Raw genomic sequence first — 576,716 nt, 5'->3', positions numbered from 1 at the left:
GTACTGTCCAGTGAGCTCAGTAGTGCTAAGGCCTACACAACAGAAGAAAAAAAAGAAAGGAACGGAGTTCTGGTGCACACTACAGCATGGATGCACCTGGAGGGCATGATGCTAAGTGAAGTGAGCAGGCACAAGAGGACCAATACTGTATGATCCCACTTATATGAGGCACCTAGACTAGTCACATTCAGAGAGACAGAAAATAGAATGATGGTTGCCAGGGGCTGGGGGAGAAGGAATGGGGAACTGTTGTTTCATGGGTACAGAGATTCAGTTTGGGAGGATGAAATGTTCTGGAGATAGATGGCAGTGATGGCTGTACAACCATGTGAATGTACTCAATGCCACTGAATTGTACACTTAAAATTGGTTAAAGCCAGGCACAGTGATGTGAGCCTACAGGCCAAGCTACTTAGGAGGCTGAGGCAAGAGGATCACTTGAGCCCAGGAGTTTGAGGTCAGCCTGGGCAACATAGCGAGACTCCGTCGATAAAACAAACAAATAAACAAAAAGGTTGAAATGGTAAATTTTACGTTACATATACTTCACCACAGTTTTTTAAGTGGTAGGGAAGAACCCGTAAGCAGTGGGTATTAGGCTTCTCTACAACTTCCCGTCCTCTCCTACCGTGTCCCTGGCATAGGGCCCACAGCTCTGCCCCTGCGGCCTCGGAGCTGACACTCAGCCCAGCCCAGGACCCAAGACGTTTTGTGCTACCCTTCCCCAGACACCCATGAGCCCAGGGAAACTTTCCTATTAAAACTTCCTTCCAATCTTAAAAAGGAACTTAAAAACCAAGAACGGTACTTTTCATGACACAACTTCTCTGCTTCCTTCCGGACAGGCATCATTCAGCTTGGAAAAGTCTGAGAAAATAAATACTCCAATCTCCTTGCCAGGGGCCAAGGACACTAAAGTTCTCTGAAGGCACATTTCTGTCTCTGGACCACTCCAGTCCTCTGCTTTATGGTGTGGATCTCTAAAGCATCTAGACAGTCACAGGCTAGAAATCGCAGGCAGAGGGGGGAGGGTGGCCCCGGCTAAATTGCAGCACTTTTCCTGGACTCACCTCTCTGCCTCTAAGAGTTCTTCCTCCATGTGGACAGCTTGCCTTGAGTCACTTCATGATTTTATCCCTCACAGGGATAAGTGGGGACCAATCAATGCTGTTGGGTCTGAGGACACAGATGGGTGGCCCAGCAGAGCCCAGCACTCACCCAGAAGTTTGTCTCAGGAATACAACAGACACTTACCCTACACCACAGGTTTTTTTTTTTTTCCTGAGACAGAGTCTCGCTCTGTTGCCCGGCCTAGAGTGAGTGCAGTGGCGTCAGCCTAGCTCACAGCAACCTCATACTCCTGGGCTCAAGCGATCCTCCTGCCTCAGCCTCCCAAGTAGCTGGGACTACAGGCATGCGCCACCATGCCCGGCTAATTTTTCTATATATATTTTTAGCTGTCCAGATAATTTGTTTCTATTTTTAGTAGAGACAGGGTCTCGCTCTTGCTCAGGTTGGTCTCGAACTCCTGAGCTCAAACAATCCACCCACCTCAGCCTCCCAGAGTGCTAGGATTACAGGCGTGAGCCTCCACGCCTGGCCGCTATGCCACAGGTTTTTCTGATGCTTGCTCTGGTCAGTTTATTTAAGAAGTGGCTAGAGGAGTCAAACCTCTGCCCTCACCCCTAAAAGGGGACAAACATTGGCACAGTCCCTTCCATTCCAAGTCTCCCCTGGGTCATCCCTTAAATTTCCCTTATCCAAGTCATTATCCAAGACCAGGTTGTTGAGAACTCTGGAGTCCTGTCACATGGGTTTCTGCCCAGCTTTGAGTCTGGAGTATGTCACTGGCAGACTTTCTTCTCCGTGCCAGGTCAGGAGGATGAAACCCACAGCTGGTGACAGGAGAAGCCCAGTCAGAGTCGTATATAGAGGACAGTCTGCAAGCATGAACCCTATAAATTTTCAGACAGGTGGGCCCAGTGGCAAGGACTCCTGTCAATGAGGATGGGACTGGAAGGATCCCACCCACCCTGCAGGGAGGGTGGGGAGCAGAGCACAGGGCTCCCCTGATGCTGGGAGGGCCTCGGGTGAGGGTGCCAAGGGATGTGCAGCCCAGTGAGGCGGAATCAGAACAGGGTCTGATTAATGATCAGTACAGAAACGGGTAATAGGTTAAAAGCTGTTAGATTGTGGAGAGATCTGCATAATCTGAATTTCACTAAGCAAACTTAACAGTCAGCATCCAGATTTTCTAAATCAATCACTTCAACAAATTCCCTACCAGCCCATAAAATGCTTCCTTGACTTCCCTTCCTTTCTGCAAAGGTTGTTATTTTATTAAACGGTGTAGGAGGTGGGGGAGAGGGGGAGGAGTGGAGAGAGAAGTCAGGGGTGAATCACACTTCCAAGTTATTTTAAATGTAGTCTTTCTTAGTCCTGCTCCCTTCAAGGCTGTCCTAAATTTGGTAGCTCCAGGATTTGCAGGCCTCGATAATTTGTAAAGTAGGATTTAGAGTGCGCTATAAATGTGTGTGTGTAGACCTGTCTGATCAATATATATTTAACATACATATGTATTCCATATACGGGTGTGGAATTGTGTACAACACACTCTAAGGAGTACTTGTATTTACAGTGTTTGGGTCCCAGATATTTTTAAGAAAATCATGTTTGCTTTATGCACATAGATTTTCTTTCCCTGGTAATTCTTCTGGAAGCCGGACCATTTTAACTATTTCAGCTGGACTCACTGGGAATGGGGGTTGAGGGCTGCAAAGTTAACAGGTATTGTTTATATTTTAAAAGGTGCTTCTCCCAGATTGTTGACCGCTTGGTTGATGGTCCTTGCTGGATCCATTTGCTATTCTTCAGGCTAATCCAAGTCCTCAGATCATGGGGTGGGCTAGCAGCAGCAGGCATCTCAGTCAGATCTCTGCAATTCAAGGGCACTAGAGGGAAGCCTATTTTGAAATAGGATCCCAGCTACCCCCTGCCTCTTTCTTATCCTAATGTCCCACGGGCAAAGACACCTAAGACACTGGGGCGGAGGGCCAAGTGAGCTGGGAGTCAACTCTGCAGGAAAACAGGATAAACAGAGGAACAGAATGAGTGTAGGATGGTGAGACCTGAGGAAAAGGAGAAACAGGGAGGACTGGGTGATGGAGGAAGCTGGAGGCTCAGGACACCCTCCTGGGAGCCCAGAGCATTGTCACAGCATTGGCTCCCAGACCCAAGGCCTCAGCAGAGCCCCTATCAGGGTCCCTAAAGCTAAGTTACCAGTCCCAGGAGCACAACCACCCTCACCCTCGTGTGCACCCAGACACTGCAACAGTCGCCTGGGGGCCACACCTCGGCCTTCTCCCTGCCTCACCACTCAGGAACCCACAGCAGTGCCAGGCCCTCCTCGGGCCCACTGGAGTACAAACGCTCCAAACACTGATTCAGTCGGCACTGAAACCACTGGTCAGAAAATCAACACGCCCACTGCAAGGATTATCCCAAATCAGCCAGGCCTGGCCATAAAAAACCAGTGTAGAAATTCAGGACCCGGTCCCTCAAACACCCACCCAGAGAGTCTAAGAGACTGACCTCAGGGATCCCTGGGACCAATTTTCTTCCGGAAGCCTACTCTCGGAGTGTATATCCCCTTGGCCTTTTCATAACCTCACAGTTGTTCCCACTCGCCTGTTCCTGAGGAATCGGATCCGATCACCAAGGACCCCTCTCCTCCCCCGACCCCCTCCATTCCCTGAGCTGGGACAGCCCGCAGAAGTTGCGCGTTTCCTGTGCTGGAAGGACTTTCCAACTTGGAGCGGAAATTAGGGCTGGGGCAAGGACGCAGGGGCGTGTCGCCCACGTTTTGGCCCGGGGAACCAAAACTCCTTGGATCTGCACGGTATTTGGCAGGCGCTGCAACGTGTGGGGAAAGATGATTGCACTCGAAAGAAATCACGACTCCTCGCGGAGCCATTACTCGCGTAGCTCCGCACGCGCAGGGTCTGGCCCGGCTTGCAGCAACTACCTCCTCCTCGCTAACCACTCGCTAGTAATTTGTGGGCCGCAGTGGAGCTGCGCCCGGGGCTGCAGCTCCCATATTAAAGCACTTTTGCAGCCTGGACACCCAGCGAGCTGCCTCCGCGCAGGCCAGGCCCGCACCTCCTGCTCCCCTCTCTCCGCCCAGCCCCTGGGCAGCTGAAATGGATGTGATTTCACGCACTTCCTGCGCGCACACACACACACACACACATGCATTCCCCCTCCAACGCCGCCCGACACGTGCACGAGCCTGGACGTTTTCCTTTTGTGCTCGCTTTGCAGGCCGGGCGTTCCTGCTCCTGGTTTCCTCCTTTCGCTCCTTCTCCTCTTCCTTCGCCACTTCCCTTCAGGGTGCCCCTGGCTCCTGCCCCTCTGCCCGGTGGCGCCCTCGCCCATTCCGCCTGGGAGGAGCGGGGAGCGCGCCCACCAGGGCCGAGTTCTGGGGCGGCTGCGAGCACAGGGCTGGCCTCCGGCCTGCGCCCTGTTTGTTTTCCTTTCACCCCCTGAATGCTACATTGAGACGTAAAGATTACCCTGGCCGAATAATGCCGGGAGTCAACACTCGAGCAAACAAAAGTGCTTGCACAACTCGTCAACCCCGCTGGGACCCGGGCCGCGGGCTGGGGGAGAGAACGCGCTCCTCGCCGCTAATTACAAATAAATGATGATGTGCTCACTAAGTAATTGATTTAATGAAGTTCCTATGAAACTATTAAACCCGGTGGAGGTCAGGCTGGAGGCGCCCCAGAGCGCCCATTGTGGGCTGTTTAACTCCACCAGGCTCCTCGGAAAGACATCGGGGCTAATAGGTGAAGTCACAGCTGCTCGCGCTGACTTCTCAGAGCGCCCGGTCGGCAGCGGGCACCCTCGAGCCCTCCTCCTGTCGCGCCCTTGTGCCCCGCCGCCCGCGCCCCGCGCCGGCCAGCTTACCCACGCCACTCCCAGCCCCGCCGCCAGCTCCCGAGGGCCTCTCCAAAGGGATCCCGGGTCTCGTTAAGAGCGGGAAGTTGAGCACTGAACTTGTGCGCACCGCCAGCAGTCGGCGGCGTGCACCACCGCCCACCTCTCCCTCCTCACTCCACCCCCGCCACTTGATGCAGGAACTTCAGCCAGTGTGCCACGCAGGGTGCTCGCGCGCTCTTGGCAAGGTGCCTGGAGCCCGAGCGTGTGCCCAGTGCGCTGGCAGGGGAGGGGCTGAGGGGGCTGAGTTGTGCGTGAGTGTGTGTATGCACGCGCGCGTGCGTTCAAGGCCAAAAGGCCATCTTTCTGCATCCCTTACCTGGGGCCTGTGCATGCAAAAAAAGTATAGAGGTAGGGAGAACAGAGAAGAGGAATGAGGAAAGATGCGTGAAAGAGATCACTCAGGCTGTTGGGCCTGGGAACTCCAGTGCTAGGTTTTGCGGCAGTGAGCTGTTCTGGCACGACCCTCTTTAGCTCTCCCGACCGCCCACCTCGTGCTGCGTCTTTACCCGGCCAGACGTTCCTTGGCCCTGGAAATACGCTGCCAGCTGCCAATGGGGAGTAGAGCCCCAGGCCTGCATCTCAAGGCCGACTGGATCCAAGCTCTCCTGCCACCCATCGCGCACAGATCCCAAATCTGCAGGAGGAGTAGGGACTACTTCTCCTGCAGCTTGGCTCTTGGTGGGAAACATGACCGCCCATTATTCAAAAGTCTGGAGGAAGCCCTAAGGGGACACATCCCAAGATGGAGAAACAGACATTACAAACGGATCTTGAGTCAAGGGTGCTAAACCCTGTACCTGTGACAGCAAGGGTCCCAGTCACTTTCTCACACACACACAAACACATGGGGAGGAGAAAGAGTATTTGACTGCATCTCCCCCCACCTACCAGGGGCCTTGTGGCAAAAGAGAAGGCCCGTGTCCAGCTGGAACTCCACACCGGGAGACAGGGGCGCCTGTGGGGCTTCTGGCTGCAAAAATCAATCTGCCAGGATGCCCTGCCCCCTCTGCCCAGCCAAATCTTGTCTCGCTTCATCAAGAATTGATAGTTAATAGAGTTTCTTAAAGCATGCGTTTCGTTTATGCCACAGTTAGTTGGCAGTAAGATTCATTCCTTTTTCATGTGAGGAATTTTCGACTGCTGAAACCAATTTCCATTTGATTTTGAATCAAACACTTGCAACTGGGGGAGGAGGTGGGGGAGGGGATATTTTGGCGTGCTTGTTGGCGACTTTAAACAGAACTGTGGTCCTGCCTCAGTCTTTGGTCTCAGTGAAGGTCTCAACCTTTGACTCCTCAGGGAATATTGACAAAAATCTTTTTTTTTTTTTTTTTTAAGTCTTGCTTGAGGTCTCAGTTTCGCTGTCTGTAAAATTGGATCTGGAGATCCTTGGCTGAGGTCCTTTGGGCTTTATTTGTTTGTGATCTGTGAAGGGAACCTTAGGGGGGAGGAGGAAGTCAGTTAAGATGCCTGTTTGCACCAAGCTTTTGTCTGTCTTTGTAGAAGCGAGTCCCTTTGTGAAATAACGCCCCACTAGACTGCCTAATGGATTTTTGCAGGGCTGGAGTTTTCGTTTTCCCCACGCAGGAACGACGAAAGGGAGGGGTATTCAAACCCAACGAGTCCCGCGTGGCCCTTGCCTGCTAGCGGCGCTCTCCAAAATGTGCCAAAAGCGGTGCACGCGGGCACACACTCCTACCCAGCCCGGGGCAGCTGTTTCTATTTTGTTCCCGCCTCCCCTGCCCTCACCCCAGTCCCTCGTATTCCTTTAACGCCTGCTGCTGACTGCATCCCTGCTGCCCTTAATGTAGGATGTGCACTTCTCTTCAGCCTCCAAATGAGAAGTGACATTTGCACTCGGCTCAGCCAACGCGTGAGCAGAACGCGGGGGCACAGGCCCATTGACCGAGCGCGGCCGAGGGGCCGGCCGGCTCGGCGGCATCCGAAGCTGCCTTAATTAATACCATCTTAAATAGTCCAGCAGCCACCGAAGACAAAGTTGAAGAAAGACTTTAAGGCTGAGTGCCCCTCGACAAGCTCTTTTTCCCGTGTCATTCAATATTTAATGCGCCCGCTTGTAATGCTACTACTGGTGTTCCTTTCTCAGCAAGGACATTATTTTTTCACGGTGCCCATAGCCAGGGAAAGCCCTTTAGGCAAAGAAAATCAAAATGTTTGTTGTTTTGGATGACTTATAACTCTTGTTTAACACAAGCACTTTCAGGAAAGTATAACAGGCGCAGCCTCCAAAGCAAACAACACAATCCTTGTGACAGAGTCGGACACAAAAAGCACATTGTCTTGCGGACTACCCCTTTTCTCTGGTGCTAGATGGGGGCCTGTCTCCGAGTGAACACCACTATGCCATTTCACTTTTGAACTATTGTTTTTGAGTTATGCCATGTGGTCAAAAGGAGCGAGAAGGGGGTTGTTTCCAGGCTCATAAGACAAACGAGTTGCCTTTTCAATGAAATCCCCCCGCGATCCTTGAAAACGGAGTTTAAATGTCACCTCCGCCTTTCTAATGGGCACAGGGCTGGAGGCGACCCTTCAAAGAGCCTGGGTGATAAACGACCCTTATTAAATATGGCCCGGACTGCTGGGAAAGTCCTGCGCCGCGCCAGCGCGCTGGAGAGCGCCCCTCGCTGGAGGGCCCTGGAGGAGCCGGGGCCGCCCCTGCAGGCGGGAGAGGATCGGGCGGCAGAGGCCCCAGGCCGCACTGGAGGGGGCTGGGGGACGCCCCGGGGAGGGGGGGCTGTTGTAATACAACTTCTTATCTGCCGCCCCCAACACGCCCGTGCGCCCCCATCCCCAGAGACGCGGCGTGAAAGGTTGGTGCGTTTCCCCCCTGACTTCTTTTTGTCCGTTGCCGAGTGGCGTCTGCAAGTCTGAGCTGCAAAGTTACTGATTTGCAGGCTGCATGTTAAGGCAGCCCATGTAAGTAATTTCTCCGGGCACCCCAGCAAAGGAGAACAAATCGCTGACAAAGGCGAGCGCTTTCGATTCAGCGGCGTCGTTAAGGCAACCCGAAAGTATTCCTCCTATAATAAGTTCCACTTCAAAGGGTTTCTCATTCAGCGGTGACTGCTTCGCACTTTTATTAAGTCCGGGCTTTTTCACTCGGAGGAATCATCTGTTTGGTTATTTTTCATCGTGTTTATTTTTCACCATTCACACAGTACTTGTATTAAATAAACAAAGAACAATCGCTCTGCAAATAAAAGTACTTAGGTGGGGAGAGAAGGAAGAGGAACTGGGGCACTGGCGCCCCTCTCTCCCCACCCTTCAGACATCACCCACTCCCCACCCGACTGGCTTTCTCTCCCTCCTTCTTCATTCTCTCTCTCTCTCTCTCCTTTCCCTCAAGCCAGGAGGTTCTATGGGGAAATCCTAGCAAAAAAGAGAAAAAAATGTGTGTGTGTATACATATATATACACACAAATACACACATATATATATATTTCTGATGAGGTGAAAACTGACAGAACTAACTTGGCATGAAAGTAAAAGGTCACTGCAACTGTATCTTAACGAGTGTCTCCAATCGCAGTGGACCCTCTGCCAGCGACCCGCCTGGCCCTGCCCATTGCCATAGCAATCCTGACGCTCTGCGTGGATATACCATAAAAGCAGTAGTTTGAATTTCCAAAAACATGCCTTTGAACTTCTCCCTGCCTGATGAGGCACTTGCGTGGTGTATGAACCTGTGCCCGGCAGTGTTTGTTCATGGGAGTGGGGGGTGAGTTTCTGTGTGTTTTTGTTCCTGCAGGGAAAGTGTGCTGGCAACCCCAGGGACAGGGTGGTTTCCCCATGGGTCTGCTTTGGCGTCCCTCCAGACCTGGGAGGTTTCCGTGGTCATGAATCCTGTTTTGGTACAAGTGGTAGGGCTATGCCGGGATGAAAGTACTAGTAAGCACCTGGATTGTTTTGTTTGCCTTATGATCAGTGGTCCTTTCCTCTGTGTGACTGAAGGTGATCCCTTGAGAAACCAGACTGTCTCCCCTGCCTCCTTCCCAAGACTTGTGTTTCCTAACCAAACTGGAATTAAAACACACTGGTGGGGAGCATCTCTTGTCCCATTTCATAGATAGATAGGTGATAGATAAAACCACAATGGTCTCCAAAAACTTCTCTAAAATGAAAGATATCACTTATGAGACTGGAATACAAATATGTCTGCAGATAGTGGGGCCCAGCTTTCAAGGCAACTGGGCCCCCTCTTTTCCCATTCCCCAATACTATGACACTGTGTGGCCATCTCCAACTCCTTAAGAGAATATAATTCCCACTCTCAAGCTCTAAGTACTTTAGATTTTTGAGCATTAGCTTTACCAAAGAGCATGCTGAATGTGGAAAACTATATACATAAACTACAAATAATTGTGTGTTTAAAGATTCTCCTAGCCTGGAAAACAAAGGCAGATGATTTAAACAGTATTTGCAAGGGCCACATTTTGCCTAGGGAAGATGAAGTCTTTGATGATAGCCAACTTAGTGTCAATAAGTGGCTTTCTTTGAGACATATTCAGATGGGAACGTCTTGCTTGCCAATTGCCATAGAAATCTTAACACACCATGAAGATTGTCCAAGCGCCAAGCCTTCCGTTCTGGACTAAATTACTTTGAAGTGGCGCAGGACGAGCAGTGGTCAATTTTAACTCTATAGACTGGACAGAAAACGCTGGGAGTGGGAGATTGTGCGTTTTAAAGCAGAAAATAAGAAGGGGAAACTTGTTTTATACACTCTATACAAGGTTCTGCTCATTGTCAGATATCTTTTATCTTTTATATTTCCCATGAATGATTCATGTCTTGGTGGCTTTGTGTCACCCTTCTTTTCACAAGAAACTTCATTAGAGAGCTATAAGTTTTCCCATTGATTGGGGCCCTCATTTATGAGTGTTTTTCTCCTTCGTGTGCTGGTTATTGTCATCTGGCTTAAAACAACTCTTTGCAACCTGTTTCACCTTTACTACATTTAACAAACCTGACTTCTAAAAGCCACTATAACCTTTTGGAGAAATGCTTATTGACATTACTACCAATTGCTTTTAACTATTTGCCTTTTATCAGTTTTGTATCTGCTAACAAAAAAAAAAAAAAAACAAGCAAATGTCCAGCCTTGTAAATGTTCATAGCCAAATACATTAAGTCCCTTGAATATTTTGTTGCCATGAAAGAATCTAATTTCTCCTTAACACCTGCCCTCAAATGCTGAGCTTAAATTATTAATAAGTACTCAACTTCCAAAATAAACTACAGTAAAATTGCATCTTTACCACTCCCCCCCCCCATATCTGCTATGAGGCATTTGATGCCCACTACTTGATTTCATTCAATACCCATCTCAGCTCCTGAGCAATTTTGCTTTCACCTTCTTTGTGTCTGGAAGCCTCTCACTGTCCCTCCCTCTACCTTTTCTACATTCCTTTTTTCCTGTTGGAGACTAGGCACCAAAGAAATGCAAAAATTCACTTTTCAGCTTTTCACTGATTAGAATCACTCAGGATATTACTCATTTTAACAAATGAATGCCGTAACCCTCAAGATTTATGCTACTGTAAGTGCAGCCTGCAAGGCTTAGTCTTCATAAACATCTCAGTATTACCTAGATAAAACTCTAAGCTGTAAGTTAAACCAAGCTATAAAAACATTTTATTGCTTGGGGACAGGCTAAGAAATCAAGAGATCAAGGGAAGACAACCTAACGTTCACTCCATTAGCAACCTGTTCTTTTTGTAAGAGAATGACAGATATGCCCTTAGGTAAAACATAAGCGATACATAGGAAGAATACCTTTATTAAATTTGTTACTTCATAATCATTCTTGCTTTCTATCAGAGGTACACATTTTAAGTTTTTATTTTAGGTGTATCAGGAACCAATAAATCTGTGGCAAAGAGTTAACCTATGCATGGTAAGATACATAAAATACATATTCCTTTGTTTCATAATAAATAAACCTGTAGCATAATAAAGAATAGTGCAAACTACCATTGAAAAAGTTGTATAAATAAAACAACTCATTATACATCAGGAATATTTTGTTCTAATAAGTTTACGATACATAAATTATCCCCCCAAAGTTCATACCTTATCTTTTCTATTTGAAAGGGCTTTGAAAGTGAATAATATGAAAATCAAATAAACTTTAAAAATGTAGAATTATTTTATATTCAAGTTTTATGGTCTTTTTCTTTATAAAGAAGGGTCTGCATGTTTCATATTCACCATAACAATCTGAAGATAACATTGAAAGGCTCTCCAAGTGACAGCACCATGCAGTGTACTAGTGATATATCTATAAACTATATATAATCTCATCAACACAATGCAAAAAAGACATGCAGGAAGAGTCTTGGTTTTCACATTACGTTGTTCATTCAAGTAAGCTTAAAAATATATTTTTCCGTTTTCTTTCCTTTTTTTTTTTAAATAAACCATGGATCATAAATGATAATCTTTCACCAAAATGTATAATATAATTCTTTGGTGTGTCTGAACTCTTCCAGGGAAAAAAAAAGGGATGATGTCTGAAAATAAATTAATTCAACTGTACAAATAATAGTGTTCACATACAAGTTATTAACAATGACAAGACTACATCAACCACTCACAACACACAAAACAAATTTCTACAAACCCTGGGGAGGGGGTGTCTTCAGGGTGTCTGAGGATAAATTAGTGCTCTTTAGTATATTTGTATGATGTTTCTGGTGGACTACATTTTGCACAGGAGATGTGTTGTACCAACTGAAAATAAACTGACTAAGAGTTATTGTCCCAGGTTCTTGACCTTTTTTATCCTAGTTTGACAGCTCTGGCAAAGGTCACACATTCATCAGTGTTTGGTGGTAACTATAAACCTTTTAAAATTTTTTAATATTTATAGCAACTCCCTCCCCTCTTTTAATGTAAATCATACACTTCACACTGTCATTTTCAAATGGAATAGAGTTTGGTGTGTTCAATGCTCAGGAAGAAAATGCACTAAAATGCAGTTTCAGGCATTGAAAAATAGACTTTTTAAAAGGTTGATACAACAGTATAAAAGAGGGATTGGCCTGTTTTAAAAACAACAGCTTTCCCAAAAATAGGTATGATGCCATCATCATCACACCTCCTCTGACTTGACTGTGAATGTTGGCATCCCAAAGAACTTATAATCGAAAACATAATCTCTTTATTACACAAGAAGTTTGGACACAGTAAGGAGGCAGCATCTGAGATTTCAGATTAAAAAAAAAAACCCACTATAGAGGAAAAAGAAAGCACTTGAATTCTTCTACTTTATAAAATATCACAGTTTCACAGTTGTCTATCGCAGCAGCTTTTTTTCTCTCCACTTTTGCTTGAACAATCACAGTAGCACAATATATGGAGATATATTAAGGTTGCTGCACCTTTTTTTTTAATTACACAGTAGGGTACTGAAGAAATAATCCTGTATAAAAATATTGTGTTAAGGTGAGATCAGTAATAAAAGAGTGGAAATTTAAAATTACAAATATTAGAACTTAAAGGGTTTTTACAAATATTTTTGGACACAGGTACAGTCCAGGATCTGTTGGCAATGCAGCAAGTGTGTGGTTTACAATCAAGAGGCCTTTGCAGAATTAGGGCCCAACAAGGAGGGTCAAAAGCAGCCCACGTTATGGTGTCAAAGGCATTCAAGAGGCACTCTGGACAGGCAGAGGGCCTTGTTGCTGTGTTGAGTTCTGACTTAATGCTCTTTTTCTCCCCGTTAAAAAAAAATTATATATATATATATATATATATTTAGCATCGGCAGTGTGTATCTCGATTCACTAATCTCCATTCATTTTCCTTGGTACAATTTGCCCCCAGCCCTGTCCCCCTGCAATGTACAAGTCCAGCTTGGTTGTTTTTTGTTTGTTTAAGGAAAAAAAAAAGCCCAAATATCTTAATTAAATTAATTAAATGTACAAACACCATAGGGTTTCATACTGAATAAATAGGGCTAATTAGACCCGGTGGCAAGTCTGAGTCACGGGCTTGTCTCAGGCTCTGCATTGTCTCAGGTTAGGATGTGGTCCAAGGACTCCCACTTAATATTTCACTTATTAATAAAAAATCCTAATGTATCGTCCGCACAACTTCAGGGTTTCCATAAATTTCCTCATCTTCAGACTCGGAGGTGGTTCCGTTGCTGGAAGGTGTGTGGAGGTGACTGGGTGCCCCGCTGGCCTGGCAAACGTACCACTCATTGAGGTTGGTCACCTGAGGGGACAGAGTGCTGGAGCGACTCCTGGCTGGGTCCAGCACAGGGGACAAGGGGGCACCCACTGGAGTCCCCACTGATGAGTAACCAAGGGTTCCTGGGGAAGGTGGTGGGGACTTGCAGTGGATCTTCATGTGCTTCCGCAGAGAGCTCGGGTGAGTGTAGGATTTGTCACAGCCTCGTATCTTGCAGTAGTAGGGCTTGTCACTGGTGTGGACATGCGAATGTTTCTTTCGATCACTGCTATTGGCAAACTTCCTGTCACAGCCATCAAATTCACATTTAAAAGGCTTTTCCCCTGCAACAAAACACAGGAAGGTTAACAATGGCTTTCCAGAGACCTCTCACTTGAGAGAAATCTTGGAGCAGGACCAAGGATGTATTTTTCTCATTCTCCCGAAGACCAACTCCCAGCCTAATTCTTATTCCTAACTCTGATGTTCCAGAATGCAGAGGGAAAGGATACTTCAAGGATGGGCCTGGAGTCCACTGGCCTAGAGGCTCTGCTTGGAACTGGGATTGAAATGAAGCTGGATATCAGCCTCTGCAGGACCAGAGGGTCAGGGTGAGATCCCCAGGGCTGGAACAAAGTCCAGGACGTAACACTGAAACCCACCTGGGACCTGCAGACACCCCCCCACTCAGGGTCTGTACACTCAAAAAAACAAGTAGGAGATCCTCCTGTCCTGATGAACGCTGTCCTGATGAATGCTGATAAAATATTTCCAAAGCCACAGGTGAGGATAGAAATATAAGAAAAAGTGAAAAAAATAAACACATACACTAAAGTAAAAGCAAACCGGGGATGCAGCAATGTTATAATAATGGCATTTCCCAGGATTTCATTGATAGAAAGGGGCCGGCAGGAGAGAATGGGGGGTTGGGAAAGGAAGGAGGTAAAACAAAACAATCCTTTTCTCTTTAGAAAGAAAGGCACCTGTGAAACACACACTCCCACCACTAGATTTTTACAAGGCTTGCTAGGCAGAGGAGACGCTGTTGGCCTCTGTATTCTACAGCTTTCCTTCCAACTCATAGGCCGATTAAGAGCACAGCGCAACAAACCTTAACGAACATTAATAAAGACCATAAGCCTTAGCCTTATGCCACAGGTAAACTTAACTCTAACAGCTTTCTACATTGCTTAATAGCCCAAAAGGACTTTTTTTTTAAACCAGGGTCTTTGGCCTATCACCCTTTTAAGCTGGTCTAACCACCCCCCAAACACAATGCCTTTAAACACAAGGCCTCTAGTTCAGGAAATGGAAATGCTTAATAAGACAACTAGAGAAATTCAGCCACACTACATCTCAGTATTAAAAAGCAAATAAAGGAAGACAGCAGGTAACAATATAACTGAATTTTCCCTCACCTTAGTACCTATGAACTTGATGTAATGGAGTCCAAAATTGAACAAGTCATCTCATACATATTATTAGATAAGATTTTCCTCTTAAATTTACATGATTTAAAAAATAAAGTTGAATTTCTCCACATTTCAGCAGCTACTCTGGTGACACACTAGGTATAGCACTTTCCTTTGTTTTGGATAAGTTATCTTTAAAAAGAAACTACTAAGACTCAGCTCAGTGTACTTAAATTTCTGTCGTGAACTTTCTCAATCCCTCTGTAGAGATAGTTCAGTGTGGTGGATTTATTTAAAGATTTCACCAATGATAACTGCTTCAATGCCAGAGTATGCTAGCACATCTGAAAGTACTCAGCTGCCTGGAATATAACTTTCCCTACCTGGAAATATTGTTTAAAAATGAAATTAGACATTATTCAAATACACCTTCTATATTGATCTATTAAGTATAGGGGAAACACAATGATAATCACAACCTTTAAAAATTCTCTGTACATGAGCTGTAACAAAAACAAAGTTAATCCCTTTTTATCAAAACATCAGTGATTTGTCCTGATTTCTGTATTATGCTTTAAGCTGGAGATAATACTAAGTTAACATAGTATTCTTTTTAAAAATTATAATCAGACCTTTTTCAATATGGAGGCTTAAGTGGTTTTACTTATTCACCCCATGCAAATGTGCAATGTTGTTTTTTAGAATCCTCATGTTTCTGTACAACCTATATATCCCGACTGCGAAGAATAAATGCTTTGAACATTACTAGCTTCTCCAGTACCCATGAGAAAGGGAGGTAGTCAAACCCAGTAACTGCGGAAAGAAGAGTAGAAAATTAGGGATAAAGGAAAGGTTGAGGGAGAAAGAAAAAAAAAAGAAAGGGTGATAGAATGGCCTGAGTTCTTCAGGAGGCCTAAGGGGGCAGTAAGCAACTTTCACCTAACCAGAAAGGCTGAGAGAGCCCAGTGTTTACGTTTCAGATTCTGACAGAGGAGTCACGTCAGAATTTTAACTATTTCCAGAGTTATAGGGAAGTGGTGCCTGTGGGAAAGTCAGGGAAGCTCTGTGTGGATAACTCCAGGTCCCTCTCTCAGATAGTCCGCCTGGGCCCAGGGAAGGTTACAAACGGAACTAGGGCACGTGGGCCAGCAAATGGGCCTTCGAGAATGGCCAGGGATTAGTCCCTTTGATCAATCCGTTCCCGGGATCCCGGATAACTCCAAAAGGGAGAGCTGCATGGCAGGGAGGGAAGGAAGGCCGGGATGGTCCCTTTCAGGACACAAGGCCCAATAGCTAAGTGGCCCCGGGACTGCCAAAATCACCAGGCACGGGTTTGGGTTTCAACTGAAGGCACCTGGCGGGACCCACGCAGCCATCCACGCAACGTGGGGCCCGAAAACCGAATAGCCCAAACAGCCGAGCGGGTCCCCTCGGCGCTCCCCGCCCCCATGCCCACGCCTGTCCCCGCCGCTTTTGGTGGCAGGGTGGCAGCCCGTGCTGCAGGGGCCAGAGAGGAACCTGGATCCGGCTCGGCTTTCAGCGCTGTCACCTCAGGGCAGCCACGAAGGGACGATCATTCCCCTCCCGAGGCTGCACGCGCGGCGTTTACGGGTTCCATTTGGGGGCCGGGTCGGGGGACGACTCCACCACCCCTGGACCCTGCCTGGTTGGAAGTGCCGGGCACTGGAGTAAGCAGCTGGCTTAGCAGGCCGGGCGTTTTTATGAGAGCCTCCTGGGAAGTCTCCTTCTGGAAAAATCATTAAGGCAGACTGATCCCGATTAGAAAAAAACGGGGCTCCAGGGAAACCGTGCTCCCAGCCCGTCATCAGCCGGTGCACGGGGGAGGCCTGTGAGGTGTCAGCAGACGGAGGGCAAGGCCCGGGCACCTTGGGCCACCCAGACACGGCAGCTCCCGCAGAGCCCCCAGCGCCCTGGCCGGGCCACTGGCCTGGCGCTGGGGCCCACGCCCCGCGGCTACCTCCTCGCCGCCACAGAGCCGATAAATCAGCGAGTGATTACTGAATGTAAACTCCAGTTACTTAAGTGTCCTCCGAGGGGTAATCTTGCCTGTCTCTATAAATCCCGACTGCGCCCGCGCTCATCAGCGCTTCCGCCCGACGAGCTTGTCCGTTCAGCGGGGGCTCAGGACCCACAGGAGCCAACCCCCCCGCCCCGCGCCGCAGCCGCCATACTCAGGGCTGTGGGACCTCTAAAGGCTCAGGATGGTGGGGGTCCCCACGGCGCCGGGGTCCCCTCCAGTCCTACGACAGGGTAGGCCTCACCGATCACAGGAGGCCATCCTCCTCCAACTAGAACCTTCTTTAAGAAGACGGAAGCCAACTTCTCCAGCACCCTCTAGGGCGAGTGAGATTGTGTGTGGGTGTGTAACTGAAGTGTGAGTGAGGGGTGTATGTGGAAGGTGAGTGAGGGTGAGAGCATAAGGGTGTCGCAGGAATGGGGTGTTGTGTGCGCGCGCCAGGGCGCGCGCCAAGTGTGAGACACGCACGTGAAGAGGTGTGTGGGATGCGTAACAGGGGGCGAGTGTGAGTGTGTGTGGGGGGAGCTCGGGGGCCTGAAAGCGCGCTCCTCTCCTCCCCGAGGTGCCGCACTAAGCGAACCCGACGCCCGCTCTTTGGAGCGCGGCGGACCGCGCGGGGCCTGCGACCGGGTGGGAAGGGAGGCGCTGCCGGGCCGGCCCTGTGCCCCCCTTCCCATCGCCCTCCCCGACTTCCCGGGGTCAGGCGGATGGGGGCTGCCGACCGTCCTGGGCGCCTTCCTGCTCCTGATGCTGATGCGTCTGCTCCGAGGCGGCGGCGGCGGCGGTTGGAGCGCGTTGCCGGTCCCGGTTGAGGGGCTGCGGGCGCGCTGGAGACTCCGCAGTGTGGGAACCCAACGCGGGGCCTGTGTGTGCTATCGAATTACTTATTCATAGAAAAAAAAGGGGGGAGAAAAAAAAAAGAAGTCACATGTCCGGGTTATACGTATGCGAAGAGAAGCAGCAGAAGGAGGGAAAAAATTAAGGCGAGCAGGAGGAGGAGGAGAAGCAGCGGCGGAAGCGGCGGCGGCGCAGGAGGCGGCGGCGGCGGCGGCGGCGCGGCCGGGGACAGACACCCACCTGTATGAGTGCGCTTGTGGATCTTGAGGTTCTCCGAGCGCGCGAAGACCTTGCCGCAGCCCGGGAAGGGGCAGGGAAAGGGCTTCTCGCCGGTGTGCACGCGGATGTGGTTGATGAGCTTGTATTTGGCCTTGAAGGGCTTGCCCTCGCGCGGACAGTCCTCCCAGAAGCAGACGTGGCTGCTCTGCTCGGGGCCGCCCACGTGCTCCACCGTGACGTGGTTCACCAGCTCGTGCATGGTGCCGAAAGTTTTGGAGCAGGGCTTGGCGCTGCCGGCCGGGGGCGGTGGCGGCGGCGGCGGCGGCGGCAGCCCGGCCAGCTCTTCGGGGTCGATCCACTTGCAGATGAGCTCCTGCTTGATTGGCTGCCGCATGTAGCGCAGGAAGGCCCCGGCCGCCCCTGGGAGGTGGGGGTGGTGCTGGTGCGGGTGCTGCGCGGGCGCCGGCGGCGGCGGCGGCGCCGGGGGCGGCGCGTGGTGCTGCAGGTGGGGCCCAGGCCCGGCTGCTGCTGCGGCGGCCGCCGCCGCCAGGTTCAGGTTTAAGTTCACGGCTCCGTAGCCGTGCAGGGCGGCGGCTGCAGCGGCCGCCACCGCCCCGTAGTGCGCGTCCCCAGAGCGCGGCGCGAAGGGCGGCTCCGCGCGGCCGTACAGCTCGGCCGCCGCGGCCGCCGCCGCCGCCGCCAGCCCCAGGCGCATCTGGCCGTTGAGCGGGTGCGGGTGGCCGCCAGGGGCCCCCGGCGTGTCGTGCAGCGCGGGAAAGAGCGCTGGGCCGCCGCCGCTGTCCGGGCCCGCGTAGGTGCCGCTGGCCGAGATGAACATGCCGGCCGAGTGGGGAGGCGGGGCCGGGTGCTGGGGGGAGCTGGTGCCGGACCGCTGCTCCCCTCCGAGCGGGGCCCCGTGCATGGCCGCCGCGGGGGCCGTGGCGGAAAGGTCCCTCCGGAGGACGAAGTCCCTGCTGTGGCCTTTGCCGCTGCTGCCGCCGCCGCCACTGTTGGTGGTGGTGTAGCCCGAGAGGGCAGGAGGAGGAGGAGGCGGGGGCGGGGGAGGGGGTGAAGGGGAGGGAGGAAGAGGAGGGGCTGGGGGCGGGGGCGCGGAGGGCTGCGCGCCACTGCCGCCCCCTCCACCGGGGTAGGTGCCCGCGCCGGGGGTGCGCGACCGAGGTTGCAGCACGGGCGGCAGCCGCCGGAGCCTCGGGGTGTGCCAGGAGCGCCTGGGAGGGAGGGCTGAGGCCCAGCGCGCTCGTCTGGGCCATGTGCTCGGGTCCGAGCGGAGTGATGGCCACGCCGGGGTCAGCGCCCAGGTCCCGCGGGCGGAGGTGCGCGGCAGCGGCGCGGAGTTGGGAGTGGGCGGGCGGGCTGGCCAGCGCCGGGAAGCCTGTCATATTCTGAAGCGGCTGGGCCTGAGCTGTTGCCAAATCCGCTAATCTCAGCGCTGGCGGGTTCCTCTTGCTCAAAGGGGGCTCCATCAGAACTACACAATCAGGCCCATAGACCCTCACTGGGGAGACTTTTTTCCCTCTGCCCGCCTTCAAAAACATGTATATATTAGGCGCTCTTTAACTGCTTTTGTCCTGGCCCCCTAACTCTCCTTATTCCTGTTCCCACTCTATCCTCCAGCGATTGGCAGAGTGAACACCACATTTGAGCTGCACAGTGGGACCGAGATTTTGGAAATGGCACGGGTGGGATTGGAGGGAGCTGCGTGATTGGCAGCAGCCTCGGCTGCCCGATTGGCTTCCGTTCAGGCCCTCGGCCCAGCGGGGATCCGCCCCTGTGCTCGCGGCCGCCTGCGCTTTTGCTTCGCGCCCCCTCCTCCGCCCGAGCCCAGCGTCCCCGCCTCCCCGGGGATGTCCAAGTTGCACTTGGAGAAAGTTTGAGCCGGGCCTGCGCGCAGCGCCCAGCGCTCTCTTGACGCACCTAGCGGAGACCGTGCGCCTGCACGCGGTCAGAGGGCACAGGGCGGCGAGGGGCTGGGGACCCCCGAGGGGCAAAGGGCGTCGGGGGAACCTCCACCTCACAGCAGCCTGTGTCCCCTCCAGCACCCAAATACTTTCTATTCCCACCTCCTTTGGAAGAGTCTTGGGCTGCTCTCTAGGGGGGGAGGGTGAACCTATAGTGGTGATGCTAGAAACACATGGACACCCAACCTGTTCAGCGCTCACGTAGCGCACACAGACAGTAAATGGAGAGGAAGATTATTAAAGTCTATTGGTTGCAAAACACCAGGTGAACTCTAAATCTTTCCCCAAAGGAACCATTTTACTTCGACTTTTTAGCTCATGGAGTCCTTTTCAACATGGTTCAAAGGAGTTGGCTCGAAGTGTAATCTCACTACTCATCGGTTCTAGATCTGCCACTTCCAATTAGATCTACCAGAGGGGCGGGGGAGAGGATATCGGGCAGCGATTCTAACTTTTGCCTTTTGGAGGTACAGTGGCAGGGCAGGCCAAACGGCATCTCTCCAGAGGGAAACCGCTAAACAAGCAATGTCCTTTAAACAGAATTTCTCCTTCCGAACCAGAGTGTGCCTCAGTTTCTTTGACCAGTCGACAAAATAAAGTTAATCCAATAAAACATTATATTAAATCAAGAAATATCTTTGCTATTTATTTACTAATAGAATCAACTTTCACCTTCTTATCGTTTTCTAATAAACTGGTCTCCCTGTGAGAGATAGATGTCTTATTTGAAATCCATGAAAACAGGCTTTTAAAAATAATTTTATTTTTAGGGAACCTCACGTCTTTCCAATGGTTTGGTATCAAATCAATTTTTTCAAAATAGAAATTGGTCCCTGCATCACTTTTTGGTGAGTGGATAAATGCGCCCCCCTCCCCAAATTAGGCGTTTTACTGCCCCAAGATGTAATTTCAGATTTTAAAAGAAAGCCCCTTTGAAATTTGTGATGCTCCAAATGCTCAAAAATTAAAGTCAGGGTTTTTAAATTTTTATTTTGCTGCCCTCCATAAAATTACTTGTAAAAAAGTGATAATGATTAGAATGTGATTTTTTTTTCTTTGAGGACACAATAAAACATGTTTCCAGCTTAATACGTTCCCAGTTCAAGTAAAAATAGACCACGCAAAGCCATTATCTGGGAGATGACCCTGGGAAGTAATAAGAAATATCTTCAAACGAGTTGTTTGGATAGTACCATTTACATTGGTGTGAACAATGTTTAACAGGGGGCTTCGGTATGAGACTTGAGAATGTCATTTCTCTTATAAAACTGACAAGCAAACAAAGACAATACTACCATCAAATTTTAAATGGGCTTTTTCTTCAAGCTTCAATGAAGTTCAAATATGGAGAAATAAAGGCAGGTGTGGAAACAATGAAAAAAAATTAATAAACAGCAATGACAAAATCCACATCTCTATTTGGAAAGGAGGAATCCTTTCACAATTTCGTTTCAAAGACTGAAAACATTTCAAGCCAACCAGGCAAAGTGTGATCAAGAACTGTGCCATCTCTGTGTATGGTTTATGAAGGAAGCATCATATTTGGAATTATCACCACTATCTCCTCTTAGAGCATTTCAAATGAGTTTCCTTTATTTGAATTCCTTGGCAGTAACCATCAATGCTTACAGTAATGGCAGCTTTGAGTTAATCTTGCAGGTTATAAGTAAAACCAAAAAAAAAAAAAAAAGATGAATTAAGAAAGAAGAAAATAAACACAACCTAGCCTTTAATATGGACTGTTGAGCATTTTTATTGTGCAATAAAATGGGTACCTCCACTCCCTTCGAAATAGCTTTTTGTCAAAATTATAACTGCTTTGTTTTATTGAATTGCTGAAATTTAATGGTTTAATGGGTGAAGGCATGAAGGAAAGGCTGTAAAATGTGAATAATGGTGAAGCAGAGCCGTGCGGAATCTGGAACCCGCCTCCTTGTACAACTCTTGTTAAACACAGCATGATATGTATCTGTCATCGATTTAATATGTCTTAATTCAAATATAGCTCCCTGATCAATTTCTTTTTATGGAAGCCTTAAAAAAGAAGACTTTCTTCGGAAATAATAGAGATTTGGGTAGTGATTGGAAAGAGGGATATTTACAAAGTGAGTTTAATGAATATTTGCAAATTTATGACCAAACCTAGACCCTAAAAAGATAATTGAGTCAGGTAAATCGACTTGAGATGCTAATTCTTAAAAGAAAGGACTGGGAGCAAAATTTCAATCAACACCAATAAGGCGCCAATAAACCGCCTGCCAATTAAACCTGAGAATAGGCCTAGCTAGATGGTACTCAGGAAGGCTCGCAGTGGATTTCCGGGATTGCCTTTCTTTATGAAAGAGCTTTTTATTTTGTAGAAGCGCTTTTTGTTATTGTGATGACCCGCCTGACCCCAGGTGCGCTGTTTCTCTTTCAAGCTATTTGGGAGCCAAATCAAACCCCCTTAACATTCCGAGATTCTAAGGACCCAATAACTGTGTCACACTTCCTAAATAAACACCAACAAATTCCTGGGAGTTGAAGAAAATAATAATACTAGTTTTAAAAGCAGGAGGCTATAGAAGGCGTTATGCCAATTCTCCTGTGGATTTAGCCCCATATTTCGACGGCGGCGCTGGTCGTTAGGGCCAATCCTCCAAACTCATGCCCCAGTCTGCGTTTTGCAGCGAAGGTGCTTGGGTAGAGGCGGCAACTTGGCAAGCCATGGAAATGCCCTTTCTGGAGTTAGCAGGGGCTCTTGGGGGCATCGGTTTCCAGACCTCTTGGTTGCGCCCGGAACCCCAACCTCCTTCCAGCCCCAAACAAAGGCGTGAGGAGGCTGGGGAGGTGAGAGGCACAGTGGATCCCAGCTGGCCGGAAGCCGGCGGCCACGCCGCGCTCAGCTGCCTAGTGGCCGCAGGATCCAGTCTCTGGGGACGCTCCGGCTGGCGCTCACCGCTCCCCGCTGCGTGGAGGGGGGACACGGCTCCATCGCTCCCGGAGCCCTCCGTTCCTCTCCAAACACAGCCAAGTTTCCTGCGATGGGTGTGGGCAATTAATAAACTCTAAGGGAAGTGAATTGGACATTTCCTGGCTTTTGAGCCTTTGTTTGATTGTTCTGCAGGTGGAGGGAGGGGGGAACTCGGTGACAGTGGGGTGGACAAGAAAGGGGCTGGGGGACCCACCAAGCCGCCTTTTATTGCCCCTGCAATTGCTATACGACTCTCTGGTCCCGCGTGTTTTCTGCGAGAGCGGCCTCCTTGCAGAAGGGCAGGGTGCCAGTGGGTTTGGAGCATCTAGTGCCGTGCCCGAGGCGGGTTCAAGGACGAAAGGGGCCTCCAGAATTACTGGAGGAATCGAAGGACCTTCGAAGCCCAGCCCAGGGGCGCCATTGGGTGCTTAACGAGAGCGAGAGTGGAGAGTTGCTCTAAGACACTGGGAGGAGGGTGATGGTTCGCTCAGACCTCTCTGAAAGCCGGGGCTAGTGGGCAAAGGAGCTGGCAAAGCTGCGTTTTAGTAGAGCTTTGTCACCGCCGGAAGTGATAAGGACTTTGGGGACTTTGGGTTCAAGGGCTTTTCCCAAATCAGGTTCGCCAAGGCGTCTAGGCAGCAAGGTCCCGGGCCGCCTCTCCTGGCCGCCCGCCCTGTCTGCACGGGGCAGAGACCGGATGTCCCCCTCCAGCCTTCGTCACGCGCGACCGATTTGCGTGAGGGCTGCGACCAGCCCAGGTGCCTTGGGTGTTCCCAATCGCCCCGCAATTCGTGGCCCTCTCAGCCCCTCTCCGAGGGTTATCGCCATTCTGAGCTCATGCCGAATCCTCAGGCTCCACGGGGTATGTGTGGGGCTAAGAGTAACTAAAAAAGGGCTTCTTGCTAATACCACTACCACACATACATAGACTTAATGAGGATAAAAAAGCAGAAGATTGGGGCTGTGTGGTTGTGCCTGAGAAGTTGAATTCCTTGTAGGGTTTTATTTTTTTTGTTGGTTTTTGGCTAGCCAAGAATTGGACCCATCGCACATCCACTTCTCCTTTGGGGTTAAAAGCCACTGAAAAAGTATTACTTTCTCTATTTCCCCTCTAGGAAAGAATAAGTTGAGTAAAATTTCCTTCTCATCAACTACTCCCATTTGGTTATCAATCATTTTTACTCTCAGAGATGGAGGTTGTTGCAGAAAGGCCTTTGACCCACATTTAACCATTAGGGTTGGTAATTTCTTGGGAAACACATCATTGTTCTATTTATGCTCAGAAGGTCAAAACAAGAACCGCAAAACTCCCCTACATGTTCACGGTTCACATTACCACCCAATATTTATTTACATTGGCCCCAAGATGAGCTTCTCCTCCTCTTCATCCCTTAACCTTTAGGATGTTTTTGGACAGAACATAAAGGACTAGAGGTTGTACAGTTAAAAATAAAATCTCCAATTTCTTGGGATATTCCTCCCACTCCACATTCCTTCCAATATCTATACTTCAATATTTGAAGAAGCTGTTGAGATAAATCAAATAGTGACACGTTGATGGATTTACTTGTATAAGCAATATGGTTGACATATGGCATTGTTATTTATGAATGACAGCATAAATTGTATTACAATGTCTATTGCAATAATACTGCTGTTTATTGGAAAGCTGCTTGCCTGTCATCACTATTCAACCTCCTTGGATATAGTTCACCTGGGAGCCCAAAAGATAGGTCTTCAGTATAATTAAACACATTCTTGTAAGCTAATGCCTCCTAATTTTGTTGTTGTTGTTGTTGTTTGTTTTTGTTTTGTTTTGCAGCAATAGAAACACTCCCATCAGGAAAGAGGAGACAAAATAAGGACAATTAGTTCTCTTCCTTTTGCAAAACCACAACCACTGTCACCAATGCAAGGGTAAATGCAGGGGTGGCTGATGGCTTCTATTTTTTCTGAGTCCCTTTTGACAAACAGACAAATATTTACATCTCTATTACAAAACTGCTGGTGAACATATATTTTATATAGAGACTTTTTATAAGCCCAGTTACAGAACAGTAAATTTTAACTGTAGGAAAAAAGACATTCATTTAGCAGACTAGAGAAGGCCTTATCCTATGACAACTCTGCTCAACCTCCCCCAGCTTCTTAAAAATGGTATTTAAAAGTTACAACATTGGCTGAGATTTTCACAATTTCCCCTTCTTTTACATTACATTTCTCTAAAGCCCTAACAAAGAACTTTTGTTCTAGGTGGGTTTTACAGAGGGGTCTTCCCCACCACACATGTGGTCCTTCATGGGTCAGGGGTCACCCAGACCAGGGGTGGCTGAGAAGATTGAATCAAAGGTGACCTGCAACTTAATATCCTGTTGATGATCTTGTTGAATTTATGAGTCTGTGATATAGAAGATGGTGCTGGAATCTTGTGAAATCCTTTTTTTCCCCTCTTTGGTCCAGGTTATATAGACAGCTTATTCCACACTTGTTTGCCCCAACTCATCTCTCAACTCCCCCCACCACCATTTCCACCCTCTTCTATGAGAGGAAAATGCAAAGTTTGAATGGTATGCCCACCAAATTCTTCTGCTTCCCAATTAAAGGTAGGTTTTGTTTGCTTGTTGGTTTTTTGGCTTCTCCAGTCTAGCAACATATACCTATGTGTGTGTGAGAGTATGCTATGTGTATATAAGCTGTGTTTATGTATAGGTACACAAAATACACATCACACTACAAAAAGAACTTAGTCAACACCGTTTACAGAGGCCGGCAAACGGCAACAAGGTGCTCGGTTGATGAGTGCTTGGATGTTTGTGGAGATTGTCTGTTCTTTCAAGGTAGCCGGAATTCTCCATCTTGCAGTCATTCCCTCCACTTGGGGGGCAATGTACACCGGATGCGCGCCCTGGGGCCAGATGCTCATCAGCCCCAGGCTCTGGCCCAGCACAACGCGGGCCCCCTAAGATTTCCAAAGAACAATTTTGGGAAACTTACAATTTTGGGGACACGTTTGCAGGATGGAGACGGTTGCAGGTCCTGCGGGCCTGACACCGCCGCAGACAGGCCCTTCCAGAAACCTGTTGAAAAACTGAATTCACTCACACCGTGCAGAACGCAAAAGCAGCTTGGCCGCTTTTTTTTCTCCAGCCAAGGAACTCAAGTCTACTTTTGAGGCAATAACTCTGAAAGCCTTTGCAGGTCCCCCCTACCCCCTGCCCCCTTGCTCTCTCTCGCTCGCTCTTCCCTTTCCTTCCTTAAAAAAAAAATACTGTGTCACGAAGGAAAGGGGTCTTGCAGTTTGTAGAGAAATAAAGCACTTCTGAGAGTGGACGGCGACGTGACTTTGAACTTGGCTCAGCTTCTCTGTGCCCTGCAGAGAGAGGAGAACTGGAGCCGGTAAAGAATAGCCAGGAGGGCCCAGCCCGCGGGGTCTCCGGCGGGAATTAAGGCGTCCGCCACACCGACCGGCGGCGAGCGGCCCCCGGAATCCAGCGCAAGCGAGCGCCCAGCCGCGCCAGCCCCAAACGCGGGCGCAGCAAAGGAGGAATCAAAGTGAAAGGAGAGAATGGGTCAGAGAGGAGAGGGAGGGAGGACCGGGGAGGGGGTGAGAAAGTGGGAAAGGAGGAAGACTTGCAAGTCTGAGGGCTTGAAAGAAGAAAAGGAAGTGAGGTCTTTGGATGTACAGGTCTGCTAGTCTCACAACCAATCTCTAACGAAAAATTTTTTTTTTGGAAATGTTTTTGGAGTAAGCCTTTCCAAGTACTCTCGTCTTGCTTGCCCATATAAATTGATGAATAAAGTAAACAAGTGTGAACCACTATGCACTGGGCAATTTTTAATATATTCAGCATAGCAAAGCAGCCTTTCTGCCTAGAGATTTTCTTTTCTCTCTCGGTCTCTGTCCCTCTTTCTCAGGTCCCTTTCAGTCTAGGAGGCCAGTGTGGCATCTGCTCTCCGCCCCCTTTTATATATAGAGACAGGGGTGTGGAAAAGAGGACCATTTCCTCCTTTTAGCGAAGGCGAGAATCTCCAGCTTCCAGGCAAACTCCCTCCCGTGCTATCAGACAAGCTACCACAGGCTCTCTCCTGCTTGCTCCCCCCAAAAGGCAGGGAAGGAGGGGACAGAGGGAGGGCACAGAGCCCCTTATGCAAGGGACTGCGGCCAGCTCCAACCTTCAGACACTAGTTTAAGCCTGAAGAAGCTGCCTGAGCGCGCGCAAGAGAGCCCGGGTTCTGCCACCAATCGTGAGCTAGAGGAATTCTTCCCGCATTTTTGTTGATTTCATGTCAACATATAATTTTGAAATCATGCTGATAATTTTCTCTTACTTGAATTTTGTTTCAACTCCCAGAGATTTGTAAATAAAAGCAGTTCTGCAGGCCAGGCAGGAGAAGACGCCTGAGGCGCTGGCCTCCGGCAGTCCCTTCACACCTCTGCAACCTCGGGGCCCGCCATTCCCACTCCGGTTACCTCGAGAGCGCGAGCTTTGGGCGGCGGGACAGGAAATGTCCGCAGCAGCCAGCCTGGGGCCCGGGACATGGCCGGAGCCGCGGGGCTGGCTAGGCGCGGCGCAGGGAGCAGCCTCGCCTCCTGGCCACCAGCCCCAGGGGCACTCCCCGGTCCTGGAGAAGAATTGATATATACCTTCTGGAAGGTTTAAGCCCTGCCAGTCTGGCAGTTTCGTCTCTGGAGGCCCTGGGCCTGACCTGCAGCCAAACTCCGGCCAAAGCCTTGATTGGCCGGGGGTGTCCCCACACTTCCCAGCCCATCGTGGCAGCGGCCCCGGCTTCTGGGCATTTACCCCGAGGGTGACACTGTCTTTAAACGACTTCCAAACAACCTCCTCCCTCGCGGGGGCCGCTGCCCAGTGTTTACTGCTGTAATCGGAGCAGGACGCAAGCGGCGCGGGGCGCGCGGGGGGGGGGGGGGAGCTCAGAGCGCTCAGGGCGGATGGGGGCCACGGCGGGCGGGGGCAGTGTCTGGGTGGGCGTCCCCAGAGTGGGAGGAAAGGGCACGCCTGGCTTTATCTATGCCCACCGTTCTGCACCTGTGGTTTCAAAACCACCAAGCAAGTTTACAAAGGTGCAGGGAGAGTAGGGAGTGTGCCAACTCGGCAGGAGACCGCCCACCCCCTGCGGCTTCCCGCGGCGCGCTCCCGGTGGGGCCCCGGGCCCGAAACCTCCCCACGCGTAGAGCCTCCTGCCAGGCGACCCGGCTGCTGGCTATCTCGAGCAGTCAGGGGTGCTTGGGCCCAGCGTCCCGGGGGTTTTCGGTGTCTGCCGGGAGCGAATCGGATCCCCAGGGAGTCGGTGGCCTCTGCAGAAAGACCAGAACTCAGGAGGCCGTCCCACTCCTGACCAAGGCCGGGGGCGGCTTGACCCCGGGGCCCCGGCCCGCTCGACGCCTACTGGCGGGTTCCCGGGAGCGCTATGGCTGGCCGGTACTAAGAGCAGCAGCGCCGAGCGCGCGGGAGAAGCGCTGCAGGACTGCAGCCTCGGCCTGCGGGCCCGTTGGGTTGCTGCCGGGGCAGCTAGGAGCTCCTGGGTCCGGAGGCAGAGGGGCGGGCCGGCCCGGGGCGGGGGCGCCGGATTGACTGGGCCGCGGCGGCCAATAGCGGCGCGGGCAGGGCGAGCGGCGCGGGCAGGGCGGGCGGGGCGGGAGCCGCTGTTAAAGGGGCGGTTTGACCAGGAGGATGGCCCGGAGCCATCCTGGAGTGGGGGAGGGAGGCCGGGGCGGGGGGCGAGGGGACGCGGGGGGAGGGGAGAGGAAAAGAAGCAGACAAAAAATAAAAAATACAAGGCTGCTGTTGCGGCGGCACCCACCGAAATAAACACAGGCGGTGGCGAACGCAGCCCACCGCAGCCGGGACGGGGGAGCCCGCTCTGGCCTCCTAACACTTGCTCGGGCCGCGGACTCCTCTCTGTCCTCGCGGTGCGGCTACCCGTTCCGGGTTCAGCGCCCAGGCCCAACTGGCGAGAGGGAAGGGGCGAGCGAGAGATCACTTTTTTATTGTTGTTATTGTTTTTCGGCCCAGCCTCTCCCTCCTCCCCTCCGCCCGCCTGCCGTCTCCCCTCCCACAGCCCCCTCCCTCCTCCTTCCCCCTCCTCCTCCGGCACAACTTAAAGAAAGGGGGAGCGGCGCGGCTGCTCCCTTCATCTGGGGGAATTCGTGGCCGCTGCAAGTTTACTACGCGAGGCGCAGCCAATGCCAAGCGCGGAGGACGAGGAGGGCTAAACACCGCGGCTGCAGCGCCGAACAATACCCGCCGCGCGGGGCGGCGCGAGCAGGGCCGCGGGGGAGGGAGCTGCCATCCGAGCGCGCCGGGGAGAGGGCGCCTGGCCTTCGCCTTCGCGTGGCCCCCGCCGCGGTCAGGTGGAGCCGCTGGTGCGCCGGGCCGGGGAGCTGAGCGCGGAGCTCGCCTCCGTCCTCTCCTCGCCTGCCTGCCTGGCCTGCGCACTGCTGCCGCGCTCCGGCACCGCGGCTCCGCCGCCGCTGTGATTTCATTCCGCGGGCGCTGCGCTGCGCTGCCGGGCCCGGGGTCCGCGGAGCGTGCGAGCGAGCGAGCGAGTGAGTGTGTGCGTGCGCGCGCGGGTGCGCGCAGGGGTGGGGGCCGCGGCGCTGCGCTCGCCCCCCGGTGGCCCCCCTTCTCGGCTCCGCTCCCCACACCTCCCTCCCGCTCCCTCCTCCCGCCCGCCCTCCCCTGCCCTGCCTGCCCGCCCCCGCCGCAGCTCCTTTAATACACTTTGGTTCTCCGCCTGGCTTTGGACTCTTCTCCTCCTCCACCTCCTCCTCCTCCCGCGCCTCCTCTACCGCCGCCGCCTCCTCCTCTTCCTCTCCGCGCCTTCGCTCAGCGCCCGGCCGCCCGAGGCAGATCCAGGCGGCGGGCGCAGGAGCGCGGCTCCCGAGGCTGAAGCCTCCGCTACCACCGCCGCCTGAACCCGGAGCTCGGTGGCCGCCGGAAGCACCGCGCGGCGCGGGAGCCGAGGCGGCGCGGAGGCTTGGGGCTCGCCGGGGCCGGCGGGGCGGGCAGGCGCGCTGGCCATGCTCCTGGACGCGGGTCCTCAGTTCCCGGCCATCGGGGTGGGCAGCTTCGCGCGCCACCATCACCACTCGGCGGCGGCGGCGGCGGCAGCGGCCGCCGAGATGCAGGACCGTGAACTGAGCCTGGCGGCGGCGCAGAACGGCTTCGTGGACTCAGCCGCCGCACATATGGGAGCCTTCAAGCTGAACCCCGGTGCGCACGAGCTGTCCCCGGGCCAGAGCTCCGCGTTCACGTCGCAGGGCCCCGGCGCTTATCCCGGTTCGGCTGCGGCTGCGGCTGCCGCCGCCGCGCTCGGGCCCCACGCCGCGCATGTTGGCTCCTACTCTGGGCCGCCCTTCAACTCCACCCGGGACTTTCTGTTCCGTAGCCGCGGCTTCGGGGACTCTGCGCCGGGCGGCGGGCAGCATGGGCTGTTCGGGCCCGGCGCGGGCGGCCTGCACCATGCGCACTCGGACGCGCAGGGCCACCTTCTCTTCCCCGGCCTCCCGGAGCAGCACGGGCCGCATGGCTCGCAGAATGTGCTCAATGGGCAGATGCGCCTCGGGCTGCCCGGCGAGGTGTTCGGGCGCTCGGAGCAATACCGCCAGGTGGCCAGCCCGCGGACCGACCCCTACTCTGCGGCGCAACTCCACAACCAGTACGGCCCCATGAATATGAACATGGGTATGAACATGGCAGCGGCCGCGGCCCACCATCACCACCACCACCACCACCCGGGTGCCTTTTTCCGCTACATGCGGCAGCAGTGCATCAAGCAGGAGCTCATCTGCAAGTGGATCGACCCCGAGCAGCTGAGCAATCCCAAGAAGAGTTGCAACAAAACTTTCAGCACCATGCACGAGCTGGTGACCCACGTCTCGGTGGAGCACGTCGGTGGCCCGGAGCAGAGCAACCACGTCTGCTTCTGGGAGGAGTGTCCGCGCGAAGGCAAGCCCTTCAAGGCCAAATACAAACTGGTCAACCACATCCGCGTGCACACCGGCGAGAAACCCTTCCCTTGCCCCTTCCCGGGCTGCGGCAAGGTCTTCGCGCGCTCCGAGAACCTCAAGATCCACAAAAGGACGCACACAGGTAACCGCGGGCCGGGACAGGGACCGGGCGCGGAGGGCAGAGACCTGTAGGGTGAGGGACTGGGGGTGCCGATGCTGGGCACAGATCGCCAGCCGAGGCTCTGGGATGGGAGATGTTTTTGTGTGTGCGAGAGAGCCAGCAGCTTGTTTTTGTTGGAGGATGAGAGAATATTGGGCTGGATTTTTCCATGTGCGGAAATTAGAGTTTTAAATGATCAGCGCAACATCAAATGTATGCTTTGGGTCATGCAATTGGTTCGTTTGCTCAGCCTCGGTTAATAATTTCCGTTCTAAATAGAACGCACAAAATAAAACTGTTCTCTAACTTGGTGCCCGGGAATCGAGCCTAAAGAGGATTTTGCCAGCTTGTCTGAATGTGCTTTTCTGCTCCGGGGGTCTGTGTTTGAGTGGCTTGTGTGTTTTCCCACTTCTTCTACTCGAGGTCCAAACGCCCTTCCCGGGACTGTTTCCCATTAAATGAGTCTGGTGTGAGCCGAAGCTGTAAAGCATTTCTCATTTTTAAAGTGTTTTAAAGCCCGTCTCGGGGTGGGTTGCGGGGTTTTTACGGTGGTTTCACAGCAGTTTGTGAAATTCTCTAATGGGCACCAGAGGGCTTGCGATTCCCAACTTGGACCCACAACCCGGTCAGCTAGAGCCCCAGGCGGCGCGGCCCTGCGGGGGGATCGCGTGAGAAGAGAGAGCCGCAAAAGAACGCGCCTCCCGCCTCATAGATTATTCATCTATGACCAGGTCCCAGCCAAAATCGTGCCAGACGATTTCCTAAAAGAAAGCCAAATGTTTTAGCAACTTCCCCCGTCAATATTTACTCCGAAGTGGGGATGCGCCAGCGGCCTATTGTTCTCTTCCGGGAAGGGAGGGAGCCGAGGTGCGAGACAAGCTTTTAACAAGGTTTAAAATTTGAGAAATTTATTTGCATGAAATGCTTGCTTTCGAGTCCTGTGTCTGAGCGGATGTCTTTAAGAAACAATTTAGGTGCTAATGGAATTTAACGTTAAACGGTCCCCTTTCCAAGTGGAAAGACGTTTGAGTTCTCACACCTCTAAATGACTCCAAGCATTTGGAATTCTGGCAACAGGATGCAGGGACCGCCAGAAAATTAAATAGGGAGATTTTGAAAGGCTTTGCTGACTCCCCCACCCTCACCTCCCAGTTTGTGCCCCTCCACAATCACTACATGCTGCCTTATCTCTAACATTTATATTTTTCCCTCAAGTTATTTGTAAAAGACTGGCGGTGAGACTGTGGGTAATTCAATTTGCAGAATTTTGGATGAAAAATACTGGCTCAGTCACTAGCCACAGCCCGGCCCCCAAACAACACACAGCAACTCCAAACGTAATTGCCTACTGGCCGGGGAGAGAAACCGACAGCAGCCCAGCAGCCTGTGTGATTTTGATAATGCCCCAAATATTTTGTCATAATAACAGCTTCTCCATGGCGAGACCAACTTGTTAGAAGCTGCCTATCCAAGAAGGTCTATAGAAAGGCAGGCAGGCCAGGAGCTACCCCAAATTCGTTAGAAATTTGAGGAGATGTGCGTCAGCCTGGAAGAAAGTAAAATATGAAATGAATGAGCAGGATTGTCAGGTGGGAGAGAAGGCTGTTAATTTCAACTAGGTTCTGCCACAAAGGGGATTTGACCTGTTTAAGGGACCCAGCCCCTTCGCCCTTCTCTGTGGCTGCGCCCTGCTCCCTCCAAAGTCAGGGTGGAGATTCCGGGCTCCAGGTGTCCAAAGCAAGCCCTGGTGTTTGCCGTCCACAGGGGAGAAGCCGTTCCAGTGTGAGTTTGAGGGCTGCGACCGGCGCTTTGCCAACAGCAGCGACAGGAAGAAGCACATGCACGTCCACACCTCCGATAAGCCCTATCTCTGCAAGATGTGCGACAAGTCCTACACGCACCCCAGCTCGCTGCGGAAGCACATGAAGGTACCACCGCGGAGGCCGGGAGGAGGGCGAGGCCGGCTGGAGGCGCCGGTTCACAACCGGCCTGGACATCCTCAGCCGGCCCAGGCGGGTCCCAGGGCCTGGGCGGCCAGGGGCATTTCTGGGGGTGCTCCCCCCCGGGGGCCGGCCTCACAGCAGCTGCACTCACACCCAGTCCCCTCTGGTCCCCTCTCCTGCCTTTTGTCTTGCAGGTCCACGAGTCCTCCCCGCAGGGCTCTGAGTCCTCCCCGGCTGCCAGCTCAGGCTACGAGTCGTCCACGCCCCCGGGGTTGGTGTCCCCCAGCGCTGAGCCCCAGAGCAGCTCCAACTTGTCCCCAGTGGCGGCGGCAGCAGCAGCAGCGGCCGCAGCAGCGGCGGCCGCGGTGTCCGCTGTGCACCGGGGCGGAGGCTCGGGCAGCGGCGGCGCGGGTGGCAGCTCCGGCAGCAGCGGCAGTGGCGGGGGCGGCGGCGGGGCGGGTGGCGGGGGCGGTGGCAGCTCTGGCGGGGGCAGCGGGACAGCCGGGGGCCACAGCGGCCTCTCCTCCAACTTCAATGAATGGTACGTGTGAGGGGTCGGGCCTCTCTCCCTCTTCTCATCCCCATCCCGGCGCAGCAGCCCTCCCCGCAGCTAGCGCTGAGAACACCTTATGATCATGTTAAAATTATGAATCTGATTTTTACAATGATGAAAATGATTTTACCAGCAGAAGGATTTTTAAAAAGTTGTTTTTTGTTTTTTTTTTTAATAATCTAGGCATGAAAAGCAAAAATATCCCTTCCGGAGTCTTTGAAGCTGAAAATATAAAATAAATAAAAAATAAAAAAATGAAAACCCACAAAAATATTGAACCAAACCTTCCCGCTAACACCCATGCCCACTTTCCTTCCCACCCTGTTCCAGTCTTATGACAAACTGTGTACATAGCAGACTCCTCCTTCCTTCTCCGAGGTGGTTTTAATGGCTTCTTGGTGTATAGAAGTTTGTCCATTTGTAAAACTCCGGATTGCGTTCCTCCCTGCCTTCCTCCCTTTCCCTTCCCCCTTTTTAGTTTACCCGGTTTCTTTTTAAGTAATGTGGAAGAAAATGGTTTATTTTGTATTGTGGTATTGAATATTGTGTTCCTTTTTATGAGGCAACTTGATTGTAAACTTCATGCAACTATAGACTGGAAAAAAACGAGCCGTGCCAAAGTCTCCCTTCTGTTTCTTCAACACACTGATCATAGCACACATACACACCACCACCACCAACGCTTGTGAATGTATTTTTCTGTTAGCTGGGTTTACATGTGATGTTTTAGTGCTTTTGCAAGTTCAATTTGTTAGTTCCTGTATGAAAGATTGTGGGGGGAAAATAAACGTCGTGCCGTTAGCTTTTTCCGTAATAACACCCTTCCTTCTGTAAATACCCGTTACCATATTTATCCATTTGTAATTAAATTATGGTATTAACTTGCTACAGAGGAAACAATATTTATAAAGAATGTTTCTTAACTATAAATATGTACACTTGTGGGCATAAACTGTTTCAGATTTTTTATTTGAAGGTTTTAAGTGGTTTGATCATTTCTTGTGATGTTTTGAGAGTAATGCATACAGAAATATAATAAAATGTGTTGAAACTGCATGAACATACTATTTTTTCTAGCAAAGTTATTAAAGCAAACGGGGAAGGAGGCAGCTGAGGGTTGGATCAGTGTGCCTGAGTGAATGGGAGGCACCACCACTCATTCTGGGGAGGAAGGTGTACCTATGCATAAAAAAACGAGGCCAAACTGCCCCTTTGGCAGAAAGTCTCAAAATTATTTTCTTCATCCTTTGTTTAGTAGCTGAGAGTGAATTAAATTTTTGGAAAGCCTCTGTGAGGAATGGCGGCAGGAACCTTCAGAGTTTCTAATGGCTCCATTATCTGAGGGAATGCCTTTCTTTCTTTCAGCTATTTGGGCTGGATTTAAGAGCACTAAATATTTCCTTATTCTTTGTTTTCCCTCTTCCCTCCCGCCTTTCCACTCCCTCCCTCTGAAAAGCTGAGGTACAGTTATTTTTAATTGCACGTTTAAAAGTGAGCTGAGTACTTTGTTTTTGAACTTGGCCCAATGATTATAGTTTAAGGGCCCATTTTTACCAAGTTTTTTCTTGAAATTTTAAGCAGAGAGCATGTTCAAGAAATCCTGGTTAAGCAAAGCAGCTGGGAACCAATCAGCAGGATGTTCTAGAAAAGGTGGTAAATACACTACATTTTAATTTTTGTTTTGGGAAGATAGATAGGAAAGCAACAAACTGTTGGCCCCAAACGAAAGAGAACCTCTTCAAGAATTCAGTAGAATAAAATAGAGGAAGATACAAAAACTAAAATTGCCAGGTGGAAGTGAATCCAGCCAGCAGCTTTTCTCCTGGTCTTGCGGCCTCACTACCCTCTCCCTTAGGAGTTGATCAATTTTCAAACAAGGTACTCTGAAGAAGAAGGCAAATAATAATAATAATAATAATAATAACAAAAGGGTGGGGATGGGGAAAAATATTTTTAAATCCCTGAGCCATCCAAACTTCTCAATCTATGTCTCGGTCTCCCAAGGGCCCCTGGCGGTCGCGGAGCTAACCCCCTCCCAGCGGTGCAAAGACTTGGGCGGCAGCGACGACACCTCCATGGGATAGCCCAGCGCCGTGCAGTGCTGGGCCGGTGGAGGCCGAGAGCGCGGGTGGCTGCGATAGCGACCGCTGCTTCACTCTCCTTCCCCTCTGGCCCTCGAATGAGCCGCAAGGCTAGGCAGGCCAGGCTCGAGGGGCGCTTGGGGAAAGGAGGGCAACCCTGACCTCTTGGAGGCCACACTACCTGTTCAATGGGGAAGGAGTCCAGCCTGGTGTGTGTGTGTGTGTGTGTGTGTGTGTGTGTGTGTGTGTGTTCAGAGGGTGACAGACGGTAGGCTCGCCCTCCCCAGCGGCCCTGCGAGCTGCCCAAGCGCCAAATCCTGAAGCAATCAACCCCCTATTAAAATCAAATTTATAACCCCTAATAATATTAAGCGAAATTATTAAAATAATGGACATGTGTTACTGATCCTTGGGAGAGTTCATTGAACACATTATAAGCTGTGAGAAAAATCGTTTAGGGTTTTCTAAAGCCCCCCCACCCCCGTGGGGGGGGGGGCGTCGAAAGAGTCAGATTAAATATTTGTCATGACCAAGAATGAAACGTTCTATCTATTCCCAATGTTTTAAACTTTTACAATTTTTTGGTGGAAATTGTTGATTTTGAGACGCTTCTCAAATCTAAAAAGAAGGATGGAATGGGGGACAACTTTAGCATCAACTCAAAGCCTTGGGGCTTTTCTTATTTGGGGGAAGAAGGAAAACAGCAAGAAGAGGTCGACGATATCTCAGCGTTGAGTTGGTTGGATCACTTAGATCTGAAAGTTGGAGAGCTACCGGAGGCCCCTTTAGTTCCAGGGGCACTGATCCTGGTTTTCAGCAAGAAAATAAAATGTGAAGGAGGAAGATCGCGGCCTGGGAGTGGCCTCCTAGTCCACCCTACGATGTGCGGAGCGGGCGGCAGCAGCTTTCCCGCAAAATGGTTCCCAGTTCCCTGGCCCTCGCGTCCCAGGGCTTTGTCCAAACAAGTCACTGACCCGGCGGTGTGGCCCCTTCTTCCCCTTTTGCCTTTCTCTTCCGCCCTTTGAATCCCGGAGACGGGGGGGGGGGGGGACATGGCAGAAGCATAAGAGCATCAAAGATTGCTCAGCTTAGAACGCTCGCGGGGGCTCGCGGCCCAAGAGCCTGCACCTCTACCAAGTGCCTGCACCTGGGCCTGGGGTTGGTGGGGGGTGCAGTCGTCCTCCCTCCGCCATCCCTGCCCCCACTGTCTAAACGGACCTTAATGCTAACCTGCCCTTGCCTTGACTCCAGAGACTCAAAACTGAAGCCAGTCCTCGCCCCTCTTCTGGAACCCAGAGCTGCGCTGCGGTTCGCTGCCTGCAGGGAGGCCCGACTGCCGCGGCGGAGGACGGATTCTGCCCGCCACCGCCGTCAACTTGAACTTTAGAGCGCCCAATCTCGCTCCTTTCGCGCTCCGCTCCATCAGCCACCGAATAACTCCCCTCAACGCGAGAGTCGCTTTATCCGGCGGCAGCTGGAGCCCCCTCGGGAGGCCCATCATTATTATTATTAATCATCGTGACCCTCACTGCATTATTAATAACCACAATGATAACTGGCATCAGTATCAGCTTCTCCCAGCTCAGGGATGTCCCACTAAGTCCCGAGCCAGGAGGAGGTCACTGGAGCAGAGGCCGCGGCGGTTCTGCTCGGGGCGTGGGCAAGGGGAGGCTGCTAGGGCCAAGGCCCGGCTGGGCGAGAGTGAAGGAAACAGGTTCCAGGCCACGCACACCCATCCCACGCTGTGGCGGCTGCTTTCTGCCGGCACCTTCTCTCTTCCTCCTCCCCACCCCTTAGCCCCTTTGTCTCTTTTTCAGACGAATGTTTTCAGTCTCAAGTGGTTTTATTTTCCCGCACAAAACCTTGAGATCAAGAGCAGATCACAGGATGGACCGAAGGCTCGGGTTTCCCTAGATCCCGTGCTGTACTACCGCATCCCAGGGTTGGCTAGGAAGGCCTTGGCCCTCCAGGGGATGAGTCGGGTTGGCAGGACTGAGGGAAGTGTGTCCCAGCAGGTCCCTGGTGAGCTCATCTGTAGCATCGGGGACACGTGAGGACCCACCAGATACCCACTAGGGACTCAGATCCTACCCACCCCCACATCACCCACCGAAATAATCCAAAGGGCACGCTAGGCCTCTTTCCAAGGGCTAAGAAATAAGGGCCTCAAAATAACACCCCATAATATTTCGTTGAACCTTTAGATGCGATTTTTAAAATTTTAACAGACACGTGCCCCGGAAAGAGGCCCTAGGGAATCTAAATCAGGGGTTCAATAAATACTTGCAGATTGATTGATTATAGTCTGATATCTCTCTGGTTCCACAGAAACTTGGAGCTCCCTCGGCCCACTGTTACCCCCAGCAGATCGCAATGAACGATTTCTATTTTTAACTGGCAGCTCAGAACAGGGCTTCCACTTCCCCTCTCTTGCGCCCCCCCCCCACCTTCCGACCCCAGCTAATTGTTGCTGGGTTTTTATTTTAGTGAAAAATCTAGATCCTTCCAGACTAGGTCGGTGATCAGGCATAAACCCGCAGACCCATCCTGCTGGGCGCCTGAGAACGAAAAGGCCGCCGTGGCCGTTTGAACCGAGTGTTACAAATGAGAACTTCTGTAAACCATAACCAGGGCAGCCCGAGGGTCCCAGTTCATGGTCAAGGCTGTGGGGCGACTAGGGCCAGCATGTCCAGGCCCCGCCCCGCCCCTGAGCTGCCACCACCAAGATCTCCCGCGGGGAACTCGGGACCAGGGTCTTCCCACTCTCGCCCCGCCCTTACAGCGCACAGTCCTGGGGCCCTCGGTGCTGCGGGCCACCTCGTCGCCCTCCCACGTTTCCCTTTTGTTCCCAGGGGCCAGAGCTTTTGAAGATGTGACACCTCGCTTCGCCTTCTCGGGCTCTAGGCCCTGGCCTCGTCCGGCATCCTCCTGCCCACCAAGCGGAAAGAGGTTCAGCGCAGCTGCCAGGCAGGCGGTGGGGGCGCCCCTTGCCTTGGGCGCGCGCGCACAGACACACACACACACACACACACTCTCTCTCTCTCTCTTTCTCTCTCTCTCTCTCTCCACGCCCCAACAGACTCACACACCACACGCTCACACATGCTCACTTCCTTCAGCTTCTGCATCTCCCAGCCACCGGCTCGCATGGGTGGGAAGGACCTGCGGCCACAGAGATAGGGGTGGGGTGGCGGGAGGACCCAGCTCAAGATGCTCCCCTCACCGCCCCCCACGCCCCCGCTCATTTCTACCTCCCCCATCCCTTTCTAGAATCACTCCGAGCGGGACGTGCCTGCCCTGTGCTCTCCACCCAACGGGGCTTTCTTTAGAGGGGCTACGGCCGGGGCGACACTGCGGAGGCCCGAACTTCGATCTATCAGCGTGCGATGCGCCGGGTGGGGGCTACCTGCAATTAAGGTCCCCCAGGCCCACTGCCGAGGACTGCTAGGGTCCAGGTGGCCCGGCGTGACCGCATTCGTCCACCCCTGGGGTGTGTGCCGGGTGGGGGGGCGGTGCCCCTCACCTCCGCGTAAAAATCTGGAGGGAAGAGCAGACTCTCCCCTCCCCCTCCGCAACCCTGGCCTCAACCTCTTCTTTTCCCAACCTCCCGGAGCCAGGCTTTCTCTGTCCCAGAGGCCAAGCCAGTGGCCCTGAGGAGCAGAACGCAGCTCAGCGGGGCCAGAGAAGGTGGGGGGTAGAAATAATAATAATGTTAATAATGTCAAAGATAATCATCGTAGTTAACCCTCCGCCACTGGGCTGCTCCTCTGAGGCCGGCGGAGGCCTGGGGAGGCTCCTGACCCGGCAGAACTGGGGGTGGGCATGAGGTTCCCTTCTCGGGGGCGGTGGGGGGCTCCTATTTTGTCCCTCCAAAAACACCCCAAAACTTCGTGTCTGGAACCAGGCAGAGCCAGCGTGGGCCTGCCAGGAGCCTCGCTGGAGCCCCTTGCTGCAGACAGGGCTGGTTCTTTTTCTTTCCTTTCTCTTGCCCCACTGGGTCCACAGTGGTTTGTGTGGCCCAGCGTGGTTTCCCGAAACCCTTTGGAGTCGGTTGGTTCTGCGTGGCCTGACCCCCCCCCCCACCGGGCCTATCCCCCGGCCTCTCTCGGCCCGCCTGGGCGCGGTGGCTTTAATGAGCGCCCGTGCGGCGCTGGCCCCGCGGTTCTGAAGATGCGCTGACCTGTGCGGAGGGCGCGAGAGGTCAGACGCGCGCCGGCTCGTCTTGGGCTCCTCCCAGGCCCACGCTGCTCCGATATTGATCCTGGGAGAAAGATAAATAGTAAAGCTGGACATTCAGTCATGAATACTAATGAGCCGGGGCAGGGGTTTTAATTGCTGTGGACTTCCTTTTTCCAGTTAATCCTTATCGCAAACTTCGCTGGAGTCAGCTTTCTCCAGCTTCGTTTTGTCTCTTTTCTCCCCTCCCTCTTCCTTATATTTTCATGTGAAATGCCCAGGCGAAAGAGACCGGTGTCAACTTGACTTTCTCTCCTTTGCAGTGTCCGTGCGAGCGCGAGAGCCCACAGCCCCGCGTTCCCAGCGTGGCTCAGCTCACTAATTCTGGAAATAGAGGGGATCCTATAAAATAAATTGTTTCAATGTGGCTTTGGCAAGTCTGCTTCTTGACTTCCTCACCCTTATTGTTCCAGAGACTTCGTGTCCTTGGCCTTTAAACTTCCTCTTGACAATTTTATCTTTTCTCCTGGCACCGAGCTCCTTTCTACTCCAAACGGTGCATTCTGTCCCCAAACGTTCACATTTCTCAAGTCTCCAGGATTTGGCACTGGCTCTGCCAACTGCAGTGTCTAAGTATTTCAACCTACCAGTGAATTCTTAGGCAAGCTAATTCACCAGTTTACATAAATTTAGTGGTTTCTTTGGTATCTATAAGCAATACTGAAATATGAGGCTAGAACCAAAGGGAATTGTCAGAAAGATTTCTGCCTCCCTTCTTGATATGGATTTGATAACCTAGCTATAACTATTTTCTTAAAGCCATTCTTGAATTGAGGTTTTTTTCTTGAAACTGTATAAATTGACTGTAAACCCTATAAAGCAGTTTTGGCTGTATGATCAGGAGAGAAAAACAATGCAAACCCATTTCTGTGACACACTGTGTAGAAATGTGTTGAAACCCAAGCTAGCAAAAAAAAAAAATCAGCTGTGCTAGAATAATTTCCAGTATTATTCTGATCCTTAAAGTTTTGGAGAAAATAAGCCCATATTTCACATCATTGCCAATAGGTCTCAGCATTGAAGTCTCCTGAGGATTCTGTTTCACTTACACTTTTCAGTTCAAACTTTTTTTTCTTCCCACAATGATTTATTATGTAAGTAATTTTAGGGGATACAGTTTACAGCTTGAATTATTAGACTGAACACCTCTGGCTGACACCACGACGCCTTTTTTTTCTGCCTGCAGCTGTGAGTCACAACCCCATTTTCATACCCAACCGCTGCACATTCCTTCACAATGTATACTTCCTTCTTGCAAAGATCAAACATGCTTTGGTCAAAGTGTTTATTTTAAAATACAGGAAAATTAAAACTAAACACAGCTCTACTGAAAAATCCCCAAATGTATCATATTTTCCTCCTCCTGTGCCCGCAAAAAAAGTAACAAACTGCACCACTTTCTGGAATAAAATTTTGAATTGAAGGAGAACATACAGGCACATAAAGACACAGTTTTCATTTTATTATGGAAACACACGAGAAAACCTCCCATTTCTGTTCATACTTGGATTCCTTTTTGGGTGGCTTTAGTTTTTACCATAAAAACATCACAAGCCAAAACATTAACAACAACAACATTATCATCATCATTAAAAAGATGCTGACAGGCATCCATTTTATTCACCAACCTACATGCTCCTCGTTCCTAGTTCATTTTTCCATCTCAGTCTTTTTATTTTAATTATACCTTCCAGAATGGAACTTTAAGAGGAGCAGGATATTTTGAAGTATTTTCCAAATAGAAAACAAAAGGACTCAGTAGCTCAGAAATAAGTTAACAATTCAAGCATCTCTGTAGGTCTTTGGTGTGTGCATGTGCTTACTTTTTCATTTCAAATTAAGGTGAAAAATTATAAGGTAGAATCACTCCTTCTTAGCACCTAAATCCTGGAAAGTGGATTTTAACTGAGGATTTTAGTGGACAAGCTGCCCTTCTGCAGCACAACGCCTGACTACATATTTCAGCTTCTCCCCGCTCTCATGTGAAAGACACATAGACCTCAGCTACCTCCTCTCTGAGGCAATTTACTCAGCTTCTCTAGCCACATAGTTCTTTAACCGGGCAGAAATTGTTGGGCTGTTTTTAATCAAGTTTGGAAGCTGAATCTTTTCCCCCTGACGACTGTGCCCAGGGGTGGATCCGGCTGAATGTCTGGCGCTGCGGGCAGCGGGCTCAGCCACCGGTTTTTCAGACACAACACTAGAGAATGGCATTGAAATAATCGCGTGTGGCAGAAATGTTTAAAAAATATTAACTTCCCATACTTCTGAGCTAAAAGGCAAAAGAAGCCAAAAGGAAATCTGAAATGATACTCATTTACCTACTAAGGGCAGACCAAAGAACTGTAAAGTTACTTGATGCTTTGAAAATGTACTCTACAAAATCTTTCAAATTAGATGCCACTTAGGGTCAATGGCAGTAAAGATATTTTTATGATTTGATTGGTTAAAACTTTTCTAGACATTAGTAATAATAAATTAAGAGACGAGAAGTTTCTTTCTAGGAAAAATTTGGGGGGCATATAGAAAATAATCTGTATGTGTACTCTTTCTCCTATTCTCTAAGGAAAGAGAAATTACAGTACATACTATTTGGATTTCTTTTTTTTACTTTAGAGAAATAAATAAAAATACTTAGCTTTCATATACTATTGAAAATTCTTTGCAAGAGTGGAGAATTAAGGATTTTCAATACCAAGAACAAAACAAAGAATCAGATTACAGTCTTCCTCTAAAATACATTTCTTCCTTTGCTGGGTTTCCAAATGATATCTTTGGTGATTTTTTGTTTATTTGAACAATCTCTTCAAATTAAAATGCATTGAATATTTCCTCCTAGATAGCTTAACTTCAGACACACAAACATTTCTAAAAATTCTAAATAGAAGTCAAAGTGTTTTTATAAAGCCTGAGCATCAACATTTCATATCATGGACAAACCAATTTATTGTGACTTTCCTTTCATATTTGGTAGATTATCAGATATATCAAAAATTCTCACCTTGAAAATGTCAACTCTTTCATCAATCTTATAAATTTGAGAAACTATTTTTACAATATATATTTCTGGGTTTATGATTTCATTTCTATTCTTTAAATCCAAGCAAATTCATTTAAAAAATAGATTTAGATTAAAGGGGGAGACATCAGTGAAAAGTCTTAAAGTATTGATCAAATACATCTCAGGTACCTTACAAACACACACACACACACACACACACACACACACACACACACACACACTTCTTGAGTGGAAAAAATGTTTCAACTGAAGACAGCCATTATATCAACCATCTGACTTCAAATGCTTCCTACAAAAGTATAACATAGTATGGCAAAAATATCATCTGAAGTTTCAGGGTGACATTTTCTAAATCTTCATGTGATAGTTTACCAATTCAGACATGTAATAAATTATTGACTTTATTGAGTAAAATACTGCTTCAGCTATTTGTTAATGTAGATGTCTCACATAGGGTGCTATTGTAACATATGTAAGTTCTGTTTTTAATACAATGGCATTCACTTGTAGACAATATACTATTCTCATATGCCTCTAACATTCTTACACTTGAAAGTTGAATGTTGGGTACTCAGGTTGGAAACCAAATTGAGTGCCTTGTGAAAAAGCAAAAGATGTCTCCCTCTGACAGATGCTACATTGGGTGTCTTTTCTGCTAAGCAGATCTCAGAGCTAAATTAGCCTCATCATTTGCCTTTCTGTTTTTGCATAAGGTTTTGGTCCAAGTGGCAGCCCTCAATGAAATAGACCATAGGTTCTGTTCAATAGTTGTAAAGTCACCTATTTCTTTGCTTCAAGTTTTACTTTGTGTTTAAACTACAATAAAATAGGTTTTAAAATCATTTTTAAGAGAGCACTTTCAAAAAACACTTCCTTTCCTACTGCCAAACAGCACAGCTCCCCAACCTCTTGGCTGGAACCCTTGCTTTCGATTTGTTTGTTTCACGCATTTCCCTAAAGAGCCCGGCTCTTTGCGCTGTTTAATTCTGCTTTTAAAATGCATCGCTTTTGCCCTGAATCCTTCTCTGAAACAAATTGCTATCGAAAGTGTATCAGATTCGTTCCAAATATGGGATTTGGATCAGTATTCTCATGCTATAAATATTTTAAAAATTGTTTTTGTCGCAGAATTCCACACTTTTGCAATATATTTTCAGTTGAAGTAGCCTGTATTTCTCAGGATAAACAAAAAGTAGCAATTACCGACTGCTTAGACTTTCCTTTATTATTATTTCTAGCCCGTGTATCATTACCTAACTGGTATGTGTTCTTCTGTCCAGCTCTTGATGATCTAGTTGAATTCTAGACATTGTGCCAAGAAGTGTATTTGAAGCAGATAAGTACGTATAATACAAATGCGTTTTGTTAGACCTGATGGATGCTATTTTTCTTTTAATAGGTTTGTAGCAAACTAACACAATAACACAATGTATTCCTTTTCAAGGTACATTGTTGAAACAGGTCTATTAAGAGCGCGTTGAGCTATTTCTCGCTTCTATTGAACAGTCTGTTGCTCAAACACAACAGCCAACAAACGCCAGCTGCCTCAACAAAAGTAGAAACCTAACCCTTTTATGTAATGTTTTAACAGAAAGGGTAGCTCTGTTTAATTAAAAACATTGATGATTCAGTGAAACAATGGAAACTCAAGTTCAAGTGGTGCTCTATTGATTTAAGATGATTTTTTACTAGCAATGGGTATAATTCATTTTTTCCCCAGCTCTCTCTTGTGGAAAGGGGTTCCTTCTAGGGGCATTATTTCATTATTTGGGTGAATAAGAAAAGACAGAGATGGCTATTGCCTTAGAAACCTGATTAACGCATGTTGCTTTGAGGGTAAGGTGTTTAATTTGTAAGTGCACCCCATATTTTTTGTCAGTTTATTCGCGGCGGGGAAGCTTTGAAAGTAGCTCCTCTCAGCAGGTTAAAAAGTGAAGTCTGCGTCCTGGCATTTAAATGTCTTTGTTATTGTGTCAAGCAAGTTGTTGAAAACTGCATGCCTGGAATACTAAGGTTGGGCAGCTAGAGGAAGCAAGTTGTGTGTGTGTGTGTGTGTGTGTGTGTGTACGCGCCCCTGGGCGCAGGGCTGTGTTGCGAGGACAATTATTTTCATCAGCTGCTTGCTAGCCCGCACCCGACTGCTCCTCTTTGCAGAACCGACGGCCTCCCGGCTTTTAACTCTGGAAGTGAAGCAGGACGAATTCCTCCATGGAGCCTCCCTCTTTGGGAGCATCGAACTCTCTCTGTCCTGGGGAGTGGGGCTCGATAAAGGGCACCCGGGTCTCCCCCTGTCAGGGGAGCGCTCGAGGGCCGCGAGGTTCCGGGTTTCACCACCCTGAGACCCTCGTGCGGATGACTCAGGAGAGGCTCCAGGGCTCCGCGCCGGCCAGGAGGGCGGCGGCCTCGGGGTCAGGGCGGGCGGGGGCAGGTGCTTCCATCGCCGCCGCGGCCGTGGCGGGCGCCGTCCCTGCCGCCCGACCTAGCCAGGGGCCGGCCGAGCGCGGCGGCCTGGTTTTGGGTTCCTTCCTCCCACCCGGGCCCGCTGGCCGGGCTTCTCAATTCCCAGACCCCCGGGAATGTGAGGAACTTGAGAGGACGCAGCTCCCCTCAAATCACTCCCGCGAAACAACGGCAAGGAGGGCACGCAGTCTGAGAACCCGGCCGCCAGGCCGCCTCTAGCGCCTGGTCGCGGGCTCCTTCCCCGTCGGGCGCCCTTCTGCGCCCGCCCCGGGAGGGGAGGAGCAATAAGCGAAGGGCAGGGGTCTCTCCTGGATCCTTTCCAGTGGCCGGTCCCTAGGTGGGCCAAGGACAGAGAGCCTCAGGCATCGCCCGCTTGCCACGGCTGCGGCCCACGCCCGGGCCCCCTCGGCCTCGGAGCCGCCCTCCCCAGGCTGCTGCAGGCCGCGACCAGCCTCGAGGGCCGCACTTCCGCCTGCTCCAGACGGACCTGCGCACCCAGGGGTCAAAGGTCGCGGCCTGCCGGGGTGGCTTCCGGGTTCGGTCTCCCCAACCCCGACTCGCCCCCACACGGTCACTGGCCACTGTGGGCCCCAGAGGCCCGGGGGCCGGCAGGGGTGAGGCCTGGAGCCCGGTCCTTGCGGCCCAGTCGTCCGTCGGGCCACCGTCGCGGATGAAACCCGGCGAGACCGCGGCTAGAAAAGGTACCTGAGAGGGAATTGTCCACATGGGCCCCTCAGGCCCACAGTGAATTATTTAAGCTGTTCCTGGTGTTTAAAGAGGTTTTTCAGTTTTTAAAGAATGTTGTAAAAAAATATCAGCCCTTGTTAACTCCCTCATTACATGCTTTTTTCCCCCTCAGCTGAACAAATCCTGTTTCCTGAGACTGAGGAGCTATGTAAGTGTTTAAACATGTGTCAAGTGTCTTATAAATAATACAAATTCATAGAGAAGAGGAAATTTAACTGATACCCGAGGTACTTGGCATAGCTACATTTTGCTTGTGAGGTTATTTTTGGCTGTGAAATCGTAGTAGGGTAACTACCCTGAGATGTGGCACTTGATGGAGCTCTTTTCTTTCCTTATCTCACCCGCCTTGAGTCTGTACCCATCCCCATCTAGAAATGACTGGTAGGAGCCTGTGTCCAGTCCACGAAAGAAGTTCAAGTGATCTGCAGAGTCTATATAGTATAGGGTTAATACTCAACTCAGCATTTTGGAGTTGCCTTTCTGTCTTTTCCTCTCAACCTCCTCTCCTTTCCCCATCTGACATCTCCCACTCCTTGTTTATGGGGATTGTTAGTGCTGCTTCTGGCAAAAAAAAGACAGTAGGAGAGATGAGGTCTGGGCTTTAATTTGAGATCTGGGCTACCAAACCATTTAACTTTTTGTATTCATTCTCTCACCTAGAAAAGCTCAAAAAAAAAAAAAAAAAATCCAGGCACGGTGGCTCACGCCTGTAATCCTAGCATACTGGGAGGCCAAGGTGGCAGGATGGCTTGAGCTGAGGAGTTTAAGACCAGCCTCAGCAAGAGCAGGACCCCATCTTTAATAAAAATAGAAAAATTAGTCAGTCATGGTAACACAGGCCAGTAGTCCCGGCTATGAGGCAGGAGGATCAATCGCTTGCTTGAGCCCAGAAGTTTGAGGTTGCAGTGAGCTATGATGACACCACTGCACTCTACTCCAGGCAACAGAGAGAGACACTGTATCAAAAAAAAAAAAAAAGACAAAGATGTTTTCCTAACACATTTTGAGAACTTCTCAGGAAGTAAGTATAAAGTATTATTTTATAGTAAAATGACATATCGTGTGGAAATTAAACTTTAGCATTGTTCTCATACTTTAGTTCCTTGGATGACATTTTTCATTCTGAGAAAGATTTCTCTGGGTATTCTATTTGTAGATATTCTTCAATGTGTAAACCAGAGGGAAACATAGGAATTTTCAATTATTAAATATTTTTGTAATGTCAGAAATATCTTGATTTTAAAGCATCGTACTCATAGTGCATATAATTATCTTCAGTTTAGTAGATTAACAAAAATTGACTACAGTCCTCTCTTTCATACCTTGACCATGTTGTTAAATTAGTTCTGATCCTTGTGCTGTCTACATCAACAGTGTTCTTGGCCCATTCCTTAAAATGGCAGCCCAGGCTTCCATGAAACTCCATCCAGATATTTCTAGTGTTCTCAGGAGATGTCTTAGGTATTTTCAATAACAAGTCTGATAGACTATGTCTTTTCCAACTATTTGCCTTCTTCGATAGGTTTTGCCATGCCTTATGGTTGCCTCATCTGCATGCACTGTTGGTAGGTCTGCTGGGTGTGGCCTCTCTTGTTAGACATCTCTTCTGTGTGGATTGTTGCTGCTTCTGGATACAACTGGTGATAACTGTGCTGGTGATACAGAGATGCCAAAGCTCTGCAGTGTTTATTTTTGATTATCTGTGGTATACTGTCTTATAGGACTCCAAAATGGTCTGTGATGTACTCTGCCATTGGTCTTAATATAAACAGGTATTTCCATTTTTATTTATAGCCTTTCTGTCCTTAGAACCCAGATTTGAACCCAAGGTGGTCTGAGCTAGAGATAATTTCCAGCATCAGTAATTATACTACATTCAGAATTACTCCTCTCCAATAAGCACCCTTTCGTGCTTTGTTTCTAAATCAAGCTACCTAATTTTCTCTTTGCTTAAGATAATAAGTTAACTCCTAGGAGGCTTTTCAGTCTCTCGTGTAAATACATTTCAGGTAGTTGTCTTCCTATCCTTTCAGAATTGCTTAGATTTGTATGAATCCCAGTGATGGAAACAAGTTAGACTATATGGTTGGGAATAGTTAGGACTATCCTCTTCCCATTACTCTCACTTAGACATAGATCTGTAAACACAGTGATCAATTCCCAAATTGGCAGATGAAAACTTTGCTGAACTTAACAAATACCTTTTTGATGTGTAAATAATTCCTAATAAGAATGCCAACCATCTGCTGAAAGCCATACAACAAATTGTGAACAGAATAGTCAGTGCATACATAATTTACTAATTTGTTATTTTTTTATTTTTTATTTTTTTTTTTTTTTTTTTTGAGACAGAGTGTCACTTTGTTGCCCGGGCTAGAGTGAGTGCCGTGGCATCAGCCTAGCTCACAGCAACCTCAGACTCCTGGGCTTAAGCGATCCTACTGCCTCAGCCTCCCTAGTAGCTGGGACTACAGGCATGAGCCACCATGCCCGGCTAATTTTTTTGTATATATATTTTTAGTTGGCCAGATAATTTCTTTCTATTTTTAGTAGAGACGGGGTCTCACTCTTGCTCAGGCTGGTCTCGAACTCCTGACCTCGAGCGATCCACCCGCCTCGGCCTCCCAGAGCTAGGATTACAGGCGTGAGCCACCGCGCCCAGCCCTAATTTGTTATTTTTTTAAAATATTACCCAGTTGTCAGTAAACTGACACATCTAGGCATTCTATGAGATAAGCCTCCAATGCTAAACTCAGGGCATTTTGATCTTTTTCTTTATGTACCACTCTCCATTCCATGAAAGAATATAGTGCCTCTTTATGGGAAGAGATGTATAGCACATAGTATAGTGTCACGTAGCTTGTTCTGTAATAGTGGGGTTAAGGCAACTATGGAAAATGACTAAGTAATACAAGATAAGTAATACTAAAGTATGGAAAGTGGCTAAATAATACAGAGTATCATAAGTGCCTTAAAGAAATATCAGTAAATTATTATTGAATGTTCAAAGGTGGATAAGATAACATCAGAAACTATAGAAAGATTACATACAAAGAAACAACATTTATGCTGGCAGCATACTTCTCTAAATTAACAAGACATGTCTGAAGACAAAGGAATAATATCTTGAAAGGGCTGAGAGAAAATAACTGTAACCCCAAATGCCATACCCAGCTAAACTATTATTAAAAAACGAGAGCTAAGCAAAATATTTTCAGACTAAAGTGGGAATTTACTACTTACAGACCTTTCATAATTATTACAGGAGGTTTAGGGTGTACAGGGGGAAGAAGCCTATTAAACTCAGAAGGAGAGAGTGGTCCACAAGAAGGAATGGTATGCAAAGTAGTTGCTCATCAATATATGGAAATATTGAAACAATTATTGCATATATAAAATCATAATAATGACAGATTTGGGGGTCCTTAAAAACATGGTGGGGATACAACTTACCAAACCTGAGAGAAGATGATATAGAAAATAAGTATGATACAGAAAATATATGTACATATTATATATTTATATATATAACTAATATAAAATGAACATAACTTACCAATTGATAAACATATTTTTATTTATAAACATATAAATTATGTACAGGTGGCCCCTGGGTCACAGATGTGATACATTCCTGAGAATGTCTTTAGGTCAGATTTGTATATAACTCAGATCCCTAATGAACAGTGCATATATAGTAATAATAATAATAACAATACTATAATGACTCATATATGGTAATAGTAACACAGTGTAATACTGTAATAATAATACCCCTGTATTGTAATAATAAATTATAGAAACTATTGTGCTCTTTTAATTCAAACAAACAGAACATAAAAATAAACTCATACAAAAAATTTAGATAAGAGATAGGAGAAATTTCAAGAAAGAGTATTGGCCAGGTGCGGTGGCTCATGCCTGTAATCCTAGCACTCTGGGAGGCCGAGGTGGGCGGATCTTTTGAGCTCAGGAGTTCGAGACCAGCCTGAGCAAAAGCGAGACCTCGTCTCTACTAAAAAAATAGAAAGAAATTAGGTGGACAACTAAAAATATATAGAAAAAATTAGCCAGGCATGGTGGCACGTGCCTGTAGTCCCAGCTACTCGGGAGGCTGAGGCAGTAGGATTGCTTGAGCCCAGGAGTTTGAGGTTGCTATGAGCTAGGCTGATGTCACGGCACTCTAGCCCAGGCAACAGAGTGAGACTCTGGCTCAAAAAAAAAAAAAAAAATTAATAAAATAATAATAAGAAGAAAGAGTATTAAAGGTTAACATATAATGTTGCATCAATGTCTTGCTTACTGGAGGGGGCATTTTTGAGGAAAGAAGGTAGCTAACATTAAATCAAAAGATGATGATGGAGAGAATAGAGTAGGTACTGGAGAATCAGAATTTGATTCTGTTGCTGGAGGAGGGGAGCTCACCATTGAAGTCAGTTTCTTGAAAAAGGTATTTAGGGTTGTTTGCAGATCCTTTTTCTTTTTTTCATCAGAGATGGCCTTGTAGCAGCTGATGTTTTCACTAAGTACAGAGTAAACCTTTGTAAACCGCTCAGTGTTAGGATCTTGCTCCTCAAGCTTAGCAAATCCTGCTTCAAATGAGAGGAAAGGCTTCAGCTAATCCTTTTGTTGGAAACTTTCTTGGCTCTAGATCTTCTGATTCTTCATGTTCTTATGTTTCTGTCAGCTGCTTCTCTATCTCCATAAGGTCTTCATTGCTTAATTCTTGTGAATGGGACTCTGGTAAGTCAATGATATTATTATCATTGCTGTCCAGTTGCAGTGCATTGCCACTATCCACCACAGCTTTTCTGGCTTCAGCAATGTTGTCTTCTGTGAAGCCACAAAAATCATCACAGAAATGAGGGCACAGTTTGTTCCACACCCCTTTCATTGTTGAATGCTTCATTTCTTCCCAAAAATCAGTAGTATTTTTGAGGGTTTTCACAGTTGGTATAATCTTCCAGAACTCTCTCAAGGTCATCACATCATCTTCCCTAGCCCTGACTGCTTGTGAGAATGTGCACCTTAAGTAACAGGCCTTAAATGCAGAGATGACTCCCTGGTCCATTTGCTGTAGTAACGATGTAGTGCTGGGTGGTAAAAATATGACCTTTACATTAGGGTGAAGGTCATCTGAAGATGTTGGATGTCCAGGAGCATTGCCCAGCACAAGCAGAAATTTAAAGGGAATTTTCTTTTCCAAACAATAAGGTTCCATAGGAGGAATAAAAATAGTTCAAAACCAATCTTCAAACATGAAGAGTGTGACACAGCCCCTTAAATTTGACTTCCAAATAATGGAAGAGCTGCTTTAATAATGCCGTGAAGTGCTCTTGGATTTTCGGAGCTATAAACAGGCAAAGGCTTGAGGTTAAAATCTGTGGATGCATTACCCCCAAGCAATAAGATTAGTAGTCTGTCCCTTGCTGCTTTATGCCCTGGTGCACTCTTTTCTTCTTTTGAGATATAAGTTATTTCAGGCATTTTTTTTCCCCAGAACAATTCACTTTCATCTATGTTAAATATTTGTTCGGGCAAATAAACCCCCTCCTCAATAATTTCCTTCAACATTTGAGGAAATTCAGTTGTCGTATCTACGTTGGCACTGGTTACCTTCCCTTGCACTTTAATATGATACATATTTGTCCTATTTTTAAAACGATTAATCCAACCTTTACTTGAAACCAGTTCTTCATCACAACTGACTTCACTTGCTATGCTTGCAGCTTTTATTTTTTTTTTTATTTTTTATTTTTATTTTTTAAGACAGAGTCTCACTGTGTTGCCCGGGCTAGAGTGAGTGCCGTGGCATCAGCCTAGCTCACAGCAACCTCAAACTCCTAGGCTTAAGTGATCCTACTGCTTCAGCCTCCCCAGTAGCTGGGACTACAGGCATGCGCCACCATGCCCGGCTAATTTTTTCTATGTATATATTTTAGTTGGCCAGATAATTTCTTTCTATTTTTTTTAGTAGAGACGGGATCTCACTCTTGCTGAGGCTGGTCTCGAACTCCTGACCTCGAGCAATCCACCCGCCTTGGCCTCCCAGAGTGCTAGGATTACAGGCATGAGCCACCGCGCCTGGCCGCTTGCAGCTTTTAAACCGTTGAAAATGTTTTGGGCCTTTTCATGCATTAACGCTAGGCTAATAGGAATATTACGCTTATTTTGATCTCCTAACCAAATCAATAATAACCTTTCCATTTCGAGAATTAATCCACTGCTTAGTAATAATTGGTGGTTTCACTGGAGCACTGCCTTTCACAAGTTCCATTCTCACTTTATCCTTTATAATTGTTCTAATAGTTGAGTAACTGAAGCCTAATGCTTTCCCAGTGAATGATGGTATCTGGCCTTTCTCTGAATGCTTAATTATTTTTACTTTCATTTCCATTGTAATCACCTTTCTCTTCTCTGCAAGCTCACCTGGACTTGCAGTGGACTTTTGCTTTGGAGGCATGATCATAAGGGTAAACACAGGCTGGGTGTGGTGGCTCACACCTGTAATCCTAGCACTTTGGGAGGCCCAGGTGAGAGGATTGCTTGAGCTCAGGAGTTCAAGACCAGCCTGAGCAACAGTGAGACCTGTCTCTACTAAAAATATAAAAAATTAGCTGGGTGTGGTAGCATGTGCCTGTATTCCCAGCTACTAGGGAGGCTGAGGCAGGAGGATTGCTTGAGCCCAGGAGTTGGAGCCTGCAGTGAGCTATGATGATGCCACTACACTACAACTTGGGTGACAGAGTGAGACCCTGTCCAAAAAAAAAAAAAAGAAGTCATTTACAAAGAATGCACAGCTAACATGTTACTCAGTGGTAAAAGACTGAATATTTTCCCCCTAAGATTGGGAACAAAGTAAGGATGTCAACTCTCACCAGTTTTCTTCAACATTGTGCTGGAGGTCCTAGCATCACAGTCACTGCAGTAAGTCAAGAACAAAGAAAGAGGCCAGACGTGGTGGCTCACACGTGTAATCCTAGCACTCTGGGAGGCCGAGGCGGGCGGATTGTTTGAGCTCAGGAGTTCGAGACCCGCCTGAGCAAGAGCGAGACCCCGTCTCCACTAAAAATAGAAAGAAATGATCTGGACAGCTAAAAATATATATAGAAAAAATTAGCCGGGCATGGTGGTACACGCCTGTAGTCCCAGCTACTCGGGAGGCTGAGGCAGGAGGATTGCTTGAGTCCAGGAGTTTGAGGTTGCTGTGAGCTAAGCTGACGCCATGGCACTCTAGCCTGGGCAACAGAGTGAGACTCTGTATCAAAAAAAAAAAAAAAAAAAGAACAAAGAAAGAAAAGGCATAAGAATTGGCAAAGAATAAATAAAACATTATTTGCAGAGGACATGACTTAGTGTAGGTAGAAAATGTAAAGGAATCTACAAACTATTAATATAAAAGTTAATCAATGAAACAAAAAGTTGGTTCTTTGAAAAGATAAACAAAATTGATAGACCTCTTTCTAGATTAACCAGGAGTAGAAGAGAAAGGACCCAAATAAGTTCAATCAGAAATGAAAAAGGAGGTGTTACAACTGATACCACAGAAATACAAAATATAATCTATAAATATTGTGAAAATCTTTATGCACATACACTTGAAAACATAGAGGAAATGGCTAGGTGAGGTGGCTCACACCTATAATCCTAGCACTGTGGGAGGCCAAGGTGGGAGGATCGCTTGAGGTCAGGAGTTCGAGACCAGCCTGAGCAAGTGTGAGACCCATCCCTACTAAAAATATAAAAAATTAGCTGGGCGTGGTGATACATGCCTGTAGTCCCACTTAATTGGGGGGCTGAGACAGAAAGATCACTTGAACCCAGGAGTTTGAGGTGGCTGTGAGTTAGGCGGATACCACAGCACTGTAGCCCAGGCAACAAAGCAAGACTGTCTCAAAAAAAAAAAAAAAAGAAAGAAAGAAAGAAAAAGAAAATGTACAGGAAATGGACAAATTCCAAATTCCTGGAAACACAGTATCACCTTGATACCAAGCCAGTATCACCTTGATACCAAAGTCAGAAAAGGACACCAAAAAAAAAAAAAAATACAGACCAATATCTCTTATTAATATAGATGTGAAAATCCTCAATCAAATACTAGCAAACCATATTCAACGGCACATCAAAAAATAATCCACTGTGACCAACTGGGCTTCATTCCAGGGATGCAAGGATGATTCAACATATGGAAATCAATAAATGTGATTCACCACATAAACAGAAGCAAAAGCAAAGACCATATGATCATCTCAAAAAGCATTTGACAAAATTCAGCACCGTTTCATGATAAAAACCCTCAACAACTAGGCGTAGAAAGAACATATTTCAAGATTATAAAAGCCATATATGACAAACCCACAGCCAACATCATACTGAATGGGGAAAAGTTGAAAGCATTCCCACTAAGAATTGGAACAAGACAAGGGTGCCTACTTTCACCATTGCTATTCAACATAGTGCTGGAAGTCCTAGCCAGAGCAATCAGGCAAGACAAAGCAATAAAGGGTATCCAAATCAGGAAAGAAGAGGTCAAGCTATCACTTTTTGCTGATAATATGATCTTATATCTAGAAAACCCCTAAGACTTCACCAACTGGAACTGATAAGTTCAGCAAAGTCTCAGGTTACAAAATGAATGTACTCAAATTGATACACCAATACCAATTCCTGAACACCAATAACAGTCAAAGTGAGAGTCAAAGATCAATGCTATTCACAATAGCTACAAGGAAAATAAAATACTAAGGAGTATACTTAACCAAGGAGGTGAAAGATCTCTACAAAGAGACCTATGAGACACTGAGGAAAGAAATTGCCGATGACACAAAGAAATGGAAAAACATAACATGCTCATGGATCAGTAGAATCAACATTGTAAATATGTCCATACTACCCCAAATGATTTACAGATTCAGTGCAGTCCGCATCGAGACACCAACGTCTTATCTTGCAGATCTAGAAAAAATAATTCTACGCTTTGTTTGGAACCAGAAAAGAGCCTGAATAGCCAAAGCCATCTTAAGCAAAAGGAATAAGTCTGGAGGCCTCACATTACCAGACTTCAAACCATACTACAAGCCTATAGTAACCAAAACAGCACAGTATTGGCACAAAAATAGAGACACAGAGCAATGGAACAGAACAGAGAACCCAGATATAAAATCATTCGATAAATAGTGCTGGGAAAATTGGATAGCCATATGCAGAAGAATGAAACAGAATCCATATCTATCACTACTCACAAAAATTAATTCCAGATGGATAAAAAACTTAAATGTAAGGCATGAAACCATAAGAATTCTAGAAGAAATGTTGGAAAAACTCTTCTTGATATTGGCCTAAGCAAAGAATTTATGAAGAAGAACCCAGTGGCAATCACAGCAACAACAAACATAAATAAATGGGATTTGATTAAATTAAAAAGGTTCTGGTGGGTGTGGTGGCTCACACCTGTAGTCCTCACACTCTGGGAGGCCAGAATTGGAGGATTGCTTGAACTCATGCATTTGAGACCAGCTTGAGCAAGAGTGAGACCCCATTTCTACAAAAAATAGAAAAATTAGCCAGGCACGGTGGTGCGTGCCTATAGTCCTAGCTACTGGGGAGGCTGAGGCAAGAGGATCACTTGAGGCTAGGAGGGTTGAGGTTGCAGTGGGATATGATGATGCTACTGCACTGTACCCAGGGCAACAGATCAAGACTCTGTCTCAAACAAACAAACAAACGAACAAACAAAAACCTTCAGCATAGCTAAGGAAATAATCAACAGAGCAAATAGCCTACAGAATGGTAGAAATTATTCACAACCTGTACATCTGATAAAAGGCTAATATCCAGCATTTACAAGGAACTCAAATCAGCAAGGAAAAATAACTACATTAAAAAGTGGGCAAAAGACATGAACAGAAGCTTTTCAAAAGAAGATAGACAGATGGCCAGTACACATATGAAAAAATGCTCAACGTCACTGATTATCAGAAAAATGCAAAGTAAAACCACAATGAGATATCACCTTACCCCAGTTACAATGGTTTTTATTTTAAAGTCCAAAAACAATGGATGCTGGCTTGGATGCAGAGAGAAAGGAATACTCTGTTACACGATACACTGTTGGTGGGACTGCAAATTAGTACAACTTTTATGGAAAACACTATGGAGATTCCTCAACGAATTAAAAGTAGATCTACCATTTGATCCAGCAATCCCACTACTGGGTATTTACCCAAAGGAAAAGAAGTCATTTTATCAAAAAGACACCTGCACTCAAATGCTCATTGCAGCACAATTCACAATTGCAAAGATGTGGAATCAACGCAAGTGCCCATCAATTCATGAGTGGATTAACAAAATATGATATATGTATACTATGGAATACTACTCCGCCATGAAGAAGGATGAATTAAGGCCTTTTGCAAAAATTTGGGTGGAACTGGAGACCATTATCCTAAGTGACAGATCTAAAGAATGGAAAAAACACCACCACATGTACTCGTGATTAAATTGGAACTAACCGATGAGCATGCATGTGCACAGAGGGAAGTAAAACTCAGTGGAAATCAAGGGGCGGGGAAGGGGATGGGTGAAAACCTATGTAACGGGTACAGTGAACACTATCCAGGTGATGGGCACACTTAAAACCCTGACTCAAGCATAACAAAATTGATACGTGTAACTAAAAACATTTGTACCCCTGTAATAGTTTGAAATAATAATCAAAAATAAATTAAAAAGACTGAGAAACAAGAAAAGAACCCTCCTGGGCCATGTACCAAATACCTAGCTAGCTAAATTCTCACAACCACCCTGCAGGGTCCCATTAGTTCAATTTTACAGAAATATAAACAGTATTCCCTGGGATACAGAAAAGATAGAACAGAGAACAGCCCTAAGTTGGTCTGAATCACTACTAATGGCTTATAATAATCCAGCAAATGGATTGTATCATTTATTTAACCATTCTTCCTCTTGTTACACAGTTACATTACATTCTCCTTTTCACTATTGTAAATAAACATCACAATGGAGGTTTTGTTTTATTTTATTTTATTTTTTTAATACAAAACACTTTGGCTGCATTTAGGATTGTTGCCTTGGAGGTAGAATTGTTGAATTAAGAAGCATGGATATTTTTAAGGCTTTTATATACATTGCCAAATTTCTTTCCAAAAGGGCTGTACAAACTCACACTGCCTCCAGCAGTACATGAAAGTATCAATTTTACCACACCCCCATCAATTTGGGTGTTCTCCTCTTTTGGAGATGTTACACATTTGCCAGTTGAAAACAGTATTGCCATTTTTATTTGCATTTCTTTGATTACTAGTAAGGTTGAACATTTCCTCCTCCCCTGCCCTTTTTTTTTTTTTTTTTTTGAGACAGAGTCTTGCTGTAATGCCCTGGGTAGAGTGCAGTGGCATCATGGTAGCTCACTGCAAACTCAAACTCCTGGGCTCAAGTGATCCTCTTGCTTCAGCCTCCCTAGTAGCTGGGACTACAGGTGCTCCATGACACCTAGCAAATTTTTCTATTTTTAGCAGAGACAGGGTCTTGCTCTTGCTCAGGCTTGTCTTGAACTCCTGAGCTCAGGCAATCCTCTCACCTTGGCCTCCCAGAGTGCTAGGATTACAGGTGTGAGCCATTGTGCTGGCCTCCCATATGTTTTTAAAGCCATTTTGTTTCCTCTTTGTGATTTTTATTTTCCTGTCTATTTTAGCTTTGAGGATCTTAGTGATTTTTTTGTAATGATTTTACAAGCTCTTTATGTTAAAAATATCAAGCCTTGGCTTGTTATCTTTGCTTAGAATATTGTCCCATTTTGCTTCTATTTAACATTTTTTAAGCTGAAGATTTCTTTAAAAAGATGATTAAATACATTAGTCTTTTGTTTAGTGATTTTATTCACCCAAAGTCTTCTGTTTCAGCAACTTGATAAAAATGTTCAATTTATTTTATCCTGGTGATTATTTTTATTAAAAAATTTAAGTCTTTTTTTATAAAAGTAATAAGTATATTTGGTAGGATTAAGTAGATACAAGGGAATACACAAAAATCAATTTTATTTTTGTATGCCAGCAAGACACAAATGTCAAATGAAATTTTTAAAATGCTACTTGCAGTAACATAAATAAAAAGCTAGGGGAAAATACCTAACAAAGATGTGAAGGAGGAAGGAGACAATAATGAGCATAGGGATGAATAACTAGAAATCAAGCAACTGGAGGCTCAAGAAAACTAAAGCTGGTTCTTTGAAAAGATTAGTAAAATAGACAAGTTTTTGGCAACAAATAATTTTATTTTTATTTACTTATTTAAAAAAATTTTTTTTTGAGACAGAGTCTCACTCTGTTGCCCAGACTAGAATGCCATGGTGTCAGCCTAGCTCACAGCAACCTCAAACTCCTGGGCTCAAGTGATCCTTCTGCCTCAGTGTCCCCAGTAGCTGAGACTACAGGCATGTGCCACCATGCCTGGCTAATTTTTTTCTATATACTTTTAGTTGTCCAGCTAATTTCTTTCTATTTTTTTAGTAGAGACAGGGTCTCGCTCTTGCTCAGGCCGATCTCAAACTCCCAAGCTCAAACAATCCGCCTGCCTCGGCCTCCCAGAGTGCTAGGATTACAGGCGTGAGCCACCATGCCTGGCCTAACAAATAATTTTAAATGGCACAAAAACATACTTCAGAATTTTTAAAAGGGGCAAAACTACAGATATAGTAGAGATTCTTAAAAATTATAAGAGAAGTTAGGACATTAAGTGAAATGGACAATTTACTAGAAAAATATAACTTAACCAAAGTGACTATAGTTGACAATTCAAAATCCAACCTTCCTCCTCCTTTTCTAATAGAACTCTGATTTTGTTTGGAGTTATAATGTGCCAAGATAAAAATACTTCACCAATTTCCTTTATTGCTAGGTGGGCGGTGAAACATAGTTTGGACAATGAGGTGAAAGCTTTGTCCAAAAACCTTTTTCCTGATACAGGTGCCACCCTTTTCTGCTTCATTTCTTTCTTACCTAAAAAAATTGGTTGTGAGGACTCATGCAGCTATTTTGACTCCAAATGGTCCAAGCATAAGATGGAGTCCCCTAAGCTAAGAATAGCGGAAAGGAAAGATAGAAACAGCCTGTAACCCAGACAGCATCATTAAGCAGCTGTATCTTTTCTGAACTGTCTATGTCTAGTCTTTTTGTTATGTAAGGAAAAAAGTTAAGCTCTTTCTAAGTCAGAGGGAGTCCATTTTTCTGTTATTTCCAGCCTGATGTAGTCTTTTTTTTTTTTTTTTGAGACAGAGTCTCGCTCTGTTGCCTGGGCTAGAGTGAGTGCTGTGGCGTCAGCCTAGCTCACAGCAACCTCAAACTCCTGGGCTTAAGTGATCCTACTGCTTCAGCCTCCCGAGTAGCTGGGACTACAGGCATGCGCCACCATGCCCAGCTAATTTTTTCTATATATATTTTTAGTTGGCCAGATAATTTCTTTATATTTTTTAGTAGAGACGGGGTCTCACTCTTGCTCAGGCTGGTCTCGAACTCCTGACCTAGAGCGATCCACCCGCCTCGGCCTCCCAAAGTGCTAGGATTACAGGCCTGAGCCACCGCGCCTGGCCAAGCCTGATGTATTCTTTACCTGATACACTGCTTAAAGAACAAATAGAGGCCGGGCACGGTGGCTCAGGCCTATAATCCTAGCACTCTGGGAGGCCGAGGTGGGAGGATCGCTCAAGGTCAGGAGTTCGAGACCAGCCTGAGTAAGAGTGAGACCCCGTTTCTACTAAAAATAGAAAGAAATTATCTGGACAACTGAAAAATATATAGAAGAAATTAGCCGGGCATGGTGGTGCATGCCTGTAGTCCCAGCTACTCGGAAGGCTGAGGCAGAAGGATTGCTTGAACCCAGGAGTTTGAGGTTGCTGTGAGCTAGGCTGATGCCACGGCACTCTAGCCCAGGCAACAGAGCCAGACTCTGTCTCAAAAAAAAAAAAGTAAAAAAAAAAAAGAACAATTAGAAAACCTATACGGACATACAACCATTAAACAAATGGGATTATTTATTTTAAAACTTTTTTTTTTTGGAGACAGAGTCTCACTCTGTTGCCCGGGCTAGATAGCCGTGGCGTCAGCCTAGCTCACAGTAACCTCAAACTCCTGGGCTCAAGCCATCCTTCTGCCTCAGCCTCCTGAGTAGCTGGGACTACAGGTGTGCACTTTGACACCTGGCTAATTTTTCTATTTTTAGTAGAGAGGAGGTTTCACTGTTGCTCAGGCTGGTTTCAAACACCTGACCTCAAGCGATTCTCCTGCCTTGGCCTCCCAGAGTGCTCAGATTACAGGCATGAGCCCCCGAGCCTGGCCTAAAACTCCTGTTTTATATAAACAGTTCCATAGAATGAAAAAGGAAGGAAGTTTCCCATCTCAAGTGATCAGTGTGGTAAAATTGAATAAGAATAGTAAGAAAAAAAGCCAGAGAAAGAAAAATTGTAGTCCTATTTCACTTATTAACATAAATGTAGAATTCCTAAATAAAGCATGAGGAATCAACCATAATATGTATAAAAAATACAATTTTGGCTAAGGAAGATTTATCCGAAGAATTCAAGGAGGATCTAACAGAGAACTTAGTGATGTCATTGATTACATTTACAGATTTAAGGAATAAAATAACAAAATCACCTCAAATGATTCAGAAAAAAGTTTTCATAACATTCAACACATTTATAGTACAAACTTGTCTAGGTAGAAACAATAAGAGAATTCTCTTAACACAATAAAGAATATCCCATAAAACTCTGAGTAAGCATCAGAAAGTATTTTCTTTTAAGTCACGAACAAGACAGAGATGCCAGTCCCACAATGCCTGTTCCACATCTTACTGAAGGTTCTATCTGGGGCAGTAAAAAGAAGTCAAATGCATAAGGATGAAAAATAAAAATCTAAATTATCATTCACCAAGATTACCTATGTAGAAAATCTAAACTATTAAAATTTACAAAAGAATTCAAAATTTAATTACAGGATCAATATCCAAAAGACCAGCAACATTTCTGCATAAAACAAGTTGATAAATGCAATGAAAAAAATGATACCATATGAAATGGTGAAAGAACTATAAGGAACTTTGAAATAGACCTAACAAAAGATGTTGAAGATCTTTATGGAGAAAATCATAAACATTTATTTAAGTACATGATATAGAGACATAACATGCTCATAAATGGAAACACTCAATTTTCTAAAGATGTCCTTATATTAATTTATTCATTTAATCCAGTTCCACTATAAATCATGATGCAGTTGTGTGTATGTAGGTGTGTGTGTTATTTGATAGGTGAACATTAAAATTTAAATGGAAGAATAAATGTCAAGAATTTCTAAGATAAATTTGAAAAATAATGAGGGATTTGTCCTGACAAACATCAAAATTTAGTATGAAGTTTTAGTAATTACAGCTGTGTGACATTGGTGCAAATTTATAAGCATGGACTGATGAAACGAGAATCATCCATCTATCACAATTTGGTGTATAACAGATGTGGCATAAATCAGTGGGATGGAATATTCAATAAACAGTACTGAAACAATTGGCTAATTGGATATAAAAACTATAAATCCTTACTTCAACTGTACACAAAACACATTTCAGGATTAAAGCCTACATTTGAGAAGCAAAACTTAAAAATTTTTAGAAAAAAAATAGGAAAATATCTTTTTGATCTCAGGAGGGATTTCTTATACTAAACAGAAAGAACAATCACCCTAAAATAAAGTACACTAGTCCCCCCTAATCCACTGGGATACATTTCAAGACCCCCAGTGGATGCCTGAACCATGGATAGTACCCAACCGTACTAATACTTCTTTTTTTTAAATCTGATAACCAAGGCAGCTACTAAGTGACTAATGGGTGAGTAGCATAAATAGCTTGGATACACTGGACAAAAGGGTGATTCATTTCCTGAGCAGCACGGTGCAGGATGGTGAAGAGATTTTATTGTGCTACTCAAGATGGTATGCAACGTAAAACTTATGAAATTGTTTATTTTTGGAATTTTCCATTTAATATTTTTGGACTGCATGTAACTGAAACCATGGAAAACAAAAATCACAAATAACAGGGGACTATTGTAATTGCTATTTGTGTTATGTAAGAAATCCTGTCTTAGTCTGTTTTGCATTGGTATAAAGCAATACCTGAGACTGGGTAATTTATAAAGAAAGAGGTTTGTTTGCCTCACAGTTCTGCAGGTTATATAAGAAGCATGGGTCCAGCATCTGCTTCTAGTGAGGGCTTCAGGCTGCCTCCATTCACAGTGGAAGGTGAAGGGGAGCTGGCATGTGCAGATCACATGGCAAGAGAGGAGGCAAGAAGGTGGGGGAAGGGCCAGGCTCTTTTTTAACAACCAGCTCTCCAGGGAACTCTCTGGGAAACTACAGAGCTAGAAGTCAACTCACTACTGCCAGGACAGCACTAAGCCATTCATGAGCAATCCAGCCCCATGACCCAAACACTCATCAGGCCTAACTTCCAATACTGGGGATCAAATTTCAACATGAGACTTGGCCAGGCCAAACAAATCTTGTCCAAACCATATCACCTTCTTAAACATATCTGACATATTTGGCCAAGTATCTTTTTTAAAAGATACTCAAAAGCAGTGGCTAATATGATAGAAGTTTATTTCTCTTATGTAATAAATAGTTCAGGGTAGGTAGATGGAGTTTGGCTCCATAAAGCCATCCTAGAGACCTAGACAGGCTGGGTAGTCTGTTATCCTCAACATGTAGCTTGCAAGATTGCTCTAGATTATAACATTTAACATGCCAGTGTGCAGGAAGTCAAAGAGTGAGTGATCAAATATGTATTTAATATCTTAAGGCCTATACTCAGAAGTGGTACCCATTACTTCCATGTTGTACATTTCATTGTTGGCAACTTTGAAGCAGAATACCATGTCTAGCTCTAAATATTATCCTGGAGTTTGGTGGACAATTAGTAGTCTCTGCAATGACTACATTAAAATTAAATTTTTTTCATAATAAAAGACACCATTAAAAGTTAAATACTCAAACCAAAAACTGAAGAAATTATTTCAAAGACATATTGGAATCAAGAATATATACATACTCCATAATCAAGTAATCAAACAACCAAATAGAAAAATGATTAGTCATTGCAAAGAAGAGGAAACAGTTATACTTGGTAGTAATCAGGGAAATGCAAATTAAAAACAGGAGATACTGTTTCACACCCATCAGATCGGTAAAAATTGATATATTTGATAGCCTGAGTTACTGGAGGACATGTGGGAAAATCGGAACTCTTCTTCAATGTTGATGGGAATATGGTTAAGTTGGAATAACCACTTTGGAATTTTCAAAGAAATTTGGAAATACATAAAATGGCAACAACTGCTAGTTGCTAGTTGCTTACCATAATACTTGTATTGCTGTCATATCTGCAGTAGATGAATTCCCAGTTCTGTGTATTTCTCATACTGTAATTTTCGTCCATTTGAATTGTCTTTGTAGAAATAAGAAAAGAAAACAAGTCAGCTACTACACTTGGCCTTGAAGATATTGTTTGAGATTAGCGAGCAATCTTATTGAATTATTGATATACTAAAACAGGCCACAGTGAAGTCTTCTGAATATGCAAAACCTATATGAGGAGAACTTTAAAATTTAAGTAAAAAAATAATAAAAACTTACACAAGGCAATAAATGCCACAAGTAATGTAAAGAGACAAATGATTAAGTGGGAAAAATATTTTCAACTCATATTACAAAGAGGTAAGTGTTCTAAAATATAGAAAGCTTTTAGAAATAAATGAAGAAGAAACAGAGCAACAACCCAGTAGAAAAACGTAGAAAGTATTTTGACAGTTTCAGAAAAAGAAGTCCTTTAAATACATGAAAAGATGTTCAGCTTTACTCATGAGTTAAAACCATATGGAGATGAACCATTTATCACCTATCATATGGGCAAAAATGCAAAAGTTTAATAACACACTTCACTGGAGAGATGGTGGTAAAATACGCATATTGCTGGTAGAAGTATAAAAGGGTACAAATTTTATGGAGGGGAATTTGGTAATATACAGATACTTTACATTTGCATTTACCCTTTGTATTGGTTTCTTACTGCTGCTGTAACGAATTGCCACAAATTTAGTAGCTTAAAACAACACAAATTCATTATCTTATAGTTCTAGAGGTCTGAAGTCTAAAATGGGTCTCCACCCCAAAAGCAAATTTGACAAAAATAAAAATAAACAAATGGGACTTAACTAAACTAAAAAGCTTCTGCACAGCAAAAGAAATAATCCAAAGGGTAAATAGGCAATCCTACAGAATGAGAGAAAATATTTACAAACTGTGTATCCAACAAAGGACTAATATACAAAATCTACAAGGAACTCAAACAACTCGGCAAGAAATAACCCCCATTAAAAAGTGGGCAAATGACATGAACAGGCATTTTTCAAAAGAAGATACACAAATGGCCAACAAACATAAGAAAAAATGCTCAACATCACTAATCATCAGAGAAATGCTAATTAAAACTACAATGAGATACCATCTTGCTCTAATTAGAAAGACCATTATTAAAAAGTCAAAAAACAATAGATTCTGGTGAGGAAGATACAGTGAAAAGGGAACAATTATACACTGTTGGCAGGAATATAAATTTGCACAACCTCTATGGAAATCAGTATGGAGATTTCTTAAAGAACTAAAAGTAGATCTACCACTGGATCCTGCAGTCCCACTACTGGGTATCTACCCAAAAGAAAAATCATTACATCAAAAAGATATACTGGGCGGAGTGCAGTGGCTCATGCCTGTAATCCTAGCACTCTGGGAGGCTGAGGGGGAGAATGATCTCTTGAGGTCACGAGTTCGAGACCAGCCTGAGCAAGAGTGAGATCCCCGTCTCTACTAAAAATAGAAAAAATTAGCTGGGTGTGGTGGTGCGAGCCTGTAATCCTAGCTATTCAGGAGACTAAGGCAGGAGAATCACTTGAGCCCAGGAGTTTGAGGTTGCTGTGACCTAGGCTGACGCCATGGCACTCTAGCCCAGGTGACAGAGCGAGATTCCATCTCAAAAAACAAACAAACAAACAAATAAAAAATCATACACAATTCACAACTGCAAAGATATGGAATTAACCTAAGTGCCCATTAACCAATGGGTGGATAAAGAAAATGTAGCATATATATACAATGGAGTCCAACTCAGCCACGAGAAAGAATTAAATCATGTCTTTTGCAGCAACATGAATGTAACTGAGGGCTGTTATCCTAAGTGAGGTAACTCAGGAACAGAAAAATAAAAGCCAAATGCTATCACTTATAATTGGGAGCTAAGCTATGTCTACACAAGGACACACGGGGTGGCATAATGAACATTGGAGACTCAGAAAGGGGGAGACAAGGAGGGGATGAGGAGTGAAAAACTACCTGTTGGGTATAATGCACACTATCTGGATGATGGGTATACTAAAAGCCCAGACATCACCACCATATGATACATACATGTAACAGAATTCAGCTTGTACTCCCTAAATCTATTGAAATAAAATAATAAAATAAAATAGGTCTCCAGGAATGCATTCGTTTTGGAGACTCTAGGGAGGATCTATTATTTTCTTGTCATTTACAGTTTCTGGAGAGTGCTTGCGTTCTTTGGCTCATGGCCCCTTCTTGCATTTTCAAAGGCAGTAGCATAGCATCTTCTCTCCTCTCTGACCTGCCTCCCTTTTATAAGCGCCCTTGTGATTATACCCACATTCAGGGTGGAAGTAAGGAGGTCCTTAACTTAATTACTTCTGCAGAGTTCCTTTTGAATAAAAGGTAACATATTCACAGGTTCCTGGATTAGGACATAGACATCTCTGGGGAGACTACACTCTTTGACCTAGCATTTCCACTTCTAGGAACCTATCTCACTGATCTATCTGCAACATATAAGGATATCATTGTGGTGTTGCTTTTTTCTTTCTTTCTTTCTTTCTTTTTTTTTTTTTTTTGAGACAGGATCTTGCTCTTTTGCCTAGGCTAGAGTGCAGTGGTGTCATCATAGCTCACTGCAAGCTCAAACTCCTGAGCTCGGGCAATCCTCCTACCTCAGCCTCCCATGTAGCTGAGACTGTAGCCATGCACTACTGTGCCCAGCTAATTTTTCTAATTTTTGTAGAGATGGGGTCTTGCTATGGCCTCAAGCCATCCTTCTATCTCAGCCTCTCAAAGTGCTAGGAGTACCGGCATGTGCCTAGCATTGCTTATAATAGCAAATAACTGGAAACAATTCAAGTGGCCAGCAATAGGGGGCTGGTTAAATAAGCAATGGAACATCTACAAAATACAATATGCAGCTGTAAAAGATAATGAGGAAGATCTTGAGGTGCTAATAAATAAAGATGTCTCTAGGATATATTGAAAACTGAAAAAAGCAAAGAGGTGAGTGGTTTATTCTGCTACCTTTTGTATAAGAGGAATATGCATTTTGCTTGTGTTCCTTAAAGAAATATTGAATTGACAAAAAATAAATAAAAATGCTTATCTCTGCAAGTTGAGAGGGACTAGAGAGGTAGTTGAGGCTCCTTAGTAAATATTATTTGATTTTTTGATCATGAAAATATATTACATAGTAAAAATAAAAGCTTATATAGAAATGCAAATTCTTATTTAAAAAAAAAGACCTCATGAAGCACACAGCTTTTGTTTTTTTTGTTTTTTCAGACAGCTTTTTATAAGGCTTAATTTGAACAGGGCTCTGTGCCACTAGCCTGCCACCAAAGCGCCTGGATGTTCAAATTTGAGTCCTTGACTTGAATTAAGGTGCTGTGTTCAATGAGTTCCAGTTAAAATACAAATGTGGGCTAAGTGTGGTGGCTCATGCCTGTAATCCCAGCACTTTGGGAGGCCAAGGTGGGAGGATTACTTGAGGCCAGGAGTTTGAGAACAGCCTGGGCAACATAGTGAGACCCTGCCTATACAAAAAATAGAAAAATTAACCAGGTGGGGTGGGGTGTTCCTGTAGTCCTAGCTACTCGGGAGGCTGGGGCAGGAGGATCACTTGATTGCAGGAGTTTAAGGCTGCAATGAGCTATGATCGTGCCACTACATTCTAGCCTGACAGAATAAGGTGACAGAGTGAGACCATGTCTTTAAAAAGAAAAAAAAAAGCCCGGGCGCGGTGGCTCACGCCTGTAATCCTAGCACTCTGGGAGGCTGAGGCGGGTGGATCGCTCTAGGTCAGGAGTTCGAGACCAGCCTGAGCAACAGTGAGACTCGGTCTCTACTAAAAATAGAAAGAAATTATCTGGCCAACTAAAAATATATAGAAAAAATTAGCCGGGCATGGTGGTGCATGCCTGTAGTCCCAGCTACTCGGGAGGCTGAGGCAGTAGGATCGCTTAAGCCCAGGAGTTTGAGGTTGCTGTGAGCTAGGCTGACGCCACGGCACTCACTTTAGCCGGGCAACAGAGCGAGACTCTGTCTCAAAGAAAAAAAAAAAAAAAAAACAAATAAAAAGAAAAAAAAAAGCAAATGTGTAACATGCAAACCCAGATGACCATCTATTCATAATTTAATCTGCTTTAGTATCTGAAGTTTAAATCATCAGTTTTATGGAATACTCAGGAAAAGTTCTGATAGAAGTTGGGAAATTGGGAAATATCACAATAATAGGCCACTATGTTCTAGGGGTGGCAACTAGGGGGCTATATGAAGGCCCTTGAGTGCTTGGTGCTTGGCAGAAGTGGGAGGGGCCTCGAATGCAAACCTCATCTAAGACAGATTGAAACTCTTAACTGTAACTACTTCTTAAATTGTAGTTTTATCTTTAATTTAGTTTTTAGTTTATCTCTGCCTGGAAAACCACGCCTTCTACCCCCATGCCACATCACTTTCATTTCACCTTCTTAGGCAATACATTTAGACAGATCTACACAAGGCTTGGGTTTGAGTCCTAGCTGTGATGTTTACTAGCCAGGTAAAATTGGACAAGTTACAAACCTCTCTGTGCCTCATTTTTCTCATTTATGAAATGGGGCTAAAAATATCAGAGTAATTGTGAATTAAAACAACTACCAAATTAAAACAAACTACATGACAATATGGGCTAAGCCCTGGACAATAGAAGTTGTTACTGTCTTTTTGAAGATGTAAACAATCAAGTCATCTTTGAGCTGTTGAGTCAGGAAGGGTATAGGTCCTAGAAAGGAAACCTTGAAGCAAAAATAGAGCAGGGATGAGTATCAAATTGGCAGAGACAGGGTGAGGCGTAGTTATAGGATAGGCTTGATTCAGGATAAATACAACACATACTGGATGGACATAAGTTGTTAACATTTTTCTCAATAATGGGTATTTATTCAGATCAAATTCCAGTCTATGTAGTTATGCTATATTTTTCATAGCCTTCTTTATTAATTTTGAAAAAGAATGAATTTTTTTTCCTGCATGGCCACAGATTGTGTATTGATATATGTTTGAATTATTCACAGTACTTTACACACAGTAGTTATTATTGGTAATGATATAAATACTAGTGATCCCTTTAATTAGATTATAGGTTAAACAATTTTCTTTTTTATTCTTCCCTAATTTTTTATTTTGAAAATTTTCAAAGATACAGAAAAGCTAAAAAAAGGGTACAATGAACAATTCCATCTAAATTCAACGGCTGTTAACATTTTGCCAGATTTGCTTTACTCTTCTCTATATATATAAAACAATTTATAGATATAATATACAATAATTATAATATATATGGGCATGTGTGTAGGTATATATATATAGCATATATACAGTCATACATTGCTTGATGACAGAATACCTGCTGAGAAATTCTTCCTTAGGCAATTTCACCATTGTGCAAATGTCATGGAGTGTATTGACACAAACCTATGTGGTATTGCCTACTGCACACCTAGGCTACAAACCTATACAGCATATGAATGTACTGAATACTGTATGTATATGTGACAAAATGGTAAGTATTTGTGTGTCTAAACATACCTAAACATAGAAAAAATAATGCATTGGGTTATGATAATATGATGACTACAACATTACAAGGTGATAGGAATGTTTCCGCTCCATTGTAATCCTGTGGGACTACTGTCCCATATGTGTTTTGTTGTTGACCAAAGCATAATTGTGTGGTGCATGATTGTATATTACATATTTCATATATATATGTATATAAACTATTTGATATCATGACACTTAATCCGTAAACCCTTCAGCATACACCTGCTAAGATTAAGGATCTCCAATATAACTATTAATATATTACTATTATCACAACTTCTAATATCTAGCTTGTAGTCAAATTTATTCTACCATTTCACCAAGTGTCTTTTATAGCTTTTTTTAAAAAAGATCTAGTCAAAGTTTCCACATTGTTTGGTCTCTTTCATCTTTTTTGATCTAGAATAGTCCCTCACCTTTTATTTTCTTTTTATTACATTAACTCTTTTTAGAAGAGTCTGGGCTACTTTTTGTATAGTGTGTCCCACATTCTGTGTTTGTCTGTTTCCTCATGGTGTCATTTAACTTGCTCTATCCCTCCTTTTCTATAAATTTGATGTTAGTTTAGAGATTTGATTAGACACATGTTAAATAATAAAGTTATCTTGTCCCATTATTACTGATGCTACATTTGGTCACTTGGTTAAGGTAGTGACTACCAGTTCTCTCTCTCATAAAGGTACATTTTCCCCTTTGTGGTTACAGGTAATCTATGGAGTGATAATTCATGGGTTTTTTTTGTTTTTCTTTTAGAGACAGGGTTTTGCTCTGTCTCCCTGGCTGGAGTGTAGTGGCATTCATCATAGCCCTCTATCTCCTGGGTTCAAGGGATCTTCCTGCCCCAGCCTCCCAAGTAGCTGGGACTACAGGTCTGCGTCACCACACTCAGCTCATTTTTAATTTTTTAATTTTTTTTTTTGATATGGGTTCTTGCTATGCTGCCCAGGTTGGTCTCAAACTCCTGGCCTCAAGCAATCCTCCTGAGTCACTGGGATTATAGGCATCAGCCACAGCACCCAGCTATGGAGTGATACTTTGGCATTGCACAAATCTCCTCACCCAGTGATTAAACATGCATTGAGCTATCTTATTTGGCTTGCCCTGCTGTGGTGTTGATTCCTATTCGTCGGCTCCAGATCAGAAGACACCTTCATCTAGATTAGTGGTTCTCAACTAGTGGTGATTATGCCCCTCAGTGAGCATTTGGCAATGTCTGGAGACATTTTTGGTTCTCACAACTTGGGGGCAGGTGTGATACTAGAATCTAGTGGCTAGAGCCCAGGGATGTTGCAACACATCCTACAGCACACAGGGCAGCCCCCCACAGCAAAGAATTACCCAGCTCAGAATGTCAGTAGTTCCACTGTTGAGAAACCTTAATCTAGATGTTAAATTAAGTTTCTCTCTTACACGTGGTTCTTTGGCCTTTTTGAAGATGCTTGTAAAGTTTTTAGAGACTATCGTCAGCAGTGGTAGCAATCAAGCAGATGTTAGAGTCCATCAAAATTTTCCTATGATTCAAACCAGGCAGATTTTTTACTAGCCACCTGTTCTGTCTTTCTATTTCCTTTATAGGTATATGAAAAGGATTAAGTTACTTTCCTTTACTCTCAATAAACTAATAAATAACAAAGATTTTTTTAAAAACCAGAATTAACACATCGAAGCATTTTGGTCAGCTATTGTGTTTCCTAGAAGATTTTGGAATGTCATTTTAAAAGCCCCAGAGCCAGGGAAGAGAAAATGGGGAAGGAGAAATACCAAGTTAAGAATTCACTGTTAAAAAATGGCCCGGAGAGAGTGACCAGAGTTCAAGAAGGGGCAGGGGAGTGCAGAGGGCATTTCCATTCTCACACCTGTAAGTTATTAATGACCTTTGAAGTGATTGTTGATGGAAGCACTTGTACATTTGAGCTGCTTCATATGTATACTTAGTGTATTCAGAAAACTGCCTGGTTTCTGGAGCCCTGAAATATCTTCAAGCTGAATCAGAGATCAAACAGCAAAATCTATGACTTGGGAATATCATGTGGCCATGTGACATGTGGAAGGATCCAAAGTAGGAGAACCAATGCTTAAATAACTACACTGTATATTTTTAAGTCTGAGAGATTTAGCATTGCTTTCATAACTTTTAAAATAGCAATCTCAGAAAATAATGTCCCAGAGTTTCAAGATAGTATAGTAAGAGATAACATTTTTATTTATTCTTTTTGGGTTCAAGTGCCTATTAGAAGATTAGAACCTAATTACCTTATTTTCTTTCAAATTGTCATGAGATAGCATGTATAATATTTGCTTGTTTTGTGTTTTGAACTCTCGGGACAAGGACATTGCCTTTCCTGTTGAGAGCTGAGTCCATTTTGTTTGCATTTAACAAAGATGGAATCACTCCAAGTCTAACTTTCTCTCTATACTAGGGAGTTAGCAAATGACTACCTTCAACAACTACAGTTTCACTTTTAGAGGAAGTAGCAAAATACATAAGTCTGTGACTTCATTTTTATTTTTCCCTATCAATATTTCTTAAAATTATTTTTCATGCTTTTTTACTGACATAGCTTTCTAACTACAATAACAGCAACTATTGACATGACATGGTGTTAGGAACCAATCTCAAAGAAATCAGTGGAAAATTATAGAACATGATTTATTTCCAAAGTATAATTTTTACTTCTTATTAAGCAAGTGTTTCAGGTGAATCATTTGATTAGAAATCAGGAATTAGAACTCAAGTATATAATTCTATTGATCATCATTTATATTATTTCCTATATTTTCTCAATTTCTACAAAATATGAAAAAGTAAAGAAAAAGATGTGACATGATATATGTCATTTAAAAAAATATTATTCTTGGCTGGGAGCAGAGGCTCATGCCTGTAATCGTAGCACTTAGGGAGGCTGAGGTGGTAGGATCACTTGAGGTCAGGTGTTTGAGACCATCCTGAATAACAGAATGAGACCCTTACCTCTACAAAAAAAAAAAAAAATAGAAAAATTAGCCAGACAGGGTGGTGTGCACCTGTAGTCCCAGCTACTTGGGAGGCTGAGACAGGAGGATCACTTGAACCTCGGAGTTTGAGGTTGCAGTGAGCTATGATCATGCCATGGCCCTCGTGTCTGAGCAACAAAGCAAGACCCTTGGCTGGGCGCAGTGGCTCACGCCTGTGATCCTAGCACTCTGGGAGGCCGAGGTGGGCGGATCGTGTGAGCTCAGGAGTTCGAGACCAGCCTGATCAAGAGCGAGACCCTGTCTCTACTAAAAATAGAAAGAAATTAGCCAAACAACTAAAATATATACAAAAAAATTGGCCGGGCATGGTGGCGCATGCCTGTAGTCCCAGCTACTCGGGAGGCTGAGGCAGAAGGATCACCTGAGCCCAGGAGTTTGAGGTTGCTGTGAGCTAGGCTGACACCACGGCACTCTAGCCAGGGGAACAGAGTGAGACGCTGTCTCAAAAAAAACCAAAAAACCAAAACAAACAAACAAACAAAAAAAACAAAGCAAGACCCTGTCTCCAAAAAGAAAAAAAAAAAATATATATATATTATTCTCTATAAATGGGAGGATAAAGGGGAATGGGAAGATGATGAGAACAATTATTCTAATATATGGGGTCCTATCGGTTGTCACTGTTAGCAATTTTTCTTTATCTTTGAAATTCTCATTATTCTTTATGAAAGAGATTCATTTAGAGCACACCAAAGTTAACAAAGATAGTATAAGAAAAGAAATGTATAGGCCCATTTCATTTATAAATCCTAAGTAAAATCTAAGCAAACTGAATCCAGTGATGAATAAAAATGATAAATACATCATGATTGGCCAGGCACAGTGGCTCACTCCCATAATCCTAGCATTCTAGGAGACTGTGGTTGGAGGATTGCTTGAGGCCACGAGTTTGAGACCAGCCTGAGCAAGAGCGAGACCTCATCTCTGCAAATAGTAGGAAATTAGCCAGGCACAGTGGCACGTGCCTGTGGTTCCAGCTACTGGGGAGGCTGAGGCAGGAGGATAGCTTGTGCCCAGGAGTTTGAGGTTGCTGTGAGCTATTATGACGCCACTGCACTCTAGCTAGGGCGACAGAGTAGGATTCTGTCTCAAAAACAAAACAAAAACATCATGACCAAATTTGATTCATCCCAGGAATGCAAGGTAACTTTAACATTTAAAATAAGCTTTATTATAATTAATATATGCAGTTTACTAGGTTAAGAGGTAAAGGATTAAAAACCATATGATCATCTTAATAAATGGAGAAAGAAAAAAAGGAGCCCACTTAAACAAGTTATGAAGAAACTTCCATAATCTCATAAAGCCCATCTCCAGGAAAACCCATAGTAAATATACTTAATGGTTAAATGTTTGGTAACATTTCTTTAATATTAGAAACAAGATAAGGATGTCCAAATTCATCATTTCTATTCAAGTTTTTAATTGAGAGTTATTATCAAGTAATATGAGAAGAAAAAGAAGGCATAGTATTTGGAAAGAATAAACCAACATTGTTTATAGATGACATGATTGTCAGTGTAGAAAAGCTTAATAATCAACAAATGAATTATTAGGTTGAATAAGAATATTTCGGAAGGTTGCTGACTACAAAAAAAGTACTAAAAGCTCAATTAAATTTAAATACCAGGAACAATCTTTTAGAAATATAATTCTATAAAAGATTCCATTTATTATAGCACTCAAAATTATGAAACACCTTAGAAAATGTCACCAAAAAAGTTTGTTCAAGAGACTTAAATAAATGTAGAGCTATTCTATGTGGATAGGAAAGATTCAATCTTGCAAGAATGCTAATTCTGCCCAGAGAGTCATTGAAATTCCAATGTCCCTAAAAGAATCTTTTTTTTAATTTGGGAAGCTCAACCTATAATTGATATGGAGGAGCAAAGGTCTAAGAATATCCAAGAGACTCCTGAAGAAAAAGGGAACAGTTGTACCAGATCTTAAAATTTACTCTACAGACATAGTAATTGAGACAGTGTTGAATTGGCACAGAAATAGAGAAACAGACCAGTAGTACAGAATAGAGAATCCAGAACCAGACCTCCACACATATAGGGACAGTATGAGCACTGTTAATCAGTGAGTGTAAAAGATGATTATTCAAAAAATGGTCCAAGTACAACTGATTATCCAATTGGAAGGCAGTCTGGTCTCTACCTTGAACCACCTATAAAAAGCAATTCCCAGTAGATTAAAGATTAAAACATGAAAGTTAAAGCCATAAAACTTTTAAAAGACAATATTTTTATAACTTCAGGATAGGGAAGGATTCTGTTAACAAAACACAAAAAGTTTAAACCAAAAATAAAGATTAATCAATCTGATTATATTAAAATGAAAATTTTCTGTTTGAAAAAAGATGTCAAAAAGAATGAAAATATAAGCTACAAACTGAGAGAATTGTAACACACATAACTGACAAAGGATTAATATCCACAATGTATATAAAAGTCTTATAGATCAATAAGGAAAAGAAAAGTCAACAAAAAAGAGCAAAAGACATGAACAGGCATTTCATAAAAGAGAAATACAAACAACCCATATACACACAAAGCGGTCAAACTCATTAGTAGTGAGTATTGTGCAAATTAAACCATAATATAATACCAACCGTATTGCCAGAATGGAAAAATCAACCATATTTACCAGAATGGAAAAATTTTAAAGTTGGACAATAGTAAATGGTGACAAGGGCTGTGGACTAAAGGAATTCCTCATGTACAGTTGGTGGGAAAAAGTTGCTACAATCACTTTGAGAAACATTTTGTCGTTAGTAATAGTTGGCAATACTAGTCAGTAGTAAAGTTGAGCATTGGTGCATACCAACTATTCCCCTCCTAGGAATGTACCTTAGAGAAAGCTCATGCATATGTTGAGCAAGAGCCAAGTGCAAGAATGTTAACAGCATCATTATTTAATAGTGACAAAAACCCAGAAGCAACACAAATGTTCATCAATAGTAAGCTGGTACAATTAACAGTAGTATAGTCATACATTGATCTATTTTCTAGCAATGAAATTTAATGAACCTTAGCTGTACTCATTTGTATGAACAAATCTCAAAAAGTGTAGTATTGAGTGAAAAAATGTTACAGAAAAGTAAATAAATAGCATTCTATTTGTATAAAATGCAAAATAGGCACATTTAAGTTATACATTGTTAAACTCTACATACTTATGTGATAAAACCATGAAGAAAAGATTGAACAATTGTCACAAAATTCAGGATAGTAATTACCTGGGATGGAATCATGAGGATGTGTTGAGGGGAGGGTGTCATTAAGTACTGAGGATGTTCTCTTTGTAAGTTACATCCTGGGTACAGAGGTAGTCACGTTATTATTTTCTAAGCCATGTATTCATAATATATACTCTTTTCTTTATATGTTATTTTGTCCACATTAAAATGACTAAAAAGAAGAAGAATTCACAAAAATTAGATATATGACTTGTAGTCCCTTTACCTTTATCAAGGATATTAATAAGTCATGTTTTGGAGATTTAAGAGAGAGTGCAGACTTTTTCTTTTTCTTTTTTTTTTTTTTTGAGACAGAGTCTCACTCTGTTGCCCGGGCTAGAGTTGAGTGCCATGCCGTCAGCCTAGCTCACAGCAACCTCAAACTCCTGGGCTCAAGCAATCCTCCTGCCTCAGCCTCCCGAGTAGCTGGGACTACAGGCATGTGCCACCATGCCTGGCTAATTTTTTCTATATATATATTTTTAGCTATCCATATAGTTTCTTTCTATTTTTAGTAGAGACGGGGTCTCACTCTTGCTCTGGCTGGTCTCGAACTCCTGAGCTCAAACAATCCGCCCGCCTCGGCCTCCCAAGTGCTAGGATTACAGGCTTGAGCCACCGCACCCGGCCAGACTTTTTCTTTTTCAAATAAAAAACTTGTTATTTGGAACTAATTTCAAACTTACAGAAAAGTTGGGAGAATGGTATCAAAACACCTGTTTACCCTTTATCCAGATTCATTTATTGTTAACTTTTTGTTTCATTTGCTTTATTGTTGAAGAGAGATTTTATCTCTCTGTCTCAACATATACATATTTTTCCCAAACTGTTTAAGAATAAACTGCATACATCATGCCATTACCTTTGCCTCCAGATACTTCATTGTTATTTTCGTAAGAAAAAAAAAGACATCTGTTATATAGCCACAGTACAGTTATCATTGTCAAGAAATTTAACATTGAAACAATACTTTAAAAAAATTTGCTATCCACATTCCAATTTGTCAACTGCCCATATAATGTCCTTTGAAATAGCATTTGTTTTTTCCTCCACTAGAGGTTGCAGTATCTGTATCACATTTAGTTGTTATGTTTCTTTAGTCTCTCGTCTGGAACAGTTCCTGAGCTTTTCTTTGTCCTTTATGACAATGATATTTTTGAAGAATACTGATTTTTTTTTCTTTAAAGAGAATGATTCTCATTTTTGAGTAGACATTTTCTCATGATTATATTCAGGTTATGGATTCTTAATCAAAATGCTACGTAAATGATGTATTCTCAGAGTATCACATCTTGAGGTGCACAATATTTATCTGCCTCTCATTGGTGATATTCATTTTGATAATTTGGCCAAGGTGTGTAATTTCTCCACTATAGGGGTGAGAAATTTTTAAAAGGATTTCTTTGATGAGAGCTGCTGCTAGGTTTTGTAGCTTGCTCCCCTCTAATGGAGAAAAGTGGACACGTTATTCCCCCCCTTGTCTCAAGTCAAAAGAGAGGCTTCAGTGACACCACTTAGAAAGCTTAATAATATGTGTCCTCTGAATTTATCAGGTCACAGTTCACTGATGTCCAATTCCTCCTTTTCAGGAAGTCTTGAGATGAAGAGAAGGGCTGGTTTGCAGCTTGGAGGTGAAGCAAAGGAGAACTACTAGTAGATTGGAATCAGGCTGTTCTTCAGTTTGTCAGACAATGAATTCATCAGTGTTTCCCATGAACCAGATATGAAAGAGAGCCTGTTTGGAGGCATTTCACAATCTGACTCAAAGGTCACTGAAAGGGTGAACAGGCCTAGCAAGGGAGAAGCTGGCAGAAACTCATTGAATTCTAGTGGTTAGAAGTGATTTAAGGTCGGTCCCAGGAATGAGGTACATTGCTTCAGGTCTAGGGAACCTTAGGTAAGTGCAACAATGATTTGTGGGCAGTATCTCCTAAGAACCTTTAACCATTCCAAAAGAGGAAGACTTAGCTTTCAACACCTGCAAGCACAGAAAGCATGAAACCATCTCATGACCTTACAGGTAGAATAAAAACATTGCTCTCCTCTGTGTAGAGAGGCCAGGTCAGAAAGGGAGGTTAGTAAAATCACAGATGGTAGAAGAGCAGCTTGAGGGGCAAAAGGACCATGTTCTCCTTTGCCATTAATGGGGTTAACCCACTGCAGAACCTATCTGTGGGAGAAGACAAGATCTAACATTCAATTAACTTTGAAGCCCATTATTTCATGGGAGCAAACATTTTCATTTAAAATGGAATTGAGGCTGGGTGAAGTGACTCATTCTTGTAATCCCAGAACTTTGGAAAGCAGAAGCAAGAGGATCGCTTGAGGTCAGGAGTTCAAGGCCAGCCTGGGCAACATAGTAAGAATTCATTTCTGGGAAAAAAAAAAAAAAAAAGTTGGGTGTCGTGGCATGTACCTGTAGTCCCAGCTACTTAGGAGGCTGAGGCAGGAGGATTGCTTGAACCCAGGAGTTCAAGGCTGCAGTGAGCTATGAGCATGCCACTTCACTCCAGCCTGGGTGACAGATTGAGACCCTGTCTCTAAAAAAAAAATTTCTTTTAAAGTGGCATTGAGACTATATTTGTGATTTAAAGTAACTATAGGACTTTTAATTAAGAATGATCAGAAACATCGTGTCACTGATTGAGTTTTCATTGAAGGGCAGGGGACAACATAGCTGATTAAATTTTATTTATTTACTTGTTTGAAAATCTATTCATTTAAAAATAGGTAATACATTACATGATCCAAAATGAAAATGATATGAAAAGTACACACTGAGAAATCTCCTTCTCACATCTGTGCCTATCTACCCAATTGTCCTTTTTTTTTTTTTTTTTTTTTTTGAGACAGAGTCTTGCTCTATTGCCTGGGCTAGAGTGCCATGGCGTCAGCCTAGCTCACAGCAACCTCAGACTCCTGGCTCAAGTGATCTTTCTGCCTCAGTGTCCCGAGTAGCTGGGACTACAGGCATGTGCCACCATGCCAGGGTAATTTTTTCTATATATATATTTTTTAGTTGTCCATATAATTTCTTTTCTATTTTTAGTAGAGATGGGGTCTCGTTCTTGCTCAGGCTGGTCTCGAACTCCTGACTTCCAGCGATCCTCCTGCCTTGGCCTCCCAGAGTGCTAGGATTACAGGCGCGAGCCACCGCGCCCAGCCCCAATTGTCCTTTTCTTACAGGTAAACATTTTTATGTGTTTATTGTTCTAATATTTCTTGATGCAAATATAAGCAAATATGAATGTATAATCTTATGCTCCTGTTTCTTATGCAAAACGTAGCATACTGTTTAGAACCTTGCTTTTTTATTGTGATGAAATATATATAACATAAAATTTACCATTTTAACCTAGTTATAGAATTGTTGAAGGATATGGTAATTCTATTTACCTTTTTGAGGAACTGCCAAGCTGTTTTTTACTGTAGCAGGACCATTTTGCATCCCCACCAGCAATACACGAGGGTTATAATTTCTTCACATTGTTGCCAAAACTTATTTTCTTTTTTAAAAATTAAAAAAGTTATAATAACCATCCTAATGGGTATGAAGTGGTATTTCATTGTGGTTTAGATTTGCAGTTCTCTAATGAAATGATATTGAGCATCTTTTCATGTGCTTATTGGCCATTTGTATGTCTTCTTTGAAAAAATGTCTATTCAAGTCCTGTGCCCATTTTTGAATTAACCCCTCATCAGATATTTGATTTGCAAATATTTTCTTTCATTCTATGGGTTATCTTTTCACTCTCTTGATAGTGTGCTTTGATACACAAAAGTTTTAAATTTTGATGTAGTTCTATTTTGTTTTTTCCTGAGCTTTTGGGTATCATATCCAAGAAGTCATTGCCATATCTAATGTCATGAAGATTTTCCATGGTGCTGTCCCTATGGCTGACTGCTGTGGGGCTGGGGAACAGTATCCACTATGCCAAAGGCTGCAATTTACCAACCTCTTTGTCAGGCTCTGCTCTGGATGTTGTAACTGTTTGACTAGACTCTAGTGTTCAAAAACTTCAGACAGTTCCTGCCAGTTCAATTGTTATTTAGGTGGAAGGATGGAATCCTGGAGCTTCCTGGAGGGATGGATCCTTGTATGTCTTCTGTGACATCCTTGCTTTTCTTTTCTTTTTAACTTGAGAATATATCCCAGAGATCTTTCCATTTATTATTTCATTGAAATCTTGCTCATTCTCCCTAATAGCTATATATATTCTGTAGTGTGGGTATATCGGTATATCATGTTTTATTTAGTTTGTCTCCTATTGCTGGACATTTGGGTTTTCTCCAATGTTTCATATTACAAATAGTGTTATAATGAAAAACCTGGTGTGTATATACATATGTGTGCATATGTGTGTATAAACATATTACATATACAGGTATATGTGTAGGACTCATTCCTAAAAGCAGAATTGCTAGATCAAGGGTAAATGCATTTGCAGTTTTGGTAAATTGCTAAAAGACACTCCGCAGGAGTTGCATTCTTAAAATCTCACCAGGAATGTATGAGAGTGCCTGTTTCCCCAAAGTTTCAATTAAAAGTTTTCAATTTTAAACTTTTGGAATTTTGCCAGTTTGGTGGGTGATAAAAGGCATCTCAATGTAATTTTAATCTGCATCTTTCTTATTATGAGTGAGAGTATGCATCTTTTCATATGTTGAAGGGATATTTCTCAAAAACATTTAAAAGGACACAAGGAACACAAATAAAATTACCTTCTAATTACATTCCTTGACTCTTGCTTGTTCAACTGTAGTGGTTAGAGTTCTAACTGGGGAAGTTGTCACTGGGAGTGGAAATTGTTTCTGCTTCAGAGTAGAAGACAGACAAAGCAGCTTTTAACTGGGCACCAACTACACAGAGTATTCAGAACTCTTCAACTGGCCACTTACCTAAGGTATTCTGTTTTAGCCTGGATTGTAACTACTATCCTATTTTCAGCTGTTTTGAAAGTATATGTGTGCGTGTGGGGAAAATCCTATTCTTAAAATAACCATTACAAAGGATAAATAACTTCATTTGCCTACTTTTCTGGTAGCATGAATATCACAGGAGCTTAGTTAACAAGAATCTGAAATGGATGGGAGTGAGGGCACTAGGAAGATTAGAGTTAGAAGGAGGGTGTAAAACAAACACAGGGGACTCACACCTACTGCTGTTTCCATGGGGAGGAGCTGACCAAAATCTGAGTCTGTACAGTGTGAATCAGTAGTTTAGGGCCACTCTAGGAGAAAAACGGGTCCTAATCAAGGAACATTCTCTGCCACCTGGCAACATTTGCCTAGCTGAATTAAAAAATTGCCATGGCTACGTGGCTGTCATGAGTTTCCCATTCTTTCCCTTTATGGTGGGCATCTTTATTATGGTCATCCTTTCCATGTCCCACTATTGTATGTTAAATGTGTGCGGGGCAGATAATTTTAGTTCATAGGTTATGAGCAGCCATACCAAAGGAGCTGCATCTGGATCTGATACAGATTACAAACTGTGCCCAACCTATATGTGGATTTTTTTTTGATAAATATATTGGATAATTTTTTGGAGATTTGTGACAATTTGAAAAAACAGACCGTGTAGCTTAGACATATCAAAAAAATTAAGAAAAATTTGGTATGTCATGAATGCATAAAATATGTGTTAATCAACTATTTACATTATTGGTAAAGCTTCTGGTCAACATAGGCTATTGGTAGTTACATTTTGGAGGAGTCAGAAGTTTTATATGGATTTTTGACTGCATGTCAGGGGTCGACACTCCTATTCCCCGTATTGTTCAAGGGTCAAGTTATGATTGTTCCTGATTGACAAGGGTATTGAAACTAGAAAGAAAATAATTTATAGACAATGATTGTACCAGTTTCAGTGCTTAGCCATTTGGTGTCTCCATAGTCTTTATTCAGGAAAAATACCTAAATAAAGGTATTCTACCTCATTGCTGAGGTAGAGTTGGGGAGTTCATTGTTAAGTATGGAGAAAGTAGTAAACACAGTAAGCCTGAAATGACTATCTTTAAAAGGGCCTGTTTTCCAGGTTGGCCCCTGTCTGGCATGTGGGAACTTAAATTTCAAGAGTGTTCCCACTATTTCCTAACTGATAAGGGTGACCCACTGTGTTCAGACTGTGCAAACAATGCGGTTTATGCTGAACACCTGTTTTTCTTCTGGGAATCTGAAGTTTTTGGTACATGCTAGGGAGTGGGTGGTTACATGACCAGCCCTCAATGAAAACCTTGGCACTGAGTCTCTAATAGCCTTCCCTGGGCAGAAATATTGCATTTATGCATTTTTGTTGCCCAGGGAAGAGGTAATTTTGTGTGACCCCTTAGGGGAAGGTTTTATGGACTTTATGTCACCCCTAAATTTACATGTTGAAGACCTAACCCAAATGTGACTGCGTTTGGAGATAGGGCCTTTAAAGAAGTAATTAAGGCTAGATGAGGTCATAAGGGTGGGTCCCTGATCTGAGAGGATTAGTGTTCTTATAAGAAGAGACACCAGGAAGCACATGCTCTATCTCGTGCTCTCTCTTTCTCTGTTTATCTTCCTGCATGCCCAGGCTGGGGAAAGGGCATGTGAGGACATAACAAGAAGGCTGTCATTTGTAAGCCAGGAAGAGAGCCCTTACCAGAAACTAAATCAGCTGGCACCTTGATCTTGGACTTATGTCAGCCTGAGCATACTAACACAGAAGGAGATAGCCTTGATAAGGAAGTCTGCACGTGGATTGTTCCAGACTCCACCTGTGTCTATTTGCCTTATGATTGTGTATCTTTACTACATCCCTATAATAAATCTCAGCTGTGAGCACAACTGTATGTTGAGTCTCATGTGTCTTTCTAGTAAATCTTCAAAAGTGGGGGTAGTACTGGGAACCCCTAAACCAGTAAGAAATTTAAAAAAGAAGCCAAATGATTTATTTATTTTTAGTTTAGGCAGGTTGCCTGTGATAGTAAGTTTCTAGAGATGCAGGTTTTTCAGTGCTAACACTGGGATGGTTGGTCACCCTAGACTTGACCTGGAAAGAAATGTTATTTTCTGTTAACTTCCCAGCTGTTCTCTTCTCTGGCTTCACAGAACAATTATTAGAAGGTTTGATTTTGACTTTTTCGGTCCTGAGTAATTTTTTTACTTTCAGTCTGAGACTGACTTTTTTCCCTAGAAGCAACAAGATAGGATGGGAACATCATGACTCACGGAGTTGGGCAGCCTGGGTTTGAATCCTGGTTCAGCTGTGGGACCTCAGGCTGGTTCCTTGGTTACCTTGAGCCTAGTTTCCTTACCTGAAAAATGAGGACAACATAACCACCTCTGAGGTAATAATAACTATTCTTACTGGCAAAGATCAAACGAGATCTTGATTGTGAAATTAGCACAGGTCCTGATAGACACCTAGCAAATATCTATTTTCTTTTTAGTGAAGGGAGTAGAAGACAGGGAATACAGACACCAATATGTGAGATTGGCAATTTGAGGGATATAAATTTGAATTTTTATTTTTTCCATTTACAAAAACCTTGAACCAGGCATTTATAAGCACATTTATATATAGTCTCCACGTGTAGCACTTCTTTCATGCTGTCTTTTCAGATTCTGTATTAGAGTTTTCCAGAGAAACAGAACCAATAGTATATATAATCATCCCTCAGAATCTGTGATGGATTTGTTCTAGGACCTCCTGTGGATATCAAAATCCACAGGTGCTCAAGTGCCTTATGTAAAATGACATAGTATTTGCAAATAACCTATACACATCCTCCCATATACTTTAAATCATCTCTGGATTACTTATAGTATCCTAATACAATGTATATACTATGTAAATAGTTGTTGTACTGTATTGTTTAGGGAATAATGACAAGGAAAAAAGGCTATACATGTTCAGTACAGATTCAACCATCCATTAAAAAAAATTTTCGATCCATTTTTATTTCTTGAATCTAGGATGCGGAATCCATAGATGTGGAGGGCTCACTGTATATATAGATCTTTGTAAGAGGAGATTTATTATGGGAATTGGCTTACATAGTTATGGAGATCAAGAAGTCCTACAATCTGCCATCTGTAAGCTGGAGAACCAGGAAAGCTGGTGGTAGAATTCAGTTTGAGTCCAAAGGTCTTAGAATCAGGGGCTGATGGTGTAAGTTCCTGTCTCAGTCTGAAAGCCCAAGAACCATGCACACTGATGTCTGATGGCAGGAGAAGGTAGAGGTCCCTGTTCAAGCAGAGAGACTGAATTTGCCCTTCCTCTGCTTTTCTGTTCTATTCAGGCCTTCAGTGGATTCGTGATGCTCACCTGTATTGGTGATGGTCATCTTCTTTACTTGGTCTGCTGATTAACATGCTAATCTCTTCCAGAGACACCCTCACAGACACACCTAGAAGTAATGTTTCACCAGCTATCTGGCCACCCCTTAGCCCCGTCAAGTTGACACATAAAATTAACCATCATAAATTCAGTCTGTACCTTTGTATAACACTTTCCTAGTATAAATTCATAATAAAAAATAGAGTCCTAGATCTGCCCATTGGAAAGAGCACCCAAGTAACAATGATCACACCTAGTGCCCAGATCTTGATTTTTTTTGTTGTTGTTGAGACAGAGTGTCACTCGGGGTCCCTGGGTAGAGTGCAGTGAATGTGGTCACCACAAGCTCCAGGTCCTGGGCTGTGAGCCATCCTTCTGCCTCAGCCTCCTGGGTGGCTGGGACTACAAGCGCACGCCACAATGCCTGGCTGTATTTTGTGGTTTTGTGTCTTTTTTTGTCTTTTTTTTGTTTCTTGTCTTTTGAGACGGGGTCTCACTGTGCTCAGGCTGGTGTCAAACCCCTGAGCTGCAGCTATTCTCCCGCCTCGGCCTCCCAGAAAGCTAGGATTACAGGCATGAGCCACCACTCCTGGCCCAGATCTTGGTTTTTGAATACCATCTGCCACTAAAAGGAGCCAGGAGCCAGGAGCCAGGAGCCAGGACTCCTTTTAGAAATAGCTAATTCCAGGTCTGGAGCAATAAGAAGTACAAGGTGAGTCTGGCTAAAGAACCTCTCAAAGACTAATGGTGCAAAAAGGACACAGGGACTTTCTGGCCAAATTTGGGAAATTCTGAATCATAGAAAGAATGATTATAACTCACTGAGCAAATAAAAAGCCATGAGGCCATCGTGATGAGACAGAGAGAGAGAGAAGGATAATAAAAAAGAAAATCTCTTCTTTACAGAGTATTAGCTAATAAATATAGAAGGAATGATAGAATTAAAAATCCCCAATGTATTGATTGATTTAGATTAATTAATTCAGGCCAGGCAAGGTGGCTTATGCCTATAATTACAGTATTTTGGGAGACTGAGGCTGGAGGATTGCTTGAGACTAGGAGTATGAGACCAGCCTGGGCAACATGGTGACACCCTATCTCTACAAAAAATAAAAAACAATCAGCCAAGCATGGTGGCCTATAGTCCTAGCTACTTCAGAGGCTGAGATGGAAGGATCTCTTGAGCCCAGGAGTTTGAGGCTACAGTGAGCTATAATTGCCCCATTGCACTCTAGCCTGGGCAACAGAGTGAGACCTTGTTTCTTAAAAACAAATTAATAGGTGCTAAAACTATTAATTGAAAGGTTTGGAAAAGCAAGAAAATATTTGAACAATGCTAAAGATTCACCCCATAGATTTCTTGCTAATCAAAGTGGGGGAAGACTTATCTTTAAGTGGAGAGATCTGGTAGTCACCAGCTTAACTAGTTGGTCAAATTTAGCATTCCCGTAAGAGTGGAACAACCTGACATTGTATTTCTCCAGACATGATGCAATATGAATACACAGTAGCACCTATGAGATATCCTTGCCACAGTAACTAACATGAATCCAGTGAAGCCTAATCTAGACTGAAGTTTCAGTTTATAGCATGGCTTCTCAACCTCAAAATTTGGGGCAGATAATTCTCTGTTGAGGTGGCTGTCCTGTGCACATCCCTAGCCTCTACCCACTAGGTCCCAGTAGCACCCCCTTTTTTTCTCTCCTACCCCCAGTTTTGACAACTTAAAATGTCTCCAGACATTGCCAAGTATCCCCCAGGGACAAATACTCCCCTGGTTGAGATCACTGGTTTATAGGAAATACAGGGCATAGAATAAAAAGTTACATAGTGCCGTGAGGAAACAATCAGACAAATCCAGAATGTGGGACATTCTACAAGACAACTGGCCTGGAGTCTTCAAAAGATTAATGTAATACGAAAAAAAAAGAGTTGGTACTGTTATGTATTTGCAGAGAATAAAGATATATGACAAATAAATAACAGTGTAAGAATCCTGACTGGATCCTGGTTAAAAGTAAAACAGCTATCAAAGATGTTCCTGGGACAAGTGGAGAAAATTGAATGTGGACTAAATATTAGATGGTGTATGGAATTATTATTAATTTTCTGAAGTGTGAAAATGGTACTGTGATTATTTGGGACAGGGGTTGTCAAGTCTGTCTCAGTGTTCCCTGGTCCTTGGTTCCCAGTGCTGAAGAATAGGTACTGGTACCAAATTGATGACGTGTCAGTCACATCCACACACAGGGAATTCACACAAGCAGCTTTATTGTAGGAAAGAAGGAAGCTTTACAAAGTGAACATTTGGGAGAGGAACGGGTCTGCTCTGAGCGTGGAGAAGAGGCAGAGTTCCTAGCACACCTTCCATTTTATGCCCATGCTACTGTAGCATGCTAAGTAAGTAGTAGGCAGAATATTCATATTTGGGGAAGTGGGCGGAGAGTTCCTAGAATAGGAGCCCTCCCATTTCTTGTCCTTGTTTGGTCTTGCCTGGAACTGTCATGGTGCACAAGGGTGTGATTTTTACTATGTTAATGAGGAAAAGTTCATTCTAGGTCATGATTTTCCTCTTCTGTGCATGTCTCATTTTTTGGGGAAATAAAAAAATTTAACAAGGCACCCAGTTAATTTTCTAATTTTTTGTAGAGACAGGGTCTTGCTATGTTGCTCAAGCTGATCTGGTACTCCTGGCCTCAAGTGATCCTCCTGCCAGCCTCCCAAAACCCTGGGATTATAGGCCTGAGTCATCATACCTGGCCCCTGTTCATTCCTTTTTTTTTTTTTTTTTTGAGACAGAGTGTCACTTTGTTGCCCTGGCTAGAGTGAGTGCCGTGGCGTCAGCCTAGCTCACAGCAACCTCAAACTCCTGGGCTTAAGCAATCCTACTGCCTCAGCCTCCTGAGTAGCTGGGACTACAGGCATGCACCACCATGCCCGGCTAATTTTTTCTATATATATTTTAGTTGGCCAGATAATTTCTTTCTATTTTTAGTAGAGACGGGGTCTCACTCTTGCTCAGGCTGGTCTCGAACTCCTGACCTCGAGCGATCCACCCGCCTCGGCCTCCCAGAGTGCTAGGATTACAGGCGTGAGCCACTGCGCCCGGCCCCCTGTTCATTCTTAATCCAGGAAGTAATACATTTGCATTTTATAAAGTATTTTGCATCATTCTGGACCAGAATTAACTGGGTGTGGTGGCATTTGCCTGTAGTCCTAGCTACTCAGGAGACTGAGTCAGGAGGATCACTTGAGCACAGGAGCTTGAGGTCACAGTGAGGTATGATCAGGCCACTGCATTCCAGCCTGTGTGACAGAGCAACACCTTGTCTTTTAAAAAAGAAAAATGAACAGGTATAAAACATACAAGCATCTAAATTGGAGTAAAGCACCAGGTGTGGCAAGCTGAGCTGCTGTCAGATGTTTCCAGGTGAGCATCCCTGCCTTGTTAAATCTTTTGATTTCTTTTTTCTTTCTCTTTTACTGATACTTTATATATTAATATTTATGAAGTACACACATTTGTTACATGCACAGAATGTATAATGATCAAGTCAGGGTATTGGGGTATTCATCACCTTCAGTGTTTATCATTTTTATGTGTTAGCATATTTCAAGTCCTCTTTTCTAGTTACTTTGAAATACACATAATGTTGCTAAGTATAGTCACACTAGTCTGCCATCAAACATTAGAACTTACTTCTTCTATTTAACTGTATGTTTGTAACTAGAACCAACTCTTTTTATCCCCCCTTGCCTTCCAGCCACAATTCCCACTCTCTGGTATCTATCATTCTATTCTCCATGTCCATGAGATCATGTTTTTTAGCTGTCACATATGAGTATTTGTCTCTTGCAGTATTTGTTTATCTTTGCCTGGCTTATTTCACTTAACAAAATGACCTCCAGCTCCAACCATGTTGCTGCAAATGACAGGATTCCATTCTTTTTTATGGATGAAGAGTATTCCATTGTGTATATATGCCACATTTTTTTATCCGTTCATCCACTGATGGGCTCTTTGGTTGATTCCATATCTTTGCTACTGTGAACAGTGCTGCAATAAACATTTGCGTGCCAGTATCCCTTTAACATATGATTTCTTTTCTTTTGGATACTCAGTAGTGGGATTGCTGGATTGTACAGTTCTATTTTTAGTTTTTTGAGAAGTCTCCATCCATAGTGTTTTCCATAGAGGTTGTACTAATTTACATTCCCACCAATAGTGTATAAGAGTTCCCTTTTCTTTGCATCCTTGCCAGCATCTGTTATTTTTTTGTCTTTTTAATAATAGCCATTCTAACTGGGGTAAGATGATTTCTCATTATGATTTTGATTTGCATTCCCCTGATAATTAGTGATGTTGAACAGGTTTTCAAATACTGTTAGCCATTTGTATATCTTCTTTTGAGAAATGTCTATTCCTGTCTTTTGCTCATTTTTTAAATGGGATTATTTGTTTTTTTTACTATTGAAATGTTTGAGTTCCTTGTATATTCTGGATATTGGTCCCTTGTTGGATGAGAAATATTTTCTACCATTCAAGAGGTTGTCTCTTTACTCTGTTGATTGTTTCTTTTGCTGTGCAGAAGCCTTTTAATATAGTTCCTTTTAATGTAGTCCACTTGTCTCTTTTTGTTTTTGTTACCTGTGCTTTTGAAGTCTTTGCCATAAAATCTTTTTTTTTTTTTTTTTTTGAGACAGAGTCTTGCTCTGTTGTCCCGGCTAGAGTGCTGTGGCATCAGCCTAGCTCACAGCAACCTCAAACTCCTGGCATCAAATGATCCTCCTACCTTAGCCTCCCGAGTAGCTGGGACTACAGGTGCATGCCACCACACCTGGCTAATGTTTTTTTTTTTTATTTTTAGTTGCCCGGCTAATTTTTTCTTTTTCTTTTCTTTTCTTTTTTTTTAGTACAGATGGGGTCTCACTCTTGCTCAGGCTGGCTGGTCTTGAACTCCTGACCTCAAGTGATCCTCCCGCCTCGGCCTCCCAGAGTGCTAGGATTATAGGTGTGAGCCACTGTGCCTGGCTGCCATAAAATCTGTCTAGATCGATGTGCCTATGTTTTGCCTATGTTTTCTTCTAGTAGTTTTATAGTTTTGGGTCTTATGTTTAAGTCTTTAATCTATCTTGAGTTGGCTTTTGTACATGATAAGAGATAGGAGTCAAGTTTCATTCTTCTGTATATGGTCATCCAGTTTTCCCAGCACCACTTATTAAAGAGGATGTCTTCTCCACTGTAGGTTCTTGGCAGCTTTTTCAAAGATCAGTTAGCTGTAAATATGTGGATTTATTTCTGGGTTATCCATTCTGTTCCATTGGTCTATGTGTCTAATTTTATGCCAATACTGGGCTCTTTTGGTTACTATATCTTTGTAATATATTTTGAAATCAGGTAGTATGATGCCTACAGCTTTGTTCTTTTTGCTCAGGATTGCTTTGGCTATTTGGGTTCTCTTTTGGTTCCATATGAATTTTAGGATTTTCTATTTCTGTGAAAAATGATGTTGGCATTTTGATAGGGATTGCATTGACTCTAGATTGCTTTGGGTAGTATGGTCATTTTAATGACATTAATTCTCCTGATCCATGAACATGGGTTGTTTTTCCATTTGTTTGTATCCTTTGCAATTTCTTTCATTAGTGTTTTATAGTTTTCCTTGTACATATCTTTCATCTTCTTGGTTCAGTGTATTCCTAGGTGTTTTATTTTTTCTGTAGCTATTGTAAATGGTATTGTCTTCTTTATTTCTTTTAGCTATTTCACTGTAGATTTATAAAAATGCTACTGATTTTTGTATGTTGATTTTGTATCCTGTAACTTTACTGTATTTGTTTAGTAGTTCTAAGAGATCTTTAGATTTCTTAAAAGAAGTAGAAAATTTGGAATTTTACGTGAAAATTTTGAATATACATGTAGTTAACTAATTCAGATTTGCTCTCTCTCTCTCTCTTACACGCACACTCATATACAGGGAGATAACCAAACACAGCCTCGTGCCACATGTGGCCCACTTTTTGACTCCATGTTATCTTTGGCCTCTAAGATAAAAATGCCACACTCTAGTATAATATTTGCTTTCTTCAAGATCTCATCGTTGCCTATTCCTGAAGACTTATCTCTAATCATTTACTTTGTTCAAGTTGTACCATTTGTAATTTGGGAAAGCATGCTGCTGAATTCTTGCCGCACCATTATGACACATGATATTCTCTCTGCTTGGAAATCCTTTACCCAGAATGTCTACTTATCTATATTTTAATTACCTTTTAAGACCCGGCACAAGTTTCCCCTATTCTGTAAAAATCTTCCCTGATCTACTATGCAGACTTGTCATTTTATTTATTTTGCTGCTGCCAAGCAGAGCACAATTTTTGTTTTCACTTAAATTGTGTTAATATTATGAAATATATAAACAGAGAAAACTAGAATAATATAAGTAAACTGTGTACCTACCAATGAGCTCTATTAATTGCTGACACTTTTCCATTCTAACCTCAGTCTTTTTATTTTTTAAGAGGTTAAAATATTAAAAGCTACAGCTGCAGCCACCTAAGTAGAGAGGTGATTAGTACAGTGGAGTGTTTGTGCTCTGGACTCACACTGCCTAGGTCATTGTCCCTGGTCTGTCACTTACTAGCTGTTCACCTTCTGCAAATTGTTTAACTGGTTCATCTGTAAAAAAGATGTGATAAAGCTTCTATTTTATAGAGTTGTGAGGATTAAGAATACACTCAGATTGCTTAGAACAGCCAGTCTCTGGCATAGAGTGAACATTCAATAAATATTAACTGTTAGTATTTTATCTACTCCTTCCTTTTCATCTGAGCCAGAAAGTGGCTGTTTGTAGCACTTCTAATTTCTTAGGATACAAACAATCAAGTTTATCATTTAGCTACACTTATTAGAAAGAGTAGGTGCACGTTCCAGCTTCCGGAGCCGGAGGGGGCCCGGCGTGCCCAGCCCCAAACCCACAACCCGTCGCGACCATGCTGTCCCGCCTGCTAAAAGAACACCAGGCCAAGCAGAACGAACTCAAAGAGCTGCAGGTGTGGCCCAGGCCTACATGAACCAGAGAAAGCTGGACCATGAGGTGAAGACCCTACAAGTCCAGGTTGCCCAGTTTGCCAAGCAGACAGGCCAGTGGATCGGGATGGTGGAGAACTTCAACCAGGCACTCAAAGAGATTGGGGATGTGGAGAACTAGGCTCGGAGCATCAAGCTGGACATGCGCACCATTGCCACGGCACTGGAATATGTCTACAAAGGGCAGCTGCAGTCTGTCCCCTCCTAGTCCCTGTCCCTCCCACTCCATCCCTCCTACCTCATCCGCAGAGGCAGGAGGGAGACTGACAGGCCATGAATAAAACAGGAGCCTCTGAAAAAAAAAAAAAAAAGTAAACAAGCAAGTTTCCTAAACAACGGTGTTTACAAATATTATTCGTACTCTCAGTGCAGATATGAGTTAGGTAATCTTGGCCTACTTTAAGGACAACAGTCATAAACTATTTCTGATTTGTTTCTGTGAGGATAAATATTACATACAAGTGCCAGGGGTCTCAAGGATATTCAAGAATTTTCTGAAGATCTTCCATAATAGTTGGGTTCCAATGCTTGGGCCAATAAATTGACACAAAGCATGGCTACTTAAAACTTAAGGAATCTCCTCTGGTTGTGATGCTGAGAAAAAGTTGTAGGCATGGCAGTCATTTCATGGGCTGTTTAGAAGTAGGTTTACATAGAGTGGTGCACAATTTGATGTTTATTACTTGTTTTCAGGGTGCTACTTTGGATTCTCCAGATAAATTTTAAAATCTTTGAGAAAAGAGATTATACTTTTGTATTTCTGTTACACTAACTGGAAAAAAAAGAATTCAACAAATTCTTATTCATTGAAGACAGCTCTCTGCTATTAGTAATAGTACATATATACCATTTAATTTGAGGTGGTGAATTAATATCATTTGCAGGCATCTGTATCAGCAAACAAAAGAAGAATATAGCTAGTTTAGATAGAAATGGAATCTATGAAAAAATACTAACTCACAAGATTGCCAGGGGCCTAGGAACCAACTTGGAGGCTGGGGAAAAAATGTCCAGCCAGGAAAACATGTATCACTCACATTCCACTCAGAAAAATAAACAGTTTTGGAGAGCCTATCTCTGCCATGTCCTCAACTTTGTTAGGTATTTTCCTTGCAATTTATAACTTTAAATGGAAAAGGCAAAGATAAATATTAGTACTCTGTTAGGATACAGATTTGGCTGCTGTAACAAAGGCAAAACAAAACACAACACAATAAGTTAACAAGCTAGAGTTTTTCTCTCGTATGAAAATCTGAGCAAAACATTCCAGGGCTGATATGGCAGCTACACAGTGTCAAGGACCTAAAGGCTCCTTGGATATTATTTTGCCTCCCTGATCACCCATCTGACTTCCTTCCTATCAAAGCTGTGATGACAACTTTGCCCCCACCATCATATCCACATTTTGGCAAGCTGGAAACAGGAGAAGGGAAAGTGGAAGCCATGCCCCTTCCCTAAGGGCATAACCCCAAAGTTGCTTATGCAGTTTCTGCCTATGTCCCATTAAAACTTAGTAATGAAATCTTAGTAGCCACTTGTGTTGCAGTGCAAATTGGGAAATATACATCTTCATTTAGGAAGGAGAGAAGAGGATATGTAGGGCGCAGTCCTTCCATTCCATAAGCCAGACCGTAGTCATGCGGCTACACCTATTGCAGCCCTTCACTGGGTGGCCACGTACCTAGCTATAATAAAACTCAGGAACTCTCTTACTAAAGCAATGAGTGGGGAATGGATATTATGAGACAAGTAGTTTTCACTACAAATGTCTTTCATAAAAAGAACTCCTATAAGAAAAACAGATATAACCTAAGGAGAACTAACACAAAGGGTAAAAATAGGGAAAAGAAAAAGAAAGAAAAGGAAAAGCAGAAAAGCAGGTTTGTTGGGTAGGAAATGAGTCCAGCCTCAAGTACATAAGAAATCCTGTGAAACTGATAATTCTTTTCATTTTTTCATAAAAGTTCCTACTTCCATTAAAAAATCCAATGAATGTCACCTTTTTGATATCCCCAAACATTTTGTTTATCTCTTTTGGCATTTATCATGCTGTAACGTACTTGAGGTCATTCCTACCTTTGTAACTCTCTGAAGGTGACTCTGCAGGAAAGGCAGATAGTTAAGTGCAGAACCTGATACTGATGTGTTTATAGGTGAGATGACCTGATGTCTGAGATTTGCTTTAAAATACTCCAGCAAAAAATAAAAAGGGGAATAGATGAAAATAGATTGACAAAATGTTGATTTGTTGATGTTGTGTGATAGGTACCTGGGTGATCATAATACTGTTTTATCTCATTCGTGTTTAAAAATGTCCATAATAAACCAAAATGAAAGCCCAGGCCCTCAACCCAGCCAACTGGGTTCAAACCATAGTTTCAGTTCACTTACTCACTGAGTGACTTTACCTCTTCATAACTTCAGTTTCTTAAAATGGGAATGATATATAAGCCATTAGGGTTCTTGTAAAATTTAAAATAAGACAAATGTGAGGCATCTGCATAAGATCTGGCCGTTAAGCAGTTAAGGGTTCCTGCTTGCAAGCAACAGAAACTAAACTGACACTGGTTATGGCTAATTCCTCTGACATGCAGATATTAATGGCATCTCGGATCTCTGATTTCTAGACCTAGAACTTTTTCTGTGTTACCGCGCCCGTCCAAAAACTTTACAAAACTTTTCCTCGGTTTGGAATTTACACTTTCAAACATACGGGCATACGGTTTGAGCATATATCTGGAACTTTGGGCCCTCGAGACCCCAGGTGGCCAAGGGGCGGAGGAGAGTCAGTGACATTAACTGGCACGGCTGCGTGTTGGTTGCTAGGTGGACTCTGGGACGGTACGGGGTTTACCCCGGCAGGCCGACAGACCTCACGCGTGTCCCCCAGCCTCTCGTACTTCCAGGGTCCGTTCCGGCCGGCGGCCTTTCGCTCCGCTTGCGATGGCGTGCTCCGCCCTCCAGCTTCCTCCGGGTCTTAGCGCGCCTTCCCTTCAGTCCATCTCCCGGCTCCGGGCTCCAGCGGCTCGGGCAGACTTCCCTTGCCAACCGCCCCTCCCCGCGCGACAGGGGGCGTGGCTTCTGATCCCTGGCTCGTAATTGGCTGAAGCCCAGTCGCCCCCTTCCGCGCCCCCTTCGGCGGGGTGAGAGGTCAGCGGAGAAGCGGTCTGCAGGGACGACAATGGCGGGGCTCTGGGTAGGGGTAGTATCGCTGGTAGCTGCCGGACGGCGTGGGCGGCGGCCGCCGCAGCAGCTGATGCGGAGCGCGGCGCTGTGGACCCTGAAGGTGAGGAGCGACGGGGCTCCTGCGGGCCTGGGCTTCGCTGGGCTTCCAGCCCTCACTGCCCCTGGGTGGCCGACCCGGAGAGCGCTGGCTCGATCCCGCTGCCCCGGCGGTGCCCGCCTACACCCCCGTGCCTTCTCTCCGGTCACCGCGGCCCGAGGCGCTGTCGTCCTCCCTCCTGGCGTTCGCGCTAGAGCAGGCGAAGGAGGCTCGTTGCAGCCGTTCTTCCCGAGGATCTTGGAAGGCAGAGGGGCCTAAGGAGGCAGGCAGTCGTGTGTTCTCACTCTCTCCGGCCACAGAGCAGTAATGTACCTGCATTGCCCTTGGTCCGATTCCAGTGCCTTGCGGTACTTGCTGCTTCTTAATCTTTCCAGGTTGTGTTTTTAAGAGTCCCTATAGTTTCCTTTTTGAAGGGACACGGAATTGCTGTTCAAGTAGAGTTAGGGTTGTGAGTTTATCTTAACTTTTAAAGTATCAAACGGTACCAGGATTGGTAATAGGTTTTACGTTTGACTTGAGACCGTATTTTAATTGTATGACTCTATAGTATACTGTGTATGAAATGCATCCTGTGAATTTATTTTTCTGTTCTATGTAGTGGTTAACCAGATTTTTGTACTGTTATAAACACATTTCATCACTGTTATGTATTCCCTAGGGTGTCATGGTGGCAGCTTAACTTACAGGTTGGAGTGTTTGTGTGTGCCTCTTAACTCTTTTTCCCTTCAACATTGAGTGTCTTGTTATTTGGGCATGGACTACCTCATTTAATTTAATAATAGGGTTTAACCCACTTGAACAATTCTTTAAAATGAAGGTCCCCTGAAAACCAGCTGGTTCAGTGTGCTTGTTGAACTTTCTTTTTTAAAACAAAAAAATTTTTTAATTGCCATATAGTAACTTGATTTATTGTCATTGAAATTTAGAAATGGAAGATACTTTAGAGATAATCTGCCTCATCCTATTCCTTGTGAAGAGTTGGGAACTGAGGCCGGGGTGGGCAGTGTGAGAGTGAGAGCTGATCATGGGAATGGAAGGAAGCTGGCAACTTTATTTGCTTTGTGTCAACTTCAGAATGCTCACTCACTGTTCTTTGTGTTGCCATACAGTTTATTGTTTAATATTTATTGTGCTATAATCTTTTCATCCGTTGGCCCTGTGAATTGCATTTGTATTTACATAGAAAGCAGTATGGTATGGTGGAAAGGTGTGGGCTTTGGAATCATACACATGAGGTTTTGTATATTGGATAGGTCACTTTGTTGGGTCTCATTTTCTTCCTTTTAGCTATTTTTTCCCCCACAAATCTTTACTGAGTACCTCCTGTGTTCTAACTCCAGGGAATGAATATGGTTTCTGCTTTCTTAGAAACTTTACTAGGAAGAAACAGGTAAGTGTAAAATGCTGTTAGGGTCCTAGTGCTACAAGAAAATTAAATAGAGGGATTTAACCAAGTCAAAAGGATTTTGGGCTCTATGTCCTAGATACTGTTCTGGTGCTTTACTTAAGTTAATTTATTCTATTCTCACAACAGTCATATAATCCCTATTTACAGAAGAGGAAAGCAAGTCACAAAGATTGATGTGACTTGCTTAAAGCTGTAGGAGCTAGTAAATGGCAGACCTAGGAATTAGAACTCCAGAACCTGTGCACTTAATCATACTATGCTACCAACAGTAAGGAAGTATTTATCTTCGGAAGTGAAAATTGAGACAAGTTTTGAAGGATAAGGTGACCTTTTCTAGCAAAGAGAGAAGACATGAGTGTTCTGTGTGAGAGAGCAGTGTGTGCAAAGGTCCTGTGGCTGGAGGGAATGACAAGTTAGAAGAACTGATAAGAGCCTACTGAGGCTCTGGTGCCATTCAGAGACTGAATGGTACTGGAAAGGTAGGCAGCAGTCAGATGATGCTGGGCCTTAAAGATCATGTTATGAGGTTTGGTGTTTGTCTTAGAGCAGTGGGCAGGGGGAAGCCATTGATGTTGGAGGTGGGAGGGATGACATTGACATTTTAGATTGGAGAGGCTGAGGAAGGTTGTTACTGTACTTACTGTTGTACACTAACTGTGTAGTATATAAGCTTTGATTTTTCTTACCTGGTTTCTTCCTTTTAATGTATCAGCAGAGACTGCATCTTGTCTGTGTTCTTAGCAGAACGTTTGACACAATAGGTGCTGCATTTGTAACAATAGAGTTGCCTTATGTTTGTGCCTGCAAAGAATTCCTCCTTGGGGTGGAGTTAGAAGCATCTCTGAAGTTCACTGTCACTCTATGGGAACTTGAGCTGCTGCTTGGCTTCTTTCCGTGCTTCCCTTCTATGAACTTGAAATGTGCTCTACTGAGTCTGTTTGAAGCTGAACCTTTTGAAGATTTTTAACCCCTCCCATCCCTCCCTCCAACTCTGCAAACCTTTTGGTTGGAAAGCAGGTAGCTAACTCTAGACTCTAGTCTGGAGAATTCTGACCAGTCTTTTAGCTAATTAACAGAGTGTTTATTTTTAGGGTATATGTAGAGTTCACTTTTAAGTCTTTGTTTTATATATCAGCTTTTTAAACACATTCTGTTTCAATACCTGTTTCTTTCTTCTGCCTGCATGTTTTCAGTGGCTCTAGGATGTTGGTTTTATGGTAATTGCTGCAGTTTTTATTGAACTTTATATACCTTATATGGTTTTCATGTATTATCTTTTATCCATGTTGCAACTAGGTCAAAAATCCCAATTTTGCATGAGAGGAAACAAAGCTCAGAGCAGTTAAGTAACTGCTTAAGGACACAGTTGGCTAAGGTAGAATTTAAACCTTAAATAAAATGATTCCAAAGCTTTGCTTTTCTAATTACAAATTTGGTCTCATTGTATGGTGCATTCATGAAGTTTGAATGCTTAAGTTCTATGTTCCTTAAAATCTATGATTTTCTTTTTAAATCAGTAAGCATGGAAAAGAATATTTAAGCTTATCTGAATCCTTTAGAATTGCCTGGGGGTTAATCTTTTCAACATGCTGATACATTTTTGACAGATCATTTGGGAAAAAAATCTTCTCAGTTTATTATAGAAGCCAGTTGATGGTATAATAAAATGTTTACAGACATTTATGTATTTATACATCTACTTTTTGAATTTCATTCTGTTCTTATGAGGTTCAGAACAGAGGTAATACCTGCTACAGCTCTTTTCTAAATAAGGGGTAAAGATGGTGACATTTTTTGATCAAGAGAATGGAAAAAAAAGGAGTTGTTTAAATTATTCCAAAATTTTCAAAATGTAAGTGGGAGAATAGGGATGAAAAAGGAAATTTGGGAAGGAAAAATTTTTTTTTGGATAGAAATATAGTGTTTCATGTTAAATATCTGGAGTTAGAGGCCCATAAGAGTCATGTTGGGGTTCTGGGAAGACAGAGGAGAATCAACGGCCAGTTTTTGGGTCAGGAATCCGAGGCAAAAATCAGAGTATGTGAACACTGAAGGATACAGTGAGTTAATATTTAATTGAATAAATACTCCATCTTATAACCCTAAATTAGGACTAAGAAGAAGAAGAGACCATAGGATTTAGAGAAACGGTTTGAGAGGAGCCAATATAGTGTAGTGTGTTACCCAAACCTGGAGAAGAACTTTCAAGAAGTAGTTAACATTCATTGGTTCATTTTTCTAGAGATCTAGCTATCTCTCAATAAGTGTTGCGAGCATCTTCTAAGTTCTAGGCACTATGGCATGTATAGAAGGAGCCCAAAGAAATTAAAACATTTTTCCTCCTCATGTCCCAGGTGCAGAGAGGTTCAGGAATAAAAATAAAGATTGATGAAAGAATTTAAGACCTTTGGTCTTTAATGAGAATAATTTTAATAGCATGGTGAAATATCATATTTAGAAATATTGTGTTTGTTTTGAAGATACTCTCCAATAGTTGAAGCAAAAATATACTTTTTTGAAAGAAATGTATTGCATGATTTAAAAAATTGGTTATTTTGAGTGCCTGTTGACATTTTAATTTTAAAAAGGACCATAAACTATGATGAAATCAACATAATCAGATCAAAATAAAAGTTAATTTCAAAAATGTTGGAAGATACAGACTTCTAAGTTCTTTTTTTTTTTTTTTTTTAAGACAGAGTTTCACTACTCTGTTGCCCGGGCTAGAGTGCCGTGGCGTCAGCCTAGCTCACAGCAACCTCAAACTCCTGGGCTCAAGCAATCCTTCTGCCTCAGCCTCCCGAGTAGCTGGGACTGCAGGCATGTGCCACCATGCCTGGCTAATTTTTTCTGTATATATTTTTAGTTGTCCAGATAATTTCTTTCTGTTTTTCTTTTTAGTAGAGATGGGGTCTCGCTCTTGCTCAGGCTGGTCTCGAACTCCTGAGCTCAAACAATCCACCTGCCTCAGCCTCCCAGTGCTAGGATTACAGGCGTGAGCCACCGCACCCGGTCCAGACTTCTAATTTCATTCAGGAAAATTAATACAGCATCCATGTATTCTCTTTGGTATTCGTTACTCAGGAAACCATTGGTTTCCTAGGGCTGTTGTATGAATGACCATAAACCTGGTGGCTTAAAACAAGAGAAATTTGTTTTCTCACAGTTCTGGGGTCTAGGAGTCTGATATCAAGGTGTCAGCAGGGTCACATTCCCTCTGAAATGTCTAGGGGAGGATCCTTCCTTGCCTCTTTGAGCTTCTGGTGGCTCCAGGTGTTTTTGGCTTACGGCCACATCACTCCAGGTTCAGCCTCTGTCTTCACATGGCCGGCCTACTCCTTCTCTCTGTGTGTCTTCCTCTCTTCTTCTTTTATAAGGACACTTGTCATTGGACTTAGGACCATGACAGGATCCAGGATGATTTCATCTCGAGATCTTTAACTTTGTTATATTTGCAAAGACCCTTTTTCATAGGTTCCAGAACATGGATGCATTATTTTGGGGGCCACCGGTCAATCCACCTATACCTACTATGTGCCAGAGAGTATTTAGAGCTGGGGATATAATATTGAATGTTTCTGTCCGCATCATGGTTATATTTGAATATAGAGGAGACTGAAGCCTGGCACAGTGGCTCACGCCTGTAATCCTAGCACTCTGGGAGGCCGAGGCGGGTGGATTGTTTGAGCTCAGGAGTTCGAGACCGGCCTGAGCAAGAGCGAGACCCCGTCTCTACTAAAAATAGAAAGAAATTATATGGACAGCTAAAATATATATAGAAAAATTAGCCTGTAGTCTACATCCCTGTAGACTACATGCCTGTAGACTACATGCCTGTAGTCCCAGCTACTTGGGAGGCTGAGGCAGGAGGATCACTTGAGCACAGGAGTTTGAGGTTGCTGTGAGCTAGGCTGACGCCATGGCACTCTAGCCTGGGCAACAGAGTGAGACCCTGTCTCAAAAAAAAAAAAAAATAGAGGAGACTGAGAGTGTTCACATAAATAGAGAAGTTCAGAGTGGTAAGTGCTCTGTAAGGAAAAAATTAGGATAATGGGATAGAGAGTGATAGTGTGCTGCGGGTAGGGATACCTACCTACGGATAACAGGGGAGACATTTCTGAGCATATGTCATTTGAACGGAAAACCGAGAGAGCCCACTCTGTACTGATTTAGAGGACTGGCACTCCAGACCAAGGACTGCCAAGGCAAAAGCTCTGAGGTGGGATTGCATTTGACATAATCAAGGGATGTGCCCGTCTGGTTGGAATGAACTGACTGAGGGGGGTGCTAGGAGATGAGATGGGGGAGGTGGGCAGAACAGAGTCATCTAGGGGCTTGTATTTAGAATTTATCTAGGAACAGGAGTCCATTTGGACAGAATTTTAAGCAAATTGGATTTACATTTTGGATGATGATTGTGGCTACTGTGTGGAGAATCTTAGTAGGGGTGGGAGTGGGCTGTGTCGGGCAGCAGGAGTGGAAGCAGAGAGCCCAGCAGGAGGCTATTGTGGAAGACTGAGCCAGAGCTGATGGTAACTTGTGCTAAGGTGGCAGTGCTGGCGTTGGTGAGAACTGGTCAGTTGGGGTATACTTTGGAGCTAGAGCCAGTAGTACTTGCTGTTGGGTTAGAAGGGAGATATAGGCACACCTCATTTAGTGCTTTGCACTTTATTGTGCCTCACAGATATGGCATTTTTTCACAAATTGAAGTTTCATGGCAACCTTCAAACAAGGCTGTCAGTGACATTTTTCCAACAGCATGTGCTCACTTTGTGTCTGTCACATTTTGGTAATTTTTGCAGTTTTTCAAACTTTTTCCTTTATTGTGTCCATTAGGTTGATCTGTGATCTCTGATATTAATTGAATAATTGCTTTTGAATAACCAAGTTAACAATTCAAATTGTTAATTTGCATATTGTAATTGTTTTGGGGCACCATGAACCTTGCTCTTAATGGATAAATGTTGTGTGTGTTCTGACTGCTTCACCTACTAGCCATTCCTCCCTCCATCTCTCTCCCACTCCTCAGGCATCCCTATTCCCTGAGACACAACAGTATGGAAATTAGGCTAATTAATAACCCTACAGCTCAAGTGAAGGGAAGATTCTCACATCTCTCACTTTAAATCAAAAGCTGGAAATGATGAAGCTTACTGAGGAAGGCATGTTGAAAGGTGAGAAAGGCTGAAAGCTGGGCTTCTTGTGCCAAACAGTTAGCCGAGTTGTGAATGCAAAGGAAAAGTCCTTGAAGGAAATTAAAAGTGCTATTCCAGTGAACACATGAATGATAAGAAAGTCAAACAGCCTCATTGCTGGTATGGAGAAAGTTTGAGTGGTCTGGATAGAAGATCAAACCAGCCACAGCCAAATCCAGAGCAAGGCCCTAACTCTCTTCAATTCTGTGAAGGCTGAGAGAGGTGAGTAGGCTGCAGAAAAAAGTTTGACGCCAGCAGAACTTGGTTCATGAGGTTTCAGAAGCCATCTCTACAACATCAAAGGGCAAGGTGAAGTAGCAAGTGCTAATGTAGAAGCTGCAGCAAGTTATCCAGAAGATTTGAAGGTGGCTACGCTAAACAAGCATTTTTTGAATGGAGATAAAACAGCTTTCTGTTGGAAGAAGATGCCATTTAAGCCTTCCATAACTAGAGAGGAGAAGTCAATGCCTGGCATTAAAGCTTCAAAGGACAGCTAGGCATGCTGGTGTTCTCCTGTAATCCCAGCTACTTGGGATGCTGAGTTGAGAGGATCACTTGAGCCCAGGAGTTCAAATCTAGCCTGGGCAGCATAGCAAGACCCTCATGCCTAAAGAAAAAAAAATTTCAGAAGACAGGCTGATCAAAATGCTGTCAGACAGCATCACATACATGAAAGGAAGTTGATGCAGCAAACTTCATTATTGTCTTGTTTTTTAGAAATTCTCACAGCCACCCCAACCTTTAGCAACTACCACCCTGATCAGTCAGCAGCCATCAGTATGGATGTCAATGACCCTCCAACAGCAAGATTATGACTTGCTGAAGGCTTGTTAGCATTTTTTAGCAATAGTGAATTATTTAATTAAGGTATATACTTTTTATTTTTATTTTTATTTTTTTATTTTTTTTGAGACAGAGTCTCACTGTGTTGCCTGGGCTAGAGTGCCATGGCATCAGCCTAGCTCATAGCAACCTCAAACTCCCGGGCTCAAGCAATCCTCCTACCTCAGCCTCCCGAGTAGCTGGGACTATAGGCATGTGCCACCATGCCCAGCTAATTTTTTCTGTATATATTTTTAGTTGTCCATATAATTTCTTTCTGTTTTTAGTAGAGACAGGGTCTTGCTCTTGCTCAGGCTGGTCTTGAACTCCTGAGCTCAAACAATCCACCCGCCTCGGCCTCCCAGAGTGCTAGGGTTACAGGCGTGAGCCACTGTGTCTGGCTTGTACTTTTTTTTTAGACATAATACCAGTGCGTACTTAATAGACTACAGGGTAGTGTAAACATAACTTTTATATGCACTAGGAAAACAAAAAATTCCTGTGATTTTTTTTTTTTTGGTGATATTTGCTTTCTTGCAGTGGTCTGGAACTGAGCCTGAAATATCTCCAAGGTAGGCATGTATAAGGAAAGGAGGAATCCAGAATGACTCTTGAAAGGTAGACAGAAAAGGTCACATATTATATGATTCCATTTGTATGAAATCTCCAGAATAGGCTGAGCCGTAGAGATGGAAAGTAGATTGGTGTTTGCCCAAGGGCTGGGAGGAGAGGAGATGGGAGTGACTGGACAGTTAAGGGGTTTCTTTTTGGAGTGATGAAAAATGTTCTAGAATCCATAGTGGTAATGGTTCCATGCCTTGTGAACATACTAAAAACCACTGAGTTGTACACTTTAAAAGGTTAAGTTTTATTGTATGTGAATTACATCTCCCATCCAAGTACTAAGCAGGCCTGACCCCACTTAGCTTCTGCGATCAGTGGAATTGGATGCATTCAATGGCTACAATGGCTGTAAACGATTGTATGTGCATTACATCTCAAGTTGACTACCTAGCTGCTAGGTATGGTAGTGCTGTGGTCCCCAACCCCTGGGCTGCTGACCGGTAGTGATCCATGGCCTGTTCAGAATGGGGCTGCACGCAGGAGGTGAGCTGCGGGTGAGCAAGCAAAGCTTCATCTGTATTTACAGCCTCTCCCCATCACTCACATCACCTCATAACCTCCGTCTCCTATCAGATCATCGGGGCATTAGATTCTCATAGGAGCACGAACCCTACTGTAAACTGCGCGTGTGAGGGATCTAGGCTGCAGGCTCCTTATGAGAATCTAATGTCCCGATGATCTGAGGTGGAGCTGAGGCAGTGATGCTAGCACTGGGGAGCAGCTGCAAACACAGATTATCATTAGCAGAGTGGTTTGACTGCACCATAAATGTGGAAATTTGTCTTCCATGAAACTGTCCCTAGTGCCAAAAAGGTTGGGGACAGCTGTGGTACTGTGGTAGAGCTGGGTAAGGCTGAGGCTGGGAGAAAGAGCAAGACAGTAGTTACCTTGAAACACATTATGGTTTTTACAGGTGGAGATTGGCTTTAGTCTTATTCCACCGGGAGGCTCTAGAGCAGTGGTTCTCAAAGTGTGGTGTTTAGCCAGTGGCAACAGCATCACCTGGGAACATGTTAGCAATGCAAATTCTCCAGACCTGCCCAGTCAGAAAATCTGGGGGTGGACCCAGCAGCCTGTTTTAACAAGGCTTCCATGTGATTTTGATACACTGTAAAGTTTGAGAACTGCAGCTCTGGATCAGCACTGCCCCAAACAAATATAAGGTGAGCTGCAAATGCAATTAAAAATCTTCTAGTGCTCACATTGAAAAGGTAAAATGAAAACAAAAGTAAAACAGGATGCAGTTAATGTTAATATATTTTATTTTAGCCCAATATATTCAAAATATTATTTGAAGATGTAAAAGTTTACTAATGAGGTCTTCTACATATTTTTGGTACGAAGTCTGCAAAATTTGATGTGTGGTTTACTCTTTGAGCACGTCTGAATTTGCCCTCAGCATATTTAAAGGTGGCTAGTGGCTGCCATATTGGACAGTGCAGCTCTAGGATACAGATTAAGTGACTGAACTGGTCCCACCCTTAAGTGAGGGGACTGGCCCTTTGGAAGCTGTATCAGTCAGTCCTTGGCTATGTGCTGGTAGGAGGTAGCTCTTAGGCTTGATGGAGAACACCTGGATAGTGGAGGCCCATGGTCGAGACAAGGGAGCAAGTGTGGACCATAAGTCAATCAACACAGCAGCTGGGGAGGATCTGGGTGGGCACCAATAAATCTGCTACTGGTGGGCTGGAAAGAATGGCTTGGTTTCAGAGTCGTAGTGGGCTGCTGACGATGTAGAGTTAACATAGTTTCCTGGGGCTTGAGCTTAGTATGGAGGCAGGGCCCAGAGAATCTTGAGAGTTGGCCACCTCTCTCAGATATTAGGTGTTCAGCTTAGCTTTTGGCAGACCATGGAGACTGGGATGGTCTCTGAGGTTCTGAAGACCGAATAGTCAATGTCTGTTTGAAAGAAAAGCTGCGCTTCCACGAAAAAGCTGGATTTAGCTAAGTGTCTTCGGAGAGGGCATGCCCGCAGAAGGTCACTGTGGGCCTGTTAAAATGCTGAAAAAAATATTCAGCTGATGTTTCCAAGCTCTGTGTTATGAAACATGGAAGAGAGAACCTTCGCCTGGAAATTTTAGAGATGAAGCAATAACTAATGTTTACTTTCACCTTGGTGAGATCATTTTATGGCTCCATTAACACAGTTTTGAAGATAGTTTCTTTAAAGCGGAATTTATTCTGATAATGAATTCACCTGCAACCAGAATTGTTTTATTCGCCTGAATGCCACTGTGGATATGTTAGAAACAATAGTAGTTTTGGTTTTGGCTGTGTAAATTGTTCTTTAAGGTCATTGCTAGTGGATATAGCAGTTTTGACTGCCATGTAAGGCTGCATCTTGATAATAAAAGTAAGTGCTATCTTATAAAATGATATTTGTTTCCCTGTTTGCAGTGGCTGGAAGGCATGCATCCAGTTTGTCTAAAAGCTGTACCATTTCCCTTCCTTTTTTGGCTAACAGTTATTGTATGCTGACTGTAATATATATGTAAGACTGTGCTAGGCATTTTATACATTCTTATTTAATCTTTATAGCACCATTATGGCCTAGATAAATACTATTATTATGCCCAGTTTACAAAGGAGGAAATTTCCTATATACCTAACATTCGAACCTGGTTCACAATCAGCCTAGACCAGAACTCTTAATGAGTACATTCTTCTTTAATGGTAACTCCCCAATGGTTCTGGTATAATTTTAAGAAAGAAGGGGACAGCTGAATACTTGTACATAGTTTTTCTGTAATACTTTACATGTTTTTGGCACTTTACTGTTTATAAAGACTCATTTATCCTCTCTAGGAAAGCAGGGAGGTGTTGTCACCTACATTTTATAGATGGAAACTGGGGCCCAGAGAATTGATTTGCTCAATGCCTCTTAGCTACAAAGCAGTGGAAGTAGGAGTTGACACAGGTCTTGAGCTTCTGAGGGTCATGCCACTGCCCATGTGCCTCACTGTTAGCTGGTGTTTCTTTCCTAAGTGTGGAAAATATAGGAAATTTGTTCCTGAGGAAGAGAACCAATGACTGTATGTTACTGGGAAGTTATTTTGCACACCTTGACCCTTCTCCCTTTGGCTGTGATGGGCTAAATAGTCTTTATAAATGTTGCTGATTAAAGTTTTTCCTCGAAACCTTTGTTGCTAGGAAGTATTTTAAAAGAATTTTGGACTGGTCATGTATCCACTTGGGTATGTGCTTAACAAAAGCAACAAACCTTAAAATTCTGTGTAGCGGTTCAAATTAGCAACTTTGTACTTTCTTGTTCCCTGTATTTAGAAAAGAAACTTTATGTTGTAGCTTTACAAAAATTGTCAGAGTTTTGACCTGGATTCTTCACTTTTAGGTCTGCTAGGAGTGAATAGGAACAGTGCCTTTGTGGATCTGACTGTGGTTACAGAGTTCTGTAGCTTGTACAATTTCTAATTCTAGTTATTGGTTAACCAGGGGCATCTATTTTTTTTTTTTAAACTTTGGGCCACATTTACAAATTCACATGTGTACAAGCTGTATGGAACAGCAGATCATATCTTTTAGTAGATAATACAGGGTGTCCTAAAAGTCGCTATACATAGGGAAAATGGGAAATAATGAATATTTTGCAAATGAAGGTACATTTGGCTAGAATTTCCCATTTTCTCTATGTATGGCGACTTTTGGGACACCTGTAGTGTAAGTGTGGGAGGTGCCACTGTTTTTATTATCTCAAAGTAAGAAAGATGTTAACAGATCTATGCTTAAATCTTATAACCATTACAACCTTGCCCTGTGACCTTTGAAAAATTAAAGTCCTTAGGACTCAAATTTCTCATTTGTAAAGTTGGGGATAATACTCTTTAACTCACAGAGATGTTTGAGGGAATATACAAAAGATTGTCTTGGTCTTTAGTAGGGACATAATAATAAATTTCCCATTCTCAGTTAATTGTTCTTCTGCCTTTTGCTTGGTAAAGGCTTTATTTTATAAACTGTATCTTTAATATCTATTACCTTCACTTTTGTAGGAGATTACATTTTATAATTGGGGGTTTGATACTTAAAAAAAATAATTATATAAATCTGTGGTCCACTTCACGACCTGTTGGGGACTGGGCTACAGAGTAGAGCTCTGCCGCTGGGCTCCCTGCCCGTCCGTCTGTGGAAAAACTGTCTTCTACGGCCCCTGGTTGCTGGTGCCAAAAAGGTTGAGGACTGCTGGTATAAATCTTTGAGTTCATTTTAAAACGTTGCTGTAAAAACATTTTGTTTCTTATTTGAGTTGTTATCCTCTTAGAAAGTTCGAAGAGGATGCATTGGCTTTCACTGATTTTTTTTTCCCCCTTCTCCATTTTTTGCATGTAGTTTTATCGGTGGCTACTGGGTAAATCGTTTGCTTAAACCTTGGCTATAACTTTTATTAGTCATTTTTATTAGTCATTTGTGAAGATATATTTTCTCCACAAACATTTTAATGAATTAGAAGTCAACCTGATTATTAGTATTATTACTTTTTCATATCAGCCAAACCACTGTTGTACAAGAAAATGTAAAATAAGAAATCATGCTCAAAACATTAAGAAATAAACAATAATATTTTATTATTTTCTGATCACTGTTAAAATTAAAGCTCCTTTAGGCCAAGGCTCTTTCTTGTTTTGTGTTTTATAAAGTTCTGTGTGGTCTGTGACATTTCTGACCCAGCTCTATCATTCTGTGTGATCAGAAAGACCCTTCTTCAGATTTGTTTGGCCTATTGACTGTTCCTGTTATACTTTTCTGGAGATTGCTTTCATGCCTTTGGTTTTCCTTGTGTGCCAAGGGGATGTGTCTGTAGTTACGATTTCCCTTTCATAATTATGGCGTATTGCTTATAACTACATATGTAGATTGGTAAAACATTTTAGCTAGAAGTGAACTGGAATAAGTACCCTGAAAAAATATTTTTAAGCCCATTCAAGTATCTGTAGTTTATTTCACTTTTGTTTTGTTTTGTAGCATGTTCCACGCTATTCAAGACAGCACTTAATGGTGTCCCGTAGTCTTGGTTCAATGGGATATGATCCTAATGAAAAAGTAAGTATTTAAAAAAATACTCTCAACCAGGTTATAATGGTTTTAGTTTTTTATCTTCACACTATGTTCAGTGGACAGATGAAGTTTTGTTCCTGCTGGGCACTCACTGCTCCAGCATCATAGGTTTTATAGGTGTTCAATCTTTGTTCCTTTTTTTCATTGTGAACCACTAGCTGAGTCTTTTTAAGTTTGTATTTGTATCTATACCAAAAATTGAATACATTTGCAACATGTTTCCCTTGTTTTCAGCAGCATACTAATACAACATTCTTTCTTAAAGACTGGGCAATTGAGAGATTTTTATTAAACTATTGAGTTTTTGTTTTTTTACTTAATATTTATGTGATTCATTTGGATTGAAGGCAAGTATGCATATTGTAAATTTTGGTACAAGGGAATTCCAACTAAAATTTTGATATATGATAATGTTTGAACCTTGTGATAGGAAAGATAAAGGGACTACAAGAGGTGATTAGAAATAAAACATGGTTTAGTGGCAATGAAGGCATCAAAGAGGACAGGTTAAGAGTTTTGGTTAAGAAAAGATTGTTCAAGGTGAATGTCATGAAAGTAGAAATGATATGAATGATATTTGGGAATGACATAACTGAGATATCTTCTGAATCATCTGCTGAAGTGCACAAAACTACTTTCCAGATTTCTTTTGAATCCGGAGGCTTGGAGGAATCCGTCCAGTCCAATAGAAATAGTGTGAAACACAACTGCAGGGCAAATGTAACTTTTAATTTTCTGATAGCCACATTAAAAAGTAAAAAGAGTCAGGTGAAATTAATTTTAATAATATAATCTCAATATCTAAAATGTTATTTCCATATATATTCAGTATAAAAAATATTAATGGGACACTTTATAGTCGTTTTTTTTGTACTAAGTCTTCTAAATTGGGGACATATCAGTTTGCTTAGCCACATTTGTAGCCTCATATGGTTAGTGGCTATTGTATCGGATGGTGCAGAGCTAGATCAATTAGCTATGATACACTCCCTGTTATGAAAGCTGTAATTTTAAAATTTCATCATAGACGATATGCTTTGGGGTTCACGTGTATATGTTTGTGCACACGTGTTGCATTCCAATCTAGAGGTAATCAGCTATCCTATTTGGGAACACTCTAGGAGTGGCAAGCTAGCATTTATTGAAGAGGCTACATTTAAGTGGTTTAGCCATCTTTCTCCCTACAGACATTCGTAGCCTTCCTCATTAGTAAAATGGGCATTAGAAATGAGCTATCACTGAGGAAATTAGAAGTATTCAAGATATGTGTTGTTGCCTATTTTAGAGAAATTCTCTGCCTTTTTATTAACAAAATATAACAATCTAGTTGGCCTTTTATTCTTTACCTTTAAGGATAATACCCAGGCTTGATCTCTAAATGAAATAGTCCTGTGTTCAGCCACTGTTGTAGTGGATTTTGGATGGCTTGAGTCAGACAGTATGGTTAGCCAAATCAGATTATTGTTCCTTTGTCTCAGGTGAACCTTTCCTGTAGGCTATTGGAGGAAAGTACAGGAAGTTGAAACTTTACTGAACTCACAGAGCAGGTTTTGAGATTCTTTCTATGTCTGTTAATGTTTGTATGTGTGGCAGGGTTTGGTCAGGGACTTGCTTTCACTATAACCTCATAGTGGAGTTACAGGAATAGCTAACTCACCTCCCACATTGGTAACTACTGATAATAACTAAAAATAAATGAATAAATTTGCATAACTATCTTAGTTTAGGACATGAAAGAGGTAAGAGAGATAAAGGGACTGGAAGTGAAATTCTCTTGGAATTCATTAAGCATTACAAAATATTTTGTCATAAATATCTGAAATCAAATCTGCTGTCTGCTATCTTTGCCATCTCCTTAATTGTGGAGAAACTGTGTGGTGCTTTAGTCAATGATGGATGTTTTTTTGGCACCCATTGGTAGTACAGGTGCATATTTAGACCAAGTTGCTGGCCTCATCCCTTACTTGAGGGCTGCATTTAATTGGACCTTTCTCTCTCCAGGGATACTGACCTGGTTTGTTTGTTTGTTTGTTTGTTTTTTCAGAGACAGGGACTTTCACCTGAGCAGGAGTGAAGTGGCGTGATCATAATGTCGGGATCATAGCTCACTGCAACCTTGACCTCCTAGGCTCAAGGGATCCTCCCACCCGAGCCTCCCAAGTAGCTGGGACTACAGGTGCACACCACCATGCCTGGCTAATTTTTAAAAAATTTTTGTAGAGACAGGGTCTCACTATGTTTCCCAGGCTGGTCGTGAACTCCAGTGATCCTCTTGCCTCAGCCTCCCAAAGTCCTAAGATTGTAGGCATGAGTCACTGTGGCCGGCTTGACCTGGTTTGTTTATTGTTACCATCCTAAGTGCAAGTAGGCTTGGTCTTTGGTAGTATATATGTTAAATAAATTGATTCTCATGTGAATCTGTTATTGACCCTTTCTTACTCCACATTTTGTCAGTGACTCAGATTAAGTTAAAATTAAACCAGGTGAAATTTAATCATTACTAAAAGTGTCATTTTTTTAACTTGAGTTTTGAAGTAAACTTATATCAAGTATGTTTATGAGAGTAAGCAAAATTTAACTTAATTTGCTTGGAAGAAGATCAGGGAGTTTCAGTAATCCTTAAGTCAATGTGAAGCAGTGCAGTACTCTGGTGTTCCTTCCATAACAAATGTGATCTTAGCTGGCATTCATAGCATAGTGTTTAGAGTTTGCATTATATTATACTCTGATCAAGTTAGGCCGTCGTGTGACTCTGACATGAATACCTGAATGTGAATTCTGGCTTTAACACTAGTTAACTTCGTAAGTGATTTAGGCAAGTGATTTGGCTTCACCAAGCCTCAGTTTTCTCATTTGTAAAGTGGAGATATTATCAGAACTGACTTCATGGGACTATTATGATGACAAATATCCTCATAGCTATTACATAATAGATAATGCACAGAAAGGATTTGTCACAGTGCCTGGTGTATTGAAAGTATGTGTCCTAAATGTCAGTTGCTTAATATTATCCTTAACAACTCAATTTTGCACATTTGGAAACGGAGACTTAAAACCAGGTAGTAAGTTTAAGCTGGGTGTCCTTCTCCAGAGCTGGTGGACTTACCCATTGTGCTGTACTCTTTCTCAGATGTGTTGAGCGACTGACTCATTGTCTGGAGTCCTAACATCATCATTCCAAGGAGTACCCAGTGCAGGGGGCCAGCTCAGCCCTGGTCTTGGTCTCTGCATGGAGCGAAGTGCCATCTGTGGCTGTATAGCCCAGCAGTGAAGATCTAAACCTAGGGAAGGGGAAGGGGGAAGGAGGGGTAGAGAGAGAATGCATTGAAAGGAAAATGACCTTAAAAAAAATTCTTAGGAAACTTTTTTTTACCTCAGATGACATCATTAGCACAGTTATATTAGTAGAATAGCTATTGCAAAAGTTATCTCTTCTGGTACCTGAACCACGCCCTGCCCCCAGGTCTTCAAGGATTCAGGTTCCTGATTTATAGTCATGATTGTGGGCTTCCCCTCCCCCCGCCCAGAGTGTCTTCAGGGTGCCTTATGAGTGGCTCTTCACATGCAGGATAAAGTCCCAGTTCCTTAAATGGTATAAGTCATTTCATCATCGGGCCTTTCTTACCCTAGCTTTATTTGCTACATCTCCCCCAAACATATTGTGTGGTTGAGTCATACTAAAAATTCCTTGTACTTTTTTAGTGCTACCCTCTTCTTCCAGTGTCGCTACCTTTACACTTGCCTTTGTACATGCTGTTTGAGCTGTCCCTTCTCTGTACATAGCATCCTGGACGTAACCTTATTAGAGCACTTAACACAATGTGTTGTGATTGTGCCATATCGCACATCAAAGGTATGAAATGCACTTGATATTTATCTATAGTTGTTGATGAAGAGGGGAAGTTTTAGACTTGGTTTAAATTGATTTGTATTTTTATTCTCTTATATGCATAACCTATCTGGAAGAATATACAGGAGACTGGTAACAGTGGTTGCCTTTGTGGCAGGGACGTAGGTGTCTCTTCAGTGTATCCTCTCTTGTACTTTTAGAATTCTGAACCTTATGCATCTATAATTAATTCAAAAGAAAATTTTATGCATGGAAGATTAATTGATGTGGTTAGCCCTATTGAGTTTGTGCACTAATTCGTAATACATTAACAGTACTGAATAGAGAAAATGTGTCAGGCACAAGTAATTCATTTTGTTATAGATTTTCCCCAGTTAGATGGGGGCACACTCCTAGATTCATAACTCTCTGGTAAGTGACCCAAAGAGGTGAAGAACAATAGCTATAGCTTATATGTAGTGAATATATATTAGATGCTAGGCACTATTCTAAACACTTTAAGGGTGTTAATTCATATCATTCTTACAACCTCTTGTGGCAGGTACAATTTTTACCTTCATTTTGTAAATCAGGACACGGGAGTCAAGAAGAATGACTTGTCATGGAAGAACATACAGAAGAACATGTGACAGTGTTGGGAGTCCAGCCTGGGCAGTGTGGCTCCAGACTGACTCTTAATTACTAGTCTGCTGCCTTTATTTTGATGTTTTTTTTAATTAAGAGGGTCTTGCTCTGTCACCCAGACTCCCAGACTGGAGTTCAGTGGCCTGATCATAGGTCACTAAAACCTTGAATTCCTGGCTTTAAGTGATCCTACCTCAGCCTCCCAAAGTGCTGGGATTATAGGCTTGAGCCACTGTGCCCAGCCTATTCTACTTGTTGGACAGAAATTACAATGGGGATTCATACTTAATCATTATACTTTTTTTTTTTTTTTTTTTGATGGAGACAGGGTCTCGCTCTGTTGCCTGGGATAGAGTACAGTGGCGTTATCATAGCTCACTGCAACCTCAAACTCCTGGGCTCCACCGATCCTCCTGCCTTAGACTCCCAAGTAGTTGGGACTACAGGCATACCACCATGCCTGGCTAATTTTTCTACTTTTTGTAGAGAGGGGGGTCTTGCTCTTGCTCAGGTTGGTCTTGAACTCCTGACCTCAAGTGATCCTCCCGCCTCCTGAAGTGCTAGGGTTACAGGTGTGAGCTACCACGCCCAGCAAATCCTCATAATGTTATCATAATTTGTTATATTTACTGTAACAATTGTTTAATGTGAAATTTACAGCAATGGTGTTTGTGGTTCCTTTATCAGATGTCTGTTTAACGCTTAATATAACTTCACATTTTTGAATGCAGTTCAAGAAAGAATAAACATTGTTTTCTTGGGATATACTTACAGTTTAACAGGGATTTGCCATGACTGTTAGGCTACAGAAAAGTAGATGATTTTACATTCTCAGGCCTGAGGTGAGAGTAGGGTATTTTAAGGGCCCATATAAGCAAGGCTTTCAATGGCTCAGGGTTTTATCAAATTAGAAGTTTACCAAATTTTAAGGCAGAGGCTTGTCTCAGGTTGGTGGATTAAGGCATGTGTGATTTAAAGGTTAAACCAAGACTTTGAAAGCCTTTTCCAATTCTGAGATTCTGGGCTTTCTCCTGTAGGTTAAAATACTGCTCTTTACCTTTTGGGTACAATGTACACTGTTCAGGTGATGGGTACACTAAAAGGCCAGACTTCACCACTATACAGTTCATCCATGTAACCAAAACCACTTGTACCCTAAATCTATTGAAATTAAAAAAAAAAAAACCTTGCTCTAAGTTATATAAGAGTATTTTTGAAAAGATCATATATAACTCTAACTTTTCTTGTAGAACTATAACTAAAACTTTTTTTATAGTTCCATTTAACTTATAACAATTCATTAACCCAGAAATAACTTTATACTAATATACATTGCATCTAAATTATTTATAATTGTGTTTTTTAAAAAGATTAGCCTATATAATTTTAGAGTAGGAAGAAAACCTTATCGAATCACTTTTCATTGGAGTGCTATCACTTTATATATGTGGAAATCAGCACCTACAGAGATTGATTTGCTTAAAGTCAAATAGGTCAGTAGTGGCAAAGGTGGGCTTGGGATTTAGGTCATGAGATACACACAGGATGGACATTCTCTTTCTATTATTTGGCCTCAGCTGCTTCAAAATTTTATGGTTATTCAAATAGGATAACCTGCTTAATCTGAACATTTTTGGATATAAGCACAATTGTTCTGAATTATTGAAAATATGCCCCAACCCAACAGAGATGGCATATAAATTATACAGTATTGGACTGTCCTTTGAAAAACAATTTATGGCACTTAGAATTTTCCAGAACTTAGAAAATAAATTGTCAAGCAATTTTGACAAAAGTTTTTTAGTGTTCTGAAATATCATTTGAAGATTTTCTCTTGGTAAGAAAATTTATAGACACCCCTTTCGTCTGCTTATGAATAAATTAACCTAGGCAATTGATGCTTTAGCAAAGTAATTATAGGTCCTGAGCCTACCATATGAGTTTAGTAGCTCCCTGGTTGTAAATCAACATATTATTTATAGTATCTAATATTACTGTAGGAAATAATGTTCATTAGGATTGTATTCATTGTTAATTGTGGAAAAACTTGGTGTTTCCTGGTCCCAAAGTAAGAGTAACAATTTCTAATGTGTTTTTTCTTTCTTCAGACTTTTGATAAAATTCTTGTTGCTAATCGAGGAGAAATTGCATGTAGGGTAAGTAGAAATTTAATTTTATTTTCTATTTTACTCTATGAAATTGATTATTATTAAATACTTTGAAACGCTGTTAATAGATAACATTGATGTATTTTAAAATAGGTTATTAAGACTTGCAAGAAGATGGGCATTAAGACGGTTGCCATCCACAGTGATGTTGATGCTAGTTCTGTAAGTATATTTTTGCTTCGTTTAAATCAGGACTTAATTTTAGGTCAGGTAGAAAAAAAGTGAAAGATAGATTTTTTTTCTTGGCCTTCAAAGGGTATGTTCAATTTTTAAAACTATTTAATTGTTCACTGTTGTGTTAAGGAAAATGGAAGTATCACAATGTCTTCCGTATGTGTCTTAACTACTTTTTTCCCCAAAGCTTTAAAAACCTATAATAGGCTGGGCGCGGTAGCTCACGCCTGTAATCCTAGCACTCTGGGAGGCCGAGGCAGGTGGATCGCTCGAGGTCAGGAGTTCGCGACCAGGCTGAGCAAGAGTGAGACCCCGTCTCTACTAAAAAAATAGAAAGAAATTATCTGGCCAACTAAAAATATGTATACAAAAAAATTAGCCGGGCATGGTGGGGCATGCCTGTAGTCCCAGCTACTGGGGAGGCTGAGGCAGTAGGATCGCTTAAGCCCAAGAGTTTGAGGTTGCTGTGAGCTAGGCTGACGCCACGGCACTCACTCTAGCCTGGGCAACAGAGTGAGACTCTGTCTCAAAAAAAAAAAAAAAAAAAAACCTATAATAGACCAAAAAATTGCCATGCTGATTGCTGGTTACCAGCTAGATTTAAGCAAAACATGAGAAAGTGAGATTCAGAGATGAAGGAAATGTTTGCAAGAGTGCTGCCTTAGGAGAGCACGCTTCCTCCTGGCGTAACTCCAGTATCACTAAGGGAATGCTGTAATTGTTTAACCTTTCCTAAATGCATCAATGTATTCAGCTGAAAATTTGATAAATGAAAGATAGTTTAATACTAATTGGACGTGAAGAAAAGAAGGTATAGCATTAAGTAGTAAATGATATATAATTTTATTTGGCATTTTTAATATAGCAGGCCTTTTTAGCAGTAATAAATTACAAATGGGTAGGAAAAAAATCCCATGGGAAAAGAATATAAGTTATTGGATCTTTGTGGAAGGAAATATAAGTAGTTGTACTGTAATGTAAATTACTATTTTTCAGTTTTTCATACTTTTGATAACGAAACACTTGGGTATTATCAGCTTTTATAATACAGTCATGTACTGCTTAACAGTGGGGATGCATTCTGAGAAGTGCATCAAGTGATTTTGTTGTGTGAACATCACAGAGTATACTTAAACAAAACTGGATGGTATAGCCTGCTACATACCTAGGTTATGTGGAGTGGCTTTTTGTTCCTAGGGTACAAACCTGTATAGCATGTTACTGTACTGCACGCTGTTGGCTGTTGTAACACGATGGTAAATATTTGTGTATTTAAACCTTTCTTTCTTAAAAAAAAAAAAATAAATAAACCTTTCTTAAAAAAAGATAGGTTTTTCTATCATAGAAAAAGTATAGTAAAAATACAGTCTAAAAGATAGATGGTAGACTTGCATAGGGTACTTACCACTAGTGGAGCTTGCAGGACCAGAAGTTGCTCTGAGTGACTGGTGAGTGAATGTGAAGGCCTAGGACATTACTGTACACTACTGTAGACTTTATAAACGCTACACACTTAGGCTACATTAAATTTATAGAAAAATATTTTTCTTTCTTCAATAACAAATTAACCTTAGCTTACTCTAACTTTTTTACTCTATAAACCTTAATTTTTTAAACTTTTTTACTCTTCTAATAAAATTTAGCTTAAAATGCAAACACATTGTACATCTGTACAAAAATGTTTTCTTTCTTTGTATCCCTATTCTATAAGCTTTTTCCTATTTTTAAAATTTTTGATTTTTTAAAACTTTTTAAGCTTTTCTGTTAAAAACTAAAACAGAAACACACACATTAGCCTAGGCCTTCACAGGATCAGGATCATCAAGGTATCGGTAGGCAATAGGAATTTTTAAGCTCCATATAATCTCACGGGACTACCATTGTATATGCGATCTGTTGTTGACTGAAATGTTGTCATGCGACACATGACTGTATTCTTTTTTTTTTTTTTTGAGACAGAGTCTCACTCTGTTGCCCGGGCTAGAGTGAGTGCTGTGGCGTCAGCCTTGCTTACAGCAACCTCAAAACTCCTGGGCTCAAGCGATCCTCCTGCCTCAGCCTCCCGAATAGCTGAGACTACAAGCATGAACCACCATGCCTGGCTAATTTTTCTATATATATTTTTAGCTGTCCAAATCATTTCTTTCTATTTTTAGTAGAGACGGGGTCTCGCTCTTGCTCAGGCTGGTCTTGAACTCCTGAGCTCAAACGATCCGCCCACCTCGGCCTCCCATAGTGCTGGGATTACAAGCGTGAGCCACCGCACCCGGCCACATGACTGTATTCTGATCTAGATTTAGAACGTCACTTTCCAGCCTTTTTACAAAACTAGTTTCAAAAGAGTTGTTCTAAGTTTTATGTCCTTCTCTTTCATACTTTTCCCAAAGCAGATGTAGTAGTTTTACATTATGGAGACTTTCAGCTACTTCGGGCTGAAAGTACTGGCAAGTATACCAGAGATGATAATACACAAGTGAGAATGAAATTTGCCAGGCCCCACAATGGGAGTACTGCATGATCAGTCAAAATGTTCTCTTAATATGACCTACGTTGAGTTAATTTCTGGAAAGAGATGATAATGATGGTTGGAATGTTAAAAGTTTAATTTAAAACTCAACAGTAGGGTCAAATTTGCTATGTGGTCTCTGCTCCAGTCTCAAGGAGGCTGAAAAGGTGAATTCTTCTGACAATATATTTTGCTTCCTCAACACATGATAGCTAAATGGCTTTATAATATCAGTAATATGAACAATCCATGCTATTCAGATGTATTAATGTTTTCAAGAGGTGAGCATTTTAAAGGTAATTTTGGGGAAAAAAATCTTACATGCTTCGTGTGTTAATTTCATAAGTTGAAATGTAAGTATTACTACAGTAGGAAAATACTATAACAATTGGTTGTGAAAACTATTAATTTTATGTTACAACTATTTTTTAATTAGTTAAGCAGGGAAAAAGATTAATATATACTACATATATTAAGTGGGAATAAGTCACACAAAGAAGGAAAGCCAATGAACTTATTAGCAAACAATTGATGTTTAATGGAAAAAAGTTGGCTTTTAGAGATGATAATGCAGTTTACTTCTATTGGTCCCCTGCCTGCAATGTGTTCTTCAAAATTGTCTTTGGTATTCCTGGCTCTTTGCTCTTCCATGTGAATTTTGGGATGAGCTTGTCAAATTACCCTCCCCTTCCCAATTTTTAGCTACTATGAACAAAGCTTCTGTAAACATACTTGTACAAGTCTTTTTGTGAACATGTACTTTCCTTTCTCTTGAGTAGATGCTTAGGAATGGAATTGCTGGGTCATAGAGTAGATGAGGGTGGCAACCTTTTTATGTTTGGATAGTGAATATATTTCTGTCTGGATAATAAATATATTTTAGACTTTGCAGACTCCTGTGGTCTCCATTGCATATTCTTTTTTTTTTTTCCTAAAACTGTTTAAAAATGTAAAAACTATTCTTAGTTTGAGGGCTATGCAAAAACAGTCCTTGGATTCGATTTGGCCCGTGGGCAGACAGTATTTTGCTGACCTCTAGAATAAATAAATAGATGTTTAACTTTATAATAAACTGCCAAACAGTTCTCTGATGTGCTTGTACCATATTATACTCCCACCAGAAATTGTCCTTGCCAGCACTTGGTGTTATCAGTCCTTTTCATTTTTGCTATTCTAGTGGTCGTGAAGTTACACTATCTTATTGTGCTTTTCATTTTAGATTTCTCTGATGAATATTCATGTTGAGTACCTTTTCATGTTTTTGGCCATTCATTTATATTTTTTTCTGAAGTGTTCAAACATAATGAACAACTTAAAAAGTAGAACAATGAATACCAGTATAACCTTCCTCTGCTCTAGATTCACCAGTTGTTAACATTTTGGCAATGTTCGCTTTATATCTCTATCCATATGCATATTGTGTGTGAGTCTTTTTTTTTTTTCTTTTTTGTCTAAACAGTCAAAGTAAGTTATAGACATTGTGGCATTTCACCACTAAATACTTCAGCATTCATCTTTTAGGAATAAGGATGGTTTTCTACATATCTATAATACCTATGAAACCTAAGAAAATTACCAGTTATTCTATAATATCATGTAACATGCTACCATATTCACGTTTCTCCAGTTGTCCCTAATTGTCTTTTGTAATATTTTTCTTTGATCCACAGTCCAATCAAGGTCATGAATTACATATTATTATACCTCTTTACTCTCTTAATCTCAAATGGTGTTCTGACCCTCCCTCCTTTTTTTCCATCATGTTGGCTTATAGATGTTCTGGATTTGTCTGATTATTTTCTCATGAAAAGATTCAGGGTAAGTATTTTTAATAAGATTACTTTGTAAGTGTTGATATTTCTTATTGTATCATATCAAGAGGTTCATAATGTTGGGTTGTTCTTTTGGTTACACTGTTTGATCATTTGATCTTACCGGGTTTATATAGTTTGGATGTTTGTCCCCTCCAAATCTCACATTGAAATTTGATCCCCAATGTTGGAGGTTGGGCCTGCTGGGAGGTGTTCAGATCATGGGGGTGAATCCTTCATGCATGATATGGTGCCCTCCCACAGTAATAAGTGAATTCTTGCTTTATTAGTTCACCCAGTAGCTGGTGGTTTAAAAGCATGCACCTATCCACCCCCCCTCCCCTCTCGCCCTTGTTCCTTCTCTCACCATGTGACACATCTGCTCCCCCTTCACCTTCTGCCTTGATTGGAAGTTCCCTGAAACCCTCATTAGTAGCAGGTGCTGGCACCATCCTTGTTTAGCTTGCAGAACTGTGAACCGAATAAACCTCTTTTCTTTATAAATTACCCAGCCTCAGGTATTTCTTTATAGTAAAGCAAAGTGGACTAACACACAGGCCTTTCCATTATAATGGTGCATTTTTTCTTTTTTAATTAAGTACTTTTGGGGATAAATTTTTGAATCCATGTGAATATTTTGTCCCCCCACAACTTCTCATCTAATATTTTGTACCAATAATGAAAATTACCTTACTCAGTTATTTTAATTACATTTGTCTACTTTGCTGTCTGTTGAGAAATCTGTTGGTTTGCTACTCCTTTTCGAATCTGCCTGTTTTTTTGTATTGCTTTTTTTCTTATATATTGAGTCCTCCTTTCATCTCTTTATTCATTTTTAGTGTATTTATTTTAAAGGCTTTATTATATTATATTATTTAAGGTTTGTGGGTGTTTTTATTCCTGATTCTTCCTCATGATGTACTGTTTTCTCACATGTTTACATTTTGGCTTCTGACCTCATATTTGGTGTCTTTATTGTTGAATTCCAAGATGGTTTGGGTTACAGATATGGCCTGGTAGGCTGGGTGTTACGTTTGTTTCTACCAGCCCCCTCAGAATATCACTGATCTGAAGGTTGTTGAATTATGAAGATAGTGGGAAGAACAAAATAGATTACATACACATACATCTGTTGAATAGGCCCATGGTTTCTAATTTTTAAAGGAGTTATTTTCCTTAACTTTGAGCACACAGATACTGGTAAAATATTTTTTTCCTCCCTATTCAATAGGTTGATATCACCATCCCCTTTTACTGAGAATGTAATCTTCGAGTGTCCTGGCCTCATGCAGGAGGTTTTCCTTCAAATCTCCAACTCATACAGAGTCTGATTCCTTTGAGAGTTAAAACCCAATCTTCTAGATTCTTGAGAGCCCTACCTTTACTCTCCTAGATTGGCTCTTGTGGATACAGTCTGATTTTTAGCTTCCTCTTTTTTTTTTTTTTTAAGAGACAGTGACTTGCTATGTTGCGCAGGCTGGAGTGCGGTTGTGTGATCATAGTGCACTACAGCCTTGAACTCCTGGGCTCAAGTGATCCTCCTCCCTCAGCCTCCCTAGTAGCTGGGACTACAGGCATGCACCACCATGCCCTGCTCGCTTCCTCTTTGTTTTTCATCCCTTGTAGTTTCTTGTAAACCAAGCTCTTCATTTAAAGGATGTTATATTTAATCTAGGATTTTAGGTGTTTGTAGGGGAGGATTTACAGGTTATCTAGTGGGCTTATTGTTGGCTTGTCTGAAAACAGTATGACATACTATTCTCTGCTGAGGAAATTCATTTATTTTCTTTGAGAAATAAAGACTGATCTGGAGCAGTCTTAAAGTCGGCATTTCCACAGGAAAATAGTTAATTTATAATGATGAGATTAGTGCAATTGCATCCAGGGGATGAGGGCAGAGGGAAGCTGTGTAAAGTACTCCAGTGGGAAGTGGTCAGGGCAGGAAAAAGCAAAATGGAAGTTAAGCCTCTTTTTAAGCCATGACATTTATGTTTCATTTTCCAGGCCCTAGGAAAGCACACTTATTATTCTTTGGGAAGATTTGTGGATTAACGGTTTATGAAGAGAAGACAGTCCAAATGCAAGAATGTATCCAGCTAGGATTTTGATTGAGATTGTGTTGAGTCTATAGATCATTTTGGGGAGTAAAGCAATTTCAGCATTTTTAAGTCTTTCTATCCATGAACATGTAATGTCTTTCCATTTATTTAGGTTGCATTGATTTCTTTCAACAATGTTTTATAATTTTTGAGTACAAATTTTGTACTGCTTTGTTATATTCATTCTTATGTATTTTTTTTTTTTTGAGACAGAGTCTCACTTTGTTGCCCGGGCTAGAGTGAGTGCCATGGCATCAGCCTAGCTCACAGCAACCTCAAACTCCTGGGCTTAAGCTATCCTACTGCCTCAGCCTCTCAAGTCACTGGGACTACAGGCATGCGCCACCGTGCCCGGCTAATTTTTTCTATATATATTTTTAGTTGGCCAGATAATTTATTTCTATTTTTAGTAGAGACAGGGTCTTGCTCAGGCTGGTCTCGAACTCCTGACCTTGAGCGATCCACCTGCCTCGGCCTCCCAGAGGGCTAGGATTACAGGTGTGAGCCACCACGCCCGGCCCATTCCTATGTATTTTATTCTTTTTGATGCTATTTAAGTGGAATTATTTTCTTTATTTCAATTTTTCATTGTTAATTGCAAGTGTATAGAAGTACAATTGATTTTCATATAATGATTTTATATCCTGCAACCTTGATGAACTTGTTAATAATAGTTTTTTAGTGGATTCCTTAGGATTCTCTATGTAAGATCATGTCATGTGAATAGAGTTTTACTTCTTTCCATCTGGATGCTTTTTATTTCATATTCTTTCCTAATGTCTCTGGTTTTAATAATATTGAATAGATGTGGTGAGAGCAGGCATCCTTGTTTTGTTCTTCATCTCGGAAGGAAAGCATTCAGTATTTCACCCTTAAGTTTGATTTAGGCTCTGGGATTTTCATAGATTTGCATATCAGATGTTGGAAGTTCACTGCTATTCCTGGTTTGTTGAAGAGTTTTATCATGAATGGGTCATGCAGTTTTTCAAATGCTTTCTCTGTGTCTGCTGAGATGATCATGTGGTTTTTGCCCTTTATTTTGTTGATATATTAATTGATTTTTGGATGTTTAGCCAACCTTGCATTCCTGGGACAAATCCCACTTGGTCATGTACATTCCTTTGCATATGTTGCTGGATTCAGTTTGTTAGTATTTTGTTGGAAATTTTTGTGTCCATATTTATAAGAGATATTGGTCTGTCATTTTCTTATGATGTCTTTGCTTGGTTTTGGTGTTAGAGTGAATCTGGCCTCATGAGTTGGAAAGGTTCCTCTTCTATTTTTTTTGAAGCATTTGAGAAGAATTGATATTAAGTTTTCTTTAAATGTTTGGTACAGTTCTTCAGCAAAGCCATTTGAGTCTGGGTTTCTCTGTGGGTAGTTTTTGGTTACTAAATCTCTTTTGTTATGGGCTTATTCAGATATTCTATTTCTTCTTTAGTTAATGTTTGTAGTTTGTGGTCTTCTAGGAATTTGTCCTTTTCATCTGTGTTATCTAGTCTATTGGTATATAGTTGTTTACAGCATTTCCTTATTATTTTTATTTTTATAAGGTCAGTAGTAATGTCTTTTCTTTCATTCCTGATTTTAGAGATCTGAGTCTTGTCTTTTTTTTTTTTTTTTTTTTTTTAGAGTCTCGCTCTGTTGCCTGGGCTAGGGTGCTGTGGCATCAGCCTAACTCACAGCAACCTCAAATTGCTGGGCTCAAGCGATCTTTCTGCCTTAGCCTCCTGAGTAGCTGGGACTACAGGCATGCACCACCATTCTGGGGTAATTTTTTATCTGTTTTTATTTGCCCAGCTAATTTTTTTTCCTATTTTTAGCAGACAGGGGGGCATGCTGTAGCTCAGGCTGGTCTTTAACCTCTTGCCTCAGCCTCCCAGAGTGCTAGGATTATAGGCATGAGTCACCACACTTTGTCCTTTTTGTTTTGGTCACCATCTTAGTTTATTCAGGCTGCTATAACAGAATACCGTAGATTGGGTGGCTTATAAGCCACAGGAATTTATTTCTTACAGTTCTTTAGGCTGTGAAGTTAAGATCAAGGCACTGGCAGATTTGGTCCCTGGTGAGGGTCCCTTCCTGGTTTTTTGACGGAGCCTTCTCACTGTCTCCTCACATAGTGGCAGGAAAAAAATCTTTTTGGGGTCTCTTTTATAAGGGCACTAATCTCATTCATGAGGTTTCTGTCATTACTATTTAAAAGCATTCTAGAAGTGCTAGGTAACAGAGTTAGGCAAGAGCTATAAAATGGACAGGAAAGGCAAAAATAAGATTTTATTGAGTTTCTAGTTATACAGTGAGTTGAATAACTCTTTTAGTAACAGGAAGAAAAATCTCTGGTTGGTTAAAAAATAAATATAAAGAAGTCTATAAAGTTCACACATATGTCAATAAGATAGAAAATATAACTTTTAAAAATATAACTGTGGAAGCAATGGAAGTGATAAAACACTACATGATGTGAATGTTAAATGAAATTTTTAGGGCTTATATGAGGACCTCCTGTTTTTGTATACAGCAACTGAATATTTTAAATGCTAGTTATTCCTAAATTACTCTGTTCATTTTTCTATTAAATATTAATAAATATAACAACATAATTTTGGGGGGAGGGAAATTGACAAAAGAATAAATGTGGAAGAATGGCTTAGAAGATTCTGAGGAAAATTGACAGTGGGAGTAGCCTAACATATTAAAATACATTATAAAACAGTAAGAAGAGAGAGGTCTATGGAACAAATTTTTTAGATTTTAGGCAGAGGGATGATGTGAGGGGAGTTTTGACTTAAAGAGGGCCTTATTAATATTTTGACTTAGAAGACTGGAGAGGTGCATTCTGGGGTTGTCTGTCTGTAATTTACTGTGATGTTAGGTAGTCCCAGAGAAGATGAGAAATGTAAGAAATGAGATGTCTGGCATGTGCCTCTAGGTATAGAAAAATGTTTAATGCCTTTAGTGAGTAGGATTTTGTACATGGGCAGGTGCATCCCACCTGCTTAGTTTGGTGAGTAGTGGGAGCAAAGAATTTGAGGCTTTAGAGATTGTTGGTACTTGTATTCCTCAAAATGCTTGTTAGATAACATTGATTTCTGTTTTAAGTGTAAAGACTAGTATGCTTTCCCACAAAAAATAGTAAAATATATTGTTACATTTATATCAAACCACTAAAATTAGGGTTTTGACTTTTTTTTTTTAAATTAGATCTCATTAGGTAAAATGTGAAAAGGATTGAGAATCTTCCTTTCCAATGAGGAAAATGATTCTGTACTTCAACCTTGGACTATGTTTCCTACCTTCACTCCTACATTGAACTTATCAATGTGTATTTTGTTGCTTGGTCTGTGTACAGTCACATTGGATTTAAATGAGAAATATCTCATATTTACTGTGTTGAAACAAGAACCTGAAATCAGGAAAGGATTCATTGTGACTCACATCTTACCCAGGCAGCCTGCTGTTTGTTTAAAGTACGATTCCTGGTACGTACTGTAGTCTCAACCTCAGGATTCCATAACGAGATTGAGTGGGGCTTCCTGTGAGCTCTGGGGTGATTGACAGTAAGGTGAGGGCAATCATCACTTTTCATGCCTACCCTTGATAATATTTCCCTGCTGTCTGGGGAAGGACTGAGGACAAATAGGACTTCGTGATGTCTAAGTAATTAGTGTATGTTGGTTCCAGCTGAACAAACTGGAGGGTAATGATCAGGTAAATGGAGATGGAATACATTAATGTAGGCTAAGGTATAAAAGACCTTAGGGAAAAACTTATCAAAATTTTATGGGGTTATTAGAACATATTTTATTGCTTTTCATATTTTTATATATACCTTTGTGTATATATATATATTTATCTATTTGTATCTTTGTTAGTGTATCTTGAGTTTTGCCCTAGATGTATATAGAGAGGAAAGCAATTTAAATGTGAAAGCCTCAAACAATTATTTATTTTTCTCATTTACATGATTTCAGGATATTTTCAAACATTTTCTATTTGGAAAGTTGTTCTTTTTTTTTTTTTTTTTTTTTTTTTTGAGACAGAGTCTCACTTTGTTCCCTGGGCTAGAGTGAGTGCCGTGGCGTCAGCCTAGCTCACAGCAACCTCAAACTCCTGGGCTTAAGCCATCCTACTGCCTCAGCCTCCCGAGTAGCTGGGACTACAGGCATGCGCCACCATGCCTGACTAATTTTTTTCTATATATATTTTTAGTTGTCCAGATAATTTATTTCTGTTTTTAGTAGAGACGGGGTCTCGCTCAGGCTGGTCTCGAACTCCTGACCTCGAGCGATCCACCCGCCTCTGCCTCCTAGAAGGCTAGGATTACAGGCATGAGCCACCGCGCCTGGCCTGGAAAGTTGTTCTTAATTAAATTTTTAAAAAAAATTTTACAAAATTTGTTCATGGACTTGTTCGCAGCTGATGCTATCACTGATCCTCAAATAGGAATAAATGAGCATGGTCAGGCTTGTAAAACTTTTTTGGGGGGTGTTAACTGAAAAATGTCAGGTAAGCTTTTCTGTCTGTGTGTGTGGGTGTAGTTGAGATGGTTATTTAAGAAACATTTTCTTGAATTGCGTTTACTAGTAAAGGGTATTTTAAGACGATGGCTGTCATGGTCCATGTTTCCAAGTTGGTCTTAATTAGAAGAGGAACATTTCCAGACATTTAGATTGCAAGAGAAATGTATAGGATTCTTAATTTTTTCTTGCAAAAAATATTTATAGTTGTCATCCTTCAATATGAAGTTTCCTTATCAACAATGTAAAACCCCATGGCAAAGCCTCTGAATAGTGATTATAAACTCCATTTAACCAGAAGGAAAGAATTGGTTTCAATAATGTGGTTTTGAATCTTGGAGTCTGGTAATTAGGTAATCGAAGGATTTTTAAATGACATACTTGCTTAAAACTTGCTATTGCTCACTTTTCTCAGAGAGCTTAGCCTTCAGTAACCTTTTCAGATTAAGAATACGATTCATTTACCTATGCAAATTTAAAACACTACTTTTCAGTGAAGAACTAATCAGGAGAAGCAAGCATTTAAGATGTTTAGACATTTTCTTTTCTTTGCTTTTATTGTCATTGGAAGAGCTTATTTTGCAGAAACAGTATACTATATCAATTTTAAATGTTTTGATTATCTTTGGCTTGCCTGAATTACTTTCTCTGCATTTTTGGGTAAAATGGAATAGGATAGGATTCCTGGCAGGAATTTGTTCACATTAATATGGCTCATCAGGGACATTATATTTAATTGGAGATCCTGCAGTATAGTAGCAGGAGGCTGAAGAGAATTATTTAGCATTAGCAATGGCTCGTCTGGGAGTTGTGCACTAATCAAGGCGCTGGAGTGTTAGCGGTGGGGATGATGGGAATTATGACGATTATGACATGTAAGCATGTCTGTGTGCGAACTGGACAGGCAATGAGTTAATCAAGAAGTATATTAAATGGCTCCCATGCTGATTCATTATTATCTACCATAGTGCCTGTCAGGTTGTGTATTTAAAAAATACAATTATTGCTGAATTCAGTATGTGTATGAGATGAATTTAGCCATCATTCTTTGCTTTTCAATAAAGTAACAAGTTACCTCATACATATAAAAATAGAAAATTGTGTCATCTGTGCCAACCATGTGATTTGTGTTTTAAAGAACAATATCTCATTTTTAAAAACACATTAGAGTAAACCTTTGATTTCAGAGTAATTTAAAAATTTGTTTGCTTTGCCCTTTCGTATACTCATTGTAAATATTCTTTGGCTTATTTTATACTACATAAAGGATTTGGGTTCAAAAATAAAATTTATGTGAATTTATTTATTTTTATTTATTTTTTAGAGTCTCACTCTGTCACCCAGGCTAGCGTGCCATGGCTTCAGCCTAGCTCACAGCAACCTCAAACTCCTGGGCTCAAGCAATCCTGTTGCCTCAGCCTCCCGAGTAGCTGGGACTACAGGCATGTGACACCATGCCCAGCTAATTTTTTATGTATATATTTTTAGCTGTCCAGCTAATTTCTTTCTATTTTTAGTAGAGATGGGGTCTCGCTCTTGCTCAGGCTGGTCACAAACTTCTGAGCTCAAATGATCCTCCCACCTCGGCCTCCCAGAGTGCTGGGATTACAGGCGTGAGCCACCACGCTCGGCCGACTTTATTTTTTGAGATGAGAAAATAATTCCAGTGTTTCAGAGAGAAATTAATATTTAACATGTGAAGCTACAGACCAATCAAAGCATTAATCTTTCCACCATCGAAATGCTCCAAAATCTGAGGGTGGGATGGAAATCTCCTTTGCTATAGCAGGTGCTTTTTGTGCCAGTTGGAACCGTTTTGTGTCCAGAATGGTTAGAGCCATATGTCAGGAAACTCAGTTAAAAATTCTAGAAATGTACATATTTTGGGGAAATGTAACTAATAAATTGAATTCCTTTTAGAAAATAAATTGAAATGCAGCATAAATCCATGAGCAAACTAGATTAAATCTGTAGGCAAATTTACAGTTACCATATAAGTGAGCACAGTTTTTTTACATTATTGTAAGCACTACCAAATTTAATCAAACTTTCTACCAAACTGTGACCTTCATGTATTAACTTAATTAAAGCAGTATTATGGGTAATACTTAAAGTGTTAACCTGTGGGTGGTGGTTATCGAAACCCATTATCTGTGGAGTCAATGTTAGTGGTCAGCAGCATCAGAAGTTAACTTGCTACCAAGGACCCTCCCATGGGTGCTGTGAGCTCAGCAGGTTAAATTGCCAAAAACCAGCAAAGCTGCTTAAAAGACTGATAGTTTGAGCTCCCTGGAGTTAAAGGTGATCTAGTCATTCCAGTTAGGAAGGTGTATGACTGACTTTATCAGTCAGGCAAAAGTTATATTTGGATAGGAAAAAAAAGGATTTATCATCAGTATCTTCATGTATGAGTTATCTTGTATGTGTTCATGGGTCTTTCTGTTTAATTTGAATAAAAACATTTCAACTTTTTTTAATCTATGGAAAGTGATTTGTGAATTTTTTCCTTTATAAAATAGAAGGAGATGTCCCAAGACCTTCTGAATTTTTTGTTAATAAGAACTTTGTCCTTTTACTTATGCTAAAATTTTAAATCAAGAACAAACATTGGCCAGGTGCGGTGGCTCATGCCTATAATCCTAGCACTCTGGGAGGCCGAGGTGGGTGGATCATTTGAGCTCAGGAGTTTGAGACCAGCCTGAGCAAGAGCGAGACCCCATCTCTGCTAAAAGTAGAAAGAAATTATATGGACAACTAAAAATATATATAGAAAAAATTAGCCGGGCATGGTGGTGCATGCCTGTAGTCCCAGCGACTTGAGAGGCTGAGGCAGGAGGATTGCTTGAGTCCAGGAGTTTGAGGTTCCCGCGAGCTAGGCTGATGCCACGGCACTCTAGCCTGGGCAACAGAGTGAGACTCTGTCTCAAACAAACAAAGAGTGAAATATTTTGAGCATATATTTGGTTTTGTTTATTTTAAAATTTCTGGTGAATTTAAACAACATATTTAAAAGGGAACTTATGTATTTCAATGTAATTAGTGCCTGGTGGTATAAAGTACCTAATCATGGATTTATTTTTCTCTAAGCATCTATTTAAGAAGGATTGGAAATACTATCTTACTGAAAAGGCATACATTTAATAAAAGATGTGAAAATACACCTTAACTTTATTCTGATGTTCCAGTGTTTATAAAGCCATGACTTATTGTTAGAACCGGTTTCCCTGGTCCCCAGGAACAGAGAGGCAGAGTCACCGAGGCTGCAAAAGGCAAAGGAGTTTACTGGCTAGCTCGAGCTAGGGTCCAAGGCCCAGAGCACCAACGCAGTGGTGTCTCCACGAAGTAGGACCCCGCCCTGGGGTAAAAATTAAGCTTTTATACTTTTCAGTAGGTTACATACGCTGGGCACACCATCCCCCCTCCCTCCCTCAGTTCATTTGTTCCTTCAAGACTGGCTGACCGTCTTGGCTCCTGATTGGTCAGTTCCATGGTCGCGTTAACTCCTGATTGGTCGGCTCCAAGTCTCGGGATCCTCGGGTGGTCATCGGCGTCATTTCGGGGGAGGGGAGGGCCTTCGCCGGGGAAACCGAAACTTAGGCCTATTCCAGGAAGCCTAGCCTGTCATGGAGTTATCTTTGCTCTTATATCTTTACAGCCACACTCATTTCAACTTCTTTGGAAGGAAAGGACATGATCATTCTAAGTAATACCTAGCACTTATTTAGTATCTATGATGTATTAGAAAAGCACATAATTATGTAAGGGGTGTAAGTAGTGTCACCATTTTAAATTGAAAAAATTGGGGCTGTAAGATATAAAATGGGTTGTCAAAGATCATTTAGCTGGTAAGTAGTGAGCTAAGATTTGAATTATGCGAGACTCCTAAGTTGTATTCTTTCCATTGTGCATAGTGCTTTCCATACTAAGTATAAGGAAAAGTTTCTTTCCTCTCCAAAAGAAAGTGACGTTTGTTACTTTGAAGGCTGTTTTTTAGTGTCTGTTGTGGGATAGTTACTATGGTACGTGCTGGAATTAGAAGAGTGACCCGAAGCAATATGATTTCTGCTCTCATGGCACTTAGAGTTCAGTGGTAGAGACAGATAAAGAGTAATAAAACATATAAATCAATAATTACAAATTGTGTTAAGTGTTACAAGGGAAACAAGTTGTTGAGAGATAATCCTGGGAGACTCTTCATTAATAGGGTGGTCAGGGACATTCTCTCTAAGGCGGTAAAATGTAAGCTGAGATTGACAGATGCAAGGAAATCAGCTACCAGCTAGGCAGTCAGCTAGGTACACAGGATGAGATGTGCAAAGGCCCTGAGCCATTCGTCATCTTCTGTTATCAACAATCTACTAAGAGTCCTTGCTAAGGTTACCAGGAACTTTCTCATGTTAAATCTAATGGACATTTTCTAGTCCTCTTCTATTTGACTTCTCAGCAGTGTTTGACACTGGCTGTTACCCTTCCTCCAATACTCTCATTCTCTGGCTTTGGGGACATATTAATCTTCTGGTTTTCTTTGTACTTCTGTGGCTCTCTGTGTTCTTGAATCATTATTCGAGGCTTCATTGGTAGGCTCTTTTTAAAAATTTTTTTTCCCACTTTCTATCCCCTTTTCCTGAAGGATCTCATTTTTTTTTTTTTTTTTTGAGACAGAGTCTCGCTCTGTTGCCCTGGCTAGAGTGAGTGCCGTGGCATCAGCCTAGCTCACAGCAACCTCAGACTCCTGGGCTTAAGCAATCCTCCTGCCTCAGCCTCCCGAGTAGCTGGGACTACAGGCATGCGCCACCATGCCCGGCTAATTTTTTCTATATATATTTTTAGTTGGCCAGATAATTTATTTCTATTTTTAGTGGAGATGGGGTCTCGCTCAGGCTGGTCTCGAACTCCTGACCTTGAGCAATCCACCCGCCTCGGCCTCCCAGAGGGCTAGGATTACAGGCGTGAGCCACCGCGCCCGGCCAGGATCTCATTTTCTTTCACTTCTATTTCTGTGGTTGTAATGAACTCTAGACTCCTAAATCTGTTTTCTCTCTCTGACATTTCTACTTGGATGTTTTAAAACTACCTCAAACCCAACATGACACACAGTGAATGTTGATCCTCCTGGGTTCCTTATGTCTGAATCCTGTTGCAGAGGCACAAAACGTAGGAATTTATCTTCATCAATATTCTCTCTCTTTTCTAATCCATGAGCAGGACCTTTTCATAACTAACTTTGGGAATCTAGTCACATCTCTTCACTCCGTTATTACTTAGGAAGATCTTTTTAAATCCTTTTTCTAGTGAATCTTCTAATCTTTTCAGACTGTTTGATAAAATTAATTTCATCTGGAGCAATTTATTTGGCATGAACTATTGTTTCAGTTATTAGTTTTTTGGTTGTTTTCTTAGCATTAGATTTCATAATGTTTTTGGAATCTTGGTCTGTGGTGAAAGTTTAAAATTAAAGTTTCTTTGGTGAAAGTTTAAAATGTTTATTCTTTTTTCTGTTCCTCCTTCGTCTTCTCCCTACCTCTGGATTCCCATCCTTTCCTGTCTGCTTTCTTTCGTGGTTTCTCTTGTATCTCTGCCAACACCCCCCCCCTCCCCCTGACACTCACTTCTCCCCGACTAGTTTTGTGGTTTCCTACACTTGGCATTTTGGATTCCTAACCTATATCCAGGCCTTATGATGATGGTTTGGCCACATGGGAGATTAGTCCCAGCAGCTGGTTCAGATTTTGACCCTGAAGCTATGTTTCTGCCTCCCTAAGTCCACAGTCCCTAGGAGCTGTAGTCCAGACAATGCTTGGTGGCCTCCTTTTCAGGCCTGGAGCAGCTCCTCCTCAGCTTGGTTTTAACCTGTGACCCTGGCTCTCTTCCCAGTCTCCTACAAAACATTCTGTACTTTGCCTTTGGCACTTCCTGCTTCTGGAGGAACCAGGTTGTGGTTAGTATTGTTACGTATCTTTCTTCTGTTTTGAGTTTGTGGAATGTTTACCATTTATTTTTGATTACCTGTCTTTCTGCTTTTCCTTTTTGGATTTTATTGTAATTTCTATACATTCGAAAACAGAAAGAGTTTTTGAGGTATGAACTCACTATGCCATCCTTTTTTTGTACTAAATTTATTTAAGTCTACAAAGACCAGAGAAAAATGCCAAATGTCAAAGTTATGTTTTTGCTCAATTTCAAGCATCAGTTACCCACTTGATGTCTGACTTGTTTGTTCTGTGGTTAGTTATTAGGTAGATTGGAATCTAATCTGTGCATCAACACCACTTGGCACATCTAGGCATTGTTTTGCAAGCTCCCCGATCTCTGGCTCTAGCCAGTCACTGACCTGACTTGGGACTGCTTCCTTTGCTGCTTGCTCATGCTACTTCTATGTGGCCACAGTGGCAACTGCCAGGTTCAGGTGGCCAAGGGAGAAGTCTAATAGGCATCTTTCAGGAAAATATAAGGCTGTCTGCAGATGGCAATGGTGGATTTGTATCTGATTTATTGATCTAAATTGGAGCCTGTACTAAGGAAGAGAGGTTCTAACTCGGATAAATAAATTCGTTATAAATCCACTTTTGCTATCTTTATTCATTCATTTATTTAATAAATGCAATGCAAAGCACTCTCTACAGTGAAGAGTTTGTAAGCTTTCTAAGGGCAAGGAAGTTGTCTGTCTATATGGGACAGTGTTAAGTTCAGGTAAAACTGCTTATAAATAGTATTTGAAAACGTCCTTTTTTTTTTTTTTTTTTTGTGATTGGGTCTTCCTGTTTGCCTGAGCTAGAGTGCAGTGGCGTCATCACAGCTCACTACAACCTCAAACTCCTGGGCTCAACTGATCCTCCCACCTTGGCCTCCCAAAGTGCTAGGATTACCGGAATAAGCCACCTTGCCCAGCTGGAAATATCTTATTTTGTAGATACCTGAGTGTTTAGTTGCTTCCAAGTCTTCCTGTGAATCAGTGACATATTAGTTTAGTTTCTAAGTTTGTACTGTATTCCTCAGGTGGATATTAGATATTTTAGTAAAGGGGCCTTTATAATTAAATACAGGAAAGTATCTTCAGCGAACTATTCTAATTGTTATGGGTCCCTAGACTGCACTGAGGAAACTCAGCTGGGATGTTCCACATGCGATAGGGGAGTTCAGTTATAAAACTACACAACCTATTTGTGAAAATTTCATGTAATTTTTCTTTTCATTAAATGTTTCTACATACCAATTTTTTTACACTTAAAAAATTTAGTTTCAGTTGTGGTAAAATATACATAACATAAAATTTATGATTTTAAACCATTTATTAACAAAAGATCATGAGCTCTGCAGAGGAAAAGGGAGAGATTTATTTTCTATAAAAACAACAATCTAAAGATTGGGGAGGCACAGCCTTCATTTTGAGTGAAAGGGTACAAAAAAAGGGTTTGGCTCAAGTAGGGAAAGTTCCCACTTTGGTTCTCAATCATGTCTGTTTATGCAAACAAAGGAGTCAAGCTTGTTCAGTTCTTATTGGTTGATACAGTCGAGCCCTGATTGGGTGGCTTCCCAAGTCCCAAACCAGAAGTACCTCTGTCAGATGTTTCTTGAGAGAGAGAGAGAGAGAGAGAGAGAGAGAGAGAGAGAGAGAATGTGTGTGTTTGGCTGCAGTTTTTCTTGGCTCAAAGACCTAAAGCAGGATATTTGTCAAGAACTGCCTTTTCTAAGAACAAAGGGCATGTGACTGCTCTTCTCTGATCCCACCATGGCTCCTTGGATCTGTTATCTAAATTTGGGCATCTCTGTTAGCCATTGGAGTCCATCTCCTCTGGAGAGCTTGCGGTCTTATTTGCAGTTTCATTTCACACATTCTTAAGTGTACAGTTCAGTGGCATTAAGTACATTCACATTGTTTTGCAAGATGAAAAGTTCTGGAGATGGATGGTGGTGATGGTTCCACTTAATAATTTTAAAATGATATTTTTTTTTTTTTGCAGTATTTTAAAGTGTTGGAAAAGACTTATCTGTATTTTATTAGCTTGAATTGTATGGGGTTGTAGGGAGTGACAGATTAACTCAACTTTAACAAATACAGATAGAGTACTTATTATGTGAAGATGCCCCATGACTTTTGACCTAGGCAAATGTGCTTCCTTCACTAGTGTGGCTTCCAGTACAGTGGTAGAAGCAGACATTTTGTAACTATATACAGTTGTGATATGTAGTGCAATGGAAAATTATAGGGGTTTTGTAAGTGGAACAGGAGAATCTGAGTCAGTCTGGGGGGATCAGGGAAAGCTTTTTTTTTTTTTTTTTTGAAATTTCAGAATATTACAGGGGCACAAATGTTTTGGTTACATAAATTGCTTTTGTACCATTTGAGCCAAAGTTATAAGTATGCCCATCACCCAGATAGTGTGCACTGTACCCATTAGGTGTGAATTTACTAATCCCCCTCCCCCCACCTGCTTTATTTCCGATGAATTTCCATATGTGCACATGAGTGTTGATCGATTAGGGAGTAACACCAAGCAGAGACCTGAAGGGGGACAGGAGTTAGGTGAAGGAGGGACTGGGAGAAGAAAGTACTAGGGTGGAATAGAGGTTGGTATATTTGAGAAAATTAGATAGGACCAGTATATCCTTAAACAAGAGGCCTACATTATTGCTTATAGTGTTCACCTATATGTAGTAGTGTTTGGTTTTTTAATTTAAGAAATTGTCCTACGGTAGAATTGACTTTTTGTTTCTTTTGTATACTTATATGAATTTTAACACATGTATAGATTGTGTGACTAGTGTAACAGCACACTCGGGACACAGAGCAGTTCCATCACCTCTCAGACGTCCTTGTGTACCCCTTTGCAGTCACATCCTCCCTTACCCTGTCCCTGGCAACCACTGATGTATTTCCCATCACTATAGCATTATCATTTCCACACACTGTATAACTTTTTGATACTGGCTACTTTCACTCAGCATAATGCTTTTGTGATTCATCCAAACTGTTGTGTGTATCAATAGTTTGTTCTTTTTTATTACTGAGTAGTATTGCACTGTATGGTTGTAAAGTTTATTTATCCATTTACCCATTGAAGGAATTTTGAGTTTTTCCTAGCTTTTGACAATTATGAGTAGAAGTGTTCTAAACATTTGTGTAAAGACTTTTGTGTGAATGTAAGTTTCTTTTTCTCTAGGGTAAATAATTAGGAGTGGGATTGCTAGGTCATATGGTAAACATGTGCTTAACTTTATAAGAAAGTGCCAGACTTTTCCAGAGTTGCTGTATCATTCTGCATTCCTACCTGGAATGCATGAGCGTTGTAGTGGTTCTGCATCCACTCTGACAGATAGTATTGTCAGTATTTTTAATTTTAACTATTCTAATAATGTAGTGATATTTCATTGTGGCTTTAATTTGCATTTCCCTAATAGATAATGATGTTGACCATCTTCTCATATGCTTATATGCCATTTGCCATCCAATATATTCTTTTCAGTGAACAAGTTTTGCCTGTTTTTTTTTTTTTTTAAGAGACAGGGCTTTGTTTTGTCACTTAGACTGGAGTGCAGGGCCACAATCATAGCTCACTGTAACCTTGATCTCCTGGACTCAAGTGATCCCCCTGCCTCAGCCTCCTGAGTAGCTGGGACTATAGGTGTGTGCTACCATGACCAGCTAATTTGTCTTCATTTTTTTGTAGAGACGAGGTCTTGCTGTGTTGCTCATGCTAGTCTCGAACTCCTGGCCTTAAGTGATCCTCCCACCAGCCTCCCAAAGTGCTGGGATTACAGTTTTTCTTTTGGTGACGCATATGTTTTTCTCTAGTTCTTTCTCTTCAGAGAGCCAGCTGCCACCTCTAATAAGGTAGGGTTTTTCTACTTTGTGCTGTCCAGATGTTCCTTTTAATTCGAATACATTTATTTACTCTTTTACACAAAAGAGGCATGCCTACAGCTGCACCAAGTATTCTTTCCTAAGCCAGCCAGACATTTGGATTTGGAGAAAATTTAGCATTTGAAATAAAAGACAAGCAGCTTGTAAGCCTTTATTAAACCATTTATTTTTTTCCTTGCCCATTGCTGTTGCCAGGTAGGGTGTCTTTTTATCCATCTTTACAGTATATCCTGTCACAAATCTATTTCCAAAATTAAAGGACTAATTCATCCTGAAATCTGTGAGATGAAATGAGCCTTGCTAGAGACTAGGGTCTATGTGCCCTTGTCCTTCTATGAAGCTGGTACGCTTGCTGAAGTCATGCGTGCTTGGGCTTTCATCTGATGATCAGCTGATGCCCGGCATAGTGCATCGGGGCTCCCTGTAAGAGGCATTTCCACAGGAGATGGGTCATGCTTCAACTTAGCAGGTAATTTGATCTCCCCTGACACATTTATGTGTTTTCCTACTTTTTGGATTCTCAATTTCCATGTTACATGGGGCTTTAGTTCCAAGGAAGGCAGGAGGTGATATATAGATACCTTTCTTGGTCTCAATCCTGATATCCTTGCTATGTTTATCTGAGTGTGGTTCTTGTATATTCTCTAAACTAAGTCCCCAAAGAAGGACTTCTATTCTTCTGTTCCTAGCAGCTGGGTGGTAGTCAGGGAGCAGCAGGTAAATTCAATGAATGGCACAATCACTTTGGATCTTTAACTCTTGAGGTAATTATTTATTAGGCTTGGAATAGGAAGAAATAAATTGTTTTTTGAGCTCCTTCAAAGGACAGCATTTTTCTGTCTTTGGGTATAGAAGAATTTTGGGGGGTGAGATGGAGAGAAGGAAGGATACTTATTTATTTATTTTTTGAGACAAGGTCTTGCTCTGTTCCCTGGACTAGAGTGCAGTGACATCGTCATAGCTCACTGCAAACTCCTAGGCTCAAGTAATCCTCTTGCCTCAGCCTCCCAAGTAGCCGGGACCACAGGCGTGTGCCACCGTGCCCAGATAATTTTTCTGTTTTTAATAGATACGGGGTCTTGCTCTTCCTCAGTCTGGTCTTGAACTCCTGACCTCAAGCGATCCTCCCACCTCAGCCTCCCAGAGTGCTAGGATTACAGGCGTGAGCCACTGTGCCCAGCCTGTTTTTGAAGAGAACATATAAATACTTTAGATATTTTTGATGTCTGCAAGTTTCACCCCTTTGCTCATTGAGAATGACTGTGATAAGGAAAACTTTTTGAGTTCCTTAACTGCTTTTGGTGACTATCTTTAAAATCTGGGAGTTAGCTACAGATTCCTGTAGACTAGCAGGAATCTTTAGGAGAGAGGGAGGGTTTGGGTGATTGATTTTACTGCTGTTTGTAATATTCGTCAGAAGCTTTTTGGTTTGAAGCTAACCAGCCATAGACTGTAAATCAAGGGTATTGGATAATATGGGAAATGGAATCTCAGGTTAGAAAGCCAGCTTTTGGAGTTCGTAGCAATGCCATGGTATCTGGTAGAATGGATACCATGAGAAAGATACTCATACCATTAAGATGCACGAATAGAGGAATGGCTTAATAATTTAGGAATGGCATGATCACTTTAACATACTCATTTTTATATCATATTAGATGTTCACTAGATTTGTCTGTTTTTCATGACAGTCTTAAAAATAAGTTTTTAACTGTTTCAGTAGTAATTAAAAATAAGTTTTATTTTTTATTTTATTTTATTTTATTTTTTTTGTGACAGTCTCGCTTTGTTGCCCGGGCTAGAGTGAGTGCCCTGGCGTCAGCCTAGCTCACAGCAACCTCAAACTCCTGGGCTTAAATGATCCTATTGCCTCAGCCTCCCGAGTAGCTGGGACTGCAGGCATGCGCCACCATGCCTGGCTAATTTTTTCTATATATATATTTTAGTTGGCCAGATAATTTCTTTCTATAAAAATAAGTTTTAACTGTTTCATTTTAGACAACTATATCATTGTTTATAATACTTGACTTTTAAATTAAAATAAATATACACATGCTATATTTCCTGTGTTAAGAAATGAAAATTTTAAAAAAGTCCTGACTTCTAATTAAGGCTGTTGAGATGAGCTAGACTTCATCTTCCTGCCCCAAATTCCCAGGGAAGAGAAAAAGTTAAAAAGAAAAAATCAAAGGAAAAACAACAAACCATAATTTTAATGGAAAATGGGAAGGCGTACTCTTGGGATCCTGGAAACAGTGAGGAATTTTGAAAGATAGATAGCTGATGGGATGATTCAGTGGGAAACCCCAGTCTGAAACGCAGACAGAAAATGGCTGCAAACAGTGGGAGCAGCTCCAGAGAAGAGGGCCTCCTCCACTCTCGAGTCTGTGGGTAAGAGAATGGTTGATACACTGGGAGAGCCACATCTTGGAATTCTTTGGTAGTTAAAAAGAATGAGGTAGATTTTTATATATTGACAGAGAACATCTCTAAGACATATTAAAGATTAAAAAAGAACTTGTAAAATCACACATAGGGTATAATGATACTATTAATGTTAAAAAAAATCCCACCTCATTTTATATTTTTATAGTTACATATGTAAAAGCATAGAGAAGGGGTTCTCGACAGTGGTACCATTGACATTGTACATTAGATAATGCTTTGTTGTAGCCAGCTGTCCTGTGCATTTATAGGATTTTTAGCAGCGTCCCTGGCCCCTTACCCATAGATACCAGTAGTGTCCCCCATGCTCCCAATTGTGACAACCAAAACTGTCTCCAGACATTACCTACTGTGTCCTGGGGGACAAAATATTTCCCAGTTGGAATCCCCTGGCATATATGAAGGTCTAAGAATGCACACTCACCAGATAAGTGATTACTGGAAAGAGAAATTGTAATGAGGACAAAGGTACAGTAGGTGAGTTGTCAGCTTTATTTTGAATAAGAACAGTGTTTAGGTATTACATATGTTTACATATATTACATATAACTAAAACAAAACAAAAGATACCTTTGCTTCTTTATAATATATCTGTTTTTTTAAATTTAAGAATGTTTAATGCTTGGAAGAAGAATAGCTCATAAACAGGAAAATATGCCCAAACTTCTCAATAACTAGGGAAATGCAAATTTAAAAAAAAAGAAGAATTGTTTTTCTCCATTAGATTAATAAAGTTAGAAAGATCAACCATGTTCAGAGATGGTGTGGGGAAATTGATTTCTAGTAGGAGTGTAAGTTGACATAAGCTTTTAAATGTGTAATTTGCAGTATTTGTACTTTTAAATATTTTTCTTACAGAAATGTACATGTGTATACAGATTGGCATGTTTGGGGAAGCTTTTTGCCGCTTGCAATACCTGCCATTTAGAAATCATGTCCAATATTAGGAGAATGGCTAAGGAAGTTATGGTTCATCCAGATTACTAGGAGTATTGGAGTAGCAGTTAAAAATTATCAGGTAGAACTCTCAAAAAATACTGAGTTTTAAAGCAAGTTGCAAAATAATATGTGGTGTGATTCAGTTTATGCTAAGAAAAATCTTAAACATAAAATAAAACTCTGCACTTTTATGTCTACATATTTGTATGAAAATGTTCAGATAAGTCTGGAAGGACATATGCAAAACTGATAATGGTTGGATAATAATAGGGGGTGGGGAGTAATGGTTATTTGTTATCTGTACTGCTTAAGGTTTTTTTCTTTTTAACCAAACTAGTTTATTTATACATTACTTGGGTAATTAAAGGAAAATTTAAAAGTTTAAGAATATCTAAATGACTCACTTTTATGCATAATGTCATCAGTTAGTGGCCTGTATTGAGCTACGCTAGTTGCTGGAGGGGCTGTAGTCGTCCTTTGAGATCTCATGACTTTTAGTAGCTATTCATATTTTGTTGGAACTGACATTTAGCTATTCATATGGTTTGGAAACACTTTTTAAAAAATACTGATTTCAGTGGACGTTATTTCCTATTTCTGTTCCTAGAATTTCACTGTCATTATTTCAGAAGTATGATATATCTGTGTATTAAGTCTTCACTAAAATCTTGAAAGCGTGTGTGATAGCTTTCCCTTTAATAAGTGGAAAATGATCCTAATGATTGCAAGCTAATCTGAGCCCACATTCTCGTTGGTATTTTCTTGTTTCCTCTTTTCCTTTACCACCCTGTTATGGTTTTTCTTAGGCAGTACTATTTATATGTTTTTTTCCTATATAACTAAGCTCTTTAAATGTATACTTTCACTATTGCTTGTCAATAATTGGCTGGAAATTATGATGGATCTATATAGGTTTTTTGTGTTTTTTATTGTGATAATATATATATAACATAAAATTTACCATTTTATTCATTTTATTTTATTTTCAAAGCAGGGTCTTGCTATGTTGTTGTAGCTGGACTCAAATTCCTGGGCCTAAGCAATCCTCCCACCTCAGCCTTCTGAGTGGCTGGGACTGTAGGCACACACCACCACAACCAGCTATTTTATTCATTTTTAAGTATACCATGCAGTGGCATTAAGTACTTTCATGGTGTTATGCAACAATTACCACCATCCATTTTCCAGAACTTTTTCCCTGAATCTGTACAGATTTTATATTAATAGAATCTTTTTCTGGGTTGTCTTTTGTCTTCATGGCTGTATGTTCGGCTGTTGAGAATGATACTGTTCCATGTGAGGGGCTTCTAGTTAGGCTTGTGAACCTGGGCACACATACTCACATCTGTGAAGTATTTCTCTAAGGAGAGATGAGCTCTCTGAGAAGTCTGAAAGTTTTGTTGCAAACCTTGTGTATGTACTGAGTTTTCCCAACAATTATGGAGACAATTAAGTAAAATATCTTTGCATTCTCTAGCATGCTAGTTAAGCTATTTGAAGGGCTAATTTTCCATTTTAATCTTTCTTTTCTCACTTTGCATTCATCTTCAACCCAGGGAAGTCTGGTTTCTGTTTCCGATAGTATACTAAGTTGGTCCCCAAGGTGACCAGAGATCAGATTTGTCAAATCCTGTAGCTACTTTAAATCTCATCTTATTTGGTCTGTCTTTTTTAGCATGTCAACCTAAAAGAAGACACTAGAGAAAATTATTTCCATATATGTTGGTTTTACTCAGAATGAGAAGAAGGATTATAATCTGGATGCACGGAATGGCAAGCTACTAGTGCATTTTGTGAAGGAAGCATAAAAGGGAAGCTTTTATAAACAGAAAAAAAAAAAAAAAAAAAAAAGGGAGAGGTTCACATAAGCTGCTTAGAAACAGAGTTCATTTGTTCCAGAGGCTCAAAGCCAGAGTTGTCAGTTCATTGGTGGAGATGCTATTACTGAGCAAGTGTTCTTTTGAGAGTATCTTACCTGAATTCAGTTTCCAGGGAAGCCACTGATCTGCTTTCTGTCTCTAGTTTTGCATTTTCTGGACATTTCAAATAAATGGAATCAAATAATAGTTGGTGTTTTGTGTTTGGCTTCTTTCACTTAGCATAATGTTTTGGAGGTTGGTTCATTCATATTGTTGCATGTATCAGTAGTACATTGTATTTGCCAAGTACTATTGTATGAATATTACACATTTTGTTTATCCATTCACCAGTTGATGGGCGTTTGTGTTTCCAGTTTATTGTCAATAATGCTACTATGATCATTTGCCTACATGTCTTTATATGGCAATATATTTTCATTTCTCTTGCAAATAAACCTAAGGGTGATTTCTGAGTAGTATGTTAACTCTGTACTTAACCTTTTCAGTACTGCCACACTGTTTTCCAAAGTAGCTGCACCATTTTACATTCTCATGAGCACTGTAGGAAAATTCAAATTTCTCCACAATTCTTGCCAGCCCTTGTTATTTCTGTCTTTTTATTTTCTTATTTATTTATTTATTTATTTATTTATTTATTTGAGACAGGGTCTTGCCATGTCACCCAGGCTGGAGTGTGGTGGCCCAGTCAAAGCTCACTGTAAACTTGAATTCCTGGGCTAAATGATCCTTTTGCCTCTGCCTCCTCAGTAGCTGGGACTATAGGCGTGCACCACTATGGCTGGCTGGCTTATTTATTTATTTTTAAAGAAATAGGGTCTTGCTATGTTGCCCAGGGTGGTATCTGTCTTTTTGATTATTGCCATCCTAGTGGGCGCGAAGGTGGTATCTCATTGTGGTTAATGGTCTGTTTTTGAGGAGCAAAAGTTCTTAATTTTGATGAACTCCAGTTTCAAGTTTTTTTGGGGGGGGTGGGGGAAGGGTGGTTTTCATTGAGGACCAGACAACCTGCTAGACAAATTCTAAAAGAGCAGTAACACTCAAGGTTTTTTTGTTTTGTTTTTTTAATCGCTCGCTCTCTAGGAGACTGGCATCAGTGGAGTATATCACTTGAGCTTCCTTCCTGTTTGGCTATTTGGAGACATCAACAGGAGATCAGGATGTTTCTCTCCACCTTCCCCTTCCCTGCCTTGCTGCAGTTCTGACACAGGCCATGCTACTGTTGGGCCTCCCACATCCCCCCCAGCTCTAGTTACTCTTCCCACACTGTGTCCCCCCAGGACTAGGGGTGACCGTGGACTCCACTACTAGTCCCTGGAAGCCTCATCATCCTTTGTTGGTTCCTTTAACCCTGCTCTTTGTTGTTTCTTTAAGTTTCTTTGTTGTTTTCAGTTAGATATCTGTGAATGTGTTACTTGATCCTTGGTAAATCCTGACTGATAAACTAATTTGGACAGAAAAGCATTTCTAAGGCAAGGGTTGTAAATGTTTTTATGTATGGGTGAATTTGGACTGAGATTTGCTTTCATTATACTTTTTAGGCAGGTGGGGTGGGGACGTAGCTAACCCTCACACATCTGAAACTTCTTTGGTGTCCACCATCATCTTCCAAAAGAACTTAATAGTTGTGTGTGACCAAATTGGCCTAAGTTCTTTCACACTAAAGAGAACCATTTGTGAACCTCAACACTACCTGGCATTCTTACTAGATTTCTCGAGTATTTTGCTCTTCCCTGTGCCCAGTGATCTTTTCCAGCCTGTTCCATTCTTCTTCCACTACCACTGTTTCCTCTTTCAAGACTTCTGTCAGAAGGTGATCTTGTCTCTTGCTTCACAAATAAAATAGAAACTGCCAAAGTACTGAGCCTTAATTTCCACTAAATGCATTTATATTTATTCTTGGCATCCCTCTGCTATTTAGAAGGAAAGGAACACAATAGTTCCTTCTTATCTTAGGGGGATACATTCCTATAAATACTATATTTTTTCCTATGCATATATACATACACATGATAAAGTTTAATTTATACATTAGGCATAGTACTCTTGTACTTGGGGCTAATATTAAATAAAGTAAGGGTGACTTAAACACAAGCAGTGGGATACCTTGACAGTGGATCTGATAACCAGTGGCTCCTAAGTGACTAACAGGCAGGCAGTGTGTACAGCGTGGAGACCCTAGGCAAAGGGATGAGTCACATCCCAGTTTAGGATAGAGCAGGATGGAATAGTGCACTATTGAAAACTTATGAATTACTTATTTCTGGAATTTTCTACATAATATTTTTGGACCATGATAGACTGTGGGTAACTGAAACTGGAAAGCAAAACTGTGGATAAGGGCGGACTACTGTATTCCTGATCCTGTCCCTGTTGTTTTCTCTGTAGTGGTGGCTCTAGAATTTCTGTAGAGGAGAGCTTTCAGGCAGCATAGTGATTTTAGGATAGGGGGTTTGAGGCCTTGTCTTGGAGTGCATAGCAAGCTTGCTTGGTTTCTCTCTTTAAAGCCTGGCTTGTATTTATTATGTATGTGGTGAAAGATCAGTTCTCTGTTCCCCTCTCTGCTGTCCCCGCCCCCTTCCCCCCAATATCTCTTGGTTCTGCCATGGCTTGTCAGAAACCTTTTACTATGAATTATTTCATATCTCACATTTTATAGCTCCTTACTTTCCACATTTTCCTTCTCAAAGGCGTTTGTTCAAGTTTTTTGTAAGCTAACAAATGAAAACAATCCATTTTTCAGCTATCACTACCTCTCCCAACCTTTACATCCTGCCATATCAGCAGTCTGTCCTGCTTCCCCCCTCTTTTCTTCCCTGCTTCACTCTGCAGTCCTTTTCACTGTTGTCTAGGCACCCACCAGCTACGTTGACATGGGTTCTGCTTGAATCCTTGGTGTCTTCCTCCCCCTCCTTCCTTCCTTTCTTGATGTGTCTCCCTTGATGCTTTTACTAAGGGGTCAGTGGTATGAGAATATAGTTCTAGTCCCGCTGTTTTTCATTCTTTTGTTGTTTACTGTATCCTCCGGAATGCATCCTTGCAAGAGCAAGACTAAAGGAAGAAAAAAAAAAAAAAACCTTTGTTTTGGTTGCAGGATTGATTCATGATCGGTTTCCTTTTGTGGTGTGAAAATAGGATCCTAGCAAATGGACTTGGAGTTTTGCAGCTAGCAAAAACCTATTCTCTTTTTTCCCTACAATTTTTAATTTTTAGTTTACCACTTTGAAAATTATGTAAATTATAACTGAAGAAAAATAATAAAGTCACTAATTCTACCATCTAAAACAATCATGAATAAATATATCTTGGTGCTACACATATAGTCTTACAAAATGGAATCAAAGTGAATGTATTATTTACTGCCTTTTTTTTCTTTTTTTTCCCCCATGGTGACTGCATAGTATATTTACTGCCTTAAAAAAATTATTCTTTGTTTTCTATGGGTCAAATTGCCTTTCTGGAAAGAATGTGCCAGAATGTTAGTCTTTTGAAACTTGTATAAGTATCTTTAGACACGTATAAAATAGGAAGATCTGTTCATCTGATCATTCTTTCTTTTGAGATAGGGTTTTGTGTTTGTTTGAAAATGATTTTTTTTTTCTAGCTCTTCAAATTAAGATTGAGGGAGTTGGCTTTCCTTTCTTTAACTTTTCAGTCTTTAAGGGCAATTTTCATTTGTTAGTAATGTTTGGAGAATTTGGTTAGATTTGGTGGATATTGAAGTCTGGCTGGGTTATATGAGGCATTGCTATTTTCAGGCAAGGAGGACCTCTAGTCTATTTTATGTCATCCTCAGAGTGTTGTACCCGGTATCTTGCATTGGAAGGGTATCACAAGGAGAAGTATGGTTATGGTAAATAGTGCTCACTTGACGGCAGATCTTGAGTGATAGGTTTGAAAATATCTCTAGGCATGAAGAAACATTTTCCAAGCTGCTTGTTTTCTCTATCTTTCTCAATCTGTACTAGTTTAGAAGATACTTTCAGACCACTGAGTTTTATCCTAAACATGTTATCTGGCCTAGCACTTTTTAACACTAAGATGCAATCTATTTGATAAGGATAGAGATCAAGTGGAATATCTTTTCCAGCATATTTTAGGCATCTAATTCACTGATACAAAATTTTCTGTTGATCCAAAGTTTTCAAATGTAGGCACAATTTTTAACTCATCTATATCCAAGCATTTAAATTTATCTTTAAAAAGTTACTAAGATGGTTTTTTTTTTCAGTCCTGTAAGTTGACACACACACCCTTTGTTCTGCTAGTTCATTATTTAGAAAATAATAGGTTGATAGAAGTAATAGGCTGATACAAAAATTTTTCCTCTAAAGAATTAAAAAATTAAAAATATAGAACTGTAAATGCCTGAGGAGGAAACTAATGTATTTGAAAAACCTCTATTGGTTTTCCAAGGATTGAAAAGTTTATGAAGACTGACTGCTTTTCTTAGTAGTAAAGCTTAAAATGTTTTATTTTTCTTTTTGAAACATATAGCCAGCAAATCCTGCTTCCTTGAATAGTTTATCTCAGTTTAAACTTTCCATAATTGTTATATATTTCCTTTACCATTAAAATATATAAAAAGGAATTTATATTTTTCAACATGTTGAAATTTTAGAAACATAAATATATCTAATAAGCATATGCAATATTAAGTTCTGCAGAATAGCACTTGCATTGCTTGAATGTAGTTCATTTTATATTATTAAGTCAAAGAAAACACCTGACACATTTAGTACATCAATAACAACAAAATTGAAATTGAGTTTCAAAACTTTGTTAAGCTGTTCTTCCCAGGTTGACTCAGAAGTGTCTGCTTGAGAACTAAGGCAGCAGAGGATTCTAATTTTTTCTTTCACATGGCTTTGCCCAGCATTTCTACTAGGATTTGCCCTGGGCTAGACTGTGGGCTTGTTGAAATGTGAATATACGCTTCCCCCCCACCGAATTAAGATTTGTTTCTGAGAAATAGAAGAAAAGAAACCAACCAATTCTTTAGAAAGGTTTTGTGTTTAGCTCTTCTTTGTAAAGCCTATAAATAGTTTAACCTGCTTTTGATTTATTTGAATGTTTATTAGAACAGTATTGATAAACTGATAAAATGTTAGGCTCTGAGCTAGTTCTTGGATGTTTATAAAGAGTTTGTGATAACATGGGAAAAATATCTCTTATAGTTAAAAAACAAAAGGATACACAATTATATATGCAGTATCATTATGAAAGTATATTTAGAGAGGACTGGAAGTAAAAAAATCAAAATACTATTAGGATTCGCTCTCGTTTTTACTTTTGATGCATGTTCATAATAGAAATTTTGGACATTAAATACACACATGCTTATCTTTTAATTTCTTTCATGTAACTGTCAGCTGCTATATATATTGCTAAGATTGAGAGGATTTTATTTGGGTGTAATTAGTTAGATTTTTTTGCCTCAAAGGCAATGATGTAATGTTGCAACTTTTTTGTACCTCAACGATAATGCCTTTTACATTTAATAATGAAAGTTACTAAATAAACTGCCATCTGAGAGTATCTGTGAGTTAATAAGCTTTTAGCACCTAACACTGGGTTAGGTGAGATTAAAAAAAGGAATTTAAGGCATAGTCTGTGTCCTCCAGAACCCAGGATGTTGTGGAGGAGAGTGATAAATTGTAATGGACATAGTCTATAAAGCAGTTAAAATGAGATTGCTGGGTAGGATGTGACTGAATGCCAAAATTTGTACTAAGTACTCTCAGAGTTCAGATTGAAGGATATTCATCCAAAGCTGCAGTACTTGGGGAAGATCCAGTGGTAGAAGTGAAACTTTAAGTGCATCTTTAATAATAGGTAATATCTGAGGGAAATAAAATATTCAGAATAAGTGTGGATTTAACTTTAAATAAAGACTTTATCCTCACCTGACTAATGTGTTATTTTTTAAGGGATTAAGTATTCAAGTTCTTTGTAACAGAAAAATACCACAACCACCACAATAAAATTGACAATAACCGGATCTGAAATGGGCAGAGGGCAGTGGAGTGGAGGGGGCTTTCTGGTCTGAGGGCAGAAGAACAACTTGTGGTGGGGTATAAGCCAGGCAAAGATATTAATAACTATGAGTAGAGCCTTGCTTTGAATGTAGGAATATTTGGAAACCCTTTGCAAGCAGAGGTACCTTTCCTTGCAATTGTTGTTATTAAAGGAATTACAGAGGGTAATATATTTGAGTATTTTATCTTAAGATATCACCCTGAAAATCCCTTGGGCCAGGTATATCTTTTACTTTTCAATGCAAAGTATTAATATAATTTTTTACTGAATTGATAGAGAATTCAGAGCTTTCTAAAAGACTACCTTTTTGGTTTTGTTTTTCAGACCTCATTTAAAACAAAGTATTTAAAAAAAAACCACAATTGAAAATTATAACTTAGAAATACTCAAAAGTATTTACCACCTTAGACTTTTTTTTAGTGTGGGAGTGGGTCATAAATGTTCAGTTATATGTTTGTGCTCCAGTTTTATATTTCTGCCTTGTAAAAGAATTATAATCTGATCTGGGAGTTTCTTAAACTAGGAAACCATTAGGAAAAGCCATTCCAAAATATACTAATCCCTTTATCGTTGTAAAAGAATAGATTCCTTTTAGAACTAAACAACTTTTTTCAATATTGAATGCTTAGTCTCTATTAAGCAAAAATAAATAGATTTAAACATTGTAGAATTAGTAGTCTTAAAAATGGAGCATACAATCCTGAATTTTGAGTAGATTTATAACTTAATACACATATCAGTTCTTTTAGGAATAAATGCAAAATGGACAAGGATTGAATGCAAGAGTATTTAAATGAATCTTAAGATTTTCTGGTTCATGTGTTGTGATATTGAACTCTTTCGTCCTAGGCTTTAATTTGTGCCTGGTGCTGACCTGATGCTGTGCAGGGACACTCACTGCATCCCTCCATTCAGTCCCTCTAATTATCCCAACTTCCTGGGGAGCTTGCTTAGAACTGGGCATGAGTGGTTGTTATTAAAATATTGGGCTACCCTGACTACATGTAACAAGGTAGTTTTTGATACCAGATTTGTGTTTAGATGAACAGAATAGGAAGCTAAAGTTGTTTGCTGTGATTTTTACATAAATAGGGGAGGATATTATGGAAATTATTTGGTTAGACAATGGATTAGGCTATAATAAATGAAATCATGGGTGGTATAGTTCCTGAGCTTATTTGTTGCATTGTTGTTTTTTTTAGTGCAAATTCAAAAAGAGATATGACTTTATACATAAGTGAAACAATCAGATTTGCAATTTTATGTATATTTGCAGATGATGGTAATTCTTTTTTGCTGGGTGCATCTGTTAATGCAGAGATTTGTCTCTTCAGGTTCATGTGAAAATGGCGGATGAGGCCGTCTGTGTTGGCCCAGCTCCCACCAGTAAAAGCTACCTCAACATGGATGCCATCATGGAAGCCATTAAGAAAACCAGGGCGCAAGCTGTGAGTCTGAATGAATCTATCTACTGCAGCTGTTTCATATGTAGTGAGCAGAAAGCTAGAGTTTGTATTTAAAAAAAAAAAATAAGAAAGAATGATTGAAAATGCTGTTGCAGTTAGTTCATGTCACATGAGTTAAATGTGGCCGAATTCGCTACTGGAAATCAAAGGCTTTGTAGCATCTGGCAGTGTTGGTCGCTGATCCTGCAGGTGGCTGCTGGATTCAGCTTTCACACCAGGGAGCAGTTTCAGTTCATTTCCAAATTTGCTAGGCAAAAAGAAATCCCAATTAGTTTTGAGCATTAACCCTTTCAGTGTAATAAAAGCATTAAAAAATTTCTGTGTTATAAATAGGATCCAAAAGACCCTGTTTAAATTCAATTTTAATCATTTAAAAATTATATACAACTAGTTACACTTCCAGAAGTAAAAATAGTGCACTTGGTAATTAGTTTAATGTCATTAGAATGCCTGTACCTTATATGGATAAATCAATAATTCTCTCCATCCCCGATTCTGTTCAAATAGAATCCATGGAAAAACTGATTTCTGACATCAAGAATAGTGTCCCCCCCCACTTTTTCATTATCAGAGAACTAATTGCATATAATGTTCAGAACTATGCAGAGTTATCTCCAGAATTGGATGGAAGCAGCCAACACCAGCAATTAGCCTGGAGTGCTTCAATTAGTGCTCACATTGCTTTTGAAATAAATGTTTTAGTAAGATGCATGTTTAAATAAAAAAACTGAATTTATGAACCCATATTATAGATGTTTAGAGTTTATTAGCACAGTTAATGAAGGTAAAACTCTTTTAACCTTTTAACTATAGCTTGTCAGGATATAGTCTTTAGTTTAATGTTTATATAAAATGAAATTGTGGAATGAAACTCTTGCTGTGATGCAGTAGTTTATATTACTCTGTACCATGTTCATAAAGCTCAGTTCAGCATTTAAAAATCTCTGATAAGTAGCTATTTCTAGATTATCATATTGGTTCCTTCAGAAATTTGACTTTGTTTTTAGCTAAATTGTTTTATTAGGAATATGTTCAACCTGACTGATACTGGAATAGCCAAATTTATTTTTGGCCAGTGTATTAGTCAAAAATAACATGGTTAGAACAGATAGCATTGAGATAATAGCAATGTGGCTTATGGGTGAGGATAGCATAAAATAGTTTTAAATGGCTAAATGGGAGGTGAGGAAGAAGAAAAAAAAAATTCAGTGTACAAAGTAAAAGTAAAACCAAACCTCCATTTTAGTTCAATTTGACAGAAAGGGCTCATTGGGTAGTGGCTGAGTATTATTAATGCCATCAGGAATAAAATGTGTTAGTTGACTGGGTTTTTGAAAGTAACCTTTCCTGGTACTATAAAGAAAGGGGAATTTAGAGTTTTTTATCCATCTTGCCAAAGGTTCCTTTAACATAATTCTTTGACTTAGCAGCCATTATGAAGTTTTCCAAATCTGCAGACAAAGTTTAGCCTCAGAAAAAGTAGAGGGAGTTATGTTGAATAGTGTGGACAAACACAGGTGAGCAGGAACACATATAGGTATATGGCTCCAATTATGTTCAGGACAAAGGTAGTATGTGGAAAGTAAATATAAGAGGCAGTTTATTGGAATTTGATTCTGTACTCAGAACTGAGTTAGAGCTGATCATTGTGTAACAGAAGTAAACTTATTTAAGGGCTCCTGAACAATAAACATATGAATGCACTTTACATTTTGCTTATAAAGGTTTTGCAATATGATAAAATTGAAAGTACTTTTTGCTTTCATTTCTAAGGTACATCCAGGTTATGGATTCCTTTCAGAAAACAAAGAATTTGCCAAATGTTTGGTAAGTTGGTAATGTACCAGAAACTATTAACTTATATTTCAGAAAGCAATGTAGTGGCGTGGCTTTTGTAAATGTGGATAGTGATGAATCATAGAATTGTAATTGACCCAACAATTCTTTGAAAATTGTGAAAAGTGAAGAGTTTTTATTCTATTATCCAAGTCTTGATTTGAAGAGTAATTATAAAAATAAAAGAGTTCTGCCGGGCACGGTGGCTCACGCCTGTAATCCTAGCACTCTGGGAGGCCAAGGCGGGCGGATTGTTTGAGCTCAGGAGTTCGAGACCAGCCTGAGCAAGAGCGAGACCCCGTCTCTACTAAAAATAGAAAAGAAATTATAGGGACAGCTAAAAACATATATATATATATAGAAAAAATTAGCCGGGCATGGTGGTACATGCCTGTAGTCCCAGCTACTCGGGAGGCTGAGGCAGTAGGATCGCTTAAGCCCAGGAGTTTGAGGTTGCTGTGAGCTAGGCTGACGCCACGGCACTGTAGACCGGGCAACAGAGTGAGACTCTGTCTCCAAAAAAAAAAAAAAAAAAGAGTTCTAAAATCACTATTGCTCCTAATGATTGACATCTGATTTATTATATGGTCTTGAATTTTACAATTAAAAACCTCAAATTTTTAACTCTATGTCAAGGAGTTTAGTGAGTTGTGATTTAATTGTTATACCATGAATATAGTATGTGAAGCCAGAAGTAAGAATTACATATTTTTCCCTTTTATTGCATTTTGTGGCATGTAAGATCAAATCTTACGCCTCTGTTTTGGGAAAAGATTTTTTTTTTTTTTTTTGAGACAGAGTGTCACTCTGTTGCCCGGGCGGGCTAGAGTGCTGTAGTGTCAGCCTAGCTCACAGCAACCTCAAACTCCTGGGCTTAAGCAATCCTTCTGCCTCAGCCTCCTGAGTAGCTGGGACTACAGGCATGAGCCACCATGCCTGGCTAATTTTTTTTTTTTGTATATATTTTTAGTTGTCCAGCTAATTTCTTTCTATTTTTTTAGTAGAGACGGGGTCTTCAAATCACCATTCTTGTTAGGTACATTATATTTATTATATAATTGATTGTCCAGGTATATTTATAACTACATTCAAGATGGTACTGAAATGTTAGTTTTTAGGTACTGAAATATGATTTTGAGTAATGTTTGTAAAACTTTTTGTTATTAGATCAATTATGCCTAGTATTAAATTATCTTAATTTTTTCTGATATGTTATACTTTTTTGTTTCTGTGATACATAGTCATGTGTTGCCTACCGACAGGATACATTCTGAGAAATACATCCTTAGGCAATTACCATCATATATGTGGTCCCTTGTTGACTGAAATGTTGTTATGTTGACATGACATGACTGTACTTGTATTTTGTTCTTCCATGGATTTGAAATTATTTATGAATGTACTCATAATTTTCTAGATGAAAGTTCCACTTAAAAATCTGTAAGTTGAACTTGGAACAATTCTTAAAATCATAGAATTCTAGCTTAGAATTATCTGTTTTGACCAACTTACTTTTTGGGTTAAAAACTAAGGCCTAAAGTAAGGTGCTAGAGAGGGCAAATTAGGTGGAAATATCCAAAGGTCCAGATTGACCAGGTTTTATGCAGCATATCCCTGTTTTCTTGTTTGTGCCTCCTCCTGTTAAATCTTCCTTGGAATTTTGACTGAGGTTCTGTCATTATAAAAAAATTATTTGACTATAATGGTTATATTTAAAAATGTGCATATAATACATTAAATTTAAGTTTGCATAGATGAGAGCTTGGCAAACTACAGTCTATGGGACAAATGCAGCCTGCTGCCTGTTTTTGTAAATAAGATTGTAATGAAACACAGTCATGCTCATTGATTTACATGTTGACTATATCTGCTTTTGCTCAATAGCAGACTTGAGTAGTTGTGACAAAGACCATTTGGCCTGCCAAATCTAAAATATTTACTGTATGATCCTTTATAGAAAAAGTTTGGGAACTCATAATATAGATGAATATCTGAGTCTCAGGGAAGTTAAGTGATATGGCTAGTATATTCATTCATACATTTATTCAGTCATTAAAAATGCTTATTTGGGGCCAGGTGCTGTGGCTTATACCTGTAATCGTAGCACTTTAGGAGGCCGAGGTGGGAGGATCGCTTGAGGTCAGGAGTTTGAAACCAGCCTGAGCGAGACACCATCTCTACAAAAAGTAGAAAAATTAGTTGAGGGCACTGGCCTGCACCTCTAGTCCCAGCCACTCTGGTAGCTGAGGCAGGAGGATGGCTTGAGCCCAGGAGATGGAGGTTGCAGTGAGCCACTGCACTCTAGCTGGGGTGACAGAGTGAGACTGTCTCAAAGAAAAAAGAAATGCTTATTTGCAATCTGCATTTGAGAAGGATACAAAAATGAATCAGATCTGGGTCCTGCTCACTAGGAGCTCACAGTCATGTTGTGGAAGATAAGTTAGGTACACAAATGGCTTCACAGAAGAAAATACCGGGAGAGGAGCTCACATTCTCTGTAAATAAACATGAGATTATTTCCATCTGGGGTTTGACATTAGAGAAAGAGTATAGAATGGATGACTACCTTTCTTTCTTTCTAAACTTATTTCCTTCGTTTCCCTTTATTAATGGCATGGCGCCACCGAACCTGACTATGTGCCATACCCAAGTGTGGCTGGCTCTTTTGTGTCTTGTGCTATTTGTCACTATCTTTCCTAAGTGGGCACTCCTGTCCTGTAGTGCCACGTTGCCACTGGCTATCTATCTTTAAAGGCACAGTTCACGTGTTACCTCTACTGGGAAGGTTTTCCATATCCTTCTGGTGAGAAGTAATTTCTTTCCTCTAACTTCTTTTTTTTTTTTTTTTTTGAGACAGAGTCTCACTCTGTTGCCTGGGCTAGAGTGCCGTGGCGTCAGCCTAACTCACAGCAACCTCAAACTCCTGGGCTCAAGTGATCCTCCTGCCTCAGCCTCCCGAGTAGCTGGGACTACAGGCATGAGCCACCATGCTTGGCTAATTTTTTCTATATATTTTTAGTTGTCCACCTGATTTCTTTCTTTCTTTTTTTTTTTTTAGTAGAGATGGGGTCTTGCTCTTGCTCAGGCTGGTCTCGAACTCCTGAGCTCAAATGACCCACCCGCCTTGGCCTCCCAGAGTGGTAGGATTATAGGCGAGAGCCACCACACCCGGCCCTCTAACTTCTTTTTTTAAAAGGGCACTTTTAAAGTTTAAAAAATTGTTATTTGGTATACCACTTTCCATATTATGTTAAAATTGTTTTTGTAGTTTAATTTCCTGTTAAGATAAGAGACTTGGTTTCATCAGTCTGTTGTTTCCCCTTTGTCATCAATCCTAGTAGTTTCTACATGGTAAATTCAGTATATGCTTATGGAAAGATTAAATATACATTATTAAGTTATGAATTATTATAAAACATTCAACCTGCAAGAAAACTTTCCCCTATCACAAAAAAGACTGATTTAAACTAAAAGGCGGCATTGCTGTGTGTCTTGTTGGTTATAAAAACATGCAGCTAGTGATAAATACTTCCCCCCTCTGCTTTTTTTCTGTGCATCAGGACAAGATTTTTATTTGGAATATAATTTCCCTAGCATTAAAATATTTTCCCATCAGAGCATACCATATAAGATGTTCCTTTTGGAATATCTGGTCTTAGTTGGTAAGTTCTATAAAAATAACACAAGGAAATGAAATTGCTTATAGATTTTTTTATGTCATGTAAATATTGTTTGTGTTGAACTTTGACAGTTTTTGTATTAACCTGGGTATATTCTTAAAAATCTAGCGATTTCCAGTGATTTCCAATGTCATGGCGGTGGATTGCTATGTTGGTGGCAAGTTTTGGTGAAGAAAACTAGCAGCAGATTTAAAATATTTTTTTTTCAGTTTGATACTATGGAGTTCCTTTATTGTAATACTGTATCTTAGGTCTGAAATTTAATCGAATATGGAGATTTTGTTCCCCATTAATTTCTGGTTCTGTTTATTGTGTGTAAATTTTTTGCTTATAGAAAAACTAATTCTGCTTTATTTGATATGTTCTTAGTATTTATGACTAAAATGATTTCCTGACCTTGTCTGAATAATTGTTATATGTTTGATTTAGAAAGTATACAATAAGCCAAATTCCCCAATACTAGCTTTATAAGACTAATAGTTCTTTATGCTCCATTTACATAAAGTGGGATTGGATTACATATGATCCCTGCTGTACATGACTTGGACAAAATCATGTCTCTTTATTTTTGTTTAAATAATTCAGGGAAAAAAACAAAGGTACAAGTAATCTTCATAAAAATAGCAATTTTCAATAATTTTAATGTGCTGAGCAAACAGATTTTATTTCCAAACTGTTTTCCATTCTGTAATTTGCCTCTGGGCAGCTTTTATTACAAGCAGTAAAGGACCAGTAACTAGGGACTATGAGGGACTACTAGGATTAAGGAAAGAAATTTCTAATGGAGTTTACGAAAGAGCTTTGAAACGTAAAACTACCTGCTCCTGGAAAAAAGGGATATTGGTTTAAAGAGATTTCATAGTCTTCCTAGTTCTCTGTCTGGTTTTTCCTTATTGTTTTTTATCATATTATCATATCATTTCAGTGCAATGTAGCATTATAAGTTACAGTACTTAGCTTTAGGAGAAATTTATGTGTTAGATTTAATAATTTGTGTTTTGTGTCTGGGTCTTATCTGTGTATAAAAGTGAGTTCTACCCAGGATGCTCAGCATTGAAGGCATAGCAGGAAACTGTGGCAAGCAGGTGAGGTTTGATGATTGTGCTGTTTTATCTTCTTTCTTTAGAGAGTTTTTAGCAAGATAAGGAATGTAGCTATTGCAAAAATGGTAATGAGATGTAATTTTTTTTTAACCCATTGGGTTAAGCAAAAAACTTTAGCTGTGACATCCAGTGTAGGCAAGGGTACAGAGAAATAGTTTTGTTCTTGGGAGCGTAAATTGTTTCAGCCTTTTTTTCCTCCTCAGAAATTTGCTAGTTATCTATCAAAATTTTAAAACACGTATATATTCTTTGACTCAGAGGTTCCAGTCTTAAAAATCTCACCTGCAAAGATATATATGAAAAAAATGTTCATTGTAAGGTTTTTCCTAATAGCAAAATTTGGAAATAGTTGAAAAGTTTTTCATCTGTCAAATGAAGAGAATGACAGCTACCCTGCAGGGCCATTGGCCCTTAGTTACAAGGCTACATGGAATGGTGTAGTTGTAAAGTGTGTTGTAAGCACATTGTAACTAATACTGAAATTCTGAAGTTAGCAAGTTTGCCAATGACTGTATTTAATTTTTTTTGTTCATAAAATAGTTTAGAGTGAATTTAAAGTGATCCATGTGACACTCTACTCGTATTTGGTTTTTTTGTTTGTTGTTTTTGAGTAGGGGAAAAGAGATTTAGACTTTGCAAGCCCAGAGTTGTTTATAAATTTTATTTTATGTATATAGGCTGTAATCTGGGTAGTTTATGGAAATGTGGGTTGTGTGTGATCCTTGTTATTTTTATATGTCACAGCTTAAGAAAGATTGAGAACTGTTTCTACCGTGTATTTTGTAGACATCTTTTAAATACATAAATTTTCTTATTAAGCTTATTAGATTTTTCCATTTTAGACACAGAACTTTGACTTTAGTATATTAAAATTTTTAATTTTTGTGAATGTAAAATCTTAAGAAATTTAAGCGCATGAATACATTGAAAAATGTTTCTTTTCATTTCAAATCTCCAATCCCAGCCTCCAGTTTAAGTCCCTACAATTTACCACTGCTGTTAAATTTATACTGTTTTGAAGAGTGTGTGTGTGTTTGTGTGCACGTCTGTTTCTGCTAGAATTTTGCTGTAGATTTGTTACATAAAGTACTCTTATTTGCTGAAGTAGGATTTTATTTGCTTATAAGAAAAGAAGTGACACAACTTTTCTTTTTCAAGAAAGAAGTGGATCTCAAAAAATGTATATGGAATACCTACCTGCAGATGAATTTGCACGATTTTCATTTAGTCTTCATGACAATTATTATTGTTATTTTGGTTTTATGGAAGAGAGAACAATCTCAGAAAGGTTAAATAAATGCCTTGGCCAGTATCGCATAGCTGGTAAATGAGAGTATGCATGTCACACTCAGTGTATGTTCCAAACTGCCTCTAAGACGTGTTGGAACTAGGCTGAGTTGTTAGTAGTAGGGTTTTTTGTTTTTGTTTTTTTAATTGATAGCTTTAGCAGGAACCTGCTGTTGCTGTTGGTGGAGGCTTATCTCTCTGCTCCTTTCTTCCCTCTCACCATTGGTGTATCATCATTGAGGTCTAAAAATAGAATTGTTTCTTTTGTCTTTCTGATCTTGTAATTTTGGATACCAGTGAAAGTAACTCCTCACTTGGATTTGCTGACTTTATGAGTAACTGAGTGAGCTGGTATGAATACAGGAGAATTATTGCCCTTTGATATTCTTAGGTAAAACTAATCAAGCCTCCCTGCATTTGTGAAAGAAAGTTCTGTGATTCCTTTCCTTTTGACAGTAATTTTCTAATATTTTTCTAATTAACCTGTACATATGTGATGATGCCAAAAGAATTTATAAGAACTGATGAATGCAACTTCATAAAACCCTTATCATGACAGAATGTCTTTTGAAATGTTTGAGCACATGTTTCTTTTCCTGAATGTGGGCTTAAATTCAACTTTTAGGGTATTTGTTGAAGATTTTGAAGAGGGTATATAGTACTAAATGCTCTAAAGGGAATACCTGAAAAGGAAAAATCTCCCTTTACAGTTAAAAAGACTTTTAAAGATATAGGCTGGGCGCGGTAGCTCACACCTGTTAATACTAGCACTCTGGGAGGCTGAGGTGGAAGGATTGCTTTAGGTCAGGAGTTTGAGACCAGCCTGAGCAAGAGCGAGACCCCCCTCTTTACAAAAAATAGAAAAAATTATCTGAGTGTGGTGGGACGTGCCTGTGGTCCCAGCTACTTGGGGGGCAGAGGTAGGAGGATTGCTTGAGCCTAGGAGTTGGAGGTTGCAGTGAGCTATGATGATGCCACTGCACTCTAACCAGGGTGATAGAGACGCTCTGTCTTAAAAAGAAAAGACAAGAAAAAAAAAGATGTAGATAAGTCAAATACTTCTAGGTTTGTGGGGTTTTGGGGGATTAGTTTCAATAAGAAGGTGAAAAATATGGGATTTGATGAGGCTGGGATTTTCTTCCCTTGCTTGAGGTTAAAACAGGTTGAAATTTTATATTCTAGCTTCCTATTTCTCTGCTTACTGCCCCTGTGCAGTATGAGCATAGTCTGGAGTCGGAAAGACAGGTAAAATTCTTGCTCTGCCACTTAGTCGCTGGGTGGTCTTGGACAGTTTGCTTAATGTTTGACTCTGAAGACTGCGTTTTATTTCTACTGTTTGTATGATATGTATTTCTCCATCTGTGACTTTATATTGAAATATTTTATGTCCCTTGTAGCCAGAATGTAATTGAGTTACACTTTTTTAAGCATTCTAATAATCTCTATCTTTTAATTGTAGTGTTTAGTCTATTAAGTTGTCTTTTTTTCATTTACCTTAGTTTGTTGTTTAATAACAGCTTTATTGATATTTAATTCATATACCATAATGCTCACCCCTTAAAAGTGTGAATTATACACTTGAATTATACAATTCATTGATTTTTAAAAACATATTCACAGAGTTGTGTAACCATCACTATACCATTTCGGTACAGTCGATTATTATTTAATAAATGATTGATGTGATTGGATTTGTGTTTACCGTTTTATTTGTTTCTCTTTGTCTCCTCATTTTTTTTCCCCCTCTGTTTTCCTTCCCTGTCTTCTTTGGATTATTTTAATAATTTTTGAAATCCCATTTAAATTTATCTATTGGATTTTTTTTATTTGCTTTTTTTAATAGTTTTTCTAGAATTGCAATATCCATCCTTAACTTTTCATGGTCTACTGCGAGCTAATATGATACCATTTTAGGTAAAATGTAGAAATTTTGGAGTTGTATAGTCCATTCTCCCTTCTCATCACCATCCTGTATGTTATAGCTGTCATATGTATTTTATCTGTATATATTATAAATTCTGTTGGAAAATGTCATAATTTTTGCTTAAACATTTGAAGTGAGTTAGGACATTTCCTTCGTTAATCTGTCAAAGTCAAAATAAGCTATAGAGATGAATCTCAAAATTAAATGTTTTATTTGGGAATCACAGAACTAGAATTTGGGGCATACACAGGGTCTTTGGTATGTCCAATGAGGAAACATCGGACATCATCATCATGATCAGAAACATTGGGAACAATGTTGGTGTCTAATAGGTACAGTTTCAGTTTGGGGTAATGAAGAAGTTCTAGAGATGGACAGTGGTGATGAGGGTGGGGAGGCGGAGTTTTGTAGCCCAGTTCCTAACAGGCCACTGACCAGTATTGATCTGCAGCTAGGGCTTCGGGACTATAGGATTGTAGCATAGGTTAGAATTTCCTTCCTTTTTAAGGCTGAATAATAGTCTACTGTGTGGATGTGGCACATTTTGTTTCTCCATCATCTGTTGATGGACATTTGGGTGTTTCTACATTTTGGCTATTGTGAATAATGTTGCTGTGAATATTGGTGCACAATATTAATATTTGTTGGAGTACCTGCTTTAACTTCTTTTGGGTATATAGCTAGGAGTGGAGTTGCTGGATGGTATGGTAATTCGGTGTTTAACTTTTTGAGGATCCGCCATACTGTTTTCCATAGTGGCTGTGTCATTTTTCTTTCCCACTGTTTTATTATTTTTAATAACTACTAAATCATGCCTTTCCTTAATACAAGCTCTGGGTAATTAGTTGACTCATTGGATATTTATAATGTGACTTTACTTTAACTTAAAGTTTAAGAAGTTTAATTTGATAGTATCTTCCTAACTGATGAGACCTATTTTACAGACTTGTGGGAATATTAGGACCATGCACTGTGGACATTTATTATTATTTTTTCCTCTAACATTTTCTTTTAATAACTAATTTAAGAAATACAGAAAAATTTAAAGAATTGTTCTACAAATGCCAGCAGATTCTACAATTAATATTTTTCTGTATTTGCTAACATATTTATTCATTTCTCTTTTCCTTTATTCATCTATCAGTCTACCTCATTTTTATTTTGCACATCAACAAGTTGTAGATAATAGTACACTTCATTACTATATACTTCATTTGGTTTTTAAAGCGCAGTTCAATATTTGTTTACAGTTCTTTTTTTAAAAAAGCTTTATGAAATATAATATTCAATAAAGTGCACATACATCAAAAACATATCAATTGTATACTTTATATATAAACACTCATGAAGTCAGAATCACTATCAGAATAAACATATCCTTCAGCTCCAGAGAACTCCTGGTGCCCCTTTGCTGGCCTTCTTTCATACCCCTTCCTATACCTTCCTCCTCCTGCTCAGGCAACTCCTGATCTGGTTCATGGTACATAGTTTATTTTGCATTTACTAGAACTTAATATAGATGGAATCATATAGGATGTGCCCTTTTTTGTATGGGCTTTTTGTAACTCAGCAAAATTATTTTGAAATTGATCCTTGTTACTGTATCAGTAGATCATTCCTTTTTATTGCTGAGTAGTTTTCCATTGTATTGATTTACCCCAAATTTTTATATCCATTCATTTGTTGGTAGACATCTGAGTTATTTCCAGTTTTTAGCTACTGCAACTAAAGATGCTCTGAACAAGTAATTATGTGGACGTATGCTTTCATTTCTCTTTGGTAAATACCTAGGAGTGGAATGGCTAGATCATATTGTATGTTTAATGTTTTTAGAATTTGTAAGCAGTTTGGTACGGCAATTTTACATTTCTGCCAACAGTGTGTGAACATTCTAGTTGCTCCACATTCTTTCCGCGCTTTTAGTTTCACTGCTATACTAAGTATGTAGTGGTGTCTTATTGTGATTTTGATTTGCATTTGTCTAATGATTGATGATCTTGAGCTTATTTGCCATTGTATATCTTCTTTGTTGTGTTTGTGAAAACTTTTACCCATTTTTAATTGGGTTGCTTATGTTCTTATATATAAGAGTTTAAGTGTTCTTTATATGTTCTAGCTAAAAGTGTTTTTTTCCCAGTACTTTGCAAATATTGCAAAGTGTTTTCTCCCTCTGTGGTTCCTTTTACATTTTTTTCAACAATGTCTTTTGAAGAGCAAGAAGTTCTAGTCTTGATAAAGTTCAGTTTACTGATGTTTTTCTCTTTTACAGTTTGAGCCTTTTGAGTCTTAAAATATATGAGTTTTTGCCAAACACAAGGTCACAGAGACTTTCTTCTTTGTGTTTTTGTTTTGTAAATGTTTTGTAGTTTTACGTCTCTGATCTATTTTGAGTTAATTTTTATATGTGGTGCGAGGTAAGGGTCTAAATTCATTTATTTTGCATATGGCTATTCAGTTTTCCATACCATCTCTCTTTTTTTTTTTTTCGAGACAGAGTCTCGCTCCGTTGCCCAGGCTACAGTGAGTGCCGTGGCATCAGCCTAGCTCACAGCAACCTCAAACTCCTGGGGTTAAGCGATCCTACTGCCTCAGCCTCCCGAGTAGCTGGGACTACAGGCATGTGCCACCATGCCCGGCTAATTTTTTCTATATATATTTTTAGTTGTCCAGATAATTTCTTTCTATTTTTTTAGTAGAGATGGGGTCTTGCTCTTGCTCAGGCTGGTCTCGAACTCCTGAGCTCCAGCGATCCGCCCGCCTCGGCCTCGTAGAGTGCTAGGATTACAGGCATGAGCCACCGCGCCCGGCCTTCCATACCATCTCTTAAAAAGGTAATCTTTTCCTCTTTGAATTGCCTTGGCACCCCTGTAAAAAAAAAATAATGGAACATATATGTGTGGGTATTTTTGGGGGCTGTCTGTTCTGATGCATTGATGTAGTTGTCTGTCCATATGCCAGTACCGCACAGTCTTAATTACTATCTTGATTAGTTTTCTGAGTTTGGAAATCAAGAAGTGCCAAGTCCTCTAACTTTGTTGCTCTCTTTCAATGTTGTTTTGGCTATTCTACTTCATTCATGTGTCCATATAGATTTTAGAATCAGTTTGTTAATTTCTCCAAAAAAAGCCCATTGGAATTTTGATTATGATTGAATTGAATCTAGAGTTAGGAGAGATTGAGTCCAGATGAGTTAACTGCCTGCCAAAGCAAACAAAAATAAATACTCTTGAGAGGAATATAGTAGAGTTTAGGTCTCAAAATTCAGGGCATCATTCACAATACGTGACACACATTCACTAAAAAAGACGACCAATAGGGATGGGCACTAAGACAAATACTGGAATGAGGACACAAAGATTTTTTTCCTCCTTGGGATTTTCTTGTTTTCCAAGGGGAAAAATATGGCAGAGGTTAAGACCCAGTATATCCATTTAGCTTTAGCCCATTGAATGGACTTAATGGCCACTAACAAAACACACGTGCAGATAGTGAACTCTCTTAAAAATACTTTGTCCACACCACCTTCCATTTACTTCAATATATCGCTAATCTCACTGATGGCACATTGGTTTGACAGCCTCCTCCCTCACCACCAACTCCCTCTCTTCTCTCTCAGAACTTCCTTATTTTAACAATCCAATTTAAACACCTATGCAAGGCTTACTCAGGAATTGAATCTCAACCTGAGGGAGGACGCTAATAATGTTCATGCTCCAGTTCCACACACACCAGCCGTGGGTAAGGGAGGCTCATTCCTGCAGAAGGATGGAGTTTGAAGTTGTTTCAGGCACTAACAGTATACAAGATGTCAGATATCAGTTTCGCAAGGTCTAGGATAAATTAGACTGTAATCAAGAATATTAATATATCTCAGTGGAAGCTTCTGTTTGATAATGGCTGAATGGTTCCTAGCAAACCAAACTTTCCCTGGATTCCCAACTATATATTCTGGGCAAAATGTAAAAAGGTACTTACTACCTGAAGGTACTAGAGAGAAGCCACAATTAGGCAGAAGCAGGAAGGGAAGGTACCCTTGACAGAAGGAAATGGTGTGGGGACAGTTTCCTCTTTTGTGTACAATTCATGGACTTGATCTCAAGTATTCATGATGCATCACATTCCAAGCAGTGCAGCCGAGGCTAAAAGAACTGAAGAAAAAACATCAGCTATTTCTCATGGTAGTCTTAGGGGAAAATATTCATTTCAAGCTCCACCTAGATGAACTTTGAACCCCTTTTTGGAATGTCACAATGTAGCAGACCCTGCTGGTGTTGCCAACCTACCTTTTCTGCACAGTCATCTGTGTCACCTTTGAGATAGGTGACCATCCTTTCCCTGTGAGTCACAGTAGTAAATCCTGACTGTGAAAGTCAATCTCCCTTCCTTACCAATGACTGGTTTAGGGTAGGCATGTGGTCCAGTTTGATTTCTGGCAAGTGAAGGAGCTTGCAGGAAAGTTTCTTTTCATTGTGTGGGATAAAAACTTTTTATTACCTAAACCATTGTGAACTGAGGGTTTTTGTTGTTGGGATTTTTGTTTTATTTTCCTTAATTTATGCAAGAATTGGTCTCTTGTCATTGACTAGAAGATCTAAATAAGATAACTTTTGGTTATTTTTCTCTTTCTCCTTTAAGTATGTATGCTGAATGTATTTGTCATCTTTGCGTTTCACTTGTTAGCATTTCTTATTTGTTTTAGACAATATATGTAGATTTTGATTGTATGCAAGCAGAAGGCTGAAATCATGCTTTTTAATTCTTTTGCATCACTGAAGCTTCAGTCTGTGCTTGTTAATTCTGTTCAGTGAGGGACGTTGCTGAATTAAAATTTGGAATTCTGGAAATGTAGAAAGGACATTTTGAGACACATCCTTGTATTTTTATGCTGTAATACTATTTTTAACCTATAATAACTTTGGCCTCTTAAATTTTTCCATTGATTTATTTATATGTAACCCCTAAACTTAGAATTTAGTAGGAAAGATTTTTTGTTGTTGTTCTAGCAAAGGTAATATTAACATATTGTTTGGGGATTTTGTTGGATTAAATGAACATTATTTATCACTGTTACATATAGTTAATAATTCTTATTGCCCCAAAATTCATTCTAAAATTAAACTTTTAAGTACATGCTTTCTAAAACAGGCAAAGAGGTAGAAATAATTAAAAGATTGCTGGAGCTTTGTTTTTTGGACTGAAGCTTATCTAAGGATATTGTTAGAAAGTTTCTGAGGCACTATATTGATACACAGGGTGTGATATGCTAATGTTTCAAGTGGAAAGTATTCTTTTTTTGTGTGTCACTTTTCCCATCCTACTTATGCTGTATGCATGTGTTTGTTCCTAGCTTTTTATTCAATCCTTTACATACTAGTTGCTTGTTGAATGCAGATGTTATGAGAAATAAGAACATATCATTTGATAAAAATAATGTTGCATGTATTAGCCACAATATTTTATTTATAAGGAAATATTTTGATTAATGATGGCCTTTATATATAGTGTTGCAGATTAGAAAGCCAATTTATAGAAGATACATTGGATATAAAAAATGGAGTTGATTATATATTTATATAATATATACACAAACAACAATATATTTCACCAGTGTAGCATGTATTACCTCAGCATTTGATATTATTATTGTATAAGGGCATAATATTTAGAAGGCTAAGTTGGTTATAGTACTGCTGAAATACAAATTTAAATTAGTTTTAATATAAATTTGAAGCTAGGTGATGGGTACTTGGGGATTCATTATATTGTTCTATTTCTTATTACACTTGACATTTTTTATTAAAAAATCTATAAAAGAAAATGCATTAACCCCAGAAGTATGTTCTTATATCTTACATTGTTCCGAGATGCCGGATTGTCATGGGGTATAGAGGATTTAGCATTAACTTGATTGTCTTAGAGAATGTATTGAACTTGGAAACATTAGAGCGCTCTTTTACATGCAATATCAGGGCATTTCAGCCACTGTCTTTGAAATGTTCACCTGTTATCAAAGATGTCTGCTTTTATTTTCTTCATCCCTTATATTTTATAGTTTTGTGACTAGGAGAAAGGTAATTTTTATCTTTATGCTTTAATATTAATATAATAGAACTCCAATTAAGTCAAAGAAAGTATTCTATCTCAAAACATTAACTTCTTCCAGGTCATCTTGGCTTATCAAATCTTGTTTTTTTTTTTTTTTGGTGACAGAGTCTCACTCTGTTGCTTGGGCTAGAGTGAGTGCCGTGGTGTCAGCCTAGCTCACAGCAACCTCAAATTCCTGGGCTTAAGCAATCCTACTGCCTCAGCTTCCCGAGTAGCTGAGACTACAGATATGCGCCACCATGCCCGGCTAATTTTTTTTTTCTATATATATTTTTAGTTGGCCAGATAGTTTCTTTCTATTTTTAGTAGAGACGGGGTCTCGCTCTTGCTCAGGCTGGTCTCGAACTCCTGAGCTCAAAGGATCCACCCGCCTTGGCCTCCCAGAGTGGTAGGATTATAGGCGAGCCACCTCGCCCGGCCGGCTTATCAAATCTTGACTCAGTCATTGACACCATAAAAAGAATTAGTAAAGAAGTACTCTTTTTGTGTATATAAACTGGTTATTAGACTAGAGGGAAGATATAAAAGGAAACTTCCTCCTGGGTGATGTCTTATTAACTAACACCCCCTCCCCATTCATTGGTTAAAAGAGCTTAATCTAGAGCAGTAAGGAGTAACTTCATAATTCCAGGTATCACATTAAACATTAAAGTACTTAAGCTTTACATCCCATGATGGTAAGCTACTTCTGCTAAAACTGTTACGTAGCACTACATCTGTCAAAGAACTTTTACCATGCTACATTTTTCTGATGTGTGCTTAAAGTAGACAAAATTATCTCCAGAGCAGATAAGTTGCTACAAAAATAACCACATTTTGTTTGATTTGGATTTTGTTTAGAATAAAAATTTGGGAACTTAAGTTCTTATTTTGGCATGTTACTGTGTTAGTCTGGTTCTCACAGTGTCGACCTAAGAAAAGACATCAGAGAAAAATACCCCCTAATATAATGAATTTATCTGAGACTAAACAAAAAGGGATTATAATCTGGGATGCACAGCTATGGCAAGCTACAGGTGCACCAAAGAGAGGTGGGTAAGGGGGCAGTGTTATTGGCAAAAAGGAGAAGTTCACATAAGCTGCCTAGACAGAGAGTTTGCTAGTTTTAGAGGTAAAAACCAGAGTTGGTGTCAGTTCATTGGTGTGGAGATGATAGCTATCAAGTGTCCTTTTGATAGCTACCTGAATTGCTGCAGTCCTAAAGAATGTCTAGTGATAAACCTGGACGTAGAAATATATGCATACGTGCAAAGCATAGGTTGTGAAAAGTATGAGCTACATGAAGGATGTGAAGGACTTTCTTGTGGGGTTATTTTAGGAAGTCCTGGAGAAAGTTTCCACCTCAGACATCATAAGCATGAGCTCTCCTCCTTCATACTTTCCTGGGTCCAATTCGTTTGGGTCTGACAAGAGTGATTTCATCCTGGTACCTACAACTTACACAATAAAATATCCATGAACACTTGGCACAGTTTGGAAAAGTGATGTTATTTGGTAGAATGAGCAGCTTCCCTTGATGGCATATATATATTTTTTAATTGCAAGAAACCAAACAGTGCACTCTCTTGAGCTCACTTAGCAAAGGGTAAAAAAATCTATGTGAACTGCTTTCAGGTGGCTTACAAAAAAATCAAAGAAAGACCATTATTTCATTTACATTAGAGTTTTATCACTTGCTTTCCGGTATGAGTGGGTGAGAAGCAGAAATATACCATGCACCCAGTGTCAAGCCCTGGGAGGGAGTCACTGTGTACTGGTTACCATCTTAGGGGAGGACTTTAATATAATAGAAATCCAATTAAGTGTACCTGCCAGATTTACAGAGGTTCCCAGATCTGGCAGAAGGTTTTACACAAACTGAGCCACTGGGTGTGAGTCTGGTGAGACAGAACATTTGCACAATACATCATGCAAAACACATTTCTTACTCACAGGCAGCAAGGATAGACAGAAGCCTAGGGTTCATGGCAAGTCAATCTCACAAGGATCAGGAAAGCTGCCCAGGGCAGATGGAGTCTTGTCCACACATGCCTTACTCTACACTGTAGCTGAGGTACCCTGAAAATTTTCCACTCTGGGTTTTATAACCAGGGAGCCACTTGTTTATAGCCAAGGGCGTTCATTGGGCTGAAGCATCGAAGCATTTTAGGACATCCTATTCTAGGAGGGACAAGGACAAAGCCTGGGCTGTTCCTGACAGTTCTTCTTATTTCAAGATATTGCATTCCGCCCAAGAATTTCAGACAAGGGGAAAAGAGCTGGGTGAAGGTCATTTGGAGACCTGTCCTGCAGTGGGAAGGTGTCAGAATCCCGTTCTAGATACTAGATATATTCAGTGCTGAAACAAGACAAAGTCTGAGTTTTCATGGAGTTATTTTATAATATGAAAGGTTAATAATAAAGTGAATTAACGAAGTCAGATCATGATGAATGCCATAAAGAAAATAAAAGTGGGTGATGCAATAAAACATTGGTTTCCATTGTGTTCTGGGACACCTGGGGGCCTTTGAGATTTTTTCAGAGACTCTAAAGTAAACGTTTTCTGTAATAGTCACCCCACAATTCTCTCAGGCTTGTGCAGTAGAGTTTTCCAGCAGCTACATGGTCAGCTGTATGTTATCACAACAGATTAAATGCAGAAACCAGATTTGAGAATCCAGCTGTCTTCTATTAAGCCAGATGTTAAAAGAGATATAGAAAACGTTAAACATTTCCACTCTTACTAATGAATTTGTCAAAAAATATTATTTTAAATTGTTAATATTAAATGAGCTATTCTTTTAAAATAAATTTAAAATATTTCTTAATTTTAATATGGTAAATATTGATAGGTACAACACACATCAAGCCAAAGCTCTTTGAGATTGTCAATTTTTAAAACTGTAAAGAGATTCTGAGCCTAAAATGTTAGATAAGCACTGTGTGCTGGAATGTACCTGGGTGGCCTCTTTAGATGATAAGGACAGTCCTATGAGAGGGTGGCCTTTGAGCTGGGATCTACTGGAGGAAAATCATTCTAGAAAGCATGAGCAAGCTTCTTGTGACTACTTTTCCCTACTCCACTCGCACACTCTTTTTTGGCCTTAGTGTAATTACTTCCATGTTGAGTCAAGCACCTTTACTAAATTCGTCTCTGAAATCCTGTTGCTTACAAGTCATTAATAATTCTTTACCTTTCAGTGGAATTCCTTATATACATTTCCAAACATGAGGCAACCTTTTGAAGGAGGTTTAATCTCTTTGTTATTCACAGCAAACTAATTTGGAATGTATTTTTGTTTAGCTCTTTTAAAACTTAAATATTTGCTAGGATCTATTTCCTAGTGATTTCATTTGCATGAAAAATCATATATTGGATTTTTGTGAATGACTTTTAGTATATGTAATAGGGCTTTGTCTTCCATTCATATTTGTTCGTGATAAATTTGTTTTTGCAATCTTTATGCTCTGGAGCTTTAATTTGGGCCTGTATTAATGTAGTGTATAAAGATTATGGTTTTTATTATCATTCCTGCTATCATCATCCTTTATCATACCATTTAAATGTAATAGCAATTTTAAAAGTGAACAGTAGAGAAAGACAAAAAGGAAATAATGAGCTTAGATAAAATAAGAATACAAGCAAAACTGGTTGCTTGTGGCCATGATAGAAATGGATGAGACTTAACTTTTTTTGAGTACTTCCTGTGTGCCAGGCACTCTGCATATACTAACTCATTTAGTAGCAGAAGCAGCAGAAGTTGCTCAACATCACACAGTGATTAGGGCAAGGATTTGAACGCAGTCATTACCCATGTTCGTAACTACCTCTGAAGAAGAGATCGTACAACTTGTGGGGCAACACAAAACCTTAAAATGTTTTCAGCTCTTTTTTCTCAACCATCCTCATTTTTTTCCTTTAAGACTATAATTTGTTCAGCCTCTTGGTGTTTCTAGCTTGTAGAACATTTTAAGGTCCCAAAAGGACTACAGAAAGAGCTGTCTGTAAAAGTTCCACATTCCTGCCTAAAGCTAGAAGTGGGGAAAAAGAAGTAGAAGAAATAAGGTGACAAGCACAGAGAAGGAGAATAGTGGGAAGCAGTACTGATCTGTGGTGGAGTCTGTGGTGTGGTAGTTCTGGTTGAGTTGGTACGTGTCAGCCCTGTCAGCAACCAAGAATACACTTGTTGGAGGACTTACTTTTCAGATGCCTTGGTCAGGATAGTTTTAGTGATTGGTGTGTAGGGAATGGCAGGAAAAGCATTTGGTAGAGATTCAAAACAGCAGAAAGGGATAATGAGATGCAGATGTTGAAGGATATCAAGTAAATAATAAGAAGAGGTAGAAGACAAAACAGTTCTCTCTGAGGTGCCCAAAAGTAACCTGTTAATGCAGAAATGCTTGTCCTAGAGAAGGTAGACAAATATTTTTATCCTCTGGGGAAGTTACCTGGATAGATGTACATTTTTTTCAAGGTAAAAGAAAGAACTCTTGAACTCCTGATGTATACTCGGGTATACTTCTGGATAAGAGAAAAGGTGGCGTCAATTGGGTCTGTGATAGTGAAAGGATGAGGACTCAGGTTCCTAGTGAACTAGTGATTCTCTTGTATGGGAGATTATGAAATATAAAAAGTATATATTTATATACACAAATATATAAAAAGTGGTTTCACATGTTCTTTAAAAAAATCTGTAGTAAGTACCTTATAATATCATTATCTCTAACTTATACATGAAGAAATAATAATATTTAGAGAAATAATATGATTTTCCTAATTACATACTGGCAGGTGATCAGCAAACTGGGAGTAGAGCTCAGCTAGTCAGATTTGAGAAGGCAGCTGTCTTCTCTTAATCCAGATGTTTGGAGATTTGCAAAATGTAAAACATTTCCACTCCTAATGAATTTGTCATAAAATGTTATTTTTAATTGTTAATACTAAGTGAGCTATTCTTTTAAAATACATTTTAAAATAATTTTTTTTAGAGATGAGTTCTTGCTAAGCTGCCCCAGCTGATTATGAACTGAGTTCAGGCAATCCTCTCACCTCAGGTTGTTTTGATTGAACTTGTTTTTACAAGCTATGAGGGTTCTAAAAAGCTAGAGTTTAACTCTATACCATTATCTGGAAAACTTAAATGTAGTCAGAATCCACACAGAAAATAACCAGGTTTTTAATATTTTATTATGTAATATTTGTTGTGATTACTCTTTTAGGGGCTTTAAGAATCTATTGTGCTTCTAGGTCATCAGAAAAAGATAAAATTGCATTCAGATGTGCTAACATTATGAGTGCTTATTTGTATTTATAGTATTCTTTGGAAAAATAACTGTCACATGATAACATATTAGTGATATCTTTATTGCCACATTTTTGAAATTTTTGTTGAAATTTAAAAATTTATCTTGATTATGAAAATCATTTAAAGTTAATAAATACTAGATGTTTGTTCGTGAAATCATTTTAGATTTTTCCACTGTAAGTTGCAGATTAGATTATGGTGAGTTGATTATAATCTCCTAATATTCTGTGCCCAGTAATTGAGCCCTGCTCATCTAAGTCAGATATTTTGTTTATTTTGATATCGAAATCACTGGCTTTTATAATCTGTAATTTTTTTTCTTGACAAATTTCTAAACTTTTCAGAGTCTTGCCAAGTTTTTGGTGAGTTTTAGATCATTAAGTCCAGAGTTTGTTGACTGAACCAATAGATTAGTACTTTGTTGATTATTTTTTTCACAACTAGAGATCCTATTTGCACTCTTAGGAAACTGTTTGAAATAATGGCAACTTTTAGACAAGCTTCACAAATCTTGGCCAAAACTGACCACGTGTACAATAATATTTTGCACAGTATATTTTGTTGATGAAGTGTGACCATTTTATATTTGTCTTAACTTTCCATCTATAAGATATTAAGAGTGGTGACAGGGCTGCTCTGTTACTGTTTTGCAGCTAGTGTCTTTAATTGATGTTGAAGTGTGGCTTTCTGTGCACACAGGGTTAAGTAAAAAGGTTGCAGTCATCTAGTGAGCATTTTCTTTTAATGTGCTCATTAGTGGTGGCAAGTCCAGGTTTCAGCACATGTCAGTAATTTACATTTCATTGCGGAGAGGCTGCCCTTGTTCCAGAGTTGTTTCTAAGCCCGATGAATATATATTGGGAATAAACAGAGTAGAAGAATTGAAAGCCAAATACCCTGCCAGGCCTTTCACTTAGTTCTGAAGCTTCCAGTGGATCTCTGATTAGCAATGCATAAAGCAGGATGAAAACGCAAAGATGAGGTCTACAAAAGTTGTTATAGGTAGGCTTTCCCCTTAAATCCTTTCTTTGTGACTACCTTTCCATTTCATCTTCCCCAAATTCTTTTTTTCATGGCATGCTTTCTGTTCAAATGAAAATACTCTGTATTAGACATAGGAAGTGAACAATAGAGGACCAACCTGGTTCCTTTACCCTTGCTAGCTACAAGTGTGCTTCTTTTACACAGTGAGTCTTCAGAAGCAGAGGGTTTAGGCTTCCCGTCTCCTAGGGATCAGATGAGTTTGATTGGGATCTTTTTGATGATTCCTTCTGGCATTCGTTTTTCCCTCTGTGCCTCATTGGTAGGCACCAGCTTCTTCTGGCTTTTGAAAGCTTGCATAGATCAGTAAAGGGTAACTGTGGAGGCCGTGGTCAGTGTTGTTGGGAATAGGGACAGGACTGATACTGAAATTGCTTTTGAAATTGTGGCATTTGGGAAGATCCAGAAGTTTTCCTTTTGTAGAAAAACTTGATATATTATAATGAAGCATTTTTGGAATTTGGGATTTTATTTTAAGCCTGTTCATGCATAGATGGAATAGCATTAGAAAATACCAGCCTAGCTAGCTTTATCAGAAAATGTTATTATTCTTTATTCATTTTAATTATTTATATATATATGAAAATTTGGGTTTATTGCAAGAAAGCATTGCCAGTTGTATGTGTTTGTTTGATCCTCTCTTGGTCCATCTATGTATCTATCTACTTTTTTATTTTTGTGGTGCTAGCCAAAGCATTCAATTTAAGAAGTTTTGTTCAGAATTTGTGTTCAGAAAAGTGAGTGAATTTATAACTAATAATACAGTATTGACAAACACTGAAAAAATGTCAGAAATCAAGTTGGATTATTATGTTATGATAAATCCAGTTAGATGTGATTTAGCACTTGGATCATTTAAATATAAAGGCAGGTAAAGCACAGTTTAGTGAGTATATTAGTTTTTTTTTTATTAGGTAGAGTTTTAACAGAGGAATAACATGGAGCAACTTGGTTTTTGAAAAATTTTTGTATGTATGAAGATAAAAATGTAAATCTTGAGAATATTTAGTAATGTCCTGATCAGTATTTGTAGCCGTTGTAAAAATGTTAATTTACCTTCTAGATGACTACTTAAAACTATTCTATTTGGATGCTTGCCAGATAAAAGCCCTGGGGGATTAAGTTCTGGAAAATCACTTGCAAATTTGCGGGGGGATATCAGTGACTTTGAATATTTAACTGTCTAAACTGTCATCTACATGCATTCTGTCTCTGCATTGGTTGAAAAAATTAAAAGTTTCCCAGCCAGTAAGAATTAAAGGTGACATCTGCTTTTAATTGGTGTTTTATTTTCCTCCAAGTCAGTAAAAATTCAGTAAGATATGAATTATCAAATTTTGCAATGCTAAGCAACTTGTCAAGTGACAGTAAGCACTACTTTGAGCATTTGTACAGACGGGAAGTGTTAAAATGTTGACTAATCTTTGAGAGTTCTGATTATGGTTCTAGAAGGCTAAAGCTTATATAACCATTGCCAGCTTTCTAGTGCCAGAATAGTATTCATTTATTAATTTTTCAGGCTTTTCCCAATTACTGACAAATTGCCTCTTGTATAGTGAGGATTTAACTAGTTTTAGTGATACTTGGTCTAGTAGACACAGGGTCATATAAGGCAGTGTAGAATTCTTCTGTTTCTCTAGTCTATTATTTAGTAAATATACTAGCTAAATTCTTTCTAGTAGAACACTGAAAAAAGTCAAAAAAGTCCAAGAGTGAGTTTTAAGTTTTATTCTCTTATACATGTTCATCCTGTGTTGAGAAGGGAATATCTGTTTGAATTTGGCAAAGGAAGCACATGGCCCCCCTTGTTGGAAAAGAAAATTGATTATTTCTGTTTTTACCATTTATAAAACATTTTAAGATATAAAACATAAGGATAAAAAAAATTAGTAGCTTCAAGTAGAGCATGTAAAAATAACTCAAGACTTCAAACATTCTCAGAACTAAAAATGACCAAAGAAAATATTTGGATCATACTGATTACATTTTAATTTTCTAGTTACTGAAAATTGGAACATGGCACTAAGTAGTCTCTTTATGTAAAGTGTGTCTTTAGAAATTCAGTTGTGAAAGGGAATCTTTTTTTTGAAAATCATTACTATCAAAGTAGATTTCTCTTCTTCCTATTTGAAAAGTTCTGTATATTAGAGATAGAATTCTGCTTTAAAGGTGGTCAGGATTTGTAGCAACATTTCTGAGAGTAGTTTTTCAGTATTACCAGACTTCAGTTTACTTCAGGTTTTCTTTTTTGCTTTCCACTTATGAATACCTGATAAATATTTTATGTAGTAATGCATTTTTGCTACAAGAAAATCACTGGGTTATTTAATTTGATTTAGGAAATCTGTCTTGTGTGGATACTTGGATGTCTTGCAGATTTTATTTCAACTTAAATAGAAAAGGTGCTTGGGCAAATGAACTAATGGTTTTATATACAATTGATATATTGCATCTTAAACCTGAGGGCCAAGTTTAGCAGGTCTTATACATTTTTAGAAAATAGTTGAAAACTAGGAACTTTAGGTCTTTTAGCTAAACCAAACCAAACACTTTTATAGTCATTTTGATGCCTGATAACTTCAGGGTTCATTGCCCCTGTACATTTTTCAGATTATTTGCTTCTCAATACATAAGGCTTTAATTTACCCCTCACTGACAAGTCCCAGTTGGGTTTTTAAGAATTTTGAGAGTGGGACTGCTGTAGTTGTGCTTCAGCACTGGCTTCGATTGCTGACACAGAATCTCTTAAGTTGCACCAAATTTAGAAGGATGGGAGGTTCAGGCAGCATTTCTTCTGGCATATGCTATCGTGTGTGGGTTTTTTTTTTTTTTGTGTGGTTTTCTCTTTTTTGATACAGACTTACTATTTTCTATCATTTTTCTTTTTAAAAGTAATTTAGACATAAGAGATACTTTTTCGGTTAATTTAAATTTATGCTTGTACGAATAGCCCTTTTTTATCTTGAATTTTATAAAAGAATAATAAAGTTAAATATTCATACCTTGAAGTGCCCTAATACAATTAATTATTGCTTCTGTAAATAACTTTGATCTTATAAGTAAATATAATTTATATATTGGTGAATAGTATTAACACCAAACCTGTTTTCTGTTAGAGGTGCTCAAAATGACTTTCATGCCATCCTTCATGCTTGCTGTGTTTTTAAAACATAAGAGAAACAGATGATATCTGCATTTTACTGGAAAGGAGACCAAAACCTACAGCTAGTGTTTGAATTGGGGTAATAATCTGTCACTTTTTTGCCCCTAATTGCTCTTATGATCTTTTAAGGAATTGAAGTCATGGTAGAATTTCCTTGTTAATCATTTCTGCTTTTCAGCTCAGTTTGGTCATGAATACTTGACTTGCTGCTTACAGTCTTGCTTCCATTTGCCTCTTTCCTGTTGTTTACATTACCATGCTTTCTTTATCATGTCATCCTGTCACTCTTTTGACAATTGATTGGATCAGAGATTAGTGCCTGACCCAAGGTAATCATCTATGGAAGTGTCATTGGCCTGTGGTGTGCATGTGTCTGTGTGTATAGGGGGGCACGGTGGATGATGGTTGTGGTGCTGAGGAGCTTGTGACATTTGAACTGATAACTGAAAGGTGAGAGGAGCAGCCAGCACTTGTAGATGTGTAGGGTAAAAGCTCTCCAGGCAGAGAATAGCAGGTGCAAATGTTCTGAGGCAGGCGTGAGCTTGTTGGATATAGAGAAAGGAACTTGTGTGGAAGGGGAATCATTAATGGGGAGGCCTGTGGTATCAGATGAGGTTGGAAAGGTAGATGGCTAAGGGCAGCTCAGTTAGGACCACTGTAAAAAGCTGGGATTTCAATCTGAGTGCGTTGGGGTGCTCTTGGAGTTTTAAGCATGTAGTGACATGGTGTGATGTACTTCTGTATCACTGGAAGAGCAAGGCATATCAGACTGAAGAATTATGTGGTTTAATGCACTTATTATAGGAGTAGAAAAAATTTAAACTATATACTAAATATGAAAAGAAACAGTGCCCTAGAAGAAGTTAAACTCTGACAGGAATCCACCTGTAGACTTCCTCACTCCTTAATTTTGTTCAGCTATTCTTAGAATTGCATCTCTTTGAAAACAAAGCTATTTTCTCATTTATACTTTGCAAATCATCTACTTTTTAGTAAACTCCACCCTTGCTTGTCAAGCTTAATCTAATGCCAAGATCTAAGATTCCTCCCCCGCCCCCAATGGCTTATTTCCCTCAGGCTGGATTATTCAGTCTTGAAAATCAACCTGAAAGACAACCCATGGGAACCTTTGATGCTTCAAGTCCTAAGAACAGTTAGGGGTAGGTGTGGATAAAAAGGGAATATGTGGTATTCCAGTTTAAGTTGGTCACTCTAAATTCTGTCTCCTCTGATATCTTTCCCTCAGTGTTAATTACTGATACGCATCTTTGACTAATGAATGCTTGTATAGGGGCTCTTGTCTGTACACATACACTCACATTCCAGTGAACAGTTTACCTCACCAACATCTTTTCCGCTATAGGTGGTTTGTCCGAAGCCAGTCATGATCATCTTATCTTCCCTGACAATTATTGATTCGGGGATTAATGAAGGCTTAATTCAGTGTGAGTCAGTGAAACATGATGTGAGGCTTCTTTGGGATTCCTGGGAAAGGAACTTTCTCGTTCTTAAGAGAGAGGCATTAGAAGCCAGGTTCTCTCACATTTTCCCTCCGGCTCCCTTTGTGAACAAGAGGGCTTGGTTGCTGTTGGCAGCCATATTGTGACCATAAGGATAGCTAGCCTAAGGAAAAAGCTGATTTACAGATTAAAGCAAATCCGAGAGAACGCCAAAGAAATCCAGAATTGGGAGATATGTTTTTAGGAAAATTTCTGTCTGAAATTGTTGGTGGGGAGAGGAGAGCTGGGATGTTTAATGGATTAACAGCATTTTTGTTCTTTATTAGATATTTATGGAATGATTTTCTTATCCCATTGTGCTAGGCACCAAGTTAAAAAGTAAAGCAGGACACAGAACTAGTCTTTCTAGGACATTTATGAGTATTGGATTTTGATTTCTTCTGTAACTGTCCCTTATATTGGATTTGGGGACTGAAAGCACACTCAGTTACAGGTATTCAGTTTAAAATTTTAAAAATCCAGTACTTAAAGCATATTAAGCCTTGCTTATTGTAGAAGCAATGTTAGGACTGGGAGTTGTCTTTAACAATATTGCTGGGCAATCAGAACTCTCTGGATGTTATACATGGGTGTTTTGAGGAATCCAGGAGTAGGAAGATAGCTAGGGTTGAAGAAAGTACTGGAAACAGACTAGCCAGCTGTCAGGTCTTACGTCTCCCTGTGTTTATGCTTCATTCTTTGAACTCTTTGCAAGCCACTCTGCTTCCTAGGCTCACATGGCCCTGTGGAACATGCTGACTCTATAGCTCCTGAGGTTAAGTGGTATAGGACTGAAGAGAGGAAAGCCTCTTTTTCTCTCTGTCCCCATTCCTAGGAAAGGGACTCCAACAGATCTAGTTTGGGTCAGCTGCCTTTTGCTACAGCTGTTTGTGTTCAGGGAGCAAGATTATGCTATCCAAAAGGGCTACAGTCGAGGAAGTCTTTTGTTGTGTTTGGGAAAAGGGCAATTCAGGAAAGTTGTGAGCTGGCTAAGTCTTCCACAAAATGTCTCTTATACCACATAATTATGGGTCAGTATGATAATTGCAGCAATCAAAAGATGTGGAGTGTAGGTGTTGCATGAAGGTGGTTGTTAACGCTGGTAGGTTGGGGGTTGGGTACAGCTGAAATAGAAAATTGTCAAACTTCAAATAAGGGGCACACGTGCATGTGTGTGTATGAAAGGATTAGTGAGGAAGAGTGTTTTGTATTTGTGTAGGTGTTGGCTTCCCCCCTAGGAATTTATTCCTATCATGACAACTCTGTGCCTGTATGTAGCTAAGTATCATAATTGTGGTATTATCAGAGTTATAAACTATACAAAAATGAATATATGGAAGAAAATCATGGACTTTTCAGTTAGAAAAACCTTAGAACTTATGTAAGTTGTTATGTATATCTTTTGATGTGCTAGGTTCTGCTGAATACAGAGATGAAGCAGGTTCCTTACCCTGAAGAAGTTTATGGGGGAAAATGAAATAGGAAGGAGATATTGGGAGGAGTTTATCTGACTCATAGGAGAGTTATAGCTGGCTGTGTGGGCAAGTCATATGATGAAGTGATGGGGGAGAGGTGACTAGAATGGTTTCATGAAGGAGGTGGGATTTGAACTAGGCCTTGAAGATAGGTACTATTTAGACAGAGGAGATGGTAGAGGAGAAGAATGGAGACAGGAAAATGGAGAGGATGTTCCAGGAAGGGACGGCAGTGTGAGCGGTGGTATAGGTATAGCGAAAGAAGGGGCGTTGCCTAGTGTAGTGAGCTCTGACAGACCTTCAAGTGTGATGTAAAGTAAATCCAGAGGGTGAAGGGCCCTGAGTACTGGGCTTGAATTAGTGTAAACCATTGAAGGTTTTCTGAAAACCTATATGAGCATTAAAATGCTTCAGGGGTTCAGTATGTGTGAGGCTTGCTTTTCCTGCCATTTTCCTCAATTTAGTAAATGGCAAGAAATTTAGTACCATCTTTGTCTACCTGATTTTGCCATTAGGCCACAATTAATTCGTTTTCTTGGCCCTACCTTCAAAATAAACAGAATCTGACCACTTCTTCCTACTACCAGTACCACCAGTCGTTCCAGTCACCAGTGTCTCTCTCTGCATTGTTGCTTTAGCTTTTTTTTTGGTCTCCAAGCTTCTGTCTTCATCTCCTTCTAGGGCAGCAGTCCCCAACCTTTTTGGCATTAGGGACCATTTTCACGGCAGACAATTTTTCCACAGACTGGGCAGTGGGGGGATGGTTTTGGGATGATTCAAGCGCATTACATTTATTGTGCACTTTATTTCTATTATTATGACATTGTAATATATAATGAAATAATTATACAACTCACCATAGGTTGGGGACCCCTGCTCTAGGGTATTCTTAAAGCCCAGCCAGAGTGGTATGTCAGCATGTAAGTCTGAGATCATAGCATTTCTCTGCTAAAAACCAAACAACAAAGTACCTGCAACGCTACAATGGCTTCCCATTGCATTCTGAGTAAGAGCCACAGTCCTGCAAGGCCTCCCTCACCCCCCTTCTCTGACCTACTCTTTTACTCCTTCCCTCTGTGTTAACTGTTTCTCAAGGTCACACATGCTTACAACCTCTGGGCCTTTTCACTTGCTAGTCTCTTTGTCTGGATCACTGTATCTCCAGATACGGACATGGCTCATTCCCTCACCTTCTTTAGGCTGTTATTCAAAGTCATTTCTAGTGATAGTTAGGACAGACGCCTACCCTAACTATCCTTTTAAAATTCCAGGTTACCACATTCCTACTACCTCACATTCTCAATTTCTGTATCCTAATTTATTTTTCTCTATAGTAGTTATTGTTGCCTGATATATATTTTATTTATTTTGTTTGTCTTTCTCCCCCACTGGAATATAACCTGCACAACCACATGAGGTCTTGTCTTTTTTGATCATTGCTTTTTCCTCAGTGCCTAGAACAGTGTCTGGCTCATATGTATTTGTTTAGTGAACACATGAATAAGAGGTGGATTATCTAGTTTTACTTCAGGCCATTCATGGACAGATTTAATACCCTAAATTCTCTCTTAAGTAGTAGGCAGACATTTATAAATACAGAAATGACTTCTTAGGTGTCTCTGTAAAATGACTATTCAGCTGTTGCTTAAGTTTATGATGACTGGAATCTTAAATCCTTTTATCATGTAGGCCAGTGTTTGGCAAACTTTTTCTGTAAAGGGCCAGACAATAAGTATTTTAGGCTTTGTGAGCTGTGCTGTCACAAGTATTCAACTCTGTTCTAACTACTCACCTCTGCAATTATATCGTGACAGCAGTCCTAGACTATAGGTAAATGAATGGGTATGGCTGTATTCAAAGAAAACTTTATATTTGGATACTATCATTGCTATACTATTATATAAAATTGGAATTTCTTATAATATAACATGTCGTGAAATGTTATTCTGCTTTTGATTTTTAAAAAACCATTTAAAAATATAAAAACATTTCTTAGCTTATAGACTCCAAAAATACGTAGTGGGGTAGATTTGGCCTTTGGGCTGTAATTTGTGAATATCTGATCTAGGGCTTTCTGTCTTTAATAGTTAGGAAAGTCTTTGTTATATCAACAGGAAAGCTATCTGTTTAGGTTCTATCTATGGTGAAATAGAATATGTAAACTGAAAAATGCATGTAATATAAATATACAGCTTAACAAATCACTGTAAAGTGAACACCGACATAATATTACCTAGGTCAAGAAATAGGACGTATCTCAGCATCCCAGAAGCCCTTGTGTATGCTCCTTTCGAATGACACTCCACCTCCTCCTCCTCAGGGGAGGTACTATCCTGACTTTTATGGGAATCATTTCCTTGCTTCTCTTTATACTTTTACCTTCTCAGTATGCATTCTATAGTTTAGTTTTGCCTATTTTTTGGACTTTATATAAATAGAGCCATATATGGTTTTGGGTTTTTTTTCCTTTCAAGAGACAGAGTCTCGCTCTGTTGCCCAGGCTGGAGTGCACTCTTTGCTTACGGTAGCCTCAAACCCTTGGGCTCAAGCAATCCTCCTGCCTTGGCATCCCAAAGTAACTAAGATTACAGGCACGAGCCACTGTGCTGGAGCCATATGCTTTCAAACAATTTTTGGCTTCTTTCACTTAATGTTTGTGGGATTCATTTAAAAATTCATCTATTCATTCACCCATGTTTTCCCCGCCTCTTCCCTCTCCATTCATCCATTTTCATTGCTCTAATATTCTATTGTGAGGACATACCACAATTGGTTTATCTGGTCTACGTTAGGTTGTTTTCCATTCTGACAATTATATAATCAATGCTTCAGTCAACATTCTCATGTAAGTCTCTTGGTGTGTATTTGCATACATTTCTATTGAGTATTTGCCAAGGTGTAGTAGTGTAGAGTTACAATGTATGCAAAAGTCTAACCAGTGGTTTATAAAAGTTCTTATTGCTCTTCATCCTTGCCAATGTTGATATTGTGTCTCTTTTTTAACCATTCTGGTGTGTATGTAGTAGTCAGGACTTGCTGTATAATTTAGGAGACCTAGTACAATATGAAAATGTGGGGCTCCTTGTTCAAAAATTAAAGACTTATAGAAGAGTACAGCAAAGCATGAACCCCAATGCAGGGCTTTGTGTGACTGCACAGGTAACACATCCGTGAAGTCAGCCTCGCACTAACATCTCAGTATAGTCTTAATTAGCATTTTCCTGATAACTTGTGAAATTGATCCTTTTTCATATGTTTATTGGCAATTTAGCAATCCTCTTTTGTCAAGTGTTCCTTCACATTTCTTGACTGTTTTTTACTGACTTTTTCATCTTTTTCATATTGACTTGTAAAAATCTTCATATATTCTGCATATGGGTCCTTTGTTGATTTCCGTCTTAGAAATATCTTTCCCCACCCTGTAGCTTACCTTTCACTCTTATTTTCTTGAACAGAAGTTCTCTATTCAGTGTTTTAAAATGTATCTGACTTTTTCATTATGTGACTGCTTTTATATGTCCTATTTAAAATATCTTTTCTTTACCCAAGCCCATGAAGATATTTTTATGTTATCTTTTTTTTTTTTTTTTTTAGATAGTCTTGCTCTGTCATCTGAGCTAGAGTGCAGTGGCATCATCGTAGCTCACTGCACCCTCAAACTCCTCAAATAATTCCCCTGACTTAGCCTCCCGAGTAGCTGGGACTGTAGGCACACACCACCACACCAGGCTAATTTTTTCTATTTTTTGTAGCAAAAATTCTACAGGCTAGTCTTGAACTCCTGGCCTCGAGCAGCCCTCCTGCCTTTGCCTCCAAAAGTTCTAGGAGTACAGGTGTGAGCCACTGCGCTGCCCTTTATGTTATCTTTTAAAAAGCATTATTGTTTTCACTTTTACATTCAGGTCACCCTAAACCTATTTTTTTGATATGTTTTTCAGGTAAGGATCAAAGTTCATTTTTTTCCCATATGCATATCCAGTTGCTTAGAACCATTTATTAAAAAGACCATCTTTCTTACATGGTTCTAGAGTGCACTTTTGTTATAGTCCAAGTGTCCATATATGTATGGGTTTATTTCTGTGCTCTGTATTCCATTGGTCTATTTGTCTGTATGCCAGTATTACGTTGTCAAATTTACTAAAGCTTTATGTCTCTTTTTCTACTTCAAGATAATTTTGGCCATTCTTGGACCTTTTTATTTCCAAAATAAATTTTGGAACCAGCTTATCAATTTCTGTGAAAAAACCTGTTGACATTTTGATTGGAACCTCATTGAAACTGTAGATCAATTAGGGAAAAAATAACATCATTATGTTATTGAGTATCCCAATCCAAGAACACAGTATATTTCTCCACTGATTTAGGTTTGCTTAAATTTCTTTCAGTAATGTTTATTAGTTTCCTGCTTAGAAGTATTGTACGTTTTTTACTATATTTATTATTAGAGATTTGAGTCTTCAAAATTATTCAGTTTTCTCCTTGACTTTTGTCTTATCATTCTAACTAGTTCTAGTAGCTTTGAATTAATATTTTGTGTTTCTTTTTCAACTTTGGTGCATCATTGAATTAGGCAATCAATTGTCTTTGTTTAGCTTTATGCAGGTATTTAGTAAAAATGTCCATTAGGGCAGTGGTCTCCAACCTTTTTGGCACCAGGGACCAGTTTTATGGAAGACAGTGTTTCTATGGACTTGGGTGGGAGGATGGTTTCAGGATGATTCAAATGCATTACATTTATTGTGCAGTCAAACCTCTCTGCTAATGATAACCTGTATTTGCTAATGTGTGTTTGCAGCTGCTCCCCAGTGCTAGCACCACTGCCTCAGCTCTACCTCAGATCATCAGGCATTATTAGATTTTCATAAGGAGTGTGCAACCTAGATCCCTTGCATGCGCAGTTTACAGTAGGGTTCCCGCTCCTATGAGAATCTAATGCCACTGGTGATCTGACAGGAGGTGGAGCTTATGTGGTGATGCATGTGATGGGGAGTGGCTGTAAATACAGATGAAGCTTTGCTTGCTCATCCTTTGCTGGCCTCCTGCTGTGCTGCCAGATTCCTAACAGGTCATGGACTGGTACCAGGGCCGCAGCATTAGGGAATGGCCAAAGGTAGAGAGGGCTTTTTAGCTGGACAGAAATCGACTATTCAATGGCATGGATTTGGTGTTTGAAAAGCTGTGCATCTGTACAGATATATTAACCTTTAATACACATTTCTCTACATTGTCCATAAGCACACATTTAGTTGTAGCTACCAGAAAGAGACTTAGGGTGACCACGTGAATTAAAAAACAAACAAACAAACAAACAAACACTTGGTACAGTTATTTCTGCTAATGGATGGGGAGTGTATAGTAATGTGGAAAATACAAAATAGGATAATATAGAGGAAATCTGAGAATGTGTTCTATAGTTTAAATGTATATAGCCTAGTATTTATATTTAATAATATTGAATTTACATTCTTTTTGGTATATTGCAATTGGGAATGTGGACAATGAATTCAGAAATGTAGAAAAATTGTTTTCAGAATTTAAAATTTTCCATGGATAATTGAGAATTAATTATAATGACAAAATATATGTCTAATACAGTAACTTATGTAAACGTTAGTGTTAGATTAAATTTATGAAATTTCTGGTTTCCCAAAATATATGAATTATGCTCTAGAAGAAGCAAGGGATTCAGTCCCCTCACCCTAAATATAGCTATACTGGTATGCCCCATTCTATTAAAATGGGTGTTTTCTAAATTTGTAGCTCTTGATTTTAAATTTTGAGTTTGTAGATGGGGTATATCCTTTGTGATTTAAAAAATTGGAGAGTAACCACTGTAAGAAAGAACCAGAATAATAACTTTGTATGTTGAGACTAACGTGGAAAGAAGTAATTCCTGGAAATAAAAGTCAGTTGGCATCTTTGATATATTAGGGAAGTTTTTGGGCAGATACAGGAGGAGATGGTGGTATTTTTAGTCTGTTTATTTTCATGACGCTGACCACAAGGTGGGGATAATATATTCTATATGGTCTCTGGGTGACCTGTGACATCATCCAGAGTTGTAATAGAGATTTAAATTATTTTAAAGAACCTTTTATTTAGAAATTTACAAATGAGTTAGTTTGAAACAGTTATTTTGTTGCTATATCTTGACCATTTAGTTATGTCAACAGTGATTATAATTTTTTATTGTTTCCCAATACTGTGTATTTTAAATCCATAAAAATTACACTTTTTTCAGGCTAAGATCATTTCTGTACTGTCCTCTCACCAGAAACACCCTGAATCAATTTATATGTTGTTAATTTGAAAATTCTTTACTAGGTTGGGCAGCCATATTGTAGAAGGACTAAATCTCTTTAAGGCTTTGTTATTGGTAGCACAGAGGACAGACGAATGTATTTCAAATCAGTTGCCATCATATGAGATGTTGCCCTTTATTTTTAACATGAATTGAACGGAGAAATTTTCTGAAGCAAAGGGGAGAGAATTTGTATCTTGGAAAGAATCCTTCTGTCTTTTATTATTTATACAGTTAATAATTGCAATATTGCCACTTCAGATGTAGAGATATCATTATAGTAAACTTATGTTGAGTTGGCTAACAAAGTTTCCATCCATCCTTGCTTTAGTCCAATTGGCATTATTAGTTTCCCAGAGTACTCTATGATTCCTCTACTGTAGTACTCATGCTTTATTTTTATTTTAATTGCTTGTATTTTTGCCTTCTGAGTTAGTCAACTAGGCGAGGTGAACAGTGCATCTCTGTTCTGTCCATCATTGAATTCCTAGAATCAGCACAGTGTCTGACACAGAGTAGGTGCTTTCGAATGAATGAATGGCTTTAAGTGTTAAGTAGACACAAAAATATAAAACTGAGATCTGGTTGTTGTAGGACTTAAAAAGAGAGGAGTTCTTTTGGAGGAGTACTGGTTGTGGGTGGCCTCATCATCATTCCCTGATGATCAAGGAAGTGCTTACTGATGCGTGAGAGAAGTGTTTATCTGTATATTTAAACATTTGTTTTCCTATGCTACTTTTCCAAATCCTAGTTGTCTTTTTTCCCACTCAAATGCTGCCTCTTTAGTGAAGGGTTCCTTGATGATTCCCACGCTGGACTCTGGTTGTAAGTGGCTGGTTTTTACCTCTTTTAGTGCATTGACTACTCTCTACCATGTATGATTTTTACTGTTTGTATGCATGTTATTATTTATTCTACTAGACTATAAACTCCTTGTGTGTGAAAACCACGTCTACCCAAATCAGCCTACTTCTGAGAGTGAAAAGGGACATTAATCAGATGGGATGCTGGGATAATAGGTGTGTCCAAGGCTATGCCAGGCAAACCTAATGTCTGGTAACTTCCCAGTAGCCTGTGACTTGTTAAGTAAGCAGTGGCCACCTGCAGCCTGTTTAAAGCAGGTGAGATGGGTATGAGAAGGTGTGAAGTCACAGATACAAATTCTGGTCTCTGCCTTAGTCTTATCTGTGTCACTTTACCAGTCTAAGGACTGTGGGCAAGTTATTTCATCTTGCATGTCTTCATTTTACTTTTATTGATATGTTAAGTAGAGATTATTTATTTTCTGCTGGTTTCTTAGGCCTTTTGTTTTGGAGGAAGAAATGATATAAAAAGACACCTTTTAAAACTGTAAAGTGTCATAGATATTACTGTATAATTCTAGAATAAATTGAAGACTTTCTAACCTTTTTAACAAAACAGAATCTGATGACTGAAATGTTTATCTTTAAAATGGTTTTTAGGATAAAGTGAGCCTTAATGCAAGGCTTTGTATTAATAAATAGTGCTAAGTAAGTAAGTTAATAAATATTATAGTTATTAGTATTATTATAGTCCTTGTTCTTTTACTTTTTTTAAACTTAAAAAAAGTTTCCTACCTATGGAAAAATAAATCTCAACTTGGGTCATTCCACTACATCTTATTTTCACTTTTACTTCATTATATCATTGTTATTAACTAGAATAAAGGGGGAACATAGCAGGTTGTAGGATTAGAATGGTGCTGAGTAATGTGAGGAGTTATTCAGCTGTTCAAGGCAATTAGTTAGAAATCCTGATCTGTGCTATTTTAATATTCCATTCAGTGTTTGAAATAAGCTTTATAATGTAGGCTATACTAGAGCACAGCAATTAAGTGTGTTAATAAAAAGTATCCCAACTGTAGGTAGAGCATGCTGTATTCAAACCATATAACTCTTATTTCTACCAAACAGTGGGATCGAAAACTTGATGTATTACAGAAAACACTTAAGCAAGGCACATAGAAGGATTTTGACTTGTCATAAGCTTTAAAAGAAATTTATAAGTATTTTCAAAGGAAACAGAAAAAGTACATAATTGGGAGAATATCCTAGGCCAAATGAAAAGGTTGTAAAATTAAATTTAATATCTGATGTTTGGACTAAACAAAAGATCTCTTGCCCCTCACCAGTTTACCAGCTTCCTGTTCTTATTCACTTTAGCAGTTCAGCAAATATGAATGGCCCATGATGCACAAACAGGGAAGGGGTAGGATTTGGCATTTACAGCAACATCCCTTCATGCTGATTGAAGTGTTATCAAGTCCTCATTTTTTTGCTTAAACTATAAAATTGCTAATCTAAATTCATAGTTAATTTGAGTTATATTCCAAAGTTGAGCTGGAAAAATATTATTTTCCAACCAAAGAGGTACCAATTACTTTCAGTATTCATGAAACAATAAAAAGAATTGGATCAGGGAGAAATGAAAACAGCTCATTTTTAATATCCAAATTGTAGACATATAAAATAAAATTATTTTATATGAGATATAAAAGAAATTACAACTTCAAAATTAAATAATTCCTATCATGAGTTTTCCTTAGGAGTGCCTTAGCACAGTGGTCCCCAACCTTCTTTGCACCAGTGACCAGTTTCATGGAAGACAGTTATTCTATGAATGGTGGGGGAGGTGGAGCTCAGGTGGTGATGTGAGCAATGGGGAGTGGTGAAGCTTGCTCATTGGCCACTCACCTGCTGCTGTGCTGCCCCATCCCCTGTTTCTAAGTTTCATGGAAGACAGTTTTTCTACAGATGAGGGTGGGGGGGGGTGGAGCTCTGTGGCAGGTCCCTAACAGGCTGGGGACCAGTATAGTCCGCAGCCTGTGGGTTGGGGACCACAGCCTTAGCAATACGTATTAAATTTAAATGTCAAACTTCTTACCTTCTAACCCTATTTTCTTAAAAGTTACATCTAAAAGAAGAACTTTCAAATTTGAGTTGGTATTTTTACTTAAAGCATTATTGTTAGAGTAAGAGACTAGGAGACAAGGCTGAGACTGGATGCAGGGGCTTAAAGATTGGGTGCAGGTGTTAAAGTAAACAGCCCTCAAGCAGAAGCTAACTAGAGGGGCTCATAACTGCAGACAAGAACCAGCTTTGACCAGCTTGTCAGCTATCTCTGCCATCTTACTTGAACTTTGGCTAATTATGTCATTTACATTGTAGTGTTAAAATTTCTCCACCCTTGAACTCACCGTGACAGTTCTGAAACAACCATATAAACTATGAATATGGGAGGGAACCCAATTCTAGGAATTACTACCCAAATTCTAGTAAAAGCCAACCCTTAGCCTTGACTATTCCTCCTCTCAGTTAGACTTCAAAAGACCAAAAACCACTTCTTCCCAGTGCAGCTGCTTTCTTTCAACCCTGCCCCCACCTCCCGCGCTTCCTCTTCTGAGAGTGTACTTTTGCTTTTAATAAAAAGCTGTCACTTGCTTGGCTTAAATGGTGCATCCTGAAATTCTTTTCTCCCAACAATCACCAAGAACAACCTCCTCTCGGAGGCCACAAACATTATCACTATTATAAAGAAAAAAAAAAATCTTGAATATGCAAGGTAGCAATTTCATCTAAGGGAATTTAGTGTTATACCTGATTATCAATATTTGGCAGTGTATTTTCTTTAATGTTTTAATATTAAAACTAGAGTTTCTTTAAAAGAAGGAGGCTAAAATTCATCCCACTGCCTGATGTTTTTGTTAACTCCAATTTTCTTAGTGTTAGTGCTAAACAAGTTACTGAATTTTCTCTGGATATCCTCTATATTGCTTTTCTTTGATTCTTGCTACCGCAAGCAGTCTAAGATTTTACATGATAAAGGAAATCTGTGGAACTAATCTTAGAAACATCTTTCTATTTTCTCACAGAATACCTCCAGGCATAGAGAAGACAAAATACTTCATTTGCATTCTTTTTTTTTTTTTTTTTTTTGAGACAGAGTGTCGCTTTGTTGCCCTGGCTAGAGTGAGTGCCATGGCATCAGCCTAGCTCACAGCAACCTCAAACTCCTGGGCTCAAGCGATCCTCCTGCCTCCGCCTCCCGAGTAGCTGGGACTACAGGCATGCGCCACCACGCCCGGGTAATTTTTTCTATATGTATTTTTGTTGGCCAGATAATTTCTTTCTATTTTTAGTAGAGACAAGGTCTCGCTCTTGCTCAGGCTGGTCTCGAACTCCTGACCTCGAGCGATCCACCCGCCTCGGCCTCGGATTACAGGCGTGAGCCACCAGGCCCGGCCTGCATTCTTAAATGTTAGGAAATTAGAATGGGTCTTTCACCTTGAAATGTTATTGCATCTACATTTCTGGAAGAGAAAAAAGGTTAATAACTTATCTGGTTTATGTTAACTTATCTCTTTTTAGGATCCTGATCTGCACAAAGAGTATAGAATGTTGAAACTTAACTGTCCAGTCTCTTTCTTCTTTACAATCATTGAGACCCTGGAAGTAGATATCAGTGCTGATTACACAGAAATAAAAAGAAATCAGATATGCATAAAAGAAATTGCAAATACTAACAAACTTCACTCTTCTAGGAATGGAAAGAACATTCCCAAAATTAATATGCAATATTGTAATTCAGACTTTAAAAAGTATAATATTTTCTCCATAAGTTTGAAAAGCTTACTGAGAAAGTACAAAGATACTCAGAAATTTACAGTTTTGTTTAAATGGTATTTGTTAAAGTAATAAGTACTAAAAACCTCTTGTTTGCCACAAGTACCTTTGTGAGAAAACCCAAAACATTTAATAAAAATAATTTAAAAACTTTCTGACTTAATATTAGCTAATGGAAGTGGAAATCATCCCACTGCCAAATATTAGAAATAAAAAGTGTTCTATTCCTGTAATGCCTACTCCCCACCTATGCATGAGAAACAAGGCTTTATATTTAACTGTATTCCTTAAAATATACCTAACTAGGAAACTTGACTTCTGCCAATAATTCCAGTGGGGAAAGTTACGGCTCTTCTCTTTCCTTGACTGTATACTGTACATGGCTATCATCTGGAAGTAATAGTATTACTTGAGTGCATTGTGCCAAGTAGATACTCAATACAGAATATGCATTAGACTAAATGAAATATAACCCAGTAATATTGAAAGAGAAAGACACAGGTTCCTTTGGTTAAACTAAGTCACAGTATACACAGTATATCATAAATTCAATACAGTTTGTAAGTATGTCCGTGGATTTCAGTTGAACTTGTAATTAGCATCCCAAACGAATTAAAAAATTGTATTGGTTTATAAGTTTGCATTTAGAATTTTAAAATAATAGAAACGTTTCCCCCTTCCACTACCTATCTTCCATTAACAGTCAAATTCCTTTAGGTTCTTATCCTAATGAACCATATAAATTAGATTCTTAATTGATAGTGAGCTGATAGCAGTTATAGAAAATGACTCCTGTAGATGTCATGGGTTGGAGCTGAGGGCACCCTTTTCCAGGTTTTCTGCTCCTCCCTTCTTTGATGCCCCACAGTCATGTTGGGGAAAATGATTAGCATTCATATTCTGGTTTCCTCTCATCATGCGTTGTCACATTGCCCAGATGCAGGACCTCCAGGACAGTGTTGAATACCAGTGATGCTCATCCTTACACAGTGGACTGGTGCTTACTCATGATCACAAAGATGACACTAGGAATATTTCTCACTTCACTGTGTTTAAATGTTCCCCTTACATTTTATTTGCAAACACTAGTAAGATGGAATCCCTGAGTGTGTGGTCTTCTTGGGCCTAGTTCATATAAAGAGCAAAATTTGAGTGTTTTGGAAGTAGTGATGCTGTGGAGGCTGGGTCCTGTTCTGGCTGTCCAGGTCCAAGCCAGTGAAACCAATGTTTTTGTACTTTACAGTTTCCATATTTAACCTTTAGTGGAAGTAAACATTTTTCCATGCTTCAGTTTGTCTTCACTGAAGCATCTCAGTCAAACATGAGAATGTACTTAAAAAAAACACACACACACACACTATTTTTTTTTTTTTTTTGAGACAGAGTCTCGCTGTGTTTCCCAGGCTAGAGTGAGTGCCGTGGCATCAGCCTAGCTCACAGCAACCTCAAACTCCTGGGCTTAAGCAATCCTACTGCCTCAGCCTCCCGGGTAGCTGGGACTACAGGCATGCGCCACCATGCCCAGCTAATTTTTTCTATATATATATATTTTAGTTGTCCAGATAATTTCTTTCTATTTTTAATAGAGACAGGGTCTCGGTCTTGCTGAGGCTGGTCTCAAACTCCTGACCTCGAGCAATCCACCCGCCTCGGCCTCCCAGAGTGCTAGGGTTACAGGTGTGAGTCACCGCGCCTGGCCCCCACACACTATTTTTTAAAGCCAAAAAGTCCCTAAAAGAGGCTGGCAAACAGGCCTGGGAAACCTCTCACTGGCCGTGGGTGCTGCTGCAGCTGCTCCAGTCCAGGTGTTGATTTCACTCCTATAAGCTGGTGGCTACTCTGAAATTGTTTTTAAGATTTTTATTGTAAAATAAAAGAAAGATACAGAAAACCACATAAAACAAATGTATGGCTTAATAAAGTATTATAGGGCAAACTTTGAATTATTACATAGGCCTAGACACAGACCCTTAATACTAGAAGGCTTGACCATGTGACCCATACCAATCCTAACCTCCATCCTCTCTCTAAACATATCCATTACTTTGGCTTTTATAGTAATCATTTCCTTGCATTTTAAAATATTTTTTTCCCCAGATGTGCAACCCTAAACACCATGATTTATCTTGTTCATTTATTTTTAAATTTGATTGTCTTTTAAATCTGTCCTTGTCCATTTCCATTGGACCTTCTTTTGCTTTACAGTTTATCTCTTGAGGCACTTGGATGGCTGATCTGTAGAGTTTCCCTTCAGTCTTGAACTTGCGGATTGTATAATGATGGTGCAGATCAATGGTTTCCTCCATTCTTGTCATTTCCTACAAATTGGACTTGATTTCAAAGATGGGATCAGACTCAGGTTTGATCCCTTTGGCCAAGACTGTAGGAGGCACATAATGTCATCTCAGTTCTTTTTAAGATATAAGCAGCCATTGATGCTTACCGCTCATATCTAGTAATTCATTGGATTGTGAAATTTGGTATTTTAATTTTAACTTTTTCATTAGTTAATTGGAAAATATTTATAAAGAGTCCCTTCCCCTCATTTACTGTTTGGTTACCCAGTGGTACAATTCATATAGCAAAAGCAAGATAAATGCTTAATTCTTTACATTTATTTGGTAGTTTTTGAGGTAATAAATTGGTTCCTTATCCTTCAAAGTTAACCAATTCTTTAAAAAAACATTGCCATGAAGTCATAGACTTAAACTTATTTTATAGGTTTCAATCTGATGACGTTTTAGTGGAACTCACATGGTCCTTTTTTAGCCAGTGGGGCTTAAATTGGCTCATGAGTATTTTTGACTTGACCTCAGTCTCTTGGATAGCCTCCTTGCTGTCTGGTCCGACAAGATATTATATCTAGGCTCATGTTTTATGTTTTCTGCTCCAGGCCTTTAATTAACCATCTTTTCAAAATAACTTCAGTTTCTTTTAAAGCTATTTGGAAGCTGGGTGCCCTGGCTCATGCCTATAGTCCCAGCACTTTGGGAGGCTGAGGTGGGAGGATCACTTGAGGCTGGTAGTTCGAGACCAGCCTGAGCAACAAGTGAGACCCTCTCTATACAAAAAAATAGAAAAAATTAGCCAGTGTGGTCGTACATGCTTGTAGTCTTAGCTACTTGCAAGGCAGGGCAGAAGGATAGCCTGAGCCCAGGAGTTTGAGGGTGCAGTCAGCTATGTATGATTATACCACTGCACTGTACCCCAGGCAACACAGCAAGACCTTGTCCCTATTAAAAAAAAAAAAAATTCTCAACTCATACTTTCTTTCCTTGAGTCTTACTCAAAGAAGTAAGTTATTCCATTTTCTTTTGGCATAAGTATTTGCTGTCAAAGTCTGATGATAATTGAAATTTCTCTTTTGTATGTTACATATTCTTTTTTTTCCTTTCCCATATTCTTTTTTTTTTTTTTTTGAGACAGAGTGTCACTTTGTTGCCCTGGCTAGAGTGAGTGCCGTGGCGTCAGCCTAGCTCACAACAACCTCAAACTCCTGGGCTTAAGCAATCCTACTGCCTCAACCTCCCGAGTAGCTGGGACTACAGGCATGTGCCACCATGCCTGGCTTATTTTTTCTATATATATTTTAGTTGGCCAGATAATTTCTTTATATTTTTAGTAGAGAGGGGGGTCTCACTCTTGCTCAGGCTGGTCTTGAACTCCTGACCTTGAGCAATCCACCCGCCTCGGCCTCCCAGAGTGCTAGGATTACAGGCGTGAGCCACCGCGCCTGGCCCCTTTCCCATATTCTTAAATAGTATTGCTATAATGTATCTTGATGTGCTGGTCATTTTGGGTTGAATTTCTCAAGTATGTTGCAGTATAGTCTTTTAATACATATTTTAATTCAAGTAAATTTCTTGAGTTATAGTTTTTAGTATTTTTTTTTTTTGCCTTGGTTTTCTTCACGGATTCCTATTATCCATATGTTGGATGTTCTTTATCTTCAATATTTGCATTTTCTCTTGTATTTTTAATTCATTTTTGATATTAAAATTTAAAAATATCTTTTCGTTTTCCCATAAGGCATCATCTATTTTCTTTATTCACTCTTATGTTCCTTCTAGTTTAGTCATCATTTCTGAAATGATTTTCTTTTTCATTTCTAGTGGTATCCTGAGTTCTGTTCCTTAGTTCCTTCTAGTTTAGTCATCATTTCTGAAATGATTTTCTTTTTCATTTCTAGTAGTATCCTGAGTTCTGTCATCTCATTTCTGAGCTTTTCTAATTCTGATTTATGCTATTTCATGTTTCATATCATTTAAAAATATCTTTTAGCTTGTTTTTAAATAGTAGGCAATAGTTTCAATCTATTGTGTTGGTATGTCTTTCTCTTGTGCTTTTTTTCCCCCTGTGTAGGTATTATTCTGGTCTTGTCTTTTCCTTTACAAAAACATTGTATTGATTTGCAGCTGTAATGCCAGCTACCTGGGAGGCTGAGGTGGGAGGATCACTTGAGCTCAGGAGTTTGAGGCTGCACTTAACTATGATTGTACCACTGTATTCCAGCCTGGGTGACAAATGAGACCCCATCTCTAAAAAAAAAACCAAAAAAAACCCCCCAAAACAAAACTCAAACGTTGTATCGGATTTTTACCTTGATATTTTTATTTTGCTTAGTTTCATGTATAAAATTAGTTTCCCTCTATATTGCTTTTTAAAGAGCCGTGTATTTTAAAATCAGTAACACATGTCCAAGAAGTTCACATACTTGAATAGACAAAGTAGAAAAAGGTTTATTCTGAGGTCTTGAAAAGATGAATTCGCCTTGTCCCCGTTATTCTTTTTGATGTTCATATCTATTTGATGTTCATCACTATATTCAGTGGGTACCACTTTCTATCTGCTACTCTATGCTTTTGACATAGCTATATTAATTTTTGAAAGCTTTCTTGCTGACTCAGTTTATGTCATGTACTAATTTCCCTGCACCAATCCTGGAACTGGGCTTTTCTGTCAGAGATTCTTTTTGCTTTTAGCAGGGAATAATATAATATTGAAAACCAGAATCTGAGTCTTTTGGGCAATTCAGCAGTTTTTTTCATGGTTCTCTCTTGTCTGACCCTGGTTTTATAATTATCCAAGTAGCAACTCTTGGTAAAACTGATGTGTATACATTTTAAAAATATGAATTCATAATATAGCAGTTTACTATCTTGTGGTATTTCTAAGGATGAAATACGTATTATACGTTTTAATTTTTGCAGGTAACAATTCTTTCACCCTTCATTTCCAACATAAAGCCTGATGTAAATGAAATCTCATTACTTCCCTAACTGCTGCTCAAACTTAGCCCTTTCCCCTGTTTTTCTATCAAATTTTTTCCAGAGTTGTAAAACCACAGAACTTAGGAAATGAATGGAATCTTACAGCAGTGATTTTAGCTTTTCATAATTTTTCTTTCTTTTAACAGACAAGGTCTGGCTATATTGCCCAGGTTAGAGTGCACTGGCTATTCATAGGCGGGATCATAGCTTGCTGCAGCCTCAAACTCCTGGACTCAAGCGATCCTCTTGCCTCAGCCTCTGGAATAGCTGGGACTACAGGTGTCCGCCACCGCGCCCAGCTCATAATTTCTTTTTTATGAATCACTATTAAAATATTTTCCAATAACGATAGAAAAATGCCCACTTTTTTCATGACCATAAAACATTTATCTGCATTCAGGGATTATATTTATCATCCACGATAAATTTAAAAGGACCTTAAAAAGCATATTTTTAGAAAGAAGTTTTATTGCTATGGCATATCGAAAAGATTTATTAGTGATTAAGGGAAACCGATAATTAGATGGGTAATGAAAGATACAGGGTTAACAGAAGAGTATCAAAAGGTAAATAAAATCTGACCTCACGTTCTAAATCACGCAACTGACTCTTGTCAAGAACTCAAAACTTTTGAAACATGCTCAATCACTTTGCAGTTATCATACTGTCTTATCCTGACCCCGTTCTTGCTTTTTGATGACAGAATTCTGGGAGTCAGGAGCCTAGGGTGCTGCTTTCTCACTTTGCTTTAGTTACATTTAAAGGCGAACCTAGAGAGTGCTTCCAAAACATATTGATGAAAAGAAAGTTAGCTCATTTGTTTGAGTAGTTATCTAGCAGACTACTGGCTATTTTCTTTTGTGTTGGATGGGACAAAAAAATAGTCACTAAATCCTTGATGTGAGCTTTTTTTCCTGACAATTTTGCATTTTTGGATGAGTAATTTTCTTGAAATTAGAATGCATGAGAAAAATCTGGTTACTCAGTGGTCCAGGTCGTTGGGCTTCTGTTAATCAGAAGTCTTACTGTATAATCATAATGTATTTTGGATGTTCTCCTTTATGTTATTTCTTCAACTCTTTGTCTGTATGGGTATTCTGATTACTTGATTACATCTGCCTGGCATAGTGCTTTTTAAAACAGCATTTATAATAACATTCTTCCATCTTAGCATGTAAGATGAGACTATGGAAAGACAATTGATAGTTGAAGCATGATTGTTTCCTTTTGCCTTTACTTAGTGTTTGGTGGTTGCAGGTTTGGGATAAAGAGAAATGAATATGATTATTGTCCTGGTTCAAAATGATTAGTTTATCAAGCTGAAGAAGGAGTATGTGGAGGCATAGGCCTGCCACCATTATCTCCTCACACAGAGCAGCTCCACTTTTCAAGGGTTTTACGTTTTTGGGGTTTTGCATACAATTTTTTTCATGAAAATAGGTTCTATTGAAACTAGATGCAGACATTTGATAGAGGGATACTTTACATATCAGTGTTATGGCTGAAGAGGTTTCTTGCCTAGCATTCTGCCTCTTTTAGCACTGATAAATTGTAGGTGTTTGGGTTCCTACACGATATATATTGGGGTCTTGTGGTCCTGTCTTCTTATTCTTGTATTCTCTTTTTATTAAGACTTCTGGATAGCAGACAAAAACTAAGAGTTGTGCTTTATGTTATTATTGATTGAGTTCTGTACATGCTACTCCAAAATATGGCACCTTGGCATATTGAATATTTTAAGTTTAAGGAATTGGAGAAAACAGCAAAAGTAGAAATGTCTCAGACCTTCCCCTACTATTCTTATCTGAAGCAGGTCATAACACCCAGGAAGGATTTTTTGAACTTCCCCTGAAACGGGTACTAAGGCCTTTCTGTGAGAGTTGCTGTTCCTGTATTGGGAAGAAAGGAGCATCTTTATCTCCAAGACTAAAGGACACAGAGAGGAATCTGAACAAACAGTCCATACCAAGTTTCCCCCAGTTTACTACACTTACACATACTCTTAGCTCCCTCATTTCTTCATGACTGGCCACTCTTCAGCAAACCTATATAAAAAACACTCAAGTTTAACTGTTTCTTTGGTTTTTCATTTCTTTATGCAGGCTCCTATGTCATGTAAAACTTATATTAAATAAATTGGTATGCTTCTCTTTTGTTAATCTGTCTTTTTTAATAGGTGCCCCAGCTATAAACTTACAAGTGTAGACGGAAAATATAATTTTCCTCCGCTACATTATTTTATTTAACTTTTCAATCAAACTTGCAAGGCAGCTGTTATCCACATTGTCACTCAAAGAAACAGAATCTTTAGACTCAGGGTCTAAAATTTCCCTTCTTTTTCTCTTTTTTTTCTTTCTTTATCTTTATCTATCTATCTATCTATCTATCTATCTATCTATCTATCTATCTATCTATCTATTTTTTTTTTATACAACCCTGGGAATTGTCCTAGTAGTAAAATTTCCCTTCTGTCTTGCTTTTGGGCAGAAGGGAAAGTATACATTTAGATTTAAAGACATTGACTTTACTACACATTGAATCCTTAACTTTTAATTTCCTTCTATATTGGAAGCCTTTAAATATCTGTATCTCATCCTGAACTTGTCTTATAACGTCTATCTGCCTCCTGAACATGAGTACTTGACCATTCCACAGGCCTCTCAACTCAGCTTGTGCAAAGTTGAAATCATTATCTCATCTCCCAAGCATTTATCTCCTCATATATGGGCTTTGCTCATTCCCAGTTCTATTTCCACTTCCTGCTCTGGGTGGATTTAATCCTCCCAGTCCATAATGGCCAGGAGAGAGCAGTCCAAGTGACACACTGCCATAGCTGTTCTGGTCATCAGGAGAACAAAGCTCCTTTCCCAAGCCAAGGTTCTTTGCAGGCAGCAATGCTAACAGGTGGAATAGGTGATGTAAAAATTATATACAGATACATGATTTATTGTTTATAACAACTCTCCCCAAAGGTCATAGGAGAATCAAGAGTTAGGCACCTTACTTTGCTGCTGCCCAGCATACAGTTCTGGCTATTCCTTTATGTTTAACTTCAGATCTTCACGTAATGCCTCATTCTTTATCTCAGCAGCCTCCTCCCTTACTTTTCTAGACCATGCCCAGTGATGGAGCTAACTGCATCGTATTTTGTTCTGTTTCTAATTCTTTTTACCTTATTAGCATTTTGTTTATTAGAATGACAAAAAACACAGAGAGGGAGATCCACTGTCAGGAAACTAAATGTTTTTTGTACAGAGTAGTTATTTATTTATTTATTTTTGAGACAGAGTCTCACTCTGTTGCCCAGGCTAGAGTGCCGTGGCGTCAGCCTAGCTCATAGCAACCTCAAACTCCTGGGCTCAAGCAATCCTCCTGCCTCAGCCTCCCGAGTAGCTGGGACTATAGGCATGTGCCACCATGCCCAGCTAATTTTCTATACATATATTTTTAGCTGTCCATATAATTTCTTTCTATTTTTAGTAGAGACGGGGTCTCGCTCCTGCTCAGGCTGGTCTCAAACTCCTGGCCTCAAGCAATCCTCCCACCTCGGCCTCCCAGAGTGCTAGGATTACAGGCGTGAGCCACCACGCCCAGCCCCAGAGTAGTTTTTTATTGAAACCATAACTCTACCTGGTCAAATTCCCACTGTTTTCTTGGCTCATCTTTTGTGGTCACAGGTTGTAAACATGGTGTACTCTATTTTGTTTATTTCTCTGAGTAATCAGTGATCTGTTTGTGTTCCCTGGAATTCGTCGATATCCTGTGGCCTTCATCCATGTTATCTCCTACATTTAGCTCAGAGCCTGGCATAAAGTTGGTTTCCGGTAAATGTGGATATTTGTGTTATACTAGCCACTATGCCACAGGGTATTGAGGATACAAAGATTATAAGATGATTTAAAAGTTGAACTTACAATTTAGATGGAGTGGTAGGATATTATATATAAATGTGTCATAGAAATTGCTTTTCCAAAGAAAATTGTTAATATCAAGCAGGAGTTCCTCATTACTTTCAGTTGTTTTTCTTTAAGTCAGCTTTGTTTCTTGTATCTATCCATGCTTGTACTAGACGCAATACAGTATTATATATTTTAATGTGCTAGTGCTTACTTTTAAGTTGTTTTTGCTATATAAATAATTAGTAAATATGCATATGGGTTTTTCTTTTTATAAAATTGTGACTCTATATCATGCTCTGTAATGTTTTTGTTATAAATTTCAACTTGTTTTTCTCCACAGGCAGCAGAAGATGTCATTTTCATTGGACCTGACAGACATGCTATTCAAGCCATGGGTGACAAGATTGAAAGCAAATTATTAGCTAAGAAAGCAAAGGTTAACACAATCCCTGGCTTTGATGGGGTAGTCAAGGTGAGAAGCTATTTTACTCTAAACTTTATTGTACATGTTTTCAAGCCACATTTGGTTAAAGGTCCAAAAGTGTCAGTTGTCAGCTTGGACATGGGAAATGTGAGGAAGTGTTATCGATACCTATTGACTGAGTAGTTTGTTTATTCTGAGAAAGAACTTGTGTAACAATGGCAGGAATTGAGGTTAATATTGTACCATCTCTACCAATAAAATACTTTTTCTCTTAATACTGAAAATTTTCTTGTGAGTTGAAGGGTAAAAGGGTAAATGGGTAAATGGGTATTTGATTTGCTGTTAGAACGTTGTCTACTATAGTTTCTTTCCCCTTGATTCTCTTGGGTAATATAAAACAATTAGTTTTTATTATTACTTCTGTTTATAATATCTGCAAGTGTCTTTATCGAAAGAGAAGTATTTAATTTCTGGAGTAGGAACATCTATTAATAATTTTATCTGTAAGGACACCAGCTTTTTCTGGGTCTTATGCTGCTTCTGTTTTCAGGTTCTTTCAAAATGTATAGTATGGAGTTGTGTAGCCTGATAATGTGGTTCCTTCCCAGCTAGCTTTTGCTTGCTTATAAAACTTCCTATTTCTGGCTTAAGGCTGCTCACAAAAGAATGAGGAGGGAGCCCGAGTCAACTACTTCAAGGCCTACTACCTGAAGGTAGCAAAGAGCCCATCCTGGGAGTCTCCATTGGGGTTAGCCTTTCTCTGCTACCACAAATGGATTAGAGTAACCTGTTTTCATAGGAAAGATTGTGGTGGGAGCCTCTAAAAGACCTTGTGCAACATTTACAGTTTTTCTAAACCTCCCTGCCTTTCTGTGTGATTTGTGGTCTCAAGTCACTCTCAGGGTCATCCTATTTCCCACTTCTAATAGGTCTTCCTGTTTTCCCCTTCCTCTTCTCTCTTCTAAATTATCCTTGGTGAAATGATGCCATTTAGAAAGATAAAAACATGAATTTGAGTTACAAATTTAATGCATTTAAAGAGCAGAAATCTGACTCAGAGAGACCACAGACTTAGCCTGAGATAAACCCATGAGAATCTCATAATGGCATATTGAATGTGTTTGTGCAACTCATATCTTGGGCTCCCAACGTAATGGTTGGCCATTTCTAATTGCAAATCTGACAATGTGTAATATCTTGTTGGTTTAAAATTTGGAGAGAAGATCTCTCCTAGACCCAGTCTTCTATGGACAAAACAAGACAGAAGAATGTATTGAGGGTTCCCAGGTAAATGTTGTCCTGTTTGAATGCTGATTTGATGAAACCTTAAGAATTCACTGGGTTCTGAAGTCAGCATGAAGACATACTGGGCCTATGCCTGTTTTCTTCCATGTGAACTTTGACTTACGAACTCAGGACAAAAAGTATTGAGGACATTTTGTTAGTAACAAAGGTTTCCTCCAATATTACTGATCGGTTTTCAAATCTGATCAAAAAATCAAAGGATTCCTCATTCCTAGGCTTCCTTTAAAGGAAATTGGAGCTCTACCCAATGTGAGACTCATCTTACCATTGTGGTTGGGGAGACTTCTGAGTGGAGGGCTCAGTGGGCATCAGAGGAGCTTACAGGTGCTGAATCTATTAATAGGTTCTTCAACTGGGGCTATTAGTGGGTCTTGAACAGATCTCAGTGAACTGTATGAGATTGCCTAAAAGTGGATGGTATCCTTTACTGTAGTAGGTAATAAACTTGGTTTTGCTTGTTCAACAGGTTATTTTGGTTGTCTTCTCCAGGAGGCTGCATTTGAATTTGTAGTCTCTTTTCTATAGTAAATTTGGAAAACATGGAAAAGTAGAAGAAAAGAAATCTGCTTATCTTTTCAGTTTTTCCCCTTGTATGCACTAGATGATTTATAACATCGTATTACACTCTCAAATAATGATTGATTCTCATTGTCTCTGTTAACTTTACCTATGGTACATAGTCCTTAACACCTATTTCTGAAGTAATTTGTTAAGCCACAATGGAATCTGTAGGTTATAGTTTTCAGATAAGCAGTTAAAAGTGATTTTTAAGAAATGTCCTTTTATTTCTGTGGGAAATAACTTTTAATACTTGTTTTATTTCTGGTTTGTTTTTATTTCAAGAGGATATACGTATTTTTCTTTTAAATTATTAGGTTAGAGTTCTTGTTCAGTAACTCTACATTCATTTGGAACTATACTGCTTTTCACATTTTGTAATTTAGATTTAATGGGTAGAAGATTACTTTTGAGGGTATCTATGCAGATAGAGGTTTGCAGATGAAAATAAATAGTGCAACATTTTGGAATATCTTGTTTTAGCAACTGTATTAATAACAGTGTTGCATTGGGGGAATGCATATGCTAATTATAGTGTAGATAACTCTAGCTTTTTAAAAATCCATAGAGTTCTTTAAAATTAGTTTGTATTTTTAAGTATTTTTAAGGCTAAATTCTTTTCTTGGTGACTATATTCTACTTTCTTTCCTCTTTTCAAACATTCTGTATGGGACTTAAGTGGTCTTCTAGAACTGTTTTATGTTATTCAGTTCTTGAATCATCCTTTTTAATAGAAAGAAACTAATGTTTTAAAATATAGTTCTCAAGTGGTCATCTGGTATCAAGTATTTGTCTTTAACAAGTTTAGTTTTTTTATTTTTTATTTTTTGAGACAGAGTCTCACTCTGTCACCCTGGGTAGAGTACAGTGACGTCATTGTAGCTCTCTGCAACCTCAAACTCCTGGGCTCAAGCAACCCTCTTGCTTCAGCTTCCTAAGTAGCTGGGACTACAGGCATGCCATGACACCCGGCTAATTTTTCTATTTTTAGTAGAGATGAGGTCTTACTATTGTTCAGGCTGGTCTCAAACTCCTGAGCTTAAGCATTCCTCCTGCCTCAGCCTCCCAGAGTGCTAGAAAGTTTAGTTTTATTCAACATTTTATTACCTTACTCTGAGGACTTGAGAGCAGAGTGAAAAGTGTGTACGTGAAGATGTTGGAGGACAATAATTAGAATCCCAGCTCATTTTTTATTTTTAAGCAAAGAATAACGTGCCACAGGCCCTTAATTCAAAGAGCTTAAATTCCCCTTGGAGAAACCTATAAATATTCAGGCAACTTAATACATTTTAATAATGCTAAGCTCAGGGTGTATGGGTTCCATACAGGAAAAGCATGTAACCTAGTTTTTAGAGTGATGCTGCAGATTTACCAAAGAAAATGATAGCTCAGTGATTCCCGACATTGAGTACTTACGAGTTAGCTAAAAAGTGAGAGTGATGATGAGACACAGCTCTATTGTCAGTGAAAACATCTTATTGCAAAAGCTCAGAGCTGAGAGACCGCGGGAGCTCTAGAAAACTGCAGATGTGCAGTGTGACAGGCCATAGTTGGGAGAGGGAGCTAGAGAGAAAATTAAGATCCAGATATGTATGGCCTTGAATGATGTGCAACTGATTTTGGAGGCTATTCTTGTGGCTTTGGGGAGTCTCTGATTAGTTTCATGCAGAAGAATTAACGTGACAGAATTGTAGAGTTAGAAAACTCATTTTGGTTTGCTGTGTAGGAAAATGGATTGGAGCAGAGCAAAACTTGAGGTTGATAGACAAATTGGGATCCTCTTCCTTTAAGCCAGGCAAGAAATGACAGGGGCCTAAAATAAAGTATGCAGCAAAGTAGGTGATTTTTCCCCCCTCCCCTTCCCTCTCAAAGTAGGTGATTTTGAGAAAGAGAGTGGAAGTGGAATCTATAGGGTTTTGTCATCTGTTCAATGTCAGGTGTGAAGCAAAGGGAGGAATCACCATGATTATATCGCTGCATTTGGTTGTGATACCTGTCAGCACGCCAGTTTTGGAAGAAATTCACTTAATGTCTCTGAGTTCTGATTATTCATTGAGAGGAAATAATAATATCCATTTACACCGTAGAGCAGAGTATGGTCATGTATTTGAATGAGTTTTGTAAATTATGCAGTGTAGATTTAAAGTAGTAATTGTTTTTATCACCTAATTAGCCAGATTTTAAAAACTGTCCTCTTGCTTTATAGCAGAAGGAGGCAAATAACAAAAAGGCTAATGTGAAGGAAATCATTTTAAAAAAGCATAAAAACCAAAAAGTTAGCAACAAGCTGTGTCGTAGCAATTAGGAAGTACAATATTAAATGCCAGTATAATATTAAACATTTGTCTCTGCTAAACCAAGAATAATTGATTTTCCTAATGATAGATCAAAGGCTTTATATTTTTGAAAAAAGACTCAATTATATTTACTATATTGTATTAACAATTATAGAAAAGTATACTAAATTTTAGAAAGATTTGAAAGCATATTAAAACAGTCGTCTTCTTGACTTTGAGTGAACTGGAAAATACAATCAGCTGGAGGCCATTCCTGAGCCCAGGATTGTTGAAAAGTTTTGCTTTACTTTATATATGAATGCAAGATAGTTGAGGATTTACTTTTTTGTTGTAGAGATAGCTCTTACACATAGTGTTTTAAAGTCTTGAAGCAATGATTTTTTTTTTTTTAAGTTGCTGATTCCATTTTAAAACTAGCTGAGGAAAGTGAACTCCTTAGCGTCTGTATGAATGAGTAGAAGAATTCTCATCCAGACAGTAGAAAATTAAGGGTTGGTAAATAGGCTGTAGAAAGTGAGAAAGAAGTGTAGTCTGAATCATGGATGGTAGAGTCAGTATTTGATGCTAACGTTGCCATAAAAATACATTGGGTGTTTAGTATCTGGGGAGAATGATATGAATTTGCCTTTCATGTATTTTTTCCTGCCCTTCCCTGCTCTTTTCCTCTGTTCATCAGCAGTAATGGGTTCAACAGATCCATCTGATCCGGTGTGTTATGAAAAGTGCATGCTTTTTGCAGTATTATAGTGCCAATATTAGTTCTATGTTATATAGTTTCAGAGGGTGAGTAATGAATGACACAGGTTATAACACCTAAGGCCAGGCAGGGAGGGAACAAACTTGGTGGCTTGGGGTGGTGGATGGCTCATTTTATCACAGATTACTAACTTTAATTGAGCGCCCACTATGGGCTAGGTACTGTTCTAGTGTGTTTCAGCCTTAATTTACTTCATCTTCTCAATAATCCTATGAGGTAGATACTGTTGTTATTGTCCATTTTACAGACGAGGACACTGAATACCAGAGAGGCACCCTAGGAACTAGATCACAATCACAGAGCTGGTATTGGCACCCATGCCTTTCTGGCTCTAGTGCCTGCACTCTTAACTGCTGGGCTCAGTTGCCTCAAAGGTGGATGCTCTAGAGTATTAACAAATAAGGCATCTGAGTTAACTCTTTTTACATTTTTGTGATCTACGTAGTTGGTTTTGGTAGCATCATTCACCCCCTCCTATCATATTTGTTATCTGAGCACTTTTGCTGACAAAAATAACACTTGTTTCTGTACTTTTATTTTCTCAATTTTATTACTTTTTTTTTTTTTTTTTGAGACAGAGTCTCCCTCTGTTGCCCGGCTAGAGTGAGTGCCATGGCATCAGCCTAGCTCACAGCAACCTCAAACTCCTGGGCTTAAGCAATCCTACTGCCTCAGCCTCCCGAGTAGCTGGGACCACAGGCATGCGCCACTATGCCCGGCTAATTTTTTCTCTATATATTTTTAGTTGTCCAGCTAATTTCTTTCTATTTTTAGTAGAGTCGGGGTCTCACTCTTGCTCAGGCTGGTCTCGAACTCCTGAGCTCAAACGATCCGCCTGCCTCAGCCTCCCAGAGTGCTAGGATTACAGGTGTGAGCCACCGTGCCCGGCCAGTTTTATTACTTTTGATATGAAAGTAAAAATATTCTAAACACTTCAAATGAAAATTGTATAAGGTAATGGGTAGCATCAAATTTGGCTTATTCCTTCTGCAGAAAATTGTTGTATTTGACTTTTTCTTCCATTTTGGGGTGATTTATCACACCTGTTAGAAATTTTCTTTTAATTTTAAAATATTATGTTGAAAAGTACTTTAACAGAATCTACTGTTTTAAGCCCTTTAGTATTTTCAATTATTATATATCATATAATTGGTAAATGTGAGAACTATCTTAAGAATGTTCTAAAGAAAGAAGGTTAAGCAGAATCAGCTCTGCTTTTTCTTCAGATATTGCCATGTTGGATTTGTGAAGAGGTAATGATGTTTTTTTTTTTTTTTTTTTGAGACAGAGTCTCACTCTGTCACCCAGACTAGAGTGCCGTGGCATCAGCTTAGCTCACAGCAACCTCAAACTCCTGGGCTCAAGCGATCCTCCTGCCTCAGCCTCCCTAGTAGCTGGGACTACAGGTGTGCACCACCACGCACAGCTAATTTTTTCTATTTTTAATAGAGACAAGGGACTCGCTCTAGCTCAGGCTGGTCTTGAACTCCTGCCCTCAAGTGATCCTCCTGCCTCGGCCTCCCAGAGTGCTAGGATTGCAGGGGTGAGCCATCACACCTGGCTGGTAATGATGTTTTGTTTAAAAGAGATTTGTTTTATATAAATAAAGAACAAAGTATCCTTGGTAAAGTTTAATATTTATGTTATATTTTCATTACATTTTAATATCTGTAAGTTGAAATGAACCTGTTTTCTTTTCTTTTTCTTTTTATTTTTTTGGAGATAGTCTTGCTCTGTTGCCCTGGCTAGAGTGCAGTGGTGTCATCATAGCTCACTGCAATCTCGAACTTCTGATCTTAAGTGATCCTCCCCTTTCTGCCTCCCAGAGTGCTAGGATTATAGGTGTCAGTCCCGCACCTGCCTCTGTTGCTTTTTAATATAACTTAAACTTGTGGCCTTTCAAATTGAAAATGCACTGCCCTATAAAGTTTGATTTTTTTTTTTTTTTGCTTAATGAAATACTTTACTTAAAAATTATAAATAGAGTAGCACTATGTTTTCTTAAATAAGAATAGGCTTTATGAAACCTAAATTTCAAACTTTTGAAGTGGCGCAATGTGATGGAAAAAAGTACTTGATTTAGAAATCAGAGGCAAGGTAAATATTGGACTTGCTTTTGCCAGTGTCAACAATATTTCATTGAGTGTACTTCGTTTTAAGCTGAAACAAAACTGAAGCCTGCCTGGTTCTTGAGTCTCTACTTTGACCCCACTCACTGCCTTTGGATGGAACTTTACTCACTTATAAAATTGCTGCTCTGTGGATTAGTAGTACCATTGGTATTTGAGTTTGTGTCTTATCCTAAAAGAGTTATTTTTATGAAAGTTGATGTATAGTTGTTTGTTTACTGAACAAATAATGTGTTGATCGTGTCGATTTGCTAAGCTCTGGGGTTCAGTGGGGAGCAGGACAGAGCTGGTCACTGCCCTCATGGAGGTGAGGTGTGACCAGGGCTGTCATGATTGCTGGACACTGTGTGTGTGCTCACACAGCAGGGGCACCTAGCCTGGTGTGGGAGGACTGGGCAGGCTTCCTAAAGAAAGTGTCATTTAGGTGAAACTGGAAGCATGCCACCCCTGACTGAGAGGAAATGATAATTTTTCTCTCAACTTGACTATTACTTCCCAACTGCCTCTCAAGATACTCATTCGTTTGTTGATTTGTTTGTTCGTTCCTTCAACAACTGTTGATTAAATAACACTGTGCCAGGGATTGTTGTAGGCATTTGAAATCTGTCACTGAACCAATTAGACAGAGATTCCTGCCCTTATGGAACTTACATTTTAATGGGGTAGGGAGATACAGAAGGTGGACGGACGATACACATGATAAATAAGTAAATGATGTGCCAAAATTCTTCAGAATGCAGCTAGAGCGAGGCCCTTTGTTTCCTTGTTGAAGTTCAGTCTCTTCCATGTGGCCTGGGAGGCCCTGCTTGGCTCTGTAGCTGCTTTTATTTGTTAGGTCTCTTTTCAGTCACCATGCCTGAGAAGGTTTCCAGGAATCTGTTTTTGAATCAGAGATCCCCTGTCGTCCTGTGTCCTTCTCACGACTTCTACATAACATGCATCACAATAGTCATTTCTTAGCTGCTGTGTAGTGATATTTAAGGTTTTTCTTTTCCACTAGCCTGTAAATTACCTGATGGCTAGGATGTACCTTTCTTGTGCCCTCCTGTGTTGTCAGGGCCTGATACATGTCCTGTTGTGATAAGAGCTGGTTTGGGGAAGGGAGGTGAAACAGGGGAGTTCCTGGCTGAGCCAGGCTGGGGAGAGTGCCTGGGACTTGGAGTGGAGGGCAAAGTGTGAGGTGGACAGGAAGTGGGGCGAGACTGGTGGCCCAGGCAGGTAGGATCGAGTATTGAAACCAAGTTAGTGAGTTCGAACTTGGTTGTGAGGTAATAGGGAATCACGAAAAGCTTATGTGGATTTTGGGGAGTACTAGTTTATTTTGATAATATTAAATGCTCTGGAAATCATTAATTAGACACCTTCAAGCATGACTGATTTAATTTTTAAACTATGGAAACAAAAAGTATAGAATTATGATTCTTATGGTAAAAAAGTTGAGTGTGTATGTAAGGGTACACAGTCGTAACAAACAGTTCCTCTTTTTCCCCCAGTTTTCAATCCAACTTTTTTTTTTTTTTGAGTTGTGGGGGGCATCTCACTATTTTGCCCAGGCTGGTCTTGAACTATTGGGCTCAAAGGATCCTCCCACCTCAACCTCCCTAGTAGCTGGAATTACAGGTATGAGCCACCAGCTCTTCAATCCTACTTTTGAGCAGTAAGTAGAGTTTTTTAGAGCTGTCCATGTGTAAGCTCATGTGCATTCAGATGTATATTTCTGTCTTAACGTAGATAAGGTCGTACTATATGTACTACAACCCCCCCAATGTATATTTTGCATATCTTTAAAGTGTAAGAGTTATCCTTTTAAAACCTGATTGATTTCCATCCCCCCCCTTGCTCACCCCCCTCATAGCCAATAGAACCAAGGCATTTGGGGTGCTCTACCTGTACCATATCCCGTAAGGCTAGGCCAGAACAGGGCCATGCTCCATGCTTACTCTTGGGCTTTTCTGCCACATCCTTACTGTGTTTCAACTTTAGCCTCATAAACTTTCTTTCGTATTAAGTATTTTCCTAATCTAGGGGTTTTGTAAATGTTGTTCCTCTGTCTACAATTCCTTTTTCCTAATCTTTCCGTGGTGGCTAGTTGTTTGTATCCTTAAGGCTGAAAATTTTACTCCAAAGGCCCTTTCTGAGTAATCTGTCTAAAACAGGTTCTCCCTTTCATTCCCTGCCTTAGTGCTCTTTGTTTCCATATAACATTTATTTTAATTTTCAATTGATGTTTGTTTATTTTCTGTTTCTCTTGTTTGGCTGAAATAAGCTATATGAGGGTAGAAACTGTATTTCATATTGCTGGGTAAATACTTGCTGAATTAATGTATAAATGGATGATCAGTAAGAACATATGGATCAACCACATTCTTTTTAAAGACTATGTAATATTGAATTTTTGAATGTACCATATGTGGTACTAGTCCCTTATTGAAGGCCTATTAAATTGTTTTTCAGATTTTTTTTCTTATTAAACCACCAACAAATGGAAAATAATAAATTTCTTTGTATGTTTCTCTGTGTGCATGCATGTGAGTATATCTCTTGGACAACTTGCCAAGAGGAAAATTGCCAGGTCAAAAGATAAAATGTCCTCAAACTCTTTATAAATATTGACAATTTCTTTTAAAAAAAGATTGTACCATTTTCTATAACACTACTAATGTGAGAAGTGCTTGTTTACCTTTAAGTCACCACTCCTAGCCATTATCAAAATTTAATTTTCTAGATGAAAAGTGGGATCTCATTGTTTCAGATTGTATTTCTGTAATTATGACTAAGGGTGAATGTATTATCCTTTTGGAATTGTTTTTATGTGAACTTAATCTTTTTGCTCATTTTTCTTAGTGATTGTTGGTATTTTTCTAGTCACTTCAGAGTTTTCTGAAAAACTTTTGTACCTATGACATTATAGGGAATTTTTACAGTGTGATATGTCACTCAATGCCATTGAATTTGGAGCTCTATGGGGCTTTTTATCTTTTCAAAAGTAATTTTATACAGCCCAATAATAAAATTAAATGCGCTGAAAGACCATATTGGAGTTGAGTGTATTAAGTAGTTTATTATTGAAACTGATAATAGGGTTTTTAATGTCTAGCACATAATAGGTGCCCAATAAAGTATTTTGGGATGAATGAGTGACAAGTGAAAAGTTAATTTTTAAGGCAATTTGATTTTACTTGCAAGTTCATTTAGTAGAATTTGATTTTCATAGTAAGAAAACTTAAGCATACTGATTAGTTGAAAGGTAAGATTGTTTTGTGGCTGTTCATAGAAGTGTTGGTTTTGTAATAGTTACAGAATGTTGAGAAGTTTTGCTATGTGTATATATACATCTATATCTACATATGTACACACAACAGATCTCTAGCATGTATATATATGTGATAAAATATGACTAATGAATTCTATGAATTATCCCTTAAAACTTGCCTATTCTCTCAAGATAACTTTTTAGATAGCAGTTTACTTTCTCTCATCGCATTTGAAAGAAATGTTAAAAGTTTCCTTCTAGGCTTATTATAATCCAGTCTTCATCAGCCATCACTCTTCCTGTATTTTGTTCAAGAGGCACTAATTGTTCGCATTTGGCAGGTTTAACACTTCCTGACAGAGAGGCTATTAAGGGGAAGTATTCTCCAATAACTGTCACTGACTGGAACAAAGAACCTTCCAACTCAATGTGTGGAAACCACTAACATTCTTAAATGACCCTTTTCATGGATTTTTATCCCTTTAAGCTAAAATTTGGAGAATGTAGGGTCAGTGAAAACAGCAAGGTGTAATAAAGCAGTAAACCTTGATTTTGGAGGGCTAGGGTGGGAGGTATAGATTTATCTCTGACTTGAAAACAATTGTTATTTGGAAAATCTCATTAGCAGATGTGACTGCTTGGAGGGAAAAAAAAAAGACTTAAAACTGATGTCGCTTTCAGGACTGCTTTGAACTTAACAAGCACCTATTTGTGGAGCAGACTGGCTAATGAAAGGAAATTAAATTTTTCTGACAACTTCCCCTGCCAACCTCCTTATTCAGGGGATGTTATTAGGTACTGAAGACTTTTAAGGAAGATTTTTTTTTTATTAGACATAAATGAACCAGTTATAAACATCCCCCTGCCCCTCCCCCTCCACTTTTAGGGGAGAATTCTGACATAGTTCTCTACATTTTAAATGTATTAGCTGAAAAGCTTAAACACTGGGCTTCACTTCAATATTTTTAGTTGTTTTCTAATAATTCAGGTATACTTACCAGCTTTGGTTTTAAAACAATATTGTCAGTCCTTGTGGTAGATTAATTTGTGTCACTGAATTATAAAAAATAATTAAATTTAGAAGGAGGCTTGATTTCAACATTCTTTTTATTGTTATTCTGGGAAATGTATCAGGAGTGTCCTATGTTGAGTGTGTTAGGTGAAAGTTAATGATCAATGAAATGACTTAAATTCAAGGGAAGTTTTTGTCTTTTTAGCTTCTAAGAGGCACATGTGGGGTTGGTTGATATTTAGCAGTAACTAATCCTTATGTTGATAAACTCTTATTTCATAGTGTTTAGGAAAGCTTTTTCTCTCCTTGGCTTTATTTCCCCTCTACTAGTTGAGGGAAATTGAAATTAAGGTTTTAATTTATATAACAAGATACAATTGTAAAGGTAGAATATGTACCTGGACGAAAGCATGAAATAAAAAATAAAACAGAAAAGGTAATGGAGATTACCAAAGGGATTTTTTTTTAACTATCAGTAATTCCTGTAGATACTGGAAATTTACTTTTTTATTTCTAGAAAATCCATTGAGCTCCTCCCAAACAATAGAGAATCAACTCCCCCTGCTGACAGAATCTAGGAAAACATGACACCTAAATATCAGAAACAAGCTGGCTGCGGACAAGCTTTAATGATCTGATTTATGATTCAGTATTGAATGTAAACATCTAAATTCTGCCATTAAATTCCAGCAACTGCACCAAATCATTGGCAATTCTGATACTGCTTCCTGCCAGCTCATTTCAAACTGCTTTGAGTTTCTTAATATAATAATGATGAGGTAGAATTTACATTCCACTTATGGTATTAATTTTACATTTCTCTGAATGAAAAGGGTTAGAAGGTTGTAAAATTGAACATTAAATGAATCAGAGGAGACAGTAGTGCAATATATGACTGCCCTAAAGACATTGTGCAATGCCTCATGGGATTAATGTTGAGTCTCATTTCCTGCTTTTACAGGATGCAGATGAAGCTGTCAGAATTGCAAGGGAAATTGGTAAGTCCTTAAATTAACTTTGGTAGGGTTTCTATGTCTTTCAGCAGATACGGTTGAGTAAACATATAATAAGTAATTCCCATAGAGCAAATAATATTTTAATAGTTTTAGGTTTTTGATTACTGTTTGTTGCTCTGGAATAATTTATCAGTTGAATTACCATATTCTATTATTAAAGGAGATTTTAAAGAGTGATTTGGCCTTTAACTATATGTAGCTGTTTTGTAAGATGAAATCACTGGCTAATTAAAAGAAGGAATTGTCTTAAGAATGCTTAAGATTGGGTGTAATGCAAATTTATATGTATGTAGTTGAATGTGGTTTGTTAAAGTTAAGGATATATGTCATTAAAATGAAGATATCATATTTGAATGGTTCTACCTTTTCCTAAGGTAACTTAGGAAACTTAGGATCAACTTAATAATCTTGCTAGGCAGGAAAAAGAAAATAGAACATGGGAAATTAGAACTGACTATTCTATATTAGCGTAAAAGGTAAACTGAAGGACATTTTAATGACTGTTTTAGCTATAAATGTGTTGGGGCAGTGCCTCCCAGTTTTTTAATTTTAAAAATATTCCTGGTGCTCATGAGAGCTATTGTATTTTTGGCATGTAGTAATTGAGAAAATGTGTAAGGGCATGCTATTTTCATGGTTAGCAATGTTGTTAAATAACTTTAAAATTTTATTAATCAAATCAGCAGTTGTATACGTTTGAGAGAAATTTGTAGATAGGTGAAAGAAATTAGGCAATGCTTGATAGTCAGGGATTCCTAGCATTTTCTTAGTACTCATATATTCCTCCATCCAAGCTTTTCAGCACCTTACACTAACATTTCTACAGTCCTGTGTTCTCATTAAGATTGAATATTTAGAGTTGTTTTCTACATTTGGAGAGCATTTGATTTGGCAAAGTTTAGTTTGTAGTTGTGGTATGTAGAAATATCTTATTAGTCTGAAAGTGATCATTTATTTGTATTAAGTATATTCATTACAAATGGGATAGGCTAGCTTAGCAGTTCTTTAGTGATCTGAAAAGTGGTTTGGCTTGTAATAAATCCCTGTTTCTAGTTGGGTCTGACTAAATTATTTGGGTCTTACTCGTTATTAAATACATTTTATTTGTTTTGTAGAAGTCTCTCGTATTGATTATAGGTCCTGGGTTCAAAATCGGGCCATAGAAAATCTTATTTTATCTGATTATGACATCTCTTCATTAATTATTTCTTCAGAATTGTCAACATTATTTCAAAGAGCATTTTAGTACTGCACAGGAAGATTTGCTAGATTGCTAAATACATTGGCCCACATGGAACTGATTCTGTGGTTTTTTTATTGAGAAAAATCAAAAGTTTCTATCTGTGCTTTGAAACCACTGGCATTCCTCATTGCTTAAGAGGGACGTAACATATCTACTGGTTTTTGAGAAGACTTTTCTAAAACAGTTTAGATTTATTCTCCCGTATACTTTTAAAAAGTACTCTTTCTAGTTTAGATATTATTATCATCTATCTCCTCGGACATAATAGTACTATTATAATAGTATCTACATAAAAAGGACACTATTTGGAGAAATTTAGGGAAATAAAAATGGATTAGAAGAAAATCTACAATTACACTGCTCTGCCACAGTTTGAATTGTGAATCTTCAACTCGTGAGCATTTCCTTTGTATAAGCGGCAGCCTGCAGAATGCTTTGGTAGGTTTCTTCCACCTTTGTTATAACCTATGACCTTTACGGTAACCAGTTTATTGTGATGGGCTCTCTCTGACAAGTTCTCATCCCTTTGCTTTCCTGCCTCAATAGTTCAGTGCTGTGCTTTATCACCTTTTCAGGTTTTTTCTACCAAGGTTACTTAATTCAGTCTAAGTCTCTTTTCTTTATACTTGGGCACATCCTTTATGATTTCTTCCTCTTTCCTATATTTCTTCCAATTCTTCCCCAATTACTCTCTCGCATTTGTGAAATAAATGATAGCAATCATGGCTATTAATTATAAGAGTGCTAGTGTTTTGCTTATACTCAAAGAAAGGGAAGCCATAAAATTTGTGGTAAAATAAAACATAATAAAGAACCAGGGTCATCAGCTTTTATAAAGCGTTTAGAATTTCTCCGAAAACCCCTTCTGAAACACCACAGAAACCTCCCAAAAACCCTTTTGCTACAAGTGCTAGCTTCTAAAATAAGTTACATATTATTAAAGCCTCTTGGTTTTCTGTCTTGTTTGGTAATTCGGCATTTTTTTCCTACTAATTTTATTGAGATATACCACAATTTAATGTGATTAAATGATTTCGATGGGCCTTTGTGAGTTTATCTAAGAGGCGAACTGAATATTAATTTCATGGGAAAATATGTTCCTACTTCTAAACAACTGAATTATAATCAAACCTTTGAACTTATCCATTTGTAAGTTGCTGATTACACGTGTCATACTGATTCATAGAGTTTTCTCTTTTCCTTCTTTCTGTGTTACATGGTGAAAATGAAATTGATCCTGTTTTATATGATTCCCATCTGATGTCTTTTCTTCTGGAAACAGGAATCTATACTATGCTGAAGTAGGACACTAACTGTATTGAACATTGATGAATTATGTGCCTTTTACATAATAGTAGCTCCTGCTTTATGGAACATTTTTTCCATGTCCCAGGTACTTTCAAAATGCTATTTCTAATGCTAATTATTGGGTTTAATTATTTTCATTTACATTTAAGGAAACTAAGGATTAGAAATAGTAATTTGCTCAAGTTCACTGAGCTACTGAGTGGTGGGCCCTGGTTTAAATCTAGGTTTACTTGGCTCCAAAGACCATGGATTTTTCATTATACTTTGGCTAAACTAATGGGATTAGAGGATAAGGGCTAAAATTTGAGCCACTACTTTGTGTAAAATACTGTAGGGTACTTTAGCATGTTATACATGGAATTAAAGAAGCAGACATCTCTTATCATTGATGAGATGAGAGACAGTTAAGACTTAATATGTTACTTCTATGTATTTGTTTTTTGGACTACTTTGTCTCCCTCATTCTTGCTCCTGATGTTTTCCTTTTGTCTATCTAAGTTTAGAGGTGCAGGGCTATTGATCCTCAGTGTATCTTTAACCTTGATGGTAGACAACAGTAATCAGTGAGCCTGATTTCCTTTAAGTTTGGTCTTTTTTAATACAATCAAGTGAAAATTGATTCTTGAAAAGAAATTGTAAATCTAAAACCTGTTCTTTAACAACTTCCTGATTCTTTTCCTTTGCTTTGTCTTTCTCACAGTCACAAATCATGCCCAATTTAAATAAGAACATTTTTTTAAATTCTCAAGTCCACCATACTACAAACCTGCTTCTCCCACAATTTCTACATCTCAGTAAATGTTGCCCGGTTCAGTCAGGCCAAAGCCCAGAATCTATCCTGGATGTCTCCTTTCCTCCTCATCCTATTGAAATTTATCAGTAGGCACTGTCAGTTTTCATTCAAAATGTATTACATATTCACTACTTACTATCTACTAGCACTCTCCTGCTGCAAACTACCATTGGCTTTTGCAGGGACTATGACAATAGTGTCTTTACTTCTGTTCTTAAACACTTCAAAGCTATTCTTCATGTTAGCCGACAGTGCTTTATTTTAAAACTTTAAAGAACAAGGACACACATCATCCCACCCCATCCCTGCTTTAAACCCTCTAATGACTTTCCATTGTGCTTAGATAAAATCGCAATTTTTTTTTTTTTTTTTTTTGAGACAGAGTCTCGCCCAGTTGCCCAGGCTAGAGTGCCATGGCGTCAAGCTCACAGCAACCTCAAACTCCTGGGCTCAAGCGATCCTCCTGCCTCAGCCTCTCGAGTAGCTGGGACTACAGGCATGTGCCACCATGCCTGGCTAATTTTTTCTATATATATTTTTAGCCGTCCATATAATTTCTTTCTATTTTTAGTAGAGACGGGGTCTCGCTCTTGCTCAGGCTGGTCTCGAACTCCTGAGCTCAAACAATCCGCCCGCCTCGGCCTCCCAGAGTGCTAGGATTACAGGCGTGAGCCACCTCGGCCGGCAAATCGCAATTCTTTACCCAACTACCAACTCCATGTGAAGGCACCTGCCTTTCTCTCCAATCTCATTTTACACTACTCCCTTCCTTGCCTACTATTCTGCAGTCACATTGGTGTACATGAACACACTAAATTTCTGGGCCTTAGGATTAGATTATTGGGGGGTGCCGGGGGAACAGGGGTGACCTGGGAGACCCTTAATGATATCTTCACATAGATGACGCCTTGTGGTCTTTCATAGCTTAGCTTAAATATCATGTCTTCAGGAGAAGATGCTCTAATATTGCCACCCAGTCATTTTGTCTTGTAACCATATTCTAAATTTCTGTGTTGTAGTCATGACTTGCAGATATTTTTCTTTATCATTAACTTTTCCCTCAGTATTTTAGTTTGAAAAATTTTAATCATACAGCATTTTGAAAGAATTTTACAGTGTATACCTGTATACCTAACACCAGGATTCCACCACTAATCTTTTGCTGGATTTGCTTTATCACTTACCTATCCATATGTTAATCCATCTTATTTTTGTTGCATTCCAAAGTAAAATGCACATACCAGTACATGTCCCAGTAAATACTGCAATACAGAGGTTGTTAACTGAATTCAGTATGTGTATACAGTTTGTTATTTTGTTACAAAATTTGCATACAATGTGAGCAACTCTTAAGTCTGTATTTGTTGATTTTGACATATGTATACATCTGTGTAACTCCAAATCTCACCAAGATGTTGAATATACTATCACCCCAGAGAGTTCCCGCATGCTTCTTCCAAGTCAATTCTCATGAACACCCAGCCCTGGAAGTAGCCTGTTCTAAATTTTTGTACTAAAGATTAGATTTTTAAAAATTGAGATAAAATTTAAATACTATAAAATTCAGCTTTTTAAAGTATACAATTCAGTGATTTTTGATGTATTCATAAGGTTGTTTAACCATAATCACTGTCTAATTCTAGAACATCTTTATTACTCCCAAAGGAAATCTGTACCCAGTAGTATTTACTTCTTATTCTCCCTCCACCTAGCCCCTGACAACAATTAATATACTTTCTTTCTCTATAGATTTACCTATTCTGGTGATATTTCATATAAATGAAATCATACAATATATTAACTTTTATGTCTGATTTTCTTTCACTTAGGCTAACATTTTTAAGGTTCATAAATGTTCTATCATGTACCAGTATTTTATTCCTTTTTATGGTTGAATAGTATTCCATTGTATATATATATACCACATTTTGTTCATTCACCTGTTGGACATTTGAGTTGTTTCCATTTCTTGGCTATTGTAAATAATGCTGCTTCGAACATGTGTCCATGTATTTGGGTACCCATTTTCAATTTTGGGGATATATACCTAGGAGTGGAATTGCTGAGTTATATAGTAATTCTATGTTTAACTTTTTGAGGAATTGCCAAATTGGTTCATCACTGCTATCCCATTTTACATTTCTAGTTAGGAATGTATGAGGGTTTTTATTTCTTCACGTCCTTGACAACACTTGTTATTTTCTTTCTTTGAAAAAAAAATTTTTTTTGCTTTCCTAGTGTGTGTGAAGTGATATCTTATTGTGGCAGAGGGCAGAATGGATCAAAAGAATATGACCCAATTATGTGCTGTCTATAAAAAAGTCACTTTAGATTCAGAGACAAATGGGTTGAAAGTGAAAAGATGGAAAGAGGTATCCCATGAAAATATTAACCAAAAGAGAGCTGGGGTGACAATACTAATATCAGTTCTTGTAGACTGTCCTTGTGTTCACCAGGCTGGACTAAGGGAAGTTTTTGGGAATCTAAAATTCAAATGTATGAGAATCTTTTACTGTACCTTATTATTACCTTTACACTAACCTATGACCATGGCATGCATGTTCTTTGAAATGAGGCTCTCTCATTTCTTCTTTTTATTAGTCTTCTGATTATCTCTTTCTCTGTCTTTGATTAGTGTATAGGATCTGTGGTGGTTCGTTCTTCTCCGCCTGGCTATTTTCCTTTGCCTATTCTTCCTATCTTGGTTTTGGCATAGTATCACATAAAAAAAGTTGATTGTGTTGTTTATATAGAAAAACAAATTGTTCATACTTAAGAGGGATAAAAATGCTTGGGTAGGCCTGACATCTTTTATTTCCTCTCTTTATTTCATGTTGCTTAGAAAAATTTTCCCATGTCACATATGACTCTGTGGTTAAGGTTATATTGAAGAAACCTTTGAAACCGTCTTATATCCTGTTAATTTATTTGCCAATTTGGTTTTCAGTAGGAAATATGTTTAATATTTAAGGAGATTTAATAAAAAAGTCCTAAGGAAAAGTTATGTTGAGGAAAGTGGTGTTAAAATATCCTTTGTGAAATCCATTAAAGACTGAGATGTTTATTTTGCTGTTTTCCTATTATTGAAGTAATGTGGTCACTGGGGGTTAGAATGATATTCCTTGGGAGATGGGAATGTGTGTTCTGTGGCCTTTTCTTTTTTTCTTTTCCACCATCAGTTGGGTGCCTGTATTTTCTTTTATTATTCCAACATACACATTTGGGTTTTTTTTTTTTTTTTTGAGACAGAGTCTCACTCTGTTGCCCGGGCTAGAGTGCCGTGGCGTCAGCCTAGCTCACAGCAACCTCAAACTCCTGGGCTCAGGCGATCCCTCTGCCTCAGCCCCCCTAGTAGCCGGGACTACAGGCATGCACCACCATGCCTGGCTAATTTTTTTCTATATATATTTTTAGCTGTCCATATAATTTCTTTCTATTTTTAGTAGAGATGGGGTCTCGCTCTTGCTCAGGCTGGTCTCGAACTCCTGAGCTCAAGTGATCACCCGCCTCGGCCTCCCAGAGTGCTAGGATTACAGGCCACATTTGGGTTTAAGCATAATTTCACAAGTTCTCTTTCCATATTCTCTCAGTCATTCATCTTTTGTTTTATTGTTATTCATTCTTATGTATCTTTTCTTTTTCCTTTTTCTGTTAGTTGCAAAAGACTGTGCACAACCTTCAAGCAATAAGGTGGAAACACATTGTAATGTGAAAAAACACTGGTTTTTGTTTGGAAGCTTCCCGTCTGTGAAGCCTTCTGCTCTAATCTATACACTGATTCCTGGAGCAGTGTTAGGGATCTAGTATTTTTTATTTGCCTAAGTAGAAGGAAATAGGCAGATAAGATCCGTTTTGCCTTTCTCTGCCAAATACTGTTATTTTATTTTATTTTTTTAGCTTATAACACATCATGATTATATCTTTATGTGTACAATATTGGCTCATTCTTATTTAAACTAAATATATTTATATTGTTATTTATGTATTTATATATGGGTATGACCAACTGAGGAAAGGCCATATATATATCTGTATATCTATATATGTCTGCAGTAGTAGTAGAAATGTAGATCATTCATAGTTGGACTGTAACACGTGTGTTTACTAGTTATTGGATGATTATAGATGCCAAATAGTATTGATGCCAGTGTGTTTCACCTCAGTCTGAAGTGTGCTAACCCAAATGGCACACCAAAAATAAATTGGTAATGATAAAACTAAGCTAAATATAACTATTTTGTAATTTAAAGATAGCAATAAAATCAGTAGAAAATTCTGGTTAGATAAAGACAGAATGAGTAATACATTGATAATACAATTTATTTCCCTAATTTGCTTAAATTTAAACCATCTCCTTGTTTGTATCTACAGTCAGAATTTTTCAAAGTAGCCATGTGGTGCATGGCAGCCAAACTTCCCAGCAAATTCTGAGTTAGGTTCCTTGAAGGACTCTAGTAATGTGCTGATTTTATTTGTGTCTGTGCAGTTGTCATTAGTTCATCAGAGCTCAAGTATATCACAGTTTTATTCTCCCCTAACCCCCACTATGACTTTAGAAAACAAAGATTTACTTTTTCTTCATTTAGCATGTTTGCTTCGTATTGGTCGGGTTGTTGGTTGGGAAGGAATTTTGTTCTATGCTATCCTTATTCAGTGACCTAGGCTGATGGAGCTTCCACCATCTATAATATCACAGAGGCAGGACATAAAGAAATCTTAATTTTGATAATCAGCAATGAGAATTTCTTCATCATGAAGTTATCATTTATTGTGTGGTTTTGCAATTTGTAGATCCTTAACATCTCTTAAATATTTCTTGAATTTATCCACTTCTCTCCGTTTCTACTACTACTCTCTATGTTGAAGTTAGTGTCATCTCTTGGCTGTATCACTGCAGTAGCCTTCCAAATGTACTCCTCTTATCACAGCTTGGAATTCCCTGGAGGAATTGGAAGGTCATTGGGGGAAATACTCTTGGGACCAGCACTTGTGGAGGGATGAAGGATTCTGGAAGAGGGAGAAGTTGAACTGAGATTCTGTCTCAACAAAGGCCTTCACTAATAATTCAGAGAGCTCTGAATATTGGTTTTTCATAGTTGTCCTTGAGCCTCTTTATACCTGTATCAACTAAACACTGGGTATGGGCTGCTCGTAGGAAGGGGCAAGACCTTCAGCAGAAAGCTGAGGACAAGTCAGCTATTGGTTGCGAATGTTTTCAGAAATTAAGGGAATGTCCTGAACTCTGGGGATCTGGGCAGAGAACTGCATATTATAATTTTGATATATATTTTTTATGATTATTCATTTCTAAATATTTTCAGATTTCCATTATGATTTTTGACTTATATTTTTTTAGTGATGTATTTTAAAATAACTTAGAAAAACCAGCTTTTTGTTTTATTATTGATTTCTAACTTAATTGCTTTGTGGTCAGTGAATATTGTCTTTTTCATTTAGAATCTTTCAGATTTGATGAAAATTGCTTTATGGCTAAGGAATAAGTCATTCTAAATATATATTCCATGTATGCCTGAAAAGAATATATATTCTCAAATTATTGTATGCTATGTTTTATAAATGACTCAAGAGGTCAAGCCTACCTATTAGGATATTCAACTCTCCCAGTGACATTTTTGGATATTTGGTGGGTACATTTTTGAAAAAGTAGATTTCCCAATTTTTTCTTGCTTGCCAGGTTTTGCCTCTGTTAAGATAAGTTAATAGGTGTATTATAGTGTAACATGTGTCTCCTTGGCTAATTTTCCTTTTACCAAAAGGTTGTGAATAATTTTTTATTTTGCTTTCAAGTTTGATTTTATATGATATTAATATGCCCAAACAAACTCATTTTGGTCTTATCCTTGTATCCTTGTCCATCTTTTCCATCTGCCAGTGAACTGTTGTTTTAAGTGTATCTCTTGTAAGTCCATGGACTGGACTTTATTTTTTTTCTGTTCAGGTTGGTGATACCTGACTTTTAACTGGAGAGTTTAGTCCATTTACATTTATTGTATTTACTACTATATTTTGTTTGTTCTATCATTTGGATTCTGTGTTCTTTCATTTCTGGGCTTCTTTTTGATGATGATGATGATTTTTAAAAATGTCTCTTGTTCTTATTCCATTTTCCCCCCATCCCCGTGTACTGTGATGGAAATTTTATACTCTATTTCTGTGTTTTTTTTGGTGTTTGCTGTAGAAATTTCAACTTGGAGATAGTCCTTCATCCTCACCAAGATTTAATGTTGTCAGTATTTTGGATTTTAGAGATATGTAGCAGTATCTTGTTTTAATTTACAATTCCCTGATGACATATGATATTGAGCATCTTTTCATACTCTTACTTGCTATTTGTGTATCTTTATTGAGGTGTCTGTTCAAATCTTTTGCCCATTTTTTAGTTGGCTTATTTTCTTATTGTTGAGTTTTAAGAGCTTTGTATATTTTAGATATAAGTGTTTTTTTATCAGGTATGTGTTTCGTCAATATTTTCTCCCGGTCTATGATTTGTATCTTCATTCTCTTAAGAGTGTCTTTTGTAGAGCAGAAATTTTTAATTTTAATAAAGTTAAATTTATCACATATTTTTAATGAATTGTGCTTTTGGTATTACATTTAAAAACTTATCATTAAACCAAGGTCCCCTAGGTTTTCTCCTATTTTTCTTCTAGAAATTTTATGTAGTTTTGCATTGTGTATTTAGGTCTAAGATCCATTTTGAGTTAATTTTTGTGAAAAGTATAAGGACTGTGTCTAGGTTCTTCTTCTTTTTTTTTTTTTGCACATGAATATCCAATTGTTCCAGTACCATTTGTTGGTAAGACTGTCTTCACTGAATTGCATTTACTTCTTTGTCAAAGTTCAGTTGACTGTATTTGTGTAGGTCTATTTCTGGGCTCTCTATTCTTTTGTATCGATTAATTTGTCTTTTTTATACAATACTATGTTGTATTGATTACTGTAGCTTTATAGTAAGTTTAGAAGTTGGCTAATGTCAGTGTTTTGAATTTATTCTTTTCCTTTAATACTGTGTTGGCTATTCTGGGTCTTTTGTATTTCCATATAAACGTTTGAATTTGTTTGTTGATAGCCACAAAAATAATTTGCTGGGATTTTGATTTAGATTGTGTTGAATCTATAGATGAAGTTGGGGAGAATTTATATCTTAACAATACTGAATCTTCCTGTCTATGAACATGCATTATGTCTCCATTTAGATTTTTATTGATTTCTTTCATCAGAGTTTTATAGTTTTCCTGATAGAGATACTGTACATATTTTTTTAGATTTATGACTACTTCATTTTTTGGGTACTAATGTAAATGGTATTATGTTTTAATTTCAAATTGCGATTGTTCATTGCTGGCATATAGGAATGAAACCAATGTTTACATATTAACTTGTATCCTGAAACCTTGCTACAATTGCTAATTAGTTCTAGGAGTTTTGTTGTTGCCGATTCTTTTGAATTTTTTTCATATACAATCATGTTACCTGCTAATGAAGATAGTTTTATTCTTCTTTCCCAGTCTGTTTACTCTCTGTTTCTTTTTCTTGACGTACTGCAAAAGTGAGGACCTATAATAGGATGTTTACTAGTGGTAAGAGGGGACATCCTTGCCTCATTCCTCATCTTAGGGGAAAACATCCAGTTTTTCACCGTTAAGTATGATGTTAGCTGTAGGTTTTTAATAGATATTTTTAATCAAGTGCAGGAAGTTTCCCTTTATTACTAGTCTGCTGAACTCAATGAGTACTGATTTTTGTCAAATGCTTTTTCTGCATCTATCCATCTAGAGGACTGAGCTACTCCTTGAAATATCTTTTGTTTTCTTTTTATTTTGAACCTTTCTTTTAGGAATAAAGGCTTTTGCAATTAATTATAGGTGTTTCCTAACTGTTTTTAAAAGAAGATCCCTCTCCCGCAAATCATACCTTCTCTTTGATCCATGAGAGATTTCTGACTAGTACCACTAAATTAGGAATAGGACATTTCCCAATAAATATTTACTTTTCTCTTCTTTGTACTTGTCCTTCTCCTTTAGTTATTCTATGAAATTTTCCCAGCCTGAGCAAGATTGAGACCCCGTCTCTACTAAAAAAAATTGAAAGAAATTAGCTGGACAACTAAAAACATATAGAAAAAAAATTAGCCGGGCGTGGTGGCGCATGCCTGTAGTCCAGGAGTTTGAGGTTGCTGTGAGCTAGGCTGACGCCACGGCACTCCAGCCTGGGCAACAGAGTGAGACTCTGTCTCAAAAAAAAAAAAAGGAAAGAAAAGAAAAAAAAAAAAAGAAATTTTAATTCAAGAAGCTGTAAGTGAAAAAAAATGACATGAAATTCTTTATTATACAATTTATGACTGTTGCATTGTGATGTCATTTTTATCAGTTTTTGTGTTACCAGGATATGCTGCCATGTGTGGAGAGATTTTGCTTGAAGAGTGAGGTTATTTATTGTGTCTTGAGTAGTAGATAAACATGGCATTATCAGTTGGTCAAAAAAGATAGTTCTTTTTGACTTGGAATCCATAACTAAATGGAAAATTTCCTAAGCTAGAGTCTTCCTTTATTCCCCTATCTTGCACATCCAAACCACCGCTGACTCTAGTCTTTTTCTCTCTGTCTCTATTGCTAGCAACCAATTCCAAGTCACAGCCTGTCACCTGAACCACTGCAAAGGTTTCCTAGTCAGTCTGTTTCTACCTTTGCCCTTTGACAAGTCATTCATTGTGGAGCAGCCAAAGTGATCTTAAAAATACATTATTAGGTCATGTCCCTCTCCTATATAACACTTTCCAGCTTGTTCCTTCCATGAGGAATCATCTTCCATCATTGATTTCCAGAGGGCTAGCTCTATCTTGTCACTCAGATCTCAGTTTAAATATCAGTTTTCTCGGAGAAGTCTTTTCAAGGAACAGCATCCTTAATCACTCTCAGTCACATCTCTCTGTGTTTTGTTATAGCACTTATAACTATCTCACATTGTACATGTAAAACATGTACACATATATTTAGGTGCATATGTACTTAAATATTGTTTTCTACTAGACAGCAGACTTCACGAGAGCAGGGAATTTTCCGAACTGTTGGTCTTTGTATGCCCCAGAGTCAGATGAGACTTTGGGACATAGTATATATTCAGTAAACATTTTTGAGCTTATGAATGAAAATTTGGTGGTAGAGTTAGAAAGAAGACTGCTTGTTTTGTGGTGGAAAGTTAAGACGTGCTGATTGCTGGGAGGCAAGGAAACCAGAGAGGATGTCTTGTCCTGCAGTTAAACCTGCCCTTGAAAGTTAAGTCCAGAAAAGGAGGAATAGAAACCTTTTAGTACTTTGGTAACTTAAGTTTCTGTGTTAATATTTTTTCTCACATAGTATTTAGTAGATTTCTTTCTGGAAATATTCGTTTCTGTTCTATTGTGCAGAAGGGAAATAAGGATTGGAGACTTTCTCCATGTTGGAGTTGGTGTGTAGGTGAGTCACCTATATGTCTGAGTAAGGGAGTAGCAGCAGGCATCCAATGAGAGGACCAGAAAGGTGAGGAAAAACTTGGGAAGAGCATTAGGACCTGCTTTTTTTTTTTTTTTAAAGCAATCTCTTCAGACCAGGAAATTTGCCTCCTTTTGTAGCCTTGTGGAATTTATGTTTTAAGGAAGGTTGTTCTGTTTCAAACATATATCAACGGAAGATTATAAAATTAAGTAAATGCATTATAGACAAAAGCTAAAAGGAGTAAGTGCTCCAGTAGATAAGAAAATATAAGGGAACAGTAATGGAAATTCTATGTCCACAGCTAGGTAAGTGAGGGGTAGCAACAACCATCAACTTGTTGACCATTTCTGATTTTTCCAGGAATGCCAACTTTTGACTGAGTTTTTTTTTCTTCCTTCCGGTTCCTGGCACCCCATGACTTACCTTTAGCTAGTGTGGCAGAGACACAGCAAGAAAGTAGGATGAAGGACTGGACTGTTTAATATTATTTAACATCATCTGTATGGGATATTCTTTTCCCTCCTCTTAAATGTCTAGGTCTTGTGCCTCTGTGGTACGGTGACAGTGTGAAAATATGTACTTCCCGAAATCTAATGACTTGTTTGACTTAAGAAGTTTAGTAGAAAATATTACTTTTTTATTATTTCAGAATATAGCTCAAAGATTAGATTAAGAGTTAGTGTTACTAACTTCTATCAGTTTCTTCCTCCCTTCCAACCTTTTTTTATTTGGCTTCTTAGATTTTTGTTGGGGAACCTTGCCTTCCTAGGTTACACGTATTCTCTAATGCTCTATTTTGGCAGATTGTATTGCCTTATTACGGATTGTCCTTTAATGACGTCTCACTTTTTTGAAAATATAATAATTTCTGGTTGACAAATTATTTTATGTGTTTTGTTTCCCCAGCTTGCTCCTTGTGAACAACAATTTCTCCATCTTATTTTGAAACTCAAAATCACTGTATAGTCCAGGATCCATAGTAAATGACTAAGATGAGATTAGTATTAGAATCAGAAAAACTTCAAGTTTTTTAATCTTCAGAGGAAACTGAATATCGTAGAGATGTGGACTGTGGGTATCACACCTCTTGTGGTTTCCTGTTGCATGGATAAATCATTTTTCATGGTGAATTGATAACATGTTTTTTGAGAGTGGCAGGTATGGATCCATTAAACTGTTGTAGACAGGATTTTGCAGGCATGCCAGTTTTTAATTTTTAGATTGTGTTTCTTCACTCTCCCCAAACAGGCTAATTCTCGTTTACTGATTTCATTCCAATTCCTTTATGCAACATTCATTGCAAGGCTGCAGCAATGAGACAAAATACCATTTTAGCTACTCTTATGCAGGATCAAAAATCATGCACGATCTCATGCAGGATGAAGAATCAAAGCATGTATCACCATCAAATTGGTATTAACTGATCAACACTTAAGTGCACATATAGTAATAACATTCACTGGGTGTCTGGCAGATGGGAGTGGGGAAGAGGGGATGGGTATATACACACCTAATGGGTATGGTGCTCACCGGCTGGGGGATGGACACACTTGAAGCTCTGACTCGGTGAGGCAAAGGCAATATATGTAACCTAAACATTTGTACCCCTGTGATATGCTGAAATAAAAAAAAATTAAAAAGTAATCAATGCATGTAAAACCTTCTATACTTTGCCCCCAATCTGTGTTTTCAGTTTTCTTATCCTTTGCTGTCTTACATATTAAAATACATTCTGTACTTCAACTGAATTGTTTTAGTCATTTCTTAAACTTGTCCCATGATTCCGCACTTCTGTTTTGTTTCCATTATTCTGCCTGCAGTGTTCAAATCCTGCTCATCCTTCATAGCCTCATTTAAATGACCATTTCTATAATACACTTTTCTTAATCCCTTTTCTTTCTACCTTCCTATGATTCTTTTCTCTTCTGAATCCCTAATGATAGGATTATTTGGGTCCTTTGCCTCTCTCTTCCTGGATTATAAGGCCCCCAATGTAAGAACAATATATTTATCTTTCTTCTTCTCTCTGTACTTAGCATTGTTTTAAAAAATGCTATCCCACATAAACATAATGAGCATAAAAATCTTTAGTTGAATTAATTATGAAACATTTAGGAAGCAAGTGCCATTTTAACTAAGATGAAGTTAAGGGTGATGTTTTGTGATTTGAGGGTCAAAAGGTCTTTGACATTGGTCCTCTCTTCCCTTTTCCTGTAAGGATCCTGTGACTTGAGTTTAGTGCTGTTAGAGCATCACAGACTGGGAAGGGTCCTTTAAGTGTTCACTGGCCTCTTCTTCCTTCAGAAAAGATTGTACACAAATGACCTCAGACGTATGAATATCTCCACCTTGTTTTCAGAAAACCTGTATAGGAGAATTATAACTTTTCTTGGTAAATGATTATAGATAACTCTTGTCAAATTTTACTGTACAATAACTAAATAATCATGTAACTAGCAACAATTTTATGATTTTATTTTCTCTGATAAAACGTTAGCTGTAAATGTCCTTTGTTTTGGATCTTACTTTTTATTTTTTGTAATACCCCATTGAGTGTATGGAACAGTGTAATATAATAGCTTCTCTCTCTATTGGTATCAGTGAGCACTGGATCTTCTGCTGCAGCCCATAATATTAAAGCCATGTTTGATTTTTCCCAATACTGTCATGTCAGTTCTTGCTGATAAAAGCTGTAGGGGTTTTCTGTGCCTTTTCAGATGAAAATACCTAAAGTACCTAAAAATCACTTTTGAAAAAGGAATTTAATTTCTGATGCATTTTTGGTGGATGTTTCTTGGTTCTATGTAGGTTGCTTCTTAGATCTTTGTTTAGTTAATACTATATCTATTTCTGTTTTTGGAATCCACTGTCAATTTATTTATATTTCCTTAGCTTTTATTACTGGGGAAAATATTATGTTTATTGCTACAAGTAGCCTTTTTTTTTCTTTTGGTCACACTCTCGTTTTTAAAATGTATGCAAGACCATTACACTGGTGTTATTTTCCTGACTCTAAGGAAAGGAACTTTTAAATAAATTAGTTATTGTCTTCTCTCTTATTGAACATGTGGTCAGTTGTCATGTTCATACATCCAAATGATCAAAGTCTGAACTTCTGTCTAATTCTTCCCTGCTGTTAGGCTACCCTGTCATGATCAAGGCCTCAGCAGGTGGTGGTGGGAAAGGCATGCGCATCGCTTGGGATGATGAAGAGACCAGGTGAGAGGCTGTCCAAAATATACTTTTGATGAAAATTGCAGTTACTGGAGTTTTATTAAACTGACAGGTAAACAGATAGCAAAAGCATAATGGAATAATTACAGTAACAATCTAATTTTTACTCTTTCCAATGGGAAAAAATACAAAATTATGCGTAAACCTTCCATATTTATATTTTGATAATGATTATCCTATTATAGAATGGTGTTTACTATTTTAAGTGTTAACAAAGGATTTTCTTTTTATAGTATTTTTAAAATTTACAGTCATGATTCTATTTTCTAGGCAGAAATTGCTAACATTTGGCTGTATAATTCTGAATGTGGTCTAAAGATTTGAACCAACTATATTTAAAAGTAGTCATAATTTCATTGAGAGTTTATGTATTACTTCATATGTACTTGCCTTCCTTTGCTAATCCATAAAAGTAGTGAATTACATTGATAATTTTATAGTGTGAAATATATTTTTTCTTCTGAGTTCAAAATTACTATGTCCTTTATATGCAATGCACTCTTCCTGTAAATATAGAATACTTTTCGTAACTCAATCTCAGAAGTCACACAGGTTCCCCTCCACTGTCTTCTGCTGATTATCAGTGAGTATAAGCTTCTGCTCAAATTCAGTGGGACGGGAATAGACTTCACTCCTTCATGAGGGAGTGACAGTATTCATAGGAGAGCACATGGAATGGGAGATATTGTGGCCATCTTTGGAAAAGACAATCTGCTAAAGCCTCTTTGTAGGACATAATGGTATAATAAAGATATTGAACATAACTTGGTTTTGTAAGAGACGTGTATTTTATGAACTTTAATTTTTGCCTCATTGTTTTTCCCTTTTGCACAGTACTTATATAGCAATTTCACTGAAGACCTACCATTTATTTTTTATTACTCTTCATGGGATCTCAGATTTCTTTCCCCTTTTCCCTTGTCCCTCTTCCCTCCTCCTCCCCCTGTCCCTTCCCCTCCCTCTCCCTCTCCCTCTTCTCTCTCTTCTTCTTTCTTCTCTTTCTATTTTTTAGAGACAGGGTATTGCTCTCTTGTCCAGGCTGGAGTGCAGTGGCATCATCATAGCTCACTGTATCCTCGGATTCCTGGGCTCAAGCACTCCTCCAGCCTCAGCCTCCCAAGTAGCTAGGATTACAGGCCTGGATATTTATTCTTTCTTTCTTTCTTTCTTTTTTTTTTTTGTAGAGACAGGGTCTTGCTATGTTGTCCAGGCTGGTCTCAAACTCCTGTCCTCAGGTGATCATCCCACCTTGGCCTTGCAAAGTGCTGAGATTATAGGCATGAGTTGTTGTACCTGGCCAGATCTCAGATTTCTTAGTCATTTGCCAGGGGTACTGTCAGTAACATTTTACGGTGCGGATTATTGTTTATAGTTTCTTGGAAGTGAGGTTTGCTATGCTGCTGTTGATCTATGAATTTTAATTTAGAGTTTAACATTTTCAGAAATCACTATATCTATTCATATATTAGGCATCCTTTTGTAAATTAACCCTTTTTGGCAAGTAAATAGTACATTGATTCAAAATATGTTCATATAATTAATAAAACTATATCAAGAATTTTCTACCTAAAATATTACTCTCACCTTGATAAATAAGCCCTCTCTGAAACCTTGTTGACATTAATAAAGGTGTGACACTGTTTGATTTAGTAATGCTCCTGACTTTAAAAAGTTGCTCTATATCCCCTGTTCATTTGGACAAATCAAAACTACAGAAAAATTGAAAGAGCAGTCCGGCAAGCACCTATGTATTTGTCTTCTAGAGCCACCAGCTGTTAGCATCATGCCACAATTCATCCATGCAGTTCTTTCTCTCCCTCCTTGAAGAAGTAATTTTGTTTTGTATAACCCACAAAAATTTTGGCATTTTTGGAATGCAAGGGAAAATTTAGTAGCCACTAATTGCCTTATTCTTTTATGCTAAGAAGTGTGTCCGTCTGGTAACATCTTTCCTAAGCTTTTTTAGGGAAGTAGGATCTATGACTTGTCTTAGAATCTGTAGAACATCTGAACGATTTTTAAAAAGAATAATGTTTGTAATTGTTATATAATAAATTATGGTGAGAGTTATGAAAGTTGTTAAAGGTAGACTTAGATAATCATCTTTGGCTTTTTTTTCACTATTCAAATTTAAGTGAAATGTGTAGCATGAATAGAAAATTGATCATTTCTACATTTTTTAATACCTCCACAGACTTTAGGCATTGTGAAGGCAGTTTCTGCTTTATTTTTGTATTTCCAGCACCTAAATTATGTACCAGACATAAAGTTTGGTGATCAGTAAATAGTTATTGAATGAATATATAATTGAATGTAACAAGTAATGTTCCTAATACAGTTTTCCATGAGTTCCAAAATATGCTGGTGATGCTTTCAAACTTAATACTTCTTTTATTTTGGTGACTTTGATTTTTTACTTTTGGTGTTCTTGGTTTAAATGCAAAATGAAAATTCTCCATCATTACAGCAGAGACAAACTATAAAGTGCTATGTGTTTTCTTTGTGATTTATTACATCCCATCCAATAAAAAGTTGGCTATATGGTATCAAAAACTGATTCATTGTGCTTCTAGTTTCTTTGAAGTTCGTGGTCTCCTGAGATCTAAACTCCGTTCCTCTAAATCAAAGTGGTAATGGAGGGCTAAGAAAATCTAATACCTTTCCTCTGAGACTTGTGAGAAATAGGAGGTTTTTGCAGTGTTTTGAAATTTGTCTTCTAGGTGGTGTTTACCTGAAATGTTGTATGTTTCAAGCACAAAAACAAACATATCAGATGGTTATTTCTAAAATTACCAAATAGACTTTGCAAGTTAAAGGATTGGAAGGATTTGGTTTTAATGTTGTACATTAAATACAGATATTTAATCTAAAGATTAAGAAACTGTTTACTAGATAATTAAATTTTATATTCTTAGTATATCAATGATTGGAAAATAATATACTCAGTTTTAGAATGCAAGTTTGAGTTTTTCATGGACTGGTCAAATAGGGCCATTTTATATGAGATTAATACGCATATTTTAATAATAATGATTTAAATTATTATAGTTTGGGAGTGAAATAAAGCAATAATTAGATCCATATTTTTAGTTTCACAAATTGTACTTTTCTCTCTTTTTTTTTTTTTTTTTTTGAGACAGAGTCTCACTTTGTTGCCCAGGCTAGAGTGAGTGCCGTGGCGTCAGCCTAGCTCACAGCAACCTCAAACTCCTGGGCTTAAGCTATCCTCCTGCCTCAGACTCCCGAGTAGCTGGGACTACAGGCATGCGCCACCATGCCCGGCTAATTTTTTTCTGTATATATTTTTACTTGGCCAGATAATTTCTTTCTATTTTTAGTAGAGACGGGGTCTCGCTCACGCTGGTCTCGAACTCCTGAGCTCGAGAGATCCACCTGCCTCGGCCTCCCAGAGGGCCAGGATTACAGGCGTGAGCCACCGCTCCTGGCCTCTCTTTTTAATTATGAATTTTAAACAATTTTAAAGAAGATAAAATTGTAATGGCCTGTGTGGGTGTGTGGGATGCGCTTACATTTCAAGGTGTGTATTTAAAATATTAGGAAATGTTCTTGAGAATTCTCCTATTGTATGTTCAGTCTCAATTAGTGTATTTGCCATTATTCTGCTCCAGTTACCCAGGTGGCCAGTTTACGTTTTTGTTTGCGTCTTCTGACTTCTGAGTCAGTGGATATGCATTTTTATATTTTCTATTAGTGGAATTAGGGTATATTATGGTTGAAGAAATGGAATTAATTTTATATGCTCTGGTTGATTGGAATTTTATATTTAACAGTTGGTGAGGTAAGATTGGTATTGCTATTTCAAAAGAAAATCTAGGATCAGGGAAGCTAAATAACTCACTTTATGTCACAGAGCTAGTGGGTGGAAGAGTTGCAGTTCAACCAAAATGAATTTAGTTATTTGTATATTGAGTGAATTTTTTTTCTGCTATGTTCAGAAGTAAGCCAAAATAAATATTTAATTGATTTTTGTATTCTTTTACAATGACAGCTGTTTTTGTTAGTCTGATTGTTCTTCCTTCTTTTTTCCTTTATAAGGGATGGTTTTAGATTTTCATCTCAAGAAGCTGCTTCTAGTTTTGGTGATGATAGACTACTAATAGAAAAATTTATTGATAACCCTCGTCATATAGAAATCCAGGTTAGTATGTTTAAGATGCTTTTTAATTATTATGACTTTAAAATGATATCATTTAATCCTATTGGAAATACATCCTTTCTTCTATTTAGAATGATAGTGAATTGTTTTGGTATGTTTGAATAAGATCAAAATAAATTGCTTACCTGCCTTTGGAATGTGGTATACTTTTTGTTAAAGTGCTAGGATGTTGCTTAGGATGGGGAATGATCCAAAAATCTACCTCCAAAAAGAAGCAGTACCAAGATATCTGACCAGGCTAAATATATTCTACCTTCAGAATCACTCAGTCCCCTTCCAAGGCTGGGCCATTATGGGGCATTTTTAAAAGAAAAGTGCCTGACCTGGGCTCTTGTATCATTTGAATTCACCAAATATCTGTGTGCTTTGCTGTGACAGGTGTTCCGCTAGGAGCTGGTTTATAGAGATGAACAAAGCATTTCTTCTATTCAGATTAAGATATTAGTTCTTAAAGTGGTTGTCAGGGTGTGGATTTTGGCAAAACAAAATAGTTTGTCTGAAATAAAATATGGAAGAAGGCAAGTTTGTTGACATTTTCATTTGTCAGAAATGCCTTTGTGCTAATTTTGCACATTATGACTATGCATTGATATATGACAAGTAAAATGGGTAAAAATAAACATCAAAGTAGAAAGCTTTACATTTTAAGTATATTTTTTATCTTAATTTGGTATAGCTAGAGAACCAGGAGACTAAATAAAATGTTATTTGCTGACCATATCACTTTTGTTCGGGGCAGAATACAACAGTCCTAGATTCCGTCAGTTGTTTTTTAAGTTCAGTGATCACTTTACATAGATATTATTATTTTTAATTTTTGGAGTGGGTTGGGATTTTTCTTTGGTGAGAATGTGGGCATTGATCATACGTATGGGTAGAAAAATCTCATGTAGTTTCTCAAATTTTCTAAACTGGGAAAAATATGCAAACTTATATAATCAGTTGGAAGTCCACAAATCTTAAGTGTACAATTTGATAAAATTTTTACACATATACATATAACTGTGTAACAATCATCTGTATTTAGATATGAAATGTTTCCATGACACCAAGAGATTTCTTGGCACCACTTTCCAGTCCCTAACCATGGCCACCAAAAGTAACTGGTGTTCCTACATCTAACGTCATAGATTAGTTCTGTCTATTCTTGAATTTCATATGAATGGAATCATATATACTTGGTTGGGTCTGGCTTTTTCTGCAAATCATATCTTTGAGATTCTTCTATGAGGTTCTATTATCATTTGCCTCTGAAAATTGTCCTGTTGTATTCCATTGTTTGCCTAACCTGTAATTTATCCATTTTCCTATTGATCTTTGGGTTGTTTCTAGCTTTTTTATATTATGAATAAAACTACTATCTTTTTATGGACATATATATTCTTTTGGATAGACCAGGAGAGACGTGATTGGATGATATAGTGAGATTGTGTTTAGTTTTAGTAGGTACTGTGGCTGTACTAACATATATTCCCACCAGTAATATATGACAGTTTCCCTTGCTGCCATCCTTTCCAACACTTGTTATTCTCAAGTTTTTAAATGGTTAGTTATTTTGGTTTCCTTTTGATGGTATCTCTTTGTTTAATCTTCATTTTGCTGATGACTGTTGGTGTTGAACACCTTTTTGTAAATTTATTGACCATTTGGATATCTTATTTTGTGAAGTGATTGCTCAAGACTTTCATCTTTGCCTTCCTTTTTCAAATTAGATTTTTACAATTATTGGGTGGTCTGAGTTCTGTATCTATTTTGCTTATGAGTCCTTCTCCAGATACATGTACGGTGTGTCCTTCTCCCTTCCTGTGGTTTGCCTGTTTGTTTTATTAACACTGTCTTTCATGGAACAGAAGTTCTGAATTTTATTGAAGTCCACTTTGCTACCCTAGTTAGGAGCTTGTTTGTTTTAGGTGTAATATTTAGGTCTGTTACCCTTCTTGAATTAATTTTTTTTGTTTGGTGTAAAGTAGGGTCAGAGTAAATTTTTTTTCTATTCTGACACCTAATTTCTTCAGCATCATTTATTAGTGTGTGACCATTTATTATAAATTGAGATTTGGCAATTGTCTTAATTATTTTGGTTGTATAGTAAGTCTAGAATCTGGTGCTGTAAGCACTTTATTATTTTTCTTCAGATAGTTTTGGCTCTTTTTAGGTTCTTTGAAATTCTATGTAAATTTTTGGACTTCACCTATCACTCTGTCTCCCCTGCCTTCCCCATCCCCACCTGATGGGATTTGGATTTGGGTTGTATTGAATCTAGAGATTATTCTGGGGAGAAGTGGCATCTTAACAATATTGAATTTTTAAATCCATGAACTGGAATATCTCTTCATTTATTTAGGTCTTCTTTTATTGCTTTCAGCACTGTTTTGTAGTTTTGAGTGTAGAAATTTTGTGTGTCTTTCGTTAGATTTATTCCTAGATATTTGATAATTTTAGAAATGTTATTTCTAAATTTTATTTACCTATTTGTTGCATGTGTATAGAAATAGTTGATTTTTATATATGGACCTTGAATCCAATATCTTTGCTAAATTCAGTTGTTTGCATGTTTTAGTTACCTTTTGCTGAGTGATAAACCACCCCAAAATGTGGTAATTTAAAACATTTAAGGATGTATAGCAATGTGAACCTACTTAATGCCACTTAAAAATGGTTAAAATGGTAAATTTTTTGTTATTGTATATTTTTCCACAATAAAAAACTCCACACAACATTTAACTATTTCTCATAATTCTCTGGGTTGATTGGGTTTAGCTAGGACTTCTCTTGCTTCACAGGGTGCTTGTCCTCCAGGGCAGTGGTCATATTGAGGCTTGCCTGGTTTGGAACATCCAACGTTAGGTGCGTTGGAGTGTAAAGACTGAGCTCAGCTGAGACACTCTCTCTTTCTCTCTGTGAAGTCTTGGGGTGTCTCCACAAGGCTTTTCCATGTGCTATTTCTACAAGGATATCCACAATTATTAACTTACTAGTCAGAGCTGCTTGAAATAGCTGTCCTCCTTTTTCTGGTTTGGGCTCAGAACTGGCACAGAATGACTTTTGTTGCATTTTGCAAGTTCCTTGACCAGCCTAGAATCTTTGGCAGATGGGATTATACATGGGTTGGGATAACAGAAAGTGTGTTGTACTGGGGTCATCTTTGGTTACTAGCTACCACAGCCCATTTTTTGGCCCCCAGTGATCTTGTCTTCACATAAACGGGGTAGACGCGCCTTCCTTTCAAGATCAGGATTTCATCTTTTACTTGGTCCAGATCTGGGTGAGACTTCTGTTTATGGTCCCTCACAAGCAGTTCTGGCACAAAGACCTCTGAATTTAAAGCCAGTCTGACATTCCCTCCTCCAACATACAACGATGAGAAAAGGGTATGACACCGCAATAAGTAACTCCCATTCAATGGAGTTGAAAACGGAGGCACACGGTAGTCACTGGTTCTTAGCAATTGAAAGCCAGCAGTGGAAGCTGAGAGATCCCTTAGGAGGTTCTTCAGGAGTAATTTTGTGAGAGATGACTGTGGCTTGGGCTCATAGTTGGCAGTGGAAGTGGTGAGACATGATTGAATTCTGGATATTTTGTGAATGTAGACCAGATGTTCAAATAGATGGATGTTATGTATAAGAAAAAAATAAGACATCAAAGATGACTTTAGGGTTTTGGCCTGTGAAATAAGAAGAATGGAACCATCTTTTACTGAGATGGATAGGAAAGACTATGAGAGGTGTATGTTTTGGGGAGGAAATCAGGTTATAAAGTTGGGTAAATCAAGATTGAGATGCACATTAGACATCAAAGCGTAGCTGTTGAGTAGGCAGTTAGATATTTAAATTCATAATTTAGGGGGGATATTTGGGCTGTTCTTCTTGTAAGGTCCTAAGGGCAGAATAGTTTCATTTACTATATTCCCCATCTGGCACTTGCTCATGCTACTGGAAGGCCACTTAGGCTATTCTATTTTTAGATATGAGGTTCCCAATAGGCCATGAGGTCCTGGAGGACAGAGAATAAGTCTTATCCATTTGCTGTGCCCAGCAACCAAGCCATTGTCTTTCACATTACTAATATGCAATAAATGTTTGTTAATTTGTGTTGAGTAATTACATATCTATGCCAGCTTTTTAGCTTATTTAGCCATGACATATAGCCTGGGTGATACTTTTAAACATAGGTGAAAATGTCTCCCAGCGCTTAAATAGGCAACACAGATGTTCTCCTATTTGATCTATAGTTGGAAGGTTTTTAAATTTACTTTTCTTTAAGTTTTAGTTTTTTACTTAGGTGATTTGTGCACATGATAAAGGGTATTAGAGGAAAAGTAAGCATCCCTCTTACCCTGTGTCTAAGTCGTCCCCTGGTTCTATCCCTGGGTGTAAGCAATGTTACTGTTTCTAGAGTATCGCTATATACATATTCAATGAAGTATATATGTGTATATCACCTATTATTTTTTATGTGAGTTATCACATACTATATTCTTTTCCATACTGAAACTGCACTGGCAATGTGAATGGCAGCATTCTGTGTGGCTTAAACAAGTGTTTCTCAACCAGGGTACTGCTGGCATTTCCTGGGATGGGTCCAGGGATGCTAAATGGCGTGGATTACAAGACATAGTCTATCACAATGAAGCTTTTTTTTGGTAAGCTATATAGCTTAGAGGTTGTTTCATATTCAGGACATGCAAATGTGTAAAGTTTTAAAAAAACTCATGAAGTATTTAAGAATTAACTTTCCTTATGAGCACTATTTATTTACAATGTTTTCTGGTTACTTAGCTTCCTCATTTATATAATGGAATAAATCATTGTCAAATCATTTTTGGTGAATGCCTGGTAAATGCATAGAACTTTTAAAAATGAACTCTGTGACTATACAGAATTTAGAGAAAAACAAACTCTCGTTTCTATATATGAATCTAATAGTTTACAATCGGAAATATTTCTGACAATTGTTGGTTATTTTGGCTTCATTTCTTGAATACTGTCTACTTTCACTTCCTTGTAAATTAGAATAAAAAAAGAGGTTGGGGCCTAGCTTGGTAGCTCACTCCTGTAATCCCAGCACTTTGGGAGGACTAGATGGGAGGATCAGCCTGGGCACCATATTAAGACCTTTTCTCTACAAAAAAGTACAAAAATTTAGCTGGATGTGATGGCACACACCTGTAGTCCCAGCTACTTGGGAGGCTGAGGCAGAGAGATTGCTTGAGCCCAAGGAGTTCAAGGCTGCAGTGAGCTATAATGACACCACTGCACTCCAGCTTGGGCAACAGAGCAAGACCCTGTCTCCTAAAAAACAAAACAAATTTAAAAAGAGGTTGAGAGCTATTTTAATGATTTAAAATATTTTTAGATGTACTTCATGCAGCTACCTTTTAATCTTAGTGATAAAATTCCAACTTATTGACAGTTTATTACTGTAATGTTTTACTTCATTGCTTAAAATCATTCTTGAGGTTTAAAAAGGTTTTATCCCTAAAAATTAACTTTGCAGTCATATATTAACTATTCATTTTGTAGCTTACTATACCTTTTATAACTGTGATCTTTTTTGATTTGATTTTTTTTCCAGCAGCCATATAAAATATTAAGATGATATTATCTGCTATTTATAATGTGTGAAGAAACAGAATGACTTGTCTGGAGAGGTTGCATGGCTATTTGGATGTAGAATTACTGCCTGGTCTTTTGTCTTCTAAAATAGGTCTTAACCTCTGTGAACCAAATATATGCATTCAGAAATATACATCTACTCCTTAATCCTGAAAACAGATTACTCCATTTCTAAAAATCAGATATTCTAGGCAAAAACTTTAATGAAGAGCCTGTTTTTGGGTTTCCAGATTTAGCTGATAAATGTATATGTTAAGTTTAAATTTCAGATAAACGATGATTTTTTTTTTAAGTAAAAGTGTGTCCCATGTGGTATTTGGGACACAGTTATTAAAAAATTTTTCATTGGTCATCTGAAATTCAAATTTATCTGAGTGTTGTGTATTTCATCTGGCCATCCAAGCATATTTCCCACTGCAGGTTGAGTATTTCTCACCTGAAATGCTGGGGACCAAATGTGTTTCGGATATTGAATTACTTTGAATTTTGTAATATTTGAATTTATACTTACTGGTTGAGCATCCCTAATCTGAAAATCCAAAATGCTCCAATGAGCATTTCCTTTGAGCGTGATGTCAAAAAGTGTCAGATTTTGGAGCATTTCAGATTTTCAAATTGGAGATGTTCAACCTGTATTACAAATGGGAAAAACTATAATGTGTTACATATTAACTCCAGGCCTTTTACCAGTTTCTTATAGCAAAAATAAACCGCAGTAAAGACATCCATGTGTAAATAACAGACTACATGTTGGATGTAAATGCATAAAATATCATTCCCTAAACAACAGACATTTAATAATGTTAACAACAAACAGATGTTTATAAAAACACTGGTGGCTCTCCTAAGCATGATTGACATCCAGAACTATATTCCCTTTATTGATGCTCTGTGCCCTTCACAAAATTTGTACAACTGGTTCTGATGTTTTACTCACGGTATTTGAAAACTTTTTCCTCAAATCTTTTTGATAAAAATGTTTTATTGAGTTTGGGTGTTGTAAATATAAAGTTTTCCTCTATTAATATGAAATGAAAGAATATTTTGAGAGGTATGTATGTCCTATGAATTTTGAGTATTAAAAATTAAGAGATGTTGCGTAGGGAAAATATTAACTGGGCACATACTCTGTGGCTATGTGTTTTTCAAACAGTGTTTCTCTTCCAGGTTTTAGGTGACAAACATGGGAATGCTTTGTGGCTTAATGAAAGAGAGTGCTCAATTCAGAGAAGAAATCAGAAGGTGGTGGAAGAGGCACCAAGGTAAGAGTCCCTTCCAGTGAACATTTATAAAATAGCCTGTTTTTATGTATTTTTTATGTTTCTTTTACTTATTGGCTAAAATTGCTTTAATATTCACGTATACTCTATTCGTGCATATTTTTACAAGTAAGAATTTGTCACTTGATTTTCCTCAGTACTTTAATACATAAAAGTGAGGGAATACTTGAAAAAGAAATAGGTTTTTATTAGCAGAAAAGTTGAGTAGACAACTCCTCAAATAAAAGGAAGAGTTGATTTTCCTATATGTTGGTGAAGGCTTCATAAAGTTGGTCCTGGCTGGGCACAGTGGCTCAGGCCTGTAATCTCAGCACTGTGGGAGGCTGAGGTGGGAGGATTGCTTGAGACCAGGAGTTTGAGACCAGCCTGGGCGACATAGCCAGACCCTGTCTCTACAAAAAATCAGCCAGATGTGGTGGTGCTTACCTGGTCCTAGCTACCAGGGAGGCTGAGGCAAGAGGATCACTTGAGCCTAGGAGTTCGAGGTTACAGTGAGCTATGATCGTGCCACTGTACTCCAACCTTGGCAACGGAACAGACTCTGTCTCTTAAAAAAATAAATAAATAAAGTTGATCCTGAATTTATCCTGCCATGAAAGGGCTTCTGGGGTGTGTTTATTGGAAATTCCTTGATTTATCAGAGTCACTTTGGGTACTTCTTTAGGCCACCTTGTATGTATTTGGTGTAGCAATTTCATGGAGCTGTATTTCTATTTTGATTCTAGGTTTGTATTGTATATATTCTGATATTCTCTTTGTTCTTAAAAATCCTCAGTTGAGTGTACATTGTTATTTTTAATTATCAGGCACTGAGAGATATGGCCAATTGTAGTTTTAATTAGGATAGCTAACCTGTCTTGAGACAATGTGGATATAGTTTCTTAAAAGAATAGGTGTGAATATGAGTGAATTTTTTAAATTTTATTTTTTATTTTTAATATGAGTACATAAGAGTAAATTTTCAAAGATAGAATAATGGTAAAAATTAAACCTTATTTTTGTTATATTATTTTTTAAAAATATTGTATAATAGTTTTAACACATGGTCCCCAAATCCTTTGACATTTCTCTGATTGAGCAGTGAGGGGAGGGGTCTGTGACCCACTCCCTTTGATTCTGTGCTCTGTGACTGCTTGACCAATAGAATACATAGAAATGCTGTACCAGTTTCCAGCCCAGGCCTTATGAAACTGCTAGCTTCCACTTCCTGTCTCTTGGGATGCTTGTACTTATAAACCAATCAGTGTGCTGTGAAGAACTGCCCACTGTAGCCTACACAGCGTGTGAACATTTATCTCATGGCCTGGATCAGGATATATGAAGGAAGGAAGAAGAAAAGGCCAAAGGGAATCCTCTCTTTAGTACGACACAGGAAGTTGCCAGTGTTGATTATTTTGCATTGATCTGAAGTTGGGCATTTAGCTGGGGAGGCTTGGAAATGTCTTTTTTCCTTAAGCAACCATGTGCTCAGCTAAAATTTTAGTACTGTAGTGTGGAAGAAGGAGAGAAAGGATTCTGATAGAATAGTAGTAGATATTTCTTTTGTAATTTTGTGTTTTCTTGCCTATCTTATCTCTTCCAGTTCAACTAACTTTCTCTCTTTATTTAAAATCTACTTAAGTTTTATCTGGGATAGAAATCCTCCACACACTGGAAACTTTGAATCATGATTTTTATTTATTTATTCTCTCTGCTTAGAAATGTAAGTTTTTCATATCAGTATCTTACCTATTCATTTAGAAGAAAAGAACATTTAAAGCAGTAAAGATCAAAATGAAAAAACTAGAACTGATTATTAATAGTGACTTGATATGCATTTGTGCATTGTGAAATGTTAAAATAAATGGAATATGTAGTTTTCAGTTCCTAGAGTAAGAATCTACCACTGTGCTTTGAGGGCAGTGCTAGGGTTGCTCCTATCTTTGAATATCATTAGCAGAGTTATGACAAGGGAAAGGACAAGATCAAACTGGGCAAAAATAGAGTTTACCCAGCTACACTGAGATTCTCCAAATGTTGTGATAGTAATCTTTAGTTGGGTTTCCTTCTTTTGGTTGCATTAGTTTTGTCAGCCAGTTATTGCTAAAATGTCATCTATGCCTATATATTAGGTTAATGCATGACTATGTTTATAATAGGTAAATAAGATTCATAATATCTAATCCCATCCTGATATCATCCAGAGGGAGACAGTAGGAAATATACTTCCATCTGTGAGGTGTTCTTGCCCCCACCCCCACCCCAATCCAACATGAATCTGTTCAGGGTTCTAGCTCTAACTAGTAGTTTACATGAAGTATAAATATAATATGAATGTTAAAAGACACTATGGGGTTGGGTTGCATGCAGCTAAACCAAGAATGTGAGCAATGAGACAGAAAAATGACCAGTCTTGGCCAAAAAAAAAAAAAGTAAGAAGACATTACAGATTAAGAGTTTTAAGATGCAAAAACCCATCAAATGTAGTGTTTGGACCTTATAAAGATATTTATGAGATATTTAGGGAAATTTGAATACAGACTGGATATTGAGTGCTCTTAAGGAGTTCTTGTTAATTTTTTAAGTGTGGTTGTGTTACAAAAAAGTATGTATCTCATAGAAACAGATATGGAAGTTTCTACGGGTGAAATGATATCTAATTTGAGATTTACTTTAAAATAAAAAAAATAGGTGGGCCTGATAAAGAAGTGGGCACATAGCATAGATAAATGCACAATGGCTATATATAATATTAATAATTGAGTAACAATTATTGGAGACAGGTGCATGCAAGTTTAATAAAAATTTTACAATATATCATCTAAATTTTACTCATCTGAGAATAATTTTAATCTGCAAGCAGAAAAAAGTTTTGTTTCTCAGAGCCTTTTTTCACAGAAGCAAAAATCTGTGAAAATGGAACTGTTTTAGTTTAAAATGCCTACTGGAAGGTGATTTTGGTATTTTGAAACAAAAGTTTTAGGATTTATTAGATGTACAGTTGATTCTTGTTATTTGTGGCAGTTATATTCTATGAAGGTGCTATGAACACCAAATTAGTGAATATTGGACAATTGCTCCTAGGCAAAATACAGGGTTAGGTTTCTCTGAACCTCTGGTCATAAAAGTTTTGCCAGTGGATTAATACATAACCTTGTTTTATGTGTGTTTCTGTTGAAAGGCACCTTATTTAATATTGTTGATTCATAAATAGTGAACTCACAATTCTGGCCAAGAAGACTCTAACACATGTCTGAGTAAGCTTATCTCACACATGTTTTCCCCATAAGGCATTTCACAGCCTTCTTGAGCTAGGAACACCAGATAGCACTTAAGCACAAAGCTCAAGGGGCCATTGTAAACAGTGAAATCACACACACAAACACAAAGCACAAAAATGTAAAAACGTGGCATTAAATAGACCTTGAAAAGGACACTTGTTTACAGTATGAGCATTGGAATAAGAAGGCAGAGCATCACCTTGTTCAACCTCAGCATGTTGGGAGTCTCAAATTTTTTGCCTCTCTGCGCTTGTTCATGAATGACCATGAGAGTGCCTTAAGTATTGATTTTGGGGTTACAAATAAATTTTAGCAAGTAGGCAAATTTGCACATATGAAATCCATGGACAATGAGGATTGAATGTATATGTTAGTTTCTAAGACTTTATTTTTCTCCTAGTTTTTGAATATACATGTTAAATTCTACAAGTTAAAAAATTGTTGTATATTCTATAAGTAGATTGAAGTTGCAGTATAATGTGAAAAGTTCAAATGTTAGTTTTATAAAAATCCAAAGTTGATTTATTTAAGAATGTTTTACTTAATAATACAATCAGCATATATTATAAAATGTATGTAAAGTATATAATATGAACTCTAAATTTGATATAGATGATGTGTATCTGAGTAAACTTTAAGAACACTTTTATGTAATGTACACAAATGATAACTGGATTTTTATCCAAAATATAGACTAATATTCTTTCTGTGTTTATAGCATTTTTTTGGATGCTGAAACTCGAAGAGCAATGGGAGAACAAGCTGTAGCTCTTGCCAAAGCAGTAAACTACTCCTCTGCTGGAACCGTAGAGTTCCTTGTGGATTCAAAGAAGAATTTTTACTTCTTGGAAATGAATACGAGACTCCAGGTAACAAATATTGGTTTTCATTCCTCTCTATGCCTCTATACTTTACCCTTCCTTACCCGTCCCTTTTTGTTTTATAAAAGTTAAAAATCAACTCCATGAACTGTTAAATAAATACTTAGATTTTATGCTCATGCTGAGACATCTATTGGGAATGAGATCCCACTAACTTAAAGTTTAGTGTCTAGACCTCTGCTTTGTCACTGTTCTGCTTGGAATGTTGGAAATTCTACTTTGTTTTTTTTCTTGAACCTTTCTAGATGAACTGTATTTGTGCTGTTAAGAGAAACTACTCTGGATATTATAAATAGAAAAGGATTAAGTTATTACAAAATCTTTGTGAGAACAGAGGAAGGAAGGGTACCCAGAGTAACTTCCAGGAGTGACTCCTGCAACTATGCCGCCCAACCAAGCTCCCAGAGGAACTGCTTCCTCTGCCACAGTTATGAGGCTGAGAAACCAAGTGGCTGCCCTTGGAACTGTTGACTTTAGGGACAATCCTTCCTTCCTTGGTGCCAATCAATCTCAAGAAGTTACTGGTGCTATAACTGGGGCCTTTATTTCCTTCTTCCTTGAACATACCTAGAGCACAGTGCATTATTGAACATATTACTATAAATCTATGTGAACATTACCTGGATCTAGAAGTATAAAAAAGCCAGCCCTTTTTACCCCAAACCCCATTTTCTTCTTCTCAATTACTCCCCTCCATCTTCCCTAGAGCTATCTCTTGTTCTGATTGAATTGCCAATTCCTAGCGTTTCCATGTAGTTCTTAATTATGCATACCTAAACAGTATAATTATTTTTGCCTGTTTTTTAAGCTTTATTATTAATGGGATCATATAGTATATATTCTTTTGTGCCTCTGGCTTCTGTGCTAAGTGTTATATTTATGAGATTCATGCTGTTTCATGTAAGTCCTGTATGACACTCCTTTGAAGAAAATGCCACTATTTATTTATCTATCCAATTTCTGTAGATACTTTATTTCCAGTTTTATGGAATTTGTATTAGTTTGCCAGGGCCACCATAGCAAATGATCATAAACTGGGTGGCTTTACATAACAGAAATTTATTCTTTCACACTTCAGGAGGTCAAAGTCTAACCTTAAGGTGTCAGCAGACTTGATTCCTTCCAGGGAGAATCTGTTCATGCTTCTCTGGTGGTTGCCGTTAGTCCTTGGTGTTCCTTGGCTTGTGGGAGCATAACTTCATTCTCTGCCTCAGTTGTCACATGGCCTTTTCCCATGTATCTCAGTGTCCAAAGTTTCCTCTTTCTATAATGACACCAGTCATATTGGATTTTGGCTCCATCGTATTTCAGTATGACCTCATCATAACTGGATAACATCTGCCACAATCTTATTTCCAAATAAGGTCATATTCACAGGTTCTGGGTGGACATGAATTTTGGAGGGACATTATTCAATCTAGTACACCATTCAGAAAACAAATATGGGCTATAGAGATAGAAATTAGTGGTTGTCTTAAGACTGGGGTAGGTGAGCCGGGGGATTGTGGGCTGATAGTACCACGGGAGAGACAGAGGAAAGACATACTCACACCTGAGAATGGGTTCAGCCCTTCTTCTATTAGGTCTTTAGGGGTGAGGAGGTGGGAGGGGGTGTTTGAGTCACTCCAGGCTTGAGCTGAGTAGAGCTTAAGTTTTCCTGATGCTGTGGTTATTGTTCATGTACCGCTGGGTTGCCTGAGAGTTTTTCTCCTTTGCTATTTTGTCCTTAGCTTTAGGATTTTCCTCTAGTTCTGTGCTTCACAGAAGGTGTGTCTTCATGGTCATGCCTCTTTCCCAGAGGTAGACTTCTTTGGACCCTTGTTAGCCTGCTGATGGGAGCAGGAGTGGTGTTGTCTGTTGTCTTTATGCCTTGGTCTTAGTCCTTGTGTCCTTGGAACTTTGGGGTAGGTTTTCCTCAGTAGTCCTGCCTCTCCCCCAGTGGTAGGGAATCTAATGGTCTGGGCTTCAGATGGTTCCTCTGCCATTTCCTGATGGTTATCTTTTGCATGGTATATCTTCTTCATCCTTTTACTCTTGACCTGTCTGTATTCAGACATTTTACATGTGTCTCTATAAGCAGTGTATAAATTTTTAGCCAAGGTTGATAATCTTCGCCCCCCACCCCGTTTTTTTTTTCTAAGACAGGGTCTTGCTCTGTCACCCAGGCTGGAGTGCAGCTCACCAACTCCTGGGATCAAGTGACCCTTCTGCCTCAGCCTTCCGAGTAGCTGGGACTACAGGCGTGCTCCATGGCTTTGATAATCTTTGTCTTGTATCTTGACCATGTGCTCAGTAGAAAGTTAACGTAAACTCTGAAATATTTGAGTTTAAATTTATAATTTTTTAAATGCTTTTTGTCCCACCTCTGTTTTTTTTCCTTCTCTTTCTTTCTTTTGCAATATTTATTATTTAATTTTTTTCCTGTACTAGTTGGGGGGTTATATACACTTCTGATCTTTTGGTAGAATTTATAGATTACAACGTACATTCTTAACCGATCAAATTTAGTATCAATTAGTATCTTTTCACCTGACCCACCAGACTGTACAGGGAGCTTAGAATATTTTAGTTCTGTTTCTCATCTCCTGACTTATGTGCAGTTATCCTTCACAGGCCATTTCTCTTATTGTTTTAAATAGTCACAATTCATTTCATCGTACCCACATATTAATGTTTTCTTTTCTCTTAATTTTTTTCTATAAGTTTATTTTAGAGATTCACTTGTTACAGACTCCTTTTGTTGACAAGTCAGTGACTTTATTTTGCTTTCATTCATGAAAGGCAGTTTTATTCTTATAGAGTCTTAGTTTGGCCAGTATTGTTTTCAACTCATTGAAAATATTATGTCCCTATCTCTGGCTATTTCTAGTAAAACTTCCACTCTAATTCTATCTTCTGCTTATTTGGATATAATTACTTTTTTTTTTGGTAGAATTTATAAATTTCTATTTTTCTTAGATTTTCTTCTGTTTTTCTCTGATTTGTATACATATATACTTGAAATTCATTGAATTTTTTGTCTGTGGATTAATGTCTTTCAATATTTGTTTTTGAAAATTCTCTACCACTAACACTTCTGACATGATCTCTTCACTGTCCTTGTGGATTTCAAGTTTAAAAAAAAATATATATATATATGTATACATAACTTGAATTTAGACCTTCTTAATATATCTCCTGTGTTTCTTACCCACTCTTTGATATTTTTCATCTTTTTTGTATAATTTCTTCTGACCTGTCTTCCATACTTTCTCTTGAGCTGATTTAATTAATTAATCACCCATCAAATTCCTAATTTCATTTGTTTATATTTCAGTTCTGGAATTTCTATTTGGTTCCTTTAAAACTGATTCAGATCAGGCGAGGTGGCTCATGCCTGTAATCTTGGCACTTTGGGAGGTTGAGGTGGGAGGATTCCTTGAGACCAGGAGTTCAAGACCAGCCTGAGCAACAGAGTGAGACCTTCTCTTTTAAAAAAAAATTAGCTGGGCATGGTGGCACATGTCTGTAATCCCACATACTCGGAAGGCTGAGGCAGGAGGATCGCTTGGGCCCAGGAGTTGGAAATTGCAGTGAGCTATGTATGATGACACCACTGTACCCTAGCCAAGGTGACAGAGTGAGATCCTGTCTCAAAAAAAAAAAAAAAAAAAAAAAGATTCAATGCTTTTTATCCTTTTTCTTCTCCTATTCCATCTTTAATTTTAGCTTTTATTTCTTTGAACATAATTAGCTTAGTTGTTTTGTAGTGTCTGTCTGATATTTTTGATATCTGACGTCTTGTGACTATTTGTATTATCTGTTTTTTATGCTGTTTCTTGGTTGTGATGTATAGTTCCTTGTGTACCTTATTACCATTGACTGTATTCTGTCATATACAGTTATTTTAGAAATTGGTTATTTTAAATTTTGTTTTACTAATAAATTGAAACCTAGGATGATGGATTCCTTCTTATAGAGATTTTTAATTTTTTTCTGCCACGTGCCGGTAGACAGTAGTATTTTGTGACTACGGCAATCTAAGCTGAAAGTGTGAGGTTCCTTGGATTTTCAAAGGGGTGCATGACCTGACTGCAGTTCTAGAGAATGGTTGGTTTTATTCCAGTTCACTCTTACCTTGAAGTTGCCAACAGTCCTTAATGGCCTCCAATTAAAGTGGGGATGGTTTACTAATGTTCTTTCTTTTGGTGGCCTCTTCTCTCTGGTTGTACTTTTAATTTCTTGATGCCACCAAAAATATAGTTTAGATTTATAATTGTTTTTTTCCTGGAATAGAAAATGCCTTTAGGACAAAAATGGTGTTGAATGTTGAGTTTACATCTCTGTGTTTTCATCTTTTGGATTTTGGCTGATAATTCCTTCCTATGTTCTTACTCTTTGATATTTTTAATAAGATCTCCTCCTACTCTGACCTACCCAGCTGTTACCTAGTCCCCAGTAACTGGGAGCATAAGTCCCCATCTGATGTCCATTGAGGTATATTATGCCTATAGATTAAATAAAGCTGTGCTCTGACTCCCAACACCCCCCTCAAAAAGCTGTTAAGGAGGTAGTGGAATGATGTTGTGTGCCTCACTGCCACCTCACTTTTTCCTTCCAAATCTCAGTGCATTGGATTGACATGTCCAAAACCTTACCCAGTCACATGGAGAACTTCAGCTGCAAGGGATTCTGGGATAGGGTTTTTAACCATCTATATTCTTCAGTTTAAGAGAACACCCTAGAAGGAGTTTGAAGGGAAGGTCAAGTACCAGTCCACCATATTCACATGAATAAATTTCTAATATTTTATCTAAATTATATACAAAGAGTTAAAAACATTCATGTATTGTAATGGTAAAGTATAGCTATCAAATAATGGGGTTGATTTTCATTCAGTATGGTGGAAATGATGTGTCTAGATGCATTTTTAGAACAATATCATCAATATTTATAGTATTTATATAGATATTAACTCAGTTTGAAATCACCTTTTTAGTCTGCATTCTACCTTGTGAATATCTGTAGAAGTGAGAGAACTTTGGCTTTTGGAGATTAATTTGATTTTGATTAAAAATATGTTTTTATAACTTAGTATATCTAATTAGATAATTAACTGAGAAATGTTTTTTTATTAAAGTGGAGACTTTATTATGTCATGATGAAAACAATATCTTATAATATTATTCTGAAGACAATTTGAAGTGACTGTAAAACATTTATATTTAATTCCAGACCCAAGAGATATATGATTGTTTAATTAAGGTATCAGTATTTATATAAAATTAACAGTATCTTTTTTAGTGTGTTCTTTTACTGTGTTCTTGTATTACTTTTTCCATTTGTTTCTGACTTATCTCAGCCCTCAGGTTCATTGACATTTGTCCCATGGTCGTTTTTGGTATAAGACCTAATAGTTGATATTTATATCAAATAATTCTGTTGGTCAAAATCATCTGAGTACCTATGTTTTGTATGTTGGATAGCTTACTAAGAAATTATATTCTATGCCCTCAAAAATGCTTATAAATGAGTTTCAGGAGAACAAAAATCAAATTGACAAAGATTTCATCATACTAGATCTGATAGTGCCTAATTCCTTGCTGTTTACTGTCACACTTTGATACATTTGCCTCCAATTTAGTGTTTAATATTTCTTTTCTCTCTTGCGTTTACTTCCAGTGGCTGTGATCCTGTTACCAGAAGAAATTAATTTTGATTTTTAGAATGCATCTGTGTGATAGGGGATATAACTGAATGGGAGCATGAAAGAATCTTGGACTTCATGAGAATTCAGAAAGCCATTCTTACATATTTAAAAGATTTCTTTCTGATAATGCTTAAACAATCCAAATATTCTTTTAATAGTAGATTTCCCCTTTCAAATTTCTTTTTTAAAAATAATTTTTATTTCAAATGTATTGTAATTGTAAGAGGGTGCAAGTGTTCTCATTACATGGATGAATTGTATAATGCTGAAGTCAGGGCTTTTAGTGTGCCTGTCACCAGAATAGTACCCAATAGGTGAGTTTTATCCCTCCCCCCTTCTTAGTTTCCAATGTCCTTTACTCCACTTTATGACCATGTGTACCCATTGTTTAGCTCCCACTTAAGTGAGAACATGTGGCTTTGTTTTTCCATTCCTGAGATACTTCACTTAGGTTAATGTTCTCCAGTTCCATCCAAGTTCCTGCACAAATTTCTTTACTAACCTTAAATTATAATACTTAAGGCACATTCACCAAATTCTTTATGTCCTAAGATATATGTTATGTCTAATTAGTGTTTCAGTTTGAGCCTGAAGGGCTATAATTTTCTTTGTTCCTTTTTTTTTCCTCCCTTGAGATTTTCTGATTGAACTGTCACTTTTTCTGGCTTCATAACTTGTATGGTTTTTTTTTGGTAACAGAAATATGAGTAGCATCTTCACTTGCTATAGTTCCTTAAGTGTGAAATTTGACATAACAATACAGTTTCCCCATAAAGAGCTATAACACTAAGAAAGTCACCAAGTTTGGTGCATAAATACTTGGTTCGCTTGACTGGTTTTGTTCTCAGTCTGGTCAGATATGTATCGGAATTATCTATGCTAGCCCTATATATTATTGCTTTATTTTTTTTAACTCACTGTTTTTCTTTTGCTTAAAGATAAAATTCCAATGCTTTTGCCTCACAATACAAGGTTTTTTTGTGTCCCTAATCTCCCCTCAGAGTCTGTTTCTTGACAGTGCCAGTCTCTACCCTGTGAGTTAGGTGGGACTCCTTTCTTTTCCTGAGGTGCCTTTCAGTTTGACCTCTGTGTGCCTCCTGTCACATCACTCCCATGTCTTGGAATGGTCTGTCTCTTTTGTGGTAGAAACTCACCTGCCTACCTACCCGCCCACACACCTCTGTCTTCCCTCTCTCTTCATTTCTCTCACCACCTTACCTTCTCTCCACACTTGAAAGGTGGCTAGCTAGAAATGGTCTATAAAAAATATGATTTTATTAAAATGCTATTTTAATGAATTTTATTACAGTAGTCCCCCATTATCCATGGTTTTGCTTTCTGTGGTTTAAGTTGCCTGCAGTCAACCTCGGTCCAAAAATATTAAATGGGAAATTCCATAAATAAATAATTCATATGTTTTAAATTGCACACAGTTCTGAGTAGCGTGATGAAATCTCACACCACTCCACTTATGTAGCCTGGGATGTGAGTCCTCCATTTGCCCAGCAGGTCCCTGTTGTAGATGCTCTGGCCAGTGGGTCACTTAGTAGCCTTTCTGGTTATCAGAGGTTATCAGATCGACTGTTGCTATATCGCAGCACTTGTGTTCAAGGAATCCTTATTTTACTTAGTAATAGCCCCAAAATGCAATAGTAGTGATGCCGGCAATTCATATACGCCAAAGAGAAGCCATAAAATGCTTCCTTTAAGTGAAAAGGTGAAAGTTCTCAATAAGGAAAGCAAAAAGGTCATGTGCTTAGGAGGTTGCTAAGTTCTGCAGTAAAAACAAATCTATCTGGGAAATTGGGAAGAAGGAAAAATAAATTCATGCTAGTTTTGCTGTTGCACTCAGACTGCAAAAATATGGCCACAGTTTGTGATAAATGCTTAAGATGGAAAAGACATTAAATTTGTGGTTGGAAGACATTAACAGAAACGTGTCCCAGTTGATGGCAATATGTATCCCCCGCAGATAAGTGGGGACTGCTGTATATGTAATTTGCTTGAATAATTTTAGTTTCTTATTTGATTGAATGGTAATACTCAGAATTGAGTAATACTTGGAGATGGGGTCACTTTAGGAAATTAGCCCTTTGTGATACTGTCAGGAAGCAATGGCTTTGTGAATATTTTCACATTTCTGTGGGGCAGGGACTTTCTGAGCAAAGACCCTGGCACCTGGATTAAGGGCTAGCAACCCTAAAGGTAGAATGCTCTGGAGAGAATGTCTTATCTTTGACAATCCAGGTTGGTAAAATAGAGACCTTCTCCTTCTATCCCCTAGAGGATTTGTTTACATTACAGAGCAAAGTTTGCATTGCACTTTCTAGCTCCCTGGTCCTGTCCCTCTCTCTGTCTCCCTCTATCCCCTTCCACTGGCTCCCTCTTTCTCTCCTTCCCTCTGTCCCTCCAGAGTTGAGGTGGGGCAGATACAGCAGCAACTTTCACTTAAGCTCTGAGTTCAATAGTCTGGGTATTCTCCTGTGGTACATACCCCTCTGTAACCACATTGCCCCATGGGGAATTGGGGTGTGGGGAGTGAGGCTGAGATGCTCTGTGAGTAACAGTTGTTCTGTTCTTTGATCTAGAAACCATTTTTTTCCCTTGGCAGGATCAACAAATAAACACAGATATAAAAACAAAACAGGTATGATTTATAGATATTTTCCCTTATCTGTTGGCTGTCATTTTGACTTTGTGTATTGTTTTTCCCTTCTTATGCAGAAAGTTTTTATTGGTATGCAGTTTAATTTTTAAATCTTCTATTTTATGATTTCTAGTGGTGTGACATAGTTAGGCTTTCCCTGCTCCATGATGGATCAAAGATTTTTCTTTTATGTTTTCTTCCAGTACCTATTTCATCTTTCATAGTAGAATCTTTGCTTCATTTGGAATTCATTTTATTTTATTTACTTTTAAATGACTGTTCCAACAATTATTGAATAATCAGTCTTTTGTGCAATAATTAGAAATGTCACCTTTATTATATACTTAATTTTTGTATGTATGCAGATCTGTTACTTGACTATTTTTTTTTAAATCTTTCTGCTTATTCATGTGCTAGTACCACCCTGTTTTAGGTATTACATCTATATATTATAATATGGCATCTAGTAGAAGTATTCCTTTCTCCTTACTGATTTTTCCATATGAAAAATTGGCTTTTTGGATTAGTTTATTTATATTTAACAGAAGAAAAATTAGAATGATGGAATTGCTGAACTACTAGATAAATAGTTGTAATTTTCTACAGATATATTAATTCTTAAAATATGTCCTTTAGAAGAAAATGATTACAAAAAACGTATTTTTGCCATTATTTGTCTTCATATTCCAATTTGAAAGACTATATTCTTTCCTTTTTGCAAAAAGTAATGGAAATTGGCATACTTACATTTAATCCTGTTCTTCATTTTTGCACTTTTATTAGGTTTACATGATTGTGACATTTACTTTCTTTTCTGTAGGCATGGCTGTCCCAGGGGTTTCATTTTACTTTTGTATTTAATCTTGTTTTCATGGTCACTATCAGCATCTTACCACAGCTTCATGATTAGTGAGTTCTTTATTTTGATTCATTTTATGGGGGTAGGTTCTCTTTTTTAATCAAGAATTTATCTTTTAAAGGTACCCATGGGTACTCTGTTCTTTGAATTCTTAGATTGGTGGTAAGGTTATGCTTATATGTGAAGTCTATTTCACCTGGTTATAAAGTTATGGGGTTTCCAAATAGAGCTGAGTTAACTTGTTATCATTGATCCAGTATTAACCCTTGAGTAACTACCAAAACCTATGAAGGAAAGGAGAGGAGAGAGGGCTGGGAGAGCCAAGGCTCTTTGAACTGATGTATGTGGGGTGAGTGAGGAACTGCAGCTTTGGGCAGGGAACCCAGCCAGTACTGCTAAGGGAGAAAAAATCTAATTTCTTCTGAAATTCTGAATATAGAATTCTGGATTAGACATATTTTTTTCTTGAGCATTCTGAAGACCTTGTGTTGCTTGCTTTTAGTTTCTACTGTTGATATTGAGATGTATTCTGATTCTCAATTCTTTGTTTAAAATTTCTCTTTCCTTGAAAAGATCTCCTCTTTGTCACTACGTGTGGCTAAAACTGCTAGTTGTCTACCAACTTCTGCTGATAAGGAAAAATGACTTTTACCTTACCTTTTAATTTATTAACATTTAGACCCTTTTGGTAATTTTCTTTTTGTTCATAGAATAAATATTTAATTAGAGATAGTGATTTTTCCTTTTGATGTTTTGCTAGATTTTGTGTGCTAATATTTTACATTGAATTTTTATTTCATTTTAAAAATACTGTCTTTACCAGATTTGAGTAATAGTTGTATGTATTTTTTGAAACTAATTATGGGAGTATCATTTCTTTTCCTAGGGTATAGTTAAATTAATAATGAGCATTATCAGTTCTTTAAAATTAGAAGTCAGATGTGAATCATTTGATATTAGTATCTTTTACAATTGTAGTACTTAAAATATCTTTCTATGGTAGACCTTCAGTATTTTATGAGGGAATGCCATCTATTAAAAGTCAAGATTATTAATTGTTTTATTCCCCTGTATCTTTTCTTTTTCCCTTTCTTTTTAAAAATCAAATCTATTTGGTTAAGAAAGAGAAATGAAGTTTGTCATCATCATTTAATTTTTAAAATTAACTTTGTTTTTTATGGTAGTATTGGTTTTACAGAAAAATGAGTGGTAAGAACAGAGTTCCCTATACTTCCTTACACATCCCCCACCCCCATGCCTTGTTTTCCTACTTAACATTGTATTAGTGTGGTTTATTTGTTACAATTGATAAGCCAATATTGATACATAGTTTTTCACTAAAGTCTGTAGTTTACACTAGGGTTCATTCTTTGTGTTACACATTCTATGAATTTTGACAAATGTATCCACCATTACAGTATTATACAGAGTATTTTCACTGCCCTAAAAATATTTACATCTAAGACATCTTGGCATTTCTTTCCTTATTTCTTTTTGGTTCTTTCCATCTTTCTTCTTTTTCCTTTCCTTTCCTTTTCCTTTTTCTTTTCTTCCCCTCACTCCTTTCTTCTTTTCCTCCCGCCTCCATGTGCCTGTCTTACTTTCTTTTCCTCCAGTTTTCGTACATACAAAAGTACTTAAGAATAGCAAGAGTAGTATGGCAAAGTCCCGTGAATCTGTAACCTAGCTTCATATTTACTTTCACACGTGTGTCTTCTTTTCTTCATTTTTTCCTCTCTTGTCTGGAGTATTTTAACATAAATACCAGACATTATATAATTCATATTATTACTTCAGTATACATCTTTAAGTTTTCCTTGCATTTCTAATATTAATGTATATTTTTGTATATTTATCTATAATATAATTTGGTATGTGTAGGTTTGTGACTATTCTACATGAATTATATGCCTTTTATCTTTATATAATATCTTTATCTTGTTTAACTGTTTTCATCTTAAATCTCACATTGACTCATAGACTCATATCATGTTGCATCACCTTCTTTTTGTTTTTGTCTGTTCCTTTAAAGTGCCTTTATCACTTATTTTATTTTTTTAGTTTAGAAACAATTTTTAAAAAAAACAATCTGACACTCTTTCTTTTAGTGTGAAAATTCAGTCCTTTCTTTTTAAAGATTTGATTTTATTTATTTCATCATATGTTTTAAAAGATTTTTTCTGTTGTTTTCCATTTTTTTGCTTTTTCTTTCCTTTCCTTCTGTTTATTACTTGAATTAAATTGCTAATTATTCCTGTTGTTCTCCATTGATAAATTGGAAATTCTGTCTTTTAAAATTTTATTTATCTTTCTATTCAGACGTTTTCTCTATTTCTAAAGATAATATAACTAGTTCCCTCAACTTTCCAACATTTAAAATTTACTAAGATATTTTAGTACTTCTAAGCTGTTTTTTACTTTCTCTTGTCATTTACCTCTTCTCTTTCCAAAGTCCTTTTTTTTTAGCTATGTATAACCCAGACACATCTCTCATTATTTGCTATATTTTCTTCATTTTTCTTCTTCTTTGAGACTTCTGCTCTAGTTCATTTGTTTGTTCAGAGCATTATTTCATGAAATTTCCTCAGCTGGAATATGTGGAATATATGATCTGAAATGCCACATTCTCAAATGTAGCCCTGAAAAGGAAATGATATTTTGATTGAGTATAAGATTCTTGGATTCCAGTTCTTGTCTTTCAGGAGTTTATGAATTTCTACTGTGTTCTAGCTTCTACTGTTAAGTCTGATGTCATTCTGATTTCTTCTCCATTGTAGGTAATGTATTCTTGCTGTCTGAAAGCTGGCCCAATTTTCTTTTAATCATTGTAATTTGGGGATTTTTTTTTCCAACCAGCGTATGCCTATGTGTTTGTATCCATCAACCCCACCTTTTACTCCGTGTCCTCTTTCAGTGTGCAGAGTTAAGTATTTCTTCGTTTCAGAGGAAGTTTCTTCTGTTATTTAGCTATTTCCTTTCCTCATCAGTTAGTTTTCTCCTTCTAGAACTCCTGTTTTTTGCAGGTTAGGTATACGGGATACATTTCTTTCATGATAGCTCTCATTTTATATAGATCCTATTTCTTGATATTATTTAGGTTGATCTTCCAGGTTACTAATTTGGGTTGCGACTGAATTGTGTAATTGAGAAATCACATTATTTTATCTCAGAAAATCTAATCATATGTTCAGGCGGCCCTCTGTATCTGGGGGTTCTACATCTGCAGATTCAATCAACTACAGATTGAAAATATTTAGAAAACAATAAAAAATGAAAATTCACCTGATGCCATGTGCCTGTAGTCCCAACTACTCAGGAGGTTGAGATGGGAGGATCACTTCAACCCAGGAGTTCAAGTCCAGCCAGGACCCCATCTCTTAAAAAAAATTCAGTACTAAAAAATAATACAAATTAAAAACAACTATTTACATAGCATGTACATTGTATTAAGAAGTATAAGTAATCTAGAGGTGATTAAAGTATGTGCATAGGTTATATGTAAATACTATGGTCATTTTATATCAGGAACTTGAGCATCCTTGGGGGTCCTGGAACCAATCTTCTGGGGATACCAAGGGACAGCTGTGGAGGTGTGTGTGTGTTTGTGCTTGCATGCATGCATGTTCATTGCTACTCTTAAGTTTTTTAAGTCCCCCCCCCCCCCCCCGCCTTTGGATAAAATTGGTTTTTCTCCCCTGCCTTTCAGTGGCTCTGTTTCACTTGGCCTATATAATCATTGTTCTGAATGCTTGTTCTTTGGTTGGCTGGTAAACTCCCTACCATGGTTGTCCTGTGATTGATTTGGGGTTATCAGTACTGAGTTCTGCTTGTTGTAATATTCTAAGTGGCAGTAGTCCTTCAAGTGGTTGAAGATACAACTGTATCTACTCTGGAGGCCTGGAAGAGCATATCTCCTAGCATTTTCATCATATCAAGGACAGAATTCAGCTAACCTTTACTGACTACTTAGATTCCTTGGCAAAGAGACTGTGGACCCTTCTGGAGACGTCATTGACTTTCTCCTCAAGGTCCCTAGATCTTTGCAAGCCCAACTGTCTCCTTTCACATTCTGTTCCTTTCACATTCTTCCCTAGAGTTCTCTGGTGCTAGTTTCCAGGTTCAGTCAGCAAGGGAGAGGAGTCCGTTCTCAGTTCTTGGCCCTCATCTTCCCTCAGATCTTGGTGTTTCCTGTGTCCTTAGCTGCTCAGCAGCTTTGGGGAGATAAAGAGCATAGAGTTTGGAGTGGAGTGGTCATGAACAAGGCTGGTTTTGATAGCATACCAGAGCAGGAATAGCTAACCTGGGGCTATCTGGATCTCTCTGGTGATCTTTAGGGGAGTCTGTGGATGCACTGAAATTGGATGCATGGTTTTCTAGGGAGAAATTCAGGTTCTGAACCCTAAAATGGTTTAGAACAACTATAGGTGACTGATAGGGAACTTATTTAATCATTGTTTTTGTTAATTGCAAACATCCACTATTTTCACTTAGTGCAAGTAAATCCTGGTTCCATTCCTTCCTCGTATGACTTTAAGCAAGTTCCTTAACTTCAGTTTCCTCGTTTGTAAAATGACAGTAATTATAGCACTTGCCTTATAGGATTGTGAGCATTAAATGAGTTAATATATTTAAAATGCTCAAAATAGTACCTGATTTATACCAAGCACTCATTTCTTCCTCTAACTGTAAGAATATTTTTGCATGTTATGTTTGTTAAACTTGGTTAACATTTTTACTATTACTATTGTTATTACTAGTAAAGCCTGTCAGTAGTCAAAGATGGCATTACTTACAAGTTAAGTAATAACTGTCTCTTCTAAGGATGTTTATATAAGAGTCTGGGAAGAACATGGAGATGGAAATCTTCTAAAAATGAAACTGATAGATAAAAGTGTTTGCTACATTGATAAGCTATATCTGCTTAGATTTTTGTGCTAAGATTAATTTTAGGATCCTGACTACACCTTTCCAAATTCTAGCCTGTGTGTCTGTGTGTAATTATTAATTTCTAAATTCTAGGTTATTTTTAGATGTTAGGTTTTTGGAAAAGCAGCTTCTATATGGTCTTCAAAGACTACAGGAGTTAGAAAATTCTCAAATAAAATCTTGAAAAGTAAATAATTAAATGCCCAACCATGGTCAGTTGGCTATCCATGTTTTTGAGAACAGAAAGATGAATTGTTCCAGTTTTGTTAGACCTTAGTTAGTTGCTGATATTGTGAAGGAGGAATCTACTTTTGCTGTGGAAAGAAAAGTACAGTAGAATTGTTGTTATGAAGGCCAGCCACTCTTGAATCTCATCCGAGACAATTCTGTATCATATGGAACCTTTATATTTCAGAAGCATTTTAGAAAGTCATAGCAACTTGATTTTTGCCCTTTGCTCTTTCATTAATTTAATAATTAAGAACAAGCCAGGTGAAGTGGCATGTACCTGTAGTCCCAGCTACTTGGGAGGCTGAGGCAGGAGTATCATTGCTTGAGCCCAAGAGCTTGAGGCTGCAGTCAGCTATGATTGTACCACTGCCCTCCAGCCTAGACAACAGAACGAGACACCATCTTGTAAAAATAAATAAATAAATAATTTAAGAATTTTTGCTACCCAACATCTGGTCCATAAGACTGTAATTGAACAAATACAATGTTCTAATTTCAGTGCAGTTTTATTTTTTTATTTTTTAAATGTTTTATTTTTAATTATTATGGATACATAATAGTTATACGTATTTATGGGGTTCATGTGAAATTTTAATACAGGCATATAATGTGTAATGATCAAATCAGGGTAATCACCCCAAACATTTATCATTTCTTTGTGTTAGTAACATTCTAATTCCACTCTTTCGGTTATTTTGTAATATATAATAAATTATTGTAAGCTGAAGTTTCCCTATTGTGCGACCAAACGCTAGATCTTATTCCTTCTAAATGTATTTTTGTACTCATTAAGCATCCCCCTTTTAACACCCCGTACCCCCTAACTATCTTTCCCTGCCTGCGGAAACCATCATTCTACTATCTCCATGAGTTCAATTAGTTTTTTAGCTCCCACATATGAGTGAGAATATGCGGTATTTATCTTTCTTTGACTGGTTTATTTTACTTAACATAATGTCTCCCAGTTTCATCTATGTTGTTGCAAATGACAGGATTTCATTTTTTTGGTTGAATAATATTCCATTGTGTTTACATACCACATTTAACCTATCAGACACTTAACCTATCAGAGCAGTTTTTGATTTAAAAAATATTCCTGGACTTTTTAGACTAAAAGATTTTGGTGCTTTATGGAGTTGGCGTATTTGACCAAAAGAATGAAGAGAAATTAGTGGGAAATGGATTTGTAATTAATTTGTAAAATTTCATTCTTGTCCAAAGGGACTTTTTGGATTTGGGCAAAAGACCTTTTTGATTTAAAGTTATGGAGGGCAGGGTTCTAAGGCTGGCCGGAGTAAGCCAGAACTGGGAGTCAGTCTGTCTCCTGGGAAAACAAGGACAGCAAGCAGGGCATGTCATGCCTTCCCTTATTGTTTCCTGAATCTTATTAGAAAGCTGAGGGAAAGAAGTTTTTGGTATACAGATCTACACAGGTAAGCTTGTCAGGCACTTATAATCAGAGTTTTATTTTAAAGCATGTTATAAACTGTTTTGCTGTCTGAGTTCTGGACTCTTGTATCTACATTTTAATTTTTAAATTGATCTTGTATTAGTGTCCTAGGGTTGCCATAACTAAGTACCAAGACTGGGTGGCTTAATCAACAAAAAATTATTTTCTCACAGTTCTGGAGGCTGGGTCCGAAATCAAGGTGTCAATGGGGTTGGTATCTTTTGTTAGGCCTCTGTCATTGGCTTGCAGATGGCCATCTTCTCCCTGTGCCTTCACATAGTCTTGCCTCTGTCCTGTGGGCTATCCATGTCCTAATCTTCTTTTTCTATAAGGACATTAGTCATATCTGTTTAGAGCCTGCTCTAAATGATCTCGTTTTAACTTAATCACCTCTTTAAAGACCTTGTCTCCAAATAGTCATTTTCTGATGTACTAGGGGTTAGGACTTCAACATAGGAATTTTGGGGAGGACAAAATTCAGCCTGTGAGAGTTCCCTTATCCTTTCTTCATCTGGTTATTCTTGTTGGGGCTAACAGGGGAGCTCTATAATAGAACCTGTTCCATTTTCATGACCACTCTTGAATACAGCCATTATTTTCAAGGTGAGTTTACAGGAATGGTGTGTTGGGGCCTATTTCCCAACAAGCCTTTTATCTTTGAGTCCTATAGATCAAAATCTATTTTGAAATCCTATATTCTCAGGAGGGAGAGCTTCAAAATTTTAATAGGTACATGCTAGATTCTGCTCTCGACAAAGCATCTCTCTGAATGGAAAAAGCAGAACCAAAAATAATGGCATCAGCTATCCTTTCAGGCTGGGATAACAACAAACTAAAAAGAGGCCTATTATGCCAAACACCATTATGAAACGGAATTTTATATAACAGGACAATTTCCTCATATTTCAACAGGTATCACACCTAAACTGCTTTGCTGAGTTGAGTCCAACAAATTCTGCTTACAGAAGATAGCTTTCACAAACCAGTTTGGAGAGTTTAGACTTGATGTATTTCATAAAGATGTTACTTAAAATTATGTTAATTTAAAGTAACATTATTTGGATATGAAAAATTCTTACTCTTCTCTCACCATGTACATCTTGTGAGTATCTCATGCACTTTCTCTTTAATGACATTGGAGTATTGAACAAGTTTGTGCATGAGGAGAGATTTTGTAAATTTGAAAGTGCCATGCTGATGTTAGTTATTATGAATGGTGGATCTTGTACTTTTGAGGGCAGCATCTGCTTTGACACCACTCACCAGCTGCCAAACAATTACAGCCCCAAACATCTCTCCATTCAAAGAATTTTGAATACTTCTCATCAGCCTGCTTGTTCACGGTGGCCAAGTTAACACACATTGCATCCTGCTTCTTTCCACACTTTGTGACATTTTCCTCTTTTAGACTTCTCTGCGTGTTAATTTTCATTCAGAGTTAACTCAGGTATATAATTAAAATTTGCCTGAATCTTCCTGCCCTTGGGGAAGACTTGCCTATTATTTAGTTACCTATTCTTAAAGTTTCAGGAATTATTAGATAAATATCACATTGAAATATTTAAAAGTTTAGGTCAGAGAAAACATATTGAACAAATTATCCGCTGTCGGATAACTATTTTTATTTAACACAGTGGGAGGATTCTGACTGAAGAGAAAAGAATGTTGATCAGTCAGATATCTTTAATAATGTTTTATAATATGAAAAACAAGTCTTTCTAGTGACATTGCTTTTATTTTTATTAACTTTTATTTTGAAATGATTTCAGACTTACAGAAAAGTTGCAAAAATGTTACAAGGAATGTCTGAACACACTTCACTAACATTTACCACATTTGCTTTGTATTTCTATCTGTATCTATATTTTCTTTACCTGAAATGTTTCAGAGTAAATTGCACGGCTAGTGCACCTTTACCCCTAAATATTTGTGTATTTCCTAGAAACAAGGAAATTCTTTTGAATAATCACAGTACCATTATCAAAAATCAGGATTTTAACATTAAAATATTACTATCATCAAAGCTACAGACTATATACAAATTTTTATCTTTGGAAATTATCTCACTAATGCCTTTTGTAGTGAAAGAAAAAAAATTCTTGTTCAGAGTCTTACATTGCATTTAGTTGTTACATCCTTTATTTTTTTTCAACCTGGAACAATTCCTTGGCCATTTTTTTTTTTGTCAGTTATGATCTTGACATTCTTAAGGAGCACAGGCCATTTATTTTATAGAATGTCTCTTGTTTTAGGCTTGTCTGTTTTCTCATGACTGGATTCAGTCTTTGTATTTTGGGCAGGAATATTACAGAAATGATGTAGTCCTCTGAGCACCACACGGGGGAAAAATGTCTGTTTTTCCCATTATTGGTGACATTGGCTTGGTTAAGGTGGTGTCTCTGGTGTTTCTCCGCTGTAGATTACTTTTCATTAATAAAGTATCTTACAGGGAGATAACTTTGAGACTGTAAACATCCCATCCAATGTTGACTCACTAGTTTTAGCATACTTCCTAGTTTGTACTCAAGGAGGAATAGGCTAAAGATGACAATGGCAGTGTCAGAATTTATGATTATAATTTTTAGAATCGTGAAGATACATAATGACTATATAGTGCCAGAAAGATTTAGTTCTAAGTTTATTACTATTGAAATTTGATAAGTTAAGCACTCAGAGATGAAGCAAACCCTAATTTACCTCACAGTTGCATTTGACATGCTTAGTTATTTTTTGGGAGATAAATTTGAAGCAACAGATTAGTAAGAGGGAGTGGTGAGAGGTCTAGACAAAATGGTAATAATGACAGCTTGGTGGTGACTAAGAAGACAAAACTAAATTAAAGCAGCAAATAGATTTGTAAAAAGCTACCCATTTGTGACCATCTAATGTAGGCATATTTACATACTCATTCTAGTCCCCAAGCATGATTATGTCCCATAATATGGCATTTCGTGATTGTAGTTTTCTGTACCTGTTTGAAGAAAAGATTTATGGTGAGCTAAGGGTATTATTACCAATAGAAATGGATCTATCAGCTACTAATAGACCCTACAGTGTGGCACTACCTTGACGAATATATCCCCATCAGAAATTTGTGTTTGAAGATTCAGGAATTATAACTTGGTTGGGCTTACTCCTGTTTTGTGTGTGTGAGGTTTTTTTGTTGTTGTTAAGGCTTACTCTTGCTGACTAAATCACAAGATTTATATATTTGAATGCTAATGTATTCATCTACAATACAAAATAATTCTGTCTGGTGGGTGGATCCTCGATTCATGTGTTTCTTGAAACAAGCACATTTCCGTTGGAAAAGCATATAAAGCCAGGTTCTCAAAAATTTGCCTAGTGAGGATGGAGTTACAATAAGGGAATTCCATTTTGTATTTGGAATGTTTAAGGCATTGTTTCAAAAAATGTGTTCCATGGACTTCTCAACTCTTAAAGATACTCTCTGCAAAAGTAGGAAGAAACGCTGTACAAGATCCTCCTCTTGGACAGTAACAAGGCATATGGACGTATTAATGACTTGAGGAGTCTTTCTTTAAAAAAACTTGTTTAATTTAAATTAACCCAGTGTTTCCCAAATAGAAGTGACACAACCCCACCCCCCTGCAGTAGTGCTCAGAACAGATGTTTATTAGCATCAGTAATAGTTATTTACATTTTTCTTCTAAGTGGAACAAGGTGAACTTGTTCATTTACCAGACAACAATTTTTCATTCTTATTTTCTTTTTATAGCTTTTTGGTCCTAGTTAACCATCTTCACCTCCCTCACTTCCTCTTGAATGGTATTTTGGCCTGGGAGTCATTTTGTTCCTTTGTATATTTCTGTTCTGACCGCTTAAGTATTGAGGTTAACTTGTTGGGGGAAACCATTGCAATGTTCTTGGGAGTGGGGGAGATATGTGATTATTTAGACAATGTTATGCTTATAAGATTCCTGATGATAATAATAATAATACAGAGCATCAAGGAAATGTTTCACGTGTCCTATGGAATAGCTTTGGAATTCTGTATTTAGAAACATTTTTTAAAAAAATGTTTAAAATTGTAAGTTTTACTTTAAAGAAGATATATGTCTCTTACCTGATAAATTCAAACAAGTTAGACTATTTTGTGGACTTTGACAATACTTGTCAATAAGTGGATATTTAAAAAAAATTCTATTAGTAATTATTTTACCTTTAACAGCTGGTTATTTTAGTTATTCACTTAGTTGCTTTTATTTTTAATTACTTGTAGCTCACTAATTTAGATTGTAAAGTGGTTTGTTCCTGTTATATAACTCTAAGTTTGAAACAAAGTGGGTTCGTTTTTGGACCCCATTCCAAGTGGGTCTAATGTACATATTTTTCTACCCAGTTATAGAGGTATCTTCAAAGGTGAAACAGAGCCTCATAATAAATTTGGTTCTTTAAACCTTCATGGTATTATGTTTTAGAAAAGACAACTGTGCATAATTGTATAGCCATTTCTATTTACTACATGCTTTCATGTACATTTTTCCATGAGGAAGAACAGGAAGATAACATCATCTCTGTAGTGACATAAATTCCAACCCCTTCTCTACCACTTAATATAGGTGTGACTCTGGATTTGCTGTTTATTCATTAACACATTCATTCAATATATATTTGTTTGCCTTGTATATAATATGTACTTATTTGGGCACTGGTTATGGAAAGAGGAAATTGAATTCTTAACTTTTAAAATTGTTTTCTCACCTAACGGGTGTATTGGTATTAATACATAGTAAAGCACCTGGTGCATAGTAGGTTTACCTCTTGAATAGTTATTGTGCTGAGATGCTTTCTCATATGAAATTGATTTCTAGCAATATTAGAGGGGCTTTATAGCTTTATTATTAATATATTTATCATATAGAGTTTTGTTTCTTGCAAAACCATAATTTATTTTCAAATACATATATTTTTTAACTAATAAGATCTTTATTTAGTGTCACATTTATTTTGCAAAGGGTAGATGCTTATTTTAATGATGATTTGTCATTAAAATTATGTCAAAATGTCTTAAAATGTTGTCGAAACTGTAAACAAACTCATAACACATACAGAGCTAATTATGGATACCATCTGTTTATTTTTACAAAGCTTTTTTTTTTTTTTAAGACCATGGCATTGTCTGCTTATGATAAGCTTCAAGATTATTATAATGACTAAGTCCTGTCCTTCAATTAGTGTAGTTGAAGATGGGAGGATAATTCATTTGTTCACTGACCTTTTCCTGTGTCAGAGTGTATGAAATATGACATGTCATGATAAACTATTGTGAAGTACATTTAGAACATACTTAATTTTTACAAAGAAAAAAAATTATCCAAGCAGCAGATGTGGCCGCAGTTTTATTTGTGTTTTTAAAACTTACTCAAGATTTTAGATGAAAGATTATCTGCTCTTTTCCAGTGCCGTGAGTGATTTTATTTTAACTCAAATTTAAGAATTTGTAAATGATTGATCAAATTTATAATGACATGTATCCCTGTTCATGTACTTATATGTCAGTGCATGTTTTTGTACACATGTTTCCCATGTGTTAGCGTGGAAAGCCAGGTATTCCCATGACAGCATCAGACAAAGTAGTTATCAGCAGTTTGCTGAGAGAGCAGAGTGATTTCACTAGCTCAGTTTTGCTATTGTGCATGCTAAGCACTCCCCTAGTCAGTCTGGAGGGAAAGCAACCTGAAGGATCCATCTGCTCCTTTCTGCTACACTGCATTGATGCAAGATTACGCTAATCTGGCTGCTTGTCAGGACAGGTTAGTGAAAGCATGCAAGTGGGTGAGACAGGGTAGACCAGCGCTTTGGAAAATCATAAGCTGCCCCTCTAGATGCCATGTTAAGTGTAGCAGAATATGTTAATTATCAGCTACGTTGAGGATTTCAGAGAAGTAAATGTGGTTTTCAGTTAAGAATTAGTTTCAGAATTAAGATTGTTAGACATTATTGAACCACGTAAATCAAAACTGGGAAAAGTAACAGTTTAAAAATACTTTTTAGGCACTAGTTTTTTGTATCATGATTTGTGTACTGTATTGTGTTTATTTTTTCATTTTATTATCCTAGCTAGATTTTCAGTCAAGTATGATTAAATGTTAAATAAAAATAATCTCATTCTACCCAAAAACTTTGGGGATTTTTCTTGTTTATTTGCGTTACCTTTTTCTACACCTATTGACTGGCAGATTTTGGCCTTGCAGGTTGAGCATCCTGTCACAGAATGCATTACTGGCCTGGACCTAGTCCAAGAAATGATCCGTGTTGCTAAGGGTTACCCTCTCAGGCACAAACAAGCTGATATTCCCATCAACGGCTGGGCAGTTGAATGTCGGGTCTATGCGGAGGTAAAATGAATGATGTTGGGAGGAAGGATGGTTGTTGTGTCCAGAGTCATGAGACTTGGTTTAGCTAAACAACAAGGTAAAGTTAGGGTTTTATAACCTGTGTCAAGTATTTAATTATGTAATCCATAATTAAACCAGAAAAAAAATTAGATAATTTTGACATAATTCAAAATAGCTTTAGAGAATTGTGTTTAATTAATTCTCATATGTTTCTGGATAGGGAAATAGCTATTAATCTGTTAAGAGGCAGCAAAGCATTAAATATTCTTGAGCTTGAATGGACCATGGTTTTTGTTTTGTTTGCTTTCAAACCACATTAGCAAGAAATAGCATTTATTAATATTTCTGTGGGTTTTTTTTAAGCACCTGGCTTGGGTACATGTTAGCTGTTGATTTGACATTTACTTAAACTTTTTTCCAACAATTAAAAAAATAATTTTGTCCTTTATGATTATATGAAAGTAACAAAATGTAAATTATAAAGCTTTTGGTAAAACATGTATTCAATTCATAATCTTTATTATGGGCTTTACTCATAAACTCTCAGGCCAATACTTTTATATTATTTTATAACTATAAAAATCAGATAATAGAGCAGTCAACATCTGAAAATCCCTTTCTGAAATGATTAAAGCAAAAATGCAAGGTAACATTTGTGCCATCTTTTACTTTTAGACATCAAAGATGTCTGTCAAAATAAAAAAATCAGTATCTATGTTTATAGGTACTGAAAGTTGTTCTAAATATTTTTTAAGGAGCTTAAATACATATTTTGGCATGGTTATATTGCTCTTGTTTTTTATCATATTTTAAGTGGTATTCTTTTCTTACTATGACACTGAACTCACCTATTCTGATGATCTAAGATATTTACAAATGAAGGGCATATCTACTAGCATGTGCAAAGTTTCTTTTCAGGTCTTTATTTGAAGAACACAAATTCTCAAGTTTTACCATATGTGAGCTGTTTTGAGAAGTAAGAAAAACAAATATCTTTAGTGCACCACATTTGTTGTTCTGAACTTGAGTATGTTTTGATGTAGGGTCTAGGTTATTTTATTTTTGCCCAAGGCATTCTAAGAAGCTTTATAAAAAGTTGGAATTTTACCAATTTCAATAGAGTATGATCAAGGTCAGGCTAAATTCTGCTTACAATTCTGTTTCATTTTTAAGTGCATTTCTAAGTTGCCTAGAGTATAAGACAATAATATTCTGAAATCTGTGATTTGGTAAATATCGTATGTTGAAAATAAACCTATAAATGCTTATTCATTATATAAATATTTAACCTTACTTGTGCTGATTTATATTTCAAAGACTGTACTTCTTTTCCTTTGAACTTTCAGGATCCCTACAAGTCTTTTGGTTTACCGTCTATTGGGAGATTGTCTCAGTACCAAGAACCATTACATCTACCTGGTGTAAGTCATTAAGCTGTAATACCAACTGAGGGGCTAAAATCTTGATTTATGTTATACTTTTATGTTAAAGCATGTCAACAGCAAAGGGTGTAAATTGCAGGACAAGTGAAATTCATGGGGAATCACAGTTTTGTGTTTAAAACAATTTTTTTTTTTTTGATATTTTATAGTGTTCAGGAATGTCAGAATTCACTTGACAGGGGAAGTCTGGAGATATCTGATGATACTAATATGATAGTTTAGAATGTTCCCAATTCTTTCAAAAATTATAATCAGAAAGATCATGAATCCTAAGAATGGGAAATGACTTCTTTGTGTTACAATTTAATCTTTTCAGTAAATCTAATCCAGCTCCCCTGTATGGTCACATGTCAAGAGATTCAAGCACAAAATCAGCTCGTTAATTGAAAAGGACTAAGGAAAACAGTGTACCTCATTCTGTTAAGTGTCTCAGACTTTAAGAAGTATATATTATTTATATCAGTTAAAAGTAATCACTGTCCACTTCATTGCGTAGTTCTGTATTTAATAGCTGTTCTTTAAATAGTTTTTGTTGTATAAAAAGAACAAGGACATACCCTTTCTCTTAATCAAGGTAATAAGTGCATATCTATATGACATTATGTTAGCTAGTGGATGACAAGGCTGTACCATCTGTGAATATGATTATTCAGTTTGATTACTGGCATGAAGATGGTGAAAGATTACAGGAAGAATTCTAAATTTGAAGATGTTATTAGATATATGATTTATTTCACTTTTTAAATTGTTTTTGCCCATGTGCTTTCTAAAGGGACTTGACCCTTTCTAGGCTTGGAGACTCCATGCTGTGTTCAAAGACTGAAGGCAGAAAAAAAATTGTAAAGATTTAACAGACATTATGTGACATTAAATAGCAGATGAGAAAACAAGTATCACAGGGACATATCTAAACACTTTTTTAATCAAAGAAAAAAGTATTAAATAAGAATTCATACTGATTACTCTAGTTGTTAGAAGTTTTCACCATGTTGTAATAGCTAACAAGATGTCAAACATTTTGCCCTTGCAAGTTTTTGCAATTTGCAATTTTCAAACGTGAGACCTGTTGAAAGTACAAGTGATAATGGACAAACTATACCCCCTACAGTCTTTGTCCCACCAAATCTTTCTTCAATTAATGCTGCAGCAGGAGTTTTATGTAATAACATTTGCAGTTGTGAGCCATCCATAGAAAGAAAAAACAATTAAAATGCCTTAAATGTTCTGCTTACTGCTGTTATTTGCTTGTGTGAATGTTGCATGTCAGCTAAATGGACCAAGGAATAGATAAAGTGATTGGGTGCAGGAGAGTGCACACTAAGCTTTGTCTATCATTATTGCTGGGAGCGATCAAATTGATGTCAGCAGGACAGTAGATGCGTTGACAGCTGTAATTATGTATCTCCATGGTGATCACTTTTGGCCTGTCATGGAGGCCCACAAGTCCCCTCCCTTGGAAGCATTTAATCAGATTGGGCTGTCACTTGTCAGGTAGACATGGCGGGCTGGGAGTTGTGCTTAGGGGGAGAGGTGAATTGAGAATCAAGGGTGGGAGACGCCTGATAGTTTCACAGGGTCTGCTGTGGTACTGAAGAAGGAAATTTTAATTGTGCTAGAGGTTTCTGAGCAGTGGTTTGAGAATCTCATACAGAGGTGCTTGGGTGTTTTTGTTGTGGTTTTTATTGTTTGTTTTTCCTTCTTGCCTTATTAAAACTCGATCAGTCAGTTTACCTTAGGAAACCATTTTTTGGCTCTTACCTTTTTTGGTCACAAGAATACATACTTAAGAGTTAACTTGTGGTTTGTGCTTTTTCATGTGCTTCGTTATACCTGAAATTTATTTATATGGCAAAGATGAAGCTTTTCGTTTTGATCTTTGATCACCGTAGCTTGTAAATTTGTTGTTTCAGACCACAATTTTGTTCTCATACATTTGGTTCCACCTCCATTTGACTTTATTCTTAAGGCTTTTAATACAAATGTTTATAGCCTTTGTTTCCATGGAGGAATGGAGACTTGATTTGACTTTTAATTTGTTGTTAAATATTACAATATGGCTGATTATTTTTTGGAAAAAACTGTAAACAGTAAATAATCAGAGTTTTAAACTGTCACATGCTCTGTGACAATTTTAACTTGGAGATATTGATTTGCTTATACAAAGAGATACGTTGATTATATATATCTTGATTTTATCCTATGTTTTTAAATTAAAATGACATACCTTCTGTCACCATAATTTTAGTAAATAACAAAGACATATTTAGAAGCCCTAGGTAACTTGACTTTTAGGATGATATTGTTCAAGGTAACTGAAATTTTAAGTTAAGAACTATAGGAGAAGCGGCTGGGCGCGGTGGCTCACACCTGTAATCCTAGCACTCTGGGAGGCCGAGGCGGGCGGATCGCTCAAGGTCAGGAGTTCGACACCAGCCTGAGCAAGAGCGAGACCCCGTCTCTACTAAAAAAATAGAAAGAAATTATCTGGCCAACTAAAATATATATAGCAAAAATTAGCCGGGCATGGTGGCACATGCCTGTAGTCCCAGCTACCCGGGAGGCTGAGGCAGTAGGATCGCTGAAGCCCAGGAGTTTGAGGTTGCTGTGAGCTAGGCTGACGCCACGGCACTCACTCTAGCCCGGGCAACAGAGCAAGACTCTGCCTCAGAAAAAAAAAGAACTATAGGAGAAGGTAATATTCTTATTGTCTATGTTATTTTATTAATGTGTTGAACATCAAAGTTCTTCACTAGCTTTGTAGCAGTTTATGTAGCAAATGATAGGATATTTTTAAAGTCAAAAGTTTTAGAACTTGTATCAATCTTAGTTTTAAACATTGCTTTAGCAAGCATGCTATGGTTTTAAAAATGACATGGTGGTAAAATTTGCTCTTTAACTATGTGGTACTAAAATTAAGAAAATGAAAGCTCACGGGTTATGTCACCTGATTGCCAGTTACTGTTTTGGGACTGTTAAAATGTGGGGAAAAGGTAGATTGTGGTTTTACTGCTTTTAAAGCTTCTCTATTAATTTTTTCTAATTTTTATCAACACTGTGCATTCCATAGAACTTAAGTTTATGTCCTGAAATATGTTTTAAATCAACATAAATCCAAGATAATTTGTAAGTGTGCTGAATGACTTTCATTTAAAATTAAGATTTTTGTATATAAATATGAATACAAATAAAAATGTCCATTTTTTTGTGCTTACAAATACAGAAATAAAAGCCTTCCAGGTATGTTAATAATGTTACCTTTTACAACCTTACAAAGAGAATAATAGTAGTGTAATTTTTTTTTTAAGAGAATGAAACTGTGGCCCATCTTCTCATGTCACCATATAATAAAGCCATCATCATACCCTCATGTGGATATCCTAGACAAGAGGTTCTACATGTGGTCCCTTGATAATTGCCCAAATTAAAATATTAAAGGCCTAACAGCCTCTGTGTTGACCTTTTTCCGCCTTGCTGCAGACAGATGAGCTGCTGTTTATTAGGAAGGCTTCTTCCCACAGGTGGAGAGCTACGTGAGCTTCCCCTCTTTTCTTCCCACCCCTTTACGATGTTGGGCATCAAAGTCCTGCTGTTCTCTCAGTTTCGATTCAATTCCTCTGTCCTCAAGACCCCTAGGATATGCCTGGCAGTCTTACGTATTTTGATTAGCTTTTAAATACTTCAGATTCCAAAACTTCATGATAATTTAATAAATATTCTGTCCTCAGCAACTGCTCATTTGAAAAGTTTTACATGGCTAACCTCTGTGCCTTACTGCTGGTATCAAACTGGGAGATGAAAACAAGAATCAGCGATGTACTAACTCGTTGGCTGGTTAACAGCAATCAGGCTCTTCAAAAGAATATTTTGAACTCACGCTATTTTTCCCCCCATGAAAATCGCAAAATCAGAACTCTAATTGGGGCTGTGTCCTTATAAAGCAAAGTGGTGGGAAAAGCTGTGTAAACATTAAAGCCTCAGGGGACTAACAGTAACAGAAAATAGTGTTTTACAGTTGAGAGAGTGAGGCAAAAAAGGAAAGTGTTGCAGACATGAAAGGCCCAGGCTTGAGTTCCTATGGAGGGAGGAGCAGGCTTGACCAGGGATTCATTCACTTGCACTCTCAGAAGAGTGCAGGTGGGGAGTGCGGTTAGCAGGGGCCTCATCCATGCTTTGCAGCAGCTGGAAGACACCATCAGAGAGCCAAAAACCACATCCTGGGCATCCTAGCATAGTGATGCAGAAAGTTGGTTTTGTTTTGTTTTGGTTTTTGCTGTTTCTTAGTTTCTTCATTTAGTGGCAGAACGAAAAATACGTGTTGTATTGCATAGTAATAGATCAAGATCATTTGGTCTTTATATATTTTTTAGGTTGTTTTTTTGTTTTCCAGACGCTGAAATGTTATTTGAGATTGAAATTCTCTATCCGTTTTCTCCATGGAAATTAAATTTGTGGTTAAAAAAAATATCTGCATAATATGAGTTACTTTCATTTTTTTCTTTCTTTCTCCTAGGTCCGGGTTGACAGTGGCATCCAACCAGGAAGTGATATTAGCATTTATTATGATCCTATGATTTCAAAAGTTAGTTTGATTTCTTAATGGATTCTTTCAGATTTCTTCTGAAAAAACAATGTGTATATTTGAAAAGTCTGAAATTGGGCCTTAATCTAAGTCATGTACTGTAATTAAATAATTAATTATGCACTGATAGAAATGTGAAAGCAGAGCACATTGTTTTCTTAAGAAAGAGAAAATCCAGCATCATGTTAGTTTGTAATATTCCCTCCTCCCCAATCAAATCATACCACCACGCACACACACAATGATAAAAATGATAAACATTTAACCAATGGTGCTAATCCAACTCATTGCAGTGAGAAGGAATTAAGTTGCCTTTTTGGCCATTTCTGAAAATTGCCTGAGATGAAAGTATGAATGACAGGTAATATCAAGAAGTTGGGCTGATAGGCAGTGTGTGTTAGAGTACTTTTGACCTTTTCTCTTCAATTTTTACCAATTACTAATTAAGTAGATTTGACATAACTTTTATGTAAGAGTAAGAGATGTTTTGCCCACCTGTCTTTTTGAAGTTTGACTTCCAAAATAAATTAACAATTCTACTTAAATTTTTAGATCTTTAAAATCTTTAAAGTCTTAAGACCTTATGAAATGTAAAATACTGTAGTAGTTAAAACTATAGATTTTGTTTAGGAAATCCTGTGTTCTCTGAAATGTTAGACATGTTTTGAGGAATGATTTCTTTATTAAACCCTATTTTTCAAGATGGTGGTTTTTCCCCAACTGTACTTTTTCATGTAGTTGCAGTAAACAAACCATGTTTTATCTTTCTTTTTCACTTAAGTTTTTGCTCTAATATTGTTCAAATGAACTTTGGGTCTTTTGTTTATTAGGGAAACATGATTTAATTTAAAAATTAAAATACATAGGAACATTATAGATTGATTTTTAAATACATATGATTCCATTTTTAGATTAATATATTTCTGTTCATAAAAATGGCCCACAAATTAATTTTCAAACTGGCTTGGTATTGAAGAACTAACAAAACATACTAAAATAATTCCAATCTACAAATTGACTAATGTAACCACTGGAAAAATTTTTAATGAATAGTGTTATTTTATTTCTAAGTTATATGAGATACATATAAATAGGCACTAAATCATATAGAGCAGTAAGATCTTTCTGTTTTTCTAATACAAGTACCCTTTGTTTCTAGGCTATATTATGTATAAAACTGTGAATGATTCTTAAGATAGTTGTTTTTTTTTTTTTTTTTTTAGTAATTTTGTATTTAAAATTTTACTCTTTTTGCTATGAAAGTGTTAACTATTTAGGGTATCAAACTTGGAAAACACAGAAAAATATAAAAATTTAAAAAAATTGAATCCTACCACTACCTTAGATGTTCATATCCTCTCTCAAATATTCTTTTTTTTTTTTTTTTTATTGAGACAAAGTCTCACTCTGTTGCCCTGAGCTAGAGTGCAATGGCCTCATCATCACTCAGTGTCAAACTCCTGGCCTCAAACTATCTTCCTGCCTCAGCCTCCCAAGTAGCTGGGACTGCAGGCACGTACCACCACACCCTGCTAATTTGAAAAAATTGCTTTTTGTAGAAATGAGGTCTCACTATTGCCCAGGCTGGTGTCGAACTCCTGGGCTCAAGCTATCCTCCTGCCTTGGCCTCCCAAGTGCTAGGCTTATAGGCATGAGCCACAGTGCCTGGCCTTACATTTTGATACATTTCCTTTTAAATTTTTTCTATTTTTGTTTTTGTTACATTATTTGTTTTTGTCAAATTGCTCTTTACAATGATAATGAAATGTAGAAGAAAAGCCTAAAATAGCGTGATTCTAATATATATACTTAAAAATTTAATTGACATATTTTTTTGTTAAAAACTAAACAAAAGATGCAATTTCAAAAGATATTTTGGGAAATCTGTTATAAAATATTTTAATTTTTACTAGAATGAATCACCCTAACATATAGATAGACATAAAAATATATATGTATTTGTTTGCTTGCTTTTAGCTAATCACATATGGCTCTGATAGAACTGAAGCACTGAAGAGAATGGAAGATGCACTGGATAACTATGTTATTCGAGGTAAAAGCAAACATTTTCAGTCCTGATCTATATTATATATTGCATCCAGTACTAGGAAACAACCTCAAGATGTACTAATGAGAGAATTCCATGGAACATTTGCTTATTATGTGTTTAAACAGAAATAAGGAAAGCTTGAATTAATTAAACTGACATACTAAGTATAGGTGTTTCATTTTCCTTAGCAGTCCTTTACATATACATCTTAAGTTATTTAGTCAAACTTGTGATTTATGATCTTTCCTAGATGAACATCTAGTATTTTGTAGCTCTATATTGTATGTGAAATGAGAGCCTTCAGAATAAAGAAACATTGGCCATTGTAATTTGATAGTAATTTTGCTATATTATTGTTGATGGTTTGTTTTGTATGTTTGTTTTTTTGAAGTCGAAAACTTGAAAATGTATGGTGATATAAAGCATAGCAAACTACATTTCATTAGTTGGGGGTTGAAGGAAAAGCTGTTTGTTTCTATGATTAGAGCAAATTATAGACTATTTTCTAGGAATTACAATTTTATTACTTCATGTACAAATATAATTCTATTTTTAAATTTTTTTTATGATTTTATTTTTTATTTTTTTAAGCCAGTTAAATTTAGCAGTGGTGGGAAAATATAATTGTAATGACTAACTAAATGTGATTCTATAAGCCTTTAGAGTGTATAGTGAAAACTGAATTAGGAGCAGCCATGACAATTAAATAATTAAAGCAAAGTTATACTTATCCCTTTTAAGGAGTAAATCATATTCTAAAATTTATTAGCAACTTTCCATTAGTAATAGAAAGATTACTTTACCCAAAATAAATTGTCATAAAATAGTGGACTTTAATATCAAATTTAAAGTGTAAAATATAAGTTTCCTTTGAATTATGAATAAACAGCATGGATGTGAGAACATTCCATAGGAAAGACTGGCTACTGCACAGTTTTGTTCTTTCCTCATGGCTCGAGGGATGGAACAGTGGGGCTGGGAGGTTAGATTTGGAGGCTGAAGAGGTAGAACAGTGGTGCAATGTGACTGCACAGCCCTCTTAAGACCAAATGGAGCTTTTATGCAAATTTCAAAAGGCCTCTCTTTGAGTGGACACAACTTTTAGGTCCTTGGCAGATGGACTGGAGCTTTGTGTGAAATAGAAAAAGTGCTCTGTTCTCAGGGCACATCGTGCTCTGAGATAGGAAGCCCAGTTTAGCCATGGAGCTTGTCAAGCCCTTGCTTTGCCCCTTTGGCCAGATGCCTTTGTGTGGCGAACAGTATGTATTACTGTACAGTAGCACTCAGGGTCATTTAGTGAGTGTTTTTGCACATCTACCTTTCCCTGCTTATTTTCGTCTAATAATAATTAAATTGTGTAATCCACACTTTTCTTCATCTTTTCTTATCCAATTTTTCCCTTGTTAGATCAGGAGAAATTTTTTTCCCTTCCTTCCCTTTCAGCATCACCCTCTTTTCTTCCCTTTTGTTAACTAACAAGTGATGGTGATTCTATCTAATCTCATGTGCTAGTGACTCATCTCAGTCTACCAAAGGGGAAAATATGAATAACAAGTTTTTAAGTGATCCTAGGTATAATTTTTAAAAAAATCAACAAATTAATATCCAGAGCATCTAAAAATTTGAAATATTCCCTTCATTTTCTTTCTAGTTTATTTTCTATTTCCTTTTTTAGCCTTGATTATGGAGTATTTACTGGCATTATAACTTTGCTGTTTCTGATGTTTTAAGTAACATACCAGTTTTCTCTATACATTGGTTATATAGACCTTGAAGGGTCTGTTTTCTTACAGAAATAGTATTACTCCAAAGGTTACTTTAGTGAATGTTTGGGACACATGTCTAGTTTGGATGTTTGTCTGTCTGTGTGCGTTTAACTATACATACATAGACATAAATAAGTTCCTTGGGAAGATTATTCCTGGAGGACTTCAAAGTATTTGTAAGCGTATTCTACGGGTGTTTTCTCCTTTTTATCTTTGATTTTTTTCTGGTGGTTGTTAAATTATTAGACTTTTGTTTAATTTAGGTGTTACTCTAATAAGCTTGAAAAATAAATTCATGAGTTTGAGATTGAGGAAGAATATTTTGTCAAATCACATCTCTGTTAAACTTTGATATAAGACAACATAGTGGCATGGCATCTTGGCAGTTTGTCAAAATATTAGATTAGCATTGGTCCCAACTAGAAGCTATTCTTCTACTCTTGCTTCTGAAAGGAATATCGTATCATATTTACAGAGCACACTTTCAAATATTATACTTAAATGAGCATGTTTTCCACTAGTTACTATATATATAGGCTCATCAGTTACTATATTTTTTAAGTGACTTAAATACCAAGTTGGCTTGCCATTGTTCTCCTAACTTTATATGAATCACATGTAAAAAAAAATATTTCATTGTGCAGATAGATTTTTTTTCCAGGCTTAGTCTGAAATTCTGGTTTTGAATTACTGTGTTATAGGAGAAAGAAACCAGACAGACCTGGGTTCATATCCTGTCCTGACATCATTTAGTAATTATGTGATTTTTGTGAAATTACTCTTTCTCGCTGAATGTCATATTCCACATTTTAACAATGGAATGATAGTTTCCGCCTTATAAATTAGTGGTGAGGATTAAATGAGATTAGGTATGTAAAGGGTTTGGCACTATACTGGCTTATATTGTTCAATAACTTTAGGTCCTATTGTCTTTTCTCTCTTGTCGTAATTATAAAACCACATATTTAATAATCATATTTCATAAATCACACTATCAATTAGTGATGCAAAATTTATTAAGCCATACATAAATAATATTGAAAGCCCATTTTAAGCCATTTCCAGTACTGTGCTTTCATTGCACCCTGCTCCAGTAATTCTCTAGAGTATTTACCACCAGTGCAATAAAGTATTAATTGTGTAATTAACTTTGAATGTTGGATTATCATATAAGAATATTAGTTACATTGCATGGGGGCACTGATGATGGCCTTTATCTCATTTGCATGTATATTCCTAATGTTAAGCCTGTCTGACACATGGTAGGTGATTAATAAATGTTTGTTGAGTGAGTGAGTGATTTCCTATCCCTAATTTCAAGGAGGTTTTAGTGTACTTGGTATGAGAAACACATGAACAAAGAAGGGTAATATCACTTTGTAGTTGCCGTAATAGTGAGGAGAAAAAATATAGTGGGAGTTTAAGAAGGCGGATAGTATATCTTTCTTTTCTCTCCTCTCCCTTTTGGTCCTTTGAAAGGAATATGAGTACTGACTTAGGACTCACAGATGACTTTTAAGAGTACCTCACTTTGTGCTGCCTTCAAATGACCTGCAGAGTGACAGCATTTTTTAAAAGACTGGTGACTTACCGTGCAGGTGAAATAAAGGGGATGGGCATCTTTAGAGTGTGACTTGCTATGGTCTTTTGGGAAAATAATCTGGCATTAGATGTTAAAATAAAAGTACATACTTTTCGACCCAGCTGTTAATCTTTTGGTAATCTTTTCCTATAGAGTTGAAAGGCTGAATTGTGAGTTGATGTCCACCAGGACATCTACAACAGCCTTGTTTGTAGCAGCCAAAATGCTGACCAACCACAGTGTCCACTAAATGCATGAATGATTAGATAAATTACAGTGCATTTTTTACTATAAAATACTATGTAACTGTGATATGGAAGCATATCCCTATATGTATTGTTAAATTAGAAAAGCATTGTGCAGAATAATCTGCAGTACATTCTCATATTACTTAAAACCCCCTTTCTATCCTAAAATACTTTTAATTATGTTTGGATGAGCACAGAGAAAGGTGTGAATGTATACACATCAGATTTATTTTTTTTTAATCTTAGAGGGTTTATCAAATAGGGGTTTTTCTTGATACATTTCCCCTAGACTTTTTGTTTTTGGTACTTTCAAACCTAGAGAAAAGTTGAATGAATAGTGTGGTGCATGCCTGTATACTCTTCACCTAGATTAGTTAAAGGTTAAACTTTTCAACATTTGCTTTGTTTCCCCATTTCTCCCTTTTCTTCCTTCTTTCTCCTTTCTCACACTTCCTCTTCCTTTTCCTCCCTCCATTCTCTTCTCTCTGTTTTTTTTCTTTATCTGAAAGAAAGTTGCAAACATCATGACACATCACTCCTAAAGACTTCACCATGCATCTTAATCAAAAGATCATGTTCCCATAAAACCGCAATACTATTATCACACCAAAGAAAATCAATAGCAATCTAATGTATTATCGTATTCAAGTCTCCCCAGTTTTCCTTTAAAGTGTCTTTTTAACACCATTAGTTGTCTAAAGTTTACACAATGTCTTTGGCTATGTCTCTTTAGTGTCTTGCCCTCTTATGTATTTCATTTCATTAATTTTTAGAAGAGTGTGGGCAGTTGATTTGTAGAATGTCTGCATTCTAGATTGCAGGTGTCAGTGTTGGTCCAGTTGAAGGCACTTGGGAAGTAACTTGAAGGATGGTGGTTGTAGTTGGAATGCAGTATTATTTGAATTGGTAATTTTGAGTGTGGTGCGGTTATTGAAGATTAGAAGATTTCAGGATGTGAGAATGGGACTAGATTATTTGAGATGAGATCCAAAGAATTGAGAGCTGAGCATGTTGCATGGTCCACCCACACGGGACAACGTGAGTTAGGATTGGGAGAAAGATTGTAGGTCAGGTAACAAATTCGTTAATGAATATTGGGTTGTGGCATACATGTCGATAAATGACAAGGAATTGAAGAAGATTTTATAGCTGGATAAAATGAGCCTCAAGGTTAGCAGAAATTTCTCCAAGGATTAGAAGAGGTAATATTTTAGAATTGGCAGTGGATTGCAAAAAAGTGTCTGAGGGCTGCTGGGGAAGTCTTGAGGTCCTTGAGGGCATTGAGGTTTTTAGGTGAGGTGAGGAGGTGGATGGAATGTTGCATGACAATACCAACCTGACTAATCATGGAGGAGCAATCTCAGCAGATAGTGTAGAATGGCTTGGAAAAGAGGGAAGAGGTATTTCAGGGAGGTGAGGGTAGCAGTGGAAGTTTCAAGGATAAGGGGTAACCAGAAAAGCTTGTACTTCTGGTGATGGATGCAGAATTCCTGAAGTATCTTGTGGAAAAGCTGTCTCACAGGCATTCTGAAGGGCCTATTTCCGTCCACTTCATCCAAATAAGGTGAACTAACTATCATAAATGGAAAACACTTTTTTTCTCTTGACTCTCAACCCTTCTGAGACCAACTGTGTGGAGTCCCCCTTAATCCCCCACAAGCAGTTCTCTGCAGACATGCACAAGGTATCCTATAATTCAGGTCAGTTCAGTTCTGACACCGTCTACCTGGAGTAGTGTCAGACCCACAGATTGAGGGCTCAGTCCCGTAAGACTGCTCCCACTTCAGATGCCAATCACAAGTCCCAGGTTGCTGACTCCACTTCTGACTGGCTGTAAATTGTTGGTTCCCACATCCCCTGCCTCAGGTTTGACAGTTGGCAATAATGGCACGAAGAACTCAGGGAAACACTTTGCTTTCTATTACTGGTTTATTATGAACAGCTAAGTGGAAGAGAAGCACAGGGCAAGGTGTGGGGGAGGGGTGCCGAGCTTCCATGCCCTCTCCAGGTGTGCCCCCCTCTCAACACCTCCATGGACCCACCACCCCAGAAATTCTCTGAACCCTGCCCTTTAGGTTTTTTATGGAGGCCTCATTAGGCAGGAACGACTGATTCTATCATGGGCCATTGTGATTAAATCTTCCTCAGCCCCCCTCCACTTCCAAGGTGTGGGGGGTAGGGCTAAAGTTGAAGCCTTCCAATCACCTGGTTGGTTCCTCTGGCAGCTAGCCCCCATCCTCCAAGAGTCATTCATTAGCATAACCTCAGGTTTGTCTGAAAGGAGCTTATTGTGATGAACAAAAGACTCCTGTCATTCCTCTCAGTCAGGAAATTCCAAGGGTTTTAGGAGCTCTTTGCCAGGAACTGGGGACAAAGACCAAATATTTCTTATTATGTCACAATATCATGCTCCCCTTCCCATTGCCTTCACATGGCCTGCAAAATCCAGCATGAGTCCCTCTAGGGACTCATGTATACCCCTTTCATTCCCTCTTTTCCCTACTTCATTGTTATTTTCGTTGTTCTAAGGCACCATCATCTGCTCACCTGCAGACCCTCATGAGCAGGCCTTGGTCTGTGTCTGTGTTGGAAGTGATTGGGGGAGAGGAACAAGGTAAATGGGGATGAAGGGGTAAGACTTCTTTGATTATATATCTTTGTATGATTCTTTTAGATCCATGTCAATATTTATAAATAAACAAAATTGTGAGCATTTTAGGAGGGGAAACTCGAAATACAAACAGAAACAAATGGACAGGACTGTTGTATATTGCAGATGAATTATATAATCATGCCGAAGGGAGAGGAAAAAAATAAAACTAATCGAAATAACTAACAGTATCTTTACTGTGTACCCTCAGTCCCAAGACAAAATATATAGAAACAAAAATTAAACTCTAGTAGGTCTGGTTTTCATAGTTTATGAGTTAGCAGTTCTGAAGCCAGTTTATATATATTCTGGGATTGAGGAAATAAATACATATATTGTGCATAACAATAGCCAAGTTTCGCATTGTTAGAGAAGGCAGTTATAGACATGGGAATGGATAAGGGTAGAATGAACGCTGTGGTGCTGAATTGGAATTGGGTTCATTAGTGTGAATTCATGAATTTTAACTTAGACCGATAAGTATGTAAGTACATGTTTGTGTCTGTGCGTGTATACACATGATCTCTCTAGCTAAGGGTTTCTCAACTTTGGCCCTATGGACATTTTGAGGCAGATAGTTCTTTGTTGTTGGGGGTTCTGTGCTATGCATTGTAGGATGTTTATCAACATCTTTGTTCTCTACCCACTAAATGACAGTAGTGTCTAATTGTGACAACCAAGTATCTCGAACCACTGCCATACATCCCCTATGGGACAAATTCCCCTTGATTGAGATTGCTGCCCTGCTGAGAGGTCATACTAGCATTGATGCCCATAGTTTGAGCACACCAAGCACCTAAATCTTGTTTTCTAAATACCATTGTCCTGTAACTGGAACCAAGGCTCTGTGATTAAATGGCCCATTTCAGGAAGAGCACAAGATGAGCCCTAAACGCAAGATGTTTAAATGAGCAAATACTAAAAAAAAATGATTCGTCAAAAAGACTCAGCCAGCTTAAAGGAGCTCCCACTGGCCAAATTTGGGAAACGATCAGCAAGGAAATAAATCATGCTTTTAATGGATTATAATCCATGGAAGAAAATAAGAGTTCATGAGTTAATACTGACATAGACTGGTGAGATAAATGGGGGATTTTTAACTAATAAATATAGAAAATCACCATTTTGCAAGCACCAAGTTGTTTAGGTAAGAATCATCAATGGATGCAAAAATTAGTGGGTGAAAATATGTGAAACAGATACTGGCATAGTTTCCTAATATGTCCACCCAAGATACTTACTCATTACAATGGGAAAATGGGTGCTGTTACAATAGAGAAGACTGGCAATTTACCCAAGTGATCAAAATTAACCCCACTGGTAATGGGACAAATCAGCACCAGGTCCCCCTTAATAGAATGTTGTGAGAAGAACACAACATCAATTCTGTGATATTCTTGCCCAAAATGTATAGCCTGAATATAATCATGAGGAAACATCAGACAAATCAAATTGAAAGACAGTCTACAAAATAAATGGCTTTTACTCTTCAAACATGTCAAGGTCAAGAAACACAAAAGTCGAACAACTTCTCTAGATCAAAGGAAACTAAAGACACATGACAACTAAATGCAATGTGTGATCCTGTGTTAGATCCTGGAACAGAAAAAATGTTTTGCTTTTGTGGTAAAGGTCATAAGTGGGACAACTGGTGAAACTTGAATAAAGTCTGTAGATTAGATAATGGTAATGTTATCAATGTTATACTTTCTGATTTTTATCCTTGTACTGTGATTACAGAAGAAACTTACCTTGCCTTTAGGAAACATACACTGAAGTATTTAGAGGTAGAATGGCATCTTGTGTGCAGTTTACCCCCAAATGTTTAAGAAAGAAAATTATGTGTGAGAGAAAATTAGTGATAAAGCAAATAAATGTGGTAAGATGTTATCATTTGGAGAATATGGGTAAAGGATATACTGTAACTCTCTGTACTATTTAAAAATGTTTCTGAAATCATTCCAAAATAAAACGTTTAAAATAGAGGGAAGAAGAACACCTGCCTCCCAGCCCCAAACATTTGAGGAATAAAAACAGAGCAGCCCTTGAGATTTTTCCTTGTGTATTATTCATCTGGCTAATTCTAAAGGGTAGATAGGTTAAAAACTTGCTTTATGAAGAGCAGGAAAGGAATGACAATTTACTGTCTTATGTGGTAACTGCTTAAGTGTTTTTAAATGTGAATATTTTTTTCCTGAGCCGATTGTGAGCTTTTGTTAAGATAGAGAAACTTTAGAGCAAAAATGTAGTTTGGGTAAAGTTAATTTCTAAGTCCTCATGAAATAAGCAGTGCTTTCTGGCCCCTGTTTGATCCTGGCAGCATGTGTAGCTAATGTCTGGGCAGTGTTTTGGAACCAGCAGGTAGTCAGGAGAAGGCTGCTCCTAGGGGGCTCTCTTCTGTGGCCTGGTCATGATTTCCCATACAGATGGGACCTGGTGAACTTTGGCAGAGGTCATCTTCAATTCCCAATCTAAAGCTCCCAGTCATAATTTTTATGAGTATGTGATTAATAATATCCTTGAAGTTGTAAACTAACTCTCAAAGAATACCTCCACTGTCCACTTACTATTTAAACAAGGATCTGTTCAAATGGCATTGTCTTCCTGGGATATGGAAAGAAATAAACTAAATACAAAATGGTAACTTTCAAATATATACAACTCTTTTTAATAGTTCAATGATTTTTCCCATGTATCTTATCTTTTGTGCTTTTAGGTATAAAATAATTTTCTGATTATTCCAATTTTGGCTTTGGAATTAACATACAGTAGTTTTTGGAGCAGTCAGTTGAGGCACCTACATATTAGTTGTCTGTCATGAACCATTAATTCACTATATAGTTCTTAGGAAAGAAAAACAGATAACGATTTGATTTTGCATAGTAATATGTAATCTTTTATTCAGAGAACATTAAAGAGAAAATATTTCTGTGTTTTAATTTTATTTTTGAAACATTTAGTGAGATAAAAGTCTATATTTTCATGCTCTACTTGTTATTCAAGTAGAAAGATTTTTAAAGTCCATGCTTCGTTTGTGTGCTTGAATGGCTCTGTTCTTTAATATTTAAATGTAAATGAATATTTGCTTATAGTTCCTTTGAGTTACATTTTCTAAAATCAATACTTCTTTTTCAACTTTGAATATGGTGAAAATACAACATATCATTTATCCTGTAAAACTGCATGCATTTTAATTTTTTAGATGTTATCAGTCATGAATTGATCACTGAGCATCAGAAAATCTTATTTTTATCCAAATTATCATTAACTATTTCTGAAAGCTATATTGTAGTTTACTGAAAACAGGGTTTCATTCCAACTAGATTTGACATTGGCCACACAGAGAGCTAGAAAATTTATACCAGTACCAGGCTGTGACAGGAAAGCCTGTAAAGTTATTTAATAAATATGAAATATTAAGGATATTGTAAGTGAACAGTATTATTTTTATTTAACTGGGGGAGGAAAGAGACTGTCTTGCTATCTTATTTACTATTTGCAAAAAAACTTGTAAGTCGAAATATTCTGAATTGTTAATTTGTACATAATGTCAACTTTTTTTTTGAAATTACTGCTGCACCTTGGTCTTCTAACTTTTATCCTTTCCAGTCCTTCCCTTAGGATCTTATTTTTTCTAACACTCCAGTTGCTACAGTATATGAATAAATTGCATATTGCTGATTTTATTTTGCATTTCCCCATTCTCACTCTGTTGTGGGTTCCTTCGAGTGGATGTCCATCCCCATAGCCAGAAAACATCTGGATTCTGATGTGTACCTTCTAATCTGCCTGCTCTTCTGAACTCTAATCATTCAGACATCATCTCACAGGCATCTCAAATTTAACTTGCCCATGAATCAGATGTTTTCCTCTCAACACCTTTCTTCTCTGCAAATGGCACCTTCTCTCGTGTTGCAGAGCGAGAAATTTAGGTGCTGTGCTCATCTCCCCATCCTTGACATCAGCCCCTATCTGCCTCCTGAATATCTCCCAAGTCCAGCTACTTTTCCCATCTGTATTGTCAACACTCCAGCTGTGGACCCCCACCTTGCTGTTTTCAGCATGTCTGTGCAGTTGTCAGCCAACGAATTCCCCCATCTTTCCTCTTGCCCCTCTCTAATCCCTTTTGCATGTATCAGCCTGAGTGATTCTTGGATTGCATAATTCTAGTCATATGTGCCCTCCTTCAGCCATTCTAGTTGCTCTCAAGGAACAGTAAAACCTTTATATGGCCTGTCAGACCCTGAATGCAGCGTTGGTCTTTCTGGTTCATCTAGCACCCCTCTCCTGTGCTCCAATCGTTAAGCCATGGTGTCCTTTTAGTCCTCTCCACAGAAGGACCCGGTGGTGACCATATGCTCTTTAAAACGGTGAAAATTTTTAAGCACTTTAAGTTCCTCCCTAATATTGCTCAAATCTCTACTACTCATCTCTGGATCCTTTTTTGTTTTTCTCTGTTTTCTTTCCCAGCCAGGAAAATCTATGTAAGTCATAAATGCTTTCCTCTTCCTGAAACACCACAGCTGCTGTTTCCTACGCCTGTGCACCTCTCTGGCAAACCATGTCCCTTTTCTTCTTCAAAAGTGCTTTAGTTTTGTCTATTTGTGAAACATATGATCAAGGGATTAATTTCCCTTTTATAGCCTGACCTCTTTCAAGGATCCTTTAAAATTTTTGCCTACGTTATTTGTCTTTCTAAGCATCCTAGCATATTGCCTTCAGTTGTTCTTTATTTTTATCTATCCACATGCCACCTGTAATATGGGTAAATGCCACTTTTTTTCAATGATTCCTTAGGTATATTGGTGTCTTCAGAAGTTTCTTACACCTTCCAGTACTTTCTGCATAAAAAAATACTTATTTATAAAAAGCCCTTAGAAACATTAGTTATTAGATATGGGCTAACTCATTACCCGTAGAACAAGCTCGAGATAGTTGTTCATTTCTCATGGGCATGTGCTGTAAAAGGGTGTGTGTATGAAATAATCTATATGATATGTATGTAATGGTCTATTATGATGCAGTATGTGATAACTTCTTCCATGGAATATTTGTATAGCTAAAGGAATATCATTAATGTTTGAATTTGGAAGTTTCTCTAAATGATCTGAAGTAGTGTGGATAGATTGAGAAGTGGCTTTTATAAAATTTAGATATATAGTATCTTCTGAATCAGGAATAGAGATGCTCAGAATTTTTCATATAGTTGCAAATGTGATCTAATATAAAGAGATGCATAGAAAAAGTCCTGTAAGGATGTACATATTAAGCTGTAAATATTGGTTAGCTAAAAGATGAAAAGTCATATTGAACTGGTATGCCCTTCTGCCCCATACTCATACATTAGGGTACAGTTCGCCTGCTATAACAAAGATTTCTGAATACGGTGGTATAAATAAGTTAGAAATTTACTGCTCATGTAGCCGTCATGGTTCATGCTCATGGGGGCCAAGTGAGCTTCATGAGGTCATTCAAAGACACCCCCCCCCACACACACTTCATTTGCGTTGCGAAAGCTGAGTTCCTGCCACATCAGAAAACCTATAGTGAGAGGGAAAGAAAGGAAGTCCAAGCAAGGGACTTTTTTAATAAGTTAGTTACTCAGAAGTTGGATACATCACTTTAACTTACGTTCCGTTGTCTCAGAATGAGTTTGTCATGTCTAGCTATAAGCTAGATGGGAAAATGGAGTCTGTGTCTGGGTGGTCTTTTGCTCATCTAAAACTCTGTTACTGTGGAAAAATGAAAAGCAGGTTTTAGGAGAAACTAACAATCTATCACAATAAATCTCTGTATTTTAAAAATTGTTTATATATGTAACTTCTGTGATATATAATGTATTGAATTTTAGGTAAGTTACTCAGTCTCACGGGATCCCAGTTTTCTTATTTTTATGGTCCTTTTGTTCTTTGTAGTTTTCTTGTTCTATAACTGGTTACTCAAAGTTTCTCAAAAGCAGATACCATATTGTGTGTTCTCATTTTCCTTCCCATGATATCTAATTGCTGCACGAGTAATAGGTGTAGAAACAATGTTGATATAGACAGATTGACTTGCTCAGATTAAAGGGCTAGCTGGTAAATGTTTTAGACTCTGTGGGCCGTATGGTTTCTGTCACAACTGCTCTACTTTACTGTTGTAGCACGAAAACAGCTGTATGCAAACAATGAGACTGGCTGTGTTCTAATAAAACTTTATTTACAGAATAGGTAGTAGGCCAGGTTTGGCTGACCCCTGCCTCATAACAGAGTTATACCCTCTAAATAGAAACAGTATAAACCTAGATTTAAGAAGTTACATTCTTAACAGAGCATGAACCTGGAAGTAAGTTAGGTAGGTCAGTGCTGAAGCTTAGGATGCAGTACAACTTCTGTCTGATGTTTTATTAATTACATTTTTGTCTTATGCTCTGTGTTTATTCCCATGTAAAGGGATAGTACTGTACCTTTTTGAGTGCCTGCAATTGTATTCAGCATTATCTCATTTATCCTGATGACAATCATGCAAAATAGGTTCTATTATTGCTAACAGTTTGCTAATGAGGAAACTATAAAGGTTTGAGAGTTTAAATACCTTACCGAAGGTAAGAGGTAGACCCAGTACTTGAACTTGAGTGTCTGATTCTCTGATTACTTTATAGTTATTGTTGTTAAAAGTGGGGATTCCATGACACTTGAATGACAAAATCAGATTTTGTAGGTTTGTTGTGCAGCATAGTGGTGCAGACTAGAACCATACAAAAGTAGACTAAAAAAATTGGAAGGAATGAACAAACTTCTATTAATATTTATTTCCTCTTCAGTTCTTTTATGCTGCAGTCACCTACTCTTCTTGTGAAAGCCTGATGCAATTCCCGCCATCCCTGGTGGTTGCATGCTTCCTCACATTTCCTTTCATTCCCATTTAACTTCTTTGCAATTAAAATGACCAAGATTAAATACTCCATTCCTCATAAGGCCTTTCTGTATCACAGAACTTTCTCAACATTATTAGTATCCCTCTTGTGGCAGTTACCTATTTTGACTTTACAGTTGACCCTTGAACAACACAGGTTTAAACTGTACTGGTCCACTTATCATGGATTTTTTTCAATAAATGAAAATTTTTTTGGAGATTTGTGACAATTTGAAAAAACTTGCAGACAACCCAGGTAGCCTAGAAATACCAAAAAAATTAAGAAAAGGATATGTCATGAATGCATAAAACATATGTAGATACTAGTCTATTTCATCATTTACAACCATAAAATATATACAAATCTATTATAAAAACTTAATATTTATCAAAACTTAGGTACAGAGGCCATACATTGCGCCATTCACATGAGAAATGTAAACAGATGTAAAGATGCAGTATTAAATCATAAATGCATAAAATGACTTGTATACATACTGTACTACTGTAATAATTTCATAGCCACCTCCTGTTGCTGTTGCAGTGAGCTCAAGTGTTGAAAGTGTCTGCTCAAAACACCATGTGATGCTGATTATCTGTGTGAGCAGTTCATCCCTACAGTAAATTGTGTATCTCAGTCAAAAGTGATGTGTCTTGGTTCTTGAGTACTTTTCATCATGTTTATAGTGCAATACCATAGACCTTGGATAACACTACTGGACCCATATGAAATGCCACAAGTGATCCTGGAAGTGCTCCCAAGAAGTAGAGAAAAGTCATGACATTATAAAACAAAGTGGAATTGCTTGATGTGTGCCATAGATTGAGGTCTGTAGTTGCAGTTGCCCATCGTTTCAAGATAAATGAATCCAGTGTAAGGACCATGGTTAAAAAAAAAAAAAAAAAAAAAAAGGAAGGAAATTTGTGAAGCAGTTGCTGCAGCCATGCCAGAAGGCATGAAAACCTTGTACTTTTTGCAAAATATCTTTGTATCTTGTATTGAAAATGCAGCTTTTATGTGGGTGCAGGATTGACATAAGAAAGGCATAGCTGTAGACTCTAATATGATTTGAAAAAAAGTGAAGTCATTATATGACAACTTAAAGCAAAAGGAAGGTGAAGGATTTAACGCTGGAGAATTTAATGCCAACGAAATATGGAAGAGAACCCTGATAAAGAGAACATAAAAGTCTGAAAGGATTACACCATTGAAGATGCCATTGTTGTCATAGAAAAAGCCATGAAAGCCATCAAGTCCAAAACAACACATTCCTGCTGGAGAAAACTGTGTCCAGATGTTATGCATGAATCCACAGGATTGACGACAGAGCCAGTCAAGGAAATCATGAAAGAGATTGTGGATATGGCAAAAGAGGTGGGGGGGTGAAGGGTTTCAAGATACGGATCTTGGAGAAATTCAAGAGCTAATAGACACCACTCCAAAGGAATTAACAGAAGATGACTTGGTGGAGATGAGTGCTTCTGAACCAGTGCCGGATGATGAGGAAAAAGACATAGAAGAAGCAGTGCCAGAAAACAGATTGACGTTAGACAGTCTGGCAGAAGAGTTCCAATTATTAAAGCCTGCTTTTGACTTCTTTTATGACATGGATCCTTGTATAATATGGGCCCAATTAAAGCAAATGGTGGAAGGAGGATTGGTACTGTATAGAAACATTTTTAGAGAAAGGAAAAAGCAAAAGAGTCAGATGAATTACAATTACAATGTATTTCCATAGTTACGCTGAATGAGCCTGCCTCCCCTGTCTCTCCTTCTACCTCCTATACCTCTGCCACCCCTGAGACAGCAAGACCAACCCCTCCTCTTCCTCCTCCTCACTCTACCCAGTGTGAAGACAAAGATGAAGACCTTTATGATGATCTACTTCCACTTAATGAATAGTAAATATATTTTCCTTACAATTTTCTTAATAATTTCTTTTCTCTAGCTTACATTATTTTAAAAATACAGTATATAATACAACATACAAAATAAGTGTAAATTTATTGTTACTGGTAAGGCTTCCAGTCAACAGTAGTATTTAAGTTTTGGAGGAGTCAGAGTTATTTGTGGATTTTTGACTATGAGGGAGTTGGTACCCCTAACTCCCATGTTATTCAATGGTCCTGTACTTTGAAATAGTTATTATGCACTAGGCTCAATTGTTTTCTACTAGGTTGCATGTCTGTCTTTCTCTCTCTCTCTTCTTTTCTTTTTTCTTCTTTCTTTCCCATTTACTGAGGTATATTTGACATATAGTAAACTTCTAATATTTAAAGTATTCAATTTGATGAATTTTGACACCTGTGAAACCATCACCACAGTCAAGATACTGAACATTTCTGTCACCTCCAGAAGTTTCCTCATGGCCTTTTCAATCCACCCCCACTCTACCCCATCCCTATGTAATCATATAGTCTGCTTTCTGTCGCTACAGGTTGGTTTGCATTTTCTATTAGTGGACTCATACAGTATGTGTTATTTTGAGAGTCATCCTTGTTATTTCATGTATTAGTGACTCATTTCTTTTTTTTTTTTCCTTCCTGAATAGAATTCCATTGTATGGACAAACTCGATTTTGTTAATCCATTAACTGATTGATGGACATTTAAATTGCTTAAATGTTTTGATTATTGTAAATAAGGCTGCCATTAATCTTTGTGGATAAGTCTTTGTATAGATCTATGTTTTTATTTAACTTGAGTAAATAATTAGGAGTGAATTATCTAAATCATATGATGAGTATATGTTTAACTTTTTCAGAAACTGCCAAATTGTTTCAAAATGTGTGTATCATTTTATATTGCAAACACAGGGCATGACAGTTCCATTTGTTCTGCATCCCCACCAAGACTTGCTATTATCTGTCTTGTAACTTTTTACCATGTAAATTGGTGTATGTGTGTGGGGTATGTTATTTTTTTCCCCTGAAGATAATGGTGTTGAACATCTTTTCCTGTGCTTACTGGACATTTTGTAAAATGTCTGTTTAGATCTTTTGCCCATTTTTTTTTACTTGGTTTGTTTGTCATGTTATAATTGTATTATGTATGTTCTTTATACATTCCAGATACTAGTACCTTGTCTAATATATGTATTGTAAATATTTTCTCTCCATCTGTTGCTTGCCAATTCATTTTCTTAACTGTATCTTTTGAAGAGCAGACTTTCAAATTTTGATGAAGTACAATTTGTTGATATTTTTATGGTTCATGGTTTTTGTGTACTATTTGAAAATCTGTTCCCTACCTTAATGTAACAGAAATTTTTTCCCCCTATATTTTCTTCTATAAGTTTTAAAATAGTTTTAGGTTTTACATTTAGGTGTGTGATCCATTTTGAGTTAACTTTTTGTCTATATGGTGAGTTAAGGTTGAAGTTCATTTTCTTTTTTGCTCAAATAGACAGCTGGTTGTTCTTGTACCATTTATTGAAAAGACATTTAGATCCCCATTGAATTGACTTGACAATAAGAAGCTACTTAAGTTTATACTTATTGCTTTATTTAAGATCTCAAGTTCAGATATTCTTTGTTGTTACTTGAAGTCAAGGAGATAAGTAATCTTACATAATTTGTGCTAGGTCATAGGACACTGATGATAGATTTCTCTATATTATATGAATTCAATTTTTCACTGACTCATTGTTCTCCAACTCAATCTGGTATCATTTTATTTTTAGGTGTTACACATAATATTGCATTACTTCGAGAGGTGATAATCAACTCACGCTTTGTAAAAGGAGACATCAGCACTAAATTTCTCTCTGATGAGTATCCTGATGGCTTTAAAGGTTTGTATGCATTAAAATATTTTAGTGCATTAAAGTTGTTATTTTTATACTTTATACTGTGATACATAATTTTTTCTATTTTGAAATTAAGGCCTTTTGGCTAATATTATTCTTGATTTATTAGAATTCTTAGAGTATCCAAGATTTATTGATATTCATGATTTTGAGTGTTCATGGGTGATTCATGAGTGTGGTAATCTGCAATTTTGTGAAGTGAGGAATTCAACTATGTGGAATGTTCTGTGATTCTAGCGCTTTGAAGCAAAACATATAGGCAGATCATTAGTCTACCTGATTTTCTGGTTTCTGAAAGTCAAGTTAGATTTGTATTTTTTACAAATCTGGGTATACACAGGAACTCTTCTTTAGTGATTTAAAAAAAGTTATCTTTATGAAAATTTCAGAAAACTGGATGCTAGTTTCATTAACAGCTAGTGCTGTTAATGAAAATGAAGATATCTAAGAAGATAATGGTTTTTTTTTTTTTTTGAGACAGAGTCTCGCTCTGTTGCCCGGGCTAGAGTGAGTGCCGTGGCGTCAGCCTAGCTCACAGCAACCTCAAACTCCTGGGCTTAAGCGATCCTACTGCCTCAGCCTCCCGAGTAGCTGGGACTACAGGCATGCGCCACCATGCCCGGCTAATTTTTTGTATATATATATATTTTTAGTTGGCCAGATAATTTCTTTCTATTTTTAGTAGAGATGGGGGTCTCATTCTTGCTCAGGCTGGTCTCAAACCCCTGACCTCGAGTGATCCACCCGCCTCGGCCTCCCAGAGTGCTAGGATTACAGGCGTGAGCCACCGCGCCCAGCAGATAATGGTTTTTATTCTAAAAAATGAAGTTTTGAATAAAGTAATGAGCAGAATGTGTAATTTAACACCTCAACGTTTTCAGCAAATGTTTCTATGTAATAGAAAAATTGCTCATCAAGTGAGAGACAGAGAAAACCCTGAGCATTGAAAACATGGTTAACACAGGATATTAAGAAACCAAGACTTAGCTGAGACTTAATAGAAATGTTAATATAAATGTCAGGTGAGAGAGAGCCAGAGCCTCTACATTCATTTCTAATGAACGTAGGGAATATGAAGGGGTTAGATATTCTCTCACAAATTTCAACTGTTCTTTTTATCCATTTAAAGTGTTTTAGTACATAAAATGACTCACATAGTCATGGCTACTCTTTCCCATTCTTCTTCTTGAGATTACTCTATTTCTCCTTTACTATTTGTCCCCCAGATCAGATCTTAGATATATTAAACTGTATCATGTTTGACTGTTTGATACATGTGTCCAAAAGAGACAGCAGGAAGTGGCAACTGGAGTTAATCCCGGATCTTCTCCATATGTTGGAGGCCAGGTCATTTTGCCCCTTTGGGGTTACCCATCTGTTTCCCATCTGTCCAGCTATGCTAGGCAGTATTCACAGGCAAGTGCCTATTTTTATGATTGCCTTAAAATTTTTTATTGTATGTGTTATCTCAAATTTGTTTGTAGATTAGGAAAGTTTTACTAAAGATTCTTGGACCTAAACTTTAAAATGATTGTGTCTAAAATTTAAAAAATTGGATACACAAGTAATTATTCTTTTGAAGTTTTTAGATTCTGATGTTGAAAAGCTGTTTTCCTTTGATTCTGAAAAATAAATGGAAAATGAAGATATTTTTATTCTGAAATAAATGGAATATGAGGAAGAAGATATTTTAAGAACTATAATTTCAGTTGGCCTATAATGAATATTTTGGACTTATTTCTGTGATACCTTGCTGTACTTCAACTTCAAGCCCCCCATCAAAATAAATTGTCAGGCCAGGTGCAGTGGCTCAACACCTGTAAGCCTGGCACTTTGGGAGGCTGAGGCAGGAGGATCACTTGAGCCCAGGAGTTTGAGGTTGCAGTGAGCTATGATGATGCCACTGCACTCTAACCTGGGCAATAGAGTGAGAGTCTTTCTCAAAAAAGAAAAAGAAAAAAGAAAGAAAAAAAAGAAAAAGAAAAAAGAAAGAAAGAAAAGAAGTTGTCAGAATGATTTCTTCTGAAAAGTTACAGATTTTTGGTAAATATTTGATTCAGCACAAAAAGTGCACAGTGAAACTTCTCTTTTTCCACTGAATTTAATCAAGTATTTCTCTGCCTTTAAAAGTAGTGGTATGGGAGAGAGAGGGAGGATGGGAAAGAAATACAAATAAAATGAAAAAATAAAAGTAGTACTATTATATTTGCACTGAATTCAGTCATTAAAGTCATTCAACAAGTAATTGATAAAGGCTGTAGAAGGAAATCAAAGATGAGTAGCATATTTTTCCTGCCCTTAAGAAGCTAACATCATGAGAGAAATAAACATGTAAAGAACTAACTGTACTACAGGACAGAATAAAATAAGTGCTAAGTAACAATGTAAGCAAAGTATCATGAGAGCAGAGAAAAAAACAATTCCAATTTAGGGAATCAATAGTGGCTTCAAGGATGAGGTGGTGTTTTAGACTATTGCAGCACCTCTCCAAGGACTCTATCTGTGGGTGCTGGGGGTGCCATACAGGCTTATGAGAGCCATGTGTGCACATCTTCATAAACCATCCTCTTTGATGTAATGTTGATGTTTGAAATTAGCCACTGGGAAAGAATTTTCTATAAGGAAATTGGCAAATGCTACACATTGGGGCATTTCTTCTTCCCTACACCCCAGTTGGTTGTGAAGCATTTACCAGCAAACCACTGCCTAACACTTTGACCTGTGTACTGACAGCAAACAGAGCCACTAGTGTAAAAAGGAAAAGCGTTACCAATTTAGGGAGGAAGACCTAGAAGAATCCGTGAGAAGAGGTGATGCTCAGTTTTAGAACTGCTGGTATGGGAGGCAGATGACTGTGCTTACTGAAGCATAAGAAGAACACTTAAGGATATTAAATAAGGGGAGAAAGACTTAATGAACTAAACACTGTGATTTTGAGAAATACAACATTTCAGCAAAGTAGAAGATAGGATGGCCACTACTAGGAACCAAATTAGTGACCCAAAGGAATAAGTGGAAGAAGTATCTGAAAATATGTAGTAAAAAGATAATGAGAATGAAATCATGAAGGAAAGGATAAGATATGGAGGGAAGATCTAAAAGATTTTACATGTAAATGAATAATAAGAGTTTCATGAAAAGAAAAATGGATGGGCCAGGCACAGTGGCTCACACCTGTAATCCTAGCACTCTAGGAGGTGGAGGTGGGTGGATCGTTTGAGCTCAGGAGTTCGAGACCAGCCTGAGCAAGAGCGGGACCCCATCTCTACTAAAATTAGAAAGAAATTAGGTGGACAACTAAAAATATATAGAAAAAATTAGCCAGGCGTGGTGGCACATGCCTGTAGTCCCAGCTACTTGGGAGGCTGAGGCAGTGGGGTTGCTTGAGCCCAGGAGTTTGAGGTTGCTGTGAGCTAGGCTGACGCCACGGCACTCACTCTAGCCCAGGCAACAGAGTGAGACTCTGTGTCAAAAAAAAAAAAAAAGAAAAGAAAAGAAAAATGGACAAATGAAGGATAATTTTGAAAGAAATAACAGGGGAAGTTTTATTTATTTTTTTATTCTTAAGGAAGCCTTGAGTTGTAGAAAAGACTTGCTGAGTTTCACACAGGATTAATTGAAAAAAAGTAACTACTCTAGGCATATCAAGAACAAATAATTTAAAGCATCTAGAAGAAAAAACAAGTTATAAACAAGGAGTATATTGTGGGATCATCTTCATACTTTATAAACTGGAACTTAGAAAACCTTAAAATATCTGCTGTACAGGAAAGAACTTGACTCAAGAGTACTATACCCAACTAAGGTATCTTTTCATTTGTTAAGATAACAAAAGTTTTTTGTTAAAGAGGGGTTCAGAAATCACCCTTTTTGAGGAAATTGCTGAAGAAAGTACTTCACCGAGTTTTGAGGTAAAGATGGAAGCTTAAATATACACATTTTTTCCTATTCCCAAACCCTCTAACTTGAATTTTTTTTTTTTTTGAGACAGAGTCTCGCTCTGTTGCCTGGGCTAGAGTGCCGTGGCATCAGCCTAGCTCACAGCAACCTCAAACTCCTGGGCTCGAGCAATCCTCCTGCCTCAGCCTCCCGAGTAGCTGGGACTACAGGCATGTACCACCATGCCCGGCTAATTTTTATATATATATATATATGTATGTATGTTTTTAGCTGTCCGTATAATTTCTTTTCTATTTTTAGTAGAGACGGGGGTCTCTCTTGCTCAGGCTGGTCTCGAACTCCTGAGCTCAAACAATCTGCCCGCCTTGGCCTCCCAGAGTGCTAGGATTACAGGCGTGAGCCACTGCGCCCGGCCTACTAACTTGAATTTTTTCAGAACACAAGCCCACAAGGAAAAAGATAGGAAATAGCATATTGGAAAATGAAAAGTTGAAAGATGATTGTTAACTGACTTAGTAAGCTAAGAAAGTTGAATCCTAAGCTGACAATGGGAAACACTGAGAAGTATTAATAGCTCATTGTCACTGCAGAACTCTTCAGAAGCGTCAATGTTTATTAGCTTCACGTACCTTGGGAAATTCCTAAAGCTAGGACCATTGGCCTAAAATCTCTGTAAAGTTTTCTCTGTATCTTCTCTCTCACTCTCCTTCCCCCACCCTGGAAAAAGGTTTGAAATTCTTCTCTGTAGAAAACCAGGAGACACCAGGCATAGTTGGACAGAGTTGAGGGACATGGACCTACTGAATGTGGTGATGCCCTTCCCCCAGCCCTTGTTCCCTAGTTGGTTCCCAGAATGCTGACAAGCAGACAGGTGCACTTAGGCACAGTAGTAGAATGTCTTTCTCTGAGAGATCTAACCAGCCTAGTGAGATGACCTAAAATTCTCCCACAAAATGATCCAGCCAGATGATCGTACATAGGAAGCCAATGGTCAGGAGAGCCAGAGCCCTTAGAGAGAGAAAATGCAGGGCTAAGAATCAGGACCCCTCTCAGCATTCTTTAGTACAACTTTGCCTTTAAAGGAAACCACCATATGAATGTTGAAAATAAATGCTATACCTAAAACCACTTGGGAAGAACACAGATCAGGCTTCTTAAAATTGGATCATGCAAATGAGGGTGGATTGCTGCATGAGGTTATAGTGGCGTATCACAGAGCTTGCAAGTACTGCTGCATGGTTTTGACCTCCAGTAATTACTGGTTTAATGAGCAAGGAGGGGAGATAATAAGCAGTGTTTAGGGTTTGGGGCCTTTGTTTGAAATTGTTTCCCTCAAAGCTTAAGAAGGTAAGGGTTAATTGGGAGGAGGAAGTTGAAAAACTTTAAGTCATATACAGAGCCTGTTGGGTCAAAGGTAGTGAGTGATCTTGGTTCGGGGGGTACAGAGGCCAAACTGTGTCAGAAAGCCTATGTAAGGTTCCTTAAATCAAGAGCTGCCACCTTCTCCAGCCATTTCTTCACTGACATCACAGTAGAGGTTTTAAGACTTAATGCCGGGATGGTTCCAAGAGCTGGATTTGAGAAAGCCTTAGAACTCCACCTGGGCTGAGGCTGTACTTGTAATAAGTAGGAGCAACTTGCTCCTATTGAAGAGTGCTGGAGCTGTGTGTATCCTGTGTGCCAGGCTGGAGGCTCTCAGTCTTACCGCCGTGTCACTGTTTGTATGCCTCATTACCGAGAATCGTGCTTCTCAGTCTCAATCAGGGTTGGGAGAGAGGTGAAAACAAGTGTCAGATTGCAGTGCTCTGTTAGTTTACATTTGCACTTACAAAAAGGGATAGGAAAAATCAGAGCATTTAAGTCCATATTGTGTCCCCGAGTTCATCAGTAAACAGAAGAATTTGTTTGCTGCCCTCATGGAACTTGCATTCCGGCGAGTCAGCAGTCAGCATGCATTCGCAGCTCCCCTCGTGGGGAGGGCTTTATGGATGAGAACCTGCTCAGACAAATGAATGAAGTACATTTGGCTTAGTTTACTAGCCTGGAGCTGAGAATGAATGCAGGTGTGTCTGACTATACACTAAGCTAGCACACTGCCACCAAAGGACAAACAGTGAAGAACTTTCAAAGGGAGTCCAAGGTCAGAGCCAGGGCGGAAACACTGTACTGGGTATCAGGCCACTGGGGAACATGCAGAAGTGAAGGACACTCTTTCCTGTGACCAGGAGTAGCATTAGGCTAGAACCATTATCGTAAGAATAGGTCAGTTATGATCAAATTTCTTATACAGGGCCTGTTGGATACCCCCTTCCTGAAGTGGGATATCAGTAAAAGGGTTAAGGTTGATATGCATCATATCCATTTGCCTGTGAGAGAGAATGATGGTCGATTTTATTTGGGAGCCTGCTGTCTTGCTGTTGCCTGAGTTGGTGCGCTAGCGATTGATTAAACCAAATGAAATACTGATTGAGCATCTTGCAGTCAATGTGTTACCTTTTCCCTTGCTGATGGTAAATACTGTGCATACGTGTCCAAAGAAGTGAATTGTAAAGTATTTTGATTGTAAATCACCATAAGAAATACATTTTGCATCCTTAGTATGCACACAACACTCAAACACACCCAACATTTTCGTGAAAAATATGATGTTCAAAGTGCTCTGATAATTTATCTTGTTGGGCATGACCCGCTAAACTGGTTTCATGAGCTATGAAATGATTTCTTTACACAGCTTGATAAACATGAGGCTAAAAGTTCTATTCAAGGTGAGATGTGAGCTACAGCATCAGCATCGCGCTGGAGCTTGTTAGAAATGTAGCTTCCATCTTCTTCCCCGTTCCTTCTCCCATTCCATCTCTGCAGGTGGAACTCAGGAATGGGGCTTTAGACCAGGTGATTCTGATGCCCAGTGAAGTTTGGGAAGCACTGGTCCTCTTTATACTCCAAAGAGCTTTTGTGATTATATTTATTGATATTTTTACCACATTATAAATTAAACTGAGGAACTTTAAAATATTCATTTGTTAATTCATTTTAAAAGTAATGATAATCCATTATGTGTTGACATGAAAGCAATGAGGTCATCACACGTCATGTGTCCCTTGGATCTGGGAACCTCTACAGTATACTCCTGAGAAGATGAGAGTTAAAAAACCCCAAATCTTAGCATTAATAAGAAAGCCATTTTGATCTTTTGGATCCCCAAAGGGCTCCTAGGGTCTCCCGTATGCCTCAAAACTATATGTTTGAGAAGACTAGACCAAATTTCTGTAATACTTCTCATATAGGGTAATTAATTATCGAATCATACGGGATGTTTTTATCACTGCTTATATGTCAGGGTAAAATCAGGAACTTTGCAAAGCCTGCAAGAGTGTGGTTTATGGGGATCTATTACTGAATTCCCAGAAGCAGTTTATAGATCCCATGTTTGTATTATGATTTATGTAGTTCTAGGTTTGTCTCAGAGAGGAATGGATTACTTGTGCTCTCCCTACCCTTCGGTTTCATGAAGCACCTCCCCATAGAAAAATGTGCTGCAGATCTTGAAAGTGTTTATATTTTAATTTAGAATAGTTTTAGTTTTATTTCTGTTTTGAGTGATTTTTAGATGGACTGTTAAAATTATTTCTTTTAAGTAAGTTTAGATAACTACCTATGTTTTGTTTTGTTTGAATTGTATAGTTGTCCCTCAGTATCCATGGGGGATTGGTTCCAAACCCCCCTTGGATACAAAAATCCCCAGTAGCTCAGGTCCCTGGTAAAAAATGGAGTAGTATTTGCATATAACCGACACACATCCTCCTGTATATTTTAAATCATCTGTAGATTACTTATGTAAATGTTATGTAAATTGTTATACTGCATTGTTTTGGGGATAACGACAAGGAAAAAAGTCTGTACATGTTCAGTATGGACACAATCACCCTTTTTTCCTCCCCTCAAATATTTTGACCTGCAGTTGGTTGAATCTGTGGATGCAGAACCCACGGATACAGAAGGGCGACTGTAGAGGTAGCATCTTACTGCTGATGACCAAGCACTCAAGTTGCTCATACTGTACCATTTAATGATCTGCTGTCTGTATATAGTACTGTGGCAGTGTTAGAAACTGTGATGAGATTACAGAACTGTCGAGGGATGTTTTAACCTGCAGACTCTGGAGTGTCCGAATCCTACCTTAACTCACACCCCTCTTGTTGAGGAATTTTGCAAGAGGAGCTTTCCCTGCTACACAGCACTCAGACAGGGGGTCTTCCGCAGGCCTTCATGGGCTGGCCCACTGCCCCAGGTCCAGCTGTGTGATGTTGGGAAGAGAAGGTGAATGAGAGAAGGATTTGTTGACTGACTGATTGATTGGGATTCAAGCACTGACCATATACATAGAGGCAAGAGAATCGCATCTTTCTTTCTTTGAGTCCTTTGCACTAGAGAACGTGGCCTATCCACATCCTTGACCAGCAGCTCTCCTCTTCTTTGGAGCTTCCACCCCTTTTTCCTCGCTTTCCTTAGGAGTAAAGTTGGGCAGGGGAGTGAGAAAGAGAAGCAGATTTGAGGAAACTTAAGCTTTTCCTAGAGATCTCTGTGCAGATAGTTTCCTTAATTGTTTTGTGCATCTATTTAATATATTGTTTCCCAAATTACACTTTAAAACTTCCCGTGAGCAGGATTTTTTGTCTTATTTTAAATCCTGCTCCCTCAACCCTGCACACCCCAGTGCCTAGTCTAACTCCATGACAGATACCTGATAAAAATACCTGTTTGAATGACTAGTAATTCCATGAGATAGAAGCACAGATGTTAACATTTACATGATTGATTGATTGGACAATTTTTTCTCCTCAGGACACACATTAACCAAGAGTGAGAGAAACCAATTATTGGCAATAGCATCATCATTGTTCATGGCATCCCAATTAAGAGCACAGCATTTCCAGGAACAGTCAAGGTATGATAGACCATTTAAAACAGAATAAATGAGCAGAAAAATATTGACAATCTAATTGGCACAGGAAAGAGCTATTAAAAGATCTGGCTGGTCTCAGTTCTCGATCTTATGGGTATTTGGAGAAATATAATAAAGTCACTTTGTTTAAATATAGTATTGCATATATTTTGTTCAATCAAATTTTTAAAATTCAGCAAGGAAAAAAGGATCTTGGCCTCTTTAATTTGGACATACTAGAGGTAAGAAGATACTCTAAAATCTGAGGGGAGATCTGTTCAAGTAATTTGTATTTATTACTTTTAAAATTTGGGGGGAAGTATGTATTAATATTTAGGAATGAATCTGGGCAGCTAAAAAATAACATCAGAAGCTAGTTTATACGATACAAGAAGGAATTAACACTAGGTTGAATTAGTTATTTGTGAGCCCTAAGTATACCTTTTAGCTTCCTAGTGACCCAGGTGAAAGGAGAAACATGCTTTATATCAAGGTAAGTAAAATCCAAACCTCAGACATTGATGCTTCTAAGAGAGAGGACTATTTATTATGAATGTGTGTGTACTTGGTAGAGGAATCCTTTTAAAGGAGTCATGCTGTTGATAAATTATGTTACTTCAATGTCTTCTTTCTTTTTGCTTTTCCACAAGAGGAAGAACAAAAATTAAATGACAGAAAAAAGATGAAAGGTGACCAAGTAGCTCTGAAAAGCACAAATTAGAAACTCAGATTAACCCTGAAGAATTAGACAGAAGAGGAACTAAACTGGGTTTAGGCTGTATCTTAATGGTTAATGTGGTTTTACTCAGAAAATCTTAGAGTAATTGATACTCTTCATTTGTTCCGTTGCCCAAGAGAAAGAATAGGAAGCTTAATGTACAATCTTTTTGTAAGTTATGATTTGGTAGCTATCTGGGGAGAGATGGGAAGGTATAGAATGATCAGTAAATTATTGAATGACTGGAAAGAGGAGGAAAATTCATAGAACCATGAATCTGGTTGTCGTTTGGTTGTTTTTTACCCCTCTACAGTTATTGCTGTTCAGTGTGGTAGTTACTATCTACATGTGGCTATTAAAATTAAATTGGAAAATCCATTTGTCTATCATGCTGACCATACTTCAAGTGCTTCAGTGCTTCCTACTGTTTCTCTTGGGCAACGGAACAAATGAAGAGTATCAGTTACTTTAAGATTTTCTGAGTAAAACCACATTAACCATTAAGGAACAGCCTAAACCCAATTTAGTTCTTCTTCTATCTAATTCTTCAGGGTTAATTTGAGTTTCCAGTTTGTGTTAGCTACATGTGGCTATTAAAATTAAATTGGAAAATCTGTTTGTCCACCACGCTGGCTCATACTTCAAGGCTACTGAGCCTCTAGTTAGTGGCTGCTGTTTTGGGCAACTCAAAGAGCCTTTCCACCATGGCAGTTCTAGTTCCACCACATTCTGTTGGGCAGTGCTTGTCTAGAGGGAAGTGTGTGCAGGAGAGATCCTAGATTTTGTTTTAAAACCTGAATTTCAGACTTGGTATTATTTTTTTCTTATTCTTTGGACAAGTGCAATCAACATTCACATCCTGATTTCTTGTGCTTCAGATGTTATTTGGACTTTGATTATTTCAGAAGTCCTGAATGTAGCTAAAGATGAACTGGTTTGATTTTGAAGAAATGTATGCAAATTATTTTCAGAGAATGCTAGCTTACTATGTGGAAGAATCTGAAAAGGGTTTAAAAAGGTAAAGAGTAAAAATTACCTGTAATTCCATGATTCTTCAATAATCACTTTTAACATTTTGATATATTCTCTTCAACATATATATGTATGTATATGTTTATATACATATATGGAACACATATACTTTATATAATTACAGTCATACTAGGAATATTTTGGGTTTTTTTTAAACTTAATATTATATTGTGAATATTTCTTCTATTAAGTAGTCTTCAGAAGCATTTTTCTATTTTAGTTTTTATTTCAGAGAATTTTAAACATCTGCAAAATAAACAGAATAGTGTAATGAACCCCCCCATGAAACAGCCATCAAAAATCTGCTTTCCTGTTTCCTCTTTGCCTCTACCTACTCCTCACTTTCCCCACTTGTTAATTTTTAAGGTAAAATTTACATACAGAAATGTGCAAATCTTACCTGTACAGACATAACAGATGGATGGGTCTGTGTAATCACGCTGCTATATACAGGTTTGAATATTTCCATCATTCCAGGAAGTGTCCCCTGCAACTCCCTTTTGCTTTTCGTGCTACCTTCAGTGTGTTTTTTTTTCAGATTATTTTCTACTTCAGAATTTGGCAAACTTTTTCTTAAAGGATCAGGTCATAAATACTTTAGACTTGCAGTTCATGTGAGCTTTGTCATTACTACTCTGCTGTTGTAATGCAAAAGTAGCTATAGGTAATTGTAAGCGAATGAATGTGGCTATGCACCAGTGAAACTTTATTTAAAAATAGTGATAACTTGCTGGCCATAGTTTTGCAGCCCCTTGTTCTAGGTCATTAATGTTCTCTTTAGCTGTGTTTAATATAATGGTTAATCTGTCCATTTTGCTTATTTCAATTATGTTTTTTATTTTTAATATTTCTATGTGATTTTTTTTCTGTCTGTTCAGTTTATTGTTATAGTTTTCTGTTCCTTTAAAAAACATTTTAGTTCTGTCTTTTCTTTCTTTAAATGTATTAAATGTTATTTTAAATTCTATATCTGACACTTTCAATATCCAAGTCTTTGTCGGTATGAGTCTACAGTTTGTTTTTCTACTAACTTTTACTCAGAAATGAGGTCCGTGTTATAATGATAAAAGGGTTAACACATGAGAAAGCTATAACAATTATAAATGCATATGAACATAACAGAATGCCAAAACATGAAGCAAAAACAGCTCATTGAAAGGAGAAATAGACAATTCACTTATTGTTGTGGATTTAATATTCCTTTTACAGTAATCGATAGAAACCTAATCAGAAAAACAAACAAATAGCCTGTTAGTGTCCTTTAGGCGATCACTTGAACTAATTGACATTTACAAAATGCTCTACCCAACAAGAGTTAGAGTACTTACGTATTCTTTTCATGTGGATGTGAGACATTTATTAAGATAGACCAAATTATGGCTCATAGAACAAGTTTCATTGAGCTTAAAGGGGTTGAAATCATGTAAGAGTTTTTTCCAACCGCAAGATAATTGAATTGTAAGTCAACAACAGAAAGAAATCTAGGAAATCCTAAAATATTTGAAAATTAATCTACTTTTTTTTAAAAGTAAAACATGAATCAGAGAAGAAATCATGTGAATAATTAAAAAAATATCTTAAACTGCCCAGGCACGGTGGCTCACGCCTGAAATTCATGTACTTTGGGAGGCTGAGGTGGGAGGATCACTTGAGCCTAAGAGTTTAAGACCAGTCTAGACAATGTAGCAACACCCTGTCTTTACCTCAAAAATTAAAAAATTAGCTGGGTGTAGTGGCAGCTGCCTGTAGTCCCAGCTACTCAGGAGGGTCAGGTGGGAGGATTGCTTGAGCTGCAGTGAGCTATGATCATGCTATAGTATTCCAGCCTGTGTGACAGAGTGAGGCCCTGTTTCTAAAAAATAAGTAAATCTTGAAGTGAATAAAAATGAGAATACAGCATATCAAAATTTGTAGTGTAGATAAAACACTATTTACATGAAAAATTCTAATTGCTTATATTAAAATGAGGAAATGTCTAAAATCAATAACCTAAACTTCTACCTTAATAAGCTAGAAAAAGACCAAATTAAACATAAAATAGGTAGAAAGAAAGTAGTAATAAAGATGAGAGCAGAAAGAAATAAAACAGGAAGAAGAAAATCAATTTTGAAAAGCAAGAAAGAAGAAACAAATTATAATACCAAAATAAGAAACAAAGGAGGGAACTTTACTATAGATGCTACAGAAATTAAAAGGATTCTAGGAGAATATTGTGAACAAATTCATGCCAACAAAATTGGCAATGTAGATGAAATAGACAAATTCCTGAATAACACAAATTATCAGGACTAATTCAGAAAATCTTTCAAAAAATACATAATGCAACACTTTCATTTTATTAATATGAAGCCATGTTATCTTGATAAAAAAGTCAGTTTAAAACATCAGGATGAATCCCAGCTACTCAGGAGGCTGAGGCAGGAGGATTGCGTGAGCCCAGGAGGTGGAGACCAGCTTGGGCAACATAGCAAGACCCTGTCTCAAAAAAAAAAAATCAATTAATTAATTAAAAAAACCCATCACAATGAAAGAAAGCTACAGACCTGTATTCTATATGAAGTCATAAAATTCCTTAATAAAATATTAGCAAATAAAAATTTAGCAACATATAAAAATGATATATATGAACAAGTAGAGTTTATCTGATAAATGCAAGGTTAACATCTGAAAATTAATTGTTATGTCATATTTACAAGGGACAAAGACCATTTGACCATACAAATAGATGCAGGAAAAGCATTTGAAAAAATTCCAACTCCAGTTTATTTTTTAGGGGAAAAAAAGCACTTTTAAGGAAATTAGTTCCTTAATCTGCTAAGGAACATCTACAGACATATACAGCTAACATCGTATTTAGGTGAAACTATTTTTCTTTGGATTGTATTCAGAAAATCTTAAGGAATCACCAAAAAAGCTGCTAGAATTAATAAAAAGACTTGGCAGAGTTGCAGGATGCAGCAGCAGTATACAAAAGTCTATTGTATTTCTATATACTGCAATAATCTGAAGAGAAATTATAAAAAAGGATCAAAATGAATCAAATACTTAGGAATACATTTAATAAAAGAAGTACAAGACCTGTATGTTAAAAACTACAAAACATTACTGAGAGAAATTTAAGAAGACCTAAATAAATCACAGTATATACAATACTAATTTGCTGGAAGAGTCAATATTGTTAAAATGGCAATTCTCCCCAAATTGATCTATGAATGTAATACAATCCCCATGAAAATCCCGGGAGGCATCTTTGTTGAGATAGATAAGCCAGTGTTAAAATTTATGTGGCAATGCCCAGAACTTAGAGTAGCCAAAACAATTCTGGAAAAGAAGAAAAGAGTTGAGGAATTTACACTACCTGATTTCAAGACTTAACATAAATTTCTATTTATTAAGTCATCATGATATTGATGTAAGCATAGACATATAGATCAATGCAATAGAATAGAGAGTCCAGAAATAGACCTTCACATATATGGCTCATACATTTTGGATGAAGGTGCTTATATAATTAAGTAAGCAAGGGATAATGGTACCAGCAAATGGTGTTGGAATAATGGTAATCTATATGCAAACAAAACAAAACAAAACATTGACCCTTCCCTCATACCATTCACAAAAATTAACTCAAAATATATCATAGACTTAAATTTAAGAGTTAAACTCTAAAAATTCTGAAAGAAAATGAGGGAAAATCTTTGCAGTATGACACACAAATCATGAACAAATAAAAAATAAATTTGATAAATTGGACTTTGTCAAATTTAAAAACTTTTGTTCTTCAAAAGACACCATCAAAAAATTTAAAAGCAATATAAAGAAAATGGCAGAATATATTTGGAGGCATGTATCTGATAAGGGACTTATGTCTAGGTGTGTAATTAATTCATGCCACTCAAAAATAAATGACCCAATAAAAAATGAGCAGGATTTGATGTAGACTCTTTATCAAAGAAGATTTATGAATAGCAAATAAGTGTATGATAAGATGCTCAACATCATCAGTCATTAGAGAAACACAAAATCACAAGTTTATACCACTACACACCCACTGGAATAGTGTACATCAAGTGGTACATGGATAAGTGGTATATACCTACAATGAGCTTATTCAGTAGTAACAAAGAATAAACCACTATGTGCACCAATATGTATAAATCTCAAAAATAACATGAAGAGACAGAAACCAGATAAAGAAGTCTGTATAACATATTATTTCATTTACTTAAGATTTCCAGGAAAGGCATAAAGTATAAAGAGAAGAAAGGTCAGTGGTTGCCTAGGTCTAGGTGTGGGCGCAGCATTTACTGCAGATGAGTTTTATTCTTCTGAGCCTGGGTTGTGGTGATGTGGTGATGGTTGTGCAACTGTATAAATTTATTAACACATTAGACTGTACACTTAACTGTATGGATATTATGCATGTAAGTTATGTCTTAATACAACTTTTATTAAAAAGAGTCTAAAAATAGGTACCAGCAAATGGCTTAAAAGAGGTGGGAGTATTAGGAGAAGTGTTAAGAAGGTGGAAGATACATGTAAAAAAAAAATTGTATTTGAAACTCCTATTAAGGAGTCTGGTTAATGGCTTAGAAGACTGGGTGAATGGTGGTACCGTCACTGATAGAGCAAATGCAAGAGCAGCTTTGAAAGGAAAAAATGAGAAATTCCGTTTTGGAAGCTGAGTTTGAGATCCTTAGGAGCCATCATTTTATCCCCTAATGGCTTAGCAATATGATAAATTTTGTCCTTTTGACTGTTTCTTCTTTAATAATATATATGACCTTTTGACAGTCTGTTAAGGAATGCTTGGAGATGCTCTAGTAGTCATTAATAACATATTTTTTTTCTAATAATCAAATGCACAATTCAACTGTGTTCCTTATTGTGTGCTTTGTAGAGCACTGGTTTCTGGGAGGATATTAAATGTATTACTTAAGAAAATACTTCTGCTTTTAAATAAATGTGGAAAGTCCCTTGTTAAAGTTACAAATCTCTTAGAGACTTTAATATAGGCATACCTCATTTTATTGTACTTTATTGTACTCCTCATAATATTGTGTTTTTTACAAATTGAAGGTTTATGGCAAACCTGTGTCAAGCAAGTTTTTTGGCACCATTTTTCCATCAGCATGTGAACATACCTACGATAAGAAAGTAAAACAGCCTTATTGCTGGTGTGGAGAAAGTTTGAGTGGTCTGGATAGAAGATCAAACCAGCCACGATGTTCCCTTAAGCTAACGCCTGATTTAAAGCAATGCCCTAACTCTCTTCAATTCTGTGAGGGCTGAGAGAGATAAGGAAGCTGCAGAAGAAAATTTTGAAGCTAGCAGAGGTTGGTTCATAAGGTTTAAGGAAAGAAGCCATCTCCATAACATAAAAGGGGAAGGTCGGCCGGGCGCGGTGGCTCACGCCTGTAATCCTAGCTCTGGGAAGCCGAGGCGGGTGGATCGCTCGAGGTCAGGAGTTCGAGACCAGCCTGAGCAAGAGTGAGACCCCGTCTCTACTAAAAATAGAAAGAAATTATCTGGCCAACTAAAAATATATATACAAAAAAATTAGCCGGGCATGGTGGCTCATGCCTGTAGTCCCAGCTACTCGGGAGGCTGAGGCAGTAGGATCGCTTAAGCCCAGGAGTCTGAGGTTGCTGTGAGCTAGGCTGATGCCACGGCACTCACTCTAGCCCGGGCAACAAAGTGAGACTCTGTCTCAAAAAAAAAAAAATAAAAAAAAAATAAAAGGGGAAGGTGAAGCAGCAAGTGCTGATGGAGAAGCTGTAGCAAGTTATCCAGAAGATCTAGCTGAGATCACTGATGAAGGTGGCTACACTAGACAGATTGTCAATGTACATGAAACAGCCTTTTATTAGAAGATGCCATCTAGGGCTTTCATAGCTAGAAAGAAGTCAATGTCTGGCTTTAAAGCTTTGAACAGGCTGACTCTCTTGCTAGGGGCTAATGCAGGTAGTGACTTGAAGTTCAAGCCAATATTCGTTTGCCATTTAGAAAATCCTAGGGCCCTTAAGAAGTATCCTAAATCTACTCTACCTGTGCTGTAAAAATGGAAAAACAAAGCCCCGATGACAACACATTTGTTTATAGCATTTTTATTGACTGTTTTAACCGTGCTGTTGAGAACTAGTGCTCACAAAAAAATATTCCTTTCAAAATATTGCCACTCATTGACAATGTACCTGATCACCCAAGAGCTCTTATGGAGATGTACAAGGAGATGAATATTATTAATATTTTCATGCCTCCTAACACAGAATCCATCCTGCAGCCCATGGATCAAGGAGTCATTTCACGTTTCAAGTCTTATTGTTTCTGAAATACATTTCATAAGGCTATAGATAGGAATTCCTCTGATGGATCTGGGCAAAGTAAATTGAAAAGTTTCTGGAAAGAAGTCACCATTCTAGATACCATTAAGAACATTCATGCTTCACTGGAGGAGGTCAATATATGAACATGAGCAGGAGTTTGGAAGAACTGGATTTCAGCCCTCATGGATGACTTTGAGGGGTTCAAGACATCAGTGGAGAAAGTAACTGCAGATAGTTTGGAAACAGCAAGAGAACCAGAATTAGAAGTGGAGCCTGAAGATATGACTGAATTGCTGAAATTTCATGATAAAACATGCATAGATGAGTTGCTTCTTGTGAATGAGCAGAGAAAGTGGTTTCTTGAGATGGACTCCTGGTGAGGATGCTGTGGACATTGTTGAAATGACAACAGGATTTAGAATATTCCATAAACTTAATTGAAAGCAGTGGCAGGGTTTAAGAGGATTGACTCCAGTTTTGAAAGAAGTCCTGTGGATAAAATGCTATGTCTTCCTTTCATGAAATATTTCCTTGCTACAGAGAAATCTTTCATGAAAGGAAGAGAAAATCAATGTGGCAAACTTCATTGTCTTATTTTAAGAAATTGTCAGAGTCACCCCAACCTTTAGCAACCCTGATGAGTCAGCAGCTGTCAATATGGAGGCAAGACCCTCCACCAGCAAAAAGATTATGATTTGCTGAAGACTCAGATGATTGTTAGCATTTTCTAGCAATAAAGTATTTTTAATGGTGTACATTGTTTTTTAGACGTAATGCTATTGAACATTTAGTAGATGACAGTGTAGTGTAAACATAACTTTTATGTGCACTCGCTTTATTGCAATATTTGCTTTATTGCAGTGGTCTGGAACTGAACCCACAATATCTCCAAGGTATGTCTGTATTCTCATGTGCGTTCTTAATCTCTAAGAGCAAGATACAGTTTCACTCTTAACTAAACTGTTTTTTTCTTCTTGTGAAAACCTTTCTTCTAAAAGCCCTTTGAAAAAATTAGTATTCCAATGAATGCTTTGTGGGAAACACAGTAGAGTACTTTATTTTATGATGAATAGTGTTATGAATAGTACAAACACTAACATTCCGTAGAGATTGGTGAAATATTTAGGGCAATTGCTTTGTAAAGGGAAAGTTAAGAGGCAATCTTCTTTTATGTTTGTTTTCTGCTTAATTTCTACCTAAAATTATAAATTTTGATTATTTCTATATTTAAAAAATCTTATCTTGAACTTATCTTTTATATATTGGAAAAAAATATATTAATGAACTATGTAGGGCAAGTGTTCAGTTATCCAGGTTATTGCACATGTATTTCCAATACAACAAACAATTGTTCATATTTGGTGAGTTTATTTTTCTGTTCAATTAATCATTTATTTAGTAGGCCAGTTTATTGTAAAATTGATACAATGTGTAACAGCAAAGACCTATAATGTCTAGCAAAATATACTGTTCTTGACAAAGCATACTGTTGTTTAGCTAACATGCATGTATGGTTTTTTGCTTGTTTGCTGTAGAAATCTCTGACATCTATATCATTAAAGCGCTGTAGGGGGTTTGAACCTTCACATTTTGGCTTCAGAGTCATGTTTGCCTGATTTGCGTGGGTTGGGCTGGGATCCAGGAGTCACCTGCAGGCGTGGCCCCATAGTGCTGTCATGGGTGTGCTCGTGCAGTGTTTTTCCTCCCAGACCAGTAGCCCGCAGCCCTTCCTGTGTGTTGCTTGTTCTGGCTGCTGATCTTATTTTCCCAATTTCTCTATGGGCTTCACTCTTTCATCATTTATGACTTGGAAAAAGACATTAATAATACATACCCATAGTATTTGGATAGTAAAATGATAGTGGTATATTTGAAAAGAAAAGAAAAGTTAATGTCAGAGACAATAGCAATTTTTCTTGGGATGACTATAAAATATTAATATATTTGATGAATGCATTTTTTTGCATAAATACATGCTGACTTACCATGGAGTTCTTTTTCTTTATAACTTTTATTGACAGAAATGCATCATTAAAAGTTGTATTAAATAATCACTTTGTATTATTTGAAGCTAAAATGATTTTATTGACATGAGGTTTGGTATAATAATTTGTTTTACTATCTGATAATGATTGAAGGAAGAAATAGTAAAGGTAACATGTAGTCCCTTCTAGTAGTCTTTATTTTTGCTCAAAATCTCTGTTTTCCATAGATCCAGATACTGTTCTTGGATCTGGATTCTGCTTTTTGAGAACCAGGGTAACTGACTTTCTTTCGAGTCCTGCTCTGCCATCCCAGCCATTTCACTAGACACTAGTGAAGATGCCATTCTACCCTCACTAAATTTCTTTACTTCTTCCTTTCCCTGTTGTTATTTCTGTATGTGTCCCTTTCTTTTGTTAGGTTTTGTAGCTCAGCAAATTGTCCTTCATCCTTTCTTATGCTCCATCAGTCAGCCTTAAAAATTTCATAGTTATTATCTTTCTGCTCAGTTATCTGCTTTATCATTGTAATCATTAACCATTTTTCGGGTTGGGCAGGCTAACTTCCCTGGTAATGGAATATCTGGTGACTAAATTGCTCCCCAGTTACTTTGCATGTATTAAGAATTAGACAGGGGGAGTGGCTCAGAGTAAGCCATTGACCTCCTGTTAAAGGTCAGTCTCCTGGCTGAGCCAGGCTGAGGCGGGTGTGGGCAGTGTTATCTGTTTTCATACATTAAATATATTTTAAGATGTTTTAAAATAAATGTTGACTGTATAGGTTTTCTGAAATCGTCTTTTATTGTAGATACATAGTAAATTCATTAAATTTTGTTGGCCTTTTTTTTTTTTGCTTGCTTCCTTTCTTCCTTTACCCTATTTTGCCATTCTCCATAAGTTCAGAATTATAAACACTTATTTTACAAGCAAAGAATTAGAAAAACCTGCAACATTTACTTCTTTACCTCTTTACACCATTTGAAATTCACTTATGTATATACATCAAATGGGTTTTTTCTTGTTGATTTGGAAGCTTGCTGTACTTGTAAAATATTCCAACCTACTCCCCAAATTAGTATCTATTTGTAACTCCAAGGTTGGCAAGACAGAAATACACATGAGTATATGTATTCTGTCTCCTTCCTTCCCTCCCTAACCTCTCTCACCCCCACTCACATGGGTGGACTTGCACACATAAAGACCCCCCATATGTAAGTAAGTATGTAGATATTACATAAATACATTTTGTGATACAGTGGAAAAAATTAGAATTTAGAATTAGAAGTCTAGATTTTAGTCATAACTCTACTGTGAATTAGTAATGTGACCTTATTAATAGATATTATTTTAACTTAAGTTTAAGCTTATCAGTAAAATGAGAATAATATATATTTTGTTTTGTTGCATAGTCTTTGAGACTCATTGTTACTGAATAATCATGTTTCCATATCCAAATTCTTTACCTCATTTGTTATAAAGAAATAAAAAGTGAATCTTACAGTATAAAAGCAAGTAAATGTGTTATGAATAAACAAAATGAAAACCATCATAAATAAGAATGGTATCCTTCTTTATACCAATAGCTATACATAAATATGACATGAAAGAAGAAATTGAAATCTAGTTATCTTCAGTGAAGTAAATAATGAGATATCCTATAATATAGCAAATGGACATTGAAGTGTGTTTTTGATGCTCCTTAATCATATAAATTTTTTTCTTTGTGGTTTTTTAAATTTTGCTTTTATTCTTAAAAAGACCTTACCTATTAAGATTTTATAAAAATATTTACTTATACTTTATTTCTTTTGTTTTAGAGCTTTCCTTTATTACACTGGCATTGATTATTTCAAATTTATTTTGCTTGATGATATGAGGTTGAGATGTACTTTTTTTCCCCATATGGTTAACCAGTAGAATCAGTTCCATTTATTGACTTGTGTATTCCTTCCTTATTGCTTTTTTTTTTTTTTTTTTTTTTTTAATTTGAGACAGAATCTTGCTGTGTTGCCCAGGCTGGAGTGCAGTGGCTATTCACAGGTGTGACCATAGCGCACTACAGCCTTGAACTCATGGGCTCAAGCGATCCTTCCACCTCAGCCCCCCAAAGTAGCTAGGACTACAGATGGGCACCACCGCACCCAATTCTTAGTGATTTTTGAATGTCACATTCATCTTCTACAAATTCTTAAATATATTATGATCTGACTTTTCTGTTCAGTTCTACTAGTATCTCTTTCCATACTTCCATTAATAACTTATTTTTTCCTTCTAGAATTTATTGATCATTCTTCTAGGTGAGCTTCGGAAACACTTTTACATTGGAATTTCCTTAAAGTTATAGTAAATTGGGAAGGAATAGACACCTATACAATGTTGAGGCTTTTCAAAAAACATGATTTAACTCTACATTTATTGAAGTCTCTTTTTGTTTCTGTCATTAAAGCTTTATAATTTTCTCTCATTGTAAGCATACATTTCTTATTTATTCTTAGTAGTTTATATTTTTATATTATTCCTAGGTAGTTTATATATTATATTATTATGGATAGGATCTTTATCTCATTTTCTAAATGATTGATTTGATAAAGAGATACTAATGATATATATTTTTTACTGTGGTAAAACATACATAACATAAAATTTACATCTTACCTATTTTTAAGTATACAGTACAGTAGTGTTAACTATATGCACATTGTTGTGCAGCGCATCCATCTCTAGAACTTTTTCATCTTATAGAACTGAATCCCTATACCCATTGAACAACAAACCCCATTTGCCCTTTACCCCCCAGCCCCTGGTAACCACCATTATACTTTGTTTTCTATGAGTTTGACTACTTTAGTATTTGTATTTCTTTCATAATAATTCTTCTTCTTAAACTTTAAAAATCCATCATAATAACTTTTCACTTGGTTTCTAGAAGATCAATCATACAACCTCCTGGGTCACTTGGGATGCTTTGGGTATGGGTAACAGAGAAACCCTAATTCAAACTGATAGTTTTCGTCTTACATTGAACAAGAGGTTCAGAGGATAGGAAGGGCAAAGCTCAAGTATGTTAGATTGCTAATGCCGCTTCTCTGTGGTTCTCTTAGCTTTGCTTTTTTCTGTGTGTGGTCTTCATCGTAAGGGTGATAGCAAGATTGCTGAAGAAGTTCGAGCTGCAGAATTTTCTAGATAAGGTATGGTTCAGAGGATTGTATGTCTCTAAGAAGTGAGGAAACCATTCTCAGAGGTTAGTCAGTCACCTACTTCTCAATTCTCATTGACCAGAATTAAATTACCTGCCCATTCTTAAACCAATTACTGCAAAAGGAATTGAAATATCATTATTTTGAACTGATTTTTCAATAGTAAGAGTGGAAGCTGGGTTGAGTAATCAAAGTGATCAGTACATCTTCTAATAATAACTCTATTCCTTCCTTTCTGTGAGGTATAATACTTATTTTTCTTATCATATAATACTGGCTACAACTCTTTATAAAGTTATATTTAACTTTATGTTTAAGAGTGCAGGCTTTTGTGCAAGAGAGTTGGATTGCTGCCTGGTTCTGCCAATCCTTAGCTGTTAGGATAAATTATTTAACACCTTTTGGATTCAGTTTCCTCATCTGTAATATGGAAATAGTAGTTCTTAAAGAGTTTTTGTCAATGTAAATGAAATCTATTAATAAAATACTTAACACGATATGCTTGCTTTGGCAGCACATATACTAAAAAAAAAAAACAGTGTTCATTAAATTTTAGGTGCCCCTCACCAATTTTCTTTATCGCTAATAACAAAGATTCTTTTTCAAGGACAATGGCAGTGATGTATACTCTTTTCAATCCTAACTGGAATGTCTTGAGTCTTTCAACATCAATGTGCATATTAACTATTTGTTTGAAATATTCCTTCTTATATTAAGGATGTATCTTTCCATTCCTTATTGAATAAGAGAAACAGATATGGACATTAAATATAATCACGTGGTTTTTAAAGGAACTTACTGATCCTTTTAAGAGTTTGAGTTAAAAAAAATTTAGAGAATTTATCAAGAAACAAATGATTAAAAAAAAAAACCAACCAAACTCCTACCTCATGGAGCTTACATTCAAGTGGAGGGTGGATAAACAAAGTGGATCAGTAAAATATGTAGTATGTCAGATGATGATAAATGTTGTGGTTATTTTGTCATGGAAAAACAGAATATTGGGCATCCTGGAATAGTTATGATTTTAACTTGGATGGCAGGTAATGTCTCACCAAGAAGATTAACATTAGGGCAAAGGCCTAAAGGAGGAAGAGAGTGAGTCTGTGGATAGCAGAGGGAAGACCCTTCAAGTCAGAGGAAACAGCAAATGCAAAGGACCGGAGATTGAAGTAGGCCCAGCATTTTTGAAAAATAGTAAGGAAGCCAATGCAATTTGAAAGGAGTAAGCAAACTGTAGAGCAGTGGGAGGTGAGGTAGAGTTGTGTTAGAAAGGCTATTTTAAAGACTTAGGCTTTTACCCTCAGTGAAATGGGAAGCCATTGTGAGGTTTTTGTGTGAAGAAGAACTTGATACAAAGTGTGTTAACAAGATCTTCCTGGCTGCAGTGCTGTAATTGATTGTAAGGGCTTAAGAGTGGAAGCTGGGAAACCAGTGATGAGTAGAGGACCTAGGCCTTGAGCCCTGAGACACTCCAACATTAATAAGTCTGAAAGATGAGGAGGATCCAGCAAAGGAAACTGAGAGCAACAGCAGAGGATATAGGTGAAAACCAGGCATGGGTGGAGTTCAGGGAGCCAAGTGAAGAAAGGGTAGCAAGGAAGAAGGAGTGTTTAGGTACGATATATCGAATATTGTAGACCTTTGAATGGAACAGTGTGGAGGTCACAGGAGATCTTCCTAGAGCAGGTTTAGAGGATGGCACAGGAGAAGTGGTGGATAAAGTCAGATTGATAGGAGTTCAAAAAAGAATGGGAAGAGAGAAATTGGTGACTCAAGTATGGGCATCTCTTTTGATGCCTTTTTCTGTGTGTATACATATAGTCTTATGTCTTATTTTGATTTTTACAGAAAATGGGCCATGCTACTTAAAAGGATGTCTTTTTTAAAAACACATCATTATGCTGTCAACATTTTCCCATATTAAATATTCTTAGAAAAAGTGGTTTTGAAAGAGTGTACAACATTAGTACTTTAAAAAAAATTAACATATGGTAGAAAATCTTGCTCCGGTAGAATCTTGCTCTCTAAATCCAAAGAATTAATTTGCATTAGGAAATATTATATTAGTGGTCACTGGCATTGCAGAGGGAGATGTGTACTTCACATTCTCTTAGATCCTGAAAATGCACACCCTGAATTCTGTATAGCTTATTTTATATATGGCATCTCCTCTATTCAGTGATCAGGCTAGGAAAATTAGAGTCATCTTCAGTTCTTTGGACTCCTTCACGTAGCACTGAATTGTCAGAGCAGTGGGCATGGTGCAGTGAATGGAACCAGCACTGAGTGTGGGGAGTTAGGATTTGGTACTATCTTCACTGCCGTGTTGCCAGGTGGTACAGGCTTTGTGCAAAGTGCTTTAACTTTTGACTTCAGTTTTCTCCTCTGAAAAATGGCAGTGCTGGATTACATGAACACTGATGCCTTTTCAGCTCTGATACTATTTGAATTGTATGAGGTCACAGCTTTATACTCTCTGGTTTCTACTTTATTTCTCTCTTGACATTTGTGCAGAGGTTAAAGACTCAGAAAAAGAAACACCTTCACTGTGGCCTATGATAATATTGATGAAAATACTTCAGCCTGAAAGGTTCAAATAAAGCATTTACTTTTGTGGAGGATTGTTTTGGCTGTATGGAGTCAGTGTGTAACCAGCACTTTGTGCTCAGACTTAGTAGAACTTATTAGCTGTCTTGACTGGCTGCACAGCCTATTGTCAGTTTAATTCTTTCAGCCACAGTAGCATAATGAGAAATTACTTGCATATTCTCTATGTGCAGTTGTTTTGTTTACATTTGTATTTTATTTTCTTTCCTCATCTGGATTTCTGATAAATTATAGAATCAATTTTTTTAGTGATTTCTACCTGACAGATACAATTATCTGGGTTTTTTTCTTGCTATTAAAAAACAGTGGCCATTCCTGGTTTCAGATATATAATTTATTCACCTGTTGTTAAGTTTTCAATTAGATGATAAAAGTTAAGGTTTTGAAATGTGATCTTAACCACTGAAAGATAAGTGGGGAAACAGAAAAAAAGTAGCCATGTGAAAATAATTCCTAAGGAAAAGCAGGTATTGTTGTACAGTTGCATATTGGCTCTTTTACTGAAGTGTCTTGTGAATTTAAAAGAACATGTCAAATTATAACATATTTATACATCAGTGAAAATAAAACACAACTTTTATATCATACTTGTTTCATATATATTCTTAGATAAGCCAACTTAATGACAGTGAAGTTGATGTTCTGATAACTATGTAATAAAAAAAATAGTACTTTGGGTATATATTTACAAACATACATAGCCATACTGTATCTTTGGAAATATTTACTTCCATTTGAACAAATAAGTCCCCTAAAAGCAGCATGAGTGGAGTAAACATTAACTCAATCATTGTCCTTTAAACTTGCCTTATGTTTTACTGTCTCTGTTGTGATATTTTCAGTTATTTAATATGACTGTGTCTTGGATGATTTAGAAATGTGTGTGCAACTAGGCACAAAATAGTGGATAAAATGGCATATTTATATATTTTTTTGTTAAATATTACATTTTAAAATATTTTTTCTTTTATTTGATCCTACTATAAGGGCTGACTAGAAGACAGAATAGCCTCATTATTGTAGGAGACTTTCTCTGTTCCCTGCAATGATTCCAAAAGCTCTTGCACACTTCATCAGTATTATTGTAATTCTTTGGCTGCAGGATATTTGGCAGCTGTTGCACCCCACTGGCAAATCCTATTCATACTTCTTTCCCATTCACCATTGCCATAGGAGAATTGATTTCTCTCTCCTCTACTCTAACCTTTCCCAATTCATTTTGGATTGTTCAATGTGAAACATTTTAATTTCATATCATACAGCTATTCAGCTCACAATCCCTTTTTTAACCTGTCACCAAGGTAACAGCATAGCATGCTTTCTTTAGGCAATCAAGTTTTTATTTCACATGCTTAATGTTGCATTAAATGTTTGCATTTTGTTTAACCTCCCTTAAATACTTTGAACTCTGGATATGTTTTATAGGGTAATGAAATCCTTGATTTTTGAATTGAAACTAAATCAACACCATCAGTGCATTTATAATAAAATGTCAAAAGATTAATTTACATAATACAAAGATTATTATTAAAAATCCAAGTTAGCTGATCTGTGTAAGGCAATTTTGTGTAGGTAATGGAGGAATATTTGTATATATTTATATTCAGCCTTAGTTCCAAAAAAGGATTTAAAAATGGTTTAGAGAGATTTGTCAGTGAGATAAGTAAAAAGTTTAAGGGAATAGAATTGGCACAGATGGGAAAAAGTATTTTTTGAAGCCATTGCTTGATTTCTCAGTATAATGCTTTCTTCTCTATTTGTATATATAAAGACCATAATGATTTAGATATCTGATGATAGATGAAGTAATGATATTTACTAGAGTGAGATTAAAGGTCTCTTCTGGGAGATCGATTTGGGCATTGTGTGCTTTAACATCTGTTCATCAGTTTATTTTAATAATACCTTTTCCTTAAAATAATTTAATAATGGATTAGTGAAGATGAAAATGTATATGTTTAGATCTTGATTCTTTGACTTTCATAGACCTAAATTTCCCTTTATAGAGCTACCTTGTCATCTTTTCAGCCTTATCCCAAATAATACTTTCAGTGAAAGTTGTTCTGTGAATAAATCCTATGAAATTTGGAAAATAATAGTAAGTATAAAGAAATGGGTAAGAAAAGAAAGAGATGAGTAAACCATGTTGTTTGAAAGCATTGTTGTTTTAAAAGGTATTATTAGCCAAGCTGTTTCAGTGTCCATATATTCCATTATACAATCACTAAAGCTTTCACATTAATCCATAGGATAAACTCTGAATTAAGCTGCCCTTGTTTTTTTTCTTTTAAGCTATCTTTTTTTTTTAAGGATTTTTGTTTTACTCTAAGTATATACATTTTTATTAATTCTCTTATCCTTGATTTGATTCTCTTTGGAAATTCCGGTTTCTCATCGTGTGTTAGACTAATTTGATGTCATGAGTGCTCATGTATAAACTAATGGCCTTAAATATAAATGACATTGGTCTAGATGACCAGTGTTCTGACCATCTACTTCACAAAGGCCACCTTCTTTCAGTAAATTCCTCAGTATATATTTTAATGATGGTAAGCATTTACCTTCAGAGTTAGTTATTAGATCATTCCAAAAAATAAAAAATAGTACTCCATGTGATAACATGGAGTTCCTGCCCTTTAGGAACCTTAAAATTGAATGGGGATAAATAGATAGTTTAACAATTCTGAAGAGTGCCAAAGAGAAAACGTTCAGGTTGTTGTCCTGGGGAGGGAAAGGAATCTCATTTCCAGGTTTGACACATTATTTTATCTAAAATATCCAATTTTTACCAAAAAGTTACAAGACATGCAAAGAAACATGAATGTGTGGCTTGTACACAGGATAAAAAGAAGTCAATAGAAACCATCCAGGAGGGAGTCTAAATGATGGACTTATTACACAGTGACCTTAAATAACCTATTGTAAATATGTTCAAGAACTAAAAGAAATATGAAGAATTAAAGGACAGTATGTCAACCATGTAGCACTAGAGAGAAAATATCAATATAGAGATAGAAATGATAAAATAGCAAATAAAAATTTTGGAGATGAAAAGAACAATGCCTCAAAAAGTACATTAGGCCGGGCGCGGTGGCTCACGCCTGTAATCCTAGCTCTGGGAGGCCGAGGCGGGTGGATCGCTCGAGGTCAGGAGTTCGAGACCAGCCTGAGCAAGAGTGAGACCCCGTCTCTACTAAAAATAGAAAGAAATTATCTGGCCAACTAAAAATATATATACAAAAAAAATTAGCCGGGCATGGTGGCGCATGCCTGTGGTCCCAGCTACTCGGGAGGCTGAGGCAGGAGTCTTGCTGAAGCCCAGGAGTTTGAGGTTGCTGTGAGCTAGGCTGACGCCACGGCACTGTAGCCCAGGCAACAGAGTGAGACTCTGTCTCAGAAAACAAAACAAACAAACAAAAAAAAACCCAATAAATGAAAGAAAGTTCTTCAGACTGGAATGAAAAGACAATAAACAGTAACTTAAATACACATGAAGATATCAAGAGCACTGGGAGAGAGGACCATATTGGTAAATATAAAAGACAGTATAAATATATTATTACTTCATAAGACCCTTTTTTCTGAAATAAACTACATAATGCAATTATTAATATTATAAATCTAACTTGGGCACACAGTGTACACAGGTGTAATTTATATGACAATAAGAGGACAAAAGGTGTAGCGAACAAAGTTATATTGGTGCAAAATTTTTATACACTATTGCAATTATGATAGCACCAACCCAAACTATATTGTTTAAAAATAAGGTGCTAATTGTAATCTCCAGGGTAACCACTAAGAAAATAATTTTAAACAAACAGTAAAAGAAAAATCAAGAACATTAAAATGGGACACTAGAATATGTCTATTTAAAACAAAAAAGGCAGTAATGGAAGAATAAAGGAAGAATTAAGACAAAATTGTTATTAGAGACAAGTATATTTTATAATGATAAAAGGGTCAATCCATTAGAAAACTGTAACAACTATGAATATGTGTGTACCTCATAACACAGTTCCCAAATATGTGAAGCAAAAATGAGACAATTAAAGGAAGAAATAGACAATAACACAAAAATAATTGGGGACTTTAATACCTCACTATCAACAATGGATAGAACAATTAGAAGATTCACAGGAAGTAGAAGTCTTGGACAAGACTATAAACCAAATAGACATGTCTAGAATAATCCATCCAACAACAGCAGAATATATCACTTCTCAAGTGCACGTGTAACAGTCTCCAGGATAGATGTATTTACTATACTATTATATATCATATGCTAGGCTATAAAACAAGCCTCAATAAATTTAATAGAATTGAAATTATACAAAATATGTTCTCTGACCACAATTCAGTGAAATTAGAAATCAAGAACAAAGAAAATTTGGGAAATTCATAAATGTGTGGAATCAAACAATGTACTCCTAAGTAAATAATAGATTAAAAAAAATTATGGGGGCTAGAAAATATTTTGTGATGAATGTAAATAGCACAATATCTAAAAACCTGGGATGCTCATAAAGTAGTACTTAGAAGGAAACTGAGAGCTATAAACACACATATTTAAAAAAGAAGAAGTATCTCAAAATCAATCACCTTATCTTCTACTTGAAGAAACTAGAAAAAGTAGAGCAAACTAAACCCAATACAAGCAAAGGAAATAAAATATTAAAGATTAGAGTGGAAATAAATGAAATAGAGAACAGAAAAACAATAGAGGAAATCAATACAAGCAGAATTTGGTTTTGGAAAGGTTAACAGAAATGGTAAACCTTTTAGATACCTGATCAAGAGAAAAAGAAGCCTCAAATTGCAAAAGTCAGGAATAAAAGAGGGAGGATACCTATTGACCTTACAGAAAAAGAGAATACTGTGAACAAGTGTATGCCAACAAATTAGATAATGTGGATAAAATGGAAAATTCCTAGATTGACAAAAGCTACTGACACTGAAGAGAAAGTTGAAAATCTGAATAGTCTTACCATAGGTAAAGAGATTGAATTTGTCATCACAAAACTTCCAATAAGGAAGAGCTCAGCACCAGATGGCTTTGCTTATGAATTCACTGAAACATTTAAAGGAAAATTACTTTATAGTAATCCTTCACAGGCTGTTCTAAAAATATAAAAGGAATGAAATAATCTCAACTTACTCTATAAGGCCAATATTACCACAATACCTCAATACCACAAGAATAAAACTAAAGACCAATATCCTTCATAAATACTGACACACAAATTCTCAACAGAATACGAGCAAATTGAATCCAAGAATATATACAGTGATTACACACAATAACCAAATGGGATTTTCCCTATGGATACAAGGTTGGTTTAACATCCAGTGTGATACACTGTATTAGTAGAATAAAAGACAAAAACCACAGGATTATCTCAACTTCAGAAAAATGCTTGACAAAATCCAACAGCCCTTCATGATAAAAAACACTCAGCCGATTAGGAATAGAAGGCAACTTCCTCCGATTGATGAAGACCATCTATAATAAGCCCACAGCTAAAAATAAAAGGGATCTAGATTGAGAAGAAGTAAACCTATCTCTGTTTGCAGATGACATAATCTTGTACATAGAAAATCTTAAGGAATTCACCAAAAAATCTATTAGAACTAATGAGTTCCATGAGGGTACAGGATATAAGAATGATACACAAATATCAATTTTTATTTTCATATAGTGGCAATGTATAAACCATAAATCAAATTAACAAAACCATTAAATTTACAATAGCACCAAAATGTATATAATATTTAGATATAAGTTTTTTAAAAGAAGTGTAAAACTTGAAAGCTAAGAACTATGAAACTTTGTTAAAGATGACCTAAACAAATGAAAAACATCTTATGTTCATGGATCAGAAGACCTAATATTGTTAAGATGACAATACTCACCAAACTGATCTATAGATTCAGCACAATCCTTATCAAAATCTCAGCTGTATTTTTTTTTTTTTTTGCAAAACTGACATCTGATTCCAAAATTCATATGAAAATGCAAGGGACCAGAATAGCAAACACAGTCCTGAAATGGAGGAATAAAGTTGCGAGGCACATACTTCCTGATTTCAAAATGTATTACAGAGCCACAGTAATCAAGACAAAGGGGCACTGGCATTAAGATAGGCATGTTAGTCAGAGGAACAGAACTGAGAATCCAGAAATAAATTGTTACACTTATGGTCAATTGATTTCAACATCGGTGTGAAGACAATTCAGTGAGTAAGATTAATCTTTTCAATAAATGCTGCTTGGGCAACTGAATATGCATGTGCAAAAGAATGAAGTTGATCTTCCTCACACCATACACAAAAATAAACTCTAAAAATCATGGACTTAAATGTAAGAGCTAAAACTACAAAATTCTTAGAGGAAAACGGGAGTTAATTGTTACCTTTGGTTTTGCAATTTCTTATGTAAGACGCCAAAAGCACAAGCCAAAAAAGAAAAAAAATAGATAAATTGGACTTCATCAAAATTTAAAACTTGTGCTTTAAAGGAAAAAAGTGAAAAGATATCTCTCAAAATGGGAGAAAATATTTGCAAATCATATATTTGATAGGGTCTTTTGTTTAGAATATATAAGGAACTCTTACAACTCAATAATAAAAAGACGAATGACCCAATTAAAAATCTGCAAAGGACATGAATAGAAATTTTCCCAAAGAAGATATACAAATGGCCAGTAAGCCCATGAAAAGATGCTAAGCATTATTAGTTATTAGGAAAATGCAAATCACCACCACAATGAGATACCACTTTATGCCCAGTAGAATGGCTATAACCTAAATGACAATAAGACAGTGTTGAGGAAGATGTGGAGAAATTGGAACTTTTATAAGTTCCTAGTGGGAATTTATGAATATAATGGTACAAACTTTGAAATAGTTTGGCAGTTTCTCAAAATGTTAGACATTACCACAATCCAGCTGTTTCGCTACTAAATATATACCTAAGGGAAATGCCATACACAAATGTTTATAGTGGCATTTTTGATAATAGCCAAACGGTGGAAACAGTCCTAATGTCTATTAAATAATGGATGGATATATAATATTTAATGTGGTATATTCATAGAACAAAATATTTTTTAGCAATAAAACTAAATGAGGTATTGATATCTTCTACAATATGAATGAATTTTGCAAAAATACTAAATGAAGTAATGCAGTCATAGTAGGCCACAAACTTTATGATTCTATCCATATGAAATGCCTAGCATAAGCAGAGCTATAGAAATAGAAAGTACATTAATACTTGCTTAATGCTGAGGAGGTTGCGGGGGAATGTGGAGTGACTGCTCATGCATCTAATGTTTCCTTTAGGGGACAATGAAAATGTCTTAAAATTGCTTGTGGTGATGGGTGTACAACTCTGTGAATATACTAAAAGCCATCGAATTGTATACTTCAGATGGGTTAAATTTGTGGTGTATAAATTTTATCTCAATAAAACTTTAAAATTTTTGTAGTTTGCTATGTATTTTATATTTAAGAGTTTGTTTTTCTAGTGGTATAATAGAAATTCAAATAGTAGGAATTGAATGAAACATTATTTTTTTCCTAGATAGATGGAGTTTAAGAATTTTTTTTTTTCCTTTAAAGAGACAAGGTCTCGCTCTGTTGCCCAGGCATGAAGACAGTGGTGTGATCATAGCTCACTGCACTCCAGCCTAGGCGACAGAGTGAGACCCTGTCTCTTAAGAAAAAAAATGAGACAACAGATAGGGAATAATAGCACAGAAATGGAAACTATAACACATTACTAAGTGGAAATTCCAGATTTAAAATGTATTATACCTGCAATTGCTAATTTGCTGGAGAGGCTGAAAAGCATATTGGTGATGGCAGAAGTAAGAATAAGTAACCTTGAATATAGAAGAATAGAGACTATAAAATCTGAAAAAAAAAAAAAAAAAACCCAAAAATATATTTTAAAAAATTGAAGAGACACAAGGAAACTTTTGGAGGTAATAGGTACACCTATTTCCTTGATTGTGGTGATGGTTATCATGGGTGTATGCATATGTCCAAACTCATAAAATTGTATGCATGAAACGTACAGGGTTTTTTTTTTTTTGGTTGATTATACCTCAGTAAAGCTGTTTAAAATAATTGAAGAGATCTTCAGTGACTCATTGTAGGCACTGGAAGTTATCAGGAAGTGTAACTAGCATGTATTGGGAGCTGCAAAAGGAAAGGGTAAAAGGGCCAAGAAATATTGGAAAAAATAATGTTGTCATCTTAAGATTTTGAAGAAGACAAAGTTGTCTGTTTTTTATCACTTTTATTCAGTATTATCCTAAAGATTCTAGCCAATACAATAGGAAAGAAAAAGAAGTAAAAGGCTAGAAATCAAAAAAGAAGAAGTTGTCATTTCTGTTTACATAATCATTTTCATAGAAAACCTTAAGGAGTCTACAAAACAATTGCTATAACTAATAAATTTAGCAAAGTTGCAGTATAAAAAGTCAGTTAAATATAAATTGTATTTCAATAAATTAGCACTGAGAAAATGAAAATTAAAGTTCCATTTAATAATGGCATAAAAATATTAAGGCAAATACTTTAACAAAATAAATTCAACATTGTCACTAGTTAAGAGTACAAAGAAATGAAAAAAGCAACAAAGCATAAAGATTGAAAAGGAATCTTTCTAGGACAAGTTAATTGGTTACTTAAAAAAAAACAACTCTAAGGAATTGCATACAACTAAAAGAACTAAAGCAAAAATAGGCTTAAACTTAAAGAAATTCAAGACTGCCACAGTTTATTGAGAGAAATTCAAAATCTAAATAAAAGCTATGTCCTGTTCATGGGCTGGAGGAGAAAATATTAAGATGTCACTTCTCCCTAAATTAATGTATAGATTCAATGCAGGCCCAATTACCATCCTTGTATTTGGGAGGTTGGGGGGGGAGGGGAAGAAAATGGCACATTTAAAAAAAAATTTCTGTGGTGATTCAAAGGGACCTAGAATAGCCAATCTAGTTGGTCTGAGGGCTGTGAGTTACTGTTAAGCTGATTAACATTGTCTCCCCCCACAACCATACTTGACAGCTAAAATAAAATAAAAAGCCAGTAGGATAGCAAATATAGTCTTATAGATGAATGAAGTTGTAGGACTTAGTCTACAAATTCCTAAAATGGCCTCTACCCCTATCTCCTACTACACATGAGAAAATTAGAGACGAATCATAGGTCTACATGTAAAAACTTCTAAAACAAAACATATGAGTATGTCTTCTGAACCTTGGATTAGTCAAAAAACTTACTAGTAAGGACACTAAAGCACTAAGAATAAAAGGAAAACATAATGAGTTGCATTTTGCTAATATTAAAAATTTCCATTAAAACAGCAAAAAAGGTACCCTTGCATACCTATTAGAATGTCTAAAATCCAGAACACTGACGATGCCAAATTCTACCAAGGATGTGGGGCAGCAGGAACTCTCATGCGTTGCTAGTGGGAATGTAAAATGGTACAACCATTTTAGAAGAGTTTGACAGTTTCTTATAAAACTAAACATAATCTTACTATATGATCAAACAGTTGTGTTCCTTGATATTTATCAAAATGAGCTGAAAACATATGTGATGTTCACAGCAGCTTTATTCATAATTGCCAAAACTGAGAGGCAACCAAGATGTCCTTGAATGGATGAATGGATGAATAAATGGGTACATGCATGCGATGGAACATTATTTGGCAATAAAAAGAAATGGGTTATCGTGGCACAAAAAGGAAAGGTGGAATCTTAAATACATATTGCTAAGGGAAAGAAGCTAATCTAAAGAGGCTGCATTCTGTATGATTCCAGCCATTTGACATTTTAAAAAAGGCAGAACTACAGGTAAGGTAAAGATCAGTGATTACCAGGCATTCATGGGAGGGAAGAATAAATAGGTGGAACTCAGGGGATGTTTAGGGCAGTGAAACTACCCCGTATGATACTGTCATGGTGCATATATGTATGTTTTTCAAAACCTATGGAATGTGTAATGCAAAGAGTGAACCTTAAAGTAATGTATGGACTTTAATAATAATGTATCCATGTTGGCTCATCAATTGTAACAAAGGTACCATACTAATGCAAAATGTTAATAGTAGCAGAAATTGTGTGGGAGTCAGGGTCGGTATGGGTGTATGTGGAAACTCTGTACTTCCTGCTCAGGTTTTCTATAAACCTAAAACTGCTCCAAAAAATAAGGTCTATTAATTTTTAAAAAATCTTCTGCTAAAGGAAAGACATTGTTTTTTGTTTGTTTGTTTGTTTTGTTTATTTCAGAATATTATGGGGGTGCAAACATTTTGGTTACATAAATTGCTTTTGTACTGTTTGAGTTAAAGTGTGCCCATCCCCCAGATAGTGTGCATTTAGGTGTGAATTTACCCATCCCCTCCTACCCCCTCCCGCCTGCTTGATTTCTGAAGGAAAGACATTGTTAAGAAAAATAATAAGCCGCAGAGGAGAATACTTGCACTACGTAAATCGGACACAGGCCTTGTGTCCAAAATAAAGAACTTACACAAATCAATAAAAAATAAAGCCAATGACCTAATGAAAATGGGCCAGTAACCACACAGGCCTTGTGTCCAAAGTAAAGAACTTTCACAAATCAAAAAAAAAATAAGGCCAATGACCTAATGAAAATGGCCCAGTAAGCACCATAAGGTCCTCAACATTTAGTCATAGGGGAAATGTATGTTAATCTATAATAAGATGTGGTTTCACAGCCACTAGTCTGGCTAGAATTGGAAAGAATGACAACATGAGGGCAAGGATGTGGAGAAACTCCATTGCTGTGGCAGCATAGAAATGTTATATTTTGGAAAACACTTTGGTGGTTTATATAAAATTAAACATACATTTACCCTAGTATTTTCACTCCTAGGTTTTTTGCCCCACAAAAAAAGAAAGACAGACATCCTCAAAAAAACCTGTACAAAAATATGTTGATAGCAGCTTTGTAATAGCCCCAAACTGGAAACAACCCAAATGTCCATCAACAGAAGGATGAATTAATTTGAGTATATTTGTATAATAAAATAATTACTCAGCAATAAAAATAAGAACTATCAATGACGTGAACCTCAAAAACATAATATTGAGCAAAAAAGCCACAAATGATAGTATGTATTTTTGGAGTCTGTTTCTGTGAAACTTTAGAACAGGCAGGCGTAACCTCTGGTTGACTGTTATGGAGCTCACAGAGCAGATTTACTGAAAAGGTGAATGACTGAACTTAAGATCTTCGAATTTCACTGTATGTAGATTTATATTAACAAAATTTCTAAAAAGTAACAGTTGCTGAAACAATAGATGGGGGTTTCAGGTATTTCTTCACCAAACAAATTATGATAACAATGATAACTAAGTCTAATTTATCATTTATGTGCCAAGCACTAGTCTAAGCATCTTACACCTTTTTTCTTATTTAAGCAGCATACAGGTTAGGTATTCTTACTATCTTTGTTTTGCTGATGAGGAAACTGAGGCATGAGGAAGCTACATTATGGAGGTCACATAGCTTTTGTAGATTTGCACTTGGCCACACAGACACACAGGGGCCTGCCAGGGTGACAGCTGTACTATGTTGCCTTCCCGACTAATTGTGCCTGAAGTCTAAACTGTGAACCTTAAGCCCTTATTGGTGGAAGAAGGAAAGGGAGTATGCATAATATTAAAATATATAAGATTACAAGTAACGTGTATTCAAGTCTAGATTCAGATGTCATTTGTGTAGTTATTTATAATGTTAATAACACCAAACTTGAGGATGTTCCCTATTTCTCAGCACGATTGTGTGAAACAGACTCTTTTACACAATCTCATATGTTTCAATGTATACATTTTAAATTGTATATAGGCAGAATTCTAATCCTCTTCTATGCCAATTCCTAGCTTTGAAGAGGTTCTCTGAAAATGCTGCCTTTATCTTTCTTCTGCAGTGATGAACTTTAATGTTGGAGTGTTGTAAGTTCTCACATAATAAGGCTTAGATTTTTGTTTGGTTTGGCAGTAGACTTCTGTTTAAAATTCCTTTAATCTGTTCATTCCATGCTTTTTATATTCATTTTAATAGCTGATGGCTCTGTGCAGAATTTCCTATGAATTTATTGCACTAAAAATTACTAAAACTTGTATTTGTGACTCTTCCTTCATCTCAACTTGCTAAAAGTGAGTTTTTCAGCAAATTGCTGAATTTTTTTTGTCTTCTTTGCAGTTGTTTTTTCTCGCGTTCCCCACCCCCCCAGGGGAAAATAAGAAACAATTCATATACTAGATCTAAAGTTTCATTAAAATTGCTTCGGCCCTGTCTCAGGCATTTTAAGTGGGCCATCTGTCTAAACATCTCTCTCTCTCTTTTTTTTTCTGATCATTTCCTCGACTTATTCATGAGCCATGGGAGGGCTCCTTTGTAGTCTCCATGTAGCTGGTTCTGTCTACCCCCACTGAATACATCTATGTGCTTGCATAACATATCTTTTCACCATGCTGGAAATTCTCTGAACTTGGTTCAGATGAATGGCCCACTTTCTGAAGGCCTTTTTCTTCCCGCAAAGATTTGTATGCAGAAACTGACCTCAGTGGCTATGGAATGCAGCATATTATTCCTGATCATTTTACAGACCACCCACTGTGAAAGTTATGATGAAGCATTTCTTAATGATTGATTCTTTGACCATTAGCATTGTTTTAACTCAGTATTTCACTCCTAAAGAGGTGATGGCACAATTGAAAACCAGCTTTTCTGAGTGTCTGATAATATGGTTTTGAAATGCTTATCATTCATGCCAACTGAAGATGCTGATAGTTTTTATGTTTATACAAAATCTACTTTGAAAAACAACATGTAATAGAAATGTATTTAAGTTAGTATTTCTTGTGCCTTTTTGAGTAAAATATTCTAATATGTTAAATGTATTAGTATTAACATTAGTGGCGAGCAGCTAACAGTTTTTCACCATAAAATACAGAAAAATTTAGTTTTATTGAGCATATTCATTCTGGCTGGCTGATGATAATCAAAGTGGACAGGCCTGGGTAAAGGCTATTATTTGATTTGCTTTGTGAATGGCTATTTATGTGAATTCCTTTTTACTGGGTTTTTTGTTTTTTGAAGTGGTAGCTTAATTGATACCAGCTTTGCAGGTGACTAATAAGTTGCACAGATTAAATTTTTGATCAGATGGCAGCCTCTTGGAGTAGAAACATACTTCATTAAAGGAAACTCTTTTCTGTGTATCATTACTATGGTGAGTTGAAAGGAGCTCCAAGACCTTTTCCCTCTCTTTCAGAGTTGTTCATTAAAATCTTCTTTGAGACTATTTTGAATTTAATGGATATGTGTAATTCTTTTCTAAAATTCTAAAATTTAAAATATAACTTTAGGGAATTATTACCATTTTAAACATCTTTGTGCTTATTGAATTGAAATCAGTGTTTACACCAAATATTAATGTACTTTCAATGATTTTGCAGAAACAGAGCATAAGTACCTTCAGGTTTATATTATTATTTTTATTTATAGTTTTTTATAGTTTATTTCTATTGCAAAGCATATTTTTATTTGCTAATTGACTTGCATATATGTCCAACTGATCCATTTTATTTAAAATCCAAACAAAACTACTCTCAAACTTATGTAAAGCCAGAAGGAATCTTAGCAAATTTTGTTTGTAGAAGAATGAACTGAGAGAGATTCCACACTTTTGAGTTTTTTTAGTATCTAGAGATTGTGCTTTCCACAGTGAGGCCTCTTTCCTGTATCCTATTAACATATCACCTTAAAAGAAATTGTTAGAAAAGTGCCACTTCAGGAATTACGTGCTCAGAAGAAGCAACAGCTTCCCATCACCTGTCCAATTCTGTTCTGATCCACTTTTACAGGTGTGGAAACTTTTTCAGATGGATTGAATGAGTTCTCAGGTACATTACTAGTAAGAGAAGGGGCTAAGATTTAGACCTCAATGTTTTAACTCCAAAGGCTGTGCTCTTTCCAAAAGGTCCCTCCCGGGGCAAGTTATAACATATATGAAACAGATGTGGATCAAAATGAAACAATGGAAAAATAAATAGTAGTTAGGTTCTGGAGAGTGGCAGTTATATCTTGCCACCACCTGTAAGATCACTTTCTGTGGGAAAATGCATTCTGGGTTGGAACAGGATGTCAAGATTGACAACTTCCCAACTCCTCTGGAAGCAGAGGCTCTTCACATGACTGAAAGGAGCCTCAACATTTACTTGAAAGAGTTGTCTCCAGTGGGCCACTGCATTTTGAAAAATACTACAGCATATAGAATGGGTTAAGTGGAAGGGAGGTCACTGAACTCATACTATAATTAAGGAAGAAATTATAAGGGAAGCAATATTCTCCTGGAAGAATGTGTTAGTTTAAGAATCAGAGGAGATAGAATCCGAAGTTTCCTTAAAGGAGGAGGTTGCAGTTCTGGAGGGAAATAAGAATATAGATGTAGAGCTGGGACCATCATGATGATAAAAGTTAACATTTACATGCCTTATTTAATTTAATCCTCAGTACATCACTATCAATGCAGATACTATTATTATCTTAATTTGATGCATGAGGATACTGAGACTTCCACAATTTGCTCAAGAGTTTGTACCAACCTCTGGGTCACCAGGGCCTGAGTTCATAACCACTGTGCCTTGCCCTCTGCCTCCTGTTAGCTTGGCTTAAGAGTCTGGCCCAATCAGACAGATGAGTCAGAGAGTAAACAGAAGCAAAATTGGATGCAAAGAGTGGGGCCTTACTTTTAAGGGCTACAAACAGTAGTTAGGTTAATTAAGATTTAACTTGGTGTAAAGTAGAAAACCATAAAATCATCATGAGCAGAGGAGGCTCATGTCAGGCTGCATGGTCGGCTGGGTGCTAGGCTCCTTCTGTGATCCCAATACCCCTGCAAGTTTGGAGCATCGACCCCATGTGCAGATAAGCAAAGGGAAGTGTAGTGAGTGAGAGATGCTGTCCACACACACCAGGGAGCGTCTAGGAGCTTGGGGCTCCTGCTCTCTCCCCTGGGTGGGTGGTTCAGCCGTGCTCCACACAGGATAGCTGCTCCTCACATTCTTTTCTCCTTGGCCCTCACCTCTTTCTTCCCAACCTGTGCTATAAGCTGGGGATGCAGAAATAAGGAATGATCTTGGTCTTGTAGGAGCTCATAGGCTAAAAAGGAGACAAACACATGAATGCTCTGTGGAATATAGGTGCTACAAGAGAGGAAGAGTCGGCATGGAAGCACTCTTCCCTGCCTCCTTTCTGCTCATACCTCTTCCTCCTTGTCCCCTCCTCTTCCTCTCCCTCCTGGTCTTGTTGGTCTTGTTCCCTTCACCGCCCCCGCCCCACCTTCAAACTCTCCTTTGTGAAGCTCTGCCCTCTTAAACCCTCTTCACATTGCCGAAAGAGAATCTTCTAGGCCTTTGTGCACAGTGTGCTTTTCTATTGATGCATTTTTTACTTTTCTTTATTTTTGCTTATATAGTATTCAAAACATGTCCTCATTTTCAGAAAACAAATCAAGATGGGAGCCAAATACAAATATTCACCCAGATTATCAATCATCATCCATTAGACATCGTAATTAGAAGTGATTTTATAAGAATCATAGTTTTTATGACTATGACTATTTTTTGTTTAGTGAATACAGAGAGAATTCCTTTGAAACTTGGTGGCTTTAAATGAAAACATAACTTGCAACATTTTTTCAGAATTGTGGCTTAATCCAGAGCCCAGATACTACAAAATACTAATGTTTAGTGGTCACTAAATATTACTTCACAAATATAAACTATGTAAACATGCAATACTTAGGTTAATTCTGAAATCATTAAATTTTGTTACCTTAAAAAATTGTAAGAAACATATTTGTATTCTAAAACTTTTTTCTCTAGCCTCTTGACCTAGTTTTTCTGAAACCATGTAATACTGATCACTTGTAAGAAAACACCTGTATAAGACTAGCATCATTCAGAGATATGGAATCTGTTTTTTGAATTTAGGTAATGGGAAAACCATGGTTAGAAAAGACATAGTAAGTTCTCAAGATGAGAATCATGTCTTATTTCTCTTTGGTGCCCCAAAACTTAGCACCAAGCACTTAGTATTTGTTGGACTCATAAGTCGTTTACGGGTGTGTGTGTGTGGCTGTGCTTTGTTTTTAACAAACTTATGATATTGTTGTCCTATTGTATGAGAGTACAGTAGGTGGGTATGTGAGTAATTTTTAAATCAGTTTTTAAAAGTTTGTAAATTTTTAGTAATAGTAAATAAAACAAGTATAGCTTTTTACCAAAAAAAGTTATATCCTATAAAACTACTAAGGTAGTTTTTTTTCTAATTGACATTATGAAGAACATTCTATAATATTTTACAAATATAATAATGCATGGAGGTCCATTCTTTAATATATTTTTAGTCTTTTAAACTATGAGGAACAAAATAAAACCAAAATAATTCTCTAGGCCAAATCATACCGACTCAGTAATCCATTTTATGTCTCTGAAGTTTAAGGCATAGTTTACTTTATTGTCATTTTTTAAAGAAAACATTTTGAACGGTAACCAAATACTGAAAAAAAATTAATATTGCTTAAGGAAGTTTAATTTGTGAAGGATTGTCACAATTAAGCAACTCAAATTCATAGAATAGATGATAGTACCACAATTAGGCCAGAATGACTGCTGTTGTCTTTGGTGTATATGTTTTTAAAAACCTCTCTGGTTTAAATCTGAAAGCTTTTTTCCAAGGATGGAACCTTTTAAAATAAGATGTTCTGAAATACATTTTTGGTAGTTTTACCCTGCATACTTTAATATCAAAAGAAAATTAGTTTTTTTGAGAAAGTAATATAAAATTATTAAAATGATTAACTCTTTTTCTTTTCTTTCTACTTCAGAGTGCCCATTATTAAACCAGACATGGCTAACTGGGAGCTCTCAATAAAATTGCATGATGAAGTTCATACTGCCTTAGCATCAAACAGTGGGTCAACGTTCTCTGTGAGTTTTATGTCTTTATTTTCTTGGTAATCTTGAAATTATCTATGAATATTTAAAACCATTTTTAACCTGTTCAGTGACTCTTATCTTTTGGATTTATAGCATCGCCGCATATTTGTTTCATCTTCTTTAGAAACCTGAATGTAAATGAGAATTTTTGTCCTCTTATGCTAATTAGACAATACATTTCTAGATTTAGCCACATTCTAAGTTCACTTCCTGATACCTAATTCCTTTTTCTTTTACATTATTGAGAAGCAATACTTTTGCCTTTGTTACAGAGAAGAGCATCTTTAATTATAATTCCAAACATATGATAGCTGTGGTAGATAACCATTCTTTCAAACAAGTAATCTGAAGCTTCATGTAACATAATCTTCAGATTTCATGTTTTGAGACATTCTTGAAGCTAAGTTTACCTTATGGTGACATTCTTTTTGTTTTGAAGAACTTAAACCTGTTGGACAGTATTCATGACAGAGCTTCCTTAGTTTGAAGTCTGGTCCACAGTGAACAATGTTACAATAAGATTTCAGTGTTTATATTGTAGTATGAATGATATGTTTAAAATCTGTGATTTGAGATTCCCAGAAAATACCATTAAAAGTTGCTATTTTAACTTGCGTGCTTTTTTATTTTTAGCCTGAACCCAAGGAAGCTGATTTATAGTTAGTATAATGAGTACTATGTTTACATTTATTTTACATTTCTCATGGCTAAGTTGCATTGAAATGTCATTTTATTGTGGGGAAACAAATGAATTTTTATTAGAAGATTGAAACAGAGTATGAAAATCAAAATAATTTCAGTGTTTTTATTTAAAAACTGGTGAGGGCTAAGGAGTAGGATATGGCAATTTCTTGATTTCAGTGAGAAAATACTCTAAGTTGAGAACTCATGAGAATTAATTTGTCCAGTAAATACCTATTGCATGCCTGCTATGCACCAGATAAGTGCTGGGCTGTCGCCCTGGAGAAGCTGACATTCTTGTGTGGTAGTCAGACTCACAAATAAATTATATTAATTCATGAATTAAGGGTAGTCTCCTTGGTTTTCTTTACATTTTGTGACTCATCGTATATGCCAAAATTGCTAAAGCTTGTCTTAAATGAAAGCTAAGATGGTGTTAAACCATTGTCTTATGATATATTTTGTGATAATCTTTTGTGATTTTCTACAATCCTGTCTATTATCATTTAAAAAAATAGCTTTATAAGTAGACACTTAACTACATCAGGTTGAGTAGCAAATTATATGAATTGAGTAGTAAAGAGTATTACTATTATAATATAGCACTTTCCTGAGGGAAGGTTAACTTTACAGAAATGTAGACTTTAGCATAATTTTCAGTTCTGTATTGAGTCACCACTAAAGCCTTACTGTAAACTGATATTCTGATACAATGTTTTTCTAAGCAGTGCCTTGCCTTAAGAAGAAAACTGCCCATATTACTTCTTAGAACTGTTACTTCTTTATGCTTGTTTTAGATTCTATGTTGGAAAACTAGAGACCCCTGACCCGACGGCATATGTGGTGTCTTTTAAGTTTTTTTTCTGTAAAATTATGTCTAGCTTCACTTTTTAGCTTATGAGGAAAACAGGGCTGCTTAAAAACACATCAAAATTAGTACATTAAAAACTTCCCGGGAAAATATCCACCTTAATATATAATATAAAAAACTACCTCTCATATTTATTGGCTTAGCTATTATCAGAAACATCAATAGTCTAATGAAAAGTGTATTTTCATAATAGTGTTGCCCTTTTTCCAAGGCATATTTGAATTGAACTACTTTCATTTGACATCAGTATTATGAAAGGAGGCAGGTTCAACAATGTGGGGTAAGTAAAGGCTCATTGGTATTAATATTTCAATAGTGTGACACTGTTAATCTGCTTTTAGGGTCATAGAGGGGAGAACTATGATTGTTTGGTTTCCAAGATCACCCACTGCCACCTGGAGAAAAAATTAGCCTAAAGGCGATAGTCTAGGTCTGGGTTAATTACTCCAGAGATAGTACAAGCAAAGATGATGAAGAACTAAATTCATATTGAAGGTAATTCACTTCAAAGAAAAATATCAGAGTAGTTCTGATGTGTAAGAAAATTAGCTTACAAATTTGGCCTTCCCAGTGATGAAAAAATGAGCATCGTACATGCACTTAAAAAAGAAAAATTTTTGTCTTATGTTTTGTGTTAACTAATAAACTAGCAAGCAGTTATATATGTTGCTAGATATTAATTATATATCTGTTGTTGCAGTGAACCAGTGATAGAAATTTTTGTAAAGACCTTGTAAACTACTACTTAAGAATAACCAGAATCCTTAGACTTTTGAATTTTGGTATACCAATGTAATCTTTATTTTAGTGGTTAAAAAGAAAAATCTAAGTGAAGAAAAATAACATTTAGTATAGTCAACAAACATAATTTTTTCAGTTTTTTAAGGCTATTTTTGTTTTATTCTAAAAGAGATTTATTTATTTTTTTGCTTCTTATAGAAAGATAAAAACCTTTTTGATTAGCATAAAACATTGCTGCAGTTCAAATTAGAATCAGATGCTTTTCATTCTCCCAATTTCAAGTAAGTTGTATATTGATAAAATTTATATTAAAAGTTAAAGGGCAGAGATCCATTCCAGAATGGCAATGCAAGGAGATCTGTAGACCTACTCCCCAGCAAACCAACCATAATTAGTGAGAATTATAAAAATCTCTATCTTCAGATGACAAGCTGTTATATATAGGAAATACTGAGGAGTCAATTAAGAAACTGTTAACTAATAAATGAGTTCAGCAAGGGTGCAGGATACAATATAAGTATGCAAAAATCAATTGTATTTCTATTCACTTGCAATGAACAATCCCAAAATCAAATTGAAGAAACAATTCCATTAACCCAGAATCAAAAGAATAAAATACTTAGAAATAAATTTAACTAAAGAAGTGTAAAATTTATATTGCGAAAACTACAAACCTTTGAGAAAAGAAATTAAGAAAAATCCAAAAAAAGTGGAAAGCTTCTCCTATCATATTTGTGAATTGAAAGACTTACTATTAAGATGGCACTACTTCCTAAATTAGTCTAAAGATTCAACTCATTTCTTACCAGAGTCTAAACTGTAGTTTTGTCAGAAATTGACAAGCTGATCCTAAAATTTATATGGAAACTTAAGGGACCTAGAATAACCAAAACAATCTTGAAAGAAAAGAGGACAACTCACATTTCCACCTTTCAAAACTTACTACAAAACTGTACTCAAAGATTACAGTTATCTTGTAATCAAAAATAGTGTAGTACTTGTAAAAAGGTAGCCATGTATTTCAATAGAAAAGAGTTGAGAATCTAGAAACAAACCCAGCAATATATGACAAATAGATTTTTGACAAAGGTGCCAAAACAATTCAACAAGGGAAAGAATAGTCTATTCAAAAAATGGTGTTGGAACACCTGGGTATCCATATGTAAAAGAATGAAGTTGGACCTCTACCTCATATTGTGTTAATATTAAAAAGTTATCCTAAAATGCATCAAAAACCTAAATGTAACAGCTGAAATGTCTTTGTGACCTTGCATGTGGGAATGCTTTCTTCAATATAACACCAAAAACACAAGCAGCAAGAGTAAAACTAGATAAATTGGCCTTCATCAAAATGAAAATATTTGCTTTAAAGGACACTGATAAGAAATTGAAGACAAACCACAGAACAGGAAAAAATATTTGCAAATGATATATCCAGCAAAGCATTTGTGTTTAAAATGCATAAAGAACACTTACAATTTAACATAAAAAGACAACCCACTTTTAAAATGAACAAAGAATCTGAATAGACGTTTCTTCAAAGAATATATACAGTAGCCAATAAGCACATGCAGAGATGCTCTGCATCATAAGGCATCAGGGAAATGCAAATCAAAACTACAATAAGATAGTCCTTTACACCCACTAGGATGGCTATAATAAAAAAGTTAGGTAAGAACAAGTGTTGACAAAGATGTGGAGAAGTTGGAACCCTCATAGGCTGTTGGTTGGAATGTAAAATGGTGCAGTCACTTGGAAAACATTCTGGCATTTTCTCAAAAGGAAAACATCTTGGTTATCCAGAACCCTGGCTCAATTGTATCATTAGTATTTAATCTTGAATATTTAAATAAGTGTTTATGTATATCCTTTTTACTGTGGTGGATATATTTTACCTTTCAAATAATATAAAATAATTCTTCCAAATAATAGTTGCTAGCCTAGATGTCAGCAACTCAAAGATGAATTAAATGGAAATATATATTTGTTTAATATTTCTGCAAAGTAATTTGATAACATTCATTAGAGACCTTTAAAAGCATTCATATTCTTTAGTCCACTATTTCTAGTTCTAGAACTATATATCCTAAGGAAGCAATGACAAATTGCTAATATAAACATGATATTTTGTTGGGAGGAAAAGATGAATTAAAGGCAGTTGGCGTTGGAGATATCCATGTAGACAATCTGTATTCATGGTGGTAAACAGGAAGGCAGAGTTGGAAGTAATTAAAATACAGTAATAAATGCCTTAATAGAGGTGCCTCCGACCAGTTACATCCATGAGAAAGAAAGAAGAAAGCACTCAGCGGCCTGGGGGAAGGGAAAGAGCTGGGGGAAGATGAAAGAGGTTCCATTCTGGAGAGATGACTAATGAGTGCCAACTTACAACATGTTTTTTTACTGCATATAAGCTGGGACTTGCCTCAAATCATCGTATAAATAGATGAGGAAAAACATTAAGAATGTGGTAGCTTGGGAGGGGGAGAGCAGAGTTTGTTAAAAACTCAGAGACATCTCCCATATTATTATATAACTTTAATTTCTTTTCTTGAACTCCTGACCTCAAGCAATCCTCCTGCCTCAGCCTCCCAGAGTGCTAGGATTACAGGCGTGAGCCACCGTACCTGGCCATAATTTCTTACTTTTCAAATAATATGCTTGCTTAGTTTTACTATGACTCATTTTTTACAAACAATAGAGTGAACGTTTCTCTGCCTCTCTAGTTGCATTACTGCTTTTGATAGTTATTTTAGCCTATTGAAAAGTATTTTGATGATGCAACTAATGACATAGGTTTTCATTTACTGAAATTTTGCCTTGTCCCAGACACTGAGGTAAGCACTTGACAGACAGCATCTCATTTAGTCCTTGTAGTAACACTTACAGGTAGATGTCATTTGTTCTGGTTCACAGATGAGTTTGAGAATTGAGGTTCAGTGAGATGGCAGCACAGTCATGGAACTTTAGCTAGACTGTGGATAAATCATTGTTAATATAAGGAGGCATAGATTTATTTCTAACCAGAATAGTTTTGTCACAAGATAAAAGGAATTTTCTTTGTGATGTGCTGAAAGTAACAAGTCAGACCATTGATAGGAATCTTTGGAAACATCATAAGACCATGAATAAATCACAAAATGTACATAATATTTCTCCTCCAAATAGAGATCCTCCTTAGAGTAGCTGTTTAGAAAGCATTTTTACAATCTTATTACCTGAATGTATTTTTCAAATTGGTGTTAACATTCAAAACAATGACTTTTAGCAATGATTTTTACAGTTTTATCCAAGTAAGTAGAAATTTTTGAGAGTAATGTGAAATTTAAATAGGTAAGATTTTGTGTCTAAAAGAGTTTGTGCTTTCATTTTTTTTTTTTTTTTAGACAGAGTCTTGCTCTGTTGCCTGGGCTAGAGTGCCCTGGCATCAGCCTAGCTCACAGCAACCTCAGACTCCTGGGCTCAAGCAATCGTCCTGCCTCAGCCTCCGGAGTAGCTGGGACTACAGGCATGCACCAACATGCCAGGCTAATATTTTCTATATATTTTTAGTTGTCCAGCTAATTTCTTTTCTATTTTAGTAGAGACAGGGTCTCGCTCTTGCTCAGGCTGTTCTCGAACTCCTGACTTTGAGCAATCCTCCCGCCTCGGCCTCGCAGAGTGCTAGGATTACAGGGGTGAGCAACCACACCTGGCCTCATTTTGTTTTCTTAATAATGTTCTTGTAGGTTGATGCAAAATTCTCTCATCTGTAGATGCCTGTGGTGGAGGGAGGGAAATGTTTTGTAGTATTCATATTATTGAAATTACCACCCTATATTTTTCTTCTCAAAGAAAGACTATGGTGATGAACATAAGAATAAAAAATAATAATTACACAGGGATGCATAATAAGAAATAATTATATATAGTTTGAAGTTTTCTTTCCCTGACATAACCAATCCTTTCCCCTTTGTTCTACTACCATATATTTTGTTCTAAATTTCTTGACTAAGAAAACATTGCAGCACAGTTTCTTTTGATATTTAAAGAGCACTTTGAAGAATTGATTTTAAATAAAGCTGTTTGTGTATTTTTGTGTGACATTTTCATAAAAATGAGGAATTGAATAAACTTACAGTATATACCAATAAATAATCTTGTGCACAAAGTAACAGTTTTTTTTATGTTCTTAAATATTAATATAAAGAATCTTGGCTGGGTGCAGTGGCCCACCCCTATAATCATAGCACTTTGGGAGGCCAAGGCAGGAGGATCACTTGAGGCCAGGAGTTTGAGACCAGCTTGGGCAACATAACCAGACCCTGTCTTTATAAAAAGTGAAAAAAAAATTAGCCAGATGTGGTGGCACACTCCTGTAGTACCAGCTATTTGGGAGGCTGAGGCAGGAAGATTGCTTCAGCCCAGCAGTTTGGGACCCCAGCCTGGACAACATGGCCAGACTGCTTCTCTAAAAAAAATTTGAAAATTTGCTGGACACAGTGGTGTCTGCCTGTAATCCCAGTGCTTTGGGAGGCTGAGGCAGGAGGATCACTTGAGGCCAGGAGTTTAAAACCAGCCTGGGCAACATAGAGACCCCATCTCTTTAAAAAACAAAACAAAACACAAAAATCAGCTGGGCATGGTGATGTACTCTTGTAAGTCCCAGGTACATAGGAGGCTGAGGTGAGAAGATTACTTGAGCCCAGGAGTTTGAGGCGGTAGTGAGCTATGATCTTGCTACTGCACTCTAGCCTGAGAGACACAGTGAGACACTATATAAATTAAAAAAAGAAAGAAAAAGAAAAAAAAGAATCTTAAATGTGTCTTCAATAAGAGTTTACACTTGCATTATACATTATAATCTCTGTTCCTTTTATCCCACTTAAAGAGTAGAAAGTAATAATAAACAATACAGTTACTGGATTTTTTATAGGGATGTGATAAGAATCATGGTTGTTCTTTTAAAGAATTAATTTTCAAACACCCTTCCTAGAAGAAATAGATTATCATTATTATATCTATACTTTTGCCTCTATTGTCAGTTTTTAGAGTAGGCTTTTATTCTTGAACATGAAAAGGACATCAGCAAATAAGATAAGTTAACTATTACATTTGTACTTACTTATAGGCTTTTTGTTAAAAAATTATCTGTGGCTTAAGTGCACAGGAGGCAGATAGAAAAAGAAAAGAACATTTTTATAGTATTATTTTATAAAGAATACTACAGTATCATTAGGAGTTTATAATAAAGGACTGTAATCCTATTTATAAAATTTACTTATAATACATGACAAATGATAGAAAATTGAGGTGTTCTGAAACTATATGATATTTTATATTTAAAGCTTTTTTCATTTTTTTTCTTTTGACAGAAATTAAATGTTATGATCATATAAGTTACTTCTCTTATTAGGTAACTTTTTCACTTAGACTTTTTAGAAGAGGTATACTAAACAAAGCAGCAAAAATACATTCTATTCGAGGAAAATATATTATTTTTTGTTAATGGATTTTTTAAAAAGAAAAACATACTATTGCATGAACATGAAATTCTCTCACTTAGGCAAGAACATTTGTTTTCTTGATAAAATTATTTTTCCATTTGAGAAAAAAATTAGGAAAATACATCAAAGTAATGCTGAAAAAAATGTGAAATTTTACTGCAAAGAATACAAAACTATCATAAGTAAAGCCAACAAACCAGAGGAAAATTTGCAACTCATTTTGGTCCCAGAAGGGGAATGTCTTTCATATATAAAGAACTCTTGTAAAAATCAACATGAGAATGACCAACAATCCAGGTGGAAAATGTTCAGACAGTTTATAGTAAAGGAAATATAAATGGCTCCTGCACATATTTTAAAAAATGCTGTACTATACAGAGAAATTCAAGTTAAAATTATGAGATAACATTTTGTATGTACATTTTGGCAAAGATGAAAAATTTGATAATTCTCTGATTTTATAGGATTAATGAAAAATAAGCTCATTATTGGTGGGAGTATAAATTGGTACAACCTCCACAGAGAGCAATTTGACAAAATGAATTTATACTATAGGTTATGTCCACATGTAGGAGATATACAAGAATGTTTATGGGACTTGGTGCAGTGGCTTACATTTTGTAATCCTAGCAATTTGGGAGGCCAGGGTGGATCACTTGAAGCCAGGAGTTTGAGATCAGCCTGAGCAACAGAGCAAGTCCCATCTCTATAAAAAAAAATTTTTTTTTAAATTAGCTAGGCATTGTGGCATGTTGCTGTAGGCCCAGCTACTCAGGAGGGTGAGGCAGGAGGATCACTTGAGCCCAGGAGTTTGAGGCTGCAGTGAGCTATGATGATGTCACTGCACTCTAGCCCAGGCAAAAGAGTTAGACCCTGTCAAAAAAAAAAAAAAAAAAATTCATGGCAGTATTGTTTGTAATAGCAGAAGACTAGAAACAACCAACATTCTTATCGAACTGGGATAGTTAAAAATGGTACATCCATAACACTGAAATACTGTGCAGCCATTCGAAAGGTATGTGCTGCTTTATTAAGTGACAAAAGCAAAGTACATTCCTTGGTGTAAAAAAGAACGTTATATACATAGATTATGTTTGGAAGGAGCCACAAGAAACTGGGAATCATGGTTGCCTTTGAGTTGGGGAGCTGGACGGCTGATTCTGTGACAAGTGAGAAAGATACATACCTTGTACCATATCCCTTTAGTATTTTTTTGAATTTTGAACCCTATATGTGTATTACCTTTTTTTTTTTTAAAGTTTCAAAATTCTGCAGTGGAAGGGTCTAGAAGATTTAGGACTATTGAAATAATGGAGTTTTAATTACCTGCCAAGAATCTTCTGCAGTGACTTGGCCATCCAGGGAAGCAATCAGATGAGCAGCTGGCTCATTAAATAGAGAGCTCTGGTCCTACAGGTGTAAATACACAAAATGCAATTACTGAAACTTCTTTGGCTAGCACTTCCAACTTGTACGTGGTTGCTGGAGATCACTTAATAGACTATGCTTAAAGGTTTATCTAATGTGAATTAAGAAACTGGAAAAAACAAAGAAGGATGTAACATGGGTCAGAGTAAGAAAGTTGAATCAGAGCAGGTTTTGATGGTTCCTCCAGCAGCCTCCTGTTCTTCTTTCTTTAGGTGCATAAACTACCCAGAGAGATTACTATGTATATAAGAAGAGTTAGAGAGGTGTTTTGGTAATAGTAAAAGGTAGTGAGAGCTCATTCCAGAAGTTTTGCTTAGGGTCCCAGAATTCATTGGCCCTAAAACATCACTGGGCAGTTTTAGAGAATGGGATGATTCTCTCTACTTTTGGTTTATGGCAGAAGATCCAAAAGTAACTTGCTGTACCCATGTGACTTGCTTACCCCAAGCAAAGAATATCCTTTCAAGGCAAACTCATCCAAATCAGCTTGACACCTGATGGGAGGGGGGTCAGATAAACAAGGTTGTAGAAAAATCAAATCTGAAGAGTAACCTTGCACAGCTTGATCTGTTTACTTTTGAAATGCAGCCTTGTTCAGTAGGTATCAAACTCTACTTTAGAAACATAGGACTGAATTTTCACAAAAATGTGAGGATCCTGCCCATGTAATCTGGAAAATTGCTTGTCTAATTGGCTGCATAGCTGCACCTGTACCCTCTTGACTGAGTCATGTTGTGCTTTAGAGTCAAGTAACTTGTTATGGCACTGAGAGCAAAAATAAGTTATAAAATTGATTTCCTTTGGAAATGAAAAGCACTAAATGGTATTTGTTATATTAGAGTTGGCCAATACTGTAATTAAAACGTCAAGGGATTTTTTTTAGTATTATCCCCTGGATTCAGTCACTTTCTGAAGAATTTTTTTTAGAATAAAACTTTCAATGCTGACACCAGATATTCAGCTATAGTTCGGTTCGATTTTATAATCTTCATGAAATATCTATAGTAGTCTAGTAGCTTGCTATGGACACTAGACAAATTTCTACAAAAAAAGTATTAAAAGAATTAAAATTCATTTTGGTATGATATTATTGACCCTTCAAACTTACTCATAAATAAAATGAGCAGTGAAGCCATCTGTTAAAATGCCTTTGCTGAGGGACTCAGCCATTAGAGGAGTTTTGATATATCTATAGCACTATGCATTGATCATTTAGTTGTTTATTGAGGACCTCCTAAGATTCAGTTCATGGAGAACCAACAGTAATCAAGAGTGATGATAAATCTGACTCCTCAGATGTCATCTGTTGAGGTTGAGAAGGACAAACGCTATGTCAGTAAAGGAGGACAAGTGCGTGGTGACAGGGAGAGAGGGTGGTGTGGCAAACACTTGGGGGAGCCCTGGACCTGGCTGTGGAGGTGTTTGGGGAGGCTTAGGAAGGGAATACTGGCCAAGCCGAGATCTAAAGGGGGCTGGGGGAAAGGGCTCGGTGTTTGAAGGCATATATGAAAAGTAGAATGAGAACTAGAGTGAGTGTGATGTGTCTAAAGCATTGAGAGAAGCTGGATATGACTGGAGCATGGAAAGCTTGAAGTGGGGGACCTGGTGGCAGACAGGGAGGGGGTCAGGAGAGGTGAGCCATGCAGGAGTGACCACAGTGGAACAAGCAGAATCCTGAGTGTGTGTGTCGGCAGTGTGAACAGTCTGGTGTGTCTGGAGGGCAGTGAAGAGGGTCTTCCTGCACAAAGTCGACAGAGTTGCCTGTTCGCAAGAGTGCTGTGTCTACATGGTGGAGAATAGGTGGGGAGAGGCAACACTGGATGGAGGGGGCCTGCTAGAAGGCTACTGAGGCAGTTGTGCAGGTGGGAGCTGAAAGCCTCAGCCGTGGATATTTAGGCAACAGAAAAAAATGGATCGATATGAGAGATTTAAGATTTAACATCAGCTAGACATGGAGATTGCTGATAAAACCAGCATTTATTGAGCAGTAGTAATACTAGCTAATATTGCATGTTTAGTATGTGTCAAGCACTGTGCTAAGTGATCACATGCAATGTGTTATTTAATAACAATTATAGCCAACATGTATGATCTCCTTTAATCTCTACGCCAATCCTAGAAGGCATAAGTACTGTTACTAGTCTCATTTGAAGTATAAGGAAACTGAAGCTCAGAGAGTTTAACTACTTTTCCTAAAGTCACACAGCTAATGGCAGAGCAGTGATTCAGACCCAGGAATCCACTTCCAGTTCCTGAGCTCACACATCGACACTATAAGCTGTCTCATACCAACCTTATGATTTAAGATGAGGATGGAGGGAAAGAGAAGTTAAGGATATGTCTGCTTGGGCAGCTGATTAGATGATAGTGCCATTTGCTGAAATGTGGTGTCCAGAGGAAATTAGGAGATAGGATAATTTCAGACACATTGTTGAAGGGGTCTCTGAGATATACAAGTGGAGATGTTTACTGAGTCATTGCACATGAGGTTCTGTGGCCTAGGGAGAGTCTGGGTAGAGATTTGTTCTTCAGTGGTTGTAAATGGCAGTTGAGTGCGGGGGTGAGTTGAGGAGAAAGTGGAGGAGAGAAGAGAACCAAGAACGATGAAACCCTGAGGTATACTGAAGATTTAAGGGATGGGCAGAGGAGGAAGAATCAGCAAAGGATACTGAAAAGGAACAATGAAAGAGATTGCTTCAAAAAACCCAGAGATTTGTGTTATCTCATAATTTAAAGCAAGAGACTATTTTAAGAAGATGAAGAGGTCAGTCATGCCAGCAAATGTTGAGGTCACAGTTTTAAAAAACAAGAACACTGAGATGTGTCCATTGGATTTAGCAAAAATAACTGAGCAATTCCAGTGATATAATGGGGCTAGAAATAAACTTGTAGTGGGTTGAGATTTTGAGAGGTGTGCAGAAGTAGGGCAAATGACTTCTAAGAAAGGCAAGGAAGTGGGCATGGTGGTCACAGGAGGCCACAGTATTGAGCGGGGATTGGCTTTTTTTTTTTTTTTTTTATGGAGATGAGGTCTCGCTATGTTGCCCAGGCTGGTCTCAAACTCCTGGCATCAAGTGGTCCTCTCACCTTGGCCTCCCAAAGTGCTGGGATTACAGGCATGAGCCACCATGCCCAGCCTGGGATTGACTTTTTAAAAGTGCAATAAATTTAAGGATTCTTAAATGTTAATAGTAGGTGCCAAAAGAAGGTAATATTTGAAGAGATTAAGGGGTGAGAAAAAAAGCAGAACTAGAAGGGTCTCTGTTCCATTTTTATCTGAAGGGAAGAAGGAGAAGATCCTCCTATGCTGGCTGCTGGGTTTTCTGTGGGGTAGGAGGGGAGGTGAGACTGAGGAGGAATGGGTTGTGGCACATGGAATAGATTTGAAATGGTGGTTGTTGATGTTGGGAAGGAGGATTGACTTAAACACAGGAGAAGAGCCAGGCTAACTGAACATCTGTTTGAAGTTGTAGATCAGGAGTTGATAGTGCACGAATCCATGTGGTTAGGTGGCACAGAGTAGCTCTGTGTGCCTGGAGGAGGACACGGGGAGAAGAGGTGGGGAGTTACCAGTGGTGGAGGTAGGTGGGCAGGTCATGGAGGGTCTTGTAAGCCATGGGTTTTGATTTTATTCTATTTTATTTATAGTATGTTCTAGAGCTACAGTCCCCAATCCCTGGGCTGTGGAGTGGGGACTGGTCTGTGGCCTGTTAGGAACCAGGCTGCACAGCAGGAGGTAAGTGGTGATTGAGCAAAGCTTCATCTGTATTTACAGCCGCTCCCCATTGCTCGCATCACCACCTGAGCTCTGCCTCCTGTCAGATCAGTCACTGTCTCCCATCACCCCCAGATGGGACTGTCTAATTGCAGGAAAGCAAGCTCAGGGCTCCCAGTGATTCTGCATTATTGTGAGTTGTATAATTTTTTCATTATCTATTACAATATAATAATAATAGAAATAAAGTGCACAATAAATGTAATGCGGCTTGAATCATTCTGAAACCATCCTGCCTACCCCATGTCTATGGAAAAATTGTCTTCCATGAAACCAGTCCCTGGTGCCAAAAAAGTTGGGGGCTGCTGTTCTAGAGAATACTATCGATTGACAAGATTTTTTAAAAAATCTAAATTGTGTTCAAATTGGTATTTTGTGAGAATTAATAGAATATGTACTTTGGTCATTGTCGTGAATTAGTAAACTTAATATTTGATATCTAATCAAATTGTTTTAGTCACTAATTCTGATAATTTAAAAGGTTTTTTGAGTTGTTGGCATTGTTCTGTTTTGTCTTCATTGTTTTCATATAGGGAAGCAGGATCAGCTTTTAGACTTTTAAGTGACCCTTTAGTCAGTTGCTCTCATTTCACAGTGTTTATTTCCATCATTGAACTTATCATACACTTACATTCTCTTGTTTATTTCTTTGTCCACTAGTTTAATTGCAGTCTCTTCACACTAAAATATAAGCTTTGTAAGGGTAAGGATCTAGTCTTGTTCCCTATCACACCCCTTGTACTTGTCAGGAAATAGTTGTTGAAAGGTGAAAGGAAGGAAGAGGAGGAGGAAGGGATTCAAAAACCACTTACTAGTGGTCATGAAAAGTCTTAATTTAGAATGTTGCCTCCAAAAAATGCAGGGAAATCTGCATTGGCAGTTGCCCTTTATATACGCTTAAGTAGTTGCATAATGAGATATCAAAATTCAGCCAATATGTGTGCCAGTGTAATTTACTATGATTAAAGAAAATAATGATTTTAGTTATCATAAATTTAGCACCTGGGAAATGTAATTCCAAATATCAAATTGTAAGCCTTCTCCATTTCCAAATTGAAAGGTCATTCAAATAGAATTTACATGTGAGTATATGAGCATAATTAAAACTGTGCAGTCATTGTAAGAATCATTAAAAGGAAAACAATTTTTGCTTTTTATTCATTAATACAACAAACTGAGATTTTAATTGCCATCAGATATATTGTTCTAATTACTAGATCAGAACTTAATGTTTTCTGGCTTTTCTTGTAGTAGGTATTAGGGCAAATGTGTAGTTCAGCCTGTAAGCTTTTCCAGTCACTTCTGAGCATCCTTCCTCTGCAGTTCCACTGGAGAAGCAGGATGTGTGACTGTGTCCCACCTCCAGGAGGCGGGAGGTGTAGTCTTACCCCGTGTCCTCGTGGAGGAGAACAGCTCTAACCGTCACCGTGAAAGATGCCAATGGGGATGAAAAACATTCATTTCTATTGAAAAGCAAGTTGTTTACTGTGCTAGTTGTGTGCTTTTGAGGAAACAAAACATTTTTATGAGTGGATTAGAGGCAGGATAAATATACATTGCATATTTTGGTTGAAAGTTTTGAAAATCTTTACATTAAAAGTGTATTTTTTATTTCATTAAATTTTCGATGAAGTTATTAGTAACGTTTAGTTGAACTTGAGTGGTTAACTGTTCTGATAAACCTATTCTAACTTTATCAATGTGAAGTGCATTTTTATAGAATGTTATTTAATCATTTTTGAGTACAAGTTGAAAAATGTTTAAATTTATAAAATATTTACTTGCTAAAATTATTTTAGGATACAAAAAGGGTTTGATTAATATATACTTACAGTATTTTAGATTTCCTCAGACTCTGTAAAAGGAAAAGACAGAAAACACAGCAGAATGTTAACATAAAGGGTTTTTTTAAAGCAACAACAAAAGAAATTTAAGAGACATTTGCTGTCCACCAAGAACAATGTGATTTCAACCTCTTAAAAGGCAAATTTAGGCAACATTATATTCAAGCTGATTTGTTTCAATTATCTGATTAGAAAAAGAGAACTATTAAAGCAAACTCAAATTAATATTATATTTGGACATAGATAAAAATTAGCACTTTGAAAGATACCAAGAAATTAATCAATAGTAGAAACTTCAGAGCACAAGTGTAATGGCTTCATGTGAGAAAGATGGAATAGCATTAATATGGCATATTTTTACAACAGGAGAGCAACTCGCCCATTCAAATACATTGTCTGCCTGTGTAAATTTTTTTCTGTAGCCTATTGTAAGTGAAGAGAAATATCTTTTCCTTCTACCCTTTGAAGTTCTTGGCTGAGGCCCCTGGAACCAAAGGCAAATTAACAGGGGGAAAACATACAAGTTTATTTAATATAAGTTTTACCTAACGTGAGAGCCTTCCTAAGGAAATGAAGACCCAAAGAAGTGGTCAAACCTGAGTGGTTTATATGCTAGATTTGATGAAGAGCGGAGAGTCAGAAAAGTATGATAGGACAAAAAGGGGGGAGGGGAGTGTGAGTTTAGAGTAATAAGTTGGGGGAAAGTTAGCAAGGCCTGTTCATTCAGATGCCTCTGGGGATCCCCCCATCTTTGGAGATAAGGACAATCCTTTCCTCAAGGTATAGGGAGGGCGCCTCTCACATGAAGGTCTTATGACCTGCTTCAGGGTGAGGTCAGAGTCCTTTCTGCGTCTGCAATTCTCAAGTTTCTTTGACTTAAAATATTCTGTATGCCAAGATGCACATTTTGGGGTAGCTTGTCCTAAACCCCATCACTATAGAGTGCTCTTCTCAAGCTTCTAATAGCTTTTACAACTGACCTTTTTTATATATGTTACATATTAATTTAGTTACAAATGATTAATAACATTGATATTGAATGTATTTTAAAGCCATGCAATCCAGATATGTTAGTAGATTATATCAGGCTTTATTGTTTTGAATCTATTAATAGTAAGGCATCTTAAATTTGATTTTCATTCAGCTACTCTAATTTTTATACTTTCTTAATATATCTAGTGCTATAATTGGTACCCATATGAATTGAATGTATACTTTTTCTGCAACTGGCACTTTTTATTAATACTGAGATCAGCCCCATTTGTGAGTAATTCCATTACTGAATGTGAATTCTTGAGTGTACAGTTCCAGACAATATTTTAAAATAATAATGTCAGAATTTAGAGAAAAGAATCTGTTACTCTTTATCACAGTTTTTTTCTCTGTCAGTAATATAGCAGTGTGTATTTGTTGCCAGAAATTTATTCTCTGCTACAGAATTTCCTCTGAACTGAAATCTTTTGAGTTGGAATTAATTTGCCAAACTGTCATGGAATGCCCGAAATTTTCCTGGGGCAGAGGAGATAGCAGAGAAGTGACAGGTTAGCATGTTTCCATCATGTGAGTGACTGATAAGTTGGATTCCAAACAGAATCTTTTTAGTGTGTTTTCACAAATTCACATTTGAAGAATAGAGTCACAGATTTTAAAAGTTACAGAAATTTGGCTCCCCAAGCCAACTCCTCATTTAACAGGAGAGAACACATTTCAATGGATTGGCAGGCTGAGTGACACACCCAGAAAAGCCAGCATCCTGGGCTCTGCTGATGGCTCTAAATGTCAGCAACCGGGCAGGTGGCATTAGTTTGATCTCTGTATATTTTGAAAAAAAATGTTGAAGTGTTGAATTTCTCTTATTTAGGGAACCTGTCGCCTACTGTCACATCTAATAGTGTTCTTTAAGCAAAAATTGTGATTGCCTAATGTGATTATATGAGCTCACCATCACCCAATTATAGAAAGTTAGACAGACTTAGGAGGATAGACAGTAATATAATTTTATTCTGTTGGGATAATATTCCAGATTCTGAATGTAACTTTCTTCTACCACTTCATAGTCCAAATAATGGCTGTTAAATGGAATATTTCTGTCAAACCAAGTTTTTAAAGTTTTCAGCTCCTGCTGGCTTTTATTAACTCCTGAAGAGTCTTAAGTGAACATCAAAATCCTGGTTTTATGTATCAGAAAAAAGTTAACAGTGCAACCATGACTAATTCTTTTATTAATTTTTTAACCACTTCTACTCAACAAATACATGAAACACTTTAAATACTGATGCATCTGTTTTTGTTTCTGAGGTCTTGTAGAGTTGGGGGTTAGAAAGAAATTTCAAATAATGATAATTAAAAATGTGCGTTAACTCTGAATTTAAGTTAAATTGCAATAGTGTAAACTCTTTACTTTCATGGAGCTTTGTAGTCCATAAAAATAACATTGTTGTAGAGCCTCGATGTGCGTCAGCTGTGACAGAATGTTTTGATGTCTTCGCAAAAAGCAGTCGAGTGCTTTCCTTTGAAATGTGTGAGGCAGTTTGAGATGCAGCTTCTCAGATGGATTTAATTAGTCCTTCATAGGACTGGATGTCCGTTTGTTGCAGCTGAATTCTCATTTCATTCACCCATAACTAGAAACACCTCGCTTCAAACGAGTTTCTTCAAAGAAAGAGGGGTTTAGGGTTCTATGTTTTACTGCTTTTTGATGTTGGTTTCCCTTTAACTGAGAAGACCTTATGTTTATACAACTGTTATTATTAAGAAAACACAGCTTTCTTCACCAAGGTTCCTTTTGTATCGGTGCTGGTTATTGGTGGCAGTCAGAGATCTGTAGAATAGATCTCTGTCAGACTATTACAGCAGCTGTGTGTTTGCATATTTTGCTTAAGTGAGGCATGAGCCAAAACATGGCATAAACTTGTGAAGTAATTTCCTAAACCTAAAATATGAATGCCAATATAAGATAAAAACCAGTAACTGAATATGATAATGGGGTAGTTGTTTCAGAAGCTTTTATTAACCACAAAAACAAAGTGAATCAACTCCCAAGGGTTGCCATAACTCAAATAGTAATTGTGTTTTGATTCACTTTGCCTATACAGTGCATGGGTCATGGTATGCTTTTCAACAAATATGTTGAAAGAATGAAAATATATTCTTCATTGTAAAATTATGTTTTTAAAAAGTTTGCCCTACTAATATTTTTTAAATTATCCCTAAATCTTCACATTTCATTAGAATAACTACTTGAATTTACCCTAAAAATAATGCTTTCTTCTCTTTCCAGTTAGTGTGTCTAGGGTCTGGCATGCTCCATCATCAAGGCAGCTTTTATCTTCTGTGCCCACAATTCTAATTACATTTCAGGGGGTTGTGATCTCTCCCAGAATCCTGTTCATGCATTGTGTGTAGGGTGAAATGCTTCAGGGGTTTTGGGGGCTGTTCACTCATGGGCACAGGTTTGCATATCTAAAAATTTCTTGGCTCTTAACATCCTGATTTGTATAAAAATCTTAAAAGCAAATTTTAAACTTCTCATTATTCTGTGCCTTTAAGGAAAGGCAAAATTAATTTAGACTATTCAAGCTTAAAATTATTCCAAAGCCACAGATCGCATTGAAAAAGACTACTAAGTATTATCGTATATCCCACAAATTCTTTTGGTGTCTTGTTTCAATACCCGAGAGTCTGTAGAATCTCAGGCTTATATTTCTGCCTTCTTAGCCATAACTGATTTTTTCCATCCTCTTCACCAGACTCAGCACTACATAACTGTGATAGTTTCTAAAACTTGTTGGTCAGAGATATACTACCATTGAAGATATTAAAAATGATCAACAAAGTCTGAAAAAGTTTTTTAAAAAATATTTTGATATTTCAGACCTAATGATAGCAATAGATCTGAAAGAGAGTTCATTAAAGGGGCCAATATATAGTTGGGTATCAATCTCTGTGTTCTTGATTATGTGGATATTTTGTGGAATTCTTGGTTAGGAGAATTATGGACGTGGCTCAGGAATATTTTATTACATTTATATAAATTAAATAATTTAAAAAATTATGGGTATGATTTATTTAAGGTATTCTTTTAGTGGTTCTGCCTTTAGTACAGTGTTATATGATTTCACAATGTTTTTATTTCTTGTAAATGCTCTAAAAATCTTGGCAGAAATATAAAATCTCAAAGGACAGAATAGTTGGGAATTATATTTTATACTGATTGGCAAGACAACTTGTTAGGGAACCCTATTTCTAGTAGTTGAAGTTAATAAATAACATCACAGTGATCACATTTTCTGTTATGCAAACTAGACAGTCTTCTAAAAAAGAAACATCAACCATTTTGGATACAGGGAAAGAAGCAATCATATTCTTCTTTCATTATCTTCAGTTCATAAAAATCAACCTACCTACCATCAGCATTTACCTACAAGATTTAGTTTGGGGTTATTTAAGGAGGTGGTGGAAAAACAATAACGTAACATTGTACTGAAAACAACAGTCTTTGAAGACTGAGAAACCTCTTTTACTTGTCAGTGTGTACATTTGACAAAGTTACTTAACCTCTCTGAGCCACTGTAGTAGCAGTAGTGTTTATATAAATGGTGGCACAGAGGAAATCATAAGAGCCATGAGGCAGATGGACTTGAGTTTAAATACCAGTCCTGAAACTGCTGGTTATGGAATCCAGTAGTAGTTAGTTATCTTTTCTGAGCCTTAGTTTTCCTCATCTATAAAATAGAGATAGTATTCTCCAGAGTTTTTGTAAAAATCAAATGAGAATGTATATAACATTAGTACAGTGGCTGGCATGTGGTTGGCACTCCAGAAACTATTTTGCTTCCTCATTAAATATAGACATTTTGCTTTTTAAAAGAATCTAAAGTAGCTTTTACTTTGCAAGCAGTTCTTTTCCATTGTATGAAAAATTCGTGGAAAGTTTTAAAAATACGACTAAAAAGAAAAAATGCACAAACATACACTGGCAAGACTTGTCAGTACTGATTAATATTTTAAGATTCTAATATTCTTTGTTAGAATGGTATTTATTTTATGAAGCCCTTTTTGAAGCTACAACAGAATATCTTTAAAGTAGTTACAGTGGTAATCTTCGTGTCCTGGTGATTGACTTTGGGAAATTTTGTCCAGCGAGGCTGGTGAACTCATCACAGAAGTCCCCTCCTCCTCCCCCTTTCTGTGGCCAGGACCCTGCTGTGGTTGGAAAGCCTGAATGATCCTGTAGTTCCTCCTTCTTCCACTATAGGGCGCACCTACACTGTTAAGGTGCATGGCTGACTGGACCCTGCTCTTTGGGAGATTTGTCACTTCTCCATTTCGAGTCTCTTATCCATGGACACGCTATTGAGCATGTGTTATAAACTCCAGACATCATGGATTTACCACATTGATTATTAGAGTGGCCATTCTTTGCAGTAAAATATTGACCCTTGCTGTTGTGTTTTCCCTCTGGATGAACTAACTAACAAATATTAATATCTAAATTGCCTGGGTTGAGGTGTAATCAGATCAACCTGGGTTTGGATGTGCTACTTTGCTAGCTGTGGAACCTTGAGCAATTTCTCTGAGGCTCCGATTTGTCATCTATAAAATGTGGTTAAGAACATCTCCGTCCTAGGATCGTTCCAAGAATTCCATGAATGTAATATGTATTAAAATACCTGATTGATGTTAAGTCCTCAGTGTGTGTTCCCTTTCTTTGATTTAGACTTATTTCTGTAAACAAGAAACAAAATGTTGACAGCTGGAAAAAAGCCAAAGAGCATTCATAGTCTGGAGAATACCACTATTAAAATTTGTTTTGATTCAGTGTTTTTTAAGGTATTTTTATTTCTAAGGGGGGAAATAACATAAAATATGATGTTTTCTAACTGCTTAAACCTTTAAAAAATGGACATTGCTTGAAATTTTAAATACACAAGTTTGGTGCAAATGACTTTGGCCACAGCTCTGTGTGGCTGTATTTGCTTTTGACCATGTTTGTCGTGGCAACATGGTGATGGGTATTGCTTCATTTCATCACTTGGTTTTTTATAAAAGCTGCTGACCATGTTTCTTCGTGTGATGTCTGGCTATCATGCGGAATAAGAGGAAGGAAACCAGATGAAGATTAAATATAGCAAAAACCTGTGTTGTAAATAACCAGACAAATTTATGAGTAGCTACCAAATTCACCCAAATTGGACAAAAAGCTCTTAAGTTAGTATTGAAAATCTAGTGTTGATGACTTGAAAACTGTCTTAAATGTATCTCTCTAATCATTCAGGTTCAGCGTGATTAATGGAAGAGTTATTCTAATTGTTTTTTTGATCAGATTTGAAATAAGGCTTAGAAGAATTTGATTTCATTTGTAGCCAGATACTTAAAAACACCAAGTGTGACAGTAGGTAGTATAATAATTGGCGAGGTTTCTGATAGTGGATGTTGTTTCCATTAGTTTAACTTACCAAAAACTGAAGAAAGGTTTGTTCCGTTTCATTCTGTACCACACCACTGGTTTAGGTGCATTAATTGATGTTTTAACCAAAAGTTTAAAGTTTTAGATTTAACTTATTCCATTGGGTTTTAAATGATCATATATGCATACCACACCACACACTGAGAATTATACCTCAGTGAGGAGGTATTTCATTCTTGGTTGAGTATTACATTCCAGCTTATAATTAAGCTGCAATACAGAAAAAAAATACTCTAACTTACTAGGAGGATATTGTTGCTAGCATTCTGTATATATCATTTGCTTATTCAAGCATGTAAAACTTCAACAAGAGGAGGTAATTTTGCTTAGATTTCTTGATTTGAATTGTTCTACTATTTGGCACTGGGTGGAAAAGGGAAAAAAATCATATTGAAGGCATTGTTCTGTTAATGAAGTTGCTTGTCCTTTTTTGTGCCAAATTTGGCAGGTAAAATTACCATTTATTCTACTTGCTAGAGCTGGAGAATGGATTGTTGAGGAAAAGTAGCAATTTAAGTAATGACACTGGATAAAATGTGCTACATTATATACATCTCCCATACTTTTATTTATTTCTCTTTAGTATGCCTATCTTTAACCACTATATTACTTCCGATAGCTTTCATCAGAGATATGCAATTTACTTCAGTTATGAAATTTTTAAAAATACTGTTAGTATTAATTATAATAAACCAAATGAAGCATTTTGGTCTGAGAATAAATTAAAAATTGTTATATTTTCTTCTGGATATTTCAAAGTATTGTATGCTTTTTAATTGTGAACAATTATTTAGAATAAAAAAAGATGAAATACACTTTAATTAACATGAAGATATGTAATCAAATTTCAGGTGTTTGTGATCTCTTCCATGTCAAACATACTTTGCTTATTTAGATGTGCTTTCATATGCATATTATAAAAGAGAAATTTTAGTTTAAGAATCTTGTTCTAAAATGGGAAAACATCTCAAAATATAAATTAGTGGTTTTTTAGATTAGTCATGTGTTTAAATAAAATGTATAACTTGGCATTTGCTAAATTTTAAATATTATTTTATTTCAATTTATTTATTACATTTTTGAACTAAATATACAATTCACTAAATTTCTTATAGATTAGATTTTTCTTAATTATAAAACTTTAGGTTAAAAAATTATTACTATTTTTTTTTAGTTTACAATATAATGATTAAACTTATCCCTCACTTCCTTCCAAAGAGAAGAAATAAGAATTAATTTTCAGAAATATATATTTTGAAAAAGCCAATTGGCAAATTTATAGACTTACAAATGTTAACTCAGAAACGAGTATTTCTGGAACTTGTAGCCATCAGTCACTTCTTTCTGTCCACTAAACTAACTGGTAGGCAGGTGCAGATGTTACAAAATCTAACATCGCAATTGACACTAATTGGCATAGTTGTTGGCAGTCTTATCAGAAAGCAAAGGGCTGAATGGTTGAATGGGTTTAGAGAACTTGAATGGTAATAAGCATTTTTATATGCATCTTGAATTACTTTTGTGACCCAGACTAACAGGAACACTTTATTCTGACCTCATCCTTCAATGAATAGAAGTCGTAGAAAGCATAATATGCAGTGTATGTGATTACTGATTGTTTTTCAGGTAACCTTTCACAGCTCTCTGCTCTATTGCCTACTCCCCTCATCTCCCACTCCCAACCCCCAGTGCTAAAAGAAAGCAAAGTACTGTATATATGTGGAATAAAATGGAGACAACTATTATTACTGAATATTGAATTAATTTATTTGAGTAGTTTGTTGCCAAAAGCTTCATGCATGTCATAGGAGTTTAAGCTAAACTTAATAAAAGTATTCACAGAATTTATGGATGAAACAAAAAGAAGTCTGGGACTTGCTTCTTAATTGTCTTGGAGCAAGTGGGGTAAAGATGAAACAAAGGTTTGAGTGGGTAAGTTTTGAACTTAAAGGATGGATATATAGGGGTTCATTAAGCTATTCTTTGTGTTTGTGTGTATTTTTGCAATTTTCCAGAACAGAAAGGTTGTTTGTTTAATATACCTAGTGACTTACCCCCTGCTGTTGTAAGGTTTTTCTGTACTTGTCAGTTTTTTCCTAAGATCTGTTTTCCCCACCCCACCTCAATCCCTTTTATCAAAAGTTACCCATCTAAAGTGAGAACTACATAACTGATAAACTAATCTATGTGCTCATGTACAAATGAGTTAATGTCTAGGCAGTGTGGATTTTAATAGCTTTCTAAAAACTCTGCCTTAATTGAAAGGAATGACTCTTAGGTTGGAAATTGTAGTCACTGGGACAGGTATTTGTTCTGTTCTGACTATATGCAGACCATGTTTCACCCTCACAGAAGTGTTAAGTAATAATTTTGGGTGTTACGTAGTGATTGATCTCAGGTCTTTTTGCTAGAGGTAGTGATGTATTTTTCTTCTATAGAAGTACTTTGCAAAAAGAAAGTGCTTTTCTCTAGGTGAGTTAGAAGAGGTTTAGCCTATGTTTCCTTACGTAAGTATTTCTGTGTGTTTTTTATTCTTTCACCCGCCTGTGGAAGAATAATTTAGGATTGCCTGTGTTAAAAAAAAATAAAGTTGAGGCTGGGCACAGTGGCTTATTCCTGTAATCACAGCACTTTGGGAGGCCAGGACTGGAGGATTGCTTGAGGCCAGGAATTCAAGACCAGCCTGGGCAACATAGCAAAACCAACTCTCTACAAAAAACAGAAAAATTAGCCAGGCATGGTGGTGTGCACCTGTAGTCACAGCTACTCAGGAGGCTGAGGCAGGAGGATTGCTTGAGCCCAGGGGTTTGAGGCTGCAGTGAGCTATGATGATGCCATTGTTCCATTCAGTTAAAGTTTTGTGTTTGCAAAGAGGTAACTCAGGAGAGATGCTTGCTGGAGACTTCAGCTTGAAAGTTAAGGCCTGAAAACAGTTTCTGGAACCTGTTTTTTTCTGTCTACTTGTTACTATCTAGATGAGTAGTTAATGTACATTTTATACACTGCTGTTGATCCAAGTTCCCCTTAAGTTTTATTACAATCAAATGATATTAAACTTTTTAGAATGTGTTCAAAATGTTGACTTTTGGTTAATGAGTGGTAGAAAAATGAAGAGAATTTTTCAGACTATTGCTTCTTTTTCCATGGTTTTTGCCTATCCTGAGAATTGATTTGAATTGATCCTTATTTCAAAGTGGCATTGATTAAAATATTTTAGATTTTTCATAGCTTTCTAAGGAATTAAACTATAAAAATGATTCCATTTTTTAAAAAATTGTATCTCAGGAAGTCTTTAAAAATGAATACAGTTTGCTCATTAATTTCTTGAACTATTCCTAGTCATTTTCCACTCATTCCTTTGCTTGTTAGCTATCACTTTGGCCATGCTCTGTGTATTATTTCTGGTAACTGCTACCAAAACAAACATATATTAGCCACACTCTTTTTCAAGACTCCTGGCAAAGTGCCAGGCTTATTTTCCTTTCAGTTTGAGAGCACAGTTTTATAAATAATATAATAGTCTTAGTTTGTTCACAGAATCAGAGAGGTTTATCTGATAACTTGACTAGATTATTTTTGTGGACATGAAAGTGAAACCCTAGAAATGGTATAGAATTTTAAGTCACATTTTTAAATTTGTTTCAGAATTCTTTTTTATTGCCTGCCTTTCTTTAAATGAACTATGCTAAATATGCTTGGATATATACCTGTGGGTGGGTGATGGGATGTTTACTTCTCTGTAGATCCTATGTAGATTTTGTATTTTAAACGGGCTTAATGGAGTCCTTTATGTAGTTGGACTAACTGTAATCTGCTATCATAAGCACATATGGATTTTTAAATACAAGTATTGACAACACTTTACAGGATATTACAAATAAAAATATTTTGACTTAAAAGTTACTTTATCAGTGTTCCGAAAGCTATCTTGGGGAATTTCAAAATAGAACCATGTTGTCAGTAGATCTAAGGTAAAAAACACTTAATCTGAAAAACATCCATTGAATATGAAAGTGAGTCATTATGCTTGTGTCAATTTTATGTTATGACATTTTAGTTTAAAACATAGCTTTTGTTGCTTTTCAGTAATCCTATAATCATAAAGATAAAAGATTTTTGATCTAACTTGATTAGATAATTTTTATTCTAATACAAGCCATATTTATCAATATCAGAGCACTGTGCTAAGCTCTTCATGAGGATCATGAAGGAACAATGCTTGCCCACCCTCATGACCTTCCAGTTTAGTTGGAAGGTGTTGAGATTAATATAGCAATGATGGTAATATAAAGCATAATTTGATAAGCACGTAGAGATACAAAATGTTACAGAAATTTAAGGCGAGGAAAGACCTCATTCCATTTAGCAGAGGACAGGGGTGTTACTGGTAGGTTCGAGGAGGTTGAAGCAGAAAGGTAAGAACAAACTTAATGAAATAAAAAGCATGTGTAGGCCGGGCACGGTGGCTCATGCCTGTAACCCTAGCACTCTGGGAGGCCGACGCGGGAGGATCGCTCGAGGTCAGGAGTTCGAGACCAGCCTGAGCAAGAGTGAGACCCTGTCTCTACTAAAAAAATAGAAAGAAATTATCTGGACAACTAAAAATATATAGAAAATATTAGCCGGGCATGGTGGTACGTGCCTGTAGTCCCAGCTACTTTGGAGGCTGAGGCAGGAGGATCGCTTGAGCCCAGGAGTTTGAGGTTGCTGTGAGCTAGGCTGACGCCATGGCACTCTAGTCTGGGCAACAGAGCTAGACTCTGTCTCCAAAAAAAAAAAAAAAAAAAAAAAAAGCATGTGTAGCAGGTAATAAAGGATGGATGGTGGAATTCTATTAGGCTGAATTGGCTAGTGTAAGGTTAGGAAACAGTAGGAATAAAGTTCAGGATAGAGTGCCTGTGCTCATTTGCTGAATGTAAGAGAAAGAGGGAAGAAAAATCAAAATGATAAGTTGCTAGATTGAGACCATTAGTACAGAAGACCTTGAGGACCATATGGGGAAGTTAAATCTTTATTTATTAAGCAACCAGAAGCCAAGGAGGATTTTGAGCTGAGAAAACTTGTAAGATGCATTAAAGCCACACTTTTTTTTTTGTTTGTTTTATTTTTTTTTTGAGACAGAGTCTTGCTTTGTTCACCGGGCTAGAGTGAGTGCCGTGGCATCAGCCTAGCTCACAGCAACCTCAAACTCCTGGGCTTTAGCCATCCTACTGCCTCAGCCTCCCGGGTAGCTGGGACTACAGGCATGTGCCACCATGCCCGGCTAATTTTTTCCATATATATTTTAGTTGGCCAGATAATTTCTTTCTATTTTTTTTAGTAGAGATGGGGTCTCACTCTTGCTCAGGCTGGTCTCGAACTCCTGGCCTTGAGCGATCCACCCCCCTCGGCCTCCCAGAGTGCTAGGATTACAGGCGTGAGCCACCGCGCCCGGCCAAAGCCACACTTTTAACTGGTTGATGGAAGTCAATAGAACTGTAGCAGATTGTTGATAGGGCTTTGGGAAGGTTTTCTAGTTAGATGGGGTTGCCAGTAGTAAAACAAATTGGAAGGAAAAGAGTTTGTAGTTGCATAGTAGTTGATAAGAGAATTTGAGGAGATAGACTAGAGGGATGTCAACAATAGCAGAGGGAATGGGGCCAAGCAAACAACCCTTGGTGAATGGTGTCTCTTTTAGATTTAGTCATTTTCATCGTCCCTACTTGTGATATGACTCAGTAAACCCATTTCTCCCTATGGCCAAATTGGCTTGCTAATTAACTTACAATATGAACTGGAATTCTTTGGTACCAGATGTGACTTTCCAAATCATTGACCTAACCTAATGATTTATTTGCCTTAACCTTTTAACATGGAAATTTTAAGAGTATACACAAAATTGAGAGACTATGATGATGAGCACCGTGCTGTTCTTGTATACCTCCCCTTGCTCACCACTTTTTTTTTCTGGAATATTTTATAGCAGATACTGCAAACCTGTAATTTGATGCTCTTTTTTTTAAGTTTATAGAGTTGCAGAAGTTCTGTTAATTCCCATACCTGTGTTTACTTATTATCTACTTCACTGTTCTTTTTTTCTCCTGAAGAGAAACCTGTTTCTTTTTAGATTTCGCATCAGTGTTAAATCAATTGATCTTTTTTTGTTAAATCACTGTCATATTATTTTTCTGTAATGTATACTTTTTCACTTTCTGTGAAATATATTTAAGATAGGAGATGTATGTGTATGTCAGACAAATTGAGAAAGAAAAAAGTAGCAAACTTGTTAGTTAACTGGATAATGGGAAACAGTTTCTCACTGTTTTTGAAGGAAGTTGCAAATATAGAATGGGAAAAGGCTAAAATAAACCTTGTGGTGTTGGATTGGTTGGAATCAGGGGTATATGTGAATTTATAGTTTTTTTATGAGTAGATAGAAACAGGTTTAGATGTATTAGTATTTGCTTAGGGCTTAACATTACAATGGACAAACTTGGCAGAAACTATCTCAGTGACAAAGTAACCTCACTGGTAAGGGGACAGATTGACATAGTGTGTCTTCTGATTTGATGCTGAAGAAAGCATATCACTTCTGGGGTATTCTGCTAAAAGTGTGTAAATCATGAGGAAACATTCCCAAATTGAGGGACACTCCACAAATTAACTGGTCTATAATCTTCAAAACCAGCAAAGTATCCTAGTCAATGTGGACTACTATAACAAATATGCCATAGACTGAGTGGCTTAAACAGTTATTTATTCCTCCAGTCTTGTAGGCTGGGAAGTCCAAGATTGAGGTGCTGGCAGATCTGGTGTCTGGTGAGGTCCCACTTCCTGGTTTGTAGATGGCCATCTTTCTTGCTATGTTTGGTGTGGCAGAGAACAGAGAGATTGGAAGCAACTCTTGTGTCTTTTCTTGTAAGGGCATTAATGCAATCAAGGGGGCTCCACCCTCTTGGAGGAACACCCCAGGATGTTCATGAGAACAATAGAGACTATATTGTTTTTCTATTTCCTGTTAGGAGCCATAAAAAGATACTGGTACCTCTGTTAACCTTACTTACCAATGAGGTTATGCCAATGGTTTATAGAGCTGATAAGCTGCCCTATATACTCTTGGCAAGTGCCTGATTAGTTAGGTTCGTTTGTTTTTTTTAATGAAGTTCTTCCTTGAGATGGGATGGAGACAGAGTAAATCGCTCATTGTTAGCTGATTCACTGGGTAGATGATGAGTAGGTCTGGGTCATCAGTTTCTGCATTTCTCCTTTATCGAAAAAAATTTGGGTAAACCATGATAGCAAAGAAAAAGGCGAAAAAAAGGAGTTTTACTGTTCATACTTATAAAGCATTCTGTTATTAGATTTGTAATCCATGAAAAGTTTTAAGGACATAAAATATATACTAATTCTTTTGAGAGTAAATTTGCTACTAAAATTTTAAGATGGAAACATAAAATCATCAAATATGTTATTGGTATTATAATGTGAAAATATATAATCATAAATATTTTATTATATATGTTAAGAGTAATGTCACTGATGGCTACAGAGGCTGAGAAAAGAATACAGACCTGCTGGAAAATCCTTGGTAGATAGGAGCATAGAAAACAGAATATTAAATATATTTATTGTTGGCTAGGAGAAAATGGATTATTAGAGGAAACTGTGAGTGTCTAAGGATATGATTTAGAATGCTAAACAGCCACATGTAGGTTATGTAAAGGAGGATTTGTAGGAATTAGCATATCACAATATATGGGAAATTGCAATGTGTGGGAATTTAGGAAGAAGGAAGACTTAGATAATTTTGTGCAAGTCCTATAGCCCACTTAGACAATGGATGTGTTCTGTGGTGGTGAACCACCAGCTTAGGTAATGGGATTTTATTGGGGGCCATCTGTGGTAGTGAAATACATATGAAAAGCAAAAGAGATACTAATAGGAATCAATTTAAAGGATAAATAATGGGGGAGGTATTAACGGAAGAACAAGAAAAATGGAAGAATAGCAAAAATAGGTATGTTGAAAAAGATGAAAAATAGATTTAGAGTAATCATTATTGTGGGGGGAACACATAGTGTCGGTAAGTTGAACTACCAAGAATTACTAGCATTTATTGAGGGCTTATTATGTACTAGGCTCTGTTCTAAGGGCTTGACTTTATTCCTCATAACCACTCTATGTTCCTCACAACCATTCAATGTATCTCGTAGATGAAGAAAAGGAGACAAAAACCGCTAGGTAACTTGTCAAAGTAAGGTTCAAACATAAGCATTCTTAAAAAAAATTTTTTTTTTTACTTGCCAAATAATCGTATATATTCATGGGGATACATACTAAGGTTTGGATACAAATAATGTATAGTGATGGGAACAGGGTAAGTAGCATATCCATCATCTCAAGCATTTATCATTTCTTTGTGTTGGGAATGTTCAATATCTTCCTTCTAGCTATTTGAAATTAGGTAATACATTATTGCTAACTATAGTGTCCTACGGTGCTATACAACACTAGAACTTATTCCTCTTATCTAGCTATAATTTTGTATCCTTTAACAAATCTCTCCCAGCCCTCTCTTCCCCGACCATTCCCAGCCTGTACTGAACTCTGTCCTACTCTTTACTTCTATGAGATCAACTTTTTTTAGCTTCCACAAATAACAAAGGCGCAGTGTTAAATTTTCTGGTTCATGGCTTATTTCACTTAACATAATGTCCCCCATTTCTATCCATGTTGCTGCGAATGATAGGATTTCATTCTTTTTATGCCTGAATAGTATTCTATTGTATGTATATGCCTCATGTTTAAAAATCCATTATTCATCTGTTGTCGGACATGTAGGTTGATTCCGTATCTTGGCTATTGTAAATAGTGCTGCGATAAACATGGGGGCGCAGAAGTCTCCTTGATACAATGATTTCTTTTCTTTTGGATAAATTCCCAGTATTAGGATTGCTGGATCATACAGTAGTTCTGTTTGTAGTTTTTTGAGAAACCTCCATAATACTGTTCTTCAGAATGGCTGTAGTAGTTTACACCCCCACCAACGGTGTATAAGAGTTCTCTTTTTTCCACATCCTCACCAGCATGTGTTATTTTTTGTCTTTTTGTAATAGCTTTCCTCACTGGAGTGAGATGATACCTCATTGTGGTTTTAATTTCATTTCCCTCATGATTAGTGATGGTAGGCATTTTTTATTGGTCATTTGTTTGTCTTCTTTTGAGAAATGTCTGTATAGATCATTTGCCTATTTTTAAATCAGTTTTTTGGGGCTTTTTTGTTTGTTTGTTTGTTTTTTGCTGTTGAGACATTTCAGTTCCTTGTATAGTTTGGATATTAACACACTATCATATGGATAGTTTGGAAATATTTTTTCCATTCTGTAGGTTTTCTTTTTCCTCTGTTGATTGTTTCCTTTGCTGTGCAGAAGCTTTTTAATTTGATATAATCTCATTTGTTTAATTTTGCTTTTGTTGCCTATGCTTTTGAGCTTATTCATAAATTTTTTTCCCAGACCCATGTCCTGAAGGGTTTCACCTATGTTTTCTTCTAGTACTTTTGTCATTTGGAGTCTTACATTTAAGGCTCTGATCCATTTTGAGTTAATTTTTGTACAGGGTGAGAAATGGGAGTCTAGTTTCATTCTTCTGCATGTGGATATCCAGTTTTTCCCTGCACCATTTATTGAAGAGACTGTCCTTTCCCCATTGAGTGTTCTTGGCACCTTTCAAACACAAGCATTCTGACTGTTGAGGACAATACTGCGATAGAAACATAGGGTTCCACCACGGCCTGCCAGGGGAGGGAAAGGCAGCTTCAGTTGCTCTTTATGTTAATCTCATCTACCTGGAGTTATTCATTAAGTTGATATAATTTACAGTGTGATCTGCAGAGAATGACCTTATCACACCAATCCAAAAAAAAAAAAAAACTACTACTATAATTAAACTGTGGGCAAAATAATGTAGGATATTTTTTAAACCGTAAAACTGAAATTAAAGTTGTTACTGATCAATTAATGAGGCGATAATTAAACAGAAACTAGTCAACCTGGCTGATTGTAGATCAGTACCTAAAATTTGTTTTTGCAATTCACATCTTTTGAGATATATTTAATTACATTTATGACACATGCATATTAAATATAATTTTTTGTGACAGATTGACAGATCTTTACCATCATTAATTCTAATTCTTGATGTTTTTGTCATGATTACATATATATTTTGGAGAGAAAAAGCTATTTCCAAGGTGATAAAGAGCAAACTTACGAAAAATAATTCTCTTTTTCTTTTCATAAAACAACCATCTCATTTCCCTCTGGAAGGTTAGTAGAGGTATCATAACTATATTTTGAAATATTTTAGTAATCAGAAGTGGAAGATAAAGGAAACCTACCCTTTTTGTGTTATATTATGATATAAAACTATTATAGTTCATACTAAAATATTAAGAATTGTTAATTATTATAGTAGCATTAACATGTTGGAGTTTTGTTATGTTTTACCCAGAAATAAGTGTTGAAATAAGCAGCTTGGCAAATTTATTAGATCTATTAAATGATAGAAAAATAATATGCTGCTTATTGTCAACATCTCAGCTTTTAGAATTTTAAAGTATATTTGTGTTTTACATCTCCAGTAGCAGTTTATGTAGAATTTAGTGAACTATAATAATGTTAGATGGTGGTAATATCCCAATTTAATTAACTGCATGGCATATAAATTCCTTGATTAATGGGAAGTGTGGATATACCTCATCTATTTGATAAATAATTTAATAATAATATTTTTGTCAGTAGTAGTTAAGAGATAAGAACTAAAAAAGCCAGTAAACAACTCTAGAACAGTCTTCTTTCAAGGTACAAACATGCAGTGAACATCTACTATACACAAGTACTATATTTTAGTATTTAGATTATTAATACATTTGCTACTTCTAGCATGTCGATTTAAGTAAAATACTCTGAGGAGTATTTCAAGATAATTGCTTCTATATATTACATAACTTATATAGTTCTTTGATTTTCTTATATGTAAAATGGGAGGAAGAGAGGGTTGAGTTGGAGTATATTATTTCTAGGATCCTTGCTGGCCTAAGAGTCAAATCAGAAAACTGCAGATCTTTTTCCACATTTTCTGCAGTATGATCATTTTAAATATATACCATGAAAGCCTTTAGTATATATTTAAAATGATCATAGTATATCTTTGTGCTGTGGAACTAGTTATTACTTTCTGAGAATTAGTTATAGCTTGATCAACAAATCTGTTTTTCATCCTTCATATTGTTTTCAGAAATGGAAGGAAGATATATAATCAAAGTCTTTTTTTAAAATAGTGGAATACCTGGATTTTTATTTTAGATTTACCTCTGCACAGTGCTAATCTCCTTATTATTTGATGACAAAGAATTTAAAATTTGTGTATGACAAAGAAGATGGCTGATTCGGTGAATTAAAAACACTTGTTGTAGCCTGTATGTTCCCAAAGTTTTATTATTTTTGGAAATGACTTTTTGGCAAATGTTTTGTTTTGTAAGTTTTACATTTCTAATGTTGAATAAATTTTAAAAATGTTTAGCAGGTGCCTACTGCAATAGAAACTATAATATTTTAACTGTGTCATGAGGTATCTCTGAGGAAGTGGGTTTTTTTTTGAGTTTTAGTGGTAAAGGATGTAAGTAATCTCTCTCAAATGTCAAATTAATTTAGGGTGTGTACTTTCTTTTTCCCTTATGATGACGTAGATAGGAAAATTAAATGTTCCAAACAACGCATGGAAACTATTCCACATCAACATTATTTGTACTACAAATGCAGTTAAATACATTTAATGGATTACAAAGTTACAGGTAGATTATTAAATCTGGGAGAAAATGCCTTTTTGAAATAGAGATACCATGTTTTTGAATCATATATTTTCTTTTTGTGAATAATTTTCAATCAAACTGATCTCTTTGATTAAGCCGGGGGAAAGTTTTCAGAACATAGAGTATGTTAAGATGAATTTCACCCACCATATCCTTGTCCTGATTAATTCAAATTTGTAATGCCGTTACTGCAAATTAGCCTATAGTCTTCAAATGATTGGGGAAGGGAGGCACTCTGATGTGCTTAGACTAAAGACTGTCCACTCCTCCTCTGTTTTAGAGTTTAGTCTTCTCAAAAGCAGCAGCACCTCCCTGTGCTGTTTCCCACATTGCCTCTATTTGCCCTTGAACTCTGTTTTTGTAAATGATTAGTTTCATGTTTACACAGATTATTCTGGCTATCATGAGGAGAACCAATTGGAGACACAGAAGAATATGTGTGGGGAGACTGGCGAATTGTGGTAGGCTGGGTGGGAGATGCAGTGGCCCAGGTTTGGGCTATGGTGGAGATGGAGAGAAGTTGGAGTATTTGAGAGCTTCCCCAATCCTCTGTTATTTCTAAATCTATTTCCTCTCCTCTTCTATGTCATCTTTCTACTTCCTCTCAACCCTTTCCACTGTGCCCTCTGAGTCTCTTTTATGACCAGCAGACTCCCCTGTATCAGCCTTTTCTTGAATGTTCCACCACTTAACTTTCCCTTAACTGAAACCTTGCAGTAGTTTTTTTCTCATACCACATGCACCTCGAAGAAGGTGGGATTGTTCTTTTCCCAGTGTCATTCTAGACTACTGTCCAACTTTCTCTTGTAAACTCCTTCTTTCAAACTCACATCATCATCTTCATCACTACCTCACCTTCCTCTTGGCAACCTTTAGGCTTCCTCCCCTGCATCCCTCTCCCTGCACGTGAAGATTAGCAGCCAGTCCATGGTCTGTCTCTTTACTTTCATGCAGCATCAATCCCGGTATTTTCTCTCTGTCCATAGATGCCACTCCTGTTTTTATATCCTTTATCCAGCTTAGATTCCCTGGCCTGTAATTATAGTCACTTGCTTATGAATGGCCTTCACTACTTCAACTCTTCATTCTTCTATCAGTCCCAAACTTAGATGAATTCAGCCTCCCACTTCCTCTAAGCCTATGTCCAAGCACCTGAGCGTTGCTGGCAAACATCACACACCACGGGGAAATTCTCATCGTAACACATGCATGCTGCCAGCGTGAGCTAAGCACCCAGCACTAAGGGGCAGTTTTGTTATTTCTCTGATAAACTTCCTCTTCCTCCTTTTCCTCAGTGACTCTTTCATGTCTCCACTGCAGTATTCATACTTCCCACTTTCCTTCCCAGTGGATATGACTTCTGAATGTCCCTCTTCTCTAGACCTGACTGACCATCATAATTTTTATTTTTGGTTCATCTAATTCATTCTCCAAGCTGTAGCCAGAATGATCTTTTAAAAATATAAAGAGGATGATGTCACTCTCCAGTTGGAACCGTTAATGTTTCCCATGGTTCTCCGTGTTCTTTGGGTGCAATTCTTCCCTTTGTTTTCTCTGTTCCAGGCACACTGGTTTTGAACCAGCAAAGCCCTTTCTTGTCTCGGGAATTTTTTTATATGATATTCTTTCTGGGATATTCCCACTAACTCACCATTAGGACACTTTACTAATTCCTACTTACCCTTCTCATCTTAGCTCAAGTATAACCTCCTCAGAGAGGCCTGCCTGCTGAGAAGTAAAGAATAATGAAAATTAAGAAGGAAGTATAAAAATTGCTGAAGATTTGTGACCTTTCAGAATACAATTTTAGTAGCTAGATTGTAGAAGGTTATGGAGAAAGGTATGTGGTAGGAAAACAGGTACAGAGCACTTGTTCCAGAACCTACCAGAGAAGAGGAGAGACATAGGTAGCTAGGGTGTACTCTAAATGCTTGGAAGCAGAAGGGAAGTAGCCAGTGTAGACTGAAAGGTGGAAAATACTGAAGTGAAAGGGATTAATAAAGAAGCAGAGAAGGCAGGAGATGTAAGTAAAGGAAAAATCACAAATTGCTTGTCAGCCTTTTGGCTAAGATCAAGTGTAGGAAAGACCATGGTTGATGATAGAAGAAAATAAGAGGACTTATGTCTATGCCTTTGATTTTGGTAAAGACAGAGTGTGGGGAGTGTTAATATTATAATTAATGGAAATTTGTTATGCTTGAGTCCTAGGTGTATTTAAGTGCAGAATATGAAATCTTTGTTTAGGTCAGTTGTTTCTAAATGCCTCTAGCATTGTATCTTTAGATTGTTTTAAAAATATAGAGTATTTACATAATTTAAAATATTCTAGTATTTTGAGGCTGCAAAAACACTCTGATAATATTGTCTGCCTAGAAGGGTGTGAGATTCTACTTGAGCCCCAGGGCATCATGTTATTTGTCACTTCACTTTTGGTCTATTTTTGTTTTTATCCCCACATTGAATTTGACTTAATTTATTAGTTTTTATTGCATGTTAAAGGAAAGAACTTAAAAACTTCTAACCCCAGAGGCACTTGAGCAAAACAAAAATCCCTTCATAATATTGAAAACTGTCATACCAAAATTAACCATCTAGGCCCGGTGCAGTGGCTCACGCCTATAATCCTAGCACTCTGGGAGGCCAAGGCGGGAGGATCGCTCGAGCTCAGGAGTTCCAGACCACCCTGAGCAAGAGCGAGACCCCCATCTCTACTAAAAATAGAAAGAAATTAGCTGGACAACTAAAAACATATAGAAAAAATTAGCCGGGCGTGGTGGTGCATGCCTGTAGTCCCAGCTTAAGCCCAGGAGTTTGAGGTTGCTGTGAGCTAGGCTGACGCCACGGCACTCTAGCTGGGGCAAAAGAGCGAGACTCTGTCTCAAAAAAAAAAAAAAGAGAAGAAGAAGAAGAAATTAACCATCTAAATACATCTGAAATGAAAGGGCTTTATAGCCACAAAATCCACAGAATTTTAGACCTAGTAGAGATCTTTGGCATGGGTTCAGGTCCCTCTTTTTCAATTGAGGAAGAGAGATTGTCTGAAATACTTTGTAAAATTGGGTGTTGTAGATGAAATCAGTAAATCTGCATCTGGAGAATCTGAAATGAGTACTGACCTCTTAACCAAAATGCAGTTTTAAAAAAACAGCCACTATTTATTGTGTGCCTACTAGTGAAAGATCTGAAGTAGGTATTGATTGTATATTATAATAACAGGAAATTAGCACACTTATACTTCACTCCACTGAAAAAAAAAATTTTTAATATATAATACATGTATACAGGACAAAATTCAAAAAGTCTAAGTGGATTTACGGTGAAAAGCAACCCTCCCTTCCATCCCTGTTCCTTCGCCACTCTGTTCCTCATATGCATTTGTCCAGAGATATTTTATGCATTTTAAAACACACATGTATGTTTTTTTTCCCTTAATAAATGATAGCATATGGTGTACACTATTCTGTATTTTCTTGGGGATGGTTTCATATCAGTACATATAGAGCTGCCTCATTTTTAAAGAAGGGGCACTAAGTTCTTACATGCTACAGAATATATATTTATATGATACATTTTAAGGAAACTTTGGCTGGGTATAAAATTTGGGGGGCTACGTTTCCTTTTTATAGTACTTAGACCATGTTATTCTGTGGTCTTCTGTATCAGTGTTGCTCTTGGGAAATTAGACTGACCTGAGTTTTTTCCTTTCTTGTACATTATTTCTGCCTAATACCCCCATAATTTATTCTTTAGCCTTAAAGTTCCATAAACACCATCGATCTACAAATTAAAGGTTTTATTTATTTTGAAAAGTTTTATCCTATTATGTCTTCACAAGTATATTTATTTTTGCTTTATGAGCCTTTTTGAAGAAGACAGTTGTATTCTTTGCATCCCCTTTTCTTCCACTGTATCTATTGTCTTCCCTATAAATTGGTTTTATAGTGTTGGTCTTATCTATTTTGTTTTATATGATTTCTCCAGGTCCTTGTCTTTCTTTTTAGTCACATTATTCTATTTTTGGTTGCTTCTTAATGTGGCTTTTATCTCAATAATGTTATTTTTCTCTTCATTTTTTTCTGAGTTCTACCAGCTTGATTTTCATTTCCTTCTGTTGTTGTATAATCTCTTCTTTGAACCTTTGTTTTTATTCTTTGAGCTCACTTTTTTTTTTTTAAAGAGGGGTCACATTTCCTATGGTTGCCTTTGAGACTTTGGAGAATTATTTATCTGAACTCTTCCTGTGTTTCTTTGAGGAGTTCTTGTGTTATATGCTCTTAATTTACCTGATTTACCTTTTTCTCTTTTTAAATTTTTTTCCAAATTGTATGCAGAGATCCCCTGTATTGGTTATGTTGTAATGGGGAGTGGGGTGCAGCCCCCCAGCTTGTCCTTGGGCTTGTTACCTCTCACCAAGTCTGTGTTATTTCCTTTGCCCTCGGGCTCATTTCCCATTAGTTGTTGGCATTGAGAAGGTAGAGTAGTTCTTCATGTCAGGATCTCAGTGTCATTTAATGAAATGCTACCTCCACCCTACATGTGCTTTTTCAGTCTCCCTGGCTAAATAATTGGGTGTAAACAATGGGTATGGCACAGTAACAAGATTTCTTCAATTCTGTCTGCCCTGCCTCTCTACTGTGTTAAACTGTGGTTCAAACAGACATTCTCTGCTTCTCTTATGGCTTGCACTTGCATCGAGATTTTACTCATCTAATGATAGCATCAATAGAATCATTACATCTTTTGTTCAGAATTATGTTTCTTGAAGAAATGTTTACTCCTGATGGAGGCCTGAGAAGGCATGCAATGGCTGTAAGCACATTCCCTGCCCTCGTTTAATATTTGCAGCTATATTTCATAGCTTATGATTTGCAGTCATGATAGCTTCTTTGCTTCATTATATAATGAAGTTGCAAATTTATACTCATTACTCATCAGATGTACAAGGGAATGTAGCTTCTTTTTTTTAATCACATGTAATAATCTCTCTCATAAGCCCTCTATCTGTAGTAGGGGATGGTGGGAAGAAAACTTGTCTCTAAACAGGATCTTGGCCTCTTTTGCTTTGGACAGTCTCTTTTAGATAGTGTAGTGTATCAGTTTTCTTCCCTGTTCCCTGAGGTGGCGTCTGGGTGTGTGTGAGAGGGACCTTTGGGGATGGTGGTCAGTCTGCCTCATGACGATAGTGGTGGGGAGTAGAACTCAGACTCACGTGCTGTCCTCGTAAATCTTTGCTGCAAGGGCCTAGGCTGGTAACCGCTGAGTAATAAGTCGTGCTCTCTGGGCTCCGAAGGTATTGAGGAGGCTTTTGCCATCCATGGTCCCTGCTGCAGTCGGCCCTTCACATTCCCAGGTTCTGCATGATGGATTCACCCAACTGTAGATCGAAAATATTTGGAAAAATTTTGTGTCTATGCTGAACAATTATTACATTGTATTAGGTATTATAAGTAATCTCAGATGATTTAAGATATACATGAGGATGTGCATAGGTTATGGGCAAATACTGTTCTATTTTGTATCAGGGACTTGAGCGTCCACAGATTTTGGTATCCACAGAGGATCCTGGACCAATCCCCCATGGGTACATGTTTGCCTGCAGTCATGGAGTCCCCTGTACCATGTTCTCTTCATCCAGGCCTAGATCTTCACTAGTCACTCACTGGGATACATAGAAACTTCTGGATTCCCACCGTGATATACTCAGGCCATGTATCCAGGCTATTCATCAGTGCTGTGTTGTTGCTCCCACAGCGTATTCAGAATGCTGTGAAACTGAGTCCTGGGCTTTACCAGAAGCCTCAGCCTCCCCTAGACTAAGTCCCAGAGCAGACCTCTAGCCTGGATATTGTTAGGGTACCTGATGCTTGTCAGAATGTTTTTACCAATCTTTCCCCACTGCTACCCCCTTACCTGTCCCCAAGGGTCCAGCAGAAAAGGAAATAGTGAGGACTCTGATATCTGATTTTAATGAGTGTCTTTTAAGAGAATTAAGTGATAGTGGAGAAATTGTTAGGGATCATATATCTTGGCTCTGGTTCAGGTTTATTTTGAAACTTGAGCAAACTTAAGTATCCCTCTGTTACATTGTCTGCTATAGACTTTAATAGTATTTGTAAGCCTCTCATATTAAAGAGTTACGGAATAATCAGTGAGTGAAAAGGAAGAAAACTAATGGTTTTTTATTTTAAATTAACTATGATTTCTTAATTTTAATTACTTTTATATTATTTACTTGGAAATCAAATTGTTCTCTTAATAATATCTCTGTTTTGAAAGAGTATGAGTCTTTTGTTGTATCTTCATGAATGATGACTTGACAAAATTAGTCATTTATGATTGACACAAATATGACAGAACTTTCCAAAGTTTGAATGGACTTTTGATATTCAACACCAAACAATGTTGCCTAATTAAAGCTTCTGTTTAATTAAGATAACAATGCATAGTCCTTCATTAAAATTAACACAGAAAAAGTTCTTCCTTGGTCCTTGGAGAGGATATTATATGCAAGCCCTGATGTGTGGGTTGCAAAATGTCACTGGAATTTATATGCATTACTTGTCTAATTGCAGTAAATGTAGCATGTCCAGATAGGTTTGGAGTTAGAAGGCTGTTTGTTACTTACTGGAAATCACTTGAAACCTCAGTACCCAGAGGCAGCTGTTCACAGGTCCTTCACCTCTCCCCAGAGATGACGAGGGAGACTCTGTTGTTGGACCCTGTCTTTCATGGCTGGAGCAGTAAACATGACAGGTTGTTTGGGAGCCATCTGTTTAAAATGGCTGCTGCTTTGTATGCAGCAATGAACTTGAGATCAGTTTTTTGTCTTCCTTCATGGTAACAGTCTTATTTGGTGTCACAACAGGTGGAAGTTGATGGGTCGAAACTAGATGTGACCAGCACGTGGAACCTGGCTTTGCCCTTATTGTCTGTCAACGTTGATGGCACTCAGAGGACTGTCCAGGTAAGGGTTCTGATGATTTACTTAGTAGGCCTCCTCAAATTAGAAATCCTTGTCAGTACCTGTGTGCTTAATTACAGATACAGAAGGGAAAAGCTGTGTTTTATTCATCTTATACTTTTTATAGTTGAAAACATTTTTTTCTTATTTTAGAGGATCTTGAATTAAGTCTTAATCTGAGGAATCAATGTTTTCTTTTTTCAGGCAATCCAAGATTAGTGTATTATACTTTGTTGTAAATAACGAATCCTGCATACTCTTCTAAAAATATTAGAAGATTAGCAGTTTTCTTTGCCTTTGTGTGTTTTTAGTTGTAAAATGTGACTCACTTGGTTACCTTCCTTTTCTGTGCAGTTGAAATCGCGTAGTGTTAGGTTATCAGAAACGTGCTATTCAGATGACTTTCCATAGCACACTGATGCCCGTTAAAAATTCAGTAACCTTCATTCTGGGCAACATAGTGAGATCCTATCTCTACAAAAAAAAAAAAAAAAAAATTAGCCAAGCATAGTGGCTGGTGCCTGTAGTCTCAGCTACTAGGAAGGCTGAGGTGGGAGGATCGCTTGAGCCTGGGAGTTCGTGAGCTATGATTATGCCACAGCACTCTGTCTCAGGAAAAAAAAAAAAAAAAGATTTTCTTGCATTTGTTTATGGTCAATAGAATTTTCTCTTCACTGAATGTGTTGTGGCTCAGGTATTCATGTATTTTGGTCAGAGGGACACAGTATGACCTCTCAGTAGTGAGAAGAAAGACATACAAACTCCTATTATCCATATTTTTGTGTCATGATACTTTCATCATCCTTCTCAGTAACTGTACAGACAGTTGTGGTGATGGTACCTTTACATGTAGAATTTATAGCTAAATTGATACTGAATATATATTAGAATAATCATCAAAACATATTTTCTCTAATGTAGGGATCATATTCAGTAAATCTCTTTTCAATCTTGTAAGTTCTTTGCTACAAAAAGCATTAATGTATCTGAAATAAGTGACCCTTTAAACGCAGATCCCTTGACTCTTTGGAAGAGGTCATTGCATCAAGTTAAGTACTCTAATTGGAAGGAAATAAGCTCAGAAAGGTAAAAGGCATATTGGAAAAAAAGTCATTTGCCTAAATAAGGGTGAAGACATTTTTTCCTCATGAGAGGGAATGGATTTTATTTACTTTCTACAGGCATTAGCATTCAGTGTTGACTCTTTCCAAAATCTAATATAGTCCATGTGAAATTAATAACAATTATAATATTAATATTAATAAATAACACATAGTAGTTACTGTGCATCAGGTACAATTTTAAGTACCATACATATATTAACTCCTTTCATCTTCACAACAGCTGTATGAAATAGGTGCTATTATTTATTCTTTTTTAAATGAGGCCACTGAGGCTCAAAGAAAGTGAGTGACTTAGTGAAGGTCACATAGCTAATAGGAGGCAGAGCTGTGATTTAAATCCAAGCAGTCTTGCTGTAGGATCCATGCGATTAAGTATTACACTACACTGAGGTGAGCTCTAAGTAACTTTCCTGTGATTACAAAGCTGGGAAGCAGCTGAGCAGAAATATGCACCGTGGCAGTCTGACCTGGAGTGTGTGGTTCTTCCCACTATGCAATAGTACTTCTTGATTTTCCCCATCAGAGTTCTTCAAATAATAATTACTTCTCATTCATGCTTTAAACCAGTGATGCCCAAACTTTAACATGCTTCAGAATCAACTAGAAGACTTGTAAAACTCATATTGTTGGACCCACCCGCAGAATTGACTCTGCTTTAGAAGGTCTGGGATAGGTCTGCATTTCTAGTAAGTTCCCAGATAACACTGATGCTGCTGGCCCAGGGTCCATAGGTTGAGAACCTCTGCTTACAGCTCTGTGGTCAGAGAGTAAGCTGGGGTGTGGCGAGCCAAAGTGAGGCAGGTGAGAGCCAAGTCACATGAGCCTCAATAAGGACATGGTGTAGATACTTTATTCTCAGGCCAATGGGAACCATGACAGAGTTTTCAGTAAGGAAGTGATGACATGAACAGAATTGTAGTTACAAGGGGCTTTTGGTTTTTTGGTGCATTGCGGAGAGTAGCTTAAGGAGGGATGTGTTGAGATTGGAGGCAAAGAGGTCAGCAGGTCATAGAGAGACAGAGACAGGGGTGAGACGTTAGCAGGGCAATGAGGATAAAGAGCCTATGGCAGGAAGGCAGCTGACAGTGACAGGAGAAGAGAATTGGTGGCTTTACAGTCATCTTTGCTGATGTCTCTCCTGCCTATCCTTCCCATGGGCAGACTCAAAGGTCTGTGCTAACTCCTGCTTCCCCCTGATGCTCCTTCATGGACTGTGCTCCTCCAAGAGTGTCAGCTCAACACCTCTAAGCAAATAGCTGTGAAAATGCTATTACTTGTGTGTGTGTATTTCTCTTTGTACTTGTTTATGGTAAATTCTGAGAACTATGGAATGAATACTACCTCAGGTATTTTTCAAGTGATTTTTATAACTGCTGTTCTTTTTTCCCCTGGATTTTTGTGCATACACATCAACTTATTAAGTATTATATATTATTAAATTTTTGTTATTAAACATTAATTTATCATTAATACTTATCAAATTTTGCTAAATATTGGTAAATATAAAATATGTATTATATCTGTATAAAAACTAAAGAATAGCACAATGAAAAGCTGTTTACTCACCATCTAGATAAAAAAAGGAAACATTGCCAATGCTGCTGGTAACGATACTGCTGCCTGTTTATTAAGTCTTCCTTCCTGGGGGCCCTAAAGGGAACTGCCATCATGATTTTTAAATTTATCACTCCCTTGGTTTTCTTTAGGGATATTTACATGTACACTAAACCTGTGAACAATACCTTGTTTAGCTTTCCATGGTTTTAGACTTAATGTAATTGGCCCGTACTCTATATTCTTCCAGGAGTTGCTTTTCTCGTCCAGTATTAAGTTTGTCAGACTGGCCCATGTTGCTGCCTGTAGTTTCAGTTTATTGGCTTCCCTATATGTTATTACATCATATTAATGTACCACAGTTTATTTAGTCTCCTCTATATAGACATTTGTGCTATTTTCATTATTTTGTCGTCATAAACTGTGCTTCTGTGAGCATTCTGCTACGTTTCCCCTTGAAATAAGGGTTTCTCCAGGGCAGATGCCAATAGAATGGCTGTGCTGTAGGGACTCTGCATCCTTGTCCTACATGGTGAGGCCACATGGTTTCCCTATGTGGCTGTACCAGTTTATGCCCACCAATAGTCATGATGAGGATAATGATGAAATTAATACGAATAATAAGCTAACCTTATTCTATGCTTACTGTGTTAGGCACTGGCTATTCTAAGCACTTCATCTGTATTAATTTGTTTAATTCTCACAGCGATCCAATAAAGTGGTTACTAGTGTTACCCTGAGGCTTGTAAAGGCTAAATTGCTTGCTCAAGGCATTCTGCTAGTAAATGGAAGTGCCAGAATTTGAACCCAAGAATCTGTGCCCTTACTGGTTTTGCTTCAATCCTAGTGAACCCTTGGTATTCCCAGACAACTTAGGTTTTTTCTGACTGATGAGTTTAAATGGTATCTCTTTGTGTTTTGACGTACATTTCTCTGATTAGTAATAACAATGAACATTTAAAAAATATTTGTATTGGCAGTCCTGTTTTTCTTCTGCAAATTCCTGCTTACTGCTTTTGCCCACTTTTTTCAGTTGGATTGTTTGTTTTTTTCTTACTGACTCATGAAGTTCTTCATATATTTTAGATCTTAATCCATTATCAGTTATATGTTACAAATAAGTTCTAGTTTGTAGCTTGTGTTTTCATCTTTTTAAGTTATCCAAGTAAAGTTTTAAATCATAGATTTAATGTCAGAATTTTCAATCTTTTCCTTTATGGTTTGTGTATTTTGTATTTGACTAAACAATCCTTTTCTCCCAAGCTCCTAAAGATACTTGCCAATATTTTCTTCTAAACCTTTTTAAATTGTGCTTTTTCACTTTTAAATCCTTAATCCGCATGGGATTGACTTTTGTATATGGTGTGAGCTAGAGATCCAGTTTACTTTTAAAATATGGATAACCAGTTGTACCAGCAGTGCTTCTCTCCCCCTTACTAGCTTGCCACCCTCTCACCGTTCCAACCCCAAAATTCTTAAAAGATTTAGTGTGTCTGTGAAATGTCTCTCAATTAATTGTAAATAAAAAGATGACTTTTCCCTTAATATGAAACTCTGGTCACTGTATTTGCTTCCAACAAGCTCTCAGCCAATTGCTCCTTTTCATTTTTCATTTATCTCTAGGGAACGTTTAGCCACTTTAAATGGTTTTGTGTGTGTGTGTGTTTGTTTGTTGCAGGCCAGGGGTATCAGATAATATTTGAGCTGCACCTTAGAAAAGGGTGGAATGGGAGGTGGATTAGGAGGCAGTCACATAGGGAGATAATGAGAGCTAAGCATAGAAAAATAGGTTAGAGCAGCCAGGTTGTAAATGAGAACTTAGAGTCTGCATTTCAATCAGCAATGAAGATATAGCATTGAAACTTTTGCAGAGGAGAGTAACATCCATCAAAATGCTGTTGTGGAAGATGAATGTATCCTCATAAAAAGGAGAGTTAAGGGATTGAAGGGAGAAGTAGAGAAGGAGTTCATTTAGAAGACAATCATGTTATTGTTCTCATCCTACATGAGGTGCTAGAAGTATAGAGAAAAAAAGGGGTTGAGTTTGAGAGAGGTTGATGACAAGAATTTGACAAGCACTGTTCTGCACTCAATGGGTACCCTAAGGTACCCAAAATTCTCTCCCCAAGAAACACCGGAGCTCCTGCTTTGACCTGATTTGTCTTTTTTTTCCAAACTCGCCTGTTGTTCTTAGGTGCTTATTTTCTCAGGATGAGTTTTTTGATAGTGAATTCTACATTCTTTGCTTTTACAAACCAAGCCATCAACCCCATCAACCATCTACTAATCTATAAAAGCAGAAAAGAGTGATAGAAATTTAGAGTTCTATGCCTATCTGAGATATAATCCTTTGCTCTTCTGTTAGGTTTTTCTTTCTCCAACACTACTTTATACCCTAAACAGGATTTTTAAAAATTGTGGTAAAATTTTTATAAATAAGATTTCCCATTTTCATCACTTTAAATATATAGTTAAATGGCATCAGGTACATTCACATTGTTGTGCAACCCACCACCATGATCCAGATCCAGAACTTTTTCGTCTTCCCACATTGAGTCTCTGTACCCATTAAACACTCACCCCCCATTTCCCCTACCCCAGCCCCTGGCAACCACCATTCTACTTTCTGTCCCTATGAATTTGACTCCTCTGGGACCTCACTTAAACAGAATCTTACAGTATTTGTCTATTTGTGACTGGCTTATTTCACTTTAGCATAATGTCCTCAAGGTTCATCCATGTTGTAGCACGTGACAGGATGTCTTTCCTTTATATGGCTGAATAATATTCCATTGTATGAATATACTATGTTTTATTTATCCATTCATTTATCAATAGATATTTGGGTTGTTTCTACCTTTTGGATATTGTGAATAATGCTGCTTATGAGCATAGGTGTACAAATGTCTCTTGGAGTCCTTGCTTGCAATTCTTCTGAGTGTGTGCCCAGAAGTGGAATTGCTGGGTCATGTGGTACTTCTGTGTTTAATTTTTTGAAGAACTTCCTTACTGTTTTCCATAGTGGTAGCATCATATTCCCACAAGCAGTGTACAAGGACTCCAATTTCTCCATATCTTTGCCAACACTTCTTATTTTCTGGTTTTTTGATATTAGCCATTCTAATGAGCATGAAGGGGTATCCTACCGTGAAACCCTATCTTTCTAGATAGTAATCTAGGAAACATTCAGATTATTTCTTAAGATTTGCCATTCCTTTATCTATTAATACTGTGTAACTAGTTCACTGCATAAATGGCACTTTTTCAGTGCAATAGAAGCAACTTTCTTACAGCTGTTTTTTCAAACCCTTTCTCTCAACTTGTTCTTTCCTTCCATGTATAAAACCACATATAATTTTCAGTTTGCACTCTTGCTAACACGTAATAAACAAGCAGTATTCTGTTTGGGAGAGAAGAGTATGTCTAGTTCACTATATTATCAAAACTGGTAAAACCTTTCCTCCTCCCTGAATTCAGTTTGACCTCAGACCAAGAAATCTTTACTAGGGAGGAGGAGAGAGTTGCTTTCTTCCTTCTTCCTTTATATTGTAGGGGCAAAAAGTAGGTGATCCTTCTCACCATCATAACGGTCATGGCCAACATTCCTCTAACAAAAGACAGGTTAATAACAGAAGAGCATAACAAATTTATTTAATCATAGTTTAAACATGGGAGCCTTCAGAATGAAGTCCCAAATACACAGGGAAAACTGTCCATTTTTATGCTTAGAGCCAATGCAGAATGGACAGTGTGTAGGAATGTGATTGGACAAAGGATATGAGCTAATGCTACTAGACTGAGGTGAGGAACCCAGCAAGGCTTATCCATTCAGATTCTTCTTGGCTTCTCTGTTGTAGCATTTCTTCCTCCCTAGTTGAGGGCAGGACCCCTCTGGAATGGAGGTCTTATAACCTACTGTCAGACAAGGCAAGTTAGAGAATTTCTTTATGGCCAGTTCATAGATAGAAAGACAGGGGAAGGTTAGAGTCATATTTCTAATTTTTATGGTTTGCTTTGGGGAAGAGGAATTCTGGTTTCTATGACTCTCTTCTGGGGAGCACGAGGATTGAGAGACAGGAGGGCAGGAGAAGGTCTGAGAGACTTTAGTTCTGAGGTTGCTTCTGAGGCCTTCACTGTGGGGTATCATTTTCTTAGCCCAGACAATACCCTCTCCCACTTCATAGCTGCTATATTGGGGTCTCTCATAAGTTGCAGTATGGGGTAAAGACCAGAGATACACAGCACAAGAACCAAGTTGACTGAGCAGATGAAATCTGGCGTTCATTCTTTTTGGACATGGCAGATGTCCAAAGCTGGCTGCTAGCTTCTGGGACACGTTTGTGGATTTGGCTGGATTTCTCACCTTCAGAATCCTTCACGCCTGCTGTGTCTTCTCCAGTTGCCCTCAGCCTCCGGAGCAAGCCTGCGTTGACTCCAGATGTTCTTGTTGGGCAGGGTCCCTCATGACCCAGCCTGGTTCTCTTCTGCACAAGCCACATGTGGGCCACAAGAAATATTTAATAATTATAAATCCTTGCCTCACCAAACTCAGAAAGTATAAGCTTCTTTTCTTGCTTCATCATCAACTAAGGACTCTAATGAATAAATGTTTCTCTGAAGTCCCTTTCACTTAAGGTGTTCGACCTCAAATTCTTAGCCTAAGAATTCAATCTCTTCTAATTAATTTTTAACTTCTCTTTTAACTTCTCTTGAGGTAGGAGATGGACAGTTGCTGGTTTAATAGTTTCTTAGCATGTTCTTCTAGGTAGCCTAATCTAGCATCTTGCTTAAAGATGTGTGGGTACTCGGCATCTATGTCATTTTATTGCTGAATCCCTGTGACTCCATGAAAAGTAGCAGTTGACTTCTTTATCTGATTAAATGATGAAATAGATGGGGAGGCAGCATTTCTTTGCTTTAGGAATTAGCTCTCCTGATTCATCCAATCAAATCACATTGCCTATTCACTTTCCTAAACCTCATGAGCTTGATATTACCCATTCATTCCTTTAAAAACAAATTGTATTTTGGCATGTACTGTCATTGGGATAATGAATTTCATAGGTTACTAAGATCTTTGAATTAATCTAAATCACCTGTTTCCTTTTAGATTTGACTTTGATTTCCCACTGCCTTGCTAAGTTCCCAGTATGTTTAAAGGCTCAATAACTGTATGAATAGGTAGGTGGGTGGATGGTTAAGTGGATAGTCATCTCACATTTTGGAATTTCAGAAATAAATATGCCTTATCTATACTTTCATTTTAAGATTGAGATTTTTTTTCTAAGCCTTCATCAAATTAAACCATGTTCATAAGATAGTCTTCTTAACTGTTTTATCAATCCTCTTTAATTTCTGACCTTCCAACATTTGCAGAATCCATACTCTGTTAGACAGTGTGGTTGGTAGATCTCTTTAGATACAGAATCACCATAGTTTCTGTAAGAGGAAAGAGAAACAGGAGGGCTCCTCAGCCCCTGCCCACAGAGGTGCCTCACTCATCAAGCATGTTTCTTTCCAGTCAAATAAATGTCTTTCCTATTTGCCTCCAGTTTCCCTGGCTAGCCCCTAAGCTATTTTAGGCCCACACTACCACCTATTTATTGATAGATATAGGTAGGTATCGATAGGTGTAGAAAAGGATTCACCTCCAGCTTTTCCTGATTTCCTCTTTCTCAGAGGTTTGTGCATACGTCATACGTCATTCGTCATTCGTGTTCTTTCTCACCTGGTGTCAACGCACTATTCATTGTTCAGTGAGGTCTGCTGGACATAGTCTCTTTCTGATATATCCACTTAGCTGTTTTAAGTACGCTTCTCTTCTGACTTCAAGAAAATCGTATTCTTGGAAACAATTCTAATCCTTCTTGATAACTTTGACTATAGAGCTAGTGACACATCTGCCCGAAACTAGGAGGAGATCATATATTTTAAAGTGAAATAATTTGTAATAAAGAACGAGGGACATAAATTTTGAAAACTCTTAAAAACAATTAAAAGTTCTCTTTAGAATTAAAAAAATTTTTTTTCTATTTCTTTAATAATTTAGCCAACCTTTCCTCAAATATCATTATATAAGGAAAATAAAATGACAGTATTTCACATTTGTTTGCTTTTTTTATGTTATATATTTACCAGTGTTTTCTTACTATTTCATTGCAGAAGTAGAGTCAGTCAGTAGTGATGTTTATTATATAGGTCTTAATGGTATAATCTGAGAACCTAACAATCATGTCTCATATTTCTTTTGTGGAAAGATATATCCTGATTTCCAAATTACCAATTTAAAAAGTTCTGGAATAGAATGGCCTTATCCAATAGAAATCTCATGCAAACCATATATGTATTTTAAAATTTCTTAGTAGGGATGTTAAAAAAAATAAGAAAACAAGTGAAATTACTTTTACTAATACATTTTATTTAACCCTGTGTGCCCAAAATGTTATCCTTTCAATATGAAACGATATAAAAAATTATTAATGTGATACCAGAAACAGCAATGACATCTGGCATGTGTACAGTACAACAGTATCTTAAACTATGGAATGGTTAGAGTGGAATGTAGTCCCAGCAAAACAATAAAGTTGTGTTTAATAGAAAAATGTTACATTGCTTCAATTTTTAAATTAAAATAAAAATTAAATATAATTGAAAGTTTAACTCTTCAATCATAACAGTCATATTTCAGATTCTCAGTAGCCACGTGTAGCTAGTGGTTACTGGTTTAGATAACTCACAGGCAAAATTTTTTGTAAATCAGAGAGTGTTTATAGATGATAAGAAAACCCCACATAATGGTTTTTTAAGTGTCCCTTCCATGTGTCAACCACAGTTTTGGTTCTTACCATTTAAAACTAGGAATAGATGAGTTGAATTTATTTTTAAACAGAAGATGAATTTATCATCTAGTTGACAAACTTTCTAAATTTTAATTTTAATTTAGAAATCTTAAAAAATTAGAACTATATTTAAAAAATGGAATGATATCCTGCCTATGGCATATAATTAAGTTGATGAAACAAAACAAAAGATTGGCTGAGTCCTGGCCATGTTGAGCTCACTGTCTGTTGTCTTCATACACCCTCGAACCTTTGTAGTGGAGAACATGCTGGATGAATAGAACTTTTTTTCTTTTTCTTTTTCTTTTTTTTTTTTTTTACTATGTCTATACTCTATTCCTGTGAAGTAATTTTTTTTTAACCTTGAAAGAGTTCAATTTTACTTTGAACTACGCAACAAATAGCTTTCCATTTCTTACAATGTAATTTATCTACTGGGATTTAATATATTGTCTCTTGTTAGCATTTTACATACCGGATTTTCATTTTGCATAGTCAAGTTGTTTGAACATTTGCAAGCAGAGCCAACTAACTGCTATTGGCCTGTTTCTTTGTGTGGCATGATTTCTTCTATCCACCTGCTCACAGCAGGTTGTCTTCAGGCCTGAAGAGTAGCTAAATACTTTTGAAAATATCTTGAGATACTGCTAAGTTCTAACAATTTCTGCATTTGTGTGATGTGAAGCTATTCATGGTGTACCTTTGAAGGCTTTTTTCTTTTATTTCTCATATTCTTGCTCAAATATTTTTAAGAGAAGATAAATTTATTATAAATAACAGTGCAAAGCTGACTGCAGCACTACTGCATCTATATTGAATAGGTTATTGATACTCAACTAAGTGGAACTAATTTTCTACGTTAAAGCACACAAATTTGGAGTAGTGTCACATGAATCTGTTATGTACTGCAGAATACCAGATTAAATGGATTACTTGTGAATTGATTGGAGTATTATTAATAAATAGGTTATATAACATGGTAACTTAAAATGCTTGGAGGGTCTGTGTAATATGCAATATTACACAAGCACATGAATATTACAGAAGAGATGGTATTGTGTTTGCAGATTGTATGACTATCTGTGATATATTTTCAAATATATCTGTGATACATTTGCGTGTCCACATAGAATTTGAATAGATTTAAAAATTTTAACCTTAATTCTCTGTTTCTGAAGAAAATAAATTGTTAATTCTCATATCCACATAAAGAGAGGAAGCTAAAAATAAATTATTTTCTTTTAAGTTTTTTAGATTAAAATAGCTGCCACAACTTTTAAGAACAACCCTTAATTTTAATCCTAATAGATATTTATAGATGGTAAAATTAATATTTTAATTAAAAAATTAAAGGGGCTTACATTTTTGCCTGTTCTTTGCCATCACAAACATAAAAGTGGATTTGGAAGTAATCGACTTGTTTTTAGTCCTAAAATAAATGTTTTACATGTTTTTAAAATGTTTCTCCCCACCCCAACCTCTTAGAAGTAATTAGCTATTATTTTGTACTATATGCATGTGATTACTCTAGAATCATTGACTGTAATATGAAACCATCTATTTAGGATGTATAGGATATATAAATATATAACTTAAGTAGAGGTTGGCATTTTTTTTTCTAAAGAAGTAGGAAATGAAAGAGTAATTATTAACCATCTCCTTTTCACGTTCCTGAAAACATCAATTACAGTTACACATCTTAGAAACAAGCTCCCCAGTAGAACAGAAATAACTCCTTTCACTATGCTTCAAAAAATTTAATCACAATTTAACAGCTGGTATTTACAACTGTAATGTAAAATATTAATTTAGAGGCAAGGCTACCTGCTTTTGTAATGTAGTCCTAGAAACTTAGCAGTTTTCTTGGTCTCTGGCAGCATACATTTTATGATTTGGGGTTGCTTTTGAAATTTAAGATAATAGGAAAATGTCTTTCAGAAATTATCCCCTGCCCCGACAAACACACTTTTTCTCCTCTACTATCAGTTAACTAGAAAATTGTATTTTAGTGGCTGCCAGAGGAAGAGAATTTTGAATAATATAAACACTGATTGTAGTAAATGTGGAAAATAATACAAACAGCTGCACTGGAGACCGATAAGACAAATCCCACAGTAATGGCCTTTAAAACATATTATCAAGTTGGAAATCAGTGAGAGGAAAAAGAAAACTATTACTATTTCTTCCTCTTACTGTTCAGTGACATTACTTTTAAGGTGAAATTGCCTCTGATTTTATTATCCTAGGAAGATATTTTTGAAACATTTGATACATTGTTTTGTGAATGTTTTTGCTTTTGTGAGTAACCTTGCTAATTTGGTTCTAACAAATGTTGAAATCATTTTGTTAACAAAATCTTACTTCTAAAGTATTCTTTTCTTTAAAGAAATAAAAAGGAGTCTTTTATAAATGTTGGAGCAGACTATCAAAATAAGAAAAGAAAAATTTTTTATCTGGCTATGAAGTGCCATTTAAAATAGGAAAAGGAATAAAATATTTGGAGAAAATATTTTAATAAGAGTAGATATGTTTCATCAAGTAAAAGTCTTAATTTTTATAAAGACTTTTGGCTATTAGCTTATCCAAGTGTTCTGTTCGTATTTGTATTGTCATGTGTCTGACTCATTTTAGGCTTTGAATACTTTGGTTTTTGTCATTTCTAAAAGCTAATTTTCTTAATCCTGGATGGTGGGAAATGTGTGTGTTCCTCTTGGGAAAGATAAAAGTAAATTCCAGTTTTGAGTGAAATTTCATTTCCCTGTTTTACGTTGCATCAATCTTTATTGCTGATCTATGTCAGGTTTTAGCCCTTTCCTCCCTCTGTCCTTCCTTCCTTCTATATAGATTATGGTAGTGTGGGGAAAAGAAAAAGGTTGTAATCATTATGTATGTAATTGTGACCTGCTTTAAATTGAATGCAAAGTTAAGGGCAACTTAATGGTACCTACATGTATGGTTACACATTCGTTGATACAGTTTAATTGTTTTCAGTGTGAAAATCTAAGTTTTTAAACCTAGTTCTATTATTGCAGAATTACTTCTATTTGCGTGAGAGTGAGTCTAACCCTTGTAGGGTAAGGAAAGGGAATGATGATGTTGCTTTAGTGTCTCCTACATAGAAGGGCAGGCCCAGTGTGGCCTAGGCTGTGTTACAGACTCTGCAGATAGAGCAGGGAGTGAGACTTATATTCCATAAGGGGATGCAGATACTAAACATGTAAGGACATAAATAAGGTCATTTTAGTACTAAGAAGTTAGATGAAGACTACAAATTGATAGGAGGCGACTTGCTTTTAGCTAGGGTGTTAGCAAGTCCTTTCTGAACAGCTGGCTTTGAGTTGAGACCTGTGGGAAAAAGCAGACAGCCATGCAGAAGCCTGGGGGCCGGAAGCCCAGGTGGCAGGAATGGCAGGTACAAAGGCTCTGGGACGCAAGTTTGTTTTGTGGGAAGGCCAGAAGGAGAGTAGGACAAGGTAGACAGGGACCATCATCTAGGGGCCAAAGATTTTGGGTTTTATTTGATTCATGTTGCAGAGCATTTGGCGGGTTTTGAATAGGAGAACAAAGTGATGTGATTTAAAATCACTGTGGGCCCGGTGGTGGAGATGAAAAATCATTTATTTGACCGTTGCAGTCCTCAGGTGAGAAGTGCTGGTGGCTGAGACCAGGAGGCAGCCAGACCCAGCCTATGGTCCGTTTCTGTAGGGCTCACAAGTTGAATGGTTATTACATTTTTAAATGGCTGAAAGAAAATAAATGAATAATGTTTCATGACACATGAAAAGTATGTCAGATTCAAATTTCATTATTTATGTCATAAACACAGTTTTACTAGAGCACAGCCACATTCATTGGTTTTTGCCTGTTGGTCTAAGTCTGCCTTTCCAGTTTTTGTTGTATGAAGCTAAATGCCGAAACTTTCCAACACACAGCAGTTCAGTGGCTTAGCTTATTGTGGTAAAGCTTATTGTGATTTTTTTTTTTTTTTTTTTGAGCTCAGGACCAAGATTAAAATTTTTCTTGGAGAGTTGCAGTGTAGGAAATTAGTTTTTATATTCTTGTGCCTTAGTTTCCTCATCTCTAAAATAAAATTAAGATTGTCTTTCAGGTCTGTTTGCTTTGTAAATTCTAAGGTCCTATGAATGAATCAGACTTAGTTGTACTGTTGTGTTTGCTTGGCCAGTCAGGATGATTGTAGTGGCAGGTTGCTTGGCCTCCTAGCCGGGTCCCTCCCCATTCCCATATATCTTCAGCCTGACATCAGACCATGGTCTTTCTAAAACATAAACACATCACACCCCAGTTCTTAAGTATACGCACTTTGTCAAGTATGAGCCCTCTCTGTACAAGACATGACCTGGCTTTATAATTCCTTCCCAGTTTCTCTTCTTGCCACTTCTGTCCTTTAACCAACCCAATCTCTGGCCAAGCTGAACTACTCGACATTCCTTAAACTCACCAGGATTTCTCTTAACACATTAACTGCCGTGTAAGTTCTATTTAACTCACACTAGTTTTGAGCCTGGGGCCTCGTGAAACAAAACCCTGTAGTTCGTGAAAATCTTACTTGTTGATGTTCTTATTATTACAATTAATATTAACAATTTAATTCTAAAAACATGGATTGTGTTCAATATAATTCATGCACAGAACATAATAAAAAAGTAACAAACTAGATAATTTTGTTTTAATAAAATACCATGGCCCCAGGGAAACATTTTTTTTTTCCAGTGTGGCAGTCAGTGTGTTAATCTGAAATTTGCATAAGCTGTCCCCTCAGACCACAAGTTTCTCTTTCACTTTTCTTTTGGAGAATTACTGTTCATTTTTTTAAAAATTTATTTTTAATTGATAAATTAAAATTTATCATGTTGTCTTAATCCATTTTGTGTGGCTATAAAGGAATACTTGAGAACGGGGCACTTTATAAAGAAAAAAAGTTTATTTGGTTCACGATTCTGATGTCTGGAAAAGTTCAAGATTGGGCCTCTGTTGAAGGCCTCAGGCTGCTTCCTCTTACGAGGGAAGGCAAAGGAAGCCGGTGTGTACAGAGATCACGTGGTGAGAGAGGAAGCAAGGGAGAGGGGAGGGAGGTGCCAGGTCCTTTAATAGCCAAGCTCTCAGGAACTAATAAAGGAAGAACTCCTTCCCGAAGGAGGGCAGTTCATCTATTCAGGAAGCATCTGCCCCCATGGCCCAAACACCTGCCAGTAGGCTCCACCTTCAAACTGGGGGATCAGATTTCACCCTGAGGTTTAGAGGTGACAAAGCAGACCATATGTATAACATGTTGTTTTGAAATATGTGTACATTGTGGGATGGCTAAATTGAGCTAATTAACATATGTATTGCCTCACACGTTTATCCTTTTTTGTGGTGAGAGTATGTTAAATCTGCCCTCAGCAATTTTCAAGCATATAATACACTGTCATTAGTTATAGTCCCCATGTTGTACAATAGATCTCTTGAATTTATTCCTTCTGTCTAACTGAAATTTTGTGTCCTTTTGACCCCAAAGACAAAGCCCAAGCCCCCCACTCCCCAGCCCCTGGTAACCACCATTCTACTCTCTACTTCTATGAATTTAACTTTTTTAGATTCCAAACATAAATAAGATCATATGCTTTTTGTCTTTCTATGCCTGGTTTATTTCACTTAACATAACGTCCTCCAGGTTCATCCACGTTGTCACAGATGATAAGATTGTCTTCTTTTTTTAAGGCTGAATAGTATTCCGTTGTGTATATACACCACACTTTCTTTATCCATTTGTCCATTGATGGACACTTAGAGTGTTATATATCTTGGCTGTTGTGAATAGTGCTACAATAAAAATTGGAGTGCAGATATATCTTTAACACACAGATTTCATTCTTTAATGTATACTCAGTAGTGGGATTGCTGGGTCATATGGTAGTTCTATTTTTCATTTTTGGAGGAACTTTTACACTGTTTTCCATAATGGCTGAATCCTGTTCAATTTTTAATATCTAACTTTAGTATTTATCTGCAAGTCTTCCTTAACCTTTCGGGTGTTTATTAATAGTTGGTCTGTCCTCTTATTCCATAATGTTTTGTACTATGGATTTATCATATTGAATTATAGTTATTTCATAATTTTGTTCTCTTTCCGTTAGTCTCCTGGCAGGTGAGTATTAATTCAGCTAGCAGTGCTCAACACGTAGTCAAGAGTTGAATAGCTGACATAGAAGCGTCACTGTCAGAATCTAGGAGTCACCCTTCACCTCTTAATAGTGTCTCCCTTAAGACACTAAGGAAAGAGATCTATTTTATTTCATTTTGTTTTCCTTCTATCTCTTTTTGCCTTTATTAAGTTAAACATGTCCATATAAAAGAATAGGAAAACAGATAAGGAAAAAAGTTCAACTAAGATTTTTCACCTAGAAATAACAGCAGTTTTATGTGCATTATTTATTCTAGAATTTTTCATAACATACAAAATTTTTTATGAGACTTATTCCGAACATACTGTTTTGTTCTTTTTGCACTTAGAAATATGCTGTAAGCATTTTTCATGTCTCTAAAGTTTTTAAATGACTGCCTGGATGAATACTATAATTTATTTAACCAATTTCTTTGCTAATCATTTAGATTGTTCGACATTGTTCAATTCTGTAACGATGCTGTGCTGACATTTTTATAGCTTTATTTTTCTGCCTACCCATAATTTTTTTCCTTAGGATAAATTTTTAGAAGTGAAATTAATGGGTCAAAATGGTAACATACTGATTTTGAATTTTCTACTCAATACCACTTTGCCTTGAGTATGCTAGTGAGATTACTGTTGTGTCAAATCACTTGGCAATATTTACAGGTAGGGAAAATGTTGTGCATTAAACCACTTTTTTTTATTATTGATCTAACTTTCCTCAATCAAGGAACCAGGGACTCAGCTCGAATTCTGGAGGTCCACTCTGGGTGCTATTACTATAGTGATCACAGAGATTGGAGTTGTAAAACTGTTACTTCTGTAAAAAGAACAAAATTGGGATATATCTGTGGTAGTTCGTGGCATGCAGTTGAGTAAAAACCGCTAATACTCCCTCTAGGACTATCTCTGGGAACTTTAAAAAAAAATTTATGCTGCTTAGTTAGAACTGCTTTATTTGAGTGTGTAGTTTTGGAAGCTACTAGACCCTCTCTGATTAGCACAGAATGTGAAGATTTTGGGGAAATACATTAGGATTAAATAGAGCAATTTTATAGGTGAGAATGATCTGGAAAAAAAGTATAATTTACTTCCAGTGTATATTTAGTCATCCATTTTTAGTACTATTATTTACATTTAACCAAAAATCAAATAAGAGATATATATATAAATAATAATGTTATATTTACTTTAAGCATACTTTATACGTGAATACATAACAGGTTGTTTCTTTTGTCACTACTTTCTGGACGTAGAAGAATTGTATTGTTCTCATTGTTCCTTTAAACAAAGGCTAATCCTTTTTTCTTGCTAATTTATTGAGATATAATTCACATACCATATGATTCACCCATTTGAAGTTACGATTCAGTGGTTTTTAGTCTATTCATAGAGTTGCACAGCCATCACCATGCTCAATTTTAGAATTTTCACACCCTTAAAAACAAACCCCACATCAGTTAGCAATCATGCTTCATTTCCTCCCAACCCTCCTCTTTGAAGCAATTACCTATTTACTTTCTATCTGTATAGATTTAACTATTCTGGCAATTTCCAATTACGTGGAATCAAATACTGTGTGATCCTTTGTGACCGACTTCTGTTGTAGCACGTATCAGCACTTCATTCTTTTTTCTGACCAAATAAAATTGCACTGTATGGATATATTTTGTTTATTCATCCATCAGTTGATGGACATTTGGGTTTTTTGGCTATTATGAACATTTCATGTACAAGTTTTTGGGTGCATGCAAATTCATTATCTCTCTCTCTCTCTCTCTTTTTTTTTAGTGTCTTTCTCGAGATGCAGGTGGAAACATGAGCATTCAGTTTCTTGGTACAGTGGTAAGTATGAAAGAATCATTACTTTTTGTATTCTCTTAATTTATAGAGAATAAAAATGTTCAACCAGGTTTAGCCCATTTGTTTGAACCTGGCTTCATTATGGTGGTTTTTTTTTTTAGACAGAGTTTTGTTCTGTTGCCCAGGCTAGAGTGCAGTGGCATCACCCTAGCTCACAGCTTCCTCAAACTCCTGGGTTCAAGTAATCCTCCTGCCTCAGCTTCCCAAGTAGCTGGGACTACAAGCATACAATACTATGCTGGTTAATTTTTTCTATTTTTGGTAGAGACAGAGTCTCACTCTTGCTCAGGCTGGTCTTGAACTCCTGAGCTCAAGTAATCCTCTCACCTCACCTTGGCCTCCCAGAATGCCAGAATTAACAGGTGGCCCACGCTGGGCCCATTATGGTTTTATTTTGTTGTTACTTTGTGCAAGTAACAACAAGTAAATGGGTTCCTTTAAAAAAAAAAAAAGAAATGGGTTAATATGTTAGAGAAGTTTCCATGGTAGTATTATTTTAGTGCCTTCTTATTACAGGGAAAATAGTTTTAAAAATTATTTTCAGTTTGTTGAATATTTTAAGTACTTTTTTCTATTGAATATTTTCTCCATGTTCTCATAATAAAAATGAGAGCATATTATATAAAGCTGCTTTTGAAAATAATGACCTTGACCTTTTCTTCAGCTTTCTTTCTAGCTTTCTCTGTTAGGTCCTTTCAAATCCACATTTTTAATGAAATTGAATCATAATTTTGTATCTTGATTTTTTTCACATAAGATCCTATTATATTTCATGTTGTTATTAATGGAGTTATATTTAACATTCTGATGAATAGAGGTCACATATTTTATTTACCTTTAAATCCCAAATGTTAGGTATTGAAATTACCTCTACTTTTTTGCCATTACAAATGGTATTCTAAACTTCATGTGTTTTCCTTTTTTGATGGTTGGAATTATTTTCTAACATGCATAAGATTTTTTTTTAAGGTGTATTTTCTCCTAAATAGAATAAAAGCTGTGAATAATTTCATAGTTTATTACACATCTTGCCAATCATTTTATATCTCTTTAGGATACCACCCATCATAGAATATCTCTTTGGACTCTCACTAGTATTAGTTATAATTTTCAAAATTAATGAACTTTATCTGCTGAAAAAAAGGTTTATTACTATTTTTACTTATAAGTTTATAATTAACAGTATTAGTTATTATTTTCAACATATTTTGTTTTAAAAGGTACCTTATTTTAATTTTTATTTCTCTGTTTATGACTAATATATTTGAATTTTCTCCATTTATTCATTTACTAAGTATCATTTATAATCTGTGAAATGTCTGGTCATGTCTTTTGGATACCTCATTTGGGATTTAGAGTCATGTTGGGTATTTCTGAAAGCTCTCTGAGTTTATTGAGAATATCAGAGAGGCCTGTGGTTTGGATCAAAAAAGTAGTGATTTTATAGCCATTGATATAGGAAGGATATTAATAACAATGTATGCTTATTCTGTGCTTTATTTATATTTGTATAGAGATGCATGTATAGTTTATGTATATAAAGTATAATAGTATGTATATATAGGTACTTTATCAATGTAACCTAAATTTTAAATATTGGAACTAAGACCTGTGGTTATTCTTGTTTTTCTGATTCATAAAGTAATACATGCTTATTTTTAAAAAAAATTTATATAGTATTAAATATATGTCATAAGAAGTTATATTAGGGTTCTCCAGAGAAATAGAACCAATAGAAGGGTGTGTGTATAGAGAAAGAGAGAGTGATTATTTTAAGGAATTGGCTTATGCAATTGTGGAGGCTTGGCAAGTCCAAATTCTGCAGGGTAGGCCAGCAGGCTGGAGACCCTGGGAAGAGGTGCAGTTCAAGTCCAAAGGCAGTCTGGTGGCTGAATTCCTCCTTGCTTGGAAATTTTTCTCTTAAGGCCTTCAACTAATTGGATGAGGCCTACCCACATTATGGAGGGAGATCTTTACTCAAAGTCTATGGATTTAAATGTCAATCTCATCTAAAAAATAACTTCACATGAATTTGACGTTACCGTGAGCTATGACTACCCCACTGCACTCCAGGCTGGGTGACAGAGCGAGACCCTGTCTCTAATTAATTAATAAATAAGTGAAAATACAAAAAATGCCTTCATAGAAACATCTAAATGTTTGACTGAGTATCTAGATATCGTGGCCTCACCTAGTTGACACAAAATTACCCATCACAGAAGTAGATATCCTGTCCCGTAGAGGTATTTAAGTTATTAACAATAGATACATTCTTCCAGAAATAGAATTACACATCTTTTCATGCAATAATAAATCTTGGACGTCTTTCTGTGTTAGTACATAAAGAACTCATTCTTTTAAAGGGCTACACAGAACTGCATTATGCGGATGTGTAGAACTGCTTTTTGCCCTTCAGTGCTCATGCTAGGAAGGCCATTCATGTCATCTCTGCTATTGACATCGCTACTGGGATTCTAATAGATTTCTCAAACTTCATAAAATCCAAACTGAGCCCTTGATATCCATAACCCGACCCCCCAATAAAAACAAAACAAATAAAAAATTTCTCTTTCAGTTTTTCCTATCTCAGAAAATGGCAACTTGAGCTAAACCTTGGCATTACCCTTGATTCCCCCTTTCTTTCCCACTCTCACCCCACTCCTGGCCAGGCTCTTGCCATCTCTTGTCTGAAGGAGCAGTAGCTGGGGTCTGCTACCCCACCCTGCTCCCTAGTCTGTTAGTTACATAGCAGTAAAGGTGGTAAAACAGCTTTTCTTACACGTGGGGCACGTGCTACAGGTCTCCTCACTTGTTTTTCTTCTGCCGAGAACATCTGTCCCCAGATGTCTACACAGGGGCTTCCCTCACTTTCTTCCTGCCTTTACTCAATAGCCACCTTTTCTGGGGGCCTTACCATTTAAAATTTCTGTCACCCTTTCCAAACTTTTATTTCTCACTTTCCCACCTTTTATTTCCCCCTTTCCTGGCTTTATTCTTCTTTCTTTAGCAGTTACCATTATTTGACATACTATATATTTCACTTTTTTTGACATATTTGTTGTCTGTCTTCCCCATTTGAAAGTGACAAGCTCCTTGAGCATAGGGCTCCTCGTCCATTTTGTTCAGCATTCTTTACCCAGTGCCCTGAACAGGGCCTGGCATGTAAGCAGCAGTTAGTAAATACTGGGTGAATGAGGGGTGAACTTGGCCAGTGTGAAGTGTTGGACTTGAAAAAGAAAAGTGAGGAGAGCAAATATAGAAACAAATGGAGAAAAAGAAAGTGCAGGGGGCTATTTGGGATCAAAGGGCTGAACTAAGCTGTCTTCCTCAGAGAAGGAAACTATGCATCATAAAAGATCACTTGACTTTCTCAAGGTTTCACATCTAGTTGGTAGGGAGAACAAGGAAAGGTAGCAGATTTCTCAGCTCACTCCAGTGCCCATTCCATCAGCAAGTGCCTTTTAATTTTACTCTTTCATTCACTTGCTGCACCCAAAACTTATTAGCAAAACTCCCTTCCTCCCTCCTGTCCTCCCTCCCCCCTCCTCTCACCCTCTCTCCATCTTTTCCTCTCTCTCCCCTCCCTTCTCCCTCCCGTCTCCCACCCCCCCTCTCTTTCTCCCCCTTTCTCCCTCTTTCCCCCTCTCTCCTCCCTCTTTCCCCCTCTCTCCTCCCTCTTTCCCCTACCTAAACAGCCAACAAAAAGTCATCTGAAAAAGGAAAAGAGGAAAAGAGAATTGCGTGTAGCTGACACTTCCCTCCGCCCCAGTAAATGATAGATGACTTGCTAATGAATTCCAAAGAGGCTGTGTGTCCACTCTGTTTATACCATTTACACTAAGTAGGAATGTCAATTTCTGCACAATTTCTAGAGTAGTTTCTAATTACTCTAAAATTCAACAGCACAGCAGTTTGAATGGCCAATGTATTTTGCTCTGTTGAATTTTTCTATGTGTATTATCAGCAATAATAGATCTGTATGGAAGAGGGAAAGAAATGGTTTGAAGATAGTGAGACTGTTACAGCAGATACAGATTGATTTCCAGCTAGCATGTGTGCTTTAATCGAAGATGTCTAAAGCAAATATCTTTTCCAAGACATGCAGGTCAGGAACAACAGTAGCATGTTACGTGGTAAAGGTGATGCTTCACAAGTATATATTTGTCTTTGTGAGAATCCTTATAGAATTTTCTATAAAAGTTGGTTTTTGTGAATGTTGATAAACATGACCTTCAATGTTCAAAGAAGAGTTTTAGGCTAAGAGAAGTATTTTTGTTTTTAACAATAAGGTTTAAAAATGTTAGTATTCCAACTTAGAGAAAGTACAAACTTAAAAATAATTCATTTCATTCACTTTTTACTCACTCTGAACTTAAGAAAACTCAGTTTGTGATTTTCATTTCCAATAAAACAAATCTCATTACTTTTAAAAAACTTGGTTTTGTTAGATGTTATATAAATATAAAATATTGTACAAAATATTATAAATATACTTTATATATTTATATAAATGTATAAAAGAGCATTTATAAGACATATATAAGTTATAAAGAATAATAATACATCAAAGACCTGGGTACCCAGCAGGAAGTTTTCTTAAAAACATAATCATTAGTTTCAAAGGTGTCTGTGTGCACATTCTCATCCTATCACCCTTTCTTCCTTGCAAGGAGAGCCGCTTCCTGATTTGTATTTATCATATCTTGCTTTTCTTTATAATTTTCCCACATATTTACATCTCTAAATAATATATAGTTTAGTGTTACACGCCTTTAAACTTGATGACATAGAATTAGATTCTGGAATTGTCTGTGATTTGGTTATTTTGCTCTATGTTGTTTGTGAGACTCACTTGTGTTACATGTAGGGGTAATTCATTTGTGCTCAGCTGTGTAGGATGCTGTTGTGTTGATAAAAAGATCTGCTATTGACGGACAGTTGGGTGTTTTTGCTGTAATTGCTTCCCTAAGCATTTCTATATGTGGGTGCATGTGTGCTGATGACACATGTGCACCAATTTATTTAGGGTTTGTGTGCATTGAGTATGTTCACTTTGTTCCACATCTTCACTAGCACCTGATATTATCAGACTCCGTAATTTTTGCCAATGTGAATAGTGTCTTCATTGTGGTTTTAATTTGTTTATCCTGATCATTAATGAGGTAGAACATATTTTTTTATATTTACTGGCCATTTCTGTTTATCTACCATTGACTTTCTGCCTCTGTGAAGTACCACTTCAACCCTTTTGTCCATTTCTCTATGATGTGGGATTGCGTAAGTATATGAATTTCATCTATTTATGTCATGTGGATTCTTAATAATGAAGCAAGAAGGGTTAGGTTGGGATCATATGATTAGTTCTGACTAAGAGCTATGAGTGGAAGTGAATGTCAAGAACTAGGAAGGGTATGAAATTTACCCTACCTGCAAGCTGACAAATTAGCCTGCTACTGTGTCATGGATGCTAGTAAAAGACATGAGACTCTGGGGTCAGAGATGAAGGACAGTTTATTACAGCACTAGCAGTGATCAAAGTATCATTGTTTTTGTACTATTTCCCTGATCCCAAATTCCCCCAGGGCAATCCAAAGATGGCAAAATGACACCACACACAATGGGTTGCATTATAGAAGAGGAGCCCTGAGTTTAGGGAACCTGAGTCTTTTATAATGGGCAGTAATCCTGCCTGCCCCTTGTTCTGGAGGGAGACACTGTCTTCTGAGGCTGTTCACCACACAAACATCCTTAAAAGAATAGTCCAGAACAAAGGACATTAGGATCTTGCTCGCAAGAAGTGGACAAATGCAAAAGACCCAGGGAAAATTGTCTCCTTGTAGTAATGTGTGTCACTTCTGGTCAGAGATAGCTAAGGGCAGGTGTGAGCCCTCTGTGCCTCCCTTGTAAGCTGAGTATGATGTTGATATTCCTCTGTTAGCATGGGTCCCTAGTGGAGAACGGTGATGAGCAGGGCCATCCCCAACCTCCAGTGGCCTGAGATCTCAGGATTGACTTATTGCTGGAATATAGCCCAGCTTATCCTAAAACACAGCCTGGGAACCTAAGGGATCATCTTCTGTTTATAGAACTTATACATGTAAAAGGCAAGGATTTATTCAGTAGATTTATTTATTTCAGTAGATTTATTCTGTCCACCTTAAAGCCTTTGGCTCATCAACTTTCAATCCAAGTGTAAGGAATCCTTTCTGTTATGCTGTTTGAACTTGATTTAAAAATTGTTAGGTAGTGTTTTTGTATAACGAAGGCAAAGACTTCTGAGTTAATAGAACGGGGCATTCAGAGATGAAATTTGTGCCTTTATGACCCAGAGGAACTCATTTAATCTGGGTGTACGTACATGTGCTCAGGGAATCCAAATTTTAATCTTTGGTATCTATCAATTTCATTATTATTCCCCAAATGTACCATACAGGACTCAGTATTTGTTTCCTAGGGCTGTTGCCGCAAGTTACCACAAACTGGGCAGTAAAACAACGGCGATTTATTCTGTCACAGTTCTCGAAGCCAGAAATCTAGAGCCAAAGTGTGGGCAGGGTGGGTTCCTTCTTACAGGCTCTGGTGAGGATCTGTTCCGTGCCCTCTCCTCCCCTCTGGTGGTTGCTGGCGGCCCTTGGTGTTCCTTGGCTTTTAGCTATATCATTCTAGTCTCTTCTTCTGTCATCACGTGGCCTTCATCCCTGTGACTGTGTAAACATAAATCCAATGACACCAGTCATCAGACTTAGGGCTCACCTAATCCAGTAAAGCCTCATCTTAACTAATTACATGTGCAAAGACCCTATTTCCAAATAAGGTCACGTTCTGAGGTTCTGGGTAGATGTGAATTTTTGGAAGGCGCTATTCAACCCAGTATGCTATAATATATTGACATGAAATCATATTTGACACATATGAAAAACTAAAAAGTGACTCAGGAAACTTACCTAAAAAGATATTTTATAAACAGAGCATTACTTCTCAGGTCTATCCCTTAGTAATACCCCACTTGAGTACTACCATTTATTTTCCCTACTATTTTCATACCTATTATCATCACCCATAAGACTGGAGTTACCTATTCTATGTGCAAACATGATGAAACACTGATGATTGGTATGCCTAATTTTCAGAAGACAGAAGTGATCAGAGAGGGGTTAAATAACTATACTATGGCAATAACTGGTAGAACCAGGATGCAGAACCAAGTCTAACTTTAAAGCCCAGCTGTTAACCATCTGACTACCTTTATAACAAATTGCTTGGCTGTGTAATCCAGGGAGCTCCTTGCAGTAACTGCTAAGTACAACTGCCGTAGTCTGCTCGGGCTGCTGAAACAAAATGCCGTAGACTGAATGCTTAAGCAACAGACGTTAATTTTTCACAGTTCTGGAAACTGGGAAGTCTAAGATCAAACTGCCAGCAGATTCAGTTTCTGGTAAGGGCCCTCTTCCTGGCTTGCAGGCAGCTTCCTTCTTGCTGTGTTCTTACTTGGCAGAGAGAGAGGAAGAGCGGATGAGTGAGTACATGCAAGGGCAAGCCATGCTCTGATCTCCCTTCCTCTTTCTTCTGCGAAGGGTGCTGATGCCATCATGGGGCCTCCCCATGTGGCCCCATCTAAGCCTAATTACCCTCCAAAGGCCTCACCTCCAAATACCATCACATTGGAGATTAGGGCTTCAACATATGACCTTGGGGGGACACAAACTTTCAGATCATAACACATATTTAATTAGTAAGCTACATAGCCCAGAATTTTCCCAGGATATTTGTGCCTGTTTCAAATTGTAAGTTGTCTAGGTTTTGTTTGTTTTGTTTGCATGTTTTTGGTAAAGCTCTGAGTTTGTGTACTTCAAACAGTATAAGCTCACATAGAAATGGAAGAGACAGTGTTTAACTTAACCAGAATTCCTTACTTGAACTATGCTTCACAGTAAGGATGAATTCCCTGTTACCATTTTATCCCAAATTTTTGTATTGTAATTACTACTTATTTATTTTTATAATGTTTTATATATTATTATAAAATATATATTATATTATTACATATATATTGTTTTTGTAATATTAAGGGAAGCATATCTCAGTGAGACTGAATTTTTTTTCTTGTAAAAACAATCCTATTGCCTGAAAGGGAAAATGAGCTTTATACTGCAGTGAACAACATCTTCATGGCTGTGGTGTTGGTGTTCACCCAAGGACTCTTGAGAAACTATCAGATTCTATATCTTTGAAGCTTAGCCAGAGATCTAATGAAACCAAATGATGGTAAAGTTCTTAAAGCTAATTTAAATCTCAAATTGTACATTTTAAATTAAGTTTTTGTTGATAATAAATATACTTTATTTCTTAGTAGCTTTGAAATCTTGAGTGATAATATTAGTAGAATAAACATGTTTTACAAAGATTTACCATTAAGAATGCTATTAATATGACCCTTGATACACCAGCACAATTAGATTTCAAAGTAAGCATTTACAAAGTAACAGCGATTAATGACAACCATCGAAAACAATTTTGAACTCCATCAGTTTAACTCAGGAGGGTAAACTTAATATGATAATTCATCTAGTTGAATTGTATCAGCTTAGCAGGAAAGTATGTAAATATGTGACCCTTACCTAGCTTCTAAATGGATGCTGTGCTGATAGATTTATCAGTTCCATTAAAGAACTTTGGGGAACTTTGGAATTTCAGCAATTGTTCCCTTGGAGGCTAAAAACCCAACCTGATCTCATACTGGGACCATTCTGGTCTGCATATTTCCATAATTTGCCTTTGCTACTAATATGACAGCAAGACACAAATAACTGTTTCTAATAATATCAGATGGAGTTGTGCAGGACAGCATTTTAATGTAGTAAAAGACCTCCCCGTGGGGTTGTTATTGCTACTATAGAACAGCAGCTACACAGTTGCAACCGTAGTCTCTTAATTGATTCGTTTAATTAGCAAGAGCTGAAGCTTGGGCTGTATCTTGTTATCTGATATTGTAGGACCCAAAATTTGCATCATTCATATTTATAGATATATAAACATCATCAGAAAGTTCTGCTTCTTCTGAAAATTCACTTATGGATATTGAATTTTAATAGAGCAAACTCCCATTAGTTTGGAAGATGAAAAGAACAAGTTTTGTTATCACTGTTTTTCTTTATCTGTACTCTTTTGAGAAGTAAATGATATCATGCATTTTTGGCTGTGTATTATCTTCCAAAATTAAACTTCCAGAGAACTTCCTCAGTTTTCTATACCTTATAAATCAATAAGTCCCTCAACTTTCAAGTCTAACTTAAATTGATCTCTTATCTCTATCCCATCCCTTTGTCTGTATAGTGAGGTTTCAGGAAAGACATGATGCCTTATTGGGATTTCTTACACACTGTGCTGTAACTTTCCACCTGTCCCAGCCTGCTTTGCAGCTACCCCCAGCCCTTCTGGCTTAGGCTTTCCGATCTTGCTCTTCCCTTGGCAGGTCATCTGGCTGAACTGCCCCTTGGGACCTGCCCACCTGACCGTGCTGCATTGGTCCCTGCTTTCCTTGGATGGGGAAAAGAGAGGGGGATGGGAAGTGTCTGCCATAGAATCCAGAGCCTTCATCAGACTGCCTGCACCATCCCCCAGCCCCAACTCCATCCCCACTGGATCACGGTGTCCTTATTCCTGACCCCTTACCCATCCAACAATAGAAAGTAGGTGGTGGCCACAGACTGAACAGTTTCTGGAGGCTCGATGAAGTTTTCTAATGTTTAGATACATTTTCCAGTGCTAAGAAAAAGGTAAGTCTATGGCATTTCTTTCTGTATTTTCCCCTAAATATACAAAATTTTAGGCAAAATATGAGTAGAATAAGATTTTGTTAAATGGGCTATGAACACAATCTTAATCTTGAACATTGTTTTTGTGATAATGTGTGTTCTGTGTACCATATTGCCAAGCTAAGAATGAACTTTTGGAATATAACTAAGTTTAGTTTCTATTCTTTTGAAATTGGCATGCTCTATATAATATAAAAGTTTGATTATTAATATTCCAGTGTGATGTATTCTGAGCAAAAATTTAAAAGAAATCATTGACTGCCTGCTATACTATGTGCTAGGAAGTGGGCCAGGTGAATGTAACTTGGTCTTTACCCTCAAGTAGTACACTGGCTGTGGGTGAAGACAGACAAACCGACACCATGATCCATGGTAGTAAGTGCTGAGATGGGTTATACATAGGCTAATGTAGTAGCAGAGAAAACTGTAGATATATTAGCTTTCCTTTTTTCTTTTACTGATACAAAACCTGTTATAAAGTAAAGATCATAGGGTATAGCTCTCTGATTAAAAATCTGCATTTCGTTTGTCAAATATACCTCAGTAAACATGGCAAAAAGGAGAATTTGCATTTCGTATCTTATTAGACTTTACATTTTGATAATAAGCATAAAACATAGCATTTAATGGTAGTCACGGTAGTCATCTTAACTTTGATTGACAATCTGGTATATGACAGACATTGAATTCTGGCAATTCAAAGGCAACGATATCCCTGCCATCAGTGAGCCCGTTGCCACCTAAGGATATATAAATGTAAACAACTGATTACAGTATACTGTGAGAAAAATGATAATAGAGATGTGATGAAGTAGAGATATTCTAAGATCTAAGCTAAAGAAAGTGGAGGACTCATGAGCAGTTTTCTAGTGGACATCTATCTATAGCTTATGCTGTGACTTTCAGGATGAATCGAGTTTGCAAACAGGGGAAGGCATTTCAGATAGAGGGAAACAACATCTGCCAAGGCCTGGAGACAGCAGGTTCAGAAACTGCACTCTGTGATGGTGGTAGAGAAAGAGACGAAAGTAAGATAAATGAAGGCACAGAGGCATGAAGGTGCCCCAGGTGTTTAAGGAAGAGCAGGTTGGCTAGTGACAGGTGACAGGTAGGGTGATAAAGGTCTATTTGAGAGGTGAAATTAGAATGGCAGGGGCTAGATGGTTCAGGACCATGCCAAGGAGATTGGGCAGTATTCTCTAGACTTTTGAAGTTCATTAAAGGCTTTGAAAGAGGAGTCACAATACCACCAGGGGTGTTTTATTTTTTTTCCAGAAACTTGTGGTAGTAGGCAAATAAAGATGAGGGTACATTTGAGAACAGCTTCTTTAGGATCTAGTGTACAATTATTTAAATTGTATTTAAACTGTATTAAATATTAGGCAAAATTTAAGATGATTCTGAGGTTTCTAGAAGTGATAACTGATACAATTAACTGAGGGAGAAAAAAAATAGGAAGAAGAAAATTAACACCAGAGAAAAGATGAAGTAGATAAGAAGTTGGGTTTTGACTATTTTAAGTTTGAAATGCCTGAAAGAGATCTATGATTTAAGGGAAATTTCTGGTCTGGAGATCAGGAAACAGATTAAGGGGAACCATGTAAGTTGGTGCTTCACCAGCAGTAAAGGTGGGATCTGAAGCTATGCAGTAGATGAGGTTGCCCAAGGGGACGATGAAGAAGCAGAGGACAGGCCCAGATGGAACTCTGCAAATGCCCACAGCTAAAGGGGAGGCTCCTAGAGTCAGTTACAAAATTATGACATTATCTATTGTCCAAAACATTTATATATGTGGCTTTTGGAAGCCAATTTAGTATAACCTCAGTCATGATTTCACAGTATCCTATGGTGTCACTAATTATTTTGTAATATCTCAAAATCCTGTTGCCATCTGCCAAAGATCCTCAAAATATAACAAAATTCATTTTAATGAATAACTTAGTGCCTTACATTTGTATGATGCTTTGGGGTTTTAGAATATTTATACATATGTCATCTCACTTAATTCCATTCAATTTCTTAGATGAATAAGCTGTAGAGCACCTTATTCTTTAGAATGTTGTCAACTTGAAATATTTGGAATTACGAGTTACACCTTCACAGGAAATTTCCATGAACCAGGATGTTAGTGAATATTGGAGCAGGCAGGGGTGGGGAGAGGAATAATAAGTAAAGCTTGTCTTCTTGCAGTTGAATCTCAGATCTCCCATCTACCAACTTGGTGAACTTAAACAGATTAACTTCTCTGGTCCTCAATTTTCTCATCAGCAAAATAGGCATTATCTACTTTTACAGAGATGGCAAGTGTTGAATAAGAAAATGTTTGTAAAATGCCTGACAATAGCAGGCACTTGGCATATAATAGCTCAATTTTTATTATAGCCTCTTGCTTCATTTTGCCTAGCATTTTTTCCACCTTTTTCTTGCTTGCTTGGAGACATGTTATCATCTGAAATTGTGATCTCTATTGAGTCAACAATTTGGTGCTTAGGCTACAGAAAAGTTCAGAAGGAAAAATCTTTGTCTTGCATTTGAAAAGCCAAATTTTTGTTCATCCTGTGCTTATGACCTCTTAACACAACTAATGTATTATTTGTCACTAAATGCTAAATAGAAAGCACATATTTAAATGTGTACCTTGTGGCAGCAAGATGCTAAGGACATCTATTTCCTTGAAGAATAATGAAGATCACCAGTAACAAACCTTAGCCAGGGAAGAATTTGGTGCCTTCTGTTTAAACATTGCTACTTAAAATATATCCATGTGGAAAGGCAAAATACTTCTGATATGGAACATTTTATGACAGTGTTTATGAGATTTTTTTTCTTATTCCAGCCTCATTTTAAAAAGATATTATTTTAGGTAGGCTGTTTCCAGCCACTGTGATATATTACTACATATTGTTGATCTTTCATACCTATGAATTATTTGATTGTTGCTCTTTAACTTAAGTGAGAATGAAGTGGAAATGGCCGCTCTTTTCTTATAAAAGCAAAGCCTAAGTCAGTGGTTCTCAAACTTTATCATGCATAAGAATCACCTGGTAAACTTGCAGAAAATACAAATACCCAGAGAAACTGTCCCCCAATGTCTGATGGGAGGCCTAGGAGTCTGCATTTGTAGAAATTAGCTTAAAATACACCAGGACTAGGATATGGCATATATTTTGAAAATTTATGTGGAATTGCTATCCAGTTTAGGAAATTGGTACCAAAACCAAATTATATTACTTTTATCATAAGCCAAGCATAGAAACAATGTTCTGAATGTTTCTTATAATAAGAAGATAGGACAAATAAATTGATTATTTTAACTAATGTAATTAATGTGTACTTTCATAATACATAATTTTTTTAAATCAAAGAACAACATGGTAGGACCTAAAGTATAATTAGACCCATAGTGTCATCAACTGTATTTATTAAGTTTATTTATCTTCTGCACAATTCTTTAGATTTGGTCCAAGTTATTTGAAGTCTTATACCCATAGACAGTGGTAATTTTTATTTTTGGCCTATAGCAGGGTTTTCAGTTTTAGCAGTACTTTTTTTTTTTTTTTTTTTTTTTTTGAGACAGAGTGTCACTTTGTTGCCCTGGCTAGAGTGAGTGCCGTGGTGTCAGCCTAGCTCACAGCAACCTCAAACTCCTGAGCTTAAGCAATCCTTCTGCCTCAGCCTCCCGAGTAGCTGGGACTACAGGCATGCACCACCATGCCCGGCTAATTTTTTCTATATATATTTTAGTTGGCCAGATAATTTCTTTCTATTTTTTAGTAGAGACGGGGTCTCGCTCTTGCTCAGGCTGGTCTCGAACTCCTGACCTCGAGCAATCCACCCGCCTCGGCCTCCCAGAGTGCTAGGATTACAGGCGTGAGCCACCGCGCCCGGCCTATAGCAGTACTATTAATATTAACATTTTGGACCAAATCATTTTTTGTTGTAAGGGACTGCCCTGTGCATAATAGGATGTTTAGCAGCATCCTTGGCATCCACCAAATGGATGGACATGCCAGAGCATGTCTCCAGATATAACAACCAAAATTGTCTCCAGACAGTGCCAAGGATTCAGTTGGGGGGCAGTGGGGGTGGGGGGAGATATGGCAGCAACATTGTTCCCAGTTGAGAACTGCTGGCCTAGGGTATATTTAATAGTTGGAGTCTTAGAGTTTCTTTTCCATTTTACTAATAAGTGTAATGTTTTCTAGAACTGTGGTCCCCAACCCCCAGGACTGTGGCCCCATACCAGTCTGTGGCCTGTTAGGAACCCCAGTCCGGTGCATCACCACCTAAATTCTGTGCAACACATACACACACCCCTCCCTCCCAGCCCTGGAAAAACTGTCTTCCGTGAAACTTAGGAACTGGCCACACAGCAGAGGGTGAGCAGCAGTCCTCATCTGTCCATGGCAGACCTGGTTTATGATCCAATATGAGGAAGATTAGTTAAAATAATTTAAAATAATCAAATATTTGTCCTATCTTCTTCTTATAAAAAACATTTAGGACATTGTTCCTATGCTTGGCTTATAACACAAGTAATATAATGTGTTTTTGGTACCAATTTCGTAAACTGGATAGCAATTCTATGTTAATTTTCAAAATATATTCCATATCCTAGTTCTGGCGTGTTTTATCCTCTGTATTTACAGCTGCTCCAGCTGCTCCCTATTGCCACCCGAGCTCTGCCTCCACCCCCACCCCCGTGGAAAAATTGTCTTCCATGATACCAGTCCCTGGTGCCACAAAGATAGAACAAATGTGAAACTTAGCAGCCTGAAGCTTACAAAGTATCATATATGTCATCATCCACTTGAACAACTTCTATAAAGAAAATGACAAACTTTACCTGGCCTGGTGTTTGATTTGCTTGAGGAATGTGTTTAGCTATTAGCTATTTGGAAGTGTGTAAAGGGTACTTTTTCTTAGTGTTCCTCATACTGGATCATAAAGCAGGTCTGCCATGGACAGGCATCGTGGAATTTAGGGAAAATTCTAGTGTGTGTAATTGCATTGTGTTTATGTGGATCCCTTCTACCATTTGAATAAAAGTGCTGTTACTGTTCACCAGAGACACTCATACTTGGGTAAACAGTGAGATGTATGGTTATATACCTTCTTCTAAAAGCTGTTGCTTTTCATTTGGCCTCAATTTTGTAAAAGGCCTGTAATCTTCCCAGTGAGATGTATCAAATAGTTTAGTTTATGTTGTAAACATCACCTCGTAATGGCATCTGTGAAGAGGTGCTTTGCAGTTCTTTTGGAGCTATCATGTAATTGCTTGGCTATTTAATATGTTGTGTCATCCCCCCTTGTGTGAGGAAGTGTACGGCAGGATGGGTGACAAGGCTTTCGAGAAGTCACACAGCAGTAGGTATCTCCAGAATGTGTTCCTGAGAGGTAGCTTTCCCAAGCCAGCATATGTTTTGTGTGGTGTAAATTCTCAAGATTGTGGGAGGAACAGCTAAGGAAATTCCTAAGGTATCAGTGTTAATCACCTAAGGTAATTACCAAGCATAGGGTGGGTACCACACAATGACATGCAAAGTGCCCTTGTCTGAAACATAATCCCTAACTAATTTAGGGGTTAGGGAAATAATTAGTGTATAAATTCTAACAATTACCCTTATAGTTCACCACAAGCAAGAGATTGTACCTCCCCTTTCCTTTCTCAGCCGCCCAATAAATCAACTCTTAAAATAGGGGATGGCCAGGGGGACGATTGCTGAGTGCCTTAGTGTGCCGACACTGTATGTTTGCCATCTGGTTGAATTCTTACTTTTGAGGTCACCAGGAGAACCCCCAGGTTACAGATGAGGTAACAGCTCCATTATAAACTGACAGTAATTGATTTGCTCAGGGTTTTCATACAGTATGGGCAGCTGTAGGACCAAACCCAGACCCCGTGACAAACCATGGCTCCCTTCACATAAGCATCTGGGGGGTTGGGAGTTAGGTCTTTCAGTGGCCTTTTGTCCTCCCTTCTTTTTCCCCCGACCGACAGGTGGAGAACACCTTGAGGGGGATGAAACCAGCACTTCCGTGTCTGAGCTTAGAGACCAGCTACTTAGTGGGCCACAAAGCTGAGGAACAGCTTCCTCTGCTTCCCAAGTCAGTTCCTCTTGTCCTGGGGGGCTGACGGGGGTCTTTTTTACAAAAGGTAACAATACGTACCCAAGTCATTGTCCTAGATATTAAAATTAAAATTGCAGTTTGATATATTTTATTTGAAGCCTTTCTTCTCCATTACAATGTAAGAAAACCTTAGCTGGCATTTAAGGTGATTGGGGTGTGGCACACATCCTTAAGTGTATGCTGAGCAATTAACTGTTCTTATTCAAGTATCTCACCCATCTCTTCCTGCTCTCTCCTAGTTTATTCTACCAAACTTTGAGCCTTCTTGAAGGATTTTAGGAATAACACAGGTAGTTTTTGAAACATAAGTGGCTTGCAGTACAAGATCTGTCTGGGAAGTATTCAGCCATTGTTAATACAATGAGAACGGTTTGCGTGACATCGATATAACCTGGCAGCCAAGGAGAGTGGACTAGGATGCACCTACATGAACAATGGCGACGTCACTGTACTCAGTGGGGTGTTAGACGCTGTTCAGTGAGCATGTGTGCTGTGTGGCCATTGCATTCAAAATGACTGAGTGAGTAGAGCAATGATTCTGCATCAGATTTTGTGTTAAGCTTGAATGTTCCTTTGCAAAAACTACTTGGATGATTCAGAAGGCTTTGGGAGATGATGCAAGCAGTGCAGTGCAAATATTGATAAAAGTGTGGCACAAACACTTCACAGATGGTCAAGAGTCTGTTGAAAGTAATCCATGTTCTGGAAGGCCTGCAACAAGTGGAACACCTGAGAATGTTGAGCAGTGTACAGGTTAGGTTAAGAGATGCTAGGAGAACTATGTGAGGTCCTAAGGTGCCTACTTTGAAGAGGACTAAGGCATCATTGTCCCATGCATAATGTATCTTGTATCTTCTTCCATAAATGTCTCTATTTTTCATATTATATGGCTGGATACTTTCCAGACAGACCTTGTATGTTGCAGTATTATACATCTAGGCCAGTGGTTCTCAAGCAGGGGAAGTTTTGCTCCCCAGGGGACATTTGGCAATGTCTGGAGACATTTTGATTGTTACAAGTGGTGGGCTACTTCTGGGATCTAGTGAGTAGAGGGCAGAGATGCTGCTGAACATCCTACAATAGGATAGCCCGTACAGAACAATCAGCCAACATAAAATGTCAACAGTGCCAAGGCTGAGAGTCCGTGGTCTAGGTAATAATTATGTAAGGGCATATGAATATCTGTGACCATTTCCCCAGCCCTTCATAAAGGTATGTAAGACTGAAAACTTACTCTTAATTGTCCCTGGATCAGTAGTCCACAGCCTTAATTTGTAAATTAGAAGAACTGCAGGGATCTTGATCAGTTTAAAGAACCGGCCCCTGTGAATATATGTGTCACATATATTGTTTTACTGTTTTGTCCTAATATTGATGACTATCTGTGTGTACCTTTATATCTGCACAGAATTATGACTAACATATCATTCCTATAAATTAGGTTTATCTCTTTATCACTATCTGAAGTGATGATCCAAAGGTATACACTGGAAATATTGTGAATTTGGTTCCAGACCACTGCAATAAAGCAATATTGAAATAAAGGGAATCACATAAGTTTTTGGTTTCCCAGTGCATATAAAAAGTTATGTTCACATTATAGTGTAGTCTATTAAGTGTGTAATCAGAAAATACTTCATTGCTAAAAGATGCTAATGATCATTTAACCCTTCAGTGAGTCATAATCTTTTTGCTGGTGAAATGTTGCTGAAGGTTGGAGTGACGCTGACAATTTCTTAAAATAGGACAACAATTTCTTAAAATAAGATGTTAATTGTCACATCAATTAACTCTTCCTTTCATGAAAGATTTCTCTGTAACATGCGATGTTATCGGACAGCATTTTACCCACAATAGAACTTCTTTCAAAATCGAAGTCAGTACTTTCAAACCCTGCCACTACTTTATCAACTAAGTTGATGTAATATTCTAAATCCTTTGTTGCCATTTCAACAATGTTCATACAATCTTCACTAGGATTAGATTCCGCCTTAACAAAGCACTTTCTTTGCTCATCCATAAGAAGCAATTCCTTATCTGTTCAAGTTTTATCATGAGATTGCAGCAATTCAGTCACATCTTTAGGCTCCACTTCTAATTTTAGTTCTTTTTTTATTTCCATTACATCTGTAGTGACTTCCTCCACTGATGTCTTGAACCCCTTAAAGTCCATCCATGAGGGTTGGAATCCAGTTCTTCCAAATTTCTGTTCATGTTGATATTTTGACCTCCTCCCACGAAGCACAAATGTTCTTAATGGCATCTAGGAGAGTGAATCCTTCCCAGGTTTTCAATTTACTTTGCCCAGATCCATCAGAGGAATCACTCTCTATAGCCTTATGAATGTTTTTCTGACACAGTAAGACTTGAAAGTCAAAATGACCCCTTGATCCAGGGACTGCAAAATGGGTGCTGTGTTAGCAGGCATGAAAACAACATTCATCTCCTGTACATCTCCATCAGAGCTCTTGGGTGACCAGGTGCATTGTCAATGAATGGTAATATTTTGAAAGAAATCTTTTTTTTCTGAGCAATAGATATCAACAGTGGGCTTAAAATAATTCAGTAAAAATACTATAAAAAGATGTGCTGTCATCCAGGCTTTGTTGTTTCATTTCTAGAGCTCAGGCAGAGTAGATTTAGCATAATTCTTCAGGGCCCTACTATTGATGGATGGTAAGTGAACAAGGCCTTCAACTAGTCAGCCTGTCCTAGGAAGCTTTGAAACCAGGCTTTGACTTTTCCTGTCTAGCTATGACAGTCCTAGATGACATCTTCTTCCAACAGAAGGTTGTTTCTTCTACATTGAAAATCTGTTGGTTAGTGTGGCCCTCTTCATTAGTGATCTCAACTAGATCTTCTGGATAACTTGCAGCTTCTCCATCACCACTTGCTGCTTCACCTTATACTTATGTTATGGAGATGGCTTCTTTCCTTGTCTCATGAGCCAGCCTCTACTAGTTTCAAACTTTTCTTCTGCAGCCTCCTCACCTCTCTCAGCCTTCATAGAATTAGAGAGTTAGGGCCTTGCTCTGAATTATTCTTTGGCTTAAGGGAATGTTGTCTTCTGTCCAGACCACTCAGACTTTTCCATATCAGCAATAAGGCTGCTTTACTTTCTTATCATTCCCATGTTCACTGGAGTAAGACTTTTAATTTTCTTCAAGAACTTTCCCTTTGCTTTCACAACTTGCCTAACTGTTCAGCACAAGAAGCCAAGCTTTCAGCCTATCCCAACTTGACATGCCTTCCCTAGTAAGTTTAATCATTCCTAGCTTTTGATATAAAGTAAGGGTCACATGACTCTTCACTTGAACACTAAGAGGCCATTGTAGGGTTATTAATTGGCTTAATTTCAATATTTTTGTGTCTTGGGGAGAGGAGAAGGGGAGAGATGAGGGAATAGCCAGCCAGCGGAGTAGTCAGAACACACACAACATTTATCCATTCAGTTCATCTTCTTATATGGTTGCAGTTCATGGTGCCCCAAAATAATTTCAATAGTAATATCAAAGATCACTGATCACAGATCACCATAACAGATGATGAAAATAGTTTTTATAATAATGTAAAAGTTTGAAGTATTGCAAGAATTACCAAAATGTGACATCGGGACAATGAAGTAAGCACAAGCACATTATCTGCAAATTGCAATAAAGTGAAGCACAATAAAACAAAGCACAATAGAATGAAGTGTGCCTGTATGTTTTATATTCTTGAATGTATCTAAATTTCTGTTCAAAAACAAACCTTTTACAGTTTAAGCTTGCCCATCTGTAGCGTTTTCTTGTTGTATCTTCTGTTAATGCCACAGAAAGATTGATTGGATATTGTATCAATTTATCAACTTATTGAAGATAAAACTAAGTGAATACATGCTGTGTGTGTTCCATGTGCAGGCACAGCTCAGATGAGCTTTCCAGAAAGCCTGGGTCTTCCAAAAGGCAGCTCTTGTAGCTTGAAGCCTGGGTTGTAGGAGGTGAGTGTGGGGCCCAGGCAGGAGCTCTGTGGACCTTTTTGCTCAGTGACTCCTGCTGTCTAGTCTGTAGTCTGGCTCTCAGCGGTTGTGCAGACCTGGTGTTGACTTTTCAGGGTGTTCAGGAATGTACCAGTGAATTTTAATTTATGGAGGTGACTGAGTCCCCACAGGGAGAGATTATAACATCCTTGAAAGAAGAATTTGCTACTTACATTTCCAAGAGAAGGAGGCATGCCATGCCATGAATGGCCACAGGGGGAGACCCAGTGTGGGTCAGGGGACAGAAAGGAGCAAGGGGAGATCGTGGGTAGGAGCCTTTATTAGGACTTTCTTGGGAAAGGCAGGGCAGGATTGGCTAGTTTGAATAATGTTGATGGGTTTTGGGGTGGTCTTTAATTGCCTAACTGGCTCTGGGGTGATTTGGGGCAGGGGAAATGTTGGCTTGGTGTATGAGAGTTAGATAAAAGGGGTGGTTGTCTTGCTCCCCAAGTTCTCTACTATCTTTAGAAATTAGCTAGCACTAGGAGGGGCAGGCTTTCTGAATCTGTAAGTCCCACCAAGATGTTAAAACATCAAAAGATACAGAAAAAATTTTAAAAACATGATCAATAAACAGAGAACCTAGAAGTAACTAGAACCAAGGAAACTGACCTGTGGTAACTAAACTCACAGAGTCTGCTTTCTAAATCAGAATATGCATTTATTAGCTGGAAATGAGGAATGTTTCTTCCAGTGATCAGATCTTTAAGTCTGCACTCAGGAACATTGACTGAATTATCCTGCCCTGCAGAATAATTAGAAAGCTCATTAGCAAAATTTCAAACTAGTCTGATTTACGTGGTAATCAGAACAAAGGGTGACCTAGTGTACCTATGCCATGCAGAAACCTGGTGAATCACGTCTTACCAGAACACCTTCCAGCGGTCCCCTCCGTGCCTCTCCTTTTCTGCGCCTTAGCACTGCTGTTCATCATCTGCAGAAGCCCATGCAGTCGTTTAGGCTTCAGCTGCCTGAACAATAGCCACAGCCCTAAAGTGTATAGGACTATAGCTCTTCTTCTCTCAGGCTGACACTCAGGCTACTTTGATCGGAATTTTGAGCATCCCCAAACTTTGGTCATGCACTTTCACAGACGGTGAGTTACAGCACTTCTCGGTGGAGTTTTACCATTGTAGCTCTCAGAAGTTCCTAAGAACTCTCCATTTCTTAGGTTATACATTCTGTAGTATATATACCCAGGCAGAAAAATATTTCATGAAAAGAGCCCTGAAAGATCTCATTTCTAGACCCAAGAATGCTTTAAACTGGTGGTGTGACCTTCCTAAACCTTAGTTTTCTTTGTTGTAAAATGAAAGGTTGGGGTCGGCGACCTCTAGAGTCTCTCCCTCCCCCATCCTGCTCTGAGAATGATTGCATTTGGCACAATGTGCAGTTTGCTTCGCAACAGTAGCAAACATCACACATGCGACTTATTATCATCATTGTCTATTTGTGATTTCCCTGAGTTTTTCAGCCTCATTAAGGGAGACATCTCTGGCTTATCACACAATGACATTGTGTCTTGTAACTTAATTTCTGGGGACAACACATTGTGCTGCTACAGGCTCGGTGCTAATAATCAAGATTATATGTTCTGCTTACTGTGACTTTTTTGTGGTTTCTGGGGAAAAAATGCAGATGCTTTTCAATTATTCTAAGGGAATTTTGATTAACCCCCTGGGTAGAGTTCTCTGTACCACCTGCCATGGAGAAGCAAGTTTTATTGAACAGAAGGTATAGAATTGAATTGCTCATATTTGTTTTCTTCCTGGTGCCTATAGCATTATTTCAAGCTAAAACATTTTAATAAATATTTAATAAATATCTGTCTAAAATAGGTCAAAACTGTTATAAACTAAGGCTCTTTTCTTCAATTTTAAATGCAAATGAGTTAATTTGACTTTTCAGTAGAATTTCCAAGTTGAAGATTCAGATTTTTTCTTTATATATGTACAAAGTAGTTAGTTTTGACTGGTACAGTCAATGTCCTGCTTAGTACATATTCTGAGTATTAGCCCTTGGAAGCAAATTTCATGAATTTATTGCAACATTGTTTTTGTTGTCATTCTTGTAGATAATTTTGCATGTTTACTATTTTTCTTTTATGTTTGTTTTTACCTTTTGCCTGTGGCCAGAATACTTTGAGTGCTTGATTTATAGAGAATTTTCAAGTGTCTGCTTCTAAGGACTTTTGTAACAGTTTTATTGAGATACAATTCACATACCATGTAATTTACCCACTTAACATGTATTAAGTCGGTAGTTTTTTGTTTATTCACAGAGCTGTGCAACCATCACCATAACATTTTAGAACATTTTCATCACCCTAAAAAGAAGCCCCATACCCATTAGCAGTCACTCCCCATTTCCCCCAACCCTTCTTGCCCCTGGCAGCCACTAGTCTATATTCTGTTTAAACATATTTGCTTATTCTGGATATTTCCTAGAAATGGAATCATATAGTACGTGTCTTATCCATTCTTCAGTTGATGGGCATTTGGATTGTTTTGTTTCTTTTTGGCTACCATGAATAATGGCTATGGACTTTCAGGTGCAAGTTTTTATGTGGACATAGGTTTTCATTTTTCTTTGGTATATACCTAGGAGTGGAATTTCTGGATCATATGGTAACTCTATAGTTAACTTTATGAGGAACCTTTGAACTGTTTTCCAAAGTGGCTGCACCATTTTACATTCCTGCCAGCAATGTAGGAGTGATCATTTCCTTCACATCCTCACCAACACTTGTTATTGTCTGTCTTTTTTATTATAACCACCTTAGTGGGTGTGAAGACAGAGCTTCTTTTTAAGTATTCTCCATGTAGAGCTTCTTCTTGTTCCCTAGAAGTCATAATTAATGCAAAAGTAGCCCAAATTGTTGGGTATTTTTGTTTTTTTAAAACAAACTTAACCTCACAAAATAAAGCACATACATTTAAATTACTATATATTTTCTAGTACATTGTTGTCTGTTCCTTTCTCAAGTAGAATGATTTTGATATTAATTAAGCAAGCAGTTCCTTTCATTTCCCTAGGCACTCTTTTTTTTTTTTAATGGTAGCACATACTGTGCAGGAAGGTCATTATATAAAAAGAGGAAAAAATAATCAGAAGAGAAAGTTAATGCTTTCATATAATTTTTTTTTTTTTTTTTTTGAGACAGAGTCTCGCTTTGTTGCCCAGGCTAGAATGAGTGCGGTGGCGTCAGCCTAGCTCACAGCAACCTCAGACTCCTCGGCTTAAGCGATCCTACTGCCTCAGCCTCCCGAGTAGCTGGGACTACAGGCATGCGCCACTATGCCCGGCTAATTTTTTCTATATAGATTTTTAGTTGGCCAGATAATTTCTTTCTATTTTTTAGTAGAGACGGGGTCTCGCTCTTGCTCAGGCTGGTCTTGAACTCCTGATCTCGAGCAATCCACCCGCCTCGGCCTCCCAGAGTGCTAGGATTACAGGCGTGAGCCACCGCGCCCAGCCCCATATAATTTTTTTAATAGGAATCCTATAACATTTTGAGATTTAAGCCAACGAATAATATTTTTTGTACGTTACTGGACAATTTCCATTTTGGCTTAGAAACTCAGATAGTGAAAATATTTGTCAAAGCTTCGAATACCGGTGTCTTAATTCCTTAGTCATTTAGGTATTAATCCTGTTCTATAGACCACCTACATGTATTTGTAAGGGATGTAAGAACTGACACTGTATTTAATTAGCACTAATACTGTGAAAAAGGAAAAGCATACTAAGTATTCCTTTTGAGTTTCTAGTTCAAAATTAACAGAAGTGGGGAAGAAGAAAAAGTCCTGTCTATCCACCACTGTTATTTTGCAAAACCATGGAAATTTTTGATCGTTCATTCATTCATTCAGGTATTTATTGGGTCCATGCTACGTGTTAAGTAATGTTCTAGGTGCTAGGGAAATGGACAAATTGCAATAGAACAGAAATATAAATCACAAATAGGTATCCAGTGGCAACTAGCTGGTGTATACAGTGTAGCTGAAAACAAATTCATATTCATACAAAATCACCTTTCTTAGTTCTTCGTAGGAAAACTAGAGGATTCAGGGCCAATCATCAGAGTACCTGGTTGAGGGGTGGGGCAGGGAAGTTGAATAAGGAGATTGGAATGAATACAGACTTTGGATTCTGAAGTTTGTCACCTTTTTGGTTTTGTGGTCGTAAATCTCTTTACGTAAATATAAATATCTTGCTTCCTTTGTTGAATCACTTTTTGAATGTTATGGTTATTACCTCAATCATGTATATCCCATCTGTTTGTATGCAGAAAGTAATTTACAGAGTAATGATTGAGGGCACCTGCTTTAAAGCCAGGCGGCTACTAAAGTATTGGCTGTTTGATTGGCCTCATTTCCTCTCTCTCAGCACAGTTTCCTGGTCTATAAAATGAGAGTAATAATACCGTCTACCTTGTTGGATGTAGTGGGAATTAAATGAGTCAGTGCATGCATAAAAATATAGGTCTTGGCACAATGTAATCATTCAATAATTCTAACTAACATTATGGAAATAATATTTCACATCCAAGAATTAAGTTTTATTTACCTTTATGAGATAGGATCCTGAGAACTTTCTGGTTGGTATAGCTGTTTCCTAAGGGCAACTAGATCTTGCATTTCTAATTCCTGTTGGAAATTAAGTGAACAAGAAAATACTAAAAGTTGTATTATTTCCTACATGTTTATAATTTGATATATATCATACAACTTTCAGTTCTCAGTGATAAGTGTAATTGCTGCAGTATTTGAAACTGAATGTTAAAAATCCATAGCCTGTTTATCTGAGTGACATAATCCCAGGAATATTTTAGGTACATGTGTGTAGGGGACATGAGGAGTTCTGACATTTAAAGGAGGATGAGATATGTCCTGTTTGAGTCAATAGTTTTTCTAGTAGGTCTCACTCCAGAACAACTTTGGGCCACATCGCTCTGGGATGCTTCACATGAATACAGAAACGCATAGCCATGGTCTATGTCCTTGGTGAAGAATGAAAACTACTCTTACAGCAAAAAGCAGTCCTTGGTGGAATTAGGATTATCACCATGCTTCATCTGAAGTGTCTTGTAAACCAAAAACCTATTCCATTTCTCATTCAGCTGGGACGTGGGTGTGCCACCCCTTCTTATTTACCAAATTTGGGTACAGATGGGGACCCCTAGGTGAGGCCCATTCAGGTTTCCCTTTTCCACTTCCTCTACAATCTGCCTGAAATCAGGGAAGAGAAGACACTGTCCTCTTCCCCACTCAATTTCCAGGTTCAGTTCTCAGACTTCAGAAATTTCTGGAGTGCCTCATGGCTCTAGGTCGTGATCATCCTCGTATTCTCCCCTCAGTCTGCCTCTCCAACTACCAGCCCACAAGCACTTGTATCACACGTACTTTAAAATGGGAACCCAAGCCGGAGCTCAGAGCAGAGATGAGAAGATTCCGTGTCTCTCTAGGAGCTTCTGGGCACCACTGGTTCCTGACTTGGCACTCTTGCCCACAAGTCATTTCTAGTCCCCTCTTGCAGTCGTTTTAGTGGCTAGAGAGGCTGCACAGCAGATGGCTGCAAGTGAGAAGTTTGGAGCCCAACTGCCTGGGTCCAGAAATCTTGGTGCTGCCTCTTACTGAGTGTATAACCTCAGGGAAGTTACTTACCTCTGACCCCCTTTGATGACCGAATGACTTAACATGTGTAAAGCTCCTACAGCAGAATATGACACATCATCGTTACTAATTACTAATAATTGATAATGATCACTCTTGTTATTGCCAACCTTGGGTCTGAGCGACCGGTCTGTCCCCTTGTTTCAAGTCCTGTCACGGCTTCTAGCAGGGCAGGGGTCCCCAAGTGCTCCCTCTGATGAAGCCTGTTCCTCTGTGTGCACTGCTCATCCATTTGTTTATTCATGACATGTTTGTTGTGTCTTGTGTGCCAGGTAATACCTTGGTGCTGGTGATACAATAGTACACTTAGTTAAGCTCCTCGGTGTACCTTGTTCTGACAGGTAAGATAGACTTAATCAAATAATCACACAAATAGGGGAACAGCCAGAGTTGGGACAGGTGCTGTGAGAGCCTTTGGGTGATCGGGGAAGGCTCTGGAAGATTACCCAGCAGGGGGTGGGGGTCAGGGAATGCACCCCAAGAAGTGTGCCTATGCTGAGATCTGAGTGGGTGAGGAGGAGCTATTTAGATGAAGAAGGAAGGGAAGAACTTTCAACAGCATGTGCAAAAGTCCCTGAGGCAGGAGGGGGTGGTTCTTTAGAGCACTGCTTCTCATACTTTATCCTGCACCACCTAGGGGGCCTGTGTAGGACTGATTGGCTCCATCCTCAGAGTTGATAATTCAAGGGAAACCCAATCAGGAGTTTCAGGCAAGGGAGACAGGGTAAATGATGGGAGAATTACAGCATAATAAGGTTTGTGTTAAGAGAAGACCACTCTAGCTCGAGAATGAGTTGGAGGAAACCTGGCCAGGAGGAAATGTGAGGAGCCCGGCCAGGAGGCCACTGGGGCAGTGCAGGTGGGAGAAGGGGGGTTTGCAGCATGGTGGCAGTTGTGCAGGTAAAGGGAAAGGAACTGTTAGCAAATGATTTTTAAAATCATCCAGAGAGTTTTGCAGCAAGGATTGTCCCTAAGAGAACATTCTTTGTTGAATAACAAGTTTGGACAATGCAACTTAGGGAAATCTCATGAATGTTACAAACAAAACAAGAACAGAGTCAGATGACTGAGAAAGCCCCATGAAGTGCAGACACCCCGGGAGCAGTCTTCAGCCGTGTGGTCATCCTTCACCTTCCAGTCCTGGTGACTTCTCAGCCTTTTCGTCTGAAAGTGTTTTCTTCCCTTACTCTCGGTGCCTGGGAAAGAAGGGAAGCTTCTGTCCTCCCCTGACTAAATGCAGGCTGTCTTGTCCTCTGCAAAGAGCAGAAGGAGCAGTTCTGCACCCACACCTGACAAGGCAAGCTGTAGCTGGAGTGGCCGGCTATGCAGCCGAGGCCTCGCTGGGTCCTTGTCAGCTGGAAGTGGTGAGTTGGAAGTTATCAGTGCTTTAAGGCTTTTGCTTCTTAGCAAATTATCCACTGTGAACTGGCCACAGTCTAACTTATCTTTATTATCTCAGAAGCCTACAATTCATTCTGAAGAAGAGTGGCAGGTCTGAGGGCTCATATTTATTTCCCTGTGGATTTTTTTCTTTGACCCAGGAAATTGTCTGGCTTGAACTGCCTACTCTGTCTTGTCCTCCAGAGACGTTCTGAAATCTCTGAGGAGCAGTCCATTGCAGCTCTAGCCTGTGGGTGGGAGGACCAGGAGCACAAACAGCTGTCCCCATTCCTGGGCTGACAGGGACACCAGAGAACTTTGGGGATCTGGCTCAGCCTGATCTGGGGAAGATCTGTTCCCTCCCACCCTGGGAACTGTGGCTTCTCAACAAACTTCTTATCTCTGCACAGGTCTCTGGGAGGGCGGTGGCCCATCCCTGTCAGCAAGGCAGCACTGGGGGAGTCCCTGCCTAGGGGATGGGAAGACCTGTGTCCCCTGCCCCAGCACAGTCAGGCCTCTGACTTAGTTCTCGTAGGAAGTGGGGACAGCTCCCTTGAGCTGCTACCCTTACACTTGCCACCTTCATTGGGAATAAATTGCCTGGGTCAGGAGGCCTCGCTGGCCTCTTCTAGCCATGTGCACGGTGGTGGGCCTCACGAGCAGTCACCGTGGGTACTCCTTGCCTCCTCAGTCAGCCCTGTGGGCATAAACACTCTGGAAGTTCTGCGAGGCTGGCATAAGAGGATTGCTTGTGATGCCTAGAATGCCTTCTCTGGACAAGCCTACTATAAAAAGGGAAGAAGAGGAGCCTTCATGTTATAGTAGCAGAATTCATAGAACTAGAACTGGTAGGCCCCCCAAATTAAAGCTAGCTGACTTTCCTCTTTGCCCAGGGTTCAGAGGGATGGAAAAACACACATACACTCTGACCCTGCATGTACCAGATCCTTCTCCCTCAGGGTAAGGCATAGCCACCCTTTCTGGGACATTACCTAAAAGCAGGTGATAATCCCACTTATGCCCTGGCAGAAAATTATCATTCATAGCCCCAGTACCCACTTTTGTTAAATATCTGGGCCTGTTTAGGTAAAACCCTTTATATGCTGAGGGGGAAAGGGCTATGTTATGCTTTCCCCAAATCCCAGATAAACTCTCACTGGTCACTCAAAGATAAAACCTGAATGAAAAGCCCACTCACCTCAGGGCATCTAATCTTGTCGTCAAAGAATCACTACAAGTGTGTCACAGGGAAAAATCCTGAGATATTCTTATGGGGTACACATTTGCTGACTGAGATCCTAAATACAGCTGACCCTTGAACAACGGGCGGGTTAGGGGCACCAACCCCCTCCCACATGCCGTCAAAAAATCCATGTATAGCTTTTGACTAGTAGCCTCTTGTTGACTGGAAGCCTTACCTATAACATAAACAGTCGATTAACACATATTTTTGTTTGTTACATGTATTATATACTGTGTTCTTACAAATAAAATAAGCTAAAGAAAAGAAAGTTATTAAGAAAATCATAAGGAGGAGAAAATATATTCACTATTCATTAAGTGGAAGTAGATCATCATAAAGTTCTTCATCATTTTTACACTGAGTTGGGCTGAGGAGGAGGATGAAGAGGAGGGGTGGGTCTTGCTGTCTCAGCGTGGCAGAGGCAGAAGAAAATCTGTGTATAAGCGGACCCACACTGTTTAAACCCATGTTGTTCAAGGATATTGCTGTGCACCACACTGAAAAATGACTCTATTTTCAGTAAGAAATAAACTACTCAGTTCTAATGCCTCCCTTTGGACTTGATGTTGAGGATCTTTAACTGTATCAGTGGAGGTGGTTTGGCTGCGCTGAAGGAGGTCCCTTGTTTAATCTGCCAGACCACCTTTATTAGCCACAAAGGTAAAAGGAACCTTCCCTGACCCCCTTGCCTACCTGTCCCCATCTTCACAGGTCTTGATTTCCAGCTCAGTAGAAACCTGTTACAGAAAGTCCCTTGGTCTAGGTATATTTTTATTCAACCAAGAGTTTCTTCTACAATAGGAGGGTCTCTTGACTCCTTGACATTTGGTTCTTGAACCAGACCAGATGAGGTAGAGGTTCAGCATAGATTTTAACAGTGTCTTCATCTGCAATTCTTCATCTCCAAATGCTCTTCACTAAGCTCCATATTAGAACTGAAAATTAACCCAACAAAATTGTAACTTCTACTCACCCAATAAGGAATTTCTATTCCTAATTGGGTCCTGTATTTGCTAAAAGGATCTCAAGACAGCTTCTTGCCCAGATCTTCACCACCAGACCCCTCATGATAACAGGTACCTGCTTGTTAGGCTGAGGGGCACACACAGGGATTGCATTCACGCACAGAGAGCTTCGTGTCTTAAAACCGTGTGTGACCGTTGTAATCACAGCATTACACTTAGCAAAGGTCGACAGTGGGATAGCAGCACACAAGTGCGGCAATCCTGTTGACACTTGATCTGATAATGAAGATGGGCATGGATCTGCTGGACAGAGGGAGGATTCATGACCCAGGTAGGATGGAGTGGGATGGCAGGAGATGTCATCACACTACTCAGAGTAGCACACAATTTAAAACTTACGAATTGTTTATTTCTGGAATTTCCCATTTAATATTTTTGGACTACAGATGATTGAAACCTTGGAAAGCGAAGCCTGGGATAAATGGAGAATATTGTAATATAAATTTTACAGTTTCTAAAGTGAAAGCTCAGGCAAACCCTATTTATAAATTATTACAATGTACTATTGATTTTATAGTTTTAGAAACATAGTTTTATTCTTAAAACACTGAAGATGCATAATAATTTATGCTTTATCTTGGAAGTACCTTTTAATATGTCTTGTTCTCTGTTTCTTCTTTCTAATATGAACAATCATGTAATAGTCTTTCCCATGAAACATCTAACATGTGAATGCCCAGATGGGTTGTCAGCTAGGGAGAATGGTGGGGCCACAGCCACTGCGGGGTGGGTTTGGTCACGGGTGCAAGTATGTCAGCAGCCACCAGAGCAGAGGACTGTTGGGAGAATACGATGGTAGCAGTGATCGGAAGGCAGTAACCACAGGGATGCAGGGTCAAGGGGGAATTCGTTTACTGGAATGACCCAAGATGGTTTTCAGGCTGAAGAGGAGCCAACAGAGAACAAAAAAGAAGTACAGTTGATGAAGGAGGGTTCTAGGGCAGGTGGGAAGATCAAGGCCAAGGGTTCACGTAGACTTCTGAGAATGGACAAGAAGAGAGCTGCCTCTCTAGACGGGAGGGAGGGAACCAGGGAGGGGCCTGATCTGGGAAAGCTGGTAGAGGTGGGCTGCTGAGGAAGCCTGGTGGATGCTCTCCTTCATGGAAATGTTAATCTACTTGGAAATAGTTATTCTATTCACATAACAAGCTCTTCTGTTTCTAAAGTCCAGTCATGAGAACAAGTTTATTTTACACTCTTGATAGTGAAGATGGATACTATTTTTAAAGCTATATATCTTAGATACTATTATATATTATCTAGTGTTTCTAATAATGGAATTAACAAAAAATGACTACATCATCCAAATTTGACTTTGTACTAATATCACACTTGGCTTACTCCACATCCCTGAATGTTAGCAAGAGATATATTTGGCCTAGACAGGTCTTTTTCTGAATTCATCACTTAAAAAAGAAAAAAAAAAAAAAAAGAACGGGGAGGAAAAGCCATCTTTTGCTTTTATAATTTTTAATCCATCATTAAAAGTACAACTTGCTTTATGATCTGAAGAAATACCATCTAAGTCTTTATATTAGGAACAAAAGTGAGCCTTTCAGGAAAAAAAAAGAAGCAGGGCTTAATCTGCATTAGCCCTTTGATGTATTTCTAGATTTTAAAAAGCTTCCCGCCGTTCGCAGCCACGTTGAAACGGCCCCAGCCATGTGTCCGGCGCTGTCCTTTTCTCCTCTCAGCACACACGTAGCCGGAGACACCTTTTGGCGAGTGGGCCAGGATTCTCCGGTCGCATCTTTGACACGTTACCACGTGTGCTGGCTCGTTACTCCTTCCCCAGGCAGGCTCTCAGGTTAATAATTGGTTTGGAAGAATAAACTGTATTTGCCCTTTTGGTCTTCTTTTGAACATTTCTTTAAGATGAGACTAGTGTATCTCGGGTACTTGATTAATTGTGAAATAGAAAAATGCTCACTGAAACAAGGCATGTTAGACTAGAGTTATGAAGTAGGAAATGCAAGAGATAGCTTTTGCTTTTAAATAAAAATTGAAGCCCTCTTTGAATTCTTGCCAGTTTTAGCCATTTTATTTCATCATTTCTTTCAGCCTAGTTTTCTGTTTTAGAGAAGCTGCTGGCCTTAATTTACTGAGCACTATTTGACATACACGTTTTCTCATGTTGTGGCCTTCAGGTGATGGGTTGGTGTTCCAATGCTCTTTTGCTGATGGACGTGATTCCCAGAAGCAGTGCTTCGTGCCGGCTTGTGTAATAGAGGAAAACAATCTGCGTTTCAATCTTAGAAATGAAAAAGCAAAACCTAAGAGGAAAAGGAAGTAATTCGTTAGCAGTGGCCACTGTGCAGAGTAGGATAACCTGTCTTCAAAGATTTTTGTTTCACGCACCGTAATATAATGTTTAATAAATAGTTTACTTCAAAGAACCTCACTACAAGAAGATCAGCCGCTTTCCTGCTATTCTTGTTCGCTGGTTCAGTTTTACTATAAGTAGCTCGTATCCGGTCCTCTGTGGTCTCAGGTGGTCGTTTGTGTTTATGATCCTAAAGCTAAAACTGCGTCCCTATTTTAAGTCACCAGCAAATCCACAGTGTTCTGCAGGAATTGATTGAGGCTCTCCTGTGACCCTTGACACTTTGACCCATCTTAAGGAAAATGCTTAGATGCTATAAGTGGCATGCATAGGAATTATGTCCTCCAAAAATAGAAAACTAAATTTACTAAGCAGGGAATAGGAAAACTCATCAGAATGCACTTAAAGTTTTTGATGTATTGTGATCATTTCTGCACTCCATTCTGAACTTCTAAACAATGTGTTCAGTATCTTTGAGATAAAAGCCAGACTGAAATTACAAAGAGAGCATTGGAGACATTTGATTTTTTTTTCCTGTAGAATTTGAGAGCCCACTATTGATAGCAGTTTCTTCCAGATATTACCAGATACCACACAGACAGCTAGAGCTCAGAAGAAGCTACTGGAACTCAGAAAGAAACCATTGTTTTTTCCACTATAACCTTAGCCAGCGGTGCACGGGGTCTGGGTGGAGCCTGGCCGTATCCGTTTGCGGTGGCTCCCCAGTGATTCTGGTGGGCACCTCTGTAAGAACCACTACTGTAAACCCTCTTGTGATGTACAGTATTGTTTTGTTTATTTTTTATTACTCCCTGTTTGGTACACCCATAGGATCTGGGGCTGTTCTGCGTGTATAGCCTTGAGACCATTTCGATTCCACACTGGCTCTCTCCCCCTTCCAGTGCTGCATTCCTCCCTCCCGTCCCTCCCTCCCTCCCTCGTCAGTTTAAAACCAAAGGGAAAGGATTGCTTTAATATCTAGGAGTCTAAGCAGAGGAGGAAAAGACTGAAGAGGAGGAAGAGGAGTGGATGAGAATATAGAAGGGAGAAACTGTGCCATCCCATTGCTTTAATGCTATTGGAAAGGGTGTGTGGATGGGCCCGTGTTTCTGTGTTAGTGTTCTACATACCTGAATACAGTGTTCTGTATTCACTGACTAGTGAAGCCATCTCTTGCTCTTCCATATTTTGCCTCCTTGAGTATTTGCCCAGAACCAATTTGCTGTGGCAGCCCTGCGAGTGAGATAAGGTGCTCTGTGTGTATTTAGGTAAGGCCCATATTGAACTTGAACACAGATAACACAACCAAATTATAACAGCCACTTACAGGCCAGTCAGTACATGTGTATTGAGCATTTCTAGAGTTCAGGCATTACGTGGGTCAATTGCTTTGGAGAAATTAATCCACACCAACACCCAGGGTGGGAGGCCTGTGATAGGAGTTTCTCCTCTTTGACCTGGCAATCCCAACTTGAGGAATTTATCTTATGGAATTGTTTTAGTTAGGTTCTTTTGCTTGCAAGAGATTCATTCAAGTTGCCTAAACTTATTACCAGGATATGTATGCAGAGGCCTTTAGGGAAGGCCAGTTGTCCAAGCCCTAGGGAATATATTATCTGGCAGTTCTCTGGATCCAAGGTGGCTCAGGTAATCATAATAATACTGTAATTGGGCCAGGTGCAGTGGCGGTAATCTCAGGCCTATAATCCCAGAGATTCAGGAAGCTGGGGCAGGAGGATCGCTTGAGGCCAGGAGTTTGAGACCAGCCTGGGCAACATAGTGAGACTCTGTCTCAATTTAAAAAAAAAAAAAAAAAAAAAAAAAAGCCAGGTGTGGTGGCTTATGCCTGTAGTCCTAGCTATTCAGAAGACTGAGGCAGGAGGATCACTGGAGCTCAGGAGTTGAAGGTTACAGTGATCTATGATTGTACCACTGCACTCCAGCCTGGGTGACAGAGCAAGACCTTATCTCCCTGCTACCAAAAAAAAAAAAGTATTTCTGGTAAATGTTTTTAAGAAACACAATAATTTTCTGAGTCGAAGTTTTGAAAAATATTGCAAGGGTATTTCTTGGAAATCCACAGTGCACATTAGCATGTTAAAGTTATTGGAAAGTGTTGCAGTAAAGAAACCTGTTTCCCAATTTTCCCCAAATCTGTTTTACTATGGGCCACTTCCTTATTCCCCCTCTCCCCTTTTTCTTTTTTCACATTATGTATTAACATGCCGTGACAGTAGTGTTCCTTGGCATTTCCTCGGGAAACACTGCTCTAGATCAGATCTGCAAACTACAGCCCACCACCTGTTTTTATAAGTAAAGTGTTATTGAAACAGACATGCCCATTCATTTATGTATTGTTGATGTCTGCTCTCCCACTACTAAGGCAGAGCTGAGTTGCAACAAAGACAGTATGATGTGCAAAACCTAAAATATTTACTATCTAGCCCTTTATAGGAAAAGTTTGTCCACTTCTGTCTTAGAAGATCAGTAGGTAGTTGTATATGCAAATTAATTGTAATTTCTTGTTATACTCTAGCACTAACACATAGAATTAAGGAACCAATATGGGGAGATGCATGTATATATTTTAAAATACTGTAAAATGTCAAGTATTTCAGATAACATTGTTAAGCAAAAGTAGATAGAATAGCCAGCCAAACTTGTTCATTATATTTATTGTGTCAAGAACAAAATGCACCAGATGATTATGGAGATAATTTTGTTCGGACTGTTTCAATAGGGAGAATATTTATTAATGAGGAACATCACAGAGGGAAGGAAGCACTAGGGTTTTACAGAAGCAGGACAGCAAGGGAGTCAGCCAAGAGTTATGGATTCATGTAGAAGAGTGGAAATCCACCAGGAGGTGGCTCTTTGTCTAGCCATTTCCTGGGATGCAAAAGTGTAGTACGATTCTGTAACCATTTCTGTTTTCCACGGGGCTCAGGGAAAGTTCAGTATTGTCAACTGTCAACAAAATTATTAAATACCAACATATTGGGGCCAGATGTGGTGGCTCATGCCTGTAATCCCAGCACTTTGGGAGATCAAGGTGGGATGATCACTTGAGCTGAGGATTTTGAGACCAGTCTGGGAAAAAAAATTAGCCAAGTGTGGTGGCATGCACCTGTAGTCCTAGCTACTCGGGGGCTGAGCCAGGAGGATAGTTTGAGCCTGGAAGTTGAAGGTTGCAGTGAGCTGTGATCATGCCACTGCACTCCAGTCTGGGTGACAGAGCGAGACCCTGTCTCACAATCAATCAATGCAAATATACACATCCAACATTTTTTAAAAGGAAAGTGGTATCTGTGGATTAGTATCACTGGGTTGGTTGTATTCCAGTTTGCCATTGACATATTACTATACTCTAAGGAATATCATTTTTCCATCTGTAAAATCTTTATTATAAGAGTGGTTGCCATGGGCTTAATTTACTTTTGGATCAGTAACAGGTCACAGCATAGATTCCATTCTTGCCATCAGGGCAGAACAAGACCTGTGTCACATGTTGGAGGGAGATTATTTCCTTTTAGGACAAAAAGAGCCAACATCTGATTACTATGAGCTGGGCACTTCTCTAAACATTTTAAATATTTCTTAAAACAGGTTTATTGAAGTATACTCCATAGGAAATAACATTTGCCCCTTATAAGTTACGATTGAATGAGTTTTGGTAAATTTACAAAGTTGCGCAGCCATCACCACATTCCAGTTTTAGAGCATTTCCATCTCCCCAAAAGTTCCTTTCTGCCTATTTGCAGCCAATCCCTGCTCCCGCCGCCAGCCACGGGCACTGTGAACATTTCCTATGTGTCTACTAAGAAGCTCCTCAAAACAGTCCTGTGAGGTGCGTTACTAGATTATCTGAGTTTTACAAGATGGAGAAAGGAAGGCACTGAGAGCCATCAGGGAGTGGTTTCAAATGACCAAGCCCAGGTGCTCAGGGTCCAGAGCCCTCCTGCCCACTGCAGACTTGAGTAGGTCACAATCCCCTGCAGAGCTAGTTAGGCCACAGACTGCCTGCTCCCACCCTCAGAACTCCTGACTGACTCCCTAGGTCTGGGATGGGGCCTGACAATCTGCATTTCCAACATGTTCTGCTGCTGCTGGGTGGGGGGACCCTGCTTTGAGAACCGCTGGTCTACGCAATTTCAGGCATTATGAGAAATAAGCACTCTTGTAATTGGTCTATTTTGTATGCTTGGTGCAGATTGTACAAGGATTTTTTTTTTTTTTTTTTTTTTTTTTTTGAGACACAGCCTTGCTCTGTCACCGGGGGCTAGAGTGCCATGGCGTCACCCTAGCTTACAGCAACCTCAAACTCCTGGGCTTAAGCGATCCTCCTGCCTCAGCCTCCTGAGTAGCTGGGACTACAGGCACGTGCCACCATGCCCAGCTAATTTTTTGTATGTTTAGTTGTTTGGCTTATTTCTTTCTATTTCTTTTTAGTAGAGATGAGGTCGAACTCCTGAGCTCAAGCAATCTTCCCGCCTGGGCCTCCCAGGGTGCTAGGATTACAGGCATGAGCCACCACGCCCGGCCTGTACAAGGATTTTTGAAAACCAAATAGTGAAAATTCTAAGGGAAGGGAAATGTATGTTATGACACTAAATTATAAACATAACCACTTACTACCATGTGAAAGGCGTTGTTTTCAATGGCGGGAAGTGGCATTGCTGCTTATTGTGTGTGTGCGCACACCTTATCTTTGTATCATTGTGTAACTAATTTGAAAGAACACATGACTCTGCTATTTTCATTTCTGCCTTTTAAAAAAGCAGACCAAAACTTTGTTCTTATGCCTCTAGTCACAGGCAAAAATGTAAAGGGTAATTTACCAAAAAAGAAGAAAATAGAAAAAAAGGAAAGGAATGAAAAGAAAGTACTGACTCACTGCAAACAGCTGCAAAATGTTGCCCTTGGGATAAGGGTTAACTCAATTGTGAAATAATGGCCAAAGCTCACACTCTTAATAACTTTTCTGAGCCCTCGAGAAAGCGCCTCCATTTAATGTGAGATGCTTGGCAGAAGGTGCTGCAGTTTAGTGGCTGGCTCTGCAGGAGGCCCCAGATTGAAAGCTCTCAAACTCATTTGCATTTGTAACGCTTTTATTTTAAATCTCCTCTTAATGTAAATATTTTGGTCTTTTTTCCTCTATTTTTTAAAATGAAAATATTTTGGTGAGTATGAGTCTAAATAAAGGAGATTCAAGTGGCTTCTGAGCCTCCCTGAACGATGAAGGGGAAACCTTAGGTGACTATAAAGAGTGATGCCGAATTCTGATCCCAAAAGAGCCTGGGCAAAGGTCAGTTGGAGGTCCCATCTCAGAAGTTCTCTGGAACATAGGGGAAGAATTACTTAGAAAAGGTTCATTTACTTGGAGAGGAGGTGGTTCTATGCGTGTCTTAGAAAAAGCCAGCAGTTTCCTGCTCCTCAGTAGCTGCTTCATTGGACTGTCATTTATTTCTCTAAGCAGCGAAAGACAGTGGTGTCGCCGCAGGGCGTTCGCAGTCTTGTGCAGTTGAGTGAAGGCACCAGTCAGCCTGGGGATGGCCCTTCACCTCTGACCGCATCTGAGGACTTTGGCTTTCTTTGACCCTCAGAGGCCTTTTGGGTGGACATAGGGATGTGAGCTGCCCACCTGTTGCCCCACCAGCCGGTGCCTGACCAGGGGAAGGCCTAGGAGATAATCCCTATTACAGCCTGCATGATTCCATCACATCCTTTTAACGGTGAGGCTTTCTGAGTACACCTGAGCTCCACACCAAGGCGAGAGCCGGCGTGCTTGGAGGCGGCTCAGTTCTTAGGGCTAACTTGAATGTTCATCAAACTCTGCCTCCCACTGAGGCCACAACCCCAGTTCTCCCAAATGCCCATGGAGATCTGAGAAATTCGTCTCGTGGTCCAAACTGGGATAATACAGACTCAAACAAAATAAAGATTGAAGTACTGGTCATCCGCACACTTCCAGAGGCCCGTGAGTGTTGGTGTGAATATAGCAGAGCAGTGACGTTCTATAAAACACTGAGCACTGTTCTCTTCTCGCCCCTCTCTCCCCCCTCCCAACTTGCCGTCTTTCACTTCTCTTTAAAGTACACTTTAAAATTAGAGTCAGATCTGTATCATTCAGATGGAAAGAGCAGTGGCATATAAGAAAGCAAACATTTTAAAAGTCCTCATCTCTTAAGCCAGTGGTTTTTGGTAAAGGGAATACTAGATAATCTGGAGCACGTTCTCACATCCCAGCACCCCATCGTTTTCACAGAACATAGTCTCTTCCAGCACTACACTTAGCATTAACTCTCCTGTGACATGGATAGGTCAAGATGGCAACATAAGCAATCTTGACTTTAGATTAGAAATTCCTTTAGCATGTTACAACATTACAAATACTTATAGCCTTATTTGCCTCTTCCTTGTGATCCTGTTACAGTCTGTTTTTTCCTATTTTCACCTCAGTGTTTCCTCTACCCTTATTTAGATTTATTTTATCCCAAGACTTAACTCCTACATCCTCCATAAATCCTCCTCTGACTGCCTTGGGCTCTCCCTCTGAAATTCTATAGTGTAGTTGACCCTTGAACAACGTGAGTTTGAATTGCGCAGGTCCGCTTATATGTGGAATTTCTTTCACCTCTGCCCCACAAGACAGCAAGACCAACCTGTCCTCCCCCTCCTCCACAAGAAGACAATGAAGATGAAGACCTTTATGATGATCCACTTCCACTTAATAAATAGGAAATATATTTTTTCTTATTAGTAACATTTTCTTTTCCCTAGCTTACTTTACGTAACATAATATGTAACATACAAAATATGTGTTAATCCACTGTTTATATTATTGGTAAGGCTTCCGGTTAACAGTAGGCTATTAGTAGTTAAGTTTTTTGGGGGGATCAAAAGTTATGCACTGATTTTCAACTGTGTGAGGGATTGGTGCCCCTATCCCCCACATTGTTCAAGGATCATTTCATTTTCTCAAAACGTAGACTCAAAAATTTGTTGTTAGTAGGGACCTTAAGGCAGTGATTCTCAGCTGGGGGAAATTTTGGCCCCCCAGGGAATATTTGGCAATGTCTGGAGATATTTTTGGTTGTCACACCTGGGAAGGGGTGGGGTGCTGTGGTATCTAGTGGGTAGAAGCCAGGGGTGCTGCTAACCATCGTACCGTGCACAGATGGCCCCAAAACAAAGATTTATTTGGTCTTTGTGCTGCTGTTAAGAAACCCGTCCATGGTTGCACCATTGAGAAACCTGGCCTTAGCGGTTTCTAGATCAAATCTTAGATTCTGGTAGTACTTAAAGAGTTATCTTGGGTATACTTGAATATGTCTAGGGTGAGAGGCTCACTGCTTCACAAGGCCACCTATCATATTGTGGAGTGCTCGATTAGAAATCATCTGCCAAGTTGGACTGAGAGCTGCACTCCTGTACGCGTCTTCTCTGGCTGGGCATGAGGAATCAATTTCTTTTCCCACGTGGAGGCCCTTCAGGTGTTCATACAGACCAGCTTCCTGTCATTCCTTGTAATTCTCACAGTAGACTCCACATACCTGGTTCCACAGTTTATCTCTTCATGTGCATGTTCCCAAATAATTGTACATTTCCTGATTGCAGAGACAAATTCTTACTTGTCTCATAGCATCTATAGCTGGTACAGTTAATTTATTCTTGTGGTAGAAAATGCCAACTCTCAGAAATGGCCAGCGCCATGGAGACGATGCCACTGCTGACAGCATCAGTGGACTACAAATTGTTATATTGGTACTGCATCACGTCCTTACGTTTTTGTTAACTTGCAGGCATTTGTAGGGTGATTGCAGAGATGGGTTTTCTTTAGTTTGTAAAGCCTGTGAGAAAAATCTTTATTGTAAAGCCGGTAGATAGCTCAGCATTTTTGACCACTCAACAGAGAAAATACCTTTTACCGCTCTGCTGTCCAGTTTGTTGGGTTAATTTGGGAGATAGTGTCAGTGACCTGGAATTGTGCCAACTTCCAATTAGCACTCAGTGTTACCACTGATTTCATTTTAAAAGTAATTACTGCAGATTTTCTCAGCTACCCTGAACATAGCATACATGTTTTTAATCCTACACTTTTCTCATCTAAAAGGAAAACTTTTTTTTAGGCTTTTATACTTTGTAAATTTTAAAACTTATTTTGAAATAACTCCAAGACTTAACAAAAAGTTGCAAAAAAGTAGTACAAAGAATGTCCATATAATTTCACCCAGATTCCCCAGATGTTAACATTTTATCATGGCTGATTTACTGTGTTTCTCTCTCTTCCCCAGCCCCCAATCCCCCCAACTCTATGTGTATAATTGTTTTCTTCTGAACCATTTCAGCAAGTTGCTAACAAAATACTTAAGTGTGTATTTCCTCAATACAAGATAACATTTGTTTATATAACCACGGCACAGTACAGTTATCAAAATTAGGAAATTGACTTTCACATGGTACTGTTGTCTAATCTACAAAACTTTCAAATTTTGCCAGTTTTCCCACTTTTCCGATTTTTTTTCAAATTTTGTCAGTTTTTGTACTATAAAAATACTGGCTATTATAGCAAAAGAAAAAAAATACTATTTTCTGGTCCAGAATCCATTCATAATCACACATTGTACTTACTTCATGTCCTTTCAGTCTCTTTAATGTAGATCAGTTCCTCAGTTGTTTGTCTTTCATGATTTTGACATTTTTGAAGACAGACCATTTATTTTGTCAAGCGGCCCTCAGTTGGGGTTTGTCTGCTGTTTCCCCATACTCAGATTATCATATAATTTTGGCAGGAATGCAACAGCAGTGATGTTGTGTCCTCCTCATTGCAGGAGGCTCATGTTTCTATTTGTTCCATCACTAATGACATTAATTTGATTATTTGGTTAAGGTGGTGTTTGTTAGGTTTGTCCACTATAAAGTTACTACTTTTTCCATTTGTTTTGGTAAAGGAAATAGACACTTAAACTGATAATTGCCATATATAATAATACAGTGAGTGTTAAACAGAGAGCCTGGGAGCCAGCAGGTGGATGTCACCCAACCCAGGAGCTCAGGGAAGGCTTCCAGAGTTCATGACACCTCAGCTGTGACTTAAGGAATTATTATGAGTCAGCCACATGAAGGAAAATGGGGAGGGTGTTTAGGATGGTAAAGCCATACAGCCTTTCCATCCTCTTTCACATCCAGCCAATTTAATTATTTTTATTTTAGTGGCAACAAGTATTGATCTGTCAAGGCCTGGGGTAGTAGATACAATCAGAGCTGCCAGGGCTTTGCCAGGCTTGTGTCAAGAACTGCTGTAATTCTCCAAGAGTCTTCATGTTACTTTCATACTAAGTCATTTCCTCTGTTCTTCTACAAATGAGGTCATCTTTGCTGGTGACCATTGTTGATACTGTCAGCAAGAAAAGAACTATGAACTATGAAAAGAACTAAGAACTATGAACTAGGTCTAAATTTCAGTGATGTCTAGGAAAAAATAAATTTTCAAAAGAATTTAGTGAGGTTTCTAAGACCTGGTAAATTTCTCCTTAAGAGAAATTGCCAGATTTGTATACTTTTATTAATAATTCTAGCCTGCGGAATCACATTCTTTAGCATTGTAAGTCTTCATAGTTATCTTCCAGTTGCCTCATTTTGCTTGGAGGAGATAGGTTGACCAAAAAAAAATTTTTTTTTCTTTTTTCATTCACAAATATTGGTGTCTTCTATGTACCAGACACCAGAATCCCTACCCTCATGTACTGTCTAATGGAGAAGATACAGAGGCACCACAAATCAAAAATTGGAAACATACACATTAGAGACCAAAGAGCCTTGAAATGAAAGCTTTGCAACATTCATAGAGCCAAATATATTCCTTTTTTTGTTTGAGTTAAAATTCACCTAACATACAATTAACCACTGAAACATACAATTCAATGGCATTTAGTTTATTCACTATGTTGTGCAACAATCATCTCTGTCCAGTTCCGAGACATTTGCATCACTTTAAAAGGAAATCCCATCCCAGTTAAGCAGTCACTCACCATTCTTCCCCTTCCCAACCTCTGACAACCCTGACAACCATCTAGTCTGCTTTCTGTCTCTGGGTTTCCTATTCTAGATGTTTTGTATAAATGGATTTTTTGTGTGTCTGGCATCTTTCACTTAGCATAATACTTTTGAGTTCCATCCACCTTATGGTATGTTTTTATGGCTGAATAGTATTTCACCACCAACCATATTCTAGTATGCTTAAAAATTAACTCCTCCTTATTGAACTGTTTTGGAGTGATGTTTCCTGGGGTGGGGGTAGTTTAGTGATTCATCTCTGTTATCTTAGCGTACTTCTTTATAGTAGAGAAAAAATTTGTATTCTGCCCCCATGCCGTGTCAGAACCTTTTAACAAGGCATTGCCTCGATTCTCTGGTTTTGAGAACTTGGCAATGACCACAGACAAGACTTTCACCAGCATTGTGGGCAAAATCACTGATGTCAATTCATGTCTTCATGGAAAACCATGAGTTGTGGTGACAAGTGGAGGTTTTTCACCAAGCCACAAAATTATAGGTGTGCAGTTGCACAGAATTCTTTCACTAGTTTTTAAATGTCCACAGCCTTTGCTGTTCCCAAAAGAGGCTTAGAAAATGAGATTTCTCTTTTGTTAGCATCAGTGTTCACATCACTGGTGAAGCTAGGAGATGGTTTTGTGTCCTGGGAGATAGTGGGCATTCCATTTGGGTGTTTGCCAGAAAGATTGGCCTGTCTGCTCATTCCCAGGGTGTAAGAGATTAGTGAACTATTTGTAATTCTGATGTCGACAACTTCTAATGTTTGACAGAGAAACTCTTCCAATTATCTTCTTCTGGTCCAGGCCTCATTCTTTCTAGGCCACATGACTCTAGTCAGCCCCTTTCATTTGGCAGAGTGATAGGCAAGCCTGTGAGATGCCTCAAGCCAGACTCTTACGTTAGAACAAGTAATATCTTAGTAAACTTAGTTCCAGCCTTTCATATCATGCATCCTCATGAGAAAGAGTGTGTTTCCAGTGTCTCCAAGACAGACTGGTGCACATTGCATCCATGCTTCATTGCCAAACACTTTGCCGTAAAGAAACACATTTGTCCCACTATATCTAGTGACAAAAATAAGACCAACGCCTATGTGAACTTTGTCATACACCATAATGTAAACAAATCTTAACTATATTTGATATTTTAAAAAGGTTTTTTTTTTCTTTCACAGAAGACAGTTTTCAAAAGGACATAGAAGAAGCAAAAGAAAAAAATATTTCATGTGTTTCTGATTCACAGATTGCTTGAGACTTTTTCTGGAGGTGCTAGGATTTTATTGTCCCCAGGTTAAGAGTCTCTAATATAGAGTTTCCAAGTAAAATGTGATTAAATTATGCTTCTGTCATTTGGGGAGAAGGAATAACAGATTAATTTTTCTAAGATAAGAGAGACAATATTTGCTATCTATCTTTAGATTCCTCTACCCGTGAGTTTAATTGAAAAAAGAAATTGGGCAAGAATGGAAGCTTACTATGAAGGAAGGGAGCTAAACAATTCTGGTTCAATCCATTTTTCCCTGAAACTTTCTTCAGGTTGAGGTGATTAGTTTTAAAATGGATAGAGTTACCAGACTCACCAGTATTCTAGTAAGATTATAGTAAGATTGAAAGTCAAGTGAAAGTTAAACTTCTTCAGTGTTCAATTTCCTTTTGCAGACACCAGGCCAAGGGCAATAGTGATCTAATGCTTACATTTTATCATTTGTGGAGACCATAACTCTCCTTTAGGATACATTTATAATTTTTTCAATATTAAAGTTTTTTTCCCCAAGGAATTTATACTTAATAAGTTTGTATAATAACATGTGTATTCCATTTGAAGTTATCGTGCCAAATTTTTAGGACTTTTTAGCTTCCCCATAGTTTTTAATAAACCAGGAGATCAAAGGAACAGTCTCTCAGTTGCCCGAATATTAGGCAGTTTTGCTGGTTTCAGCGCATCTAAAATCTGTAAATATTTAAAGAGAATGTCTCTCCCAGAAGACACTTAGAGCACAGTGGTAATCTCCAGCCTCAGAAGGTTAAGGTTACTTATTCACTGAAGAGACATTCAGTCTGTATTAACAGGTTCTTTTCCCTAATGTCACCTTTCTAATAATGTATATGATCTAACTTAGGGACAGCATCACTGAAGTCAAAGAAAAATTAATGGGGTAGTAACTATAGATACCAAACACTCCAAAAACCTTAAAACATCAAATAAATAAGACTGAATGTATGCAAAATATATGTTAAAGATGTTCCTCTGTGAGCAGGGCTGGTTGTCTTTGTCACCTCAGGCTACCATAACAAAATACCTCAGACTGGGTAGCTTAAATTGTAGAAATTAATTTTCTCACAGTTCTGGAGGCTGGAAGTCCAAGACAAGGGTACCAGGCGGGTAAGGTTTCTCCTGGCCGCTCTCCTTGGCTTGCAGATGGCTGCCTTCTCTGTGTCCTCACATGGCTTTTTCTCGTGTGTGTGCATTCCTGGTGTCTTTTCCTCTCCTTAGAAGGACACTGGTCATTTTGGATTGGGCCCTACCCTTATGTCCTCGTTAAACCTTAATTACTTCCTTATAGACCCTTTCTCCAAATATAGTCACATAGGGGTTAGGGCTCCACCATGTGCATTTTGTGGGGGGACACAATTCAATCCATAACAAGAGCCGTGGTAACAGCTGCCATTTACAATGCACTTGTGTGCTGGGCAGTGTACATCTATTATCTCATTCAAATCTTAAAGTAGTTCTACATACAGGTTTTTGTCCACATTTTTTTTTTTTTTGAGATAGGAGCTCACTCTGTCACCCCAGCTATACAGTACAGTGGCATCATCATAGCTCACTGCATCTCTCAACTCCTGTGCTCAAGCAATCCTCCTGCCTCAGCCTCTTGAGTAGCTGGGACTATAGGCATGCACCATGATGCCCAGCTAGTTTTTCTATTTTTTGTAGAGATGGGGTCTTGCTCTTGGTCAGTCTGGTCTTGAACTCTCGGCCTCAAGCAATCCTCCTGCCTTGGTCTCCCAGAGTGCTAGGATTACAGCTGTGAGCCACCCCAGTTTGGCCTTTATCCACAGTTTTTAAAAATTTAAAAAGATCTACAAGACAAGCAGTATTCTCCCTCATTTAATAGATGACAGAACTGAGGCTTAGAAAGTGAAGTGACGTACTGTAGACCACACATAGTCAAGATCTGAACCCCAGTTTTATAGAGAACCAGACTTATAACTTCTTAGTTTTATCATGTATTAATAAAAAATGTGTCACTTGGAGATTTTTCTAGCTAGAACAAGAGCCAAAGAAGCACTTTTAAGAGTGTCTTGTCAGCCGAGTCTAGGGAGAGAATGGCTTCTCCGTGGGTCTGAGCTAAATCCCTGTGGGAAAGGCTGTTCCACGAGTGGAGAGGCCCTACGTCTACTCACAGTGTGGTCCCAGAGCAGCTGCGCCAGCATCTCCTGGGAACTTGTTAGGAATGCAGACCCCAACCCAGACCTCAATCAGAAACTCCAGAGGGGGGCCCGGCAGTCTGTGTTTTAACAAGCCCTCCCGGTGACTTTCAGTGCACCTTGTTTTAAGAACCACTGCTATGCTGTCTTAGTGGAGAGACTTCTTAAGATCAGCTGATGCCTCTTTTGCTGATTCCATATTTATCAAACAACCACTGACTATAACTTATGTGCACACACTACAGTTAGGGGATGTTCCAGCTCCCTATACAAATCTATATATGATTGTATATTCATAGGATGGTTTACACATCTGTATCTTGAGAACTTGACAAGAGCAAATCCATGTAGCTGAGAATGGTCCTCTCTGAGTGTATAGAGGAAGTTTAATTTCTAAGCCTCTGAGAAAGAGGCTCAGCCCCTGATCCAGGGTGAATTCACTAAGGCAGATGTCACGGTGGATGTTCTCTGTCGTCCCCACCTTGCCTGGGCTCTGCCTACCATGTGCTTTCAACCCAGAGGAAAGGCTTTTGGGACAGCACAGAATGGCTGGTATTTAGTACTCCTAGTCTCTGGATTTAGATGCAAGGGAAATGTCCTTTAGTCATACCTTATGTAGCATTTTTTGATCATAATGGTAAAAGGTTAGATAGGCATTTTTCATTTTGATTAAACAGCTATCACTTACAAATTAGTCTATAGAGAATCGACCCTAACTTCTGAGACTGAAGCTTTTGGCATCTCTGTCCTTCAAATCACCAAGTGGTTACAATCGACAAAGGTAGGACAGCTTTCTGTTGATTGGTATGAATATTAGGATACGAGATATGCACTCTCCTGAGGGTAAAGAACAAGGGTTTAGGGGAAATTCTAGTGGTGTCTTTGCAGCTGGGCAGAGTTATCTGTTGTATGCAGATAACAAGTCATGCTGTTGGGGATAATTAGGAAAAAAAGAAAACAAAGTTGGGAAGAGAGGGAGATAGGGCAGATGGCAGGGCGCATGAATTTGCATTGCAGCCTTGGGAAGGGCAGTGGAAGCTGAGGCCAAGCTGACCCAGGGCCTTAAAGCTGTATTTACAACTGGACCTTGTAATTCTTGGGGAGGAGGGAGCTGGATCTTGGGTTAGAGGCTCAGGGCCAGTTGAGGCCACTGTGCCATGTTCCAGAGTTGTTGTGGACAGAGGCTGTGTAGGAGGCTGGGACTTCCCCTCTGCTTATAACGAGCTCAGCATGTATAAAGAAAAATAATTTACTCAAAGTTCTTTCTTTCTTAATCCATCCCAGTGTTTAAAAGTTTATGGTGAGTCAAGGATGTTGAATGGCAAAGTATCATCAATTTCTCCAAAGCTGTCTTCATTGTTTTATTTTACCCAGTGTAAAAGTGTTTGTAGGAATAGGTATATATTTTTATGTTTGGACAGATTTGTGTGAGTAAAAGATATATGATAAAAATTGTTTACATTACTGCAGAGGAGTGGGATTGGACAAGGGGGGGAGATTAGTAACTTGTTTTATATACCTCTTTACTGTAGGACTTGTTACTACAAGCCTATAACTATTTTTAACTCCGTAAAATACATTTTAAATTTTATAAGAGCTTTCAAGGCTCACTGGCAAACTGAGTCCCCCAATTTTCTTTTTCTCATAAAAGCTCAAGTTCTTCAAATATGAATTCTCCTGCTATGAGAAATTAGAAACATAGTCTTAAAGTCTGGGGAAAGATTATTATAGTCAGATCAGCATAGACAGGGCAAAGTTCCCAGTCAGGAGAACATTCATATGAGAATTGGGTAGAAAGCCAAATCTTTAGGCTAAAAATGTTATCAGAGGAGATTCCAAATGAAGAGAATGAGCAGGAAGAGTTAAGGTATGTGTCTGCGTGTACTTGAGAGCCAAGGGAGCAATTAAGGTCCTTGGGTTTTGATGAATTCTAGACCTACCCAGAGCAGTCTGCATTGTCTTCTCAGGGACTATGCCCAAGAATTCTGGTGTCCAGATTTTCACTTAATTTCCCCTCTATCTGTAGACATATATTAATAACAACAAAAACAGTGGTAATGATGGCTATTAAATATCTACATGGCATCCTGTGTTCTGAGAGTCCTTCATATAAGAATTCACTTACTCCTCACAGAGCCTTTTGAAGTAGGTGCTATTGTGTGATCCACAGTTTGTAAGTAAGGAATCTGGGACATAGAAATCTTAAGTAACTTTCCCAAACTTCTACGGGTGGAGTTAGAAGGCAAGCCTAAGGAGTCTGACTCTAGTTCCTAAAGGTTAAATCACTGCTTCCTACTGCCCCCTGACCTGGAGGTTTTCTTTAAAAAGGGGCTAAAATAAAAAAGCCTACCCCATATTCATCACATTCTTAGTAGTACTCATATGTATTGATATTCTATCATTCATGAATGTCTTTTCCTTCTGGCCAGATTATGGTATTTGAGGTCAGAAGTGATTTTTTTTCTATTTCTTTTGTATTCTTATATTGCCCAGATACACTTCATAAATGGTTTTTGAACAAATGAACTAAGCCGTTTCTCTGATTCACTATGTGCTTCTGTAAGTGTCTAAGGAAGAGACAACCATAGGGTCTCTCACTGCCTGATCTAGAAGCTCTCTTAATATTAAAACCAATTTCCTTTCTTTGTTCTTAAAGCCAGATATGGTGCTTGAAGAATTTAATCTATTTGCTCTCAAACGTGGAGCCTTAGAGCTAGAACTATAACAATTAGAAGTTGTTAATCCAAAATGTCCTACAATATGCAATTAAAAAAAAAATCCAGTCAGAGATGTTTGGAAAGGAGACAGAAATAATATTTGGTGAGTAGTTATAAATCTTTGTAAATTTAATCCCAAAAACGATCATTCAACACATGTATTGTCTTGATTTTAGAGATGAAATTTGTTCTGAGAAGGAGGTTACTTGGCCATATGTGACATCTTGTTGGGATGTCAAACTCAGGTTGGTTGGCTTCAAAGACTTGGGTTTTTATGCTCTGCTGCCTCCAGTATGGGGCCACATCTCCTTCCTCCAGATTGATCATGTGCTTTCCAGATCTTGTCCACCATCAGCATCATATGTTCTGTTCTGCATGCCAACAGTCCATCTTGTGGCTCAGGTTAAATGTCTCAGATATGTCAGAACTGTAAACTAAAATTCCCCAGCAATCCCTTACTAGAGATCATTCCTACTACTTTAAACCAATATGCGAAGAGTTGTTGGGCTGTTTTCTGCTTTGATTTTCTTGGCCAACAGTTTATCAGTGTCACAACCATTTCTAGTTTTGTTTACTTTGTCTTTATGTATTTCAGTTTATGAATTTCTGTCCAGTACAAGCCAACGTTTTGGCATATTCAATTTTGAGTTTCTTCAGTGAATTCATAATAGTAAAAATATTTTATTATTAAAAAAACCCAGAAAGGCAAGAACGTTGTTGAAGGCCCTAGCATTTGGCACACTTCCCAAGCCTCTGGTGTTCCATCTCCAGGGGGACTGAGGAACTTACAAAGGAAGGCCAAGCTCCCCATCCTTTTTCCCCAAAGTTCATTTGTTCCACACCCTGTAATATCATGACTTCAACTTGAGATGAGCAAAGAACAATTCAAATAGAAGAGGAAGAAAAAAGAAGGGTGGTGACCATAGCAAAATGGTACACTTCCTTACCTCGGTGCTTATTTACATAATTGTGTTTTTATAACATTTCCTGTACTTTTCTGTAAGCTGATGCTGCCCTAATTATAGATTTTCAAGAGAACACTTCATTGTACCCCAAATTATATAGTGCTTTAAAAAGGTACTTTCTTGCTGGTTTACCAAATACCTTATAAACTTGTAATTACATAAAACAATTCAGGATGCAGAATAGAAACAGCCTGTACTGTTAACAGATGTTGGTATTGTTACATAATTGAGTACAAGGCTTTCAAAGATCTATAATATTTTTCTTGTGTGAAAAGAAAAAAATGACTCATTATAGTCATAATGTGTCACGGAGACTCCTGATCAAACAGAACACACATGTTCTATTTTGTGAGTTCTGTACAGTTCATTGTAAGCGGACTTGCCTTTGTGGATGTGAAAGTGCCACTTATTCCAGCAAATTGCCTTGGCGGCATGTGCACCTACTTGTTAGACAGCTTGTGGGCACCTGGGCTAAGCGGAGGCTGGGCCCCCTTTGTCATGGGCGCACCTGCACGCGGCAGCAACGCAGCGCTGAGCTCCCGCGAGGCCACCGGAATTAACAGACGTGCTCCTTGGGAACGTGCTGTGGACTTGCCAGTGTCCTCCTGCCCAGCAGAGACAGCCTCGTGAGCCATAGGGGACTAGGAATGGGGCTGGCCTCCTGTACTGTAGCTCTTTTTCTTCTCCATCACTTTTGGGTCTGTCTCAAGATACAACTGATTCAAATTACAAGGAAAGTAACCTCAATGGAGCACAATGGAGGAAATAAATTCTCTGTTACTGAGTGCTGGGTCTAATGTTTAATTTTCGATTCCATTTTTGGCACTATTGTTCAAAAAAAGTTGCTTATCTTATGACAGTCGAACTGGAAGGAGCTGTGTTTCTGATTACAAAAGCAAAAACAGGAAAAAAGACTAAGATAGATTTTTGTCTTATTGACAGACATCCCGGATTTTTCTCTTCAGAGGAGCTTGTCATTTTGGAACATGCCAGAGATATGTAAAACTTACTACCTCACTCATTCCTTCAATGTTTTTCATATTAGCCTTGATATAAGCTTTGATATAAACCCTTTCTCTAAGGAAACCTTCCCTTTTTTTAGCAAGAAGTTTGAAAAATGAGTTGCTGAATGGCCTTCATGTTTTTTTTGTTCTTTTGTTTTTTTGGAATTTTCTTCCCACCTCTGTTTGTGTAATTCTTCCCTCAAAAAAAAAAAAAAATGAGATCTTTGCTCATAGCCCAACATTGTGGCTCCTTGTGGCACATTGATTAGTTTAACAAAAGACCTAAGTTCGAGAACCAACTTAACCAGTAACAAAATAAAACCTTGAGTATGATTGATGCATAAGTGTCAGTGGATGAATGTTGAAAGTGATACGTTATGTCACTGCAGTGTATGGACGTTATCAGTTGTACAGCATTAAACAGCCAGGCTCTCTGAATGATTTACTTTGTGTTTAACTGCCTTTTCCAATTGCAGCAAATGCTGAGGAACTAGACGCAATATCAGAAACCATATATTTTCTCCTGTTAACACCGGCATCGCTGACGCGTGTTGGCGCTGACTGCCAGCTGTCAGGCTCTAGTTTAAATGGCCCGAACAAGTGATTAATGATGGGAGCAGGCTCTTACACTGCTTCTAGATCTTTCCTTCAGTGCATTTCCATTTATGTCACCTTGCTGTATGCTTGGGGGGAGGGGTCCTTTCAGGGTAGTTCATGCTATTTATTTTGCCAACCTTGGTTTCTATTTCAAGGGCCCCTGATGCTTCTTTGTGTGTGTGTTTTGTTTTGTTTTTTAATATTTATCATAATGATCCAAACCTTAAACTGTGGAACTTGATGTTGACATACAGGTGTCTCTCAGTTCAGCAGTCAGATATGTAAGGACCACTCTGTATGGTGAAGGGTAACAACTGTGGCCCCCCAGCAAAGAAGCTTTGGACTTTTTCTCCAAGTTTCAGTGGTGATAACTTGAACCAGACACCCTAGGTTTTTGGAACATTGTTTTGTTTTCTTGCAAGTTACTATGGCATTCATATTTTACAAGGCTAAGCTATACACAGTATTTCTCAAACGTGCACTTGCAATAGATGGATATGTTAACTGTTACTGTGAAGTTGAGAATTTGAACTGTTAACTGACCTACTGCGTTTGTTCTCTGTGTAAAATTTTGTTATAACAGTGCTAATTACTAAGCAGCTGAATTTGTGAAAAAGTGCACAGCAATAATTTGCACCTTAGTGTTGCCTTGCTATTAAAAAAATTGTGAACCCATACGCAGAACACATGCACTTGATTTATGAACTTCCCAAGGGCATGTTTATCTGTGGATCACTAATGGTTTGACTTGTGGGTATAGCATTTGGTTTCTATATTTGTGCTTTTGAGACACTCGTTTTTACCCTAATAAAAGCGGTTGAGTGCAGAATAGGATGTTTTAAAAAGAAGAGTAGCATTTGGAGATTAAAAAAAAAAAACTGAAGCTTTTAAATTACTACATGCTTTTGTTTATTTTTTGCTAGTTTTAGAAAAACAACAAATCTCCTTTCTAGTTCCTTCCTAGTGATAGGAAATCATCAACTGGGAGAGTCAGATTTTAGTGTTTTAGTGATGGTGTTAAAATCACCATTGTTTCAAAGGCAGATGCAAATGACTCTGTCCTGTTGGATTCACATCCTGAATAAATGTTTCTACATAATTAGAGTATATAACAAATCTAAACCAGAATAGTGTTTTTTTTTTTTTTTTGTCTGAAAGAACAACTTCAAGTCTTGGGAAAGAATTTACTTTTGCCCTGTGGATGGGTCAGAAACATCTGCTTCAGGTAGTTTACAAGTGTTACTTATTAACCCATGAGCCAAAAACCCAGATAAGGAGTTCTGACTATTTGAAAACTACACATTCCATGTTTTAATAAATGTATATTCAGATTAATTCCACGTACGTATTATTTCTGGCAGCCAGAACTTTTAAAAGGAACTTGTGTTTTTAAAAAGAAATGTAAAAAATTAATTTTTTTCCCCCTAGTACCAGAGTTGTGCTGTGCTTGAAGAGATCCTGCTCTTGGGCAGAACGCAAAGGTTTCAAAGGAACCTCATCTCCATATGGTTTTACTCGATAATCCTTTATCCACCATCTTCAGCTCTCATTCCTTTGCTTTCTTGCCTGTGGCTACATTTCTATCTCTGCATCAATTAGCACAGTGATTTATACAACAAGCAAGCAGTTTAGAGGTAATGGTACACAATTAACATCTCATTCCACCATAAAGGGTATGCTAAATACCCCAGTCATTGCTTTCTCTGCCTGGAATTGAAATAAGTGTTTGTCCTAATTCATATGCTATCTGATGTGAAGTGGGCTGGCTTTGTACAGCACTACACCATTAATCTAATTATAGATAGCTGCAAATGAAGTGCTGTCTGAGCTGGGAGATTGAAGAAAATAGCCTTTTGTCATTTAGCATGACTCTGTGAAGCAAGATCACACTTTACAGGGCAATACTGCAAAATGGAAATCTCAATAATATTGCTGCCTGTTGCGTCTTTTCTAATTACAACAACATTGTAAACACAACTGGGTGCTGATATAAATAGAGCTGTAGATATGCTGTCATGTGGGTTGTAGGAGAAAGTCCTCCGAGTGCTGTTGGATTAAATGATGCATCCTGATTGACAGCTACCTTGAGACTGCGCTGATGGAGTTGTCACAGCATTATGCGAACCGGCTGCTCCAGCCACTGCAGCTGCGTGAGGCTGTAGCTCACCCAGTGCCTTAACTGCTGCCTCTTCATGTCACGGTCTTCGCCTGGGTTGTACCTCAAGGAGAAGGACATCCACAGGCTCCAATTCTGTGGTTTTAGTATTGTTTCTTGAAAATTTTTGGTTGTCATTTTTGGGTATTGGGCCATTAGGCCCTGTGTGGGACTTGAGGGTAGGTAATGTATTTTGCATGGCTTTGAACCTTGCTATCTTTTTTCTCAAGCGATAACTGTGTATCCCACAAAGAATTTAGGAAAGGAAAACATGTTGAATTACAATTCCCGTTGTACCTAAGCGTTCTCATTTATATTTCATTTTTCTCTGCTTCTCTGACATGCTGATGTTTTTAAAGATATATTGTTTGTGCGGCTCGTCATTTCTGTCACTTTAAAAACCTTGACGATTTAGGAAGGGAGACCTGTAGGAGAATATTTGAGTGTTAGCTCTCACTGCCACACTGTGGAAATGAAGACACAGCTTAATGTTCAAGACCTTTGGGGCCAGAGGGTGTAAAACCTGGAATAGGAAGAGAGCCTTATCTTTGAAGAAATGTGTCATTTACTGAGGGTGGATGTACGGTATTTGGCCAGTGCTTCAGGATGTGGAGATAACTGATGTAAAATGATTTACAGTCAAAGATCAGCCTTTGCCCTTGACTTGGTGTTGACTCAGAAGGCCAACAGTTGACATGGAGAAACATTCACAGTTGGTCAACTGTACATATCCTAATTGTTATTGGAGGAAAGACTTAGAGATGGAAACTGGAGCTGAGCCCACTTGAAGAGGAACCACACTAGAGGCTGTGAAATCACAAGTGAACCACTCTGGAAGGCAAACTGGAAGTCCTCACCCAGTACATAGACCTCGGAATCACACCAGCACGTTAGCACGCGTGGTCTGGAAAATTGCTGGTATGACTAGAGACCTTGGAAGGACCTACATGGATTTAAACTCCATAAGGAGGTGCATGTATTAAATGAATATAGAAACTAGCAGGGTGGTGTTTCATGTACCCACCGGAGAGGAGTGTGTCTTATACTGGATGATTCTTCACAGTCTCTGGGGCACCACGCTGTAGCTGTAGGCGTGCCCATTTGCAGGGTGCTTTTGTTGACTAAGTGCAGTTAAAAAGCACCTATCCCTCCCACACCATGACTGGCCTCCCCTTCTCCCCCAACACTGGCATTAGCCCCCCATCAAGTTCCATGTGCAACGGTGTGTTTATTTTAAAAACAATCCCACTGGTGTTTCTTATAATTGTCCCTCTCTTGCGGCTTTCTTCCTGATCCTTTTATGTCTGCTGCGATTCCTTTTCTTTCTTTCTTTTAAACTTTTGGGAGAAATTTTCTTGTTAGACATGGTTTCATATTGTAGGTACCATAACATTAAATTTGCTTAGAGACCTGGGCTGGGGTCACTTTACAGTAATTGGGTCATTGGATAACACCTTGTTCTCTCCCATTATTGATTGTCATGTGTGGGTTGAGGAGCCCAACCAGGCCAAACCTAGAGAGCACCTGTTCTCTCTTTTAACTTACACGGGGGGCGGGGGGGGGGTGTTTTTTAAGAAGCTTTTATTCATTTGACTGTGGTTTGATGAACACCCTAAATCCAGCAGAGTGAAGTTCCACGTACTGACCAACCCAGAGCTAATCAACTTCCAGCTCTGTGGCAGCCCAGCCTCACCAACGAGCAGCTTCTCATCACTCAAGCCGAGGTCTCCTGACCCACCTAAGCAGGGCAAAAAAAAACCTTCTGGCTGCTTCTGGGATCGTGCTACTCTGTCCTGTCAACTAGACTTTAAAATCTTGGACTCCCACCCCAAGAATGTCAACTTCATGGTTTATCTGCTTGAAAACAACAACACTTACAATCAGAATTCTCCAGGGGAGTTTGCACAACCCATGAGGAATATTTAAATGCCTGTCATAAAACCGAACGTGGACCCTAAGATCCTGGTAGGGGTGCTTTTCTGAAATCTCTCAAATAGTTGGCTGCCCTGTGCCCCGAAGAATCCGGAGAAGCCAATAAATAGCAGTTTTGATCATAAGCTCTGAAAGCCCTGGTGTACATTCTTAAATGACTTCTTTTCTGGGGCATCAAAAAGCTTTTACGGTTCTCACCAGGCAATTCATTCTGATGGGCCCATATGCTTCACCCTGCGTGGGCCACATCCCGGCACGCGCCCCCGTGCGCTGCAGCACGGGCAAGCCAAGAGGTTGTTTTAAGAAGGCGTGTTTGTGTGGTATGCTGACAGGGTCAGGACAACATCAAAGGTAATCTTAAAAAGAGAACCTCTCTCTGCCTCCTCCTTTTATTTCAGAAAGGTCATTTCTAAGCCAACTATTTGCAACAAGGCCTCTCCAGAGGAGTTTACTCTGTTGTTATTTTTTACTTGCGATTACAATAAGTCACTTATCCCCCAAACAGATTTAAGAACAATAAACAAATACAAAAGGAAAAGGAACATCTCATCAGTAACAAAGACTGCATCTAAAGGCATTGAGTTTTTGACTCTTTTACATCTCTTTCCAAGCAAAGCAGGAGTCCTACAGAGAAAGGAATCAAAAGATATGAAAATTATAAAAATAGTAAAAGGATCCAGTTTTAGTCAGGATCTTGTAATTTCTGGGGAGAAATGGAGCTAAGTACAATCTTAGCACTTTATTTGTGTGAAGGCTTATTTGTGATATTGCCGAAATTAGTTAAGTGTATCCACTGTGGTGAAATGTGGGAAACCATATTCTTCTCAGTGTATAGAGATACTTTTCCTGAATTTAGGGCTCACATTTTGAAGTGAAATTTTGCAAAATATAAGAAAATAATGGATCTGTATGCCATTCTGAAAACGGACCAAGTGGGCACAATGCTGATCAGTCACGTAGAAGGAACAGCCCAGGGTAATGCCAACTAGGAAAGTAACTTTTTGTTGACTCTAATGATTCAAGTGATGTTGGATTTCCTTTTCCAAGGCAGACAGAGCATAGATACTAAAACTGTGTAATTTGGTCCAATTATATTCTCCCCTGTCCCCTCCATCTCCCCCCACCCCATTGATTTAATGAAGGACTTTGAGGTACAATTCATAGTTGATAAATAGTCCTCTGCCCAGAACGTTTATTAGACTGACAGCAGCATGCACTCTCCTCGCTTTTTTCTGTCACCACTTATGACTCAGATGAATTTTAATAGAAGCAAAAAGCTTTTATTTGCACTGTAATTTCACTTAAGGATCATATCCTTCAGAAACTAGCAGACGCTTGTATGTCTTGATTGCAAAACACTCAGGAGTAAAGAAACATGCAAAAGATGTTATTATTCAGCCTGTCACAGTGTCGCAAATCCACTTGGAACCCAGGCCATCAAAGCTCTTCCTTGCCCTCCCCCACCCCTTTTCAATAGGCCCCGTGAAGAGTGCACTTACGGATTTCTACCATCCCTGCGGAATTAAAGGGTGAATTATGTTTTGTTTGTGCCTCCCTGCCACTATGATGCCCACAGGAGGCTTTGAGTTTCAGCAGCTTTTCCCCAAACAAAATGGAGCTGCCTCGATGCTGCTGCTTTCTCATCCATGAGAAATCAGACCTGGTAGGGATGCAGAAATCTTCAGGTGGCGGTTCCAGCCTCACCCAGCCGTGCTTCCTCAAACCATTTTATCTTGTTTCTATTTGGATAGACCAAATTGTGCCTCACAGATTTGCTCACAGAGATGGCAGAAATTCTCTTTATTAGAAAATGTTGTTTCACTGAACTGCCTTGAATGTGCCCCTAATTGTTTGAGAGTCACCCACGGAAGGTGCCACGAAAATACCTGGCTGTGAATATCGTTTTCTCTCAATGTTTTTAAAATCGTGATGTTATTGTCTCTCAGTGCAGAAGGTATTCTCATTATATTTCATCTATCCTAACCATCTTGCTACTTCAGACTGCATAGTGTGCCTAAAAAGAAAAGCTCACTTTTTCTACCATGAATACAATATTGTATGTCACTGAAAAAAAAATTAAATTTTGTGTATTGTTTTGCCTAAAATGAACACTGAACCCCTTTGTCTTAACTTATTGATACGTAGTACGGCAGCTCTCTGGAGGGGTGTGGGAAGTCTGCGACAGCAATCTGCTGCCATCTACTGGCGGATGTTCGAGGTGTCACCGCCTCAATCCCTCTGGCTGACCAGCTCACGGGATTTGCCTGCACTGGGTTAAGTTTGTTAGCGGTGAAGGGAATACAAGTAAAATTCTTCATAAAGTTCTGAGATGATTTTCTTAAAGATACGGGATGGTTATTATTTATCATTAATTAATAACTGAAATAGTTCTTATTTCAAGAAATTTCTTAAATAACTAACTCACAATATATGCCAGAAACAAATATATTTTGATGTTGTATACAATAATTAAAAACCATATGACCTTTAAGGATGTTATTGTAATTTCAATTTAAAAGCTAAAAACTGATTTTGAATGAATATTACTTTTGAGGAAAAGTTCAGCATTTAAAATTATTTATGATTTTGTTTTGTTTTTTTCCCTAAGTATAACGTGCGTGTCTTAACCAAACTTGCCGCAGAATTGAATGAATTTATGCTGGAGAAAGTGGCTGAGGACACAAGCAGCATTCTGCGTTCCCCGATGCCCGGAGTGGTGGTGGCAGTGTCTGTCAAGCCTGGAGACGTGGTAAGGGCTGTGTCTGTCTCAGTGGGACATGCTGGTCTCACACTTCCCCTTCCAGAACCATGGCTAACAGCAGGATCACACTCTTTGCAGTTCTTTCTTAACCCATATGACTCCCACAAAACAGCAAAATCTATTTGGTGCATTCTTTGGCTACCTGCTTCACATTTGAATTAGGTTAGTGACAATACTTCTGTGCATCTCCTCTCCCAAATGATCTGGGACAAAAACAGAAGTAAGGCCAGATTCATTCTGTTATTTTGCAAATTCAGTGTTTCAGGAAGTATTTCACTTAAAATTGCTATTTACTTTCTAGTACTCTGTGCTTGAAGCATCCTTAGAGAACTCATGCCAAGAAATAGTTCTCCAATAATGAACTTTTTGCATGATTTCTATAATAAATGTCTAATTAATTGGGAAGGAGAGTTAAGGAAAGGGTAATTCCGTAATCTCTGCAGTACTAGGGCACTTCCTTAACTTAGTAAATAAAATTTAGGATCACAGTTTAAAGTTTTTCATCTTGATCTTGTGACATTAAAGCACAAATCAAAGCTATGTTAATATTTCCTTATATGTTCAGTCTCAAGATAACTTGTGGCTGAATTGGTAGGATGCATACATTTTCTTAGAACATGGATAGAAATCTCTGTTGATAAGCAGCAAAAGTGAAAAGAAAACAGTTTAAGATGTAATCAGAAGGTTTCTAAGGGCACTTTAGTACTTGCACTTTTATTTATGTACAGGAAAATAGCAGCCATACACGATAGTCTTTCATGGATGAGATTCCATTTTGTATCTCAGTTAAGTCATGAGGTTTTACATATTTCCCTGTAAAGATTATATTAAAAATGCTTCCTGATTTCTTTAATAAAGGTAAAATATCCTCTTAACATTGAGAAAAAATCATGTAGTTGGCATTGGCTTCCAGAAGAGTATTTATAACAAATGAATAGGAAAACATAATCAGTTTTAGTTGTTTAAACATTTAGTCCTGAAATTGATATGTGAATTTGGAAAACTGACTTAACAATTGCTTCACCTGATGGTATAGAAATAGAACTACCAGCTTTTCTGGAAAAGCATAAAAGTGGTTAAGTAGCTATGAATTGTTATGTTGATTTTGAAAGCATTGATATTCCTGGAAGAAAGCACTCATTAAAACTGTCTAATACCTGAGTGTTAAGGATTTGGGAGAAGTAATACGTAAAAATTATATGTGTGTGTCTGTTGAATATGGGGGACAGATTTGCCTTGTACATCTTCTACAGGATTAGGCCCTAAGAGGATAGATAGCTCCTTGGCCTTGACATTAAGAATCACACACTGACACAGGACATGATCAGTCAGTGGAATCTCCTGGTGACTAGATGTATACGTTGGTAAACAATGTGAGGGGCTTGTTTTGTTTTTTTCATTTTCTTTCTTAATCTTTTTCTGGAAGCCTTCTAGTCTGTATACTGCTAGCCGGAGCTTGTCAGTCCTAATTGTGTGGTTTTAATTATAAAATCACCTTTGTGGGTTTTATTTTTTTTAAATAAATGTTTTCCTTAAACCCTTACTTTCTAACACCTGAGTCCAAACCTAAGGAGAGGGAGGGGCCGAGGGAGGAGGCTGTGATCGCAGTGGGGCCCCACATGCCCCGCACCCTCGGCGGAGGCTGCTGGAGGCCAGATCCGCGCTGCCTTGTTTCTTCCCAGCTGCTGTCTCCCGTCTCGGTCTCGCTTTTCCACAAACCGAAGGGTTTGGCCTTTGTACTTTGCATTTCCTGGTTAATAATTTAACGTGGGAAAGCAAGGCATTTAGTAAAGGGGAACAATGTGATTTTAGTCCTTGGTTCACTGGGAGAGCTCAGATATTAAATGTGGGTACTCAAGAATGGTTTAATTTGAGAACTGTTAAAAATATGTTACTGCAGAGCCATGGGGCCTATATTTTATGTATTCCTTTAAAGTCAGAGTACACGGTGGGGGCACGCCCAGCGGATTGGCACATCAGCTCGCTGTCCTGCATCTTACTTACAAACCCTGTCTGCACGCGGTGCCCGGGCCGCGCAGGTGGGGCGTGTGCTTTCTTTTATTCCTCTCTTTTGGTCCTTGCAGAACTTCCTTTCATATTCTGTGCCATTGTGTTTTGATAAAAGTGTTTTCTCTTGAATTACTACTTTTGGAAAAATGTCCCAAACCACTAATACTGAAACCAAGTGCAAGGTGAGAAGTTTCATCGTGGGCTCTTACAATAACTGCTGTAGTTAAATTCTGCCTCGTGTAATTAAAACACAAGAAACTTTCCTTGGACCAAAGACACAGCATTCACTTCAGGCCATTATAAGAAAATACTACTTGTCATTTTTAAGTTTTGTGGTTTTAAATTATTTTAACACTGCAGGGTATGTTGTGTTTTTCTCAGCAATAACAATAGCTGAGGGGAGGTTCCACTTTTATCAGTAGAAAGATAATGGAATCAGTCATCTCTGTGTATTTTCATGGAAAACAAGGACCAAAAAACAACTAAGAGCTTTACAAGTATTCTGTTTTTCTTTGAAATGTTATTTTTTTTATAGTTTAAATTTTCATGATCTGTAATTTTTATGTTTAGCTTAAGTAAAACTTGACAAATCTTAGAATGGTGGGCATGACAATAGTAAGTTTCACCAAAGTATCACATAAATCATAAAATATCAATTTTGTGAAGTAGACAATTTGTATAGAGTTTAAAAACCTCAGAAAGAAAAGATTTGGGGTGGCTGTTTAGAAGTAATAAATCCACTCATGGAGCTTAGCATGTCAAGGTCTGTGAACTGATTCATTTGAAACACTTTCCTTTCGCTAAACGCGGAAGCTGTGCTTTATTCTATGTGCTTTTTTAGGGTTCACGTGGCAAAAGTTCCTAATACTTTTTCAATGTCTGTTACATACTATTTAACATTAAATGTGGCAGCAAAATCATTTTTAAATGATAGTATAATAGTTTTTTTTTAACAGGTGGAGAAGGGATGTTAGTTTATAAGCGGTAAAATGCACTAGCAAACAAATCAGTAAGAAAGAAAGAGTGGATTACTGAAGAACCACAAATTTAACTCAGAAAACAACTGCTAGGATGAATTGTATATGTCTTTTCTACATGCCTTTTTTATATGCCTTCTGAAAATGTTTTTGCAGTACCTGTTTGTCTATATATAAAACACTGTCATAAACTGGGAGCACTTCTACAAAGTTAGCATTTTTATGACTTGTTTTAATGTTTTTAAACTTCTGTCTTTATGATATTCTCAAACAGAAATATTAAAAATATATATTCTTTCAGAATAATGGTGGAATACATTTTTCCACATATTAACATTGGACTTACAGCTGCTAAATTTATCATACAATTTTCATTTTGGCTTTGAAATATAAAATAAAATCATTATGAGCACATTTGTTAGACTTTTGATACCAGAAACAAAACAAAGTGAGCCAACCCAAGGGGATATTTTTATATTGCATTTAATTAAGATTATTTCAAGTTATGTTTGGATTCTGCAGTCATCTCAGATTTGCATCAAAAATATTCATCTTATTTAATACATTAAAAAATTAAGTGAGACACGAACTATAAGCAGGCTGTAAACCCATTTACATTTCTTTCTTAATTATTAGTGAAACCAGGTAAAATAATAGATTGACATTAAGTACCTGTTGCTGCTGCTTCCTGCCACTTAGCCCATTCAATATTAGTAGGACAGAATTTGGGCTGTTTTTGTGGGGCCAAGATGAGGAAGATCCACTTTGTAAAGGAACGGACCTCTAGCAGGGAAATGTTTTGGGATTGTTTGGGATTGTTGCTCTCGTGAACAATGCCTTAAGGCAAAAAACGGTCTAGATGGTAGACCAATAAAAACAGAACATCTGTAATCATTGGTGGCAGCACACCCAGACCTCACCCTGATTTTTTTTTCCTCCTTGTGTGTGCTCCATCGGGGGGAGGGCTCCTAAGCAGGTGGGTGACAACAGGCCATGGAACACAGGTACCCCATTGCAGAGCATGACATTCACACGTCCCCTTTGTCTCAAACCTCGTGTGTAATTGAGCTTATAGCTGATCCTGGGGAAATGGCCAACTTGGCGAGTGACCTTTATTTTTCATTTCTTGAAGAAACAAGATTTGAAAACTCCTTAAACTCTGAGGATTGTAGATGAGCAGGAGTGGGTCGTACTCTCCTGCTGTGTGTGTTCCTCTGGCTTTGTGCTTATGTGCCTCTTGCAGCCCAGTGACAGTAATTGTGGCTTCCCCCGGCAAAGGAGCTCGCTTGGCTGTTTGATAGATTTTCTGGTTTCTGGATACCTTGATTCACAATCATAAAATATTGTAATAATTAAATTTACATATTTTATAACAGTGGTTATTCAAGCAGTTTGATATGATGCCAGTTTTTCACCCAAACCTCAGATTGTATTCCACAGCATGTACACACAGATTCATGCATTCATTAACATTTTTAAAGTTTTAAATCATGGAATATTACAAACATACAGAAGGTTATAGAGAGTGATGAAACAAGCACTCCTATGTTCTCTGTTCACATTTACCATGTGTGTCTCAGGTTTCACTTAACAATAAAGCATGACATATACCATGAACTTGCCCTGTGTCTTCTCCCCAATCTAATTCCTGTCCTGTCTTCTCCTGAATTTGGCCTTTTAATCTTTTCCAGATAACATTTATTTTTAAATTGTAGGGTTAATTTTTTGGAGGCAACAATCTGGGAATTTTTATAATTTAACTTAGTGATCAATATAAGATAAAATATTTTTTATGGATCAATTAATTAAATATTATAGGAGAGTCTTAGGCAAACTTGACCTTTGATTTGATTTTTCAAGAATGATCTGCCTGGAATTAGAGGGGATATCATCTTTGTTTTAAACATTTTTGAAGATGACCATTCTCAACCTTGCCAAGATTCAAAATATCTTTTCTCTTTTGCTGAAAATAAATAAATAAATAAAGGGTTTTTTAAATCATCATTTCACTGAGTCCTTTAAAACAGCATATTTCATTATTCCAGTTGTAGGTTAGCAACAGAACTAAAACTGATTAGATACTAAATTTTAAAACGTGCAAATTTATTTAAATCTTATTTCCAAACTGATTATTGGGCATATAAACTTTTGAAGTGTTGTAGTAAAGCATTTTTTCCAAATAAAACAAACAAAAAACTAAACTAAACAAAAAGCCCCGAGCACATTTCACAAAGGTAGAGAGAATGCAGACTGGTTTCTAAAGTTACTGTAAAGGACATCAATTTTGACTGATTTTCTTTGTAACTATGGGCCTTGGCTCTGGTTTTGAGCTAACTTAGAAGACCGTAGGGAGTAATATTTTTCTTTATTTTAAGGAATTTTAAGAAAAACTGGACTTGTTTTATATTGGCCACGACTCTGTGTTCTTGCCCTGAGCCTGTGAGCTTCCAGTGCCTCTGTCCAGGGATCGGTGCGGGGCTGGGGCCGTGTGTGCCGGGCCCCCCACGCACGTGCCCCGGGAGCCTCTGCTGCGCTCGGCCCGGAGGGGCCTTCAGTGGCTGCCTCCCGACTCTGTGGTCTGGTGACAGTTCCAGCCTCCCTCTGCTTTACACGAAGATGTGGGGATGTGAACGCACGTTTTTCCTTCAGGAAATACCTGGCAATATGTACGAGCCTATCTCACCAGCTCAGAGAGGGGAGGTGGTTACAGTCAGATGCTAGCAGTGCCTTTTCACCAAGTCTGAGGGGCCTCTCTCCTCCCTCCTGGCTGTTAACTGCACCTTTCTTCAGATCTAAGGGCCTTAAAATGCATTGGTTCAGGCACCTGCCTTCTACGGAGAACAGTCTTTAACAACGTAATTGAAGGACTTTCACTTTTGTGGTGTAGCCAGCAGGGCCGATATTGATCTGTGTTTTTCGGGTGGCCCAGCACCGCAGAAGGGGACTGCAGGGCCGATCAGCCCTCCGAGCCTTCTGTCTAATTTGGCAGAAAAACACAGAATGTAGGACAACAAAAGAAGGCTCTCCTTTTTCCATAAAAATTCTCCCTCCCACCCACTCCTCTTCCCCAAAAAGGGGACTTAATTTTTCAGCTGCACGCAGTGATTTGGTGCTCACTCTTGCATTGAAACAGTTGCTGTCTGAACAGGCAGGAAACAGTTTTCTTTTAATTGCCGAAATCATTCGGAAGTGCTTGGTGCCCTGCTTCTGTACAGCAGATGCTGTGCATTAATTGGCCTGCGTAGAAGTGACCCAGGGTTCCTTGCAGCGGGCCCAATTTTAGGCAGAGGGTTTAAATAGCTTATTTATTATTTTGTATAATCTGGCGTACATTGTGTGCTCCTGCACGTGTCGTATTTCATGGTCTGCAGTTTCTAATGTCATGTGGGTTTCAAAACCTGTGTTTCTCTGGTAATGTACTAGCAGCAGGTAAGCTCAAAATACCATCCATCAGGAGCTAATTTTTTATCCAGATACTCCAATGACTGATGAACCTGTCTTTTGTATGAATGTTTAGCACAGTAGAAAGCCATATGCCACTGGCACGGTTTCCTCGGCATTCTTTACAGTTGCTAGAGAGTGGGCTTACAGGGCGGGGGGGGGGGGGAGTCAATGCCATTTATGTCCTCTGGCCTATATTTCAATGATAAGGCCTTTGAAACAGCCCTGGGTTTGGACGACAAAAGAGGGTAGGGTCTGTCTTCAAGGAAACCCGACTCCCATCATTTTCTTTATCAGAAATATGACTGCACGCTCTTAATAGGGAACCTTGTTTTGTTACTACCCGTCTGTTCAAAACAGACCTCAGCCCATTAGAAGGGCCTCCCTTGTGTGGGAAGACCACAGCTGTTACTGTAAATCTCATCCAGTCACTGTATCACCCCCATTTTGTGGCTCTGAAGGATGAAATTGAGAAATGGAATACTGTGCAGTCATCCTTTACGTCTCCAATTTTAGGCCTTTGCCATCATTTTCATGCTTTTATTCCAAATCAAATAACATTAGTGAGCTACACCACCTTCTGATTAGTATCTGGTATTGAGCAAAGCTTTCAAGTCTATACTTTTGGGGGCTTCCTTTTATGTTGGGTGATCTTTTTTCCCCTTTCTCTTCTCTTTTTCTTTGGGCACTTTCTTTGAGCTTTCTTAGTGGCGATGGCAGTTTGCAGTTTGAACGATACATGTTGCCAAATATATCCCATCTTAAAATGTTTTCCAGCTGGGGCGCATGTGCAGGAGAAGGTTCTATGCCTTTTAATCTTTGTGGAAGGAATGAAGAGAACTTGGTAGGAGGATATTGGGGGCTTTAATCAGAAATAAGAAGTGGTTTAAATCATTAGCACAACAAAGCATACTATAAGCTTGAAGATAAAAGTCTCTGGGGAAAGAGTCCTCTGAAAATAAATGGAACTTGATAGATTTCCATATCATTTATAACTTCCCTTAATTACACTTGGAAGACTCGCCAGTAAAACTGGAAAATTGGCAGCCTATATCCATTAGAGTCATTTTGCCGACCATGGCAAGCAGCTGGCTTTGCTGGATTTTATTTCCCATCACTCACAATTAATCATCAGCTGGAGATGTCTGAAACCCTTCAGCACAGAGCAATGCTGGGTGACATTCAGGCCACGAAACATGCGAAAATCTGCTGAGTAAATGGGCCGAGTTTTTTCTCAAGCTTACTCATTTTGGGACAAGGCCGACTCCCGCTTAATGAGTGCCGCTCTGGTAATCAGATGCGAATGTGAACCTTGACCCCGTGTCAAAGGAGAGGACGCAATAAGCCGGATGAAAGATACGGGATTCGGGCCTACAAACTTTACACCAATTAGACAGGGAGCGGGGAAGTACATCAGGCCGACTAGGTTTATCAAAAAGACTTGCGAGGCTTGTGACCATTTTGTAAGCCCAGCGTAGGAGACATCCTGTCACAATCATTAAGTCTTTATCAGGTGATTCACAAAGTGTCAGAGGAGCGTGGGCTCACATCCTGCAGGAGCAGGGCCTCACATGGGAGCTGTGTAGTGAAGGATGAATGTTGGAGCGCCCTCTCCGCGCACCCAATTAATGCCTGGCCTCCCGAGCACCCGGGCCAGCCCGAAGGTGTCGCCTCCGCTGGGCCCGCTGCCCAGCCCCCTCACTCGCCCTGGGGTGGGCACCACGTTCTGTGAGAGCCCACACTGCTGGGCAGCCAGGCTCCCAAGTCTGAAGGCGAGAGCCGAGTGGTGCCACCTCGGTGCCCACCCCATCCATGGAGCACACCCTCGAGTGACACCTGCTCCCCGGAGACTGGGCAGACGTAGTTTGTGTTTCCACTGCATTCTTTGATATATGGTGTGTACCATATTTGGTTCTCCAACTTGATTTTTAAGGCATGAAATAAGTTGGAATTAGATCAAGCTCACATGTGTATCCATGTTTGTGTGTGTCTGTGTAGAACATGATCCTGTTGAACAAAGATCTCTGTCATGTTCCTTGTAGGGTACTGAGGAACAATTTCCAAGAGCTGTCTCTTGGGGATGGATGAATGAAAGCAATCTACAAAACAGACTGCCCCTGGTGAAGAGAGAGAGAAGTAGATGACTCAGCTTTGCCCTTCATAGCTAAATAATCTTAAGTAGACACAGTGAGAGGAGCTAGAGAGGAAAAACAAGGAGTGAAAAGGCAGATGGAGGGGCAAGGATCTAATTCTATGATCCAGTGCCATGCTGTGGATTGGGTGGAAGACAGGATCGCTTTGGATCTGGACGCACTTTTTCTTTCTTTTTTTTGTGAGACAGAGTCTCCCTCTGTTGCCCGGGTAAGAGTGCAGTGGTGTCATCATAGCTCACTACAACCTCAAACTCCTAGACTCAAGCAATCCTCCTGCCTCAGCCTCCCGAGTAGCTGGGACCACAGGCGCACACCACCACGCCAGCTAATGTTTTCTATTTTTAGTAGAGATGGAGTCTCGCTCTAGCTCAGGCTGGTCTTGAACTCTTGGCCTCAAGCGTTCCTCCTGCCTCGCCTCCCAGAGTGCTAGGATTACAGGCATGAGCCACTATGCCTGGCCAGGACACACTTTCTTTAAAGTCCTTTTAATTAAATTGCCAGAGTCTCTCAACCAGAGAAAGGGACTGTTTTAACTTTGGGACTTCCCACTTCTCCTGATTGTCTCTGGTTAAAGCAGAGATTTTATTCTGATTAATGTTTGGGGACCCAGCCCTTATAGTCACCTGCATGTCTCCTCTATGCAAATTGCCCACCTAACAGGCACACAGAGCCAGGCCAGGAAGGATGGCCGTGGGCAGTGACAGCGGAGCCCCATAAACTCCTTGTCAACCTCCTGCTGCCCCCAGGCTCGGGTGGAGCTTGGGGCAGAGCTGTAGCCTGGCCCAGCCTCCCTTCAGCGCATCTCCTATGGGCACCATCATCAGGCTGGACTTTGCCCTGCTGGCGTGACCACTGGAAATCTCCAGGCCTTGATTCGTCTTCATACTTGCACTTTAACTGCTAATTCACTTACTTGAAGACCCCTGAAAGCGGCTGTCTGTCTGACCAGCAGATTTTGAGCGGTGGCTGACAGGATGAGCAGAAGGGGGTGCACCTGCTGGCAGAGGGTGCCAGCCACAAGAGGCTGCTCAGCCAGCCCTGGGCCCCCAGACGCTGCAGAGGAACTGGGTGGACTAGGTGGGGACGTGGGAGGCCAGCACGTGGGGACCCGTGGCAGGTGCCTGTCTGCCTGTGAGGGGAATAGTGACCAGAGCCCAGAGGTGGAGAGTTGGTTCCTAATTTTCAGATGGAATTTCCATTCTGTCCTGTTGAATCTCCAATCCATTTCCTAGAAAGTGCCCCGGTGCCTGGGTGCCTAGTCCTTGGGTCAGGGTCCATCTCAGTGAGTCCAAATTCTGACTAGGAGGCCCCTCCCGGGCTGGCCCGCGTGGAGCTAGGTGGCAGGTGTGCTGCACTGGAACTTGCCCTCCCTGTCTCTCTGGTCCCTGCCTGCCTTTGAAGAGAGAAGAAAGGCTCTAAAATGCTGAAGTGAGGGAGTGACTGTTCTGACCCCCTGACTGGGGCGTCTGCATTGTCTCTGCGCTGTCCCCCCCTCTGTCCCCCTGTGCTGTGAAGAATAGCCCTCGCGAGCTGATTCTTCACGCTCCATGGACGCAGGTGCCAGGTGAAAGTGAATCAAAGAGGGCAGCGGGGACAGCGATTCCAAGCCCGGCTCTTCCGCAGTGTCTCTCCTCCGTGCCAGCAGCCAGGCCTGGCATCCCCTGTCTTCCTATATTTCTGTGCCAGGAAAAGACAGCCCACCACCTGAACAGCAGAGGAAAAGAATACACAGGGCTCAGGCACTCCAGATTGCCAGCAAGACAGCTTGCGCCACACGGGGGGCCTGTAGGGGGACTTGGAGATCATCTGGGGATTTCAGGAAAGAACATTCTCCAGGCACTTCTGTGGCATCAGACAGGCATAGCCACAGTGGTGTGAACGGCCGGACCCCACACCAGTGCGCCCCCCCACACCCCCCAGAGCTGTTGCCCGAGGAAATAGGACTCTCCCGTTTCAAAAGCTGGGAGGCCCTTTCTCACAAAGGTAAGAGAAAAATCTGGCCCAGCTCATTGGTGCTTACCCATCAAGGGCAAAGAAAAGTGAATAGGGCGGCTGTTAGTCACAGCTGACTCCTGCGTGAAGCCCGGGTTTGGCCTGTACCGGCCGGCCCGTGCTCCCCCGTGATGAGTGCCCCGGGGCTCCCGGTCTCCTTGCAGGGAATGGGCAGAGCTCCAGAAATCATGCCCTGGGTAGGAAGGCGCTTTCTGGGACCGGCCCCCTCGTCAGCATTTGGTGTGTTTGTGGAGATTGGGACTGTGGTCCTTGGGCCCTGGCGCTGAGCTATTGTTCCCAGCTCCCCAGGGGTACAGACAGAAATGTCCCATCTTTTTGGTAACAGCTTTACTGAGATGAAAATGACATGTGAGACAATTCACCCCTTTATACAATTCAGTGGTTTTAGTCTATCCACAGAGCTGTGCAGCCATCGCTGCGATCAATTTCAGACCATTTTCACCACCCCAAAAAGAAACCCTGTACCCATCAGCCGTCACCTTTCCCCCTCTGCCCCAGGCAACCTCACATACTTCCGCCTGTGGAGATCTGCCTTTCCGGCAATTCGGGACATTTCAGCTAAGTGGAACACATTCCGATTTCGCAGCACCTCTGTCAGTGGCAAAGGCAGACTCGGAGATCCCCAGGGAGGCCCCAATCCTCCAGTGTCAGGATTTTTTCTAACAAGGACAAGGACTTGATGATAGAGGGAGTGGCCTTTATCTGCTGTCCCTAGAGATGAACTTAGAATACGAAACATTAGAGATGGTTGCCACTGTTTGCAGGCAAAACTTCCAATGCATTTGACAAAGAATTTCTTAATGGCTTTGTTCTTAAGCATTATTACAAAATTAGAATGCTTTGAAGATTTATGTCCATTTTTTATTCATTTTCCAGGTAGCAGAAGGTCAGGAAATTTGTGTGATTGAAGCCATGAAAATGCAGAACAGTATGACAGCTGGGAAAACTGGCAAGGTATGTCCCCAAGTTCCCGCCAGCCCATGCCGGCCTTGCGATGGGAGCAGAACTTCCGCCTTTGAGTCATGGACAGTTTGGTCTGAAAGGGCCCATGGGGGTGATCTCTTCCAAATCCCCCTTTTACAGAGGACGCTAAGATTGGGGGGCTCTTCTCACTGTTACTGATATGTCCCTGCCTTGTGGAAAATGGGCCTTCCAAAAGTCTGTGTATTATGTTCAGGTAGTCAAAGAACAACTGTTCTTCACTTTAATGTCTTTGAAATTAAGGAGTCTTTAATTTTTAATGTTTACATCTGTCTTGGAGGCAGTTAGTTATCTGAGACTTCTGTGACACAGCAGGAAACGGTTTTACAGATTGCAAAAATTAATGCAACTCTTCAAGATAATTTTTCCACAAAGAGGACAATTCAGTCTCAGATCAGGGGCTGAGCCCATGCACACGTGCACAACTGAATGATTGAGGGAGGAAAAAAGGAGAGATCTGTCAGTCCTGAAATGTGTTAAGGGCAAAACTTGCTTAAATGCATTTTTTCTTTGAGGAAAATATTATAGAAAAGTCCTTTTAAGCAATAACTTCATTATTCTACCAGTGACTAAAAAGATGCCATTAGTGAGTAAATGATCCTTTTGTGAGGGATGTTTTGGTTTGGAAGTATCTGCATGGTGGAGTGTGACTGGGGGTGGGGCCAGGGACAGCAGCAAAGGCCAGCTGTGTCCTGCATGTGTTGCATCTTGGGGATGTCAGGTGCAGAGAGAGCCGTCCACTCTCACCAAGCTTGCATCAGAGAGCCATGGCCTCTGTCTGTCACCCCAGAGGGCAGTGAAAGGGATTGTCAGAGAAGGGCCCGGGCGCCCTGCCTGGTCCCAGCTGGGCAAGCAGAGGTCTAGGCCCACGCTCGGGTGGGCCCTGAGCCAGCAGCTGCATGACTCTGCTGGGTTTTAGAGGGTAGAATGGCATAATTTGCAGCATTTTAGGAATTCTTTCTAAATTTAATCACTTTTTTAAAAAGTGATCAAGAAAACGTTGGTTTCTATTAAGGTGAAAATGTTTTGTGTTTGTTCATTGGGATTATTTAAAGTTGATGCTGCACTAGCATCATGACATTGCCATCCCTGAGGAGAACTCGGCCTGGTCATAGGGGACAGAGATGTGTGTCCCATGCGTGCCAAGGCCCCCATGCTGCTGGACCAAGGTGCTAACATTAGTGCCCTGACAGAGTGTGGCTCACATCTGTCAGCGTGTTTTATTTCCTCGTGGCCTGGGTCTCTCTCACCCTCAGCAGCCCAAAGCTGCTTTACAGGGTGTCGATAGGCACCCGGTGAACTCTGTCTCTTGGCCTGACCCTGTAAACTGAAGTCCTTCCTGTCCATCCTGTGCCCTTCTCACCAGCCCCAGGCCTCCTGAATCCAACCCAGCAGGGCCCAGGAAGAGCGGCTCGAAGCCCCAGCGCAGAGTAGCAGGCCCTGGTTCTTACCTGGGAGGGCCACTTTTCCTCCCAGAGAAGAGGCTCACAAAGGAACCAGATCCTTTACTCTAATAATTGTAGCATCATTAAAAATACATCATAGACAAACATCCGAGGCAGCCTCTTCAGTGCAATAGCGTCTGTGAGCCAGGCCTTGGAAGTATCCACTGCATAGGTTCACATCGTTCTTAAAGACCCTGGGCTTGAGTTTAAGAAAAAAAGGGGCAGCAACGCAGGCCAGTGCACCAACCCACACGTCGCTGGCATCTTTCATGTTTGCCAACTGCCCATGCAGCCGGTTAGTTCCAACCCATTGTCCATTTTCGTGCCCACACAAGTACCTCCAGGAAGTCAAATGACTGTCTCATCCCTACTCCAACCACCTCCCTTCTCATTTTAAATGTAAACACAAATTTGGGAAAGCAAAACTTGATAAAAATCAAGAGAAAGTGGTAGAAGGCACAGTTCCACATTCCTATACGGTGCCACAAAGGGCAACCCGTGCAGCCACACAGCTTCTGAATATTTCGTTTCCTTCAAAAGGAAGGTGATGATCCAGCTAGGGAGGTCCTCCTCTTAATCAGTACCTATTTTAAGTGTTGTGTAATTTTGTCCTTTTTTGTCTTTCACACTAAGTATCCCATTAGCTCTCTGAGAATATTTCTACAACCTAAAACTGTGGAAAGACGACTAGGCAGGGTGTTCAGGACTCCCCTGGCACGAACCCTTTAGACTTCTCAGATGCTGCCTGGGCCCCAGCGTGCCAGTGCAGGGCTGCGAGCCGGCTACAGCTCAGACTCCCAGAGAGCACCCCTCAGACTGGCTGACGAGGGCTGGAGAGATGGGAGCAGCGGGAGGTGCAGTCACCGCCACCACGGCAGGGGCAGGGACACGCGTTTGTCAGGCTCCCCTCGGATGGGCTGGAGCGGAGCGGCTGGTACCTGTGCTCCCGAGCCTGCGAGGCTGCTCGGTTCCAGCAACTGAGTGAGAGATTGCTCCCTCCTTGTTCTGGTTGATAATTCTTACCCTCCTCCCTCATTTTTGTTTTTTAATTCAAGGTAAAATCTGTGCATTGTAAAGCTGGAGACACAGTTGGAGAAGGAGATCTGCTCGTGGAACTGGAATGAAGTATTTATAGCCTTTCAGTCATCACCCGATTTAATTAGCCATTTGTATTATTCTCTCACACTCAATTTATTCCAGCATTTGCAGGGATACTCCTGTGCAGCAGGTTTTACGTCGTCATGTTTATTCCACATAAGTCAAACCAACATTCTGCCAAAATATCACCAATAGAATTTTTTTTGATATAAATACTTGTACATATGATTTGTACTTCTGCTGTGAGATTTCCTAGTGTCAAAATTAAATCAATAAAACCAAGCATTTGTCTAAATATTAGTTTGCCCTTTTTTTGAATGAAGACAATGTACACATCGGCTACAGGCTGTGCCAATAGACTGTAAATACTAGCATTTCTTTGTGATCCTTTTAAAAAATTTATATGAATTCCAGTTCTCTGCCTTCAGTTTTTATCAAATTAGCACTTGCCATTTTATAATCTGATTACCTTATTCTGCAACTGAGGACCTCACTCCTGTTGCTGATTATTCGTAACTTGCGAAAGACCAGAGAGCCCAGATGCTGATTTTGCCCATCCCCTTCCTGCTGTGGCTCTAGCTGGGTGTAGCACTGATGGCTGTCCCCTCAGGAGGCCACCTCAGGGCTTGCTGGCTGACACGGGGTCCGTCCACTCTGCTGAGGAAAAGCAGGCTGCCGTTCTGTCCCCACTGCCACTGGCCTCGGGGCTGCCTCCCTCACAACCGTAGTGGGTGTGGCTGCCATGGGCTCATCAGCTGGTGGTTATCCTTGGCTTTTTGTGTTTTTGTGAAGCAAGTTTCCAATTAAGAAAAAGAGGCTAAAAATAATGATCATGTTTTTGTGCCAGATGCAGTTAGCGATCACAGTCTACCATTAAGTTGAAGCGTAAGTGAGATCTCCCAACGGAGAATGAGGTTGCTAAGGATCAGCAGCTGCATTTTCAGTGGGTTCTGAAATTCTTGGAATACATTTCATACTTTACTGGTGAGCAGAAGCAAAGAGTCGTGCGCCGATTTGAGTCTATGCTGACAAATTATCAGATGGAGGTGGGTAGTAATTGGTACTTCGTGCCTTGCTAAAATTATTTTAAGTGCTGTTTGTATTCGGAAGCTAAGCTTCTGTCAGGCCTGAAGAACAAATTACTAATGTGTTGGTTCTTCTCTGAAAGGCCACCCCCAAAATGCTGCTCCCTCAAGAGGCCGTGACGAGCCTGGCTGCTGAGATCTGGACTCGGATAAACCTCCATTTGAAGTCCGGGGTGCTCAGCTGTGTCTGCCAGCAAGTGGGTGGGTGTTATTTTTCTAGATTAAAATAAAAAGAACCTTCTACCAAGTAAATATACCAAAAAAACAAAAGGGGTCAAATATATACCACCATTTTCATATTTTGTTTCCCAAAACATCTAGTTTAATTTTAAGTGATCATCTTCAATAGTTTCTGTGTAAGCTTGATCTAAAAATTAAGAATGACGCTATATATGCCCCCAAACAGCATGTTTTTCTTGAGGATCTTTATTATGTTGATGTTGAGCAACCCCTAAAATCAGCTTTTATTTAAAAAAAATTTTTTTCCTAGGTGCTACAGAACAGAATCAATAGAGTAGGGCTGCTAAAATTCAGCTGCCACAGAAAGTCTTTATGTTCATTTTAAACGTTATCTTCAGATAGATCAAAGCAAAGCAAAAAGGAGGGAGAGGAGGGGAAGAAGAAGAAAGAAGAGTATGATAACACGAGTTCTCCAAATGCCATTTAGGGGAATCAAAATCCTAAATTTTTCTTATCCAGTACATTCAAGCCCATGACGCTCTTTAAGCAGCAAGCAACGTAGTAGTATTGGAAAGAAAGATTTGCGAGGACAATTGCAAGTATGTCAAAATTATTTGTGAAATCAGCTGCCATTGAAAGAGATCGTTTGCTTTTCCCACAGATTGTTCACAAAGACTCTGCCGAAAGGCACTGTTACACTCTTGCACTGAGTGCGTACAGACTGCGCTGCGCTAACCTCACGCCCTGGGCCGTCCCCTGGCGGCAGCGCGGTCCCTCCCCACTCATCTGTCCTCCCGGGGAGTGTAGCGCAGCCCGTGCTGCCCCTCGGAGTCGTAGCTGTCGTGGTACGGGAGGTGGACCCACTCGGGCGGGTGGGTGGCCGTGCTGTACACGAAGCACTCCACCGTGGTGTCAGCCGCCAGCGTGTCCTCGGGACTGTCCTCACCCACGTCCTTGAGCACCCGCACTGTCACCGTGGTGCGCTGGTACATGGCCGGGCAGCCTTCGAAGTCGTCAAGAAAGCGCAGCATCTGCTCATCCACCGTGTAGATCTCGCCGTCCACGCAGCGGCCCGTGCCAGGCAGGTTCAGCAGCCACGGGATGTTGTACTGCCCGGCGATGACCAGCGGGTAGGGCTGCAGCGTGCGGCCACGGGCGCGGAAGGCGGCGGAGCCGTGGGCGCCATCCAGCATGACCTTGTGGTTGGGCTGGCCTCGCTTCAGGGTGCCGTACAGGAAGACGTGGGCCATTCGGACGGCGCGGCTGCAAAGGGGAAAGGAAGCGGACGTGTCAGCCAGCGGCAGCGGGTCGCAGGCTTTGCCTGCACAGGGCCAGGGAGGAGATGCTGTGAGCTGCCGGCCGCGTCCCTCCCAGCCTGCGCTCTGCTGGCCGTAGGCCGGATGCGAATGAATGGGCGTGGCTGTGCTCCGTCAGGCCTCATTCATGGACATAGAAACTAGAATGTCACTCAATTTTCCTGTCATGAAATGTTTTGAGTTTTTTTCTGCCACTTAAAAATGTAAAAGCCATTCTTAGTTTGTGGGCTGTTCAAAAACAGACACCAGGCCAGATCTCACCTGGGGGCTGCAGTTTGCCAATCCGTGGTCTAGGGAAAGGGGCACCCGCTTGTGACTTCGTTGACATGTCTGTAATAGACAAGGCACCCGTCTTCTGCAGCAGGAAGACGGGGCTCACCAGCCTGCCCCTGCCCCTGCCCCTGGATGGACTGAAGCAGAACTTTCCACTTCACATGGCCGCCCTGGCTCTCACAGGGACCACCACGTGCAGCCCATGCTGCATGACAGCCCCTTGGTGTCCCCTGCACGGGAGCCACAGCAGAGCCTGAGTGTCCTCCCAGTTCTGCCATGGCCTTCGTCGCCTGACTACTAAGGATGGCCTCTGGTCTCACACAGGCCCGGCCTCATCACCGCCTCAGCCTCAGCCTCCCGCAAGCCCTTAGGGTCGCCATTCTTGGCCCTGGCCCTCTACAGTGGTAACAGCTCAAGGCCCAAGGACACCCTGGCCAGGCCAACAGCAGTGACCTCCCAGACCCACCCTGTCTGGGCAAGCAGCTGCTCCTCTCCTGAGCCCCCAGCGCAGCCCAGAGAACCCACTGCTCTTGGCCATCGTGTGCTGAGGCTCCCAGAAACACCAATCACCATCTATAGCTGCCGATCCGGGCAAAGGCACTCATCTCAGCTGTTTGTCAGATGGGGACAGCCTGTCCTGTGGTCAAGGCCTGCAGAATTGTCATTTTCTTTCTTTTCTCCCTTCCCTTCCACGTGCCCTCCCTTTATTCATCTATCCATCCATCCATCCATCCATCCATCCAAGACAGGGTCTTGCTCTGTCTGCCAGGCTGGAGTACAGTGACGTCATCATAGCTCACAGCAACCTCAAACTCCTGGGCTCAAGTGATCCTCCTGCCTCAGCCTCCCGTGTAGCTGGGACTACAGGTATGTGCCATGACAACTGGCTAATTTTTCTATTTTTTGTAGAGATGGGGTCTTGCTCCTGCTCAAGCTGGTCTTAAACTCCTGGCCTCAAGCAATCCTCCCACCTCAGCCTCCCAAAGTGCTAGGATTATAGGCGTGAGCCACCACACCTAGCCTGCCATTTTCTTGAGCAGTTTTCAGTCCTTCAAAAAGGACTTTGAAAATTACATAATAAATTTATAGAAAAATCGGAAGTAACAAGCATATATATATATGTGTGTGTGTTTTTTATAACCACCTGTAGTCCAGCTACAAGAAAGAATTTGAGTTTCAGGACTAAATTTGCATTCCAGTCCTGGCAGTATGACCCAGCAAAACTTTAGCAATCACACCTTTCAGCGTTTCCTTTTTCAAGGTCTTAGAGGGTAATGATGCCTCACGGTGACTCACTGTGACTCACTGCAGCGACCTTGGCTCCAGTGTGAAGGTAAATGTTTACCACTCGCCTGGGTCTGTGCCACAAACTGTTTCAGAAGGACAGAAGTGATCTGTGTACAAGTGACTCAAACGCAAGTGGAAATGAAGGCTGGAAGGGGCGGGGCTGCTCTTGCCAGCCGCGTTTCACGGCCCCCGTTTGCCCGCACTGCTTAATGACAGCCTGTGGCAGGCGTCTGGGAGCTGGGACTGCAGGTGCAAGAAAACAAAAGATGCATCCATCAACCAGCCAGCAACGTCTGGGGGGTGACACCCCTGGACATGGACAAGTGGCCCAGAATCCCTTGGATTCTGAAATTTTATGATGTAACTGGTGGATCTGTGCTGGGATTTCAACATGAACACTCATTACTCTGGATCCCGGGGGAATGTTCTTCCCTCTCCTTCCTCTTTGTTCCCTTTCTGGATCTCCCAGTCAGTATTCAGGTGGTAGATATCCTGGTTTAATCCGCCAGTGTTCTTATCTTTTCTCCTTTTTTCGGGCCTTTTCCTTTATATTCTACTTTATCTTCCAATTCTTCTGTTATTTTAAAAAATGTTGTGCCCAGGCACAGTGGCTCACACCTGTAGTCCCAACACTTTGGGAGGCTGAGCCAGGAGGATCGTTTGAGGCCAGGAGTTTGAGACCAGCTTGGGCAACATGGTGAGACCCCATCTCTACAAAAATATTAGAAAATTAGCTGGGTGTGGTGGCATGTGCCTATAGTCCCAGCTACTCAGGAGGCTGAGGCGGGAGGATCCCTTGAGCCCAGGAGTTCAAGGCTGCAGTGAGCTATGATCGCTGTACTGCACTCCAGCCTGGGTGATAGAGCAAGACTGTCTGGGAAAAAAAATTGCCATCGTATTTCCAAAATCTTTTTCTTGTTCTCTATTTTTCTTAGCTTCGTGTCCTTCACAGACACAATACTTTTTTTAAGTTTTCTTTTTTCCCTTCATTGCCTCTATTTCTCCTAAATTCCTGGTTTCTCTGTTTTGCTATCGGCGTTTCTTTAACAGGTTTTCTGCAAATGTCAGTAATCTTCGTCTGGCCTTTCGTATGGAAACTGAGACTCTCTTTAGAAGTAAGGCAGAGATGGCCCAACAGTTGGAGGTCTCGTGTGGGGACTCTGGGGACAGGTTTGGGGGCCCCCAACAATCTCCATGTCTGGGGACTTTCCCTTCACCCCCATTTTCAGGCTGCCACCTCAAGCAGGGCCTGCTGTTCCCCATACCAAGGCGTTCTAGACAACTCTCTAGAAGGGAACCCACTGTCCTCTGCTGGGTTTGAGGGGAGACTGAGGTCTCTCTGCCTCTTGTAGAGACTTTCGGCCTCTCCTGTTTCTGGCCTGCAGTTCTGGAGCTTTCTGGCGTTGCGGGTCCTGGTCAGCTAACTTCTCGCTCGCTCGCTCCTCACCTCGCAGAAACTCAGGTTGCTGGCATCTCTACGCTGCTAACTCAGCTACCGCCCGCTTCCGTGTTCTGTCTTCCAGAATGTTGCCCGCGTTCCTCCTTTGTCTTTATGGGCGGGGTGGCACTTAGGGAGGATGCAGGGACCAAGGAGCCTGTTCCTCCCACTGTCGTCTCCTTCTGCTGCACCACCAGTCCTTCGACAGGGCACACAGCCCTTGTATTTGAGAGCCTTGCTGTGAACCAGAAAGGGAAACCACGGGACAGGAGCTGTCTGCTTAGAAGGCTGGCGGGAAGGTTTTATTCAGATACAGTTAACCGGAGTGTGTTTCAGGTCCCCAAGAAGACATCAGTAAGGCAGCAACTGCGGGCACCAAAGGGCTGGAGCCGGGGGCGGGAGGGGGTGGTCTCGCTCTGCCTGCTGCCGAGACAAGAGGGAAAGGGGCGGTCAAAGCAGCGCCTGCACGAGAAGGAAGGCCCTGTGCATGGCAGGGAGTGGCGCCGGCACGACCAGCCCGACCGCATGAGGCTGAGGTGTCGTGGAGGGGAGACGGGGCACTTAGTGGGAGAGAGCTCGCTGCCCTCCCTCAGAAGCCGCTCCGTCAACAGGAGGTGACATCGTCCTCTGCTCAGGAGAGGAGGTGCCACCAGGGCTGGGAACTTGCACAAAGCAGAGAGGTTAGAACGGTCGCATTAGAAACAGCATGGACTTGGGAATAAGAGTGGTAAGATGCCAGGACAGAGCAGGTATCGGCACATGTTGGGCTTGGTTCTTGGTACCCTAGGGATTCAGCTGCAACAGAAGAAAAGAAACATTTCATCCAAGAGTGGACAAGCAGGCTCAGGAGAGAGGTAGGAGAACAAGAGGACAAGAGTCTTGTGGATGGCGTTTCTGAGGAGGGCCGGGTTCACAGGGCGGTCCTCTGTGGGCCTTGCTCACAGCACGGCTGAGCGTCACCTGGGTGCACTGGGCCCTGCACTAAGTAGTTTATGTGTCATCTCAGTTTATTTCATCTTTTCAACTCTATAAGGTAGGTGGTATTATCTTCACTTAATAGATGAGGAAACTAGGTCAGGCAGCTTAGGTGAGGGCTCTGGGGCCAGGGCTGGGGAGGGCCGGCAGCGGGAACGAACCCAGGCCTGCTGGACTCCGACGGCCTCCGTGGTTCCTGGGTCCGCCACTCGCACTGACCCCGCGGCCCTGTTGAGTGCAGCTGAGGAAAGGACCCTGTGTCCCTGTATGCTTTTCCCCCCACTTGTTTTGAATGAACATTATTTGATAAACCAAATCCTTCTCTGTATTTCTCTTTATTTTGGAGTTTTAAAAAAATTGTGATAAAATACACATAACATAAAATTTACTGTCTTAATCATTTTTAAGTATTCGGTTCAGTAGTGTTAAGTATATTTGTGTTGTTGTGAGAACAGAGCTCTAGAACTTTTTTATCCTGTAAAACTGAAACTCTGTACCCATATTAAGCAAAACTGCAGGTAAGGGGAGACTACTGTACTGTTTTGATTACTGTAGCTTTGCAGTAAGTTTTGAAATCAGGAAAGATGAGACCCCCAACATTGTTGTTCTTTTTCAAATTTACTTTGTCTATTTGGGGTCCTTTGAAATTCCATATAAATTTTAGAATGGATTTTCCTATTTCTGGAAAAAATGCCCAGGCAATTTTGATAAGAATTGTATTAAATATGCAGATTGGCTTAGGTAATATTGACATCTTAATAATACTGTCTTCCAATCATTGAACATGGGTATCTTTCCATTTATTTGTGTCTTAATTTCTTTCAGCATGTTTAGTAATTTTCAGCATATAGGTCTTTTGCCCTCTTAAGTCAAGTTTATTCCTAAGCATTTCTTTGGATGCTATTGTATATGGAATTGTTTTCTTAAATTTCCTTTTCAGACTATTCATTGTTAGTGTGTAAAACTGCAACTAATTTTTGTGTGTTAATTTTGTATCCTGCAACTTTGCTGAATTCCTTGTTCATTAGTTCTAACAGTTTTTTGGTGGAATTTTTAGGTTTTCTATACAAGATCATGTTGTCCACAGAATTAATTTTACTTCATACTTTCAATTTTCTTTTTATCTCTTTTTCTTGCCCAATTGCTTTAGCCAGGATTCCTAGCACTACGTTGAATAGAAGTGGGGAAATCAGGCATCCTTGTTTTTGTTCCTGGTCTTAGAGGAAAAGCTTTTATTCTGTTAATACAGAGAGTTATGTTAGCTGTGGGCTTTTCATATATGGCCTTTATTATATTGAGTTAATTTCCTTCTAATTTGTTGAGTGTTTTTACCATGAAATAGCATTGAATCTTATCAAATGTTTTTTCTGTATCAATTGAGATGATCCCGTGGTTTTTTTCCTTCACTCTGTTAGTGTAATTGATTGTCCTTTGTTGAACCATCCTTGCATTCCAGGAATAAATCCCCCTTGGTCAGGGCATATAATCCTTTTAATGTGATGTTGAATTCTGTTTGCTAGTATTTGTTTAGAATTTTTCCAACAGTCTTCATCAAAGACATTAGTTTGTAGTTTTGTTTCTTGCAGTGTCCTTGTCTGGCTTTGGCATCAGAGTGCTACTGGCCTCACAGAATGAGTTTGGAAGTGTTCCTTCCTCTTCAATTTTTTAGAAGCGTTTCAGGAGGATTGGTGTTAATTTAAATGGTGAAAAGCCATCCATCTGGTCCTGGGGCTTTTCTTTTTTGGGAGATTTTTTGAGTATGCTTCAGTCTCTTTACACGTTACTAGTTATAGGTCTGTTCAGATTTTCTATTTTGTCGTGATTCAGTCTTGGTAGGTTGTGTAGTTCTAGGAATTTGTCTATTTCATCTAGGTTAGCCAGTTTGTTGGCATACACTTGTTCATAGTACTCTCTTATAGTCCATTTTATTTCTGTAAAATGGGTTCTAATGTCCCCTTCTGTTTTCAGTTATTTAGGTCTCCTCTGTCTCTCAATCTTTTTTTTTTTTTTTTAAAGGTTTGTCAAATTTGTTGATCTTTTCAAACAACCAACTCTTGGTTTCACTAATTTTCTCTATTGTTTTTCTACTCTCTATTTTGTTCATCTATAATCTTTATTATTCTTTTCCTTCTGCTAGTTTTGGGTTCCTTATTTCCCTGTACTCTAGTTCCTCATCTGTCATATTCAGCCCACTTCCGAGGCTGCTGGGAGGATCACAGCCAACAGGACACATGAAAAGTCTTTCACACTGGCCAGATGCCTCTCAGAACCACAGTCAGGAGTAACTCAGAACGTGCCTGTTACTCATTCTGGCCATGAGAGCGTTAGGCCCCCTGAGAGTCATATGTTACTGTGTCTTCAACCTCACTCCCTGCTACCATGCTGTGACAGTGGGTTAGGGTCAGAGTCTTAGATAAAATGTAAGACTACCTATTAATAAATAATAGGTAGAAACAGCTATAGGTGAGCCATTTGGGCTTTTCCAGAGCAAAACAAAGATTGCGCTTTGTCTCTGCTTTAATATGAGGTAGATGTGCCCAGGTAGGTCTGAACCACGACCCTGAAGGCCAGGCCTGTGGGATCAGACACAGTGTGGGCCCAGCCCTCAAAGGGAACTACATTAGGCAGAGTTCTGTAGATAGATAGACATTTAGGGAAACAGTCATGGCAAGTTTGAAAAAAAATGCACTGTGGCATGATGACAGGTCTGAATCAAATTCCCATTTCCACCACTTAGCACACCTGTAGGTCTTTGGGAATGTTATTTCAAGTTTCTGAGCTTCTATTTCCTCCTATTTAAAACTGGGTTCATCACACTTCCCCCCAAGAGCTAATCTCCACTGCCCATCGACTGCATGCCAGGCATAAGCCCCCGATGAATGTGAATTCCCCTGCCCCCTTCCTTTATCAAGATCTTCTAATGACATCTGCTAACTATATTCTTCCCAACAAAGCCCCTTAAAAATAAAAATGAATACATTATAAGTGGGAGAGGGAATCAAGGCATATGAAGTAGTGGTTGTAGCCTTAATAATTTCTCAAAACCAGAGGAATATTTGGAAAGGTGGTAGTACATAGAAATGATGGTAATTAGGCCATAGAATGATAACTTCAGCTCTGTGGAAAATCAGCTCAGTAACTTCCTTCTTTTTCTTTTTTTTTTTTTTTTTAACTAATCCCATGACAGATTAAGCTCAGTAACTTGCTTGCGCGGAAGATGATAGAATATTTCCATAAAAGAAAACTAGGCAATGGAAGTTAATCTTCTCTTCTAGGAACTAATTTAGGAATGACCAACTTATTTTCTACATTTTACCTACTGAATTCAGTAAACATATCTTTATAATATTAAATTAGTTTGAAAATACTATTTATGCAATATAAAAGAAAATTAATATTCTGCATTTCTGGGTTCTTTCATAAGAAAAACATCATTACCTTTCTGATTGTGTTTTGAACCACACACACAGATCCTGCAGGAAGAAACTTGTCCCTGTGGGGATTGAGAAAGGATCAGAGTTAAGCACTGAAACAAGCAATTAATTCCCATTAGAGGATTAAGGCACTCATGTTCACTTTGAATCAGAAAAGCAAATTGTGAATAAAATGGTGTACGAGCAAGAGGTTATTTGTCTGAGTTAATAAATTAGAGAATTGAAGGGCAACCCCAGCGGGCCATGTGGAAGGAAGAGGGTTTTGTGTCCATGGGACAAGATGGCTCTTCTCGTCATAATGCTGTGGAAATCTGGGGGTAGTAGGGTTTGTGCCGTATGACACAGGCCTTACTCCGACAGCCTGTTACATCACCATCCCTCGTGCATGGATCTCCTTATAGCATCTTACCATCGATACACAGAATCATTCATTTTGGAGAATTTTACTTGGGGGTTCCAGAGCTGACTCTAAGGGAATCTCTGCAGATGACGTGGCCCGTGCATTAAGGATGGGGGAGGCTTGCGGCTGTGCTCAGCACCCAATCCACACCTCCGTCCCAAACCTACTGGCCGGGGAGGGTGTGGACATCCCGGGGTCAGCACGGAGGTAGAACAGGCTCAGAGTCTCCAAAAGCTTTAGTTCAGCAAAATCTGGTTAGTTTAACATTGTCAATATTTAAGAAAACAAACACACTTATGAGATGCCCATCTGGCCTGGCGCTGTTTGAAATGCCTCTGTCACTTAACTCAGCAGTTTTCTTTCTTGAAACACAGTCTGTCTATAGTTTCATATTTCATCACAAAAGCAGAAATTGAAAGTGATTATGAGTCCTTTGCATAACTGTTGGATTTTTCTTGCTTAATTTTTTTTCTTAGCCACCTGGTGGCAAGAGTGTAAAAGGCAGGATTTAAGAGTTTATTAGGAGAGTTTACAAATTATCACTACTGCGTATGCCGGGTCCACATTTACAAACACACATACACATACCAGGTGAACCAAACAAGGAAAGGGCTAATATTTAACTCTGCTTAAGCTAATCTGCAAAAGGATTTTAAATGAATACCAGCTTCTAACATAAAAACCACCTTTTAAAAAAAGATTCCTCAATAAAATATTCATCCTGTATGTATTAAAAATTAATGACAGGAGGAAATGTTAGTAAAATCTATATGTCATCACTTCAAAGTGTCTGTTTCCTCCATGTGATAAACCATCGGGCCACTAACAATGTGTAATGCCAGTTGTCAGGACTGGGTTAGAAAAACAAAAGTAAAATGACTGGATTTGGGTGGCTTGAAGGACGGGTCCCTGCCAGAGCAGGCTCTGCCACTCACCATGGGCTGGGGAGAAATCGTTTCAGAACTAGAAATGCCAGGTCCAGAGACCTGCCTGGCAGAGAGCGTCACTGTCTTTACGTGTGCTGTGTTAATTAGTCATTCACTGTGTCATCATTGGCTCCAGCAGAACCTTGGCCTGTCAGCTCCATGAAGGGCACAGAGACCACAGTACAGGCCACCGCGTCACACCGTACGCTGGTTTCAAGGCTGCCAATGGCGCCCTGGTCCTTATGTGACCACCAGTAGCCACACACTGGGTGCTGGCCCCGAGCAAATGCATATGTCTCCAAGTGTGGTAGAGATGTGGTGAGAAGCATATGTGATGTTGGGCACGTTTACCCAGAGAGGATTTCTCTTATTTTACAGAAACCTTCCTGCATCTCAGTTGAGTGGCCACTTCCCCTCCCTCCCCCACTGTAACATTATTTTCCCTGGAGAAAATGCCAAGTGTCTGATATAGTTACACATTAATTCTTCAAAAGTTTCTTAGAACTGTAGGAAACAGGTGAAAAAACAAAATGCCTTGAACTTTCAACCCGAGCCTGGCCTGGGAGCATGGAACGAGCTCCAGGTCACTCTTCCCCGCGTGGCTCTCGGGGGCGACGTGCCAGGGAGGGCTCCGGGCCGCATCCTGTTGGCGCTTTGATGCTTTCATTTTGTTGCCTGCTAGTTTCTTTATAGCAAAGACAGGGGCTTCCTGCTCAAGCAGACCCCTCGCCAGCCCCGCTGAATGCCCCGGAAAAGTGTGTGGCAAAACACCTTTCTTGCATTAACCGCACGGGCCCCGGTGAAACACCGGCCCTTTGAAATCAGAGGCCGGGGGCTCCTCTCCACAGTTGTTTGTTCAAAACTATGAACTTTCACAGGTCTGTGAAAACAAATGGGCGGTGTATGGTCCCCAATGCCATCTCGGGCCCTCTGAATGCTGCCATAGCAACCACTGTTGGCCATGCCAGATAGTAACGATTTTTTTCATGCCACATCACTTTAAAGGCCATTTGTGTTACCACCTTGAAAACACACAGTGGCCAACAACATGGACATGACCTTCTGTCACACCCCCGTGCCCTGTTTGAGAGTAAGGAAAGGCAGCGCTGGAAAATCCCAGGACGCCGTGCCGGGAAGGAGCTCTGTGCGGGCGGCAGGACAGAGCCCCGCGTTCCGGCCGCGGCCAGGCCTGGGGGCGCTGCCAGCCCGGCGGGCGGCTCGGGAGGCGCGGCAGAGGCCTGGCAGCAGGAGCCGGAGCCGCGAGCTCGTGCCGGGCGGGTGGCCAGCAGGCCTGGCACCAGAGAGAAGGTGCCAGTCAGCCTCGTACTCAGAGCCCCTCTGCCCTGCGGGACCCCAGCACCACCTGCCTGTCCCACCTGGAGCTCCGAAGTGACCCAGAACAACACTGCCACCCCAGCTGCACACTGTACATGTCGCTAATAGTCTCAAATTAGCGCTCAAAACAACAAATGAGATCTTCTCGGCCCCCAGCGGCTCCCCTGTTTACAGATGAGGAGGCTGGGACACAGATGCAGTGACTATACAAGGCGACCAGGTGAGGTGGTGGAGCCTTCACACCCCTCCTGACCTCCACGCCCCTGAAGGAGGGCAGCCCTCACTGCCTCCGGCCGCTCCAGGGCCCCAGGCAGCCAGTGGCCTGGGCCACCCCCACACCAGGCTCCTGCCATGTCCCCCCAGGACCGCGCCCCTCAGGGACACTGACGCACACCCTGCGCTGCTTACTCCGCACCCAGAAGCCGCCACTGTCCTGAAATTCTCAGTTTTACCTTAGAACTTGTGTTTTGTAAGTGAGGTCTGCCAGGACAGTGCGGCGCTCTCGTCGGCAGAGGAGACCCCGGTGGACCTGGGTGCGCGGCCTGGAGGCGCCACCGTCCGGCTGCGCTGCCGGCTGCGGGCACAACCTGCCCCGTGGCGGCAGCAGGGCGCCCCGGGACGCGAGCGCGGAAGGGCCTTCCCGCGGCCTCTCCTACTGGTCTTGGCCAGCCCCGTGCCCGGAAAACCACGACGCAGAAGGCCGGGGGACCCCTCGGGCGGCCCGGGGTTCCTCGCCCTCTGCACCTTCCTCCAGCACGAGCGCCGGGGCGGGCGGTGCTGGGAGCACGGGCGCCTGTGCAGACGGGAGACGAAAACAGCCGAGCTGGCCTTCCGGTAAGAATAGAATGCACACGCCGGTATGCTCGCACAAGTTACGAACGACTGTGTTATTTCTGCAATTCCACATACAAGTTAAATGCTCTAATATACGCATTTAAACTTAAAACCAACATTGTACAATATAAAGTGAGTGATAAACACCGTGCTGAGAGTTTAGCTTCCTATTTTAGTCCCTGTAACTGCGCCCCTCCCCCCAGCTTCTCCTTCTCCTTGTGCACTGCCCTCCCCCGCACCAAGGGGTGCGCTGTCCCTGAGCGTCCCTGAGCCACAGCTCCTCCAGGGTGAGGTCACACCTTCATTTCATTTCATACCCTCTGTGTCACGCAGCACAGTTCACCGCATGCAGTAGGCACTTCATAAATACTTGCTGCAGGAGACCAAGTGGTCGTCCCCATTCAGTCCAGATTCCCAAAGAGAAGGCACTGCAGGCCTTCTCTCTGTTTGGAATCTCTCCCGCTCTCTGGGTCACAAGGTGACACACAAGTTCAAACATAGCCCCAGGTGCAAATCTGCAGGTGTTGCATTCGGTGCCCCACTCCTTTCCTTTTCACCACGGGCCAAGTGCTGCAGACCCTTAGACCTGGACCGCCCGGCAAGCATCAGTGCACCCCTTACAGACACTGCAACAAAGAAACGCCACCGAGAACCCACAGCACTCAGAGCACAGGGGGTGAGGAGGGGCCCTCACTGCAGAGGTTCCCTGGGGGGAGGGGAGGATTCATTTGTCAGAATCACCGACCTGTGCACTTAATCTGTGATTTTGGCGTAAGCTATACCTCAAGGAAAGTTGACCTAAAAAAAGACTACAGGAGGGAAGGCAACATGCAGCCTGCAATTATTACTGCCAGTGACTGTTCTTATCCAAGTTCAACAAGCTTCACAGGCCCGAACCAAAAGCAGGAGCTCCTCATCTTTTCTTTAGGGTTTTCACAAACATCCCAGCCTGTCCCAGAGTATTACTAAAAATGAATTGTGGTGGCTTCCTGGAACCCAACATTCAGTAATACAAAATGAGAATGAGAGACTTCCCTGCCCTTGGACCTGGGCCCACGAAAGGGGCAGCAGAGCGAAGGTCTCGCAGCCAGAGACGGGGTCGAGGGGTGCACGCCACCCCACAGGCTTGGGCACCGGGGCTTTCTCTCCCGGCCCAGGGCTGGGTCCACACTGGCTGCTGACTGAGCAGTGGTGTCCTATAGTTGGCTACTAGGAAACACAGCAAAGGATCTGCCTTTTAGAATAATTTTCTAGGCCTGCTGGAAGAGCGGCAGTTGCTCACGGTACCGCTTGTTCTGTGTGGAGCAGCAGCACCGCCTCCCCGGTCAAGGAGGAAGAGCCAAGAATCTGCACCTTGTCCCAGCCCGCCCTGCCCTTCCCTGGTTAAATAGGACACCCAGGTCTGGCTGAAGGAGGCAACTTGTACTCTGCCTTGTGTGTTCCCAAAGTCTTCACTGTCTCAACTTGGCGACTGGTCGGGCAGAAAGTAATCAAGGGCCGAGAAAGCCACCTGTGTGTGCCCTTGCTGACATTCCTTTTTCTGGAGCATGTTTTCTTTTCACCTGGAATCTTTGGGTTAGGAATACCTTGACTAACTGGGCTCGAAACAGGACTGAATATACAATTTAAAAGGATTTGTTTGGTTTTTCAGAAACATTTTAAGGTTATATTAACTAAATATAGTTTTTATGTGACTGTTTTGCTTTCTTAGGTGAGAAACAGAGACTCCAACTTTAGGTTAGAAGCACAGAACTGTTATAGTATCACCCAAAGCCATTCTCGTCTCCTCTGGGGGTTTGCTAACAGAATATTCTAGAAAGATGAAAGCATATACCCATTTAAACAACTCTTAGTCATTTTAGAAGTCAGACCTACTCAAAAGTGAAGAAATAAAAATACAGGTGAGGTCCTGGCTGATATACTCTATATTTCGTAGCTTAACCATCTAGCTGCTTTGGGACAACAGTTCTTCTAGAAGGAGCACCAGACAGAGAGCCGAGAGGCTGAGGTCGAAGCCAACCGTCTCAGGGGAGGCCCACCTCACCCAGGCCAAGCACAGCGAGGCCACACAAGGTCTTGGGAGACGGCGGCACGTCCTAGCCCAGCCTGGGGGCACGGGATCCAAGGAGAACCAGCCACGGGGCCTCCACCCAACAGCACCAAGTGGAATGAGTTACTCAGCATGAATTAAAGTATTCCAAAGAATACTTTGGAAGATGACCACCAAATACAACTGCAAGATGTCAAACTTAAACCCCCAGGAGTGCTACCTGTGCTACAGAAGGAACCCTGAGCACAACACAGAAACCGCCACCCCACCTGGCCCTACCTGCCAGTCTGCCTGGTGCAAACCATCAAACGCCATCCTAGGCCCTGCCGTCCTAAGCCAGGGCACTGCCACCTCAGACCCCACGTCCCACTGCCCAGAAACATAAAATCAGGAGCTAAAGGGATCTGAAAACCCAACTGGCCACCGACAACTAGGGAGCGAGTTGTGCTGTGGTCACCCGGCCTCTTGTGCCAACCGCAGCAAGCTGAGTCGGGGACAATCCAAACTCTCCTTCCAGTGGGCTTGGAAATCAGAATTCGATTCTTTGGTAGCAATAATAGGTTTTACCTTTGGAACTACCTTTCACTAAGAATATTATTAAAACCAGGTTAAATCTTCTGAAAAATGCAGACTAGCTGGAGGTAATCAGGTAGCAGGAGGCAGCAGATAAGAGGAATGTAAACCTAGGAAAGTTAACTGCCTACGTTAGCACACCAAAAGAAATGAGATATCCTCAACACAGGCACGTGCACACAAATTCCATTTTTAAACATTAAAAATAACAAGCCTTTTTGAAAATAAAAGCACAGAACTCAAAATTAAGCCTGATGGGTTTTCTTTTGACTAATTACTTGTTCCCAAAGCATTCTAATCTTTTCAGTGCTTATATAATTACCCCAAGTTAAATTCAATTGAAACAACTGAGAGATGTTATAACTGTGAATGACAAGTAGGAAGGGGAGTAGAGGAGGAAATTAAGGGCATATTTATTAAATATGCTTTTAAATATTTTATATAAAGTGGATCCACTTACTCACATTCCTACAAGTCCTGAACACACAGCTGGTCACTGTTCGCTGACGGCAGCCTGAATTCTGGGTCCAAAACTTCCAGAGAAAGGCATTGTGCTGGAGTGACTGGCACTTCTAAGGAAACTACATGCCCTGCCCTAATGGAATCTGACCCTGCTGTGCACTGTACCCCCACCAAAAAATCCCCCTTTTAAAAGCTTTATTATGGCTGAGACCTGCTGACAAAAGCCAGGGCCAGGACGGAGGGGCTGAAGCCAAACACACCAGTCTTGCCTTTGGGTTTATTTACAACTCTTTGGCCTCTCCAGTGTTGGGAGTGGATCCCAGAACCCTAAATATTATTAAAAAGCACATTCTGGTATATACTCTGCTTTTAAAAAGCACTTAAAAGGCAACGCATGGTCCACTCTTGGGATAACAAAATCCCTCGTGAAAATGTGAAAATCCCTTGTTACCGCTTTATGGCGATTGCAGGACAGACGCAGGCTACCTTCGGTGGAAGCACTTTCCAATCAACTGTTTCAAAAACAACAGAACAGCAGCTTTGTTTTTCATTATGGAGGTTTTTTTTTTTTTTTAAGTGTTCAGTGTTATTTTAGTTTTGATAAAGAGAAGAACTCATTGAAGTTAAAATTATGTTTATTCATCCATTTTCTTAACTGAATAGCTCAAGCATGTTAGGCATTTAACTTATTTAACTTTTTGTGGGGGGATATTTATAGGAGCTGTCTCATTTCCCTCGCTCAAAACTACTTTCTTTTTTCTTTTGAGACAGAGTGTCGCTCTGTCACCTGGGCTAGAGTACAATGGTGTCATCATAGCTCACTGCAGCCTCAAACTCCTAGACTCAAGCAATCCTCCTGCCTCAGCCTCCTGAGTAGCTGGGACTACAGAGTGGCTGGGACTACAGGTGCACGCCACCACGCCCAGCTATTCTTTTCTATTTTCTGTAGAGACCGGGGCTGACTCTTGCTCAGGCTGGTCTCAAAATCCTGACCTCAAAGGATCCTCCTGCCTCGGCCTCTCAGAGCCCTAGGATTACAGGTGTGAGTACAGCACCTGGTCCCAAAACTACTTTCTTAAGTAAAAAACAAACAAAAAGCCCCAAGATGTATATGTAAACAGGAAGAAACAAACAAGGCCTCTCTGCTCTCTGCCCCTCTGCTGTCCAAGCCAAGAAACCTCTTTCCCCATCCTGGGGCTGGCCCATGAGGAAGATGCACAGAGGGGCCCCTCCCCCAGATATGCTGGCTCTGTAGCACCAGCACCCCAGGGCCCGGCCCTCCCCTCCCCGAGGTACAGGGCAGACCTTGAGTGCAGTCCAGCCCAGGTCTCTCAGGAAGATGGAGAGAGCCCGGCGGAAACCTGCTTGGGCCCAGGCTGCAAATTCCTCTTCACGTCCCCAGGAGAGAGACCGTTAGTTGTATGGGGCTGTCAGCGGCTCTCCAGGAACTGATTCGTTCTCTCCAATCCTCCAACAGCCTTGCCAGGCAGGTGTTACTGTCCCATTCCACACATGGGAAACTGAGGCTCAGAGGAGTTATTTGACTAAAACATCACAGCTTACATGGAATGGCCTGGATTTAAGTCAGGGCTTGATCCAAAATCCACACACGCCTTCCCCCAACACACCCTGTGGTCAACTATGAGAAAAATGCAGAAGATCTCAGTTGAAGAAATGCTGGTTCTCACCTGCACATGCCACCACTGTTTTGAAATGTGAACTACGACCACGCAATGGACCCTGCTATCTGTCCCCACCCGTCACTCTGTGCGAAGGGCTGTGGTTTGAGCCCTTCTCTTTTCAACTTTAAAACCACGCTTGTAGCTCTGGCTTGGGCAAAGCAAAGGCATTATATGTAACCAAAATGTTTGTACCTCCATAATATTCTGAAATTTAAAAAAAATACACAAAACCCCCAAAACTAGATTTATTATTTTCTAAAGCAAGGAGTGGACTGCTAGCCACCAAGTTTCTGTTCCGATCATCTGCCAAGTTCCCTGGCTCATTATGTATTCAGGCATCTGAAATAAGACCATGACCCTTGTTCTTAAAAAGCTGTGGCCTAATGGGGGTGGCAGATACCCTGAAAGCTGACTCTGAGACACTCTGTAGTGGGGACAAGCAGAGTTGCATGTGGAGAACCAGGGCGTCAGCGTCCTGCAGGAGTGGACAGCTGAGCAAGCCCAGAGTCTCAGGACAACAGGACGCGGGAGGACGGGGGGCCGGCCGGGGGAGCAGAGCGGGCAGGGGCGAGGCAGGGCCCAGGCCCCAGGCCCTCCCCAGGCACCTCATGGAGTCTGGGTTCCAGCTCTACACAGTGGGAGTCATTCAAGGGTATTGACCCTGGGAGGTGACATGGTAAGATGTGGGTCTTTATCATCCCCAGTGGAAGAGTGCTGGGCGGTTCTCTGAAAGCGGAACCTGTGCTCACCCGAGGACCAGCAGCTCCGCCCCCAGGCAGATGCAGGACAAATGTGGGCGCAGGTTCACCAAAGAGGCGTGGATAGGACCATTCCGGCCAGCACCATTTGTGACAGCCCCCAGGTAGACAGTGCCCAAACGTCCACTGACGGTCGAATGGGTCAGTCAATTGTCGCATATTCTGGAATATTCCACAGCAATGAGAACGAAGGGGTGGATCTCACCACGGGCAGTGCCGTGTGACATAGGTCAGACAGACACGGGACTGTGCACTCTGCATGATGTATTTCTCTGAAGGCAAATGCGTAAGAGCCGACGGGATCCCCTGCTTCTGGACTCCAGCACGGCAGGTGCCACCGGGAGGGACGGCGGGAGGCCTGGGCACCGGGTGCCAGCTACACGGGTACCCGCGTCAGGGACCGCCAGGGAAACCAGGCGGCCACAGGGATGCTACCCTCTTCTGAGGCACTTTCATAAAACCTACACAGAATCTTAAACACACGTATCGTAACAGAGCAGAGGACAAGAGTTACACACAGGAAACCACAGTGAGGAAGACAGAGATACGCAATTCAGTGCTCCACATAACTGGAGGTGACAGGGGTCAAAGGAACTCGGAGGTGACAGGAGTCAAAGGCTTCATGGAAGTGGCCTGGCCTGAGCTGGACAGGGGAGCTGGACAGGGAAGCCGGACGTTTCCCGGGCCTTGAAGCAGACAGTTTCCCACTCTTCTTCCTGCCCCCCTCGGGGGGAGAGGGCCACGGTGGATTGCTCAGGGGGACAGAGGTTCCAAGTCACAATTCAGTCATTCTCAGACTGAAGCAGCTCCTGTTTAGAAGAGTTAAATGATACCAACAGGAAACAGACAAATCCAGAATGTAGAGCTTTCTAGGGGAGAAATGACTGTTTTCTGCATTGAAAAAATGGGGTGCTTTGTCCTAGATTAAAAACTTAGGACACATGACAGCTATAGGTAATACACAGACCTTGTCTGGACTCTGATTTGAACATGCCAACTGTAAAATGACATTTCTGAGAAAATCTTATAGGTGTATCTAGGTAAAAGATTATGCCAAGGAATCATGGCTAATTTTTTTAGGTATGATAATGGAATTATGGTTTCCTAAGAAAATATTATTTTTTAGAGATGCATATGGAAGTATCTAGGGTTTGTGAAATGTCATAATGTCTGGAATTTAAAATACTTCAGCAAATCAAGGAAAACAGGGAACTGATGAAGCATGTACGGCAACACCTTGATAATTATTGAATCCAGGTGATGGATATATGAGAACCGTTGCACTGTTCTGTCTTTATAGAGAGCACGCGTGAGCTTATGTGTGCATAAGAAATCAAGGAGGGGACTTCACTGTATGTACTACGAACATTAAAAGGATAATAAGGGAATATAATGAACAACTTTATACCAAGAAATTCTACAGCTTAGATGAAATGAAAAAATTCCTCGAAAGGCACAAAGTACCAAAGATCGCTCAAGAGAAACAGATAACCTGAACAGCCCTGTGTCTATTGAAAAGCTTTTACTCACAGTTAAAAACCCTTACATAGAGGCAGATGGCTTCCTTGGTGAATTCTACCAAACACTTAAGGAAGAAATAAAACCAGCATTAAATAAACTTCCAAAAAACAGAATAGGAAGGAGCACTTCTCAGCTCCTTTTATGAGGCCAATATCACCCAGATAACAAGACCAAATAAAGACACTGATAGAAAAAAAACTAAAGGCCACTGTCTATTATAAATGCGAAAGTCTAGAACAAATCAAATCAAATCCAGCAATATACAAAAGGATAATACATCATTACCAAGGCATGTTTCATCCTAGGAATGCAAGGTAGTTTAGTATTTAAAAACAAATGAATCACCATCGAAATAGATTAAAATAGAAAAAACATATGATGATCTCAATAGATGCAGAATAAACATTTGACAAAAGTTGACAAATTCATGATAATAATTCTTAGGAAACTGGGAATAGAAGAGGCTTCCTTGATCTGATAAAGGGCACGTATGAAAAACCTACAGCTAATGTCCTTTTTAGTGGTGAATAATCAAATGCCTTCCCCTCAGACTGGATGCAGGGCAAGGATATATACTCTTCCCACTTCATTCAACACTGGATGCTGGAGATTCCCGGCAGGTTAATAAAGGAAGAAAAAGAAATAAAAGGCACACAGTTTAGAAATAAATTTTGAAAAACTATCTTTTCTTTTCCAGTTGACATCACTGTATAGAAAATCCAAAGAAAATCTGCAAAAAACTTACTAGAACTAAAGAGTTTAGCAAGACCTTTAGGAGACAAGGTCAATATACAAAAATTAATTGTATTTTTATGTACTACAAGAGAAAAACTGGAACTTGAAATTTAAAAATCTAATATAATGTAAAATAGCATAACAAATTTGAAATACTTAGAGTCAAATTTAACAAAATATGTGCAAGACCTATGCACTGAAAATTCAAAACACTGTTGAGAGAAATTCAGTATCTAAATGGAGAGCTATATACCATGTTTTCGTGGATCATTTTCATCGTTAAAATACTAATTATCCCCAAATCAAGTTACAGATTCAACACAATCTTAATGAAAATCCCAAGTTTTTTCTTTTTGTAGAGACTGACGAGTTGATTCTAAAATGTACATAAATGTTTAAAAGATATAGAATACCCATGACAATATTGAAAATGCTGAACAAAATTTGTATTTCAATAATCACTGCAAAGTTACAATTAACAAGACTGTATGAATTAGAAAAAGGACAGACATTAAGATCAATGGAACATTCTCTCTGGGATAATGAAAATGAGGTGGAATTAGTGGTGACAGTTGTGCAACCTTGTGAATATACTAAAAACCACTCACCTGTACACTCTAAAATGGTGAATTTTATGGCATGTGAGTTATATCTCAATTAAAAAAACACGACTTAAAAAAATCAATGGGACAGAACATAGAGTCTAGAAGTAGGCCCACACTTGTACGGGCAACTGTTTTCAGTAAAGGAGCCAAGGTAATTCAATGGAAATGCATAGTCTTTCAACTAAATGATGTGGGAACTACATATCCATATGCAAAAAAGTGGATTACAAAAGCCCCTCTATTCTCACTCCATATACCTAAATTAACTCAAAATGGATCCAAATGTAAGAGCTAAACCTTCTAGAAAAGAAATCCTTTGATAGGACACAAAGCACAAATAATAACAAGAAAACATGAATAAGTTTTGACTTCATCAAAATTTAAAGCATCTGTTCTCAAATGACCCAGGTAAGTAAATGAAAAGGCAAATGAAGACTGGGAGAAAATACCTGCAAAACATTTATGTGATAAAGGACTTGTATTCAGAACATACAAAGAACTCTTATAACTCAAGAAGAAAAAAACACAACCCAATTAAAAATGGGCAAAATAGCTGGAAAGTGGTGGTATGCGCCTGTAGTCTCAGCTACTTGAGAGGCTGAGGTGGGAGGATCTCTTGAGCCCAAGTGTTCGAGACCAGCCTGGGCAACATAGAAACACATTGTCTCAAAAAACAAACAAACAAAAAAGAAATGGGCAAAAGATTTAAACACTTAAGATTAAACACAAAAAGATTAAACACTTAATCAGAGATACATGAACCTCAAGTAAGCACATAAAAAGATGTTCACCGTCATTAGTCATTAGGGAAATGCAAATAAAAACCACAATGAGATATCATTATATACCCACTAGAATGGCCAAAATTGAAAAGACTATCAATATCAAGTGTTGGCAAGGATGTAGAGCAACTGAAACTCTCATACATTGCTTCTGGGAATTCAAAATAGTACTGCAACTCTAGAAAATAATTTTGACAGTGTCTTATAAAGTTAAACACACATTTATCACACAACCCAGCAATCTCACTCTTGGGAATATACCCAAGATTAAGGGAACCATTTATCCACATTATGACCTGTCCATGACTGGAGAACATTATGTTAAGAGAAATAAGCCAGGTATAGAAAGACAAACAGCACTTGTTCTTACGCTTGTCCACAACTGTCCACATAGGCAAACACAGGAACAAAACCAGGACCAGTGATTGTGTGAGGCCAGGGGTGGGTGGGGGGAGGAGAGAAATAGGGGATGACTGATGACTGATGGTTCTGGAGTTTCTTTACCAGATGATGAAATGTTCTGAACCTGATTGGGGTGACGGCTGCACAGCTCTGTGAACATACCAAAAGCCACTGGATTGTACATTTTAAATGGGTCAGTGGTATGATATGTGAATTATACCTCAATAAAGCTGTTAAAATACTGCAATTCTCTAGAGTTCGTTGTGAACATAAAAATAACATTAGAACTATTTCTATCATAAATGCACTTGTTCATGGGTGATTGTGAAAGTCTTAAAAAAGCAATCTAGCTGTCAAAAAGATGTAGTACATGTAATTCAGTTATGTATGCCAGTTAAAAAAAATAAAGAACCACGATTCCTAGTATAAAAAATAAAATAAAGACCTGCACAAGAATGTTTACAGCAGTTCTATTCATAACAGCCAATAACTGGAAAGAGCCCAAACCGCCGTCAACTTGAGAATGCACAAACAGGCCGAGGTGTGCCGACACCGTGACACGGATAAACCTCCCTGCACCTGCTGGGTGGAAGGGGCCAGACGCAAGACCACACACTGCACCTGTCCATGGCATCCGGAAAAGCCAAGGCCTGGGGGCAGAGCCGCTGGGGGCCTCGCAGGGAGGGAGACTGCCTGCAGAGGGGCCCGAGGGCAGGTTTTGGGTGATGGACAGTCCCGTGTTGTGATTTTGGTGGTAGATACGTAACCGCAGACATTTGTCACAAAATTCATAGAACCTTCAAAAAACATTCATTGAACTTTAAATAGTAAATGGGTGGATTTTATTGCACGTAAACCAATAAAGCTAATCTATTTTAAAAAGCAAAAGTGTTTGAACAAAGTCCTTTTATCCCCCACACCTTTACTTGTTTTGTAATTTGTTGGTGCTCCACGTGGCTCATGCATTCCTCTCTCCCCTACTTGGAATGCAGAGGCTGGGAAGTCTCTCCAGGGTCTCCTTTCTCAGCCTTTGGCCCAGGGGAGCTTAACTCCACTTCCAGAGACAAAGGGGAACTGACAGCCCCACCCCCCCCCCACCTCCTCAGCCAGGCCCCGAGGGGGCTTAACAGGGATCCCTGCCAGGGACAAACACTTGCTTCCATTGTTTTCACCTGCTGACCCCTCCCAGCTAAGGGCTCTTAGGTCTCTGCCATCTCCTGACCGTGTGAGATCGCTTTATCTCAACTGGGGTTTGCTGTAGACAATTCCATTTCTTCACATAATCTACCTTTGTTTTCCTAGACTCCTGGCCAAGGTTGTTTGGGTAAGCGTGTTCCCGGGACACAGTGTCCTAAAGTACAATGCAGTGATTTTCTAAAGAACCAGGACATGAGATCTTACAAGCCTGATGTATGTGGGGGGAAAATGGGCCAGAACCTTTGAAATCCCAGTGACTCCAACAGCCTAGGCTGCACCCCAGGGCTCAGGACAGTGGGGTGTCACTTTATCCCTCCCAGACCACCCGAACAGCTCCAGGCACACTCACCTCTTCTTCCCCAAGCTGACTCTGCACCGGCCGGTGAGCTCCTGGCTACACTCACCTATGTCTCATTAAACATTAATATTCCTGGCACATTCAGTTTTTGTATCTCCAGTTATATTGCTCCTCATACTTTGCCATTAATTATTCACACAACTTCCCTGGACTTTGTTTTATATTTCCTCTTGGTTATCATTTTCTGGGATAAGCAAGATTTCCACGTTGGTCAAGAATGGCCCCAGAGAGCCGCCTACTCCTGACCGCTGTGAGTGCCAGTGTCCACGTGAGTCCTGCCTCTTCTGACCTGCCTTGGTGCTGTGTCTGGCTGTGGAGGCTCTTCTGAGACACGTGGGCTTACCTTACCTGGGGCTATGAACACGGAAAGGAAATGAGATTCTGGAATGTGCGGTGCAGGCCAAACACCATCCGTCTTCAGAAGAAAAGCACCTCTGTGCAGCAGAGATGCTCCTACTTAGAAGAACCTGGGACATCTCTTGGGTCCCTTGGGGACAGAGGTACTGCTCAGTGGGGGGCCCTGGACTCATGACCTTGGCTTCTGACCAGACTTCTGAGCCTCAGTTTGTCTGTCCAGTGAGACCCCAGCACCTCCCAGAGGAGGGGGGGCACCCCTGAGAGAGCACAAGTGCCTGGCATGGGTGGGTCCAACAAATGGTGGTTGTTTTTGAATGAAATAAACAACAAAGAGAAAAACATTAATTCTGCTTAAAGGTCACGTCCCAGCACCTCCCTGCCCTGAGGGGGATGGGAGACAGAGCATCAGTGCCGGGACTGCTGCAAGGTGGAGACAGTGGTGGGGTGCAAAAGGACGGGGCTTGGGGGCCCAAGTGACCTCGCTCAACCTCACTGGGGCTTAGGTGATGCTTAAATGGGGACAGAAATTCTCCTCAGGCCTATCTCGTAAGCACCACACGAAGGCTCAAATTACTGGCAGTAGGCACACGTCACTGTGGAATTTTATTCTTCTATAAAATGGCAAGCCCCTGCCCACTGCCTGTGTGGACCTTGACAGAAACTACCCTGGATATTCTGTAAAACTGAGGCCCGTGGAGGCCTGGGGTCTTGACTTCCATTTTCATAAATACACTTTAGTTTTGTGCAGGAAAAAAAAAATGTTTTCCGTGTATGAGCACCATCATCTCCAAACCAGGTATCACGGTAGTTATCACACCCGGCACCCACACAGCACGTGCCTATCGTAACCGGCTTCAGCCTCACGGTGGCCTGTGGAGCTGGACCTAGGAGGGAGCCGGGACAGAGAGCGCAGGTGACCTGCCCAAAGCCAGGCAGCTCATAAGCAGCAGAGCAGGGCTGGAGCTCAAGCCCTGAACCACCTGGAAGAAAGGGCTCCCACCCCCAGCCCCACATACTTGGAAAAGCATCAAGGGGTTACTCATCTTAAATTGCAAAGCAAAGGCCACATAATCTTTACTTAGATAAATCCTATGTTCACATCTTTACGGGCTGAATTCTATCCCCACCCCAAATTCACATGTTGAATTTCTAACCCCTGCACCTCAGAAAGTGACTGGATTTGGAGACAAGGTCTTTACGGATGTAATTCAGTCAACATGAGGCTGGGTGGATGCTAATCCAATAGGACTGGTGCCCTTACAAGAGGAGGAGATTGGGACACAGACACACGCGGAGGGAAGACCACGTGAGGACATGGGAGCAGATGGCCTGTCTCCGAGCCGAGGAGAAACCAGCCCCACCGACGCCTTTGCTTCCAGCCTGCAGAACCGTGAGGAAAGACACTTCTGTGTTTAAGCCAGCCAGGCTGCGTGGTCCTTTGTCATTGCGCCGTAGCAAACTAACACACGTCACCACGAAACACAACACTGAAGCCCGCCCTGCCAGGATGCCCTTTTCTGCTCTTCCCTCTCTCTGTTTGGGGGTCTCGACTCTCTCTGGGCCTTTGCCCGCTGCGCTCAGGCGTGGGGACCGGCTGCACGGCTGCCCTGGGTGTGCCATGCCACCGTCCACATGCCGTCCAGCTCGGACTGGGCTCCCTGCTTTCCTCCAGTTCTTCCCCCAGGCTGGCGGCTCACAGCCGCACTGCCCTGTCGTCCTCCACTGCCTGGCCCTGCCACACCCAGGGGAACCTCAGCAACCGGGCTCAACCCCTACAACTGTAACACTTTCTAATCTGGTCTCCCTTCCAGGATCCCCGAGCCACCACCTTCACCCCAAAGCCACACTGATCTGCCTGAGGCCGAACTCCAGCCCTTCAGTGGCTCCCCAGTGACATTCACGATGTCCCATCTCCTTTTCCAAGAAACTGGCCTCCCCAGCCCGCCTCTCACCCTGCAGTCGCACCCAAGCTCCACCGAGCTGACCTGCTGGTGCTCCCGGAACGCTCCCTGGCTTCCCCACCTCCTCACCTTTTATTAACAACCCGGACCCCCATTCACATCTTCCCACCCGCACGCCAGCTCAGACCCTGCCTCCGCCACAAGCTGCCTCTGACTTTCTGCATCTCAATCCATCCTAGCCTACATTCTCTCTACCAAAGTCCTTAAGGGCCAGGGACCCATTCTAACTCCTTCGTTCCCCATAATGCAATCCGTGTGAGAAAATGAACATGTTCATTCGTCTGGTCGTTGAGATTCTCAATTAGCCAATTTCTTTTCTCTAATTTGATCACAAAGAAACGACGAGATAGCTTTTGATATTTAATTCAAAACTCCCTCTGCCAATAGAAAGGAGCCACCCAGGGATGGCCAGCTCACTGCTCCACACACATGTATGTGCACTTACTGCGGACAGAGAAGTGGCCACTCGGCTCGCCGTGGCCGGCACAGGAGCCGGACAACAGCACCCGGCGCCCGCTGAGGCTGGGAGGAGGACACAGACACAAGCTCTGCCCTCCGGCTCCCGGTCTAGGAAGGAGGCTGGGCCCTGAAGCCAAAGAACTCTACAGTGGGAAACGGTGCATAAATGGAGTTGTAGAAAAGAAACACTGTTATGAGCTGAACTGTGTCCCCCCAAAATTCATAGGTTGAAGCCCTTAACCCCCAGTGACTCAATGTGACTGTATTTGGAGATACCATCTTTAAAGAGATGATGACTGAGTTAAAAGGTCTTTAGGGTGGCCCTTAGTCCAGTCTGACTGGTGTCCCTCTAAGAGGAGAAAGTCTGGACACACGGAGAGACACCAGGGACACCCACACACAGCACACGGGAAAGACCACGGGAGATATAGCATGACGGCGGCCATCTACAAGCCAAGCAGAGAGGCCTCAGAAGAAAGCAGCCCTACCAACACCTCGATCTTACACTTCTAACCTCCAGAACTGTGAGAAAATCCTGTTGTTTAAGCCACCCAGTCTGTGGTACTGGTTATAGCAAACTAAGGCACTGATCCACGCTACACCGTGAGGACCCTCGAAACCACTGTCCTGAGAGGGGCCAGACACAGAGTCACGAGTTACCTGAGCCCACTGATATGGAGTTCCCAGAACAGGTAAAGCCACAGCAACAGAACGCGGGCTGGGGGCTGCCAAGGCTGAGGGGGCAGGGAGTGGGGACTGCTTAGTGTAGAGGGGGTTTTCTGTCTTTTGGGATGATGGAAATGTTCTGGAACGTTCCGCAACATTGTGAATATACAAAATATGACTGAATTCTTCACTTTAAAAAAAAAATTTCAGAATATTACTGGGGTACAAATGTTGTGGTTACATGAATTGCTTTTATGCAGTTTGAGGCAAAGTTGTAAGTGTGCCCATCACCCATCTAGTGTGCACCGTACCTGTTAGGTGTGAATTTACCCCTCCCCTCCCCCACCACCTGCTTGAACTCTATTTAATTTTACTACCATATGTGCACGCGAGCGTTGATCCATAAGTTTCAATTTAGTAGTGAGTACACATGGTTTTTGTTCTTCCATTCTTGTGATACTTCACTTAAAAGGATGGTCTCCAGTTCCATTCAGGTTGTTACAGAAGGTATTAGTTTGCTTCTTTTATGGCTGAGTAGAACTCCATGGTATACATTTACCACATTTTATTGATCCACTCATGTATTGATGGGAATTCCTCACTTTTAAATGGTTGTCTGTTATGTGAATTTCACCTCAATAAATAAATCTTTAAAAATGATACAGATAAAATATACTATTAGAATCCGACGTGTTGAATACCAAAGAGGTATTTGCACAGCGTGTCCTGACGAACAGGAAAGAGGGGAATGAATTCTGCTTGTGGGTGACTTGGAAGTGGCCCCCAGCTGTACCTCGTGAACCGACCTGACGGGGCAGGGGGAGGTTATGGTGCAAAGAGAAGAGGGGGCTTCCAGGCCGGTGTGAGCTGAGGACCCCAGTGGGAAGGTGCAGGGAACCCAGGGTCGGAGCCCCTCGGGGCCTGTGGGCTACCAGGAGCCAAAGGACGAGGACCGGATAGCAGGGCCTGGGCTGGCAGTGCGGCGTGTGGCACCCGGAGCCCTGCACGTGCTGCATGTGACGCCTCAACATTTATAATCCAGGCCCCTCCCCAAGAGAGTTTGACTTAGTAATTTGGGAGTCAGGGGTCAGGAACCTATATTTAAAATGAAATACAATATTTTCAAAAGTTCTCCAGATGATTCTGGCAATTAACCTTTTGGGAAACTATTGATTGCGGGAAGGGTCTTTTAGTTTTATATGATGGTCTTGAATTATTAACTTTTAGATTAAGGAGGATTCGTCTTGCTCTATACACTAGAAACACAGACAAGATATACTAATTCATATTCACGGGATGTTTTAAGAAAGATTTCTGTTTAACCTTCATCTACATGGAAAGTTCAGTTAACCAAAAAGGCAAATTTCTCATATTAAAGATTTAACATCCATACATATATTTTTAAAAAATGCTCTAAGTATCCAAGTTATACAAAAGGAAAACAAAATACATAAAAATGACAATTACACAAAAAACCTTAGGATAACCAAAAGGTAACCCTTCCAAGTTTAGTACGTATTAGCCCTTTAAATATCCCCACCATTTAATGTAACTATGAGACTGTTCTTTAAATAGTAACACTGAGTACAAATTTTCTAAGAGCGTTATGTTTTAGTCTCCTATGATTCAAAGTCAACCAAAGTATGAATATTAAGCAACAAGAATGACCGTCTGAAAAGTGTGGAATAAATTACATTTTTTACTTTCAACACCTGGTGTCACCAGCATAACACAGTACACGGCTCTGAGTGCTCTGCGCTGGGTGTGCCCCCGCAAGGTGGCAGCCGCCGTCACAGGGAGCGGAGCCCCAGGCCCAGGTCACTCTTCCAGAAGCAGGATTTTAACCACACCCGGGATGGCTGCTATTTCTGGGGAACGTACAGATTTAAAGGACGGTTGTTATGTTTGTTTTTCATTTCCAGCACAGTGATGCAAGGAAAGGACCGGAGCGACCTAGACCTGAAACAGCTTCTCTACAACATTTCCCAAGCCAGGGCCAGTCCTCCTCCTCCTCCTCCCCCCCAACTCCTGACTCTGCTGCCCACTGCAAGCACAGCTCTGCTCCCAAAATTCACAGAGAATCTTGTTCTGATTGGCTTGGTGATGACGAGCCTAAAATTAAAAATCCAAAATCTCTGCAAAAACTTCATGCTTTAAAGGCATTTGTGTTCAGGTCAGACTTCAAAGAAACGGGAGATTTCAAAAGGAGAGACACAGCCCTTACCAGGCAGACTGCCGACTGGAGTGTTGTCCTGCATCAGGGGTCGGTCAGAATGGTAAAGCCAGGCCCAGTTAACCACCTGACAACGTTAACAGCTTTCATTTGCACATCTAACTACTGACAGGCAAGGAACAGCTGTGCTTATAAGATATAACTGAAAAAATAACAGCCCTGATATTTCACAACTTAAAAATGTGTTTTGAAACGAGGTCACTTGCCACGTAGCTCTCACAGCAAAGGGACCTTCAAAACCCTCGCTGCAGAAACTGGTTTCTGCCACTCAGGGTCTTGACCCTCTGCCCTCCCTGGCTGCGTGCAGTTTTTGACACTGATAACAATGCCTCTTCCTGCTTCCCCATGTAAGTCCAGCCTGGATGGCCGCCTCCAAAATGGCTTCACTGCCACTCCCCACCAAAGCTGGGGTGACCTCTCCAAGGCATGCGCCAGGCCGTGCTTGGCTGTGTGGCCACATGGGCTCTCGTGGGGAGCCTCTCAGACAGCCCCCACCGAGCCTGCCCCGGCACTCCTGTCCCTGCGTGATTCCTGCCCCTGGACACAGGCCGGGTTTAGTGACCCACTTCCCACAGACAGAACACAGAGGAAGCAGGGGATGTTACTTCCAGGATTAGGTTATGAAAAGACTGCGGCTTCCACCTTGGGAGCTTCCTCTGCTCTCTCCCTCAGCGCCCTCACTCCGAGGAAAGCCACTGCCACGCTGTGAGCCTCTCTGCAGAGGTGCCGCGTGGGGAGGCGCTGAGGCCTGCCAACTGTCACTGAGCAGGCCTGAGCCGCCCACAGCACGGCCAACACCCCGGCTGCAGCCTGTGAGAGACCCCAGGCCAGAATCACTCGGCCAAGCAGCCCTCAAATCCTGCCCCGCACAAACCAAGGGGTAAGATTTGTTCTCAGCCACTAATTTTGGGGGTGATCTGTTCCTCAGCAATAGCTAAATTCCAGAGGGCTGAGTCTAAATTTCTTTGTTCGGCTCACAAAGGCCAGGTCCCGCTCGCCCTGCCTCACCTGCGCTGTGGTAGGACCTGGTGTCTGTCTGCTCACAAGGCTGCTACTGCCTTAGGGCCCCTAACTCTTCTTTCCTCAACATCCTGCCTGGCAAAATCCTACTCGTCCCTCAAGGCTTCCAGGTCACTTCAAACAGTCACCCCTGTGAAATCTCCCTGGACCCTGAGCCCCGGGGGCAGAACTGATCCTGGAACACTTGCCTCGCACCCGCTGGGGTCCCGTCTCCCTGGACTGCTGAGAGGCCCAGGCACCAGTGACTTGTGCCTCCCGACTCTCGACCCTGGTTCTGCGGTGTGGCGGTGGTTTGGTGATCATCTGCGCAGAGAGTAAACCCCTGGTTAGTTGCCAACCTGATGTCCCTTCGTCCCTGAACATGTTAATGTCTGTTTCCTACCGGGACATCTCCCATCCAACCACACGGAATCCTCAACATCAGGCAGCACCCACGGCTAGGATTACCACCTTCTCTCAGGCCCTTTTGAGCTTTTCCAATTGTCCTAAACACATGCTTTATAGCAAAAGGACCCAGCACAGAATCCCAGCTGCATTCAATCCTGTCCTTTAAATCTGACAGTTTAAATCTGGAACAATCCCTCAGTCTTTCTTTGACTTTTATGATCTTTTAAAGACTTTGGGCTACTGAATTTGTGGACTGTCCCTCAATTTGGTTTTGTCTGGTGTTGCCTCCTGATCACATCCAGGTCACACACCTGCAGCAGGAATCTCGGCATGATGCCGCGTTCTCGCTGCCCATCAGGTGGCACATGATTTCTATTTGTCTCGTTATTGAAGACATTCACTGTGACCCCTCATCTAAGGTGGGGACTGCCAGGCTTCTCCATGGTGAAGTTACTCGTGTGCCCTTTATAGCTGGTAAGTATCTTGTGAGGAGGGACTTTGTGCGGATACCTCATTCACCATCAAACTTGCCACTCGAGCATTTATGTCTATCTGCATGGACTTACGGTTTCCTATTACATCCAGTGCTACCATTATTTCTTTTGATGCTCAGATTGTCCCTAATTGGACAGATGGAGCTAATTCCAGAAGGCTTCCCTGTCCCCTGGACCCATCCTCATCATTTTTGGAGCACACTTCCCTTGTTTTCCGTCTCAAGATATTCCAGGCTCATCTTGTACTTTCCCTAAACCAGCCCCAGAATCAGCAATTCTCCAAGGAACCCTTGTTCCTCTTAGCGAAAAATGGTATTTGGAAGCCAAGATCTGGGTGTGAGGTTTGCTTATTGCTGCTGGGGTACGTCTGCCACCAGCTCCCTCAGAGGAATATGTGCCCGTATCTACACACACACACACACACACACACACACACACACACACACACACACATTTACTTCTGCAACAGCTATATTTATTGAAAACCACACCAGTATGCTGAACCCAATCCACACCACAGGATTCAGTCCAATTTTCTGCATTTCTGTATTCGTAACTCTTCTCTGACACTGGGAAACCTGGCTCCCATTAGCTTTGGTGCAGTAACTTATCCTTCCATATGTAACTGATTTCCAATCTCAGCCACCCCCATCTCCCCTGCTCAGGCTGTGACCCTGCATCAGGACGACCCCCCACAAGGTCTACTCACCCAACTCAGGCTCAGACTCTCCACACCAGGTTCCAGGGCTGGAGACAGACTTCATCTCTTCATGGGGGGAGCTGCAAAGCCACGCTGCACGGGCACGTGCGTAAGGGCGAGGGAAGGCTCTGCAGCCATGGGTGCAATCAACGCACCAGGCCCTCTGACTCACTGCGAGCCTGTGGCTTCCATTCTCCAGCTCCCCTTCATGAGAGAAATCGGCTGGTGGAGCTCCAGCCACAGCGCTGCATCCAAAGGAGCAGGAATGGGGAAGGCAGGTGGGGCACCAGGGCCCTACTTCCAACTGAACCAGCTTCCTTTGCAAAAACCTCCCTGGAAGTCCCACACATTTCTGCTTGCCTCTCGTTCACCATAACTTAGGCACACGAGTCAGTCTGGCTAAAACAGGGTCAGGAACCAAGAAAGGAGAGAATGGATACTTAGTGGTAACTAGCAATTTCTGCCATTCTCACTTTTCATATTTACTGGCCAACAGCCTGCTGTCAGGGTTACTGAAGACCTCGAATGAACCTCTGGAAGCAGTCTGAGTCCTTATGCATCTCTAGGTTTACACAGTCCCAAGGAATGTCCCCCTGCATGCACAGAAAATCTCAGAGATGCTTAAATGGCAGCTTGGATGATGTATCAGTACTTCTTTGTTCATCTAAAAATCCCATATGTGAGAAAATGTTGCAACTGGCCTCCCCAAGTGTTTGCTGAGTCTCCAAGAAAACGACCCCCTATGAGGACAGTTTATAGCCCTTTAGCTGTGTAAAAACACGGTGCCAGAGCAGATCAAAGCACCAGCCCCAAATACTGCGGCATTAAAGAGACAGGGGAGCAAAGAGCGATGACAACAGTCCTAACTCTCTGCCAATCAAAGGAAAGGAAGAAAGGAAAACAGGGGAGAATAATAATGCAGTGGAGGACACCCTCAGAAACACGGCAATCGGCACATAAGAACCACCCTTTTGGAAGCAGGGAGATTTATTTTGCAAAATCCCCCAGGAGGCAAGCCTTGGCAACACGTTTCAGATAAACTCATCTGAATCGATGCCGTGTCTCTGCAAGGAAAACTGAAAGGGCTGTTATTTAAACAAAGACATTACAGAAGTTTTTCTCATTATCAATACATCAGTGCTATTTTTGGATATTGTTCTTAAATCGTTCAGGTCGTAGATGTGTAGTGTGACTCCCCTGCAGCAGGAGAAAGCGTGGGGTGGGCAGAGCACACACTCTTGAACTAGATGTACTTCACTTCAAAGTCAGGTAGAAGCCTGCCATCTTTTAGCTGTGTGACCTTGTCCAGGGTATTTCATCTCGCCGAGCCTCAGCCCATCACCCGACAAATGGGGTAATAATGCCCACCTCAAGGATTGATGTATGGAGATTACGCACATAGACACAGATTCTGGCCCACAGGTGATTTTTACAACTATTAGCCCCCTTCTGAGAGAAGGGTAAATCACAGAATTACCATAAGGACTAAATAATGGAACATATCACAGATATAATAGTGCCTGGCATATAGCTTGTGTCCAGTAAATATGTAGCTTACTCGTCCATACAGAAAGCCATATATTAGTTATCTAGTATGGTTAACTGATGTTCTTTATAATGAAATTTAACCTTTTATGCACAGAAAAAAATTGTATAAATGCTTCTCTGCATTAAACACAGTGCACGGCAAATGAGGCAGCACACGCATGTTCCTAGCAGCACTATTCACAACAGCCACGAGGTAGAAGCAACCCAGTGCCCGCCGACAGAGGAATGGATAAACAAAGCGTGGCGCATACACCCACATGATGGAATATCATTTAGCCTTAAAAAGGAAGGAAACTCTGACACACACTCCAACATGGATGAACCTGGAGGACATTATGCTAAACAAAATAAGCCAGTCACAAAAAGACAAATGCTATAGGATTCCACTTATGTGAGGTACCTGGAGTAGTCAGATTCATAGAGACAGAAAGTAGAACAGTGGGTGCCAGGGCTGCGGGGAGGGAGAGAATGGGGGGTTGTTTAATGGATATAGAGTTTCAGTTTTGCAGCATGAAAAAGTTCTGGAGATTGGCTGCACAAAAATGTGAATATACTCACTACTATTAAAGTATACACTTAAAAATGGCCGAGATGTGTTTTTTCTATAATTAAAATAAAAATATAAATGATTTAAGTTTTCCATAAGAATGCAGGGTCATCATGCTGATTAATTATGGGTTGTGCTACAGATTTATGCAGTTGCTGTCCAGCACTGAATCCACATCAAGCCTCTGAATGTACTCCAGAGCCTGCTTTCTTGAATTGATACCTGGGATTTATTAGGATATAGCTGCCAAAGAAAAAGTGAAACTTTACATCTTTTGTTATGTAATATTTGCTAATACCATTGGAAAATCATAGGATGTTAAAGCTGGAAGAAACTTTAGAAATTACACTTTAAAGTTGAAGAAAGTGAAACCTACACTTTAATCAAACTAAATGATTTGCCTAAGATCATACAGGCAGTAATCACAGGAAGAGTAGGGAAAAAAGAGCAACTGTATCTCCCTGCTCCCTCTACAATCTCCTGGACAAGGCAGTACGATAGACGCCACTCTCCAAAGTCCTTACCTTTGAACTGCACTGTTTAGTACGCTGCCACCAGGGGGCAGCAGGTGTATAGTCTGGTATTCTAAAGCCCCGGGACTATAGGCTCCAATGCATTTCCATTATCCCCACCGCCCAACCCCCAGGATATATACATGCACATATATGTCACTTTATTAACACAATTCCAACAAACCTAAAGTTTAAAGGAGATCCACAAATAACTTTTTAAACAAAACAAAGACTTGGGTCCAACTGAGGTAATGTCCTTACTAAAACTACACTATTTCTGATTTATTCCAGTCCTAATTGGTGTAAAGGTCAATTAATATGCTAGTTTTAAACCAAAAATGACTTGACTGCAGAAATCCACCCCATTTTTTTTTTAAAACTTTGAACCAAACCTTCCTGGCACTTGGCCTCTGAGGCTTTGAACCACAACCACCTTAAGACGCCCATCTGGCAATCTGTCCTCAGTATTCCTTTGTCAGCTCAGTTTTTTCTTTCTGATGTCCCTACATTAGAAAGGAAGGTCTGTCAATTGGTCCAACCCTCCAGCAACTTTTCAGAAACAAAAATAGGGAGATTCAAGTCACAAAATAAAACCTACAATGCCACTGTTCTTCCAAGTAGATGACAGAAACCTGTTTTTTAAATACCACCATCCACTGGAAGCCCAACCTCAGCAACTCATGGAAGAGGCCTGAGCTTACAGACAGGGCTTCTCTCAGCCATGACCTTGCATACCTGGGGACTTTTACAGTTTCACCTGGAGGAGCAAGAGATGACAAACAACATTAACAGTGGCATTCTGGTAACTAATCCAGGAGTCAACTCTATACTTTCAAGCAATAGCCACCAGTGATCATGGTTCCTAAACCATCTAAAGGAAGAGATGCATGATCTTTAGTTCACAAACAGAAATTTGGAGCAGCCCATTTAAAAAACAACGGTGGCACTATAGTTACAGTGCATTCAAAGAAATTACTCTCTGCTTATGTCCAATTTGCTTTCATATAATTAACTATTCATACATGGCAAAAGCAAACATGGCACTCTTGGTTACTGAGGGTAAAATAAGAATGAGACATTCACAGGCTGCATATAACAAATTGTTGCAAAATGCATCATGTATTCAGATATTATTCTGTAATCTTTTGATTACAGAGCTCTCAACTGGTGAGATTTAAGAATGACTCCTGTCTATATAATATTCTGGTTTTAATTTATTTTTAGTATAGACTAGTTACCATATTTAAATGTGGAAAATCATTAGCAAACCAAAAATATTTATAACAGGTATATAAAATAAATTCAGTAATTTGTTCAAGAATTATTAAGAACAATTTTTTAAGGCTGGGCGTGGTGGCTCACACATTGTAATCCTGGCACTCTGTCTGGGAGGCCAAGGCTGGAGGATCCCTTGAGTTCAGGAGGTTGAGACCTGCCTGAATAAGAGCATGACCCTGTCTCTACCAAAACTAGAAAAAATTAGCCAGATGTGGTAGTGCACACCTATAGTCCCAGCTACTCGGGAGGCTGAGGCAGGAGGATCGCTTGAGCCCAGGAGTTTGAGGTTGTAGTAAGCTATGATCATGCCACTGCACTCTACCCAGGGCTACAGAGTGAGACTCTGTCTCAAAAAGAAAAAAAAGAATAATCACAAAAAACCCAAAATCAGATAATTAAAAATGGAAACAACAGAACTATTAGGATGGCTCAAATAAAAAACAAACTGATAATATGAAGTGCTGACTAGGATGTGGAGCAACTGGAACTCTCACACACTGCTGGTGGGAATGCAAAGTGATACAGATAACCCCAGAGAGTTTCTTATAAAATTAAATATACAATTACCATATGATCCAGCAATTGCACTCCTAGGAATCTACCCTAGAAATATGAAAACTTTTCTTTATATAAAAACCTGTATACAAACGTTTATAGCAGCTCTATTCATAATCACCAAAAACTATAAATAATCCAAATAGTGCTTTCACAAACGGACAGTCATGCTGTGGTATGTCCAGACAATGGCAATAAGAAAGGATACACACACAGATGAATCTCAAAGGCATTGCACGGGTGAAAGAAGTCAGTCTCAAAGGTTAATACTATACAATTCCATTTATATGACATTCTGGAAAAGACAAAACATATAAAGATGGAGAACAGATCAAGGATGTCAGGGATGGGGGAGGGGGAGAGTTTGACTACAAAGGGTCAGAATGAGGGAGGGTTTGTTTTGTTTCCTGGTTTTCTTGGTGGCGGAACCACTCTGTATCAGGATTGTGATGATGGTCACAAGAATTCACACATTTTAAAACTCAGAGATTTGTACCAAAAAGTCCGTTTTACTGTATATAAATTTAAGTAACAATAATGAATGAAACCATGAGAACATGCAACTACTCTAAAATGGTTAAAAATGACAGGTAAAAGAATAAGAGTCCTCTGCATGAAATCAAATTAGTGCCTGGCAAACATTAATTGTTATTAAAGAGACTTGAGAGATGTAAAAACCAAATACAATGAGTGGTTTTTTTTTATCCTGACCTGAATTGCACAGACCTTTTTTTAGAAAACTGGGGAAATCTGAACACAGTGGTAGATGATATTAAGGAATTTTTGTTCATTGTTAGGCAGAATTGTAGTTATGCAAGAAAAAAACAACTTTTAAATAAAATTCATACTAAAACATTTGGGGGTGAAATGACATGATTTCTGGCATTTGCTTTCAAAATTCTCCAGAAGCAGGAGAACAAACAAGACTCCAAAACACAAAGCAAGAGAACAAATGGAACAAGTGTAGCAAAGCCAGCACAGTGCACCCCCCTCTGATGCCAGGTGGCTGGCAGGTGAGGGCCGTTAGCTCCACTTCCGAGCATGCCTGGAAACATTCATAGTACAGCACTGAAAAAAGGGGAGAAAGGAGAGGAGGAGGGAGAGGAGGAGGCAGGGAGGGAGGGAGAGGAGGCAGGGAGGGAGGGAGAGGAGGAGGGAGGGAGGGAAGGAGAGGGGGAGGGAGGGAGGGAAGGAGGGGGGAGGGAGGGAGGGAAGGAGAGGGGGAGGGAGGGAGGGAAGGAGAGGGGGAGGGAGGGAGGGAAGGAGAGGGGGAGGGAGGGAGGGAGGGAAGGAGAGGGGGAGGGAGGGAGGGAGGGAAGGAGAGGGGGAGGGAAGGAGAGGGGGAGGGAGGGAGGGAGGGAAGGAGGGGGGAAGGAGGGGGGAGGGAGGGAAGGAGGGGGGAAGGAGGGGGGAGGGAGGGAGAGGGAGGGAGAGGGGGAGGGAGGGAGGGAGGGAGGGAGAGGAGGAGGGAGGGAAAGAGGGCTCATCTACTTGGAAGTGTCTCTGTCTCTGCAGGAGCCAAGCTAAAGCCAGTTTGTACCTAACTGTTACGCAGAAAGGGCAGGATGATGTTTCCACTTGCCTTTCTTCATCAGGGGTTTGCTGTTTACTCAGGCACAACTAAAAGACCAGAAGAAAAGGACAGGAAAGGGAAATAGATGTTTTCTAAGTAAGGCCTGGATCACAAGGTTGACTTCAAAAACCATTCATTTGATAAGGAGATACTGACACCTCCAAGTCACAGAGAAATCTGAGCACCAAGAATGCTCTTTGCTTGCCATGATAGACAGCCACTGCCTTTGCCTCTGCAGCTTAATCCCAAACACTGCCAGTGTTACCGATGGTGGCTTTGTTACAGTCCTGCCAAAGCAACACTATAAAACACCTACACTCGCCACCTCTACACTGAAACCTGGGACACTGGAGTTCAGAATGTGTTCCATTTGCCTCACACACTTGCAGGTTAGCACAGATGGAAAGTGACCACAGAGACTAGAGAAACCTAGTAAGCGGCAGCAATGAACCGAGCTTCTGGAAAGTTCTTGCAGCTGGTATATTCACAGTGTATCACAGTGGATCTCAAGCACTGGGACGCTAGTGCACCTGGTTTATCTCTGAATCCACCTGACATCCACTGTAAAAGATCTTGCTGTTCACAATTCTTCATCTGATTGTCACATTAACAGCGACTTAGACTTTGTAAATATTTCCAGGAATGCCATCCAGTCGTTCTTTATTCATTTATAAGATACTCGGATTTCCTCTCATAAGCTTTTACTAGGCTTTCATAATCTGTATCCAACTTTGCAGAAAACCGTATCAAAGGAGAAAGAGTAATTCAAAGCAGGCAGTGGTGATTATTCTCAAAAATAATGGCTCAAATACTTTTCCAATCTCAATGCTCATAAGTTAGTGACACCATCATGAGATGTAGAAATATTAATAACTTTCATTAACTTATCTGCCGCATATACCTAAGTGCAGATGACGAAAGCAGGGAGAGGAACTTAACACTCCAAAGCGTAATCGGAACAGATAGACATGAGCACAGCATCGTATGAGAAGTTCTCTCTCATCTACTCTACTACACTCTCATTTATTTACTCTGGCTTGACTCAAAACATCAGAGTTCCATAAAAACACTCTCGACTAACTGGAAATGAATTCTTTCTTACCAGGTGCCACGACGCGGAAGGCACTGTGGCGGAACCGAAACGAGGACAGCGTGGTTCCCATCCAGCCAGAGCTCACAGTCCGCCAGTGTTCAGGCTCATATGAAAAACAATTAATCACACAAGACAAAATAACATGAAATTTAAATAAGTAAAATAGCAGCTGCAGCAAAACATCAACAGTGTGCAGGGGCAGGAGTTCCCACGGCTGTGGGGTGGATAGGTACCCCAAAGTGAAGGCCTCGGAAGCAAAGTTTCTCTCTGATCTTACCTCACCCTCCTGTCTCTGGCCCCCCATCCTCCCCCAAGGCTAGCCAGAGAAACCATAATCCCTCTTCCCCAAGGCGGATCTTAGAAGCCAGACCTCTTCCAAAGCCAGCCATGAAACCTAAAAATAGGACTCCCATCTTCCCCCTGCCTTTCTGTGTAACAGGGGGTCATAAAGAAATTATGGAATGAGACTCTCATTCCAGAGGGGTCCTGGCCCATGCCTGGAAGGAGGAAATGCTACAATAGAGAGGCCAAGAAGAATCCAAACAGACAGGCCTGGCTGGGTTTCCCCACTTGGTCTATTTCCATGAGCTCATACCCTTTTTGTCTAACTGTGTTTTTTACATGGCTGTCCTGCTTCACCGAACCTCAGCATAAATATGGACAGCCGCCCTGTGTCTTTGAGTTTTCCTTCTGAAAGCTCCCATGCCATATAAAACTATGATTAAATAAACATGTTTGTTATGCTTTTCTATTGTTAACCTGTCTTTGTCATAGGGTGTCGGCCATGACCCTTATGATGGGGAGAAGAGGGAGTCGAAGAAGGCTTCTGACCGCAGCTCAGTTGAGCTCTGAAGAAAGGATTTCACGTGTGGAACCAAAGTCTCCTTTCATCCAAAAGCCCCTCCTTTCAATGCTGAGGAAGGAGGGACCTGAAGGGTAAGAACAATTCGAGTGTTGAAGAGTAGCCTGAACACACCTGGAGGATTATTAGCACCTGGTCTTAAAGTACCTGCCACAAAAAGCCTGGAGAGCTGCTCAGATCCTGCGGTGACTATTGTATGACGAAGTGAGGTAGACTGAACAAAGGCCCCCACAAAGTCGTCCATGTCCTAATCCCCAGAACCTTCGAATATGTTACCTAACACGGCAAAGGGACTTTGCAGGTGTGATTAGGTTAGAGATCATCCTGGGTTATGGGGGGGGGGCTACATCCAATGGTAAATGTCCTCATGAGAGACAGAAGAGCAGACAGACACAGAGAAGGGAGCCGAGTGAAGACGAAGGCAGAGACTGGAGTTAGGCAGCCACTAGCCAAGGCAGGCCCGGAGCCACCAGAAGCTGGAAGAGATGAGGAAGGGTTTTCCATAGAGCCTTTGGAGGGAGTGTGGTCCTGCCCACACCTTAATATCTGATTTTGGATTTCTGTAAACTGAGAGAGAATAAATCTCTGTTGTTTTAAACCTCCCTGTTTGCGGTAATTTGTTACGGAAGCCCTAGAAAACTAATACAGTTACTAAGTAACTCTTCTATCAAGTCAAGATAGCAAATGCTGACCTGGCTTCACATGCTCAGTGCGCTACAACAGCCAGGGTGCCAAACTGACAGAACTGCTGTGGGAAGCCATGGAGTCTCCACGCTGTAGATTTGACAGGTAAGATATTCTCAAGGTAGTACAGTCTCATTTCAAAGAAAATAACTGGCCCAGTCCACAGTTTCAGGACTAAAGGTAAAAGGAACTGTACATAAACACTGGACTGTAGTTGATCCAGTTGGCTGGTCTAAGTTGGTTCCCACAGGGTTACGAGTTAGTAGTTCTGATATTGCTATACACGGACATGAGCACCGAACAAGTAAGCGTATGGCTGATGGAGACAGCCAGGTTTCCCACTGCTGGAGCAGGAGGTCACAGACAGGCCCATGGTCCATGTGGTAAAGGACGACAGCTGGAGACACCAGTGTGAACTCAAGTCTAGCCTACTACAGACACAGATGGCTACACACAGAAGTACTTATACATATGTGCATATATACAGGTTAGTATACTTATATGGTTCTTTGTTCTGTCAGCTGAGGGGACCCAAAAGTGATGACACTGCAGTAGAAATGAGCACACCCAGCATCCAGCTCTTGGTTTCTAATACCGTTTCCAATAGACGGAACTGTGGCTTCTTGGAGAAATGGCTGATTCTAAGACTGGTGCAGGGAATATATAAGATGAATCTGGAACATCTAGTAGGGCCAGAAAGCAAGGAAGTGCTCAAAAATAAATAAATAACCAACCAACGCACAATGATGGGAGTTATGTCAGAGGGACACAGATGCCAAAAGAGAGAGCTCCCAATGGGCAAAGCAGGAACAACTTGAGGAACAAAACAAGTAGTATTGGATTATAATTTAAAGTATAAAATAAATATCCATGAGTCCATAATGATATAAATGACTGAATAAATAAATGTGAGAAAATAGAGAAATCTGTTTGTGCAGAAAAAATTACAAATACTTTATGTAGATACTTCACCCTCAAGGAGGTGAAACATAACTCCTAACTCCTCCCTTCTTAAGTGCCGGGTGCTCACAGTGACTTTCCTTGAAAGGGTACAGTATGAAAAGAGGGGGAAAGTGTAATTTTACAGCAGACAAACCTGACAAATCGGGCAGGTCATCGAGGTCAACAGCAAAAGGGATAAGTCACGTTGACAGTATGTAGCCTCAATATGATGTGATGAAACAGCACTTTACCTCTTGGTCTTCCTCCCCAAACCCACACCCCTGGCAGCAGAGATTCTTCATGTGGTGAAGGATAAAGCAAATGACCAATTATGCTACTGTTTTTGGGAACTGAGATTTTTGAAGTGGAAGAAAGAGGTATGCATATAAGATCTACGATGATAAACAAAAAAACCCTGTAGTCCAGAAACAGACTTGGAAGTTATCAGCATGAACTCATGAAATATTTTATCCCAAACAATGTTTTCCTCTCTCTCTATCCATGGAAATGGCTTAACAACAACTGCCAACCCACTAGCAATGAGCACCCCATGGTCCAGATCATGGTCTCTAAATACCATTTTTCAATTTAAAACAGCTAACCAGGGTGCCTTGGACAAAGGGCTGATTCCAGGTTTGGGGCAGTAAATCTGACCATGACTTCCTCTTGCTGTTGAGATAAACTTCAAAACTTAGTATGACCCATAAGACTCTCTCCACCTTGCTCCCTTTTCCACCCCATCTCCTCCCTGCCAATGCTTCAGCCACACTCACCTCCTTTCATCTCTTCAAATCTGTGACTGGCAGAATAACAGCCCCTCCCCCAACAAAGATGTTCATATCCTAATCCCTGGAATCTGTGAATATATCATCTTATATGGCAAAAGGGACTTCACAGATGTGGTTAAAGTTAAGGATCTTGAGATGCAGAGATTAATCTGGATTATCCAAGTGGGCCCAACCTAATCACATCCATCCCTAGAAGTGGAAAACTCCTCCTGGCCCAGATCCGAGAAAGAGAGATGTAATGATGAAAGCAGGGTCAGAGAAGGGCAACACTGTTGGCCTTGAAGACAGAGGGAAGGGCCAATAAGCCAAGGAGTGTGGGCAGCCTCTAGAAGTTGGGAAAGGAAAGAAAACAGATTCCCCCTAGAGCCTCCAGAAGGCTATTATCCCCATTTTTCAAATGAAAAAGTTCAAAATTGCCCAGCTAGTCAGTGGCAGTGCCAGGATTAGAAGTCAGACAGTCAGACACAGGGGTTGGTGCCCTTAACCATGACACATTATTTGTCTCCCATGTAAGAAACATAAGTTCTAAGACCTTGTGCATTTATTAACACAATACACACAGTGTTCAGAATGGCTTAATAGCTGCTGAATATGAACAAATCGGACAAAGAAGCATTTTTCCTACTACTGTTTTTTAAAGAAAACATTTTACTATGAAAAGTCAAATATATACAAAACTAGGGGTAATGATATAACGATTCCTTAAATACCCATCTCCCATCTTTGTCATTTATCCACACACGGCCAATCTTAATGCCCACATTTAATTAGCTTGGTATTATGTTATCTGGTGGAAATAGTCCCCCTTCAAGAGTATTCTTTTTCAGAATCACAGGTTCCTAGTGTTCAGTACATGTTCGTTTATCTGTGTTAACATGGATTTTAAAAAGAAATCTTAAAATGGGCAAGTCTTTCTAAGCAAAACACAAAACAAAGAAACTGTAAAGGGGAGGTTGACACTTTTCACTATATAAAATTAAAATTTTCTGCAGAGCACATTGTACACAAAGTATAAAAAGGGGGAGGGAAATATTAATAGTTGTAATATATTTGAGAAAAAGTTAGTATTCTCAATGTACAAATAATTCTAATAAATAAGACCACAACCTAACATCAAAATGGATAAAGTAATGAACGTACACGGTTTCCCCCTATTATTCTTAAATGACAAAAAGACAAGGGCTTCCAGCTGGCACTATTAGTCAGCATACTTCCTCTGGTGCTGTAGAACTTAGGAACAATGAACATTCTAGAATAGAGGATAACAGTTCTCACCTGTAAGCCTGTACCTTCAGAAACGTGTTGCCTTGGAATCCAGCACCACAGTGAGTCTTAGAAGCTTCAGAATCTTTCCACAGGACACAGGGAAAAGCATGCCGACTCACACAGAGACCAGAAAGTCTATGTGGCCCAAATATCCAGTTCTTAGACCTGCTGGGAGGTGAGATAAGAGGAAGTCAACAAAAGAAAATTGAGTGTTTAAGAGACAAGGAGCTTAAAAGCAAAAACAAATGAGTCAATTCTCCATTAGAAGGCAATCTCAGACACAAGGAAGGAAAGTATTTCCATTCAGTGGAAAAACATGGCCCACACACTCAAGGGGCCAAGGAATGCCTTGAATAAAGTTTCCAATGACCTAGAGAAGGGGTTCAAAGTTCTCGACCTCCTTCAGAAATAATAGCTATATCCTTTCCTACAAGTAAGGAAAGTAAGAAGAGAAAGAAAAAGTGTGTTCTCAGCCATCAGGCAAAGCCTATTTTAGTAACGTTGAGCTTCCTTGATGAGGGTTTCCAAGTCTTTTAAAGTCTGATAAATTTAGATTTAAAAGAATTCAAACCACTTCTGAAGTAGACTTGCCAAAAATGGTGAACATGAACCTAATTAAGCATTCAGATCTAACTTCCAGTTTACAGGAAATAGAAGGGAGAGAGGAGCAAGCTAAACCATACTATCCAAAAAGCAGCCAAATAAATCCTGAATGTACATCATGCTATAGGCAATCAACCGAGTGACATCAATAAATCATTGGCATTAAAGAAACCCACCAGGACTGCTCTAGACCAGGGTCAGCAAACTATGACCTGTGGATAAGTTCAGCCTTTGAGTGGGTTTTAAAACAAAAACCTTTGAAAATTAAATATTATTGGAACACCGCCATGATCATTCATTTCCATATGACCTTTTGGAATACTACTTTTGCATGACAATGGCAGAGCTGAGCAGTTATGACACAGACCACGTGGCCTGCAAAGCCTAAAAAAGCTGTATCTGGCCCTTCCCAGAAAAAAATTGCCAACCCCCTGCCCTAGGTTGAAAGAGAAAGCAGATATTCAACAAAATACCATGTGTGGTTCTTGATTTGGATTTGGATTCACAGAAACCAACAGTAAAAATAAGCAAATAAGTGTTTTTGAAGCAACCAGGAAAATCTGATCATGGGCTAGGTTTTAGAAAACTCAAAGAATTATTGTCAATTTCACTAGGTGGTGGTAATGGTATTATGGTTATACCAGAAAATGCCCTTTCTTTGGAGGTGCACACTGAACTATTTAGGAGTGAAATGTTACATTGCCTGGAATGAACTGCTTTAAACTTCAACCACAACCAAAAAAAAAAAAAAAAAAGATAAAGCAGACATGGTCAAACAAGAATTGTGAAATCTATTTGATAGATATTAGGAAATTCATTATATACGTCCCTGTGCTTTTATGTTTCCTTAAAATTTTCCGAATACAAAGGAAAAAAAAATCAGAAAACCTTGATCAAAAAGTCGAGTGTATCACCAGAGAGCCTTTCTTTCCAGGCACCCCTCTGGCTGCACCCCTCCCCACAGAGAGTCCAGCCTCATTCAGCAAGCCAGCTGTTCGCTTTTCTCTTAACACAGTTTCATTTTAAGCTTTTTACCTTTTCTCAGGGTGTCTACCCCCAGGAACACCCCTTTCCACTCCTCTGCTTATAAAAATTCACTCTCTGCTTAAAGTCTGTTCCAAATGGGGCCTTCTCCACGGCCTTTGGTGTGTAATCACCTCCGGGTTCCAAGGGCACACTGCCTCTGGTTTCACTCTTCTTGGCATTTTAGCTGTTTACGTCTATTATCTCACAATGCCATACAAACCCAAGACTTCCAATAGCCGGATCTTTTCTGTAAATCCACTGGAGGGGGTATCATAACACATTACCCGGAGCAAGCTCGGCCTATACAGCTCAGAGGTCCAGGGCAGAGCCTCACAGCCTAAACAAGGCTATCTCACCCTGGGCAGTTTTGCTGACGATAGAGACCTTCAACTGAGTAACAAATTCCTGTTCAGCAAGACGCTGAGCTGTCATGTTTAACTGAGGGTCTCTTCGTAAAATCCCTACTATCTAAGGTTTGCCCAGATGAAGAATGTTCTAGAGAGGACTGCTAAGATCGCTGATTTTGTCCTTATTGTCACCTTTCCTTGAGCCCAGTCCCTCTTCAAACACTGCTGCACTACACCTCCATGCCAGCCTGCGGGGTGTCCTGACCCCCAGTAAAGGTCCTGGCTGGCAGTGGGTACAAAGCCTTCCGATGACTCCACTTCAAGAGCAGACATGAATTGGAGCTTTCAAGAGATCTCACTCACTATGTCAAATAAAGAGTAAAACGAACAGACAATTTAACAAGTTAAATATACAGGTTTCTATCACACTTCTAGTCTACTTATTGCTACCCACTATCCAAGCCCACCAGGAATAACCATCCTCTCCAGGACTAGTATTAATAGTTATGGCCCTGGTTAGTAAGGTCAACAACTAGTCCATACAAAAATCTACCAATCAGAAATTAACTTAACTTTGCAAACTTGGCTTTTAAAATACAAATGCTCTCTGCTAGGGTAGAGTGGTCTGCTTATTCAGGAAAATCAATCGGGCTTCTCCTGGCAGTAGTTTCAGGAAAACAAGGTTTTGAGGGAAAATGAGGGCAAACTGCATTTCCCTCACTGACTCCCTATTAGCATTTCAATAAATTGAATGGGGCCAGGGAAAAGTCTTCCTTTACAGGTAAACGTACATAAGAATGTGTGTGCATGTGCTTGCACGCAGCAAGACCTACGCTTTATATATGTCAATCCAACTGATTTAGACATATCCTTTAGTTTTTAATTCATGATTTTTCCCTGTGACACTAAACTAAACGAATAACCTGTTTTTGTTTTTTTTTTAAAAAGGCTCCAAGTCTAGTGCATTTTCTTGACACTTCGGTACTATTCACTTAAGCTTGGTGTCAAGAAGCTGTGTTCAAAAAACACCTATGTTGGATTTCGAGTGAGACTGTGGCTACCCTTGGCCACCAAAGCAAAGCAGCAATGATAACCATACTTAGTAATCAAGAGAAAGGGCTCCAAAGAATTCAGGTGTTTCACTAATGACTCCAAAGAAACCTAAGATAATAAATTCGCAAATGTCATTAGTTTTTAGATTTTTTTTTCTTAATGCAGCTTCTGGTCTCCTCACAAACGGGTGTCTCTAAAATTAAAAACAATTTCCGAGAAGTGTTAGCCTCATTCAGCTCAAAGGTCCCTTTATGACCACCTTCTGAACAGTCATCACTTTTCCCTCACTAGGAGCGAGCAGCGCCTAGGCCTGCAGCCAGTTCCTAGCTGTTTGTGCCCTTCGCCCAATTTCGCAGTCGCGTCCCCCTGCCTCCCGTGGAGCAACTGGGCCGAGCGGTCACGCGTCCCCTCCCTCCCGGCCGGCCGCGCCCCAGGCCTCGCTCCCCACCGCGCCCGGGGGACGCCCAGACGCCGCGCGGGGGGCGGGGCCGCCCTGTCCCCCGGTCCCCGCCCGCGCCCGGGGCCTCACCTGCCGCCCAGCCGGGACCGTCGCTCGGAGCCCGCCGGGGCCGCGGAGCGGAAACGCGGGGCGGGGCGGGCGCGCGGCACCCAGGCCGCCCCGGGCGGCGCCCCCTGCAGGCGGGACGCGGGCTCGGCCGCTCGGCCGTCCCCTCCTACCCCCGCGCCCGGCTCACGGGGACGCCTCGCCGGGAACACAGCGCGGCCAACTCCACACACCTGGGGACGACCCGCACCGGTCACGCACACCCTAACACACCTGGGCTCGCGGCTCAGCCGTGAGTCCACGTTGGACCCAGACTCAGCTGGCCCACGCCACATCAAGCACACAGACTCACAAACGACTCCATAAACTTGGGGACACACCACATCAGCTAGATGCACCTGGGGATGCATCCTGTAGGACGGGCACACGGCTCACCAAGGCCTCACACCTGAGCATGCACACTCGGCACCGGTACCACACCGGGCACAGATAATCACACGGGCTCACTGCCCGCTTATTAACCAGTTCTCCTCTCCTGAATCGAACTGTGGTCGTAGGAAACAATGGAAGGAATGACTTATCACCTGACTCCTGGCCCCAGGACTAATTTGAGCCCCAGAAATGAAGAGGAGTGAGAACTAAATGCTGAAGGGGAATTTTTCTCTAGATATAAGTTGTTCATTTTGGGTGTACACAATGCCACTTGGGGGCCCAGGTGACATGCATGCAGGGGAGTTCCCTCCTAGGGACAAAAAAGTCACAAAGTGTCTCAGGCAATGGATTGGTTGGTCTAGGCAAGTGCTGGGCTTCTCAGGTTAGGGTTGGTCCGTTACCCAGGACGCCTTGGCAAGCAACTGCTCAGGTGGTTTTAGGAAATGGGTTGACTTGCCAAGTCAGTTTGGTACAGTTGAGTCATTCATGCCAAGGGTTCAGCTCACCCTGTGTGAGAATGCCTGAGGAAAATCTTCGGGCAGTTTTCCGCTTATTCTGGTTGGTTTACTTTGCCTTTTTCAATCTCCTGCACCCTCCAGTCTAGGGCCACACAGCCAGCAAACTGCTAAGCACGTGCCCAAAGCTCAGTAAACATTTCTTTTATCAACTCCAAGGATTTGACAAATTGTCTTTAATCCTAATTATTTGGTCATCTCTTGAGAATATACTAATAGTTATAATGTGAATTAAACAACAGAAAGGAGAAGCTATATAAAGATCTTGAAGTCCAACTGAACAACACTATAAAATGTACTGAAATATTCTAGAAATTATTAAAAAGTCCTCTTTGGCCCTCAATATCCTGTAGCCTAAATCCAACCTGCCACCTGGCTTTGTACAACCCTTGAACCAGGAATGAGTTTTACATTTCTAAATGCTTGGGAAAAAGTCAAAAGAAAAATAATAGTTTTTGAAATTCAAATTTCAGTGTCTATAAATAAAGTTTTACTGGAACCCAGCCACACTCCTGTGTTTACATATTGTCCATGACTGCTTTTTCGGGACAGTGGCAGAATTGAATAGCTGCCACTAAGATCATATGGCCTGAAAAAACTAAAATATTTACTAATTTCTCTTTTACAATAAAACTTTGCCCACCCTGCAAACTTTGTCTCTTGCTCCAGCCTCTGTTTCAACACCTTTCTCTCCTTTCTGTCACAGTTGATTTATGTGACTCTACTGGACTGAGTTTCATGAGCCCAGGCCCAAATCCTTTGTGTGTATGTTTCGAGCATCTCACACCATGGCACACAGAGTAGGTCTTCAATTATTTCAATTATTTAATTGAGTTTACTTTGGTTTTTTTTCTTTGGAAATGGGGTCATGCTCTGTCACCTAGCTGGGGTATAGTGGCGGGATCGTGGCTCACTGCAGCCTCAAACTCCTGAGCTCAAGTAATCCTCCTACCTCAGCAACCCTAGGAGCTGGGACTACAGGTGCAACCCACCCAGCCTGGCTGAAGTTTACTTTTTGATCATTTCCCTGTGTAAATCAATATGAACTTAACAAAAAGACTCTGCAGTTTCAATGTAGGATCCATTAATTAGGCTAATTTAGAAAATCTGTCTTCAAAAAATAGAAAATAGTATATACTCTGCAAATCATTGGATTCCTTAGTTCCAAGAACCTTACCTAATTCTTAAAATTTTTTGTTTAATTTGAAAGCGGCAGGATTATTATTTATTTTCATTTTGTGAAGTTATTTTAGTTGGTACAACAGGTCTCACTGCTAAACAATTTCCATAGCAAAGAAGTTAAGGAGTGGAGAAAAGCAACTTCATGAAGCTACGTTCAGTCACATTAAATTCTTCTTTTTTTTGAGACAGAGAGTCTCACTCTGTTGCCCAGGCTTAAGTCCCATGGCGTCAGCCTAGCTCTCAGCAGCCTCAAACTCCTGGGCTGAAGTGATCCTCCTGCCTCAGCCCCCCAAGTAGCTGGGACTACAGGCACACACCACCACACCTGGCTAATTTTTTATTTCTATTTTTAGTTGGCCAGCTAAGTTTTTCCATTTTTAGTAGAGACAGGGTCTCACTCTTGGTCAGGCTGATCTTGAACTCCTGCCCTCAAGCGATCCTCCTGCCTCGGCCTCCCAGAGTGCTAGGATTACAGGCATGAGCCACCACGCCCAACCACTCACATTAAATTCAATCCTGGTATTTCTGGAATTAATGTGTTAAAGATGATGTGGGTTACTGTCAGTTTCTTGGAATAAGTCATTGACCTTTTCTCCACAAAAGATAAGCAGTATCTTTTCTAAATAGTATATGCAAATAAGATTTTCTAAGCAATTTTCTAAGCAATTGCAGTTTTGATGGTTTATGCTATTCTTGCCTGTCTTCTGTAATTTCCAGAATAATAAGCCAAGACTAAAAGCACTCTATGAGATTATTTCATTAGTTCTGGTGAGTAAATCCCTAATCATGAACAGGAGGATAATGGGTAGAATTCTCAGAAGTAACTAGATCAGCCAAATATGCCATCCACTATGATAGAAGCTAATTACATTGCAAAGAGCCATAGCCAAGCCACAACCTGTCTCTAACCCTGTCACATTGCTGCCATTGTTCTCAAAACTGGAATCCAAGTTATTGGACCCCGCTATGCAAGCAGAAACTTTTTAAAGGGAATAATGCCAACCTGGTATTGTAATGTAGAAATTACAAAATGAAGTGTAGCTTGACTCCCTTGGGTGGTCAGTAGGGAATGAACACATGTTGACTGCTTCCTGGGCCAGGCACAGAAGGGCTGTTCTCATTTCATCCTTTGAGCAGTAGCATGAGCCAGATACTGTCATTCCCATTCTACCTGTGAAATGGCTCTCTGAGAGGCAAAGTAACTCACTCAAAGCCGCACTGCCAATCAACAAGATTGCAAAGACTCAAACTCACATCCAGCTGAGTTGAAATCACTCTTTCACATGAGGGCTAAATCAGGGAAGCTGGATATTGTACCGCCAAATGTGGACTATTAGGACTAATCATTTCTTTTATACTCGAACCTCTTTGTTAAAAGTACTAGTTCTAATAAATAATCCTATATATGCAGTTCTCTCAACGAGGAGCTTTCATATACATGATCAGTTTGATCTTTGCTCATGCACTGTATAGTAAAAGCCAGGGAGAATTTCTTCTGCTTTTACAGATGAAGTCATGCAGTTAGACGACTTGACCAAGGTTTTTCGATTGGCCAGTGACCTGTCTTAGCCCAATCAAAGACCACCAGGAACAAAACTGTAGCTGGACAAAGTCAGATTTACTGGCTCCTTGCACCGAGGGGGGACTCAGACCTGAGGAACCCTGGGATGGCTCAGCAAACAAACATGAAGTTCGGAGATTTGCAGGAGGGGTCGAGTTTAGGTGAACTTTAAAGGAAACAGTGTTTTGACAGGTTTAAGGCAAACAGGGCTGAGCCCAAAGGGTCAACATCAGGTCTGGACCGCAGAGTGGGCCCAGGGTCCTACGTCCTTGTAGATTACAGATTACAGTGCATCCAGAAACCCTTTCAGCGGAGCTCTGCACCTGGGTTAGAAATGGAGGCTGCTCATTGGTTTCAAAGCATCCTGGATCCACTAGGCAAGCGTGGGATGTTTCGCTCTTACTGATGGTTTCAAACAGCAGCGTTTCTGATAGTCAATGATTTTCCAGAAGGAGAATTGTCTTGGTGAATTAGAAAGCAGCAATCACACAAAGAAGGGAGTTATTTGACCTGTGACAACATCATCGTGTCCTTGGAAGACATGTTTCCTGCTCACTTGGCAGCTGTCACTATCGGTGCTAGCTTGGCCTGGTGGATGGCAGAGGCAGAATTTTACTTTTTTGGGTATTACGTTCTCAGGCCATCTCAGGACTAGAAACCTTCAAAATATTTTATTTCCACAAGGGTGTTAGAATTTCAAACATTCTTACATTTCACAACAGATTTTTGTGAGGATTTACATAAGCATGCAAAGCAGCTCACTTTTACGATTTCTTTTTCAGTGGACATCTCTATAAGATTTCATTTTTTCTTGAACCTAGAGGTCATGTTTGAAGGCCGCTGGTTTAGTCCAACCTTCTCATTTCATAGAGGAGAAATTAACCAAAGCAGGAACCACCATCATTATTTTTATTAGAAGCAACTGAGATGTGGAGTAATTTAGTGACTCCTCCCAGGGTCCAGGTAACTAACCTCAGGGTTGGAATTGTTTGTATCTAATTGAATTGCTGGAGCTTAAAAAAAAGACATGCCAGTGAAAGTGACCCTAGGATAGATCTCCCACACCTGCTCCCCTGTTCTTCCCACCCCAACTCCTTGTTGTATGAGGTCTGCAGTTTTCTAGGCCAGTACTGTAAAAGCTGTCATCTATATACTTTATCAGAAAGTTCTAGAAATGAGCAGTTTTGCTGTTCCTCAAGACAAATCTCATGTCTAGCCATCAAAATAAATACTATTGAAATTTAACTGCTGAGACAAAATTGTTTTTAAAAGATGGATAAAAGTGCAATTTAGATCAAGAGGGAAAACATTTTCTCAAACACTTATTACAAGTAGGAAGAAGAAAGCTTTATTGGTCCTTGAGAAATGCCACATATTTAAAAATAAATGATTAGAAATGTAGGACACTCAAGGCAGTTTTGATAAACAATGCAACAAATTAAAAGCACTTGAACTAATAAGACTTAGGAAATAAGGGATCAAAATATAAATCTGAGATTGTTTCTGGGTCACTGAATTACAGATAAAAACAGGAAAAGTGAGGGGATCCCCCTTCAATTATTTATCAAATATTTTTATATGCCAAGCACTGGCCCAGGGCTTTATGTAACTTTTCTCATTTAAACTTCCCAATAATTCCATGAAAACGGTAGTAGTATTCCCCACTTTATAGCTGAGGTGCTGGAAGATTAAGTTACTTGTTTTATTAGTTTCCCAGGGCTGCCATAATGAGGTGCCACAAACTGGCTTAAAACAACAGAAGTGTATTCTCCCACCATTCTGGAGGCCAGAAGTCTGAAATCAAGGGGTGAGCAGGGCCACGCTCCCTTGGAAAGTTCTAAGGGAGAATCCTTGCTTGTCTCTTTCAGCTTGACCTCTAGGTTCAAGAAACACGAGCATGAACATGACCTCTAGGTTCAAGAAAAAATGAAATCTTATAAAGATGTCCACTGAAAAAATTATAAAAGTGAGCTACTTTGCATGCTTATATAAATCCTGGTGTTTCTTGGCTTGTAGCAGCATCATTCCAATCTCTGCCTCTGGTGACACCAACCCAAAATGTGGTAGGGTGTGACTCAAGATGAACTTTGACTTTGAAAAGCTATACCCGGTTTAAAGAAAGACACCTCTGAGGAGGGCACACTAATCAAAAGAGAGACACCTGTGTGGAAACTTACGACGCTAGAGACAGAAGCTAACCCAAGGAAGATGGAAAGACAAAGGGTGATCTGTGATATTACTGCAGCAGTTCACTACTGTCTACTTGCTTGGGTGGGGGAAACAAATGATGTGTCACAAAATATAAATCCCCAAATTGGCACCAATGCAACACAGAGTGGAGGGATGCTCTGGTGATGTGAATACCTGCTGGATGTTGTGTTTGACAGAGCCTCTGTCAAGATTCTGACTTGTCTTACTGACAATTTCAATTCCCAAAGACTAGCCTAGAAATAGAAGGTAAACACTACTGTAGACCTACCTGGGAAATTATATTTCCAAGATGGCCATAACAAAATTTTCCATTCCACGTGTTTTTTTTACAATGTGATGTTGACATGCCTCCCAGAGAAGTGAGGTCTATGTTTCTCTCCTTGAATCTGAATGGACCCGTGACTATGGCAGGAGATACTTTGTGAGTGCCAAAGCTAGGTCAGAAAAGGCAATGTACCTTCTGCTTGACCCTCTTGGAACCCAGCCGCCATGCTGTGGGGAAGCCTAAGCATCCACACGGAGATGCCAGGTGTCATATTCCAGGTCTCAGTCTCTGATGAGGTCATGGCCAATAGCCAGCATCAACTGCCACATGTGTGAGTGAGCAAGACTTCAGAGGACCGCAGGCCCCAGCCTTTGTGCTACCCTAGCTTATGTGGGAGGATGCCAGAGAGGAGCTATTGGGACCAATCCAGCTCAACTTGCAGATGCATGTCTATCAGTCAGGGAATGATGTTTAACCAAATATATGGGCACCCCATGGCCTGGCCAAGTTGACACATGACATGAACCATCCCAGTGAACAGAATAAATTATTGTTATTTTAAGCCACTAAGTTTTGGAGCAATAGATAACTGGAACAACCTATTTCTAATCAACAAATGAAAGTCAGTTAGTAAAGTGAAAATAATAGCAACTGTGGGACAAAGTGGCTCTACAGTGAGTGTGTGAAAGCCAACACAGGAACGGCTGTGCAGGAGCAATTAGACTCAGATCAAAAGCTTTAGGAAGGCAGGTTTCCAGAAGTTAAGTAAACAGCTCAAGAGGATAGGGAGGCTCTCAGCTCTCAAAAATGCAATTTGGATTGTGACTCCAGGGAGAGAAAAGATGGGGATAAGGAGGCACCTAAAACATGCAATAACACCAGGGAGTTCACTGTTAAATAAAGATATTTAAAAGATGGACCCAAAAGACAAAAATATGACTTACCTGAGGACAACATGAAAGGGGTTACTAATAGTTCATTGGGAACCAAAAAAAAGGGATAATTTCTTAATTCTCATTCTTTTAACACTTATTAGCTCTAATTAGTTTATGAAGAAGATTCTCTTTCATCAGCTATGGCTATTTGCTAATCATGTAACCTCGACAGTCATGCTGAATCCTGTTTTCCAAAGGGCATCTGACTGCTCTGTCTAGGAAAGCCTTAGGGACAAAGATGAGAAATGTAGACCTTGTTGGAATCCAATAATTTTAAAAATTTAATAAGATTGCAATAATTAGATGCAATGAATGTTCTTTTTTAAAAATGAATTCGGTTGCTAGGTAGGGACCATATCCTTAGCTCCTACTATACTCTAGATGAATGCTGCCCATTAGAAATATAAAGTGAGCTACAAATGCAAACCACAGATGTAATTTTAAATTTAGTAGCCACACTAAAAAGCAAAAAAAAAAACCAAACAAACCCCCCAAAAAACCCAAAAGGAGACAGTAATTTTAATGTTTTATTTAATCTATCTAAAATATCTCAACATATAAGCAACATGAAAATTGAGATATCTCACATTAATTTTTCATATCAAGTCTTCAAAATCTAGCATGTATTTTATGCTTATAGCCCATCTCAGCTTGGCCTGGCCACATTTCAAGTGCTCAATTCAAGTGCAGCTGTAGACATTTTATTATATTAGCTTTAATCTTCACAGCAATCTTACAAGTTAAATATTACCTGCTTTTTTCATATGAGGAAGTTTTTCATATGAGGCTTGGAATGGTTGACATTCTTGTAATATGATCAATATGAATTCTGCAACTGGGGTTTGGCGACTGTGAAAATGTGTTACCAAAAGTTTGGTACTTCTCCCCGAAGCTGAACGAAAAATGAGGACAAGCGGTTTGAGGAAAAGAAAATTTTATTAATTTGCCTGCAATTGTGGAGGATGTCAGACTCTCGTCTTAAAGAACCATTGTCCTGCTCGTAAGCAGAAATACAGAGCTTTTGAAAGGGGTTTTCAGCTTCAGGCTATTCCTGTTTATGGTTGGTGGTCCTGGCCGGCCTTATCTCCAGTGAAGAATACCTCATGCCCTTTGCCCAGACAATCCCGTTGAGCCATCTCCTGTGGTTTAGAACAAAGAACAAAGGACACTCCTGCCCCTCTGATTACTGATCCTAGTCTCTTAGCATACAGGAGCTTTATTTCCTGTTTGGTAGGGAAGATGATCAGATTTCCTCCTGATCTGGGGCCCCATCCCATTCTTTCTTCTCAAGAACCTTCTCTCTCTGGTTTAAGGCCAGCTTCTCCCTCCCAATGCCTTCTATCTGTGCTGAACTGCTCAGCACCTCTCGTTCCCTCACCACCCACCTCCTATCAATCACCAGCTGACTCCTAAACATTTCTCCAACCCCACTGCCACTCGGCTACACTGAGCCACGTTTATCTCAATGCTGGACACCTGGAATGGTCTCTCTCCAATTCCTTCCCCACCAGCAGCCACAGTGATCTTATCAAAACATGAATATGATCATGTCACTCCCCTACTTTGAATCCTCCCACAGTTTAAGATAAGCACCATTGGGTCTTTGAACCTTGGCATAAGTGGGCTCTAGTCACCTTTGCCAGCCCTGTCAAGTGCCCCTCCCCTGCTCCTTGGACTTCAGCTTTCTCACCACAGGGCTTTTGCATGTGCTGTTTCTTCTGCATGACCCAGGTTTTCTCTGCTTTGATACTGCTGTTGTTTTAAGCTAGATAATTCTTTTTTGTGGGCGGCTGTCTTATGCATTGTAGGATGTATAGCAGCATTCCCCTCACCTCTCTTCGTTCCAATCAGTTGTAACAACCAAAAATATCTCCAGGCCTTGCCAAATACCCACTGGAGAGCAAGATCTCCCCTAATTGAGAACTGGCTATGAGTAACCTTCTTCTCTACCGAATCTCAGTCTATAATCCACCTTCTCAGGGAACCCTTTCCCGATTCTTCAGGCTAGATCAGGCCTACCTCTTCACAGTTATTAATCATATCACCACTTGAGAACTATTGTCTCTCACTGGACTACCCACTGCTGAGGGCAAGGGACTGTGTCCACTTCCACTCACCTTTGTAGTCCTGGTGCCTTAGATAGTATCTGGCACATAGCAGGCACTTAATATTTGTTGAGAGATTGGGGGAATAAATGTATTTAAGGCCATATCTGTCTGCTCCAAACATAGACCCTCTTTCAAAAACCCAACCTGTCATTTATCGAGGGTCTACCAGGCCAAGATCTTTGTACCTTATCACTCGGAGGGAGGTCTTATGGTCCCCACTTTACAGGTGGGAACTGGGCTTCAGCGATGCCAAAAGACTTTCCTGTGATGCCACAGTGGGAGAGCCAAGGCCCAAATCTCCGTTTTCTCACCCTAAAGTCCAAGCTGGTTGGGTGTAAATATGGAAACAGGTGTCCAGTGCTTTGGTGTGGGACTCGGTCTTCAGTTCCATATAATATTTTAAGTCAGTCATTTGAAATAGAATGTAAAAAACCTGCTTTAGAAATGTGACAGAATCCGAACCCCAGGGGGCCCCGTCCAGGCCTGGTAGGCTCTCTCTGACAGCATGAAGCTTGTAAGAAACAAATGGAAGCCTCCATCTAAATTGAAAAGTCTGAGCAAGGAAAGGCCAGGGAAGAAAAGTGGCAGTAACACCTGTGACACCAACAAACCAAACCACCACCAACCCCAGCCCTCTGTCCAGAGTAGATGCTGCTGCCCATTGGGGAGCTTTAAGGATGACGATGAGGTTTCCCAACCTTGTGATTTCCCCAGGTTTGTTTTGACACTGGCCTCCCAACTGTCGTTAGTAAGGAAAACATTAAAATGCACCAAATAAAAGAGGAACCAGGAGACAGGCCTCCATTTCAGCCTTGTTCAGAAGGAACCCAGGAAACAAAGAGGGTGGCTGCTTTAAGATGGATAAAGTAGAAAAGAGAGCTGGCATGGTGCACTTCCAAAATCTGCAGAGATAAAAGACTTCCTGAACTATCCATCAAATTAATGACTGTTTTCTTTGGAAAGAAAGCAGCTGCAATGGAAATCCTGAGAGCTAAGCAGTGAAAGCTAAGGGAATTCATTCTGTAGGTGGGGGTCGGTCCAGATTTGCACGTCTTGATTTGCAGTATCAATAGGAAAAAAAAATGGATCCTGAAGGGGCTTTTACAAGAAACATTATTTTTTCTTCACTCTCGAAAGACAAGGACTGGTTCAGAAAAAGAAATTTGCTTTAAAACAGTCACAAAGCACGTAGTGCATCTATTATACACCAAGCTAAGCATAAGGAACATAAACAATAAGATAGCCTCTGCCCCTGAGAGAGCTATAAATTATTACTGTTGTTTTGGGACCATTTAAGAAATGTTCGAAACACGGCACTTCCTTTTCTGATATATCTCAACCATCATTAGCTACAATTACTGATTTACAACTCTATACAGATCTACCCCCAAAAAAGTGAGTGTAGAGAATCAAATTCATCTCAGTATGAGTCTATTCACCCTGTTCTCTGAACTTCGGTAATTCTATTGCAATTCTATGAAATGCTCCCCTAAAACAAACAGAAGCCACAGGCTAGAAAAGATGATCTGGTCATTTTTGATTTCATTTTAAGGGAAAGGAGGACACAAAATTCACTAACTTGAAAATCATCTATTAAGAAGGCAATACAACATTTTCATACTAGTTTGTATAATAATTTTACTGCATAAGAAATTACAGAGATTGCATAAATCATTAAGCCAATAGCATATAGAGAAGAACAAAGCAAAACAAATAAGCATGACAATCAGACCAAATAACACAGGAAAAATAATTCTTAAAAATGCCACAAACTCCCCAAATGTGGCTCCTTTCGTGAGAAAATTTTGCATTTTTCTGGATAATGTCTGTAGTTCCATTAAGCAAAATGGAAGGTTGTTTTACAATTAAAAACATAAAAAAGCAACTTACATAGATGTGTTGCCTCTGAACCATGTATACAACAAAAATAAAGGTGTCAGGCTGCCTGCTCTTGCCAAAACTTGGCTTGAATTTTCTACTGATAATGGCAGTTTATGTAGATTATTACATAATCTATGTATCAAAACTGCACAAGTTGGAGAATCCAGAAAAATACTGCAGGAGTCAGTTTCTTCCTATGGAAGAAAAGCATATACCTATACTAGATACTAACATTTCCAGTCCTCATTCAATTATTTGCCCCTTTCAAAACATAAAAATACAAATAAATATTTCCTTACAAATGAAGTTCACAGCATATTGTTTTAAAAAAAGATATTAAAAAACCAAGAATCTTAATTTGCTTTCTTGTCATTAAATAAAAATGCTAATATACAGACACATTTGATATTTATATAAATTGTAGGAGTCAATCTGTCCTTTCTTGGCCATAATTGAAGTTCAATAGTGCTAGTTCATACACAGTGAGGCTCATATTCCAAATGCAGGTTTAACGCTACTAAAAGTTGTTCAAGATAATTTTTTCTCTTTTTCTGTTTAATTAAAAAAGATTATTTTTGGAATTTTAGAATTACATTTGAGTTGTCTGAAAAAATACAATTTCAATGCAAAAATCATATCAAGCATTCAAGAGTATATTGCTGGTGCTGTAATCTTTTTGCATGTCTTTGTTTTCATAGAAAAAAACAATAAAAATAAACGACATGTTTAAGACTTAAGTGGTTAAACTTAACCGCGCAGTATCAATGATATGCCTCATGCACACACACTCGAACTCAAAAAATGAAGGAAAAAGGATCAAACGTCTCTCTTTTGCATTTGCTCTAGCTTTCTTCTCAGAAGACCATAATTCTCCTTCGTTCCTGATGCCGTGGGGTCAAGCTGTAAGGAGATTTCATAGTGTTTCTTGGCCAAGTCCAGATGTCCCCAGCGATGATAGAGCACAGCTGAAATAGCAGGAGGTGAATTTCATTGGAAATGCTTCTGAATAGCTTGCAATATTCCTCACCACGTGTGCACAGAAATATTACAGAACCTTTGCAAATAGTTCTCAAAATCATTGTGTTGAAAAAATATTGTCTGTACTGAAAACTGTTTATTGTAATCCCACTCCCTGGTGATTGTCGATTTAACCACTGCCAGCTATGTCTAGGGCACTTCAATGGGATACATCTGCCTGTTGCAACACTATTACATAAAGAAGTTAAAAAAAAAAGTACACTAAATGTCATTGAGACTGTCATGAAATTTCCAGGAAGTCAGGCCAGTAGGGCGTGGCCAGGGACTGCTTAGAGCCCTGACGGTGCAGAAATCCAGCTACTCATTTTAAATAAAGATTTCCCTTTCTTTTCTGGTGAAGCAGCAGCTTACTTGTTGTCACCTGGAAATAAGGCCTCTACCATCAAGATCTGACCCTTAAATGGCAGTTCCAATAAGCCTACTTATTAGAATGATAAGCCTCTGATTGTTATAGTGCTTTTGTTACTAAAACCAACTTTCTACACGGGCATTCGTGGATACTTTGTGACTTCTGCGACAAGAAACACAAAGCAAATCTGGTGGAGGACAGAGTTGGCGAAAAACATTCCCATGACCGAGCATTCAAAACACCAATAGGCTGTGCTCTAAACATCTTAACTATGAAGATGTAAAAATGGAAGGAAGGAATTCTAGGGGATAAATGATTATAAATGCATTTTTAGCCACAGCATAAGGGGATGTGGGAAAGCAGAGGAGACCAGGCTGGAAGGAGAAGGTCTACGATGGAAGAAGGAAGGAAAAGGAGGTAAGTTAGAGGCAAACTTCCAAAGTACTTCTCAGCTTAACGTTCCAGGATCCTTCACACAAAGAAGGAACATCTGAGTCTTAATCATTAGAAGACGATAAACTGAGTGGGCAATTTTTGGGATCGGTCTGGTCATGCAATAAGATTTGCAAATGTGACTATCACTTTGCTACCCTTTTACTGTAATAATAAAACCACATTTTAAAACCAGATTATGAAGGATAATACTGCCTTAGCTTTGAAAAAAACCTCTCCCAACATTGATTTTATACAAATGCAGCCATTTCATTAAAATTACATAGAATTTCAATATAATTCAAGTTGAAAATTTTTCTTACCCAAATTACCATGGTAACTTGCAGCATTTGGATTTGCTTTAATTGCCTTCAGGAATAAAGCTTCAGATTCCTAAAAATGAAAGACATAACAGAGAAGAAAAGGTATTTACTATACACGAAGCAAAAGCAATTCTTAGTTTTATCTCCTATGGTTTTCAAACTTTTAACATGCTCCTCGTGTACCACTGAATTCTTCCAGAAATGGTCGTGAGGCTGAGCAGGGCCACACTCTGCCGAAGGGAGCTCTCAGGAGCTAGAAGGGAGCAAAAGTGACTGGGCCAACTGCAGAGAGGGGATGGTTGTACTCCCGGGTTCTGCCACCCGCCTCCCTGCAGCGGCTGGAATTCTGCAACTTGAAGGAGGTCACTGGGGTCAGGGTGCCACAGAGGATGAGAGAAGGTCAAGAGAACAGGAGAGACCAGGCTGCTGAACACACCCCTGCAAGTGCCATTTTCAGCCAGCACCAAGGAACGCATTTCCAGGGCTCTCAAGGCAGGAGTTGGGACCTATCTCATCTCCCTCAAGAACCAGCAACACCCAGAAGCTGCCCATTCAGCTGGAAAGAATGAGCAGAGAGAATGAGGAAGGAACGGCCACCTGTCACCTAAGCTGTCACAGTATTGAACATGACCATGACCAAACGCCCCTGATGGGCATGAATTGCTTCTTGCACAAACTTGCTTTTCCTCCAAATAGTGCTCCCTTCCAATCCGGTCCCTAAGCAGCAGGGCAAAGCGTCTTCCTCCCCGATCATTGCCACACCACTGCAGGCTGGACAGTCTCCTTCTACCGCTGTGCTGAGAAATAAAGACGCCTCATCTGTCCTCACTGACGTGTGCCCGGAGGCGCTGTTCACGCTATCCTACATTCTCATTCCTAAAGGGCCATGTACACTTTAATCAGTATCAAATGCTGAGCTTAACCAAAGCTGTTGGTTTGGGGATAGTTTATGCAACTTCTGTCTGTGCCATATGTGAGTTTTTCTAGGTGGGCTTCCCACATCTAAGATCGTGCATTTTTAAAGTCAACACAACCGGCCCCTTTTCCCTGTTATGGCCTGTGGGACTCCAGAGGAATCGTCTGGAATTCTGAGTGAACATCTCTGAAACCACTACCTTTTAGACAGAGCTGGAAGAGGGAAAAATTTATGTTTTAGAACTGTCATCCAAGAGGACCAAATAAAGACATCAGGATAACATACAGGATGTCAGTTCAAAGTCAGTGTCTACATTCCAAGTTTCAGTAGCTAAAACTCCTTCAAAGAGATTTAATATTTTCCTACCACATCAGGTAGCTGCATAAAAACAAAACAAAAACAAAAATAAGATAATCAAATGAATTGTGTAGTTTTGCTGTGTTGTTTCTGATGATTCCCAAACATTTCCATTTAAAATCTAAAACTTGAGAAATAGGAAGGAACTAAATCTACTTAAAAATGTTCCTCCCCTGAACTGTAGTATTAACTAGAGAACTGGTTTAGAGATAGTACTTGGGAGGCTGAGGCAGGAAGATCCCTTGAGCCCAGAAGTTTGAATCCAGCCTGGGCAACATAGCAAGACCCCATCTCTCAAAAAAAAAAGCAAGTTAGGAGTTTTCTATGACATGCTAGATTCATTTCTGTAATCATTCCCCTAACTTCTCAAATGCCCATGAGGATCACTTATAATGATAAGGAGTAGGCAGGTTTGGGGGACACAGTGGTGTTGAAGCCAGGGAGGGCTTGGGGTTGATACCTCACCAGGGGGCTGCTGTCTCTGCAAGGCAGGGCCTGGACTCTGCAGGGTGCTGAGAACCACTGTGAGGAAGAACAGGCAGAAAGAACCAGCCTGGGGAGACAACAGGGGAGGAAAAATAGAAACACAATGGCACATGGACAAAAAAAGGGCATCAGGAGGAAGAGCTGGGCTGGGGAGAGGTGAGCGTGGGTCAGACACATTCCATCTCAGGTAACTGGGGCAGCCCCTGGGCCTGTACCTGGGTGTCAGGTGTGGAGGCCACGTTACAACACAAACGTCCATGGGTATTCAAAGTCCATGAAATACTCATCTATTAAATCAGACTTTTTAATGGCTCTGTTCAGAAAAGCAGTGAACTGTTTATAAACTGATCTTCTGTGGAGGTGTCTGGATGCTTAAAGACCTAGGCAATGAGCCAATTTAGGCCAATGAACCAATAACTCACATTTAAATTTGGGATGCTTTTTTCATGAACCAAAAGAAAAAAATAATGCGGTATTTTATCAAGCATATTAGACAAAATATATTCAACAGAGGCTTAGCACCGAGAAAGGCCTGGCAGACAGTGTCTCTACGTAGGAACAAGTGCCGGTCTTCAAGTCTGGGTGGGTGGAGGGTAGCAGCACCTGCAGGTTACTTCATTTTCAGTTACCTTAGATGTATAGTAATGATGTTACTATTCTAAACGTATTTACTTACATTAAAAATCTATTTAAAGAAAAATATCAGGAAAATAAATCAGGTAATATCTAGATTTGGCCAAAAAAAAAAAAAAAAAGAAATCATAAAGGTGTGGTATAAATGCCTGAAGTTTGGGAAACTGCTCTATCAACATAACCTGTTCTTAAACTACAGGGACAGTGGAATCAGCAACACAGAAAGAGAAATTGGCACAGGAAAACATGTTTTAAGCACTGAAAAACAGTACTTTTGTATTTCTGTTTTATCACATTAGCCTCAAATTGGAAATTACATGGCAAGAAGTAACATAAATTCTAATACATTTTATCCTTAGAGATTTATTTAATGATCACTAAAATTACTATTATATATTTACCATTTAATAGTGTACATTCTTGTACACTTTTTCATATTGCCCTGTCAGTAGGTTGGGCAGTAGTTGGTTAAGTGACTGCTGTTAAGTTTTAAAAAGGGCTTTCCGGATAGGATGAAAAGGTGCCCTGGAACATGCATATTATGGGAATATGCTCACTCTGCACATCGAAGTCTCAAAACAGGTTCCCGAAGCCCGAACATTCCAGGGCCAAATGAGAGATGCATTCGGTCATTTCACGCTTACTAACTGCCCATCAACAGGCTGGACAGGAACGGAGACATAAAAATAGGACTGAAGACTCGGTCCCAACCTCAAGAAGCCTCCAGGTGCTCTAAGGAGATTTACCAAGTGAATGACAACATAAAACAGCAAGCTCCTAGGTGCAAAGTGAGTTGTCCAGACAGCAGAGGCCTGTCCCGGGGGAGGATGGCTGCGCTGGAGGGTCTGTGGGCACAGACCGCCTCCTCCCCAGAGCACCCCCTAGCGCTCTGCAAGGAAACAGGCCCTTTGCACTACATCCTGAAACACACAGTATCGGGGACGCAGCCAACCAAGAGAAACAGGTATCATATTTACATTAAAAGAGAAGAACCTGAACAGTTGTTTAAAATTCCAAATTCTTAATTTAAAAAATGCATTAAATGCTCGCTTGGTGGCTGACACCATTGCTTGGGGAGTCCCATCATCTTCCCCACTTGGTAGCTCCTGAAGAGCTCATAGCGAGCTCCTGATTTCAGATTCCATCTTCTGTTTCCTTATCTTAGGCTCAGTGCCCTGACCTCAACACTTAGGATGCAAAATGTATAGAGAAATGGGAAACTGATTTCTCCATTCTGCTTTATCGAGTATTCTCTACTTTAGCTGGGGGGGGGGAAAAAAAAAAAGAACATGAACTGGAAGCCAAATGAATCCTGGGTTCTGTCCCCTTAATAGAAATTCTAGTTTATAAACTGTGAGAAGATAGAAAAATCAATACAATGGTTATATAAGCTGCATCTTGAAGATGACTCACTGTATGTAGCTGGGTCACTGGAGGAGAACTGAGATTCTGGACCTGCCCCAGGCTGACAGATGGCTGGAAAGGTCACTTAGAAGGGAAACCTGCAAACCTCACCTCCTTCCCCTGCTACGCAAGTAAATCCATCAAAGATAAACTAAACTCCTCCAAAAGCTATCTCTGGAGCACAGCCTAGAAAGGCTAACCATGTATAGTAAAGCTATTAAATTCCCTGACTTTCAAAAATGAGAGAAATATCTTACTATTTTATAGAAAACTATACTGATAATGACATCTAATGAACAGGAAAGGAGAAGTAACACTGGACAAGTATTAGTTAGTCCCTACCTCTAGTCCCACTGTCTTATCCACAGCCTCAGAGTGATCAAAAGAAGATACAGCCCCTGATTCTGAAATGAAATATTTCTCTCACGAAAGGAGGTAGGCACTGCTCCTATAACGTCTGTGCCAGACACCCAGGATGCCAGTTAAACACGCATTTGCCCTGACCTGCCCCAGCCCCCGGGGACGATCTCTCCTGGGGAGGAACGTGCATCTATGTTGTCACAAGCTTCCTGGTGATTCTGTCTGACACACAGAATTAAAGTTTGAGACCCCTGCTATTAGGAACATCACATCCCCTTCGATACACAGGGACTTACGCAGAGCCTACCCCTGACCAAGCCTGGGAGCCCAGCCAGAGCACAGATTTAGTATCTTGTGGCTTTTGATGGTCAGAAACCTCTGGGCCTTGCTAATGGCCCATAACTTACATGAAGAAAAACTTGGAAGCACAAGAACCAGTCGTGCACACTCCATGGACCAGTTACTCTTGTGCACCCACAAATAAAACCCAGAGCTCCAGACAGAATCAAACCCCCTCATGCCAGGGTGGGGCTGGGGCATCTCCCGGGATGTGCCATTGCTGTCCTGAGTCCTCCTTCTCCACCAGCCGCACAGCAAGGGAGGCCAACTGTGCAGCAGCTCCCTGCCTGTTCCCGCCCCTCCCCATGTGGAACCACGGCAGTTAATTCTGATGACAAAGAACACCGAGTTTTACCCTGCACGTTCATCTTCTTTTTGGGCAACTTCTCCAGGAAACAAACTGACCAAGCCACACAAGGCACCGCTGCCACTGTTCTGGCCTGATTCCGAATTTAACTGGGCAGAAGTAACACTTATGGCTTCTGTCAGATGCTGGCATTAACTGCAAGAAATCATGGCCTGCAGTTTACACACCTTGTATTTCTGGGATTTCCCCAGCACATTTGCCAAGGAGAACATAAGAGAGTGATCATTAGGTATTAATTCCAGTGCCTCTCTTCCAACTGCTTCCGCTTGGGCTAAATTACCTGGGAGTAAAAAGTGGAAAAATAAAAAACACGTTAACGTTGTACTTGGGTTTTATTCTCTATAATTAACAGGGCTTATGCACATAGTACACAGCGAGTATGAATAAACAACTTAAGAAAATCCGTGTAGAACGTGTAACTCACACACCTACACACAATCCCATCAGTGGCAAAGCCACTACAATTCAGCACAATCCTGACGTGGAACATAAACAGCTTTTGATTAAAGTCTGTAGAAGCAAATAAAATCTACTTTTATTTTTTCCCCAGATACCAGTTACACCCAAACCAGAGAAAACAAGTCTGTAAAATAAGAGTATCATAGTAACACTTTCATATTTATCATATTGAAGTACATGTTCTGTATTTTCCCTAGAAATAAGCATATATCAAAACAATTTTTTTATTGAGACATAATAATTGTATATATTTATGGGATACATGTGATATTTTGATACAGGCATACAATGTGTAATGATCAAATCAAGGTGTTTAGGATATTCATCGCTTCAAACATTTATTATTTCTCTGTGTTGGGAATATATCAAATCATCTAGCTATTTTGAAATATATAATACATTGTTAACCATAGTCACTCTACTGTGCTATATCGAACACTAGAACAGATCCGTGTTTGTACTCATAAACCAAACTCTTTTCATCTCCCCCTACCCTGCCCAGCCTCCGGTAACTATCATTCCATTCTACTCTCCACCTCCATGAGATCCACTTTAGCTCCATATAGGAGTGAGAACAGGCAATATTTGTCTGTGCCCAACACCATCATCTCTTAAAGAATGTTTGGATTTTTAAAGTTACCTGGGCAGAGTAACTTCTAATTGACTGAAGGTGGTCTGCTATGGGCTAAGACTCTAGATCATTAAGTCTATTGGCACTCTATCAAAAATAAGAATCCATAGCTCAGAGTGTTGACTGAGGGCATCTCCTTTGAGTAAAGTCCATGAACTTGGAGCACGGACATAGCACCATCTATTTCTTAAGCCCATCTTCTTCAGAAGAAAAAAGATATGATCACATCTCTTCCCCCATTACTCAGTACCAGTTCTAAGTGAAGTGGGAAAATGAAGTGCATTATCATTTTCCCAAACATTCATATTCCAATATGTCACAGGAAATTCTATTTTCTAAAAGAATAGACATTTTTATAATATACAATATTTAACCCTATATTGATTAATTTTTAAACTAGGGGGGAAAAAAGCACAATGATCTCTATTTCCTAATTAGTCAATGGTCGTGTACTATGGAGCAATCTGTTTAATTCACCTTTCTGTACCTGTATTATCAAGGAGTATAATCATGTTGTTCCAAGCCAGACTGTGTTCTGGTTTCAGCACAGTAGCATTTCTCCACGCATTCAACGCATCTACATGGCGATTTAGATCTGCATACTGAAAATAAAGCACAAGCCAAGAAGTCAATTTTACAAGTTAAGTTTTCTGCTTTCTCTCTCCAAGGTATTATCAAAAAAAAAAAAAAGTCAAAAAACAAAAACAAAAAAGAAAGAAAACCCCCAAACAAAAAAAACTTTTATTTATGGAGCTTCTAATTTTTTCAATCAACTCATTTAGCCTTCAAAACAATCCCAGTGAAGTAGATATTATTATTATCCCCATTTTACAGATGAAGCAACTAAGGCACAGGGAAATTAAGTAACTTTCCCAAAGTTACCCTAATCATTAGTCTTTTTCCAGAAAGACTTTGTAAGTCCATCTTCAATAAAGTATTATTTAAAATGGTAAACAAAATATTTCAAATATTTCACATGACCAAAAGCTGTATGTGTCCAATTCACCTTGTGAAGTATGGTCTAGAAGTCTTTTCCTGCCTACACCTAAACTTAAAATGAAAATATGAGGACATCAGACATACTGTGTAAACTCCTTGGAAAAGTCACTTATGGTAATGTAAAACCTGTTGGCAATTTGGAGCCTAGCTGCCTCATTTAGGAAGGAGAGAATTATCTGTTGCTTTCTTTTGAGAGGGATTTTGTTTAACATTGATAACAGAATACAAAATGGCTAGCTCTCAATTTGCATTGTTAATAAAAGCCCACAGGGAGAAAGTGATGGATTTTTTTAGCAGGTGACCATCTTGCCCTCTTTCACTAGGCTGAAATGTGTATTTCATCTGAATGTACTTGATCCCTTTAACTGTGCAAAAAGTACAACTGATCACAATTTATCTGAGTTTAAGGCTGGTCCTTTACTTACTGCCAAGTCTGCCTTTTCTTTAGACAATAGAAACATTCTGCCTTGCCCTATGACCCACACGGCAAACAGGTAGCATATTATGCAAGAAAAAAAAGGTTTAATGAATTATGGAAACCTTTATAAATAACCATTTGCTAAAGATGTTATCAGAAATTTCCCACAAGACTCAGAAACTCAAGTTACAATATTTTATCCCTTAAAAGAGGAAATGATATGAAAGTTAAAAAAATTAAAACAACTGGGGATGCTTAATCATATCAACATTTAATCGTCTCTGTTTTATGTCCCAGTGATTTCTCAAGTCAATTCTCTCCAGCAAATGACACACATTTGAGTCACTTGGACAAAATCCATAGAGACATTCAAACACACCCAGGACAACCAACATAACTTCATTTATACAATACAGCAAAATTCTTCACATATTTTACTATTATTATTTATTGAAGAATAACAACAGACTGAGTCAGATAAAATTTGCTTTCATTTTGTCTTGACCTCTACTCTTTTTACAGCATCTTTACAAAGGGAACAAACACTTTAAGGGAAGCAGAGAAAAAGGGTGATTTAGCAAGAACCACCTGTTCGGAAAGCAGGTGGGTCAGTCAGTCCCGTGCCTTCTGTACTCTGCTCTGGGCGGCTGGGGCTGGGAGTCTGCAAACCACACTTCCCACTCTCACCCCCTCCTTCCTTCCACTGGCAGTGTCTCTGAAGCGGCTGTGTCCCCTTCTCCAGAGTCCGAGAGCTGGAAGCAGTGGTCTTTCCTCCATGATCTCAGCTCACTGTAGTAGCCCCTGACAGGGTAGCTCCTTCTGAGTTCTTAAATGCTGGTAGCAGCACTTCCTCCTGTCTGTTCCCCTAAACCTATGGCATTTCCTTTATTCACTAATCTTAGTTAGTATTACCTTTCCATTTTTTGCTCTTCCAGCCTCCCAATGACTGTCTAACCAATTCCCTGTACTAAATTTTCTCCATTTAAAATACTTGGCGTGGCTTATGTTCTCCTGAACGCATCCTAAGTGCTACAATCAGTCCTTGCATTGTGAATTGTCTCCAGCAGCAGCTCCAGCCACCCCTAACTCTCCAAGATCAGTAGTATGTCCCAAGTAACCCAGCTCTTCCTAAGTCCCCATTCCACAAGAGAACTGCATTATATTCTCTTTATCAGGTCTAGAAATCAAAACAAATTTCTGTCTTCCATTACTAAAGAGTGATTTCTAAAAAAGAAACTTTTAAGTTATTAAGTTCCTCTTATTTGCCAATATATAAATGGGTTAGTTGAGCTATTAAAGATAAAGCTCTTAATGCTTTTAAGCTGTCAAGCAGGCAAAAGCTGGATAATTAAACCACAATGGAGAGCAAAAGCCTTAAATAAGCAGGAACAGTTGGCAGAAGGGAACATGGGAAGACCATTTCACGGTAGTGTAATTTGTAAACAATATAAACAAAGAGCAGTACCAGGTCTCGGTTTGGTCAGTGCTACAGATGATCTTCTAAGTCAAAGTGTAATGAATCCCAACGACTAGAGTACATGATAAAGCTGATATTTTACATTTAACGTTCCTTCCTTTGGATGTAGCTCTTACAGAAGGTGCATTTAGCATAAACTCTCTATTTTCCAAGTCCTAAGGAATTGCAATGACTGGCAGGTGCTAGGGGAGGGAGAAAGACTGAAGACTAGAGCTTTGAAGGAGGCTGTAGGCAGACTCACTCATTTTGCAAGCAATAACCCAGAGAACAGCGACCTCCAGAAAGGAAAAAAAAGAATAAAAGAAGAATTCACAAATGGATATCAAGTCTAATACGTCACTCAGTACTAGTTTAACAGACACAGTAAATAGAAACAGTGATCTCTGCTCAATATATTCATAACCATCCCCTGCATGTATTCAGATATACCCCTTTTGCTCCCACCGCCCCGCCCCCCGCCCCAGCCTCCTCCTCACTTCATTAACTTTTCGAGGACCAACCCTGCCTTGCATGTGACTGAATTTTGGGGTGGCTACTTGTACCAGTACAGTGAGGCTTTACTGGTCTTTCCCTAACAGCTTATCACTCTAATAGCTTCAGTTTTCTCCAAATCTTCAGGTTTCACAGAGAAAGCTATTTCAGCATCAAAGCATGTAACTAGATCATAAGGCACAGAATTTTAAAGCATAAAATAAAACAGGAATGCACACAAGGTCCAGTGGTACTAGAGAAAGTTAATGTGGGACAACAGGAATGTCTTGGTATCCACATTCCTTGTCCAAACATCTTGCTGTCTCATGGATTCAGCACATTCCTGCCACCCTCCTCTCTGTGCCCAGGAAGAAATAATTCCTCTTTTCTACACTGGAGGAAGCACACAGAGATGGTATCTTCCTATGGCATGTCATAACTAAAACACGTTCACTTTAAAATTTATCACGCAAGCATTATTCACTCATTTAAAGCGACTTCTGCAGGGTGGGAAAGGTCAGGTTGTTACAATTAGTCAGCCATATGTTCCTGCCGTCTTGTTTCCTCCATTCAGAAAATCCTACCTTCACAACTCACAAAATCATGGCTCCTCAGTCCAGAAACAAAGACATTAAGACCAAAGACATTCACATCATGGTAAAAGCTGATGCCTGGTTTCCAATCAATTTAAAGCAGTTAATGTTTTCTAGGTTGCTCTCCCCAAAAGGTCCCTGATGCTCATGCTCCATCTGTCAGGTCAAAGTTCAGACAGAGCTGCTTCCCAGATGCAGGACCAAGGACAGGGTAACGGAATCACTTGGGGGGTTTATTATTGTTATTTTTCAATACAGATTCTCTATGGAGCTGGTGATTCCCTAACTCTGAGATGGGGGTGGGTTGATGTGGATGTACAAACCAGTTTTGGGAACTACTAGTTTTGATAACACAAGGACTCCTTAAAACCAAGACGCTTCAGGCCTCTCTTTAGAACACCAGGACACTATCCCACTTGTGAGGCTAAGCAGAATAAAGTCTGGAAATCTACACATAAACGTCTTTTAAAAGTCACATCACTATACATGAATTCCAGTTTGGCTAAAATGAACAAATAGTTTTTCCTTAAAATTTTATATATTAGGCCAGGTGTGGTGGCTCACACCTGTAATCCTAGCACTCTGCGAGGTAGAGGCAGGAGGATCGCTTGAGCTCAGGAGTTCGAGACCAGCCTGAGCAAGAGTGAGACCCCTGTCTCTACCAGAAAGAAAAAAAAAAAAACCCAGCCGGGGCATTGCTGGTACACGGTTGTAGTCCCAGCTACTTGGGAGGCTGAGGCAGAAGGATCGCTTCGAGCCTAGGAGCTGGAGGTTGCAGTGAGCTACAAGGACATCATTGTGCTCTACCCAGGGCGACAGAGTGAGACTCTCTCTCAACAAAAACAAACAAGGCAACCGAACACCCCTCCTCACAGCCTCCCACTCCAAAAAGTAAAAAAAATTAAAAATTTTGATCTATTATATAATAATAAATCTAAATATATTACAAACACATATATTTGGTTTCTTGAAACCAAATTAAATGGTTGATTGTGGGGAGAATATAATCATTCTTGTTTAAATAATTTTATTTCCGCGTGTCTCATTTTTGTTTTTTGTCAAGAAAATCAAAAGCAATCAGATCTTCATAAATATTCTGTCAATAACCAAAAATATAAAGCTACTATGGAGCACATTATTTTCTGTTTCTATCCCACCAAAGCCCTTTCAAATAAATCGCATTTGGGGAAAATGCCTCCTGCAGATGAAGAGATCTGTTCCCTTGAGGAAGCAGAACAAGGGAGCTCAGAAATCACACTAATGGTTTTTTTTTTATCTTAATATTTATTCAATTCTTGTTTTAAAAACAGAGAAACTGATGTTTATCAGGAAGTTTCCCCTTGGAGCATTGTTTTACAGGACAGGAGGGATTCAAAAAACTTTAATTTATTCCTAATTTAACCTTTTGCTTTGGTGATCTCTTAAATTTCAATAACTCAACTTGAATTGCTCTCTAATGAGAGCTTTAAAAAATTACGCATAAGGAAATCAAATAGCTGCTCTCAAATGAGATAAACATACGTAAAAGAACTTCATAAAAGGTAGGCCAACTGCAGTGGCTCATGCCTGGAATCCCAGCCGCTCTGGAGGCTGAGGCAGGGACATCACTTGAGGCCAGGAGTTCAATACCAGCCTGGGCAACATAGTGAGACCCTGTCTCTACAAAAATAGGAAAAAATTAGCTAGGTGTGGTGGTGTGTTCCTGTAGTCCCAGCTACTTGGGAGGCAGAGGCAGGAGGATCATTTGAGCCCAGGAGTTTGAGGTTGCAATGAATTATGATCACACCACTGCACTCTAGCCTGGGTGACAGAGTGAGACCCTGTCCATAACAAACAAACAAATGAAAAAAAATTGTAGAGTGCTAGGTGGGCGTCACTACTATCATTTTACTATACGTAAGAAAAAGAATCAATCTTTCCTTCTGCAGGCACAGGGCATGCTGAGCTTACCAGACGCCCGAGGTTGTAGTAACAATCTGGGTATTTCCTTCTGTGTTTAATTGCTGTCCGGTAACTTTGCTCTGCTGCTTCGAACCGTTTCAGGCTGTTCTGCACTATGCCTAAATTCATCCACGCAGCAGCGAAGTCTGGCCTAGAAGAGCATTTTTTAAAAAGATAAACAAGAAAAAGAGAGGCTTAGACGCTGGAATGCAAGAGCTTGCTTCTCTGTCCCAGCATAATTATGAAAACAATGCTTACTGTATTTGTACAGCCAAAGACAGCAGCTCCTCAGCTTCCTGTAACTCATTCCTTTCTTTTAAGATATTTCCAAGATTATTCATGGCATGAACATACTTGGGATTTAATCTGGAAGTTGAGACAGAAACCAAGCCGACTGTTAATGCACAGCAGTTTTCACTTAAACTCTCAGGAATTGGCAATGATATCTTAAAGTTGAGTCTTTAAGGGGATAGGTTTTTAGTCCCAGAAAGTAAGAACAATGCATGTGCATAAATGTCATTTCTTCCATGGGACATGCTTGCCATACCTTACGGCTTCTCGGTAATATCTGATGGCTGCTGTTTGGTTGCCTTTATCAGCCAGGTTTTTGCCAATGTTGTAGTGAACCTGAAAACATAGATAATAATTCGGTCATCAGCAGATAGACTTCTTTGTTCAGACCCTGCAACCCTATCATATCTTCTAACTGAAGACAAAAGGAAAGGGGTTGAAAATAATCACCCACCAGAACTTTAGCTAAAACTCTGCAGCGGGAAGGGGCTGCCTGAGCTCCAACCCCCAACCCTGTAAGAAAACATGAGAAGGAAGGAAGGTACGAGCAAATGGCATCGCTAAAGCAAGACAGATGGGAAATAACTAAAGAACTCACCAGGGAAAACTGGTAAACTATGAAGCTGGGCTGTTTTTTACTTTTTATTTTTTTGTGACAAGGTCTCACTATATTTTGTAGGTCAGCCTCAAACTCCCGGGCTGAAGCAACCCTCCTGCCTCAGCTTCCCAAGTAGCTGGCACTACAGACGTGTGCCATGATGCCCAGTTTGTTTTTATTACCAAATCCTCAAATCCCTCTCATCTCACACCCCATTGGAGCTGAGATAACAAAGTCCAATCCCATGTGGAGACGGGAGGAAGAAACCATGATGCTGTGCACCCATTGTAACAAACACAGCCCCCTCTGGCATGACACCTTTCTTCTGTGGCAGCACAAGCATTTTACTTTAAGCCTGTTCTGGGCAGAATGACATCCCCAAACTCACAGGTTGAAATGTTAACCTCCACGTGATGGTGTTGGGTGGGGAGCCCTCAGGAATAGGTCAGTGCCCTTATAAGAGAGACCACTGAGAGCGCCCTTCCCCTCTTTCCCTCATGTGAGGACACAGGGAGAAGGCGGCCATCTGTGAACCAGGAAGCTGGCCCTCACTAGACACCCAATCTGTCGGCACCTTGACCTTGGACTTTTCAGCCTCCAGAACCGTAAGAAATCAACGTTCATTGTTTAAGCCACCCAGTCTCTGGGATTGTTATGGTAGCCTGGACGGAGACAACACCTGATAGAACCCACCTTCCCTCTTTACTTTAGGTAATGATGACTGTGCCAGGCACTGTGCCAGCACTCGGAGATGCCAGAGTGGGCAAACCCATCAGTCTCTGCCTCACGGGCCCCTGGCTAAGGAGTCACACAACCAGGTGAGCACACCTGTCACTGCAAAGGGCTCTGAGGGCTCTGGAGGACAGCTGAGTCCTGGGAAAGCCAGTCCTGTGGCAGGCCTACTGGCTGGGATCTGAGGGTGCTAGGGCAGGGGGGTTTTGGTGGAGTGAGGGTGCCCAGGCGGAGGAGGCAAGGTGGGTAGGGCTCCAGGGCAGGGAGAAAGCCTGGTCTGAACAAGAGCCCCAGTGTCGCCGGAGCTAGGAGGGCAAGGGGCACAGGCTGGAGGTCTGCCAGGAGCAGCGCGCACACAGGGAACCCCGAGCAAGGGCAGGTTTGGTTTAGCTGTTGCCCTCAGAGCAACGGAAGGCCGGCGTAGCCTCTGCATGTGTGTCAGTGCCCTGGGGCTGCTACAGCAAAGCAAAGCACACAAACTGGGGGGCCTAACACAATGCAGTTCTTCTCTCAAAGTCCTGGAGGCCAAGATCAAGGTGTCAGCAGGGCTGGTTCCTACCAGAGGCTCTGAGGGAGAAACTGTCCCATGCTTCTCTCCCCGCTTCTGGTGTTGCTGGTGATCCCCGGCTTGCAGCTGATCGCTGCCTCTGTCCTCACAGGGCCTTCTCCCTCTTTGTCTCTGTGTCTCTCTTCCTCTCTTATATGGACACCAGTCACACTGGATTAAGGGCCCCCTCCTCCCGTATGACCTCCGCTCAACTCACATTTTAATTACACCTGCAACAACCTCATTCCCAAATGTTATAATTGAACACATCTTTTGGGAAGCACAATTCAACCCACAACCAGGAAGCCAGGGGTGGGAAGGTGACAGAGTGTCCTACTCAGATCTGTGTTCCCATGGAACAAATCAGAGATATGAGTGGGGAGAAGCAGACGTTGGGGTCCAGGGAGAGGCTGTGGCTGCAGTCCTGGGGACAGAGGACAGCAGAATGAACTAGGGTGATGGTGAAGCACTGGAGGGATTTGAGGCACATCAAGGAAGTGAAAAGCACAGAAGCTGGCGAAGTACTGATAGGAGAGGGGGAAGGGAGCCAAAAATGAGTGCCAGGTTTCCAATATTCAGAACAGAATGGATGAGAAGTAATGAGTGATTGGGCTTGTTGGGGGACAGGAATCAGGCCACTCTGGAAGTCCATTGCCACCATCCATCTCCGGGACTCTTCTCATTTTGCAAAACTGCCATTCTGTACCCATTAAACAACAACTCCCATCTTCCCCTCCCCTGCCTCCTGGCAACGACCATTCCACGTTCTGTCTTTATGAATCTGACTCCCCTAGGAACCTCTCATAAGTGAAATTGTACAGTATTTGTCCATTTGTGTCACATGTGTCAGAATTTCCTTCTTTTTTCCAGCTGAGTAATATCTAATATCCTCTTGTATGGATACACCACACTCTGTTTGTCCGTCTGTCTCCAGATGGACACTTGAGGGGCTTCTACTTTTTAGCTATTGGGAATAATGCTGCTATGAACATGGGTGTGTTCAAATTATCTCTTTGAGTCTCTGTTTTCAATTCTGTTGTGTATACACCCAGAAATAGGAATTGTTGGATCACATGATAATTCTGTTTTGAATTTTTTGATGAACTAAAATGGTTAATTTTATGTTATGGGGATTTCACCTCCACTAAAAGGAGGAAGAGAGAGAAATTGAGGAGAGAGAGCATTTTCAATGACTGCAGAGGGTGGTAAAGCAGGCAAAGGGCACAGGACTCCCAGCCGCAGACGTGCTAGGACTTCTCAGGTCACCTTGGAACAAGGGCACCAGGAGGCTAACGTACGGCATTTTCTCAACTATACGCAGCTTAGAATAAATTACAAGGAAAGGAATGGGGGCCTGACCTAAGCCCAGGGCAGCAAGACTGCACAGACTCATGAAGATTATTGTCAAAAGTAGTTATGATGCCCAGAAGCTCCTTTGGGGACCATGCGCTATTTTAAAGGCCAGTAGCAATCCTGGAGGAGATGACACTACAGAAATGTATTCAATCAGGAGTACGAAGTGTGACTGCTGCTAATAATAGTGACGCCAGCAGCCGGCACATGCCGAGTGCTGCCCATAAGCCGGGCTGGCACCGTGCGCATGTAGTCTCTTCTCCTCGCCACAGCCCTGCGAGGTGGCTGCTTTGACTCTCCCTTCTGAGTTGATAAACTGCTCCTGCGTCATTAAAGCGTCTTATCCAAGGCTGTGATGCCGGATCTGAACCCCAGGTCCAGCGCCTGTGTTTCTCCTTACTAGATCACACCCATCAATTACGCTGGGTGAAGATGGCGCTGACTGCTCGAGGCCATTTTTAGATCCACTCATTTGTACTATCAGCTTTTTTTCTTAAATTAATGCTTCCTGTTATGTGTTATTGTCCCCCAAAGTTCTTATGTGAAAGCCCCGGTATCCCAGAATATGCATGTATTCAGTGACAGGGTCTTTAAACAGGTAAAATGAGGCATATGGGTGGGCTCCAATCTGGCCCGACTGGTGTCCTTACATGCAGAAGAGATTTGGACACACAGGGAGAAACCGGGGATGCCAACACACGGGGGAAGGCCACGTGAGGACATGGGGGGGAAGGCCACGTGAGGACATGGGGGGGAGGCCACGTGAGGACATGGGGAGAAGGTGGCCGTCCGCAAGCCAAGGAGAGAGGCCTCAGAAGAAACCAACCCTGCCGTTACCTTGATCTTAGTCTTCCAGCTTTCAGAACTGTGAGGAAATAAACTGTGGTTTGAGCCACCCAGTCTGTGGCACGTTTTTTGTGGCAGCCCGAGCAGACTAATAAATCTTGAAATACAATAATGGTTTAAACACATGCAAGTAACATTATGCCTGAACACTGCTTCAAAACTACCTCTGACAATTGAACCACATCCTGCCTTACCAATCTTAACCTACAGTTACAGCATTTCCTCAAAAATACTTATATTTCTGGAAGGGTATGGAGCAGTGTGACATTCGTTAAGCACATATGTAACAGAGATTTTTTTAAACTGCCAATTTAACAGTATACACATTTATGTTTACCTACTCCAATGAAAGGAATCACAAGCAGAGAAATCGCAGGTGATGTAAATGTGTACTACTGCACACCACACAGTATAATTTAAACTTTCTGAACCAAATTATTATCCATTCATAGGTACTTCCAGCCTTAAACTATAGCTTGGAGGAGGCTCAGTTAAGGCTACTGCCAGAGCGCGCGTCGAGGAAAAGTGTGCTCTGAAATGGTTAGAACTTGTGCCTCCCCCAACCCAGCGTGGAAGTGTGACTTCACCTCCCGTACCATGCACAAAAGAACCCGATGCTGGAGAATCCAACCTGCCAGCGATGTCCTTGTGGTCCCCAGAATACAAATACAGCTTCTACTCTGACTTCAACATGACTCCTGTCTCCTCCACCCCACGCTCCTGCTGCTTTCTTTTGTTCCGGGCAAATTCTGCTTTCTCAATAAAAAGCCCAGACAAAGAGTTCAACTGCCCTCTGCAGTAGAGACAGTGTTCTGTTAGCCGCTCAGAATGCCAGAGACCAGAAGATCAAGGGAGAAGGACGGGGGACTCTGGAAATTCAGACTGCAGCTACTTAAATGGAACTAGTTAAAAATCTGATACTACCCTAGAAGGCAGTCCATAATTAAGAACTGGTAAACGGTTTACCCAGAGGCCAGCTTTATCCCAGGGATTATATGGAGGGAATTCTTTGAATAGAAAAATAGCTGCCAAGATTGTAAAACAGAACAAAAACCTCACAAACAGGTCACTTAAAATAGTGTTTACAGACTAAGTGATTTTTGTTTCCTTGGAATATAAAAGATTGAAAAAGCCTGTTCATTCTTCAATTCTCCCTCCAGCATTTGCGATTCATATGCTGAGGCAACGAACTAGCACAGGAGAAGCCAAAGATAAAAGCATCCATTGCAAACTAGTAATATGTAAATGCAAATGAAATAAGAGCATCGGTAATGAAAGGCACTTTTAAAACCAGTACTAAACCAATTTGTTACAAATATCCTGCCAACATTTGATGTTAAATTTAAAATGTTTTAAACACATAAAAATCCTACAACTCATCCTGGGTCTTTCCTTAAGAAATTACCTCATTGTGGTGTATGATCCTTTTTATTATTAAAAGAATTTAGAGTTGTATCACAGAGTTGGTATTAAGGGCAATATACTTCTAAGCCTGGAAGACTAAAAATGACTGTGTACATAATTAGATACCTGGTATCTCATCCACAGTAGGCTCAGTGAATCCAATTTCCGTTTGGCTCAATGTAATAACTAATAGTGAGTGCCTACCATATGCAAGGCACCGTGGCTAATTTAAATGCAGATCAGGAACCAACACTACCTACGTAGACACTGCAATCTTTCAAAAAAAATAAAGAAATAAATCTTAGTTTATAAATCTGGCCCTAAACTAGAGCCAGTTCCCAACTGCTCCCTTACTTTTCCACGAACATCAAGTGAAACCAGTATAGAAAATGTATTCCCTGTAAGAAGTTGAAGAAAATCAGCAACTTCCTAAATGACATCTCGTCCCTGAAATCAACCTAGCTTTTTTCAAAAAAAAAAGTAAAGACAATTTTATGAAACCTCAATTTATAGCAGAAAAAAAAAACAAAAAAACAAAAACCCTGTACCTTGCTTATCACTGAAAATAGTTCTTGGATTATTACCACCGTGTTTGTTTTGAAGATGAGGTCATGTATGTATTCCCTAAAAAGAGAAAACCACACACATATACTCTCCTAGTAACTGTGTGCATGCCCACACGTGCAAGCCCATAATGTATGAGATCACTTTTTATGCAGACTTTTGGGCTCAGATGTCATGTATTTCCCATCCCCCTTCACTTACTAGAGTAACCTGGGCACAGTACCATACCAGCTATCCAGCCACCTATATTACTAACCTAGAGAATGCCAGTTTAATCTTTCTAGGCCTCAGTTTCTCCCATCTGGAAAAATAAAAAAAAAAATACCCTCTTTCTCTAAAACCTTAGTGAGAGGATAATAGAGATTAATTATAGAGCCTCTACAAAGGAATTTGAGTTCCTTGTGGTGAGGAACTATATAAATAGAAGGGGTAATTACTGCTATTCAAACAGTAAAGTAAAAATAAAGAAAATCTATTAATGTTTATGAAATTAAATCACAGGCAATTTATTTTTGGTAGCATAAAATAAATTGATAAGTCAGCAAATCAAATTAAAGATAAAAGCTCAAAGTAATTCGCTCTTATTATCTAAGTCTCTTAACTGTAAAATATTAGCAAGATGTCTTAATCCAAGAAAAAGACACACAAGGAATCAGCAGCTTTTATACAGTATTCATCACTTCAGGGTCACAATAAACTGTCTACTATTCTTTAGTGTTATTTACATAATTTTGCCTGAAATCATTGCTTTCCCTTAAATACAGAATGTAGAAAATGAGCTAGAATCCAGAGAGCCCCCCCACCCAGGAGGATTACATTTAAGCATCCTAGGCAGCTCCAATTCTGATGCTATGAGAGAGAATAAATCATTATTTAATGATTATCTATACTAACAGAAAATTATTCTAACCTAACTGAGGCCCCTCGCATCTTGAGCAAACAGCATTCCCATCCTATCATTTAATGCAAAACCAAAACTAAAATGAGCCTACGAAAGCTAATATTTCTTGAGCACCTACTATGTGCATTTTAGTTCATTCGGCCCTAACAGCAAACCCAGCAAATGGGTATTATTCCCTTATGACAGAAAGGGGCACTGAAAGTTCAAAAATGTTTACTTTCACCCAAAGAAGCACAGCTGGGTTAGGTAAAGAGCTTGGATTCATTAAGAATAAATTTCCTACCAGACTGCTTTAACAAAAAACATTGCCAATTTTAAAGCACAGTCACGTGTCACTTAACAATGACAGGGATATGTTCTGAGAAATACATCCTTACCCGATTTCATCCTTGTGCAAACATTTCAGAGTGTACTTGCACAAACCTAGACGGTACAGCTACTACACACCTAGGCTGTATGGTATGGCCTATCGCTCCTGGGCTACAAACCTGTACAACATGTACCTATACTCAATACTGTAGGCAACTGTAACACAATGGTAAGCATTTGCCTGTCTAAACACAGGAAGATACAGTAAAAATATGGCATGGTAATCTTACAGGACCACTACTGTATATCATCTGTTGGTGAATGACACATTGTTATGACTATATATACATTTATGTTTACCTAATCTGACAAAAGGAATCACAAGCAGAGAATTCAAAACTGCCGTAAACATGTACTACTGTGCAGAACCCAGCATAATTTTAACTTCCTGAACCAACTTATTGCCCATTCGTAGGTATTGCCACCTTCAAATTACAGCTTAGAGGAGGCCAGTTAATGCTACTGCCAGAGGATGTGTTTTGAAAAGTGTGCTCTAAATATCAGAATTTGTGCCTTGCCAAACCCAGCCTGGAAATACGACATCACCTTCCCTGACGCCACTTCAAAGGGTGAGATTAGGTCGCCTGGAAGATGAGCAAGACCTCGCTTAGGTCACCTGTTTCACTGATATTATCTGCTTTTAGTGATTTCTTTTACATTATTTTGGCTAAGTAGAATTTTAATGAATCTTATCAAAATTGTTAAAAAAAAAGAAACCCACAACAAAGAAAAACCCAAGTATTTGGTCATGATCTCACACTAGACTCTATATGACGATAAATGTTCTTATTCAGCTGAAGAACTTAAAACATTTCCTAGTAAAGTCGTTTAAAAGGAAATCTGGCAGCCAAGGTACCTTAGCATTGAGGGGACACACAGACAGGGCACTTCTAAAAAGCTGGTCCTCGCTCCGCCACTCGCCGCTGCGAATCACGCATCTCAGCATGTTTACGAATAAAATCCCCAGCACGACAGCAGCAATCAGTTTCTTAAGAAAAGAGAGACACGGCAAATATCATTAGTGAGATGTATCCAGTCGTTTTGGTTATAGGTGGCACCACCACTCTCGGTTGATACCTTTTTCCTGGTATGTTTGCTTAGGGCTCCGAATCCAAACGTCAGCAGCACGCAGTATCCTACGCTGGGGAGGTAGAGAACTCGCTCTGCAACCACAAAGCCCACTCGGAAGAACAGGTTACTTGCAGGAAGAAACGGGATGATGAGAAATCCCAGGCCCAGTGTAAGGATCCTGGAAAATGAAAAAAATATTTCAATAAATGGCTATTTTCAGATTTCTCAAAAATGTCCTACTCAACATTAGTGATAAAGATTTTTTTTTTTCATGACGTCAATTGAGAAAAGGTATCATTGTCAGCAAAAATATGTCATCAGTAGAGAGAGTTTAGCCTGGGAGTATGGGGATAAGACATAAAGAAATATTACTCAGGCACTTATCATCAAGCCTACGTAAGGGTTAAACTTACACATCACACAACTCCTATGGATAAAGTTAGAAACATTTGTGAGGCCTTATTAATTCACCCACTCCTAACTATGTCTCAAGCCATTTGGATACTGAATAGTTCAGCGGACACTGGTCTCAACTAGATTTTCATGGAAAAACTACTCAATGCAGTTTTCGTGGGGGGAAAAAAAGTCTCCCCAAACTTAACAGGAATAGTAACACTTAAGTAGTTTAAATTTTATACAAACTGAAACAATCTAGTATCATTTTTGGTTGCTACATCTCCACAAATTCCAGTCAAGCAGAAAAAAAGCTGAGCACCGAAACGCTTCCCGAACTAGCCGGTCATTGCCAATGTCCCATGTGACGCAAGAGACTGAATTAATAAGAAGCTAGGTCATATTCGGTGGCCTCTTCCTGGACCCTGTGCCTACAGTCTTAAAAAATAAAAATCCTATTTCACACATATAAGTGAACTGGGACTAAAGTTTGTTGCTCTTTAGAATTACCGACCAATTTAAGACACAGGTAATCTTAAAATTGAATTTATTTTGAGAAATTACTAATTTAATTCCATGAACACTTATGCTTAAAGGAAATCATCTTAAACAGTTTTCTTTTTCATGAAACACATTTGTTTTTCCCAATTATTTTCTCAATAACTTTTTTCTTTCTGTCGAGAAAGAATAGTCTCTTTGCGGCAGCAGTTTATTCTGTCCCCAACAACAACAGAAGGGCTCACGATAGCATTCACCGGGGTTTTCTGAAGGAGAATTGTGGAATAATGGGCACAACACACATCAATTACACTCTCCGTTCTGACCATAAATTACTCTTTACCACCTACGGCGAAAAGGATCTCAAAATGCTACTTCACGGGGACGGAGGCGGGGACAAAGCAGTCATCCGTACCCCCTCTTCCAACTTCACTCCCTGTTCCTGGAAGCTGGCGGTGGGTTCTGCGAGTGGATGGAACTCATCCCAGCCTTAAATATGCATTTGAAACAAATGTCCTTAGACGTTACTTCCACAAAATCATTAAAAGCATCCGTGCTGGATTTGCAAAATGCTTCTGACTCAAGCCGTGTGGGAGTTAGAATTCAGCGCTGCCTCTTACCTTCTCTTGTGGCCGTCCTCAGAGCACAGGGCCTGGCAGATTAGGCCAATTAGGCAGAGCCAGAGAGCCGCGAGTGCAATTACCCTGCAGTCGCTGACGGACTTAATGAGGGGGATACAGCCCATTGACCAATCAAAGCACAGCCACCAGGGACACAGCAGCAGCCAGGCATTCAATGAATAGTAGTAATTATAGTTTATGGCCTGTCAGTCAAAGGAAAACAAACATTTATTTGATACTGAACTTGGAAAACATATATGCATATATCTCCTAACTTCATTTTTGAGGCATTCATATGCTTCTAAGCAGTTGTATAAAATAGAATATTATCAATTTGTATATTGGTCATGGGACTAGAGTCTGTAATTTATTGAAGGCATTTGGATTTTAATACATAAAAATAAAGCAAAGCCATCAGACTAGGCAATGCATTTATTATCCTTCTGGCCAAACTAGGACCCAATTCTTTAGTGCTGCCTGAAGCCCATGACCCAGGAAGTCTAAGGTCCAGGGGTCACCTATGTGCCTGATGACACAGAACAGGTTTCTATGGTTCTTCTCTTGATTTTGGTCTCTATGAAATGCACAGCTAAGAATTTGCAGCTTGACACCCTTGCCTTTAGCAAAAAGGTAAACTGAAAAGAATAAAGAGGGTCTTGACATTGTTAGACTTCTAAAGATACCAGCAAGACTGTTATGTTTGGTCCCAACCCAGCCACAGGGGCAGGAAGCATGTTAGCAAGACTGGCAAGGAATCGGATGTTAGGAGGAACCACCGCTTTACTTCTTGTTAGAAAGGAGATGTGAGGAGCTTACCATGCACCCACCCAATCACTGAATAAAGCCTGCTTTCGTCCTAGAATATCCTTAGTGATAGCAAACGAACGTGAGGCGCCCCATTTACTAGGGACTTTGTGGGTGTGGTGAGGCGTAAGAGGAGGAGGAGGGATGAAGGATCCGGGAATCTCGTGGTGAAAGAAAACAATCCAAAGGGGAAGAGGCACAGGACTCACCCTGACCCACATGCTGTCGGCAAAGGAGGCCGGGTTGTCCACCTCGGTGAAGGCTGGCGGGCCCGTGCCCATGATTTTCCAGCGCACGTAGAGCATCCCAGCCCCTCCAGTGGTGAGGAGGGTCATTCGGAGGAGGAGGCCCCCATTCCTGAGCAGGCCAACATTCTGCAAGGACAGCCCAAAGCCACTGATAGTGCAGATATTCAAATAAAAGTGTGGCCAAGCCAGGTACAAATGTGCTGTGATTCTGCCTGAACTATTTTGACACTGTGCTTTGGAAGGCTGGCGATTTTAGCATTCAAAATCACAAGAAGTACTTTGAAAATGGCATTTTAAATCAGCTGGTCCTTGACATTTTTCATGTCTGGGCTGGAGACAAAAGTAAATACTCACCTCTAATGACTTGTCCTTATGTAATACCTTCTGGACAATTTCCAGAACATTGAATTTGCCTATCACCAAGATGTCAAATACCGCATTCAAACCCTAAGGAGGCAAAGCAAGACAATCGATGATGGCAGAGCCTAACTCTGATTAAGAAGCAATCACACTCTACAATTTTATTACCAAATCTAGACAAGGAATGCAATGCATTAGATAATCACAGACCTCTTCAGTTCTCAGAAAAAAACAAAACAAAACAACCCTATGTTTCTATGAAATTAGCTCATGGTAATATATCACATTAATTATCTAGTAAGTCTCTGACAGTAATGATTCATATAGTCTGCACATAAGAGTACTGTAAGATTCAGGATTGCTAGAAATTTTGGGCTCCCAGGAAGAGTCCCCCAGAGGTCCCTCTTCCCCCCACCTTTTTTTGTAATTATAAAACAGTCCTTCAATTCATATAACACAGTGGTTGCCTGGGCAGTAATTATGCTGGAGGATAAAGGGGCCGTCACCCTGGAGCACCCAGCCACATGAGTAAACCTCAAATGCTGACTGATTTGGGCATGTTTAGCACAAGGAGGTGTAGAACACACGTAACAATCTGATGGAACTCTGGAGGTCTCCTGGGCACAGAGTCTTAGTTGTCCAGTAGTTTTCTCTTCCTGCTGGGCACACAGCTAGACCACATCTCCCAGCATCCCCTGCAGCGGAGTGAGGTCACATGGCTGAGTTCTGGCCTACGGTATGTGAAGGAGAAGAGACATGCACCGTTTGGGAGGTTTGCTTGTAGATCCTGGGCACAGCCCACCACTTGGTTTCCCCTTCCAGCTGGCTGGGATGGAAACTACACACTGACAGTAGCAAGGCCCCAGCCAGCCTGGGCCTGCTGTGTGGAGGACAGCCACCTCCACCATGAGAGGTTGTTTCTACCAGGTAAGGGATGCTTTTGCCGCTATTACACCTATGGTTACAGGGTGAAGGCAAGACAAGCCTTGGATTCTATTCTCTACCCTACAAACGTAGCTGCTACAGGCAATGTCATCTAGCAGAACTCCCTACCCAATCTGGAAAAAGGGGTCTGAATATACTCGGTGTATACGGTTAAAGCTGCCCCTAAATGACTTGAGTCTTTAATATGATCTTCTTTGCGGTAAAAAAGATCATAAATCATCAGAAGTCAGCGGTAATTGTGGTTTTCAGAGCAAGGATGACATCCCTACTTAACCCTCTCCCATAAATGCTGGGAGCCACTAATTATCCAACACATGGGCCAGTGCTGGGTTAATCATTTCAAAGAATCCTGATTTTATTCACCCATGTGATACGTGATCTTAGTGGGTCAGAGAAGACCGCTTCTGCCTGGTTGAAAGCCATTTTCTACAAGGTAAAAGCTCCCTGTTTAGCTACAGCTGTCCTCTCACACTGTTTGTTTTCTATGAGCTGTAGGACAGACACCAAGGGGTGACAGAGTCATCTGGTCACGAGAACTGAGCCAAACGCAAGACTGGCACTCCCTCTCCCTTTCCCTTTAAACGCATCATCAAAATGTCCACATTTTAATCACATTTTTGAAAACAGTGGCATCTCACCATTGCCTGTATTCATGTAAATCCACCTAATTCTTTGGTGCTTCCAAAACGTGAATGTATATAGGAGTCACCCAAGGGCCCTGTTAATGGGGATTCTGACTCAGCAGGCCTGGGGCAGGGGGGGCGGGTCTGAGAACCTGAATTCCCAACAGGTCCCAGATGATGCTGAGGCTGCAGGTCTCCAGGCCACACTTCCCATCAGGGTAAGGTTTCAGACCAGTGGTGCTCAACAGGCTGATTTTGTCCCCCAGGGGATGTCTGGCAACGTCTGAAGACACTTTCAGTTGTCATAACTAAAAGGATGGTTACTGACATGTAGTACATAGGGGCCAGGGATGCTGGTGAACATCCTGCAATGCATAGAACAGCCCCCAACAAGAAAGAATTATCTGGTCTAACATGTCAGTAGTGCCAAGGTTGAGAAACACTCGTTTAGAGCAAACTTTTAAAAAGTAACTCATGAAATTCAAGTATCTCTCCATAGTAACTCTTCCTACACCATCTCTTTGCTAGCTTAATCTTAATAGATAACAGCCTAATAAAACCACTAATCTTTGCCTTGACTTGTGTCAACCCCCAAATAGCTTCGACTGCTTTCTCTTTCCCAAGGTATTCCTATATAGTTTTCCAAATCCCATACCGTTGCTTTCCATTTATCTACCTCTGCTCATGTGCCTAATTTCTAAAATTTCCTCTAATAATGTAAAGCAGAAAACTGGCTAGAATAGAGAAAAAGGAAAGTGGATTTCAACACCTCTCCCTTGCAGGGAAGTTGAGACTGAGAGGATTCTGTACAAACAGATCTTGTCAAAATAATTCTTACCTTCCTTTAGCTTCCTCACAGACTTTACTTTTCTATAATTGCATCTTTGTTCAACCTAAGACAAAAGCATGTAGGTTTTGCCACGTCAATGGGTGTTCATTCCCTCACGAGGGCTCCCATGTCATGTAAAACTTATATTCAACACATTTGGATGCTTTTCTCCTGTCAGTATGTCTTATGTCAGTTTAGTTTTCAAGACCAGTTAAAAAAAAACCCCTATGAGGGTAGAGGTAAAGTGTTGATTGGAGCAATGGTTACACAGGTGTGTGCATTTGGCCAGATTCAAACCATACCTTTAAACCAGGAGCATTTTCTTGTAAGTAAATTATATCTCAATAAAATAATAGTAAAAAAAAATGTTGGGAAGCTTGGTTTTAAAGCCTGAAATAGAATTTAAAATTTGAACTAGACTGAATTTTTCTTCTGAAGCTGGACATCTGGGTCTTCAACATTTTCTAAGCAAAATGGACTCTAAAACACATTTGAATACAACCAAGACAGTATGACGCATACACTATGTTATTTATAAAGAGATTTCAAGGCTCAGAGTTAAAATACATGGTTATAAGGCATATCAAGCTTAAGAAGAGCCCTTTGAGAACAAGGCCCACTTGAAACATTAGCATTATTATATATTCTTCTTTACATATTAGACTAGTAATCTTTTAATTTCATGTCAAACATCTGTGAACATGAAACACTTTGGTTCTAGTGCTGGTTGAATTCTTACTTGAGTGGTAATTAACTGTGATCATACGTAAGTTTGAGGGATGAAGGAATGGCAAGAAGAGAAAAGGGTTATGTGTGTACACGAGGCTTTGAGTGGGGGCAGACCCACTGTTCCTTCATGTCTGGACTACCCAGTGCCCTTTCCAAATCCAGGATCAACAACGTTGATGAGGTTAGTCCTCTGCTACACCTAGGACTGCTGAAATATGTAAGACCATCCCAGAAAACTCAAACCATTCTTTTCTCTTTCGCTACAGGGCCTCTTGAGAGGACTATCCCAGCTCCATAAGTAAGTAATTCTCATTCACCACTTCCCACCAGTTGCTAATGATCGTCAAGGAAGACAGTCAATTCTCATCTGAAATGCCAGAATTGTGGCAGTAAAGGTCATTTGTCCAGAAAGGTCTATGATCTCAGGCCGAGAAGTAGAGGGGGTCACAGAGGCAGGGCTAGCCCAGGATGTCCTAGCAGAGGGGGAAGGACGCAGACGAAGAGTGGGCCCTGCCCGCGCCCTGGCTCTCACCAGCACGGTGATCCCTTGCTCTTTGCACAGCATGGCCACCGCTCCCAGGAGGATACTCAGCAGCACCCAGAAGGTGGAAGAATGCGCTCCCTCCTTGTTACCTGCCGATTAAGAGAAATGATAAGTCCAAAGTCATGCAGTGCAGCTCAGTCTCGTTAGCATCAGGAACTAAAACTCTACACATGCACCTTAAATTACCACAATTTAAAAACAGGGTTTGGTTTTCAGATAGCACTTTGTGTAGGAGAGTGTGCATTTCTGCTTTCTGGTTAGACGACACCCTCTAAATGGTACGGATGTCCCCTCTCCAGGCTCTCCTGAGCAGGTGCCCAGAGCCTTTGGGAGGTATTGTCATGGAGCCTCGGCCACAAAGATACCTCTGGCCAGAGGCCCCATGGGGCAAGTGCCTTCTTCCCAACCTGCCAATCACCTACTAGATCATTCTGACAACTCATGCTGAGAACTCCCACTGAGACTGTGAACAATCCATCTGGTTTCAAGATGACCCCAACAGTCGCTGCTGCTGTCATCATGGGAGGAGCTGGGAGTGCCTGGGCAGCTCCGAGCATCTCTACACGCCCGGGACAAGAGTGCAGGCTCTTGGAACACCATGTGGCTTAGGATGGGTCTGCTCTGCTCCCAGTGCGGAACAGCTCCGACCTCTACCAAAGAATGCACCCAGCGCTGGCACCGACCTAGCACCTGGGACAGGTAAAGGCTGAGCTGCCAATCTGCATGGGGCCTGAGCACTAACAGGAAGCCAAAGCATCACCAGACATGTGAACACCATAAGAAGCTCGGGTGGGCGGAAGCACAAGTAACCACCACCCGCCCCTAAGCGGCATTCTGAGGAGGCAGAGTCCGGCTATACACCGTTGTGGTGGATGGTGTCTGCAATCTGGGGGCCAGAGCTGAACTTCCAGGGAGGAGAGAGAAGGCCACAAGGACTACTCAGCTCTTCCTCCTTTGTGAAGCCCTCATCCCTCATCTAAATAAACGCACAATTTTAAAAGACATCGATTTGATTGGGGCAAATGCAAACTGCTTAGAGGGTCCAATCATTAGCTTGCCAGAAACCCTGGTCTGAATTCCAGCTCTGCCACTTGCTGTGTGACACTGAACAAGTTCCTCACAGTCTCAGTGACCTCATCTATAACACAGGGGCAACATCACCTACTTCAGGATATATTTGAGAGGAAAAAATTATATAGGAATACTTGGCCACTTGTGTTGAAAAAAACATGTAAATACGCTTATGTATGTAAACCTGCAAAAAATATCTCTGGAAAATATACAAGGAACTGACTACAGTAGTTTTGGAGGAGTTCAAAGAAGAAAACTTGGGGTAGAGTAGGGAGGAAGTCTTACTTTTCACTATATTACCTTTGGTACCTTTTAAATTTTCTTAACCATGTACATGTATTAAAAACCACACTAAAAACCAAACATTTAGGCCAGGCACAGTGGCTCATGCCTGTAATCCCAGCACTTTGGAAGGCCAAGGCAGGAGGATTGCTTGAGGCCAGGAGTTTAAGAGCAGCCTGGGCACCATAGCAAGACCCTGTCTCTAAAAAAAAAAAAAATTTAAAAAGGAAAATCCCTAAGCACTGGTATAGTGCCTGGGCCACAGAAAACATTCAATAAATGTTCGTTGCAATGAATCAGGCAAACTCCGTTAGCTTAGAGGGAGGCTGAATTTGCAATGGGGCTTTGGTGCAGTAGTCGAGGTTGTGGCTGACCTTGTCACACAATGTCCCACACACATTATGTAGTGTTAAAGATATACCTTGGTTCTCATTAACTGCTTGCTCAGGAAACCAACAAGCGCGTGGGGATGCCGGTGAGCACGTGTGCTTCAGGCAGACCCTGAATGAAAGTCTCGTGAACCCTGAAGAACGAATCAGCAAAGCCCCAGGAGGGAGGCCTTCGAGTCCTGCCAACAGCCAGTGGGTTGGCCTGCGGGTGGGAGGTGCTCTTAACCTCCCACATTCTATGTTCAGGTTGGGACTACTGTCACGATGATGCAGGCCTGTCCCCAGCCAAGGCCCTCTCAACCACAGGCAAGACTAACTCCCGATGTGCCTGGCTGGGATGGCCTGCAGGACCAGGCTGCAGGCTGGATCGGGGTCTGGGGGTCTAGGGGGCTGGCAGGTAAGCCTCTGCATTCACAAACAGGCTCCCGTAGCAGGACACATTCGGAACTCAGGCAGCAAGGACAGCCAGGTTGACATTTCCTAACCTTTCCAGCTTTTGGGGGGAATCTCTGCATATCAAATTTCCAGATTTAAGTACAAAGCAGAATAGGTACTCTACAAAAAGTTTATTTGGCTATTATAGTGGAGGCATTTTAGGGCTTTTCACAACTGGTCAGCAGTAAAAAGCCTCATTAACTGGGATCCCATTTTCTCATAAAATATAATGAACATTCCTGTTTTAAGGTCTTTCAAATCCTTCCTTTTGCCTTCTGATAACAGTGGCTTTCAAACAGTGGCTTTAAAGGCCCCTCTAAATCGGCCAGTGGCACCTGTCTATACTGCATTCTAGCCCCCCCAACTCTATTCCCTTAGGCTAGAATGCCCCTGGCAAAATCCTACCCAGTCAGTAAGGCTGACCCCGCCCTCCCACACTGCTCACCTTAGGCTGGTTACTTGTTTGGTGGAGAAGAGGGACTGCCGTGTGCATCTCAGGATGTTTAGCAGCACACCTAGCCTCTCCCCTTGCCCCCTGCCCTCAGTTGTGACAACCAAAAATGTCACAGACATTGCCTAACATCCCTGGAGGTTGGGGCAGGGCGGGGGATGCGGAAATCACTCCTACTTGAGACCCATTGACCGAAACCAGCGCTACTCAGTGTGTGGTCCATGGACCTGCACCCGGGTCTTTTTAGAAACACAGACTCAGGCCCCAACCAGATCTGCCGAATCAGAAATTGAGGTTGGGAACCAGCAATCAGCCTTTAACAAGCTTTCCTGGGGACTCCACTGCTCCCTAAAGGTTGCGAGCATTACCCTCGGCAGTCAGCCTGCTCACAGCTGTATCGCGGGCACCATGCCTGGCTGGTGGGAGCCACTAAAAATGTGACTGACTGCATCAGCAGCACGGACTGACCGGAAAGGCAACACGTGTTCCATTAATGAAGTGACTATCTAGCATCTACCAAGAGGGGCCTAAGAAGCTGTGAGCTGCTGACTAATCGCAGAACCACAGGTATTCATAGTGCTTCTTGGAGGTTGTGTATGGAATCTCCCTTGCAGAGGTGGAAATGCTGGAATCCTTTCCAAGATGCTTCCAGCAGGGGGCCACCTGGCCTTGACTTGAGTAACTTCAGTGATGGGGATTAACTGCTCAAAGCACAGTCCATTTCGCTTTTAAACTTGGGGCTGTTACAACATTCCTCCTTAAGCCGAGCCCAAGCCTGCCCCCCTATGCTTCAGGTTTAGCTCTGCCCGAGGGCAGCGCCGCTGCTCCAAGCTGCTCAGGCCCAGGGAGCCTGGAAGTCAAGTTCTCGCTACTGAAAACCATTACATATTACTGTAATTAGATCCACCGTGCAAACTATGGATCGGGTTACTTTCAGAAATTAATAATTTTATATGTATGTAACACCAAAAGATCATAATTACGAGCCACAATAAAACCCTGTTCAAATGGAGCATAATTCCAATTTGAGCATTTACATGTTTATTGGAACTTATTATTTAATTTGGTTATTTGCTAGCCCCTCATGTGCAGACAAGTACTCAGCACGCATCAAAACTTTAAAACAACTCTGGCCAAAAATAACCCTAAAACTAACATCATGATTAATTCCCTTTAGGAAAAGGCCCCACCAGTTTTAGCAGGGGCACACAGGGGCCCAGCTCGTAAAACCGAGGTGCTCTCAGCTCATGATGTCACAAGCCAGGGCATCGGAGGGGTCCAGGCCTCCTGCCACATAACAGAAAGAGGAATGGCTGGGCCCACTCGGTCTTGGGGACAGTGCCTGTAGCCCCTCCTCCCATAACACATTTTCCTGAGTTGGGGTCAAACCACCTTCCGGATTTTCTCCTATTGCCAGTTTATACATAAACACAAGCCTTTAATTATAAATGACCCCATAATTACCACAGGGTCTCAGCCACAGATAAAAGGGTAAAAGACAGTCACCCTTGCCCCACCGGCTCCAGGCTCCTCCAGGCCCAGCGAGGAGATGGTGCCTGGTCAGGCCCCCGTGCGCTGTTTCTATGCTGACTAAGAATTCGGTTCAGCAGTTCACTAGAAACCAAAGGGCTCCGGCTTGGAACCCCACCTCACCAACCTACTACTGGAATTTGATTTTTTTTAAGCTTCTCTTACCCCCACAATTTGTGTTTGTACTTCTCAAATAATATGATTTCCCAATGTAAAGTTCCCCATTCTTACTTTCAAAAGTCCTAGAAAAACTGCTTAGAAAAACTGAATTAGCTTATATTTTTACTTGACTGTAACAGGCACTAATTTTTCCCCCATGGGCCAGGGGCCTGTGATAAGAAAGAAATTCCTAGTTCCTCCATTAAAACGCCCAGAGGACTGCTCTTGAAAGCACTCTGTTAACACAAAGTTAAATTACTGCGTAGATGTGACAATGATGGGCTCGTGTCCCACTTATCTAGAATTTAAAATGGCTTTCTTCTTAGATGGCTAAATCAGAGATGTAATTGAAAACAGAACAGGAACATACAGCAGCCAGCCTTTGTATTTATCGATAGTCTTCTCCCCAGTCTCACCCATGATTTCACCTTTCAAACCCTTACCTCTCCCCACCTCTTAAAATCCATTCCTGCAATTCTTGTGGAAGAGTCCTGCTCTTGAATTTTCCCTTAAACTTCCGATTTTGCTTCAAACACACCCAGGAAGGCCAGGCACGGTGGCTCACGCCTGTAATCCTAGCACTCTGGGAGGCCGAGGTGGGTGGATCGCTCGAGGTCAGGAGTTCGAGACCAGCCTGAGCAAGAGTGAGACCCCCGTCTCTACTAAAAATAGAAAGAAATTATCTGGCCAACTAAAAAAATATATATAGAAAAAAAAAATTAGCCGGGCATGGTGGCACATGCCTGTAGTCCCAGCTACTCGGGAGGCTGAGGCAGTAGGATCGCTTAAGCCCAGAAGTTTGAGGTTGCTGTGAGCTAGGCTGATGCCACGGCACTCACTCCAACCCGGGGAACAGAGCGAGACTCTGTCTCAAAAAACAAACAAACAAAAAAAAACCAAACACACCCAGGATGAAAGCATACAAAAGATGGAGACAATGTTTCTTTGCTGAAGAAGTTTCTTCAGTCTCAGTGATTATTTAATATTAAGTGTCACTTCTCAGAACAGTGGCAATTTCAGAGTAATGGCACAATTTCAATGGTCAGAGTCATAAACCTAGTGACAGCTTCACGGTCAGAGCACCGCATTCTAGACCTGCCACTGTCCAATCGAGTAGTCATTACAGCAAAAGAACACTTGACATGTATCTAGTCCCAATCAAGATGTGCTGCAAGTGTGAAATACATTCCCAATTTTGAACACTTAATATGAAAAAAATAATGTAAATGATATCATATTTTTACATTGATTATATGTCGAGATTATATTTTTGATATATTGAGATAAATAAAATATATTATTAAAATTCATCTCACATGTTTCTTTTTATAATGTGGCTAATACAAAATTTAAAATTACATGCATGGCTCCTGTTGTATTTCTATTGCATGCCAGTGTCTGCTCTAGACCATATGATCAAAGACCCAGTTCACAGATGAAATGATTTGCACATTGCTATGTCTGTATTCTAACTCTGTCTTTGAAAACTCAGAAAACAGGAAATGAGTTTGCCTATTGAAATCTAACTCTATCATCCCCAATCCCTACCAGATTAGCCATTCAATATTTTATTAGTAGTAACAGAACTAAGCATGTATACATACTTTGAGTCTTCCAGAATCCAAATTGGGGAGCTTAATTTAACTAATATTTTTAAACCATTTCATATAAATCAAAAGCGTCCTCTTTACAAATGTTTCCAGTCCTACGAGTGAATAAAAAAGGGCTCATATAAATTAGACTGGGAAACCGATTCTGACTGTTCAGGTAGCCCAGGCTAGTGGACTTCTGGTAATAAGATCTGCTCTAATATAGTTTTACTCACGGAATCCCCCAAATTAAGATGTACTTTGAATCTTGGTTTGTCAAGGTGAGTAATGCTCATAATTATCAATAGATAGCATAATCTAGATGAATTTGTGTTTTTGTGGCTATGTTCTTATATAGTAACAAATGCAAGCCATTCTTTTATTTCCAACTTTGAGCAATTTAATAAGACAACTAAGATAACCTTGCATATAGTGGGTACTCAAGAAATATTTGCTGAATCAATAAACAGTTTCATTTATTTCCACATTCATCAGAAGTCTTATTATGTTACCATATTTCTTTTACAATTATGAGATATAATTTAATACCCAAAAGTTAATGATTTGCTTAGTGTGAATAAATACAGCTAGAAGTCAAGTCTTTTCACTTTTATCTTCAAACCCCCTTATACTGGAAGAATCTCCATCACATAAGAGACTCCTTAAAAAAATTAATTAAAAAATTACATAAGGAATATAAAAAAGCATGGGGAAAATGGATTATTTTCATTTTAAATTTAGAAGTAACTGTTAAAAACAGTAAAAATAAATCCTGAGAGACAGATGTCGCCTCCAGTGCAGTTGCTTTATAAATATCTTTATTCAGAAAAATCTTCCCAAGATAGGGAATTCTAACTTGTGCATGGCTCTATGTAAGCATCTCAGGATGTCACTTTTACCCAGAGTTTTCCATCTCATCTTCATCCCAATTGCTAAATTTTAAGCACCAGAGACCCAGGAGAGGATGGAAAAAACCATGTGACACCATGCTGCATCTCTTATCTCTTAAGAAGACAACTTGCTCTAGGATAATTATGCAGCATTAGCATACATCAGCAGTTAGAGATTTGCCTAGACAATGTTTTTCTTGTTTCAGTACATGTCTCTATTATCGAAGATAATTCAATCACTTAGGTAAATGGAGGCAAAGGCCAACAGAGGGAAGGGAGCACAGAAAAAAAAATGCAGTAACAGAAAGACACTTGTCAGTGCTAACACCCACAAGTGCCAACAGATGTGATCAATTTAATGAAGCATGTGCCTCGGACTTGGCACTCCTTTCCAGTGGGAAGATCTCCTTTCAGAAAAAGCATCACATTGTACAAGCTACCCCTCTTCACCACTCTATGCCTGGCATCTCCGCAGCTTGAAACTGGCACGTCATGTTGTGTGTGGGAACCACGCCACCCCGACAGGTGGCCGCGACTCTCTATCTGCCAGAGCAATACAATGAGCATCAGATTCTCGTTCCAAAAGTTGGAACCAACCAAGCCATGCTTCCACGCTTAGAATGAAAGAAGTCAGACTTTCCATTCTAAAACACGGGTCCATTTTGGGAAAATCAGGCAATGGAGGAGGCAAAGAAATGTGAAGGTAGAGAAAAGAGAATACACACGAATAATGAATACCACGGCCAGAATTCAGTCAGCAACAGCCCCAAATCTAAAAACAAGTGTCCTCTACAACATGAGTTAGGCAATTGCCCTATTTTTTAAATTGCATGATTCTAAGTCAAAAAAAAAAAAAACCTTAAAAACAAAACAATACAAATGTTTTAAATCAGAATGAAAATATGAAGGAATGGTATCCCAAGAGTAAAAGTTAACCTATGTTAGTGCCTGAACTATGATAAAGAGAGCAATACAGCAAATAAGGTTTAAGAATTTAAAAACAACTGAGATTTGAGATCTTGTCTTTGATATTATGAATAATATGATAGTTTAGAACTTAAAATATTGTTCTAGGCATATAGCAAATCCATCCCCCTCTGGAAAGACTCTCTCCTATCCACTAAAAATGAGACTAAGTTTATCTTCTTAGTTTTGGTGCCCGTAAAACAAGTATTTCAAGGTATCAGTTTAGAAACAAAATAGTTTTTGCTATTCTAGCAAGTTTATAGTGCAGAGATGATCCATTTCCAATGTGAAATACCAGGCATTAAGAGAGACGTAAATATTGACAAGATGCCTCACCTTAAGAATAATACTTTTTGTTTTGGGCATTCAGAAATAACCAGTGTACCACTAACTTCATCTGACTTAGTAATTTTCTTTTTTAAGAAAAAGTATGCTTCCTTTATAAGGACGTTTACTTTTTAAAAAAACATTCTGTTGCAAAGATCTTGCTTGGAAATATTCTATTTAAATACCACCTGCACCCTCCCACCCCCCTAAAAAGAGAGCAAAGCCCCAGAAATGTTACGTAAGTACATTTTTTCACTTTCTGAAAATACCAGAATTCCAGAGGTTAGGACAGAATTGCTAGTTAATAAACTCAGGCAGTTAAAAATTGCCCAGAGTTTTATAATACAGACTTTGCATCTATAAAGAAAGCTAATGCAGTTACCAAAAAGGAAATGTATCCTCTGAAAGAGAATTTTAACTAGTTGAGTCATTAATTTCAGAGTACTCAATTTTTTTGTTCCCTTAATATTAAACCTGTCCCTCTGTAAAAGACTTTCTTGAACTTCAAATTTATGTGTAACTGACGCTGGGCCTTTCTTTGAATTTATGTTCAGATCCAAAAAGTACAAAGACCAGGTCACTTTCAACATTAAATAGCATTATTATTTCTATCCCCATAAATAATGGCCTTAACTTCTACCACAAAATCGTTTTGATTCTCTGTTGAACATTTCTAAACATAGGCAACTGGAACAAAAAATCATTACTGCAACGGCAGTAAATACACTTTCAGCTTTTTGTATAATCTGTACTGACTAGATAGAGGAAAATAAAAACATGTGATTATTTCTTAAGATAATCTCAAACTCCAAATGAAAATATATACACCTGAATGTCCACTAGGATCAAGGTTTCTGCTCTGTTAAATGGAAGGAAATTTAGTAGAAGGAAAAAGAAAGAAACCCGAAGTACAAAGGCCACAGCCACCCATTCTCACAAGCACAGCATGGAAAGAAGGTGACACTTACTGAGCCCCTGCTGTGAGGGGTACAGGAGGGAAAAAGACAACAGGGAAGTGTGAAGAAGCAGAACATTGCGCTCCTCGGGCACTCAGAATAATGGAAGCTTCATTTTATCAAAATACATTGGATTGGATATCCCTTAAGGACATGGACTTTGTCCTTCTAGTCTCTGTGTCCCCAGCACCAGACACAGGGCCTGGTACAAGAAACATCCTTAGGCCGGGTGCAGTGGCTCACACCTGTAATCCCAGCACTTTGGAAGGCCAAGGTGGATGATCACTTGAGGCCAGGAGTTTGAGACCAGCCTGGGCAACACAGTCAGACCCTATCTCTAAAAAATAAAATAAAATAAAATAAACAATTAGCCAGGCATGGTGGCATACACCTGTAGTCCTAGCTATAATACTTGGGAGGCTGAGGCAGGAAGATCATCTGAACCCAGGAGTCTGAGGCTGCAGTGAGCTATGGTCACGCCACTGCACTCTAGCCTGGGCAACAGAGTGAGACACTATCTTTAAAACAAAAAGAAAAGAAAAAAAAAAGAAAAAACACCCTTAAAGTTTAACTAATTATTGGTGATGAAATGAATGACGAAAATCAATAAGCCTCTATACTATTTTAGAACAGAATCAAAGACAGTGGTGTTTCATGAATACCTTAACCAGAATTACTTTTGCATACAGGGCTCCTACCGCTTTTTCTCTGTAAAGATACTATTAGTTTATGGAAAGTCTGCTGCCCTTAAAAAATACTCTCAGGCACCCTCTGTATGAAGTGGAACATTAACATGACATTTAAGGATTATTCCAAAGAGTTGTCAATGAACAAAGCAGCATATTCTATACTTAGCATGTTTACAAAGGAGAAGGGAAAATCAGAAACACAGAAAAGTTGCTGAAAACAGTGCCTCCGTCGAGAGACTAGGCAAGGCTCCCCCAGACTTCATTGTGCCAGTTTTGGGGGTGATTAGACAAGGTGGGGTTTGGGAGTTGTGAGGAGGGGACAGAGCAGTTGGCAGAGTGAGGGGAGCAAGGTGGATGGGGCTGGGCTTCCCATCCCAAGGTCCTGAGGTGACAGCCTGTGGGGCTCAGGGCACAGCACCCTGCTGGGAGGGGCCCGAGAAATACTCGCATGCGGGGCTCAGGGGACTCTCCCAGGAAAGCTGACAGTGAGCCTGGGGCCCTCTCTCAAGAATCCAGGTTGCTCTGTGCCACCAGGCTGCGATGGAAATGGGAGGCAGGATCCGATCACTCTGTCGGTGGTCTGTGATGGGAAACCACGACTGGGAAGGGAAGACAGTAGTGAAAGCCGATTCAAAACGATGGTGATGCAGCTTGAGGGATGAGTGTTTTAAACCACCCACTTGAACCCCCCCCCAAAACTGTGATGATCTCTAACTCAAAGCCTGCCTAGGGGACAGCCCCCCACTGTTAGGGGACAGAAAGGGCACCAAATCCATGGCCAATAATAACTTTCAGGGTCAAGGCCCTGAGCCTTGGAAGAGGGTGAGATGCAAACTACTGTAGCTTTGTATTTCCAAAGACTAAACAAGCTGTCGGTCACTGCCAAGGACCAGAGACCAGCCTGGAGGCAACTCCAGGCTGCATTTTAACCTACTCTTTCCTTTTCCCAAAGAGGGTCCAAGTTAACAAGAGAACAGATCCCAGGAAGATGGGGTGGCCCACAGACAAGAGGGCAACAAAAAGCTTTCTTCAAAGCTTTCTTCCTAATCCATCCATTTGTCTTCTGTTCCAAGTAACTTCAACCAAATGAAAAACCATTAATACACAGTCTTAGAAGAGTTTCCACAGAAGCCTCATCTACCACTGTTATTGGTTTGCAATGTTAAATATTTCCAGGTTAACTTTCTCAAAAACATTTACAAACTTAACATTAAAGGCCTGATAATTTCTTTCCAATTCTAAAATAAACATATTATAAATGCTAAAAGAATGTTACTAGACCAAAAAAGAAAGGTCACATTGTTACTTACAGGTAATATATTTATGTCAATATTAAAATATATTTTGCCTATTTCTCATGAATCAAAGTATTAATCAATTGAATACATTTAAGCTTCTTTATCTTTGGTATTAGTTTCCAGAAACTTCATGAAAAATTTATCTTTTGTATGGATGGCTCTTGGAAATAAGTTTATAATTTACAAATGAATTAAAAACCAGATACATATGTAATATATAAATATTAATATACAATTTTGTGAATTAGAATATAGAAAAAGTTAGTAAAAGGATCCAGAAAAAGCATATAAAATGTCTTTAGCTTTTCACCATTCTGTAAGAATACTCCATTAAAGGAGGCTGATAAATGTATTACTTCACTTGATAGAAAAATTTTCAGTCTGATAGTTTTTCCATTATTTCACAAGAGCAATCTTTAGAAGTAGTGAGAACTCCTATTATATCCCCTAAATGATGTAACCCACATGTTAAATCTATCAACATTTAGTACTCTCTTCAAAAATCACTTCTGATGGCTTTGAAATCCATTCAGAATAGGGAGCAGTTACTTTAAGGGAGGATATGTTAAAATTAATAAAATGAAACTTTATGACACTTTAGCACTCTCTTTGAGAAAAGCCACAAATCTTAATTTTTAATTTCCTTCAGGAAAAATATGACCGCTGATAAATTGTTATCCTATGGATGTGTAAATTCAGATTTAATTGCTGACTTTAGAACATGAAGTCTCATTACATCCAGTGACCACCACAGCGTGGTAGGAGGGACCGCCTCCCATCCCCCCCCCACTCCCCTCAGCGACTCACGATCTCATGGAATAGCCACATGGAAGAGTTCACATGGTGCCAAACTCACTACCGGCCATGCAGGTACAACCTCCCTCGATCCCAGGGGGGCCGCATGTTCCTTGGGAGTTTTACATTCATCAGAGGTGGCGCAACCCCTACCCTGGGCAGGGATGAAATGCTTTATTGCTAAGTTAACTTTCAGTTTCAGAAAGAAAAGCTACCAGTGCTATTCTCGGTACCTGAATCTATTCTATTCAGTTGTCCCCAAACTGTCAGACATATTAGAAAATGACTGTGTCACAGGAAGAAGTGGTGGTTTTATTTTGGTATGATGAAATAAGAACAACAGAAGGGGTGGGGTTCAGTGTCACCACACCCTGAGTGAGCACTGTCACATTCTGGGGCCATGCAGGTCACTCTTCTGCTGTGCCTTAGAAGAGCCAAAGGTTTGAGAGAACAGGCGCTCCAGGGCACAGCCTGAGCAGGAGGGGATGGAGGAGTGAGAGTGATTGACAAGTCTCCAAGGCCCTTTCCAATCCACCCCTGGAAACTATGGAGGGATGGCTGGGCTATAAATCCACAGAACATCAAAACAGCGCAGCTTGTCTTAGAATAGTTTGCAATCCTACAGTTCTGTTGTAAATACAATAGCAAAAATCAATCACAACTGCGTTAGTACTTCTGCTACTGCTTCTGCTTTCACCCCCTAACAGGACAGGCCTGTGTGGACACTGGTGTCAGAACTTTGCATCGTGGAAAAAGCAATGGCGTTTATGCACTTTCTCACCTACATCCCTACAAAGTGATAAACTCACACAGACGATCATTTCCCATCTGTTAAGACATTGCTCCACAGGACAAAACATGACAAAGGTGGAAAATTAAGAAGACGAACATAATGCTTACTTTCTCTGAATGCTTTACAGTAGCCAAGGAAAGACAGCAAGAAGAACAGAGCACACAGGAGGTCTGCACGGCCAACAACACCAGCAACCTTAGAAGGGGAAGAAAAAAAAGAATTACATAAAAGCATTTAAGCACATCCTAAACTTTGGAAATACAAAACATTCTTTAGACATATAAAACGAGAAACTTCCTAGACCCTGCCACCTATTATAATAATCTGTGTAGCTGTGCAACAACCCTGAGGTGTTATAATTGGTCCTCTCTTCCCTCATTTGGTCTAGGACTTGATTTAACTGTTTCCAGGAGAAAGCTGGATTGATTTGGACCTACTGATAGCCATTCTGCGAGCTGAACACGGACAGGGACACACGTGTGCAGGAAAGGCTGTGTTAACTTGCGGCACCCGAGAGCTCCAGAGACAGGCTTCTCATGTCCCCAGAGTGGATTTTCAAATGGAAAATGTTATCATCTCAAAGGGCATGATATTTAAAAAATAAAATTTGATTGGAAACATGATGGACATAAAAGTAGGAAAGAAGTGTTAAAAGCCATCTTGCGGATAGAAAAAGACACAGGAATAATCCTTCAAAGCTGCCTCTGTCATTTTTTCCTCCCTTCAGACCAAAATTGATTAAGTGGGTTAGCCTGAAAAGCCGATGCTTCCAAAGTGATTAAGCACTAGGATGAAAAGAGAATAACATTTTTACCATTTCTTTCCCCCCATTTTCCACAGGACTCTGCCCTCCCTTTCTTTTCCTTAGTGAGAATGAAACAGTATGAACTTTGTGTTTCTTCCTTGCAGGCTGATTGCTCCAGTAATTGCTCTCCAAATGTTTCACAGTGATGAAAGACACAGAATTGCACGCACAAGGACAGGTCTAGTGTAGGTAGGATCCTTTTCTAACCAGCGCCTGAATGTTGACATACATCAAAGCTTTTGCTGTGATTCTCTAGGTAGTGCTGTAAAGGTTGGTAGGTTAATCTTTTCTCAAAGGACAAATATGTGATATGTGAGCTGCAGGATATAGAACTATTTTATAAATCTTGATAAGAAAATATACAATAAGTATAAAATTATTCTATTTACATATGCTTCCCAAGTGCGTGTGCAACCAATAGCTGAGAAAGCATGCCTTTTTAGGAGCCGTTTCCCCTACACGACACTGGTTATACATGAAATGCCAAGGCCTATTATCCACCGTAATTGTGACCTCCTGATGGAGTGCATGTGGCGGCCCACGGTGTCATGCAATGACTAGGAACGCTGAATAAGCTGATAAATCCAACCTGTGAATACCACACACATAAGAAACCTACCAGGAAGGAACCTAAGGACAAAACAAAGGCTTAACAGATCTGGAACAAGTATGCCAGCATGCTGGAGGGTTAAACAATCCAATTACTTTAGGAGTGAAATGAATATGCAATGAGAGTTCTGGAATACTCAGGGCTGTAAAGTCAATCAGGGACACAGTAAAACAATCAGAAGTGCAGCTACACAGAACAGAGCATGGCACACGGTGGGTGCGGCTCACTGTTACCTCCCCTGGTGAATCCCACGGAGTGCTTCTAGAAACAGGAGCAGCAGAAAGGAAAAGGACAAAGGACACAGAAGCTCGGGGGAGGTGAGGTGTCATCTCTGTGGCAGGGCAGAAAGTGAGGCAGCGGCCAGGATGGGAGGGGAGTGAGGGGCATCACATAGTTGTGGCTACCTATGGTGCCTGGGGAAAGACCGGAATCCAAGCCCCCAGGAGAAGAGAAAGTAACGAAAGCCCATCTGGAGAAGCCTGTCCAAAGGGGACCACAGAGCAATGGGGTCCAAGGATGCCTGGGGAGGCAGGGTCAGAGACCAGGGAAACAAGCTGAGCAAAGGGGAAGGAAACCGTTTGGATAAACACTAGGGATGGAGGCCAAGGACCAGTCCATCTAAGCCACTTGTTACCTGGGTAGCTGAGGCCTGTGGAAAGAATTGCATGAAAAGGAACTTTAAGCATCATAAACTTATTTTTAAAGAAATGTTTTTCTTTTTGTTAACTGTTGAAGCCAGTCCCAGGACTGTTAAGCAATGTACTTTATACCGTCTGATATAAAAAAAAAAACAACAAATTTTTTAAAGTATGGTAAATGTTTTAAAGCAAAAGAATATTTTGTAAAAGTAAAACTTCACTTACAATGAATTTTTGGCATAGTAATTCGAGATTTCATAGAAAAAAATGTTAAGAGACTATCCAAAAAGGAACTGTATCCAATCATTGTCTGAGAATGAACATAAGCAAGAAGAGGTTTTATTTTCTTTTTCTGATATTTGCATAACATGTATTTTCAGGCAAACTTCTCTACAAACGCTATTTTTTCCTTAACAAATAACATGAAGTACTCCGACCAGGGATTTCCAAAGAAATAACTGCGATCCCCCTGAGTCCACAAAGCAGGCGGCACCGCTCTTTCCCCACTGGGAACAATGTGCACAGGGGCCATAAGAAGGTACGGGCAGGTTTCCCCACCCGATTCCTCCTGGATTAAAATCTGCGTTTGTTGGATGGGCAGAACTCGGAAGGAGGTCTGAGTTTCTCTCTGATGCTGGAATCCTGGCAGCTTGAAACCTTCCCCAAGGTTTTGAGGAAAACAAACAGTAAAACCCACATAGGGGCACCCCTATCCTCAGACCGGGGACTGTGCAGCCCTCCCTCCAGTAGTAACTGGTGTGTCAGGGGCCTTGTGTGTCTACAAACAGATCTGGGGTGGCACATCTGAAAAAGAGAGACTCTCATATCAATTGGGGAGCAAATAACACCGACTGTAACTGCTGCACTACCAGTCAGAGACCAGGGTGGCAAGTCTTTAGGGTGACTGAGTCATCCCCGCTTGCCCAGGCTGTCCTGGTTTTAAAACAGAAAGTCCCGGGAATACTGGATAGCTGGTCGCCCTAGAAGACTGGAAGATTTGGGTGCTTATTTGCAGTGGGCAACATCAGTTTCAGTGTTAATGCTGAGCAGTAGCATTGAAGACACAGAACACATAAGTGTTAATATAAAGAAATTCGTGTCACTAAAACCTGCAGGGGCCTACACTGCCACTATTTTCTCTTAATAAATGTAAACAGAGGCACACTTACTACCCAAGCCCCCACTGTCGTCATCCCGCAAGGGATCAACACGCAGTGTGGGGACGCTGTGCCTACTCAGGCCTCTGGCCCGGCCCCCCAGAGAGCTGGGCTGCCTCTTCGGTGCTGGCCAGGACATCTGTTTGCCTGGGTACCCTACTCTCTGCACATTTTTAAAGCTGGAATTTTTAAATGCAGAATGGGAGATAACAGGGGAATGCAGATAAGAGGAAACTGAATACTATTTGACAAAACAATGAGAGATAAACATATAAAATGCCCATCTTAGAATGCTATTTTTAAATTATTCATAACTCTTTTTTAAAAACCTGAGTTTGAATGGCTGTCATGGAATGGAGAGGGAGAGATGAAGAGACTTTTCAAATATTTCCTTCTCTCTTACAGCTAGACCTGCCTCAGTTTCCTTTTAAAGATCTGAAATGTGGACTTTGAGATTAACATGTTCTCAGATTGCACTTATCCGGAGTGTGTGTGTGAGTGTGTGTGTGTGTGTGTGTGTGTGTATGTGTGTCAGCACATCCAGTTATACTTGTTGGCACTTAAAACTTTTTTATATATCAAGTTCTCACTACTTAAAATAAGAATTTTAGAAAACTTTCTTTGCCTAAAAACTCAAATATTTCATTTTGCTTTGAAGAGCATGCTAAATCAGACAAGAAGCAAAACAGTGGATTAGTACTTTTTCAGGGAAATCAGTATACTCCAGTCCCTTATTTATGATCAACGCATATACCATTTCTGGGTCCAAACAAACATTTAGACCACAGAGAACTCAGACTCAAACAAATTCTAATTTGGTTAAAGTTATGTATAGATAAAATTTTACAACAGCAGTCCCAGCATATCAAGCCTCAAGTCCTCTGAATTTGCTTTAGTAAAAAATAAAATATTAGGAGAAGGCAGTGATAGCAGCTCCACAATACTCTTGATACCAAAGAACAGTTTAATAAAATCAGATGCTAAAAATAGGAATTCTGCTCAACATTTTGGAACTTACTTCAAGAAGCTCAATACAATTGGTTAAATGTAGGTATATAAATCCATATTAAATGCAGAAGTCAACCGTGAGAGAAGCGTTAACAATAAAGTATATGCAGTATTTTATACCAGGAACTTCATGCTTGCAGAATGAATGATTCAAATCAAATCTGTTACCTCAGCAAACATGCTGACTTACATTTTCAAAGGGTTCATGGAGGGGAGGTGGGTTAGTTCCTGAAAACCTCACCAATATCTTGCTAATCCCAGCACTGTCTGTACCAAATGCACGCAGCAGCAGCTCAATGGAAGGGAGATAGGTGAGGAACCTGTCAGGAGCTGCCCAATCACCTGGGCCACATCTGTCCAGGGGAAAAGGATGACAGGGCGAGAGGAGGAGGGAGGTGGGGAGACTTCAGGAGCAGCTCCCCAGGAGGGGCCTGGGGAGCCCAGAGTGTGAGTCCTATCCTACACTCACTTGCTACTCACCCTGGAGAAATCCTTCATTTATCCTCCTTGGCCATTTCCTTGTCGGTAAGTGGAAATTGTCATACTAGCCCAATTGATATCACAGCATTTTTATGACAATCATATTAAGTATAAGAACGTATTCTGTAAATCAATAAGCTGTGAACCAAGAGAAAAACGGCATCAGACCCTTCCCTGAAGAATGTAGCCCCTGGCCTCTAGACTTCGAGGCCAGGCAATAGATGCTCAACATTCACATGTTCCCAGCTAGTGTTAATCACAGAAGCTGAACAGAAGGTATGACCAGAGATCACACCATACCTTATCATGAAGACTCCACCAATACGGAACTCCGCATTTTTTCATGAGAGATGTCTTTGGCCCAGACATAATTGTTTCAAATGTCTGGTGGGGCGTTTATGCAGCGTACTTTCTATTTATAGAGTATGCTGCAGAGCAGGCCTTCTCCAGCTCTAGAAACAAGATGAGCACATAAAGGGCGCCTGTTTTAGGAAAGGAGATGACATAGGGATGTCTTGCCACTTCTCATGTGCACGCAGAGGATACTTACGCACTCGGTGTGCACGGGATGGACAGCAAAGAGCAGTGCGGCCAGCAGGGACGCCCTGGGGGCCAGGTGCACCCTCCGGCCTCTGCTGGTGTACTGCAGGCCGCCGAACAGCACCGAGAACACATCCACCATGAGGACAGAGATGCCGCCGTGCAGAAAGATGTTGACCACATGAAAACCCACGGGGTGGAAGCCTCCCGACAGGTAGTAGTTAATCCTGCAGCAAACACAGGGAGTTCAGGCTGGATGCGCAGTGGCATGTGGAGGGAAACAGCAACGGTCTGAAGGAAAAGGCTTGTGCGTGAAAATATTAAAAGGAGAACAGGAAGATGTTGTGCCAGATTGGTAAAAATAGCACCAAGGTAAATAATGCCTGTCAAGCTAAGAAGGTTGAAGAAAAGGTGGAAACATAATTAACTGCAGAGGGACAAAATGGACAAAATGGACATGGCCAAGGGGAGTGGCAAGGAGAACGCCTGCAGAGAAAGAAAAGCTAGTCAAAATTTTAAGTGCAAAAAAGGCAAGACTACATTCCAAGATACAATATACCGCACTTTACTCCTGGCTACCCCGTAGGGACCTGGATTTAAGAGAGTCATGTAACTTGCTTACCCACCCAAAAAAGCCCTTTTTAGTGGCACACCCACCGCCTTCCACCCAACAGATGCCTTCTCCTAGATTCCCATTCTGTTTCTCAATTGCCGGTGGTTCCCATACATCACTTCCACGTGTGCATGGGAAGTCTGTGCACAAGTATTTAAACGCACCGGACAAACAGGTATGAATGAAAACCTTTGTGAAGTGAATAAAGCAATTTAATGCAAACAGTTCCCAGATTAATGGAGGGGGAGATTTGTTTTTGTTTTTGTTTTTGAGACAGAGTCTCTTTCTGTTGCCCAGGCTAGAATGCAGTGGTGTCATCATGGCTCACTGCAACTTCAAATTCCTGGGCTCAAGGCCATTCTCTTGCCTCAGCCTCCCTAGTAGCTGGGACTACAGGCATGTGCCAGCATGCCTGGCTAAATTTTTTCATTTTCTTTTCTTTTTTTTTCTCAAAGATTAAGCTGCAATTTTTTCATTTTATTAAGAGCCCAGGTTGGTCTCGAACTCCTGGCCTTAAGTGATCCTCTTGCCTTGGCCTCCCAAAGTGCTGAGATTATAGGCATGAGCCACCAGGCCTGGCCTCAGGGGAATTGTCTTTGAGCTTCATTTTGTTTTTGCATATTGACTTGTTAATAATAGGAAGATTTATATATTATTTGTTTTTCTGTAGTGAAAAAAATCACAGTTTCATTAGATGTCACATGCTTCTTTGATTCACACCATTCCCTGGGTGTTAACCAGCAAATGGTCGAACCTCTGAGAACTGAGAAAAACACAGAATGCATCATCCTTGCGACAGGACCACGATGGGTGGTTCCTCAGGCACAGTCTTGAGCCTCCTGTAACCTGCCTCCTAGTAGCTGGAATTAGCCACACTTCCTAGAGACCCACGTCTGTGAGCGGCTCGTACCTCCCCAGGAGCCACTGACGGGACTCCCCAACCTCCCCAGCACCCAGTGGCACACAACCATGGCCAACATCCCATGCCCTGTGTGGTCACGTCTCACCTGAAAGTCAGGACCGTGAGAGGCCGGTAGGACTTGTGGCTGGTGTTGCTGCTTAGTCGGCTGCCCCAGAAGTCGTGGCGCCACAGGTCCCCAAGGGGCGTTTCTGCTTGAAGGTCCTGCAGGGACACACCAGGGGACACTCTGGACAAGGGAGTCACTACTCCTCCCTCAGCCCTGTACCGACGCCCTCACGGAGCCTTCTTCTTGAGAGTTCCTCGGCGCTCTTGAATCTGCCCTCTCTCTCCACCTCTCCCACCAGCCTGGGCCAACCTCCGCCATCTCTCCCCCAGGCTGCAGGCCTAGCGGGGTCACCGTGCCCTCTTACACCATCTCTGTGTTGACTGTTTCAAACTGCACATTGGCTCACACCACCCTCCCGTGACAGAGCCCACACCTGAGGGGCTGCCACAGCCCGGGGTGCTCTGGCCCCCACCCAACTCGACCCTGTGTCCTGCTGTGGCTTCTGTGAGCTCCCACCCCAAAGGCTCTGCAGGTCTCCCCTGAACAGTCACCCTCAACTCTTCACAACTCAATTCCTCCCACCGTTCATATCTCAGCCATTGAGCTCTGCCCTTTCTGAGGTGATCCTGTCCCCCTTCTGTGAGTCTGGGGCATTGTGCCCCTGTCCCCACAGTGCATGGCACACTGGGACTTACAATCACACGACCACTATCTGTCTACACCACTAGACTGGGGCTCTACAAGGCCTGGACCCCATCTGAGTTTGCTGGGAGTATATGGAAGATGCTTAATACATGTTGAATGAATGAATGGGCCATATAGCTAAATAAGATTACTGACCTCTCGTATCCAATAAATAAGGTAATTTACCAAAAATGTCCCCATTAAAACATAAATATGGATAAAACTATAGATTTAAAGTTTTCCATTTTGATCATGGGCTGAGGAGACTGTGAAATTCAGGAAAAAAAACTTTCACATAATTTTTAAAGACAAAAATAATCACTAAATATGAAAAAAACTGTGCCTATCTTACTGCTGAGGTAATTTAATTTGGTACTATACTACAGATGCTTAAAAATGCATCTTTTTTTTTTTTTTACATTTACACTATGAAACTAGATGGCTTAAACCATGGCTAACAAGAAAAAAGGCAAACAAAGCACTATGGAGTAAGTAACAAAACTGATGATTAACTTTCTCTTTAAAGCATAATTAAACAGGGATGTTTTAGGGACTAGAAATTACGATGCGTTGATCACTGCCTGGTGTATCAGTCGAGATTCTTTATTGCAGTAACCAAACAAATTCTCATTCATTTAAGCAAAAAAAGAAATGATTTAAGGGGGAGTGGGAGGCTCACAGAATCATCATGTGGGCTGGAAAACCAGAAAAGGGGTGTACAGCCACAACCACGAGTCACGCCCCTGGACACCTTGCCAAGACTAGCCAGCTGTGTCCCGACCCTACTTCTTATTATGACTAGCCCCTGACTCCAACAGGTGGGCACACCTTAAAGGAGAGCCCATGTCTGTGCCAGCTTCCTAATCAAATGGTCTTCAAGCAATAAGAACACCCCAAACAGAAGAAGTGGGTCAAATGATGGGGGTCCCCAAAGAACCACAAACGTCCACAGCACAACGTGGAGTTCAGTATTTGCTACTGAAGTGCTTGCTGACTCAAAGAAAGGGCTTGAGCAGAGGTGACAGAGGCAAAGCAGGTCACCTGATTCCCACCGTAAGGGGGCCCTTCACTTCCATTAGTGATCGGCTGCAGAGGTCTTGAGTGCACTGACTACCCTACCCCCACAAGAGCTGGTAGTTTTGTGAGTGTCGTGCAATGCACCTGCCAACTTAGTTGATGCAGTGACAAAACAGGAAGTCTAACTTCTTTTGCACTGTCACACAAGTACTCATTCAGTGGTGAAAGGTTTGGGTGGAGGATCTTTCCCTCCTTTTGAAAAGGAAATGAACACCAACGAAGCTCTAAATATTTGATTAGGTGTAGCCTACACACAGCAGGGTGTGCTACAGAAAGAAAGGTCAATTTTTCCTCATAATGATTTATGGAAAAGATGTATTGTGTCTGACATTCCTGCTCACTCCACTGTCTCAAAGAGGACCATCATCTCAAGGAACAAAAAAGGCAACTCAACACTACCAGGAAGCATCTGGAAAACGGTCTTTAACATCACTAAAATCCAGTAACAGCCTGTTTCACATTACTGTAGGCACGGTGCCAGTGAACGGAGGAGGGCCTTTCACTAGACAGGAACGGAAAAAGGGAGGGCTAGCGAGTTAACAAAAGGGGCACAGTGTGATGCTCCAGAACACACTGCCAAGGCAGTGCTCAGCTGAGCCACAAGCGGCTTCATCTGCCTCACCTCACACACAAGGACGGAGATCACACCCATACACCAGGCCCCCCCCCCAACAAGGCTCATGCTTTTGTTCTGCCTGGCTGACCAATATTTTTCAACCCAGGTTCCGAATTAACACTTTAGATCTATCTTCCACTTTATAAAAGTCAAGAAACTCTCACCAAAATGAATAACGGGATTTAAAAAATAAAGTTGTACCCTGTGAGAAAGGCAATTCTGTGGCTATGAAGTCACCAATTTGACAGAGTTGCTTTAGAGCTGCTTAGTTCTTTCAAACATGGCTAAAAAAAAGAAGTGAAATGGAATCATCTGCAGTAAATGCTGGGTGAACTTGAAGAAAATTACAAATGACAAACTCTAATTAAAATAAACATTAACAACGTCCTACTTTGTGCCATCAAAATGGAGACCAAGTGCAATATTATGTCACAAATGAAATGTCTGCAGATCAGTCATTTTTTTCTTCCCCCTACAATACATGCTTGTCAGAGAGTTTTTCCTCATTTAGTGGAATCTGTGACTTCAACAGTGTTACAAAGAGTTGCTACAATTACATCTACTAGACAGCCAGATTAGTATCTTCTCCCAAGTCCTCTTCATCGGTTAAAGAACACACACAAAATAGCTGCTGAGTAATTAGAATCTCAGCAGAGTAACTGGATTACTAATTACTAGTAACCAGTCATCCTTTCATTAAAAGGATTTGTTCTATAAAATTTGGATTCAGTCAAAAGGCTGCCCTTAAGGACCTAGAATGCCCTAACTCTAGGTAGTGAGTGAAAAGGAACACCATTTGCGCTGCACCAATATACAGCAGCCACTGGCGGGCAAAACTGACTGGGATTTTGCAAGTTCAGCAAATTTGAATCTCCAAACATGAACTGAGCAGGGGCTGCAGGATCCACGGGCAGCATATTCCTCCGGCCCCAGCTGCTGTCAGCAGGCTGTCCTGATCCTCTCAGTGAAGGACAAGGCAGCAGCCAGCTTGCTGCATGGCGCTGAGAACGCATCTTTCGGAAGGTGATCAGACCCACCCATCGCTGCAGCAAATGCACGATCTCTCTCTCTTTTTTTTTTTTTTAACAATTCTGGAAAATGTTCACAAAACCTGAAATACTTAGTCTGCAATGTCCTGCAATACCCTTGCCTTGCAATCTTAGCAGACCCACCTCTCTGATACATGTGTAGACTGGGGCCTCAAGAAGGTAAAGCCTGAGTACAGGCAAAGGCTGGAGACCTTGCTGCCAGCAATAAGAGAGGCACTAAATTAAAGCTACGGTATCAAAAAGGTGGAAAATCTAGAGGACAACTGGGACCCAGGCAAATGCTTGACCTAAGTTTCACAGAAAAGAATGTGGCACAAACTTAGATAATTATAGAGACGCAGGCAAGTGGTTAACAGAAGTTTACCAGAAAAGCGTAAAGATACAAACCTTATTGTTAACAATAGCTTCAGAGTCGTCAAAGACAAAATCTCCATCGTAGCTCCGTGCAAAACACACGAGGGAAACAAATCCCACGACTAACTTAGCCCAGAAAGGAGGAAGAACAGAAGATGGAAGGATGTGAACCAAATCGGCGTCCAGCTCGGCCATTCTGAGAACTGCAGGCGGGCAGCCTCCTGCTCTGGCATCATGCTGGTTAGAGACCTGCAGGAACAACGTCACATCAACATTTATCGACATGTTGGCAGGAATGTTTCTGTAGTGGACACATTTACCGTAAGTAAATCAGAGCGAGACAGCCAGTGCTGCGATTTTATAGGATGTGATCATTAAAAACTTTTAAGTTGCGGTTTCCAAACTCCAGTGGGCAGAAAAGTCACCTGGGACACATGCAGATGCCTGGGCCCTACCACAGGAACTATATTGAATCGGTTACTCTCGCCTTGTCCAGAAGATGCTGGACAACACTTTAGAAACACAGACTTAACGGAATCCTATATTTATCAACCCCATAAGGCAAAATCATTTTTAATCATCCTTGAACTGGTTTACAAAGCTTAAAAAAAAAGAAGCTACCATCTTACCTCATCCAGTCAAGAAAAAAAAAAAAAAATTCACTCTTGGGTTTTAGTGCACTCTGTGTGTGTGTGTGTGTGTGTGTGTGTGTGTGTGTGCATTCTGGGGAAGGAGATATATAAAACACGAACCTAATTCTGAAAGAGCTCATCGTCTATTTGTAGAACTCAGGTGCACAGGTCAATTAGATGAAATTCCGGGAGACAGAAGAGATTGACAGAGCAGAGCACATGATTGAACGACTGATGGCCAGGTTAGGGGTTTACACACAGAGGACAGACAGAAAAATGACTGTTTGGGGACAGTATCTTGTCCCAGAAAGGGCTGAGCTGCATCCCAAACAAGAGAGGAGGCTATTCTATGTAAGGACATGACCTTCAAGACTGGTGAAAGAATCAGAATCAAATATACACTTATTTTGAACTTTTCCTTCAAATGGGCAAAATGTTAACGCCGGGAATGTCTGTGTCTCAGCCTTGCCGTGTGTTAGCTGAGCGGTCATGTGTGTGTCCCATCCCCTCTGAGCCCACTTCCTGCGGCACTCTGCAAAGCATAAGAACTGTCCAGTAGTGAGAGTTGCCTAACAGCTTCCTGTCTTGGAATTTGCCCCAACAAATAACAAACTGCCACCCAAATCACATTTTATCTGTCCCTATTCCTACCACACCCTCATTAGGTACTTTCTTTGGATGTACCAGGATCATGTTTGGGTCAGGCTGCTTAGTTCCAATCTTGCGTAACTCTAGACCTCTGTGTAACTCTTAACCTCTCTGGGCCTGTTTCCCTACCAGTAAAATGGGGATGATAACAGTGTCTACCTCATAGAGTTGTCACAAGGGTCAAATGGGATTCCCAGCACTGCCAGGCTTTAATGAATGCCCAGAGGAGGTCAGCTATCATCACTAGTACTTTCCTCCAGGAGGCTGAAACACAGGCACAGAATGATTTTCTTTAGAAAAATCCCCTTTAGTACTGTAAGTCCTCAATTAATGTCACCAATAGGTTCTTGGAACCTGGGACCTTATTTGAAACAACCTATAGCAGGTCCTCAAATAAGGCTGTTTCATTAAACATCATTTTGGTTACAGGTGAAGTTTCCAAGAACCTACCGATGCTAACATTCAATGAGGGATTACTGCATTTGGTTTATTGGTACTGAAACTCTTGTCTCCTCTACTAAGGACCCTGGCCCCCAATCCTTTCTGCTGAGATAGAAGCAAATGTCAGCCCCCTTGAATATTATCAATAAGAAGTCAGCCAAAGAGGCTATCTGAGGTCACAGGCATCTTTTCCACAAGCTTCTGAGTAAAAGTGGAGACAGATCCAACAGGCAACAGGACACACCATTCCATGGTAATGCTGTCCCTTTCCAGGGGCTATGAGGTGGTTCAGATTTACCATCCAGAGACGGAAGATTCTGCAACTCTTTCACTGCTTGTCCCTCGAGCCTCATTGCCTGATGTAAGACATGCTCTCGGCAAGTACTGGGGGAATATTCCAGCTACTATCTGTTGCCTTCTTTTCTTTTCTGGTGAAAGGATAAACCGTTGCTCAAATCCAAATTACTGCTGCAAACACAATGCAGGTCACCACGCAGGCCCTGACCACTGTGCCACCATGTTTACATTTCAGCTAAAGAAATTACTCCTGCTACTTAAAAAAAAAATACAAATCAAAAGACTCAATAGTTAGGTAGATACGATGACTTAACATGGAGAGAATAAAAGTGTTCTTTGATTTACAAAATTAATGTGAAGGAAAACAAATAATTTACAGCAATTTTAAATGTACATAGAGAATTGTGCGCTGACCAAAGGTCATATAACTGGTTTTGATGTTATCTGCTTTAGCCCCAAATATTTCAATATTATTTCACAAAAGTTGGTCATGAGGTTCAAATGGCCTTTACAGGTAGAATACTGCAACAGGAAATACTTTGTGCTCCTAAATTAGCTACTATATCTCAGATTGCTCATAATAGACTAATCATTTTGGTACTCAAGCAACAGTCCACATATCCGTAAGATGGGCCGCGGACCCAACATCTGGGTTGCCCTCCTAGGCCAGGCCAGGCTCTTGGGAAGTCAAAAGGATGGCTGAGTCAGCCTCAGAATGATCTCCTCCTCCTCTCCTGCAGGGATATCAGGGAATCCACAGTCTGCCCCCATCCTCTCCTGCCACCCTCCCCACGTTATCTCAGTTCTGGCTGGCTCTCCCCTCCTCACGTGACTCCCCTGCTCCTCTATCTCAGGGGCTCCTCCTTCCTTAGTCTCCAAGATTCCCACTTTTTTGTTGCCATTGAAAATACTCATAAATGCCCTTTTCATTTAAGGGATTTACTGTTAACATATATAGCAGAATAGTTCAGAAAATGCCTTTCACTTGCAAATACAAAAAAAAAAACGCTACAGTGTTTTAGAAATGCATGCAAAGTTCTGAGTCAAGACAAATCTGGACTTGTTGGCTGCATGACCTTGAGCTACTTAGTCTTTCTAAGGTTCAATTTCCTCACCGGCACAATAGGGTACCACTACTTTCTTCAGGAGGTTGTGGTAAGGATTAAATGAGGTAACGTATGCAAACAATTAGTTCCCATTACTGTCATATTTTGGAGAAATTAGCTCCTGGTGCCTAGTCTCTGATTGCCTGTCCTGGGAACACCCATGTTGCCATCATCTGTTCCTACAGATGGGTATACCAGCCAAGCCCATAAGGGGACCTATTGCAATTGAGAAACAGGCACCCTTCTTTCAGGGAGACCCAGGACACAGGGTTTCCTTGGCCCAGCATGTCTGTGTTGCATAAACTGCATAACCATACACAGCAACCTTGCTCGCAACTCCCCTTCCTCCAATAATAAATGAACTTTGTTCTGCAATGATTTGAGACAGGCCTGGCACTCAGGTAAAAGAAGCCCTGACTGCATGAGGTGGTAGACATGGGGGACCAGCCCCTCCACCCTTCTTTATACCCAAGCCAATGTATTAAGAGACATTCCGTTTTTGTCTTGATGGGCACTAGGTCGTACCATCTTATCCTTCTCCTCCACGTGATACCCTGCCTAGGACCCCCAGATCCTCCGCCATGGCTGGAAGGTAAGTTCACCTTGTGGAGTGAGAAGGGAATCCCACCGGGGCCTGAGTCCAAGCAGAGTGCACCAGCCGGTCGTAATAAAGGCCTGCTTCTGATTGCTGTCTGACTCCGGGTCCGAACCAACTGGCCCCTCAAGTGTAGCTGAATTTGGAACAAAGCAGAGGTCCCCTTACCCCCAATTTCTCAAACCTCTAACATCAAGCCTCTGTTTTCGGGGGGTTAAAAAAAATTAGTCATCAGTGCAAAGGTCTAAAATGCTTCAAACAGGGACCCTCCAGAAACAAATGTCATTGAGCTGTGAACCATGAGGACCCAATGACAGCTGACACAGCAGCCTGGACTGCAGTAAACAGAATGGTGAGACCAAAACTAAATGATTCACCCTGGAAAAATTAGCAGCAGCCACCTACTGAAGAATAGTCTTCCACATGCATGGAAGGGCCTGCTGGCCTCTGCTCAGCCTTTCTACCTCATCAACAGCAATCCATCCACACAGCCAGCCAGCTGCCCTCTGCCACGCTGAGATGTGACAATGCCTCTGGAAATCAGACTAAACAACATGATCGTTTCTGACCCAGTATCTGTGGGCCTGGCAGTAGCCTGGAGACCCTGAGCTGGCAGGGGGGCAGACCATCTCCACTGCCCTCTCCTGTGCAGCTGAGCCAAATGCTAGTGAAGGCATCCTCCCGTTGTGACCTGCTTCCCATTTTTAAATTCAGTAACGCACGAGGGTCATGACTGACTATAGCAAAGACGTGTGTGCTTCGACATTCACAATTCCACTGTCCCAGAAAGTTTCCAGCTTGCTAGCTTGTGGTCATTTTCCCATCTCGGTCCGCAGGCAGTCACTTTACCCCTCCTCCAGCTGGTACGTGCCAGGCACGGACGGGACTGCAGGGAAAGGGACAGGCAGGGGACCTAGTCTTTACTACAATTGTTTCCCAAGAAATTCTCCCTATCCATTTGCTCTCCTAGAGAAAGAGCAAAGTGTGGGATGACTCATAGTGGCTAGATCGTTCCTCTAACTCCTCCCTTCTTTTGTGTGTGGTTAAAAAAAAAGAAAACACACACACAGCCCACAGTCACAACATCAACAAGACCAGAAGCCCCGCAGAGTTCACAGGAGGTGAGGCGGTGGTTGCGCCACCTGCTCGGTTTCCCCGAACTCTGAGCCCACGCCGGGAAGTGGCGGCTGGGTGGCCCCGGGCGCCCGGGCCGGTGGCCCCGCACTCGCGCCGCTCCGCTCGGCAGCCGGGCGTGTAGTAGCAGGCACTCGCGGCGCTGCGGGGGATCCGCCTCGTAACCCAGGGCAGGCGGCCAAGCGGCCCGGCTGTGCCCAGCCATCGCCCGCGCCGCGGCCAGCTGGCGGCCAGGCGCGGGGCCCCGCGGCCAGGTGGCCGCTCCCGGGACGCGCCGCAGGCGCCGGGTGTGCGGCGGGCCGAGGGAGCGCCCGCGCGGCTGGAGCGGGCAGGGGCCGGGGTGGTGACCTCCGCCCAGGCGGAGGGAGCGCAGGGGCCAGAGCGACGGGCACGGGCAGGCGGGCGCGCAGCCTCCACGCCGCGCCCTTTGTCCCGTGTGCTGTTTACACCGGGGCGCCAGGGGCCCGCGTCCCCAGTGACCCCGGCCCCGGCCGTAGCCCGGGTCCAGGAGCCAACTCCGCCAGCAGCGGCGCCCCCGGGCCCGGGCAGCCGCGCAGGGCTCGGGGCTCGGCGGCAGCGAGGAGCCCGCGCCCGTTCGGAGCCCAACTCCGCTCGCCCCGCGGCGCGCTCGACCCTGTAGGGGCCGCCCCGCGCGTTACCTGCAAGGAGCCCGAGCCGCGGCCGCATCTCCCTCCCGGGCACGGAAACTCCGGCGGCTCCCGGCGCCCGCCCGCAGCCGGCCGGGGAGGGGCCGCCCGCGCACCGCCCCCCGCCGCGCCCCCGCCCCCCGCGCCGCCGGCCCGCAGCTCCCCACGCGCCCGGCGCTCCCCTCACACCCCGCCTCGGCCCGCCCCTCCTGCCGGCCATTGGCTGCTTCTCCTGTCACTTTCTGGCCTCGGTGCGGCCCCTCTTCAGCTCATTGGCGGACGCGCCGGTGACGTCAGGCCAGAGGGCGCTAGTCGGCGGCGAGGAGGCGCAAGGACAGACGGACTCGGCGGGAGAGGAGGGAGCAGCTTGTGGGTGCGGAGCCGAGGCGGGGCCGGGGCCAGGGCCGGGGCGGGAAGGGGCGGCCTCAGCCTGGCCCCGCGAGGTTGGCTGCGGGAGCCGGAGCGGGCCCTCCCTCCCCGGCCGCGATCCGCGAGCACGGGACCCAGTTTCTGGCCCGCCTGAACCCCTCTCCCGCGCTGTGGCGCTCCAGGGAGGGACTGCAGCGTCCCTGCAGCGCAGCCAGAACTCCAGACTTCTTCCTGTCTGGGAGAGTTGATTAAAATTTGTGTCTCCACTTTCTGCCTCTCGGACTGGAACTGCGTTCTTCTTCCGAGGGCCTGCTGCCCCCCGCACCCTGCTGCGGCCAGAGCCGCCAAACGTGGGTCCATTCACCCCTCGGTCCTAAACCTCCACTCCTGACTGGATTGCCACTCCACTCCCCAGACTCCCATCGCAGTAGATGACTTTGCCGCCTGCTTCATGAGGGAAAGAAACTTCTTCCACTTTCCACTGCCAAACCTACACTTCTACTCCCATTACCGCCACTCCCCGCCCCCTTTTCCAACGTCCTGGAATCCGATCAGTCCATCAGTCTCTCCCTCTGGGCTGGGATCTGTAACCTCAGCATTTGATGATTTTGAAGCCTTCCTCTACTCCATGTACCCTACAGCTGCCACCCGGTCTCTTTCCTGCTCTCATTTGCTGAGGTGGTTGAAAGAGCTGCCTGCCCCCACTTTTATGGCCTCCCAACTCCATTCGGTTCTTGGTCTCCACACTCAGTGAAACTGCCTTTGCTATAGTCACCAGTAACATCCACATCATTATAAGCAAAGGACGCTTTCCTTCCTCATGTTACCTGATCTCTCAGCAAAATTCCTTCTTCCTCCTTAAAACGTGCTCTTCCTATGACTGGGTGGCACTCCACTTGCCTGTTTTTCCCCAGTCTTCTTGGCTTGCTTATCTGTTCTGGATCATCACCAAATAGCAGAGTTTTCAAGGTCTCAGACCTTTTTCTCTTACTCCACAATTTTCCCCTGCATGATTTAATCCCCAGTCAACGTTTCAATCAATATATCCCAAATTTACAACTCTAGTCCTTGCTTCTCTGGGTTGCAAACTCATATATCTAGCTTCCTATTCAGCTTCTCCACTTGGATGTCACAAGTACTTCAAATGGAACGCATCCAAAAATTGAATGCATGCTTTTCACTGCTTGCTTTCAAATCCAGGCCTCCTTGTGACAGTGAAGGCACCACCATCCCTCCAGTATTTCAAAAACTCTGCCTTTACCCCAGCATCTAACAAATTCCCAAGAATCTGCTTCCTAAATATCTCTCAAGTCTGTCCACTTCTTTCCATTTCCACTGTTAACATAAAATGATGTGCTACCGTGCATGTGTCTTCCCAGCCCACACTCAGTGATGTCACCTTGGTAGATTGCAGTTGGCCAAGGTGGG

At 39.8% G+C, this 576,716-nt stretch overlaps 5 protein-coding genes, 1 long non-coding RNA gene, 1 other non-coding gene and 1 pseudogene across 20 annotated transcripts; 4 read left to right on the top strand and 4 right to left on the bottom strand.

Annotated features, from left to right (window-relative positions):
• Positions 1–13,099: 13,099 nt before the first annotated feature.
• ZIC5 (Zic family member 5) lies at positions 13,100–19,260 on the bottom strand. The gene is given in 3 exon segments (XM_045567218.1): positions 13,100–13,542; positions 17,726–18,869; positions 18,871–19,260. Coding segments are annotated over 3 exon segments (1,977 nt in total).
• A 10,140-nt stretch (positions 19,261–29,400) lies between these two features.
• On the top strand, positions 29,401–34,320 carry ZIC2 (Zic family member 2). Its single transcript, XM_045567217.1, has 3 exons — positions 29,401–30,750; positions 32,533–32,696; positions 32,906–34,320. The coding sequence occupies exons 1-3, from the start codon at positions 29,679–29,681 to the stop codon at positions 33,260–33,262; spliced, it is 1,593 nt and encodes a 530-aa protein (XP_045423173.1). The 5' UTR covers positions 29,401–29,678; the 3' UTR covers positions 33,263–34,320.
• A 56,074-nt stretch (positions 34,321–90,394) lies between these two features.
• On the top strand, positions 90,395–90,791 carry LOC123648983 (annotated as a pseudogene).
• Positions 90,792–93,582: 2,791 nt separating this feature from the next.
• PCCA (propionyl-CoA carboxylase subunit alpha) lies at positions 93,583–458,076 on the top strand. Of its 2 annotated transcripts, XM_045567353.1 has the most exons (25): positions 93,583–93,792; positions 106,816–106,893; positions 113,491–113,538; positions 113,644–113,712; positions 147,157–147,270; positions 149,062–149,115; positions 196,140–196,271; positions 208,496–208,532; positions 224,529–224,607; positions 228,679–228,781; positions 235,582–235,676; positions 239,673–239,823; positions 248,136–248,171; positions 261,856–261,999; positions 263,346–263,420; positions 267,952–268,020; positions 269,998–270,073; positions 286,893–287,003; positions 295,764–295,866; positions 328,667–328,769; positions 368,790–368,888; positions 386,363–386,416; positions 443,511–443,651; positions 455,134–455,211; positions 457,739–458,076. In XM_045567353.1, exons 1-25 carry the CDS (start codon positions 93,688–93,690, stop codon positions 457,805–457,807), a joined length of 2,223 nt encoding a protein of 740 aa, XP_045423309.1. In that variant the 5' UTR covers positions 93,583–93,687; the 3' UTR covers positions 457,808–458,076. The 2 variants fall into 2 exon arrangements, with proteins under 2 accessions (XP_045423309.1, XP_045423310.1); XM_045567354.1 differs by lacking the exon at positions 248,136–248,171 and having other exon boundaries at positions 93,651–93,792.
• On the bottom strand, positions 140,765–140,825 carry LOC123649553. The gene has a single exon (XR_006739056.1). It is a non-coding gene; the product is annotated as a U7 small nuclear RNA (small nuclear RNA).
• Positions 458,077–459,165: 1,089 nt separating the features above from the next.
• GGACT (gamma-glutamylamine cyclotransferase) lies at positions 459,166–505,957 on the bottom strand. Of its 12 annotated transcripts, none has more exons than XM_045567356.1 (6): positions 505,873–505,957; positions 502,324–502,482; positions 501,836–501,913; positions 497,782–497,875; positions 467,774–467,828; positions 459,166–460,309 (listed from the first exon to the last, which is right to left on the bottom strand). In XM_045567356.1, exons 4-6 carry the CDS (start codon positions 497,840–497,842, stop codon positions 459,829–459,831), a joined length of 597 nt encoding a protein of 198 aa, XP_045423312.1. In that variant the 5' UTR covers positions 497,843–497,875; positions 501,836–501,913; positions 502,324–502,482; positions 505,873–505,957; the 3' UTR covers positions 459,166–459,828. The 12 variants fall into 12 exon arrangements, with proteins under 12 accessions (XP_045423312.1, XP_045423313.1, XP_045423318.1 ...); XM_045567357.1 differs by having other exon boundaries at positions 502,324–502,479; positions 505,873–505,913; XM_045567362.1 differs by lacking the exons at positions 497,782–497,875; positions 501,836–501,913 and having other exon boundaries at positions 502,324–502,479; positions 505,873–505,913.
• Positions 505,958–516,632: 10,675 nt separating this feature from the next.
• On the bottom strand, positions 516,633–575,025 carry TMTC4 (transmembrane O-mannosyltransferase targeting cadherins 4). 2 transcript variants are annotated; one of them, XM_045566755.1, is made up of 18 exons: positions 574,932–575,025; positions 569,453–569,668; positions 565,679–565,794; positions 564,069–564,285; positions 558,928–559,015; positions 546,189–546,289; positions 542,525–542,617; positions 542,132–542,296; positions 541,119–541,321; positions 539,614–539,785; positions 539,393–539,524; positions 531,479–531,558; positions 531,190–531,297; positions 530,941–531,082; positions 525,520–525,634; positions 524,110–524,222; positions 519,081–519,150; positions 516,633–517,903 (listed from the first exon to the last, which is right to left on the bottom strand). In XM_045566755.1, the coding sequence occupies exons 2-18, from the start codon at positions 569,612–569,614 to the stop codon at positions 517,755–517,757; spliced, it is 2,226 nt and encodes a 741-aa protein (XP_045422711.1). In that variant the 5' UTR covers positions 569,615–569,668; positions 574,932–575,025; the 3' UTR covers positions 516,633–517,754. The 2 variants fall into 2 exon arrangements, with proteins under 2 accessions (XP_045422711.1, XP_045422712.1); XM_045566756.1 differs by lacking the exon at positions 569,453–569,668 and having other exon boundaries at positions 574,932–574,964.
• Positions 532,321–535,988, top strand: LOC123648864. Its single transcript, XR_006738809.1, has 3 exons — positions 532,321–532,425; positions 532,532–532,638; positions 535,751–535,988. It is a non-coding gene; the product is annotated as an uncharacterized LOC123648864 (long non-coding RNA).
• Positions 575,026–576,716: the final 1,691 nt, after the last annotated feature.

This window comes from Lemur catta, chromosome 13 (genome assembly GCF_020740605.2).
Source record: "Lemur catta isolate mLemCat1 chromosome 13, mLemCat1.pri, whole genome shotgun sequence".
Lineage (NCBI taxonomy): Eukaryota > Metazoa > Chordata > Mammalia > Primates > Lemuridae > Lemur > Lemur catta.
This window is presented reverse-complemented; position numbering and strand designations above follow the sequence as displayed.

What these genes read in the sequence shown, in the direction of transcription:
- ZIC2 (XM_045567217.1), top strand. Translation starts at nt 29,679, where the DNA reads ATGCTCCTGGACGCGGGTCCTCAGTTCCCGGCCATCGGGGTGGGCAGC. An exon ending in CCACAAAAGGACGCACACAG is followed by an intron (nt 30,751 to 32,532) that starts GTAACCGCGGGC and finishes TGCCGTCCACAG; the next exon opens with GGGAGAAGCCGTTCCAGTGT. An exon ending in CGCTGCGGAAGCACATGAAG is followed by an intron (nt 32,697 to 32,905) that starts GTACCACCGCGG and finishes TTTGTCTTGCAG; the next exon opens with GTCCACGAGTCCTCCCCGCA.
- PCCA (XM_045567353.1), top strand. Translation starts at nt 93,688, where the DNA reads ATGGCGGGGCTCTGGGTAGGGGTAGTATCGCTGGTAGCTGCCGGACGG. An exon ending in GATATGATCCTAATGAAAAA is followed by an intron (nt 106,894 to 113,490) that starts GTAAGTATTTAA and finishes TTCTTTCTTCAG; the next exon opens with ACTTTTGATAAAATTCTTGT. An exon ending in ATGATCCTATGATTTCAAAA is followed by an intron (nt 268,021 to 269,997) that starts GTTAGTTTGATT and finishes GCTTGCTTTTAG; the next exon opens with CTAATCACATATGGCTCTGA.
- GGACT (XM_045567356.1), bottom strand. Translation starts at nt 497,842, where the DNA reads ATGGGAACCACGCTGTCCTCGTTTCGGTTCCGCCACAGTGCCTTCCGC. An exon ending in CTTCCGCGTCGTGGCACCTG is followed by an intron (nt 467,829 to 497,781) that starts GTAAGAAAGAAT and finishes CAATCCCCACAG; the next exon opens with GGACAAGTTTCTTCCTGCAG. An exon ending in TTCAAAACACAATCAGAAAG is followed by an intron (nt 460,310 to 467,773) that starts GTAATGATGTTT and finishes TCCCCTTTGCAG; the next exon opens with CCGCGCCGTCCGAATGGCCC.
- TMTC4 (XM_045566755.1), bottom strand. Translation starts at nt 569,614, where the DNA reads ATGGCCGAGCTGGACGCCGATTTGGTTCACATCCTTCCATCTTCTGTT. An exon ending in AGCAAGGGATCACCGTGCTG is followed by an intron (nt 542,618 to 546,188) that starts GTGAGAGCCAGG and finishes TTGCCTCCTTAG; the next exon opens with GGTTTGAATGCGGTATTTGA. An exon ending in ACTACAACCTCGGGCGTCTG is followed by an intron (nt 525,635 to 530,940) that starts GTAAGCTCAGCA and finishes CTTTATTTTCAG; the next exon opens with TATGCAGATCTAAATCGCCA.